Here is a 505,398-nt window from a genome sequence, read left to right on the forward strand (position 1 = left end):
CCCAAGGGCTGAATTTATGCCCGGAAGAACATGGGAATAACACCACTCATGAACAGATGACATATCATGTCTGTAGATTATAAGACACTTTATCTGAAATGTACAACATGAAAACATGTGGAGCTGACCATTATTTGGTGCTGAATAAATATAATAAACATTTGATATTTAACTACACTTTGATTCTTTCATCCATGTATAATTTATCTTCTCTTCTTGGAGTGATTTATTCATGGAGTGATTAAGTAAATTGTACATAAATGTGTACTTTTTTTTGCTACTCCACCTATGCAACCTATATTTGAACCATTTTGGCGCATTAAACTTATATTATCATCTCTTATGTCTGAATCTGTCTGGGGAAAGAAATTATTAAATATGTCAAGAATATGTTTTGCAAACCATTTGTTATTTCTTTTTATAGAAGTTGATTTTTGAACAGTAAGTAAGTAAGTAAGTAAGTAAGTAAAGTTTATTTATATAGCACCTTTCACAGATATAAAATCACAAAGTGCTTTACATTAAAAAAAAGGCACACAAATTAAAAGAGATTAAAAAGAAAAGATACCAATAGTATACATATATATAAAAACCTGGATAAAATTAACAAGGTACAGAAAACAGCACTGGGCTGGCATGTTAAAAACATAGTCGCAACGCACAATTAAAAACATAGCAGCAACGCAGAGACACAATAAACGGTTAACCAAAAGCCTTTCTGAATAAAAACGTTTTCAGCTGCTTCATAAAGCCTTCACAAGAGTCTAGAGAACGCAGTTGTGAAGGGAGAGCATAACTGTGACGTTCATGGTGTATTGGTGGCTGTTGGGTGGGTGGGCAGTCTCGGCCGCCCCGAAAGTGTCTCTTTGCTGGACGCTAAATCCCTACATTGCTCCCATATTGCCCTAAATACTCATACTAACAGGACACCAGTACAAGCTGTATCAATGGAGAGGAATGTTTCAGGGAGGTCATCCGATGCTTATAAAATAAAACAAAATAAAAAAAAACCCTATCCAGAGCCTTATGATCTGCTACAGAGACCCCTACAACAGAAAGAAGCTAAAGGGGGAAAGAAACAAGGTGTTTGGACATACTTTCTGCTTTTGTTTCCCGCTGAATAGCCGGGAGAGAATGATGGGAAATATTAGCTTTCTTCTAACTGTGATAAAATGTCTTTTACTGTATATCAAAGGAACAACAAAGTTATTCGGGATACAGGCACCAACTCCTGACTGTCTGGGTCATGAGTGCACCTGTACCTCCTATACCTGTGACTGCTGTGTATTTCTTGCCCCAGAAGTGAGGAATGACACAACTCCCCCACTCTTTCCAACTTTTAAGATCCCCTCTAATTCCCCTCCATTAGTCCAAGAGGAGGGAGATGTCACCCCAAAAGTGGAATGTATGGTTAGTAATTACAGCCCAAGGTTGAGCTGTTCCAGGCGAGAGCACTGGAGTGGTTCTATTACCCCTCCCTGTCCCCTTGTACCTCCTTCCTACCCCCTCCTGGTGCTGTCTCACCATGCACACAGCCCTATCTTGGGACCCACCCACCCTTCCCTCTTTCTCTGACCCCCCGTGTTAACCTTTTACTCCCTGCACAATCTCTCATCATGGCTTCTCTCTACACTGGACAGCGCTGGTCCTCCAGCAGCCAGACACATGGAGAGAGAATGAGAGGACAGTAAAGTTAATAAACGCATACTACACCGAATCACACACATGCGCAAGGATAAACAAAAGCCCCCTGAGGCCTGCCCATGCACACGGATCTGCTGAGCATTAGGGCTATTTTCATCACTGTCATCAAAAACACCCCCATCATGTAACTTTCATCCCCTCATCATCTGCAGACTGTAAACTCGATAGGTCTATAAACTACTTGACTACACACAATAACGCCATACTCTCTTCATTTTATTTTACCTACAGCCTTTAAGCACATACATGTATTCTATCCTCTCTCTCTAACCACTTCATTTCTATTATATTAGAGCTGTAATCATTATTGAACCCCTCTAGCCTCCAGCGTAATACTCTTTGCATGTTACACCAGTTTGGGTCTGCATAGCAAATTTCATCCAAGGTTAATAAAGTTGAATAATTTGACTAACCAACCATAACTGGTTCTCATTACGTAGCCAATAAACACATTCATCAGTGAGGACATGAAATGCCTGATGGAAAAAATAAATAAATAAATAAATGGAAAAATAAAACTCTCCTTCGATTTCTTTGGTGGCCCGGTTCACGAACTGACACAGAGGAGACGGAGCAGGACACCGGGGCGGTCGCTCCCCCAGCGGGCGCCCACACACGTGAAGTGCAAAAAGAAGAAGAAGAAAAAAAAAACACTTCTGAAGGTATACCCAGATGTACTCTGGATGTCACCTAAACCACACGAAGCCACTCGGATGCTCAGCGACACACACGCGGAGGAGCAGACACCGCATGCCATTCTCACCAGGAACATCTTTTTATCCATCTAATTCCTTCCACTATGAATAATGCATTTCCCTCCTTACTCAGGCTTGGGTTTAACGCATCGCTGCGCGGGTCTTTAAGGGGGTCCTTATTCATAAACAGTAGTGCAGGAAATACCAGAGCTTTGCAGCCAATTTAATGGCAGTTATGCTTAACAAATCTGCCTCAATCTAATGATCAGCCACAAAGCTAGGCTATGGGTTTAATCTGCCCACAGAGGCTCCCACAGCTCTGCGACTCACTGAATATGCTTAGAGATCTCCCCATCCAGAGAGAGGAGAGCACCGGCCTAACACTTAATCCACACAAAACAACACTGGGATCAACACAAATATAGAACAATGTTAGTGTTTCATGAATAAAAATAACATTTAAAGTCCAAAACACTGCAGAGACAATGCATAAAGATACAAAAAAACCACCATGATGCCCCCTTTTCCAAATCCTTGCTATCCCCCGTCTCCACCACTGAGTCTTTTCTGCCTCTTATTCCAACATTGACCATGCACCTTAACAATAATGCCATGTGGATTTCAGTGCGTGCGTTTAGACCGACAAGAGCTTTGCAACATCAGGTTTTTATCCACAAAAGAAGCTCTTTATAGATAGGGGCAAAAAAGTTTTAAAACATGTTAAAAAACCAAGAATAATGTTGTCAAAGATGAAATCTGACACAGTTAGTCAAGACACTGAATGTTATAAAAAAGCAAACAAGATTTTTTTTTTTGGTGCTTTCAATTTACTGAACTAGGAGTAAAATATCATCACATGGGAGGACTGTCGTATTTTATGTGGCTGGGACAAGGGGTCAATATGTTATTTCTGACCGCTATTAAACATATGTTATGTTGACAACGTGGCACCGGGGAGACTGATGATGCACCTGAGGTAGCGAGACACATAAATATAAACACATTTCCCAAAAGAGTTGTCACGGGGCAAAGATGACTCCTTGTGCAAGGAGATGACAATACAAATATAGCTTTTCTATGACAGAAACAATATTTTAGGAACGGCCCCTTGCTAAATCCCGTGCTTCACATATGAAGATAAGTGTGCACACATATTTTATATTTAGAAAGGAAGTATTTTGTCTCTTAAAGTGGAGGGAGGCTAGAGACATCATGAAAATGGACCTTTAAGGATAACTGCTCCATGGACCCCTGGTCAGTAAATAACCTGAGAGTTAGTTGATAGAAGGGAATTAGAGCCAGAGCAGGAGTCTGTAATGGGGATGGATAGGAGGCTCAGACCGGGGTCACAGCTGCTCAGGAATCAATGCAGAGGTACAGGTGTACTACCACAGGTCTAGAAGAATGAGAAAACCTTAAGCAAAGGCAGGGAGAGGAGGGCAAACAAACTACAATCATTCTTTTCCATTATCGCAATTAAAAATCACCACTCGGGTTGGAACTGGTTTTTCATTTGGAAAAGAAGGCAGCGAGAGGAAGACTGATGTTGCAAACTGAGCACGGTGATCACGCTGGCAAGACAAACTACACTACTGTCTCGCCTCCCAGCACTAGTGCAATGAAGCTTCAAGGCTGCTCACCAAAGCAGAGACTATGATATTTTATGCATAAATAAATTCATGCATGTGGTTTTCATGTTCATATGCATTAAGAGAGAAATTAAAGAGCTCAAATGTAAATTTTCTAATTAAATAATATCCTACCCTTACTAATAAAAATGTCACATTTCCTCTGGAAAGAAAAAATGGAAATAGCCTTGACACTTGGATTAAAACACTATCGATGCCATTAAAATGCTAAGTGAGTCCGACCAATTGGCATAACCACATTTCACTTCAGGAGTGTCAAAGGAGTACACGACAAGTAGCAATTACTATTAAAATACTGTTAATTACGGCTGCTGCATATTTAATAAGTGGCAGAGTAAAACAAAGGTTATGTTAATATGGGTTTATTAAGTATTCACACTCTATAAAAAATGTGTGCATGTGTTGGAGCTACTTGAGACAGTCTTGAGAAAAGCTGCTTTTGTCAGATGAACACATTTTATTTCCTAAACACATCACAGCAAATGTTAAATGAGGATTATCTTCTTCATTATATAGTTTTTAATGAAGGCAAAACTAAGCACATATGAGGAATTGAACAGAACATTTTAGGAGGTGAAGAGCAGGAATCATGGACCTCCTGTGCCCTCTTGTGGTGAAACTTTATCCACTCGTCTCCATTCTCCATAATCTCTCACCATTAACAGCATCATCAAATAAATCAACCCTTTTGTCACTTTTCAGAAAGCTCAATATTAAATCCTTCTTTAAATAAATACACTTTTAAACTTGCACTACCACCACTCTCCTCTGTACAAGCAGTTCAAGCTTCACACTTTTCTAAGTCATTGACGGGAATATTTTTGTAGTAATTTCAACACTTGTTCACGTTACAATTCTCCTGGTGAATCACTCCTGTTTATAGTTCAAGCTTCACAGATTTTTATTATTTTTGTAGTCCTTTTTTGATTCTAAATACTACATGATTGTCATTATTTGACTTCTTTTTAATCCTGTATGAATTCAGATAATAATGCAGCAGTGAGGAAACTGTGAAGGTTAAAGAGACGGTTGTCACCATACAAGTTTAAACAAAAGTTGTTCCCCCCCTTTCTATTTAATTAAAAATCCAACCATCATTTAATCCATACATATTCTTGACTTTGGCACATTTGAACGCAGCTTTGGGGAGATACAGATACACATGTGGACAAATTTGTATGTGACCTTCCATCACAGAAAGAAAAGCCCTCAAAACGTCACTAAAATAACTTGAAACGTACAAAAAGAAATTATAAATATTAATTTGCTGAACACTGACTAAAGAAAGTCAGATAAAGCTTTTGAATTTCAACAGGATCACACAAAAAAGACCAACAAATGAAATTGGCCTGCACTAAAATGTTTTGTTATATTTTGTTGCACAAACTTTTGAGGCAGAAACTGTGATGAAGGGATTTCTGCAACTCTCAATGACACTTCTGCACCTGTAGACAGGTATTTTTGGTCCACTCGTCATGAGCAAGCCTCTCCAGTTGTCTCAGGTTTGAAGGGTTTCTTCTCCAGATGCACGCTTCAGCTTTTTCCGCAAATGTTCATTAGGATTTAGATCAGGGCTCGCAGGACACTTCAGAATAGTCCAGTGCTCTGATAGTCTTGAGATTTCATCTCAAATAAGTAAGTACAAGTTTATTTATATAGCACCTTTCACAGGCAGACATCACAAAGTGCTTCACAAAAGAACAATAAAATACAAATATTATAAACTGCAAATACATAAAAAATAAATAGAAAACTCAGAAAATTACATTCAACGAAGAAATAAGATCAGAAATTAAAATAACGCGATGGTCATAAAACAAGGCTATTCTGCCGTAGTTCAAATTGTTGGAGGAACAAGTGGGTTTTGAGATTACTCTTAAACGCATCAACAGAGTCCAAGGAACGTAAGAAGAAGGGAAGCTCATTCCAGACTCTGGGCGCAACAAAGAAAGAGGGGCATCCTCGGGTCCTGACACGGGTACGAGGGACCATCAGTAGGTTCTGGTCCGGTGACCTCAGCCTCCGAGAGGGGGAAGTAGGCACATAACAAGTCTTTGATGTAAGAGGAAGCCTGACCATGCCAGGCTCTGAAGGTCAGCGCCAGGATTTTAAAATTCATGCTAAACGGGACTGGGAGCCAACGAAGGGCTTTGAGAATCAGAGTAATACGAGTCCTTCTACTGGTGTCAGGCAACAACCTCGCAGCAGAATTTTGAACCTGCTGCAGATGGGACAGCTCTTTTTTATTCAGAAAAGAAAACAAACTGTTACAAGAAACAAGAAGACACAAAGGCATGGATAACCAGCTCCAGATCAACTTTAGATAAAATTCTCCTAAGTTTGGAGATATTTCTCAACAGAAGAAACAATTTCTTGTAAGCTGTTTAGAATGATGCTAGAATGACATTCCCTTTTCAAAGATATCGCCAAGATTTCTGAGGCTTGATTTAGTGCTCAAGGTCAGATCCCCAGAGTACTGTTTGATCGCTGAAACGGCTTCATCAGGGGCGATCACCAGCCCTTCAGTTTTATCTGAATTTAGCTGCAGCGAGTTTGCTCCTAGCCATTTTTTTTTTTTTGCACAAGACAGTTAAATTAACAGTTCAATCTCTGAGTCTCATAGGTCTTGAAAGAAAAATACAGCTGGATATCATTCGCAAACAGGTGGTTAGAGACACCATCATACTCCTGGATTAACTTTCCTGAGGGAAGAACATATAGAAGGAACAAAACCAGATGGAACCCTGGGGTACTCCACACAGCAACTTGGCATGGTAGTACTGTATCTGGTTTACCAAGACACTAACACTCCTACCCGATAAGTAGGAAGCAAACCATGCTAAAACAGGACCTGATGTTCTGACCAGGTCACGCAGTCTTGTAAACAAGATGTGATGATCGAAAGTATCAAATGCTGAACACAGATTCCTAGAGTCTACAGATATCATAATGTCACTAGACACCTTAAGCAGAGCTGTTTCAGTATAATGATGCTTGCGCAAACCAGACTGAAAGATGTCAAAAACATCGAACTTCTCTAATGTGGAAACCAGTTGTTCCTTCGACCACCTTCTCTAAGAGTTTGGAGAGAAATTGAAGTTTTGAAATAGGCTGAAGATTTTGGGGGATTTGCTAGGTCTGGGTTTTTAGGTTTGGGTTTTTTAGGGAGAGATTCCACTAAAGCATGTTTAAATGAACTGGGAAAAACACCAGTCAAAAGCAAGAGTTTAATCAGTTTGGTAATAAACTGATTAATCTGAAAGATGAACCAGAATGAAGGTTTCATTGTGGTTACCAGAGCTGAAATATCAACCTGAGTTATTGGATTAAAATAATAATGTACCTCCACAGATTCAGGACATCCTGTACCAGACACAGCAAAGCGGTTCAAGAACATAACCGAGCCTCCTCCATATTTCACAACAAAGGTTCTTTTTTATTTTAATACTTCATTTTTTTTATCTGTGAACATGAAGCTAATGTGACAAAAAGCTCCAGTTTTGTCTCATCTGTCTAAAGAAGATTCTCGCAGAAGCTTATGGTTTGTCGATATGTATTTAGATTCAGTAAATTCCGGCAACAGTGGAGTCTTCCTCAGTCGTCCACTTTGGTCAAACAGTGATGGATGACGTGATCCGACACTGATGTACCTTGAACATGGAGTTCACCTTAAACCTCTTTGGAAGTTGTTCTGGGCTTTACATGGTTTCCGCTCAATTTTCATCAATTTTCCTCTTGTGTCCACGTCCAGGGAGGTTAGCTAAAGTCCTGTGGAGCCTAAACTTCTGAATGAAATATGCAACCGTAGTCACATCAAGCTCCTTGAGAATGCTCTTCTTTAGTTTGACATGCATGTATGTAGGTAAAAATATTTTCACTCTTTTCTTGGGGTACGATCTGATTTCTCCAGACCAATTTCATTAGTTGGTTTGTTTTTGTATCATTCTGTTGAACCACAATTCAAAAGTAAAGTTCAGTAAATTATTATTTATTATAACTTGTCAGTTTTAAGGTTCACCACTGTAGGTTTTTCTTTCTTTAAGGGGACAGGTACCTACAAATGTATTCATGTCTGCAATAACTAATTTCCTAAAATTACTTCTGAATTGAGTATATGTTGTAGTGAAACAAACAAACTGCTGAAAAAAATGTCCAACAGCACAGAAGGTGTGGGAGATTACTTTTGTTTCTGGTGAGATGTACGGTAGCCTACAGAAATGTAGATATTTTGCAATGAACGCAGTCTTCAGTCAATAGTCATTTTAATGGTCGTAATTCATTAGTCTAGCTAAATTCAGTTTTAAGAAATAATTTTTGTCAATTTTAGTAAAAGCCATGCATCCAGTTATGGGATTTCTTTTTTTTTTTTTTTTTTAAACACTTCCTTTTCAAACTAAAAATAAACATTACATTTTCATACAGGTGGACAAGTTAAGTCAAAATGGTTGGTAATACAGGAAGTGTAGAAATAATACTGAAGATTTAAGGAATTAGAATAATGAAAGGATTTTAATTCCACTTCAAGCAGTTTCAAGATAGCTTAAAAGATCATGGAAACAAACTTATTGTCAAAGTGTCACCTGTGGATGCTCTCTCCTACCTGTCTTGTGAACATATGAACATAAAGTAACCCCCCACGCCTAAAAAAAAAAAATCTCACTGAAGAAAAAGTCTGAAAAAATAATTATTTCTCAATAATTGATTATAGTTGATTATTTCTCTCTTTAGCTGGAACTAAGGAAAACAAAAACATCTATCTGCAGCAATCGTACAATATAAATATAAAATGGGAGTCAATCACAGGTGAATACCGATTATCAGCATGAACTAATTTACATTGTATATCTGCATAACAGAATTCAAACAAGATCTTGTATACTTTCTGAAAAAAAGCATTCAGGTCACTAATGTTTGCAACCAAACAGTCAGTCTTGGTCTGCTTTTACATCAGTCATGTTTATGCACCTTCTAAACACTGCGTTCCTCTCAGAAACATCCTCTGGTTCTGGCCCCCGTACAGACAAGGATCACTTTCATTCATGGTTCCACGATGGCGTAGAAAGATACCAAATCAGAGCAGGAATGTTCCTCTCCACATTCAAAAACCTAATAAAGACCCTCTTAAAGGAAAGCTTCCTCTTCTAACACACACTTACGTTGCTTTTCTTTACCTTCTACTTTGCTTCATCAGATATGTTTAAAACGCAATGCGTATGCTGGGGAGGTTTACTGAACTTAAGCTTCAGTGCTGTTCGTCGGTAAGTCATCTTAATTAGTGTCTGCTAAGTGAGTAAATGTAACAAAAACATTTTTGAATGTATTTATTTATAAATTCATCTAAGTTAATGCGAGTGGTACATTTCTAAATTGTCTAATTACATTTCTACATATTGCATAAACCAATGTAAATCGGTATCTAGGTGATTGGTCTGAAGAAGTGCAGAAGAAAACAAAGACATAAAGAATGAACAACATTACTAACACATCGACAATCTTTTTTTTTTGTAACAATTTTCAAGATGCATTCAAAAGTAAAAGACGGGAGAACATCAAGGTCAGGAAGGCTTCTCTGTTCAGTAAGAGTCCCGAGGCGGCTGTAAATTTATGTATTACAGTAATGCCTCGCAGCATCGCATTTTACACACGCAGCAATTACACTGCTGTGATTTTCCGTGGGACAAAGAATTTGAATATAAAGACAATTAACGATTTTATGTTTATTTGATTTTGCTCACGCCGTCATTATCTATCTCGAACAAAGCAGCAACTCTGAACAAATGGCCAGTACTTGTGCTAATTTACACTAAACCCAAAAGGAAATACATTTGTTTCCAGACCATTATATAGTGAGCCGTGCATTTGCAGGGTACAAATGGACACCATTCATTACAGTTAACAATGACATCCAATTCAGCCCTGCTAATGAACTTCAATACAGTCATGTACGGTATTAAGGAGTGATTTGTTGACTCTAAGTGTATCATTTTGGAGGCTAATGTTGATGAATGCCTGGTCATGGAAGGATGGGGACATGCAGGGAGTAAGACGCGCTTCTGAGGCACCCTCTCTTTTAAGGTACTTTATCACCTCCTACTGGCATCATCGAGGAAAGACAGTCATAATCAAAGAAGAAAAAAAAGGATAGATATACTATCACACTCACCGATGCCAGAGTTGCCTCCAGTAATGACGACAACCTTGTCAGACAGGTCGCGACCTTGCAGAATCTCTAAAGCGGCGGTGTTTCCATCATATCGTTTCGGCTTCACGATCACATCCTCCACTGTAAATGCCTGGCGTGGGTCAAAATACGAGCTCCGCTTGTTAATGTGGCTGAAACCAACAAGAGCACATGAATTGGAGTAGGAAAATAATTCCAAAAGTAGTATTAAAAATAGCACACAGCACTTCAGATTGTAAATCCACCATCAAGTAAGACTTTGGCCATCATTCAACTTACTCAACATAAATGATCTGTCCTTTTTCGTCAGTTTCCTGCTCCCAACCATAAGGCAGATCTGTGGTAAAATACAAACATAATTTTTTTTTCCATAACTGACACAATAGAAAAAATAAAAATGTTAATATCTACTACAAGTTTTATAGTACAACAATTGAGATTGCAAAACAAGGTTACTAAAAAAAAGTAAGAGCCCATCATCATGGTTTCAAGGTACCACTGTAAAGCAAGTACTTGAGCATAAAAAGGACTGATTAATAATAATCACAAATAAAGAAAGCTGAACTACATATTTTACAATGATAATTAAAGACTTACCTCCAGCGCAACGTTTTTTCTTTCCTGTCTTAGGGTGTTCCCACTGTGTCTTCATCTCATCATGGCTGTAGACACACAGACACAGATTTAGATTTAAGACATCAAAATAGCCTCTGTCTAATATATATATATATATATATATATATATATATATATATATATATATATATATATATATATATATATATATATATATATATATATATATATATATATATACACACATATATACACACACACAACATATACACCATATTGCCAAAAGTATTCGCTCACCCATTCAAATAATCGGAATCAGGTGTTCCACTCACTTCCATGGCCACAGGTGTATAATATCAAGCACCTAGGCATGCAGACTGTTCTTACAACTATTTGTGAAAGAATGGGTCATGAATTCCAGTGTGGAATCATGATAGGATGCCACCTGTGCAACATATCCAGTCCTGAAATCTCCTCGATCCTAAATATTCAGGTCAATACTCAGCTGTATTATAAGAACATGGAAGTGTTTGGGAACAACAGCAACTTAGCCACAAACTGCTAGGCCACGTACACTGAGGAAGCGGGGTCAGTGGATGCTGAGGCACATAGTGCGAAGAGGTCACCAACTTTCTGTCAATCGCTACAGACCTCCAAATTTGATGTGGCCTTCAGATTAGCTCAAGAACAGTGCACAGAGAGCTTCATGGAATGGGTTTCCATGGCCGAGCAGCTGCATCCAAGCCGTACATCACCAAGTGCAATGCATCAGATTGCAACAGTGTAAAGCATGCCACCACTGGACTCTAGAGCAGTGGATATGTGTTCTCTGGAGTGAAGAATCAAGCTTCTCCATCTGGCAATTTTGTTTATTTTTTTTTTTTATATTTTTATCCTGATTTTGTTCCCATTTTTATCACCCAGTGCTCCTACCTAAGTCAGTCCTGGGCATTGCCATCCTCTACCAACCCCAGGAGGCCCTGCACTGAGCTCAAGTCTCCTTCTTAACCTGAGGAGTGAGCAGGCCGCTTCTTTTCACCAGACAGGGTGGGGCTTCTCTGGCCGGACGTAGCACGTGGACGGATCACGTTATTCCGGCCAGATCTTCCCCACCCCATCTGGCGCCCCGGCTGGCCAGCGGGGGCAGTGTATAGCCCAGGACTGCTGCATGTTTTTGTGAGGGTAGCTACCCAATGGAATACAGGGAGAACATGCAAACTCCACACAGAAAGGGTGCCACCCAGGGTGTGGGTACTGACGTCATGAGGGGAAGTAAACACGCCTTCAAAACCCACAGCGTCCCTGGCAAGAATTATATTATTTATTTTTATTTTTATGATTTTGTATCCTCATAACTATTTTGTTAAATGTTATTAGGTGGGGGCTCCTCATAAGCCTACTGGCTTGCTCGCTCCTCCCTGCACAGTTTCTTTTAACTACACTTATTTGTGTAATGTTATTTTTTTATGTTATGTGCTAAACAAACTAAACTAAACTAAACTAAACCAGGACCCTCTGGCTCTGAGACGGCTGCAGTACCAGCTGCACCACCGTGACCTCACAAATGCACTTCTGAAAGAATGATCAAAAATTCCTATAAACACACTCCTAAACCTTGTGGACAGCCTTCCCAGTAGAGTTGAAGCTGCTATAGCGCAAAGGGTGGACCGATGTCATATTGAACCCTATGAATTCAGAATGGGATGTCACTTAAGTTCATATGTGAGTCAAGAAGAGCGAATACTTTTGGCAATATAGTGTATTCACTAAGATGATGTTTATGAGTCAAATTTAGCCAAAGTCTCCTATTTTATCTTCAGCTCTTTGGCTGCAAAAAGGCTATCAAAAGAGAAACCCTCCATGGAAGTATTTCAAATATTCCAATGGGGAATCAAATGGTGTACATTACATTTTTCTATAAAATTTAGTTAGAAGTTAGAAAAAAACCTCTTAAAAGCAATAATTCGTCGATGCAAAGATATTTAGAAAGTTAGAAATGTTCAAGAAAATGTCACAAATGATACATTGGCATGCATGAGTACCCGTCATCAAAATGTATGCATCTATGGAAAGGATTTCCAAATGGCAAGGAGTTCAAGAAAACAAGCACTGTATATTTTAAGGAATACTGTTTTTTGTAATTCCATCCTTTTGTAGTGTCAAACTTTGAAAGAAAATAACAAAAAAAAAGACCATGAATTGAAAGTTTTAGCAGATTTCATTGTGTGTAACACCCATCCGGTTTCAGAATTGGCATCCCATGTTTTTATTGCAACTACGAAAATGTAAATTCTTCTATGAGGTTCTTTATTTTTCCACCCATTCTTCCTCCAGGAGGCTTTTACCCCTCTCAGATTTCTGGCTGTTTTGCAAGCACTGCTCATACAAGACTTATCTCCAAATGTCATTTAAAGCATCCAGCTTCTCCTCTTGGAGGGGTCCACGGTGGATTTGGAGGTGAGTCAAGCATCATTATCCATTGTGCAGATTAAGCCATTCTGCAGACTGCATGGTGCTTGCTTCTACTGGTCTTTGAGCCTAGTTCTTCCACTAGCACTAAAACATGGCCCTCATCAGTGACTGTAGCACAAGACTAAGCCATGATCCATTCACCATACATGATGAAACATTCCCAGGGAAACAGTGATCGCTTTTCTTGTTCATTTTCAAACTTCCGAAACGGAAATATTAAATTAAGATGTACAGAAGGTTTCATATTTAGGAAGCTGTTGTTGCACAATAGAAATGCATGGCATAACTCTAGATCCTTGTATCTGCTGCCAAACAGGGGCATTTCTACCATTCCTACAAGCAGTCATCTGCTATTGCTCTTCCAATACGTGGTTAAAAAGTACAGTAGTATGAAAGTAATTTGCAGACATTTATTTAGCATTGTGCTGTCATCCTAACAGTGTACAAGTGAGGATAAATTAGAGGGCAATGGATGGTTCAGCATCTTTTCCAGGGATACCGGGACGGGGGAGTTACAAACTGATCCAGGAACTTTCTTATTGACTGACTAAGATTCCACCTCCTAAAGCCACATCTTTGTAGGGTTTCACAGGTCTCCACGGTTACAACTGACTTCCAAAGATACTATAGACACTAATAAGTGGAGAAAAGTGGAGAAGACTGCTACTGCTATGGGAGAGTAAATGACCTACAATAATGTTTAGTGCCACATTAAAATCCATGTAAAATCCGAGAATGCAGGTTTGCCCAGCAGAACATTGCATTGCAACATGAGCAGAGGAAATCACTTTACCTGGTCTAATATTGTGAGTAGAGTTATAGCCACAAACTAATTCTAAATGTTACTTATTTAGATATTTTTATATATGGAATTTGATTTAGATATAATTTCAATATTATGTAGGCCTTTTCCTTCATTTTCTTAACATTTTCTAGGAAGATAACCAAAGAAAGGTTTATTTTTTTTCTGTGTTGCGATTTATACACTGTGATTCATCCCAGAGACTGAAATAGGAGCTTCACGTTCAAACTTATACTGTTGGTATGGGACTTTCATAAAAACTATTGCAACTTTCTAATACAACTGTAGCAAGATCCCAGATCATGTAGATTCAATAATAGGCTACTATGTCTTCCTGTCCTTTTTAACAGGGTTTTATAATAAACTAGAGCTTAAAAAAATGTTTAAAAGGCTGAAGGAAATTTTCTAGACAGAAAGTTGTTTGAGCAATAGACTCACAGCAGAGTAAATTACAGAGTACAGAGTAAACTGGACAAAATTTAAACTCTGGCCGTTGACGTTATTCAAGGGATTTGACTTACTTTGCATAGTAAACCCAACCATCTTTCGTAGATCTCTCCTCCCATCCTGGGGGTAACTCATCATCACTATCAGTATCGTCCATGCCAGAAAACTTTAGAGCTGCCATAGCTAAGATTTGTCACTTAAATATTGGAGTTACAGCCACGAAATGAGAGACAGGTGTCAGATGTTTGCTGAGGAGAAATGAATGCAGTTGTGTGTCAAACCAAAACGGCTTAGTCGGGCACTTCCGCAACAACACTGTGACGAGGGCCGAAATGCATTTTGGGAAATGGAGGCAGTGACCAAACTGTGGCCAACGAATCAGTCACCCTACGATTGGCTGCATTTCTTTTATTTTTTTCATTATTATTAGTAGTAGTAGTGCTTAGTGAAAATACTGTTGAATTCTGACAGTTTTTTTTTTGACAGCTTGTTAAGAAAAACATAAATGCCCTGTTTTATTAATCATCCACTAAAACATTTCACAGTCTCACATAACTTTGCTGCTTCTGTTCAGGGAAAGAAGTGTGTGCCCTAAATCTAGCGCCTAAATGTAATTAAACTACCCAATTTCATGCCACTAGAACTGAGCATTAGAAGCAGGTATGTGGTTGTCTTCAAATAAATCAAAAATCCACCAACGAATGCAACTCACTACAGAGACTGCAGACCAAACTCTTGCTCTGTTTGTAGGGACTGAATAGCTTGTGTCAAGTGAACCAGTGCCCCATACTTTCAGAACAGCCCCCACAAAGTACTCAATGGGACATGACTGAATGCCTTCTCCAAGTCCACAAAGCACATGAGAACTGGTCAGGCAAACTCCTGTGCCTCCTCGGCATCCGAGCAAGGGTAAACAGCTGGTACAGAGTTCCACGACAGAAAGGGAACCCACATTGTTCATCCTGAATATGAGGTTTGGTGATTGATCGGACGCTCTTTTCCAGCACCCCCACATAGATCTTACCAAGGAGGTTAAGAAAGATAACTGCCCTGTAACTGGACCACACCCTTCAGTTCCTCTTCTTATAAGGGTCAACTGAGACCCAGTCTGCCAGTCCATAGGCACTAGGGTTGCCACCCGTCCCGTAAAATACGGAATTGTCCTTTATTTGAGAAAAAAATGTTGCGTCCCGTATTGAACTAATACGGGACACGATTTGTACCGTATTTTCATTAACTTTTACACCATATTCTAGTTGAATTATTGAAATAAGTTAACTTTTACACCATATTATAGTTGAATTATTGAAATACATTAACTTTTACACCATATTCTAGTTTAATTATTGAAATACATTAACTTTTACACCATATTCTAGTTGAATTATTGAAATAAGTTAACTTTTACACCATATTCTAGTTGAATTTTTGAAATAAATTAACTTTTACACCATATTCTAGTTGAATTATTGAAATAAGTTAACTTTTACACCATATTCTAGTTGAATTATTGAAATAAATTAACTTTTACACCATATTCTAGTTGAATTATTGAAATAAGTTAACTTTTACACCATATTCTAGTTGAATTATTGAAATAAATTAACTTTTACACCATATTCTAGTTGAATTATTGAAATAAATTAACTTTTACACCATATTCTTCACCTGTAGGCTATATTACTGGGCTGATATCTGGGCTGATGTGGACATACATAGCATAGGAGGATATTTCCGTTGCTAGTATGGTTGTCTGTCTGTACAGTCATGCAAGTTAAATGCTATTAAAGCACTTTAAACTTTAAATCAAAGCATTTTGTTTTTTCATATAAAATAAACACATTTTTATTCAGTTTAGAAGTTTTGGGGCTTTTTTTTGGCTCCTGCGCTGCTGAAATCAGGTGTTCCTTATTTCTATTTCTGAAAGGTGGCAACCCTAATAGGCACTGGCCCAGATCCCCACTCAACATTGTACAGGCATGGTAAAAAGACAGTTCTCAATGTACAATGTACAACATAAAACGATGTAACGCAAAACGATAAATTATAATCTATATGTTTCATATGCAACAGCTTTATCTTTTGGTTTTATTTGGTAAGTTTTTGTCTCTACACATGTAATGCAGTTAAAAATATCATGCTGCTTCAGCATACATACAGTACTTACTGAATCAATAATTGGCAAATAATACTGGATGAGTCTGAAATGTTTTCAGTGATTCATTTGTCATTCTAAAAACTAATTTGACATTTTTACACAACATTTCCTGATAGTTTTGAGATTTTATTGTAATTGTGCAGATTCAAGACACCCTGTACCTGATGCAGCACAGCAGCAGAACATAACTGAGCTTCTTCCATGTTTCACAGTAGTTTTTTATTTATTTATTTATTTATTTATTTATTTATTTATTTATTTATTTATTTATTTATTTGCACAATGACAACAGTACATTTTTATCATACAAGGACAAATAATTTGTGCAGGAGAGGAAAAGAAGCCCGAAGGGCTTATAAAAAATCCTCCCCCTCAATACAAAATCACCAAAACAAATCAATCAATAGAAAGAATAGAAAGGAAAAGAATAGGTAAAAGAAACAAAGAAAAATACAATAAACACCCAAACAAAAATATCCATGAAATGGCAATTTCATTTTAGTACGAATAGCCTGTTAATTTTGTCTATATAAATGATACCCCATTAAGTTGGTCCTAAACATTTTTAAGGATGACACTAACTTAAGAGATCTATCTAAACAGTTCCAGAGTTGAGGGCCATGGAATTTGATAAAGGACTGGTGACTGCAGGTACGACAAAGAGGTAAATGAAAGTTCTTCCCACCTCTAACTGAATAAGAATGAATATCTGATGATAACAGAAAAAAATTTATGAAAAGTGCCTGGAATGTCTTGTTTGAAATGAATGAACTTAAACATAAACAGGCATGTTTGAAACTTGTTAATAGAAAAAATTGATAATAATTTAAATTTGCTAAATAAGGGTGCAGAAGGTGCTTGATGAGAAGAAAATGAAATCATTCTCAAGAATCTTTTCTGAATTAGAAATAATTGGTTAAGGTACGAAGAATAAGAAGCGCCCCAAACAATGTTGCAATACGTCAAGTATGGATAAATTAGACTATAATATAATATCATGAGACATGACTGATTAACTAAGGAAGAAACTCTTCTAATAATACCATAGGATTTCATAATCTTTTTGCATACATACTCAATATGTTTTCCCCAGGACAATCTTTCATCCACTAGTACACCAAGAAATTTTACACATGAAACTTGTTGGATTTCAATATTATTAATTTGGAGCGTTAAATCCTGCTCAGGAATCACAGAAATTTGTTTTTGTTTCTAAAAAGAATATAATTAGATTTATTTATATTCAAGGAAATCTTGTTCGTCAGAAACCATCTTGAGGCGTATTCCAACATGGTATTGGCATTTCTTAATAAACATTCAAAATTAGAATGCGACATGACAAAGTTGGTATCGTCCACAAATAAAATGGGCAGAGAGGACTCAGACATTACAGCAAAATCATTAATAAAAATTAGAAACAGAAGGGGCCCAAGAATTGACCCTTTAGGCACACCATAACGTAATTTTTCTTTCTTAGATTCATGACCATTAATACAAACATATTGTTCTCTGTTGCAAAGATAATCTTTAAACCAAGTGATCACCACATCTTGAAGACCATATCTATGTAGTTACAGTCTTCTTTTCTTTGAAGGCTTCATTTTTGTGTCTGTGAACACATGTGACTTGTCAAAAAACTCTGTTTTGTCTCATCTTGCCAAAGGACATTCTCCCAGAAGCTTTGTGGTTTGTCAATATGCATTTCGACAAATACTAGTCTCTCATTTTTAGAATTTTCTTTCGAAAGTGGAGTCCTCCACTGTCATCCACTTTGATTCTAACAGTGATGGATAGTGTGATCTGACACTGATGGATCTTGACCTTGTAGTTGACCTTGAATCTCTTTGGAAGTTGTCCTGGGCTCTTTGGTTTCTGTTCGTATTATCCGTCTCTTCAGTTTATCATCAGTTTTCTTCTTGTGTCCACGTCCAGGGAGGTCGGCTGTGGATGTTAGATTCCTAATTAAAATGTCCAATTGGAGTCTCAGGGACACCAAGATGCTTGGAGATAGTCTTGTAGCCTTAACGTTTAACCTCCAGAATGTTCTTTCTAATCTCCGGACACCCTGGAAACCCTATGCTTTGCTTTCTCAGGTCCACATTCAGGGACTGGCAGTTGCTCATCATTCCTGTTATTGGTCAACTTTATTAAGGTAAAAAAAAAACCTTAAGCCAAACAGTGGCAAGGAAAACTCCCCTTTAGGGGCGAAGACACCTTGAGCAGGACCTGGATCATAAGGGGGGGTTCAGCTGATAACATGCAAAATGATATGATTTCCTTCATCTTTTTTTTGATCATGCACTTATTGAACATTCACAGTCAAGCCACAGCATAATTACTTCAACAAAAGATAATTGGAGTCAGTAGTTTGCACATGGAGTTCAGGTGATGATGAAACAGTCTAGAGATGTGGTTTGGAGCAACTCTCACTGATTTAAAAAATAAAAACACGCAAACAGAAACTAAACTAAACACTGAAACTAGTTGATCTGTGTGTTCTTCTTTACTCAGTCTGCCCACAAGTGACAGAGACAACTGGAGAGACAGATAAAACTGACAAGCAAGTAGAATAGGATTACATCTATTTTTATGAATAAACCATATGCAAGTCATTGAACAGCCAGGGCGTCCATGGCAACACCATAGAAGAAGATGGTGCTCTCCAGTAATAAATGAATAAATTAAAACTTTTTTTAAATAATTGTTTTAAAAATAAGACGGTATGCGTGAAGACGTTTGCCAAGGATTATTTTGGTGACCCAAATATTATGGGGTTTATGTTTTATGAACTGATGACCTAAAAATGACCCCCAATGGAAAATGTGATGGGGGAGCATCATGATTTGGCATCCTCTGGGGAAAATTCATTTCCCAGTACGGCTGCACAATATTTGAGAAACATGTGATAACATAGTTGAAAATTGTCTTTGTGTTTTTATGCTTTGCAGCTTTTAATTGTGATAATGTTTTTATTACATGGTTTAAAGAAAGAAAACTGACTAAACTGCTTCACGCAACTACAACTCTGTTCATGTAAACTGGGATTTGCACTCACCAGCCAATAGGTACACCCGTCCAACTGCTCATTAACGCAAATTTCTAATCAACCAATCACATGACAGCAACTCAATGCATTTAAGCATGTTGACATGGTCAAGACGATCTGCAGCAGTTCAGACCGAGCATCAGAATGGGGAAGAAAGGTGATTTAAGTGACTTTGAACGTGGCATGGTTGTTGGTGCCGGACGGGCTGGTCTGAGTTTTTCAGAAACTGCTGAATAAATTGGATTTTCACCCACAACCATCTCTAAGGTTTACAGAGAATGGTCCAAAAAACAGAAAATATTCAGTGAGCATCAGTTCTGTGGGTGCAAATGGCTTGTTGATGCCTGATGTCAGAGGAACAAAACAATAAAACAAAAAAATACCTGTTCTGTTGGTTCAAATTATTTCTACAGTTTTATAATCTACAATTGTAGAAACAGAACACATTTAGGGTTTCAGGATCTTGCTGAGAGACTGTGGCAGGTCCATTATGGTTCTGGACAAGTCTTCTTGTTAGAACAAAAGTTTGAAATTGGGTTTCTGAATCTGACTCTACTGTATATGATGTCATAAATGAAGACGTTTTTAATTGTTAATTGATGAAATTGATGTACAGAAGCTCTAAAAACTTGTTTAATCTTTTTTTTGTTGCAAAACCAGATGTTGCCTAGCAACAGGTGTGAGGTCACAATAGTCGTTTTAGAACCTATGACGCAACAAAGACAAAGTAACCCAGTATTCCATTCCAGAGAGCTCAGCATAACACATGTGAACAGACAACCTGGACACTTATGCTGAACATTTGAAAGAGGATCGAAAAGGATTGAAAAGTTGGAAGAATAAACAAGCAACAGACTTTCATGATAAGAAACTGCAGGAACTCCAACGTAACGCCGGACAGAAACAATCTGTCCCAGTTACAGACGGACACTGCAACAGTTTCCATTCGAGGCAAGAGAAACTCCACAGACATGCAGGAGGTGCAAAAACATCACCGATCCCAGCTGCTTGCCCACAAGTGTGGACTCTCAAATTCATTGGATGATGAATTTGACGAGGAATTGTCCTTGAAACCAGTGGACTCTGAAACATTTCAGAAAGGTCACACAGACAGCCCTGTGATTCAAGCACTGGAGACAAAAAGAAGTGAAAAATTTTTAATTTCTGCAGACTGTTGTGGACTCCCATATTCACGTTGTTACGGTGACGCCTCCGGTCTGTGGGCACTGCGGAAACGTCACAAGTATGAGCTGCTTGCCCGCTATAGAGGGATCTCTGAGTTAATAAACCAGAAGGAAGATGGCTCCAAGACTAAAGGTGACACCAGGTCTTGTCAGTTTGATGCCACAGAGGATTCGCTGGTGAATATGTTCAGCAAGATGGTCTTTAATGTTTTACAACAAAGAAAGACACGCTCCATCTCCAGCAAGGATTCCTCAGGACTGTGGGCTCTTCGTAAAACCCGCAGGTACAAGCTGCTTGCTCACTACAGAGGAATCTCTGAATCCAGCGACAGAGACAAACAGCAGAAACAGACAAAAAGCAGCACCACTGATGAGCCAAAGACGTTAAGGAAGCTCATAATTCGCCGCTGTGGCAATAACCAAAGCTCGTTGCCACAGAAGCATCCTTCTGGTTTGTGGGAACTGCGCGCATCTCGCTGGGAACAGAAATACGACAAGATGGCGCGTGGCAGCAATAGCAACGCCACAACTAAAGAAAAAGAACAGGACAACCACAGCCCTGCAGACAAAATAATGAATGTGACGAAGAAGACATTCATTGTCCGCCATCAAGGAAACAGAAGTGAGCTTTCACGATCTGGGCCTCAAGGGAAGAGGCGATGGACAAGGCCTGCCACCTCTGGGGAAACCTGGAGGGACAGGAGGGGGATAACTCACTGTCCTCACAGAAAACAGGGTTCATTCCCCCCCAGGTATTCCTCTGGTCTGTGGGAGCAGCGTGGACCTCGCTTCAGGGAAAACTGTGAGCACAAGGGACAAACCAACGATCGTGTGGCCACTTTCAGACAGAACAACCTGGTGATTGTGGCACAGAATATATCCCATGTCCCCCAGAACATAAACAGGGGGTCAAACCACCACAAAGACTTCTCCCAGACACAGACTAGGAGGATGCAGCCTAGATATCCGGTTCACACCGGATACAACAGATGGGACTATGGAGGTGCTGGTCAGCGTAGACGGACACGTAAAAACTCCTACTATCCCACTTCTGGTGCAGAGAATCCCACTCCACGATCCCGAAGCAACGTTTGGTGTCGTTTGGGGCCACGGATACCTGAACAATAGGCAAGGCAAGGCAAGTTTATAGCACAATTCAACACAAGGTAATTCAAAGGGCTTTACATCAACATTAAAAGCGGCAAGACACAATTAAACAGTAAATAACAAATAAAATTATGAGAAAAAAATGTAAAATAATAAAAAGCTCAAGTTGCTGAAAACTAAGGGCAGTAGAGTACCGCAGGTACACATCTCATTCGCAGTTTTCAGAAAGTATTTAATTTAAGAGTATGCTTAAATACCTAATAAATGAAATAAAATGATAAGAAAAGAGGTTAAATAATAAAAAGCACAAATTGTTAAAAAGTAAGGGCAGTAGAATACAGCAGGTAAGTATTTAATTTAAGAGTACGCTTCAGTAAACAGTTATGTTTTTAGGCCTGATTTAAAGGATCTACAGTTGCAGCAGACCTCAGGTCTACAGGAAGTTTGTTCCACCGGTGAGGAGCAGAATAACTGAACGCTGCCTCACCTTGCTTGGTTCTGGTTCTTGGGACACACAACAAACCAGATCCAGATGAACCTCAGGGGTCTGGGAGCTTCATAGGAACTAACAGATCAACCATGTATTTTGGTCCAAGACCATTCAGGTCTTTGTAGACCAGCAGGAAGATTTTAAACTTTATCCTTTGACTCACTGGAAGTCAGTGTAGTGATTTCATGACCGGTGTAATATGGTCCAGTTTCCTGGTGTTTGTAAGGACTCTGGCGGCAGCGTTCTGGATCAGCTGCAGCTGCCTGATTGATCTCTTGTTAAGGCCTGTAAAGATGCCATTGCAATAATCCAACCTATTAAAAATGAAAGCATGAATAAGTTTTTCCATGTCTTGTTTAGACAGAATCCCCTTAATTCTAGCAATGTTTTTCAGGTGGTAATAGGCAGATTTAGTGATAAACTTTAGATGGCTGTTGAAGTTCAGGTCTGAGTCAATAATTACACCAAGATTTCTGGCTTTATTTGTAGCTGTCAATGACATGGAGCCAAGGTGAGCGCTAATATTTTCCCTTTCACTTTTAGGGCCAAAAATGATCACCTCAATAAAAGAGTCAGGCCAAGGAAGGGAGGACGACTTCATCCCCAACATCACAGATGGAGGTGCTGGTCAGCGTAGACGGCCACATAAAAACTCCTACTATCCCACTTCTGGAGCAGAGAATCCCACTCCACAGTCCCAAAGCAACGTTTGGTTTTGTTTGGGGCCACGGATACGTGAACAATAAAAGAGTCAGGCGGAGGAAGGGAGGACGACTTCATCCCCAACATCAGAGATGTTAACCTGAAAAGAACATTTTGCTAAATAAAAAAACAAATGTTATGTGAAGTCAGATATGAGCCATGTGTCAGATGATTACTACCCTCTATGAAGAGAAGAGTGAATTCAGGGTTGAAAACAGGACTTTTATGTTGTATCTCTGTTGTATTTTGACCAAAACATTTCAATAACATTTCAGTTTGACCTCAAAAAGGTCCCATTGTGTTTCCTTTAACTTATTCAATTATAATTATTACGCTTTAAACCCAAATTCGACTTTGTTCCAAGTGACAGCTGGGATATATCCTATTATCCTATCCTAATTAATGTGCTATGAACAAAGATTTTACAATTTATCAGTATTTTAAAGGACGGTATAAAAGTCCATTTCTCCCCAAACTGATTACACTGATAAGCAGATTTATTTATTTTTGATAGGATGTGCTCATTTAACAGCATTGTTGCCTTTTTAGCTCATGAAACGTAATATTCGTGGATTAGTGGTTAATTAGTTATAAATATTGCCATTGTTGTTTGGCAAATTAGAGGCAGTAAAACAGTAAAATTCAGTTTTCAAAAATCTTTACTTGGAATACAGTTTAGAAATAAGCTTACTTACCTTGAAGAACCTGGACATTCATGTGTTAATTAATTAATTAATTATTTAATCTATCCATCCATTTTCTATACCCACTTTATCCTTTGCAGGGTCACGGGGGTCTGCTGGAGCCAATCCCAGATAATTTCAGGCGAGAGGCAGGGGTTACACCCTGGACAGGTCACCAGTCCATTACAGGGCCACATAGATATACAGACCACCAGACACACTCACACCTATGAGCAATTTATAATCATCAATTAACCTACTATGCATGCTTTTGGACTGTGGGAGGAAGCTGGAGTGGAACCCACACAAGCACGGGGAGAACATGCAAACTCAACACAGAAAAGAAAGAAAGACCTGGCCAGGGAATCGAACCAGGAACCTTCTTGCTCTGAGGCAACAGTGCTAACCACTAAGCCACCGTGCTGCCTTAATTCATCTATCCAGCTCATTTATTGTTTTTAATTTCCTTTATTGGATCCCCATTGGCCATCATCGTTTGACAGCTACTTTTCCTGGGGTTGTAGTGGCCACTCACGAGCAGGACACTGTTTAACTGTTTAACTGTTTAACTGTTTAGGTTAGAATTCACAAGAATCTAGCCGTTATTAATGATGATGATGTGTTTTCTGTTGGTGTTCTGTTACCGTTGGTAACGGTCAGTTAGTAACGAGAGACTGGATTAAACAACACAAGTTTTTTCTTCGTCCACAAAAAGCGTTTCTCTGCTCTTTTGTTCCCAAACTCCTACAGGGTCCTATTAAAAATATACAAATACAATACAATACATACATTTGCATTCAAGATATAATTTACACATCCACTGTAGACTTTACATTATTCGCAATAACAGTACCAACACCATTATAATAAAAAACATTTAAATATTCAAACTTTCATCAATGTTGAATTTTTGAGAAGAATATATTTTTTTTAATGGTAGGGTACTGTACTGGAAACTGAAAGCGTGTCCACTTTCTACCGCTAGATGGCAGTAATGACTGTGGCCTCTAGGTGGCAGCTGCCATAAAAACAGAAGCAGAGGAAGAGCGGCAGTCATGTGTGTATTTGTGTGTGTCTTAGCAGTGTCTGTGTGTGTCGCCTCAACGTAGCACGAAACGTGTCTTCCCTGCAAAGACACACACTAACGTAAAACGTGCTAGATATTCCTGCTATTGAAAGTTTGCTTTTGTTGCCTTGAGATTGTTTCGATATTTTACTATGTATATTAAAGCATTTTTGCTCGTAAAACGCAGTATTTATTAGCTAAGAGCAGCCGCCTGGGTTTCTGCTGAAGAGAGTCCGCTCCTCCTCCTCCCTCGATGAAGCGCTGCGATGCCCTCTGATTTTATATCCCTCCTTAGCTCGGATATCGACCTCAATTCCCCCAAATCTCTATACTCTAAAGGTAAGACTTGACCACAGGAAGGCTGCTGACAAGTCACCAGTCCATCTGTGCTGTTTGTGTAACATGTTGAGGAGATAATGTGGTGGATGTTTCTGTTAAGCTGCTAGTTAGCAGGGGTTAGCTGCGTCTCTGCTCCTAGCCGGCTAAACTGCTGCTCTCTAACGGGAAACAGCGTGAATTAAACCCGCTGTTCTGTTCTCCGTATCAGGCCAGGGGATGTCTGCGTGACGGGGTCAGGGTTGTGATGGACACATAGGTGTGCTAGCAGCTACGTGAGGTCGACACATTGTTCATAGGCTTAAGAGCTGAAAGGACAGGATTCTGCAGAGGGGTGTGTGTGTGTGTGTGTGTGTGTGTGTGTGTGTGTGTGTGTGTGTGTGTGTGTGTGTGTGTGTGTGTGTGTGTGTGTGTGTGTGTGTGTGTGTGTGTGTGTGTGTGTGTGTGTGTGGCAAGGAGGGAAAGTGGTTAATTGCGTTTGCATGGTGACAGTCCCAGTGTCGAGTCAGTTTTTCTCCTTTTTGTATCCTCTGGTTTCACTGAAAGTATGCAGCTATTGGCACCAAGACTTAAGTGAAAAAAGACAAGGGCCTACCAGTGCTAAATGCATTCTGTCTCTAATGGAAGTGCAAGTGTGTCAGCTGACACTTGTGTTATTATTAGGAGGGCGTTGCTGCACGATCCAGGAGCAGTACGACTGTAGGTTGTTGTAGGTGCATGCATTTAGCAGAAATCTGTGTCTAGATCCAATGTTTTTCTCTGTAAAACTAATGCATCAGAGTCACGTGCAAAAGGTTCTGTATCTGAAAGCTATCATCTCATTTGCACATTTGAGCTAGACTTGTTATGTGAATCAATCTTTTTCAGAACCTACATTTTATGAAAAGTAGGGGTTGTTGATCCTGATTTGACATGAGGAGGAAAAAAATCAAGCTTGTCCACTTCAGCAACCTTTTCTTGCTTGTTTTCTTCAAACTTTACGACCATGTCCTCATTCACATATTTGATATCACATCAATTGTTGGCATTTTTTATTCATCTCCAGAGGTTTATGTTGCACCAAAATCTAAGTCATGTTTTAGGCAGATTATTTAAGTGCACTGTCAACGAAGCACTCTGATGTGTGAATTAAATTAAGGACTTTAACACTGCTACTTTTATGATCAGTCTGTCATCTATGCAGGAACAATCCTCAGCTCGCAGTGGAATATATTTATCTTTTTTTAGAGCAGCAGTGTTTGCAACCGTCAGGTTGTCAGCGTTTGCCCTTATACTAAAACAGATACATTACAATACTGTAGCCGTTTAGTTGAAATTGCACAAAATGGTAGAAAGCTTTAGACAACCCTGATGAAATTGGAACAAAATATGATTGTAAAACTAAACCAAATGTAGTTTGGAGGTGGCTGTAGCACAGGAAGTAGACTGGTCAGCTTTCAGTCAGAAGGTTGCATGTTCAATTCCCAACTTCCCCAGTTAATGAGTCAAAATGTTCTCAGACAAGATGCCATGGAAATATGTTCTTAAATGGAAAGGGTGGGAACCTAGTTATAAATGAATGCTCATTCTTTTTCTGCAGATAGAGATTTGTGTTAGTACTCATTTTTAAATTGATATCAACCTTTTATGTGGAATTTTACTTTGCTTTGAATCTTGTAATATAATTACAAAATCAAAGCTCTTAAGCTTTGCAACAAGACACAAATGGTCCACATAAGTTTCATATTATTGAAAACTCAGCATATAACTAATTGGAATATCGATACATAACGCCTTGTACTCCTTGTACTAGCAGTAGACACTAAAATTACGCCTACGCCAGCAGTGGCTGATTTCACAAATGCATCATCTGATCAAGAACACACTAATGACTGTTTTGGTTTTAACTGTGCTTACGTATGAAAACATAGCTGAGAATTTGATTTCACTTGCACAGCTCACAGCTAAGCTGCTGTTAGCAGGGCATGGATTCAAAGGAGAGAGAGAGAGCAAGCTTGAGGCTGTATGGCATCTCAGCGATGCTCTTCAGTGGAATGATTTGTCCAGCGCATTTATGGATTTAATGCTTATTGCTTCTATTTTACACACACTCGACACACTTACAGTAGAAGTAGATGGCACGAGATTTTACTTTATCACGTGTGTTGTCTGATTTTTACATCTTGTTTGGGAAAAAATTGCAATAGAGATTATAAGAGTTGGTATTGCAGCATTCTTTTGGATAGCTAAAGTATTGATACAGTCAAAATACAAACTCTGTAAGCATGCATACATTAGGTGTTGTGGTACTGAAAGAAAAATCATTTCTGTAGCTTTTTTTCTTTTAGGGGCCTTTTAAAATTCCTCTGGTGTTATTTTTGAACACTTCATATTTATTGCAGAGTGCTGGCATTGGATGCTCCTCACTTAGTAAAAACAACGACACTAACACATGTCGAGTTGGCACAAGGGTCTTTGGTTGTCGCTATACAGTTTGTGGGAATTGAGGCCTCAGTTTTATGTTCTATTCTGATGTGAGTGACACTTGGTATGGTTTTCCTGCTGCTGTAGCTCATCTGCTTCAAGGTTTGACATATCTCCAGAGATGGTTTTCTGTGTACCTTAGTTGTAATAAGTGGTTATTTGAGTTGCGGCTGCTCCCCGTCTGTTATTTCAAACCAGTTCTGTCTCTTCTCTTCCAGCATCAACAAAGGATTTTGGTCAGTTATTTTCTTTTTAGACGATATATCTGTAAACCCTAGAAATTGTTGTTTGAAAATTTTAACTTGTTTGTTGAGCAGACATATGCCAATGGACTACAAGTATATAGAGTTCAGCCATTTATTTAAATAATTTCAATTTTATGTGCCAAAAATGGTTCTTTGTGGTTTTCAGTGAATGGCACTTTTGTCTGTACTCAGGCTTGAGCATATTTCATGTCCAAAAGTGTTACTAAAGCAGCTATTGTTTGGCACCCAGATGAATTCTTGGGCTGCATATTTTCTTAATTTGCAACTAAAATGTAGTCCTTATGAAATATCTATTCATCACCAATTGTAGCCACAGGCCAGCTGCAAAGAATAGAAATGGACTCGTGCCCTTGTCGCTTGGCAGAACCTCTTAGGCATGTGCAATGTGAGCTGTGCATAACTATCCAATGAGGTAATGTAATTGTTCTCAATGTAGGTTAAAGTCAGACCTCCGCCTGGATGACAAGTGTTGTGCAACTTACTTTCTTTCTCTTCTTTTTATTACTCTAAGTCCTTTTTTTTAATTATTTTCCTTCATTTTCACAGCTTTAGGTTTCATTTAAGTTACTTTAAAGAGTGCTTCTGCTGGGATAAGAATTGACCTTGCACAATAAGGCTTCTTCTATTAGGTTATGTGGTCACGTGCTTGTTGCCCTTGGCAGAACATTGAACCCCTCATTCCCCCCATTGCCTCAGTTGCTAAAGGGCATCAAGCAGAGTTTTCAAAGTGTCTTTGCCAATCTTGGATAAATAGAAAAGTTGACTCAGGAAGGGCATATAACAACATATAACAACCAAATCAATATTCACAACATGATGATTGGCTGTGGTGACCCCTAAAAGGGAAAAGCCAAATTAAGTTAGTTTTGTGTACTACAAAAATGTTAAAGATTAAGAGCTTTAGAGATGCATGTATTAAGGGTTTTGATATTAGTGAATAGAAATTATGTTAAAGTTCAGTATACGTAAAGTGCCAAAAACAATGGGCAACAAATTTGAAAGAAGTGGATCTGTGTGAAATCCAAGTCATTTAAAAAGTTATTTCTCTGGCTCTTTCTCAACAATCATGTTTTTGGATGAGGTAGGGACACTTGAAGGGCACTTCAAGTGTGACAGTCAGTGCCTTATCTTGCAGTTTTCAAAGAACGTTATACGTACCAAAATTAGGTAGGTTCTTACAATTGTGCTCCATCTCTCTGCAAACTTTCAATGGATTCAACGTTGTATCTATCCATTCATGTTTGGGTTTCAGGGGTGTACCCTGAACAGAGACTCCTAAACCTTGCTCTCCCCAGCAACCTCCTCTAGCTCCTCTTGGAGGAGACCAACAGCCAAGTTGTCAAATGTCGATTCTGTTCTTCCCTTCCCTGTGTGGTACCTTTGTTCGTGATGCACCATGTGCTTTCAGATACAGGCTTTTAAACAAGCACTAATAAGCCAGGTGGCTTATTTAAAAAAAAAAGAAAAAAATATCCTGCTGCAGCAGCAGCGTACACATGACTGAACAGGACGGTGTTCCCCTTTGACTCCGCACATTTTAAATAGGTTTCAACTTGGAGGGGACAGCCATGTTTCTGTATCATGTTCACATAAAGCATCCTCTTTTGTATGATGGTGCTCTAACCTGCATTTGTGGATGACATGATGCTTTCTGTTACAGAATGCAGTGCCCCTGGAGGGCCCAGAGACCACAGGGATCTGGTTTTAGTTTTAGTTGAGTAAACCAGTGATACAACTTTACAATTTAGCTATGTGTTCAGTTTATTGAGTTATGGACATCAGTTATTGTTGGGGCTTCTTTTTTCTTTTTTTTTTAAGTAATATTGGAATATGTTTAAAAAAACTCCTGTGTTGTAGTGGACTGAGACACAGGCTTGTTCAGTATGCATGAAAACAAGCTCTTGAAAAGTGGCCTGGAGGGCATCTGCATAAAGACAGGGTCATGGTAACAGGGGTCACAATATTGTGTGTTCACCATGATGACCCCTGTAATTACCCAAAATTGAACATGCTATGACAGCAACTTAAAAAACACGTGGCATTGTTTTTCCATCGCATATACATTCATTGATCATGCATTCATGATTCCATGTATAATCTATAAGTAATCAGAGTTTTTACATTTTGCATTTTTCCCATTTTTCTGTTTCTGTTGAACAAAGATTTGACTAAACCTTTCTAAAAATAAATAGCATTTGTCCTGATGAATACCCCTTTAACAATAACTGAAATTATAAGCTGACTTATAAGTCTGGGCTCATCCTCCCATCCTCGGTCACAGGAAGAACAGTCATATCTGTTATTTATTACGTGATGTCTCGCTCTTGTTTGGCAGGATTATGCCATGTTTGTGCTGTTGCACGTGTGCGAGTCTGACTGGATGAACATTTGTTCATTTGACTGCCATTGTAGCAGAAAAATTGTTCCTAGGTTATGTTCATACACCCACTAGACTTGCGTCATACAAGCAACTCTTGTGTGAAAAGGCCGGGTCTTAGTTAAGACTGAGGTCATGTCGGGTGGCCAGTCCGTCTGCAAGTCTTCATCAACAAAGACACTTTGTTAACCCCAGATAAAGATGGGGAGGTATAGTGAGCATCAAGAACACTCTGGTATTTATTGCAGGACCACATTACATAAGCTAGTAGCTAACTTCAATAGTTTCTGTTTATTTTTTTTTGGAGGGGCGGGTCATTCATTTTAGAAGAAACACATAACAAAGTCTACTGTTTGTTGTAAGATTAATTATCACTATGATTATATTTGGTGTGAAAGAAATATTAGTAAATCTGTTTAATGTTTTATGGAAGTTACTTATTTCTTTGGCTCTCTGTTGTAATGGATTTTACTAGAACCGTTACCAAGATAAGTTTTCTCTGAAAATGCAATATAACATGGCTTTAGTTCTAAAGCTTTAGTTCTGTGTGTGAGTGTGACTGTTTGAATGAAGTACCACATAGCTTTATTTGAACTTGGATGTGTTGTTGCCTTCTCAACCGCATCACTGACATCGTACGAGTTTAAAGATCATGTGTCCCGTAAGCGTCGTCGTTTTGCTGATGCCAAGTGTCGGATGACTACTACGGAGGCCTTGTGCTGCCAGAGCGCAGCTGAAATATCCATGTCAGGGTGTTGTTAAGTGCCAGTTTCTTAGCAACCACACCACCTACTTAAGTGTATATCTGCCATCAAATGTGGTTTATTCCTGTGTTGATGCAGTGTTTGTGATATCTTTGAATCATGTTACCATCAAACACTGTTATATATCTTAGGGATTTATTAGACCAAACTCTAATGGGAGGCTAATTTAGTTCATCATAAGGCAGCCTGAGTGGTATGTGTGTCAACTGCAGAATTAATTTTCTAGTATTACTTCCACTCATGTTTGAAAAAGAGAAGAAGGAAACAATGATTCTGAATGACACTATTGTGATATTGCCAACATGATTGCGTTAGTGGAAGTGACCGTCGACACAGCAACCTAGCAGGAGCTTACATTTTAGGTTGATAAACGCTGCCTTTGTCAGTATGGTAGTATGTTATTTGCTTAGGTGTTTTATTGTTGCAAAAGTTTTGATTGACTGACAGCAGAGCCAGGTGTCAGTGTATTATCTTTTGAAAATCTGAAAACGGCTATAAAATAAATGGTGGTAGCTATAACTAAACAAGCTTATAGGAGGCCTGCAGAGCACCATCACAATATTTCCATCTGAAGTCTTGGTTGATGCTTCATATTTATTTTCTTTTGTGTGGTCAGGTAATAAAAAATGTGATTTATTTCCTTTTTCAGAAACTAATGCATCTTCTCCTGATCACTCTTTATGGCAGAGTCGGTATATGACCTCCTCCCCAAAGAGCTCCAGCTCCAGCCGTCGTCCAGCCAAACAGACCCGCCCACCATGAGCCAAAAGAGTGGGGGAGAGGCGGGACCTCCCCCCTCTGCAGCCGTGGCTTCAGGTGAGCTACCTGCTGAGCATATGAAAACCATGATCTGGGATCAGTTTCCCTACAACAAACCATTCCCCAAGTCAGCCGGGGCAAAGAAACAAATATGGCCTTGTATGAGTGTCTGGGGGCAACTTCACCCTTTCATGATTTTCTTAGGCAATATTTTTAACTTGGCAGGATTTTATAAACCAGGATAGACTTTTCATTTTGATCCTGCCGGCATGATGATACATGGTTATGATATCTAAGGAAGATGCAGTACATGCCTTCTTGTTTGGCAAGGCTACATTGGTACTAAATAAGTTTATAATAGGCCCATTTTTTACATTTGTTCTTGATTATATTTTGAGAGTGTCTTTTTGGGTTCGTTTCTCCCGTCCTGATCATTGTGTAGTATTATAGAAAATATTTTAGTGCATCATGACGGCCTGTCAGTGAGTCTATTTGACTGTCACTGGTAGTTTACTTAAATGTAAACTACCATAGACCTTTTACAGGAGGTGGAAGGAAAAACCATGATGTCATCCTTTGTTTTGAAGCCACTAGATTACCATGTGGTCATGTTATTAAACAGAAGGGTGGAGCTAGGATGGCCGAATGACAAACTGAAAATGTATCATAGGTGAATTTATTTTGATAACGCTGTAATGAAAAATCATAAACTTAATATTTCTTGAGAACATTTTTTTTTTTTTTCAGTATGGACGTTTTATCGTCCCAGAGATGATTTGGAGTCTGTCCCTTGTGGCCATTAATAGTATTTTTGTTGCAGGCATGTGTTTGGCCATCATTGTTTTACAGCATGAAAGAAAGTTTTGGGGGGTTTTTTGTTCTGCTTTCAGTGGTTTCATTTGGTTTCATTTCATCAATCGATCTGGTTAAAGTCCACTTGTGACTTCAACCGATATCGTCATTTTTGCAGAGGGCCACAATTAAATAATGTATAGAGTTAGGGAAGAGGCAGTGCTCACCTTGACTCTCTGTGTTTTAGTTTTAATATTCACGTAAAGGGGAACTACGCAAAGTACCTGTAACTTCTCACAGATAAAGGCTTGAAAAACTTAATTTAAAAATCAGTGCTTTTATAAGAAACCTCAACTCAAGCCTTTAACTTAGATGTAGCTTACTACAATCGATACTCCTAAGTTACTATTAGATTTACTTATTTATTTTTTTTTGTGAATAACAGCTCCAAGAAATGCTTATCATTTGATAACACAGAAAAGTTATCATTAACCGCATGCTAAGATATCCTCCTTTTTCAGCTGCACCTTTTGATGCTTGTGCTTAATATTTTATCGCATTTGGCTTTTTAGGCAGCTACAAATCTTTTATTGGATTGATTATGCTTGAGAGATGCAGTGTGATCAGCTACTGATGCACATACTGTCCTTTGGCTTAAGCTGTCATCTCAGACATCTTTAAATATATGTTTTGTATGTGTAACTCCTTCATTTCAAAAATGAATTATGCACTTTTTGAATGGCAGCATCTTTCTGATGGTGTCAGTTTAGTTGGGAATACCTTTTTGAATATCTTAATTGCTAAAGAAATAACTAAAGCTAATTTTTTCTTTCTTTTTTTAAGTAAACTTGGTACAATAATATACACTTATAATAGGCTTTCTTTTGAGCCACGTCAATAATTGATTGCCATGTTTCTAAGCAGCTGACATTTTCAGTAACTATGATGGTTCCCTCGATGAAATCGTGAAGTTGCCCCTAGCAGTCATTTGACTATGTTTTTAAACATCATCTATCAAACCAAATTAAATCTGGTCTGATCTTAGATCATGGTTAAGGGTAGCCAACAACGGCTATAACTGTGAGAGATCCTCCTTTTTCTAGAGTTTCATCTAAAGAGCAAATTAACTAGTCGGCAGTCAAGTTGGACGGAGCGCTTGGTAACGCTACTTTTTCACTGTCCTGTCTGACCCAGCTGGCCCTAAGCAGTGCTGATCAAAAAGCATGACTGTTGTGATGTCCTTCAGATGATCTTTAAGCAAATATACATGCTTTGAAGTGTCTATAAATGATAAACTTCAAAAGTTACTCCTTACTTCAGCATATTAACTCATCCAATTTACTGATTGACAGAAGTTGAGTCTTGAATGATCAGCTCTCTTGTTGCTCATTGGCTGTCTCGTTTTTATTGCAGGAAGTTCCCTCTGAGGCAGGGAGTGTCTGCATATAAAATGGTCTGCAGTTCACTGCTCCATAGGTCAGAGGCTTGTTTATTCTGTCTCCATGGCTACGCTCAGTCCCAACCAAATCTTCCAATTGGCATGCGCAAAATACTGTTTTCTAATGAATGCACATTGCACAAACTGTAATGTAATCCTGGCAAATTTATTTTTGGCGCAATATTATCAGCTTGCAAATTTGGCTGTACAAGAAAGTTGAACCAGATTTTGTCATTTCTTTCTGGCAATGTGTATGTAACAATTTGTAGCTTGCTTTTGTTTTTGTAAACAAAGCATGCCAGTCTTGTCACATTGATTTTTAATTGAGAGGTTTTTTTTAGGAATTCAAACAATGTGGGACCTAAAGTACCCTTCTCAGCTTTAACTTCAGATTATTTGATCAATGCTTGACCAGCTCTCGCATGCACAGTGAGAGCATATAACCCACAACAGTATGTTGAAATTAGAGTTGGGAAGAGGGATAATCAATACAAATCATGCACAAATTCAGCTGCTTGAATGGGACTGCTAGCCTGCCCTGTGCTGAACATCTGTCCTAACTTTATCTGTGTATGCTACTACAGATGCCACCTCTTCCACCTCCAGCCCCCCTGCCTCTTCTGTGGCCATGGGAGTTCTGTCCAGTGGTCCCTCTACCTCATCCTCAGACCATCTCACATTTGCTCAGCATCTCCACTCCACTGGAGGGGATGGAGCTGGAACTTCAGAGATCCAAGGTATGGAGGCTGCTGGATCTGCCCCAGCTGGAGGCAACAATGGAGCAAATACCACGGCAGGCGACGTAGGGTCCGGAGTGTTATCAGGGCTAGGTGTACAGCAACATCAGAGCACCCCATCAAAACGAAGGACAGTACTGAGCATATCTCCGCCACCTGAGGACCTATTTGACGACAGCCAAATGTCTTGCCAAGAGGAGCCTACCTTGTCTGGTGCACCAGGTCCAGACTCGGAGCATAGCAGCAGTATGTGGGCTGATGACTCCGTATCCAACTTCAGCTTGATCAGCTCCATCTCCTACAACGACAACACAGAGGTGCCACGCAAATCTAGAAAACGCACCCCTCGCCAGCGGCCTGGCCCCAAGGCTGTTCCTCCAGAAGACAGCATGGATGTGTTTGATGCTGACAGCGCCAAGGCTCCTCATTTTGTCCTATCACAGCTAAGCACCGAAAAGAGCAGGTAAGGAGCCCCTTGTCCAAAGCTCATTCTGCCGCTTAAATTTGGAGTATGTCTGGCTATTTGTAGGAATACAAATGAAGCATTTACATTTTTTTTGTATTGAGCTAATTTGATTTCTAGATGTACTGATGTCATTGTCATTTTTGCTGCCTTGCAGCTCCATTGAGTCAGGTACTGCAGTGAAAGGGGGATCACTGTCTGCTCAGTTCCCCCAGAGAAGTGATGGAAAGGACCTAAAGATCCTGGTTCAGCCTGAGACCCAGCACAGAGCCCGCTATCTGACCGAGGGCAGCAGAGGTTCTGTTAAAGATCGTACACAGCAGGGATTCCCCACTGTCAAGGTTTGACCATTAGCGGCACTAGTTTTTCTAAACAGGAACCAAATATCACACACCATCAGTTCTCATTCAAACCACAATCACCAACCACATTTCATCTAAGCTACTTCAGGAACTTGGTGTAACAGTGAGTCACCTACTTGCTAGGAGCATGTATGCATGGGAGGTGTGTGTTTATCTATTTACATAACCATATATTAGGGCTGGGCGATATGGACCAAAAGTCATATCTCGATATTTTCTAGCTAAATGGCGATTCTCGATATATCTATATTGATATTTTTTCTGTGCCATAATTTCCCCCAAAGGATTATAGCATAGCATCTCTGTTAGCTTCATTTTTTTCTGAGGCAAACCCTTAAAAAAAGTTTTAATACAAAGCCTCGTGCCAAATGTCACACAGGTTCCTTTATTAACAGAGGTCTGCACAATATCAAAATGTATAAAACAAATGAAATAAAAATAAACTGCCTGCATATATAGAATAAAAATGCTTATTGAATAAAATAAAACAAATATCCCTTTCCTGCATAACAATCAAATTCAAATACACTGTGCAATTAATACAATGTAGACAGTAACAGGCAGACTTTTCCACTGAGGTTTACAGTTGTGCAAATAACAAAACATTTGTTCAAATCTCAAATAAAACATTCAAGTCAATTTGTCACAAAATAAGCTATATCAAAATCATTAAAAAAAATATATATATATATTATTTACATTGCATTGAATAATACGTAAATGCCCAGAGGGAAATTGTATTGTTGCACTATGAATTGAGAACTAATAAAGAGTTAAAAATGTGTCAGACTGTTGGAAAATTGGAAGTGTAGCAGGAGAGGGACCTCACATGCAACGTCAGCAGGTAACACAGAGGAACGTTCTCGGTAGACAACATGGATGGAAACTCACAGCTAACAGTGTAATATCTATTGTGAAGAGACATTCCTCTTTACGGTCTTCTTCTTAATTTTTGTCCATAGTTGGAAGGCGTTAGTGAACCAGTCGTGTTGCAGGTGTTTGTCGCAAATGACGCAGGCAGAGTGAAGCCTCACGGTTTCTACCAGGCGTGCAGAGTGACGGGACGCAACACCACCGCCTGCAAGGAGGTCGACATAGAGGGCACCACGGTTATAGAGATCCATCTAGAGCCCAGCAATGACATGACACTTGCGTAAGTTTAATTTTGTATTGATCATTTTAGGTCAAGTAATATTTCTGCAATTTTGATTCTAAAGAAGTAACAAAGAGCATTGTTTCCCCCTTTTGTGTTATTTCTGCAGTGTAGACTGTGTAGGCATTCTGAAGCTGCGTAATGCAGATGTTGAAGCCCGTATAGGTGTGGCAGGATCCAAGAAAAAGAGTACACGTGCCAGGTTGGCCTTCAGAGTAAACATCCCCCAACCTGATGGATCAGTGCTTATTTTACAAGTCGCCTCATCACCCATCCTCTGCAGTGAGTAATGTGCACAAGTTCACGTTAAATTAACCAAAAGACCAGGAAGATAACGGCAACCACAAGGCCTTCTGGGCCAAAAGCATAGGGAATGTTTTCTCTTAAATTATTTGTGGCATGAAGATTTTATGAAGCAAAGCATTTCGCATGATGAGCACAGAACTTAATTTTGGTCTTGTAAAACCTTTCATGTCAATAAATTTTTGATAACCATTCTGCTTCTCCAGCCCAGCCAGCTGGACTACCGGAGATCCTGAAGAAGAGTCTTCACAGCTGCTCAGTGAGGGGAGGCGAGGAGGTCTTTATAATCGGGAAGAACTTCCTCAAAGGAACTAAAGTTATATTTCAGGAGAACAGTGCAGGTGAAGCAGACAGCCACTGTTATCACTGCTGGCCTTGTATATCATTGTCATTTGTGTGTCTATATCTTTCTAATGGATGGGAGAAATTAAAAATATTCTCCATTGACTTTGTAGATGATAATTCCTGGCAAGCAGAGGCAAAGATTGACATGGACCTTTTCCATCAGGTAAATAAAAGTGAATATTTTCCCATCTGTCTTTGACCAACATGTGTAATTCCTGCTTTTCACTGGTGGTTTCATGCAATCTTTGATGTTTTGCAGAACCATTTGATAGTGACAGTCCCTCCATTCCACAGCCAGTCCATCACTTCTCCTGTGCCTGTGGGAATCTTTGTAATGACCAATGCTGGTAGATCACATGAAGCCCAGCCCTTCACTTATACTCCTGACTCAGGTACACAAAGGTCATACATATACATTGCCATGTTCATGCATTTTCTTTTCTTTCACCTCTGGGCCTAAGCCAATATATCCATGGTGCCTTTTCGACAAGGATACAGGCTTGTTCTCCTTTTGCTTTTTTTTATTTCCAACTTTTCATGGTTTCACAGCAGATTTTAGGTTTTAGTATTGCTGAATTGATAAAGTTAATCAGTGACACATAACAGAAACTATTTTTTTTCTCCATCATCTTATTTCACTTTTGTTCATTGCAGTGAAATATCCTGTGTGGGTTTTTGTTTCTATGCAAATGTACATTTAGACTCAAATTACACTGTTACCCATGAAACACGTCATCAATGTATGAGTGAGTATTCAGCTCCTAGCCTGAGAACACACAAACATTGGTAACACTGCTATGTTCCAGGCTGTTTTTTATTTGTTTTCCTTAAGGTTTAGATAGCAATTTTATTCTCAAATACTTATATTCCCCTTGTCAACAGCAGTTTGGTCACAGATAGTTGAACTGCACCAGATTGTTCAAGTACAGCAGCCAGAAATGTTGAAGTGACATCACCGCCAACTAGGAGTGAAGTCAAGAACCATGCCATAACTCCTCCGTCGGATACAAGCTGATGAACCCCAGGCTTTACTGGCAGGTCGTTTGTAGGGGGGCTATGTTCAAGAACTGTTGCTTACATGGGCAATGTTTCACTATTGTTTACAAGTTTGTTTTTTGTAATGGTGGCTTCTAGTGTTACTGATGGTGCATTTCTTAACAAGAAGGATCGCACTCAGAACATGAGTTTAAAGTTGTAAATGAAGATCACGTTGGGGAGGGTGGCTAAACTACTCTGGGCTGGATCAGTGACACAACATAACTTTAAAATGTGAATGTTCACTGCCTGGGGAATTTTAAATGTTTTGATTCTGTGAAGAACAGTTGCACTATCAAGAGATAAGTGGGTTTATCATTTTCAGTTGTCTGAAATGGGTCTTGGATTGTCCTTTTGACAGAAGTAATAGTCTGTGTTTTCTGGACAAAGACTGGAATGATGCTCAGGTTTCAGTTATTTACAACTTTAGGACTTTAGGTAAGCAAGCTGTAGGTTTACGTAAAAACATTAAACCTGAAGTGTGTAATTTAAATAGAAAATGTGTAATTTTGTAAAACTCTGGTGAGATTGATTATTAGGCAAGTTTCACCAGGCATGGAGGTGCAGCTGTGCTGCACCAGCCGCTGTCAATCTCAGTCATTCTAGTCAATGAGTGTGGTCCCACCAGAGGCAATGTGGAGGGGTTTAGACGCATCCCAAAAGGGACCGTGCACTCCGCTCAATGTCAATGTACACACAGCAGATCGAGTTGGCAGGAAGTCAGAGACGAGGCAGGCATGGCACTGAACAGCTAGCACCGCCCAACGCTCTGCTTCTAAAACACCCATGTGGAGCCTGAGGATGAAGCAAAACTTTGTTGAACTTTTATCCTTCACACCAGTTGAAATGTTGACTCTATATGAGCTAAAAGAAGGCTGTAAAATGAGTCCCACGTGGGCTTGTTTACAGGTTTCACTGTGGCCCTGTGTGTAAGTGTGTGTAAACAACAGACGGATTGTCAGCTTGTCCCTGACACCAAGTTGAATGCACACATTTCAAATGTGTCACAGTCTTGCAACCGTCTTATGTTTACACTCTTGTCCCCAGCTGATAATTCAAATGTCCAGACAATAAAAACAGAAGGGTCGCCGCTGGTCAAGACCTGTATATTTGATGGCCAGATCAAATCTTTATCGTCTGAGCAAACTGACTGCTCTGGCCAGCCTTCCAAACGGCAAGAGGACACACCCATGGAAGTGTCTAGCAATCCTCAACCTGCGGATGTCTTCAAAGTAAGATGATGATGATGATAATGATGATGATTGTTTTCAGTTGGGGTGAATTAGGGCTGGGCGATTTCGGACAAAAATAAAATCCCGATTTTTTTTTTTTTTTCTCTGAAAACCCGATTTTCGATTTCGATTTTTTTGGTAAAACTACAAAAGACAATGGAATAAATTGTTTCAAATATTTTATCTTTATTTTTAAAGAAAAATAGCAAACAAATCTCCCTATTGGGAATGAAGTGCATTGAAATATACTGTAAATCCTCTTTGAGTTAAGTAAAGTGACAACATTTACAATTTTCTTGACCAAACAAAGATGACTAGACGAGCTCTGTCTGTAATGCAGCCAGCTTCAAAAAAGGAAAATCAATTTTCCGATTTTCCTTTTTTAACATCGATTTTGATTAATAAATCCGATTTAGATTTAAAATCGATTAATCGCACAGCCCTAATTAATATAGCTGCATCAGAAAGACATTTAGTAACCGCTTTGATTTGTATTTTCTCTTAGCCCTCTCCTGACCCGCTGATCTCGGTGCAGCAGACCCTGGATCTCAACTCTAGTCCGCATTCAAGTGGAGAGTCTTTTCAGAGCCCAATGCCCCTACAGCCTGAGGATGTGGAGCTTCCCCAAGCACCCCCCGTCTTCCCTAGCCTAGAGTCTCTCAGCACCATACAAAAACAAGACATGGCCTCCACAACTTCATTCCCAGTGTCGGGAGATACCACGATCCCTCCTGTAACACCAGAAGTCCCGCAGCAGTTCCTCAGAGACCCCCAGGAAAGCTTGCCCCCTGAGAGTTCGGATAATAGTGGAAGGCTTATGGTTGTAACCATGCCTCAAATAGCAGCGCCCACTCAGCAACAGCAACAACAGTCACCAGTTGCCCTCTTTCCTCAGGAAGGAGTGGCCCAACTGGAGAGAGCAGTAAGGGAACTCCAGGCTGGAGGTAACACCACCCTCCAGCAGGTGTTGGAGGCAGCTGTAGCACAGCAACAGCTTAACTCTGTGCTTTATAGCCCCACGCCCTCCGCAGACTCCCTTCAGCAGCATGTCCAGGAGAACATGAACAGCCTTAGGTTGGGAACCACAGATTCCCTGTCACCGCAGCAACAGCTTCAAATGCAACAACAGCAGCAACAACAGATACAGCAGCAATTTCAACATCAGCAATTGCAGCATCAACAACAACAAATCCTTGAAAACCTTCAGCAGCAGCAGCAACAGCAGCAGCAACAACAGCAGCAACAGCAGCAGCAGCAGCAGCAAGTCCTTAGCAACATACAGATCCAACAACAACTTATATTACAGCCACAGGACCAACAGCAACTGCAGCAACAGCAAATAATGGAGAATATTCAACAACAGCAACAACAGCTGCAACAAAATCAGCAACAGCAAGTCCTTAACAACATCCAACTCCAGGATCAGCAGCAACAAAATCAAATTCTTACAAATTTACAACAACATCAACTACAACAGCAACAGCAGCAGAATCAAGCATTGAGCACCCTACAACAGCAGCAACTGCAAGAGCAGCAGGTGTTAGAGAATTTGCAGAAGCAGCTACAAGCTGAATTGCTCCAGCCCCAGATGCACTCCTCCACTCAAGCACAGCAGCCAGTGTCCCTCCTGCAGCAAGCTGGGGAGCTCCTCACCATCCAGACCAGTTTCCCAACGCAGCCTCCCTCCCACACGTCTCCCCCACAGCAACTCTTCCAGTCACCCAGGCCCCTGGCTGAGACACAGGGCTCCCAACAGCAGGTCCAGGCGGCCCTTCTGCAGAATACACTGACTGTTCTCACTAGTGGTAGTCTGAGTTCTGAACAGCAGTCCACAAGGTCAAACCTATATATGCCCTCAAACCCCCAGCCCCAGCAGCCACAGCAACTGGCATTCATCTCCTCCATGGAGACATCTACCAGCCAGCCTCAGTCAGTGTCAATGTTTCAGAACCAACCACAAGCTCAGCTTTCCCAGATGCAGCATCAGACCACCCCGATGGAGCAGCAGCAATCTCCACAACAGAACCAACAGCAGCCACAGCAGCTTCCGCTGGGCCAACAGGGCTCTTTATTCCAAACCATTTCAAACCCTTCACAAGCCAACTCTGTTCCCCAAAACCAAATCTCACAGCCACAACAAACCGGATTGCTTCTATGTACCACGGATCTTAACCCGCAGGCTATTCTCTTCAGCACCCAAACACAAGGTCCTCCTTCCGTGGGAAGTATTAGTGTCGGAATCTCCCAGACAGACTCGGCAGAGCCCATGTCTTTCCAAGACCAGAGCTCACCAGGGAGCAACTCGGCGTCCAGTGAGAACCAACAGCAAAGCTTATTCCAGGAACAGCAGCCAATGCAGGTCACTCCAAGCTCAAACCAAGTCCCGGGCAGTCAACCTGTGAAGCTGTTCATACCACAGACATCTCTCTCCAGCTTGCAGAGCACTATTGGCTCACAAGAGTTGAACAACCAGGCTCCAACCCCTGCTGCAACCATCTTTGTGGTCCAGGGTGGTGTAGGTGTGGTGGCCAGCCCTGGCCAGCAGCCCCCGGAGCAGCTTTTTCAGACAACAGTGGGTGGCAGTGTGGCTCCACAAGGACAGACCAACCTGTTTGTATTTGGCATCCAAAATGGTAAGTTTCTCCTTAGCTGTGCCATACTCTATTTTTCTTTCTCTTTCTATTTTTTTCTTCAAGATTTTAGTCTTCCCATTAGGGGTGGGTATTGGGAAAGACCTCACGATACGATACGCATCACGATACTTGAGCCACGATACGATACACATTGCGATATCCCGATTATGCGATATCCCGATTATTATATTCTACATAGTTCACCGAAACATTTAAAAATGCATTACACATCTTAAAATCCAAGTTGTATATATGTACATCAGATGATAGTGATGGATCTTAAAATACGAGTTGCACGTTCATCAGATTATAGTGACAATTCATGGGACAAACTGAGTCAAAACAATGTTTTATTATAACTATACAAGCTAAAGTTACAACATATTTGTATATGTTTTTCATATTATTTACATCATATGAAATTAACATAAAATTTAGTATGAGGTTGCTTTAATTATGTGGCAAATTATAATAAACACAATAAGATGGGTACTAAAACCAAGGACAGGCACAGTGATCAGTCAGTATAGATATAAATCCATAAATAGATAAACCTCTCCATTATTTTTCATTTTTTAAGGACAGGCAATTGTGTTATATAAAAAATAAATTATAAAATGAAATAAAACGTGAAATAAAACCTGAGCTCAGTGCAGGGCCCTCCCAGGGTTGGTAGAGAGTGGCAATGCCCAGGACTGTCACTTAGGTAGGAGCACTGGGTGATATAATGGGAAAAAAATCGGGGATAAAAAAATATATATATTAAAAAAAATTAAATAAAAGAATCGATATTCAAAATTTGAATATCGATATTGAATCGGCTGGAAAAGTATCGCGATATATTGCCATATCGATATTTTTGCCCACCCCTACTTCCCATAGCTTTTCAAAGGACTTCTATGCTCTACAAACTGACTTTTCTATATGTGAAAAATTCATGTTGAGTGGCTCTTATGCCACAATTGATTATAACAAATATTGCAATTTTCACTGCTTTCCAGACTCATCACAGCTGCTCAATTCTTCTGGAGCCGCCCTGCCAGCCCAGAACCAGGCGCAGAACTCCAGTCACATGCAGCCTCTGTTGGATCAGCCCATGCCTCAAGCTGCTTCCACCATGCACAGCAACTTGCAAAACACCCTTCAGGCACAAATGCAGACCAGCCTAGAGAATGTGATGCAGTCAAACACACAAACAGCCCTGCAGACCAATTTACAGGCATCTATAGAAACAAGTCTAGCGACTCCAATGCAGACCAATCTACAGACACAGATACAGAGCAGCTTACAGAATCAGTTGCAGGCAAATATATCTGCAACATCAAGCATGGATAAAATCGAGGACCTACTGGAAAGCCTGCAGAAGCAGTGAGTAATGTTAGGACCATTTGGGTGATGAAAAGAGTAAGTGATATGTAGCTGAAAGTTACACTTCCTAAAATCAACAAACATAAAGGCGGTGGCTTTGTTTTTCTGTTTGTATTTGTTTTCTTTCCTTTTTTATGTGCCAATGTCACAAGACTTAGAAAAGCTAAAATATTTAAAAACGAAATCCCCTTTTACTAAAGGAAACCCCCAATCCCAAGCCCATGTAACACTGTTTTTATAAGATATTTATCATTAATTAGAGCCTCCATCCTTGAATTGATGAACTCACCCCTGTTATTACCCCTCTTGCAGGATCAGAGAGGCCTGTAATAACTGCTTTATCCATTAGTCTTGATAATGTAATGTTTTGTTGTTTTAAAATGTGAGCCTAAGAGATGGTGGTGATTTAAAAAAAATAAAAAACCTACCAGGTTTGGTGGAGAAATCAGAAAGGGATAAAGAATGTCAGCGACAGGAGAACCTGATGCAGAGAAGTCTGTAAAAACCAGACTACTCTGAGTAGATAAAACGGACAGCTATAGGGTGACTCCCAGATTGCACAGAAGTATAACATGTAGGCGGAATCTCGTTTCGTGTATGTGTAAATGGAAAGCTTCCACTTCCTGTTTGAGGAGAGGAGGCTGTGACTTGGGTTATTGTCATTTTATGACCTGGAGCGAAAGTTGAAACGAGAGATTAACTGTCATGGAAACGGGGATGAAAATCTTGTTGTAACCACTCGATTTAAGCTTCTTTTGCCATGGAGAATACTCACATTCTTGCAATTAATCAAACCTTGTGTTTGCGCATGTCAACACATTCTGTAAAATCTACTCTAAGAGTACAGATGATTAAATGTTGAATTATTTGTAGAATAATGGGATGTTCTGTAGAATATATCCTGGTATGGCTGGAGTCTGCACATGAAGTCTCTCTCAGAGGGAGGATAGTTAAATGGTGCTATCAGCTCCATTCCGCAAAAATAAAATGCCCAATAAAACAAAATATCAAAATAACTGGCTGGTGCAAGACATTTCCCCAAGTGCAAAAAGAGAGAGGGATATTACACACTCCCAAATGAGGTTCATTCTAGCAAATAATATGACTTGGCCTGTGTTTTGGCAACTCCCAGTGTTTTCCTGTTATTAGGCCTGATCACCGGGAATGCAGAATCTTTCTTGCTAAAAAAAAGAAATTTAAATAGCGTTCAGTTATGTAGTCTGTTCATCTTTTTTTTTTTCTTTTTTTTTTTCATTTAAATAAGTTGGTAACCTTTACCAATTATTTTGTGTGGATAGAAAGTTTCCACTTGTGAAAATGGTGTGTTGTGTGGTTTTTATAAACATTTTATCTCAAGCACTTTATATCCTCTTTTATGTAACCTGCTACTCCTTATATCCGTCCACAGCTCTGTAATGAACTAGCTGAATTTGTACTCGTCCAATTAAAATACTAGGAAGAAAAAAAAGAGAAAAAACAAAGCAGTTTGTATCGGTAAATGCATCATAACCAAGCATTTTTACATTTTATCACAACAGAATACTTTTGAGGTCTAGACTATGTACAGAATGTCAGCTCACTGTTGAATCCCTCCTTGTGTGCAGTCTCAGCAGTCCAGTCGAGTCTGTCCAAAAAGCCATTCCCACAAAAGCATTGTCGTTTTTCAGTGTTTGAGTGGCAAGTAGGCCTTTGTGTTTTACACTGAGATATCTAAAATACTCGAATGAAGGATTTTCAGTTTTTGTCGTTTTTTTTTTTTTTTTCTGTTCATATCAATTCCTATTCAGTCCATCACTGGGGATGGTTTGTCTTGTTAAGTTTAGTCTCAGTGTTGGTAGTGTGTTCAGGTTGGCACCAGATGATGTTGGAGTACAGTACTTTTCCCTTTTGTTGTGAACATAGGCTCGCTGGTTAGTGAAAACCGTTACATAGAGGCCGTCGTTTCTGTTCTTTGTATGGTGCTATGTACAGGAGTGATCGGCGCGTCTGCTGTGATATTAGAACACAGCTATTTCTATTACCAGTGGGACTGGCATTACTTGTTAGTTTTGCAGTAAAATTGAGTCAGCAGAGCTGGCTGCTCTTGTGGGGTCAGACTGGGGTGCACCCAGGCGAACCAAAGCTCCTGTTGTGATTGTCACCATTGTCTCATACTCGTCCTTGCAAATGTCCTCATAATGTTTACTCATTTGTACTAAATTATGCAGCTGTCACATGGATTGCAATTCAGTGCGTTTTACAAGATTTATAAAAGGCATGTTAAGGTACTTTGTTTCATGGATCAGTTTATCTCTCCCTAACATTTCCACTAATTTGATACTTCAGTCTATTTTGATGTAGAATTACACTGTACTTTCCATATCCAACAGCATTGGCGTTATCAAAAATCATTTTTATTTTTTTTATTATTATTATTATTTCAGAATAATTCAGATGTTAGTATAGCATCACTCATAACTGCATTGGTTTACATTTTCATAGTTCTACTCTTTTTTGTCCTGGATCTGTTAGCAATCCATTTTAAAATAACTTATCTTTTTTAGAATTTTGTATCCATGTATCAAAGTGTAGAGTATTTTTGTAAAACTAAGCTTTTTGGTTTATGCTCATAGCACAGAAATTATCGTTGCCCGTGTTTTTAATTTAGATGAAACACAGGTTTGTTGTCAAGTGTATGACTGAAATTAGAAGCATAAGCAAGTGAACATAAAGCAAATATGTTAGAAGTTAATTCTATCATTCTGACATTGGGTTTACCCAAACTGTAAAACGCAGTCTATGGATCAGATTTCTTGTTGTTGTTTTTTTTGTTAAGTTTTTTTTTTATGTCATGCATCTCAAACAGCACTTTGACTTATCCATTAACTGTAGATATGGTTAGAGTGCAGTCGACACGTTTCCAAGCATTCCGTTCCTCTTGGTTAGGGGAGATTAAGAGCACATGACGTTGCAGAAGAGCAGAACAGCTATGCCTCTTAAAGCCATACCGACACAGAGAGCCAACCTGTGACTTCAGTTTCATGAATGTAAATTTTACCTCGTGGTGTGGACGCAGAGCTTGATCTACATCTGGCATCGGACCAATTCCAGTTTTCGAGATGGTATGTTTAGAGGCAAAAAAGATGGGTGGGGTGGCTTACGCTGTCACTTGTGTCTCTTTGCATTTGTTAACTTGTTTTGTCTTGGATTGTGGTTTAAATTCATGCCCTGCCCTTTTGTTTTGACTGATCCAGTGTGCTCAGTCTGACTCTTTTTAATAGCCACTTCTGCCTGAGGGGAAAGAAAAGACAAAAAAAAACATCATCTTGTTGGATATTGATTTATTTGTGGCGAAGAGAGCACAGAAATCTTTGCCTAATATCATTTTTGTCCTTTAGTCATGTAAATGAATATCCATGTATATTTAAATGTGAAATATACTGCAGGGGTATCTTGAATTTCAATTGTGATGCTTTCAACAGAACTTTGTGTGCCTTGATAACTTAACCGTTGCTCTGCTGTGTTTACTGGTGTCCCTTTTGTGTCATTGCTCCTTGTCCTTTTATCCTCTTGGACCGTGTAACATCAGGACACTTCAGCAGTTGGATTTAGAGTCCTCAACACAAGCATAAGCATAGCTCATACTTATATATTTTAGTGTTAACATTTTTCTCAATCCAGTACAAGATATTGGTGACTACTGTTGACACTTTGTGCAGCTTCACCAGTGAATTGTCACCTTGTTTTAGTGTTATACTGAAAATGTTTTTCTTGCCTCATGAGATTTGTACATGTGAGGTAAAAGGGACGAGATATTGATGATTGTTTTATGGAGAACTTTCTTGTGTTGATGTGCTTGTCAGCATTAATGTTGCTGTGAAATGCTTGATCAAAAGGGGCAACCATGATAATTAACTGTTATTTGCCAATAGTGTGAGCTATATCTTGTGTGTGATCAGTTTGCTCACTTTTCTTAGTTCGCTTTTTTCCACATCTTCCGACAGTTCTGTTGTATCAGTTTTTGTGTAGCTTGAGCTTTAGTATCTAGCCTTAAGACCCTGCAGTAGGGATAAAGGTCAACCCCAGCGTGTTATACATCTGAACTATTATTAATGTACTTTGCCTTTGTCTGGACATTTGTATATTCTTCTGTTTATATCTGTACTACCGCTGCTACATTAAATGAATTAATGAAAAAGTTAATGTCTCGATTTCTGTGTGTGTATTTTTTTTCCCCCACTGTCCTCCAAAGTTTAAGAAGTTTTAAATCAGATTTGTATTTAGACACTGGTCAAAAATACTATGTTTCACTTTAGCTATCCTGTTGTGCCACAGATGTATAACCGTAAAGAGGAATGTCATAGTTTACTGCGTCTAATATCCAGAATCTGTTGGAAAAATGATGATGGATCCTGCGAATCAAAACCAACATCAAACTCAGGTTTTGTCCTCAGAGCAAGGGCTGCAACCAGGATCGCAAACGTAGCTGTAAGTCCCCATATAAGATACTGACATCCTGTATCAGGGTCCACAAAATCAAATGAGTGCATTATTCCAATGGCACCGGTGGAGGCACAATGGTCCTTCTCCTTAGTGAAGAATACCAGCGGGACTGTGAACACGGCGCTGACCTCTGCTGGGTTTGGAGTGGGACAAAAGGTCTCTTCTATGAAGCCAACAACGGGGGTCACCAGCAGACCTTTCTGTTGAGAGATGAATATGAGCAATGATTATACGGCCAAAAAAAGAATTAAAAGAAAAATCCTAAGGCAGCTGATCCTCTGACGTGGTTTATAGCTAAGGCTCTACCTTATTGATGATTGGGAACAATGTGCAGAGCACCTGAACATCGTCAGGCTGCAGACCTATCTCTTCTTTGGCCTCTCTCAGGGCAGTGTCAACGTCATCCAGGTCCTCTGCGTCTCTCTTCCCACCTGGGAAACACACCTCCCCGGCACTGGTCCTCAGCTTCACACACACAGAGGTTAGTCTACATCAGGGGAGGCCACATTCAACCTCAAATAGTGATGCACCGAATGTTCGGTAACCGAAATTGTTCGGCCGAAAATAGCCAAAAAAACACGCTCGGTGGATTAAGTGGGGAAAAAAACGAACAATTAATAATGGCTTGTTTAGATGACGCAAAAGAAGTGGATAAAACAAAAGAAAAAGAAAAATCAATCCCTTTCCCATATTGATTTGTATTGGAAAGGGAGTGATTTTGTTTTTTTTTTCTTTTATCCACTTCTTTTTCACTTTTTTTTTACAGTGCACTTTAATGCATTAAATGCATTTTTTTTTTGTTTTAAGGCCTATGTTACAATTTTTCGGCAGTCAGTTATAGGCCTAATGTAAGCTCAAAGATGCCCAAAAAAATTATTTTGCCAATTTATTTTAAGTTATTTTGCTTTGTTGGTATGTCTGTTGGAATATTTCAAAAAGCTGGGAAATGTTCAGTTGTTCATGTTCAATAAATATTTCTACCTTGTAATTTTGTAAAAGATTGTTTTCTTTGAAAAGCATGCCTAAAACACATTTATTTTATTATATGCAATGGTGAAAAAATTGGCAAAATAAATGGAAAAACTGCCAAGAACCATGTTCAGTATGTTATTCGGCCAAGGGTTTATTATTTTCGGTTTCGGCCACAAATGTTCATTTCGGTGCATCACTATCCTCAAACCAAGCAGTGCTGTCAGGTTACCTGTGCGGAGCGCAGCGTCATGAGCGTGTGCAGCTCACCTGCCCGCACGAACAGCGGGATCAGCACCGACGCTCTGGGCAGCAGCGGCACACGCGACAACTTCTGTCCCAGGTCAAACTGCTTTAAAGTGGCTATCGTCTCCTCTTTTATATTCATCTCTGCCTGCTGGGTTTCTAAGCAGAAATAGTAGGATGCCGAATTTGAAACCAGATATCGAGGTCTAATTTGTTCCAAAATAGCGCCTTTTCCCCACTTTGAAAGGTGTTTATAAAGCCTGAATTATGGTCCTGCGTTAAATCGACGCAGGGCCTACGCCGTAAGTTACACGGCGACGCGCAGAGGCTCTGCGTTGGTGTAACGCGGAACCATAAATCAGCCTTAACCCTCGTCAGGTGAAACGTCAATGTTAGTTTAGCAGATTTAGCTGTGCAAGGCTCAGTACGCGGATAACAGCTGCTTTCACGCGGCGACAACCAAAACTAAGCTTTGGAATCAACAGTGTTACAAAAGTTGTTATAGTATGTACCTTTCAATACGTCTTTGTTAGCGTTAGGACAGAAAAATGTCCCTTGGTCCTACACGAAAACAATGTGACAACTCGGTGGACTGCGCATGCGCCACGGTGAACGACTCCTCCCCGGCTTCTTTAATCGTAATTTTTTGACAAATTCACTTTTTACGCAACTAAAGGTTCCGATTTCATTGTATGGACGTAAACAGCCCAAAGGGTGTTAACATTGTGGTACTATTCTGGCACACACATACCAGGAAGAAACACAAAACACAACTGAAGGTTTAAAAGTGATTCAAATAGAAGTCACCACAGAAAAAAGACCCAGGTGAGACATGACCAAAATCAAAAAAAAAAAACATACAAATAAAAAACACCAAATCAATACATGATACACATTTATGTGAAACAACAGTATGAAACCCAGAACTACAGAGACACAGAAAACATACGTTTACACAGATGTGAAATAGCCAAAATGTGACAAAACAACCAAATAGAGGAAGATAACCATAAAAATAAGCAGAGATCTAGGAGAGGCATTACACGACACAAAATACCTAAATTGGAAGTACATTTATGTAGGTATCCATACCCACATATCATTATGTAGGTACCCTCTTACTGCATTCATGCAACAACAGACTTATTTTTATATGCTCCTGTTAATCATCTCCCCTCAGGACACAACAGGGAAACCAAAAAAGTGCAACAAACTGGGTTTGAGGTTTCAAATGTATTTGTTTTTCTGTAAACAGGTTCTCATTGAAAACATACAAAATAAATAAAACTCAATAAATTATACATAGCTGCATGATATAATGGAGAGAGAAGTCAACATTTGAAACTGAACCAAACAATATGCAGAGTGAAGGCTACAGACAAGCCTGAGACATGTGAATAATAAGCCACAGCAAGTTAAATATATTCTTCATCTCCAATGTAAATTTAAATGTACAGCTTAAGTCTACACATAAATTAGCTAAACAACTAAAATTTTAAACAACCAAAATTGTCTTATACATCTTTAATCCCACTTGACCTTAAACAGGATTTTTTTTCCTTTTTTTTTTTTTTTTTTTAAGTTCTTTACAACTCACAACTTGTGGCTTTTCAAGTAGAAAAATAAAATTTAAAACACAGCAAAGCTAAGGAAGGTCATCACAGTGGTCCTAGTCTTCAGTCAGTCAGGCAGGCATCACCTCTGCATCGCTCCGAATGCTCACACTTTGTACTTCTCCTTGGCTTGTTCGTTCAGTATACAGATGTGCTGTGAAAAACAAGGATTTCATGTTTGAGTCATTTTCTCTTGAAATTACACATTTCTAAGACCTATTACATTCTCCCAGAACAGCTGAAGAAATGACTGATTACTGTTGATGAAGAAATTGAAAGTCTTCCACATTCAGTTACAAAATAACTTGAAATATGGTATTTCTATGCTTTAAAAAAAAGATATATATATATATATAAAAAATTATTTTTAATTCACAACAGAAATTATTTAAATTGGAGCCATTTCCCAACTCCCACATAAAAGTCCACTTCTGTTCTTTCAGATTTATCAAGATGAGATCATGGAGAGAGATAATTAATGACTATAATGATTAGGAAGTTAGCTGAATGGCTATGAAGCCAATGAGGACCCGTACCACGTGGTGCTGGTTCCCATTCAACACTTAATACTTTGTTAAAAGAAAATATGTTCAATCCTTTTTCATTAAAGGAATATTCCAGAGTTAGATCAACCCAGTGTCTATTACTTGATGGCAATGAGTCTAAATCTCTTTTAGGGAACAAAACGATGTGAATCCTGTCAGTTTTGAGCTAGAAAACATTTGCAGCTTATTGGAGATTTGATGTTAGCCCATAGCGCATCATTTCTAGCTCAAAAAAAAAAAAAAAAAAAAAAAGACTGCAGCAATGAAAAGGCTTTAGGAAGTTCAGTTCACAAACCAGCTTATTACATACTGGTGACTACATCTCCGACTTTAAGAATTGTTTTATGATGGGAATTGACAAAATGAAGTAGTTTCAAAATATTCAAACTAAACTATTTTTGCATTTTATAATTCCACAATAACGGGCATTTTACTATAAATATAAGAATAAGACATACTATGCACAAAAGTTAATGTAAAACATTTGATCCTCCATCAAAAACATTACATTTGAAGTTATAATAGGAGATCACTCTGCAAACATTTCTTTTGCAGGAACACTTACACTGAGATCTCGGAAGTACTCATTGTAGTCCAAAGCATAGCCAACCAAAAAGGCATCTGGTACCTCAAAACCAATGTCTGAAAGAAATATAAATACAACGCCAATTTAATTTATTTAAAGGCAATACACTGCTTTCAACTATAGTGGAAGTAAAATGATTAAAAATGATTGTAATAGTCTCTGTAGTGAAATAAGACTTATTGATCTACCGTTTCTGTGAGGCTGTGTTCATTACTGCATTAGCGGAAAGTCAAAACGTTTACAGTAACAGCTGTCCTTGAGGAGCAGTCTTAAGGAGATTATCCAACTCCAACGTAAAAGCATTACATAATCAGAGACTTTTTGAGCTGGATGCCATCAGGCGTGCATTAGTACATAATTGCCTGGCTTACTGCATTTACGTGTATATATTTTCCTAAAGAAAATGTTAAGCTTGCCTCACCATGTCTTCAAAAATCACCAGAGACTTGTAAGTGAAAGGCATGAAATGAGCACTACGATTCATTTTTCTGCACAAGCTGCCATGTGTGAAGCGAATAAAATGATGCTTACAGTCTGGCCTATAGCCTGAACTCCTCGGGGTCCTTTTTACCAGAAGGCTGGAAACAGAAGCCAGAAAATGCACAAAACTGAGAAATTCACAAAATCAGGTAAAAAAAAAAAAAAACAACCAACAAACACCTTTTCAGTGCAAGTTTCAATCTCGATACATGGCATTGGCTGCCGTGCTCCAGTCTGCCCAGACAAGTGCCACTTGACAGGTCAAGATCAAGCACTTTGTGTGGAGATTATTTCACACATGTGAGTCAAAATCCAGGTTAAGTGGTGGGTGCTGAAGCTCCTGTGCTTTAAAGCCCCATCCACCAACAAGATAAAAAACTAAATACTAGCATGTTAATTTCCTGAATTTATTTTGCAACTAGTACTGTACCGAACAGCAGCAAAAGGTGAAATCACAGCAGGAACAAGAGCTAAATGCATGGTTGATACCATAGTAGCTAAAAGGTTTCTTGTGTGGGACATGTGGGAAAACGATATCCGCTTAGATGGATAAGTTACATCGGTAAAGTCAAACATCAGCAAGTGCAAACCAAACTGTTATTCAAAAGGAAACCCGCTTTGGTTCAGCACGTGCATCCTTTAACCCAGCTATCAAGAATGCATCAGAGAAAAGACCTCCACCTCCGCAGTGCAGTTTATAGTGCAGCAGATTAACTCTTAAGCTGCTCCATCCCTCTGTCACATTACATCTCTAATTCAGCCCTAAAGAAGAGTGTCCATTAGCTAAGAGCATTGTGAATGCACTATGACGACAAACCAGCCAGTTATAGTTGTGGTTTACGGTATAATTCAGCTGCTGGTATTTATAAACTGCATGTGATGGTACCTACCTCACGACTTTAACCATTTTGGGATTACATTCACTCAGCAGGGAAAGCAGTGTCTGCATCGTCCTTCCCGTCTCCACGATATCCTTCAGTCAAAGCGGGAAGCGATCACATTAACAGTAGCACGAACACAGAAAGACATTTGATGTTATAGAGAATTATGTCAGATACCATTTCGTGTTTAAAAAGAGACAACGAATTGAGTGGACACTCGACTCGGGTTCAAGCATTAATTTGTTAATTATGAGAATTTGCTTTGCAAATCCAATGCAAATCAATGGAAAAGGTTTTGTGGCCAGCATGATTCATTCAACGAGTCACCAACACATGAACACACTTTCCAGACCAGAACCCTGTATAAAAGAATGAAGTCTTACCTCAACAATTAAAACATTCTGCAGGGGCAAAAAAGAAAAGAAATTAAGAAAAGAACAATTGCCTTAAAAACCAACAACAACAACAGCTGTAGTATGTTTGCCTGACATTTCAGAAGACTCACCTTGCCAGAGAGGTTAGATAGTTCATCCCCTCCTATAACTTTGACACTGTTTGTTGACTTATCATTCTAGGAGACACAAAACCAAGACACGAGATCACCTCAGCACATCTATAATTTGAATTTTATAAAATCAGCTTTGCACTGCACTCTGTCTCTTTCTAGGCACTGCCTGTGAAAAGTTGGGTCATTTAAAAAAAAAAAAAAAAATGATTCCTTAACATCATCTAAAATAATTACTACAAGACCTTGTTATCACTAGGCAACAAATGGATTCACGTTCCTCTGTACCCCTAAAGAGACTCCACATTATTTAAGGGTATTATGCAGATATACTGTATATCAACTGCAGTGCAGGTGGGTCATACATTTCTGCTTTCAAACGGTCTTTTTCATTGGTATTTTTGCCAACTTAGCTGTGTGAAACACACCTCACACCAGCACAAATGGCTCCTGGAAATTAAATGAGAAAGGCAGCTTACACAGTAGCTCTTCACTCTAATGAAATCCACTGTGAGCGGGACTGATTTATCACTGTTCTGGTTCAGTGTTTTAATGTAGTCCAGGAGGTCAGCAAAAAACTTGTATCCCCCTTTCAGCACACACAGAGCCACGATGTGGTGTCCCCCCATGTCCTGGATTATGTCGCGAGCCAGACGCTCTGTCCTGCAGCAAAGAGGGGGATACACAGAGAGAACCCTGTAAAAACCGTAGCACTATGAGGCAGTCTAGGTCTTGAGGACAGGAAGGAGAGTGCTGGTGTTGTGCCAAAAAGTGATTGCCTGCCAGAATCTGATTTCTTCTGATTTCTGGCCGCGGGAGCGCGCACAGCAGCCCATTGAACGATAGCGCTAAAACGTCAGATTTTCAGATTATGAAGCTCAAGAATGAGATCAAGTCATATTTAGGCAGAAACAACTTTTCATTAACTTTATTTGGCCTTCAATCAATTTTTGGCAGGTAAGAATGCCTATTTTGTGTTGTAATGGTCCTTTAAAAAGGATTAAAAGCAATCCTGTGAGCTCTAGTATTTATATTATGAAGCTCGAGAATGAGATCAAATCATATTTAGGTAGAAACAACCTTTCATTAATTGTATTTGGCCTTCAATCAATTTTTGGCAGGTAAAAAGACCCATTTTCAGGGGAGAAATCAGATTCTGGCAGGCAATAACTTTTTGGCACAACACCGGCATGATACTGCACTTAAACATAATTGCTTAACTTGCGTTTCACTGCACTGCAGCTTCTCTGCCGAGAACATATTATATATATATATTGAAAATATGCTGCAGTATTTGGCAAGGTTTTTTTTTTTTTATATAAATTGTGCACTACTGCAACTTCTCACCAATAAAATTCGCAGTAATTACAAAACAAAATGCTTCATTGCATCATGGTTTGCAGAGATCTGTGACAGGTAATCATAGCCAACTATTGCACGATCATATGACATTGTTTGTTGTGAAAAATCCCAGAGGGACAGTGTTAGGTGTGACTGGTGAGGCTCCTTCCACCGTGGATGCAGGTGTTTGATTGCTTCACCTGTCCATAATGAGTCCGTGGGGGATGATCACTCTGTCCAAATCGTTTTCATAATGCCGGGGAACACAGAAGAGGTCCAGATCATGTCCTTTCTCATCATCAGCGATCTAGAAGAAAAAGAAGAAGCAGTCGTGAGCTCTGCGGGGGACGTTTGGCAATGACAGGAGGGAAAGCTGCAGCTCTTTAATGCAACACCGAGCCTCTCCAACCACCTGTTTATCAACACAACCACACTGCTCATGCTGCTATATTGCATGCCTCTCTTGCCCCCTGCCTTCTATGAACCAGGCCCCAACACCAGCAGCCGGCCGGCCGGGCTCACATAACAACCACACCCCGACAAGTGAACAAGTTAAGGCTGGTTTTTGGTTCCGCGTTACACCAACGCAGTGCCCTACGGCGTAGGGTACGCGGCGACGCGCACCGTACCCATAATTCAGGCTTTGCCCGGCCGGCGCCTCACCTGCAGATATGAAGCCATTTTCGCGGCGGTCCTCCGTCCGTCCCTTCAGGCGCAGAGAGTCCTCTGAGCGGGCATTGCTCGGATCCTGAGCCGCAGCGCGGGGGTTTGGTAAGTGTTGGCTGCAGTCTTCTCAACTACTGCCTCTGCGACGCCGCTCCGTCGGGTTTTTAAGCCCTTGACGTCACAATCCCGTTTACCTTCCCAATAATCTGATTTGTCCAACACAACTGAGTTTAAAGGCGCTGCGTTGGATGCCCCTTTGGGTTTTTTTTTTAGTTGTAGTTTTTTCACGGTAAACGATGGAAGTAGATGACGCAGTTTTAAAAAATTGAAATGCGTGACAGTCCCTGCCAGTACTCGAGTTGTAAAATAAAAATCAGGGGGGATGGTGGATTTTATCATATGGGGACAGATAATTTGTGCTGATAAATAATATAATATATTACAAATAATAGCACTGACCAAAACACTGGCAGAAATACTGCAGGAATGACATAGCAGCAGTTAAATGCAGCCTTCTGTAAGCTTTAAATATCCACTGGGCTTACATCAAATACATCAAAACACAACAATAAAAAAATGTTTTCTGAACTTATCAATATGACTCTGTCCTTCACAGGATAAGTAACATGGATCACTGCAAAAACTCACAATCTTAACAAGAATATTTGTCTTATTTCTAGTTAAAATGTCTCATTTTAGTAAAAAAAATCTCATTACACTTAAAACAAGACTCATCACTGGAAGAAACAACAATTTTCACCTGTTTCAAGTAGATTTTCAGTTAAAATAAGTAGAAAAATCTGCCAGTGGAACAAGATTTTTTTTGCTTGTAATGAGAAGATAAATCTTGTCCCACTGGCAGATTTTTATACTTATTTCAAGTGAAAATTGACTTGAAACAGGTGAAAATTGTCAAATAAGTTATTTTTTTGGTGTTATTTTTCTGGTGATGACTCTAAATGTTGAAATAGCCGTAAAACCACATTCATTGATGAAATGACATAAGGGATGGAAAGGGGGGATGGCAGTTTTACAGGGGGGATGATTTTGACTGTTTTTATTTCAGGGGGGGAAGCCATCCCCCTTCATCCCCCCTCAACTCCAGTACTGGTCCCTGCACTTGGAAAAGGCTGCACCGTCAGCGCTCCTGCAGCATCTGCGCCCCGACGCACATAACGCATAGAAGCCAAATAAACCCCAAATTCAATGTGGCACGAGGAAATTATTTTATAATATTCTAATCTATATTTATTGACAAGGCAATCTCACCTTGTGGTCCATTTGGAAACTTACATCATAATTAACGACTTAAATCCAAATATGGGAACACTTTTCAACATTTAAAATAGAAAATTGAAAAGGCCACGATGGAAAGAATTTACCTGATTTCTGTAGCAGTAAAGTAGCCTGAAACCTAAACAGGATTTACAAAAAATAAATAAAATAAATGTCTGCCCACCTGCACTTGTATCACACAAATGTGATCAATCAATTCTGGAGAAAACTGTTTAATTTGACAGTGTTATATTTGGAGAAAGGAAAGCGGCACATTTTAGCTTAAAAAATAAATGAATAAATTGGGTAAAAGTTGAACAGAAAGCTGAGAGCTTGGTGGTTTGGGTCTATTTCACTACATCCAGACCGGTGGTCTTTATTTTTTAAGCCTCACAGGGCCATAATCCCACAAAGTAGAGCCACATCTGACAAATTTAAACTGGCTCACTTACCGACATTTTTTTGTTTTGTTTTACTCACCTCACATAAGGGCCTGCTGAATTTCACAGGCTTTTATTATGGCCATTACTTTACTCCAGCTGATTTGAGGATGCTGGACAGTTCCGTTTTAATTTTTAAAGCGTTCATGACACTGTGCTTATATGGGCATGACTGGTTGAATGTCTGGGTGCTCTCTTTGAACACAGCTGCACTCATTTAACCTTTCAAACATATTACCAGTGATTTGATGCTTATAACAAGTTGTGAATGAAGTCCCAACTTTGTTTTAATGGATCCTCCATTAACAAAAAAATGATCAATTATACAAATCAAATTTCCCTTGTTTTCACTGCAGCCCACACATCTTTGTTCATATTCTTCATCTTGTTCCCTTCCACTCTGTTATAATAAAAGAAACACTTAGGATACATCTGCCTACAAACATGATTACATTAAATATTACCCACAATTTTCTAAAATTTCTAATGACAAAATAGAAATAGAGAGAACTGCAAAAAACAACCAATTTGTAATACGACCCCAATTTAATAAGTGATACAGGAATAATACATTTTTACCCCATCTTACAAAAAAAAGCAACTTGGTGTGGGCATACACCGGGAGCATGGCAACTATGAAAACAGAATAAACATGTCCTCACAGTTTAGAACACTGGAGAGCAAACATCTTCTCTTTATGATAAGACCAGTCTTTGAGTGCCATTTCTCACCATGAGGCCAAATCTCAAATGACAGCTCCACTTATAGATGTCTACTTTTAGTCAAAGACCCACATACAGAGTGACTGTGGGCAGAAAGTAGAGCACCATCCAGATGTGGGTGTGATTTGAGTGAGGAACAGAGAGGAAGAGCACTCATTTCTTCTTCTTCTCATCTTTTTTGGTGCCCTCTGTCTTTTCCTTTTCCTTCTCCTTGTCTTTTTCATCTTTTTTCTCTTTCTCATCTTTCTTCTCTTTCTTGCCTTCCTCCTTTTCTTGTCCTTCCTTCTTCTCTGCGTCTCGGTTGGAGATCTTGTTGTTAATCAGGTTGTGGAGAGCCACCACAGAGCGGATCAGCGAAGCCAGGTAGACCACCAACATCTGGTCATTGGTCTTCAGGTAGAAGGCTTTTGTGAACTCCTGCAACAAAACCCAGAATACAGCGACACACAAAACATTAATAATACAACAGCAGCATTCCTCACACAAAGTTTGTTGGGTGGTACAAAGTATGCTAATAGACACCACATATTTAATGAACATTTACATGTTTGTTTTGTCAATTGTCTAATTCAAAATAGTAGTTTACATTTCTTGAATTAAACACCTGTGTGCAGTGCATTTATTTAACATCTCCTTCCCTGTCTCACACACACAAGAATAACAGCTCCTCACTATTGAGCCAAAGCTGAGTGTATTGAGGACGAGTCAGCCCAGTTGCTTTCCCGTTGTCACTGCCAATGCTTAAGAGAGCCAATCCTGGACTTGGATTCCTGGCCTCACTTTTCAGAGCAAAGCAGGGCTGAATGGAAGTGGTGTCACAGTAGAAGGAGAGTTTTAACGTTCAGCATCTCACTGGTTTATTTTATGGCCCTTGTTCTCCTTTTCCTATGTTAATGATACGCTTGTTTTGCATACAAATGTCGTTACCATCTGTCACAGATTTGGGGAATTCAGTTTTAGATTAAATCAAGTTACTATTCAGCATCTTTTCTCAGCATTTATACACTGGCTCCCTTCACATTAACTGTGCCTAATGATGACCACACTTGTGGCAAACCCATTTAAGAGAAACAATCAAGTTCCTTCAGTCTCTGCTCACTGCCCCGATCACAACTGAGCTCAGCTGAACTATGAAGTGAAAGGATAGTTTCAGTGCGTGATTCGTATTGTTTTCATGATTTGTCCCCCCCACACACTGCAAATATCTCATCTGATAAAAGAAATGGGTGCAGTTACATTTCCAATGCAAAATTATGGCTGGGTCAGAGTGCAGCATAGTGGGGCTACTGGGTCAGAAGTGGAAACACAAGAGATTTTTCTGCATGCAAAATGAAGCCTGGGGGGATTAACCCGTTTACACCTCTGCCTGCCTCGACTCGATAGTGAAAACAGCTCATGTGAGATAGTAAACATGAAGGGATTTTGATGCTTCTTATACACAATTATGTGCATTCATCCATCCATTTTCCACCGCTTATCCGTTCCCGGGGGCAGCAGTCTCAGCAGGGATGCCCAGACTTCCTTCACCCCAGAAACTTCCTCCAGCTCCTCCGGGGGGAGTCCGAGGCGTCCCCAGGCCAGCCGAGAGACATACTCTCTCCAGCGTGTCCTGGGTCTGCCCCGGGGTCTCCTCCCGGTGGGACATGCCTGGAACACCTCCCTAGGGAGGCGTCCAGGAGGATCCGGTACAGATGCCCAAGCCACCTCAGCTGACTCCTCTCAATGTGGAGGAGTAGCGGCTCGACTCCGAGCTCCTCCCGGGTGACCGAACTCCTCACCCTATCTCTAAGGGAGCGTCCAGCCACCCTGCGGAGGAAACTCATCTCTGCACAATTATGTGCAATGTAGGCTAAATAGATATAGGTGAAACGTACACTACCAGCTTTAAAATAACTCTCTGCCTACCCAAAATTATATTTATAGACATAAAACTCAGAATAGGGGATTAAACAAGAAGACTCTAGTCACTGAGAGGTGACATTTGCCCTTCATTAAATAAATTAAAAAAATATGAAGCAGTTGTATAGATTTGTAATATGACACTGTCATTTCACATTCATTACTGTAGCCTTGATTTCTAGTAAAAGTAAAGTTGCCAAAATATGATCAACATTAAAAATTAAAACCTGAAAAAAGTGTATGTGTATTACTTTAATTTGAATAAAAATAAATAAATAAAATCAACTTTGCTAAACACAAAAATACGCACAACTGTGAACACATTTTAAGTAAATACACTTGTAATATTAACCACTTACCAGTAGATTTACATCCGGCAGCAGGTTAAAGACATCCTGCAGCTGGTAGATGATCTGGTGGTTGATAGGAAGTTTGCCTGCGGAGACTCTTTCCAAGTAAGAGCGGATGTCCAACAGCTTTGAGTTGAGTCCTTTTAGACCATGAACCTGGTTTGTGATGCGCTGCGACAGAGTGCCCACTGTGGTGTCCTTTATGTCTCTATAGTCACGATACAGCAAAGAAGAAATCAATGACCTGGTGAATATTTTTTTGTATCTCCATTAAACAGACACAAAGCTGTCTAAAAGGCCTCTGGTTGTTTTGAGATTTCACAATTGAATCTATGAATTAGGATCAGATATTTATTGGTGGTACTAAACTCTTTGTGGTGTGATTAAGAACGTGGCGTGTGTAAATCAAAGGTTTACTTAGTACCTCAACAAGTGCTCCACTCCCACTTCCTCTGCTTCTTCAGCTCCGATTTCACTGGTAACATGTTCAAATGTCTTGGATGTTGGTGTGCCATCCTACAAGTAGGCATTTGCCCATGTAAACAAAAGTTAGAACTCTTGTTTTTTTGAACGAGATAGCATTTCTTGGGTCAGTGTTTTTCTTCTTCTACTTACATCATGTATTTCCTCCACAGAGATGTATGCTTCTGTAGGCAGACCAAGGTCTTTTGGCTTTACATCTATTATGACTAACACCTACAAAACATAAAAGAAAAGTAAATATGGGAGTTTTTCACTATCAGAATGAATATTATGTAGACAAGGCGATTCCCAGCTACTGTACATCCCCAATAAGAGAAGCTGCCTACCGAGTTGGTACAGTACCGCTTGATGAGCTCATTGATTGCAATGTCATTCTTGTGTAGCTTGGGTCCTGTGTGGTACCATCCAACTATTCTTTCTCTAGCTAAAAAAAAGCAGACGATATTTGTTCAAAAGACATGATTCAGGGTTACCAGAATAGGATAAAACAAGCGCATTTCATAAACACACTCACTGTCTTACCATTAACTTTCTTGAACATCCCATACATGTTCTCCAAGTAGTCATGATCCAGGAACCACACAGAATCATCTCTGTCATCCTCATCAAATGGCACTGACAATATACAATGAAAGTGTGAGTCAAAAAACTGACATAGAATAATATGCAATATGCAAATTTAAGTACCTCCTCTGTGTCAGATCAGAGCAACAGACTTGAAATAAAATGAACCAAAACTGAAGAGGAAACCTAACTTGGAACCCATAATCCTCATAAATCACTGTGTTCATTGAGTATTTTCCCTACATACAGAAATGTGAAGCGGCTGCCAAGATCTAATTTCATGCCACCTCAGCTTACCGAGAAATACATTATTATTTTTCCATGCACAAAAATCTAACATTTTCATACAAGTTGTACTGTTGCGCAGTTATACCTGCGGCAAAAACTCCGTCAAGGCCACTAGGTGAACTCTGTGTGCGGGTAGCAGGATGGGGAAATTCACGGCTCGTGCAAAAACTCTGAATAAAACGCTTTTCTATCAGTAATTGAGAATGTCAAGTTTGATGTAGTGTCGCAACCTACAAGGGCAAAAATGAAACTTTCCTCCAGAGCAATGTCTTTGATTGGATGACTGCCTCACGCTCGATGCCTTCATTTTCATAAAATTATGAAACCCTCAACTTTTTGACGCAATCCTGGACACCCCACCTTCCCAAAATCCCTTGCGCAGATAAGAAACGCACCTTGTCTAATTCTATGGTTGTGTTCCATAGAAAATGAATGGGATGAATGTGATGCCAGCTATTTGTCACATGCAATGGACACCTGTCCCCAAGGGTGCAAAAAGCCATCAGTCCCACACCACTAGTAATGGAATGCCTTTATTGGTTACAAAAACTGAATGATTTGGTCTGTCCGCAATTACTTTTTTGATTTCCAAGTTCAATAATCAATTTCTCAGTCAGTCTAGCAATTATATCTGAGCCTCTCAATCAACATCCCCTAAAACAAAATAGTAATTATGTTTTTAAAAACTCATCTCCACCTCATCTGATTTTCTGACTTTTGGGGTCACTTTAAGCCTTTAATCTGGTTTTAAAATGCCCCTTTAGAAAGCCCCATGCAACACTTATGTTTAGGTTCACTTGTGTCTCAGGTCATACTTTACTATATTTTTATTACAAGCGTAATCACATGTGTATTTGTCCCCAAATCCTATTATAACAGTTTTGTGCAGAGTTGTCACAGCATTCAGGATAAGAAACTATGATTTTAATTAGTGATGTCACAATTAGATCATGTGATTGAGAAATCAGGGTGAATCACATGACTTCCAAATAATATAAAGGAAACAATCAGATTTTTTTCATTTCATTTTCCATCCTTAATTTTCAATCTTAACAATGACAGTTTATGTGAGGCAGGGAGTATGCGTAATCTTCAACCTAGAGTGGCATTTGTAGGTGAGCTGAGGTCAGTGTTGCCAGATTAATGACTGTCACGTTATTCAAGTTGGACAGTGGATGCAGTACAATAGCAGTTTATATTGTTTGCAATATGGGAATTGGATGAATGGAAAGGACAGAGCTGCTTTTTTTTCCTGGGAAAAAATCCAATCTTTCATTGAATTGGGGCTCAGTATCAACCAGTACTCAAAATCAAATGATTCAGGTCGGAAGAGGGAGCAAAAAAAACATGATCTGGATATCCCAAAGGATGATGCAGCACGTTCACATGCAAAAGCTCCACAAGGAAAGTTTTGGCTACTGCCATCATATTGGTAAAATATATCTTTAATCTTTATCTGAATTCAAGTACAACAACACTACACTTAAGATCACATAAAACCAATTGAGGAAATCATCTTTGAAAATACCAATAAACAAAGAAAGACAAATCAAACAGCTTTAAAGCAGCTGGTTTCTTCAGACTTGGTAGCTGATTTATCAGTAACCAATACAATATGTGATGTTAATCACCTTATCTGCCACCATTAGATAACGGGTAAATAGAGATTAAAGAGCCCAGCTGCAGCCTCTGATGGATGGATTTTGGAGTTTGTGAGCTACTTGAATTCACATAATTTATGGACAGCCCTCCTAGTTCTTCATAGAACAAAGAAATAAATGTTACATCTGTGTTTTTGATAAGTCTGATATACTGACAACGCAACGAACGTACTCCCAATAGAGAGGTAAATATCATATGGTAGGCTTTATACACTCTTGGTCCGTGTACTTCGCGGCCACCCGTTTTTCGTTTTGAAATAACAAAATAAAAATAGAGAAATAATCCAAAATAATCAGTTTCCCATCTTTTGTTTTGATAATAAAAAACGGAAAACGGATCGTTATCCGTTATCCGTTATCCATTATCCGTTATCCGTTATCATGTGTTTTAAAGTTGAAATTGGGAATTAAAACAGCGAGTGGAAAACTCTTTTCTCTATTTCCTATTAGTTTCCAAGGATACTGAAAACAAGGATTGGACAAATGGGGGGATTGCACATGCGCAGTAATAAATGAAGAAAGTTGTTTCTGGTTATTTTGTTGATCAGATTGAAAATTAACAGTTTTAGATTTTTTTTAATGTTGAAACAGAACATAAATCAAATATGAAACCTGGGAGTGAAACATGAGTTTAATCTGTAATCTCTGTCTTCACTCCATCATGAAACTGCACTGATGTTGTGACAGTCCGTTCAGCTGCAGCGTCCAATCAATAACATGTACTGAACTCTAACATACAAATAGAGAAAAGAGTTTTCCATTCGCTGTTTTAATTCCCAATTTCGATTTTCAATGAAATCGGAAATCGGATGAATAACGATCCGTTTTCTGTTTTTTTATTATCAAAACAAAAGATGGGAAACGGATTATTTTGGATTATTTCTCTATTTTTATTTTGTCATTTCAAAACAAAAAACGGATGGCTGCGAAGTCCACGGACCACTCTTCACATACGTGACACTTATTTGTTATGTTTCAAGGCCATGTGAAGCTCTGCTTGTATTAGGAAGGATTCTCTCTTCTTTTTTAACACCTTTATGTACCAATTTATTCTGAATGCAAGTTTCCTTCACAACTCCGCATATTTATGCACCTAAAGCTCCAGTTTAATGTGCTTATTCTGTTTTTCTTTTCAAAGATGACACTTACCTGCAAAGCTGTTTGAGACGTCCAGGACCTTTTTCTGCCACGACCCCAGTAAAACACCGACCACTCGTTTCTGGTTGCCAACCTTCCCTATCCTGGGGAGCAGATCACACACAAGAGAGATATGCTTCATAAACGTCGCTGTAAGCCTCGCTGCCGTAAGTGAATATGTGCCAATGGATCAACAGACGTCCTGTTAATAGTGTTGGTGTAAGAAGGTTGATTAGGTGAATGTTTAACGTCATTTAATGCTGTTTTAACCCGCCTGCGCGTTGACAGAGCTAACTAGCTTAGCTCAGTCATTCTGACTCAGCAGCGCTAGCTTAGCTTAGCCTAGCCCAGCCCGTGTTCGCAATTCACCGTAAACGGAGGAATAAACACTGATCTTACTCACCTGTTGAAGTGGTCGACCACACTGAGCAACACCAGCGGGTGAACCACCACATTTTCCACCGCTAACTCTGGCATTTTTGCGATGAAGATCAGACAGCAACAAACGCCGCAACACAAATGAACACCGTGCTGCGCTGCCGACCTGCGGACGTCACTTCCGTTTCCCAGAGCAACCGAGAGACGCGCAGGTCAAAGGTCAAAGGATGGTAGGAATACACTTGGTTTATTAGGTTTATCATGTTTATACCTTTTTTTTTAAACTCAATTAGAACTATAAATGTACAAGAGAGAGCAGGGCAGGTTGCACTTTTTAAGACGGTTGCACTCTTTTAACATTTGTAAATCATTGCTGTGCTCAGAGAGTATGGAGTCCGGGGCCCTCTATTAAGGGCTGTCCGGTCTCTGTATGATCGGAGCAGGAGTTTGGTTCTCATTGCCGGCAGTAAGTCAGACTTGTTCCCAGTGCATGTTGGACTCCGGCAAGGCTGCCCTTTGTCACCGGTCCTGTTCATAATTTTTATGGACAGGATTTCTAGGCGCAGCCAGGGGCCGGAGGGGATCCCGTTTGGGAACCCCAGGATTTCATCTCTGCTTTTTGCGGATGATGTTGTCCTGTTGGCTTCATCGGACCGGGACCTTCAGCATGTGCTGGGGCGGTTTGCGGCCGAGTGCGACGCGGCAGGGATGAGAATCAGCACATCCAAAACCGAGGCCATGGTTCTCCACCGGGAAAGGGTGGCGTGCCTTCTCCGGGTGGGTGGAGAAGTCCTGCCTCAGGTGGAGGAGTTCAAGCATCTCGGGGTCTTGTTCACGAGTGAGGGAACGATGGAGCGTGAGATTGACAGACGGATCGGTGCAGCGTCCGCAGTAATGCGGTCGATGTACTGGACCGTCGTGGTAAAGAGGGAGCTGAGTCGAAAGGCAAAGCTCTCGATTTACTGGTCAATCTACGCCCCTACCCTCGCCTATGGTCAGGAACTTGGGGTAGGGACCGAAAGGACGAGATACAACGGAACGAAAGGACGCGGATACAAGCGGCCGAGATGAGTTTCCTCCGCAGGGTGGCTGGACGCTCCCTTAGAGATAGGGTGAGGAGTTCGGTCACCCGGGAGGAGCTCGGAGTCGAGCCGCTGCTCCTTCACATTGAGAGGAGTCAGCTGAGGTGGCTTGGGCATCTGTACCGGATCCTCCTGGACGCCTCCCTAGGGAGGTGTTCCAGGCATGTCCCTCCTCCCTAGGGAGGTGTTCCAGACATGTCCCTCCGGGAGGAGACCCCGGGGAAGACCCAGGACACGCTGGAGAGACTATGTCTCTCGGCTGGCATGGGAACGCCTCGGACTCCCCCCGGAAGAGCTGGAGGAAGTTTCTGGGGTGAAGGAAGTCTGGACATCTCTGGTGAGACTGCTGCCCCCGCGACCCGGGAACGGATAAGCTGAAGAAGATAGATAGATGGATGGATGGATGGATGCTGTGCTCTTTTTATAAGACTGTTGTGGCCAATGCTCTGTTTTTTGGTGTTGTGTGCTGGGGTGTGGGTGCTCGCACTTCACACAGAAACGGACTCAACAAACTGATTAAGAAAGTGAGCACCACCATGGGTATACCTTAGGACTTTGTTGAGCAGGTGGCTGAAGTGAGGATCCTCAGGAAAATGAACAATATCATGAACAATGACACTCACCCACTTCATGCCCTGGAGGTGTTTGGGCGGAGCAGCTTCAGCGGCTGCTGATCCCACCACGATGCAAAACCCAACGCCACAGAAAGTCGTTCCTTCCAGCTGCCATCAAGCTCTTTAATGTGCAATAACGGTCCTATGTGCAATACTCCAGCACTTTATTCTTAGCACTTTATTACTCAGCACTTTAGTACCCCAGCATTTTAATTTTAAATCTAATTTTAATTCTAAGTGATCTGTTTTTTTATTGGATCTGTTTTTTATCCTTGTGTTGAATGCATGCATGAAAAAATGCACTGATGCTGCTGCTGCTGATGTAACACATTAATTTCATGCAAAGGATTAATAATAATAATCTATCTATCTATCTATCTATCTATCTATCTATCTATCTATCTATCTATCTATCTATCTATCTATCTGTCTGTCTGTCTGTCTGTCTGTCTGTCTGTCTGTCTGTCTGTCTGTCTGTCTGTCTGTCTGTCTGTCTGTCTAACATACATTTAGAAAATGTGATGCTCACATTGGCAAATAAATGTATTTGGAAGAACGGTTTCTCTTTTATCTGTGCCTTGAGGCAAAGTTTTAGTGCTTTTCAGTCTGAGAGATAAAATGTTCCTCACCATGGAAACCTCAACTGCCATTTAACGCTAAATCTTATGTACACAAACTTTGATAGATTCCACTCAAACCTTTAAGTCTTTATTTATGCTATATATAACGTTTTTCTGTGAAACATATTCACAGATTTTTTTGATTTATTTATTTTATTAGGGTAACCCCATTAGAACGACTTTGGATAACTCAGTGAGCATTCACGATGCAAGACGTCTTCACCACCTAGCTAGAATGGCTGTGAGCGTGGTCGGAGATATTGACCCCAAAATGACCGTACCATGCTCTAGATTTGTTGCACCAGGTAGCACGTTGCAATATTGTTAAACGCAATGATTATACCTGAATCTGTTGTTTTCACTCTTTTTTGTGTCCTCCAAGAGAACAACTGTCTGCTGATAGTCATCCAGACACCATGTGAATAGCTGCCAGACATTCAGCTCTGTCACTTACTGTTTTAGTGCTTTATCAAAAATGTGTTTCTCCATGTGCTGCAAAATGTCCTTCTTTACATTTGCACCCAACTATGTTTGCTTTAATCTGCATGAAATGTTATATGACATGTTATATGTATTACTATACTTTTTCAAAATAAATCAAATAAAGCTCTTGGTCATTGATCAACTTTGTTTAATCAGTTAATGTACAGATAAGTGACAGATTAGAAAAATTCGTAACAGATAAGTGAAGCCCTCTATATGGATGTACTGCATTAGAAAAGGTGAATAGTACAAAAAAGATAGGCTAAATAAGCCCTAATAAAACTTGATTTCATGTCAAAAGTAAGACAACTGAGGTAATTTAAAAGTCAGATTATTATAGAGCCATAGAAACCATGATGAATAAATAAAACATGTTATATATATTACGTTATATATATGTTATAATTAAAAAAAATCTTCTACGGCCCTGGTTTTCAATTCTGGTCCTCATTTAGATGTTTCTCTGCTTCAGCACACCGTGATACAAAAGGTTGTGTCATTATCAGATTTGTGCAGACCTTGATGACATGCCAATGACGACCATTAATTAGAATCAGGTGTGTTAAAGCAGAGAAACATGTAAAACGTGCAGGACATCGGCCCATGAGGATCCCTGTTCTACAGCATCAAAAATGAATAATATTATTTTCATTATTTTTAAACCTTTCAGTTAAATAAAGAAGAGGAAGTTTCTTTTATCACCTCTCTCCATCTCCGTGTCTGCCTTGCTTTCTCTCTCTGGGCGTGTATTCACGTGTATGAAAATGGCTTCAGAGCAGGAAAATGATCCACCAACATGATGCGGCTAAGTTAGTTCATTGCTCCTAGTCTATGTTAGCAGCAAAGCAGAAAGACATCAACACCATATTAAGTATTTGTTTATATATTGCAAGTCATCCTCCTTAAATCACCACCTTACTGTGGTGGAGGGGTTCACGTGATCCCAGAACCCAGGTCACCGGAGACTAGTGCCCCTGGTAGTGTTTCCCAAAGCAAATTGGTCCTGGGGGAACAAAATTAAGATCCCTCACCCAGGGGTCAGGTACAAGTGTTCCACCAGGGAGAGAGGCCCTGGGGGGGTGCTTCCAACGTTGCACCCAACTAATATGGTCCCTTTAGCAGCGGTTAGCAGCCGGAGCCTTGGCTTCCTTGGGACATTGAATATCACCTCTGGTGGGAACCTGAATGTGTGTGTGAGCTTTGACAGGTACCAACAAGTTATAGCCAGGCTCACCTCAACGCACGGCAGGGGTTCAGGAAGCAATCTTCTTGAGACGGGCTGGAGCTTGTTCCACTCTGGAGCTGACCGTGGTGAGAGCCACCGAGCTTGAGTGGGATTACTTATTGCCCCCCCAGGTGGGTATGGCAAGATATCATCTGCATGGCAGTGAAGCAGTTAGAAGCCATGTGATGAGATGACTTGGCAAGGATATGCATGCGTGCATAAACACATAGGCCTGTTATCAAAACACTATAAAGCTGTTCTTGTAGAAAAAAAATAGCACCAAACCCACTCTGAAGAGGCAGTTCATATAACATCAACTATTGATCTGAGCCATCTTAACCCTTTATAGGGCACTCATTGAAATACTTGGAAATGTACAATTTCAACCCTAAAGTGTTATTGGGAATCCGTGTATCATTTGTTCTTTCCATGAACGAATGATACACGGATTATTGGGGGCTACTACCAGAGTATTATTCAATTTTTCTTTTTTTCATTTTTTTTTTATTCTTGATGTAAATCAAGGTCAAAGAAGTTACCATATATGGTTCCTTGCCCATCGCCAGTAACATTGTATCTAAAACTGAAGTTACCATGTATGGTTACTTGCCCATTGTGGGTGAAATTGTAGTACCCATAAATTGGATATGTATAAAAATACAAAAAACACATACAACATAATATTTATGATACTCTCTTCATAGAGATATTAGAACTTTTCTCCATAAATGGTACAACTTGACTTATAGGGCTTCTCTTTTTCTCCATCCATATATTTCGTCCAATCAGTCCAATCACCTCCTGACCCTCTCTCTCCAGCAGCAGGCAGGTTGACCATGCCATTGACCATGCCACAGAACAAGAAAGGAAGAATAGCATTAGAATTAATGCTGGTACTGATATTATGCTATACAAATCTGTGGCAACATCCAATGCAACATCCAATATTGTCTTACCTTATAATGCGCTATTTGTAAAACGAAAACACCCGAAGTATGACTTACTACATGCACCGGGCATATGTCTACAAAAGGACACTGTCACTTTAACTAGTTTGACCATAAGGGGGTGTATTTGTAAAAAAAATACACAAAGTATGGCTTACTAGAGTATCTGGCATATGTCTATAAAAGGTTCCTCAGTCACTTGCACTAGTTTTACCACACAGGGGCGTATGATCATATATGGGGTCACCATTATTCATGCTAACTATTTCATTGATTTCACTAATTCTGCACAAACAACACTTATCTCATCAGTTAGCACCATCATTCAAACACATACTGTGTGAGTGTCATCAACTTAGCATGGTTAGTTTCAGCTTTCTGAACTTTTGTGTGGAAGAAGGTAGGAGCAAAAATGTGACATTCCCACTTCTCCAGGGCACTACTGATTGGTCAGATGCCATGATGACACTGTCTTTGACAAAGCATGATCTGTGCTGATTGGCAGGATTAACTCACATGATTTCAAGACCTCACTGAGAAGTGTGGGGAAAGTAGTTTTTCATGTCCACGGAAATTACCGTATATGGTTACTCGCCCTATAAAGGGTTAACAGTAGATTATAAACTTTGGATCTAACTTTAGAGGACACGTGGATACATGACAGCAGTTTGTGAAACAACTGTTTCTAATGGTCTTACACAACCTTCGAGTTTCATAGATCTTTATCTGGTGCATTTGTCTTAGATAGGTGAAAAACTGTGAGAGAATACAAACACAGAATCTTGCTAAATATCCACTAGATGTGTAAATGAGATGCAGGAAAAAAATCAGACGTTTTACAAATATTTTAATGTAAATTTCCATCGGAATGTACAGCAATATATATGTTAATAAATAATTCATTGCAATTATACAGCCCAAATAATACATTACATAACAAGTGATTGAAGCAAATATTTCAAGAGTTCACAGAAAGTTTGTGGAAGAGACTGAGCAGGTCATGGGTGCAAGTCAGGGGATTGAGGGAAACTGCTGCTGTAGCTTGTGCTTAAAGACATTTTAATAGTCTGATTAGAAGAAAGTGAGACTTAATGTTATGTGTAATCCATCCATTGAAACATTTTCTATAACCCCTCCAATCCAATCAGGATCAGAGGAGTCTGCTGGAGCCTATCCCAGCGGTCATGTTAGGTATAACGTTACATAAATGTACCTGCCTTCAACAAAATAGATTCTTTAAAATAAACTGGGTATAGCTTATTGTCCTTTAAAGATGAAAACAATCATTTGGTTGTGTACCTCAAACATAGAAAAAAAATCAGAATTTGTTTTATTCATTTCATTTAGCTGTTTTAACATACTGTAAACCTGAAATGAAAAATATAAAGTGATCTGGCTATTCTCCCAAATCAAAGTCTCACTCCAGAGATGCCGATCATCTAAGAGCTTACGTGGAATTGCAAGAAACCCTCCCAAAAAAAGTATTTTCCCAAGCATGTAAAGAACTTAAGACATGGACCCTTAGGTAAATCATCAAAACAATGGCAATGACTGACAGTTGTCATTATTCATACCCGGTGGACATTTTTTATCTCCCAAACATTTTGACATTATATTATAACGTTTTTCAAAATATCACTGTCATGCTGTGCTGTCCTCTAATTCTCTAAACAATTTTGTTCTGACCAGCAGCAATTCCATAAAAAGCATATGGCTTCCCACAGTTAACAGTTAAAGCAGTAAAACGTACAAAACTCTTCATCTATCACAGGAAACATTACCACTGAAACATCATAACTAAAGAAAGAAAAAAACCCAAACAATTATTGAAATTTACTTTAGATGCTCCCCCATGCTTTGTAGATCTTTTACCAGCACACAGTGCTCCGTCTGTCAAATACAGAACTCAGCAGACAAAACAACTTTTTATCATACAGAGGGTTGTCAAGTATTCCTTTAATAACATTTCAAGTGCATCTTGTCAAGTTTAAGGCCTGAGGTGTGCTTTGATTCCTCGACTCAAACCTCACTGCACAGCAGGACACGTCTTTGTGCTGTCCAGAGAGGCAGAAGATGTGTGCTTAGTGATACATGTCATTAATGCATATTGATGCAGTTTAATTATTATGAAAATCAGTTAAATGGTAGACAGTCCTTAAAGCCAACTTAGGTAGTAGGACCTGTGGGTGACAGAATGTTGTCACCATCTGCCAAGGATTATAGTCGCTGTGTCCAACATGGCAGGTACTGTAACGAACCGGATCTGGGAACGATCAAGTGACATGATTGACTGGCCAGAGAGGTTACAATGAAAACAACTGGCTCCTTCAAGTGCTTCAAATGTCCTGGCTCCGGTCCAGCTTGCTCTCACTACTGCTCCTTTGCTGTCAGAGGCGTAACCCTCTGTGTCGAAGGTCACCTCGGCGTGTGTCCGTTAACTTGGCCCCTGCCCCAGTGGATGTTAGGTAGTGTCAAACACATCCTGAAGTGCTCCAGCTCTGCCTGCAGCCTGTCCCGCTCCTCCCTCACCTTCTGCCTGTGACTCACCAGCTCCTGACGAACGAAAGAGGACACACACAATTCTAATTACAGAGCCGCTGCTCCCTGCATCACTTTCGCTCAAGCATGCACACAGAAAATGCCAAGACTGCTTCTAAAAGTTGAAAACACAACCGTTCACACAGATGCAAGCATGCTGTTTAATCGTGACGTTCTTACCCCCATGGTGAGAGAAAGCTGCTCCGCAGTTCTGCTCAAATTGTAGTTCTGAGCTTCGAGTCTTTTACACTGACTTTGAAGAACCTGCCGTTCTATGCTCCATTCTGCAAAGAGATTTGGTTTGAGAACATTGTGAGTATTTTTCTGTTTTCTCTAAGTTATCTTTTACACAACAGCCTCGGCTTACAGAGTTGGAGCAGTGGGGTAACAGTAGCAGGACAAGAAACGTCACCTTTTCAGAAGAAAAATTCTAAAAAAGCTCTGTCGCCTTGCAAGATCGGGTCAGTCTCTTCACACCAAGGATGCTACTGTTAGATGTTTATTACATATGAAGCTTCAGCTAATGAGCTAATCACATTGAACAAACACAGTTAACAATTGTGATTTTAGCCGCAGATTGATATATTAGGATGATGATTGTTAATTTTGATACATTTTATTTAGTAAACACTAAATTGCCTATGGTTATCCATAGGCAATTTACACATTTCTTATTCACTATAAGTGTGTTGTTATGAGATATTTTTTTGTCTTTGAAACCTTTCTTACAAATAATCTCAAGTTGTAATCTCAAGACAGAAAGAAAAATGTACTCATAATACTGCAGCTCTTTATTTTCTAGATGAACATTAATGATTTCAGATTTTCTCATGAACTGAACCTAGTCCTCTGGAGCACACACACACTTAGAAATGTGACAGTTACTTGAATTATCTCGTTTTCTTTTACTTAGAAAGAGCCCAACCTAGGTAATTTACCAATTATGCTTATTTTTTTGCAAGTAACAGTAAACAAAAGACTTAGATTCAGACGATTCTGAATTTCATGACAGTTTGTGGAGAGGTGGACAGCAGGTACACAAAGAACTCACTACATTAAAAAAAATATGGATCAACTTCTTAAAAAGTATGAAGCTTTTGTAATTTCCTTATGTGCCTGAACACTAACATTGGGTTGGATCCAGATATATGATTTTCCAATTAAGTTTGAATACATTTTATTTAGCTCAGAATGATGCCATAAATTAGTTACATAGTTTTTTTTTTCAAGTGCTCTGAGACAAAGTGATTTGACATGGACTCACCATCCACGTACTGCTGGTAGGCCTCAAAAATAGCTTCAATGCCCTGCCACTTCCTGGGAGCTTCTTCCGTCTCTTCCTCCTCATCCTCTTGACTTGACTCTTCCTCGTCCTCATCGGACAGGTGGTCCCAAGGAGCTGAAGCATCCTGGCTGACTGCAAGGGGATGGAAGTGGTGGCCATTGACATGTGCATGCATAGGGCCATGATTTAGATTTGAAGTTTTCAGCTGAGAGATGTTGTGAGGCTGTGAGCGATCAGACTTCCCACCAGTCTCGTGGATATTATTTGAAACTCCTAGTAGAAAGAAAGAAAAAAAAAACACATGAGATTACGAATAAAATTCAGTTTTTGTGCACAATTATGTCATATCACAAGAAGTGAGAATGCTTCGTGTACACCAGCACCAGCAGACATTTAAGTGGTGCACATTGTGACCACTAGATGGCGGTGCACTTTCATTTAAATACTCCAAGGCTGACAGTGGAGGTTTTATCCACCGCTGCCAAATAAAAATTTTATTTGTAGGTACATCTTTCTAGATGTGGGTCTGATTTATCAGGCTATGCAGGTATGCGAGTGAGGGGCTAACCTTTGTTCTGCAGTGTGTTGTTTGTGGACTTCAGCACAGTCTGGTGAAATCGCTGAGCAAAGGCCTCGGATGTGAACCGCTCCCAAGGTCGATTCCGTCCATTATGCACAGAACTGGGCTCCTTTTTCTGAGGAGGAGCGATGCCGTTCTGAAGAGTTTGAAGCTTCCTGTTTGATTGAGTTTCGATGGATTCAGACTTTTCCTGACAAGGAGCTAAGGGAGGAGGGATGCGGGCCACCTGGGAGTCCATGGAGGGTTTGAGTGTGTCATTATGGAGGTGCATAGCTTTGTGTAGGTACGGAGGGGAGGGGCTGGGAGAGTCTGGGTACAGGTGTCCATTGGACTGAGATGGCAGAGGAGCTGTGGAGGAGTCACCTAAAAGTCAGCACAGTTCATTAAAAGGAGTGTTTTGCAAGTTTAAGCATGCTCGTGTGTATTGATGTACACGTGTTTGTGTGCGGCTCACCAGTTGAAGGAGCAGTAGGACTTCTGCACAGCGGAAAAGGATTATATCTGAGAGTGTCTAAGGTCACAGTCTTTCTCTGAATAGCTCTCAGCAGTTCCTCTGTCCTCTCTTTATCTACAAGGAAAAGGGCAGAACGAGAGCACCTGTTAAGAGAACCGACTGGCACCAAGAACAGATGGAAAATTGTGTAGCAGAATACAATATGGCTGCAAACATTAAATCTAAAAGAAATTCACAGAAATAAAGTTAGCATACAAGAAAATTGTATATATTTGGATTCTTGGAGTAACTACCAAGAGAAGAATATGAGACAACAGAACCTTGTTACTTAGTCATTTTAAGTCTGAAAACAATCAATTTGGCAAGCCATTCAAATTTACAGCACACTGATGCGTCACAGAGCGATTAATTTGTCAGGGTTTCCGCGGGGTTTTAAAAAGTATTAAAAAGTGATAAATGAAAATTGTCAAATTTAAGGCCATTAAAAGTGTTAAATTCACTGTCAGAGGTATTATTTTTTTTTAAATTGGTATTATTTTTTACCTTTTACATTTTAAGCAGTCTATTTAATTGTCATTCACAAAGTGAAATAAATGTGAAACATCTGGTCAACATCAATGAGTCTATAAATCTGTTCTGTATAGTGTTCTATAGTTCAAAATCTGTATTAATGTTAAAAGGTCCGTGATTAACACTTAATGTTGTGACAGTTTTTAAAAAAAATCTGAAAGTAGTGAAAAAGGTATTAAATTGGTATTAAATTTAACATAAGGATTGCTGTATAAACCCTGTTTGTGGATGAATGGATCAGTAGCTCAACACCAGAAGTGGCCATTACAAAAACAAACATATAGCCCTTATAAGGAACAGTTCTTAACACTACCCTCCACAAACAAGCAAAACTTGGAGGAATGGACCACCATCATCAGAGTACACTGAGCCAGTATGTGACACAGAAATGTCTCAACGAGGGATCTGTACAACCCGTCCACAGCCCAACTACAAACAAGGGAAACCTAAGTGTTATAAGAGAAAATAAAAATGGCCAGTGAGGTAGTGTTGTGCCAGCTCGCAGGCTCGGCGCTGCATCCTCTCTCACATGGTAATAACCTGTTCCAGAGGTTATGGGATGTAATTTGTGTTCATGTTAAGTTTGCATGTAAGCACAGAGCTGTACTAATGTTCTCAAGCACAACCCACAGAACGGCTAAGTGACGTGGAGTCCAGTAGATTACACCCGCCAAAACCAGCTCTAATGAACAGAAGTATTAAGACGTGGGTGGCGTGTGGTAATTTGATCGCAGCGTGATATATCAAAGGGCATAATATGCCTCTTTTAAGATACAGTTAGAGAGTGCAAATAAGCGGCTGATTTAAATAAACAGGGTCCTTTTACAACAATAATAATAATAATAATAATAATACTAATGGTACTAATAATAATTGTAACAAGGTAGAGTTTACACTTGTATTTTTAAATCCAATCCAATTCTTGATTTAAAAGAAACTTAATTTATTCAATATTTGGATAATAAAAACCCAACAGAGCTGCTTTTACAAATCTTTTAAAAAAATGTAATGACTCTGGTACTCATTTCAGAAAATTTAAAGGAGCTTGAGGCAGGATTTATGAAAAAAATCTGTATACGTTTTAAGTTTTCTAGTAATAATGTCAGATGAAGCATTCCAAACCAAAAAGAATGAGCCCTCTAGTGTATCTCTCCGTTGCCTTGAACAGGCTGCGTGCTGCAAAATGTGCTGCAATTCAGAGTTCGAATTTCCCGCGCTGTCCTGTGGATGTGACGTCACATGACGCTGCATGCAGGTTCTCCCCGTTCTCCCGTGCCGGCTTCACTGTTGGCTGCAGTACCCCCAACGGCCGTCGTGGTGAAGGGTGGCGCTAGAGAGTCTCATTTCTTAAAAGGAGCCTCATGCTCCTTTAAGCCAACACTTTGTGAGAATTACAGATATTTTGTTTGGGAGGTCTTTGATCCTGAATTCATTCTGCAGCCTGACAACAACCCCAGCCAGAGTCAAAAGGACCCGTCTTCAAAACCTTCAGCCCACAATGATACGGGCCCTACAGGGTGTGATTTTTTTATTTATTCTTTTTTAAGGGGAATTCTTCTGAAAGCATTTTCACTTTGCATTTGCTGCAAAAGCACTGAAATATATATGCTTTGAACCTTTTCATATCTAGATTTTCTTTAACAGGATTGTTAAGCTGAAATTCCTCCTCTTCAGAGTCCTCCTATCCTTTGTTTTTTCTCACCCCACCTACAGCCTCAATGCAAACACAAAACTGAGATGCAACGTGCATTCTTTGAATCACCCAAACGACTGCAGAGCAGCACATAGATGTGTGTAGCTCCTGAAACGGCTGTTACCTCTCCTCTGCTGTGGGCTGACATGGGTAAGGCTGAACATAAGGAGGAAGTCTTTCTTTTCCTCCAGCTTGGGGGTGCTATCCATCTGCTCGGCAGAGTACGGGGTGGTTAGGGGTGCCGTGGGGGTTGAAGGTGAAGAGACCTTTCTCTTGCCCTGCACTCCCGGTGGAGAGATGCTGCGCTCTCTCATCATCCTCCTCCTCTTCCTCCTCTTCTGAGCCACAATCTCATCGCGACGTGCCACCGTTGTCAGACCACACAAACGGAGGAAATCCACTTTCTTTGGAGAGGGGAGTTCGGACGGATGAATATCAGCTAAACAAAAAAACTTTGAATAGCTGATGAAAATCTGTCTGCCTTTACAAACCTCAGAGGACATGTCCAGTTTGAGTGCGGGCTGTTCTGCCACCCTCCTCAGGTGAGCTTTAACCTCCTCCTCGTCGCTCTCATCATATGACTCATCCACGTCATAGTAATAACCTAGTAAAAGCAATGTAGGAGAGAAGTTATCATTCATTATTCAAAAAATATCTCAGGCCCAGGAACCATTTTTAATGAAGCAGACGAGCATCCTGCTCAGAAATGGCCAGTCTGTGTTTCTCTCACCTCCCTCTCTCGCTTCCTTCCTTCTCCTTTCCTCCAGGTCAAGTTTGCTGAGCAGGCGCCGATGCTGCTGGAGGACCTCGTCGTAAACAAGCATCTTGTCGGGGGGCCGTCTCTGCTGCTCCCTCAGCAGAGACGGAGAGGCCACCTGGCACCGAGCCCCCTGGTCACCCTGGCCAGACGGGGGAGCGTAAGGTCTGTGGTGGCGGTTATTGATATGATGCCGAGGGAACAGGCCCTGCATGGCTCGAACCTCCTCGCTCTTGTTCCAGGACTCCTGCAGACTCGCCGCCCTCAGTGAAGGGTATCTCTCTGGGCTTTTTGCAGTCCTCCTACCTCGATCGTCCATCCTTTCCCCCCAGCTGATCGGAGGTCTGTCGGCCCTGGTCAGACCCGGGGGCGGTCGAGTGGGCGGTGTAGGGGCGTTGAGCTTCCTGCGGGAGTCTGCAGGTGTGTCGACAAGAGACGCCGGGTTCCAAAGTGTAGTGGGAGGAGCAGGAGGGTGATTGGGACCTTTAGGGGAGATAAGAGGAGGTGGAGCCCCGAGGCAGGGGGGGACATCCTTGCTGCCTGGGTTGGGGTAGACCAAATTGTGTCTGTTTCGGGAAAAAAAACAAAAAAATTATATATTTTTGAGTTTATTTGAGTTTATTTTATTTATAACAGAGCAGAACTAAAAGATTTGGTGATGCTGCTTTTAACCACTATGCTCCAAAAACTGTGGAAAAGCCTGCCGGAGGATCTGAGAGGAGCTGGAACTGTGGACATTTTTAAACGTAGACTAAAAACTCATCTCTTTGGTCTGGCTTTTATGTAGCATCACATTTTATAGTTTTAGTTTTATTCCGTTTAAAATTTTTTAAAGGTATCTGTTTTATTTATTTATCTATCTCTTATAATGTTTTTATTATTTTTATTGTTGTGGACTGATTTTTTTTTTTTTAGCCTTAATCCTTGAACCTTTATCTTTTTATAAATTTTATATATTTTATATTGTATGTCAGGGTGCATTGGTCTCCCAGTTTTTATCTTTTTGGTCTCCCAGTTTTTATTTGTTTATTATGCGTATTTTTCAATCAAAATGTCAAAGCACCTTGTATTTCATGTACTTGGACGAAAGGTGCTATATAAATAAAATGTGATTGATTGATTGAATACATATTAATGAACATATACATGTAAATATGCAAGATTATAGCCAACGGCTAATTTTCATCTTTAGTCCCTTCGGCAGGTTAATGTCAACAACATAAAATAATAAAATCAATAAAACAACAGTAATGACAAGTAGAACAGTTAGCTTCCATGGCCAGTAGGCAGGAGGAGCAATTACAAGAGAGAAAGCGTGTCCTTAAAAACACAATAGGACAGAAAAGGAAAAGAAAAGCAAAAACAATGAAAAGTATAGTGGATCATGAAACATACAGGCCAAGGGTCGGGGGACCATACGAATTTCAGTAATATTAAATGCTAAAATTAGGTATCAAAGGGCTGATTAAAGTGCAGAGTGCTGAAGTGTTAAAGTGTTAGGTGCGTAATTATATTGCAGATTGCCCGATTGCACAGTAAATATAAAGTGCTATTTTAAATGCACAATACTCAGTACATATTACATTAATTAAATACCAGCAATGACAGTTTTATGGTACTGGGAGTACCCATTTTAGGAATATAAAGTGCGTCTTGCCTTGCACATAGCCCTAATACTTAAAAAGTCAATGAAGATGTAAAAAATAGCAAAAATATGAATGGAGGAAGAGGGAGTTGTAGTAATGATAATAGAGCAGTGATGTTTATGTATGTACTCAGTAGTATATATATAATAGAATAGTGTGAAAATACAGAGAAAGAACACGTCATGCTCAAAACCTAGCTCATTTATCAGCCTCACCTATGGCTTTCTTTTCTGGGCTCCACTCCTTTCCCAGGTGACCTGAGGCCCCCCTCCAGCGGACCCTCCCTGTCGTGCCCTTGTGCTCGGTGCTGCATTAACCAGGCCTCGTCGCTGGCTCTTTGAGTCATCATTGCAGCTACCAGAGCTCCGTGAATCCCCCCAGAGCCGGTAGCACGATGCTTCCCCAGGTGGGAAGGCAACAGGCTCGGTACTGGGTGTGGGACAGATGGTCTGGAGATGTGAAGGCCAGGCTGCAGGGGAAGTGGCTTTAGTGACGGGAAGCCCGGGTGGTCCGACTCCTTCGTTTTATCTGGATAAAATGGGGAGATTTAGTTAATTGTTTTAAATTTGCTCAAAGAGAAACATGAAACAACATGCAAAGCAGATGTGTGTAGACACAGGGTGTGTCACTTGTGTGTGAATCAAATAATTCCATTACATTTTGGTGAACAGATTGTCTGGTTAATTGGTTTCTAAAGATTATGGCACGAAAAGAGGTAGGAGATTTATAGCAATCCATATTAATCCCACACAAAAATCTCTTCATAGGTCACTCCATCACTACTGACAGCTCATATCTTGACATAAAAAGCTCTTAAACAGAGCCAAGCCACAGAGGTTCAGGGGAGTGAATGGCAGAGATGAAATATGTCAGCAGTTATCAAAAGGAGATAAGGCGGGATACCAACGCTCGCACATAAATTTGTTGGCAGCCTTCCACTAGAGACAGTAAAACCCACATTATATGATATTTGATAATAAATCATAATTTATAAACCCTGACTGTGGAAAGCAGACATTAATTTTGAATTGTGGTTCAACAGAATCATTTAGACAAATAAAATAGTTAAACTGGCCTGAATGAAACTGCTGGGACACTCAACCTAATATTTATGTTGCACAACCATTTGAAACAATCACTGCTATTAAATGATTTCTGCAACTCTCAATGAGACTTCTGCACCTGTGGACAGGTATTTCAGTCCACTCGTCGTGATCAAGCTGCTCCAGCTGAGGTTTGAAGGGTTTCTTCTCCAGATGCACGTTTCAGCGTTTTCCACAGATGTTCAATAGGATTTATGTCAAGACTCATAGAAGGACACTTCAGAATAGTCCAGTGTTTTATTGGAGTCATTCTTGGATGTTTTTGGTTGCGTATTTTGGGTTTTTATCATGTTGGAGGACCCATCACCTGCATCTGAGACCAACATTTCTGACACTGTGCAGTATATTTGTGTCCAGAACGTCTTGAGCTGTCATTGCACTTGCACAGATTCAAGACACCGAGCCTCCTCCATGTTTCACAGTAGCTACAGTCTTCTTGTCTCTGAAAGCTTCATTTTTCCATCTGTGAACATAGAGCTAATGTGACTTACCAAAAAGCTCCAGTTTTGTCTCATCTTTCCAAAGGACAGAAGAAACAAAACTGGAGGACATTCTTCCAGAAGATTTGTGGCTTATCAATGTGCATTTAGACAAGGTCCCCTCTGGTTTTTTTTTATTATTTTCCTTCAACAGTGGAGTCCTCCTCAGCCATCCACTTTGGCTCAAATGGTGATGGATGGTAGGATCTGACACTGATATTCTTTGACCTTGAAGTTCACCTTGAATCTCTTTGGTTGCCATTTGTATTATTTGTCTCAATTTTCCTAAACTTTTGAATACATTTATAACTGCTGTCACAGGAACATCAAGATGCTTGGAGATATTCCTCTAGCCTTCCCGTTTAACATGCTTGTCTATAATTTTTGCTCCATTCTCCTCAGTTGCCTCCTTGGCTTTCTCTGGTCCATGTTCAGTGTTGTGAACAGCACCCCAAACAGCAGAATGATGACTTTTCATCCTTTAAATTTGTCAGACTTAGGCCCCGTTTACACGAAGCAAAAACAGAGGTGTTTTCATACGTTTTGGCCGTTCGTTTACACGAAAACGCAGCTCAAAGCCCCCAAAAACGATCATTTGGAGATTTTCAAAAACTCCGTTTTCACGTTTGCGTCTAAACAGAGGAAAACGGAGGAAAACGGAGGAAAACAGAGGAAAACAGAGATTTAAGCTTCAGAACGTCACATTATGCACCAGAAACTCACCAGCGTCATGTGTGCGACCTGTATTTTCTTGTATTTTACCTGTTTTATATTCTAAAGTCACACTTAAAAGTAACTCCACTTCTCTGTCACTCCAAACGAAAGACTCGTTCCGTCTTGGAAGTGGAAGTTACACGTGTCATTTGTTGATGTTTTTTCCAGGATTCTGATTGTCTGGCATGACGTTAACAGCGTTTTCATGCGGGCTCGTGTAAACGAGGATATTTTTGAAAACGTAGAGGGGAAAATATCCGTTTTTGTAAATACCCGGCTACGTGTAAACGTGGCCTTACTGAGACTGAAGACATTTGTGATGCTAATTACGAGAAACAATTTCGTTTAACATGTCAATTTGCTCTAATCCTTTCTCAGTTTTTTAGGGCTATCGGCCAATTTTCTCATAAGTTTCATTAGTTTGTCCACTTTCTCAGTCTCACAGGCCTCAAAGTTTCAGGAGTATTTCCTGTCCTCTCCAGTGATTATGTCAGAGCTGTAATCTACCTGTTAGCTGTTTTCAAAGTAATTTAACATACTGCAAATCAGCTGCAAGCAGTCTTATGAACACCGGGTGTCCTGCTGTCTCTGTCCCTGGACGTGTGTTGGTGTGTTGGTTACCCGGCCTGTTTGGGGTCAGCCTCCCTCCTGGTCTGGTCCTCTCCTCCAGTGCCCCCCTCCGAGCTTGCAGGTCAGCCAGGTAGTGGCTCTCCGCCGCTCTGACCATCTGCTGCTGTCTGTCCCTCTGCCTTTCCTTCTGTCTGTCCAGCTCCCTCTCGCGCTCTCGCTCGCGCTCCTCCTCTCGCACCCGCTCCAGCCCAGCCTCGCGCTCCCGTTCTTTCTCTCGTTCACGCTCCTGCTCTCTCTCACGCTGGCGGAGCTCATTCTCCATCTGCAGCCTGCAGGGGAGATTGGCAAGTACGTACACACAGACACACACACACACACACACACACACACACACACACACACACACACACACACACACACACACACACATGGGAGGAAGGTGAGAGATGCAACACCCAACATGAGGCAGATATTAACCACACACTGGTGAATCTCACACAAACATTTCTGATCAAGCATTACACGCAGCTTACGGAAATACACACTGATATGCACGTACACTCCCCACTTACCACGAGGAAAATAATCCATACACAGCATGACTGAGCAAGAGCAGATGAACACTTAATAGGTATCCACAGGATAATGGCACAAACACGCACAGTCACACACAACAGAACACATTCACCAGCAATCAATAGCACACAAACAAACCTACAAGATATGCAGGAGCTATTATGCAGAAGACGATAAATACCATCCATTTCAAACACAAACATCCCCTCTCGTTCATTATGCTCCGGGGAAACCATGTGCATTGTCAAACTGAGAAAGGAGGTCTAAGAACTGAGAGAAAATAGTGCAGAGACAGAAACAAATACCCTCAGTATGTGTATGTGAGTATGCACGCACTGGCTTGCATATGCATTTATATAGGGAAACAGTGTGTGTGTGTGTGTGTGTGTGTGTGTGTGTGTGTGTGTGTGTGTGCGTTAAGGGCAGTGTGTGTGCGATGAGTGTATAGGAAGCACTGTGGGGTGTGTGCTAAAAATATCATACACACTCAGCAACCTGTGCTTACACTGCAGAGAGATTGCAAAGCTCTGCAGACAGGAAAGAAAGATGGAAAGCAAGAAAGCAAGAAAGCAGAAAGAAAGAAAGAAAGAAAGAAAGAAAGAAAGAAAGAAAGAAAGAAAGAAAGAAAGAAAGAAAGAAAGAAAGAAAGAAAGAAAGAAAGAAAGAAAGAAAGAAATGTTACCTCTCAGACAAGGCGTTGTGGTTCATTTCTCCAGGGTAATGACCTCCAGGCAGGTGCAAGTGGAGGGTAGAAGGATGAAGAGGGAAAGTGCCTCCTGCAGGCACAGAGTAGAACTGCGACCGCAGCGCAGAAAGACACAGGGACTCCTCCATCCTGATGACAGACAGCAGAAAATCAAGACAATGGCTCTTAAATTCTTTCAAAAGAATTCCCAAACTTTGCCAGACTATTGCACTAGTTCAGTCTGCCTAAAATGAGGCTGCATGTACAGATGGTTTGGTTTAATTTTTTTCCATTGGATCATTTTCTCTTGCAGTTGTGGATGTTGTGTTCACTGGTAGTTGTATCATAGCTGATCAAAATCCCCTAATCATTGTATATCAATTACTTAACTTGATCATTCAGGTTCCCACACAGTTTACACAGCAGCGACAACCTTGTTACTTCTGAAAAACACAGTTTCTAATAATGTTTTTTTTTTTAAATAAGTCATACAACAACATGTTAAAAGTTTGCATTTATCTTGCAGACGTTAAAGTTGATGTTTACTTTTCAAAAAATGTTGCAGCTCAAATATGTGATTTCTCATCTTAATTCTCCTCTAAATTAATTGTAAATTAATTAATTAATTAATCTATTTATCTCATTTCTGCGCAATGTCTTTACTTTTGAGGAAGCAGAGTTGCATTAATTGTTGCGTAAACAAGCATAAAAAGCTGTGTGTGCAGAGAATTTGCAAACAGGTAATTAAAAAAAATAACATAAAGAAATCTTTCTGATGTTTCATGAATTCATGTAAATGGGACCCCCTCCCCCGACCGCCCTGCACGGCCGGCCTTGAATTGCTCTTTCTGATTTGGCCCAGATCACTCTCGCGATAACACACGTTATGTTACGTCAAACCCCGTGCCTGGCTTTAAGAAGCTAGCTGGCTCAGTATTTGTGGTCGGGTGCGTAGACTACATCACAGCTAACGGTGCTGCTGCATTAAAAGCTGGAATATTATCCCTTGCTGCTATTTTAAGCCAAAACGCTGGTTCGTCTATAGTCTCTGTTGGCTTTCTAAGTGTCACTTTCTTTGCCAAATATAATGGGCTATAACTGGTGGACAAATCCACGGGTACCGCTATATTTGCGCTTTGTTTACGACATAATGCTGAGACTGCAGGGGTGCACCGAGAGCAAAAACAAAAACAATTCTTCTGCACTGTCGCTTGAAAAAAAAAAAAAAAAACAGTCAGTGAAAGCAGGCCGGCTGGGAGAGCTTATCCAACGTTTTCATGAAAAACATGATGGTTTTGTAGATCAGCAGCGGCTGTCTGGGAAACTATGTAACACCAGTTAGTCAAGGTCCCACTTGGCAGCAGCGTGTAATGTTGTTACCTTGGTAAAGACAGATGGTGATGGAGGTAGGCGGGGTGATAGTAAGCAGCAGCGCCGGCGGCATGAGCCGCAGCAGCAGCAGGGTCGAGACTCAGGGGCAGAGAGGTCAGTCGGAGTTCGTCTGAGGTGGCGAAAGGCCGGAGAGCTCGCAGGTACTCCTCTGGAACTGCCCCCGAGGGAACCACGGGGTGCATCTGCCCGGGCAAACTGCAGAAGAGACGCACGCAGAACAATTTTAGATAACTGCTGGAGGGAGATATGCCAGCTATATGCCTGTGCTTCTTTTTTACCTTATGCTTTGTAATCGGGGGTCTTGCATGATGCTGCTAGGGGTGTGGCCAAATGAATGAGCCAGCGGGTGAGATGAAATGATGGGCGGTGTCCTCTTATCCTGCTGCGGCTGGCTGTTTTCAGCTCCTACCCGCTCCCTGCTGAGTCCCTGAACGCTTGGCTCAACCTGACGAGGAGATACGCACACAGATAAGTGTGAGGAGGGAGCTTGCTGTGTTGCGTTCATGAAGTTTGCGTGCATGTCTGGATGTGCGTGTGTGGACGAGATCTAAAGTAAGCAGGAAAAAAGGGGTGAGAAATGAGAGTGACTGGGCATAAACCTCCAAGCTGCACCCAGAGGCTCGGTGGAGTGGAAAAGTGGGTCTGATATGTCACAACGGGTCAAGATCAAAGTGGAAAGATGATCCTGTTATTTGGCCAACTGCTCTCTCCTTTATCACTCACCATCGCCGAGCTTGTCGCTCGCAGAATCTGGACGCCAGAATTTTTGCGTTTGATCTGTGATTGCTCGGAGTAGAATTACAACCGCCAAAATCACCACCACGACAAAGGGGTATGTTTTCAAAACTTGTAAATAAATACACAATAAACGGATGCTGCCATCCATATCCACATCTTGTGAAGGAGTGTCTCTCAAACAGGAAGCATAAAACAAACTGTGGAAATGGTTTTTAACCTAAAGTTACACAACGTATACTTGTGGCCTATATGTTGCTACAGCCTGCAGGACAGGTTGGTCAAGCCATAAACAAATGACCTGTCTCAGCACAGACACCTGATCTGCGACCTTAGTTTTGTACGACACAGGATTTACAGTGGAATAGCCGTGCTTTGAATAGCTTTGCATAGTTTTGAATATGTCATTCATGGAAAGCAGATTCAAACCAGTGATGAACCATCTCTCATCTCTCTCGCTCAGTATCTTTCAACAGTCTTCCCTGGTTCAAGATGAGGGGAGGGGGGGGTTAACACATGGTCAGTCTGGACCGCCACCATCATTCCTTGAGCTCTGATCCCACAAACTGCAGCGGCCGTCATAAACACCGGGAGAAACCCAAATCTGTGTCTTCTGATTGAACCGTTTGAGCATTGAGGCTACGTAAAGCTTTTAACGCCTCCCGTCTCTGGTGCTTCCTCCTCCTCCTCCTCCTCCTCCTCTCTTGCCATACCATTCTCCGTTTTCCTGCCACCCTCCCTTCTTTTCTCCCCCTGAATGTCTGAATGGGAGCCCCAGCCAGGCAGAGCCACAGAGTGCTCTTTGTGAAGGGGGAGAAAGGCAGCTCTGATCCAGGGGGAAGTGGCCACTGTGGGGACTAACCTCGGCATTGTGTGAGGGGCCGGGTTCCTTGCCCCAGCTTAAATTCAAGCAAAACACATCCATGAACACACAGATCCCACTTCACATCCTAAGTCTTTTGTGGTGGAGGGTCAAGTACACGCACAGACAGACTGGCACACACACACGCACACACGCACACGAGCATGGACACATTCACACAAACAGTGCAGGAAGCTGAACACAATAGGTGCCAGTCTCTGCAGCCTCCAGTATTTCTTTACAAACCCCTCATGTGTTGCTGAAAAAGACACGGACTGATTAGCAAGAGAGAAAAGGCGGATGGGGGGGGGGCATAAAAGCATAAAAATGAAAAAGTGAAACTACATGAAGAGACAAACAGAGGGCAAAATAGATGAAGAAAAAAATGGTGGGATGGCTAGTCGTGACAGTTGGGTGTTGACAAGCACCGGGAATGTTTTCATTACTGGAGGGAGCAGGGGGATGCAATTAAGTGCAGATAGAGAGAAAGAGCACTTGTCTATGCTGAGAGTAGGGATGGGCGATATTTTACCGTTCACGATATACCGTCAAAAACATTCCCCACGGTAAGAATTTGTCATCTCGCTGATTTATGGTTCTGCGTTAAATCCACGCACAATGTACGTGTGAGGGAAGGAAGGAAGGAAGGAAGGAAGGAAGGAAGGAAGGAAGGAAGGAAGGAAGGAAGGAAGGAAGGAAGGAAGGAAGGAAGGAAGGAAGGAAGGAAGGAAGATAGGAAGGAAGGAAGGAAGGAAGGAAGGAAGGAAGGAAGGAAGGAAGGAAGGAAGGAAGGAAGGAAGGAAGGAAGGAAGATAGGAAGGAAGGAAGGAAGGAAGGAAGGAAGGAAGGAAGGAAGGAAGATAGGAAGGAAGGAAGGAAGGAAGGAAGGAAGGAAGGAAGGAAGGAAGGAAGGAAGGAAGGAAGATAGGAAGGAAGGAAGGAAGGAAGGAAGGAAGGAAGGAAGGAAGGAAGGAAGGAAGGAAGGAAGGAAGGAAGGAAGGAAGGAAGGAAGATAGGAAGGAAGATAGGAAGGAAGGAAGGAAGGAAGGAAGGAAGGAAGGAAGGAAGGAAGGAAGGAAGGAAGGAAGGAAGGAAGGAAATGAGCCAGAAAGAAAGAAAGAAAGAAAGAAAGAAAGAAAGAAAGAAAGAAAGAAAGAAAGAAAGAAAGAAAGAAAGAAAGAAAGAAAGAAAGAAAGAAAGAAAGAAAGAAAGAAAGAAAGAAAGAAAGAAAGAAAGAAAGAAAGAACGAACGAACGAACGAACGAACGAACGAACGAACGAACGAACGAACGAACGAACGAAAGAAAGAAAGAAAGAAAGAAAGAAAGAAAGAAAGAAAGAAAGAAAGAAAGAAAGAAAGATATAGTTAAAAAGGTGGAGTTGAATTGGTATTTTTTTAATGGTCATTTTTATCGTTATCGGGATAAATGCCAGAAATTACCGTGATACATTTTTTAGTCCATACCGCCCATCCCTAGCTGAGAGGAAAAGGAAAATAGAGAGGAGCAAGCTAGGGGAACAAAAACTGCAAGTATACGGTGAGATGACGACAGACGTTTCATTTGAGACACGTCTGGAACAGAGCAGGTGTTTGATGAACCACGGCTCTTACCTGTCGTCCGTCGGCCCTCCACAGGCCGTTGCTGGTCTTGGTGGGGGCGATGGTGACCACGGGGGGCGCGCTCGGGACACCGTGGCTCCTGCTCTGGCCTAAGAAGGGCCCTAAGGAGCTCCGCTTAGGGGTGGTGACCGGCGAGCTGTGGCTGGTGGCCGGGGAAGAGACTGGAGACGACTCGCCGCTGAGAACAGAACCTGAAGCAGAAATTTACAGAGAGAGAGAGAAAAAGAGAGAGAAAGAGAGAGAGAGAGAAAGAGTGAGGCTTTAACAGGCAGAGCAAAAAGATTGCAGGATCAAGCAATCCCCCCTGGTATGCCACAAAGGACTCCAAACAAAAAGAAACTATGTCTGTGTTATGAGCCAGAAAAGCATTTCTGGCTAAATGCAGCTGAAGAAAACCAACAAAATCAGATATAGGAAGAAGGATGTTGTCTGAAAGAATGTGTTAACAAGAAGCTGGGGTGTGACACAACAAAGAGGAGGTGTTAAATGTCTAAATATTCACTGTCATCACTCTGTTACTGTAATGCGGCACACAAACATAAGCACATTCAGAAAACGGTGAAACGGTAAGAGGGAAAGAAGGTGGGAATGGACGAGTTCAGGTGTAGACCGAGAGAAAACAGACGACGCCGACGGAGTGTGGAGATGGGCAGAGGGTTTGTTATAACTGGCTGTAATTAGTTTCTTATAATTAGGAAATGAATGGAAATAAAAGAAGGATGAGACAGAATGAGGAGGTTAGAGTAGGTCAGCTCTTACTCAACACATTCATTAAGACAGCAGAGAGCAAAGTGACAACACACACACACACACACACACGCACACACACACACACACACACACACACACACACGCACACACACATACAAAATCAAAGAGGTACTAGCAGTTACATTTCACATTTATGCACAAAACACAACCTTGGTTTGCTAAATGAGCTATTTTTATACCTTGTTCTCATCTTAAAAGGGTGTTTGGGTAAATTTGCTTGCATAAGAGGATGCACACAATTCTAATATAAATCAGATAATTAGGTCATTTAGGCTTAAATCAGAAAAACAAAGATAAGAAAATCCTCCTATGAGCACCTCTTAAAGGAGACTTAGAATGGAAATTCACTTTTTCTGAGCTTGAGAGCATTCGTTTGGCCGTTTGAAGTCGCAGCGACTCAAAGACTCCCACCCAACACAACCCTATCACTTTGTTTTGGGCTGGCTTTGAAAGCACGTCAAACAGCAAGCCGTTTAGATTTTCAGGCTACTCCCAGATCAGAGTCATATTATCCAGCCTCTCATCTTTAACTTCATCCAACATCATGCTGCATTTGTTGTACCTCAGAAACGGGTAGGAGAAAGCTTCAAAGCCGACATTTAAAAGAGGAACGGGGTGCAGTGGAGTGGCTCCGCCCCCTAACACTGGCTGCCATGACCAAAGCAGTAAAGACGGGGTTGAAAAGGTCGTTTTTTGTACTTTATATGTGGTATTTTGATCGGAATACATCAGACATTTCATTAGGATGCAAAGAAATTCAACCTCTGACAAAATGGTAATTATATGTCTCCTTTAAGCGCACAAATACTTATATCTTATCTGTTAGAAGCTAGAAGTATTAAAGTTGGCTGTCTTTATGGTGGGAATAAGGGGGGGGGTTAACATAAGATCAGATCAATGCTCACCTCTGGGATCCTCTGCCTGTTTAGCCAGTTTACGCAGGGCAGCGGCAAATCCGGAGTTCGCAGACTGGCCAGCTGTGTTCCCATTGGTTAGCGGACTGAGGGGACTGACTGTGGCTGTAGTACGAGTTCCTGAGGAAATCATTCCTAACGATGGTGATTTATTGGATTCATGGTTCATACCTGAGGAGAGACGGAAGAAAAAAAAAAATCATTTGAAAGTGCTTTACCATTTGACATCAGAACCTACAGCACTGAGGACTTTGTTGCGTCTGTCACCTGAGGACTTCGATAACTAGAGCCCCAGTTATCAGAAGGATTTTTGCACCAGCCTGTAGGAAAATGCATTGGTTTTTGAAAACAGCCGGTGTTTTATTTACTTTGAATGACAGGAAGTCAACTGGCAAGTATGCATTTGCATGTCGAAGTCGAGTGTGTATTTACGTCTGTAAATGATGTGTGTGGGTCAGCGTCCCGGCAGACAGGGTGGAGGGAGTGGAGCTGTGTCAAATAGCGCGCTGACCCTAATAGCAAATCACACACATGAGCGCACAGATGTCAATTTTCATCAGGGGAGCCAGCCGGCACGTCTTAAGATATCACTAGCGTCTCAAGCCTTATTAAGTACTGCTGCATTTTTTTAATCTTTTTTTTTTTTTGTAATCTTTGCAGATGCAAGTATCTGAACACAAACAAATCCACTTAGAGGCTTCCACGTAACTCTTAACACTCACGGATCTACTGGACAGTTGGGGCATTGAGCGCAAACATGGTTATAGTAACCTTTGTTTCCGCCGTGTACCCTTGTACTGACCCATTAATGTTAATTACAGCTGGAATAAGCCGACCCCCCCCCCCCCCCCCCCCCCCCAACTGCTTACAGCAATGACCTCATTATCATCACAACACACAGTCACACAAGCACCTTTAGAGCATGCACGCACTCCAACCACAAGAAGAGTAAACAAAGAGCTAAGGCAGTAAAGCAACTCATGAAAAATTCACGCGGGCACGTTGAACATGATTATTGAGTGTTCTGCTCATCACTCCGACGATGTTGATAAGCGTAAAAGGACAGTCGGGTGTCAGAGCCCGTCAGCTGAACTCTCCTATCTGCAGATGTGAGGTTGGGACTCTACCTTGTCCTGCACGTGAGCACAAGCTCACAGAGGAAGCTGCAGAGTGAGAGGTGGAGGGAGAATTTAGGGGGACTGGGCAAAATCTTAAACTTGGTGGACATAAAAGTAGAGGTGAAAAGAAGTCATTAAAGAGTATATTTCTACAGGAGATTAATCGAGGATTACAGCAAAGTATTGCAAAGCTTTAACAAAGATATTCCAAGTGTGATGTGTACAGTTAACACTTGTGTAACTGCTGACACGACTGGTTTCTTTCAGGTTCACTGATGTTGGTTTCGTAGGATCTGCTTCTTCCGCATAATGTTTATTTCTATATGTACATGTGTAATAACATGTAATAAAGCAAGTCCGGTGAAAGAAATATGGAAAAAAGTAGAAGCTTGGATCCTGACAGGCGCTCTGTGAATGTGTGTGCGTGTGCGTGTGCGTGTGTGTGTGTGTGTGTGTGTGTGTGTGTGTGTGTGTGTGTGTGTGTGTGTGTGTGTGTGTGCTGAGCCCAGCAGTCAAGGGAGAGATGATAAGACAGTTTCTATCGACTCCTTCTCTTCCTCCTTCCTCTCTTCACTCTCGCTCACTCCTCCCTGTCTCTTCTCTCCTTCTCTTTTCACGTTTATCTCTGCGCACTAGAGCTTATTCAACAAAAGCCAACACACATAATCTCTTTCTGTCTCTTGTGTCCTTTCTTCCTTCATTTTTCTTTTCTTACAAGCTATTGCTTTGATATTTAGCCACGTCATTCACAGGCACAAACACACACACACACACACACACACACACTAAATTGTGCATATGCACATAATTCAAACATGCAAGCACTCACCCTTCCGCTCACTGTTCTCCGGCTCGTCGTCTCTGCTCCTGTGTGAGACTCTTTCACTCTCCCCCTCTCAGCCTTGCAGCTGCTACGTGGTCACGTGACCTCTTTTCTATCCACTTCCCCCCCTCCTCCTCCTCCTCCTCCTCCTCCTCTTCGTCCTCCTCCACTCTATCTACCACCAGCCCCCCCCCCCACCCTCCCTCTTCATCTATCAACCCCTCGTCCTACCTTCTACTCCTCTACTCTCTGTCACTCTTTTTTATCTTTCCAGTTTCTCTCCTCAGCTGTCACCTCTTTGTCTCTAAAATTGCCGTTTGTTTGCCATTTTCTTTTCTTTCCTCGTTCTTCAACCTCCGTCCCTTTTGGGCTGCACTCCAGGGAGAGTGGCGGCGGTGCTGGTGATGGCTGGGGGTGGGGGGTGGGGGTGCCGGAGGGGTGGGGGGGCGGAGGGCTAGAAGGAGGAGGAGGAGGTGTGGGGTGATGATGGGGAGGGAGAGCGTGTGATTTGAGTTGTGTTTGTGTGTGCGTGTATGTGTGTGCGCATGTGTGTATTAGAGGATAGTGTTAGCCCTCCATCCATCACTCTGTCTCCCCGTTTCAGTCAGCTCTGTCTGCTTTGGGACGTGTGTATTGGGGGTTTACAGTGACCTTTCACCTTTCCCCTCTGACCCCTGACCCTGACGACAAAACGGTGGAGGATGAAATTTGAAAAAAATAAATAAATACAAAAAGCAAACTGATATATATTGTGTTTGCGCAATTTGCGTTTTATCACCGGTTGCAGCTATCAGGTACATCACTGTTTTTTGTATGCTGCTGCCAATTGTCCTTCTTTGCCTGTCCGTAGACTCTCCCACTGGCTGACTTTTATTTACAAATCTATTTTGGGACGTCTCCCTACATATTTGTGCGTGCACATGTGTAGAAACGTCAGCCATTATGAACCTGCGCTCACAGAACTTTATTCAGATGCAGGTCCCGAGAGCCAGAACTGAACTGGGTAAAAAAGGCGTTCAGGTTTTCTGCCCCCTCAACTTGGAATGATGCGCAGAAGGACTTGAAATTGGTTGAGCTTGTATCCTTGGGTAAATTTAAATCCATTTTAAAAGACAGAGAAATTAGCTCTCTCGGTTCTTGCGACTGCCCCGTTGTGTACATTTTACCATTGTTTTGCTATTGTTTCCCCAGAATGTGTGACTGACTGTCTGTGTTTGTATGTATTGTTTTATTCTTTTTATGCTACCATTTTGGCCAGGTCACTCTTGAAAAAGAGGTTTTAATCTCAATGAGTTTTTTTACCTGGTTAAATAAAGGATATATATATATATATTTAAATTAAAGGGGACATATGCAGAAAAAAACTTTTATTATGAACTTGAGCGCATGTATGTGGGGGTATAAACTCAAACACTCCACAACACAAGCCTGCAACTTTAGCCCCTTCTACATTGGCGGTCACCCCACGTTTAACGTGCGGATCTAGCGTGTCGCCTGTCCTTTTTACATTGACCGACCCAGGGTGGCGGGTCGCGGGAAGGTTTTGTTGATCATGTAACCTGAGTGCAACCCACCAGCTACTCACAGCCTACTACTACAGCCTCGGAGCCGAGGACGCCATAAACCGGCGTATGGTCCATTGTTTGAACAACTGGCCACAAAAATGACAAACCTGGGGGTTTGCAAGAAGCAAAACCCGGCCATCCTCTTTTTGAAAACTACACCTGTCTGACGGCATATAAATCCTGCCGATGTAGGGACAATACGTTATTCTACAAGCCCACGCAGCTTACGTTATGTTACGCGGATAATCCCTCCCGACCCGCCTTCCCTCCCATCAACTCGCCTTCGGGCACCAAGTGCCAAATAAGTAGGGGTGTAACGATACACTAATCTCACGATACGGTACGATACACGATATTGAGGTCACGATAACGATACGATACGATATTATAGCAGTATTTTTTTAACAACCTTGATAGAGGAATATATAACTGGAAAAAAATGTCTTTTATTTGAAAGACACATAATACAAAACAATGCTGTGCGTTTGCCCTATTTTTACAGTTTGTAATGCTTTATAACTGTTTAAGTTTTAAAGAGAAAGCCAGGCCAACCATTTTCCACAAACTGAACTAAAAGTAAATGTCAGGTTTGCATTATGCATCTTCAGTTTCATACAAGTAAAAATATTTTGCCACAAACTGAATAGTTTCTCTCATGTATGATTTGACTTTTTTCTTTTCCAGAAATTTAACAACTAAAATTGAATAAATAAATACAAGTAAATAAATACATACAATTTTACATCATAAAAAGATTTATTCCTGCTCACCTTATAAGTGTAAGAGGAGATTCATTTTTGTTAAGAAGGTTATTTTGGTAATTCAGGGTTCATTATTTTGTAAATATATTCTTTATATTCTGTAAATCAGGGACTATAATTACACTAGTCAGTATATCAGTTGTTAGTATGTTTTAGATTGGGCGGAGTGATACAGCACTAGGTGTTGTGTTGATGTTCTGAAATCCTACGCTGTTGAGCGGACATTGAAGTACACGCAAACTCACGCAGAAGTTGTCTCCGTGTTTATCCTACTCACGACCCCAAAAAGGTTTAATTTAATAAGGTAAGGCTTAACTCTACACCAGACTTAAATTAGGAAAGGTTCAGAGCTCAAAACAGGACCGCAAAACGGGACTACTTTCTCCTGAGCGGAGGAAGATTTTGGTCCGCGCAGCCGCGGCCGCGGTCGGATGCGCGTTTCTAGTCAACACAATAGATTAATATTAATAACATAATATCGCGATACAGGTTGTCACCTCCACGACACGTATCGTGACGTTTTTGTATCGCGAAATTTCGTGGCACGATATATTGTTACACCCCTACAAATAAGATGCCCATAATGCGCGTTAAACATTCATCACCCAGCGATATTAGCGGGATCCGATCTACAAACGCCTAACGATCAGAACTGTACTCCATCAGTCGTTCACTGAGCCCTTCAGATGTGCAGGTTAGTGTATAGCCGGTTAAAGTGTCAGAGAAAGCCTCGGCGTGAGTGGAGTAATTTGCCATTCACACAAGATTGGACAGTAAATCACGTTAACTATATTATCAAAGTCTTGGTAGAGTCATTTTTTTTTCTCAGCATCATATATCACATAGCAATGGTGGATGGACGCCCCTGAAAATCACTCATTCCTACATTTTAAAACTTGTTTAACAGCTGAATTAATAGTCATGGTCACAGCAGTCAACCTGAGCTTTTAAAAATGTGACATCTTCCTTCACCTGAGGACATCATCTCCCCAGTCTTGGTGTTTTGTCACATGAAGAGCTGCACCAACCTCTTTGAGTTAGAGTGTTTCTTATAGTTCATACCAAGCAAAGCCGCTAAGGAAGGAGCAGCTGAAAATGCTGACGTATAACAGAAAGAGAGCAGAAGCTTCAACTGAAGATCAACCACTTTTAAACAGTTGGTTCTTCTTCATGTGGCTCAAACACTGAGGTTAAAGAAAGTGCTCGGCTTTGTCACAGGTAAAACCACGAAGTGGAAACATTTCAAAACAGTGGTTTTTATTCATGAAATCAATAAAAACTAAATGTTGAGTTCTTCTGAACAACTGCTCACATATCAGATTAGTCACCACTGCTGTTGTCTGTTTGTTGCGTGACCATGTGACATGCACGTGTTTGTTAATGGACCTGAAATACCTGACGTTTAAGTTAAATTTAATTCCATGTCCGTGTAATGTCCTTCAGACAATTTTAAGCAATATACATCAGAGGTGGGGTAACTATTACTGCAGTGAATATCGTCCTATGAGTTGATGATGGGTCTCATTCTCCAGTCTGAGCTCTTCTTAAATACAGCATGATGTGTGTTTTGTAAATCAGTGATGTGTCTAAGTGACAACTAAGCAGTGCATGCTTTATGGCATAGCCACCAAGTGATTGACAAATGGCTATTGTATGCTTAATAAAGGTGTTGTGGATGATCAGGAGAATGATGAAGACACGTTTTTAAGGTTAGGTTAAAGCCAAACTTGAGGTTAGAGGTTTTATGGAAGTTGACAAGATAATTTTTTTGTTTCTTTTTGGAGTCTTCCTGTTATTAGAGTTGGAGATAAAGCAGGCCAGTGACACCAGCAGGACATAACTTTCTACTGCCAACATCAAAGTAAGCCAGTTCACAACTTAAGTGATCACCAGGCTCTTCACAGAGAAGGTAATGCCAATAACATACATACCAACGCCATCCAATAATATTCCAGTTAAACTCAATTTGATCTAAACCATTTATGATCAAATGTATTCCAATACGGTCACAGTTCATTATAAATGGTATTAATTACAGTTGCTAGACACCAACACATCAAGATTACACATCAACTCTGTTCAGCGGACGGCACACCAGAAGTCTATTATAGTCCACGTGTCTACAGGTTGAAAACTCAAAATACCAGTTGTTGCTCCCAGAGGCTAAATCACAGGTCTACACGTGATGGATTCCCATACGTATTAAATGGTGTGGTCAGAACAGGTCATGTTCTTAAAGGCTGCAGACAGACCAAGAGTAATTCATGTAGTCACTCAGTGCGGTTACATGCACACCTAAATCAAATTATTGGCAACAATGTAGTTAAGGATTAAACTGGAGTTTCCAAGAAATCCAAGTATAAATGCGCGAGAATACAATCGATTATTGACTGAGGTGCGTTCGACTCAGCGATGCTAGGGATTAAGACAACAATTCAACTTCCTGTTAGTGCATCTAAACGTACTGAGTGTTGTCTGGTGGCAAAAAGTTGTCAACAAAAAAGTCAAACCCTGTGAAATGGTGAGTGCATACAGGGATGTTAAAAGAGCAATTGACCTAAAGAGAAACTGGTTCACACTGCCAATGTACAAGATAAACAAAACAGATCAATACCAAGGACTTGTTTACTGAATGATGCACTTCTACTCAAATGAAATCTACATTTTTGGACTGATGGATGCATTTTTATTTGAGTTTAGAGGTAAGGGTTCAGAAAACCCCAAACACCAATTTGCAGTCGTACTCTGTATGACTTATATTTGCTAAATCACAGTATTATTATGCTGAAATGTGATCCCCCCCCTAATGCGACACCTTTTTTGGACCCTTTAATGAAGCAGACCAGTTAAAGTACTTTGAAGTACATCTTTAAAAATAGTTTGTTCGTTTAATGGAGCTGTAAATAGCGGCTGTTTCAAGTTACTATATTGTTAACAAAAATTTGCTATAATCTTGGAACTTGTTAATTTTAATGAAATGTGATACACTGACATTTTTATCCTTAAGGTGATCATAAATAGTTTTATAGTATGTGCATAAAACATGACCCTGTGGGTTAATGACGACCAGTCAGAGTAAGTATTCAGAGCGTCAAAAGAACAGCTCTTCTGTTAAATTTTCAAAGAAAAACTCTGAATCTTTAACTTTTGATGCCAAAACTCATTCAAATCCTCAACTGCACCATCTACAGTGTTTACATCCAGCTGATTTGACTGATTTGATTGGCTCCCCAAGATGTCATAGTTAATGAGCTCCAACGGATGGTCGCTAGACATACCTGCAAAGGTGGTCGTACGTCTACATTTCTAGGCTCTGTCAGTCTCACGTTGTCTTACAAAATCAGCGTGATTGTTTGGCGCATTTACTTCAATACTAAGAACCATGAGCCCACAGAGACGACAAACACAAATCAATTAGGATAACATGAGTAGACTCTGAGTTTGTTCACTGAGAAAAACAAAACAAGGAAACAAAAGTGTACTTCAAGGAAATAAGACAAATTGAGAGGCTCAATCTGTACAAGCATGAAGAATGGTTGGATGAATGCAAGATCTTGCTAAATGGACGTATCTTACATACTTTCACTCCGTTTCATAAAATCTTTTACTGCGGGTTGGTTGTTATGAATCACGTCTGTCCTACAAAGATCAACACGATGTGCTGCAGCTTTTCATGACTCCAGGTGGCCTGTTTGCTCTGTTAACAGAGGCACGTCTGTGGTTAGGCCAGATGTGCAAAGACGGCTGCACATCTATCTGAGCTGTTGGTTTAATGATACGTTATCTCTGATCAGCAGAAGTGAGGCCTGGCGTATTTACAAAGCAGAGGGCACGTCTTACGACAGTTTGCTCAATCTGTCCCAAACTACTGGGAAGCGAGCGCTTGTCTAGCACTTTCTTTTTTTCTCTGTCCGTCAGACTTAAACTTCTTGATCACCTTAAATAGTTTAAAGACATAATTATATTTTTTAAATTTGAACTGAAAACGATGTTGTGGTTTTTTACTAACTTCTGATTTGACATGGCTTATGGTTCATACATGGTTTCTGTCCTTTTTTTAACCCTCTTCTTTAAGGTGGACTGTTACACAAATGTGAATCCTGCTGGCAGCGCAACATGAGCAATCATCTGAGTCCGCAGATAAAATCTGAGCAATCAATTTTTTTTTCCTCCACTCTGGACTAACTGCCCTTTGATCCACCGACCACGTATCACTAAAGCCACTGGCAACCGCTAAAAATGAGCCCAGCACCACCGAGTAGTAGTAAAACGTCCCTCGGCTTTGCCAAAATAGAAATTATATCCGGGTGTACCTCCATTCATCCATGCACAAACACACCCATACACACACAACCACAATCACATTCTGCTCAGCATGATGTAAGTGATAGAGGACATGTCGACGCTCGTGTCTAACACCTCTCTTTGTGTGTCTCTCACTCCCTTCTTTTACTTTCGCTCCCTTACACAAAAAAAACAGACAACACACTCGACTCAGGGGGGCTGTGAGGACAGCAGGGGAGGACCTGCTCTGCCCCGTCAGCTCATTAAAAGAAGCGCAGTGTGTGTGTGTGCGTCTGTGTGTAAGCGGGGATGGGTCATTAAGGTGGAAGAAGAGGTTGTAGCACACTACCTACTCATTAACCCTCATCACACAGGCATGTCTGTGTGTGTGTGCGTGTGTGTGTGTGTGCGCGTGTTGTGTTCCTGTATGGCTACTATGTCAACACTTATACATTAAATTTACTATCCTCACTCGTATTTACGACCAGCTGCCTGACACTGAGAGTGTGCAGACAAATACAGACACACTCTCAAAAAAATGCTCTATTAAAGCGTTAGAACATTATTATTTGCGTTCTTGCCGTTGATACTAATCGCAGCAATGGCTACTGTTGCTGCTATAATAGCTGGCAGACTTTTTCAAATTCCTCTGACAAGCATGCAAACATCCACACACGCACACACACACACTCGTGAGTGAGGGAGAGTCGGAGAGAGAGGAAAAGTAGCCAAATGTTTTACAGCCTTTTAAACTTGTCTGTAATAGCAGTCAGAGTGGCGTCGACGCAGCAGTCTCCAGGGTTACTCCAGGGGCTGCTAAATGGCTTTAGTAGCTGAAGTCACTCTGCAGCTCGCACAGAAACACTTAACACATCCTTACAAACCATAAACAGCGAGCACCTTCTCCCACTCTGGGATCCCACACACTTGCAAGAACAACGACTTAACAGAAAAGTCAGAAGAAAAAGAAAAAAAAAAATCACACAAAGCAAGATATGCATGTGCACATTGTCTGCATTGATACAGGCGAAGAAATAGCACATGCTCAATTAGCTGACTCAGGATTCGGGCATTGTGCGTCACAGAATGTATGCATGTGACCCCTGGGGACCAAACAGCCAGCATGCATTTATAGTGTCGGGACAAATGGAGCATAAAAACCTCATACTGTAATAACTACCACATCCACAAAAAAAACTATAAAAAAAATACACAAGAAGCACATCCAAGAACGCGCTGGAGCATAGAGCGGTAGCACGTCGCTACGACGGAGGAGGTACGGGAGGTGTAGCAGTCGGTCTGCCAGAAAACAGAGCCATGTTTACTGTGCAATCATAACAGAGTCAAGATGTTTGTGAATCATCTATAAATCCCCCCCACCACAGCCTAAAGCACAAATGTGGGTTGTCAGCAAGCAGGATATGGCTCCACTTGAAAAGCTCCTATACCTCTCTTCTGAACCCCACCCCCCTCCATGGAGATCCTGCGATCAACATCCCTCTTTAAGTGACCTCCCCTCTGAACAGTGTACTTGTCAAGGAGCATGTTTTTACTGTCTTTCAGATGTTGAGAGAGGAAATAAATAACTACGCTTCTCACAGTTTTTCTCCCTGTGTGTCATCATTTCTTTGCCTCGTCATTTCCTCCTCACTATCTCCTTTTTGGTCTCCTTCCACTCACTCGCCTGCCTCTTCCGTCACATCAGCTGCAGCTCACTTTTTCACCTTTCGTGTCAGCAGTTTCTTCTGCAGTGTGTGGCTCAGTCTCGCTTCTCTGATGTGGATATGATGACAAAAAAGATATAACAATCTTGAGGGGAGCCAACCTTACTCTGCCTCAGTGTGTGTCGGCACCTAGCCGCGTACGGCTGCTGCCCTGCAGGATGGATTCAATATCGGTCTCTACAGAGGCTTGTGTCAGACATATAACAGCCTTAGCTCTCAAGTTGCCAATAACGCCGCTGTGGCTGGACCTCGACCATCTGAACAAACATGAGGTGCTGACGCGCACACCAGCAGATGCACACAAAATTTCCTCTCAGGCAGGTGCTTGGGCAAGTAGAAAAGTACGGCGTGTAATTGGGGAGTGTGCTATGCAAATAACAGGGGAAATAACAGCAGTAAATGACTTTGAAAGAACAACGATCAAGGTGCGGAAGAGGTCAGCCAATCAGAGCGAGTCAGGTACTGTTGGACAGGTCTGATGAAGTCGGGTTTAATGGATTTCATGGTCTTTTTCTCACGCTAGCGGTTTCACCGTACAGCTTAAAACAACGCAAGTGAAGCATTTCCATCTGTTAACTTCATTGTCTTCTGCAGCAGCACGATGCCTGTTTTTGACTATTGACAAGCTAAAGAACAATAGCAGATGGCCTTTAAGTCATATACAAAAGTACTATTCCTCCCAATTAATCATAGGAAAGAAAAGAAAGAAATTGGTATGAAAGCAATATTGAACTAAATTGAAATTTAAAGGGGTATCCCACTGCCAACCCTTGCCAACCATATTCACTTCATGAAAATGATCCCTCATGGAACGGGTCTGGCCCGCTTCAAATTCACAGTCATCTCTTCCGGTACAGGACGTACCAAACCAATCATGCTGATTCATACAGGAACATCTACTAAAACAACAAAGATGACACCAGAAATCCTAACAAAATACTGAATTAACAAGTACTTACTGCAAAACAGACATTTGCAGTAGCCCCTACTCTGCTGCACACCAGTTTGGATATCCAGTGTTGATGGCAGTCTCCCTGCTGCTCCATATTACACGCTTTGTTTCTGGGATTGGTTGATCCATTGACCTCCTAATGCATCAGTTGATACAGCCACCCCTGAAAACTAAAGGCCAGAGGAACCAGACTAATCAAAGAGGGAAAGAACTGGGACGGTTTATCTCTCTCCAACAGTTTTTTGTGTGATAAGCAGATACTCTGCTGGCCTGGCTTAGCCCTCGCCTTCCTGGATGGATCACTATCTTATTTTCCCCGTAGAAGGTTGCAGTATCACCTTTTAAATAATGTTGAAAAAATATGTTTGAAAAGTTGTAAAGATATGTGAAAACATACTTCTAGGGCAAGTTTATGGTGAATATATACGTCTGACCCACAGCTTACCAAAAGCTTAGGGGGAAAAAAAAAAACTTATGAAAGAAAGGAAAACAAAGTGACGTGACTCTGAAGCCGTGAGCTGTGTGTGAGCAGTGAAGCCTGAGTTTACGGCTTCTAACGGAGAAGGAGGTAATTAAAGAGATTGGAGGTTTACTCAGTAACCCCTGCTGAGCAGCTGGTCTATGGCAGGTCAGGGGCAGCACATGGTGCATGGAGCTGTGTGTGTGTGTGTGTGTGTGTGTGTGTGTGTGTGTGTGTGTGTGTGTGTGTGTGTGTGTGTGTGTGTGTGTGTGTGTGTGTGTGTGTGTGTGTATGCACGCTGAACTCCACCTGCGGCCTGTGTACACACACACAAAAGCGACGGGATCCGCTTGACTGCTGCTAATGCGGCCGGCGGCATCTATCTCAGCCAAACAATACAGTCGCTGTTAAAGGTCCCGGGTTAAGCCTGAATTATGGTCCCGCGTTAAATCGACGCAGAGCCTACGCCGTTGGCTACGCGGCTCTGCGTCGATTTGACGCGGAACCATAAATCAGCCTTTAGAGAGCGCCTCTCCCGTCTCCCTTGGGTGCTGTGAGGGGCCATCACGAGGAAGCGCTGCCTGGCGCTCCTGTGCACGAAACTTTACCAAGACCAAACATGAGCGGTATTTGATTAACAACAAGTCTGACGAGAAGACACGCAATAAGAAACCACAAACAGTTTTCACAAGCCGCATCTTCTGGGGCCCTATCAACACACGCGATTGTCTTCACTTAACCGGAACTGGGCCCTTCCAAATTCAAAATAAAATAAATTAAACTACTAACCTTGTATCAAAGTGATGTACAATCAGTGGTGGACAGTAACGGAGTAAATTTACTTGAGTATTAGATTTCTTTGGTACTTATTACTCTTACTTGAATACATTTCAGAGACAAATATTTTTACTTTTACTCGAGTAAATTTCTAGGAAGGCTGAAAAGTACTCGTTACTTTCAGGTCTGCTCTTTTTTCTTCTTCCCTAAAATCCTATTTGACACAAGCTGTTTTTGTCAAAGGAGGAGACCTATCACAGTGCACGCTCTCCACTGGGATGTACGTAAAGCTGAAATACGTCAAGCCTCCTCAAAACGATACCGCCAAAGTAGCCTGCGTTTGTCAAGACAGAGCCGCAACAAGTCAAGACAGAGCTGCAACAACGGCTACGCCTGCGTCAGGAGAAGAAAGACAATCCGCTGAGTCGTCTGAGTCTGATAATGAGCCGGACTCGGAGCAGGGACTTTCACAAAATCCTTGGCCGTATCTTAACTCAATGTTTGAGAAAAGTAATTTACTAATGTGGAAAATAAGAAATTTACTCTTACTCTTACTTTTACTTAAAGGAGCATGAGGCTCCTTTTAAGAAATGAGACTCTCTAGCGCCACCCTTCACCACGACGGCCGTTGGGGGTACTGCAGCCAACAGTGAAGCCGGCACGGGAGAACGGGGAGAACGCACATGCAGCGTCATGTGACGTCACATCCTCAGCCCAGCGCGGGAAATTCGGGACCGAATTGCATCACATTTTGCAGCACACAGCCTGTTCAAGGCAAAGGAGAGATACACTAGAGGGCTCATTCTTTTGGGTTTGGAACGCTTCATTCGACATTATTACTAGAAAACTTAAAATGTATACGGATTTTTTTCATAAATCCTGCCACAATCCGGCCTCAAGCTCCTTTAAAGTAAATTTAAAAGCATTTACTTTTGGATACTTAAGTACCTTTAAAAGCAAGTACTTTTCTACTCTTACTCGAGTAATATTTTGACTGAGCTACTTTTACTTGTAACGGAGTAAATTTTGACCAGTAGTATTTGTACTCTTACTCAAGTACTGGGGTCGAGTACTCTGTCCACCTCTGTGTACAATATGAACTTACATCTTGAGTTTCTGTTTGAACTCTACTGTTTTATTCTGCAATAAAGGTATGTGTTTTATTTTGAAAGAGGAAACCAGCAGGGTTTATTTCTGCTGCGTTCACACCGCAGGTTAACAGGAACCAGTTTGATTACATTTTACCGACTCATTTAATCACTCGCTTTCCATCTCGGGCACAAAAGTCTACCGCATTTAGTTTTTAAAATAGCCCAAGCATCACCTAAAACAATCCACCTGAAGGTTGACAAACAGACTCACCGAAAGTACAAACCGAGGATGAAATTAAACATGCATCAAAGCGAAACTATAAACAGCTGCAATCGAGGAAAATTAAATATCATAACCGGTGTAAAGTCGAAAGAGTCACTGATGATTACAACACAACAAATGAGACTGCTTTCAAAATGTCAAGACTCGGAGCCTCAACTTAAAAATACATATTTGGGAATAAAAGGAAGCGTTTATCAGTCAGTCCACCAGCAACAAAGTGTTCGTTTACGTCCAAATAACAGCAAGAGCAACTTACCGCCTCACCAGAGAGGAAATACACGCTCCTGCGCATCTTTACGTCAAATATATAAATAAATGCGGACTCATGTGTGCAGCGATGCCGGTGACACACACTCTCTCACACACACACACACACACACACACACTAGACTCTCACACACTCTCACACACTCACTCACGGCGAGGAGATGTGGGAAGGAGAAAGACAACTCATTAACTGTCCTCAGAGAGAGAGAGAGAGATGGGTGGTGGTGGGTGGGTGGAGGGGTGTGGCAGGGAGGGGAATGGGAGGAAGGAGGAGGAGGAGGAGGAGGAGGAGGAGGAGGAGGAGGAGGAGGAGGAGGAGGGTGAGCACCTGCTCCACTGACGCTCCCTGGAGAGATGGAGAGATGGAGAGATGGAGGGATGGAGGGATGGAGGGATGGAGGGATGGAGGAAGGGATGATGTGGCCCCAGACTGCAGATACCTCACCGCCTGGACATGTTTACTGTCCACTGGAGATGCTCAGCTCTGCTCAGTCACCTCTTCCTGCTGTTACACTGCTGCAAAGCACGTTTAACTAATTAGCAATAATACTAGTATTATGCTGCTGACGCTGCTTATTAACTAATTCCACCATTAATAATACTAACACTTAAATTAGAATTAGTTACACTGCATTAGGCATACCAGCGAGTCCAAGCCCCCTTTTTATTTGATGACAAAGTATATTCAACAACATCGAGATGAAAGTGGAAAACATACAACCAGCTTTTGATTCACTGAAATCAGTCAATGTGCTTTTAGGGAGTATTTCCAACGAGAAAAGTCTATGAAAGTTGGTTTGGATTAAGGGGGAAAAAGAAAGAAACAAACAAACAACACTGAGGACGTTTTAAGAGTTTATATCTGCAGCTCTCTGCGGTGCAGGGTTCAGATTGCAACATATGATGCACAATCAACCAAGCAGCACTCAAAACAGAGCAGCACTTCTGAAAAAGAGACACAAAATGTATCTATGTCAGATGTAATCTTTGCAATAAGGTTTATGTAAGCCACAGTTTTGGGGGATAATGTTCTATGATCTTATGAACCCGAGCTTAGCCCCAAAGCTGTGGCTTTGGCAGTGGAGCAGGTTATTAATTCACCCCAGGGTTGGGAGTTTGTACACAGACTCCTCTGCATGTCCAAGCGCCCTCAAGTAAGATACTCAGGTAAACCACCTGGCAAAGTGTTTCTTAGACTGTAGTGTGGGTTAAAAGGGCAATAGAAGGACCACTGCCAACCATGAATCGCTGCGGATGAATCCAAGGTAGAGTTGACCGGAAATACAGACTACAATGCAGACCAAAGAGCACGGGGCGGTAAAACATGTGCAGGTTCTGCCGCAACGGGGGGCTGCTTTCTTGTTTCTGGCAACAGAGGCTGTGAATACAAACAGGGATGTTGAACGCCTTGAAGGCCAACATGAAGTCCAACGGCACGATAAGACAGATTGATGTCTGCTAAAAAGACTCACAAAATCCTTAAAACATTTAAATACCTATCAACAGAGACAGACAGGGACTAGAAGCTTCTGGATGGGCACAAGAAACATCTATGCTGCATCATGTGTCGTTTTTATTTTTACGTAACAATATGAGGGCTTTTTGTTTTATTCATAAACTTCAGAAATGTTATTATATTTCAGAATATATCAAATGGGTACTTGCATGTATTTCTGTAAGAGTTGAAAGGTCTGTGCATGAAAGCGAGGATTGGCAAAAGTCATATATAAGTTCATATGCAGCAATTAAAAAACGAGGTGAAGCAAAAAAATGGTTGAAGCCTGACATTTGGACTCATTTGGATTCATTCATATCGTATTTTTAAATCAAGTTTGGATTTTAAAAAGCAGCTCCACGGTGTTCACCTGCCTTTTCTTTTTTGCAGGTAGGTTTTGAAGTGAACACATCAGAGATTTTTCTCTGAAACTGGCTGCTTGAGGGGTTGCCTGGGTAACCTATTGATTAAATGCCTCATAACTGGAACATTCATGGTCTTTCATGTGTCTCTTATCTGCATATCAACATTAATTGTCAAATTAGGGGCAAAAGCATTATTATTTTTTCGCAGCTGGAGGTAATATGGTGATGGTAAAAAGGTTGATAAGAGCAAAGCTGCAGGCCGCAAATCCAAAACAATTGTCTGAATGCCGACTTAAATGCTCCGCACCCGGAGCTTGGAGCAACTGCTGATAATCCCATCGTGGGATATTTACAATCAGCTCCTTTTAACATTAATCAGTCACATTTTGATCCACTGCCAATACAAAATGATTCATCGAGGCACATTTAAAAGCAGAACCAGACTTGAGTGGCAGCTCCAAAAAAGTTTTACAAGTTGTTTTGAATCAGACGTGTTCAAATCATCGTACATTTTTGTGTGTTGTTAAATTCTCATCCCACAGTGATTTAACTGAGTTTTATTAAATACGACTTTCCCCGGCTTCACTAACACTCCTACTATATGAAGAATCAACTATAAGCGAGCTCAATACGATTCATCTGTCATCATCTGCTATAAGCCCCCCTTCAGCCTGCTTCATTTAGTCAAATATTTCAGCATCTCCCATGGGCCTCTCTCTGTCTGTGTCTTCCTTGATCGTTCATCCCTTCATCCCTTCATCCCTCTCTCCTTGTCTCCCAAGCAGCTGCTCTACTTTGCAGCTACTTAACAGCTGTTTTGCATCAATTTGCGCCTCAGAGTGCAGATTTCTACCTTGTCCATCTTTCCCCTTGCTTTCACTTCTCATCCCCCCCCTTTTCTAAGATGCTAGATAAACAGTATCACCAAACAGCCTTGATGATTTCCTCAATGAACAGAACGGGTCCTTCGAGTCTTTCCCTGAGATTCATTCAGCGATGAAAGATGCACACACAATAGCCTGCCACTGATGACTGACGAACGCGCACTAGTTGGTGTATAGGCAAAAAATAGACACACATGCGTGCACACTTATGCCTTGTGTGCACGCAGATTAGCAGGCTGCTACTCTCCTACTTCTCTTTCTATGAAAACAACAAGTACTGAAGGAAACAACGGCAAAGAAAAGAAAGAAGTGAGGCTCCATATAATCCCCAAATCCCTCTCTCTTGTATTCAGACCCACACAAGACAAAGGGGGGGAGTAAGTGTGTGTGTGTGTGTGTGTGTGTGTGTGTGTGTGTGTGTGTGTGTGTGTGTGTGTGTGTGTGTGTGTGTGTGTGTGTGTGTGTGTGTGTGTGTGTGTGTGTGTGTGTGTGTGTGTGTGTGTGTGTGCACATTTATGCAGTAGATGTGTGTGTCTGCAGAGACTAACATAGCTTGACATGATTTATGGTTTGGCTGTGCTCTGCAGGCAGACACTCTCCGTTTTCTCTGAGGTGGGTGTCTCACCTCCATCCTTTGTGACCTATACAGGTTGTATAGCTGTGTGTGTATGTGCATGTGTGTGTACATGCATGTGGTAGGGAAAAAAAAGAAGATAAAGTGTAAAATGTGCCTGTGCCCGTGTGTGAACTGCAGGTGCATGAAGGGAACCTGAAGCTCCTGACTGAAAATGTGCTGCCTACTTGTTTTTGTGTGTGTGTGTGTGTGTGTGTGTGTGTGTGTGTGTGTGTGTGTGTGTGTGTGTGTGTGTGTGTGTGTGTGTGTGTGTGTGTGTGTGTGTGTGTGTGTGTGTGTGTGTGTGTTCCCTTGCAGTGTTGGGGTCAGAGCTTGCAGTGGTGTGTATTCTCTGTGTGGGTAGTACTTGGCGAGGGGACTGTAGGATCCCCCATTAAGCATCGTGTAAAAGAGGGCAAGCTCAGAGGCCATTATGAACTCCAGCCATAATAGCTTCGGGAATCTTACTGCCTCTGGAGACCTGGCCATTAGCCTATTCCTCTCTCATAAAGCCCTCTATCCATCACATGCGCAAGAACACACACATTTGTATGCAGACGAAGCGACACACAAACACACAAGTACACTGTTTATTCATCTGTGGTTAAAAAAAAAAAAAAAACAGAGAGAGAATAGAGCCTGGTGTACTTCTACTAGAACAATCCACCAAGACTTCCACAGATGTCTTAAAAACAGATGTATTCATTTGCACATAAACACTTGCATAAACACACACACATACACGCGCCTACAGATGCTCATTTACAAAAGCAACGAAGCATAATATCAGCTATGAACCAAAACTGCTGATTATCTAAATATATTCCTCCTTCCTCATCCTTCAGAAGTGAGCCGCTGGAGCAGCCTGTTAGGTCTGGTCAGGTAGGATATTACGAACAAAAACACTGTCACAAACAATGGTGCTACATGGCTGGACAAGCAACATCACAGCAGCTAAATCCATCCTCTGAGCATTTGGTTTCACACACACACACACACACACACACACACACAGAAATTGGGGGAACATGTACACATGCTTTGCAGTGAGATTTATTGGCAATTTAGGCGGTGGAGACAAACTGCAAAGGCAACAAGATGACAATCCTCGTCCTCAGGCAGGTGCACGGACAAATAAACACGCGCAGGGGGGCGTACCGTGGCTGGCGTGCTCACTATCAACATGTAAAAAGTGTTCAAACACACAAGGGGGATTCACCGGTTTATCTCTCGTATCATGCACAAAAACTTACATCCCCAAGGTGTGCACACAGAGAACTGTGGCTTTAATGAAACACACACACATACACTGCACAATGTGTACAAGCACACACAAAGCAGAGGGAGTCCTGAGAGGAGAGATACCTGGGGATGGAGACACACTGGCAAAGGTAAAGCTGGAGTCAGTCACTCTGTCCTCAAGCAAAACACACACACATACACACACACATGCATGCATGCATGCATGCGCACACGCACACACCCAGTGCTGTAAAGATAAGCACTAATCCTGTTTATTACCTCCTCCCTCTCTGCACTCTCCCTCTCTTTTTCATTTTATCTCTCCCTCTTTTTGTCCCTCTCTTCCCTCTTCTCTCATTTTGTCTTTCTCTCCTCCTCAAGCTTGTTTCAGCAGTGTGCACACTCACACACACACTATGTCAGTTTACCCCTGTGATGTTTGCTGGCCTGGGGCTGGGAAGAGGAAATGGGAAGGGTAGTGTTGATGTGCTGCTCTTTTCCAGCTCCAGCTCTGTTCACATCCTGCAGAGAGAATTACCTTCTCTTTGTCTGTGCGACGGAGCTGCTGCTTTTACCATCTGTGCAGCGGCTACAGTGGCAGGCATGTGCGCGCCCGTGTGGGCATTCGTGTCTCACTACATTTCAATGATATTTGAAAATGAAGACATTTTGCAGGATTTGATGTATTAAAAGGGACGGATTACTGTCAGATGAATTTCCTCAGAGTCAAAGTGCTAATAATGATCATGAAACAACTTAATGTCCATTTAGTGGCTGTTTGGAGCTTTTGTTCTTGTCATCACGTTGCTTGAAATTCAGTTTTCTGTTTTGTGTCATCATCTTTTTAACTGTCACTCCCTTCTCTCCTCTCATTTCCTGCTTCCCTCCCCTGTCAATCTCTTCCTCCACTTTTTCACACCGCCCTCTGTGTGTTTCGCTCTCCAGATGGGTGGCAGGGAGCAGCAGCTTGCTGTGGTCAGGCCAATTATTTACATAATTATGATCTCCCACTTAACCACATGATCCCTTACCTGGGCGTGGGCAATTAAAGCCGCCGTCATTATGCAGATTATGCAAATACCGCCAGAGGCAGAAGACGATCACATATAGGCAAACACATGCCCTGCAAGTGTTCTGCTGATGTGTGTGTGTGTGTGTTTGCGCAACAGCATGTAGGAGCATATGCAGCAGTTTCCTGATTGCTTTTTTTTTTTGTTTCTTTGGAGTCAACAGAAAGTTGAAGTGTCTATAACACATTTTTATGACAGTTCAGGACAGGAAAAAATTGTGATATAGTGATTTGAATCAGGTTTTTTTAATGTACATGGACATAATAATAGGTACAAGAGTACGGATGAGAGATGAAAGCCAAATTTATGTAGCAATATCACGTCTGACCACATGGGGGGCCCATAGGGCTGCTGTGTTGACAAAAGAGCTGCCCTCCACCATGTCTTGTGTCTGACAGCAGGGGCGGACACAGGAACTGTGTTGCAATATGCTGCCCCCGTGTGGTTAGAAGTGTTATTGCTACATACAGGGACTTTAAAAAGTCAAAATTAGGAGGAGGGAGGGGTTGATGGAGGTCCAAAAGACCCATGTTTCAATCCTGACTAGTTTTTCATAAGATCTGTTGTGTTTTGCACTCCATAAGGGTAGATTTACACATGAAATACATCAGTTGGGTCACAACTAGAATTGATGTGGGGTGGATGCATCCATCATAGTCACGTTAAAGTCAAAGTTTTCTATCTTGCCAACTCCAACCCATCTGCAAATGACTTAAAATGTGGTGTTGGCAGAAGAAAAACCTCTGCAGTTTACTACTTTGAACACGCATAGTTTGTGCCCATCTGCAAAAAATACAGCTCTTGAATTTCTGTTTCTAAGAGTTATGTTATACCTTCCCTCTGCAAACTGGAAAAAAAGGAAAAAAAAAATGTTGGCACGTAATCAGGAACTAATTACTTAAAACTGTGAAATCATGGCATATAACCATAATATGTTCTCCATCATGATTAGATGATGAAAGGAATTGGCGTCAGTATTGACATTCATAATCATGGCACTGATGAAATAGTGTGGCCTGGTCCCTTTTCAAAATGAAAACTGAGTACTATCTCTCTCCCTTAATTATCTGGTTTTTTTTTTTTTCTTGAACTGCCCCTTTAATGTCAGGATCAAACAGTAACTGGTGCTTGTTTGCAGAAGAAACTAAATGCTGTTGAAACACAACAGAATTCATGCAGACGAGGACGGCAGATGGGAGGAGAGGGCTGTAAGTCACCCATGTTTGCTAACATGGTGCAGCCAGGTGGCAGACAGAGCCATGCCCATGGGCAATCAACAGGCTCTTCAGCGAAGCGACAACATGGATCTCTGTGTGTGTGTGTGTGTGTGTGTGTGTGTGTGTGTGTGTGTGTGTGTGTGTGTGTGTGTGTGTGTGTGTGTGTGTGTGTGTGTGTGTGTGTGTGTGTGTGTGTGTGTTTGGGGAAGACTTTCCTGCTACATGGAGCATTGCGGAGCTCACAAAAGGAGGCATGTGTAAACTCACACCTCCATTATGAAGGATTCATAATGTCCCATCTAAAGGCAAGTGCCATCTAACTGCTGTTAACCAGCTCTCCTCCTCACACAGCATCACATACAAAAAGAAGAGACACACATACTGACTGCTAACACACACAAACACACACGTGTTCAGGAACTGACACATTCAATCAGTGATGTTTTGACATGGTTCATGAACGTGCAGATGGTGCATGACCAGCAGGGGCAGAGGACTGCACATCTCTCCGCGTTTCACTTGTATTTTGTGCGCTAAGGACTCGCTGTCCTGTGAAAGATACTAATGCCAGCAAAATTTAGCTTCCGTGTTTTCATTTGTCTAATCCTCACACCATCTGCTTGTTTCCGCACATAGAGCTGCACATTACAAGTTTATTCCAGCGTCAGTGTATGTGTGCATACTGCGAGCATAAGCCTGTCACGTCTCTGTGTGTGTGTGGTGGAAAAGGGAGCTATCAGGAGTTGCTGTTATCACCTCGGGTCAAAAACTGCTGGCATTTATCCCCATCTCCCCAGCTCAGTGAGCAAACAGGCTGCACATTTGTGTGTGTGTGTGTGTGTGTGTGTGCGCGTGTGTGTGCGTGCAGGATCTAACACTTTCTGCCTGCTCTAAATGAATGTAAACATCACCACGCAGGCATGTGTGTTGCTGCCTGTGCACATGCTTTGAGTGAATCCTCTTTTAATTAAGAGCTCATTAGTGACACCAGCTCTTTTACCAATTAGAGTGGTTTGCTTTCCTGCTCATTTGTTTGTTTTCCAGTTAAGACATTACCAAACTCACTGTTTTATTCATTTCTTTTATTTTGGACGCCTCCTCTAGGTTGATTTTCATCCTCTCTGGAGGTTAGGAAACATAAAAAATAGATTGTGCATGTTTTTTCCCCCTCACTTTCATTCTTTGTACTTGTGTCTTGGCAAGAGAAAGTCACCCGGCTCCCACGTGATGATGTGTGTGTGTGTGGTTGTTATCTTCTCCACGTTATCAAGCTGTTGTCATGGTCTTTTATTCATCTCATTAATAACACTGCCCTTGAGGTGGAGCACTGCGACCCTGTTTTCATTGGTACACACGCTAGTGAGCACAAACATGCACGCAAACTGTACACAGAGATGCACACGCGCAATTAGCAACACAAGAGAACCTGACAGTAGCTTTCTTTGACGCACCACCCATCTCACCCTCAAGCGCGAGTACACAAAGATACCCCACACATGCACGCAGAGGAGAATTACGGCCAAACACACACACACGTGAACGCGTGCCAGCAGCTTCTCCAACCACTGGAGCACATGCAGTACACACGCAACAAGCTGTGTCTCATTTGAAGCGCAGCTCAAAAGGAGAGATGGGATCCTGGCCCCAACCACCACCTGGCATCTTTATCAAGGTAAAAGGACAAAACTGGGAGGCATGACATGAGATGGCGGCAGACGAAAAAAAGAGAAAAACTGGGAAGCAGGGAGAGAGAGTCAAATTATGGGATACGGATCCACAACCAAGAAATCTTCAATCTATCATTACAGACTCCCAGGACTTAGCCTTAGTCTGCCTCCACCACAAAACACCAAGCCATGATGGATATCAGCATACCGTTTGAAGTGAGTTTACACTAAACTTAAACTGGGTTTTTTTCACGTTCATGTCTGGAAAAATAGTTTTTCTTCTTCCCTTTCTCAGATTCCGAGTCGGGCGTGCTGCTCATTGCCACCAGTAACTTCAAGCTGAGCGTCCTAGACGAAGAGCGAAGATCTTTTGTGCTATTGTGGCACTCGTGCACATCTTGTGAGTCTGAGTCATTTTTTTCCTGCAGCCTGAGAGATCTGGACTTCTGTGTTGCTGGCTTGCAAAGGAACAAAATATATTTTGCAAGTGTGTGTTCATGTGACATCTGCAGTAAATCACTAGTGTCCTTGCGGTTGTACCGCAGATCATGAAAATCAATACCGAGGTCAAGTCGAACAGAAGTGCTGTGCCCCCGATAATACCACAGCAGTCAATAAATATGGCGGGCTAATGCACGCCTCGACAATCTGGATTTCTCAACCTGTCAACTCCCAGTGATAACCTCAGTGTGTGTGTGTGTGTGTGTGTGTGTGTGTGTGTGTGTACATGAGTGAAGGCATGCCCCAGAAGCATCACAAATAGAGCCAGTTCCCCTGATGACATTGTGAGCTCCTGCTGGGTCACTGCAAACAGTTTCAAAGGATAAGTCATGAAATTTCATATAATCTGTTCACTGTGAACAAAACCAATGAAAAAGTAGAAACTCTTTACTTTGTGTGAAAAAAACTGGGAAAATAAATGAGGTGTTTAAGTGTGAAAATGTGTTTAGACCGGGGCGTAGTTTGCTTTCTAATCTATCTCCCAAATTCAAAAGTGTTTTATTTGTGTACCGCTGAGTTTCAGAAAAATGATGTTGTGTTGCAGCTGGTGGCAAGAAAAGGAGCAGAGAAGAGAAAAGAGGTAGAGATGTAAAAATGTCAGGCAATGTTTTATAAGAAAAATCCAACAATAGTGACGTCAGCATTTTAAAAGAAAAAAAAAAACAAGTGTGTCTTTGGCCTAAGAAGTTTATTGATTAAAACAGCTTGTTGGCTTGATTATCTATGAAATTATCATAGTTTAGTTTTGTCTTCGTTTATTGTTGTGATCATGTGACCAGTCGCTGAGGTAAGGCTGTAAATTGCGGTCATATGCGCCCTATTCGGGGGTCGAAGAGCGGACGACTGCAAAATCCCACTCTACTTTCCTTGTGATCCCCACAAATACTCGTTTTCAAGATTGTCATGCAGATAATATGTACTGTGCTATTAGCTTGATTTTTTATTGTTCCTTTCCATCTCCATCCCTCACTCATCCTCACTCTGCTCCACTTCTTCCACCTTGACTAATCACACCGTAATCGCTTCCCATCATCCACACACACACACACACACACACACACACACACAAACACACACACACACACACACACACACACACACACACACACACACACACGCACACACACACCCTTTACCCAACCCCTACCCCCCCGTGCACTGTCAAATGATCATTGAGGAGCGAGTGTGTGGCTGACACAGTCTCCACAGCAACGGCAGTTAGGACCAGGAGGGGGGCTGGGGCATCTTCAGATGTGTGAGTGACGACAACACACACACACACACACACACACACACGCACAAGCTCGCGCCAGCACAAACAGGTGCACACAGCCACACACAACGGTGCTCGCCATGACAAAAACCTATTTACACGCGTGCACAAGTTCACACTCAGAGACGTTCAAAAGTACGCACAGACACACCAAATGCAACCTGGGAAACTGAAAGAAGAGGATGAAAGCAAGAGTGGGGTGGGGAGGGGGGGCAGGGGGGGTGTCTGCTTCCTGGAGAGATTTTCTTCTTTTTTCCTCTTGTTCAAATGAGCACACGCACTCGCAAACACACAGAAATACACAAATAAAGACAGCAGCACATTATCACTCGGATTCAGTCATGCATGAAAGCAGCTGTATAAATCCAATTCACCTCCCCTCTTTTTATCCGTCTTGTACGCCCCCCAGGGTTTTTAATCATTGACCGCGGTCTGGTCCAGACAACTAAGAGGTCAGAGATCAGTGTTCAGGGTTCAGGGGGAAAGACTCGCCTGACTTCCTGCAGACACTACTGTGTTTCACCCGTTATCGTTCACATCATTCCTTTTAAATTACCCCCAAATCCCAGTTTACGCACCCTCCCCATTCCCCACGCAGCTTGTCATTTTAATCCCCTTTCTTTCTTGCTGCCTTCTCGCTGACCTCCCCCTCCACCCGTCACTTGCCGGTGTCATTCCATCATCCAGCGCTGCGTCGTGTTGGAGCACCTTTCTGAGGTCGCCTCACACCTGCCTCCACGCTGACGGCGGCATGCGTGTCACTCACAGAGTAGTTTGAAAGACCACAGATAATAAACGCTGAGGCTCTGCAACTGTAGGAAGCGATGCCACTTCAAAACATAAGCTGTAAAACTAATTCTTTTATATGCTAAGCACAAATGACAGCCTGGAGTGTTGTGTTATTTTATTCCAGGATTACGCCACTGAATTGATCCAAGAATATTTAAGCAGCCGCTCTGTTCTGTACTAAGTTTGATGTCAAGTATGAGCCACACAAACCTTGTTTTGACTTTATTTAGCTTTTTGTTCTTTTACAAATCATATAAATTAACATGATCAGTCACCAGAATTGCTGACCATTCATTTCATACACTGATGAATAATTTGAGCTTCATCTCCTTTTGTTATAAGTTTATTTTTCGTTACCTTCATTCAACATTTTCCAATATAAAAAGTCAGCAAAAAAAAGGAAAAATGTCTTCATGTGAGAACAGCAATTCACTATTATTCAAACTGTGACTTTTAATTAAAATAAAGGAAAATACAAATACTTGCTGTGTATATAGTAGCCAGTACAGACGTACAAGGATAACTTCATGATGTGACATCTCTGAAGCCATTAATTATGTGTCTGTGTGTGACAAGTCTGTCAGTGTGTAGAAGAAAGTGATTGCACTTCATGAGCCGGCTGCAGACAAGAGAAGAAGAAGAAGAAAAAGGTCTTACCTGGGAGGTAGAAGTGTGGAGTCTTTAATCCAAACATGTTTCCGGAGCCCTCCTTCACTGACTCGGGGGAGCCGGAGTCTGGTTACAAGAGGAAGGAGAAAGGGCAGGCAGACCGATTGGCATTTAGTCAACCGAGTTAAGGAGATTGTTGGAGGCGCAAGTCATCAGGCGCCTTCCTCCTCTCCTCTCTAGACCCTGCTGTGGGAGGGGGTGCTGTTGAGGGAGCGGGAGGGGAGGTCAGCCTCTGCTTCCCCGCCTCTTCACCTCCTGAACTGAAGCCGTGCTGAGAGCACAAAGGTGTAGGAAAACAGAGAAGAAAATAAAGAAGACACGCAGAGAGAACAGAGGGGAGGACATGCAAAAACTCTCCACACGCTGGGGACGGCAATGTGTGCTCATGCCATCCTTCACTGAGGAGATTGTCTGGGAGGGAGAGCCTTGCGAGAGAGGTGGGAGGGTGACAGGAAGGCTAGAGAGGGGAGAGGGAGAGGGAGAAAGAGAGTAGGAATAAAGAGTCTTCAGTCAGCACCCTCTCCTTTTTCTTACTCCTGCGCTTTGTAATCCCTTCCTTGTTATTCATTCAGCGGCCTCTTGCTCGTTTTCTATATAATGATCTGTTTCTCCGCGCCTCTGTTATCTTTTTCTGCCTCTATTCCTGCTTTATCCTCACTCCTTTGCCTCAGTCCCACCACTGACTGCTCAGCTCAGTGAGCACAGAGGAGGAGGAGGAGGAGGAGGAGGAGGAGGAGGAGGAGGAGGAGGAGGGAGAGAAAAGAGGGAGGAAGAAAAAAGGGGGGAGGAGAATCATAAGACAGATGACTGAATAAAAAGATGAATGACTCTATGTGAGTTCAGTGTGCACACATGACTGTGCATGTGTGTTTGCGTATGTGTGCGTTTGCAGTTTGAAGAGAGAAGGAAGGATGATGCAGCCCGTGTGAGAATAAAGAGACTGATAGAGGAAAGGAAAGAGCGAGGACAAGAGGAGAGAGGGTGTTGATGCAGTTCTCATTATCAGTAGATTGGACTGGTGCCTGAGTGACAGCTGATTCATCATGGGAGAGAGAGAAGGAGGGAGAGAGAGAAGGGGAGGAAAGTATGTGTAAGTGTGTGGAGGGGGAGTTAAAACCTGCCCCTAAGCATCTGCTTCATCTCTTCTTTTCTTCTCTCTATACCGGTCTCCTCTTTCTCAGTCTCCAGTTCTTAAAAATCAACAGCCTGCTGCTTGGGATCAGAGACCTGCCGGCACACACCGCGACAACGTGGCCGGCATAACGGTATCATTCGCATGCAACTCAACAACACCTATAGCCCCCACACGGGTCACACGCTGCCACTGGTTAGACCGGCCTCGTATGCCTGACACATCTTTCCATCAATTGCTGTCCACTCTAGGTGAGCTAACGGCCCTCAACTGTCGTCCAGACCCCGATTCTATCACAGCCGTGGCATCAGACCAAGCCTCCTAACAGCGTAATGATCAGCAACAGTTAGATGTGATGGCTCTGCGGTGGTACAATGTCAGCTTTGGAGAGTCGTTTTTGCTGCTTGTGGTTTCCGTCTGTGTCCATGGCAGCCTGGAGGAACCTGGCTTCTCTATCACCGTCCCCATCTCCGCAGAGAAATATTCATTTCTCTCTGTCACTTCCTCTCTCACACGTCGTGTGGTGCGAGCAGGCATGATGTCGCCTCTCACTCTCTGCTTTTTTTGCACATATGCACACTTTTGAGATGCCCCTCTTTGCCCAATTCCTATCTCTTTTTTTCCCTCTATGTCTTGCCTCTTCCCTTTGAGTGAGGAGGAGGAAGTGTGCTTGTGATAAGATTGATCGTGAGGGGCTCGAAGCACGATCTATAACCCCTCCTGTCACAGCTGAATCAATGAAGGGAACCTGTTGTTGAACACACTGCATAGAGCGCACGCATGTAAACATTCCCAGACGCATGCATGTAAACATGCAGGATGTTGCACAGGACGGACGGACACACACACACACACACACACACACACACACACACACACACACACACACACACACACACACACACACACACACACACACACACACTGATATGAGCTGTGAGAGCAGTTGTGAAACATCAGCCAACCACAAACTGACAGAGGGGCCAGACTGGAGAGAAGAGATAAAGAATACTTAAGAAACAGCGAAGAGGATGTAGAGGTGTGGATGGGAGAAGTGGAGTAAAAGAGTGTGTGTGTTTGTGTGTTGTGCAGGGAAGATGGTTTTCAGAACAAAGGTGGGTTTTTTTGTCGGTTTCTTTTTTTTGATATTTTTATTAGGGGGTAAGGCACAGTTGAACAGGAATAAACAAAAAAAGATATACAGTCTACCTCCTTTTTTTTTTTTTTTTTTGGATTAAGAACAGAACAAAAAATCCACACAAAATAATGACAAATACATGAAAATTATTATATTCTTATATATAAGTAATATTTAAGTATTAAAGCTAAACAGTATGAATTAAAAAATAGATGAATAAAAAGGGGGAGAAAAAAAGAAAACAAAAAAAACCCAAAGCAAAAAAAAAAAAAAAAAAAAAAGAAAAGTAAATAAAAAGATAAATAAAAAGGAGGAAGAAAGAGAGGAATGAGAGAAGAGAGGGAGGGGGGGATCCGTCAATCAGGAGGCAGGGACTGGAGAGAGTGGAAGAATGTAAGAAAGGGAAGCCACTTATTATAACATTTGTTGCAACTACCCTTCAGTGAATATTTAATCTTTTCCAGCTTCAGAAAAAACATGGTGTCGTTGAGCCACTGGGTACTAGAAGGAGCCTTAGTCGACTTCCAGTGGAGAAGAAGGTGGCGTCTTGCCAGTAAGGAAGTAAAAGCCAGAATGTCTATTTGGTTTGAAGTAAACCGGCCATGGTCCTCTGGGAGCCCGGATGCGAGTGGCTCTTAATCAGATAGTATTTATGTTTTTTCTTGGGTATCATCCCCCTTCTATTTCTACACGTGCTTGCACACATACACACGCAAAAACCACCACTGACACTGGCGTAAACACTCGTGACTTCTGGGTCGAGACAGTGGAGACCTTTTGGCCCCCGGGGGTCACGCTTGGCTGCGTGGAGCAGGGTTGGCGAGGTCAAGAGAAGAGGAGGGAAGGGAGCCAAAAAAACACACACAGCGCAGTCTGTGATGATTACACACACCCTCACAGACACACACACACACACACAAAATCCCAATAATGAGTGTCCACCTCTGACCTGAATGCCGTGGAAACATGAGGGAATGCCTGTCACCGGGGGAGCAGTATAACTCAATAAATCACCGGAGAGGGAAGGAGGAAGAAGGAGAACAGTGAGAGATGAAATGATGGGAAGAGATGTGGTCCAGCCTTACCCATCTCCCAGCCCCGCTCGTTTCTTGTTTGAGCTCTTATGGTCCCTTCAAAAAGAGACACACAAACACAGACACAAGCAGCAAACCCCCACCTCTCCTCCTCCCGGTCTCTCTCTATCATTTGGCTGTCAGTTGCATGCTGTGGCACAATAAGAGCTGACACCTCGGTCCCAGCAGCTACCAGGGCCTGCCATCAGCACTTAAACATTTTCTCTTTCATTTACTTCCCCCTTCGCTCCCCTGTGTCCGTGCAGCACTCTAGGACCTGACAAGGAGCGCAAAAATGACAAATAAAAGGAGAGAAAATGTGGAGAAAAAAAATTCCCTTTTCCTTCTCGCTTTTATTTCCTCTTTCCCTTCCCCTCTTGTTTTCTCCCCCTCCCTCTCCCCTTTTCTTCTAAGCTCTGGAGGGGTCAGCGACCCCGAGTGAGTGAGCTTCATTACCCAGTCACTCTGTATCTACTCGTGTAGCTCGGGAGGAAGGAGTGTCTCCGTGTGTACATGGGCGAGTGTTGAATATATTTGTCATTCCTGAAGTCGCTTGGGCGGTTTCATCTAAAGCGTAAAAAGACACGCTCTCACAGTGGAGAGAAAAAAGATTAAAAGACAGTGAATCGAGGATGGGTGGAGTGGAGGATAAAGTGGCGGCGCTAGTTGGGGTGGGGGGGGGTTTGTCTCACGCTGGATCAAAGATAATTGTCAGTGGAAGTCATTATGCACATATTGTACTGAAAATCTTGCTCCTTTCAAACAATACGCCTCATCATTCCTCCTCTACTCTTAATCAGCTTCTCTGTGTCTTCCTTTGCGTCGGGGCTTTAATTGGACACTGATGGGCTCATCGTGACCTCAGGAGAATGAAAAAACAAGACGGATTGTGGGCACAAGAGCTGCTGAGAGAGGAAACTGAATCCGTGGGACCATTAGTCCACGTTTACAATGATCTTGGAGCCAGCGCCGTCACTATAGACTGTACCCTCTCCTTTTCCTCGTCCTCAAATGTTCTGCAGTCAGTGGGCCCTCAAAAAACTGCTTTCTCATTTAGGTTTGGCAATTTAGTTTAGGTTTGGTCTGTGTGGTATAAGCTGGCATATGTGTGACGGCGTCATTCTGCAGAGGTATGCATGCAGGATGGAGCTGAGGGGAAGGATATTAGCGTTTCTTCTTGCCCCTCGTTTCAGCCTCTCAAAAGTTAGGCTGTCTGGTGCCTGTCTGGCCACAAAACTATCCAACAACACGACATCCACACGAGCTCGCGTAGACGCCAGAGCGCGGCCGGCCCAAGCCTCGAATTATCACACACACTGGCTCGGCTGCCGGAGTCCCACCACAACGTGCAGAGCAGCATAAATCAGGGCTGTTAATGGGCCTGAGCCACAGGGCGTCACTGTACTTTGCCTCCACACCACCACCCCCCACCCCCCAACCCCCACACCCCCACACCCCCACACCCCCACACCCCACGTCCATCTGCCCGTTTGCAAGTATGAAATGATCACAGAGACACATACACTCGGTGGAAAATGAGTCTGCTGCTGTGACACTGAGCCCTCCGATTCTGCACACGCATGCGTTTCTGTTTGGATAAGATACTAAAATAAAAAAATGTTGCATGGACACAAATATTGATAGTTTGATTAATTTAAATTCGTACTTAAAAAAAAGGCAGGAAAACATTAGTAAAATCTTTTGTAAACTTAGAATCTAAGGCATATTTGAAAGTTGATGATGAGCTCAGAGGAGGATATTACCTAAAGCAACAACTTTATGCTTTATGTGGCTGCAGCATCTTTGTTTGACCTTTTTTAAATTGTGTTTTTACATCGCACCAATGCCACCTTTACATCTGTAATTAAATAAATCGCAGTAATAAACTTTATTTAACTTAAGCGGTATTAAATCGAGCCCAGGCTCCAAAATGATGACATTTTCTGTTTGTGTCCATGTGAACGTGACATATTTGTTTTGGCTCCATTCATGTCCATCCAGATATTGACATCTCGTGATTATCTCTGCATGTGTACCGCAGCTCCTCCGGGTCAGCAGGCCCCCACCCTCAAGGTGCCACCCTCCCCTGTGTCACATCATTTATGCTTCCCTCCAAATAACAAACAAAAAAAGACACAGATACACAGCTCCCAGGGAGCGCATGAGCCTCTCTCAGCACATTTCCTACACGCTGAGAGGCGACTTCTGACCTCTGACATGGCTCTCTGAACTCTGAGTTTGTGTCTGCTCTTTGTTATGCTTTCTGACCTCAAAGGATCATAAATCATTTCCGCAGACACCAACTGACTTTGAAGCCTCCCTCGCTGATCTCTTGTGTCCTGAGACTTCTCCTTTGTGAAATGACGTTACATTTGCGGAGGTGAGGTGAGGCCTGAGGCAGCAGAAGATACTTGTGATACAGACGACAAGAGGGAGCAACAGCCTCTCATTGTAAAACATGCATTATACAGTATATCTTGAATGCATTTTAAATGTTTTACTTTGTAGTCATATGAATGAGAAGTCACAAATCATAACTCAAAGGAAAATGTACAATAAATAATGAAGGTAGCTGGGAAAAAAAAGATGGATATGTGTTGAATTTCTTATGTTTGAGGTGTAAATTGAAGTTTTGTGTTTCAACCACATTATTTAGTTTTCTCTTAAGGTTCTTCTTCAACTTTCTCAATGCACTGTGTCGTGATTGGTGAGTGGCAGAGGGGACTCGGAGGCAGGCTCAAAAGTTGAGGCGGTTTAGTAAAGAAAATAATAAACTCCATAAAACAAAGATAAAAGCACTGCTGGAGCCAGGTCTCGTAAAGTCAAAGTGTAAGTCTTCAATCTAAATCTGAAGAAAAAACAAGTATGCTACTGGAGTTTGAAGAACGTTATCTTCACCTCCTAAGATCTGGCACATATGTGGACCTTAAATGTTTTGTTGTCCATTTTATTACATGGGGTCTTTGAAGGTTAAAGAAAGATACATAGTGTCAGCAAGTCATGTGAATAGAAAGTTTTATATCCTGATAAGTAAAAGAATTGCGATTTCTTTAAATAGTGTCAGTTAAGTTAATAGACACACAAGTGACACATAAAAAGAAAAGAAACTTCCAATTTCAGTCAGATGAAGCAAAATTTTGGATAAGATACTAAAATAAAAAAAATGCATGGACACAAATATTGATAGTTTGATTAATTCAAATTCGTACTTAAAAAAAAGGCAGGAAAACATTAGTAAAATCTTTTGTAAACTTAGAATCTAAGGCATATTTGAAAGTTTATGATGAGCTCAGAGGAGGATATTACCTAAAGCAACAACTTTATGCTTTATGCGGCTGCAGCGTCTTTGTTTGACCTTTTTTAAATTGTGTTTTTAAATCGCACCAATGCCACCTTTACATCTGTAATTAAATAAATGGCAGTAATAAACTTGATTTAACTTAAGCGGTATTAAATCGATCCCAGGCTCCAAAATGATGACATCCGAACATTTTTAAGGCCTTTTGCAAATAATTGTATGACTTGGTGTCAGAAAATAGACTTCCGATGAAGGTTTTGGGTTTTGGTGGTTTCGGTTCTCTCAGAGACCCAGAGCATGACTCCTGAGCAAAAACGCAGGGAGGTTGTTAGCACTTTAAGCTCACAGGAAGAGGTTTGAATCTCCGCTTGGGACTGGAGTTTGTGTTTTGCTGTGCCTGCATGGGTTTTTCTGGGGGAAATCTGGCTTCTTCTCAAAGTCCAGACACGTGCATGTTTGGTTGAGTAGTGAATCTGTAGAAGTGAGCATGAGTGTGCACGGTTGTTCCTCCTGTTCTGTGACCTGTGGTCATGGGCTGTCGACCTGTCCGGGGTGTATCTAGCCTCTTATCCAATGAAAACTGGCCTCCAAGTCCCAAATTCCACTCAATTGAGGTAGCCAGGCATTTAAAGGATGTCTATAGTCTATAGTCTATAACAGAGGTCGGCAACCCAAAATGTTGAAAGAGCCATATTGGACCAAAAACACAAAAAACAAATATGTCTGGAGCCGCAAAAAATGAAAAGTCTTGTATAAGCCTTAGAATGAAGGCAACACATGCTGCATGTTTCTATATTAGTGGGGGAAGATTTTTTTTTTTTATTATGCACTTCGAGAAAAAAGTCGAAAAGTCGAGAAAAAAGTACAAATGTTGAGAAAAAAGTCGAAATGTCGAGAAAAAAGTCAAAAAATTCGAGAAAAAAGTCGAAATATTGAGAAAAAAGTCGAAATGTCAAGGAAATAGTCAAAATTTCACGAAAAATTCTAAATGTTGCGAAAAACATCGAAATGTTGAGAAAAAAGTCGAAATGTCAAGATTAAAAAGGAAAGGAAAAAGGAAGAAAAAAAGAGGAAAAAAGGAAAAAAAGAAGAAAAAGAAGAAAAAAGAAGAAAAGTCGAGAAAAAAGTACAAATGTTGAGAAAAAAGTCAAAATTTCGAGAAAAAAGTCTAAATGTTGAGAAAAAAATCAAAATGTTGAGAAAAAAGTGGAAATGTCAAGATTAATGTTGAAGTACAATCTTGAGAAAAAAGTCGAAATGTCGAGAAAAAAGTCAAAAATTTCGAGAAAAAAGTCGAAATATTGAGAAAAAAGTCGAAATGTCAAGGAAATAGTCAAAATTTCATGAAAAATTCTAAATGTTGAGAAAAACATCGAAATGTTGAGAATAAAGTCGAAATGTCAAGATTAAAAAGGAAAGGAAAAAGGAAGAAAAAAAGAGGAAAAAAGGAAAAAAAGAAGAAAAAAAAAGAAAAAAGAAGAAAGGAAAAAAAAAAAGGCCAAACATTTTTGAAAAAGCTCCAGGAGCCACTAGGGCGGCTCTAGAGCCGCGGGTTGCCGACCCCTGGTCTATAATAATAACTATATACAAGGGTTCAACTCACTTAATTATATCACAAAATGAGAGTGTTGCTGTAATTACAAATTGACAAACAACAATGAATAAGTACTTAAACTTTAAACTTTATTTATTTATATAGCTCCAACTCATGCAGTGTAAGTGCAACTCATGGTGCTTTACATACAGAGATAAAATAACAATCAAAAGTACAATTTAAAACATCCCATACGACCCCACCCCCCACGCATACACACACCCTCACTCACACTCATACACATGTGCATACACTCACACGCCCACACACACACACACAATAAGTGGACTGGTGACATGGCTTAGCACTAACGATCCAGGTGAGGAAAACACTACCTATGGGTGGCCGTCCACACCGAGAGGCTCCACCGGCCACGACCACAAGGAGCATCGCCACAGAGACCCCCCCAACCTGGACAGACCAGGACAGACCCCACACAGAAGGTGGAGTCCCTCCCCCAGCTACCCAGGCCTGAGGGACCCCCATGACGACACCCCCATAGGCGGAGCAGGCACACCTCCCAGTGTGGACGACCCCCCTGAGGAAACACTGGAGCTAAAAACTAAAAGATTAAAAGAAAGTAAAAAATGCCTAAAAAGTGTAAAATTTTAGAAAAATCTATACAAAACTTAAGATGAATAATAAATAACATAAAATACAAAGTCACTCAAATGGATTAAAGGTGATCAGATAAAAGCCGAGCTAAAAAGGTGTGTCTTGAGCCTCCTTTTAAAAGTATCAACGTTCTCTGCGGTCCTGAGGTTCTCTGGCAGGCTGTTCCATAAAGAGGGGCCATAATGGCTGAATGCAGCCTCACCGTGGGTTTTGGTCGCGGTTCGGGGAATGGTTAAAAGGCCGGTGCCAGAGGACCTCAGGGTCCGTGAGGGTTGATACGGTAAAAGCAGATCAGATAAATAAGATGGCCCAAGACCGTTAAGACATTTAAAAACCAGTAAAAGAACCTTAAAATCAATCCTGAAGCGGACGGGGAGCCAATGCAGCGATTTTAAAACAGGTGTAATGTGCTCCCGCCCTCTGGTCCTCGTCAGCACGCGAGCGGCTGAATTCTGTAATAGTTGTAGGTTCTTAATACTCTTTTTAGGAAGACCAGAGAGCAGGGCATTACAATAATCTAAACGACATGAGATAAAAGCATGCATCAGCACCTCCGTGCTGGCCTGAGAGAGAAACGGGCGGACTCTGGCTATATTCTTAAGATGGTAAAAACCTATCTTCGTAATATTCTTTATGTGTGTAATAAAAGTGAGCTCAGAGTCAAAAATAACACCCAGGTTCTTTACACATTTCGAAGGTTTAAAATCTTGTAGTTTTGGTAAAAGTTTCTCTCTCTGGCCTTCAGGACCAATAACTAAAACTTCTGTTTTGTCCTGGTTGAGCTGTAGGAAATTATCTGCCATCCATGACTTAATATCTAAAATACAGTTAAAAAGGGCATCAAGTGGCCCTGTGTCATCAGGAGACACAGCGATGTACAGCTGTGTGTCGTCAGCGTAGCTGTGGAAGCTGATGCCGTGTCTCCTGATGACGTCCCCCAAGGGAAGCATGTAAAGGTTAAAAAGAAGCGGACCTAAAATTGACCCTTGGGGGACCCCACACTTAATTTCATGCATTCTGGAGGAACATGTATCCAAACTTACAAAGAAAGATCGATCTGTGAGATAGGAGCGGAACCAGTTAAAAACAGTACCAGAGAGGCCCACCAGGTGCTTCAGTCTGTTTAATAAAATGTGATGGTCTACTGTATCGAAGGCGGCACTAAGATCCAGTAGAACCAAGACTGTCAGTTTGCGGTTATCTAAATTGCACCTGATGTCATTTAAAATCTTTAAAAGGGCTGTCTCGGTGCTGTGGTTCATCCTAAAGCCAGACTGAAATTTCTCTGAAATATTGTTTCTTATTAAAAAATAATTTACTTGGTTAAAAACCAGCTTTTCTAAAATCTTACTTAAAAAGGGTAAGTTGGATACAGGTCTGTAGTTATTAAAAATGCTGTGATCTAAATTGCTCTTCTTCAGAAGGGGCTTCACCACCGCCATTTTAAAGGCGGCAGGGAAGACACCCGTCTGAAGAGAGTAATTTACTATATTTAAAATATGTTCCTCAAAGAATTCATAAAATGTCTTTAAAAGTGATGTGGGAATAGGATCTAAAAGGCAGGTTGTTGGGTTTACCTGGGAGAAAACTCGACCAAGGGTCCTCGCATCAACCAGGGCAAAACTCTCCAGTGTTTCCTCGGATAAAAGCAACTGTCCAGATGTGTTAAAAATGACATTTTGATGTGGTAAAAGACTGGACCTAATGTTGTCAATTTTACTTCCAAAGTGGTCTGCAAAATCCTCACAAAGATTGTCTGTTGGTGGTTGTGAGGAATTCTTAAAATGTACATTTGTTAAAAGATCGAAGGTGGAGAAAAGAAATCGAGGATTGTTTTTATTGTCTGTAATGAGTTTTGAGAAATGAGCTATCCTTGCCTGTTTGACGGTTTTATTGTAGGATTTGAGTTGTTCACGAAATATTTGATAATGTATTGTAAGTTTACTTTTTCTCCACCTTCTCTCAGCACTCCTGCATTTTCTTTTTGATTTTTTTTTTTTTTTTTTTTTTTTTTTTTTTTTTTTTTTTTTTTTTTTTTACTAGCACCAACTGACGTTGGTCCCGTATATAGGCTGCCCACATCGTTGCTACATAGCAGCATAAATAAAGGGACCATACAACTTGGAAATGTGCTGCAGGAATTATCACCATTTTTCCAAAAGAGAACCTTCTTTATTTGATGTTTTGATGAGAACACACAGGTCCAAACTCTGACTCAGGTTCAGGTCTACCGGCCATAGTGTGTTCACTATTGTGTTGATTGCAACGTTTCAGTCACCCCTCGTGCTTTACAGATTAAAAGAAACTACTTTACAGAAATATTGCATCATGAGATAGTCCACGGGTGGCTTGGTGGTTAGCATCGATGCCTCACAGCAAGAAGGTTCCTGGTTCAAATCCTGAATCTCTTTCTGTTTGTAGGTTTTTCTTGGGCTAGCAGGTTTAAAAAGATGGATGGACTGAATAGTTTGGTGATCACCCAGAACACTTTTGTACTGGTTTTCAGTGAGCTTTCTCTCTCAGGTGAATAACTACATCCAAGTCATTCCACCAAAATGTCCCCAACAGCATGAAAGGGCCTCCAGAGCGAGTCTCTTTATCGAACAAGAGTGGGTCTCTTTCACGGTGAATGTAAGACAGATGCGTTCAGCTGAAACATCGTGGCACTTACGCCGTATGCTGATTTTCTGCAAATCACAGCGCTGCCTTCTGGGATTTCTGGCATGCCGGTGTTGTGCGGTGGGTGTTGTCAGTTGTCAGTCAGCTGTCACTTAACATCTTTTGCTGTTGAATTCAAACACAGAAGAGAAAAAAACTGAGATTTCTGTCTGATGAGGGAAAGCAGCTCTTTTTAACATTTTTTTTCTTTATCAAGATAATAGCGATTCAAACGTTTCATGTTCCATGTTTCCTTGAGGGAAATCCAGCCAGCGTGCACTAACTAACCACATCGAGGATAATTGTAGCTTCACTTCCAACACACACACCCGCACACACATACATAGACACCTTCATAGTCATATCCACACACACACACACACACACACACACACACACACACACACACACACACACACACACACACACACACACACACACACACACACACACACACACACACACACACACACACACACACATTACCTAGGGGGGTCTGAGCTTTCCCTCTATGGGCCTTCACCCCACATGCTCATCTCAATTAATCACCCAGCAAAACAGATGTCAAGAACAAAGGAACTATCTCCAGGCCTATGGGGTAAAAAAAATATATAAAAAAAGGGGATGGTGTAGGGGAGGATGGGCAGAGGGAGGAGGGACGCAAAGAAACGAGAAGCAAGAGTCAGTCCATCTTGAGTGGAGTGGTTTGACTGAGGCAGGTGATCAGGACTCGCAGGGCCAGCCAAACTGGGGAGTGTCAAGCCCGGCAAAGCCGTTACTGTACAAGATGATGCTGGAAAAAAAAGAAGAAGAGAAAAATTACAAGTCACGACGTAAGAGGGAGAGACGGAGCGAGAGAGCGAGAAAACAACAAAGCCCTGGAGATGAAAGACGGTCTGAAAAACAATGGATACAAAATAATGCTCTGCAGTGTGCAGAAATAGAGCAAAGATTGAAAACCTGCCAAGATAAAGACAAACCCCCGCTTTTGAACTGTCACTTCACTGCGATACTGTCAGAAAACAAATGGCACTCTTGACAGGTTTCGGCTGCTTTGGAAAAGAGACAGAATCATATTTTATTCACAAACGCATATTTTATGGCTTTCATAGCAAAGATCTTAACCTGTTGTTAAGTGCTGAATTCTTAAGTCTTTGTGCTGAATTATTGACATCTACATAATGTACAGTCAGGGTGGAGCGGGATGGAGAGGGCTCCATGCAAAAGAGAAGGAGTCTGGGTGTAGTGGGGGGGGGGGGGTGTTGAGAGAAATGATTTTTCCACAGTTTTTATAAAACAAATCTATGAAAAACACCCCACAGTCAAAGTCTCAACATTGCAGGGAAAAGCCATCAGTCTGCTGGCAATATCTGCCTCTCTTTCATCCATCCATCCATGGAGGGCGAGACACCCAGCACGCATCAATAACACACAGATAACTGCCCAGTTTTCAGTCTTCAAGCACACCCTTAAATCACATCCGCCCAGAGGGGGGAAGCAAATAAAGAGAGAGGAGGAGAGGAAAAGCTTAGCACTTAAGAGGCCCACTGCACTGCACCGTTAGTGAGACACACGCACACTTACAAGAAAGCATCAATTTATGCAGCATAAAACCGCGACTTGTTGTCTTAAGTGAGATTTCCCACACTGAGCAATGTGCCGAGAGAGAAGAAGACATGTTGACGGAGAGTGTGTGTTTGCACATGTGTCACTACTTGTCTTTAGGCCTTTTTGTTTGTTTGTACGACAGCAGCGCATTGCTGAGCTGCAGAGCACAACACCAAGAAGCTCTTAATGATAAGCTCGAGCTCGCTGCCATGATATATACACGCTGGGAAATTCAGGGATCTAACCTACTCAACAATTGCACAAGGTGCTTTTGTACCTGATGAATGACTGTACTTCATTTAGGGCCCGATTTACTAAGATCCTAAATAAAGAGTACTAAATTGTGTGCACTGAAAAAGTTTGCACGTGCTGTTGTTGTGTGTTTTGCGGGTGATCAACTAAGATTGCGTGCGCAATTGATAACAGGTGCAAACTGCAGTATTTAAATGAGGTGTTGCGCGTCTTACGGTTTGCGAGCGCAAACTTTGCGCCATGGAGAGTCTGGATGGAAAGCAGGATAGTCGCAAGCGCAAAATGAAATTTGACGCGGTGGAGTTACAAATATTAGTGGAAGAGGCAAATAAACACATTCATGAACTACAGCAAAGACATTTAAACATTACCAAAAGAAACGCAATATCGGAGAAAATCTGCGATAGAATAAATGCAGTTGGTAAGACAAAAAGAACGGCAGATGAGGTTAAAAGAAGGTGGCAAGATATAAGGCGAAGAACTAAAGAAAAAGTGGCCTTTAATAAAACTTGTGCAACCATTTTTAAAATAGCATGCAGCAGAATAAAGACTCTCTCTATGCGTATTCTTTGATTTTGGATGTCGCCTCCTTGCCACAATAACGGCAGCAGCAGATTAGCACCTTCCTTTCGAACGTATTAAATACAGACGCAATCACAATACACGCAATTACTTTCAGGCTTGGTAAATCTCATTGCGCGTGGTAAATGGAGCAATTTGCATTTTCCCCTCCCAGTATTTAGGATTTCTGGCGGGTACGCCCCATATTGATTATTCATCAGGGCAAAAGTACTAAATGAACAGCGTGTGCTATTTTGCGCATTTGAGAGGCGCAGTCCTCTTTGCACGCTGTTAGTAGATCAGCTGGCACTTTGGTTTGCGGGTGCTGTCAAGTTTGCACACGTTTTTACACACGCAAACCTTTAGTAAATCAGGCCCTTAGTGTGCTACAAATGTTACTAACAAGGGTCAAATAACGTTTTAGCAGAAGTACTTTATGGTTTATTTGTGGTTCCCAGAGTTTTCAAAAGTGGGATGTGAGGCAGCGTCTTTAGTTACCAGGCAACTTTGGTGGAACCAGTTCCAGTTTGTGTTTAGGACACAGCAATCCCTCTCTACCTCTGATAAGGTTTACAGTTCTGGCTGGCTACCCCAAACCATCCTGCTGGGAGACATCACATCAGTACACCGGGCCCTTTCCTTTGCTCTTTTGCTCCATTTATTGTTATTAATATGCATTTATAAAAACACAGTTTCTATTAGTAGAAATATAAGTGTCTTTTTTGCTTACATCTTGCTTTGAGACTGTGTTGGATTTGCACCTCTCTTCATCCCCGTCATGGCAAACCCCTGTTTAACCTGTGGTTGTGTATTTACACCTGGCAGGGCGCTGAGCACCAGCATCACCAGAGGGGTGACATACCGAGGTGGCGAACACGCCACCCCCGATGGACAGGTCTTCTCGGCAGGACAGAAACCGCCGAGAGTGAGGTCCAGTGAAAAAAACAACTATTTTCTCACTCCACTTTGGTGTCAGCGTGAGGCTTCACTGTTTGGTTCTCCTAGGTGTTAGATTTTTTTTTTTTTTTCCATTTCCTACTCTCCTCTCCTTCTTCTTTGTACATAGCACACCATTTATGTGAAATGTTGACACCAAAGGAAACGTTTGACTTCCCCTGCTCTAAAAAAGATATGGTATCTTGTATTATTTTATGTCTCTGTGTTGCAAGAATAACGCAGTGGCCACTTTGTTAGGTATACCAGGTGTACCTAATGAAGTGGCTGGGGAGTTTATGTCCCTGCGTTCATCTCTGTCAAGTTCATTTTGAATATATATTTTGTGTTTTTTCCCACATACATGCCCTCAGATAATCATAAAAAGGGTTTTGTTCAGATTTCTATTGTTTTCCCTTCATTATGTGATTTTTTTTTTTGTCCCTACGAATGTAGGACGTAGTCTTGTAGCTTTAACTCACCTGCAGACATGCCAGAAATAACTGATGTTTTTTTAGTTTATTAGTAGAAAAATGTTTTGCAAACAATTTATATGTAAAATACAGCTGAGAAAATATTGATTATTGGTACGACCAGCATATTTTGGGAAAGACTTTCATCTAAGTCCAGTATTCATTCTCCCATTTATCTTTTTTATGTATATTTGAAAGGGTTCTGAGTATTGATTTATCATCTTTATAACAAAGTCATCATATTTTTAGAAGTTTTGCAGGAATATTTAAGACTTGTTGTATTGGATTGCATAATACTTATAGGTTGTCCTTGATGAAGAAGCCAAACACTGTAAGGAGACAGAAAACCTTGAATATAATAGTGAAATAATGCCTGTGAGAGTACCATAATATTACAAAACATTTCAATAATGCGTGAGACATCTTCATTTATTTGATAGACTTGAAATGAGTAAAGGTGCAGGAGTTTAAGAGCTGGATGTGGCAGAGATTAAACTGAGCACAACAGAGAAGCATTAGGATGGGAATCTTTGGAGATGGCAATCTGGCCTGAGATCGTTTGGACAAGCAAGAGGTGAAGGGGAGGGATGATGAACGTGCTGGTAGAAGGATGCTGGAGATGGAGCTGCCAGGCAGGAGACAGAGAAGAAGACCAAAAAACGAGGTCTCTGGATGTCATGAAAGTATCTACTATGTCAGCTGGTGTCACACAGGAAGAAGACAGGATGAGATTGAAACAGATGATCCACTGTGACAGCCAGTGACGAAATGCCATTTTTCATGAAAAAACAGCTAAATAATATGAAATGAAGATCAAAATCAAGCATATCAAGAATATCTTTATTAGTCCCAGGTGGCCAATTGTTTTTTTTGGCTGGGGGGAGGGGGGCGCATTGATCACACAACAGTAGACAGGACGAGACGATCAAAAAAGAAAAAAAAAACCCTCTTAAGGAATTAAAGAGGCTGAAAGCAACAAGGACAGATGAGTTCTGAAGTGTGTTGTCACCTTGTATGTGTAGCCTGAAGGATGCAGCGCAGACTCATTAAAGACGGGTCGGTCAGGATAAGCTGGGCTTTCTCCAGAGTTCTGGTTTTGGTCATTCGGGTTATTTGCAACATACAACTAGACCTTAACTTAACTACACCTTAAGCCGCTTCTTGTTTTTTAAAGTGATAAATCTATACCAGCATACAAATAATACATATATAAATAAAAAAATAAAAAAATAAGGTCTGAGTCAACTGAATCATATATATATATATATATATATATATATATATATATATATATATATATATATATATATATATATATATATATATATATATATATATACACACCAGGGTTTAGCTGGATCCTGGTAACGCCTCTCAGTTCACCCCTCTCTCTTTCCTAATTTTCCTTTTTTTTTTTTTGCACTCATGGACAAGCATCCACACCTCGACACCAGAACCCCCATCTCGTTTGGCGTTCCTCATTTGTTGCAGGATTCCTGCTAGCCGCCTCCTCCCTCGCTCTTTCTCTTTCTCTCAACATAATGATTCAGTGACACTTGTCTTTTCACTCCGACGCCAAGAAGACAGACCGACATGCACAGAAGAGAACCCGAGAGATTTATGGAGTATTTTGAGATCTTCTTTAATCCACTCCATACAATGAGCATTGCGTGTGAGCTGAGGTCAGAGGTCGGGTGGTGTTAGGAAGCCTTTGTGGTCCCGGGGTCAAACATCCCTGACAGACAGCTGCTGTCCATCCTGCCTCCATGCTCTGAAGTTAAGGATCACAGCAGCTGAAGAGATTTAAAGGGATTACCTCACTCTCTCTCACAGGCATGCAAACAATTTTTACGTGTATAGTGTGAACTTACAGAAAAGACGGCAAACCCTTTGGATTTCCGTTTTTAGAGCCTTATAAGAGCCTTTATTTTGTTGTGTTCAATATTGTCATCATTATCAGTGGACAAGCTGAACTCCTGACCTTTGCCCCGCGCTCAGCACCTGCCGACCCTGTTTACAGGAGAGGTCAGAGGTCAGTGCCGGGTCACACTCCCAGATGGAGCGCCACACCTGTTAAACATGCACGCACACGCACTGTGACCTTGCAGCAGCGCCGGCCTGCAGGAGCACGTACTCTCTTCATGCAGACTCACTAAACAGCAGATGTGTCATGTGACAATTATACTCACACACACACGGCGCACTGTTTCACACGTCATCTGAGTTCAGTCTCTCAGAGCCTGCACACACAGTATGAATGATGAGCAGTCGCACCTCGCTAGGCCCGAACGACAGCGGCAGGAGGTCACACAGCAGCACCCGTCTCTGGTGCCTCGGCCAGCGTGTGTGTGAACGTCGTTTTTATTGCATCGGAAAGTGTGTGTGAAACAACGCACATGTTAAACCGCAAAAAATCTGACTGTGACTCATCAGTTTCCATTGTTTGGTGAACTGTTTTGACAAGAACCCGAATGCAAAACGTTTCACTCGTAAAGTAAAATCTGAGGACACAATTCTGTTTTAATGCTACATCTCGTTACGATGAGACTACGTCAATCAGGTTTGAGTATGTGGAATTGGTTAGGCTAGGATTAAGTTTACGTAATTGGTTATGATGAGCGTCTCCTCTGGAAATGAATGAAATACCCTCTGAAGTGATGTATGTGCGTGTGTGTGTGAGTGCGTGTTGGTGTGTGTGTGTGGTGAGCTGTCAGAGAGGATCTGGTGAGAGTGGGCTAATTGGAGTTAATTCACCATCTGTTTCCGTGAGCCAGCAGACAGGGTCATTAGCAGAGACAAGTCCAGCCACAGGGGAGGCCGAGAGGGGAATCATCATCCCTCGCTATCTTTCCTTCTGTCTTCAGTCCTCATTTTGTTTTCATCTCCCAAACCCTCTCTTGTTTCTCTGTGTTTGTAATGGTTTGATCTCGCTTCATTACACCCTGCCTGTTTAAATCTCTCCCATCTGCACAGCACAGAATGTGAATGAAGAAATCGGTCTAAGTCTTTCTTGCACTTTTACTGATGTCCCTATAAGCTAGAAGTCTATTTTGAAAAGGATGATAATGGATCAGTGCTGAAGCATCTCTTTTTTATTTTTTTATTTATTTCTTTTCCTAGGGGCAGCAGTGCCCTCTGCTGGACTCCAGCAGACCAAGGTCCCTGTACCGAGGAGACTTTCTACCCGAGGTCCAGGACCCGCTGATCCGTCCCCTTCTCCTGAATATGAATATTAATACACAACATTTTGCTAATTTTAGAAGCAAGAAATAAATATTCAAACTCTACACTCTATAACTCAAACCATTTTCCTGAAGAATGACAACAATGATACATGATGGATGGATGGATGGATGGATGGATGGATGGATGGATGGATGGATGGATTATTACTTTGACTCTCCAGGGAGACCAGGGGAGAAATGTAAGGGTTAAAATTCTAACAAGATTAGATCATAATTCATCTAATAAAGGGTGTAAAAATAAAGGGTGTAAAAAAAAAAAATCATCTAGCACCTTCCTTGATAACCATGTCTGCCTCACTCTGCTGCACCCCTCACTTTGTATTTCTTTGTATAATTTGTATAATCTTTTTGTATTTTTTTTGTATAATTGTAAATAGGTTATTTTTATTTTATTTTTTATTTTTATACAGAACTGTCCCTTTTCTTTTCTTTCTTTCTCTACCTCAAACTGCTGCACCTTAAATGTTTATTCTGTTTATTCTGTATCATAGAAATTCCACATTTGTTTTATTGTTTATTTTTACTACCAAAGAGCGAAATTACCGGAGTCAAATTCCTTGTTGGACAAAACCTGACCAATAAAGCTGATTCTGATTCTGATTCTGATTCTGATTTAATCCTCACTGGGAAATGTAATGTTTGTCTGAAGTATCAAAAGGTTCCACTTAAGCAGTACATGTATGGGCAGTACATTCACTTGTCTTTTTTTTCTGTGTGGAGTTTGGATCCTGAGTGCTATTTAGATGCTCCATGAATTGGCTACAACTGTGAGTGAGGCAGAATGGTTGGATGTCTTTGTCCTGTGATCAGCTGGTGACCCATACACAGTGAAACTTTTAGGTTGTGCCAGCTCAGTCAGGAAATGTGACTGATGGTGGTGGGAACTAGACTGATTGATACAATGGGACTGGAGAGGAGCAAGAGAGCGAGAGATGAGAGATGAGAGATGAGAGGTAAGAGTAATACCTGCTACAGCATGAAACATGGGATAGAGTGGATAATGCTTAAAGATGCATGAAGTTTCACACTCGGATTATAGATTAAAGGGCATTTTTCCTCTGTTTTCCTATCTGTATGACTGGTTTAGTGAAAAAAAGGTCATGTCGTTTTCCCCTCTGGAATACCCAGCTTCAACTTTCTCTAAAAATAAACACTGAGGGAGTGATCAGCGTGTCTCAGATTACTGGGAAGGAAGAGTAATGGAGTCTTAGTGATCAAGTGAGAGCGATAGTTTAACATTAGTCAAACAGGTTCTTGTTATCTCGGCCTGTTGAAGCGCCGCATGTCCACTGAGGCAAGAATGATGACTGAGGCCCACTTCCATCCAAGACCACCCACACTGGTTTTCTCTGCCTCTTTGGATAGAAACTTCATAAAAGCCTGCATGAGCTGTTCCAATAGTAATGAAGGAGCTGGGGGCTGCAAACTTCAGACATTTATTAGCTTTTTTTTCAAACTGACAGTTTAATTTCATGTTTTTATACAGGAGAAACTTTGACTTTGAATCGCACAGATTGAGCACTGATCAACACAGCCTGGACTCCATAATTTCCTGTAAAATGTCACATGTTGTCATTAATTGCAGTCTTCAACTACCACACTGATGAAGGGCAGAGCAAGATCCAGTGGAGGCAGAAATGATCTGAGCTGAGAAAGGGCCTTTTTAAGTCATATTTTCTGTTTTTGCCTGGCTGACTGGGATTTATATGACATGGATGTTTCAGAGATAAACATTTGGCTTTCAGGTCACACCATGTTTTCATATCAATACACCTTTTTTCCAAGAGATTTTTCATCTGTCCTACTTAAAGGCTGAATGGGAGAAAAAAATCAGTACGAGTCAGGAGAATTTTGGTCCAAAATTTGTTTCCAGCATTTCAGTAAACAAACCCCCTTTGATTTGATTATGTTATGTAATGAGTGCCACCTTTAACAATTAAGCTATCTACGTAAAAAAAAAGGAAAAGAAGTGGAAGAAACAATTGCCTTCACACTCTTCTACCAAGCAGACTTATTTTGCTGAATTGGAAATCCTCTTCTCCACCTCGACCCATACCTGCGGGATAAGAGATGTATTATAGATTTTTGAAGCTTGATGAAATATAAATGTAGTTCAGTGCTTCCTCTGACAGATTTATGGAGGTCTGGGGTTTCTTCTGAGTTTGCTGGAGATGTCCCGCTTGAGGATTTGACTGGACTAAGTTTCTGAGAAGGTAGTTCTGTTTATTTTCTATTCAGTGTTTAACGTCTCATGTGTCTAGTCTCTGTCTTTGTGTATCTTCTTTTTTGTCTCTTTTTCTTCTTCTGGATGGGCACGTGCAAAGTTTTCTTTTTTCTGTACAATTTTATTGTATTATCATTTCACATCTTAACTTTGCTATGTTGAAATTGATGAATAAAAAGAGTCAATGTGATTTTGAAAACAGAAGTACAACCGCCCCCCTCCTCCATCCTGCCTCCAAAACTAACTTCAAAGCACGCCAACACCTGATGCCTGCTCACTGAACTGAAAGAGTGACTTTGCTTTGGTCACCCTGGGTGAATGTAGAGCCCTGTCACATCCATGAGTGATTCCTTTTCTTTCCTTCTTTTATGTTAAAGTATTTCAATGTTTGTTACTGATGTGCAAAGACAATTCAGGTAGAAACGAATGCTTTAGAAAACAATCTCATACCCAACCTTTAAAAGACTCACCTCAGAGCAAAGTCTAAAAACAAACATGTCTATTGCACACATATATACCACCAGAAAGAAAGTAAATTATACCTGACTCAACATCAAATTCCTTACAACTCTGTGTTAGGTGTTAAAACTGGCACTCAAATTGTTGTTTTGTGTTATAATACTTTATAAGCTTTGGCCAACAGCTAAGTGCTTTCCCTTGTATTTTTGCAGCTCCAACAGAGGCTGTAAAGTAAAAGGCTGCATAGACACATATGCTGCGTGACATGGCAGGAAGGTTAGGGGCGTGGAGACCACGGGCCAGTCAAAGGCCCAGAGCCAAGCAGGAGCCAGGAAAATATGCCAGGAATTGTAGATATTTATTGTTTCAGGGCTATGGGTGAGCTGTTGTGAGGGGGCCCAGCATTTCTGACCAGGAGGGTTAAAGGAAAGCCTCTGACTGTATCAACGTCTCACTGCTGGACTTACTCGTGACATGAAATAAACTTTTAACAGATGTTGAGTTCTTTTTCTTAAAATGACAAAACAACAACAACAAAACTATCTAATCTTTCTTTTTTTAAACATGTTTCTTTATTGGGTAATCCATGTAAATTATATGACACAATAAACATTTCTTCTAAAGGGTTCGACAGAATACCCCGTTTTATATTTTACCATACACACAAAAAAATAAAAATAAATAAAATATATATAAAAAAAAAAAATAATAATAAAATAAATAAGGACACAAAACATAACAAACACCCCAAAACACACACACTTCAAAATACGTAATTATAAACAGGTCCCAAAGTAAGTACCGATTACCAATCAAACTCTGACTGAAGACAATGATAATAGGAAAAATAAAGTAATAAACTAAAATACAGGACACGCAAAACAGCTGCAACAAAAAAATTTAAAAATTAAAATAAATTAAGAAAACAAAATAAGATAAATAAATTAAAATTAAAATAAACTGACATAAGAGGAACCCTAAAAAAAATTAGACATGGTTAGCAATATCATACTTCCCTGTAATTAAGTTAAATCAGTTACATCTGATTTAACTATCTAATCTTTCTAGTCCCAAGTTGACAAAAAAAGTCAAGATTAATTTGATGTTTTAAATTAAACAGGACGGAACAGCAAAAGTACATAAGTATATATATTAGATACAATCAACATGTATCTTTGTTGAGAGAGGGTTGTGTCAGAGCAGTTACAACAGAAAAAATGACTCCTCAAGATAAACACTCACTTAAGTTTTATATCATCTACGTTAACAAAAAAATTGCTGCAACATCTGACAAATGAGAGTACAGCAGTCTGACAGTGAGTAACCGTGAACAACAGCAGGACATTGGATCAAAGACAATTTAAACATAAAGAAACAAATTGCTTTTGTATTATATCGCTGTCATTGTACAAACCAGGCAAATGTCGTGTGAACATCCAGGAGAGGAGGGAGAGGAGGGAGAGACTAATGAGTCATCTACATAATAATTAGCAAAATGAATCACAATTCTTGAAATAAATTGCCTAAATGTGTCATTTATTATCAGTTGTATTAACAAGTCTCAGTCTATATTTTTGCTTGTGTTTTTGGTGGTACGCTTTTACTTGGCTAAAAAAATGAAATAAAGATCAGTATAATAGAAAAGTCTTTGTTTAATTTAAATTAATTAGTTTCATCATTACACAAAAAATTGTATAAAATGAATAGTCAGAGTTACACTACTACAATGAGAATGTTTGTTAAAGGCTCCCTAAAATAAGCAAAACATCCCGAAGCACGACTTAATTGATCATTAATGAGAACCAGCACTCCTTTCCAGCAGTTTTATTTCCCCATCTTTGTAGAAACATTAAGAACAGTTGGCACTGGCAGTGTGAACTGTTCTTAATGATGGAAAAAGTGAAGTCTTGAATTTAAAGACTCATAAAACCTCCTTCAGCAGCCACAAAGTCCATCAATAGCTGTTTGTGAGTCCTGCACAGCAACTGGGGGAGTTTTGAACAAATGCTCTCACCACCTAAATCATTAGTTTCACAATATTTCTGTGTGTGATAGAACAAATATATTACACCATGCCAAGTAGAACTAAATTAGATAAAACACTTTCTTTTTCTTTTTTACTTGTGTGCTCTCGTTCATCTTCTTGTTCCATCACTTACACTCTCCCAAGTTTCAAGAAAAGTACAACCATGAGTCTCCTGGTAAATTATATAATACAGTTTAATACCTTTTTGCACCAATTATTTTGAGGCTTGCAGACCAGGGTGTAGAAAGGTGCCTTGTATCGATGGTTCAGGCTGGTGGTGGTCGTGTAATGGTGTGGTGCATATTCATCCCAGTTCATTTCTTCATGACCACGTTGCAACTTCTAATGGCTATTTCCAGCAGGATAATGCACCATGCCACAGAGCACAAATCGTCTCAAACCGGTTTTTTGAACATAACAATGACTTCACTGTGCTGCAATGTCCTCCACAGTCAATTCAATTCAATTCAATTCAATTTTATTTATATAGCGTCTAATACAACAGATGTTATCTCTAGACGCTTTCCAGAGATCCAGAACATGAACATAAACATAAACATAAACCCCCGAGCAATTATTATATAAACAATGGCAGGTAAAAACTCCCATAGTGGGAGAAAAACCTTAAGCCAAACAGTGGCAAGGAAAAACTCCCCTTTAGGAGGGAAGAAACCTTGAGCAGGACCTGGATCATAAGGGGGGACCCTCCTGCCGAAGGCCAGACTGGGGGAGTCAGGGACGTCAGCAGCAAACAGCAGGCAGGTGGAAGCAGCAGCGGGATGACCAGAGGGGGGGGGGGGGGGGGGGTGGGGGGGGGTGGGGGGGGGGAGTGTGTAGGCAGGCGGAAGCAGCAACAGCAGGGAGGGGCGGGAACACAGGCCAGAACGCAGCTCCCGAGGCTCCAGCCTGCAAACATGCACAAAAGAGAAAAAAGGGGGGCCGGCACAAGAAACTACAGGAACGATAGACAAAAATGATAGCTATGAGATATTTATAATAAATAAAAATGGTAATGGAGAAGAGAGGCAGGGAAAAGGAGAGGAGAAGAAGGGTGAGAGGCACCGCCCAGCGGATCATGTCGGTGCCCCCCTGCAGCATAAGCCTATAGCAGCATATCTACCGCGAAGCTATATTTGAGACTAACTATTATAGTCTTGTTCTATAGCTGCAACTATGACTACTGACTCTAACACACTAGAGTTTACACTACCTAGAGATTTACCAACACCAGCTAGAGGTTTACTAAACACTAACTATAGGCTTTACTAAACAGAAAGGTTTTAAGTTTAGTTTTAAAGGTGGAGGTGGTGTCAGCCTCCTTAACCCAGATTGGAGGTTGGTTCCATAGTAATGGTGCCTGATAGCAGAACGCCCGCCCTCCAAATCTACATTTAGATACTCTAGGAACTCCGAGTAAACCTGCACCCTGGGAGCGGAGAGCTCTGCCAGGAACATAAGGCACTATCAAATCTTGTAAATACTGCGGAGCTAAGCCGTTTTGGGCTTTATATGCAAGTAATAAAATTTTAAATTGAATTCTGAATTTTACAGGAAGCCAATGGAGCGACGCTAACACTGGAGAGACGTGGTCTCCAGATCTTAGTCTGACAGAGCACCGTTGGGATGTGGTGGAATGGGAGATTTGCATCGTCAATGTGCCGCTGACCAATTAGCAGCAACTGCGAGGTGCAATCATGTCAATATAGACCAAAATCTGTGATGAATGTTTCCAAAACCTTGGTGAATTGATGGCCATAAACATTGAGGCAGATTTCCCCCCCTCCCTTTTTTTCTCTTTTGTGTATGTTTGCAGGCCGGAGCTTCGGGAGCTGCGTGCTGACCTGCAGTCCCACACTCTGATCATCCCACTGCTACTTCCACCTGTCTGTGGATGTCTGCTATGCTTGCTGACATCCTGGCCTGCCCCCATGGCCTCCGGCAGGAAGGTCATGATGGATGGTCCAGGTCCTGGTCCAGGTTTCTTCCCTCCTAAAGGGGAGTTTTTCCTTGCCACTGTTTGGCTTAAGATTTTTCTCCCACTAGGGGAGTTTTAACCTGCCATTGTTTATGTTATGTTTATGTAATAATTGCCCGGGGGTCATGATCTGGGTCTCTGGAAAAATCCTAGAGACAACTTCTGTTGTAATAGACGCTATATAAATAAAATTGAATTGAATTTAATTGAATCTAAAGACAAAGGCAATGAACTAATTGTCCTATATTGTTCTGTTTTAGTGCCTCTAGATTCACATCACTGTAACAACCTAAAAATGCACTTTGACAGGGGAGAAAGAAATCTCAGAGTCCACATAAATACTAGGCTCCAACACCAGTGATTTTAACCCTTTATGATATAAAATAAGAAATTAAGTTCTGACATATGCATCTTTCTTTAACCCTTTATGACCTACCATACAACAAGTCCACCTAAGCCTATTTTAACATGTTTGCACGCTATACTGCCATTTTATGGAGTATTTTTGATTGATTTGATTGATTGATTGATTGATTGATTGCTTGAAATCTTTATTTCGAGCATACAGAAAAAAAAACTATTACACAAAATCAAAGGGAAATAAACCTTCACGCCCGAAAAGGAGTAGGAGGAAGTAAAAAACTTATGAGGTCCTACCCCTTTTTTCTATTTCAATTTTGCTTGAAAATAAAAATAAGAAAAAATATAACAGCAAGCTTTACTTTATCAAAAACTTATACCTGTTATTACATTATAAAAATATTACAGCACTTCATTGCAATAATATACCTGAGCATTATAAATATAAATATACTTGAGCATTATAAATAATATACATATACATATACATATATATATATATATATATATATATATATATATATATATATATATATACACACATATATATATACACACATATATATATACAAATCTTATCATAAACAATATAATCATTATTATATATACCATTTTATATACGTACATTATGCTGAATCCTCGCACAATCACTACCTCATGTCTCCTCTTCCCTGTATTTGGCAAAAATAATTTCTTTGTATTTGCTTTTGAACCTGTAGATGGTTGGACATTGTTTCAGCTCTTTACTCAGACTGTTCCATAGCCTCACTCCACTGTTTGAAATACAAAACTTTTTTTTGCTTGTAGTTTTACATGCCTGTAATTTAAAATGAAATGGTTCCCTTAATTCATATCTCCCCTGTCTTTTCTGAAACATTTGCTCTATTTGTCCGGGTAAAGAGTTATTTCTGGCTTTGTATATTATTTGTGCAGTCCTTAACTCTGCAATATCGAACAATTTTATTATTTTGGATTTAATGAATAATGGATTGGTGTGTTCTAGATATTTGTATTTTTATTTGCTATGCATCAAAACAACCCATATAAGACAATCTTTAATAATCTTTAATAATCTGTATGTTTTGTAATGCAGAGGTGTCAAGTAACGAAGTAAAAATACTTCGTTACCTTACTTAAGTAGAAATTTTGGATATCTATACTTCACTGGAGTAATTCTTTTTCAGACGACTTTTTACTTTTACTACATTTTCACACAATTATCTGTACTTTTTACTCCTTACATTTTAAAAACAGCCTCGTTACTCTATTTCATTTCGGCCTTTAAATAAAAACTATCCAGTTAAATTGCTCCATCCGGATAGAGTGAATTTGGTTGTGGTTGTTTCAGATGTTCTTGTCCAGTTTTGTTCTTACATCCGTTCCCTCAGATTCCTGCAACTAAACTTGGATGTACATTCCAATAAAGGTTAGGATAAATGATAACATGCCTCTGAAGTTTGACTTTTTGCACCATTACAATACTTATAGGCAACTAGTCATCATATCTCCTGCTCTCTGAAACACATGTTAATGCTCAATAGTACACATATATGGTTCTTTAATATATTTGCATTATACTAAGATACATTCATTTTCAATGGCTTTTGTCCTTAATGGCTTTTTTACCCCTTACATTACTTTTACTTTTATACTTTAAGTAGTTTTGAAACCAGTACTTTTATACTTTTATTTGAGTATACAACTTGAGATGATACTTCAACCTCTACAGGAGTATTTTTAAACTCTAGTATCTATACTTTTACCTGAGTAATGATTGTGAATACTTTTGACACCTCTGTTGTAATGTAGTATGTAATTTGTATGTAGAGTATGTATTTGTATGTACAGTATGTAATTTGTATGTACAGTATGTATTTGTATGTACAGTGTGTATTTGTATGTAGGCTACAGTATGTATTTGTATGTACAGTATGTAATGTTACACGTGTGTGGGAGTCAGGCAGCTGCAGTCCCGGCCGCCGCCGCCGGGGGGCGCTGCGCGGCTCAGCCTCACACTAGAGCCGGGATGCTGCGACGAGACTGGAAACACTCCCGGAGATAAGCAACTTTCTTCAGGCGGAACAAACTATCCCGCCGGTGTACGTTTCCACAAGCCAACAACGCAGCTCTAGACATCCCGGAGGGAATACTAAGTTGGGGGTTTTTATCCCGCGGCTTTGAAGCTGTTAACTTTCCCCCGCTAGCCGCGTTAGCCTAGCGTGCTATGTAAATACCACGGCTCGAGTTTCCTCAACTCGTCGTCAAAACGTGATCACCGCGATCTCCGCTGTCGGTTTTCCTCCCGTCGTTTATTTGAGATGCTATCCTACGAGATGGGAGCGGGTTTTGTTGGGTTTTGTCGGGTTTCCCTGCGCGCTGAGCGGCTAGCTCGCCGTTAGCAACTTCGCCGCCAGACTTTCTCCGCCGGAGCTCCGCAAGATCCCGTAGGATCCCGCGGGATCTCCCCGCAGGATCCCCCGCAGGCAGCATGTTTGAAATGGAGACGCATATATCGTGCCTTTTCCCGGAAATCCTGGCCATTATTTTCAGCTATCTGGAGGTGAAAGACAAAGGCAGAGTGGCGCAAGTGTGCCTGGCCTGGAGGGACGCGTCCTACCACAAGTCCGTGTGGCGGGGGGAGGAAGCCAAGCTGCACCTGCGGAGGGCGAACCCGTCCCTGTTCCCCAGCCTGCAGACCCGGGGCATCAAGAAGGTGCAGATCCTCAGCCTCAGGCGCAGCCTCAGCTACGTGATCCAAGGGATGCCCAACATAGAGAGCCTTAACCTGTGCGGCTGCTTCAACCTGACGGACAACGGGCTGGGACATGCCTTTGTGCAGGACATCCCGTCCCTGCAGGTGCTGAACCTCAGCCTGTGCAAGCAGATCACCGACTCCAGCCTGGGCAGGATCGCCCAGTACCTCAAAAACCTGGAGGTGCTTGAACTCGGGGGGTGCAGCAACATCACAAACACGGGCCTGTTGCTCATCGCCTGGGGCTTGCACAGACTCAAGAGCCTTAACCTCCGCAGCTGCAGGCATGTGTCCGACGTGGGCATCGGTCACCTGTCTGGGATGACCCGCAGCGCCGCAGAGGGCTGTCTGTGTCTGGAGAAGTTAACCCTGCAGGACTGCCAGAAGCTCACGGACCTATCTCTCAAACACGTCTCCAAGGGTCTGAACAGACTCAAAGTGCTCAATCTCAGCTTCTGTGGGGGGATATCGGATGCAGGGATGATCCACCTGTCACACATGACCCACCTGTGCAGCCTGAACCTGCGCTCCTGTGATAACATCAGTGACACTGGAATCATGCATCTCGCCATGGGGTCCCTTCAGCTGTCTGGACTTGATGTCTCCTTCTGTGATAAGATTGGAGACCAGAGCCTGGCGTACATCGCCCAGGGGCTGTATCAGCTCAAGTCCCTCTCGCTGTGCTCCTGTCACATCAGCGACGACGGCATCAACAGGATGGTGCGTCAGATGAACGAGCTCAAGACGCTGAACATTGGGCAGTGTGTGCGGATCACAGACAAAGGTCTGGAGCTGATTGCGGACCACCTGTCCCAGCTGACGGGGATTGATCTGTATGGTTGTACTAAGATCACCAAGAGGGGTTTGGAGAGGATAACGCAGCTCCCGTGCCTTAAAGTATTAAATCTGGGACTGTGGCAAATGACTGAGAGTGAGAGAATGAGGTGATGTTTCACATGTTTAGTTCTCAGCTCTGTGCTAAGAGAGACAGACAGTATCCATTCTTAATTATTTTACCTCCTATACTGTGACTTCAAATAAGGAGAGAGGCTCACTGGAATATTTTCCCCCTCTGTGCATTTTTACTCTTGACATTGTTTCACCTTATGATCCATTTTGTTGAAATAGCAGCCCGTGTACAGTTTTAACTGTTTAGCTACCTCACCGATCAAACACAGGGGTGCCTGCAGTCACTGAATACTAGATTATATTGTATATTTTTGAGATTTACATACCAATAGAGAATTTGTCATTTAAGAAGATTCTAATTGCTGAATAATAAGTATTGTAATTCACAACAGACAAGAGTGTCTTGGATTTAAGTTTTGATAGGCTTTTTTTTTTGCAAATATTTTTCTACTCCTGTATTTTTCTTTTGTATTGAATGACATGGTGACAGAAATGTACTTCAAATTGAAGTGGGTGGATCACTCCTTTCTGTCTTGGTTTACCTATGTGTGGTCGACTGTTTTTATATTGGTCAGAAAGGCGGTTGTGTATCATTTTGTACTTTGTTAAAGCTTCCTTAACACAGCTACAAACGCTATATGCAATACTTAAAACTGAGTATCATTGGGTTTTAGTTTTTTTTACCTGAAGAGCTTCCAGCAATAATCCCAGAGTATTTGTCTAAAAAAAAAACAGTAATTTAAGATGTTTTATATCCATATAGTAGTGATATTTATGAATAAAGATTCTAAATGTTTCTTTTGTCACTTTTGTTTATCACAACATAAAATGTGTCCTTTTACTGGGTCTTTAAAAAATGAAGTAAACACAACCTCAGTTAAACAGTCTGTGAAATAAAGTATACAAATTCAAAATAAGACTTGTAGGAGTGTCTGAGTAGATGAGCTCAGTTTCAAAATCAAACTAGTTTTCATCTTGTTCAAGTATTCTGGAGTTAAAAGCGAAAGCATCCATCTATCTTAAGTTTATGACTCGAGGCTCTAGCTGTAGTTTGTTGTGCAGCCTCTGGCGCAGACGTACACCATTTTAACACTTCACTGAGGTAAGTAATCCTGCAGTCCATGGACTTGCTAAGCAGCTCCTAAAAATTAAAGCACAGCTTGTACATGATGCTGCAAATGTGAATCCCACTTTATTCCAAGGGATCATTTCTAACTTGTTTGGGGAGAAAATAAAGCTTGACAAAAAAAATAAGGCTTATAATTTATTTACATACATATAAAATCCAAATAACTCACTAACATGTCTGTTTTGCTTTCTTTTTACATATTTTGATTTGTAACATGAACAGACAGAAGGCAGTACACTTCTTATGCAAATGCAAAAGGACAAAAACACACCAAGAACTTGACTGACGGCCCTTTTAGTCAGCTCTGTGTTTCACAATAAAGAGTTGAGAAAAAGAGATGACCAGACATTAAGGCAAGGGCAGGGTCGCGTACAGGCCAAAGAAAGGGGAATTAAACACTTCTCACAAATCAATGGTGAGGAGTTAAAACTGAAAGAGACGAGTGTCCACTTTGACAATGAAAAATAAAACTAAGCTGATAACCAGCATCCTCTGACAGCCGCCATTGTTTGGTTCTCAATCTGACATTCTCCCAAATGTATGTGGTACAAATAAGAGGTAAGAAAACCTCGTGTTTTTTTTTTTTCCTACAAGACCTGAATCTATCAATCAAAAAACCACCAGCCAAAGAAAAGCGAGGATGACACGGGAATCTCTTAACAGATAAACATTAAATGGAAAAATATATTTAAGACAATAATTTGAAATAAAAGGAAAAGTAGTCTCCCATCACACAGTCACGGTTTGAAAACAGTTTGTAATTTACACATTATTTTGACTATTTTCTTTGACACTTTCCTCATTTTCTGCTGAGAACATTTTGTCCAGAGCAACTTGCTCTTTAAGATTCTGTGCAAACATTCGATGCATATTGAAACAGTAAACATTTTTTATTTATATAATTTTTTATATATATAAATACAGTACAGACCAAAAGTTTGGACACACCTTCTCATTCAAACAAATGGGGAAGTGTGTCCAAACTTTTGGTCTGTACTGATTATATATATATATATATATATGACATGACTTTCTGCAAGTTATGGCAGCACTGCACTGTCACACACATTTTGTCCTCAAGACAAAATAAAACACTAAAGACAACTGCACTGCTTTTATATATCAGATTTTTTTTCTTAAAACACACAACACTTTCCACTTAATTACTTTTACTTTATTCAGTCACTGTGTTAAATATCACATTATTTACAAACTGATCTAAAAAGTCAAAAAATTCTCAAAAGTGACTTTCATTTCCTGTAAATGCAGATGCCCTCAGTAATTAAAAACCTCAGCCCTGAAGAATTGAAAAGAAAAAACCATGAAATAACAGAGGCATCTCGTATCTTTTCTGAAAATATAAGAAAAAAAAAAAAAAAAAAAAAGGTATCCCTTGTATTCTTCAGTCAATAAAGTAGAGAGAATGTGGGCTTTAAATAACATTTATATAAACTTTGGATGAAACTGGATGAAGATCAGTTGAAAATTCTTACATCATGCCTTAGCACCAGTTTTGCGGAGAAATAAATATCCCTGCGTTAGGTCCAGTACTGATCTCTGTGCATGCTCCAAGGCCACAAGAACGTTCTCAAAGGAAACATTGCATACCTTATAAACAAGAGGACGCTGTGTGCAAACCATCAAGAAATTAATACATCGCCAACAATAGAAGTCCCCTCCCAAAAAAAAAAAACCAACTCTCTCTCACTGTAAGTGAACTCTGAACAAAGGTTGAACTTTGATCTCCCTCTGATGTCAATGGCCCAGCCACTGATGCCGCAGTAACGTACCAACAACCTAATTCGAGCTACACTGACACAGTTCAGGAGCACGCTGTACTCATTTGGTTAGAATGACATTTAATAAGTGTCACTACATTAGGCAACACTGACTACAATACTAAAGAGGCAGCGTCATGGCTCCAAGATTTACCCTCCGTACCCAGCCTCTCCCTGGCACTGATGTAGCAGCTCTGCAGATCTCTGAGACAAAAAAGTACTTTCCTGTCCCATGTGAGGAATATATGTAGCTCTTTTAACGTGAAAGGTTTGTGAAGGGAATCTAATGGATAAAGGACAAAGACCAAATTGCCTCATCTTGTGAATCCAGCTATGAGCGAAGGTCTGCAGAGGCATCAGGGGGTTGGCAGTAAATTTCAGGACTTTGTGTGAACGTTTTCTTCTTTCTTCTGACAGGTTCTCTCCCAGTGCACCCGACCCATGTAGCATGTTTGTTAGTATATCAATCGGAAACATTATATTTGATGTGCTCATAAACTTTTCAATAACCCATTATCTGCGTGACGTGATTAGTTGTGTAATTCATTCTTTCTACTGAAATGTATGTCCCTTCAAAATGCCATAAATAATTTCTGAACATCCCTAATCTGATTTCACCCACACGCCTGTTCCCAAAGCAACACGAGACAGGAAAGCACTCAGAGTCAGGCTTCAGTCATCAGACCTGAAAGCTTGCAGCGAGTTAGACGAAGGGAACAAAGAGGAAGAGTCCAGAGGGGGGTGAGGGATAATGCCCCAGCTTTCCTTCTCTCTCTCTCTCTCTCTTTTGGGTGGAGGTAGGGCCTCTTGGGCTCAGCTTGGTTGTGTGTGAGGTCAGAGTTGTCAGCATGACTCCTCCAGGGCATTGACAACCTGTTCCAGGATATCGGGGCAGTAGTCTGCAATTTGCTGGAGAACTGAGTTGGCGTATTCCTGCAGCTCGGCGCTCTCCCTCTCACACACCTCCAGCTCCCGCTCCAACTGGACACAAAAACACAGAGTTAGGGTGCACTCACACTAGCCCTGCTTCACCGTGCTGTGGCTCCATCACTGCCCCCACTGGGCTGCACCGACATTACTCCAGTCTCAATGACACTTGAGCTTGTACACAAGTTATTACGTTAGTAAATGACACGCCTGCATGGCACGGCTTTGTGCCTTTTTTGTTGTTGTTGTTGCAGCAACTCACATTTCCCTTCAGGATAAAACTGAAGGTTGAGCACTCCTTCCCTACCTGTTCGACGTTCATCTTCTGGAGCTCGTCCTCCCAGTCTTCAGGGTCGCTTTGGTGGTAGTGAGAGGGTGGTGTGAGCTGACTGAGAATGCTGGGGTCTCGGTCATGGCAGAGGTCTGTCAGGTGGGCGATGTAGAGTTTGAGTTTACTGCGGTTCTGGGACAAGGCTAAAAGAGGGGATATCATCTGGAAGGTCAGGGGGGAGGGGCGGGAGATGACGGACACAGGAAAAGAGAAAAAAAAAAGAAAAAAGTAAGAAAAAACATTTTCTCCAGATTACACAGCCGAGATGAAACAAAGGAAGAATTAAAGCCTGATTTGAATGTAGAAATATTATGAAAGTACAAGATTTGGTACAACACTTACATTACAAAAGAGGGAAAAAAAGCATCATCATCTGCATGCTTGCTTATTGATCCATCATCCTCCAACATTGGAGCCAGTTTTAACAGGAAATTAATTATGTGTATGTTGTTTATGCATCTTAACAAAAAGCCTTTTAAAACACCTGTTTGGGCTTCTGATTACACAGAGGTATCAACTGTTATGAACACCTTTTTGGATGCGTCAGAGCATTGGCATGCAAAGCTAAAATGCTTCAGTTTTGAGTCCGTTGGTTTGCACATGCAAAACAAACACACCACTGAAATACTGACCTTCACACCTGCAAATAAAATCACAACATACAACCTCAACTCCCAAAACTTGAGACGCTGTATATAATGTAAATCCAGACAGAATGCAATTATTTGAAAATTAAAAAAAAAACAATTATAGTTCATTGACAATACAAAATAAAAATCATGTTGTGAGGCAATTTACCATTTTATGACAAATATTTGCTCATTTTGAATATGATGGCTGAAGCACATCTCAAATAAATTGGAAAACGGGCAACAAAAGGCTGAAAATAATATTGGCACTAAAAACAAATACCTGGCGGAATATAATAAAACTACTCATGTATTTTTTTTTCACGCTTACACAACATGACAGGGAATTTAAATTTTTAAAAAAGCATATTAAAAAAGGGGCAAATTTTCTTTGAAGTAAATAAGCCAAGGTTCACCAACCTGCCAAAAACTATCTACAAATTGCGAAAACAATTTCTGAATAATATTTCTTAAATTGCTAAGACTACGTATATCTCATTCTTTACACTGCATAAGATAATCAAAACATTCCAAGAATATGGAGAAATCTTCACAGATGCAACAAGGCCAAAAGTCAATATCAGATGCCCACAGTTTTTGAGCCCTTCACCGCACACAAAAAAAAAAAAAAAAAAAAAAAAAAAAATCAGTCATGGTTCGGGAAGTCACTGCACCGGCTCAGGGACGCTTCTGGAAATTAAACCTACAGCAAAACAATAGATGATGATCCACAGTGGTTATCCCTAGAAAGGGAAAAACCAAAAGAAGCTTATCTTATCTAAAAACAATTCCCTGTGCCATCCGCAGGTTAAAGGTTTATCATGGAAAGATGAAGCCGTGTGCCAACATGATCCAGAAACACAGCCAACCTCATTGGTCCAAGTCTCATTTAAAATGGACTGAGTGAAAGTGGAAAATGTCTCGGCTTTCCCCCCCGGAGGAAGTAAAGGAGGTGGCTGGGGAGAGGGAGGTTTAAGCCTCTTTGCTTAGGCGGCTGCTCCGTCACTTGAACTTGCAAGCGGAAGTTAATGGATAATTAGTACCATTGCCTCGGCGGATCGTTTCAGGAAACTTCCGAGCAGAAGCTTGCTGGCACCTGCAGTCAGTCAGTCAGTCAGTCAGTCAGTCAGTCAGTCAGTCAGTCAGTCAGTCAGTCAGTCAGTCAGTCAGTCAGTCAGTCAGTCAGTCAGTCAGTCAGTAGCTCGCTGGCTAACGCTGCTAGCTTTGCCCAGCAGCAACTGGTCTTAACCCGGCAGTGACGGGGCAAGCGGAGGTTCCAGCAAAGCTCTGCTAGTCCTCGTTTCAGCTCTGGAAGCACACTTTTAACATCACCTCATTTAAGTGAGGATGTTTGGGAAGATTGGATCAGAATGAATAAAAAGTAATATTAATTAGCATTAAGCCAGTCGTCCTAAAACAGCCAAACTGTGCTGCTTTCTGGGTTTGCTTGTTTCACCCATTTGCAACATGGAGCCGCTCAATACAGGACAAGGCTTCAAAAGCTCTTTAGAAAACCTCTGGTTGATGTCACAGGGGCTTTACTAAGCTCTTCTTATACAGTCTACGATCTCGATAGGAAATATCAATGCTGGAAAAATATACATTCAGTATATATCCACAGGTTTAAGGCTGGCATATGCTCCTATCTAGATGTCTTCTTCTGAGAAAGAACTGCATCTTTTAGTAAAACAAATGCTAAATGCATAGTGTATTTCTAGTAGAGGAGTCTTGGGTTTTAAAAAAGGGCCTGCCTGCAGTCCAGACATGTCACCAGCTGAAAACATCTGGCAGATTGTGAAAAGATAAATGGAACCAAGGACCCAGGACTGCCGAGCAGCTTGAAACCTTCAGTTCCCAGATGTGTATGGAGTCTTGTTAAAAGACGACAGAATGCTGCATGGTGGGAAACTACTAACCCCACTTTCTTCCAATGTGCAGCTGCCATCAAATTCAAAATTAACTTATGTTTTGTCTTAAAATGTTACTTTTTCCTCACTTTTTAAATGTTTTATGCATTATGTGAATAAAATACAGGTTTATGACATTTGCAAAATATTATAATATTAAATTATGTTTTTATTTACCATTTACACAATGTCCCACCTTTTTTGGAATTGGGGTTGCAATACCACAACGGGAATTGTTAAGAACAAGCGAGAATGACAATGATTATTCATACCAAGAAAAGAAGAATGAAATGACAAAGAGAACGACACAGGGACGAGTTCAACATGCGAGTAGCGGGTGTGATGAGTCTGGCTTTTCATACAAGCTCACCATTCTGAACAAAATGACTGAGAGAGAGAGAGAGGAGAAGGGCAAAAGGTCGGCTATGCCCAAATACCCTCCTCATCATCCTGTTAGCCACAAGGTAACCCAGTCGCAGCATTAGAAAGGAACATTTGGTTAGTGAAAAGAAAAATACAGATGAAAACTTTCATATCAACATTTTTGTTCCCTTGTTACCATCAGAACAGTCTTCTTTACTGACATATCAGATAAAGTTTCTTTAATCACATTTGGGAAGGTCTTTTTTTTAGAGTTGTTATGAAAGACATCTGGTAGGTGATGTCAAGGTACCTGATCTGGAGAGGGCCTGTGATTTGTCTGGTCAGGAGCAGTCTTCAGATGATCATCTTCGTAGTTATCTGCCATGAGCTTCATCCTGTTCTGAGTCTGGATGAAGGGAATTAAAAGTAGAGAGAAAAGAGTAGAGTGTGAGTAAAGTGAAAAGAAAGTCCTACAATCAACGTGACCATTGGTTCTCTGTTCTCAAGCCGCTACTGAGTCACTGAGACATGACAAGGTCAAGAAAAGGTTAGGAGTGCACACAAAACTAGCACATCTGTAAAATGAGTTCCAAGTTGTGGACAACGTCCAATAACACCTAAAAAAAACGTATTACTGAAGACTTTTGGAGACTATCGATAAAGCTTGTATCGCTCTCACTCTTATCATTGAGCAGCCAATGCTGCTTGGAACCCCCCCCCCCCCCCCTTCCTTGTTTATTTTATTTATTTTTACAACTTTATCTAATTTTTATTGAAAGAGAATTTCTTTCGCAAGAAACTTTAAAAGATGTCAAAAGACAGATAACCTAAGTGTGTCACTCTGTATGGGATTCTATTTTTTGTAATAAATGTTACATATTGATGAAGAATGGCTTTTATTTACATCATGTTTTCAAGAGTATAACTACATTATCTAGTATACACACACTTTCTTAAACCATCCACCTTAAATTAACCAAAAATCTTTGAACCCCAAGAATCAAAATGGAATCGTGAGAAAGATTCACAGCCCCGCTAGACACAAAACCACTGACCCCCCTCTGTGGATCCCACATGCCCCTTCCCCCACCTGCTGCTTAAGCTGTTGCACCAGTCTGTCCTTCTCCCGCTTCAGCAGAGCCACTTCATCCTGGGTCTTCTTCTTCTTAGAGGAGGACAACTCCAGCAGTGCGATGTTCGCGTCCTTCTCGCTGATAGCAGCTAACAACGCCTCCTGTCTGATAGGTGGTGATAAAACAAACAGGTTTATACACATTTAAGTAAACAGCTCAGCCATCATTTATTATTTATTGGACAACAACAGCACGCCAGGTGTGGAAAGCCAGAATTAGATGACATTTTACAAGATTAAGGTAGGGATCAATAATACCGAGCCTACTGCACTCAGCTCTGTGTGTGTGTGTGTGTGTGTCCCTCTCTCTTACTTCATTTCCAGCACCTCCTCCAGGTGTTTCCTGCGCTCAGCTCGCAGGGTTGTGAGATGTGCTTCTTTTTCACCCAGAGACTGTTGGGTGGAGGACAGCTTTGCCCTCATGGACTCAAGCTCCTGCTTCACCTTCTCCATGGCCCCCAACAGCTCCTCCATCTGGGAACACATACAATTAATGGAGTGATGAATGAATCAAATTGAGAATCCGTCGGTGAAAGTATAAAAGTTACTTTCAATGACCTGTCAATGTGAACAGCTCTAATGAAAAGGAGGGGGGCAAAATTCAAGTGAGCCGTGGGGAAGGATTATGGATCATCTTCAAATATAATTAAACTCCAAAACTAGATTTATTTTTTTTAGCCTGCTGTTTACTTTTAAAAAAACCCAACAAACTATTAGCCGTGCAGTGTCTGAAACCTCTCGGTTCATTTTCAGTTTCCAAATAGCATCAGCTTCTCGACAGAAATAGATGCTTCTTGACTCAATAAGAGAACGCAAACTTTAACATAGCGTTGAGCAACAGCAGATTTAAAAAGATCCGCATCAGCACCAGTCATCTTAGTTGTTTACAAAAAGGGCCTCAGCTGACTGAAGTCTTGTATCAAACACAGCTCTTACTGGACCAACAGTGGTGATTAGCCCGGCGGCCAGCAGTCTGAACGAGAGGTGCCAAACACATTTTGCCTGAGCAAATGAAACGTGAGCTTTCGTGTACCGTATGAGCCCGGAAACCAGACAAATCTTTCCGTCATATCAGTACATGTTTTAATCACAACTGACTGAACACTGGAATGAATGAATAATTCATCCTCATTCATTGGCTAATTGAAACCCTTTTATGTGCATTATTTTAAAAACAAGCAGCAGGTAAAGAACTCTAATAAAATTGACATGGGCTGGAATTGACACAAGGACTTCACAAAAACGCACAAACTTAAGAAAAAAAACAATATCTAAGCCCCCGTAAACAAACAAACGTTACACACATATATATTGCAGGGTTATTGCATGAGACTGTATGATTGTAGACGTGTTGCTTCTATTGTGTCCACCCTCTCTAAGTGTTTGTTGCTCAGTGATAGAGGTCACACATAATGGACTCATACCTTAGACCACTTAATGTGGGCGAGGTTGGACTCATGCATTGGTTTGAATGAGTGCTTCTGAAAGGTGATTGTGTAGCAGAAAGATAAAAAAAAAGAGAAAACAACAAGCAAAGAAAAAAGAACTGAGAATGAAGAGGAGGCAGAACAAAAACGATGAGCAACTCTACAACAGCAGTAAAAATGTCATAGAAAAAGAACTGCAGTTTCCTTTACCTGCATACAGATAGCTTAAGATGTCGTGTGCATGCAACTGTAGTTGGTGGTCATGCTGATTAATATTGCCTTGTCATCTATTTGTGTACCTGCTTCTCCTGCAGCGACCTGGCAGCTTCCTCCTGTGCGAGCACCATTTCTCGCTCAGCTGTGATTTGAACGCTCTCTCTCAGAGCCTCCTCCAGCTCCTCTATGCGCTCTGACTTCTGACGCAATGTGTCCTTCATAACAGAGGAAATGTGCTTTGTTAGACGCTGACGCATCATAGCAGGACACATTTTCTGCAAATTATGTGCCGTTATAGCAATTCACATGCCGCTCACCTTCACCTGCTGTGAGGATTCAGAGAGGTTGTCCTCCCTCTTCCTGGCCTCGTCCATTAGTCGAGCGTTCCGGCTCTTCTCCACTTGCTCTTTGTGCTTCAGTGACGCCACCTTTTTGGACTGGTCCTTCATCTGTCTGCAGGAGGACCATTTGAAACATTATATATTCTACTTGGGACGTGTACGGATATTATTACAGTAAATGTAGTATTTATATCTCAATCTACATATAGACAGCTAATAACTGATATTCATTAGAATTAAAAATAAGTGTAAAACATAAAAATAATTATGACTCCACAATACAAACATTTTATATCAGATGACGTATTTATGTATGCAATTATTTGGTTATTTACAGCGAGTAAAGACGGACTCAGGAAGCAAATAAAAAGGTATCATCAAAGGAAATGTAGACTTACAGAAATATGATCTCATTAAAGTTGCCATTTAAAATGACTTATATAAACTTGCTCTGGAATATTATTATTCAATCTCTGATTTGATTCAGGGTGAAATGAACGGGCAAGAAGGGTCAGGGAAGAACCAGTAACATACTTTGGAGTAGTAAGAAGTACAGAGAAAGTTGAGAGGGAAGTATGAGAGGAGGACATGGGGGCAAAGGTGTCAGGAGAGAGAAAAGAGCAAATACTAACCTGGAGGTCAGACTGGTGGGGTGAGAAATTTCCAGAGCAAAGACAAGAAAGCAGTGAAGGGGGGAAAAAAGAAGCACACTCAGGCTAAGAAAATGAAAAAATGTAAAGAACAAGAGAGAAGGCTGGGGGCTCATACACCCTTTTCTGACAAAAACTGAAACAATAATTGCTTCATCAATCTGCTTAAGTGATAACGTAAGGCCATGGAGACATGAGTCACTTTCATGTTAATGTGCCAGTAGTTCAAAACTGTTTGATAGATTAAAGTCTAAAGTCTAGTTTTCTTGTAACATATCCTACATATCCTAATGATTCACATTAGTTTGAACTGTTTACGTACGTAGTTGTAAAAAAAAAAAAAAAAAAAAGGTGACACAAACTACCTTATTCTGTAAAGTGCCCCAGGTTTAACGCTATTAAAAAAGGTTACGGTTGCAGGTTCGAATCCTGGCCTGCGCACCTTTGCTGCATGTCATCCACGTTCTCTCTCTCTACCCCCTTCCTGTCTGTATACTTTGATTAAAGGGCCACTAGAGCCCAAAAAAATATTACAAAAAAATTATAATTTTGCTGAATATGATGCATCATATCATTTCCCCTTTAATTTCATATCTCAAGAAAAAAAGAAAAGAAAAGAAATCTCAATTCATTAAATGCGACTAAACACTAAAAAGAAAAGTTACCAGACAATGTCAAATTACTGTTGCCATCATCGCCCTTACCACACGCGAGAAGCTCATTCGGTTGTACCGTTTTCAGCTCAGTGTTTTTACAATTATATTTACTCTTAACAACTTTGAAAAGCATCTAGCAAATGTTCTCAATATCCAGATTTTGAGAACATTTCTTTTTGTGCTTCCCTACTCCTTTGCAGGCAAAGAGAGAAAAAGAAAAATAATTTAAATGGGCGTTCTCTAAATTTAAGGGCAGCTGATTGGATCAAGTAAGTGTGATAGTGGAGACCTTCACCAGTTTGGCGAGTAAGAAAAACGATGTGAATGTCAGTTTGAAACGAAATTTAGATACAATTTGAAGCTGTGATGTAACTTTAACTAGAAAACAGACCTGTATGCACTTCATATTTATACTTTTTTTTTTTTTTTTACTGTGCCTATTTCCAGTATCTCAGCTTGAACCTACCTTTCAAGCTCATTGATCTTTTTGTCCTTGTCATTTTTCTCATTCTCCATTTCCCTAAGTATCTCAAGAAGGCGGTCCACCTCAGCCTGTGCCTTCCCAGAATCCTCTCTGTACCGAGCCACCTCCTGCTCCAGGTTCTTAATGCGCTCAGCTAGCTCAGTGTTGGCTTGAGCCTCCAGGGCTGCATTCTGTGCCTGACAGAGGGACATGTTTGTGGTCAAATATCACTTCAGGGTCTGCAGCAAAAAAAGAGAGGCAAACTGTACTGAATTTAAATTTGTGTCGTCTTACCCTCTTTAGTTGGTTCTCCAGTTTGAGGCATTCCTCCTTTTTCTGCTCCAAGGTAATTTCCAGACTCTTAAGTTTGGAGTCTTTCTTCAGTCCTGAGGAGGCCAGGGACGACGCGTGCTCCTTCAGGTCCAAAAGCGAGGTCTGCATGCACACAGCCACAAACACAAACCCAAACGGGTTTAAACTTATCAAAACAACAGAAAATGACAGTAAGTACATTAAAAAATACAATAGATATATATATTAAAAAATAAATTGACAACCCATGAACAACTTAAAGTTCCCCTTCAATAAAAATAATTAATTTAGCATGTTAATATGTCCAAAGTCAGCTATGTTTAATGATTTCTGCTTTGAACCTGTAGGGCTTTAGCTACGGTCTAAAAAGGATCACAAGGCCTGCATATGCACCATGTAAACTATTGGACAAAGCAATTCTCACAGTATGTGGGGCGCAGCATCTAATCTGCATGTGCTGTGAGGAAACAAGGAAACAACAAGCTGCTCCAAGAAATTACCACATGGTGGAGAACTGACTAGGTGTGCTTTACTCAAAATCCTATTCTGTCAGCGTTTGTGTCTTACTTAAAGATGTTGAATTAAAAACGGAACTGGATTCAGCTTGTTTGCTATTTTTTGCTTTGCAATACATTTCCTTTCCGTTTCTCTCCCTTCGTGCACTCAAGCATTGAGTTTCTTGCTAGATGGGGCTGTGAGCCGTGTCTGGGCAGCAGCACAAAGAATAGCGGGTACCTGCTAAGGTTTAGCAAAGAAGAAGGATGACATTACCAGCAGCCTTAGAGTATCCATTACTGTCATGTCTCTAGTATTTTTGAAACCAGCAGTAATACAATACATACCTACTCTGATACTACCACTTGCATGTGACCTCATATGTTTTTTGTTCCTCCCTGTGAAATTTATTCTAGCAATGGCCAATAAGTAGCACTTCTGAATTGGAGGAGCAGGGCCAGACCAGCGTCACGTACAGGTGAGCAGGGCCAGATTAGCATATTATACTTTCCCATTTGCTAACTGAGAAAGTCTAGTCATACCCAAGCCATTTTTAGCATAGTTTCATCGTACAGCATATTAGGCAAGAGCATTCTTTTCTCACCTCTCTGTCTGACAGGTCTCCCTGCAGCAAACTCAGTCGTTCTTTAAACTCTTTCAGTTCCTTCTTTGTGCAATCAAGCTCCTCGGTCTTCTCCCGGTCGTCTCTATCCCGCTGTTCCTTCAGACGCTCAATAATGCGCTCCTAAGATGGTGCAAGAAACAGTCACACATGATGCTTTGGCAGCTTATGACCCGACCCCCAAAGAGAAAAAACTAAACGACAATGTTGCCAGTACAATCTCCTGTTTGTAACAGCAACAGTCCGTTGTCTGTGAATGTACCTTCTCTGAGAGTGACTCCTCCAGTGTGGTGAGAGCAGTATCAGTATTGGAGGTGTCTGCCTGCAAGGACTTCACTCTCTCCTTTAGGCTGCTCATTTGCTTCTCTTTGTCCCTCAGTTGCTCCTGCAGGTTCTCAATCTACCATCCCAACACACACCAATCAAAATGGACAATAGTCTTCTAAAAAACTTTGTGACGAAATAGATGCAATTTTGTAGCCATGGTACAAAAAAACTAAACTGCAAAGATTGCCGTGGGTCTCCGCCAACATTACCTTTTTCTGCAGCACATTAATTTTGCGCTCCTTAACCTCCAGCATGTCCTTGAGGTCGTGGATTTCTCCGTTGAGGGTTCCCTTCTCCTCTGACATTTCTTGTATCTGTTTGCTCTTCTTATTCAAGGTCGCCTCCTTCTCCTCTAATCTCAGACGTAAGGCATCAACCTGGAAAGGAATAGGTAGACAGGTTACATACACAAGCCATAAATGGATGAGGTCTATGCTTTTCTATGCCCTACCTCTGTTTGTAAAATGGCAGCGCGCTGCTCCTTAGCAGTGAGAGATTCCTTCAGGACTTCAATGTGCTGCTTGCTGTCTGAGAACTGATTGTTTAGAGTCTCCAGTTTGGTCTGCAAGCCAAGCATTTCCGTGTCCTTCCTGGAGAGATCCTGTTTGAGTTGTTCCACCTGAAAAATAAAAGAAAGAAAAAACTTTTGAGTCCTCCTGGAATATACACGATCAAAAAGCACAGAAAAGATGAGAAATAAAGCAGCTGAATCAAAATAAACTCATCTCCCGTTGCCCCTGACCTTGTTCTTCATGAACTTGGTGTGACTTCGGTACACCTCCATTTGCTTCATCTCCTCTTGACGCTCCTCACAGCTCAGAAGTCCATTGGATTTAAGCATTAGCACCTCCTCCTCCATGTCCCTCAGGCTGCGGTCCATCGAGTTGATTTTTGCATCCTGGAGTTCATGGAGAAAGGTCAACAGTTATAAAACTGTGCAACTACACAGACTACACACATATCATTTCAAATCCCCACCTTCATGTCGATAACAGTCTGTAGTGCTTTTGTTTTGGTGGACTCAGGGGTACCTTCGTATCGACGGTGAAGCTCCTGTTGAGTCAGATGTCAAATATGTTGATAAAATATCTGATTTCTATATAAAAAATAAAAATAAAAAAAAAGAAGGATGGAAATATTTGAAAATAACTCAAAGATGACATGAACTGATCATAACCTCTCTCAGAGCAGTAATCTCTCTGTCTCTCTGGTCCAGCAGACTCTCCAGGTGATGTCTGTGCATCTCTGCATCTGCCAGCCGTCTGGTCCTCTCCTGGTCCTCCTCCGAGGCCTTGGCAGATGGCCCTGAAGTAGCAACCATACAGACTTTTTTTAAAACACAATAAAATGGGTAGAAGGACATGTATGTGGTCAAGAGGTTTAAAAACAACGGACCTGTGCATTGTAAAAATTTGGTTTACTGGCAGCTGCCAACACAGACCCGGGCAGTGTTTTTATGCCTCAGATAAAAGCTGAACTGTTTATTTTCTATTGAGATTAAACGTCTCTTTTTCACAGCCCTGGTGTGGCAGAGAAGAATATCTAAACATTGGGTGTGCAACTTCACACACAACATGAAGAAAAATTTGAGCTTTTTTCATGTCACATACAAACTGCCCTTTGGAAACCCAAAACTAAAACATGCAATTATTTTAATAGACACCTGAACAAAGACCTCAGACACTACTAATTTAAGAATGCGTTAAGGCGGGAGCAAATAATTATGTGTTTGACCAGCAGAGAGAAACTTTAAATGGATCCTTAGAAACAGAGTCTTGCTTAAGTGATTACATGAGATTGATACAAGATTTACGTGATTCATTATTCTGTTGAAACTACAATGTTCAGTCAGACACCTATTGTTTGGTTTATATATCATATAGTCCTTACCTGGTCTTAAAAATCAGATAAATACAAGTTCAGATGAAAAACAACAGGGCAAATTACATCATGCCATTATTTAAAAAAACAAAAAGCAGTATATAAGAAAACTAAATATACCTCATAATTAAACAACACGTAAAACCACCTTCAGTAGGAATTGCTTGAGGTAATCATTTTCTGTATCACATTATAAATCTCCGGAATTGTTTTAGGGGAATTTTTCTTCCTGTTCTGTTCATTGAGGTTTGCGACCACCGTTTTATGGACGGCTCTCTTAACATCCCGCCACAGAACTCCAGTCGACACAAGGTCTGGCCTTGCACTGGCCCCCTGCAATACCCTGACTCTTTTATTTTTTAGTTATGCTGTTATAGATTTAGTTGTAGACAAAATTGGCTGTCAGCCAAATGGCCTCATATGTGAGTATACAGAAATGTTCATGGTCGACTTAATGACTACAAGGTGCCATCCTATGACTCCAAGATGAGCTCCAATCAATATCACTCCTCCATCATGCTTGACAGTTGGTGGTTCATGGTGATAAACTGCTTGATTTTTGACATAAAAATAAGAGCAAAGGTAAAGATGCACTCCAGTGACAGCATCACGGGAGTGCATCTTTAACGTTAGCTTATACAGATCAACCTACCTTTGCTCTGCAGCATTTCCAGAAGTTTTTTGATGGACTCATCTCTGGCTACCAAGGTTTGCTTTTGTGTGTCGATCCTCAGCTCCATCTCCTCCAGTGTTTTCCTAAGAAGAAACAGCTCTTTTGCCTGTCTCTCATATTCGCCTTGTAGCCGCCGGTAATTCTCCTCTGTAGGCTCAGACGTCAGGGCCAGGTCCCTTCCTTGATTGGCGGGATCTTGCTGCAGCAGCTGGTTCAGGTCCCTCTGAATCCTCAGCTCATCCTGAAGGGCCTGAACCGTCATCTGGAGATGCTAGAGACAGAGAAGACACGTTCATCTGTTTTACTCTCTGTTTACTGGCTTTTATGGGAAAGTGATTTATCCAGGGGTACATGGGGTAAGATGTATTGATTATTTGAATGATACATGGTGTGCAACCATCCCACTTTACAGTAATGGTTCCTGGGAGAATATCATTTTACAGGCTGTTTACAGGCCTCTGATCTATCCATTTTTCTATTTCCACTCTTCATCTTGTTCATGGTCGTGGGGGAGCTGGACCCTATCCAAGCTGTCATTTGACGGGAGAAGGGTTACACTCTGAACAGGGTGCAACTCGACAGTCCAATAAAGAGACAAGCGTTTAAACCATGCAAGCTCACACTCCCTCGAGAGTCAGTTTAAAAATCAGCAGGGGCCAAGTTTGATTTATGTTTCTACTCTTGTTTACTTCCTACATGCAGTTTGGCATAGCAACAGAAGAAATAAAACATACATGACACAAATTGGAGCTTATAAATATTGAGCATAAGTCATTTTTACTGACAATGCACAAGCCAACTTTCTACCGGGCTTGATAATAAAGTAGCAGTAGCAGGAGATGCGAGGAGGAGAAATGCTACGAAGCAGACCAATCACACATGGTTCTGTCTGCATCTACGCACAATCACATTTGGAGAGAAGTGCGCATGAAGGTGCAGCGTTCCCCACTTTGGCATAAGCATGTTACCAGTTTAATGTACCATAAACCAAGCGTAAGTCTGAGTACAGGTACATGCAAACTCAAAAGAGTGACGCAAGCAGAGACTGGAACCAGGAACCTTTTTCCACCATTAGTTTCCACCACACCACTCAGTACGTTTGCATCCACTAAGAGAAAGTCGAATTATGAGGGGATAATAGGGTGAGGGTTTGATGTAAAAAAAAAAAACAAAAAAAATGGTTACTGATTGTTTTATTGTTACTGTACATTGTTGCCTGGATTCAATAAAATATGTAAAAAAAACAAAAAAGAGAAAGTCGAATTATTGCCTTCATCCGACTGATAAAGTTTTAAAACCCATGTAAGCCGGGCTGAAATCGAGATATTAGAGCCAGTTGATGCGGCTCTAAATCAAGCTATTCCGGCACGTATACGCAAACCACAGAGCTATTGACTGGGCTGGGACTCCCCCTTATGAAAGTGACGAGACGGCAGAAATAGGAATAACAACAGAGATGAAAACTTTGTGTGTGACACCATCAGGCTTCGTATGTACGAAATGTACATCATTGGCGTCCATATCTCTGTGAAGTGTTGTCTTCCTTCTACGTCTGCTTCAAATCTGCCGCATTTGTTTACTAATTGTTCTAACTAACCGGAAGAAAACCAATGCGAAGGGGCATGTAGCGCCACCTAGCGTCGCAGAGTTGAACGCACCTCACTCAATAATTTGATTCTCTTCCCGCCCATGCATACTTGGATTTCTCGGAAACTTAGACAGTTAAATCCTTAGATCGATTGTTGCCACTTGCTCGATTTAGATGTGCATGTAACCATACTGACTGTTCTACCCCTCTGCCTCTCATTATAAGAGGAACATTGAGCAATGTCTTGACTGACAGGTCCACCATGCTTTGAGTACAGCATTACATGTCATGTCCAGAGAAATGCAAGTGGTGAAGAAACACAATCGCCCAGTATAGTGTTGCATTGTTTGTGGCATCTGACGCCACGGACACTTGCTAGAGCTGCTGTGAGACAGTAACACAAGGCTGTGTTACGCTCTGGTCTGAACCAGCTGTGAGCATTTTCAGAAAAAACAGAACAAAGGGAGAAGTCAGTGTCTGCCTTCATTTCTCTCCATCCTCCAAAGCCCTCCCTTCCCTTTCTTTGTTGTTCTCTCACTCTCCTTACACTAGCACATGCCACTCTTCTCTTGACTCACTGTTCATCTAATTCTTCCCTGCTTCCAACCCATCATCTTCTCCTCATAACACTCACCTTTCCATCACCTTCCCCACCCCATGACAAGGGGCTGAGTCACTGCTGTGAATTCACAGACCCCACCACCCCCTTTTTCAATACACCCAGAGGCAGAAACATGCACAGACTAGCATAAACACACACACACACACACACACACACACACACACACACACATTCACCTTCAACCTTCCTCAGCCCCTAGATTTTCACCCTCACTGCCTGAAGAGAGCATGAAACATATGGGCTATACTGCACCTGCCTAGACTCAAGTACTCAGTCACACTGAGGACAATGAATCAAACGACTGCTAGATATCTGCCTTGATAATGATTCGCTGTATAAAAAAGGTAAGATGTTTAGTTGCTAACTATGTGTGACAAAATGTTCCTTATTATTACCTGTTATACACTTGATATTCCATCTAAATGACAAAGGATGAAAAGCTCAAACTAACTGATGCTTATTTTTTACTATGTGACTTTTTTTAATGGGAGAAAGACAAAGTTACTTAAAAAATAAAAGTATAATTACACAGAGTAACAGCAGCTGCAGTCACAGACAAAGACAAAATTGCCCTGTGGTAGGAATTTGGAAAGGCTATGGCCAAATCAAAATTATGCACATGTAAGCAAACAATTACAAACATGCACATTAAGTTGGGCCTCCATCCAAAGAGAGCATGTAGTTTAACTGAAGCCATAATCAGCCAAATGCCTGAGAGAGAGAGCGTGTTTGTGTCCATGATTTCTGTTGCATGTGTGCCAGCCAGGGAGGTGGAGGCCGGCCTATGAAAGCAGACATCTTTAAATTAAAGCACCCGCTGATTAGCCCTGCGCGAGTCAGCCATTACTAGGAATTAGTCCAGAGTAGGATTCTGAGTCAGCGGGGGTTAAGGCAGAAAATTATACAGGAGGTCTGCTCTCCCATTAACAAATCACAGTTTAAAACAATCCCTCCTCATTAATGGAACCGAATTTAAACAAACAAAACAACAAACTGTAGTTTTTAGATTTTTAAAAAAGCATTTTATCCAGTCATTACTGTTATATACATATTTTTTACTCGTGTCTGAAACAGAGGCACACCCTCTGTGGATCCAAGAACTAGTCTTAAAATATGCTTGGCTGGTGTCTGTGGATTACAATATAAAAAAGCAGGCAAGACCAAAAAGCAGCAAACTTGCACAGAATAAAGGAGCACCCAACTGCAGTCCTGTCTCATACACAGTGGTGAGAGGACTCAATAATACAATTTTCACAAAGAAGTACTTTAAAGTCGTACAACTTTTTTTTTTAAGAAAAAAAAAAAAAGAAAACCCTTTGAAATGAATGTACTGCATATTATTTTATGGAGAAAAATCTCCAAGTCCTTGAGTTTATTTACATACAGTTTTTATCGGCTTTCAACTCTACTCCTGGTTCAAAACAGGAATCTTATGAAGTCCAATGTGAGAAAAAAAAGCTGAAATAAACTTTAACAAGTAAGACATCATCCATATTTGACACAGTTTATATCTATAGATTGCAAGTGCTCCTAAATAAAATCATTTTGATTAAGCTAATTGTTGCCTTTTATTCCTCATATGGTCAGCTCATGTAAAGCCATAACAATAATGAGATGAGCAGATTGAAAACATAAAAATCTCATTTAATTTTAAAATCAGGACATTGTTGAAGTCCATTTAAATATAAGTGTAACCACATTCATCTTTTTAAAGAACTCATAAATACTCAGTGTTGCTAATAATGCAGCCAACAGAAAGAAATATCTAAAATATTTGATTTGAATCAGCTCTGGATCCTCAGATAGAGACAGCAGATTTTGATGTGAATCATTCCCCACCCTCACACAGTTTTGCAACACTATGTTTAAACGGACACTGTCATTTAGTTGGTTCTTTATCTGCCAATAATCCTTTCAGCTCTGTAAATGCCTTACCAACTGTGTCCAAAACATAAGCTAGTCAAAACTAAAAACTAACTCCTGTGACTGCACCTCAGTTACTGCTACAGTATATGCACTGCTAGAAACAGACACACTTATAATTTATGTCGATAGTTTTACCCTGCTCACCACTTACATTTTTTAAATATATAGAAATATCAATGAATCTACAGCTGTCACACTGGGGATTTTAACACAGGCAGTTTGAGGATTCTGTTCAAATAAGTTGTTGAGGAAAGAAACATTTCAAGTAAATATAAATATTTACCTGTGCTTCATCTTGAATAACACGGTATTGTTCCTTCCAAACAGAAATCTTAGAGGCTTCGTCTTTCCTGAGAGCTCTCTCCTTTTTTAACTCTGGGCTCCAGAAGGTCTTTATAGAATTCATGGAGGAACTGAGTTTGCTCTCCTTGACTTCCACTTCCCTCCGCAGCATTTCATTTTCACGCAGCACCTGAGAGAACAAGATAAGTCCGTAGCACATGATTAGAATAAATGTGATGAAGTCAGTCTGTTCTTTATAATGAACCAGATTCTGGATATAAATACATTTGCAAACCTAGGTGAAATACTAGGAAAATACCTCTTTAAGTTGTGCTTGTAGATCTAGTATGGTGTTGTCTCTGGCCTGCCTTAGAGAATGGGGGACCGTGGAGGCCATGTGGTGGTCCCCAAAAGCTAGAGCATCACCTGCCATCAAACCTGCTGGCAACACAGCGTTGGCGGGGATTGAGGTTGAGATATTGGGTGTGCTAGCAGCTACAACTCCACCACCACTACCTCTTGACCCATATGCAACTCTCTGTCTGCTCATGGTGGTCACCGTCCCTCCACTTTTTGGAATGTGATCACCTGCCATGGCAACCTCGTTATCACTCAGATACATGGGTCCTGAAGTGGCATACGCAGCGTTGAGAGACTGGATGTTCTCCATGGAAAGCGTTTTGCCTCCTGGTCCTCCAGGACCCCCTCCACTACCGCCGGTGCTGTTGGTGCGCCGGTGTCCCATTCGAGGAGAGCGAGGAAGGCGAGGGGAACGACCAGATCCCTGATTACTAGCACCACCCCCATCTCTTCCTCCACTGTGGTTGGCATCCCCTCTGCCAACAGAGCGGGCACTACCATACATTTTCTGCTAAATAGAAGAGAGGAGCAAACAGCTAAACTGAATCACGGCCCCAATGATCTGTGGGTCTGTCCTTGCAGACTTTGTACTTGTGCTTTCAAACAGAGGAGTGAAATTGTGTTGTGAGGCTTCTTCAAGTGAACAGGGTGGACACAATATTCATGATCTGACAGAGATCTCTTGCTCTCCACTTCAGGAACAGATGGCGTTAATGCAATTCCCAAATGAGATCAATCTGCAAATAAAAAGACAATTATTTTAACAAAACTATACATATATAGCAAATAAAATTGAATGTAATAAATGAGCAAAACAAATAGATACATGCTGAAATGAAAAGTGGTATTAAAACACAACATGAGACTACAGTAGAGGCAGGTATGTAACTGGAAACTGGAAACTCATTACCTGGCGCAGTTGAGGATATATAATTTATACAACTCTCTGCTTCCACTCCAGATGGTGAAATAAAATCTTTATATCTAGGCTATTTCCGAAAGCTTTATTTATAATATTTATTTTTTTATATTATATTTATTCTTAATATTTTTTCCCCAAAAAAATATTTTGCAGTCCACCACACTGTTAAATATTACAGTTATTGGTTTACATAATTTTTAAGTATTCACAGTCTCAGAAAAAGTAGTGTTACAGCAAGATTGTAACCATTTGTAATATTCCCCTCATAACATGGCTTAACTTTTATACAGTAAATCCTTAAATAATTCCATATCACCTAAAAAATACATACATATATATATAACAATACTAAATTTAAATTCCATTTAGTCCCTGTTTATAAACGTGTATGCAGAGTCTTAAATGGGGATCCCACTTTAGCAGCTGTCTTGATGTTCCTGGTGATGTCAAATATTACAACCCCAAGAACAAAAACCACAATTTACCTTTTCTAGATCAACTCGTAATGAATACATATTTTCCCAAGTAAGATTTTTTTTCATGGTGTTTTACTTGCAATTAGATATTTCCAATCTAATATTGATAATTGTACTCAAGCAAAAAGTCTGAAAACGTCATCAATGACTGTAAAATAAACTATTGATTTTTAGTATTATGTCTTTAAAAGAGAATTAACGTTGAACGTCCTTTTTCACATGTCTAAATGATGCATGGACATCTGATCCAGCCGTGTGTATCACCCGCTGCTCTTTCCAGGAACATTTTGTCTCAGGTTTATTTTGTTATTTAACTTCAGTCTTCGTGGCCTTTGCTACAGCTAATGTCACGTCTGCTAACAGCAAAGTCTGAGATTTATGTCCTCAACTTCGCTCTGATTCTAGTTTGCTGTAGTTTGCATGAGCCGTGCAGAAACCAGCCATATGTTGTTCCAGTAAAAACCAATAATGGTTTTTTTTTCTAGCGTTAAAGATTAAAACCGGCGAGGGAGAGGAAAGGGGAGCGCTGTAGGAAAACCCTCCCGCCTGGAAATCTTTACACAAACTGGGATAATAGGCAGGGAAATGCGGATTAGTGGATCTTTTTTTGTTATTTTTTTAAAAAGGTAAAAGGTGTGAAAATGTGTCCCCGGTGTTAAAGCGTTTAGCACAACCCCTAAAGCCTGAATTATGGTTCTGCGTTAAATCGACGCAGAACCTACGCCGTAGGATACGGCGTAAGGTACGCGTAGCCGCGTACCCTACGCCGTAGGCTCTGCGTTGGTGTAACGCGGAACCATAAATCAGCAGCGCTGCTTTGGAGACACCCATACAACATGTCCATTTTCTACCTCCTCTGCTCAATGCTTTTCATTTCCAGCTACGCTTTTCTTACACAGCTGCCAGTCTTGTACATATCTATCAAAAAGGGGGTAAAGTACCTGACGTCTATAATCCCAATGTTAGCTCTCCGTGACACACGAAGCCAGTCCGTCCCAGTTTCTGAGCTCAAACACTACATCTTTTTTTTTCGCTAACACAATAGCCAGTGGTAAAAAAAATAATAAAAACCCGCTTCAAACAAACTACCTTTCTCGTTTTCTGTTGGAGTTGTAATCGATGCCAGGACTCAGTCTTCTGTCACGTGGATATTGTCAGCAAAAAACGCTCATTTTTATGGTAATTTTAGGAGAAATGTCTATCAGATTTTCCCATCTTTTTCGCCAGCGGTAAAGGCGGCTCGGAGAGCGAGGGCGCATCAGTGACGTCAGCCTCCTGTGCGCGTTCACGACAGCCATCCTCGCCACGCTTGAAGTTTTAACGCGCGGGCACGAAGAAGGCTGTGACTGAGAAATTTGGACAGTAACTTACAACATCCACAGAAAAAAATAAAAGTCAATACAACTCAATAAAAGCATACAAGATATTATTCAAAGCAAAGGTAATGGACACATATATAGAAGCACAATAAGCAAACAAAGAAGAATGTACACATGCATGAGATAAAATGACAACCTAAATTGGTTTTGTCGGTTTCTTTAGCATATTTTCACTTTCTGTTTTCAGAGCTATCATTGTTGTTATTGTCATTATTATTACTATTACTATTATTACAGTTATCACAGCTATTGTTGTCATTGTTATTATTATTATTGTTATTATTACTATTATTATTATTTTGTATAACCTCAGGATACTTCATTTGTTCTTTTTGTATATTCTATTATGTTAAAAGGTGGGCAAGATAAGCTTCATGCTTCAAGCCCATAACTTTTCGGTCAAAATAATCACAATGTTGACCAGGGAAAAACCTGTGGATGTTATGTTGTTTGTTGATTTATTTTTTTTTTGCTTTTGCTTGTGATTGACCGAAATAAATATTAACTAACTAACTAACTAACTAATACGAACTTAGATTTAGACTTTTTTGTATAATTAGATAAATAAAAGACAGGCGGCACCCTACCTAGAAGTACGGCACTTGAGCTGAGAAAAATAAAAAGCCATCAGTGACATATGTATCCTGTGTTTATGCAAATATTCTGTTCATTTTGTGACTCATTACAGTGACCTACCATCTGTTTGCATGTATTTCCTTGTAATCTTTTTCTGTTTGCTTTTTGTTCAATCAGCATATATTTATTTTGTTTTACTTCATTTTCTGCTCATTTTCAATGTATTTGTCTAGCTGCTTGTTGTCATTCTGATTTCTGGTTCCATTTTGTCATGATACCACTTTTAATCCCTTTGTAACACTTTCATGGTTGAATCGTTTTGAAGTTCTGCCATTGTTTTGTGCTTCTTTTTAGTCAGTATGAAACAAGGCTATGAATGAAGGGCCTCCAGACTCCATTAGAAGGCTCATTGAGTTATTGTTATTTGCCAAAATGAAAGGTAAAATGTCTAGTAAAACTATGGGGGATTTCAGTTCAGTTCAACAATACTTCATTAATCCCCAAAGGGAAATGTTGGAGCAACTGCTTTTATTCAAGTTTCTTCAAAGAGTTATTATAAATAGTTATGGCTGTGTGCAGGAAGGATCTGCTCCAGTGATTTTTTATTTTTTTTTCCAAATGTCCTTACATTACAATTAGGAGACGCTTTTAACAAAAGCGACTTACAAGAGAACAATACAATCAAGCTACAATGATATATAGTAGATCACAAAGAAGGTGTAGGTAAAAAAGTATTTAAATTAGTGCTGCTAAGTGCCACTAATATGACATTCAAACAGTTATGTATTATTGTTTAGTAGAAACATCAGTATAAGTGCATACATGTAAATATAATTACATACAACTACATACCTTCCTGCACATGTATGCACACACATGCATATAGAAATACATACAAATGTATACATGTATATTTGTATATATAAGCACATATGTGCATACCTAATGTACCCATTTAAAGCAAGAATAATAGTGACAATAATAATAACAACAATAAAATTAATAATAATATTTGTAATAATAACACCAATAATAAAGATGTTAACAATAAGAATGGTAGACATTATGACCACTACCACCGCACCCAACTCCATCATCTCGAGGTGCTTTGGACACGCATGCCATCACAAGGGGCAGAATAGCTGGGAGGCACCTGCGGCCTGCTGCAGTGATTTGTGTTTAAAGTGACTTGTGTCTTAAGAAGCCTCCGACTGAAGACACAGGAGAGTCAGGTTTATCCATTATGTTTTTCATTTTATGAAGCATCCATCTTTGCACAACCAGCTGTAGAGGCTCCAGAGCAGTACCCAGAGCACAGTCAGCCTTCTTTATCATTTATTTTAGGTTTTGACTTGGTTTTTAATAAGTCACTGGCGCTGATGCCGCTATCCCAACAGATGACTACAGATGAGATTGCACTCTCCATAACAGACTTATGAAAGATACACAACATTTTGCTGCACAAACTGAAAGACCTAAGCCTCTTCAGGAAATACATTCTGCTCTGTCCTGTCTGGTTGAATCATCACTGTTGCATCTCTTTGTATGCTGGTGAACCCTGAGGTATTTATACTCCTCCATTACCTCCTCCTAAAATTGATGATCATCTCCTTTTCACTTATTCACGTTCAAGATGATATTATTATTGTCACACCTATATATATATATATATATATATATATATATATATATATATATATATATATATATATATATATATATATATATATATATATATATATATATATATATATTGGTGCGTCTGTCTGAGGCAGTGTTAGATATATAGTATGTCAATGTTTGATACAATAAGCATGCGCCAATGAGTGGTTTACTGTCATTTGGTTTCAAGGTTCAAGGTTCAAGGTTTTTTTTATTTGCCATTTATAAACCAACAGTCCAAACACATTGGAATTCTTGTGCTGAGCTCTCTCATAGCAAACATTTTAGAAGATACATATACACTATATAAGAAATACAAAAATATATATTTTTTAAAACACTATAAAAAGGTGGCAGTACGTACACAGAAATTAAATACAAGTACTAACAAAAGTTGAGGGCAAATATTAAATAACATGTACAAAAACAGGTTAATCCTGAGTTCTGTTCCTGTATTGTAAAAATAAAGGTAGAGCTGTATTGCACTTTTTGGGAGGGGGGAACTTACGTGGTGATATTGCACAGTTGTAACATTGCCCATTGAATTAAAAATTGCACATTGATTTAGAATCCCTCTTTCATTTTACTATTTAAATATACATTTGAAGTTGTTATATAGTTATAAACTATTTTCATATTTAGAATGACAGTGTAACTTTTTTTTTCAAGGCAGATACATTTGGCATGTTTAGCTAGCCCATACCACCAGGGGGCAGTGCTTACCCAAAGTGAAAATTCTATTTTCAATATTGTTGGTACAGACGTTAACATCGTCCAGGGGCAGTATCAATATCTCTAGACAGACCATCACACAGTGGAAATATTTCTTCTAGTTAGCTGAAGCATTATTCACGATATTTTTTGGAAGATATGGATGCCTCGTGCTCAATGCCAAAGAAAAAAAGGACCATCCAGACAAGTCCAAATGCCAGGGTTTCGATGGTAAAATGTTGTGTCATGCCCATATTAAAGGTTACATACACTTCTGTAATCGCAGCAGTAATACAGCAACTCTTACTGAGATTTTGCAGCAACATAATCTACCTTCAAGACTGTAAACTTTTTAATGATGCCCATGCATTTTTCAACAAGACAATTTAATAAGAAATAAGAGCATGTGGGTACTTAACTGGCACAGCACAGTGTCTTGGTGGTTAGCACTGTTACCCCATAACAAGAAGGTTCCTGGTTCAAATCCTAGCAGGGGTCTTTCGGTTTCTATGTGGAATTTGCATCCTTGTGTGAGGTTTCTAGGGGTGCTCCAGCTTCCTCCCACACTCCAAAACAATGAGATTGTTTTCTACATTAAATATTTTCAATAAAGAAACTTCTGTATCAATTGTTATTGTGTTGCCAATGTGTTTTTTTGCCAATACTAAGACCGCAGTTAATTAAGGCCATATTAAACTTTTATCAGGACCTTGTACAAAAGTTTACTATATTTTCAGCCCTAACACACACTGCAGACTCCATATTCTGTGAAGTATCATTATGCCATCAGAGACAAGACTACCTAAGCTTGAGCAATACTTTTTAAGTCTTTATTTGCCATAATTTGTTTACCTTCGATATTAGTTAAGTATTTACGTGCGTAGAATATGAGATTAAAAAAGACCAGTATGCAACAATTGTATCTGATTTAACCATGGACATGTACAACAGTTCCAAAACTTTCAATAATAATCCTTTCAGAAAATGTTCAAGCAAATGCTACAAAATGTATTCATATTAAAAGAAAAGACATTTCTAGATTTAAATTTAAATCTAGAATCTAGATTAAAATCTAGATTTAAATCTTTTCTATTGCATCAGTCAATGCAAGGCTCCAAGATATCAACAGTAGGAGATTAAACATGAAAAATTGTCTTTCTTTTAAATCTGAAGCTTTAAGAATCCTCTTAGGCAGTTGATCAGTAACCCACTTTGCCTAAAGCCTTAAAAAAAAGAACTGTCATTGAATACATTTCAAAAGATATAAATGATCTTTCTTTAAATTTAGAATAAATGTATTAATCCATAGATCAGAATCAGAATCAGAAAGAAGTTTATTGCCAAGTAGTACACACAACGAATTTATTGTGGTGAATGGTGCAATACAAAAGAACAAATAATATTAAAAGCAAAAATGTACAACATGTTGGTTTTAAGGTGCCGGAGTAATGAGATACATAATATAGATATATTATAATGTCAAATTGGTTTAATTCACCGTACGAATTGTTACAGATTACTTTTGTAATAAAGTATTTGACCCGGTCTTTGTACGTTTTGACCATATAGAAACGTAATTCTTGGCATTTTAAGAATGTGATGTGTACCTGCTGTACTCTACTGCCCTTACTTTTTAGCAACTTGTGCTTTCTATTATTTTACCTCTTTTCTTATCATTTTATTTCATTTTATTTGTTATTTATTTTTTAATTGTGTCTTGCCGCTTTTAATGTTGATGTAAAGCACTTTGAATTACCTTGTGTTGAATTGTGCTCTACAAATAAACTTGCCTTGCCTTGCCTTGCCTATAATATATGACACTTAATATATATCTTGTGGTTTTCTACTTATCCTCAAAAATATAATTTCTTAATGCAACCCTGTCCTTATTAAAAAAAACTATCCGTCCTCCCTTTAGAGGGCAGTGTCCCTACTGGGACAAGTAGGGGACAGGAGCAGATTTGATCTGTTGTATCTGTTGTAACTTAGCTGCTGACTGATCCAGTAGTAGTCAGTTCTTGTTTTTATATCTTTACTACCATGCTGCTAATGAGGAAATAGCTTGTTTTTATTCTTTGTTCTTGCTTTTTTTCATACTGTACCAATAATGAAATGAGGTTCCGGGATAGATGCAATTTTTGCCTAGGGGTATGTGCAATGTCGTTCACTGCTGCTTGGTTTCTCACTAATTTTATTGTGGTATTGAGTCTGATATCTGTTGCTGTCTGTATGTGTTGATTGTATGTGTTTTTATACGCTATGCATGTATTTGCAGGTATGCCCAAGCTAATATGCTGCTGCGCAAATTCAGCATGTGCTTGGTGGATGTTAAAATGTCTTTGTTTAAAACATATTGTACATCCCTATACACTGGCCACTTGTGGTGTAGGTACAAGAAAAGCAGCATGCAGAGGCTCACTGTGGCTTATAATGACTGCATGAGGCTGCTTCAATTAGAGTCCCAAGGAGCTGTAGTGCCAGTCATCTGTTTGTTAGTGTTGGAGTACCAACCTGTGCTGCTGTGCTACGGAATTTGATGTATAAATTTATATGTAGAGTATCTAACTCTTTAAATAGCATTATTACCTGCTTAATGAATCCTGCACTTAGCTCAGTCAGGTTCACATCTATGTTGTGGAACCACTGGCGTTCATGTCTCTACACTTGCGCCTGACACTGTTTTCTTTTTGTGTCACTGTTGTTTTTAAGTCTTCTGTATTGTTGTTTTTTGTTATCTTTTATATCGTAAGTTGTTGTTCTTTATATCGTGTATGTTATATGTATAATTTTTTATGGTACTATGGACCTCTTCTCGAGATGTGTCTCTAATAAAGTGTGAATTGAATTGAATTGAATTGAATTGAATTGAATTGAATTGAATTGAATTGAATTGAATTGAATTGAATTGAATATTTGATGCCTAAAACAAATTTCCCTAGTGGACATTAAAGTATAACTCAACTCAACTCAAGCAACAAGATGCACATGTTTAAGGAATTAGATTTGAATCATAATAAAGTGTATGTGTGTCTTTTTTTTTTACATTTGCAAAAAGTTCAATGATTACAAATCTTCACATTATGCAATTTCAAGTTGAATTATAACATATAAAGAGTATAACTCAAATAAAAAATAAAAAAAAAGTACAACACATTATAACCAGCCAGGGGGGATGAAATTATAACAGAAAGCCAAAACATTTACATACATTTAGGGTTTTGATTGCTTAGTAGAAAACTGAGTCCAGATACTGATTGAATTCACAATGAAAAGTAAAAAAAGAGGGTTTTTTGTGTAAGAATTTGGATTTGTGGATGTGGAATTTTGCAAGGATAATCAACAAATTAATAATAAATGTTTCTTTTGGCTTTGTTCTAATCGTTACATGGTCAAAAACACCAAACAACACATCCTTCCAAATAATTTGAAATCAGTTTCAATGCTTTCAGACACAAAATTACACATATCACTCCAAAAAGTTTGAACAATGGGGCACAGCCAGAATAAGTGAGTCATTGTTTCCGAATTTGCAGAACAAAAAGTACATTTTGAATCGATATTTCTTTTGCAATGTGATCATTTGTAGGATAGAATTTATGAATGAATTTAAATGAATTTTTTTTAACTTTGTTTGTCAACAGGTATTGGTTGGGTGAGAGCCAGACCTTCTTCCAGTTAATATTTTCTACATATTTATTCCAATAATGGATCACGTATGGAACTGTGTGTGTCAGTCTGCGGCGTGTATTCATTATTTACGTGGTACCGTTCTCGGCGCATGCGCATTTCAGTACAGTCGTTCTTCCTCAGTCTCAATCTTTAGCAACTGCGCGGCTTGTAATGACAACAGGGCCTTAACGGCGGTTTTGGTTGTTCTAGTAATTCGAATATAAATCTCACCTTCACACATATACGTTTCACGTGAAGGAAAAAACACGAGGATGTATTTATATATGCTGTGGAAACCGATTTGAAGGACGCTCGCTCCTGATTGAGTACGAGGTAAGGTTGAATGTGAAGCCGGCTGCCCGACCCTCGGCTGGGTCAGGGCTGGCTGTGATGGAGCCGGCCAGGGGGCTCTGGGCCCCGGCCTCCCGGCCTGGGGACCGGGCCGGTCTCCAGGCCGGGAGGCCGGGGCCAGAGCCCCCTGGCCGGGTACCAGCCCAGTCCCAGCCCGCGGGGAGTCGTTTCCTCGTCGGGGATTAGCTGCTCGGCTAGCGCGGCTAACAAAGAGCCGCCTCGCTCTCTCACATCCAGCTCGACCAGGCCATTTTAAACAGCTATTAGTCATTTATGTATTATACCACGTTAAACGGGGGTGTTTATTTTTTAGAAATGTTCAATAATTGTCATACTAGTTGACTACGTTGTGTTATTTATGGTTTTATTTGAGTGTGTTGTAGCAGACATGCGTGTTTGGCTGTGCGACCCTGTCAGAAACACAACATCCATTATACTTTAGGGGTGCCAACTCCCCTGGAAAATAAATAAAGGACAACCTCATCGGCAGGGTGTGTAACATTGATAATATGGGATTGTTGAGTATTTGATCCTTCAAAACACACTACGCCATGACACTTTGTGAACATTATACGATAAAGAGAAAACAAAAACCAATTCTATCGCTTTATTTGATATTCATTCAGTCATTCTCCTTTATTTAACCAGGCAGGTCATTAATAACACATTCTCATTTACAATGACGGCCTGGCAAGAGACAAGGACCACTTGGGGGGGGAAAGGAAGTGGCTTAGGGAGTAAAACACAGTAAAATTGTAGCTCTACAAAGGTAGAAAACCATTAGGTAGCATTTTTTTGGCAAAGCAGCAGAAATTGGCAGAACACCGGCCAACCCGATTGCCTTCACCCTTCCTGGCGTGGTGAATTTTTTTAGCCCCTTTTTGTTGTGAGTGAAACGATTTTTTTTAACTATTTGACTCAAACCTGAATTGAATTAGATGCATATTTTTGAATGAAGGGTTCCTACAGGTGCTTGAAATCCTTGAAAGTGCTTGAATTTTAGTTTAAGTGCTTGAAAAATTATAACCCTGCGTCTTTCACAAAATTGGGATCAGACTGTATAGTTTAGTTATTACAAGGAGAAATAAAATCAGTAAGATGAAACATAACTAGATGTTTACAGCACGATACAATGTACATACTTGTGATAAAAAGCGGAAAAAATAATTATGAGTATATATATTCCTGTAGATATTTTACCCCAGCGATAAGGTGCTTGAAGATTTTGAAAATGACCCTTGAAAGTGCTTGAAAAGTGCTTGAATTTGACCTTGAAAAATGTGTAGGAACCGTGTGAATGCCATGAACACATGGAAAACAAATTAATATCCAGCAATTCGCTTTAATACAAAATGAACTTAATAAAATAAGTATCTTTCTTAAACAGAAACCTGTCCTGCTTAACTTAAAATTGTATAAATTAATATAAAAACAATAGAAAGCAAGCAGAACATCCATTCTGTAATAGTGCACATTTTTAGTGAAATAAAAGTACAAACAGAAAGTCTGTAGAAAACTTGTAAACATATTTGTGCCTCAAAGGCCATGACTGTAGCTACAGTTGTAGTAAAACAGAAAAAAATAACTTGTGAACTCAACAGCTCAATACCATTTTCCATTGGCATTTTATTACTATTTTTTGACTCTCAGTAATACGGGACAAAGTGCGTCCCTTTTCAGCTCAATACGGGACGTGTACTTTAGTTTATAAATATGGGACAATTCCGTTTGTCAAGGGATGGTTGGCAACCCTAATTCTAATTAACAATATCCTTTTTGTTTGCCTCTTATTTTTTCTATTACTACGGAATCACTGAATAAAACAGATGATTCACAGGCACGCCTGGCGTTATTGCATACAAAACGATTTAAGCAATTGTCTTAATATAAATCTATTTACCTTGTTTTCTGAGTTTTGTTGATAACAGTAATAATCAGCTGTCACTTTTGTTCAGTCATTTCTGTCCATCAAAACTGACCCACTGAATCGTTGATGTGTAAATCTTGAAGGATGTGAGATGTTTTGTGACAATCCGAGAACCCTATAACTGTATATTTAAGGAGTTAGTATGTTATTGGATGTAAGTGGAAATACAATGTTAAATCTAAATGCATAATGTGTTCAGTTGAAATAAAAAACTTTTTATTGAAAGTGAGCATAAACATAGACACAATCAAGTCCGTAATCTAAAAAAACTGTAGTAATTTAGACCATTTTCTGGAAAGGGGCAGTTGATTTGTGCCACAATTTCTGAATTTCTTCCTTTTTTTTTTTTTTTTTTTCCTTTCAGGTATGTGCTTCTGTCTGAGACAGTGTTATCCAAACTTTCAGATACTGTAGATTCTCTTTGTGACAACTAAAGCGGGTTATAAGACTAGCTGACATTTTATGTCAGCTAGTGACATAAAATGTCACTAGCGTGTGGTTGGGTTACTTTCGTTGTATGTCTGGTAGCTTTTTAATATATATATATATATATATATATATGCGCGCGTGTGTGTGTGTGTGTATATCTAATTTTTATTTGTTGTTTTTTCTTTTTTTTTTCAGATCAAAGAGGAGAGGGCTGCAGTACAAGCTGTCTGCATATACAGTTTTTTCCACCGTGACCTGATTGGTGCCTCTGCCTGTTATAGGTTGTGCATATTTGTTCCTCACCATTGATTCCCTATGGTTGAAAAAAGCTCCACACTGTGTCTTACAGGATGGATGGTGGAGACTTAGAGAGACTTGAGTGTCACCATCAGCATTTCGTGTTCATTTGCGGTGTTCAGTCTTTTTCCATTTACAAGAGGATACCTCCTATCTTATATTCCAAGTCTCTGCACTGCATATGTGAAAATAGACTTTAAGCAGTGAGGACTGCCGGGGATAGAGGTTCTGAGTATTTTCATTTTGAAGTACTGCTAATACAAGCCTTTTTGGCAGACATGGAAGTATTTTTATTTTAATATTTCAGCTATAGTACCCCCTTACTCATAGTGTGGGTGGTGGAATGTCGGAAAAGCTAGACGACAAGATGGTGAAGTTCCTGGCTCCCCCTCCGAAAAGTGGAAATGGCTCCTGTTCTGGTTCAGATTCGATGGTGAGTGAGTGCCGGCCAGCAGAAGTGAGACGGCGGCATCACACTATGGAGCGTGACCGATGTAACCCTGAACACCGTTTTCTGCGTCGGAGTGTCATCAGCGATTCTAACGCTACAGCGTTAGCACTTCCTTTGCCCAGCAAGATCCCCATCCCTGCACCTCAGCGGGGTCAGATACATGAAAATATCCATCAGCTGCAAAAGCCTGTTGCCACTCATTTACCAAAGGCTGAAACGAGGGTAGCTCAAAATGAGGAATCTGTTGATAGTGGAGGAGAGCCGGGAAAAGATATCGCAATAGCCAGGGTAGATGTTGTGCCTTTATCGCAAGAACCTACCATTGTACAAGATACCTGTGATGCAGGGGTGATGGTAGCAGCCCACTCGCTACCATGCCTAGGAACAGAATTGCAAAGTCAAACAGAATCTAAAAGCACCACTGAGGAGAAGGTGCCTCAAGAGGATGAGGGGGGAGAGGACTTTGCCAGGGCACGAGCAGAGGCAGAGCAAAGAGAAGCTGAGAAAAAAGTGCAAGATGACATTGAAGAGGCAGAAACCAAAGCAGTTGGAACATCACCTGATGGACGATTCCTAAAGTTCGATATCGAAATTGGACGTGGCTCCTTCAAGACTGTCTACAAAGGCTTGGACACTGAGACCACAGTGGAGGTGGCGTGGTGTGAGCTGCAGGTATGACATTTTTTGAACATTCTTACTACCTGTCTTTGCTGTCGATGTCATTTTTAATTTCCGTATCTGTTTTTCATCAAATGTTTGCTTAAAGGGTGTTTTTTTTTATGACTTTGCTCTATATAATATTGACTCAGCCATTTGCTGCACATCACATTTTAAAGTTCTTCAAATGATTCACCATTAGTATTGCATACTATTTGGAAGTGTCATCTCCTTTGGGTTGATGAGAGCCAAAACAACTTCCTTCCACACTGCATACTTTTAGCTGAGCCACAGCCTCTGTCATTTCCCCTCTCAAACATTCCCTCATCATTTCTCTTTTGATTGTTTTACAGTGCATGCGTTGGTCATAATAGCAAAAAAAAACCTTCCCATTTCCTCAAGTGATTTATTTATTTATTTTTCCCCTCGTCACCGTCACTCTCGTAATTGGGTAAATATATTTAAGAAAAATTTAAAGGACAAAAAAAATATTATTTCATTTTGGGACAAAAAAATATTGTTTCATTTTGAAAAACTATACAGACTTGTTTTAAAAGAAGGTTTTACTTTTGCACAGAGGACATTAGCATTGTCCTGACGACTGATGTTTGACTTTAATGATTCATGGTGTTTAGATCCGCTGCTACCATCATTGTATCATCTATCTATCATTCTATCTATCTATAATATGGATCAAATCCTAATGTATCAATTTTCTTGGAATAGAAGTGCTTTCCGTCAGCATTAAAGGTGTGCTATTTCAGGGTGTAACGTCATGCACTCTGACCAAGGACAGGCTACACGACTGTCCTAAAGATGGTCCCCACAACAACAAATTCATGTGACTGATACCCATGAATAGGGAGTGATGGTGTTTACCCAATCTTTGCTATTAGTGTGACAATAGCAGATTAAAAAGGGGCGATGGAAAAAAAAAAAATAGTGCTGAGAGGGCCGCAGTATTAATATAATGAATGGTGTTCCAAGTGTGCTTTTTTGTGTAAATGAGAAGCCACATCACCATACCAAATTCTGTAAGTCCATTTAGAGCAGGTTTTCTCATTAGTTGTTATGCCATTAAAACATTTGAATTTGAACGATTTTGAATGATGGTTTCACCAAGAGTGTTCCAAGATCCAAGAACCCTTTTATTTACGAACATCTTCGAGGATTCATAAACTATTTTTGATTTTGAATTTGAACTGGTTCAGAATTTCATGACTAATCAGAACCATACACTTCTGTCAATTCCCTTGTAAATATTATTAATGAGACATTTGATGTAAGATGAGACATTTTGTTTTGACACGCAACAATTTCTATTCAGCTATATTTTTATAGAATCAAATGTCACCCCAAAGTACTTCAAGAATACCATTCAAGTCATTCCAAACTAGTCCAATGGAATTACTTCTGGGTTGTTTTTTTAATCGTACACATTAATAAGTGTCAAATAAAACTTTAGTCCAGTCCAGTTAATACAAATCTAATTAAAATACACTAATAACAACTACCTGGTTAAGGAAACCAGTAGATTGCAGCAAAAACATTTCTTACACACAATCCCCCATCGTGAGCAAGCACCAGGAAACTGTGGAAAGGAAAAAAAAAACTGCGTTAACGGCAAGAAACCTCAGGTAGACCAAGGCTCAGTAATGGTGGCCATCCACCTTGACCAGTTGAGGGTTGAGAGGACAGGAAAGAGAATAGAACAACAACAACGGAAGTACCTGCTGGGAACACGTGTTAATGACTAGAATAATATCATAAAGATAAAGTTAGAGAACAGAATGAGGACGGGTGTGTCATCGGAGTCTAGGCCAGCAGTCTAGGCCTACAACAGCATAACTAAAGGTTGTTTCAGGGTTACCCGAGCCATACCTAAATATAAGCTTTATGAAGAAGGATAAGCTTATAACAATGCAGCAATAAAATCATAGTTATTTGTAGCTGACCTTTTCGCAGTGTTCTTTGGACAGCAGATCATAATACGTAATAAGTTAATTCACTGCTGCCTTCTGTAATGTGTAATGTGACCTAAGCAGTTCAATTTCGGGCTGTGTTGAGAGATATATAGGATATTACTTTAACCCCATTCAGACAGAAACAAGACAGACAGACGGATGGACAAAAACAAGCCACTAATTTTGCACTTTTAAAACATTTTTGAGACTGCTCATTGTGTTGACCAGGTGAGGCTGTAATGTAAAAGGCGATAAAGTAATTGTATGACATATCAGGGACATGAGAAAGCACCGCAGTACATCAGACCACTCATTCTAGAAAGTGGCTGATTTAAAAAAAAAAAAAAAAAAAAAAAAAAAGAGAGCGAGACAGAGCGAGATGGGAGGAGACTGAAATAACAACTTAAAGGAACTATCGGTTGCGTGTGACAAGGAAGAAATGTTTTAGCAGATTAGTTATGCTGTACAGGATGTTGTAATCTACGATAAAATTGAAACACTGTGAAAGAGGTTTTCAACATTACCAAATACCATGTGATTCATTTTTTTAAAACAACTTTGAAATAAATTGATAAAATCAGTGGTCATCATTGTGAAAGTAGCAGTGAGCAACAGAGTTCCTTATGGGACAGCAATTTGAAAGGATCACAACTCCTGTGACCTGCAGTGGAAAAAACTAGTCCGGCTCGTGGGACAGATACTGCAGGAGTGGGTCAGTAAGACAATGCTGCTGACTCTTTCAGGCGATTCCACTAGTTATCTGAAGAAATGACTGGGTGAATCCTGTCTCAGCCTATCTTGAGTCAATCACAGAGCTGGCCATATTTTGCTTTTTACCGTTCCATATGGGGTGAACAGATGGTGGGAATGCCATGCAGCTTTTGTGAGAATGAAGAGACAGGTGATAGGAGCAACCAGCTGGCTGAGAATGAACAAGTAGATGGAGGTTCTGAAGTATCACGTTTGGTGCAAATCAGTGTGAATGTTGACTAGCCTCATTTAAATGGTATTTAAAGATCTGTCTAAATAAATGGTCAGATTATTTCTTTCCCATGTGCAGTTTGTTAAAAAAAAAAGGCTTTTGTGCCTGAAAGCACGTAATTCAGACATTACACTGACGTGTTCGGATAAGTTTGTATGTTCAAGTGCTGCGTATATGAACAAGACTGAAGACTAGATTTCCCACATCTTAATGTGGTACTTCAGAACTAACTACATAAATAATTTTAGGTCTTAACAAAAAAGAAAGAATCTTATTCATGAATCAGAACTTGGACCTAGATTAATTGTCTTTTAGGATTAATATTTCTTAACATAAATTAATAATTTGTATTTGCTATGTGTTCAGTAGCAGTCGCTACAGAGCTCAAACTTTGACCTCATTCACTTAATTAATGTTTGCTATCATTGTCACAATTTCGACTTGTCATGAGAGCAACTGGTCTCCCTGAAATAAATGGAACCACAGCCACACATGCAAACTGGTTTCAGAGCAATGTGAAGATTAGTCATATGCTCCTCCTCCCCACGCACCGAATTACACGCATGCTCAGTGTGCCCCTGCTGTGAATGCTTGTGTGAATGTGAAATGGGTCACATTCCTCACAGAGGAATCTCCCGTGTGAAGCACAGCAGGCTGACCTGCCAAGGCCTACTTTTAATCTCAGTCCACCCCCACCCTTTGAGTTTCTCTCATTTCTTTTATTTTTTCAGATTTTTTTTTTTAATCTTAGCCTTATACATCAAGCAAAAATCCCCTAACTTTTCATATGATGCCACTATGACTGTTTAGAATAATTTATTATGGATTGGTGTTTGATGAAACACTTTTCTGATGGTGGAAAGGGCTTTTTCTGTTGACCATTTAGAATACAACTTGTGACTAGATGAGAAATATAAGTAAAAAAATTGAGTCATACAGTGAAAGTATCTATGTGGTCTGGAATTTCCAGAGAACCAGTTGTCAGGGAAATGTGACTGTGAAGAAAACGACTGGGTTGCATATCTGTGGTGTCAAATTTAGTTATTTTTAGTAGTTGTTTTTAATAGATTCAGATGAATTGGATACATTTATGGCATTGAATAAATGTGTGTGTGTGTGTGTGTGTGTGTGTGTGTGTGTGTGTGTGTGTGTGTGTGTGTGTGTGTGTGTGTGTGTGTGTGTGTGTGTGTGTGTGTGTGTGTGTGTGTGTGTGTGTGTGTGTGTGTGTGTGTGTGTGTGTGTGTGTGTGTGTGTGTGTGTTCAGCAGCGGGGGGCAGACTCTGGGAAGTCGTTGCAGCGTAAAGAAATTACATTGATTGGCCAATTGAAAACGGCATTTTCAAGTCTGAATGGGGAAAAACTAGATAAATAAAACAATAGAATTACATACAAATAAAAACAATACATATAATTCCTCTTATGGAGAATCAGAGGCACAGTTTGCACCCAGACTCAGATCATTGGATTATTCTAGTTTTTTTGTAAATCAGCTCTAAGGCTCTGTTGCATAGAAACTCTTCAATAGGTTGATGCTCGGCAGCATACAGCTGCAAGTGATCCCCCTGTAGCCTGTTTCTCCAGTCCGTCTTCACCTACAAATAGAAACAATAATGAGTGTTTTCTCTCAATGTCCTACAGCCTACCGGTACTCATTTTTAAATTGTTTCCAGTTTGTGTCTGATATATTATTAAATGTCTTACCCTATTCATTGTTGAAAAGTCCCTCTCACAGTTCACACTAAGTTGACATCTTAATGCTATCAATTGGTTTACTCAAGTTAGCGACACTGACTCAGCACCAGGCTCAATTGACTTAAGCTACTGTTACGTAAGGTTAGCTGGCCATCAATATTTGAAGTGTCTATTTAAATTGTAAAATCGGTTACGAGTTATCTTAAGCTAATAAGTCTACCTTTTCTCTGGTACGTCGTTGCCCCATTTTGCTAGAGAACACCTGATGCCTGACGTGATGTCACTTTCAAGGCCGCCTTCTCACAAGTAATTAACATCGTATTAGTGCAGGATTCTGCTGTGAAGGTGGAGACATGCAACAGCGGTGTATTTGCAACAATTAAAAAAAAGGAGCGGCAGCTAGGATTTAGGAATGGTGGCCCGCCACTCCTAAATGAATGTAGAGGAAACACTGAGTGATAGGATCAGAAAGGACTGGGTGGTGCTACTCACTCCCCTAAAGAATTCAGAACCACGGTTCCAATTTGCCTTCCACTTTCATTGAAAAATGTTTGAAAAATAAGACCAACCAAAGACTTGTCTTGTCATGTGTTCCACACATTCACAGGAGTTGAGAAGTGCATTTCATGTATGTTAGAATAGAAATTTCAGTGTGAATTTTCAGGTAAAAGTGAGGAGTAGGGGTTGAGAGCCTTTAATTCATGTTTTCTTGAAGCAAACATAATTCCTGCTCATGTTTGTTCATGAAAGATCTGGTCTTTATAGGATCCTTTTTTCATTTTTCTGAAAGAGCCAAACTAACCCAGTACCCGTGGGAGGTGTAACATTAATGCTTTATTAATTTGCATTCAGTTATTCAGGCAGGGATCATGTTTGCCAAAGAGTCTGCTGTGGATGTCTTGCATGCCTGTTTTGACATGCCGAGCAGAAAGACAGAGGGAACTCACATCCCTACTAGGATGATAATTTTGTCCAGTGGTCTTTCACTCTCGTGACTTTAATAATTTTGTGTCTCTTGATAGTATTTACATTTGTAAGTTAATCTGCTTAGTGTTAACCTTTTTAGCTGTTTTAACTAAACGATATCCCCAGCATAGATTGTTGTCTGAGTAATATTCGCCTTTATTCAATTCTATTCACTTTATTTGTCCCTGAGGGGCAATTATATGGTTTTATTGTACTTTCCAAATAAGTTTGCAACACATTTTGGTCATGCTAGGAATAGTTCAGTAAAACTGAAATGGGTTGGGCACACATGTTCATATTTCCTTAATGCTTAGACCAAATATTCGTCTCTGATTCCTTGTTGTCTCATATGCATGTTCAGTCTTATCATCTACAGAATCTTAAGAATTAAGCAAAGTTTAGTCTTAACTTTGTTTTACATTGTTGTTTTAAGTTTGTTTTAAGTTGAAGTAATTCTCAAATTAGATTTCACTTTTGTGTGTAGCTTTCTAGCTAATACTTTGTTTTTCCACACCTATGGACTTAATATAAAACAAACATATTTATATTGCTCTACACGTTATAATGATTAGAATTCATTTTTTCTTTCCCACTGATAAATCCCAGTGATATGTGACATACGCTGCTGCTGTTATAAAGTAAAAATAGCTTTTAACCCTTTTAAGCCTCATTTATTTCTTTGGCATCATAAAATCCACCTTGTTGGTCTTGCTTCTTTTTTATTTTTTTATTGAAAATGTAGAAAAAACTTTTTCTTTGATATTTATAATCTTTATCATGCCTTGACATTATCATAAATCCTCTCACACCGATACAGTCATAAATTGTGCTAGCCTTTTGAATTTTGTTTATTACAAATAACATACTGTGTGTTATATATTATTTTGTCCCCTAGGATCGTAAGCTGTCAAAGGCAGAGCGACAACGCTTTAAAGAAGAGGCGGGGATGTTAAAGGGACTACAGCATCCCAACATTGTTCGTTTTTATGACTCCTGGGAGGGACCTTCCAAAGGAAGGAAGTGCATTGTATTGGTCACAGAACTCATGACCTCTGGTACACTGAAAACGTGAGTTTCAAGTAAAGCAAATATTAGTCAAACATCTTTTTGTGAAGAATCATTATCTTGTATTATTATGATCACTGTATGTAATGTTTTTTTTTTTTTTGAATATCTCTTCCACTATGTTTTAGTTGTTAATGTACTGCACACATTTCTAAAATGCCTCACACAATTCAAAATAGTATGAAAAAGCTATTTTTTCCATCTGCATTTTATGAAAGACACAGGAAAAGACTACCGTAAATTTACTATCTTTTTTCCCCCCCGTTATTCAGAAAAAGTGCGTGAAAATTGTGATCTGTTCTCTTGTAGCTATCTGAAGCGGTTCAAGGTGATGAAGATCAAAGTGCTGCGTAGCTGGTGTAGACAAATCCTAAAAGGACTCCACTTCCTTCACACTCGGGCTCCTCCGATCATCCATAGAGACCTCAAATGTGACAACATTTTCATCACAGGCCCGACAGGATCTGTCAAGATCGGAGACCTGGGACTGGCCACACTCAAGCGTGCATCTTTTGCCAAGAGTGTTATAGGTATGAATCCAGAGTGTTTCCTGATTGCTGATCCCTTTGGGACAGCAACAGTACTGTTTCTAAGGTTTTGAGTAATTTTGTCTTACAGAGAAAAATGTTTTTTCGTGGTTTCATTTTCTAACAATGCAATTCAAAAACAGACCACCATGTTTCAGCTGTCTCTCAAACCACAGGTCAAATAGAGGCCAAATAGAGGCACACTAACTTTTTTTTCTTTTTTTTTTTTAATCAATTTTGGTCCATGCTGCAAGAATTTTTGTTAAATGTTTGTCCAAAAAAGTGAATTTTTTTCTAGGCATCTACTGGCTGTAAGTTGCACACAATTCTTCTACTTATAATAAATTTTATTCTTATTTTCATTAATATGGTTATTATTTTAGCTGTCATGCCGTCTTTCAGGCTAATGAGCTGGCTGTAAGTATGGCCTTAGTTTCTCTGTTAGATTGGTCTTTGTTCTGTGGTTTGAAAATATGTGGTCTGTTTGCCAATTACATAAACGTTTAACATCTCTTTCTATGGGTTTGCCTCAACAGGTTTTTTTTCCTAGTGTTGTCTCTTGCTGTCTTTTAAGAAATTACAGGACTTCAGAATCTTTTTCCTTCGTATTTGTGTCCAGGGAGCTCTCTCCACTTTCTCTCTCTCAGCGTTTTTCTTTTTTTCCCCTCTCCTTTTCACAATCATGGGTATGTTTTTAAAATGTAGGCTCTAGCCACAGCTGTGCCCCATTCTGCTGTTTGGAATGAATAGGGTAATGCTGGTCATTGAGTAAGTATCTTTTATGGGCCTGGTAAGTCTGACAGTGTGCTGTAATACATATCAATATCAAACATGATTACAATCAAATGACCAAATGGGTTTTTCTGTGTAAGACCTGAGGTTGAATCTAAAATAATCAGCAGAAAAAGGACAATGTGCAGGAACATACTATTGAACACTAACTAGCTATGGGATCTGCTTCTTTCACACTTGACCATAACATTCGTGTCCTGCAGGTCAAGAGGAGATGGTAAGTCAGACTCAGAAAGGTGAGTGTACTTTATAAGGCAATGTGATTGCAGTTATAAGGTGAGGTCTTGACAAAAGTTACTTCCATAGCTAGTTGTATTTTCCCTCTGGAGCTAATTGGTATCGTTATACCCAAATTTTACCACATTAAAAGTTGGGGGTTACTTATAGGTGCCCCTTATATTTAAGATAAACATTCAAATGGGTTTGAATTCCTCCCAAAACGTGTGTTCTGCACATTGTTGAACATGGTCACACTCTTTTACCCAATATGTCAAGGTCTTGCACAGATAAACGGGTGCCTTCCTCTTTACAGACTAACTGAGCTCAGCTTCCCCCTCCTTTTTTTTTGTTTTCTGTCTCTTTTTTTTTCTTTCCTCCCTCCCCTTTTTTTCTTCTTCCAACTTTCACATCACAGGTTCTACTCCAGGAGATGTCATCAGCCTGGTCAGTCTTCTCATCCTACTCTTCCTCAACCCCCCATGGGTTAGAGGAGCAGAAGGACAATGGGTTGTGAGAGCCCACTCAATCAGTAAGGGAGTGAGAGAGTTCTGAATAGTTGTTTTGATTTAAGGTACCCCTGAGTTCATGGCGCCTGAGATGTATGAGGAGAAGTACGACGAGTCAGTGGATGTATATGCCTTTGGAATGTGCATGTTGGAGATGGCCACCTCAGAGTACCCTTACTCAGAGTGCCAGAATGCTGCACAGATCTACCGCAGAGTAACCAGCGTAAGTCATCTTGTCCACCTTTTAATGTCACGACTCTTCCATGCCTCCACTTCCTATGTCCCAAGAAGGCTAGTGTTGCTGGAGCCACATTTCTTTAAATTATTTTTTATTTCTTCTGAAAAGTACATCTTCAAATTGACATGCTATTTCAAACTAGTACCCCTTCTCTTTATGCCATACTGTTATTCTTTCTCTCATCTTTCATGTCATTGTCCGTGTTTGTAACCTTTGACACACAAGTTTTGGATGATGAGATGCTCAGTAAGCACCAACCTGCTATTTTCTCAAAGGAAAATTCTTGGAATATTATTAGTTGGTAAGAAGTGGAAATGACGTGAATCAAAGCACCTTTGAGTAGGACTGGAATATCAGTTTCAGGTAAAATAGCCATAAATGTTAGCCTGAAGGTCAATTTGCTTAGCCATAAACAGTTATTTAAATCTTCTAACAAGACTCAAAAACATGATCATACATAAGTGAAAGACAAACCAAGGTAGAGATAGACAAACCAAGGTCATTTAAATTTGTATTGGTTTACAAAATAAGAAAATAGAAAAAGGGAAATACAGAAATAAACAAATGCTGGTAGAGCTGCTCAAAAAAATACCTTGAATGCTTTTGGTCAAAAACACCAGTGTCACTTCAGTATCACCTTGTTGTTGAATCATGCTATATAAATAAACCTGCCTTTCCTTCAGTAGTACTTGAATAAATAACTTTATGTTGCACACAAAAAGAAGGAAGAAATCAACTCTCCTCAATGAAGTCCATGCCTGAAGCATGTATGCCATTCAGAACACTAGATAGAATAAGTGACAAGGTCATTTTTATTGTGATTGTTTGCACAGTTCAAACTTCAATTACATCAGAGGACTCTGCCGCTGTGGAGTATATCAGCGGTGGATAAGAGACTATGTGCAGAATACTGCTGGACCACTTTGTGACATAGTGTGGAAACAATCATCTTAACTTGAAGGTGAACTAGACAAAGGAAATGATTTTAGGAGGACCAGCAATAAGTCAAATACTATTTCCATCATGGGAGTAGAGGTGGTGATAGAGTATAAATACTTCAGTGGTTACCTGGACAACAGACTATCAGAAGGGGCAGAGCAGACTGTATTTCTTGAGTAATCTTACTCAAGTGCATGCAGCAAGTCATATCTTCTATAAATTTGTTGTGGAGAGTGTTGTTTCATCTGCAATCCTCTGTTAGAGTACCAGCATCAGAGCTTGTTGGTTAAAAAAAAAAAAAAACTAATAAAGAAGCCAGGCTCTGTTCTCCAGTCTAGACCAGGGGGCCGCAACATTTATTATCAAAAGAGCCATTTTCCCCCACTTCTACAAAAAAAAATTGTCAGGAGCCGCAAGAAATAACAGAGATTTTCAAAGTTTTCATCTTTTATTTATTTTAGCTGTTACAAACCCTAAATATAACAGAAGTGCAGTTTGCTTTAGTAGGCGTATTTTGAAATAAATTAAACTGTGAACTGTAGGCCTATTTCAATCTATATTTGTGTAAAAGTAAAATAAAAACTACCCCACTTTAAAATAAATAAATTTAGCTGCAGCTTTAAGAATAAATATAGAAATTAAAAATAGTTATTTTAAAATTAGATGGCATCAACTCAAACTCCAAGATAACTGCCCAGTGCCCAACAAAATAAACGAATAATATGACTAAAAATGAACTCAGAAATATCAATTATCTATGTTTTTTTCAAGGCCAAAGGGAGCTGCTACAATGAGGATGAAGAGCCGCAGGTTGTAGACCCCTGGTCTAGACTGTTCTCAACGCTGTAGAGCTGATTGTGCAAAGACATAAACATAATGGACAACTCTGAGCAACTTCAGAATTGCATGTCATTGTGTTTTACATAAAAGTTTACATTCCATAACATTTAATAATGGAGTTACCGGTAATGTTGTTTTAGTTCCTGAATTTTCCAGCCAGAGTTGAATCATCTAATCCTGAATGAATTACTTTAGTCTCAACAGAAGTAACTCAATAAGAGAAATACATAGTTTTAGTCTTATTCATGCAGTTTATGTTGCCATACTTTTAAAATCTCTTGAAACTTATCAGTGATTCATTGTCTTGAAAGCACATGACTCAGAGGTTGAACTGGTTTCTTCAAAACATCCTTTTTGAATCTATCATCATAGGTTCAACGTTAACTGTAAGGGTTGTCGCATCATTGAACACTATCAAAGTAGAATTACAAGCTGGTTCTTCAATCATGAAAAGAGTCAGTGATGTGGAGCAGAAGACTGCACTTACGAAACGCCACAAAGATGACGTTCTGCTGGAAAATACAGTGTACAATCCGTCTTTGTGAATGAGGACTCGACTTTGTTAACGTTTACAAAACATCAGGTCATTATTAATTCAGTTTTAAAGGTCCAACATATTTCCAATTAGTTTTGTATATTGATTTATATATATTATAGTTTAGTTGAGGTTTCATTAACATACAGAGCACATCAGTAAGCTGAATGATGATGGATCTTTCCCTCACGCGCCTAAAGCCCATTTAACCTGTTAAATCACATGGAAAGAGACGCCGAGGGAGTCCAATAGCGCTGATGACATCCACCAGCTTTCTCCACAGCTGATTGTCAGTTTGGTATTGAAATCCTAAAGAAATTGGTCTCTTCTTTTTTTAACATGTGGTTAAACTCTACTTATCTGCCATTTTTAATTTTTGCTTAGCACTAGGTGCTTTCATTTTACTATTAACACCATTCATCATTTCTAATCAGCTGTCACTAGCTCTACAATCTTCATCAGATATGCATTTTGGCTTATGCTACGGCTTCCAGAAGACCATTTACTAAATTAAGTAATTTACACTAAATTATAAAACGAGGTGTATGTATTTACACATGGGGGCTTTTGTCTCATAAACTGAGTTTTCTGAGTTCACTTAAATTAATTTAGGATTTTAGAGATTGGTTCTTTGGCTTAAGTCGGGCAGCCAGACACTTTTTTTTTCTTGTTTTTTTTTTTTCTCCAATAGGACTGTAAAGGATCACATACCTAAAAGTTCAGATTGTACCACAGTTTTTGAGCCACGGCTGGGATCAGATTTTGGATCTGTGAACCTAAACCTTTCTTCAATAAATCTTGGTTTATAGACTTTTTTTTTTTTTGTCAGCGATACAGTGGAATGAGGATGTTTCATGCACGTCATCCTTTAGTCCCATGATCTTAGGGCTTGCTTGTGTGACAATTGCAGCATTTTGTAGCCATTTTGTCCGCTACTTTTGTATAAAGTATCAATCAAATTAAAAGCATCTAAACTCCTGCTTAAAATAGACATTGAGTGGATTTTGGCGCTTGCTCGCAGCTAAGCAGTGTCTGTTAACACAGCGGATTGAGTTGGCAGGAAGTCAGACACAGGTGGCATAGCCAATGTGGGCCAGTTTTCAAAATAAACATCTCAAGCGCACGCCGACTTATGCATTGACATTACATTACCTTTGGAGGGTGTGGATAACAACAGAGATGGTTCTAGAGGTGATATGAACCATGTTTGAGGAGAGGCTCAGTTTAGAAGTTGAAAAGCTCATTTTATTTGACACCTTTTGAATGAGCAGACTACAGTGGCTGTGGCTAGACTACAGTAGTCTTCAGGTAAACCCGTACGGACGGAGCACAATCATTGCAAAACCGGACAATGGTAGTCACGTGCTCTGTGGGACTCGTGTCACAATCCACCCAGCATCAAATTATTTCCCCCTTTTCTTGGACAAAATAACAATAAGAGCTCACACGGCATGCTGCGGATCAGGGAGCGATCTGGGCCGACCTCGGATCAGTTATGATCCTTTACAGCCCTATTTTTTCAGTGAGTTTTTACTTTACATCATTATTGTTTCAGATAAAATGAATAAAATCACGATATGCAATAAGACACACGTTTTTATAATCATCTAGAAAAAGACCATAGGGTACAAGGTAATACCCATTACCCATTTTTGCAGAGTCCACCTTATTTAAAGTTCTGTGTTTCCTTTTAGGGGGTGAAGCCTGGCAGCTTTGATAAAGTTGCCATTCCTGAAGTGAAGGAGATCATCGAGGGATGTATTCGTCAGAACAAGAATGAAAGGTGTCCATTTAAGAAAAAAAAAAGTCTATTTAACAAATTGAGGGGAGTATTTTCTTGAAGAAAATGTATCTTCATTTGATAATATAATCTTTCATTCTGTTTAGGTACTCAATCAAAGACCTTCTGAACCACGCCTTCTTCCAGGAGGATACAGGTGTTCGTGTGGAGTTGGCAGAAGAAGATGATGGAGAGATGGAGACTATTAAGCTGTGGCTCCGAATTGAAGATATAAAAAAGCTGAAGGGAAAGTACAAAGACAACGAAGCTATTGAGTTTTCTTTTGACCTAAGCAAAGATGTTTCAGAGGATGTGGCTCAAGAAATGGTGAATTGAATTGATTAATACCGTCACTGAGGGTTTCTGTTGCCCTAGTCATTCAACTGTTCATGGCTGACTTGCATGTCATGTTCTTGTGGTGTAGGTGGAGTCCGGGTATGTGTGCGACGGTGACCACAAAACCATTGCAAAGGCCATAAAGGACAGGGTGTCCCTTATCAGTCGCAAGAGAGCACAGCGGCAGCAGGTGTGTCATTATTCACAATTTAGTTGATATGCACTCAGTTTTCACCTGGATCTTTACAAATGTATTTATATGTTCACATTTGTATTCAGTGTTTTCTTAAAGGTTTTAGCATTCCTCTGGCTTGTTATCTTGCAGGTCAGAGAAGATCTGGAGAAGAAAAGGCTGGAAGAGGATGTACAGGGTCAGTCATTACCAGCACAGCCACCGGGCCAACAGTCTAGTGTGGAGATGTCACAAGCAGTAACTCAGCCTGCCTCGTTTGTGGCTCCACAACCAAACCAACACAGCACTCTCGCGGGTGCCCAGCCAGCATCTCAGCAGAGCCTTCAGATCGTCACCTACAACACTCCGCAGCCTGCCCAGCTGACAAGCGTGTCACAGGGAGCCCCTTATTTGCGCCAGTCACCTGTGCAAGTACAGGGTCAGACTGGAGTCCAACCTGAGTCAGAGGAAATGGACAACGATCAACAGTTGCAGCACACCGGTGGAGGTTTGCATCAAAGATTATTTAGAGTTAAATACACTAGTAACCCATGGCATGGAATCACATATGTGAAACTATTTTTGTCTTCCTGTTACAGCTTTGGATACAGGAGACAAAATACCAGGGTCATCTGTCCTTACTGAGGTCTTACCTCCCCAGTCTGGAGTATCCTTCACTTCTCCCAGTCAGCCCCTTCAGCCCCCGGTGCCACAGATGCAAAATGATCCAACACAGCAGTTATTAGGGGTGAGAAAACATGCGGAAGCTTGCATCTCAGGATGATTTTCTCTTCTAATTACTATATATATATATATATATATATATATATATATATATATATATATATATATATATATATATATATATGCGTGCGTGTGTGTGTACACATACATGCAAGAAGAGATTACCAATCTTTTGCCTATGCTACAGATAAAGCAGACTGACTACATTTCTTTTTTTCCTTTCAACTTTAGGCCCAAGCCCTGATGCAAAGCGTCCAGCCTGAAGTTGTTCCTGGTGCACCCACCCATCAGTCTGGTTCAGTGGCATCTCCACAGGTATATCTTTTACTAGATGTCACAGGAAAACCTTTTACTTTGGTCATATCCGTTTCGCCTGTCAAAAGTGAATCTTTGGTGGTATATATCTGTTTTAATCTGTGAATCCTACATTCAGTTGTCCGTGGTGCTCTATGGCTTAGGTATCCTGTCTTGTAGGCTCCTACTCTTAACTCTTACCTGTTCTGTGCTTTGTTTTTTATAGTACGGCGTTTACTACCAACCATCGCCTTCCCCTCAGGTAGATAAAAATGACTCAATATACTGCTACAAACTGAAAATGCAACCACAGGTTAAAGGTTGGCATGTTTTTAGAAATGAAATAAATTGATGATCTATATTGATCTCTATGAAGGTTCTTGTATCTTTCAATGTGATGGCTGTAGCCTTAAGAGGTTCATGGTATCCTAAGGGAGGGGGGGGGAACTGCAAGCGGATGTACATAAAAAAGTTTGTACGAGGGGTTCTATTTAATAGATAAACTTCTCTTGAGGTAGTAATGTTATCCAACAGGTACATGTGAAGTGGAATAGCACTCAAGTAAATCTGATGTTTGTAGGTTTGACAGAAACAAAGCTATGAAGTGGATAAATATAAATGATTGAAATATTAACTTTTTTCCAGATTATATTTCATTTAAACATTTGGTATATTCCCCTCCCCCCCTCATCAGGTGCTGGGACCTCCATCTGCCCAGTCGTCTCTCCCCCAGCAGCAGCCGGAGAGCAGCGCTGCACTGTCCCAGGCACAGACTGGAGCTCAGCAGACACAGGTGAAACATCAACCTCCTGACGACGCTTACAGAAGCTTTTTTTTTCCCCATCTTGGTTTAACACTTGTTAAATGTTGGTGTTTCATTTGTCAACGTCACTGATTAACTTTACCATACTACTGTATAAAAGTTGTCCTGTTTTTATGTGGAAACATTAATCTTTTTCTTTTTCATTTCACTGGACACTCAGCAACTTTCATTACTATGTCTGTCCCCTTTTTTTCATCCACTCTTTCTGTCTACACGCTGCTTATTCTTGCATGACTTGTAGTCTTGGGCCAATGATCCAAGTCCTCCTATCATGTCTCCACCAATCAACGCAGAGCACCTTTACTTCCTCTATCAGGCCTCGTGCCTTTCTGTTTTGCAGGTACTCTAAAGCAGCAAATAAAGGTTGTAGGGTTGTGTAGCATGTGGGTCATCTGAAGCTTTTGGTTCACTCCTTCTTATGTCATTCCTGTTATGAATATCACATAGCAGCAACTGTATACAAGGCTAATTTCCTCCTTATTCTGAAGGAAATTAAAACTCCATTTTTGAGCAGTATTTGCATTCCAGGTTGAATCAGAATTGTGGCGTCTCTCACAGCACCCACTTTTACTGTCACCATATTAAATGGGTCCATCTGGTGGACATTGGTTTAAATCAAGTTGGATTCCCATAAGTTAAAAAAGATTGACATGAACAATTATTTCTATTGTAAATATTCATATTTTTACAAAATGTTAACATGCAAGTCGTAGTATTTCTGATTGTCAGGTCTGGTATTCTAATAGTTCTGATTGCTTAATGTTTTCTGTATTTCAGAGTTCTGTGACAATGCCTCAAATAATGCCACTGGAGCAACCAGCAGGGTCCTCTGTCCTAGCGCCTCCCTTGGCAGATGGGTAACACATTTTGTTATTTTTAAATTAAAAACTAAAGCCTAATCACGACTGGACAATTTGCCCAACCTCCCGTATGAATTGTTGTCTTTTTTAGCTGCCTATCAGATACAGCTTCAGGTCTTAGTGATGGCAATGATGGAAGTTCTGCATCAGGCCGGCATGAGGGCCGCACAGTGAAACGCCACCCGCGGCGATCTGTACGCAGCCGCTCTCGACATGAGAAGACTGCAAAGGCCAAGCTGAATGTTCTCAGTGTACGTACTTAATCTGTTCTGTCTACAAACATTTCTCCTTAACTCATGCAGCACGGAGCAGGTTTAACATGAGTGACCCTTTTGCAGATCTCTAATGTCGGAGACAGAGTCGCAGAATGTCAGCTGGAAACGCACAACAGGAAGATGGTGACGTTTAGGTTTGATCTGGATGGTGATAACCCAGAGGAGATTGCTCATATTATGGTAGTAGTTCTTCTTTTTATCCAATATTAACTTTGCACTATTTGCAAAAGACTAACTGTCTTTATCGGTGTATAGCATGTTCATTTTGTTCATTTTTGTGCATGAATTTCAAACAAAAAGCCACTGATTAGTAATGTTACTGTTTAATATTTGCTGCCTCATCAGGACTTGTTGCCCTCAGAAATGAAAATCCATGCATCATTTTCACAATGCACGTTTCATTAGTCCCTGTAGATGAACTTCTTTTGCTTTCTGTTTCAGGTTGAAAGTGAGTTCATTTTGGAGAGCGAGCGCGAGTCCTTCATTGAGCAGGTCCGCGAGGTCATAGAAATGGCTGATGAAAAGGGAGAAGGCATGAAGGCAAGTCTTTATTACTCATTATGTTATCAGACACCCATAATTGCATTTTTTTTGTCTTACCTGCTGAATCTAAATGTTTGTTTGCTACATTTTATGCCTTTCCAGATGACTGATCAACAACAGCCTGAGTTGACTATTCCTATGGTACCAGGTGAATAAACTTTTTATATTTACAGTGTTATTTATCATCGGATTTTCAAATTAATGATTTCTGAGTCACTTATTTTTTTCCCCCAGGCATTTCCCCCAACACTACTGCCCAGGTGGTTCATTCAGCAGGTCGAAGGTTTATAGTCAGCCCAGTGCCAGAGTGTCGTCTTAAAGAACAGTTCTTTGGAGCCTCTTCTGCAAATACGTCGTTAGGAGATGAACCTGCCCCCAGTGAGAATTTGTTTTGCAACACTTTATATCAAGATTATACATTACTAATGGTTAGCTTCATCTATCTATTTTATACTTTACAGCTCCCTTGGGCCTTTCTCTCTCTGCTCCATCTGGGATTCTTCAGCAGGCTTTCAGTGAAGTAAAAAAAGCTCGCATTGACCGAAGCAACACTGTCGACCCTCCTCCGACTGAGCAAGAAGCAGCAACTTTCCCATCCACTGAAGCTGGCTCAATATCCAACAAAATCCCGTCTCCTCCGGAAACAGGGGCTTCTACCACTAGCAATTGTTTTAATACAATGTCTCACACATCTACTACTGCCCCCTTACAACCACATCCAGCTGGCAGACTTTCACCTCCACCTTCATCAGTTCAATCCCAGGCTGTGATTGGCGACCCCAGTCCCCCACCCCAGTCTTCCCATGAAACGGCACATTCACAGTTTCCAGCAGCTTCTAGCATCCCTTCTGCATCTTTCAGCATTTCCCCTCCATCAACACAGACCTCCATCCTTGAAGTATCTGGGCCTCAACCGAACAGTACCAACATTTCTTCTGTTGCTAGTGGTCCATCCGGTAGTGTTGGAACTGTACCGACTTCAGAGTCCCTTAATACTGCTGCTATTTCTTCTCAGCCTATAAATTCATCCGGCAATGCTCAGCCCACACCTCCCACCTCACTATCTAGTCAAACCACGGCACAATCACAGCCACTGGAGTCTGAAGGGACTGAGCTCCAATCTAAGACAGCTGGGAGAGATGACATCCAAACCTTAGATATGAAGCTACGGTTTCTTTTCAAAGACCAGAGCTCTGCTTCCTCTGCACCAGTGGATCCCAGTCAGAACCCAGGGACGTCTTCTCCTCCAAATGGAACATCCTCCCCTCCACCTGGAACCGCACTAGCGCCCCCATCTAACCTTCCCCTCACATCTGGAGTACAAGCTGTTCTGGGCTCCACAACCACACCAGCAGGACATGCCCAGACTCCTCCGTCTAAGCCCGGAGCACAGGTCTGTGACTAATGCAGCGCACAATGCAAATCCGGTATGCACTTGTCAGAATATATTTTGACAGTTCTCTCTCTTTCTCCCTTTTTTTTTTTTTTTTTTTTTTTTTTTTTTTTTAATTTTTTTTTTATTGAAAGACCTCATCTGCTGGTTTTGATAAACCTGCTACATCTCCGTCAGAAGTTGTACCCCCATTTCCTGGACCAAATCAGGTGAGATCTATGTTGTCCCTGCAGTACAATGCCACAAATCCCCTTTTTCTGAGATTAAGTAGTGTAAAATAAGGTAATCTAAGATTAGGAGGGATCAGCCTCTGTTCTGAATTGGCCGTGACAAATTAGTCAATATCCTTAGAAAAGACTGAAAATAATTTGACCACAGTGTAATTAGCACCATAAGTGTTTTAAATCTTCTAGTCATTCTAACTATTTCAAGGGTGAAAAGTAGTCGCTCAGCTGTTTAGTACCGAGGCGTTCACCAAACTGAAGTCCATTCAGAAGTTTTGGTTCAACGGGATTGTAGCCAACCTCCCTGGGCGTGGCCGCAAAAGGAAAATTGATGACAAATAGAAGAGATGGGTAATAAAAGCCCAGAACAACCTTATTTCTTTCCAAAATAATGTATGCATATGCACTGAATTTAAAGCCTACCTTGAATTAAATCCAGTTACCCCGTGCAGTTATTGGAACTAACATTAAGGTCTCATGAGGATCACATTTCTTGGATTTACTCTTTTTTTTTTTTTTATTATTAATTATTTCATGCATGTCCTGATATGTAAAACCCTACAAAAAAGAGTTGTTTGTTTTTCGCATGACTGTATCTTGGGAAATGTTTTTCCCCAAGTTTACATGAATTGAGAAGGTAAATAAGACTACATTGCTGTCTTTGGAATAGTTCATGAATCCTTAATGTGCCCACAACCAGGATGCTCAATCATAAGACACAATCATTTGTTGCTTTTTGAGGTAAAAACTTGAAGGTTTTGAATTAAAGTATTTTTCCAATTTATTCTGGTGTCAATTCCCTGATAAAGCCTTGAGTAAAATGTGTTTTCTTTTTGAAGTAAATAAAATCTGAAGCAAAAGAGCAAAAACCCACCTGCATCTGAACTAGTTGTTTTTAGTTCAATGTTTAAAAGAAAATCTTGCTGTTTCTCACACACTTTGAAATCTATTCTGAACTTCATTCTCATTTTATGTGTAATTGTAATAGGAACTAACTTTAATAGATACCAGTGCTAAATGGTTTAATGGTTCATGTGTCGAACTCTGTTGTAACCGTCTTTCTTCATCTTCACAGTCCCAGCGAGCTGCAAGTCCAGAGACCACTGAGGGAGCTCAGCCTCCAGCTGCAGGTTTTACTTTAGGGCGTTTCCAGGTGAGTTTCATTTACATGTTAAAATGAATGTTGCTAAAGTCTAAAACAATTAATGTTTTTGCAACATTATTTATTTAATGAGCTCTTTCTTCTTTTGACAGGTTTCCGTTGCAACTGATGGTGCATCCGGTGGAATTCTAGATCCGTCCAGCGTAGTTTCTTCTTCTTCCCTAACGCCGTCTTCTACTTCGTCCTCCTCTTCATCCACTTCTTCCTCCTCACCCTCAAGTCCAGAAAACACTCTCCACCGGTCATCCTGTCTGCCTAAAGAAGTCTGTGAAACGGATGGAGCCTCAGGTCCCTCCGCTGGTCCTGCCAGTCAGCCCACCACTATTGGACGCTTCAAGGTGTCCAAGAGCAGCAGCGCCTCTTCTGAGCCAACCGTTGCCTCTAATGTGGGACGGTTTTCAGTCACTGGTGAGCAAAAGATTCAAATCAAAACAAGTTCCTCCTCCTGATAAATCGATATATCTTAGACGTATACTGTTGCAGCACTGTGGAAGGAATTATTCATAGAGCAGTCCTATTGTATTTTAATTATATCGCAAGTTTTGATATTATCAGTAAATATGGAAAATGTTAAAGGTGTATTAATAAATCTTTAGGTAATCCTGGACAAAGTATTTCATATTTATTTTTCTGCTCCAGTGACTCCTGCTCCAGCAGCAAGTTCCAGTCTGTCTCAAGGCTGCAGTATGAGGAATGGACCTTCATCTTCAACCTCTGATCCTCATAGCGCTCATACCCATTACAGTAGTGACAATGACAATGACTCCGAGACTGACGACGACGCCTTACAGAAAGAAATAAGTCGTCTGAGAGAGAAGTATGTGGCACATTTGAAATCTTAACTGACATCGCACATTTAATCACAGCAGAAAAGAAACCAAAGGGCTCAATTTTTTGCTGTTCCTCTTGCAGACATATGCTGGAGATTCAGACCTTGCAGAGTCGTCAAAATGAGGAGATCAAGTCCCTGTTCACACAAATGGGGAAACCTCTCCCTCCATCTCTCCAATCCCCAGCTGTGGTGACCATGGCTGGAGGTCGACGCAGGCTCAAAAGCAAGAGCCAAAAATCTCGCAGTAGTGGACAGCCCAGTCCAGTACACACAAGTAAGAACAGTGGACTTTGATTACTTTAACCAGATCACAAACATTGTGGTAGAAGCAACTACGGCTATCCTCACACTTTTTTTAATTCATTAAATCTGACTTTTTTCACATCACACCGGGGTCACTTTTGTCTCTGGTCCTAAATCATGCACATCTGCTGCTTTCCAGTGCGGCTTCAGTCTGACTTTACCGGTCACATTTCATCTGTCTTTGACGTCCTGCTATGCAATTGTCACAGTCCTGCGGTGGCAAGACTGGAGCCGGTTATGTCACAGTCCACTCCTCCTGGCTCCGATCCTGCTTCCTCACATATCGCTGTACAAATATTGAAGCTACCACTCACCATGGCCGTTGTTAAAAATGTCGCACTCTCTTTTCTCAGGCTTCTTCTCGTTAAAATTAGTTTATGAATTTGTCAGTTCCACTGCACAAAATTTCAAAAAGAAATGATACAGGCTCCCTGCTGCTGCACCTCACATGCTGTTTGAGGCAACTTCACCTTTACTGCGCATGCGGGTCACTTCAAAGCTGAAGCCTGCTCACAATGGTGTCTGATATGAGACGCATTTAAAATATTAATGTGAACCTCAGATTCAAGAGGAAAAATGTGGTTTTTGTCCGGTCGTGGACCACTGGACCAGCTCTATACCCTCCACCGGGTGCTTGGGGCTTTGTGAGAATTTGCACAACCAGTCCACATGTGCTTTGTGGATCTGGAAAAGTTATTTAACTGCATCCCTCGTGGTATTCTGTGGGGTCAGTGAGTATGAGGTCCGGGGCCCTATGGGCTGTTTGGTCCCTGTACGACTGGAGCAGGAGTTTGTTGGCATTACCGGGAGTAATTCAGACTTGTTCCCAAGTGCATGTTGGACTTCGGCAGGGCTGCCATGGTTCTGTTCATAGTTTTTATGGACAGGATTTCTAGGCGTAGCCAGGGACTGGAGAGGATCTGGTTTGGGAACCACAGGATTTCATCTCTGCTTTTTGCAGATGATGTTTTCCTGTTGGCTTCATCGGGCCAGGACCTTCATCATGTGCTGGGGTGGTTTGTAGCCGAGTGGGAAGCAGCTGGCATGAGAATCAGCACCTCCAAATCCGGGACCATGGTTCTTAACCAGAAAAGGGTGGAGATGCCCTGCCTCAAGTGGAGGAGTTTAAGTATCTCAGGGTCTTGTTCATGAGTGAGGGAAAGATTGACAGGATTGGTGCAGCGTCCGCAGTTAGTGGTGGTGAAGAAGGAGCTGAGTCGAAAGGGCGAAGCTCACAGTTTACTGGTCAATCTACTCTCCCTTCTTCACCTATGGTCATGAACTTTGTGTAACAGGGTTTCCGCGGGTCATTAAAAAGAATTAAATGAATTTTGTTAAAATGTAGGCCTTAAATGGCATTAAAAAGCATTACATTCGATTACCAGAGGCATTAAAAAAACAAAAATACTTTTGATGAAAAAATAATACAGTAATCCCTCGCTATAACGCAGTTCACTTTTCTGCTGCTTCGCTGATTTGCATTGTGCATCGTGTTCTGCATTCTGATTGGCTAAACAGTCTCCCCGCTTCTTCACTTCCTGTGTCAATAACGTTGGTTGATTAGCAACAAGCTGAGAACGGCCAATGAGTTTCAGCGAGCAGCTCAAGAACGGGACCCTTTGATGAATCGTTCATTACAGTCTCAGATATAATCGATGGTGGCATTTCGGTCCTTTTTCATTTTCTCCCGTTCAAATCCAATTAATCGGGTCGCGGTGGGGCGGTGCTGATCTCTGCAATTTGAAGCCTTATATAATAATTGTAAAAAAAAGAAAAAGGTTGCTACTTCGCGGATTTCACCTATCACGGGTTCTTTTTGGAACGTAACCCCCGCGAAAAACGAGGGATTACTGTAAAGGGCTTGGTCGCCAAGGTGCATTCTGGGACACGGCGGCCATGTTGGCAGCCTCGTGAGTGTAAACAAACAGCAGTGTAGTAGCAGTGTGGTAGCACCAAGTGAACAGATGGAACGCAAAAAAAACATTTTAAATGCCAGAAAGGAACTGGAATTTACCGGGATACCTTAAAGAAGGAAGCCAGGGACCGAAGAACGACGAAGAGGGAGCACGTCTGTACACAGTGCATAGTGGTCCGAAGAGAAGCTAAGGTAGCTTCCAACATGGCGGTTTCGTCAAGTGATGACGTCAAGACGACCAAGCCCTATTACCGATTTATTCTTAGTATATAAACATTAATTTTGCACGGAAAGTATATTGGTGTGATTAAGCATAAGGAACCACTGTTTACGTCCGGTGCACAAAGTCTATTGTCTGATTCAGCTGAGAAGGTCGAAAAACAAATCAGGCACACTCATGGCTCAGATGATCACAAAATCTAATACTCTGAGGAGAAACAAGGACAAATTCATTATAGGGTGACATTATGTAAATTATTCAGATTCTCAAATATCTCATTATCATTGTCAAATGCTTGCAATTTAATTCAGAGTTGGATATGGATATTTTGTATGTGTATATAGGTAAGTATACGCACACGTATTGACAATTAGTCATGGGCATTAAAAATGTTTGAAATGGCATTAAAAAGCATTAAATTAGATTTGCTGGTACCTGCAGAATCCCTGTGTAATAACAAAAAGGACAAGATTGCAATTACAAGCAGCCAAGATGAGTTTCCATCTCCCTTTAGAGATAGGGTGAGAAGCTGAGGTGGCTTGGGCATCTGTATCAGATCCTCCTGGACGCCTCCCTAGGGAGGTGTTCCAGGCATGTCCCTCCGGGGAAGACCCAGGACACGCTGGAGAGACTTTGTCTCTGGGCTGGCCTGGGAACTTCTTGCACCTTGGAGTACCCCCAGTGCCTGGGTTGAGGGAAGTCTGGTCATCTCTGTTCAGATTTCTGCCCCTGCGATCCGTTTCAAGATAAGTGGAGATGGAATGTGAACAACCACAAAGAAAAAATCAAATCCTGGCAAAAAAAAAATCAGAATCAGAAAAGAATCAGCAGTGTGAACATAGCCTGACAGTCAAGAAAGTAATGATGGAGGAGAGAGTGGCCAGGAGAGCAAAGAAAACTAAATGTGTTGTAAAAGTGACTCAATGTCCCCGCTTATAGGAGGAGCCTCTGATCTAAAAATTACAAATGTTCCTCTGCTGCTTCAACTTCAGTAACTAATTGTTTTTGTGCATGTTTTTCCATATGTGTAATTATTCTGCTGTTGAATTGTTTACTTAGTGGTGTATTCTGATCATGCCTTTGACCCTCAGCTCTTGGATCAGAGTCTCCTGCAAAGAAAAGCTCCCCCACAGCAAAAGAAACGTTGGAACCTGCAGACAGCAGGACATCCACACAGCAACTGACATCCTCTCCATCCATGCCGAGTCTGAGTAGTTTGTCCACAGGTATGTGCAAGCTCAACTTTTTACTGCTGGTTTCCTTGATTTAATGTTCTAGTTCATGGCTTATCCACCTTGCTTCTGTTTCCAGGATTAAGTGGGACAAACTCCACGAGTGGTTCTGGCTGCCAGAACATACCTACGTCTCTTTCCCAGGCCACTGGAGCTGCTCCCCCTGTCTCTCAAATGCAGAAGGGCAAGGGAACGTTCACTGACGATTTGCACAAGCTGGTGGATAACTGGGCCAGAGATGCCATCAACCTCTCCCAGTGCAAAAGAGGACCAAAACCTGGAGCACAGGCAGCCCTTGGACATGATGTAGGCATTCACTTTCCTTCACACTCAATATACCGTATTTTCTGGACTATAAGCCGCATCCGCTCTATTTTAAAAAAAAAAAATAATAAAAAAAGATATACAAGCCCCACCTGCATACAAGCCGCATCCGCTCTATTTAAAAGAAAAAAGAAGATATGCAAGCCACAGATATTTATGTTGTTAGATTAGATATTTACTACATGAACAGAAGGATTTTGAACTGTAAATGATGTACATGTTTGTACCTAAATAGATCCTTTCCTAACAGTGTCTTTTAACGCGGCAGCAACTTTTGCTGATTAAAAAGGGACAGAACCAAGAGAAAATAACCGGTATTTATTTCTATTTATCTGTTTGAAATCTGTTCTACTTCTATCTGCTGAAAAAGAAATAGTGTATTCTTCTTTGCATTTATTTTGTCTTAGTTTTGATTCTAATTCTGGTTAGAGCGCCCCGAGCGGTGGAAGAAAAATCCACAGAATAGCCGCACCTTTGTATAAGCCGCACGGTTCAAAACCTATGAAAAAAGTAGCGGCTTATAGTCCAGAAAATACAGTACTTAAATATACAATCAAATGGTTCAGAGGTTCTCTGACTGATAATTGTTCATATTTAATGGTAATCTTTTTCTCTAATACAGATTATCCCTCCAGCCAACATGGGCCGTAAGTTTTCGGCCCCAGGCTACCTTTGCTCAGCACCGTCCATGCCCTCCAGCAATACATCCACCACCGCCACTCATCTCCCCAACTCGGCTAATCCCTCTGCTCCTTTGGGGGCTCGTAAAGGGTCTCTTGGTCCCGTTGTCCCGGGGTTTGGATACGCCTCCACCCCCTACAGTGCTCCCCAGTGGGCAGGACCCACAGGCACATGCCCAGCCAGCATGCATAACCCTGCACAGCCACTAAAACAGTACCAGCCACCTGCGACAGCGCCCGTTCCCTTGCACCAAAGCTACCACATGGGAACGACACCAGCCAACCAGATCTCGGTAACCCCTGGAGGGCCCACCCCCAGGCCTACGTAGCCCCGGCTGAGCCCTGCTTCGGACTGAGCAGAAGAGCCATGCAGAGCAGAGATGTTTAGACCATTGTGGATGAAGAACCACGGCTCCCTTTGCAGTTTGCGGGTTCGCTAGCTATGAATTGTGCTTTTTATTTCAACTTTTAACATTTGTGTATTATTTCTCTAATGTTTTGATTCCTCTCAGGCAGAATAAAGTCTGCCTGGCCACTGGCGGGAGTGTGCAATACACATCCACAGCACAAAAATCTCACACATAGCCTCCCATTTGCAGTGGAAATGAGCTGTGATGAGTCAGGTGGTTGTGTCTGGTGATGTATTGATCGAAAGACATTACCATCAGCAGTCAAATGTGTCTTTTGAGAGTAGATGTTGCAATATCATCATTCCTTTGAAGGGGGAGGATAAGGAGGGACTGCCATTTATATCCTTTCTAGTGTGGATTTAAACTAAACTGGGACTGGATACTTGCACGCCACAGACATATGTGTACACATCTAACTAAACATTAATCTGGTTGAGAGATTTAGGATGGAAATTAAGTGTCTCTGTCAGTGAGGGGAAATGTGACTGGTACTGAAAGTTGAAATAAGAGCGGGACCGTTTGTCCTAAGCTGGAAAAGCAATGACTGGTGGAGTTATGGGAAGAAAGATTTGGTAAGTCAGGAGAAGAAAGACAGGGCTGCAGTATAAATTCATCCCCTATCAAGTAAAATGCAATATCAAGTCAGTAAACTGTCCCTTGTAACTGTGGCCTTAATCCTCAAACACAAAAACATTGGTGTTGTACATAAAGATTTCTTCATTGACTCTGATTCTGTGTTTAACATATTACTGTGTGTGTGAGTCTGGTGTCATTGTGATTTGAGTTATACAGATTTATTAGACCGATTTTATTCTTTATATCTGACAGAAGCCGGTGGATTGGCTGTGTGTAAAAGCATAGTTCTGCTGTTGACCACTATTCAGACTTTTGAACTGACAATTTGACACTGCTGAAGATAAATGAGTGTGGATGTGGGCTGAGTGTTTTGTCTGGGATTCCCCTCCACCTTCCCATCAAACCACATCACTGTCTTCAGCTGTGAGGTGTGAACTGAAGTTTTTTTTTTTTTTTTTTTTTTCTAACATGGTATTTCATAAGTTTCCGGTCTGATTGAAGTTCCACACTCCTGCGAGTCATTTAGGAAGATGGACGGTGCAGAGATGAGCAGGTTGTTTGCAAAGTCATGTCACAAAATATTTCTACCCATTACATTTAACTGTGACCTCACGTCACGTGTCTGAAGTTCTGTCTGTGGTCTGTTTTTGTATGTGTATATTTAATACAACAGACAATGTTCTTTATGGACCTGTATTCAGCCATCAGATTTTGATGTTTCACTGTAATTATTATTAAAAGTTGTTAAACAACATGTAGTTCAAGAAATATAAAAAGTGCAATTGCAGGGTTGATGTTATTGGTATCTTACTCGCGTGCAGGAATAATCCTGCAGTTTATTAAGCTCTTCTATCTATGACTACCCTGCCACCTTTTCTAATTTATCGTTATATGTGCTAATGTGAGGTAAATGCTTTCACAGATTTCTCAGCAGAGTATGCTTGTGGTTGCCCACTTTGAATGCACATGTGCTCAATCCTGTCAACACGAGGAACACTTCAGTGCCTTGTATCCTCACTGACAAATTCCTCAAGTCTTACAGTTGTGGTTGTGCTGCAGAGACCCAGTAACTAAACCAGTGCATGACAGAAACACCTCTTTTCAGAGCATGTAATGTTGAAACGGATGTCATACGCAGGACTACAAAACGAGGAGCACACTGACTAAAGTGGAAAGTCTCTTTTCTCTCTACAGTTACATTTGTGTTGGTGGTGTAATCAGCTGTGTATTTATATTGGTCTCACGTGAACATGGATTTTGCTGACATTTATTGGGTTTTTTTTTTGTAGATTTATAATTAAACAATTTCATAGAAGCACTTGTTCCAGGTGGCAAGTAAGCTGTGCAAAGGTTTAAAAAGTGGTCTTGCTGACGCAGCTGTCGTCTCACCACCTCACAGGAGTGCCATGCTGTTGTTTTGACTCTTTAGCCTGCTTGTAGATTGTTTAACTTCTCTAGAGAAAAAAAAAAGTGACTGCAATGCAGGATATGCAATGTTTAAAGTTTTATAGGGATTGATGGGTATTGGAAACATTTGCATGCTTGTGAGGGTTGTTAACAACTTAAGTGTTTTTGATATTAGAATATATAGATTTTTTTTTTTCCCTCTTCCTTTTCCCCAGCAAAGGTTTTGTTCAATTATTTATCACTGGCACTAATTTAGCATCAGATTGTCAGCATACAAGTCCTGCATGCCAGCTTTACTGATGATTAATCTTACACACGTCAACCAACTCACAACTGGCTACTGTACAGCACAAACTCAAAGGTTAACATCCACGTGCTAATCTGCTATTTATCAGACCGCTCCATATCGTACTGTTGGAGGCCAATAACACAGTTGTACTCATTTCTTATCCCTCCTAACTGACTTCCTGTGTCTGCTTGTGTATGTTTTTCACATTGTACAAAATGTAAAAACAAATAAATATCAATTAGAAATCATGCTTTTCTGTTTCTTCACTGAGAACAAATGAGAATACTTTTATTAGTATTACCCCACTCAAGGCATTGTTTTTAATGTAACAAAATGTAAACATCTCAGACTTTAAAATACAAATATAGATATTCTTAAAAACGAAATAAGCGACAAAAAAATATTTTCAAAATATACACATACACAATATAATTACACAATTAAATAAAATACACGTGTTAGTGATGTTAAGTATCCAGTTTGCGTTTCTTCATGTGCTGTCCTTGTCTGTACGGACTGAAGGCTTCACCTAAATGTTGGGATGGTGGAAATGAGTTGAAGACGACAGAACTCGACAGATATTGAAAGCTTCCGAGAGCTCACCTGGTCTCCCCTGATACTGCTGTGGCCTGTACGGAGCCGGTCCTCGACCGCTGGACGGGTCGTCTGGCGGTAAACTTGGCGCTCTCTGAGGAGTCTTGCTTCGCGTCTGCATGCAGTGATTACCAGGCGTGCCGGGTCTTAGCTCCCCGGGGCCGGGACCTCCTGCTGGAACATCCAGCTCCTCGATACCGTCCAGAGTGAAATCCCACAGCCCAGGATCATCTTAAGAGGGAAGACAGACCAGAATAAACGGACAAATCACACTGAGCATGTGGTGCCTTGTGTTGGTGATGATTTATAGCACCTGTTAAATGTGCATCCCTGCCGACGCATTTCTTGTTCTCATCAGTGTTATCACTCAGCGCAGGTACACAATTATGACCTGAGGAGCAGAAACATGTAAGGAAATAAACTAGAAAACAATCATAATGCGAGATAAACAGTGTAACCTGAAAGGCAACATATTTGAGTTTGTAGCAATCCTACAATGTTGCCCTCGTATCTAAGTAAACGGCGACTGAATTTAAAGTTACATTTGAAGCTAGGGCTGTTCGATTAATCGATTTTAAATCATAATCGCGATTATGTAATTAGAACGATGTTAAAACGTGAAAATCGTAAAATCGATTTTTAATTTTTTTTTTTTTTTACCTTGTCTGCACACATATTAATGATTGATACCATATCAATGATTGATGGAAATACCTCTCAATACCTGCGACAAGTGCCCCATGGGAGAGGCTCTTTAGTGTAGGAGGGGGCGTTGTAACATGCCACCGGGTAGACCGGCTCGTGTTCCTTGCAAAAAACTTGCAAATGGGAATAGCAAATGTAATGACTGACATTACACACCTCTACCTCCTTCATGGGTTGCATTATTATTTAGCATGCAAAGACCCAGTTTAGTTTAATTAGAAAATGTCTTGTTTTATTTAATTGGAAATATTACTTACTGTATGTTTGCAAGTGCTGATTTGCTGATTTTTTTTTTCCAGAGATAAAACTTTATATTTTATTATATTTTTTAAAACTTTTTTTCAACTTATTTTACAGAGTTTTGCACTTTATTCATTCATTTTTGGTTTAATAAGAGCAAAGTTTGCACTTAAAGCCCAATGGGGCAAATGTTCAATAAAAAAACAGCATATTTGAAATCATTTCTTTGCCTTTTGTGAATTCACAAAATAATCGTAATCGTAATCGAAAATCGGATTTTGAGAGAAAAAAATCGAGATTTTATTTTTGGGCAAAATCGAACAGCCCTATTTGAAGCCTTTACCTCCAGTGGATTTTCGCCCGATAGCAACCTCGGCCTGCTCAGGCTTGACTGGATCCAGGTTCTGCTGCAGCTTCTTGGCCTCCATCTCCATCCTGAACTTCTGCTGAAGCTGCTGCTGTCGGAGCTTTCTCAGCTGCTTTGGGTCCGTGTGCCCTTCAGACCCGCCCATGTCCACAGAGTCCATGGCGAAGCTTTGGGGCAAAGCAACTGAAGGTGAGTGTCATTTACATGAGAGACCAACATTGAGACCAGAAGGTTCTTACCTGGAGCTGCCGTTCTCACTCTTGCTGTTGGGGGCAGTGCCTGCAGAAGTAGGAGTGTGAATTTCTGAATGGTTCGAGTTCAAGTGGAGTACTCTGGGTTCCAGGGGCATTCTGGCAGAACCTGCTGCAAATGCAGGATGTCCCTCTCGGATCAGACCACAGAACCGGGCCTTCTCTACTGATGGTTCCCCCTCAGATCGCTTTGTCTGTGCTGGGTCCAGAGGAGGTGGAGGCTTTGTACAGAAGAGGCAAGGGTCTTAATTATTAGTAGGGCTGTTCGATTTTGCCCAAAAATAAAATCTCGATTTTTTTCTCTCAAAATCCGATTTTCGATTACGATTATTTTGTGAATTGACAAAAGGAAAAGAAATGATTTCAAATATGCTGTTTTTTTATTGAAAATTTGCCCCATTGGGCTTTAAGTGCAAACTTTGATCTTATTAAACCAAAAATGAATGAATAAAGTGCAAAACTCTGTAAAATAAGTTGAAAAAAAGTTTTAAAAAATATAATAAAATATAAAGTTTTATCTCTGAAAAAAAAAAAAAATCAGCAAATCAGCACTTGCAAACATACAGTAAGTTATATTTCCAATGAAATAAAACAAGACATTTTCTAATTAAACTAAACTGGGTCTTTGCATGCTAAATAATAATGCAACCCATGAAGGAGGTAGAGGTGTGTAATGTCAGTCATTACATTTGCTATTCACATTTGCAAGTTTTTTGCAAGGAACACGAGCCGGTCTACCGCATCTGGCTTGAGGGATGCCCGGTGGCATGTTACAACGCCCCCTCCTACACTAAAGAGCCTCTCCGATGGGGCACTTGTCGCAGGTATTGAGAGGTATTTCCATCAATCATTAATATGGTATCAATGATTAATATGTGTGCAGACAAGGTAAAAAAAAATAAAATTAAAAAAAAGTGAAAAATCGATTTTACGATTTTCACGTTTTAACATCGTTCTAATTACATAATTGCAATTACGATTTAAAATCGATTAATCGAACAGCCCTAATTATTAGTAAATCAAAAAGCATTTAAAATGTACTGAAAAGTTAGATTTTATTTGTGGCCTCTCACCTGTTTGGGGAGCTTGTTAATGGCAAGGAGGTATTGTTTATCCAGGATGCAGTTTCCAAGGGCATTACCGAAACATCTCAACACAACAAAAAAATAAAAATGCTTTGAAAAATCTCAATTTTCCTGCACCATTCAAGGTCAAGTTAATGCAAGTATGTTCATTGTTTTACTTCAGCGCTCTCTTCATGCCATCTGTTACAGCTTCCTTTCTCGCCTTTTCCAGAGACAAAGCTTTGGACTTCAGCCCCTCGCTGACTCCATATCCTACATCCTCATGAAACGACCCATCCTGGAAGAGAAACACTTGTTACACAAATTCATGGGCAAAAAAAAAAAGAAAAAATGCAATTCATTATTCAAACCGAAACAAAAATGAATGTGTTTATTCAACCTTCAGCTGAACTTTGATAAACGCGCTGACTCCGACGTAAAACTTCCCGTTGACTAGATCTACAAAGTCTGAAAATCAAAGAACTCAACTCAGCTTCTGATTTTGTGAAGTTAAAAATTGGACTCTTGCGGGTCGGTAAAGTCCTACCAACATTCTGCTGTGAAATGGAGTGAGACCATCCGTTGTATCCAAACATCTCGTTGGCCAGGCCGATGACACGATGCCCTTCGATGTAGCAAACCTGATGAAAGCAGACAGAGTGGCACAAGCTGAGAGCAATGTTAGCCGGTTCAAGTCCAATTTATAATCTTGCAATAAAGGTTTTTATACCAGTAGTTCAGAATGACATGAAGACACTTTGGTTATATTTAAGCCTGGTGTGTTTTCAGTGCATGTATGAGGAGAATTAACAACAATCATAACAGGGGAGCGTTAAACTGCTTGACACAGCTGAAGAGAACAATAAAGACCTGCCTTCTGCCCTCCTCCAGCCACTCTGGAGCTGATGTACTCTGGTCCCAGCCTCTGTCGCAGGGCCTTCTGCACAGCCTGGTACTCTTCAGCTGTGTAGACACACTGTTAACAAAGAGTGAGGCACAGGAGAACAAGGGAGGGGAGCTATAAGGTATCGTACCGAAAAAAGGACACTTGTATTCAGACTTTCTGTATATATTGTTGTTGTAATGAGACATCTACTAATACTGAGCTAGGGCACATGGTCAGTGATGCTCATGACTTTATCAGCTGTTAGTTACGGGTCTTTCAAACATCTGACACTCTAACCCCAGCGAACGGCTGAAGGATCGTATCACAGCTTGTGATATATCTCCACTTTCTCATGGATCTGCTGTCTTGGTCCAGAGCCATCCCCAGCTCTGGACCCCCTGTAAGAGCCGTCTTGGTCATTTTGAGTCGTCTGTACAAGCCTAATGTGTACCACCAGTCCTTTGCTGTGTTGAGAAGCCCTGATGCCGGCTTGAGTCTTATACTCAGCTTCTCTCCGCCACTAGCTGATGGGTTACAGCTTTCTACTATATGGACTATCACCCATCGAACTGCGGGCTACAATTTAAAATGCTGCAGTGGTCCAGGATCCCTATAACCCTTTGACACATCCGGCAGAGCCCAGGACGACTGGTGAGGACACCTTAAAGGGGACCTATTATGAAAAACATGTTTTTTCTTGCTTTAACATATATAAAGTGGTCTCCCCTCAGTCTGCCAACTCAGAGAAGGAGGAAACAACCAAATTCTGCAGTGTCTGTACAGCCGCCCGGATGAGCCGTCCAGTGTGATGTGACTTCTACAAGCCGTTCAGATTCGGCGCATTTTCGTTACGTAACCAAAATTCAAACCACGCCCACAACTAAACACCGTGTAACTGCATGAGAGCGTCCGACTATCGCGTAGCACTGCGTGACATCGGACGCTGTCTGTCCATCTCCCTCCAGCAGCTGCCACTTTATTGAGGTTTTTGTAGTGAAATGAGGAGGAATCATAGAGATAACTTCTCATTTCAACTAACTGGATCAGCCGTTCCTCATCCATGACCGTTTCCTACAGCGCTTTCAACCGGCTTTCTAAGCAGGCGACGGGAATAAAAATAGAAGCAGGGCGTCCGACAAATGTTCAGCTCAAAACGGCGCGCAGCGACGCCAGTTAGGACAGTCCAATAGAAAATAAAGCAATGGAATTGATTTTGTCGCTGACGCTCGCATTGCATGCATGACACGGTGTAAAGGCTGATTTATGGTTCCGCGTTACACCAACGCAGAGCCTACGCCGTACCATATTGCGTAGGCTCTGCGTCGATTTAACAGAGAATCATAATCCAGGCTTAACTCCGCCGGCCGGAGCTTCCTCCATTTTTTCATAGCGGTGTATCGTGTCAGTCAGGCAGCCAATCAGCACAGTCCTCATTATCATAGCCCCGCCCACTCAGAATCCTGCATAGATAATGAGGTTAGAGAATGGGATGATAAAGACATGGCTCAGAGGCTGAATTTCTAATTTATTTAGCAAAAACAATCAAAAGCTTGTTTTTAAGACATCCAAGGCCTGTTTAAAATAGAAATTAGCTGCCATAATAGGTCCCCTTTAAAGAGCCCAGGCACTGACTTTCAGATATCGGACTGGGAAATCTTCTCCATAACTTACTTCCCAAGTATTAATGCATAAATACACCAATCAAGACTGACCTCCTCTTTCTGAATACTGCAAATACAATTTGACTCATGACTTGAAGACTAAAGTCCCATGGTTTCGTTAGCAGGTGATTCTACTCACATGTGAATGAATGACCTGCAGGTGTTATAGGATTATCTACCTGTCCGAAGCGCCTGGATGCGGGGACACTGCTCTCCTCGCTGGACATGACGCCGGAAATATTCTGCAGCTGTCACAAAATATACATGTAATAACTGTAACCTTTGTATTTTCAGCTAAAAGTATTGACAAGCAGCTGGCAGGGACGTCTTTGCGTTCACCGGCTAACGCTGTTCACCAAAGTTACATTATTACGGTATTAATTATCCCAAACATGCGAATACACGCTCACGAGCTTACATTCGTTCAGACTGACTTACTGTGTTGAATAAGATTCAGAAAATGTATGTTATTCACTATCAACATAAAGATTTGAACTTCCCGCTTGGACCACCGGAAGAGGAACTTATGCTGCGTTCAAGGATATCGGAAAACAGGCAATCCCCTCAGGCAGCAGGCTACAGTCACGGTGTTTACACTTTATTATTATTAAAATTATTGTGTAGTCATTTATTATTTTAAATGTTGATATAAATGTGATTTAGTATAAAAGATTAAATAAAATGGGGAAAATTGAATTGTAAATGAGATTTTCTTTTAATTCATATTTCTATTATTATCTCAGGGAGGCTAAGTGAAAATGTACAAGGTGCACCTAAAGGGATTGACTGTTGCTAGGTGCGTATTTTGTGTCTCCTATTTTTAATTTACACTTATTAATTTTAATTTTGTGGACCGGTTCCTGTTGGTCTAATATCGCTGCCCCGTGTGTTACAGCATTTGTATGAATTAGCAGGTCTTTGTTGTTGTCTTGTGCCATTATTTGCCTATTATCCATCTTTCTCTCTCTGGTGGTCTTCATATGGTCATGGTCATTTGTTTGTGTTATTGTGTATCTTTTATTTCTTTGGAACAAATTCTACATTTTTTCTTTGGAACAAATTCTACATTACTTACCACTTTATTATATTGTTTGTCTACATTTTCCATTTGGTAATTTTGTGACCATTTTCAGTTGTGTTTCTTGGTATAGTGTCTAATAAAGCTTCTTGTTTTGTGGAAACTGTTATGTATCATAATTTAGTCATTTTTTGTCTTCATGTGGTCTGTTTTACATATATCTGTTTCCCCTTTGTCATCATCTTTGTCATGGGTCCTGTCTCACAATAACAATAATCATGGGTCCAGTGATAACCTTGTCAATAAGGCCTTTTTAAATGTTTTACATATCTGCAAAAAGGGATCAGTGGCAAAATCTGAGATTATTTTCCTTGTATTAATTCTTCATATTACTCATATTTGAATCCCCCCTCAAGCCTCTTTTATTTTTTCCACATATATTCACTTTAAACTTTTTGTGCAGCCTTTCCTATCTAAATTTAAAAAAAGCTCACAGGCTGTGTTAAAGTAGGCTTTTTTTTAGCCAATAAGAGTATTTTACTGCATCAACAGATTAAATGTCACATCATGCAAAACACGAATGTAATGATTTAGTGTGTCTGCATTTGCATACCAGGAAAAAAATATATATTTTCATATTTGCAAAAGTCATCTTATGGCTTATAGTTGATTCAAATCAAGATGTATTTTTGTTTTTCGAAGGAAACCTTTCAAATGTATCACAAGACTAATATTGGGTAAAAGAGGGGATTAAAAAAAAAGAGCCTGTGCTAGCAATGGCAGATGGTTAAGACATCCAACATGTTTAACTGCATAGATTGAGGTCAACTGCATAGATTGGATACTGTATGTGTAGGCTATTATCTCTTTTTCGGTTTATCACACACGCATCTGACTCCATCACACGGAAATCTTTTGCACATTAAAACACTACAATTACCTACCTTAACAACCTCCTATCTTCCTCATGCGTCAAGCATGTCGAACCATGTGCAATAACTGTATTATAAAAATTTGTGTAGAATTGTCTCTTTTAGTACCTCTTGTATATTTTTTATTCTTACATATTTATACTTATATTTTACTTACTTTACCTTTATTTGTTTGCACTTTATCTGTATAATGATCAGCTTATTCGTCAAAAAAAACCCTGTAATTTCGTTGTGCTTACAGCTTGTCACTGTGTACAATGACAATAAAGAATATTATTATTCTTATAGGTCAAAGGCAACATGGCACATGCAGAGCTTTCTTGTGGACCAGTGAACTGAAAATTCAATGCAATCAGGTGGTTTCCTTTACTTGTAAGCATTATATGAATTTTTTAAAGTGTCATTATTTTGTTTTTTTTATTTTTTGATAAGCATATTTATTTGGATCAAAATGGTTTTGATTATAAGTAGCTTGAGTTGAAATTACTTTATATAATTTAGTTGTATTACCATTGGATTGTATCCGCTGTACTTAATTTGACTTAAATTGTATCCGTCTATTATTCATTTATTTTTGTTCCTAGATATCACATTTCTTGTGTATTTGTTTGGACAATATAAATTAACTGACTTGAACTGAACTGAATTAAACTGAATCAAACTAAACACAAAATAAATTGTTTAAATTGAAGTTAGTCAGGTGACCTGAACTGGACTGAAGTCACCTGAACTGAACTCAATTAACTTAAGTGAAATTGACTAAATTGAAAGTACATTAATAGAAATCACTTAAATTGAACTGAAATGAATTGAATGGTGCCAATCTAAATTCAAAGTTAAATTTACTGAATTGAAGTGAAATAAATTGAAATTCTTTGGCCTGAGCTAAACTTTATTAAAATGAACTTAGGTGAATTGAACTGAATCGAATGGTATCCAAGTGAATCGTATCCAATCAGACTGAACTGAAGAGACTGAAGCTGTTGCTCTGATGAATTCCCAACACTCATAGAGTCCCAGAGTAATCAATCACTGTGCAATAATAATAATAATAATAACCACAATCATATGCTGTACCTCATACTACTGCACCCTTCATTTTTTTTATTGTATATGTTAATAAGAGCGGTCATTTGTCTATTTACTGTACAGTGAGCTAAAATAACCGAGTCAAATTCCCTGTTTTGTTTGACCTGACTTGGCCAAATAAACTTGATTTTGATTCTGATTCTGAACTGAATTGAACTGCATTTATTTTTAATTTAATTTAATTTAATTTAATTTAATTTAATTTAATTTAATTTAATTTAATTTAATTTAATTTAATTTATTGAACTGAACTGAACTGAACTGAATTGAACTAGACTGGACTCAATTGAATTAAATTTTTTGTAATTTCATTTCATTTCATTTATTGAACTGAACTGAACTGAACTGAACTGAATTGAATTGAATTGAATTGAATTGAATTGAATTGAATTGAACTGGACTGAATTTACATAATTGACCCGTGTTGTCTAGGATACCACATCTCTGGTGTGTTGACGGTCAGCTTCCCTGACAGTCACTCCTCTCAGATAGGACAGGTAGAAGGATCCGTCCAAACATAACTAAACCCTGTTGTTGCTGCTGTACTTCTTCTTTTGAGAACCCACTGACCCCCCCTTTCTTTTTTTTTTTACATACAGCAACGCTGCTCCTTGTGCGTGCGCGCGGCCGCGTCCAGGTTGGTTTTTGCATCTCGTCAAAACAAAGCGGGGGCGCGCCCAGCTCCGGCTCCAGAGCGAGGGAGGAGCGAGCAGCAGCAGCGCGGCGGTGCTGACACTGTCATGAATGGGCCCCTCTCTCTCTGTCGCACCGCAGGTAGGACCCCCTCATCCCCGCAGCCCCGCAGCCCTCCGCTCCCCCATGCCCGTGAGGACGCGCAGCCCGGCGGGGACCAGCACGGGAGCGAGCCGCTGATGAGCCCGGACTCGGAGCGCAACCCTTCCCCGTGAGCGTTTCATCCCAGCGGGGCGACGCAGCAGCGGCAGCGCGGTGAGCAGGCTGCAGGGGCGGGCTGAGGCGCATGACACACGCCAACTTTATGGCCATTTTCAGACACTTTTTCCTCCGTCCGTGCTGCATCCGTGCCGGCTGGTGTGCGCTCGTCCAGCAGTGTCTTTGTTTACACTGGCAGTTTGCATCAATCCATAGTCCATGCGGGAACAGATCAATAGAGGAGCTCCACGTACGCACGACTGCGTACATTCCTCCCTGTAGGATAAAGCCTGATTTATGGTTCCGCGTCAAATCGACGCAGAGCCTACACCGTACGGTGCGCGTCGCCGCGTACCTTACGCCGTAGGCTCTGCGTTGGTGTAACGCGGAACCATAAATCAGCCCTTAAACGTGGACTGCTGATTGCGTTACTGCTGCCACCGACTACTCGTCTAATATCGAATAAATGGCATGATTGTAATTCGGTAAGCCAGAAAATAAACAGAGGAGGAAAATCAAGATTAAAATTGCAATCGATCAGATCTGACTGTGTAGTCGTCCCTCAGACAAGGAGGAGGGGAGAACAAAAGCAGAAATGCCCAGACTGGCGTGGCAGGGCATTTGTGCCAGACACTGAACCCAGTCCGAGGATAAGGCCTGCTGGAGGTGTGGACCAGTCCTGGTGATTACACCCCACTTAACTTCTCATTAAACCATTACAAAGATGCGTGTTGGCGGTAACAGAGGCTTGTCTTAAGTCTTTGTCTGACAAGCCAGACTGTAGTTCACCCCTCTGACCAGAGGATGGCGCTCCACCATGTACAGCATGATCCCTCTGTGGGGAGACACCCAAAACACACTCACTGCAAGGCCACACTCCACGCATTTACAGGAAACAAGTCATTCACACGGGGATACGTGTACTCACACGCAGTGGCGTCAATTCAGTGGAAGCTAAGGTATGGCAAGGTTACGAGTCACATAATTCTACTAGAGTATCAATCAACACATCCAGCAAATACTCATCACAGAAGTCTGATATGGAGCTTATCTGTGTGGTCAAGAAAATTGGAACTTTTTCAAATGCAGTCTCGCTCACTGCAAAAACTCAAAATCTTATTATATTTGTCTTATTTCTAGTTAAAATGTCTCATTTTTAGTCAAAAAATCTTATTACACTTAAAACAAGAGTCATTACCAGAAAAATAACTTGTTATTTGACCATTTTCACCGGTTTCAAGTAAATTTTCACTTGAAATAAGTAGAAAAATCTGCCAGTGTGACAAGATGTATCTATTACGAAATCTTGTTCCACTGGCAGATTTTTCCACTTATTTTAAAGGAGCTGTATGTAAGAGCAATAATAAAACGAATCATAAAATGACCCCGATATGTCAACAGACATTTAAAAATCATGTTCATTTCAAATACTTATGTCACTGACAACAGCACTCAAGCCAGGATATTCCAGTTTAAAAAGAGGAGTTGCAGCCCTCAACTGATGTTGATGTTGTCATTTTTTGTTTTGGCCTGAAGCTCCACCCTCCACCTATCTTCCAATCATGAAGTCAGTATTGTTTCGGCATCCGGGTTGCCAGCTCGGCTCTAATTATCGCAGCAGCCGCTACGAACGTGTTGGATGAAAAACCTGGCAACCTCTGGTCGGGGGGAGGAGGGGGAGGGTACACGCCGCTCAACAATATTTTGAAAGTGACTGCAGTACCAGTTTTGGACATTTCTTACAGACGGCTCCTTTAAGTGAAAATCTACTTGAAACAGGTGAAAATGGTTGTTTTGGAGTCTTGTCTGAAATGTAGTGATTTTTTTTTTACTAAAAATTTGACATTTTAACTAGAAATAAGACAAATATTCTTGTTAAGATTTTCAGTTTTTGCAGTGTATAATAACTAGTGAAATCGATCATGTTGTTCTGATTTGCATTTGTAGTTATTCTATATGTATTAAGTAATAGAATAATCAATACAAATAGACACAGAGTAATTCCATCGGCTGCCATACCTTCATACCCAATTGACGCCCCTGCTCACACGCAGTTCCCCTTTGTTTCCCTCTGATGTAATGTGTGTGATTGCAACAATGCTACAGTTTGAAGTTTAATTTCAAAACACCTATTTTTTTTTTTTACTGTTGTGTTGAAATAACATTCACTGGCAGAATGAAAGGGAAAGCGTCGCTTCTGTTAGCAGGACTCAAATCTGTGATGTCGTTTTTCTGTTGTACGCCTCTGACTGTAAGTTTCACTTGACGGTGACTTGTTGTGTGTGTCTGTTTTTTGACACTTTGATGTTCCTCTTTCAGTCCTTCTCACTGAGACTGATCATCATTTCCTCACACCGGCTGCTTCATTCTCTTTTGATCATCGTGCCTTTTTCTTTTCTTATGATGTCTTCACCTTGAACCTTTCCTCTGCTGTGCTCAGATGCTGGATGGACTCCGGCGGAGGCACGCCTCCCGGGCCTCCCCCAGACCCCTCTCCCTCAACTTCAGCACCTTCTCCGCCCCCCCACCCAGCCCGGACATGGACAGCGGCAGCGAGCACCCAATCAGGAGGTAAGCTTCACTTCCTGGGATCAACATTTCTCAACATGGAGCATCCTGAAGAGCCCCATGAAATATTCATGAGCACTCAGGGGGAAAAAAAATCACACCATCTCTGGTCCCAGATGATTTCATCAACCAGCCGAGCTTTTCCTCCTAACACATGCTGCTCTCGTGATAATTATCTCCTGCTGGGATGTTTGAGCGAGCTGTTTATTTATATATGTGTTCATCTCACCGGTTTGGACTCCTGCTTTTTGTGTTTGTGGTGCGCGTGGGTGTGAGGGAGGGGGGTCCGCTGCCACTGTCAGCAGAGTTTCAGCACCGTGTGGGTTTGAAGTCATCGTGCCACCTTTTCTGCAGAGTGCTCGTTCTCACCAGTTCCTCCTGAAACTGTGCAAACAATGTTTTTCGCTCTCTTTGTTTTAAACTCTCAGCTCCGTTCAGGGCATTTTTTTTATTTTTTTTATGACTGCACCAAAGTATGTACTAAAAATTACAATTAGGCTACATCTGTGCTACTGAAATAAATTAAGATTTGGAGAATGGTGTCTCCTGAAGGGGATGTCCCATATAGAAAGAGCAATAAATACTCCAGGCAGTTAGGATTCCAGCTTACAACCTTCATTTGGGCCAAGAAAAGTTTACTGCGATTCTCGTTGCGGTGTAGTCAAAGCACCGTTTGGTGCTGTTCAGATTTCTTTCTGGATTCTTTGAATAGCTGAGGTTAATGATATTATACACCTCAGATGATGAAGCGCACCAATTCTTCGAAACTTTACTTTTAGAAAATTGCCCTCACTGTGATTCTCAGAAAAGGCAAACCTCTTCAGCCTTCAAGGATTCGAGCTCAGTGGATTAAACAAACACTGAACATTGAATGACATTTTGACTTTATTACTTTTTCTGGGAAACAGGGTTGCACTTGTTGGCAGTGCAAAAATGACACAGATGTGCACCCTGTTCACACTTGCGTGACCTCTTAACCCTCACTGAAAATGGCATGTAATCATGAGTAATATTGCATAATAAGGAAAGACCAATCACTAGCGTGCAGTGTCAAAAGTCCACTATTACATCCGCTCATTGTACTACTTTGATTATGCGGCGTTTCTCATGTCCAGCTGTAGAAGAGCAGGAAAATCTTCTCGATTGTCCCGTATTGTGTCACTGCTTCCTGTCCCTGTTTTCTGCTGTCAATAAGCCAGATGACTTCCTCCTTATCTCCTCGGTACAGTCACAAGCACAACAACCGTGGCGACCCTGCTTACCCTGCAGTTCCTCTGGCATCTGTGCTCTGCATAAATATTTGTTTGCATCAATGGCTGTATTGTGCTGACAGAGAAGCAGAGAGGGAGGAAGAGTATGCCCCCAGCAGTGCATGTGCTATTGTTTTCTGCTCTTCTGAGACCGCAGGCGGTGCAGTGACACTTTGGTCCACCTCCCCGGCTGGGCTCCACCCATCCTGCTCTCAATGTTCTGCCTCTGTCTAACCACGCACCACTCTGCCCCATTTCTCTCCTCTTGTGTCGCCGGCTGCTCTCCGTCTTTGTCATTTTCTGCTCTTTATGCTCTCCTCTCCCCTACGGCGGTCTCCTCGTGTTTCCCATCTGTTTCTGGATATACAGCAGCTCACCGTCTGACCTTCCTTTTCTTTTCTTTTTTTTTTTTTGCTTCTGTCCGCTGTCCTGCCTCTTATATTTCCCTCATGAGGACTCTGCACCGGCTGAAGCTGATGAGCTCTCCGAGCCTCAGCGATCTTGGGAAGAGCGACAAGAGTTCACCGGAGGACAGAGGGGAGAAGCAGAAGAAGGCAGGAGCCAACGCTACCTGGAACAGGTAAAGCTGATAACAGTCGAGGTGCAAAAATGTGTCATGTTTGGGACAGTGATGAAGAGCAGTTTTTTTTTTTTCTTTTTTTTTTATGTTCCAGCATCCACAATGCTGTCATTGCAGTCTTCCAGAAGAAGGGCCTGGCTGATAATGAACTTTACATCCTCAATGAAGGCGTCCGGTAGGTTCAGGCAGCTACAGGAAAAAATAAAAGCCTCCCACATCCTGTGAAGATCCAGTTTCCTTATTACAGACTGTTGATTGTTGACATTTTGCGCTGCCAGTTGTGTGTTTGCTGCTGACTTGATGTTTTCTTGTGAATGACATGGCTTGTGTTTTGAAGTCTCTGTGAGCTCGAGGAGTCTTGTGGTCAGGCCAGATATCTCATTATATTTCTAAACCAGACCCATTACAGCTATCTGACACTATTTTAGCCAGGTTAACATATTATGATGCACAGAAAACCCACAAAGATGACGAGACACATTTATGTAACCACACAGAAAGAAAAAACAACGTAATGCAAGTCAGAGAAGAAAGTGCTCAGTGGAGTTATTTACGTGCTGATTTTACTATGAAGCTGCAGTCGCATATAATTATATGCAATTTAGCATTTAAATAGACTGTAAACTTTTTTTTTTTAAATTAGAAAACCTTTTATTTTGTTTTATTGTGTAACATTTATTAACCACATGTATTCATGCTTTTTTAGGAACATTTATAAAGAGAGAAATTAAATACTTTTTTTTATTTTTCTCAGACATCTCTTGAAAACTGAGCTGGGATCATTCTTCTCTGAATATCTTCAGGTAACCCCCCCCTCCCCGGAAAGCTTTCTTTCTTACTTTGTAGTTCATTTGAAACTCACTGAATGGAAAACAACATGCGGGTTGGATCCCATGTGACAATACCTCATCGCATCAAAATTATCACCGACTTTTCACAGAATCAGCTGCTGACAAAAGGCATGGTCATCCTTCGGGACAAAATAAGGTTCTACGAAGGCAAGACTGGACTCGTAAAGTCTAAAATCATTTTCCAGTTGATGGTTTTGGTGTTTTAATAACCCTTCCCTTTTGGTTTGTTTCTCTGTGATTCATACAGGTCAGAAGTTACTGGACTCTCTGGCAGAGACCTGGGACTTCTTCTTCTGTGATGTTCTCTCCATGCTGCAGGCCATCTTTCACCCTGTCCAGGTGCACAATCACCACACATCTTTTTTTTTTTTCTTTACTTATATTTATCCAACCTTAATTTGGAAAATGGTAATTCCATGTGCCTCTGGCCTGTGTCCTGCAGGGTAAGGAGCCCTCTGTCAGACAACTGGCCCTGCTTCACTTCAGGAACACCATAGTCCTGAGTGTAAAGATAGAAGACGCCCTGTCTCGGCCGCGGGCCCGCGTGCCCCCCTCCATCACACAGATGCTGCTTATTCTACAGGTAGGTTTGCAAGCATCAGGCCACACTTTACCACTTTCTCCTCAAATATACATTTGGCTATCTTTTCTTTTTTTTTTTGTAGCACCAAATCCTTTAAAGTATTGAATATTGTAGTTTGTGTCAAAACATAAAGGTTAAAAAGGGTTCGGGGGTGCAGTTTTTAAACTCAGTATGTCTGTCATAGTTACACGTAGTGAATTTGCTTCGTGTCGTGTCCGTAGAGTACAGATATGACTCCATCCCACAAAAAAGAAAATACACACTGATATACATTTTGTAGAGCAGAAAAACGAACACCCGGAGTTATCTTTCAGTATCTGATCTGGTGGCTATTTGATATGTTTTTATTTATTTATTTTTATGCTCTAGAAGTTGGTGAATTAGATTGAATACAACATTCATCTGAAACAAAAAAGTGCTATTTTCAAAGAGTTATTCTTTTACATAGGCAGACATATCATCTTTTTGGATTTGAACACAAAAAAAAGCTTGCATCCAAACCATCATGTGTTGGTGAGATCGTAGCATTAAATTCCTGCTTTTTTTGAATGAATGAATGAATGGTTTATTTCGGACAGAATACATTGAAACATTTACATGTTCATTTCACAAATAAAAATAAAAGGTAAATAGAAATGTCCGAAAAAGGAGTAGGCTGAAGCCAAGGGCTTATTTTAGCCTATCCTGTGCAGTGTATATCATTCACACAATATGGCATCCGGTGGATGATAATACACAAATAAGAAAAGAAATATATAAAAAGAAAACAAAGAGAAACTGTCATTGCATTATATTATATAAAAATAGTAATACCAATAATGCAAAAAGGGGTATATAGTGGTGCTATTTTCATGTTAATCTATAATAGGCTATACCAACATAATTAACAGATTTCTTTATATTTCTTAATATATATCTATATTATAACTGTTTATCGTTTTATATTTAAACATTTTTTTGAAAACATAAATTGAGGTACACATTCTTAAATCCTTATCACAGCTATTCCACAATTTGACACCTTTCACAGAAACACAGTTTTCTTTACTTTTGGTTCTTCCCCATGCCTTCTTAAACATACCTGTGTTCCTTAGTTCATATTTACTCTTGTGGATTTGGAACGGCCTCTGAGAACATCTTGGGAGGAGATTATGATGTGCTTTATATATAATCAATAAGGTTTGAAGGTTAACTAGATCCCAGAATTTTAATGTATTTAAATTAATAAATAAAGCATTGGTTGGCGCCAGGTACTCTGCTCCCATAATTATACGTACTATTCTTTTTTGTAGTAAAAATATGGGCATGAGATTGGTTTTATAGGTGTTTCCCCACACTTCCACACAATATGTCATGTATGGGACTATAAGGGAACAATGCTTTCATAACCCCCCCTGTCTCCGTGTTTAGGGGGTCCATGAGTCGCATGGTGTGAATGAGGACTACTTAAGGCTGGAGGCTCTGGTTCAGAAGGTGGTCTCGCCGTACCTAGGTACCCATGGGCTTTGCTCTGGAGACGATGCTGAGGATCACTGCTGCATTATGGGTGAGCGAGAGGAAGAGTCATAATAACGAGTCTTCGTATCAAAGGAGGGACGCATCCCAACAAAACCCTCCTTTTTGTATTCATCTTGTTTTCCAGACAAGTGTTTACCGTGGGGCTGGCCCAAGTCTACGGATCAGCCGTCTAAAAACCCTGTGGTACGATCAAAAAGTTACAACATTCCTCTGCTGCTGACCCCAGTGGCTGAGTATGACCCAGATGCCGGCTCAGTTGGCAGCGGAGGAATTCGGCGTCACTCAGCCTGCGAGATCATATCATGCCTGGAGGAGCAAGGACTGGCCTACACTGACCTAGCTCCGGGATCTGAACTGTCCGCCTCCTCCTCCAATAGGCTGTGTGTGAGCTCTCAGTTCAATGGTACGATGCATTTAAAGATGCCCCGCATCCATCAATATGTTGGTTATTACGAGATCATGAAGTAAGACTCTGCATTTAAACCGGTGCTGTTTCATTCAAAGGTATCGTTCAAGCGGGAGCTGGCGCCCTGGACTTGACTCTTTCATCTCCCTCCATCCTTCATTCCTCTGGAGCTCTCCATGGCACAGAGGCCACGACAACAATGACTGATCTCAGCAAGGGAGCATCCTCCACGCCGCCCAGTGAATCATCCAGCCCAGAAACCATAATTGGACAAGTGCTAGAGTCTGCCGAATCGGACTCAGATGGGATATTTATTGAATTCCCACTTCACTCTTCAGAGGCAGTGGGCCTCAGCCGGGAGAGCAGGCAGAGCACTGTGTAACTGTGGTGGCCTTCAGGGTAATACCCCAGTAGGTACGGGAATATTTTGGGAGAAAATAGGAAGAAATCCTCTAACTACATTTTAATAAGTGGGTACTATCTTCCTTTTTTTTGTTTTCACATTAGCATGATGAGTTTCCATGAGAAATTGCTTCCAAGTGCTTTCACTGGTGGATGAAAACCTTTTAATTCTTAATGTAACATTTCTAGCAGCTCAAAAATAAAAAAAGTTTGCATGTCAAGACATGAGTGGTACTGACATTACAGGACTGAAAATGTTGGGTTTTTTTTTAAAGATAGTCTGACATTTCTGTTATTGAACAAAACAAAATCCACAATAAGTGGATACTTGTAACAAGCATTGCCTCTGCAGCCAAAGTCTGAATAATCTTACTGCTTTAGTTGCACAGTGGTGACTCTTATTTCTCGAACACTGTCTTTGCTTATTTCATAATGGAGAACCAACTGTAGATAAAAAAACAACAAAAAGAAAACCTGAAAAACGATGAGCCCCGGTGCATAAAGTATGCAACCTAACAGTGTTGTTTGCACCTTAGGCATTATGTAACTGGTTATCTTATTCATAAATTGAGGTTTGTATTGGTAAACCACTTCTGTAGAAATGTATTCAGTATGAATTAATGATATTAAACTGGGGGATCCAATAATTGAGAAAGTGCTTCATGAGGAGCACATCATCCAACCACTGAGGATGAAAATTTTGATTAAAAGGTTTTCACTCAGCAAAAGATTTTCTTACTTTTGCTGAGGAGGTGGTTGTTAAAATGCCACAAACTTTACACATGCACCGAGTTTTAAAACTTCATGGGTTTGTTTTGTATTTGTGTAATCTGAAACTCTTACAGTTTCATCTCTTCAGTCGTGTGCTGCTTGTGGGCGGGGAGGTCTTGTCTTGGGTGTCTGCAGCGCTCCGAATGTGTAATGCAAATTTCTCGTCCTTGTGACAGCATTTCCTTTTCACTGCATTGGCTTTGATGTTTAAGGGGTATCGCAATGTTTATTGTTTACATTTGACGAAAAAAAATTAACATTTCAATTGAATGTTGTCTCAGACACTGTACTTTGCGGCACCACTACCATGTAAATAGAAGTGCGTTTTTTGTTTTTTTTTGTTTTTTTTTTAGGACAGCTTGATATTGTTAAGTGAGCATTTATCTTTAAAGGAAATTCAATTTTAATAAGGGCTTTTTAAAGGAATCTTTTTCAATGACGTTTTACCTCAAGCGTTTTGTACTTTCCTTTTTTTGACAATCTACGATGTCTACGGAGTTGTACTTTGTATTAATTTCTTATACTGGCCCCGGAAGAAAAAATAAATGCATTTGAATAATATTGAATGACATTGGCTATCTGTTATTTCGTCATTAGATTTTTCCAAGGTCAAAAAATGTATTATTTTTATGAGTGGATGGGGGGATTTGAGCTTTCCTGGGTATGACCTCTAACAGGATGAACTTAAACCAAGGCCAACTCCTCACTGGCAGCTAAAAGAAAATCTCTAGAAATGGTATGAAGGATGTGAATATGTTCGGTTACTGCAGCCTTAAGGTATTTTAAAGTCTGTCAACCCTTTACATTTTTTTTTAAAACAAATACATAAATATGAATTAAAACATCACTGAATTTTCACACAAGTAAACAAAGAAACCCCCAGCAAATTGATGAGATTAAAAAACCCTCAACACAGCTGGTCAATTTGTTGATCGGCCCTAAATGCAGCAGCCCTAAACCATGACACTACCACTACCGTGTTTCACAGGTGGTTTATAATCATAATGATGGGATACAGTGATTTCTTTTCTCCAGACTCGGTGCTTCTACTTTAAACTTCTGGCTTGACCAGAAGGTCTTTAGTGAATTGTGGATGGGGAGCAGCAGGTTTCTACTTGCAGCCCTGCTAAGCAGAACATTGTTTGTTCAGTATGATTATAACAATGGCACTATATGGGTATTAATATTAGTTGTCTTCATTTTTTTTTTTATTTGTGCTATGTCAGTGATTTGGAGAGAAAACTATTTGGAGAACTATTGGCGACCTCTTCCATCCTTACAAGCTTCAACAACTGTTTTTCTGAAGCTCTCAGACATCTCCTTTTCCCCTGTCAATATACACATTCACACAACTCTTAGAATCAGAATCAGCTTTATTGGCCAAGTTTGAACATGCCAGACAGGGAATTTGACTACGGTTATTTTGCTCATTGTACCCTACCCAGATTGAAATAGTTGCAAACAGAAAATAGACAAATGGCTCTTATTAACATATATAAAATTAAAAAAGTGAAAGGTGCAGCAGTATGAGGTAGACATGGTTATTGAAAAGTGCATTGTTACAGCATATGATATGATATGATTTGGGTTGTGGTTATTATTATTATTGCACAGTGATTGATGTTGAGAGTTCATCAGAGCAACAGCTTAGGGGGAAGAAACTCAGATTTTATCATTTTTTGTCATTTAAATAAAACAGGGAGACCGGTTTAACCTAATAGTCATTCAAAAATATACCGGATGTAGCTAATGAAATGCCCAGTGAATTTACTTTCGGCCATTTGACTAATGACAAAGACAGATGATTTATATTTAATAAACAATAGTCTTAAAGTATCTTTTTTAATTTTTTGTGATTCTCTCTGTTGGTTGACAAAATTGAGTCCTTCATTAAAAGTTGATAAAATCTTGCTCTTTTTATGAAAAGACTAACCGGAAGCCATCAGTTGATTAAACGTGTGCTTTAACTTTGAAAAGCCTGCCCGGAAGTCTCATCGTTATTACCAGCAAACACCTATGGCAATAATGAGCTAAGAGCTAACATCAACTACGAGGCTGCATGGCTGTTCACTCGTTTAGTTTAAAATGTGCCAAAGTCCGTTTTATTGTTGAATAGTCAGTCTTTTTTACTGCAATTTGAAGGGAAACTAACTCAGCCCAAGGGTAAACTCGGTAAGCCTCCTAGGAACAATGTTGTCATTACTTAGCTGTAGCTTCAGTTTTTGTGCTAAGTTGAAGTAACAGTAAATTGTAAGTTTTTTTCACCTAAGAAAGTCTAAACTGTAGGAAGTTTTGTCTACGTTTCTTTTTCTTTTTCCCTTCGGTTGTGTGTATATTGATAAATCACAGCCACCAGAGAATCAGCTCTGCTGTATGTGGGTGTAGTTTCACATGTTTCTGCTCTTCCATCTCTCCAATCTCTCCGTGTGAATGACCCCGGCTCCTTTCCCAGATGAACATGTCCCTGGCTCAGCGTGTGCTCCTGTCCTGGATCTTTGCCTTGGTCTTCCTCATCATGCTGGTCCTCAAACTGGACTCCAAAATCCACTGGAACTGGTTCCTGATTTTCCTCCCTGTCTGGACCTTTGACACCATCCTCTTCCTCATGCTGGTGGTGGAGATGGCAGGTCGCTGCAAACCAGACTTCCACCCCAGAGACGGGGAGCTGGGTTTAACCAAGAGGCTGTGGGACCTGACAGCTCTGCTGCTGAAGCTGGGCTTCTGTTTGACACTGTGCTCTCACCTGGAGAAGCTCACCGACACCTTTGTGAGTGTGGTGTGTGCTCCTCTGTGGCTGCTGCTGGGCGGAGCGCTGCTGGAGCTGGCACACAGTGTGTTTTTCTACCAGAGTGACTAAACTGGAGGATTTCTATGCTAAAATATCATACATGGGATTAGAACTGTGAATATAAAGTCACCTCTGACTGACTGAGGATTCCCCACTGAAAGCTATGAACCTTTGAAAGTTTGTTTTTAAATAGAAACTGCTGAGTTACTGCCCACAAAGTCACTACAGGTTGCAGACCCATTGGGTTAGGATCCCAGTGAATTTTACTGTATCACAAGATGGGCATCCTTGAAAATAAAACAAGGTATCACTTTGCGTTGCTGATCCACAATGCTGGTTTTTGACTCAATTGTAAAGAAATAAATTAATCAAAATAATACCAAGTGGGACTTTGGTCTACTGTGGCCTGCCATCCCGGTTCCTCTGGATTTAATCCTGATTTCCAGGCCAACTTTGGTGCATGTTGTTCTTGAAACTGGAGAACTGGTGCATGTATACAACTTTCACAAAATGTTTGACAATTCACTTTTCCCCCCCCCCCATCAGCTGCATTACATGTCTCTGAGCCATATATTTGTGAACTGCATTTTGTAAAAAAAATGTGGTTATAATTGACGGATGGATAATGCAGTCTTGGACAGCAAATGTTACACTTGAAACCAAAAAGCCCCTAAAAATAGGGTTCATGCATATTAGAGTTGTAATTATTAAACATGGTTTAGATATGAATATCCTAAAATTCCAGCAATGGGTCATAACATATATTCAATAAACATCAACAGTTTTTGTGTTGAAAATAGACAATTTTACAATATAAAACCTTACCTGCAGTTACTAATGTTGTTAAACTCAACTTTTAAAATGGCTATTCCAGTTTTAACCTGCATTTATATTTCGTTAGTATGGCAGATACATTCATCTAAAATATTGTTTGCAGCATCCTCAGCTTCAGAGCATACACTGTAACATCAGTCGAGAGATTTCAGCTTGAGGTGTAGTAATAAAAAATGTATAAAAAATATTTAACTCTAGCGCCTGAGACCTGACTGTTGATGTTGTGTGCCCTTATAGAGAAATGAAAATATATCTTTGTGGCTATTGTAGTCATTGAAGCTGCTAAAAGACATCAAAACATTAATAAAAAAAGAGACATTCATTTTTGACTTAAGTCAACATTTTGAACCATTTATTGAGAGGTTCTGATCAGAGTATAAATCACACTACCAAGTCTTAATCTTAGGAAATAAAATGTATTTACAACAAAATTTTCACATACATTGGTTCTCAAATAAAAACAGACAGTAAATGATATAAATAAGTTCTATGGAAAATAAAACTTGTCTTACAAAAAATATATGCAATTTCTGTATACATTTTCTCACATTGGTGCTAATAACATCTATACTGTACAGTTTTGGTACATACAGTATCATTTACAGCCCTGTGTGAGTCAAACAGTCCAGTCTGAAAACAACTACTTGCTTTTGGAGTGTTATAAAGAACAGAGTCCATTGACTAAAGCAACAATAAAAATAGGATTTCCGCTCTGACGAGCTCTGTCATGTTCCAAACTGGGAACGTAGTTAATTCCTATAGCAGAGAGTAAGGGTGGTTGTTTCAGATTGACTAGTCCAGTACCTAAAATAGGTGCTTTAAGAGCAGAGTTAAGTAGTGCACAGGCACTGACACACGGGCCACAGAACATTGTATATAAAGCCTACATACATCTGCTAACAAAACGTGAAGTGAGCTACTTAGCTTACATTCTTAGGCAATGTTAAAATACTTGCAGAGCACATCCTTGTTTCACTGCGCCACAAAAACAATGTGGCAGAATGTTTTTGCCATTTTATTACAAAGAATAGTGACGTCTAAAGAAAGGATGAACTTTCAAGTATTTTAACAAGGCCTCGGCGTAAGTTGTACAGTAAAAAAAGAAAAGAAAAAAGAAGACCAGACATCGAGACATTCATATCAAGAAATCTTTCTGTGTTTGGGGCGTGTGTGTCTTCAGCGGCTGTTTTAGTGAGTGCTGCTGTGAGCCAGTGTCCTGTAGTGCTGTGGGAGGCTTTCCCTGCACCGAGTCCTTTACTTTTGGTCCTTTAGAGGGAACAACTGTCCGACTGTCTGATCCATGCTTGGAGGAAGAGCCCCGAGAGTCACTGTGATAGTGGGGTTTAGGTCTACTGTCTGTGAAGGAAAGGGCCAAAGTTTGGTGAGCCTCCATCGGTTTAAAGAGGTCAAAGGTGACAAGAGTCCGTGACGGTTTGTGTTCTGGCTGACCAAAAGCAGGCTTCTTCTTTTCCTCTTTGCTGCTGACATCTTTCTCCTTCTTACCTTCTTTTTTAACCTGAGGGTTTGCAGGTCTATGCGTCTTCCCGTCTTCCTTCCCTGACTTGGCCTGCATCCCCTGCATACTTGATGTGTCCTTGCCCTCCCTATGCCCGCTCTTCTCCTTCTTTCCGTGTGAAGACTTGTGTTTATGCGTACAGGAGTCCCGAGCGTCCTCTTTGTCTGGCCGTGAGTGAGGTACCGGCTGTGAGCCTCCCCTGTCTTTATCATGCTCCTTTTCTCTCTTCACTTGCAGTGGAGGTTTTGATTCCCACTCCTTGGCCCACTTGTCATCTTTCTGAGCAGGCAGGATCGTTTGGGAAGTTTTACCGCCCTCTCTCGCCCGCTCCTCATCCTCCTTTTTCTTTATCTGCAGCAGCATGGATGTGCTACTCTCTTTCCCTCCTTCAGCTTTTACTTTCTCCTGATCTCTAACCCTATCCCTCTCTCTATCTTTTATCCTGTCTTTTTTATCCCTATCCTTCTCCTTACATTTATCCTTTTTCTCTCTAGCTCTCATCTTTTCCTCTTTCTCTCTTTTTCCTTTATCCTTTTTGATGTGTGTTGTGTTGCAAGTGCTTGTTGTACCATCTTTACTCTTCTCTTTCAGGCCCTGAGCTGGCAGAGCTGTCTTTTGCTGCCTCTCTTCCTCCACATCACTCTCTTTCCTAATCTGCTGTAAAGATTTAAAGGACTCACTGTCCACTCCACCCTCCTCAGGGCCTTTCTGAAGTGTTTGACATGTGTCTGCACCTCCCCAACTCTCCTCTTTCATGTCTTCCTGGGCTTTGGGCTCAATGAGTAAGGGATTGTGGACAATCTCATCTCTTTCACTGTTAACTGAAAGTAACGACTGTGTTGCTGGAAACTCCTTCACCTCTGCTTTGTCCTCTTGCTCTTCCTCCTTGAAAATATGTGTCGGCGTTTGCGAGGGAAGCCCCTCCCTTCCCTCCATGTCCTCATCCTCTGGCTTCATCGCCGTCTCTACAGCAAGGTCACACTCACTATCCTCTTCTTCCTCATCCTCCTCCACTTTGATGTCAAGTGTTGTATCTCTCGGTGAATGTTTATCGTCTTCACTCAGCTTGTCATCTTCGACCTCCTGCTCGTGTTGGTGATACTGTTTCAGTCGAATGTGCCAGGCCAGACTGCAGACGGCAGACACCGTCTTGAACTGGTGGACAACTCCTCTGGGGATGAAGTAGATGTCATCGTGGTACAGCTGAATACGGGCATATCGTATCCCCTCCCTCCTCAGCTGGTTAAGCTTGGCATCGTCGATCCACTGAACGCACTGTGGAGGCAAAAAGAAGACTTTTCAAAAAAGAGCAACGATTTTGATTTCCTTTTTACCAGTGTGATAACCCACCAGCTGGCAGAATTATAAGTCCTGTTTCCATCACCCCTGGATTTTCAAAAAACTTACACATTAGGGGTGGGAATCTTTTACCATCTCACAATTCAATTTTTTGGGGGCTACGATTCGATTCAAAATCGATTTTTTTTTTACTCAAAAACTATTTTCTATTGAAAACAGTTCGATTCATAATAGGGGTGTAACGATACACTAATCTGACGATACGGCACGATACTGAGGTCACGATAACGATACGATATTATAGCAGTATTTTTTAACAACCTTGATAGAGGAACATATGACTGGAAAAAATTGTATTTTATTTGAAAGACACATAATACAAAACAATGCTGTGTGTTTGCCCTATTGTTACAGTTTGTAATGATTTATAACTGTTTAAGTTTTAAATAGAAAGCCAGGCCAACCATTTTCCACAAACTGAACTAAAAGTAAATGTCAGGTTTGCATTATGCATCTTCAGTTTCATACAAGTACAAATATTTTGCCACAAACTGAATAGTTTCTCTCATGTATGATTTGACTTTTTTTTCCTCAGAAATTTAACAACTAAAATTAAATAAATAAAAGTAAAATACATACAATTTTACATCATAAAAAGATTGATTCATGCTCACCTTATAAGTGTAAGAGGAGATTTATTTTTGTTAAGAAGGTTATTTTGGTAATTCAGGGTTCATTATTTTATAAATATATTCTTTATATTCTGTAAATTAGGGACTATAATGACACTAGTCAGTATATCAGTTGTTAGTATGTTTTAGATTGGGCGGAGTGATACAGCACTAGGTGTTGTGTTGATGTTCTGAAATCCTACGCTGTTGAGCGGACATTGAAGTACACGCAAACTCACGCAGAAGTTGTCCCGTGTTTATCCTACTCACGACCCCAAAAAGGTTTAATTTAATAAGGTAAGGCTTAACTCTACACCAGACTTAAATAAGTAAAGGTTCAGAGCTCAAAACAGGACCGCAAAACGGGACTACTTTCTTCTGAGCGGAGTAAGATTTTGGTCCGCGCGGTCGCGGCTGCGGCCGCGGTCGGATGCGCGTTACTAGTCAACACAATAGATTAATATTAATAACCCAATATCGCGATACAGGTTGTCACCTCCACGACACGTATCGTGACGTTTTTGGATCGCGATATTTCGTGGCACGATATATTGTTACACCCCTAATTCATAATGACTTCTGCAAAGGATCCTCATGATCTACTTCAGTCCGGATTGCAAGAGAGAATGATAAATGGACACATGTAAGTGTCTTTTTCACATTTATTAAATTTTTAACATTTATCCATGCTAAGATAGAACTGTTGCATCTGTTACATTTTGATCAAGTAACAACGACAACAATGGTTCTTTATGAAAAACTTCAATTGCTCTTCAGCTCCAATGATGGCAGATTTATTCATCCATTGTTGCAGTTTCTTTTGTTTAGGAGCTTCCCGCTCACCATGAGTTCCAGAGCTGGCAGCATGGTGACGTCCGAAAACGGATTTGTTTTATTTTTTATTATTATTTAAAAATCGATTTTGGGACATTTTATATCGTTTCTGAATTGTAGTAAATGAGAATGGCAATGGTCATGTGAATCGATTTTTCGGTACACCCCTACTGAACATTGCAAAGAAAAACCTGTAATGTAAACACCTCTTATTTGAAAAAACGGCCAAATATCGCAATAACATTGTGATACTTTCACAATGTGTCGATGATCCAGTTTATCGGAAGAGTATAATGGAAACACTTTTTGCGCATTCGTATGTCTCTGGCAGTGTTGGATGTGAGGTAATTGGTCAATCTAAAGTCATCAAAATCTAGTTTCCAGCTTTTTTGGCCTCATTTATACCTTGTGGTTGTGCTATAACACTACTTAATCACTATGCATTACAAAAAGGGTGACTGGTGACTATTTTCTCAACAGCGGTCGCAATAATTTGTTAAAGACCAAAGATGTTTTTATCCATCTTCAAAGTCGAGTTCTTCTGTTTCATTGTTTGAGTAGTCTCGCAGGATGAGATACGGTGAGAGAACGAGGAGAGTTGCTCTCATAAAAAGAAAAACATGGTTCAATGGAAACGCCCACCCTCCTCAGCGCTACCTGTACCTGTAGTACAGTCTCGCTTTTCTTCTGGAAAAAAGCTTAATGGCAACGCACCTGTAGAGCAGACTTTTACTCTTCAGTGATTACTAAGTGAAGGTGTGAAACTTTGTAACAGCATTACATTTGTTTTACTTCACAGTAAAAGGCAGAATATTTTCTATTTTGATTTAAACAGCTCTGACAGCTTGTTTCATTTACTTGGTCTGGTGGAGAAAAAATGAACACCCAGCCTTGTGTGTCCACTGCTTTGGACATAACAAGCGCAAATAGTTTTTTTTTTTTTTAACCAATAAGTGTATCTCTTGTTCTTTTGACATAATCAAAGAAATAAAAATAATAATTGTTTGAATAGTTCATCATTGTTTACAGCATTTAACTGAAAAAACTGCACAGTGTTAACGCAAGTCAGAGGAGCTTTCTGGAGTTGAATCAACTCTGGGTTTATTATTAGACGGCCTGAAGCATAAACTTTCACTCGGGGGTCAAAGAAACGTGAAACTTGGACTTTCTTCTCTGAAGTAAACACAAGACCACTAGTCACTGACTTCAAGATAATGAAAGACTCTTACCTATCCTCAGGCTTCTAAGTAACCATCCTTTCCTTTGTGTTCATTAACATATATTTAGTGAAAATTTAACTAATTCTTAATTTGTTATGTCTGCAGTGTAGCGCAGAACAGGTGCTGTATTTATCAGAGCTTCTTTAAATTTCCTCTCAAAATTAGGTTGATGAGATCAGAGAGGAAACCAAACCAAAACCTCCAAGCTAAAAAAGAGCGGAGGGTATTACGCAATCATTTAATTATAAATGTTTAGCCCATGTCACCTGAAGTTTAATGCAGTCTCTCCCACATACTCGTTTAGTATTTTCTGTGCAAGAAATAATTGGCTCAGCTTTAAGGAATCAAAGGAGGGAAGGAAAAAAACAAAAAACAGGCATATCCTGTTAGATATCATTAAGATTAGGATAATGGAGTTACCTGAGACAGAGGGGGTTCATGGAGGTCCAGCTGCAGCCTCATGACCACATCTGGGAAATCTCCAGCATGGAAGCACACAACGTCTTTGGTGATCCGGGCCGGAGTGTCACTGCTGTAAGACAACACAGCATCTCTTTTACTCATCTGTACATGTTTGCACACAGACATCCTGCAATGTTTATGTAACGATGTGCTACCAATTTGACATTATTTGCGTTTACATAGGAAACAGCAAAGAGCGTGACTCAATGTTCTCGGCGTCAAATGTGATGCAGCTCCTGACGTAGAGTGAACACCAGTAAAGCAAAAACAACAATGGCCTGTGACTAATGTCATCTTCTGGGTGAAGACTCACACGATCCCTCATATCTGCATTTCTTGACATTAAAGGGGACCTATTATGAAAAACACGTTCTCTCTTGCTTTAACATATATAAAGTGGTCTCCCCTCAGCCTGCCAACTCAGAGAAGGAGGAAAGTAACCAAATTCTGCAGTGTCTGTACAGCCGCCCGGATGAGCCGTCCAGTGTGATGTGGATCTACGAGCCGTTCAGATTCAGCTCCCTTTCGTTACGTAACCAAAATGCGATTTACATCGGTTGGCCTCCGATGCGTGAAACCACGGCCACAACTAACTCTGCCGGCCGGAGCTTCCGTCATTTTTTCGTAGCGGTGTATCGCGTCATTCAGGCAGCCAATCAGCACAGAGCCTCATTATCATAGCCCTGCCCACTCAGAATCCTGCATAGATAATGAGGTTAGAGAATGGGAAGATAAAGACATGGCTCAGAGGCTGAATTTCTAATTTATTTAGCAAAAAAAATAATCAAAAGCTTGTTTTTAAGACATTCAAGGCCTGTTTAAAATAGGTATTAGATGCCATAATAGGTCCCCTTTAAGTTCAACACAAGTGAGGAGAAATGTTTGTAAACCACGCACATTAAATTGTTTTGGTCTGTTCTCTGTTGCTAGAAAGGAGGGAAAATAAGGGGTGATATGAATTTTCTGGAGAGTGTCTATCTCACACACATACACACACACAAAGAAAAGGTGGTAATATTCCATTGAAGCCTACGTGTGATGAAACACTGAGAAGTACAGTATTAACATTATGTAATAACAATTATGATGGTGATTACACACATCATGTAATGTTTTTACATTCATAATCTCTATTATAGCATGGCACTGTGTTGCTTCTTCAACAGTCTCTCGTGGTGGGCTCACCAGAGCTCATGCATAATGCTATTATAGGCCACACAGTCATTAATGTGGATTACACTGAAATCTATAGATGATTAATCAAAAAGAAAGGACATTTCACTTACTCCTCTCCGCAGCGCACAGCCTTCAGCACACCTACGGCAGCAGTTGTTTGTCTTTCAAAGCCTTGACCAATGTGGTCAGCGTGGGCTCTCGTACGGTCCTCAAACAGCATCTCTCTGGGCTCACTGGCTCTGGGTAGATACTGCAGGTTCTTTATCTCGTTGGTGGACCTGAAAGGAAAAGGCAGGTGTTACTGGGTGCATAACATATGCATTGAAATTGTGCAGTAGTACGCATCTTGACTATGTGTCGGAATGCCGGGAATCTCTGAACCCACGTCAGCATCTGCCCACCTTTTCCTTTTGAAGGGGGATTTTGGCATGTCTGCCATCGGGATCATCTGCTCTCCAGGTCTGACCCACATGATGGGGCCGTCGTCACTGTCCGTGGGGCTCTGTAGCCGCAGACTGGAGAACGTCCCCCAGGGCAGAGTCCGCTGTACAAACACGGTGAGAAATTTCAGGTTACATTTTGCAACACAGCAAAATATAGAGACAAAAAATAGATACAGATATGTCATCATCTATAGTTGTATGCATATGCAAAAGACGTAAAAGCACTTACCACAAGAAAAGGAGAGTCCTCTAACATGGTGATGAATTCTGGGAAGTAGTCCCCAACCTCTTCATCCACCGCTCCAACCAGACTGACTTGCCGCATGGCCCCGGCGCGGTACGTTCCCTTGGAATATGTCCGCTTCACCTGCAGGAGGTGCCACAGATCAGACCCTGCACGTAACATATCTGATTCTGACAGATCTGACATGCAATTAAATGCCATGAAACATTTTTTTTTTCCTACTTTAAATGCATCTTTTATGGAAAACAGGCTAGCCCTATCAAGTGTGTTCTTCACATTAAGTGGTGTGACATTTCCAGTGCACCACCTATTAATAAAGAGCTCAGAAAAGCTCCTCGACACTCAGCGCTCATCAAGAGAAGGAAGTAGAAATGTCAACGCGCAACAAATAGAAAGGTATGCTACTGGCTCTTTGATGGATGAAAGAACACAACTGAATAATTTCAGACATTTTGTAGAAAACAGAAACTTCTGAGACTATAAGGTTCTTATTCAGTCTCTCTCAAACCCTCCGTCTTGTTCTGAGATATGGCGCAGAAAGTGAACGACTATATATAGTATTTCTTCAGGATCCTGTCTTTCTTTACCAGTTTTATATAACCATTGCTTAATCTACATTAGTAATTATACATAATGTGATTATCATGGCTGTTTATAAGAGAATACTGTAACCAAACGTGACTATATTTGGTAACTTCAGTAGAACCAATCTATGGTTACAATGTAAAAGGTCCTTTAATATCCACGAACAACCCTCTAGAAATTACAAAGCTGGAGAGGAACAGACATCACAGCAACTTGGAAAAAAATTCAACCTTGAAATATATTTGAATAATAAAATAAACCCCTCACAAAATTAGAACTGGTTCATATTTGTAATTAATTGAGGATGACAGGAAGAATGCCCATTGTCTTTTCAGCACTAAGCTGACCAAGAGTCAGCAGTGATGACTTTATCAGCTTCCTCAGAAACAAAAGTGTTTCTATTAGAGAGCAGATTCACAGCATCCTTCTTACTACTGCCTCTGGTGTGTCAGTGAGTTAAGTGGCTTTGGAAACAAGTCTGGAAACTGATTTTTGCCTGGACTGTTTCTATCGTGTTGAGCTCTCTGAGCTGAAATAACCATCAACTTTTCTCTCAGGGTCCCATCCCAACCAGACTGTTCAAAGAGGTTTAATCAGCATTTCCATATTGCATCTGATCAATCTACCTCTCAAGGACTATCTGCCTGAAATAATCTACCTAATAAATTTGACCCAAATATTGACCCAAATATAAAAACAGGGATTTTACTGACTTTGAATACGTTTGTAAAAAGTGAGGTTGTCCGACATTCGGGGTCTAAACTTTTCAACACGGAGACTGTTACATCCGTAACAACTGATGCTGCAGTGCAAGTGGAGTTTTAAACATGATGTCAAAACTGTCAGTGGGCTTGAGAGATTCAGAAAGACAGAGCTCCCCATCAAAACAATTTAAAAGGACGGGAAGTGAGGAAACCGATGAGAAGAGGTTTTGAGGCTAAATGTGATAAATGCTGCAGAGTCAAACAACAAGCAATGAAAAAAAGAAAAAAAGAAAGAAAGGCTGCTTGGGTGACACTGGGAAGAGGGTGTGTGAGTATGTAACTGAGAAAAGAAGTGAAGTACTACCCATCACTGAGATGAAAGGCTTGGAAATTGTCAGAGAGTTGAAGACACCTGCTACCAACTTAGTGAATCAGCCAGAGCAGATGAAGGCTGCAGCGTAAGTACGGTATGTGTTTGCATTGGAAACAAGTGTCACCACTGTCACATCTACCAGTTTTCTAAGTAATGGGCCATCAAGGGGCTACCTTTCTCACAGAGGGGGCAAGTACTTGTCTTAAATCCTTGGACACAATCCCCTTTATGGTGAGGAATATAAACATTTCACCAATCACAACTTAAGCACATTTTGTAATCAGCATAGTTGAAAAGGCTAAATTCCTTAGCAATACTAAATACATTTTTATTGTGCATAATACCTTTTAATTCAGAGAGCTTTTCTAACTGAGCGCTTGCCCTCAGACTTTGGAGATAAGCTGCTATCTATTACTACTAGAATTGGGTAAAACCTACCGGTAAATATCGCAAAGAAAAACCTGTAGTCGGTCATATGACGAAACCATATGAATGATCATCCACTAACTTCGTCTTCTGTTGACTATTTTCGCAATTTTCTCTTGAAGGACAAGATTCTAGGAGAGATATACTCATAAAAAGTCTTGAGGGATGACATTCTTTACGATAATTAAGCTCATTCGCAGAATACCGTTCAATGGAAACCCCCACAGCAGTAACGCCTCGTAATTTCAGAACTTGTTTTGCAAAAGTGTAATGAAAATTCACCTACTATGTATGTAACTTGTAGAAAAGGACTCATACTAAAAAAATGAAACAGCCCCGAGGAACTCGGGTAGAATCTCATCCACCCCTTAAACCCTGCTTTCAGGGAGTTTTTTTTTTTTCTTTTTTTCTTTTTTTTTTTTTAACTACGCTGGAAACCTCAGTTCTTGTCATGGGCTCTAATACAAAATTAGGATTCCACCTACTACAGAAGCTGCCGTTAATGTACATGATCTTTGTGTTGTAACGTTTATGCTTTTCACTCTGTAAGTGATCCTCGCACGTATCCTCCCGTGTCCAGTCAACTGTGTGCTGGGAGAACTTGCAGATCATTGAATCGCCAGCCACGTTATACACGGACACTCATACACACGCCCACCAGTGCACAACCGGTGTTCAGTGCTTTGGATATTTCAACTTAAATTTCAATATTAGTTCAATGAAGTTCATATTATTTATATTTACTGTTTGGTTTCTTCTATTATCGGACACACGGTTTGTCATGACATACCCTAAAAATGCCTGATGCTTCATGGCAAGCCGTGTGTCTGGTGACAGAATAAATTAAACAAGCTAAAATGATTTGTTTACTGCATGAGCTGTTGCAATTTCTTTCTTTTTTTGCACTTTAAATGGATATTGAAAGGCCTACTTGAGTTATTTATTTCTTACTTATTTATTTCGTACAAATAACTTTTGGTATTTTTTTGTTTATGCCCAAAAAAGGAATATTTTGTTCGACACAAGAATAACTATTGCCAGGTTTTTGCCTTTAAATATGTTTAAAAGTATGACAACATTACAGTTTTCAGTTATAATTGCATAAATTGTCTATATTTCATTACCTTATATACTGTCTTGCTCGTCCTGCTTGCTGACTGGTACTTCTCAACCTCACACACAAGTTTAAGCTCCTTCTCCACCATAAACGAGTGACATGCTATGCCCCCAGAGCCAGTTTTGGAAGCAAAGAAACAGCATGGCAAGGCCCACACCTTTGACTGCCGTCCATGCAGACAATGGATGACGTCTTCATTTGCTTTCTATTAAAACTATGATAGAATTTAAAATGATTGTCATCACATATAAGGGCCAGGTTTGATCTTTAAAACTTCAGTTTCATGCGCAAACCAGTGTTAGCCGAGCTATTGACTGGCCTGGGACTCCCCCTTATGGATTTGACAAGACCACGGAAGCAGGAATAACAACAGTCACATGAAAACAACAGAGTAGCAGATTGTCTTTCTGCGCATGTATACTCAGATTTCCTGGAAACTCCAGTTAAATCCCTAGCGAATTTGTTGCCAATAGCTCGATTAAGATGTGCATGTAACCAGTAATGTAATATGTAAAAATGTAATGTAAAAATTTGACCATAGTGACGTGTAAAACTTAAGTGTATCCTGTAATTACCAGTCACGTCAGTCGGGACATTCAAAAGGCAAAAATTCAGCACTCTGCTGTTTCGTGCCATGGTGTTCACCACACTGCATTTGTGGACGGTTGTTGTAAAGAAATGTGTTGGCATATTTTGCAAATCATATTCTCGTCACGGAGTATGAGACAGCTGAATGTCTTCAACCACTGGTGGTTAAAGCCACTCATTCTGTATTTTTTGTAATATCTGGATAGACGAATAAAATGTTAAATCCTGCAGGCTGAACTTTGGCTTTAATCCACAAATGTTCCTTAGCATCCTCTCTGCATTTAACTCTTCTCTCTCACTCTGATCTTCACTGGTGCTGCAATTGTCTCCTGCACAGACATCTTGTGACTGTACTGCACTCTCACGCCCGATAAATTAACCATATTCTTTTTTTAAGTAACACAATTTAGTATTCTTCTATATTAGAGTAATTATGTCTGCTCTCTGCACCATTTCACATGTCATCGGGATTCCCCTTCTCTGTACTTTCAGATATTTTTGTGAAAAGAACACTGATGAGACGTTACGTTAATTCAGGGGACATCGAGGAGCCGTGTATGCGTTTTTGTAAACTTGATTAAGTCATGTGTTCAAGGGGGTTCATAGTCAAGACACTAAGTGCCTTTAGACACATTCATCAGGTGGATGAAACCTGCCTTCGTCGATTTCGGGTGGTTTCGCCTGATGTGTGGATCGTGGTACAGCCCTGCTCCCTTTGTGCAGCGGCGGAGAGCTGGATTGCAGTTCCAAACATCAAATACACCATCTTCATACTTTTGGGGAAATATTGCTTTATGTTAATGAAGGAATACTATTTTGTTCTCAGAAAGCTGATGCAGCAGAAAATTTGACCGAGGGCACCGTCTGACATTGTTCTACACAGGACAAGCCCAGGTCTCGTAGTGTGTAGCCAGGCTTATAAGAACAGAGGTTGAAGCGATGCAGTACAGCATTATAATCTGGGTTCACTTCAGCTGGTCATTTTTAGGTTCAGCAACAATACATGCATAAAAGAAAAAAAGGGCGCTGCCTGGCATTGTTCTACGCAGGAAAAGCCCAGGTCTCGTAGTGTGTAGCCAGACTTATAAAAACAGAGGTTGAAGCGATGCAGTAATATAATCTGTGTTCGCTTCAGCTGGTCATTTTTAGGTTCAGCAACATTATGTGCATAATAAAAAAAAAGAAGAAAAAAAAGGTCAGCTGACTTTTTGAATGTACTGAATAACCAGGTTTTTCCAATCAATTGATTCTTTTCTTATTTGATAATGTGGGCATAATGTAAGGCGACACTAGCAGGAATCGCTGGGATAGAATTGTGAAAGAAAAGTTCAGGGAGCATGAGACATCATTTTCACACATCGATTGGCCACCAATTCATGTGTGAAAGGAGTCCAGACCCTAAACATGCTGAGAATCTTTGGGATGTGCTCAGAGAGGACTTTATGCAGCGGCCCGACTCTCCCATCATTAAAAAGAGATCCTGGCAGTAATGAAAGCAAGTCAGGAAGTAAATGAATGTGAGACGGTGCATAAGATTACCGAAAACTATACCCCAATGAATACATACCATGATCAAGTCTGTTTTGTTTTTTTATTTGGGGGGGGGCTGCTGCGTAAAAGAAGGCTCATTTCATCTCCTGACATGAAACAAAATGAAAGATTTATTTTTTCCATCCATCACCTGCATGACTGTACAAAACAGTAGTAGATGGTACCCGAAAAGGAAACACTGAGCTTAAAATTAAACACACCTCAAAACCCTTATGATTACTGCCAGAGGGAAAATCTACAGATTCAACCTCAACAGCTCCAAAAAACACTACATGCAAACAGTCCTTCAGAATTAATTCAAGTACTTCAGAATTAGATTACTTTTCACAAACATCCTCCAAACAATAAAAAGATACTTTGTGAAAAGCTCTTATAAAAAGGAAGTATCACTAAATATTGACTATCTAAGGACCTAAAACTGTATTTTCCAGCTATTTATTTTTACATTTGACATTGGGGCTGGAACTAATGACTATTTTTACAAGTGATTTATCTATCGAGCATTAAAACGATTAAATGCCTAATCAGATTATGAATTGCGCAATAACTTAAACCTTCTTATTTTGCTATTAGGTTTTAAAAATAACCTAAGATTGTTAAAGGCATGGCCGAACTAACAAGAAGAACATTGAAAATGATTTCTTCAATAAACACTACTGCGATAACTGAGAAAAAAAGAAAACAGATGACAGAAAATAGTAAGAAAGTAGAAAAAGAAAAAAAAATCTTTAAATTTTAAGTAGTTTGTAATCTTCCACAGAAAAATTAAGTAAGAAGCTGACAGACTTCCAGTGAAAATGCAAAACTATAAATTGGGACCTACTTTCCTGTCCTTTAATAAAACCAATTTTCTAGTCAATTTTACCTTTCAGATATCCCCATTTTTCCCCCTCAAACTGCTCTGGACTTTGTTTACCATGTAAACATCTATAGAAGTTGCTGGAGTAACAAGGAAGGCCAAACATATTCCTGTGTTACAAAAGACTAAGATGCTCTTAAACAGCGAGTCTCAACCTGGGCTTGCGATACAAAACAATATTAACATGCTTGCTTACCACCAGAAGAAACTGGCACAATATTTAATCAAACCAAGCAAGTTTCCCTCCCTTAGATATCATATCATCAGTGTTCTTTCCTTGATAAAATTGGCATTTTTTCAGGTCATAAACAGATTTCATCTCATGTGTCTCTGTTTGGACCTGTCCATGGTGCTCATCAAAGTGAAGATTTACAGATTAATTTAATTTAAATGTAATTAATAAATTTTTTTCTTTACAAAAATATTACATTTACCATTTAGATAATACAGCCATTTTTAAGCGAAGTATCTTGAGTTGCAAGTGTAAATATAACCACAATTTTTAATCCTTTGATGAAAATCCTTTGCAGCTCATGACTGAGGTCTGGAGCACATGGACATCACCAGATTCTCTCCCCATCATCCTGATAAACATTTATATTGATCTCATCCATCCAAAGAATCTGATTGCAGGATATGGGAGGCTTTATTCTTTTGTAAATGTTTTCTGATTTCCTGTTACTGAAGGTTAACATTGGTTTCCAGTGGCCTTCACCTTACTGTGAACCCTCTGTATTTATTTACATTGACAATGATACGCCTTCCTTCTCCACAGTGTTCCTGACTTCTCTCAAGGTTCTGAGGGAGTTTTCGTCACCCAGGAACAATTTTGCAGTCATTCACTTTAGTTGTCTTACGTACCAAAGCTGTTGATTTGGCCACATCGAAAGTTTTTACCATCTTTCTTGTAGATGTATGTTTTTTCCTGCCCAATGATAGCCCACTTTTACTTGCATTGAAATTTCTTTGGCCGTCATATTGGTAGCTCCAGTCAAACAGCGGCCAACTGGCAACTCAGAACTTGATACCTCAGAACCCGAGTACTTGATACCTACACGATTCTGGGAGGAAGCCACTCCACGAATCCCCTTCATTTTCAAGGTTGCATGGATCCGGCACCTGCTCCATCGCTCCGTTGCATGGATAACACATCAATTTACACACCCACGTGTTACGTTTCGCCTCAAGACTCCTCTTCCCTCCCTTGAAGTCAGCTTCCGGCACTGGGGAGGCAATAACCCTCCCATGCATTTACGCTGCTTAGCATGTGCTAAACACGAGTTAATCGTCCAGGGAAGGTATCAGGGTCTGATCTAAAGACACATAGTACCCACAGACCTTTTAACTGCTTCATTCATCCTGAAGTAAAGAGGGAAAGGACCTCATTTGACCAGCAAACATCTATTAGTTGTCTTGAAATTCCTAAATGGTAAATTTCATGCATTTGTAAAACCCCTTAAATTAAACCTGCACTTTAATCAAATCTTGATCCTTTTATTTTAAATCCACTGGCCATGCTGTTTCAAGACAAAATCCTAACAACTAGTAGAAGACTGCAGAAGATGATGAATATATCAATTTTAACATTCACTCAAGATAAATTATATTTCAAAATATTTGCAATTTAGATTGCTTGCTAGTAAAAATCAACAATTCGTAAAAGAGTTGACCTCATCCAAAGGCACATGGCCTGAAATACGCAACTGAACCAGATATATGTGATATCTTGTTAATCGTAGAAAGAATGACGTTTTGGATATCTGAGATGATTATAATGAATAGGAAGTTCAATTCTGAATATCAGACATGTTCATTTTGTGTATAACAAACGGCTGATAACTGCTTTTAATATCCTGTTAAACAAATACATGTTACAATGACTTGCCTTACACACCAGTGTGAAAGCAAACGCAGCCATGAATCAATTCAACAACTTCACTCGTGCTGCCTCTGAAGCCGCTGCTTTGATGTTCGCTAATAAGGAACAATAATTGAGTCTACCGATCACATCGCTGAGCAACACCGACACAAATATCTAGAAAACAACCTCAAAGATGTAACATGGTGTAACAAAGATGTCAAGAAAAGAAAAAATAAGTAACATGCTCGTGTTCTAATACTTTCCCTCACAATATAGAAATAATTTAATTTTTTTCATTTTTCTAAATAAATTCTTCCAAACTCCATGTTCTGATGTGAACAGAAAACAAGCTGCAACTGAGCTTTGAGTCAATTATTGTTGTTAGATTTTTTCTTAACCGTTTCTTTAACTGTTGCCATTTTCAATTCCACAACTGCATGAAAATCTTATCTTTATTTCTTACCAAAATAACCATAAGATTTTAAGTTAGGAAAAAGGTGAATGGAAATATTTCAGCACTATTCTGATAGAAAACAAACTGAAACATATTAGGAAGCATTGAACATCTAATCGTGTAGTTCCTACTGAAACAAGCCAATTGTCCAATAAATGCAGCTGATTTGAATGTCCAGGTTAAAAAGCCCAAATAGTCACGCAAATATTAGCTGCTACCGTCAGTTTATTATTCGAGTCACACTTCCTCCGACATAAAAGCACAACTTCAACCGAAGGTGTCATATCAGGAGTTTTTCAAGCAATGCCCCATCAAAGCGAACATTCCCACAAGACAACCTGAACATTGATGTGCTTTGAACCGTGAGAGGAGAATAAAGACGACTCAGTACAGCTTGAAAGGCTCTACCCAGTAACAGCCTGGTCAAAAACCGGGGATGTGTGATTTCAGTCTGTGACAGCGGAGCCTGTGCTGCTCGCAGACTATGAAGTGACAAATTGCAGCATCAAAGCAGAAAGTTCTGAACTTGCTTCTACTAAAACTGTCCACAGGAAATTTAAAAGCACATTCTCACCTGAGAGTGGAAATTGGTCATGTTCGTCGTCTCTATGTCCTTCTTCCCCAGCACCTCCATCTTCACTGTTGCGGTAGGGAACTTGTAGGAGAAGTAATCCAGGAAGTCAGGAAGGTAGGACGCCGCTCCGTGGATGATTCCCATCACAAAGCACGCAGCCTGCGCCGCATCCTCGCTGAACGACAGAGTCACAAACTCCTCTGCAAAGCGCTCCATCTCATCAGGGGACAGGCAGGAGATCTGCTCGGTGTACGCGTGCGCCACAGAAGCTCCTCCGTTGGCTTGCTGCTCGATGTGAATCAGATGACCGAACTCCAGCCCCGACAGGCCGGGCGCCGGGGTGCACTGGGGCGGGGAGCTGTAGCTGAGCCTGTCCCTGACCATGGAGGAGATGGAGGGGGAGGTAGCGGCAGTAACAGCAGGATCCTGGTGGTGATATTGTGATGTAGTGGTGCTATGGATTAGGCTGCTGTTGTTATTCCCGTTGATGCGGCTGAGGAACTCCGGCAGACCCAGGGACACCCCTGAACACACTGTCTGGCACGAGCGGTGATACATTTTGGGTCGGTTGTGCCTCTCCTTTACCCGCTCACTATCTTTGTGCTTCTTTTTCTTCTTCTTCTTGAGTTTCTTCAGCAGGAGGTCTTCATCCGAACCAACTTTGAGTTTCTCCTTCGACTCTGTGAGAGAGAACCAAATCAGTTTTCAGCACTAGTACACTGTTGTGCATCATTTCATGTCTTTGTAAATAGGATGCTGGAATCTCCAGGTCTGATCTGACAGGTTATGCTTTTAGCAATCTTTTTCATTATCTATAAAAGTGTTCACTTTATGGAAAACTCTCCCACTGAAATATTGACATGTTTTAATTTCTAACATTATACTTCATATAAAGTCATACTGGCCTTATCTGTTTTGAACAGAGATTATCACTACTAAAAGTATATATTTTTTTTAAATATACATATTAATAACACCAAAATAGCAAAGAATACAATTTCAAATTCTTACCTTTAATTGGAGAAATCACCCCTCCGTTTTCTCTCGCAATATCATGCACATGTGGCAATTTGTGACTTCTCCACTCTTTATTCTTATCCTTTTTCTTCTGCCTGTCTTTCTCCTTGACATGGTGATCTGAGGGGGAAACAGCAGAGACGACACTGTCAGAAGAGACGAAGCCCCTAACTAACGCACAAACATTTCCACGTGTATACATACACCACCATATGGGCCCAGTAAATACTGAGGCCTGTGGGACGGCCAAATGTGAAATAACTAAATAAATAATCCCCATGCCAGCGCTAAGGGTGCAGGGTTTCCGTGTGTGTGTGCAGCTGCAGCGGGGGGCCGGGCGGCCCCGCGGCTCCGATCATACCTCTCTGCGGCGTTTTCCCGTCGCCGTTCTCGGTCTTTGTACGGCCGCTAGCGGGGCTGGCCGCCCCGGCCCCGGCGGCCCCGACGGCCCCGGCGGCCCCGGCGGCGGGGCTCCGCGGCGGCGGCTCGCCGCCCTTCTCCTTCTCCTTGTGCCGCCTCTCCTTCGCCTTTTTAACTTTGGGAGGCGAGGCGAGAAAGTTGCTGATTTTGAAGATCTTCCGCACGGGGGTCGGCGGCATGGCGGCGGCCACGGCGGCGGAGTGGCTCGCCTTGGCCGGGCCGAAACTCCATTTCGCTGGGCTCCCACAACTCTGCTTCCCGTTGTGTTTTTCCCCTGCGCACGCCTCTCCGTTCACTTTCCTGTGCTTCACGCCCTTCTCCTCCACCCGGACCTTCTTGGGAGGCGGCGGGAAAAGGTCGCCGGAAGACTGCGGACGACTTTCGGGCGGCCGTTTGGCTGTCAGGGGTTTAGGGGAATTTGTTTTGCTGTTCGCTGCGAAATGCATGGAGTCCACGGACTCGGCCATCTTGGAAGTTTCTATTTTTTACGGTCGGACGTGAGAGGCAGCCGGGGGCGGGGCTTAGCCCGTGACGCGGCACGCACGGAGGGAGGGGGGCGGGGCACGGAGACTGTTTACAATCTGCAGGGTCAAGTCGAGGCGCGGAACAGTCGCTGAGCAGCCACTGCTGCAGTGTTATTATCAGCACCAACTAATGCAGCGCTATGCGCGTCTGTACTACATTCCCAAGAACTAGAAAAACACGTTTACATTGGAAATACAAATAAAAGATATCACATATGTTTATATTACTTATTTAAAAAAGTGTATATGTATATAAACACACACACACACACACACACACACATATATATATATATATATAATATACACACATATATACAGGACTGTCTCAGAAAATTTGAATATTGTGATAAAGTTATTTATTTTCTGTAATGCAATTCAAAAAACAAAAATGTCATACATTCTGGATTCATTACAAATCAACTGAAATATTGCAAGCCTTTTATTATTTTAATATTGCTGATTATGGCATACAGTTTAAGATTAAGATTCCCAGAATATTCTAATTTTTTGAGATAGGATATTTGAGTTTTCTTAAGCTGTACGCCATGATCAGCAATATTAAAATAATAAAAGGCTTGCAATATTTCAGTTGATTTGTAATGAATCCAGAATGTATGACATTTTTGCATTACAGAAAATAAAGGACTTTAATAAAATCAAATCAATCTTTATTTGTAAAGCACCTTCCATACAAAAAAATGCAACACAAAGAGCTTTTCATAAAACAAATAAACATAAAACGTATTAATGCCCCCCCAAACACACACACACAGACAGACACAAGCACACCACAATTCACCCAGGTTCCACACACACAGACACACATGCAATCATTAAATGAATGAATGAATGAATGAATGAATGAATGAATGAATGAATGAATGAATGAATGAATGAATGAATGAATGAATGAATGAATGAATGAATGAATGAAAGCTTTATTCCAAACATGGGAAAACATAAAATAACACATAAGTCAAAATAGTCAAAACAACAAAAAAAATAGATAAATAAAACAAAACAAAACAATTGATTATATATTAAAATGCATATATATGCTTTAGGTTTTTACCAACTTGGTATTAACCATTAATGTGTATGCTGACAAAAAAAAGGAAATACAAATAATTCATTTATGGCATCAACACTTATTTTTTAAATGTTATTATGGCTGCACAGACAGCCATAATAATAATAACAATGATAATAGTAATAATAAATAAATAAGTAATGATAATAAATTATTATTATTACTAATATTATTATTAATAATAATAATAATAAATTTACATTTATTTTTACTGTGTTCGTATTTTGCAGTTGTTACTTAGTTATTTCCTGCTGCTGTGAAAAATTAATTTCAACCTCTCTCCAATGACAGCTGGGATAAGCTGCAGCAGCCTTCCCCCCAGCCCCCCAGCCTTCCGGTACCATAAACCGAATGACAAAAAAATGGAAGGAGGCATGAGTAGATCCGTAACAACTGCATCGTGAGGTATTTCTTACTTTCGCCACTAGATGGCAGTGAAGTAATGGAAATACATCGATATTCATTTTGTCTGAAAATCATCAGGTTCTGTAGTTGGGGCTCAGCGGCTGGGAGATGTAACTTAAAATGATACTCTAACTATTCTACAACATAACTTGGGTTCGCTTGTTCATAATATCCAAAATCTAAGTACATTATTAATTTGGTGGGATATCAGTACAACCTAATTGTGTAATTTGTAAGATAGTCATGTTATATTGAAGTTAAAAGATTTTGCTCTAAAATGACACGCTCTTCATCACCATTTCTTCATGTGCTATTCATCAGTATACTAAACAACACATGCAGAGATCTTAACATGCCATAACAATTGGAAAGGCAGAGTACACAGTATTCATCTGTGTCAACATTTAGTCACTCAAAAATTAGATTGGTTTACTTCTTTTGACTCAAATTGCTTATTTGGCAAATGCTGCAAGAGCACTTAAACAGTTGCCACAGAGACAAAGAGAGTCTGCAGAACAATAAAAGCTAATCTCTAGTTCCCATAACAAATGTCTGTGCATAGACAATAATTTGTTATAACACTTATAGCAGCAGCGGAAAGCACTATACTGAAGTACAGACCTGAAGTACTAATACTCAAGTATTTCCAGCGTATTCCAGTATGAAATTATACCCATTCCACTGTTTTACAGCTTAAAGAAAAATTTTCACTACAAAAATTTGCATTTGCAGATTAACATACATCTGACGACCCTTCAGATTTAATAATGCACGAACTTATCAAGAACATCTCTAGCTTCAGCTGTTAAATGAGACTCAGATAAATAACTGTCCAGTTGTATAAGTGATACAAACCAGGCTTTTGTGACATTTAAAGTGCTTCTGGCACAATACACACCATTCTTCAAGTGTGAGATTTTCAAATGCTTTTCATGAGCAAAGTATTTTTGCAAGGTGATATTTATACTTTTCAGACAGAGAGACAGGCAATATCGTCTCTGGTGCCATATCTTTAGAAGATTTACAAGTGACTTTATACAGACAGGAAGAGAAGTCAATATGTATGGGGTTTGTGATGTGGTTAGGGGCACGTTACTGTGCATTTGCATGTTTTCTATTAACCACAGCTGAGAATTATACAGGATGAAGCACAAATTTGTTTGATATGATCCTCAGGATATGATATGCTTGAAAATCAAACAGCTACAACTCTTGCTGGACATTTAAAACAACATGTACTTTGAACACAATACGTAACCCAGTCTCACCTCAGCATCTACTCCTGCTGGACAAGCATGGATCGAGACGATAATCTGTCCCTGTGTTATACCCCCTTTCTATATCCTTCATCACTGGAAGGATTCTTAAATATAAATTTCAGATAATCACTTAATGAAGTGCAGGTTTTTGGACTAGAAACAAATTGACCTGACGTTATCTTGTGTTGCAAGCTGAAGGAAATGTAGCCCAGATGTGAGGCACACTTAATTTTTTCACTTTTGAGAGTCTGTATCATTCAATTGACAGATGAAAAACACTTGTCACACATGTGAAAAGGAATGTGTCAGTTACTGCAGAATTAAAGACACGACAACAGACAGTCATGAGAATATCAACGTGCATAGATCCGCGTGACAGAGAAGAGAGTTAGTCAGAAAAAGTTGGATTCTTCAATTTTGATCTGACACTCTGATAAATACAATTAAGGCAGGAGCTGTATCATGGAACAGTTCTGCTAAATGAATGTTTTTATCTTTATTTTTGCTTTCTATGCAAATTGTAAGTTTCTAAAATAATATTGTCCAGGCAGATTCATGTTGTCAGGCAGACAATTTGAGTGTGGTATTATAAGAGGCTGGCTCTGCCCTGCATAGTTGTTGGGTTCACTCCAGTTCAGCTGGAAATGGGACACTTATGCACATAACAGACAAGTGCAGCAACACCGGCTCCTCTGCCCAAATGGATAGAGATGAGGTGTTCTGCTAAGGAGCCCAGGAAACAAAGCTGTACTGATTGTCAGATGTTTGTTCTAGCCTGTGTGGAAAAAAAGCTGCACTGTTTACACGAACCAGGACGGAGAATAAGCCAAGTCAGTTCACTGAGGGAATTCAAAACACTGTTTTGAAGAGGGCACCCTGAGGAGAAAAAAAACACTGCTGCCCATAAATGGATAAAGCCAAGAGTGAGGATATTACTGGAAATCGGGGAGTCTCGGGTCGAGTTCTGCAGCTGAAAACAAAATTAGAGTGTTTGCTACAGTTAAATTACAGCCCTATTAGTGTAGATCAGTCAGGGTTTAACTTATGGCTATGATTCTGTCATAATAAATTAATTAATTTGTGTACAAAGAGTGAATTCCCTAACGAGTATAAAAATTACCTTCACGCTATTTCCTACAGTGGACTTGGAGTGCCAAAGTGATGGTGGAAGGTGAAAGGACACTTATTTCTGGCGTTTATCCTACCAGCAGTTGTGACATATCAAATGAGCTCATAGATGCATTAGCTGAGGAGGAGGAGGAGGAGGAGGAGGAGGAGGAAGGGTTCAGTTTGAAATTTAAAGTCAGTGGGGTTCCCAAACATCATCAAGTGTTTGGGCACCCCACGCTAAAACTTCCGTTGGAGTGGAAAAAGCTCTGCTGGCAAAAGATGAGTAGATTTTATAAAGATTTTAAAGTAAGAACGACACGCTTCTTTTATATTTTCAGCAAAATTATATAAAAAAAATGGAATATAATGTAAATGTTTGGACATTTTTGGAAAGTACCTTCATAGATTATTTTATTTATTTATTTTATTTTTTGCTTTCTTCCATGGACTGTATTATCGACATGCTCACTGATGTAGAGCTGGAGCCATGTCAAAGCATAAACTCTGGGTTTGCTCATTTTCTGTTAGTCCGTGTGGATTTTGAGCTGTATTTTGAACAATTACTCTGCTGTCATATTTACAGTGTGTTGCCCTCACACTTTCATACATGCTTTTATTTCTTAATCTGTCCTTTTTACTACCTGTGAAATGTTCCTTGTACAACTGAAAAAGTTAAAAACATGATCAATCCAACCGCCGTGCTTAGAACTTGAAATATGTTCTCTTCAACTAATTCTGTGCTCATTACTGTCCAAAAATTCTGTTTTAACTCCATCACTCAACAGGACTTGTTTTCAAATAGCATCAGGAGCTTTCTTGACCTCTAGACCTTAGCTTGACCTCCACTGCTCCTGTTAACTTCCACTTCCTAATCACATTATGAACTGAGAAAACAGCTGCATAAAAAAACCCTGCTCTTTTTACAGCCTTCTCCTGCTTTGTATGGATTAGATATTTTCATTTTCAAGCAGCTACTCTGTTAAATCTATTGGAGTCCAGCCTTTTGGATGATAATTCAGATGTTTTAAATCTTAAGAATAATCTTTAATCTCATGCTTTATTTACTTAATTGGTCATTTTTGCATACCCTATATTCATAATTACCGGTACATATTAATTAAATGTACGTCTCTACAGAGACTGTTAATGATATGGTCTCAGTGTACGAGCCCTATACGGCCTATTTCTGTGAGTGAGTCCAATGTCGAACATTTAACATTTCAATAAAACTTGCTATATCCCCTCAATGTCTGATCTCTGATGTCTAATGTCGTGTTTGTCATACATTTCCATCTCGGACCTATTTGCCCTCCCTAGAATCAAAACAATAGAAAAACATAGATTTATATGAAAAATAGACACAAGAAATAAAATAAATAGAATTACCTAATGTATTCACAGAGAAACAAAAACATTATTTAGAAAACTGCTAAGGACAAAATTGGGAGTGTTTTTTAATTTCAATAAATAATTAACACTTTTTAAAAATATAATAGTCTGTGTATCATTTCATTTTCAAGAGGATATCCTTACAAGGTGCATGTATCATTGATGTTCTATACCAGGGATATTCAATTGGCGGCCCGCGGGCCACATGCGGCCCGCCAGGAGCTTTTATGTGGCCCCTGGTCATATTTCAAAAAAGGGGGTGTTTGTTGAATTTTTTTTTTTTTTTTTTTTTTTTTTTTTTTTTTAAATAATATTTTTACAACTGGCTACTATGGACTAAAATGGTTGTGCTCAATGCGTAATATAATATTCAAATAAGGAAATCTTGGTGGAAAGTGGTGCTTTGTCATTATGGCGTGTTTTATTAAAAGTAGGTCAATTTCAATTTCATTAAGTTTGCACAATGCATGGTTTCAAAATGAACTTGCATTTAAAATAATATTTCTTTATCTGAATATTATATTTAACATTCACAATGACTAAATCTGGAGACAATTAATACATAATTCATATGTAAACTAGATATATTCAAATGTATAATACAAATGTATTATATTTACATAAGTCTTCATCTTTGAGTGCAAAATACATTTTGAAAACCCCCACATTTTCAAATTGTGCGGCCCTCTCCATACAGTCCTTCTGCAGATGTGGCCCCCGGCCGAATCTAGTTGAATACCCCTGATCTATACTGAGCTTCTTTTGTTGTTTTGACAGTCTGATTAACTTTTCATCTCTAATCCGTTGCTTCCTCTGCATCGTCTTCGTAACAGTTGGTTTGCTTTGTCGCTCTTAAACGAACAGCTGAGAAATCTCTCAGCCTTTGAAACAGACAGAACAAAAGTGAACCGAGTTTTAGTTTAAAAACAACCCAATGTGAGCGGTTTAATAAGCAGTACCGATGGACAAATTTCGGAGACATCAAATGTTGATAGTGCGTGCTATCACTCTTATATCCCGTGGAGGGACTGACATCTACAACCGGGGTCTGACAAACTAAAGCCTCATTATCTTAACTCCCTGCCATGCAGATGCCTCATTTAGTTCATGTGACTCAGTTTTCTGTTTTTCTTTTCTTTTCGGTTCTTTTTTTTTCTTCAAATCTTAGATCTATCTAAGTATGCATTATGTAAAGGGTCAAATTATCTTCTCCACCCAGAGATTGCCTCAGCAACCCCAGACACTTGTTTGGAATAAAGATAATAATAAATGAGATATTTCTCTGTTACATGTGACTCCATCGGCTGTCTTGGATAAATCTGACATTCCTGACTTTTATCACTTTTATCACGCAGAAGCTCAACTACCCGATGCCACTTACAGGGAAATATGGTTCTACAAATGTGATTAACAGCCTTTGGCTCTGGCCCAGCAGACAATATTTTTTGCTTCAAATGCATATTTTGACCTGTTACATCTGTAAGTCATATGTTTGTGGACACACAAGCAGGAAGTTTGGGAAGCAGCTGCCAAAGCAACTGTAACACACATGTAGATTTAGTCCTGTGGTGCATTCATCATTACAACATGGAGTGGGAATGCGTAACAAATGGTCCTCATTAAGCGATGTGACAAGAATGAAGATAAAAAAAAGGATGTAACAATAGGATTAAAATGGAACATCTGCTTTCTAAAATGTGTGGTTAATTCAGTAAATATTAGGAATTACATTCTGCTTATCATTCATATCCACTTCTGTTGAGAGGTACATCAAAAACCAGCCTCTTCTCATTGGTCTGCTCCCCCAACTATTTACAAGAAGCAAAAGCATCTTGCTCTATTTCCACAGCAGAGCTCAATCAGGTCCCCCTCCCTCCTCTTCTTCCTCCCACCTTACCTCCTCCTCTCACTGTCACTGGGTTCTACAAACGGAGTTGGGTGTATTTACACTCCCTCCCTCCTCTTGCTTCACTCATTCCTCTCTAGACGCAATGAGGTTAACAGCGCCGTGGGTATTCGGGACCCTGCTGGCCTTCTCAAGCCTCTCTTGGATCACAGTTAAAGGAGTCCTCCTGAAGGAGCAAGGATTCGGGCCCTGCGTTGCTACCCTGAGACCCGACGAAGCCTGCAGACCCGGGCAGGATGAGAGCACGTGCCCTTACTTATTCAGTCTGCCACCTCTGACTGTCCATTTGCCACAACCACTCAGAGAGCTGGAGAAGATCATGCAGGACCTGCAGAAACTGAAGGATAGTGTGGAAGAACTGAGGGAAATGTGTGCAGACTGTAAAGTAAGCCCAAGCGAGTGCGCGACACAAAGACAAAGAGAGCCTGAGAACCTGAGTAAAGGTAAGGGCGCAGATGAGGATGAGAGGAACTGGATGAACGTGAGAATTGAAGAGAATGACAGAAATGTAAGACAAGATTTTGGGAAAGACATTGTTAAAGTGGAGAAGATGGACGGAGATAATGATGCAGATGAAAGGTTGTTTCTGGAAGAGAAAGACAGAAAGAAATGGGAGACGGACAGAAGGGGTGATGGAGGAATCGTAAAGGAGAAAGAAAGAGAGGAAACTCTAACAGAAGGGGCAGAAAAAGAGAGAAAAACGAAGGCTGAGGGTAGACAAGGAAGGGAACAAGAACATGGGAAGGTATCAACAGCTGGTGCAAATGAGAGGATAACTGATGTGATAAGAGAAAAGGTTGTTGAAAAAATTCACAGGGAGACAGCAGCAGACAGAAATAAAAATGATGCAGGAAAAAGGAATTCAAAGGGATATCAGGACCATATCGAGGAGAATGCAGGAGAAGAACCGACAAACACTAATGTGAAAAATAGGAAGGAAAGTTACCATCACATATGGTCAATTGAGACAAAGAAAACTAAGGAAAAGACGGAAACTGAAGCCAGACATAGAATAAAGATGCCTGACGACCATGAAGAGAATACAAATAGGGAGCAAACGCAGCACAAAGAGGAAAAGAGGAAGGAAATGGAAGAGGGAATAGAAATGGGCAAAAATAATGAGAGGCCAAAGGACACTGAGAGTATTGGGAACATAGAAAAAGAGAGGACCATTAAAGGGAGGGAGTTGGATGAAGAAGGCAGGAAGATGGGCAAGGAGATCAAAACAGAGAGTGTGCAGAAAGAGAGTGATGGAGAATTATCATCCAGCAAAATAATTGAAACGACAGACTTAGTTTCCATCAGCCCAACTCTTCAATCTACAATGAGATTGGCTTCAAGCGAGTCCAGGGATTCAAACAAAGCTACGATCTTTACATCATCTCTTCCATCACCTCTTTTGCCCAGCTCCACTTTAAGCTTAATCACAGATGTCGGTCATGACACAGGAGCTGTTTATGGACCAACCCAAAGCACAGACCCTGGAGCAGCTGGTATTATTAAGCCCGAAAGCTTTGATGCAGAATTGGCCACAACAAAAGCCACAACAACCACAGTGGGTGGCCCAGGAGGGCAAATCGCCGGTGAAGCGATAAGATCTAATTCTGCATTCACGGTGAAAACTGCGGCAGGGCTCCAGGGTCACGTTACCACAACTCCAACCTCTTCAACCACACACGAGAAATTTTACATAAGTGCAGCTCCCAGAGTTACTGATCGCAGCCGGTGGACGCCAACAAAGAACGCCAGCTCTCGCACTACAACTGTCGTAAAACCTCTGTCAGGCCAGGGGCCGAAGCCGGGTAAAAAGCACAAACCTGGAATTAAGCCTGAAGCAAAGCAAAAACCAAACAGTCCCAAGAGTGACCGTAAACCTGACGATCCTCTTTCTCCCGATAAAACTAAATACAACCAAAGGCAGAAGCCTTCCCCTTTCAAACCCAAAACCAACATATACAAACCTGGCAGAGGCTCGGAACAAATCCAAAATTCAAAACCGCACCAAAGAACTCCACCTGACATTTTAGTGTCTGATAAAAATCTGAGAAGTAACTTAACAATGAAACATTACCAAGACCACAAACCTGACCAAGACAAAACGATGATTAAAAAAACAGAATCTAAAAAGTCTCCAAACCCTGTCCAGAGTCCTACAGCTCAAAAACCTCAGACTGTAAACACAACTTTGTCCGACGAGTATCCTTCTATCAACGGAGAGAGTGAATCTGATGACGTGCGTATTACGGATCAAAACTCAAAAAAGGACAAAAAACTGGCTCAGACTCGTAAAACTGACCACCCTAAGCACAAGCAAACACCTGAGAAAAAAATTCTAAGTGAGGAAAAAACTAAATTGCATTTGTTTGAAGTGAACAAAAATTCTGAACCTGTGCAAGAACCAGAATCTACGAAAGGTGGAGCAGCAAGTTTCACACCAAAACCTAACCAAAAGCATTTCACACAATCTGTGGAAAAACCTAAAGAAAATACTTCACTTGAAACTAAATCCAATCCTGACTCAACACCTGGGCATAAAACTACATCTGATGGAGCCGATGCAACCCCTGATCAGGAACTTAAATCAAGCCAAGAAATACTAACAACCGAACAAACCCCTAACCCTAGCCAAAAGAACTTGACGGTATCAGTAAATACTTTACATGAGTCTAAATCCAATACAGACTCAACAACTAGACCAAAAATTGCATCTGATGGAGATAATGCAACTCCTGATCAGAAAACTGAATCAAACCAAGAAATATTAGCAACTGATCCAACTCCTAAATCTAACCAAAAGACAGAATTTAACAGAAGTGAAACAGCAAAACCAAACCAAAAGCATTTAACGGAGTCATTGGACAAATCTAATGAAAATCCTTCTCATCAGCCCAAATCCAATGAAGACTCAGTGTCTAGACAAATACCAGCACCTGATCGTGTTAGTACACCACCTGCTCAAAAGCCTGAACCCACTCTGAGTGTCCCTAAAATTAACCAAACACCTAAACTTGGTCAAGTGCCTAAACCTAGCCAAAGACATCCAAAGCCTTCTACGTCCAAAGACTTGAAGTCTAAACTACATACAAACCTTAAACCTGGGCAAAAGCCACAAACCAACCCAAGCCTTAAGATCTCCAAGCCTGGCCAAAGGCCTGCTCTAAAACCAATATCTGTGACTGAAAGATTCCCCAAAGCAAAGCCCAACAAAACATCCAAAGCAATGCCTCACTCTGGATACGTGCAACCAACCAGACCCACAGTGAAGCCACAAGGAAAACCCATTCAAAGGCCAAAACCAGCAGAACAACCAAAGATAAAGCTGAAGACCCAAACTCATCCAGACCCACCTCATATCAGCAGGACTACTTCACACAATATTCAAAACTCTCACACCGACAATCCGTCTGCATCTGGTCTTGTAAAACAGAGTGCTGAAGTGACTCATTCCCCAACAAAAGATTTCAGGGTCAGCATGAGGGAAACCATCACTCTGGGTCCAAAGACCTTCAACAGCCTGGAAACTGGACTCTTGCCTCGTCTTCACACACTCCCTGAAGACTTCATGTTGAGCCCAAACAGCAGGATTATCTCTGATCTGAGGCCACATACAGACGGTCAACCACCATCAATCCCAACGACAGCGAGCCCAAACAAAATCAACCATGGGATCCTCCATAGTGTTATCACAAGCACGAGTCCAGGATCCACACAGCCAAGACTAGTTCCCAAATCTGACCCCGGCTTGCAGAATAACGTGGAGGACACCAGACCTGCAACCCAGGTTCCTCGGCCCCGTTCTAAAACCACCTCCACCCTCAGCCCTGAGCTCAGGTCAGAGACCCCTACCCCCTCTAGCCCTGAACCCCCAGCTGCAGAGCCGTCCACTTCAAGTGCACGAGAGCTGCGTGTCAAAATCAACCAAGTAGCTGCTTTCCTCAACAATACCCTGATTCCAAATGGGAGACCAGTGGACATGCATCTAAGGGAGCACCCCAGGGACACCGACAGAGGCAGCAGACCTGAGAGGACAGACAGCAATTTACCAACATCTGTCGCAGCTCAAGGCAAGACATTATGTTTATACTATCACTATGATCAAGTTTGCACATACTTTCCATGATTTTTGCATGCAACAAGTCCTGTGGATTTGCATAATCTTTTATAAATATATAATTACAACTTCTTCTCTGTCAGTCTGCTGTAAAAAACGTTGTGTTTCCCCTTGCAAACTAAACAGCCCAAATGAACTGGTCTTGAACAGAAAAGATATGCCCTCATGCAACATCACAATGCAAAGTGAAAATCAATTTAATTTATTATTATTACATCACAGTTATTAGGCTGAGGCCATGGTGTTCTGTTGTTTTTGAGTGTTTGTGACCAACTCCTATAAAGGTGATAGTGGAGAAATGATTTTAATTATGAGGACCATATGATAACCTTAAATGGTCTTCCCATAAATAATTAGAATATAATCATGTGGTCTGAGATAATCTTCATATCATAGATCATGTAATTGTCAAACGAGGAATCTGCATGTGCGTGCAAAATGTCTTGGTCTCTATGACTTTCATTAGTGATTTCAAACCACAACAATGCAAGGACCAGGAGCTTTGAAATATCCGTTTGTTGAACTCATCAACATATCAATTTTGGGGGTATTCATTTATAGGAAAAGGAAATGAACTGAGCTTATTTACTGAATATCAATGAAGCCAACTGTCATCTTTCTCAATTCGGGATAATTTTGCATGTTTTGCCTTATTTAGTTAAACTAAGACAAAGAATACACTTAAAAGTCAAAGAATTCTCTTATTTTGAATTAATCATTTATTTGTAATTATATGTTTGACTTTAACAACTATATGTCCACTGTGGAGATCCATCTCTAGAGCAGAGGTGTCAAGTAATGAAGTACAAATACTTTGTTACCTTACTTAAGTAGAAATTTTGGTTATCTATACTTCACTGGAGTAATTATTTTTCACACAATTATCTGTACTTTTTACTCCTTACATTTTAAAAACAGCCGCGTTACTCTATTTCATTTCGGCCTTAAAAAAAAACTATCCAGTTAAATTGCTCCATCCGGATAGAGTGAATTTGGTTGTGGTTGTTTCAGATGTTCTTGTCCAGTTTTGTTCTTACATCCGTTACCCTCAGATTCCTGCAACTAAACTTGGATGTACATTCCAATAAAAGTTAGGATACATTATAACATGCCTCTGAAGTTTGACTTTTTGCACCATTATAATACTTATAGGCAACTAGTCATCATATCTCCTGCTCTCTGAAACACATGTTAATGCTCAATAGTACACATATATGGTTCTTTAATATATTTGCATTATACTAAGATGCATTCATTTTCAATGGCTTTTGTCCTTAATGGCTTTTTCCTCCCTTACATTACTTTACTTTTATACTTTTTTTTTTACGTTTTGAAACCAGTACTTTTACTCGAGTAAAAAACTTGAGTTGATACTTCAACTTCTACAGGAGTATTTTTAAGCTCTAGTATCTATACTTCTACCTGAGTAATGATGAATGTGAATGCTTTTGACACCTCTGCTCTAGAGTCCCAAAAAACACTTGTGGTGGGAGATTATAACGCAGACCTTTTGCATTTGTGACCTCATCCAAAACATTTTGCAGCCGCAGTCCAGCTTTAAGATGATAGTTTCACCTGCAATATGTAGCAGAGGGAGGGCCAGGGGTGCAGATCCAATGTCAGGATTGGGGGGGACACCGACCAACGTGATTTTAATTTTTAGCCAATGTGCAACTCATACCATGCCATAAATTGGTAAAGGCAAAGGGAATCATTTATTGTACTTACCTTTCTTGTTTATTTGTCCTAAACAGCCAACAGTGTGTGTCACTGCTTGCCCGTCAAAAAATTTAAAAAATATTAATTCAGACTAAAAAAAAAAAAATGTATGGAGTAGCAATACTTTCATTCTGTACACCCCAAAACGCACCGTGGATGCATTATTTTTTTTAGAAATATATTTTAAATAATTATTCTACATATTCAACCTTTAAGTCTGAAAATACATTTGTTCAATTTTGAATAATTTAGGGTATTTTTATTGGGGGGGACAATTCATGTTTTTCAGAAATTGGGGGGGACATGTCCCACCTGGGATCTGCACCCATGGGGAGGGCTTTAGTTAACCCCAACGGAGGTCGAGGTAGTTTTTTTAATTTCTCCCTTTCCCACCCCACAGTGAGGAGGGACTGCTCAGACCACCTGCTTCGAGGGGAAACAAAAAGCGGAGTTTACCTGGTGACCCCCGACCCCCGCAGCAGGAGCTTCCAGGTGTTTTGTGACATGGAGCTGCAGGGCGGGGGCTGGACGCTCCTGCAGCGCCGCATGGACGGCAGCGTCAGCTTCAACCGCACCTGGGCGGAGTACCAGTCCGGCTTCGGCCGGCTGCACGGAGGAGAGTTCTGGTTGGGCAACGACAGGATCCACCTGCTGACCCGCGACAGGGACATGGTGCTGCGGGTGGAGCTGGAGGACTTCTCCGGGACGGCGGAACACGCGCAGTACCAGCCGTTCAGGGTGGCCGGGGAGCGGCTGCGCTACAGACTCACGGTCGGCGCCTACTCTGGCACCGCGGGTGACGCTCTGCGCTTCAGCAGGAGCTACGACCACAACCACAGAGCCTTCACCACCCCGGACAGGGACAACGACCGGTACCCGTCGGGGAACTGCGGGGCCTACTACAGCTCGGGCTGGTGGTTCGATGCCTGCATGGCCGCCAACCTCAACGGGAGGTATTATAAGGGAACTTACAAAGGAGTCCGGGATGGGATTTTCTGGGGTACGTGGCATAACATATCGACGGAGTATTACCCCACCAACGACAGACAGTCTTTTAAAACTGTGAGGATGATGATCAGACCGAAGGGCTTCGCCCCGTGATCTGTGACTGGCTGCAAGGAAAACAAGCTGCAAAAGATTAAAATTTAACCATAAGCTTATATGATGCTCCAGATGAGGTTTATAATATACTCCACACAATTATTCTGCTCTATCAACCCCACACTGCCGCCTCGTGGTGTTAAATACTTTTTTTTTTACAAGATGGAAATAACGAAGGATGTACATAGTTCAAATGATCAATATCCTGACTGCATTGTGTATTTTGTAACCTTTTATAATGTTTGTTGAGGGTTAAATGTGTGCCTTCTTTTTTGTACTTGTGAGTGAGGGTTTGAGGGGTATGTTACAATAGTTTATTTTTTGTGATGAGGCCAATTGATTTGGAATCAAGCTGTCTGGAATGTTTTATAATAAATATTACATTGTTAAATAAAATATATTTTCGTGAAAATTGCCTATTTTTTAAAACAAAAGAATTAGATTTAATTACAAAAATAAATCCAACCAGTCAACCAACAACACTTGAAACGATAATAAAAAAAAAAAAAAATTACTCTGGTTTCCATAAACCCATCTACCGCAGTGCTGCGCTTCATATGAGAAAAGGTTTTGGACTCTAGTTCCCAGAAGCCTCTGCGGTGTCACCAACCTTTTACGTCATGCACGGAAACGTCTCCTGATTGGATGAAATCCGACAAGAGGCGGGTCCCAGTTACATAAATATGGACATCCGGTCTGTTAAGCCAACAAAGTACTTTACATTTATCATAAAAGTATTAAATAAGCAAACGTGGAGGCAGTTAACTATCGTGCTCATGAAAAATAGTTATTTATTGAGTACGCTTAATATGTCATGGACATTTGACGTCAGATATCATCTTTGCATAAAAACGAAAGGAAATGAAAAATAGATAACAAGGAGAGCAAATATATTTTGATGATTTATACGAACCCAAGATAAGCAATGGCTGCATAGGTTAATTGTATTTCTTTCATTTATACTTGTATGCAGTACTCGAGTTGTAAAAAAAAAATCAGGGGGGATGGTGGATTTTATCATATCGGGACAGATAATTTGTGCTGATTACAAATAATATAATATATTACAAATAATAGCACTGACCAAAACACCTGCAGAAATACTGCAGGAATGACATAGCAGCAGTTAAATGCAGCCTTCTGTAAGCTTTAAATATCCACTGGGCTTACATCAAATACATCAAAACACAACAATAAAAAACAGTTTTCTGAACTTATCAATATGACTCTGTCCTCCACAGGATAAGTAAAATGGATCACTGCAAAAAAACAAAATCTTAACAAGAATATTTGTCTTATTTCTAGTTAAAATGTCTCATTTTAGTAAAAAAAATCTCATTACACTTAAAACAAGACTCATCACTGGAAAAAACAACAATTTTCTCCTGTTTCAAGTAGATTTTCACTTAAAATAAGTAGAAAAATCTGCATGTGGAACAAGATTGTATTGCTTGTAATGAGAAGATAAATCTTGTCCCATTGGCAGATTTTCCTACTTATTTCAAGTGAAAATTGACTTGAAACAGGTGAAAATTGTCAAATAAGTTATTTTTCTGGTGATGACTCTAAATGTTGAAATAGCAGTAAAACCACATTCATTAATGAAATGACATAAGGGATGGAAAGGGGGGATGATTTTGACCGTTTTTATTTCAGGGGGGGTGCCATCCCCCCTCATCCCCCCTCAACTCGAGTACTGCTTGTATGGGTTACATATTTCATGAATATAATATTATCGCTTCCAGTTGTTGATCGAGCTAAGCTTTTAGTTTGAAAACCTACCGGAAGTTGTGTTTGTTACATGCTCGGCAGCAATGGCTGCGTCTATGGCGGCGCATGCTGACTGAATGACAGCGCGCACTCAGCTCAGGAGCGTGTTGTAACCAACAGCTGAAGTGAACATAAGTAGGTTCTGCAGAAAGACACGGAGATGTTGTCAATATCAGCCGGTATAAGCCGGTGCTGGTCCCTGACAGCCAGCTCCAGGGCTCTTTCGGGTGCCCGGTGCGCCCTGCTCACTTCCCGGTCTCTCTCCAGCTCCGTCCCCGCCCAGAGCGAGGTCACGCCGGCTCCTCTGCGGCAGTGGGCTCTGGTCGTGAGCCCTTTCACCACAGTTCGGGCCCAGGTAGACTGCAGCATCTCCATCCGGCCGCTGGACCCGCACGCCTTCCCCGAGGCGGACCGAGCCTTCATCACAGTCCGCGGGGCGGACGCAGAGCACCGGGGGTGTCTGGACCACTTCCAGGTCCACTACGACGAGCAGAGCAGAGAGCTGCGGATCTCCGCACACAAGGTGCACAGCGACCTGTCCATTGAGATGGAGACACCTATCAAAAGTAGTGAGTATTTAAAAAAAATTATAAACATGACCTTTGTTTACAAGTAGGGATGCCCCGATACCATTTATTTCACACCGAATATGAGTAGGCTACTAGTATTTTAACTTGCCGATACCGAGTACCGATACGATACTTCTACCACAAAAATGACTAAGCTAAAAATGCAATGAATTGGAAGACAGATACATTCAATAAAAATAAATAAAATGAGTAGAATAACTATTTTAAAGGAGCTTGAGGCAGGATTTATCAAAAAAATTCGTATACGTTTTAAGTTTTCTAGTAATAATGTCAGATGAAGCGTTCCAAACCAAAAAGAATGAGCCCTCTAGTGTATCTCTCCGTTGCCTTGAACAGACTGTGTGCTGCAAAATAAACTGCAATTCCGGGCCCGAATTTCCCGCGCTGTCCTGCTGATGTGACGTCAAATGACGCTGCATGCAGGTTCTCGGTGGCGCACGAGTAAACATTGGATACGCGTTTCAGTCATGGAGGCAGCTTCAATTTGAATTGGGACTGAAAACAGATGCTGACATGGCTCATTTCCTACTGACCAGGTAAGATAACATTGTAAGTCATATTTAGAGCTTGATTTGAAAATCACATGAGATTACACACGCGCTCCCGTGCCGGCTTCGCTGTTGGCTGCAGGAACCCCGACGGTCGTCGTGGCGCTAATGAGTCTCGTTTCTTATTCTTGCCTCATGCTCCTTTAAGAAAATATCAAACGTATAATATATCGATGAAACATCATATCGCGGCTCGAGTGCGTCAAGAAGACGGCGAAATCCGTCTTCTACAACTGACAGTGGCTGGTCATCCAGCGCTATTAGAGCTGGGTATCATCACTGACCTCCCGATACGATACGATTCCGATACACTAGGTCCCAAGACGATACGATTTCCGATCCGATACGATACGATTCGATATCGATATTCTGGTTACAATAAGGGAGTAACATGATCCTTCCACGCGCCACGTCCAGCCAGAGAAACCCCACCCTGCCTGGTGAAAAGAAGCAGCCTGCTCACTCCTCAAGTAAGGAGGAGACTTGAGCTCAGTGCAGGGCTTCCCGGGGTTGGTAGATGGAGCAATGCCCAGGACTGACTTAGGTAGGAGCACTGGGTGATAAAATGGGGGAAAAAAATCGGGATTAAAAAAAAAAAAAAAAAAAAAAAAAAAATTTAAAATTATTTATTTATTTATTTATTTATTTTTTAAATCGATACTTGGATTTATGTATCGATAATCGTTCCTACACATGCATATCGATACAATATCGATATATCGATATTTTTAACCCACCCCTAAGCGCTATATCCATTATTTTAACAGCCCGTGGGGTTGTCTCTCGCCATTGTCTGTCGCTTTTGCAGAACCTAGGGCTGGGCGATTTTGGACAAAAATAAAATCCCGATTTTTTTTTTTCTCTGAAAACTCGATTTCGATTTCGATTTTTTTTTGGTAAAACTACAAAAGACAATGGAATAAATTGTTTCAAATATTTTATCTTTATTTTTAAAGAAAAATAGCAAACACATTTCCCTATTGGGAATGAAGTGCAATTGAAAGATACTGTAAATCCTCCTTGAGTTTAGTAAAGTGACAACATTTACAATTTTCTTGACCAAACAAAGATGACTAGACGAGCTCTGTCTGTAATGCAGCCAGCTGCAAAAAAGGAAAATCAATTTTCCGATTTTCCTTTTTTTAACATCGATTGTGATTAATAAATCCGATTTAGATTTAAAATCGATTAATCGCATAGCCCTAGCAGAACCTGAGCTAATGTTGGCTGTTGTGGTCTTGCAGTAGCATTAGAAAACTCCGTATACTCAGCTTTATAATGCGTCTTGAGATGTTTTATCAAGTTGCTGGTATTAAACGACGTATTCTCCTTTCCTCCTCTTGACACCTATAGCTTGCAGTCTGCCTTGCTTCTGTCGTCGTCCCTTATTTTGAAATATGTCCAAACTGCTGACATCCCGCTTGCATTAATTGTCGCTATCGTATCGTACCGTAACTACAACAACAATGAAGTGGTATCGGTGCGTGGTATCTGAGAATTTTTGCGAGTACGAGTATACGAGAGCAGTATCGGCCCCGATATCGGTATCGGGGCATCCCTATTTACAAGTAGTCACACCATCTTCATATAACATGTCATCATCCTTGAATAGTAAATGAGCGTGGTTTTGTCAGATCTCTTCATCACAACTCGAGGAAAAGGCGGCGTGCAAGTGAAGCAAATGGAGTGTGATGTCTGCAAAGTACTGACAGAAAAAGGCAATTGTTTACTGCACTCCGTGAAGGTGGGTGGTTGCAAAATACACTCATGCTTACAACACTGGATGCACTAGAATGACATTCAAATATCTCCTTGGTTGAAGTCAGTATTTTCTTCTATTTAGTCTCTCAAAGTACCCCACAGACATAATTTATATGGAGTATTCATTGTTTTTATTCCTATGAGGAGAAGATAAATACACTCAAAAAATGTTTGCGTATCCTATTGTATAGTAATTATCCTCGAAGCTCTTAAGCCAATTCAAGTAAAATAAATAAATAAACAAATAAAACACTCAAAGGCAGCTGGACTTCCATTTCCTAGTTCTTGAAAATGTTTTTTTCATATCCAAAATCAATGACCCTCCTATCACTCTTGTGTGTTGTTGGTTTTTTGTCCGTTATAAGTTGTATACCTGCTTTTGGTGACACGAATCAAGGTGTAAATTGTTGTAAAAGTAGGAGATTTAAAGCTGCAGCCTTGGATAGGTGAAGCCTCAGGCCTCCTCCTCTGGATAATGTTGTTTTTCTTGTTTGGGATGAATGAATTCTGCTCTCTTCCACCACACATCTTCTCTGTCCAACATGTGTTCACTATTATTCTTTAAAAGGGTGTGTTTTATCCTTCAGGTAGACTGCTGAATCTTGACCTGATCAGTTTATGCATTTATGAAGTTGTTGCTTCTCCGATGTAAAGCTCTGTGCACTCTTCATCCAATGGACACGCAACACCGTTTAGTTTCTGTTTTGGTCTTTCGTCCTTGAGAAAAATCAGTTTGTTTTTGAGGATGTTGTTAGGTTTTAAGTACAACAGGATGTCACATCTGGAAAAGATCCTTCTCTGTTTCCCAGACGTTCCTGCAACAAATGGAGTGATAACACCTTTGCACCTTCTCTTTTTCTTTTAATCTCAGTTTAGTGCTCTGGTATTTTTTTCGCCAGTCTTTTTTTTTTTTTTTTTTTTTTTTTTATCACTTGACAGAAACCCAGTTTGAAGTTTGTAGAATTTTTTTTGGTTGGGGGGGTGGGTCTGAAATCAGTGTTATTTCTAAGTATCAACATATTTAGGAGCGAGGCACTTCACTGTTGAACTGATCTGTAGCTCATAGAGGAGTCATAATAGTAAATTATTTTATTTTTCATTGGCTCTGTATTGTTTCTCACATTCCAGGGTCATCAGGTTGAGGTGCAGTCTCACGGTGGAGATGTCACTGGTGCGGGCACGATCCATGGCAACGTGAACATCAGCACAACAGGAGACAGCGTGAGATAGACTGTTATTAAAGCTTGTTTGCCATATTCTCAGCCACCTTTAGGGGGCAGCAGCAGCCCAACACTAGTGTTAACAGCTTTTAGTTTCTCATTTGCAGATTTACATTTCGTCAGTTAACATTTAACAGATAATAACAATGTTTTTGCAGGGTGTGAATGTGAAAAAGCTCCAAGGCACCAAGATGAACGTTTCGACAGAGCACGGCTCTCTGAGGGTCAAAGCCATATATGCCGAGTCAAGCTGTGTCTCCTCCGTCTCTGGGAGAGTTGAACTGGGGCATTTACATGGTGAGCAAACAGCAGCATCCAGCTGGCATCTCTGTGATTAAGCCAAACTCTTACAGAAGAATATTTTAATACAATGTCCAACGTTACTGAACATAAAACATGTGGTGGATAGAAGTATTTGGACCTTTTTGAAATTGGTTCCTCAAATGTATTAAAAACAACAAATATTTTTCAGTATTCAACTGATCTAATTAATCAATACATTATTTTATTGCATTAAAAAGGATCAGATTTTTTTCCCAGTTGTCTTGAACCTGCAAGCAGCTGCTGGGGCGACTCGTGGAGGTCGCCTTGGGCAAAGCACCGGACTCATAACCAGCTCTGAAGCAGTTTAATGTTCAGATTCAATTATCAGTAAAAGGTGTCAACGCTTCAACAAGTCCTTTCTTAAAGATATCTTGTAAAGCAATAAGAGGCTGAGGCAACATTTCAATGTTTTCAGGCAGATTAATTAAATCTGTTTTGATCTCTGACATCATAATCAAATTGTGAGCGTTTGACGGGCAGAAGGAATATTGAATACCGGAATAACTCAAGACAAACTCAATAATAACTAACTTTACCTGTGTTCTTTAAACTCAATCAGTGTAGCCTACCATATGTACACTTGAATCAGATATTGATGTTCTAATTGCCAAATGTAAACACTATGATATTGATTCTGTTGCATCTTATAAGTATTGAATCTGTTAGTCCACCATGGGTTTCAATCTTTGATCTCACATGCTACCTCCACTGAGACACCCGATGTCTTGTTTACTGTGTGAATGTTGAAACAGCTGAGCAGTTCAGAAGTTACAAATCTCTAGAGCTGAATGTGTAATGTACAAATGAATGGGTGCAGGACTTATAAGCCTTCAAGCTGGCTAAATGTTCTGAGACAGTCGCTTGAAAAAACGTCCACTGCTGGGCGGCATAAACTAGAGTGCACATGCAGAAAGAGGTCATAGCAAAAAAATAATCACAAATCAGAAGAATAAATTACTATATTTCACTTCTTTGAATCATGACATTGGGATTTTTAAGGGCTTATGTAAACAAATTAAATCATAAACAAAGAGCTTTACTGAACAGCAGTGCGGTAACATAACTGCGCTAACCTACAAATGTCATTTATCGTGAATGAAAACCTCAAGTAAACAAGATAAACAGGCACAGTGGGAGAACAGTGTATTGGTTCTTAAATAAACACGTTTACATGTGCTAGACAGGAAAGTGGGGAAGTTATCCCATCTTTTCTTTTTGTTAAATTATAGCAATGTGAAACACTTCTACACTTAGCCTCACAGCAGTATCTAGCCACAATTATCTATTTGATTTATATAACAAAATATTAATAGTACAAAAATGATAAACAGACAGAGAGCAACAAGGACACCACCTCCACCGCTGGTGTAGAGAACCCAACAAGTACCAACAAACACGGTAGATTCTTTAGAGAGCAACACAGCAGGGTAAAATAAACCCAAAACCTGTCAATCAAGCATCAGAGATCAGTGCATGTTGCGCAGAAAAAAGGGCAGTTGATGGATTTTTCAGTCATTTCATTATTGTAAGAAAGGAACCAAAACATAAGAAGCAGATATGACTATAAAGTCAGTTTCTTTGAAATCATGCTCCTAAGGTCAGAGGAAACCGAAGTACAGCTCTGGGAATACAGGACAACTGTTAAGTGGGAAACTTTCATTGAAAAACCTTTTTGGAGAGAGTTTATATTCTTTCACATTACTTAAATGCATTGCAGTGGAAAACTGGCAGGAACAACCGGCAGACAGCATGAAGCTGCTAGATGTCAAGAGGAAATAATTAATGGCCGTCATAACTACCAAAGGTTCTGCAGCCAGATATTAATGGATCTCAGGAATTGTGTCCAAAATACTTTCTTTTTTTTTTCCACATCACTGCAATTTTTTTCTGTAGTTCATTAAAATTCTGCATTTTACTGAACTATTCAGATTATACAAAACTTATTTGTTTATGTCTCTAATAATAATTTTAATTTGGATTTGAAATTTAGGGTTCCAGTACTTCTGAGAATCCTGAGTGCACTATTATCTTTAAATAGAGTAACTATTCTAAGGTCATTATATTGTTTTTAATTCACGTTTTTAATTGGTTCACTCTGGCCTGACCTGGTGACCCGTGTCTGTATTTCAGACTGCTCGAACCAACTTAAACAAAAGTATCCTTACAGTTGTGCACCAGTTATTGATAACCTCTCAGGAATTTTTTTAATTAGAAAAAGCATATCCTTGGGGGTTGATATAACGCTAAAACAAACTATTCCTCACAAAGAGAACTTTATTTTGCTTTTAATACCGAAAGTGCATTTGGTTCACAGCTGCTTTAGGTTAGCTGGCCTGCTCGGTATAGCAGGACTGTGATACTACTGGAGGAATCCTGGGCTCAGATCCAAACAGAGTTGATTTAAATGCAATGTGGTCTCAATTTATCACAAAATTCCCAACTATTTTGTTTTGTAAGAGCTGAAAAAAAAACAACACATAATTACATGTTTAATCACTTAATGACACAACTCTTTGAAGTAAAGCAAAGAAAATGTGTCATTGAGAAAGAATTTGTCATCACTGAGTCAGAGAAACATGTGTAAACTTAAGTTGTGCAGGTTTATCATGTCTAATGTCTATGACAGCAGAATACTAGTTTACTTACAAGTTGCTGACAATAACCATATGGTAATATGATCATTTAACCCTGACTCTCTGTTTTTGTTTATTAAAAGGCATCACTACAGTGACAAATGTATCTGGGGATACAGTTATCGGTAAGCTGGCTGACTGCACTGTGACCCATGTGTGGTATCTGTCAGAGGATGGGGGGAAAAAAACTAAGCTTTGCTTTGCCTTTGCAGATGGTTCAAATAGTTTGCTGAAAGTCTCCTCTGACAGCGGAGGGATTGACGTCTACGTCGGGGATGGTGGAGCTGCCGACCTCCACAGTCAGAAAGGTAAGAACTGGACACAAGAATGACGTTCACTTTATTCGTGATTCAGCAACAGCACTCATTCTGGTGCACAGTTCGGTATTTTAGGTCATATTATTTTTCTTCTTTACTCAAACCCAAAACTATTAACAGCCTGAAACTTGCCCTAAACCTCCCACGTGTATTCAAGTATAAATTGATAACAGACCACAGAGCAGTAGCGGGCCAGTCAGTGAATATCAAAGATCCGCCTGTTAACACAAACATTACTCCCCGCACACTGAAACGTGCTCTTCTTAATGTTAGATCCCTGCCAAACAAGACTTTGATGGTCATTAATGTCTTTATTACAAGTGATACATTGGACTTTATGCTACTAACTGAGACAGACTGGTAGAGCCGTTGCCCCTTAGCCAGTTTTTCACCAGCACCCTTGATCAGACAAAAGAGAGAGCAATGCAGCTGCTATACAGATTTTTAGTTGCAAATCTGTGTTGTTTTGTAATTATATGAAATTGAATTTTGAAGGTCTAGTTGTAATCCAATATCATCTGCTGGACTTCTTCGTATTATCTACCACCCTCCTACAATGAGACATGGCTTTATGGAAGAAATCAGACCAATTGACTTCCTCCCTCCCAACCAAATGTAACAAATGTATCACTTTCTTTCAAACGAACATTTGCAAAGTTTGAGCCGTCTTAAATTTAAGCATTTCCTGTCTTGTTCCTCTGTACCTTCTTGCAACAGTTAACTCCCCAGATCTAGAAAACATTGTTGATCACTGAAAGGCCTGCACCTCTCCATTTGATCCCATCCCTACTAGAGTTTTCAAATCGGTTTTTCATTGCTTTGTAAAGCAGTTAGTAAATATAACTAATTGCTCTCTGCAGGCTGTATTCTCTGTTTCTCTCAAGTGTGCGGTAATTGCACTTTTACTGGAGAAACGAACCGTGATCCATCCAATATCCATTATAGTAAAATAATGTTCTGGGGGTACAGTTGTGGATTTCCTGTGAAAAGGCTGGGATGGGTTGTATGCGTTAAACTTTTCCAGCCGGTTACTGGATTTTTGGGATGTTCCTGACTACAGCTTTAAGATCAACAGTAACTCAGAGCACTTTTAGTTCTGTTAGATACCACTTCTGCTTTTGATACTGTTAATTATGATCTTTTAATTCAAAGTCTTCATGATTCTGTTGGTGTAACCGGTCAGGTTTATTAACTAGTTTTCATCATAATTAAAGGACATGAAGTCATCATGTTTTAGTTGTTTTAAATCAACAAAGAGGGAAATTTTCTTTGGGGTTCCACAAGGCTCAGTTTTGGGTCCTGTGGTCTTTCATTTTTACATAATTCCTGTTGGCACTATATTATCTGTCTCAGTCAGAAACAATAAATATGTTATTTGTCATTGCTCTCGTTGACACACCGAGTAAGTCAGAAACCTTGGAATTATTTGGACACCAGCCTTAGCTTTGAAAATTGAATAGCTAATGTCACCAGGACTGCACTTACAGAATACATCCAAGGTTTGAAAACTCACATCTTAAGCCGATTGTGCTATTATGTATCTGATTTATTACTTATCTGACTTTGCTCACCGTGTCCAAGTCGGTCCAGGTGTCTCAGATCAGCAGGTGCAAGATTCTTAGCAGTTCAGTGTTAGCTACCTGCTGACTGGAGATCTATTACAACTGTAATGTCATTTTGAATACAAAGCTTAAATGTATTTTGTGTGTGTGCGTTTGTTGCATGTTGTTTTTACTGCCATCAGTAATAATATTTTGCATTTTTATTAATTTTCTTAAGTTTCTTAATTCTTATGTATTTTTAAGCTGTTCTGTGAAGCACATCAAATTAGCCGTATCTATGAAATGTGCTGTATAAATAGCACTTAACTTTATACCTTTCTCAATCTGTCTTCTGTAGGAGCGGTAAGTGTGCGTGTGCCATCCTCTTTAAAAGCTGGTGTGGAGCTCTGTGGAGCATCGGTGGACATCAGTCCAGAGGTTGTTCTGCATGGAGTTAAAAACACCGTCACTGATGGATGTACTACTCTTACCGGTAAGTTTTTATTTTTCATTGCATCATTTTATAATGGCAACGTTAATGAGCTGTGTTCCTTTTCTCTGCTCTGAAATGTTCCCAGGCTACATGAATGTGGAGTCTCCAGTTGATCAGTGTGTGAAGGCTCGGGCAGACAGCAGCTCTGTTAATCTGAGGACACAAAGCTGGTTCGAGTCCCTGAAGCTTGGAAGCTGAGTGGCGGGAGGTCTGGGGTCACAGTGCTGTGTCCCTGGACTGAAACTTCATATTTAAATCAAGAGCTGTATTTTATGCTGCCCTCCCCAAAGACTGAATGTTCTTTGCTGAATTATTTAACTCTGAGCTCAGGATATACCATGTATCATTTAGAAATATACATTAAATCTTAATTTTTGAAAAATATTCTGCAGTATCAGAAATATTTAATTGTATGTACAGCGTCCCATACACTTTGTGCCCCATTAAGAATGTGGGAGAATGTGTTATTGTTACTGTATGGAGTTACATGTTAAACTGACAATACAATACACTGTTTACTGGTATTAATGAGCATACTTAGAGAAAGTCAGTCATTTTGAGATTCTCTTCTTAACACTGAAAATCAAAAACCTCCAATATGTCTCAGGAACAGTGTTTTCTGTTGGCGTTAGTTTCAACTTCATTTTTACTTTCCTACAGAGAAAGACACATACAGTGTAGACAAACCTTCATAACATTTAAAGGAGCTGTATGTTAGAGCAATAATAAAACGAATCATAAAATGACCCCGATATGTCAACAGACATTTAAAAATCATGTTCATTTCAAATACTTATGTCACTGACAACAGCACTCAAGCCAGGATATTCCAGTTTAAAAAGAGGAGTTGCAGCCCTCAACTGATGTTTATGTTGTCATTTTTTGTTTTGGCCTGAAGCTCCACCCTCCACCTATCTCCCAATCACCAAGTCAGTATTGTTTCTGAAGCTCCACCCTCCACCTATCTCCCAATCACCAAGTCAGTATTGTTTCGGCATCCGGGTTGCCAGCTCGGCTCTAATTATGGCAGCCATGGCAGCCTACGTTCCTGCTGCATTCTGCAGCCTACCTGGCAACCTCTGGTCGGGGGGAGGAGGGGGAGGGTACACGCCGCTCAACAATATTTTGAAAGTGACTGCAGTACCAGTTTTGGACATTTCTTACAGACGGCTCCTTTAAAATCATAATTAGATATGACAAGCTCCAAAATCTGGTAGAACTGGTGAAGCAACACTTCAAAGTACAAATTGTGTGTTTGTTGTTTTTAATTAATTTTTTTTTTTATTCAAAATACATGGAGAATAAAATTACACCAGTGATGGACAGTCAACTGCATTCACTCAGCTGAAGATCAAGAGCTGTATTTTATGCTGCCCTGTGTGTATTATAACTTATTTTTGTGATAAATAATGCTGGAACATCATATCTTGTAACAGTTGTCTATCAGTGAGAGTCCTGGAGAGTCCAAGTGGTTCATATTTGTGTAAATTATTTCAAAAGTATCCTGTTTCATATAAAGTGTACTGTCTCAAAAACATTTGTGCTTGTTGATAAAATATCTACACATTATTAGGAGCTCTACTTCAACAAGTATTTTGATCTGTTTAGATGTACTTGCTGAATATGTCATCAGAGAATGCTCCTCCATCACCTCCAAAGTATCGTCAGCGTTGATGGATCTTGTGATTTGGAACCCAATTTTGTTTAATTGTAAATAAACCAGCATAAGGGGTTCATTGCTGTGTTCTCCGTATGACCACGTTTCTGCAACTTCAAGTCAGCCTCCCTTAAGAAAGACACAATTTGCACAGTTATTAGTATTATTGTAGAGTGTTTTGTTTCTGCAGCTGTTATCTAGTATTTTAGGTTTGTGCAACCCTCCCTGAGACAATACAGCAATTGATGTAGTGAAAAACCATGAACAGTTGGAGCTGGCATATGCACAGACCTGCTGCAAAATGAGGCGTCCAGGTGTTGCAGATATTTAAGGGTGGCAGCACATCTGAGGCTTTCATATATCAATCTTGGGAGCCTGAGGAGTCCTTGTGAGCTGCTGCATGGTGCCTCCCAGCTGACAAATGAACAGAGAGAAAAACTGGACCAGTTTTCCATCTTTTATGGAAAATAAAGTCACTATCAGAAACTGGCAGGTTTTAGTTTGGCAGGCTCAGAAATGGCTGTAAGAGCAGCAATGCAGAGACAAAATGTGCACATGCGTTGTTTTTTTTTTGTAAATAAATGTAAATTATTTTATTATGTAGAATGACTTGTTTTTTCTGGTACCAGATAAGTGTAACAATCTCCAAATCCTTTGTCTTTCATTAAACTTCATTTGTGACATTTCCAAAACCCACCATCCTAGCAAACCTATTTATAGCACCCAAAATTATTAAATAATTCATTTTTGTATTACTTTATACCATTCAGCCCTCCAGGTGAGGATTGGAGCCTACGGAGCCTGACCAGGTTGGGGGCAGGTGTAAACTTTATAGTCAGTGTCGCTCCACCAGTTAATCAGCATACATGTTTTTGGACTGTGGAAAGAATACGTGATATAGGAGTGAAACAGTTTTGTTTTGTGTTGAATTCTGTTGCATTTCTTTCCATTTCTACTTGTATTATTCAACAACACACGGTGTGAAGAATTCTTAACCGGTGTACAGTCTCAAAACACATTCTTCCTGTATAAATACTAGCTTGTGAGCAGAAGAAGATGTGTTTGCATGCATCATTTAAGCATGTGGCAAGAAGAGCATCCAGCAGAAATGACTCAGAATCCTTTCACCGCCATCTGGAATTAGAGAGAAAAATCTGTGTTTGTGTAGAAATCTAAGGAATGAGGAAAGCTTCATGCAAGAAGATTTTTCAAGGCTTCATGCAAGAAGATTTTTCAAGATTTTCAAGGCACCATAAAGTCAAAAATGTACATCTGGAACCAAACCGATGCATACTTCAAGTGGAAAAGAGTGTTTTACATTGCAGTGGGTGTAGAACGTTACGGCATGAACACATGTTGAGTGGGTTGGCCAGAGGCGACTGTATAAACCCAACCCTCCACTTGGCCACAGCTGCATTTTATCCTCTCAGATCTCAGGATGTTGCTCCATTCACTCTGAGGTGTAACTGAGTGCAAACCCTCATCAGAGCATAGAGAGGCCACGTGCAAACAAAAGACGGACTACGTTTTTCCAAGGCAGACTTGGGAGGTAAAAAGCTGTGTTTCGTCAACAAGAGGAGTTGTGTAAAGTGACCGGACATCAGTGTGGAAAGAACATAACAACCGACCCGAGTGGACTGGAGACCTTGAGCTGGATAACAACCTTTCCTGTTGGTCAGGTAAAGAAGGCGTTTATCTGTCAATCTGCAGCAGCACAAGATACTCTATAGATACTGGAAGATGACACTTTTCCTAGAAAGAAAAAAAAATCTAGCATATAACATAATATAATATACCAAATTATTTTTTTTCTACAGCTTTATGTAGATTATAGTTTGTTGTTTTGATTTGTTTGTTGCATGCTACTTTTGAATACATACTATACGTTTACAGAAAATGTGAAGTTGCGTCTTTAATGCAATGTGTTAAAATGTGAATAAAGGCCAAGACATCATTAAGGAAGATTTCTCACAGCTATCAACATGGCAGTCATGCAGTCCAGCAGTAATGAAGGCAGCATCTGTCCCTTAAATCATAAAGTTGGCATTGACCACAATGATTTCACATAGTGCAAGTTTGCAGGAGACTGCAAATAGACAAAAGGGAATGAAGATAACTGTGGAACTTCAGCAGAAAGCCAGAGAAAATAACTTTTTGAACTGCAACGTAGAACTTCTTACATCATCTGTTATAGTTTAATACCAAAACTGAAGTGTTTTGTTTGTTAGAAGTGTGCAAGAAATGCACGATAAGAGCAGGCAGTGACGGCATCCAGAGCAGACATTTCTGTATTATGTTTTTTTAAAAGCTCCAGTCTCGCTGCCTATAGCTTTTTAGACTCGGGGCAAACAGCAGCTGGCTTCTGTCAACAATTACAATTTTGCCCTTTGACCTATAGTGTTTCCAAGACCGAGGACTATCATCACAAAATCCTGCTTTGGCTCAAGCTCCTGCAGCTGAGAAGAAAACTGTGCAGGGGCCAGGATGCGTATGATCCGCTTTCTCTGCGTAGCCTCTCTGCTGCTCTCGGTGCTCCCATTCATCGAGACGAAACGGTCCGGGAGGGGCAGAGGCCTTAAAGGATTGAAAAATAAACATAGACGTGACAGGTATGGAGTTATTCTTGTGTATGTTTGTACAGCCCATCTTTCAGAGACTCTTGTTGCCAACATACAAACTATGGCAAATTGGAATTGTTTTGTGTGTGTTTGAAAAGAGCCAGGGTCCGAGGTGTTGGCCGTCACAGCAGATCGGGACCCTTCAAGTTTGCGACAAACTGTTCAGAGTCAACAGACTCCGGAGAGGTTTTTGTGGATTGCGAGCGTCGAAATCTCGTGTCCATCCCCACCTCAGACATCTGGTCCAGGGCGCCCAAGCACCTCCTTTTAGCCCAGAACCAAATCAAAGCCGTCCGTGATGGGGCATTTCTTGGATATCACCGTTTAGTCAGTCTGGACCTTCAGCAGAACCAGATTTTTCTTGTGGAAGAAGGAGCTTTCATGGATTTGAAACATCTTACAACCCTTCTTCTGCAACACAACCAGCTGAGAACACTCAGCGAGGAGGCTCTCATACCCATGCCAGACCTTAGCTACTTGCGTTTATATGACAATCCCTGGAATTGTCTGTGTCCAATGGAAAGCCTCGTCCGTACTCTTCAAGTTCCAAGCAACCGTAATCTAGGAAATCATGCCAGGTCAGTGACTCTACTGATTCAGCAGGTGCACAAGTCATTGTTGAGCCTCTGAATAACCTACAAACATCTTCTCTTTTAGGTGTGCAGAGCCCATCAGGCTCAAAAATAGGAAGCTGAAGAGGGTCGACCCTGAGTTACTCTGTAAGGAATTAGACACCAGTGTCAACGTAAATAGCAATTTAACCAACTTTTTGGAGCCCAGTCCAATTCGTAGCAAATCCGATGCTACCACACTTTGCCATACCTACATTTTCCCTCGAATAAGGATGGAGTGCAGCAAACGGGGCAAGTGAATCAGCTTTCTTACTTTTATTTTTTCTGAAATGTAAGGTTGACTATGTGCTAATTACTTTCAGCCCACCATGATCTGAGTTATTTGTTCAATGGTTCTTATGTAATGGAAGATAAATGACTGACGGTTTAGAGGACATGCCATTTATTATTAGTGTTGGATGTGCAGAGGGACTAAATTTCCATTTCTGAAAGTATCTTCATACTGAAACATACAGCAGAGCTAACCAAAGCACATCTGCTTTGACATCTGTTATTAATTCAGTAAAATGTCACTCGCTAACGTAACCTCGGATTTGTACCCACTTTATGTTTATTTTTCACCCAATAAAATTAGTGGTGAAAAACAAAACGTTTTGGTGATGTATCAGGGTGATAAATAGATACATGCATAACAAAATCCCATGACGTGCCATTAAAATACGCCTTCCACTGGGGAGACGCCTGGATTTTAGAGTGTTGATCCATCTTTCTATCAGTTTTACTTCTACTCACATAAAAGCATTAAATGTGATATCCCACCTGATTGGCTGGAGCAATCTCCAGTTGAGTCATTCTTAAAGGAGCTGTATGTAAGAGCAATAATAAAACGAATCATAAAATGACCCCGATATGTCAACAGACATTTAAAAATCATGTTCATTTCAAATACTTATGTCACTGACAACAGCACTCAAGCCAGGATATTCCAGTTTAAAAAGAGGAGTTGCAGCCCTCAACTGATGTTTATGTTGTCATTTTTTGTTTTGGCCTGAAGCTCCACCCTCCACCTATCTCCCAATCACCAAGTCAGTATTGTTTCTGAAGCTCCACCCTCCACCTATCTCCCAATCACCAAGTCAGTATTGTTTCTGAAGCTCCACCCTCCACCTATCTCCCAATCACCAAGTCAGTATTGTTTCTGAAGCTCCACCCTCCACCTATCTCCCAATCACCAAGTCAGTATTGTTTCTGAAGCTCCACCCTCCACCTATCTCCCAATCACCAAGTCAGTATTGTTTCTGAAGCTCCACCCTCCACCTATCTCCCAATCACCAAGTCAGTATTGTTTCTGAAGCTCCACCCTCCACCTATCTCCCAATCACCAAGTCAGTATTGTTTCTGAAGCTCCACCCTCCACCTATCTCCCAATCACCAAGTCAGTATTGTTTCGGCATCCGGGTTTCCAGCTTGGCTCTAATTATCGCAGCCATGGCAGCCTACGTTCCTGCTGCATTCTGCAGCCTACCTGGCAACCTCTGGTCGGGGGGAGGAGGGGGAGGGTACACGCCGCTCAACAATATTTTGAAAGTGACTGCAGTACCAGTTTTGGACATTTCTTACAGACGGCTCCTTTAAATTGTAAACACAAACCAAATGTGTGAATTAAATTATATATATTTTTAGCACATATATGCACACATTCAAAAAGTAACTGACACTGTGTGTGTGTGTGTGTTAGTATTTTAGTAACTTGTTCCTCAAAATCACTAGGTCTGACTGAAGTGCCCTCAGGTATCCCAGAGGACGTTGTTCAGGTTGATTTGTCTCATAATTCCATCCGTCACCTCAGACCCAACAATTTCCGAGAAGCAAGAAGTCTCAGAATCCTTAACCTCAGTAACAACAACATGGAGCACATCGACAAAGGTGGGTGAAATTATTCCTGTGCCTTGGTATCATAATTGTTTTTACAGTACTTAGCAGTTATGGGGATGAAAACCTACACATCTGCAGCTGTGTTTATATGAGACGGACAGCTTATGGATACTCAGAATGTTAAGAACACCGCTGTTGCAGCTTTTGCCCCCACTTTTTCCTTCTATGAGATGGTAAACGAGCTACCTTCTCTGTGTATATACGTAGTTGCAGCAATATTTACAATGAGGGATGCAATATTTACGATGAGGGATGCTGAGAGGGCTGCAGGTGTAAATTCATCACTATACACTACAGATTTATACACTTCATATATCCATCCATCTTCTTCCACTTATCCGAGGTTGGGTTACGGGGCAGCAGCCTAAGCAGGGAAGCCCAGACTTCGTCCAGCTCATCTGGGGGGATCCCAAGGTGATCCCAAGCCAGCCGAGAGACGTAGTCCCTCCAGCATGTCCTGGGTCTTCCCAGGGATCTAATCTCAGTGAAATACACCCAGACAACCTCACCAGGGAGACATCCAGGAGGCATCCTCACCAGATGCCCAAGCCACCTCATCTGGCTCCTCTCGATGTTGATGAGCAGTGGCTCTACTCTGAGTCGGTCCCGGATGACCGAGCTTCTCACCCTATCTTTTAGGGAGAGCCCGGACACCCTGGGGAGGAAGCTCATTTTTGCCACTTGTACCCATGATCTTTCTCTTTCGGTCAATACCCACAGCTCATGACCATATGTGAGGATAGAAACACAGACCAACTGCTAAATTGAGTGCTTCGCCTTTTGGCTCAGCTCCATCTTCACCATGAAAGTCCACATTACTGCGGTCGCCACACCGATCCGCCTATTGATCTCCTGCTCCATTATTCCCTCACTCGTGAAGACCCACAGATACTTGAACTTCTCCACTTGGAGAAGTATCTGATTCCAGACCCGGAAAGGGCAGTCCACCCATTTCCGACTGAGGACAATGGTCTGGGATGTGAAGGTGCTGATTCTCATCCCAGCCGCTTCATATTCGGCTGTGAACTGTTCCAGCAAGAGTTGAAGGTCTTGGCCTGATGAAGCCAACAGAACTGGGTTCAATTCCTGCCGGGGACGCTGTGGGCGCTGAGTGCGTGTTAGTTCCTCCATGACTTCAGCACCCACACCCTGGGTGGGGATGGAGAAAGGGCCTTTCTGTGTGGAGTTTGCATGTTCTCCTAATGTGAGCTACCCTCACAAAAACCTGCAGCAGTCCTGGGCTATACATGGCCCCTCTCGTCAACTTGGGTGCCAGATGGGGTGGGGAGGATCTGGCCGGAATAACGCCGATAACCAACCCTTCATTTGAGATTCAATTTAGCCTGTGATACCTTGTTCAAGGTGATGTCCCACACAGGGTTCCACATTTTTTGATTTTTTTAATAATAAACTGCAACACATGTGTTGACACAGAGTGAAAGTGAAACTCAAGGGTACTATGGTCATATTTCTTCACTTTCTCCCTCCCAGGTTCTCTGTCTGGCCTCTTGCATCTTCGTGAGCTTGACCTGTCAGACAATAACCTGCACTTCATTCAGTACGGGGTTCTTGAAGACCTCTACTTCCTGTCACAGATAAAACTGGGAGGAAATCCCTGGGTGTGCAACTACAGGTCTGTTCTTCCCCTCAGGACTTTAAAAAGGCTTTCTGTAGATTAAAATAATCAATGATACAAAAGTGATTTTTCTTTTTTCTTTTCCTAGCATCCACTACATGGTGTACTGGCTGCGCCTGCATCCGGGAGTGAGGGACTCCGGCCTTTTGTGTCACTCTCCTCTTGAGCATACTGGAGAAGATGTGGAGGAATATGTTCATTCCTACAACAGAGAGTGTCCAAAGGACAGACAGCTCAGCAGAAAAGATCACGACCAAACAGACCCCGAGCTTTGGGGCACAGCGATGGAAGTACAAGCAGAGCTGGAAGAGGACCTGGAGCCGAGCCACTTGAGAGTGCCAGAGAAATACCAACTCATCAGACTGTCTTGACTCCAATACAAATATGATCTATATATTGACACTAATAAGGCTAAGTCATAACTCCCTTTCAATGTTCTAAAATAGTCTGTATCGGGTTGAAAAATTACTTTTTATCGCTTTGGTGTGTTGCCCTTACTTTTGCTGAATTCAAAATATAAGAAATAACACTATACGTGTTTTGGACCATGCAAACCAATAGACAGTGTAAAGACCAAAATGCTTAAGGTAATCATAACAAGCAATATGATGAGCAAAAACTCATTGATGCATTTTCAGGATGAGGCATTTCAAAGCACCCATGTATGTTCAGTTGATGGCTCTGCAGATGTATCGTTTTTGTCTTTCTTTGCCTTGATGTTGGTCCAACAAGGGTAAAAATGTTTTAGCAATGACTTTTTAAAAACAAAGCTGCTCTTTGTCGGTCCGGACCTGACTCCAAAACATGCCTGGCTGGATGATAGATGATAGATTTCCATGTGCAACCTATTTCAGCAAAGTGTAGCCGGTTTCTTCATTCTAAGTACAAAAAAAATCCGATCTGACAGGAAAGAATAAATCACACAAATACTTTTGATTATCAGGAAAGTTGTCAGGTAGAATGTTGTAAAACAGAAATACACCCTGAAACAAAGAAACTTTTTTTTATAAAGACTGTTTGACTGCCATGGTCATCTGGGTTTTATTTATGCAGAACAAGCTGCTGGCACCCAGACACGTTTCGCTGTCACATCTGCCCTTTTTCACGGCACTGTAGTGTAGACAAGCAGTCCCAGTCTGGCTCCAAACATAGTCATGCAGAGGGCCTCTTTGTCAAGAGAGATGTTTTACTGAAACACTTGGGCAAAGAAAGCAAAAGCTATTCACGCAGACATGTTTTAATCAACCACCCTCAGAGACTGGTTGTATGTTTACAGTGGACTCTGCTGAAAGTATTGTGCAACAGATGTGATCTCATCACAGACTTCTTTGAGAATAAGGCTGTTGCAACTTTAAAACCATGGCCATCTGCTTGCTGAGTGTAAACTAACCAAGTCCCCTGAGTACAAAGAAAAGTAATGTATGAGTGATGAGGGCTGCAGAGAAATTACCTTCAGCAAGTAGTTGCTATGGACCGCCAGGAGTCCATCACATCCTGGCTTGTTTTCCAAGATCTATTTAACAAAAACATAGAATAAAGTAGGTAAAGATAAAGAGCAAGGCAGAAATCATTACATTATGATTATGTAAATTAAGTCCCAAATAATTCAGCACATTTAATTTCAATTTTTTTTAAATTTTGAATCCATTTGAACAAAAAGACAAACAGCTATGACGCGCTTGAAAAGGCCAGTGTTTATGATGGTCTTGAGGGGCCGTTCATCTTTGGGATGAATCCAAATTTCTCATCAATCCTTGGCAACATATATTTTCCACAATGAAAAACTAAAAAAGGATTAAAAAAATAAATAAATAAAAAAAAAAAAAAAAAAACAGCATAATTCAAAGTGAAGTTAGTTTGGGCTGAGCCCAAGATCACTTCTTGTATGTGGAAGGAAAGTTAAGAGGGGGGAGAAGTTCAAAGGGGACAAAATGAGTCACTGGACTGGGACTATTCAAGCAAAGAAAAAAGAAGAAGAAGAAGTATTTTTAACTGTGATGCATGTTTTCTTAGGCTTTGAGAAGTCAGTTTTCAAAAGCACTTTATTCATATTTTTCACTTAGAAATGTCACCCACCAGTCTTTGTCTTATTGTGTAACCACTTATTGAGTGGAAGCTGCTTGCGTTGCCTCTTAAAGTCTATCCTCACCATGTCCATCTTCTGAGCCAGCTTATTCATCTCTCCTGCACTCCATGAAGTATCTTTCCATTTCCTGTGACCTAACAGCAAACACAGCTCATTGTTAATTCACATCCACAAGTGGGAGTGTAAGGGATATCAGTAACATCTATACATATTAATAAAATCTAATATTGTTACAAAATTGGTTTATTATGACAATTATTTCAGCTAAAGGAGGAAAGGGGAGTCCAATAGTGCAGAGATAACTGATGACAAGTGAAAAATAAAGTTTTAAACAAAATATTCCCACAAACCTGCTCAAGTTGCTAACAGTAATGTGGATAAAGTATGTAAATTTGTGAAGAATTCACATTCACATTGGTTAGAAAAATATATATCTTAGACACAAACATTTGCAAAAACACAGAAGAAGCTTCAAATCCGGCCAACTGAGCAACTTCTGCACCTGCGATTGATTAGATAGATTGTCACCCAAGCAGATGTGGTTTCAATCAACAGACTGCTACTTGTACTGTTGCAGGTGGATTCTCTGGGTGAACTTGTTGTCATGGCTCTTCCATTTGGGTATATAACTTTGTCTCATTTTATTTTTACTCTAATTTGGCTTGTCACTTTCCTTCAAACTTTCTTGTTTTTCAGGGTCTCTTGGATTTGCGTGCTGTTATGGGCCTGTATTTATTTTCCTCCTCAAAATGGTAAGGGTTTCAGAATTGTTTTTGTGCATTTAAAAGCCCCATGAGATTAATGGCATTTTATTTTAATTATCTGATAGGTTATAAGATTGCAGATGGATACTATCTATATGAGGGCCAACAAACTCCTAACCAGGTTAATCCTTGGGAGTCTTCAGAGGCAAACTGTGTGGATGAGACAATGGCTGTGGGACAACAAAGCTCTTTTTCACAGCAGCCTGAACCAGTATCCTATAGAAACAGGCATCAAGTTACCCCTTTTAAGAGCTTCAGTGAAGAGAAAGTCCAACGTCATCCAGACCCTGCAGATATGGAAGACAGGTTTATCATGGCACATCCTGACAAGAGTAGACATTTCTGGAGAAGACAGAATGCCAATCACCAGGTCCCAGGATCTGCTGCAAACTTTATGTCCCCCAGTGTCTATGGCAACCAAATTTTTACTCCTCGTCCTGCTCTCTACCTGGACAACAGTGCAGCAGCAATAGGACCTGTTTCAAATAATGTTGTCCATGCCACTCCTCCTGTGCAGAGTGTCTCTAAAAATCAATATGTCCACTATAGCTCCAAGGAACCCCAACAAACTTGGTCTCCATTGAACCCTCCAAACAACCCATCTCAGGATTTCAGCTACTTTTCACGGAAGCCATCACCTTCAGCCGATGGACAAAACGGCTTCAAGCCAAAATATGTCTCTCACAAGAAACATCCATCAAGAGGTTATCAAAAACCGTCAGGTGGCTTTGAACATGGCAAAGGCCTCAGCAGTGTGACTCGGCCTGATGTCCTTTACCCACAGAAGCCACAATCATCGCATTCCTATGTACCAAGAAGTGACATCTACACTCCAAATCCTGCTTCCAAGTACAAGGAAAAAACCTATGATGCCAATGGTGGAAAGAAATCCAAGGCTGTATACTACACTCCCTCGACCCACCAACCTGCCTCTAGTGATTCAGTTTCAACCCTAAATATCGCTTCACCCCAGAGCAAAGGCCATAATGGTTTTATAACCAGTACTCCACATGGACCTCAGCGTAGAGATTACAGCTACACTGGCTATCGGACCATTGATCCTTCCACCTTCCACCAGACATCTTCTGTCTGGGCGACAGAAGATGGAAATAAACCAGACTTCAAAAATCAAAATCTAACTCCTGCACCCCGAGAGCCAAAGGAAAAGGCCATTACCAAATATAGAGGCCGAGATGTGACACGAAGAAAGCCAGTCTCTCATAGACGAAGAAACCAGCCGAACTCTCTTTCTGCTCAAGACAGATTCCTTTACCTAAATGGTGGCTATAACGAAGCAATGAAAGCGGGCCTTATTAAGACTTCCAACCAGCTACCTGACCCCCACATGTTATTAGCTAGTATGAATAAAGGTCCCGTAAACTTGGATTCCTGGCCCTCTAAAAAGCTGCTTGATTCCAGAGGAACTGATGCAAATTGTGTGGTGTGGCTGGACACAAACCATCATCCCCAGAAGTTCCACAAGTCATCGCGGTCACCTGTAAATACATACGTCAAGTCAAAAAATCGCTCTGCTAGGGGCACAGTTCATATGTCAAAGACTTGTTTCAAACCACAAAATCGCTTTGCTCGAGGCAAAGCTGCTAAACGACAATGGAAACTTGCTCTAAGGCGTAAACGGCAAAACTGAGACGAGAATGTGTGAAGCACAAACTGTTAAGTTAAAGTGAGTGTGGGATTCAGTTTGGTGACATTTGTGCTACTCTAATTATTGTCTTGGCACATTTTGTCTAAACCTGTGTGATAGATTGCTGCAATAAAATCCTGCTTAAAAAATTGAGAATTGATATGTTGGTGGTTTTGAGACTGATGGGTAAACTTTTTTTTTTTTTTTTCATATTTTTGAATCTCTGGAAAGAGAGGGCACTTGAGATTCAAGTATAAATAAACAGAACACGTTTAAAACAAAAACATGTTTGCATAGCATCACAATGTGAGACTGACTCTGGCATTTGACTTTACAAGTTTTTATTTTATTCCCTCAACTCATCCGGATTTGGTCGTGTGCGGAGAAACTGGGGTAGTGAGCCCCCAAGCGTTTATCTAAGGTCACAAGAAAGGTGGTCATATACGACCGCAGTTGTTCAGACATGTCAAAATTATCTGAGCGTGTTAAACTACAACTACCGTTGACATCATTTCTATAAAATATAACGCAGATTTTCCTCCCAGAAATTGATCGTTGCTAGGTAACGCAGTGATTTTTAATATTGATCGTTAAATGTTGGACAACTAATATGTGTGGGCTAAGACTTAATATTTTTTCTTTCGGGCACATTTTTTCGATAAGACTCTGCCAAATGCTTTCAAATATATATATTAATAAATATCGATATGCTTAGTGAAACTAACATACGTATCCCAATTGGTTTACGAGAATTATACATTTGTGCAAGTCACTCAGTGAAAGGTTTTGTTTGGCCACGTGGAGCCGCTCAGAACAGCAGAGATCACAGGTGACAACTGTAGCTGCTCAGCGAAGTTCTTGAGTGTTTTAACATAAAAAATAATGAGGTCGGTTTAAGTGGGATTTGTGGCAACTTGGTCATCGGCGGTGGCAATACAGCCGGGCGAGTCTGATCAAGTGATCTCGTCTGGAAACGCGTTAGCCCCTGTGTGGCTGAAGGCTAAGCGGTTAGCAGGATTAGCGTCACACGGGGCAGCATGGGCGACAGCAGTGTTGTCCCGAGGCTCGGCAACATGAAGGCTCTGCTCGGGCTGCTGGCTGGAGCCGGAGCTTCCTATGGGCTGTACAAACTTCTCAGCGGGGAAACTTTCCGGAAAAGCAAGAAAAGGGCCAGCAGTGACAGTGTGAGGAGCAGCCAGCAGGGCGAGGGCAGGCTGCAGCCCGGCAGCCTGCTGGCCAAGGTGTCCGGGCTGGACGTCGCCTGTCCCGGGCAGGGGGACGACGCTGCAGCAGGTGAATATCAGCAGCTGTAAAGCAGGGTGCACATGTCAGGGTTGGGGGGGGACACCAACGTGATTTTAATATTTTGCCAATATGCAACTCATACCATGCCATAACTTGGTAAAGGCTCGCCAAAAAATACTGCAGGAATCATTCATTGTGCTTACCTTTCTTGTTAATTTGTCATAAACAGCCAACAGTGTGTGTCACTGCTTACTTAACTGTTATATTCGTAAATCATAATTTTAAGGGTTTTGGGCATGTATTGTTAGGGTTGCCACCTTTCAGAAATAGAAATAAGGGACGCCCCGATTTCAGCAGCGCAGACTCCAAAAAAAGGGACATCCCCAAAACCTCTAAAATGCATAGAAATGTATTTATTTTATGCGAAAAAAACAAAATGCTTTGATTTCAAGTTTAAAGTGCTTTAATAGCATTGAACTTGCATGACTGTACAGCCAGCCAACCATACTAGCAACTGAAATAGACTCCTATGCTATGTTTGTGTAATATATGGTGTATATAGTGTAAAAGTTAATTTATTTCAATACTTCAACTGAAAAAGTGAAACTAATATATTACATAGTCTCATTACATGCAAAGCAATATATGTTACAATATATGTTAAACCTTTATTTGTTATAATTTTGATGATTGAATTGTTTATTAATTTAATAAAATATTCACATTTTTTGAGATTTTTTATTTGGGGTTTTCATAAACTGTGAACCATAATCACCAAAATTTTAACAAATAAAGGCTTTGAATGTAGTGGGAAATAATATATTTGTTTCACCTTAAGTTGAATTTACTACGAATTACGTTTTGCAATATATTCAAATTTTCCGAACTTCACCTGTATATTATGACATTAATAAATAAGAGCATAATATGTGTCCGTATTGGTTCAATACGGAACGCAACTTTTAATTCCTAATTACGGAACAATTCCGTATTTCAAGGGACGGGTGGCAACCCTATGTAGTGTCTACTCATCTCAATCTCATCTCAAATTCTTCCCACCATCTTTCTTTTATCCTATGGGACTACTTTATGCACGATCAATTGATATATGGATGAAATATGGAGCCCTAAACAAGTTGTTTAAACTAACTATCATGTTTTAACAGTTATGGTGGTAAACAGTTCTAAAAAAAAAAAAAGGACCCATTGCTTTCATTCTGTACACCTCAAAACGCACCGTGGATGTATTATTTTTTTAGAAATATATTTTTAATAAATATTCTACGTATTCAACCTTTAATAGTCTTAAACCTTTTTTAGTCTGAAAATACATTTGTTCAATTTTGAATAATTTAGGGTATTTTTATTGGGGGGGACAATTCATGTTTTTCAGAAATTGGGGGGGACATGTCCCCCCCGTCCCCCCCGGGATCTGCACCAATGCTTTAAAGCAGGAGTATTCAACTAGATTCGGCCGGGGGCCACATCTGCAAAAGGACTGTATGGAGAGGGCCGCACACTTTGAAAATTTGGGGGTTTTCAAAATGTATTTTGCACTCAAAGACGAAGACTTATGTATATATAATACATTTGTATTATACATTTGAATATATCTAGTTTACATATGAATTATGTATTAATTGTCTCCAGATTTAGTAATTGTGAATGTTAAATATAATATTCAGATAAAGAAATATTATTTTAAATGCAAGTTCAATTTTTAAAACCATGCATTGTGCGAACTTAATGAAATTGATATTGACCTACTTTTAATAAAACACGCCATAATGACAAAGCACCACTTTCCACCAAGATTTCCTTATTTGAATATTATATTAAGCATTGAGCACAAGCATTTCAGTCCATAGTAGCCAGTTTGATGTTATAAATAAGCAACCAAAATATTAACCATAAGCTCCTTTATGACACAAAAAAAAATTAAAAAAAATAACGAGGGGCCACATAAAAGCTCCTGGCGGGCCGCATGTGGCCCGCGGGCCGCCAATTGAATATCCCTGCTTTAAAGCATACCTCAAGGTTTGGATTTACAAATACAGGGAATTTTCCTCCGTCAGCCCAACCCAGGTCCAGTATCTTACATTTTAAGACAGATTTAGGAGAAATCCAAAATAACTACATGTCAACCACTTAGTACAACTATGTGCTCAGAATCTGATACGCCTATCTTTGTTGAATGAAATGATGGGGACATTACCTTGTATGTAATCCATAAAATAGAGCCTAAATGAAAACACAAAAGTGGATTAAAGCACATTTATTTATTTTAAATATTTTCAGTTAATATTCACATTCATTGTCTTCAAGTGAAACAATTAGTTGTCATTTTCACTCATGTGGCTCTCTGGCATTCACTGACTGATGACACAGACACATGTTTCTGTATCTCCTCTTTAGGAAAGTAAATTTGGTTTCCCATTTTTAGAGATATTTACACCAAGTCTTCTTTTTTGTCAGAAATATCTTCTCTTTCGTTACATCCACCCATCTCTGATAACCTTGCGAGAACTGCTACCCAGGCTACAGCAGGTGGCAGTTCTCGCCAGGCTAGTGACAATTCAGTTAGCTGTTTAAAAATGATTATATTATAAAACTGGAAATTTACGGGAAAATACTAATACGGGATGACAGCATGAAAGAGAGGTAAAATACGGTAGTTTCCCGACCAAAACTGGAGACTTGACAGGTATGTTTAAACACTGACTGCATTTACATCAGAGAAGCTTTTTAGTAGTAATTATTATTATTTAATAAATAATTCCCTTACCCGCAGTATACTATTACATCTATAATAAGATATTGGTTTGATTTTGTCTATTGTTGGGCTTCAAGGCGACATCATCCACCAGTCTCCACACAATCTGGAGCCACGACACTTGAGGATGCTGCTGTCATGTCTGCAGACTGGTGAAGATCCATCTGACAGGTGTCGGATTCTCCTGACTTTAGGAAATGCTGCTGCCTTCACCATGAATCAGGTACACTTCAAATACACAATGAGGAAGTTCTCTTCATAAAACTCAGGTTGATCTTCTTGGTTTCAACTGAATTCTGTCAATTTAAGATTATTTTCTACCATCAAGGTATTGACTCATACAAGACTGTCTCAGAAAATTAGAATATTGTGATAAAGTTCTTTATTTTCTGTAATGCAATTTCTGTAATGCAATTTAAAGAAAAAAAAATACATTCATATTATACATACATTCTGGAGTCATTACAACTCAACGGAAATATTGCAAGCCTGTTATTATTTTAATATTGCTGATTATGGTTTACAGTTTAAGATTAAGATTCCCAGAATATTCTAATTTTTTGAGATAGGATATTTTAGTTTTCTTAAGCTGTAAGCCATGATCAGCAATATTAACATAATAAAAGGCTTGCAATATTTCAGTTGATTTGTAATGAATCCAGAATGTATGACATTTTGTAATTGCATTACAGAAAATCACAATATTCAAATTTTCTGAGACAGTCCTGTATTTATTTTCCTGATCCAGCTAACTTCGAAGGCATCGAAATATTTGATGGCATTTTTAAGTGCAGATTAAGATGTATTTTTAAAGGAACTGGTCAATATGTTTTCCATATTATTAGATTTAAACTAATCTTAGAACAAAATTGTCATCTTTGCAACATTAATTCTGACAAGTGTACAGAAATGCAACTGTCATCTTGTCTGTAATAATAATTAAAATATGTCCTGCCTATGTTGTGTATCCCTGTAAAACACAGTCTCCTAAGCACAACATCCTAATGTGCTGTAGAAGTGAGCCTTGTATTTGCACACAGTTCACTTAGATAACGTGACATCGTTGTATTAAGTGTTGGTTGCGTACCTGTTTTTCAAGGACTGTTTGTGCTCTCCCGTGGGAAAGTTTTCTTAATAAGGAAAGTCTGGGATCAAGAGGGGAGGGAGTGATTTAAGTATGAAGATTAACTTTCTTCTCTCACATCCTGCAGGCGTCTTGACTATTTGACCTTTAAAAACAGCTGATTTTGTCTTCTATTAGTTCTCATAGTTTAGTACATTATTTCCATGAAATGGCTTGGAAAAACATTGTAAGCCCTGTTTCAAACATTAGCTCATCCTTATAATGACTTGTAAAGTTGTAATTGGTAATAATGACGTATCCCAAATTAGGAAAATTTAAAAACCTGTTGAAATATAATCTTGAAAGCGTTTCATGCATATTTACACCTGCTGAAATGCAGGCACTAAACACGCCTGAGCAGTTTGTGTGTTGTAAATAGCACAGACATTTGGCACCTTTCCAAATACAAATTAGCAAAATTAGTTTATCTCATTTTCATGGATTTTTACAAAAGCCATGGTCAATTTAAAGAGGTACAAGAGACTTTTACGATTAAAGAAAAAAAAAATCAGAAGGATCAGAAGGAATATTTGCTTATTTTCAGAAAACATGATCCAGCAATCAGTCTCCACTCCCTGCTGTCTGCAAATAGACATTATGGCAGGGATGACAGGTTTAAGAAAAAAATTAAGAGAATGACAGTCTGAGGGATACACGAATAAACTTTGATCTGTTCTAAAGTCCAACTCTGACTTTCCTTTCTCTGTAGTAAAAGAAACTGTCCCTAACGGTTTTGGTGCATGGCCTGTTAGCGTTTGTTAGCAACAGTTGCCCATTATTTAAGCCATTTATCAATCACTGTAGCTCAATGATGTATTTGTTACTCAAACATTTAAGTAGTGTTTGATACGCCTACACCTTTTCATGAGTATATCTGAGTCAGTGGGTGCCCTGAACTTCATTTCCCAGTAGTGATACATCAGAGTCCATAACACACTGCAGCGAGCAGGTGACACTATCCAGACAAAGATGGTCCAGACACCTCCCCCAGAATCCCAGATGTTTGGGATATGTTAAATATGCCCCTTTTCACTCCCTGCTCAGCAGTTCCAGTGAGTGTAAAAACATTGATTGCTATCATGGGATACCATGCTGTGTTCAGTTTGTTGTTTTATATTTTTGTTTCAAGGTATTTTATTTATTTTGGGAAAAGTACCCCATGTAGGATTACATCTGATTTTCTGTTTTCCCTCAAATGCACTTTTGTCTTTTTTCCTCTTTCCTCATAGTTCAATCTGTCTTTTTATATTTCTATAGGTCACTTTTACATTTTTGTGGTGTTATATATATATATATATATATATATATATATATAGGAAGTAGGTTTTGGGGTCAGACTACCACCTGTTACTGGCTTAACTTGCATTGATTTACTGTTCGTTTCTTTTGTTTTTTTTTCAGAATCTAATTCGGGAGTTGGATGGCATTCATATCATAGCTGGTTTCCTTTCTGATCCAGCACCAGAGGTTAGAGTGCAGAGCCTGAATGCTTTAAATAATCTGTGTATGAACATCGAAAACCAGGAACAAATAAAGGTGCGTTTCTGTATATGCTCTTCTTTAAAGCTATTTATATGCAGTCTATTGGTGAACTACTTTTTTATTGACTTATTTTTGCCATGTTTCTAAAAAAAATTTTTTAATTGTTTTTTGTTTTTATGCTATAGGTTTATGTGTCACAAGTGCTGGAGCTCATTGAAATGTCACCAGTGAATTCAAACCTTCAGATCGGAGCTCTGCGGCTGCTGACGAACCTTTCAGTCACAGACAAACACCAACATTTGCTGAAGGATTCAGTTAGACTTTTATTATCTCTTCTGGTTGTGAGCAATGAAGCATTGCAGGTTTGTATGTTGTTGTTTGGTTTTTTTTAATGTGTTTTTCATTAATGTTTAAAGAAGACACTATGAAATAATATTACTGAAATTGTCACTTTAGTTGGAAACTAATCATGGGCCAGTGGAAATAAATGAACTGCTGCAATGTTTTTATTTCAGGTTCAGACACTAAAAGTCCTCGTCAACTTGTCATCTAATCCTGATATGATTGATGAAATAGTTCAAGCTCAGGTAGGATTTAGAACAGTAAAATTTGTTCTTTATATTATAATCATTATGCAAATCCCTCAGGATAGTTTGCATGTTTTTGTGAGACAAGTCCGGTAAGATGGCTCTACAGTTGTCATAAATAATTAAAGCACATTTCCTAATTTACGCCCGTACAATCTTGTGTTTTCTTCCCAGGCGCCAGCTTCGGTGGTGCTTTTGTTCGACGTACGAACAGCCCCTGCAGTGCTTCTGCGACTGCTAACGTTCACAGGGAATCTGAAGGCGTGGAGGCCGTCTGCGCAGGTGGCTGATGAACTAAGAGGAAAACAGGACTGCCTCTTCCGGGTTATGCTGGACCAGTCCTCCCAGCTCCACAGCAGACTTGTTCAGCTGCTTTCACACCCTGATGGGGAGATTCAGGCACACGTGGGGCGTATTTTGACATAGAGCCCCCTCTCTGCACCAGTGATGTACAAATGTATTTTTGTTTTCACCCAGTTTAAAATACGTCCCAACTTCTGTCACCCTGGGACGGTTTTGTAAAATTGTAAATCAATAATTTTATAGAAGAGCAGGCATTGTGGTCTTCTGTGGATACTCAGGTGCATCTTCTTTAACCACAGTGTCTCCTTAATCCCTGTTAATACCACGGAAAACCAAATGATCTATTCCCTTCACCCTCCTGGTTTCTATCCCCTTGTGCTGCTGTGAACTGATAATAAATGTTCGAGCAGGAAGCAGCAGGACTCGGTTTGTTAAAATATCCCCAACTTTTCTGCTGAAGTATTCTCATCACTCGACTACCTTCGGAGATCCACAGTGCCCTCTTTTCTGACATCAAAAAACTGATATTTTCAAGGTAAAATTAATGAATATAACCCCACTGCCAAAGGTTTTTCTACAGAATGTCTCAGACAGCATAAGCCTGTTTACGTCCAACTCTGTTGTTCAAACACTGAGCTGGAGACTGTACACCTCGGCATGCCTTGGAAACACCGGTGAATGATAGTTTTTTGTTTTTTTTTTCTTCTTCTGTTCTCCAGCTCCAGTCCTTGTTGATATATCTTGGATATGAAAGAAACTGTTTAACCCACAGACTGGATGGATTCTCATACTAGGAATCTGCAAGTGAGGGGCAGAGCTAATACTTGAAAACTATAAAGTTTAATCACTGCTTTAACAAAATTAAGAGGATTGAGCCAAGTGAAGTACATGAAAAACCCCCTACTTGGGTGAACTGTGAGTTGTTGGACTCTGAAGCTACAGCAGCCATAGCCTGAGAGGCTCGATCCAGGATGTATTTGATCATGTATTTGAAAAAGCCTCAGCTGGTCCGCATACTCTTACAAAAAACCCCTAGGGAGGAGCCAGAGGAAGTTACAAGGGAAAAGGATGTCTGGACTGCTATTATTGTTTTACAACTACAGCAAGTATCAAGAAGATGAATGTTGGACCTAAGTAGCTTGGTAAAAGAGCCATGAGTATTGTGTTAGGTGATATCTAGCTGTGTTGCCATATTAAGCTATGCACTAATAAGACATAAGTCACTGAGCCACCTGTTATGCAGTTGTTGGACTGGAGTTGTTGATCCATGTGTTCATCATACTTGCAGAGGGAAGGGTTTGTGGAGGTTATTTTAAAGTATGACTGTTCTCAGACTGAGATAAGTGTTCAGTTTTATAGCAGATGTAGGAACAAATACAAAAAAATGCTGCATTTTATTTCGTTTCTTTTTCTAAAATGTTGAGACACCTGTTTTATCAAATCCAAATATATCTCAGGCGATTATGGTTTACCAGAATATATATATATATATATAGGACAAAAGCTGATTTGTGACCTAGTTTATCATATTTATTAAAGTATTTAAGCTTTTTTGTGAATTATTTGTTTTAATTGTTCAATAAATACCCGATAAGACAGATCAAAGTCTTTTGTTGTCTTTGAATGTTCAGACATCCGTGGAAACATTGAGCCAAATGCAGTAACTCTTATCTGGAGCACTTGAACTACAAAATAACATTGTTTTGATGCAATTTTTCTTATAGCCAAGTGTCTCCCTCTCTACTTAAATATTCCTCATTTTGTTTTTACCACAGCAGTTCCTTGTTCTGAAAGTTATATATTAACTTCAAGAAAAAAAGCCCCTAACATTTCAGGTTCATATAATTTCCATAAACATCAGTATATTAAAAAAAAAAAAAGAAAAGATTTTAAGTCTAAATTGTGCTCAGTGTTGTAATTTTTCAACATTGTGTAACATTTCAATTTTGAAAACATGCACATGTTTCATTTATAGTGTTGAGCCATCTTTACAGGCCAATTTCTGTCACATTAAACCATCTGTGGTCTTAATAATATGCAGATGCACACAAAATGTGCAAGAAATGACTACAACCTTGTAGAGACAAAAAAAACCTTAAGAGTTTTTTCTTCAAAATTGGGAAATTAAATGGATGAAATTAAGATTCAAAGTGGTAAAATTTCAAAAATTGGATGACATAATATTGAAGCCGGAATCTAATGATTAATGCCCAAGGATGACTTGAAAGGTTTGTAGGTGTTGCAATAATGGTCTCACTGAGAATGACGTCAAACTGCCAGCCATGCTAACTTGGAATTCTTAGATCATTGTCTTATGATAATGCTTACATTTATGTTGTCCTACTCCCCAATCACAGTTGAATATGGTACAGATATTATTGATTTATCTTTTTCCGTATGCATCACCACAATGCTCTTTGTTTTATTCCCAGAAATGAACCTAGAGAGGAGGTGCTTTAAAGTGCTGTACCACTGACGACCATGAGAGGGTGGTTCCTAGCAAAGTTTCTCACAATTCTATCCAATTAAATTAAATTACATCACTTTATTTTTTTTAAACCCCACCAATTATCGCACAGTTTCCTACAAGTGATCACTGTGGAATTATCGGTATTGATTCCTACAGGAGCAGTGAACTGGTACTCATTTATATTCCCAATATTAAACAGATTTTTGATCTATTTTAGATCATCGAAACAGTTGTCTATCTATTGCATAAATGAAATATTGTAATCATTAGATTAGACAACGTAGGTGTATTTTTCACCTTTTCAGATATTTTATTCCTTCAATTAAGAAAACAATCAGTCTATTGATAAATATGTTGATCACGAAGGGGAGGGGTGGGGGGGCATGTAGGCAGACTTTTTACATCTTAGTGTGCAAAATGAATGGAGGTTGGGAATTGGTTTAAACATGAAATGTGGCATTAAAGGAGACATTTCCACAAAATTGTAGAGGAAGGAGATGCAAAGTGGACATAATGTGTATTTGAGCACTGATCCATCACCTTGCATTAAGATTTATTTTAAGCTTTTTCCCCTTCTTTAATTTTTTTTTTTTTTTGCGTGTTATTGAACTTAATTTGAATAGTTTACTAATTCAGTTTGCACAGAAATACGAATAAGTTAAGCTAAATCTGGTTTGTTGTGTGAACAAACTTCCTGTAGACCTGAGGTCTGCTCCAACTGTCAGCTCCTTTAAATCAGGCCTAAAAACTACTGTTTACTGAAGCATACTCCTAAATTAAATACTTACCTGCTATACTCTACTGCCCTTATTTTTAACAGCTTGTGCTTTTTATTATTTAACCTCTTTTCTTATCATTTTATTTAATTTATTTGTTATTTAAGCGTATTCTTAAATCAGCAACTTGTGCTTTTTATTACCTTCTTTTCTCATAATTGTATTTCATTGTATTTGTTATTTACTGTCTAATTATGTCTTGCCGCTTTTAACGTCGATGTAAAGCACTTTGAATTGTTGAATTGTGCTATATAAATAAACTTGCCTTGCCTTGCCTAAATAAAACTCATACATTATGAGGTTAGATATCTACGGAAGAGTATTAGGGCCACTTAAAAAAAATAAAAAGAATTCTGAGATTAAAGTCAGAATTCTGACTTTTTTCTCAGAATTCTGACTTTTTTCTCAGAATTATTTTTATTTTTTTTAATTGGCCCTAATACTCTTCCGTAGATATCCTCTCCTGGAGATTGATAGGCTTTAAAAATAATAATAATAATAACCTGACTAAATCTAGATTATTTCTTGTTTTCTGCAAATGGATTTTGATAACAGCCATTTAGAGGCGGCTGGTTCTGCAGCGATGGTGGTGTCGGGTCTTTGTCTCCCTCCTTCCTCTCCTCCTCCCCCTCCTCCTCCTCCTCCTCCTCCTCCTCCTCCCTCCCTAGAACAGCGTGATGAGCGCTGGCGGACCCGGACTCCATCCCAGTATCACAGTCGCACCGCGGATCGGCCAGTTCGGGCTCCCGCCCCACCGACCAGGAGGGTGACGTCCCGGATTATGAGCCTGGTGCGGCACAGGAGCACCCACAGCAGCACCCACAGCAGCACCCACAGCAGCACCCACAGCACCCACACAAGCACCCACAGCAGCAGTCAGCAGTGAGCGGCGCTCCCGCAGCAGCAGCGCGTCCAGGATGAGCGGCACTGCGGCGTCCTCGGGCGGGTCGGCTTCCTGCCGCTTCGCCCACTACTTCGTTGTGTGCGGGGTGGACGCGGACACGGGCCTGGAGCCGGACGATGGAGCAGGTACACGCCCGGTTATTGCATGCTTTAACGCCGCTAGAAGAGATCACATTCACCGTGGTAAACATGTAGAGCCGCAATTACGGTTCCGCGTGAAATCGACGCAGAGCCCTTCGCCGTAGGCTCTGCGTCGGTGTAACGCGGAACCATAAATCAGCCTTAACAGGTTCATATAGGTCCGTTTGTGTTGGCGTGACAGTCACTAAAAAAACATGTTTTTTTTCTCCTCCTCTCTCCTCTCCTCTCTCTTTCTCTGAGAACATTATCTGCGTGTCTCCTGCTCGATGGATGCCCTCAATTTGGCGTGGAAGACATGTCAATATTCCTCTGTTTGCATCTATTATCCTAGATTATTTCTGAATGTCTATCCATACGGGGATGGTATGAGATGGATTACAAAAAAACTGATTTCAAGAAAGCTCTGATTTGTTTTTTTTTATCAGAGCTTATTACCTCAAATTTAAAATGACATTAACCTCTATTATTGTCCTTTAGTCTGACCTCTGCTTGGGGACTTCTCATTGTTCTTATATGAAATGATTTTAAAGGTATCATGGGTTGAAAAGGTGTCTCTGAAGGTTTCTGCAAGTCATCCTCTGCTGCACCTGAATCAGAAACACAACAGAGAAGACCCGAGCAGAAAGAGAGAGAAAGGAAGCATCCTGTCCTGCATGTTGACGCTGGAACGCAGCTGGGAATAGGATCAGGGTTGGGGCTCGTGTGTTTATGTGTGAACTGGGATCACGTTGTTCTGAGTCACAGAGCTCTGATTAATCCGTGTGATGGCTTTCAGTCTCAAGCTGGCATTAATCTATAATTTTGTGATCTAAAAGCCAAAACGCCAAATGTGGCGAACGCCGAAAGGAAATGATGAATACAGATTGTGTGTGGAAGTGATGGCTGCCAGGGTACAATTCTTAGAAAAATGGATATCAGTTGGCGTCGTTGCTGTCTTCTAGTGGTTGATATGAAATGAGGACACATTTGCTCCGGGTGTGTGGGTGTGTGTGTGTTTGTGTGTGTAGCAGAGATTGTGAGGAAACAGAACCATTCAAGTGTACTGAATTCCTTGAACGTCACTTCCAGGTTGGGGTTGTGGAGCAGCAGACAGTACTGTAGTCACACCCTGTATTCTCCATGTCTGTGGCTGGAGCTCATGTAGAGCAGCTCCTAAGGGGAGAAGCACCTATAACCAGCTTGCTTTCCTAAGAACCACGGTTTTAAATCTGCATTTGGGTCAAGCTGTGTTTGTTGTTGGGGTATGCAGGTTTTTTGCAGCTGATTTTTTTTTTTCTTCGAGTAACTTGTGGGTTGATAGTTGCCCCTGCAGCGAGTGGCCATGCCACTGGCTTATACATCTGAGATCCACCAATCTGCTTATGTAACAGCAGGTCAGCTTAGGCCCACTGAAGTTGGGGGCTTTGCTTTGCCTTTCAATGTATTTCTGTCTCAGTGAATGTACCGTATTTTCTGGACTATAAGCCGCACCTGTATATAAGCCGCATCCACTCTATTTAAAAAAAAAGATCTTTCAGCCGCAGATATTTATGTTGTTAGATTAGATATTTACTACATGTACAGAAGGATTTTGAACTGTAAATGATGTACATGTTTGTACCTAAATAGATCCTTTCCTAACAGTGTCTTTTAACACGGCAGCAACTTTGCTGATTAAAACGGGACAGAACCAAGAGAAAATAACCAGTATTTATTTATTTATCTATTTATCTTTTTGAAATCTGCTTCTACTTCTAGTAGCGTATTCTTCTTTGCATTTATTTTGTCTTAGTTTTGATTCTAATTCCGGTTAGAGCGCCCCGAGTGGTGGAAGAAAAATCCACAGAATAGCTGCACCTTTGTATAAGCCGCACGGTTGAAAACCTATGAAAAAAGTAGCGGCTTATAGTCCAGAAAATACGGTATTTGTCTCTTTACACATATCCACACAAGACATACAAAATGTAATCATCATGTGCCTTGGCGTTATACAAGCTTATGTGAGGTAATGTGGTGTCTCCTTTTGTCTGAGAGGGTGTAATTAGTGAATGCCCACCAAGAGACAATCTGCTCTTGTTGGCTTCTCAATAGATGCCGCTGTGTTTTCTGCAGCCTAATCAAATTTCACATGACGCTGCCTGTTGGAATGCTGAATGGCCGAGGCTTGGAGCCCGGTGGCAGTCACAGGGGGATGACATCAGTGCAGGGTGAGAGCTCCCTGACCGAACAGAGCTGCTTTATTGTGCAGAGAGGACTGCAGAGGGATGTATACACTTGTCTAATTATAGATGTGCTACTTGTGTGCAGAAAATCCAACTTGAGTTGTATATTTTTAGGAACCCAGTGCTTTATTTTATCCTGAGCTCGATACAACATCTCTTTTCCAGACTGAGATGATAAAAAAAAAAACAACAAAAAAACCCTTTTTATTCATCTTATCATCAGTCATGGTCCCCACTGACATTTTGTGTCACTTGTAATATCCATCTTCCTTGGATATTTAGAGTGCTCAGGGCTAAAATAGGAATAAATACAAAATCCCAAATTTGAAACTGAAATGAACAGTTAGAGAACTGCTGTGTCTTAAGGATGAAAGCTAATAGGCCGTTTAATAATAGAGACTTAAACAGCTGTTGCGTGTTGAAGTTTTTTTTAGACTGTATGCCAAATATTCCCGAGTGTCTGTCATGATATTTCTTCTGTTTTTTTTATATTTTACTGTCAAAACTTCAACTATAAGAATAACTACTAGCACACCAGTTCAACATAAACCACTGAAATGGTATCTTAGTTTGTGTGTTAATTACAGCCTCACTGAAACACCTATTTTAGCGTTCATTCAGACACCACAACAAACCTCCCTCCACCTCCCTCTCTGCTCAGTTGCGCAGTAAACGACATTTAGATGTTTTTCTCTGCCAGCGCTTTGGTGGGAATTCATGCCAGCAGCAGAGTGGGTTTTAATTGTGTCAGCTGATGAAACCCTGGCTGACGTAACAAGATGACAAGCACGCACGCTTTGTCTTTACGGCTACCTTCAAGGCCACAGCGGAAATGATTGCCATGGCAACTCTTTCTGCGGGGCTTGATTCTGCCCTACCACTCGGCACCAGCCACAGTTTGTATCATTAGCAGAGAGCGTTGACTCCCACCACCCAGTCTGATGCAGTTTAATTGAAGAGCTTCTCTTCTGCAGTTTCCTGACTCCTTGTCTTGTGCGTCATCTTGTTGGCAGGTGAGGTAGAGGGTCCTGAATGAGTGCGTCACAGACACTTGTTAGTTTGTGTGCCATTCTGCAGTTGATTTTGTTGCAGTGATGTCACTGGTTGTGCCTAACTATTGATAGTGGATTAGTTTAAATAAAAAGGCAAGAACTGTTAAAGTTCTTCCCCTGGGAAAATGGACACATGATAAAAACTGACTGATTCACTGCTGTCAGCTGAGTATGCTCACTAACCTCTCAAAACTGTCCCTTCTTTTCAGTCTCTCACGTGGCCAGCATTTTGCTTGTAACTGGAGCTGGAAGCTGGCACAAGACGCGTGGTGCAGGGCAATGCCTGCCTGCGATGTACTGTGAATGCAGGAATAGAAGAGTCCCTTTGCATTCACTGCAAATTCGGTTCTCTCAAAATCAGCATATTTTCATCGTGAGCACTACAAGTTTTCTGCAGCATGATGTCAGGGATGGGGTGCAGTGTCATATTGCTTCCACAGTCTGCCTTTATGGTAATGAGTGGAGATGCGTAACCTTCACAAGGGTCTTCCCTCTTCTACACAGCAGAAAGGACCTCAATGTTAACACGACATGAACATTTAGTTTCTGCTCTGTGCCTGACAGAGACCTGTCCTGTCCGTGCACCGACATAAATCAAAGCGGCTGTCATACTGTGATGTCCTGGGTTCTGTCATTTCTTTTGAGTTCTGGTATATCTCTTATCATCCCTAAACCTCTCTTTGTGTGTGTCTTTCAGGTGAAAACTTTGAGCAGAGCCCCATTCGACGGTCCTTTAAGTCAAAGGTTTTGACGCACTACCCCGAGAGCACAGACAGGAACCCCTTCAACAAAGATGCTGTCAACATGGTGAGTTCTTTGCAGAACTGCAAGCCCTTTACTGTCGCTGCGGTTGGCGGACAACTTGTACTTGTTTAAAGCCTAATGCTTTCTTGCTCTGGTGAAACTAGTGGAATGAATATTACATGATTGCCAAAAGTTTCCACAGGAAATGAGAAGCCGTGTAAAATGTAAATAAAAACAAAAGCCATCAAACTGAAAATCATTCAAACATTTACATGTTATTAACTAAATACAGTATAAAGACCTTTTTCTTAGTAAATAATCATTTGATAATATCAGTGGTGGACAGTAACAGAGTAAATTTACTTGAGTACTGTACTTAAGTACATATCCAGAGGATTTGTACTTTACTTGAGTATTAGATTTCTTTGGTACTTATTACTCTTACTTGAATACATTTCCAAGACAAATATTTTTACTTTTACTCGAGTAAATTTCTAGGAAGGCTGAAAAGTACTCGTTACTTTCAGGTCTGCTCTTTTTTCTTCTTCCCTAAAATCCTATTGGACACAAGCTGTTTTTGTCAAAGGAGGAGACCTATCACAGTGCACGCTCTCCACTGGGATGTACGTAAAGCGGAAATACGTCAAGCCTCCCCCTGAGGGGGATCCAGACTTAGTTGGATGGTGCAGGTTCATTTGGTTTCAGTTCATGATTGTTAATAAACTCTGCATCATCTGCTGTCCTATTATGATCCCATTCATTTGATTTGTTTTTGGTGTTTCTGCAGGTTTTATATAACATTGTGGTTCTAAAAGCAGCACATCAGCACAGCTGGTTTCAAAGAGTTAATTCTCAGAAAGAAGAGTTAAAAGATCCTTAAATTAATTTAGAAAAAATATAGTAATTTACTGATGTGGAAAATAAGAAATTTACTCTTACTCTTACTTTTACTTAAAGTAAATTTAAAAGCATTTACTTTTGGATACTTAAGTACCTTTAAAAGCAAGTACTTTTCTACTCTTACTCGAGTAATATTTTGACTGAGCTACTTTTACTTGTAACGGAGTAAATTTTGACCAGTAGTATTTGTACTCTTACTCAAGTACTGGGGTCGAGTACTCTGTCCACCTCTGGTTAATATCATGTTCCAACAATGCTTGGATCCCCAAATTATTAGCATGTGTTATTTGTGCATTTGCTTTACTTTCAGTTAAATGTAGGTTTTCAGAAATCTGCAACAAATGAAAATAAAAAGCTAAATTAAGAGAAAATAGGTCCTAAATGCAGAGCATGTTATCTGTTATCTGTACTTGGATAATATATAAGACAGGCTGAGAGAAATGTCAGATTGCACTGAATCTTGTTGACGTTTTCTGTTTCCTATTTAAAGGAAATGGCACTCCAGAAGACACAACAGCATTGATAGTTATTTGATAAAATTAAGATAACATTTTTTTTTCTTTGCCTTTTGTTTGTATTTTTGGTATTATTTAAAATCAATAACAGTTTTTGTTTGGCATCTCTTTTATGTGAAGTTCCTCTCTTGTACAGTGGGGAGAACAAGTATTTGATACACTGCCGATTTTGCAGGTTTTCCCACTTGAAAAGCATGTAGAAGTCTGTAATTTTTATTATAGGTACTCTTCAACTGTGAGTGATGGAATCTAAAAAAAAATCCAGAAAATCACATTGTATGATTTTTTTTTTTTGATTGAGTGTGTGGACAGGTGTCTTTTATACAGGTAACGAGTTCAAACAGGTGCAGTTAATACAGGTAATGAGTGGAGAACAGGAGGGCTTCTTAAAGAAGAACTAACAGGTCTGTGAGAGCCGGAAGTGTTATTGGTTGACAGGTGATCAAATACTTATGTCATGCAATAATATGCAAATTAATTACTTAAAAATCATTTTTTAGATTCCACTCACAGTTGAAGAGTACCTATGATAAAAATTACAGACTTCTACATGCTTTTCAACTGGGAAAACCTGCAAAATCGGCAGTGTATCAAATACTTGTTCTCCCCGCTGTATGTGTAATTGCAGCCTGGGTAACTAAGGTTGTCTATTTTTTATTGTGTTATTGAGATCATCAGCATGAAGGCTTAACTTCAGACTGCTTCCTGTTTCCTGCTCTCCTTGCTTTCAGCTCTGTATGCCCAGAGGTCTGTCCTTCTGCTCTCAAGCTGACAGACACGACCTTCAGTTTCACTCATTTACCATCGCCTTTGACGATGGAACCCGCTCCTACGGCTTTGTTCATACCTTCTACGAGGAGGTGACCAGTCCTCAGATTATCACTGCCATGCAGACGCTGTATCAGATGCACCACGTGGAGCACCACTCCTCCTCGTCGGCTTCCTCTCCCTCTTCATCATCTTCTTCTGCCTCCTCGCCCTCCACCTCCAGCATGGACTCACTTGCGAGCAGCTTGGAGGAGTCGGATGCCGAGTCTTTGGCCGGGGTTTCTGGCTGCCTCGGCTGCGTCGGCTCCTTTGATCCAACACGTGACACCCTGTATGTCTCCAAAGCCCTCTGCCTCATCACACCTCTCCCTTTTCTGCAAGCTTCACAACAGTTTCTGGCTCAACTGCACCAAGCTGTGACATCCCAGACAGCCCCTCCCCTTCCTCTGGAAAGCTACATCCATAACATCCTGTATGAGGTGCCCTTGCCCCCACCGGGACGGTCACTGAGGTTCCACGGGGTGCAAGGGCCCATCGTGTGCCAGCGTCCGGGGCCAGGGGAGCTTCCTCTGGCAGACTATCCTCTCGGAGAAGTCTTCTCCCTGCTGGGTGTGGAAAATGTGGTGAAGCTACTTACCTGTGCGCTTCTGGAGACACAAGTCCTGCTATATTCTCAGGGTAAGTGCACGACTCAAGTGTATTACAGAATTTTATTTTTCATGATGTTTTGACATTGTAGGGGGGAAAAAAATTAAATATAAATGAGTGCCGTTTTTTTTAGATGCTTCTGTGAATGTTTGCTATCACTATTTTAACTTACTGGGACATATATAGAACAGAGTCATTGTTAAATGGGGCATATTACCCAGATAACCTTTCTGCACTTGTACAAAGGCTGCATTGTTACACAGGAAGTCCATTTGGATCAGAGGAAATCCATTTCATGGCTACTTGGGTGATGGTTACTTGGGCATCCCCTAAACAAAAAAGCCCTCTAACAACATAATCTGTATAAGTCTGACACTTGAGAAGAGAGAGTGGCCACTATGGGAAGAGACACTTAAAGAGACAGGCGGTAAGACTGAAAGTGAGAAAAAGGAGCCACAATGATGTGCAGGCTAAAATGAAAATAAAAGCATAAATATTGTTCTAGTAAAACCCAGAATAAACTTCTCACTGTGTAAATAAATAAATCTGAACTCTGCTTTTCCATTTAGATGTCCAAGTACCGTGGGAAAAGAATGCTAAACAGGACCAAGCTGTTTATTGATGGGATGATATTAGGTTATTTACAGAGCAAAGCATTTTTTTTTGTATATACCAAGTTAACAGAATATGAACATGCATTTTGAGGTAAACTAATGACACAGCGATGGGTTGAGGGAAAGTCTGAAGGTATAATTTAATCAGCTGTACTGAGCTCTCTGGCTTGTAAATGAAGCGTTCCCTAGATACTTCAAGAGGGTTAATTTATTCTGGCATCTCATCCTTTTTGTCCCATTTCTCCTCAGACTACCAGCGTTTGATGATGGTGGCAGAGGGCATCAGCACTTTGTTGTTCCCATTCCAGTGGCAACACATCTACCTGCCCATCATTTCCACGCCACTTCATCACCTTCTGGATGCTCCCGTGCCTTTCCTGATGGGTATCCAGCGCAGAGACGGAGCTCAGCGATCCTCCCTCCACCTCCCGCATGAGGTATAGGACTCCACAAGAAGAAGAGCTTATGAGTGAATGTATTAGTATTTTCCTTGCGTCGATGTGCCACTGAAAATTGCAGAATGCAGACATTTGAAAAATGGTAAAGGGAGGCTTTCACGCAGCCTTCTGCAGATCAACTCTGCCATCCATGAAACTTTCCCTCGATCTCCGGGCCGTTCAACTGGCACAATAAATTACCTCAGAGCGGCCTGCCGTTAGAATACGATCCTGCATTTGAGATCACTTTAAGCTGCATGAGTATCTCGCAGAAGCCTCTTTGAAGTTGCTCTGCCCCAGAAAAGAGGCAGTGGCAAGACCGCTCCAGGCGGATGAAAGCAAAATGCAGAGCTTGACGAAACCAGAATAATGGGCCGCAATGAATAATAAATGGTGGATTGCACTCATTTTTTTTCAGTTGTGCAATTATTAGAGAAATGTTTTAATCATGCGTAGGACTGTATGGATTCCATGTTCCTCTTAAAGGTGAAATGAATACCTTTGGGCAATCTACGAATCGGAAACATGACCTTCTGAATTATTATTATTTTACTGTATCTTCTATCGTCCTCTCCTCATTAGACCAGAATAATGATGAACAGTGCAGACTGGGAGGATGATGCAGCTGCCCGTTCGACTGCACATCTCCCAGCTTCCCCTGAGGCTCTAAGCTGTCTGCCTGAGGTCACTGCTGAAGGTTGCATGGCTGCTGACGATGCTTACAGAAGCATTGTTTTCAAACCAGCGCAGATTGTTTTTAACGGAGTTCATTCTGTGCTTCATTGCTTAGCAGACTGGCACCGTTTTAGCACAGGTTTTAATTGTTAGGACCTGATGCTGCAGGCTCTCACCATGTATTGTGTTGCAGCAATAACTGTAATCATTAGATAATCCTTCACATGCTAAAATCTCCAGTTCTTATGATTGTGAAAGCATGAATGTGTTAATGAAATGTCTCCATCTCGTAGCTTAATTTGACTCTAATCTATGTGGGATAAATCTGACTGGTAAAACCTATTTAAGCTCTATCTGACCATGGAGCAAAGTGAAAAGTTCTCTCCTGTTTGTCTTCTGTGCAGGCTAATCTATGTTTCGTGGACATTGACAGCCACTGTGTCGATGCTCCTGAGGACCTTCCCTCATTTCCAGATCATATCGAGCTAATCCAGGAACTGAGTGAGATACTGTTGCGTTTCGGACTCCCACCGCAGGGAGGAGTGAGCACGAAGGCCACCACAGGCAGCAGCTCATCCTCTCCTCGCCTGAGCAGCCTGGTGCTGGAGGATCTGATGGAGGACAGGAGGAACGGCAACCTCGGAGGCGAGGAGCTGGCAGTGCTGGAGAGACTGCAGGCTCTGGCGAGGAGGTGTGAAGGAGGAAAAATGTCAGAGGGAGAAAAGACACTGGTCTTTGCAGAGGAGGAGGAAGAGCTGAAGGCTGCAAAGCTGAATATTCAGCTGAGGGAGGTGTTTGCTGTTCGTTTTGCTGCCATGTTTGGCAGGTATGAGGAGTTTGTCATCCACAGCGCTCTGGATTTGGACTCCTGGTTGAGCAACCGAGAAGGGACTCTCAGCTTTGACAAGGTATTTCACTAGATCAGGGGTCAGCAACCCGTGGCTCTAGAGCCACATGCGGCTCTTTAGCGCCGCCCTAGTGGCTCCTGGAGCTTTTAAAAAAATGTTTGACCTTTTTTTTTACTCTTTTTTTTTCCTTTTTTTTCTTTTTTTAATCTTCTTTTTTTCTTTTTTCTCTTTTTTTCTTCCCTTTTCCTTTCCTTTTTAATCTCGACATTTCGACTTTTTTCTCGAAATTTACCTTTTTCTCGACATTTAAACTTTTTTCTCAACATTTCGATTTTTTTCTCAAAATTTCGACTTTTGTCGCAAGATTGTACTTCCACATTAATCTCGTAATTTCGACTTTTTTCTCGACATTTTTCTTGACATTTAAACTTTTTTCTCGAAGTGGATAATGAAAAAAAAACTCTTCCTCCAGTTATAACTAATATAGAAACATGCAGCATGTGTTTCCTTCATTCTAAGGCTTATACAAGACTTTTAATTTTTTGCGGCTCCAGACATATTTGTTTTTTTTTTGTTTTTGGTCCAATACGGCTCTTTCAACATTTTGGGTTGCCGACCCCTGCACTAGATGAATTGAATAAAACTCATGCAATCTCTTACTTTTGCATAAGTCATTACAGTACTGTACACTGATCTTTCTTACCTTCTTGTTTCAGGGTTCCTTCCTCTCAGTTCAGCCAGCAACCCACTTGCAGTTCTTGTCACGGTTCCTTGAGACATCCATGTTTTCGTCGTTTGTGGATGGGAAAGTTATATCACGCTGGGCAGACAGGGATCCGCTACAGCAGCTGTTCGACAGCCGTTTGGACCGAGGACGAGTCTATGACACGGGGGATGAAGATTCCTGCTGCCGTCCCTACAGGAAATGCACGTCGCTCTTTGAGTCAGGTACTGTGACGGGCTCATGGCGAGAATTTATTCCACAGGAAGCACGCAAGAAAATTTTAGCTCAAATGTTTCTGCCTGGGACAACATTTCTAACAAAGATTTTCCTGTAAAATCAATATCAAAATGTATATGCACAAACAAGACTCTAGCATCCCACTGATTTTATTTAAAGAAGCTAAAACTGTCATACAGTGTTATGTTGATTTTGTTGCTTGATCTTTCTGTTATCATTTTGTTTCAATCATTTCTAGAGAAAAAAAAAGTTCAAGATTCTGCTTTAACCTGCCTAAAGACTCTTAGACTTGAAAATGCATCCACGTAAAAAGACTTGCACTCGACAATGTAACTATGTAAGCTGTAAGGGATGTCGTTAAAATATAATTGAGAATGTACTAACTTGATCAACAGCTGCAACACAAAGGGGATAGAGTGGGATTTTAGGAAAGATGGGTAGAATTACGGATTTAGAGAAAGATAAAATAGATTTGTGGGGATGACACTGTTATATAAGCAGAGCATGTTGCTTTCTGTCCAGCGGACACTGATTTAAACCTTCTGGTTTGAAATTGTGCCAACTTCACGTCTAAAAATGCACTGCTTGCAAATCATTCCAGCACAGCTTTATTTATATTCTGTCATACCACCAGTTTATATCACACTACTGTATATCTTTGTGTCATTATCATAAGACTCCCCTTGCAGATAAACTTACATTCAGTTTAAAACTTGATGTAAATTTTTACATTTTGCACAAGTCATCCCTGTAAATGTCTGTATCATCCCTTTCATTGCTGCTTTTATCTACAATAGGAACTCTTATCACTGCAGGTCAGACCATTGAGCAAAGGATGCTGAAAGTGGACCACACGGCCATACACCCCCACCTGCTGGACATGCGGATCGGTCAGGGTCGTCACCATCCGGGCTACTTCCCTAAGCTGCAGGCGGATGTGCTCGCACAGAACACCAACAAGTAAGCAGAGCTCGGGGTTACCTCCAACGCACGTATCACATTCATACCTGAATCCACAGGTCAAGGAACTACACCTGTCTTTAACTTAAATGAAAGTTGACATTTTTGAAGCACTTTGTTGCACATATACTTTACGTACTGCATTGTATGTGAGTATATAACGGACCTTTTTAATCAAATACTTGTATTAAAAATACTCCCAACTAGAAAAGTCCCTTGTAACTGCTACAATATTATATGTGAAAATACCAGATTACTATTATTAATGCATGACCAGAAAAGTGGAAAATTACTTTGTATTTGCTGCAATTAGATCTTGTCTGATTATGATAACCATCTTTAGTCAATCTGCTACTTAGTTTATCCATGATTTGATTTGATTAGTTTTCAGCGATTCTGAATATAATGAGAAATTGTATCTCTGATTTTCGTCTGCATAATTGCCAGAATAATTCCTATCAGTTGGTTAAATCACTCTTATACAGTTCAATAAACTGATTAGTGGTTTCATTTATAATTAAATATCATATTGATAATTCATGTGCTTTCTGTGCAAAAATCCTCATTTTAATAGCAACAAACAAAAGCTGTTGGGTAAATTAGAAGTACCTTTAAAGATGTAAGAATATGTTCCTAAAATGTCCAGCTCTTCCCACAAAATGTATTCAATTTAATCAATCTGCACAGTGCTTTCATAAATGATGCAGTTACATCCAGTTTCAATCATCATATTTGGGGGGAAATGATGTTTGTGACAGGATGCTCATCTGCTGTCAAGCCTTAATATATTGAAGTGTATTACAGTGTTGTTCTGTTGTTTGGTAACCAGGGCAACTTCACAAGAACGCTTACATTAGAAATATCAAGTCAGATTAAACTACTATAAACTAAGTAATTTGTTACCAAACAGATTACATTTTCAATATGGCAAGTCCTCTAGCGTGTAAACAGTTGCTTGTTTCTCTTGAAGTAAAAGCTTCATCCACTTAAAATCAAATCAAATCCAATCAAATGTGCTTTATTGGCCTCATGCGGAAATCTTTCTTGGGCCACAAAGTTACATAGTCGAAAGACAGTAACTCTCACAACCCTTGATATAATACATAAACAAGTGTGTCTGTGTCCTACGACGCTCTTGGCAGCTGGAAGCTTTTGATATTCACCCAAAACCAACTTCATTGTGGTTCTTGTGATTTTCATTCCTGATTACTTACTTTACTTTTTCTAAATTCTCATGTTATTAAATTTTATGATTTGTTTTATTTTAAAATCATGCAAATTATGTTTAAAGCAAAATCAGAAATGCTCCGTGACCCAATACAGAGGTTCTTTTCAATTCAGGAGACTCGTTACAATCTTAGAGGTGTCTGCAATTTCACAGTACAAATAGCTAAAAAAAGGTATAAAAAGGAGATGTGTCTCCATCACTGGAGTTAAATTCTGGAATGATGCCAACATAAATTTAAAAACATGTCATTCTTTTGTTGTATTTAAGAAAATGGTTTGTAAAACTATTTTTGAAGCTTATAAGTGCAATTGACCATCTGTAAATGTTTCTTTGCTTTTCTATTGTTTCTTTGCCTTTTGTTGTTTCTTTGCTTTTCTATTCTCTTTTTGGTTTTCTGGAGGTCGGTAGCCAAAAATAGAAAGTTGGTACTATAGGATAGGCTTTTATAAGCTTTTTGCTTCAGCCTATGCCTTTTCAGTTATTGTTCAACACATTTTTTTGGTTTTGTATGAAATGTTAATGCTGTGTACAATGTTTTTTTGGTGTTGTTTTGTGTTGCAATGACTGAATAAACTTCATTCATTACAAAATAAAGCAAATTCTTTTACAATTCTGTTGCAAATTGAGCTACATGTGTAGGAATGGCTACTTTGGAGCTGCCTGCTAAGGCAACACTTCAGCTAGTTAATATTTGATGTTGCTGTGTTGTATAGGTGGTCCGGTCGCGTCACCGTCTCGCGCAGGTTAGAACCCAAGAGACTGACCGTAGCCGAGCACACGGGCGTGGACAATGAGCCGAGACAGGTACTGCCATGAGCTCAGAGACGCACACGTACGAACACACAGGCTTTAGGAAACGCATCTCTGATGTATAATCATTATTATTCAACAGAAACACACAATTACGAGAAGAACCTTACACCAGTCGAAACTACTCGACCCGTCCCCTGAAGCCGTCTTCCAGACTCACCGGGACTTTGTCGATGGGTTGCTGAGCGAGTGTCGTCTGAAGGTGAGCGCTGTCATTCAGCAGTGACGGAGGAATCAGTGTCTGTGACGATTTTATGTCCCAGTTCAGGGTTAGTGTGCCAACTTCTTCCTCGGCTCTTTAGACCAAGCGGATGCTGATGGAAAGGATGGGGAAGGAGTGTGTGGAAGTGGGTCAGGGAGAGGCCAGCATCACGGGCCTCCAGGAAAACACACTCATCCATGGCCTGTGTGATTTGCTGGAGAGAACCTGGGGCCACGGTCTGCAGATGAAACAGGTCAGCCATGTCATTTCACATAATCAAACCTTGCATGTCTCTAAGTGAGGATGGATACATATTAGGGCTGTTTGATTAATCGATTTTAAATCGTAATCGCGATTATGTAATTAGAACGATGTTAAAACTTGAAAATCGTAAAATCGATTTTTCACTTTTTATTTATTTTTATTTTTTTTTAACCTTGTCTGCACACATATTAATGATTGATACCATATTAATGATTGATGGAAATACCTCTCAATACCTGCGACAAGTGCCCCATCGGAGAGGCTCTTTAGTGTAGGAGGGGGCGTGGTAACATGCCACCGGGCATCCCTCAAGCCAGATGCGGTAGACCGGCTCGTGTTCCTTGCAAAAAACGTGCAAATGTGAATAGCAAATGTAATGACTGACATTACACACCTCTACCGCCTTCATGGGTTGCATTATTATTTAGCATGCAAAGACCCAGTTTAGTTTAATTAGAAAATGTCTTGTTTTATTTAATTGGAAATATAACTTACTGTATGTTTGCAAGTGCTGATTTGCTGATTTTTTTTTTTCAGAGATAAAACTGTATATTTTATTATATTTTTAAAACTTTTTTTCAACTTATTTTACAGAGTTTTGCACTTTATTCATTCATTTTTGGTTTAATAAGAGCAAAATTTGCACTTAAAGCCCAATGGGGCAAATGTTCAATAAAAAAAACAGCATATTTGAAATAATTTCTTTGCCTTTTGTCAGTTCACAAAATAATCGTAATCGAAAATCGGATTTTGAGAGAAAAAAATCTAGATTTTATTTTTGGTCCATATCGCCCAGCCCTAATACATATATAAACCTGTCTGGGAATGTGTCTTCAGCCATACACAGACGTTGGATGTTGACAAATGTGTTTATATGGAACAGGGAAAATCTGCTCTCTGGTCCCATCTGCTTCACTACCAGGCGGCTCAGGGGAAGACGGAGGCACCAGCTGGCTCTCCAGGTCAGACCACCACCTGACTACTTTGTTTTTCCTTGGGTAATTAATTGAGTTAAAAGTCCACTGATTATCCGTGTTAACCTCACAGCTTATTCAGGATGCAACGGCTCAGACCAGAAGACGCTCGATGATGACAGTTTGCTTCTGAGATGGTCATTAATACAGGACATGAGGTAATGACAGCAGGAACTCGTCATTTTCATAGGATGAAAAAAAGCTCTGTGTTTATAAAATGAGTGCTGCGTATGTTGGTCACAAACTTTGGCTTTTCCAGCATTAGTCAAGGGGCAACTTTAGAAAAAGAGCTTTGACAGCCTATTTTTTTTGTTAGAACAAATCTATAGAAGGAATTTTAGGGGTGTTGTCATCTTGAATTTTTTAGCTGGTGACCACTAGAGGCGCTTGAATATTCAAGTTCTCAATTCAGGCATATGGTCAGTTTTGGTCAACCTGTACAATTTATATGCATAATTGTCAAGATTAAAACATTATATATCTAGGGAAATGGATAAAACAATACTAAAAAAGCCTTTACGAATCATATTGTAATATTTTAGCCAATATTGGATACAAAATATCACTTTTTTATAGACGTTTTTGACACAGGATTTCATAGAAAATGAGTTTCACTGTAAAAAAAAAAAAAGAAAAAAAGATGCTTACTATGTGTGTGTTAAAAACGCCTATAAAAAAGTCATATTTTTTAACCAATATGGACAAAATATAGCAATAGAATTAAAAAGAAATGTTTTTCAATTGATGTTTTATCCATTTCCCTAAATATAAAATCTTGAACATTGAAGATTTTGCATATAAACTGTACATTTTGACCATTATTGTGACCATATGCATGAATTGAGTATTTGAATGTTACAGCGCCTCCAGTGGTCACCAGCAAAAAAATCCAAGATGACAACACCCCTATTATTCCTCCTAGGGGTTCCTTCTAACAAAAAAATAAGGTTGTCAAACTTTACCCAGAAGCGTGAGCATAGTTATCAATCTTAGGGTTTGCCCCCTGACTACATACCCGGAGAACATAATTGCATGAGAAAAATGTAAATACCGGAGCTTGTTTCAGTCTGCTCGTACCAGCCTGTTTGTGGTTCCTCCAGGTTTATCCAAACCATGAGTGACAGTCTGTCCGAGGTGGCTCAGGCCAGAGCTTGGATCCATTTGGCTTTGGAGAAGAAAATGCTGTCCCAACATCTCAAAGAGCTGCTGACGAACCCGCAGCTGCTCAGGTCTGATTCCATTCGTGAACACAAATGCTGCAGTTGTAATTTATCAGTAGCTTTTATTTATCAGTGCTTTTGTTCTGCTCTGTTCCCCCAACAGACAAATGTATAAACCTCACGCATTCCTACTCTGTGAGGAAGAGAGGGAACAGTTTCTGTTCCACCTGCTCTCCCTCAACACTGTGGACTACCTCTGTTTTACGCGCGTCTTCACCTCCATCTGTAAGTCCTGTAAATTCTTTTAACGGCAGAACTTACTGGCAGTCTTGTAGTTTTCAAGGACGCTGAGAAAAAAAAAAAGAAAAAAAGGAACTTTACTTTGTCTGGTGTTTTATAAGTGTCCTTTGTAACTAGTGTCCATTGTAATCCAAGGGCCTCAAGACCTCAAATAACACACATTAAACTTGCTCCAAAGCTGTGAAACTGTACTATTGTGAGAAGAGATGGATAGTTTTAAGAACGAAGAAAATGCATGGCTGCATATAAATAACTTCACTGTTTTGTTTGTCTCTCCAGGTATTCCCTACCGTGTTGTCATAGTACCCATGAAGAAACTGAGCATAGCCATGGCAACAGTTAACCCGTGGGTGTGTGTGTCGGGAGAAATGGGTGATTCAGGAGTTAGACAGATCCCAAAGAATACACAAGAAATCTTTTTCCAGGTCTGTTTTCATCATCCATACAATCAAAGTCAAAATATGGTTACTGTGAACAGCTAAGTCAGGGGGTAGAGGGTTTCATTCAAAACTGTCAAGATTACATTATGTGTGTGTGTGTGTGTGTGTGTGTGTGTGTGTGTGTGTGTGTGTGTGTGTGTGTGTGTGTGTGTGTGTGTGTGTGTGTGTATATATATATATATATACATACACATACACACCTTGCATGCAATCTGCAAGTTACCAACCCCAGTGACTTTCAATCACATTATGCTTCCAGCAAAAAATAAGATTCGAGAAAAAGGTTTATATAAGTTGCACCAATTGCACCAAAACAGTGAAATTGTTTTGGTGCAATAGCAGAAATTACTGCTAGAGTAAAATTAATATTTATTGGTGTTAAAGTTTTCCTCCCCCTTCTCAAAATTTCTATTTTATGCAATGTCTTGCCTTTCAGAAGAACAGTAAAGATCCACTCTGCAGACTGTGTAATTTTAAGGTGCAGGAGTGTTTAACTCGGGTTTCTTGCAGCCAAATAGATGCTTTCATTTTCTTTTCTAGCTCTCCAAGGAGCCATTGAGTTTAACTTCAAACATTCCCACCATTTTAACGTAGATTAAACTAAATGGGTTTAAGTTAAGCCCTATCTTAAATGAATTGACCGGCCCCTAAAACCCTCTGTAAAATAACAGAAAAATATCAAAAAGAATATCTCACCCTTCACTTCAGGCCCTTTTGGAAATCATTTCTGTTTCTCCTCACTTAACCTTTCTCACTAATGTTTGCATCCTGTTGTATGAGCCTGTAGCATGGCCAACCGAGACGCAGGCAGAACTCCATTTAACTGTGTTTTGTATTCTTCGCATCAGTGTAAGAACCTGGGCAGGCTGAGCACGCTGCAGCTGGGGGTGCAGGAGAACTCAGGGCTGCTGGCCAAGTGTCTGGTTGACTGTGTGATGGTCTACAATGAAATCACAGGACACACCTACAAGTAAGACTCGTCCTCTGACTTTGTCACATCAACCACAGCTAACTGTGCCCCGGCTGCGTTGCAGACACCTGTGCAGGAATGTGCTTATAGCCAGAAGCTTCCAGTTTTGATAAAGTTGTTCAAGATATTAGATGAGTCAACTCCTTAAAACCTCAGAGGGGAGAGCTTCTTCATCCCATGATCATAAGACAAACACAGAAAAATGGCGTATCTGAAGCATGTTTAAGGTTTTTATGAGTTTATAACTGATGGTATTCTAAAGTAAAATAACGTTTTTTGACTCCTGATGTTGCACAGAAAGATACAAGATGCACATTTTTTTATTTTTATTTTTTTTTTTATTTATTTGCACAATGACAACAGTAAAAAAAATTTTTTATCATACAAGGACAAATAATTTGTGCAGGAGAGGAAAAGAAGCCCGAAGGGCTTATAAAAAATCCTCCCCCTCAATACAAAATCACCAAAACAAATCAATCAATAGAAAAAGAATAGAAAAGAAAAGGTAAAAGAAACAAAGAAAAATACAATAAACACCCAAACAAAAATATCTATGAAATGGCAATTTCATTTTAGTACGAATAGCCTGTTATACTATACTATATACCATTAAGACTATATAAAAGATACCATTAAGTTGGTCCTAAACATTTTTAAGGATGACGCTAACTTAAGAGATCTATCTAAACAGTTCCAGAGTTGAGGGCCATGGAATTTGATAAAGGATCAGTGACTGCAGGTACGACAAAGAGGTAAATGAAAGTTCTTCCCACCTCTAACTGAATAAGAATGAATATCTGATGATAACAGAAAAAAATTATGAAAAGTGCCTGGAATGTCTTGTTTGAAATGAATGAACTTAAACATAAACAGGCATGTTTGAAACTTATTAATAGAAAAAATTGATAATAATTTAAATTTGCTAAATAAGGGTGCAGAAGGTGCTTGATGAGAAGAAAATGAAATCATTCTCAAGAATCTTTTCTGAATTAGAAATAATTGGTTGAGGTACGAGGAATAAGAAGCGCCCCAAACAATGTTGCAATACGTCAAGTATGGATAAATTAGACTATAATATAATATCATGAGACAGGACTGATTAACTAAGAAAGAAACTCTTCTAATAATACCATAGGATTTCATAATTTTTTCATTTTCATTTATCAAATTACAATTGCTGATTGAAACAGAAAATTTACCACACTTTATGTCCTTGTAAAACAAATGTATATTTTAACCTTTAGCACAATTAAATATTGTGTTTTTCCTCTCAGGTTCCCATGTGGCCGATGGCTTGGGAAGGGTGTGGGTGACGGCAGCTTGGAGAGGGTCCTGATCGGCCAGCTGGTATCACCTGGTGCAGAGGAGGATGCTGGAAGGTGGACAGGAACTCCTCCAGAGCTGGCCTCTCCGTCTCAGAGTGTGCGGACAATGCTGGGATCACTTGGCACCCGAAGCAGTATGTACTGACAAAGAGAGCATTCTTCTGTACAATAGCTGACCTACATGTTTGTGAGCGCAGCGCAATAACAGAATCTGCTCTCGCATTACCTCTCTGTTTAGCCCGTTTTTCTTGGACTCATGTTTATCGTTACACATGCTCATGTTTGTGTTTGTAACTCCTACTCTGTCGTCTTTTCAGGAATGCACTCCGCTGAAGTACAAGAGGACGTGAGGGAGGCGGCAAATAACCTTGTTAAACATTTCCACAAACCTGAACAAGAGGTGCGTTGGTGTCCATGACTGCTATATTCACTTAACCTATTGGCTCTGTTGAGCTAATCAGGCATAAAAATTGTTAATGCGCAGCGACGTTTCTTAGCAGCAACATCCTGCATGTTGTATTTTTATCTCTACCAGAGTTCATTACCTCGGCTCCTCCTCATTAGTATCTTTTCTGTATCAGATGAGCCTGTCATCTCAACAGTTCAAAAGCACTGCAGAGACACAACTGAAGCTTCACATTTATTTGAACAACAGATATTTAGTAGACAGGCATACATGGAAATGTATATTTTCTGTTATGTTCTCTTGGATAAGAATTCATTCCACAGAGGTTAAACTGCACTTCCTCCTGCTTCAAATGACAGGATTTTAAGAGGAGCCGCTAACTCATGGTGACTCCCGTGAACTCTTTTCCTGTTTTCTGTCATCCCAGAGAGGAAACCTGACCGTCTTGTTATGTGGAGAAGGGGGGCTGGTGCTTGCTTTGGAGAAATTCCTCCTCCACGGATTCAAAACCAACCGGCTATTCCAGAGGAATGTGTTTGTTTGGGATTTTGTAGGTAAGTGCTGTGAACGAAAGTCAGTAAAGGGATGTTTATTTCCTGCCTACACATAGTGGTTGTTGGTTTCAAGTAGAGTGCTTTCTCCAAAATGAATCCGTAATCAACTCTCTCACAGAGAAAGCAGTGGTTTCCATGGAGACAGCGGATCAGATGGGTGACCTGCATGGATCGACGCTCCCAAAGGGTCCACCCTGCGACTCTCTGTGCCACTACGTCAATGCCATCAATGGCTCGCCCCGAAACATCGGAAAAGAGGGAAAATTCCAGCTGTTCGTGTGCCTGGGGATCAGGTAATGTTAATATCGTTTTTAAAAAGATAGTAAAAAAAAATTAAGTAAGAGACAAAAATATTTACCCACAAAAAGATAAGTAAAATAAATAAATATGAAATACCTGGGAAACATGTTTTCTAATAATCCCGGCATACTGGAAGAAAATCCACTGCTGAAAATGCAGAAAATCTGATGTTTGTTAACCACTGACGTCCGTGCAAGGATTTGCAAATCATTTAAGCCTTTCACTCTGTAAACATTTTGGGATTTGAGGAAATCTGCTGCTGTAATTTTGAAAGTAAAGTGTTTTCCTATTCTTCCTCTTCAGCTGAAAAGCTCGGCCTCTCCTTTGTTGCATTTTTCATTTCATCACGCTTTCAGAGGTGACAGGAATTAAACACACAGCGGACAGGACAGAGCTCTTTCACTAATGTGGGATGCAAAAGTGTTCAAGTTTACTGGACCTTGATCAGAAGCTCTTTTTTCCCTTTTTATTTTTCAAATAGATTTTTTTAAACAGTGATGTCACTGTCTTGTTGCCAGTCAACCTAATTTGTTGTCAGAAATTGCTTTAGGTGTTTTTGTTGTTATTTTGTTGGTCTCCCTTAAAACTGAGATTAAACTGTTGAAACAAACTCTCAGTACTTTAATGGGGTCCCTGTGTTATTTTTTTTAAATTAAATGTGAGGTTTAGATGATTTGCAAATTATTGCATTCTGAATTTAATTACATTTTACACAGCCTCCCAAATTAGTTTGAGTATTTTGTCTGTTGTGCAAACCAAATAAAGGGAGTAAAATGACAAAGCCCTTTAGAGGGTTTTAAAAAGATCACAGATGTATCTGGTGGCTTCGTAAATACAGTCAATATCATTACCGACATGTCTAAAAAAGCATTGAAGGAGTGATGTTGGCTGAAACTTTACTTTTCCTGTATCTCTTCATGTAACAGAGTGAGCGGTACTGAAATGGAACAATTAAGATCTGTATTAAATCTCTGAAGGCTGACATTAGCCTAAATGAACCTCAACATCAGGGGCGAAAATCCCGGGGGGGACAGGGGGGACAAGTCCCCCCCATTAGTAAAGCTGTCCCCCCCTAGAATCATTTGAGACAGAATTAATAATTTTGGAACAATGCAGTAGTATTTAGTAGTGACGCACCAAAATGAAAATTTGTGGCCGAAACCGAAATCGAAAATAATAATAAACAGTAAAATCTCATTACACTTAAAGGAGCTGTATGTAAGAGCAATAATAAAACGAATCATAAAATGACCCCGATATGTCAACAGACATTTAAAAATCATGTTTATTTCAAATACTTATGTCACTGACAACAGCACTCAAGCCAGAATATTCCAGTTTAAATAGGAGTTGCAGCCCTCAACTGATGTTTATGTTGTCATTTTTTGTTTTGGCCTGAAGCTCCACCCTCCACCTATCTCCCAATCACAAAGTCAGTATTGTTTCTGCATCCGGGTTGCCAGCTCGGCTCTAATTATCGCAGCCATGTCAGCCTACGTTCCTGCTGCATTCTGCAGCCTACCTGGCAACCTCTGGTCGGGTGGAGGAGGGGGAGGGTACACGCCGCTCAACAATATTTGGAAAGTGACTGCAGTACCAGTTTTGGACATTTCTTACAGAGGGCTCCTTTAAAACAAGACTCATCACTGGAAAAAAAAAACAATTTTCACCTGTTTCAAGTAGATTTTCACTTGAAATAAGTAGAAAAATCTGCCAGTGGGACAAGATTTATCTTCTTATTACAAGCAAAAAAATCTTGTTCCACTGGCAGATTTTTCTACTTATTTCAAGTGAAAATCTACTTGAAACAGGTGAAAATTGTTGTTTTTTCCAGTGATGAGTCTTGTTTTAAGTGTAATGAGATTTTTTTAACTAAAAATGAGACATTTTAACTAGAAATAAGACAAATATTCTTGTTAAGATTTTGGGTTTTTGCAGTGTATTATGTCAGATGTGCTGTATTATTGCCACCTTCCACCTAATACAATTGTTTTGTATTGCTCTAAGAAAGGTCTTCTGCCTGTTTGCGAGATAGAGATGAAAATGTCAAAATGCTGTATTAAAGGAAGGCTAAAACTTTTATTCCTTGTCCCCCACTGGATTTATTCTCTAAAATTTTACTGTTTATTGTCCCCCCCCCCAACTATGAAACGGGATTTTCGCCCCTGCTCAACATACAGTAAATGCTAATGTCCTCCAGTTCAGTACTAGGCTCATAAGGTGTCGATGACACTGTTCCTGACCATGACTTGTCTCTGCAGGGACCGGCTTCTGTCCCAGTGGCTCCCCCTGCTGGCAGAGTGTCCCCTGACCGCTCGGACATACGAAGAAGGAGCTCTAATACGGGAACGTGCGGCTCTGCAGTCCCTCTGTCGTATCCTACAAACCCTAAACGAGTTCAGCGTCACCCTGGAGGCAGCCTTGGTCAAAGGAGTTGACCTCTGACACTAACACGCTCCTGCCGCTCTGAAACAAAATACTGGCACTCTAATGGGTTCAAGTGTTTGTTCTTCTATCTGTGGAAGAAGGGGGTACGCTCAGACACTTGCAAAATGTGACTTCATCATCAAAATGGCCCGTGAACCAGATGAAAACACCGGCTACTCGAGCACCAAACATATTGCCTTGTTTACTGATGTAAATGTCTTACCTACTGTATTTGCTTCAGGAAATAGTCCTATGCTTGTTTACACTGTGAAATCCTGTCTCCAAGAGAAATAGTCAATGATAAAGCCACACCTACAATAGATATTTTCCCTGATGATATGATTTACTTTATCTGACCATAGAACAACTATAACTGTCCGTTTACTGCTGTATTGCTTGCACTGGAATTTTAAACATGCATGGCCAGAATATTTGTTTCATGTCTTTGGGTATCGTGATCTGTAATGTCATAATTTAAGCCTTATTAATCTTCTTTGATTTGATATATTGGTAGATCTACTTGAGGAAAAAAAAATGTTGTCATTGTATGATTTAAAAATAAAAATTGCTACATTATGCGATCTGTATCAGGTATAATATCTGGCCTGTTTCTCCACCCCAACCCTTTCCTCACATTGTAAATACTTTTGCTTCATCAGGGCTTTCATAGAATTGCTCCATCCATCACATTTGAATTATTCCCCTTTGTTGGTGAATTTTCCGTCATATCTTTCTGTATGAAAGCATCTTCGTTGTGTCTGTAGACGACAATAGATTCAATTATGGCCACACTCACTCCTGAGGATGATGGACGTGCTGTCTCTTTCTGAGCTGTTCATTTGTCTTTTCAAAACTTTGAATAGAGCACAGGTTTGTTAACAATGTTATAGGTATTATGTTGATGTTGCATTTGATTTAACAGTTGAACAGCTATGAAAATGCTGTCTTCTGCACTATCCTGCAAGCACTACGTAACCCATTATGACCAATTATCTGTTGTTTAAATACAGATTATAGAGAGCAATAATTATTATTTATGAAGTGTGCTGTTGAAAATTAAAGTTATTGACAAAATTGATGTTTGTTTGGTTTTATGAGCTACTTCCACAAAACACTGAATTAGACAAGATTCTTGCAAAGTGAAATGATTAAATTGCTAAACAGTTCTACACTCATTTCTTAAAGTGTAAGTAGACTAATGTTTACAGTGAATTTTTAAATGCAAAGTCGAACACTGAAGAGTGCGATATGAGTAATTTTCACCTTGATCCTGTTCAATGCGACTTTGAGACTCCAGCCATTTCTTTTATTGGAGCCATAGCAAACAGGAGGTGATCTACAATAATAAAAACAAGCCAAATCCAGAAGCTTCCAGATTAAGTTAGTAAAATGGTAGAAACCAGGTGCTGCGAATAAAATAATTTGATTGATTTATAATAAGCATGTGTTACCGCCTCTTCCTAATGTGCATCATTCAGGTGTCATTTAACATGAATTCAAAGAGAAAGCACATTAGATCATCCAGATCATTAAATCCAGACCAATGCAAACCTTACTGAATATGTAAAGAGCAGAAATCCTTCACAACTAATTGAGGGACTAATATATATATATATATATACAGTATATATATATATATATATATATATATATATATATATATATATATATATATATATATACACACACACACACCGAATATATACTACCATACTTATGCCGATGACACACAACTCTATATTTCAGTGTCTTCACATGACTACAGTCCCCTACTCCCCATTGAGTAACTGTATTCATCAAATCAATGAGTGGATGTGCCGGAATTTTCTCCAGCTAAATGCAGAAAAGACAGAGGTGATCATTTTTGGCCCTACAAATGAAAGGGAAAAGATCAGCGCTCACCTTGGCTCCATGTCATTGACAGCTACAAATCAAGCCAGAAATCTTGGTGTAATTATGGACTCAGTCCTGGACTTTAACAGCCATCTAAAGATTATCACTATCTGCCTACTACCACCTAAAAACATTGCCAGAATTAAGAGGTTTCTGTCTAAAGACATGGAAAAACGTATTATTGCCTTCATTTTCAGTAGGTTGATCTGTTAGTTCCTATGAAGCTCCCAGACCCCTGAGGTTCATCTGGATCTGGTTTGTTGTGGTTCCAGAACCAGAACCAAGCAAGGTGAGGCAGCGTTCAGTTATTCTGCTCCTCACCGGTGGAACAAACTTCCTGTAGACCTGAGGTCTGCTCCAACTGTAGATCCTTTAAATCAGGCCTAAAACATTACTGTTTACTGAAGCGTACTCTTAAATTAAATACTGACCTGCTGTACTCTACTGCCCTTACTTTTTAACAACTTGTGCTTTTTATTATTTTACCTCTTTTCTTATCATTTTATTTGTTATTTACTGTTTAATTGTGTCTTGCTGTTTTTAATGTTGATGTAAAGCACTTTGAAATACCTTGTGTTGAATTGTGCTATACAAATAAACTTGCCTTGCCTACACGCATAGGCCTACATATTTTTTAATTCTAAAGACATTGCTGCTTTTTTCTGGCTTAGTTTTTGTTAAATAAATAAGGAGATGTTATAACAGGAGGCTACATTAACCTCATTTTTTACAACTGTTAAATACATTTTTTAAAATAATCTGCTTTTAAAAGTTTAAAATTATCACTATAGGTGCACAAACTAGCGTTTTTTTGTTTTGTTTTGACATTATTTTAATTACAAAATTGAATTCAGAATATGACAATTGCTTTGCTCTGATGCCAGTGCTTCTTTGCTCTTAAATGATCACTGGATGAAAACAAAAGTTTCACCCACCTCTTATTTTGCACAAAAATACTAGTCCATTGTCACGCAGATGAAATCAGACCGACAAAGCCCGTAGCCGCTGCTGCAGACGCGGATCCTCCTGAAGGCTGATTTATGGTTCCGCGTTACACCAACGCAGAACATACGGCGTAGCATACGCGGCGACGCCACCTTACGCCGCGTACCCTACGGCGTAAGATCTGCGTCGATTTAACGCGGAACCATAAATCAGGCTTGAAGCACCAGCAGGCCCCCAGACGAGCCATCTGGCCCTGTAGTAAAAGGAAGGTCCGCCCCTTTGCTTACATTCTCCAATGTGCCATGGCAACCGGGGCCGAGCCCCCTGTTCCCGCGCAATGTTCCCATCCTTATAAGGCCAGCAGAACGCAGACGCACGGACACGTCATACGTCGTTTATGTAAATAGTTTGATTGAAGAAAAAAAGCTTTCGGCTCCAACTCTGAAATGGAGGTGTGGATCCGGCGCATGCGCGCTGCGTCCACAACTCTCCAGTCCCGTCCTCGAGCTCAGACATCAACAAGAGAGCGCGGTACTGATGCGGCTCGCTTTGCTTAATACTCGCATCTTTACCACGCACTGCGAGGACTATTATTTTATATCAGCTTTCACGCCACTTCTGACAAGGTAACGACAAGTTTGCGTTTGTTTTTTTGTGTGGTTGCGCTTTGATGCGGTTTTAAAGTGTCGGCTGTGCTTTCAGATGTGTAATTAATAACAAGCTTCGAGTTGTCTCGGAACAATTGCTGTTTTTTTTTTTTTTTTTAAGGCCTGCTGCAGGATCACATGAGGTGGTCGGTTTGTGTGAGGGTCGTCATTGTGAATAGTTTATAAGTAAGGTGAAAACCAGGCAGGATAGAGGTGTATAATGTGTGTAAATGGTGCCAGGAGCTTCACACTTAGACGCGAGGAGCGAGCATGGATGGAGGTTGTTATTGCTCTGCTAAGGGGGGGAAATCACTCATCTGGTCAGGTCAAATTTAGGAAAGTCGGTGATTGTTGTTCATTTCAGACGGAAACACAGTCCTCTGAGGAAGAATGGACACGGATGTGAAAGTGTATTCCTGCAGGCTGTTACACATTAATGCTGCTATCTTGGCGGAGTTGTCGCTCTCACGCCCACCCGCACCGGAGATGCGTCTCAGTCTCAGCACGCGGCTCCGCTGTCAACAACACACCCCTCAAAAACACTAAACTAATGTCCACCACCCCGTGAAACTCGGATGTGATTAAAAAAACACACTTTAGCACAAGAAACGAGGGTCAAAAGCGACTTTCAAAAAGGCAGACGCTGGAAAACTTCGCGCACATGTGAGTGATGATGGTCGCATTTCACAGACTCGGCTTAACAAAGGGTAAAGATCATATTTCACAATGAAAGCGGAACAGTTTTTGTGTCGATGTTCAGGCTAAGGTGGTTCACTTTTTTTTTCTTCCGAAATGCGTTAGTTTCAGTTTGTGTCTGTGCACGAAGTTGTCGTGCAGAGAGGAGGTCGGGCATCGTCGAGCAGAGGACGGTCGTCATAAAATGGGTGCGCATGAAGCAGGTCGTGTGGCATGCCATGCTTCCTCGCCGGAGTGGGCGGTGAAACCAGCCGCTCGCACATTTACGACGATAGAAATTAGTTTTTTCTTTATGTACAACTCAATATAAGTGTTATGCGCGCTATTCTGTGAAGAAACCGGAGTATTTTTAACAGTTTATTAAAATAATTGCAGCTTTTGCGGAAAATCGCATCACACCCCCTTCTCCTCGTTGCCTCCGCCTATGAAGCGCGTTGCCATGTTGAGTTGCGTCACGTACTGTATTCTGCTGCACAGATCGTCTGTGAAATGCAGATGAGCCACGCGAAGGTGAAAAACTGGTCGATTTGTACTAAAATATATATATTTTTAAAATGCAGTAAAAAAAAACCAAAACATTAAAGCCGTTTAACTTGATAAATTGCTTCTCATTATAATTGTATTTACCTGTTACTTATATTACGACTCATATGACAGTTCAAGTACTTGCGTTTTAGTTTTGCAGCAGTCATCTTAAGTAATATGTAGATAGATAGATAGATAGATAGATAGATAGATAGATAGATAGATAGATAGATAGATAGATAGATTGTCCTTTATTTCTCCCTCAATGGGGAAATTCACTTTGTGCAGCAGCAGTACACTCAACACACACACGCAGGGAAAGGGTAAAAAAAAGTTTTAAAAAAAATATAATTACAAAATATAAACAGTATATACATTGGAATGAAAAATAAAAAGTAGTGCAGTACAGGAAAGAAAGAAAGACAGTGCAAAAAAGCAGGTTGTTTATGAGGAAGACAGGTTCAAGCCCCGGAATGGCAACCAAGACGAACCACCTCGGGCCCCTGAGCAAGGCCCTTAACCCTAATTCAGATTCAGATTCAGAAAAACTCCACTAATTAACTAATTGCTCCACACATGGTGTGTGTGTGTCTCAGATGTATGTCACTTTGGATAAAAGCGTCTGCTAAATGACAGTAGTAGTAGACAGATATTGCACATGTTGTTATTGTATGTGTCATCTCTTAGTCTTACATGTTGATTAGGCTTTTTCCTGGAGGGTAAAATCTTTCCTCTATAGTCATCTTATATCCCGTAAAAAATAAACATTAAGAAAGACCTAACAATATTTTTAAACATTGGAATCCGATTGTTCTCACGCTGAGATACACTACTCTTTTAAAAAATATGTAGGTTATTACAGTTGTAGGTAATATGTATTTTGTGTGTAAAAGTTTGACATAAGTCATAATTTTTCTCAAAATATCATTGTCGGATTATTCCACTCTCCACAAACGCCAGTAAGAAAACTGCTTGTATTTCTTTTTATTCTACTAGAAGTATTTATACAAGAGGAGCTTGTTGGCGATTTAAAGCAATATGTGCTATAACCGGCAGAGTGAGAGGTCTCGCAGTTTCTCCTGCTCTCTGCCTGCTCTTAGTGGCACCGCACTGTCAGAAGACCCTGAGGACTGATGGCAAGGGGAAAAAAAAGAAAGGAAAAAAAAAACAGTCTGGGGGGCGCGGCTCGCAGTTTTGCCGCAGTTCGGGTCCACATGTGTAGTCGAGATTACGTTTTGCCCAGCAACATAAATCACAGTTCTTGTGCTTAATGCAAGCGTATTGTATTTCGAGTCTTCTCCCGAAGGCACGCTTGGGTTTTGCATTTCTCTGGTAGTGCAGTTTCATATTTTGGTGTGTTTATATCTAATCAAAATGGTGTATGCTGTTCACCCTGGAGGATCGGACTATGTGCGTGCTACGAGTTTCCAAAACAAAGCGCGAACCCCGTGTGCACAGCATGGTGACATTATCTGTCTGACACGCTGTCTGACTGTTGACCTACTTCCACCATGTGGGTCACAGCAAAGAGATGCTCCAATAAAAATCACTATCCGCATATGATATTAATGACTAAACACATTTTAAATACATTTACTGTAGATCAGAGTTATATATTACAAAATCGACCTCTTTTCTGAAGCTTGTGCTCGTGTTAATTCGGGATTGGTAATAAAGACACAAAAATGGACAGTAGCTAAATTTCGCGTGGCCTCAACAACCCATAGTGCATTTTGCATGAATGGCAAAGCCCACTCATCCAAAAGATGATCAGATTCATGAGTTTTCAAAGATTGCATGGCCTTATAGAAATTGTAAATCTTTCTTTTATTTTTGGGATCCATTTTTCTGAAGTTGTAACTTATTTTTGTATGTAAAAAAAAAAAAAAAAATAGACTTTTCTTTGCTTAATGATGATAATAATAATACACAACACAACAGCAAAACACAAAATCGGTCTATAGTCATTCAGCAATATCAATGTCAGTGATTTTCATCATTTCCGGTCAGTTTATATTGAAAGTCTTTATACAAGCTGAAATTCTATGCCATTGCCTCTAATATACCACAAATGCATTGTGATGTATAGCCTGATATTACTTTATTTATCAAATGAAAGCCAAAGCAGTTGGAGTTGAAATATGCAGCAAAGAAGCACTGCAGTTAACACATGATGCAGACTGATGATAGTCTGCCGTGTTAATATTTAAATATTTATTTCTGCATGCAGATGTTTGGCTTTCACAAGCCCAAAATGTACAGGAGTTTGGACGGCTGCTGCATCTGCCGTGCCAAGTCATCCAGCTCTCGTTTCACGGACAGCAAGCGGTACGAGAAAGACTTCAGGAGCTGTTTTGGGTAAGGAGCACACTTGGATGCAGAAGTTTTGGAGAGCAGAGGACCAGCTGTAGTGTACAGTCTATACACACTTGAATGAGTAAAAAAAAAATGTCTTTCTGCGTCATTGTCTCACAAATTGCTATGCAGGTTGAGTGAAACGCGGTCTGGAGAAATCTGCAACGCTTGCGTGCTCCTCGTGAAACGGTGGAAAAAGCTTCCTGTGGGAACCAAGAAAAACTGGAATCATGTGAGTCCGGGTCACAGTGTTTGACCTCTTACTAGGTCATCATAAATACTTGTATTTTAAAAGCTCATTCTCATCCTTCACGCAGGTTGTTGATGCCAGAGGAGGCCCCAGCCTAAAGATAACTTCTCGACCCAAGAAAATAAAGTCTGTCACAAAGAAAGCACGGCCTAGCCAGATCATCAGGCTGCAGAAGGAGCTTAAACGAAACAGTGAGTTCTGTCTTTTGCTTTTATACAACACTGTTTACCTAGTCTTCATTAAAATGTAGATTCTTGTCAAAGAAGTCACTTTTCATTCTTTGCTCTGCCCACCAGATTCAGATGCCCACAGCACAACGTCCAGTGCCTCTCCTGCTCAGTCTCCAAGCTACAGCAACCTGTCAGACGACGGTTCTGACAGCGAACTGAGCCCAGGATCCAGCCGCTCCCCGGTTTTCTCATTTCTGGACCTGACATATTGGAAACGGTATGTTAGATAGTAGAGCACTAACATAAAATTGCATTTTAAATAATCTTTGAAATATTGAAAGCCAACAGGCCTCCAACAACTTTAACAGTAACATGTTGCTTATATGCTGATTATTATGATTAAAAAAAAAAATCATAATAAATGTTTTCTTTTTTGGTACTTAAACTAAACTAAAGTATCCAATTACAGCAGGAATTGTAATACAAGTAAGGCTTTTGATGATTTTTTTCAAGTTACTTGAAAGAGGAAATTATTCACAGAAAAGTTAATTATAGATAACTACATGAGTCAAGAAAATGCATTAAAGTCTTGAAACGTTGCCTCTTCTATGAATTTGGTGCCATTAGTGGTGTATAGCCATGCGTGTGTAAAACACAGGCATCCTTAATTATTTTAGTTTTATACGACTGTCCTAATTAGACACGATGTGTCATGTTTTATTCAGGCAAAAGGTGTGCTGTGGAATAATCTATAAGGGCCGCTTCGGGGAGGTGCTCATCGACCCACATTTGTTCAAACCCTGCTGCCGCAAGAAGCAGCGGCAGCAGGAGCAGCAACAGGAGGATGAGGAAGAGGATGAGGAAGAGGAGGAGGAAGAGGTGGAGGTAGAGGAGGGCCAAGTGGGGGTGGAAAAAGCCCAGACGGAAGAGGAAGTGAAGGAGACGCCTCAGTGTGAGGAAAATGCTGAGCCTGCTAAGCTGTGCATCCCCGTGACATCACCTCCAGCCAAGAGCGAGGCCGTGGCCGTGATGGAGGAAGGCTGGTAAAGTTTCAACGCCCCGTTCTGGACATCTCTGAAGACATCTGGGCTGCTGTTCTGTTTTGTTTATTTTTGTTTCGTCTTTTTTGAGGACTTACAGAAAGAAGTCGCCTCAGATTGCCTTCATTCATAAAGCAGCTAAAAATCATTCAGTCTTCTCCACCATAACGTTGGAAGATTGTGTATAATGTTTAAATGGTAACTTATGGACTTTGTGTTTCATTTTGTTTCTCTTTTTGTTCCTGTATTTAATATTTTTTAACCATCCTGACGATGGACCATCATCTGTGGTGTTATTGATCTACTTAGGATGAAATGCTGGAGCTCTGGTTTGCTGGTACATTTAACTTACTTTATTCCAAAACGCAATATGTCCACTTTTTTTTACCAAGAAAGGTGCTACTTGAAACTCATGACTCAACATTTCCACCACACAGCTAAACCTGTTGTCCCTTTGCAAGCATAAATGTTGACTAATGTTGCGATAGTAGTGTTGCTTTCTTTTAGAGTAGATTCTCTTTATTTGAAATGGTGGATAACCCATTTTGGAATGAATGAAATTTTACACCGACGGAGCACAGACCTGTACAGTATCCCCTTGTGTGTTCCTTTCAAAACAACGTCCACTCCTGTGAAGGTATTAGTGTTGGTAGACTGGATTTTAGAGTACCTGTGTGAAAAAAACGTTTGTGGGTCCCATTTCAGAAAGGCCTATTCACAGCTTCAACAGCAAATACACCAGCCTTAATCATGTGTTACAGACAGTGCTCGTGTTAATTCGGGATTGGTAATAAAGACACAAAAATGGACAGTAGCTAAATTTCGCGTGGCCTCAACAACCCATAGTGCATTTTGCATGAATGGCAAAGCCCACTCATCCAAAAGATGATCAGATGCATGAGTTTTCAAAGATTGCATGGCCTTATAGAAATTGTAAATCTTTCTTTTATTTTTGGGATCCATTTTTCTGAAGTTGTAACTTATTTTTGTATGTAAAAAAAAAAAAACGAAAAAAAAAAAGAAAAATAGACTTTTCTTTGCTTAATGATGATGATAATAATAATACACAACACAACAGCAAAACACAAAATCGGTCTATAGTCATTCAGCAATATCAACGTCAGTGATTTTCATCATTTCCGGTCAGTTTATATTGAAAGTCTTTATACAAGCTGAAATTCTATGCCATTGCCTCTAATATACCACAAATGCATTGTGATGTATAGCCTGATATTACTTTATTTATCAAATGAAAGCCAAAGCACATTAAAATTCACCCAATGTTGAATCAATGCAGGTTTTCTATGGATACTTGTGCTTGTCCGGGGTCATTTGTATGTATGTTTATGATATAAGAAGAACACTAATATGAAATTTCATAAATGTGACGTTGTAGTTTGGAGCTGTGGGTGTATTATGTACATAAAGGGTTGGGTGAGACTGTTGGTTGGTCATACGGCTCTTATACAGGTTTCATTATCTATTTATTTCATATTTATTTGTACTCCGGCTTAGAAGTGTTATACTATGAATTCACTTTGTCTTTAGCTTACTGGTAGGATAGTTTGATTAATTAGAAAACAAATTTAATTCTCACGCAGACTTCCTTCACTGCTGCGTTGAACTGAATTACTGTTTGTCAATATTTGTGAAATGTTAAGTATTTATTTACTCATCGGATGAGTTGCATACAACTTAACTTATTCGGTATCATCCTTTTGCATCTGTGTCATGTATACTGTAATGGCTGATAGATTGCAACCAAACTGTACTTCTCCCTTTTTACCTTTTAGCTTACAAATGTTACAGAGTAGTAGGAATCTTAACTTTAGATTTGCATGTACTGTTGCTATGCATTTCCTTAGCTTACAATTTAGATAAAGCGGTTTTGTATTTTTTATACATCATGTACTTTTTTTACATGTCCCTTAATAAAAGTAATTTTGTGAGTTTTCTGGAAGATTAAGCGGTGTTTATTATTGAGTCACATTTGTGTAAAAACTAGCGGTGACTTCTTTTTTAATACCAAAGTTTTATCTATAAGGACATTGAATAAATAAATAAATTAATTAATTCAGCTCAAGCTCTGACTGTGCAATGCTGAGAAAAAAAGCTCAGCCAGCGTGTGAAATATTGAAACTCCCAAAAGTACGGTACACTTAGTTGCATCTGGACTAACCACAAGGCCAAAGCGGAAATGTGTGGTCATGTGTGGCAAAAACAAAACAGCATATCAGCGCAAACACCACATAGTAACTGTAAAGCACGGTGGCAGAGTAATAATGGTTTGGGCTTGTTTTGTAGGCACATAACTGAGCACTCAGCCTGCAGTGATCCTGAACTCCTCTGTTTACAAGTAAGTGTGAGTCACATGTGAGGGCATCTGTCCAGTGCCTAATGATCCCAAGATACCAATATGTACACAAAACTGAGAGGAGGGGGAAAAAAACTGAAAATAAACTAACCTTGATGAACTAAAGTAATGTTGCAAAGAAGAGTTGGCCTAAATTCTAACACAACAACATTAGAGACTGATAACATCTACAGATATTGATTATTACTTCCAACTATCAATGTTAAAGATAGTTGGAGAGCCTTTTGCTTTTCACACCATTTCTGCATTTTAGCTTTTTCTTTTTTTCTTAATTTATTTTCTTTTAAAACTGACAGTCTAAAATCTTATATGTTGTTGCCCAACTTAAGTTCTGAAGTATTTGCTTAATTTTAAGACCGGATGTGGATGAGATGTTTTCATCTTATTTTTTTTTTCAATGTCCTGATACACAAAAGCCTATCATTCATATCATTAAATCAAAAAAGAAGAAAGGTAAGGGAGCATGTACAATAACGCTCTTTACTCTGCATATGTCTATAAAACAAGACATTTTATAAAGTGATAAGTGATATTTGTGATCAATCAATCAATCAATCAATCAATCAATCAATCAATCAATCAATCAATCAATCAATCAATCAATCAATCAATCAATCAATCAATCAATCAATCAATCAATCAGACAAACTTTATTTATAAAGCACTTTTCATACATTATATATAGCACAAAGCTTTACATGTTTGGAAATTGTACAAATTAAAAAGTTTGGCCAAAACCCCCCCACACCCCACACAAACCCCACTCCCCCACATACACACAATATCATGATAATTCAAATGTAGAGTTAAAAAAAAATAGCAAAGAGGGACCAGCATTATTTGGTATTAATTTATAATTACATTAATTTTTAGTGTTTTAATTTATTATTCTTTTTTTTATTCGGTATTAATGTCTATAATATTTCATACTCCTACTGTTTTACTTGTTTGACTCGGATAAATAAAATATTAATAATATAATAATAAATAAATAATAATAAATAAATAAAAACCGATTAGTATATGATTTGCAACATTATATTTTGAAAAAGAAAAAGAGACGATTTGAATTTCCAACATGTAGAATTCCTTACCGACAGCCATGAAAGAGAGCAAATCCCTAATCTCCTTCAAGTCTGCCCTAAAAAGCCAGCTACAGGAGGCTGCTACTCGTAACTGGGAATAATCAAAGCCTCTACTGCACATCCCGCTGTTCCTTCTGATTATTGCTTCTTGTTTTTGTTTTTTTGTTTTGTTTTCCTGTTTTTGTTTTGTATGACCTAGCTTATTCTATTTGTCTCATCACCTTTTAGTCTCTCTCGGTGCAAAATAACAGTAATTCCCCCCTTTTCTTTCTTCCCTACAAAGTACTGCTTCTTACCTGTATGTCATTTAATGTTATATGAGTTAAAAAAAAAAGGACTCCAATGTAAACAAGTGTAATGCTTTCTTGGAATAATGCCTTTTAGTTGACTTTGTATCAGCGAATCTGTACTGTCATGAAACTGTACCTGATCCTATGCAATTCTTCTAATAAATTCTTCAATCAATCAACCATGTGACGTTAATATAGACGAATCCGGCGACCGGTTTGTGTGCGCTGCCATCTTGCGGCGGCGCCATTGCTGCGGTGGCAGGTGTCAATCTGCCACCGCAGCGCTGTTATTGTAACCTGACGCTCTACAGCATCATTATAGCTGGATTGATGATGTTAGACAGTGGCCTTCCATAAATAATGAAGGTATCTTAAATTAATGCTGATGTTAATTTATAAATAATGATTTGTTTGAGCGATAAGCAGGAAAGAATAGAGGAATAGGGAGATAAGGGAGTGTATGATTAAACACTGTAATATAGCTCTCTCCACCTCCTCTCCTTACGAGGCACGTCTGCACAATTAAATATTACCTGTTTATGTTTTGTTTTATTTTAGGTATCCAAGAATATTTTATTGATCGCCTGGCGTCCGATGACGAAAAAAAACGCAATTACAGGTCTCTAATTGAAGGGCAGAACTATCTCAGCTCCGGATGATACAGAATACATACATACATAACCCCAATCTGCAGATAAAACTAGTTTGTTGAGGAAAAAATATCAACTCTATTTGTAGCTGCAGAAGAAAAAAATAATCTCACGAGGAAAAGAAAAATATTGCTCACGCCATCGGAGCCTCTTCAGCATAAAAAAAAAAGAAAAGAGAAGTAAGAGTAATAAAAAAGATGTAGGCTACTGTATGTTGTTATATTATACTAATTTATTGAAACACATGGCGAGTCAAACATTTACCAAAGCAGCTGCCAACACTAAACAAGGTAGTAAGACGTGGGTTGTGCAGAACTGCGGCAGTAAATCCTCATCGGAGCTCCATTCTTTAGGGATTTCATATGGATCCAAACCGTTAATAATCATTATTTTCTCCATATACCGCTCCCTGGCTTCCTTGTTTAAGGTATCCAGGTAAATTCCAGTTCCTTTCCAGCAGTTTAACATCTTTTTTTGCGTTCCGTCTGTTCACTTGGTGAAACAGAAAAGTAGTTTTGAAAGTCCCTCCCGTCTTCATTCACTATCAAAACAAATGCACGTGACGGGACAGGAGTGTTCCGATGATACAAATACATTAAGAGAGCCTGGCAGGGAGCAGAGTAATAGATCCATACGTATATATGTCTATGGGCTGGAGCGGAGGAGCGGAGCCATAGACATATATAAAGGCTAGATGACTCGTCCGCGCTGCTGCCAATGGAGAGCGACGTCGTCACACGGCGGCCATCTTGCCACAGGAGAGCTCGCTCACTTTAACATTGTGTTCAATGGAGCATGTACTGCTTAAACAACCTTAACTTGCTCAATTCTCAACAGATTTTCAAACAGTTTGGTTTGTCATGAACGTCAGAGATGTAGTTATGACACTGCATACTTGTGAATAATTATAAACATTGTAAAACGTACTTTTATATGAAAATAACCAGAAACAGATAGCCATGACATGGTATTTATATTAAATCAATATTTCTGTAGTATTCTTAGTAATATTTATAGTTACATTATAACATATATATATATTATTACCATATAACATATATATATATATATATATATATATATATATATATATATATATATATATATATATATATACATATATATACATATTATTACCATATAACATGTATTCATATGACATAACATATTAATATATTATTACATTATGATGTATTTGATGTAAGCCCAGTGGATATTTAAAGCTTACAGAAGGCTGCATTTAACTGCTGCTATGTCATTCCTGCAGTATTTCTGCAGGTGTTTTGGTCAGTGCTATTATTTGTAATATATTATATTATTTGTAATCAGCACAAATTATCTGTCCCCATATGATAAAATCCACCATCCCCCCTGATTTATTTTTTATTTTTTTACAACTTGAGTACTGGTGGTCACCCTTGATAACTTGGGCAGGTAACGTTAACGTTAGTTAGTGGTGATACACAACTATTGTATATGCTGCATGATTAGGTTTTTCGCAACGAAGAGATACAATTTCAACATGTCCATGAATCCCGAATCATACCCACGTTAATGACGTTTATGATGAACCAATCCGTTTGTAAATCCGTCAAGATTTCAGCAAGTTATGAGTATTTTTGTCTGTACAGACCACTCACCCTCCAACAGCAACTATAGCGCACGCATGCGCACCAGAGAGTCTCCTGTGGCAAGATGGCCGCGGGTGAACGACGCTGGAGACTCCGCCGTGAGTCATCTAGCCTTTATATATGTCTATGAGCGGAGCCGCCACCGCAGTAATGGCGGCCCGCTCGACTTCCGGGTTTCGCCGGATTCGTCTATAGGCAACGAAGAAGAAAGTACCGGATGCAGTGGTCACGTGACAGGAAGCAAAGACAAACACGGAAGCGCAGTTCTTCTGCGGGTAACTGTAGTTTTCTTTTTTTCTGTTACATTTCTCTTTAAATTGTCAAATACTGAAGGACAGCCAACGTGGAGTATTAGGTAGGTGATTTGAAGTATGCTGCTGTGTTCGTGAGCGTAAAAGCTAACTTTGTAATGGCTCATTCTGCTCACATTGAGAAGACTTAAAACAATAAGATGTAAATAAAACCTGTGATGAAACGAAAACTGATGACAGTTGACTGCTACTGCCTAATGTCCTGTATTTAACTACTTTAATTGATACATCCAAGCATCAGCGCTGACTTTAAGTAATGTTTAACCTTTGCCTACAGGTTCGTGGATGTTGTCACGTGACACGTGGATAAAGATTATTGTTTTTAGTCACCATGGTGGAGCCCACGCCTTCTGACGTTTTCTGTAACAAGATGCTCAGCATGGTTAACTCTGAGGATGTGAACGCCATCATCCAGGCTCAGAGACACATGTGAGTATCCTGATGGGACTTTGCTGCCACTAAATATACAGTTTTCAGTGTTTTGTGCATGTTAATTGATTTATTATATGTCTGTCTTGTTCTGTATTGAGGTTATGGATGTTTTTCTTCTTCTAATTATTTTGTAAACAGGCTTGATCGTTTTGAGAAGACCAATGAAATGCTGATCAACTTTAATGGACTATCAAATGTGCGACTGCAGCAGATGAACGAGCGCTTCCTGCTACACACCCGCACCCTGGTGGAGATGAAGAAAGATCTGGATAGTATCTTCAGAAGGATCAGGTAAGTCATCGCTCTCCCTGTGGAAACACACCTTTACGCACAGTCTCTGATTGTTGGTCACTTCTGCTTCTCCAGAACTTTAAAAGGGAAGGTTGCCAAGCAATACCCAGATGCTTTCAGCAGTGAGTTGGTGTTTTTGCCTCATTAATTATTTTATAATCACTTTTAATTTCACCCCAAAACATACTTCTAAAACATTTTTTGTTCCCAATAGGTATCCATGAGTCACCCATCTTGGAGGACGACGCTGATGATTTTAACCCAATTCCTCCAAATGTTGCTACAGCAACTACAATGGCCACCTCTGAGCAGAGCACAGAGTCTTGTGACACAAGTCCGGATGTAATCTCACCAACTGCAAGCAGATGCTCTGAAGATCTCTCTCAGGAGCCACCGGATACACCCACCTCTGATGTCCCAGATATAGCGGTTCTGCAGGACGAGGGGCCTGACTCTGTACCTGTAGAGTGAACGGCCTGCAAATGGATTTATAGCTAAAGAAAGTTCTACCAAAAGGAATGATTAAAAAAACAAAACACTTTCAACAGGAGGTCATATTGTATATTTGAGTAAGTCTAGACCTCTGTTCTACATCCGTTTGTTAAACAGTGTTGGTGGCTCATCATTTTTTTTTTTTTTTTGGCAAGCTTTCTTTTTCGATGTCTACAAATGACCTAAATAATGCCAAAAATACTTGAAACTGTAAATACTCAATGTAGATTGCTCTACAGCTATAACAGTGAATCTGAGCAAAACCCATAATTAATTATGCAATTATCAGTATATTTATTTGTTGCTTTTGTTTTGAAACATACACATCTGGCTAAAGAAATAAGTGTTTCATAGCTTTGCCATATGTGAAATGCACAGTTTGATGTTCTTAACTTTAATAATAGCTGAGGTCTGTGAATATTTACAGTATTTGTTGTCTTATTTTATATGTTGCTGAGCACCATTGTATTTAAAAGGCTTCTGCTAACCCTACTGAACATATTTCCTATCTAGATTAGGAAATATGTTAAGTAATATGTTCATGTCAATGTTTCAATCATTAAAAAAACATGCACACAAAACAAATTTTTTTCTTGATATGTGGTTATAAAATAATGTTCTTGTTTTTTCATTCTTAATATATCCGAATAATGATAAACTATTTTAAAGACATATTTAGAACTTCCTTCAAAGTAAAAAGTACTTTTTATTTAGGGGAGTATTTTTCTTGTCTTTTTTAAAATCAGTTTAACTTGGCTCCTACGTTTTGAGTCTGCCCCCCAAGTTTCTCATAATGTCTTCCTGGAAATTTTGCCCATTCCCCCTGACTGAGTTGCTGGAGCTGAGTCAGGATTGTGGGTCTTTTTGCTTGTACAAACGTTTTATGGGTTTCCCAAAATTGTTTCAGTTCAGAGGGTGGTGATGACCTCCTAATACCCTATTCATTGTTTTCCTGCACCACTTCCTGCATCTAATTTGGAGGTATGATTGGGGTTACCATCCATGTGGAAGACCCATCCATGCCCAAGTATTAACTTGATGGCTGATGTGTTTAGGTATTGCTTCAACATGTCTTTCCTCCTGATGCCACCTAGTGAAGTGGACTTCTCCATCATGCAGCAAATCAGTCCCACATCATAATGCTGCTTCATAGAAATACTACAGCGCATCATCTTCTTTGATACAGGCAAGCCGTATACTTTCTGAGCAGTTTGCTCCCATTGTCTTTATGCTTGCATATACTATTTTTTTAATAAATACAATGGGGACCTTTTACGGAACTGGAAACTGTAACCAAGCTAGATTTGTGAAGGTCAATTATTCATTTCCCAATGTTTGGTTGATTTCTTCTTATACAATGAGGCCCTTTTGCTTGAAGGCATGCATTCACATGCATATCAGGCTGCGGCTCCAGTTAACTCAAATGATGTCAGTTAAGACTCTAAGCTTTTATCGTCAAAAAAATCATGTGGTTGTTTGGTGGTTCGTGCTGATTCCTCACAGCAAGAAGATTTCTGGTTGAGCTCTTTGCAGGAGTCTTTTTTTTGTGGAGTTTGCATGCTTGTATTTGTCTTCTCTGGATACTCTGGCATGCTCCGCTGCTCTGAAATCGGGTAATTCTAACCTGCCCATAGGTATGAGTGTGAGTGTGTGTGGTTGTTAATCTCTATGTGGCCCAGCAGATCCCTGTGGTAAAAAAAAATATATATATATATATATATATATTGTAGCACTGGCATCACAGCACCTGTGTTCAACTGGACTCACAGCAGTCTGACCAGCACTTATCCAGCTGGACCTTACTATGTGATTTTGTGCTTGTGTTGTTTTCTCAGATGTAAGTCGCTTTGGATAAAAGCGTCTGCTAAATGACAGTAGTAATAGTAGTAGTGGTCATAAAGTGGAATAAGTAGAGATGAATGAAATCTCCCTCTTTCTAACTATTATGACATTTAAAAAAAAAACAAAACATGAAAATGCGTCTTAGCTTTAAGAGGTGGAGAGAAACTTACAGGACTGTCTCAGAAAATTAGAATATTGTGATAAAGTCCTTTATTTTCTGTAATGCAATTAAAACAAAAACAAAAATGTCATACATTCCGGATTCATTACAAATCAACTGAAATATTGCAAGCCTTTTATTATTTTAATATTGCTGATAATGGTTTACAGTTTAAGATTAAGATTTCCAGAATATTCAATTTTTTTGAGATAGGATATTTGAGTTTTCTTAAGCTGTAAGCCACGATCAGCAATATTAAAATAATAAAAGGCTTGCAATATTTCAGTTGATTTTTAATGAATCCAGAATGGGTGACATTTTTGCATTACAGAAAATAAAGGGCTTCATCACAATATTCGAATTTTCTGAGACAGTCCTGTCAGTGTTTCCCAACCCTGGTCCTCGAGGCACCCCTATCCTGCATGTTTTAGATGTTTCCCTGCACCAACACATCTGATTCTAATTAATGGTCCTAATTAGCTTGTCACCAAGGTCTGCACAACTCTGTTGATGACACACGTACTTTTATCACGGTGTGCTGAAGCAGGGAAACATCTAAAACATGCAGGATTGGGGTGCCTCGAGGACCAGGGTTGGGAAACACTGCTGTATGTTCCTGTTTTGAACCTGGCCCGCCATCACTGCTGTCCGCCGCTAGAGGGCGCTGACATGAAATTACAGCAGTTTCTGTCCGGACAAACGACAGCAGCGCCTCCGACACTCACCGGCAACTTCCTTCTCAGCCTAGATTTCCTGGCTCGTAGTTGACCGTAAACACTGATCTGTGTCGGGTGTTTTTATATTACTTATTTCTGCTCTGAAAGGTCAGTCTTTAGAAGTGATTGGTAAACCAGTTTGAACCCGTGTCCGTGCATGCCTGCTGGGCTGTGCAGCCCCGGTGTCCGGCAGCAGCTGTTGAACATCCCCAGGTGAATGTCCCCGCGGCCAGGGAGCCCCCGCTGTGAGAGGCCGCTCCGCTGGCTGCAGGATGAGGAGGCTGACCAGGAAGAAGGCTCTCACCCTGGTGAAGGAGCTGGACGCTTTCCCCAAAGTTCCCGACAGCTACGTGGAGTCCACAGCCAGCGGCGGGACAGGTGTGGGACTACACACACACACACACACACACACACACACACACACATACACATACACATACACACACACACACATACATATATACACACATACATACATATATACACATACACACACATACACATACACATATATACACACATACACATATATACACACACACACATACACATATATACACACATACACATATATACACACATACATACAGTACTGGAGTTGAGGGAGTATGAGGGGGGATGGCATCCCCCCCTGAAATAAAAACGGTCATCAATGAATGTGGTTTTACTGCTATTTCAACATTTAGAGTCATCACCAGAAAAATAACTTATTTGAAAATTTTCACCTTTTTCAAGTACATTTTCACTTGAAATAAGTAGGAAAATCTACCAGTGGGACAAGATTTATCTTCTCATTACAAGCAAAAAAATCTTGTTCCACTGGCAGATTTTTCTACTTATTTCAAGTGAAAATCTACTTGAAACAGGTGAAAACTGTTTTTCCAGTGATGAGTCTTGTTTTAAGTGTAATAAGATTTTTTTACTAAAATGAGACATTTTAACTAGAAATAAGACAAATATTCTTGTTAAGATTTTGAGTTTTGCAGTGATCCATTTTACTTATCCTGTGAAGGACAGAGTCATATTGATAAGTTCAGAAAAGTGTTTTTTATTGTTGTGTTTTGATGTATTTGATGTAAGCCCAGTGGAAATTTAAAGCTTACAGAAGGCTGCATTTAACTGCTGCTATGTCATTACTGTATTTCTGCAGGTGTTTTGGTCAGTGCTATTATTTGTAATATATTATATTATTTGTAATCAGCACAAATTATCTGTCCCCATATGATAAAATCCACCATCCCCCCTGATTTTTTTTTTTTTTTTTTTTTTTTTACAACTCGAGTACCACACACACACACACACGGATAATCCAGGTTCCATATAAAGTAAAAATCCAGTCCTGCAGTTGTTCCAACCGGTCACTAAACCAGCTCCTCTGCAGGTAAATGGCAGGTCGTTAGTGAAAACACCTGTTTTAAATGTACTGGCTGATCCACAGGTATATGTTTTAATGAGCAAATATCAGCTTAATGTAAAGAAAAGTATTTGACTAATGGTGCTTTGAGACTGACCCCATTTCAAAATTGGTCTTAATTTAAAATTGATTCAAAATTATTTTTGATTTTGTAAAAAAAAAAACAAAACAAAAAAAACATTGCACATTCAAGAGGTGTTTAATCCAGGTGCCATAAAGTAAAAACGCTGCAATTTTTCTGGATCAGCCAGTACATTTAGAACAGGGGTTTTCACTAATGACCTGCCATCTACCTGCAGAGGAGCTGGTTTAGTGATTGGTTGGAACAACTGCTGGACTGGATTTTTACTTTATGGCACCTGGATTATACACCTCTGCGTACACACACACACATACGTATGGTTCTGCAGGACGAGGGGCCTGACTCTGTATATATCAGAATATATCACTCTGCATCTCTCTCCAGTGTCTCTGATCGCCTTCACTCTCATGGCTATCTTGGCCTTCCTGGAGTTCTTTGTGTACAGAAACACCTGGATGAAGTATGAATACGAGGTGGACAAAGACTTCACCAGGTAGAAACGTCAAAAGTTCATTTAATTAACTGCACTTTTAATTCCCGAGGCTGTTGCGTCCTGACTGAAGCTTTTCTTCACTTACAGCAAACTCAAAATAAATGTGGACATCACAGTGGCCATGAGATGCCAGTGTAAGTACTCTGGTAATGATCACGCTGGTTCTTTGGAGTTTGTTTAACTTTCATGATTTTTTTCCCCCCAAAACTTTGCCAAGCCAATATCTTTTATCTTGTTCCTGATTTTTGAGGATGGATGAATAATTTGAGGGAACTCTTAAATTCTGCAGCCCTGGGGGCATTAAATAATTTACAGCGACTTTGCTGTAGCTGTTTTCTTCAAAGTTGGATTGATTTTTCTTTTCTTTTCTAAAGCTACCCAGAAATCTTGAATCTGTATTATTTTGCCTGTCATGACAGATATATCACTGGTCTGCTAATTGAGCACACATCTCAGTTTTACAGATTCTTAAAAACAAGTCCAGAAATATCTGAAGGTTTCTGTACAGTTAGGTAAATGACAGGTTGTTTAATCTGGCTGTAAACATCCACAATGAAAAATAAAAATGTAAGTCTTTGCATATTTTCAAAAGTTAAAACAGAAATTGTATTTTGAAAATTAAAAAAGGGACAATTTTGTGATGTTTAAAAAAGTTAGGAAAGAAAAATCATGTATCATTAGCAAAATAATTTGTACACAAGATTTCTTGGTAAGTTTTTTTTCAATCCCCTAAAACTGCTCCTAAATCCATGTGAAAACCATCCATGTTAAATCCGACCGTAGTAAAAGTGGCCGTAACTTGATAATAAAGTATTTGAATCTCTCAAAACCAATAGAGAAAATGGTAGATTTCAGGTGGGGCTTCCTGGTTGAAGTGGAGCCTCGTGTTCCTTATGTGAGTTTAATCTTTATGAAAAGGCTTTTAACTGTCACGCTTGTTTGAATGCAGACATTGGTGCTGATGTCCTCGATCTGGCAGAGACCATGGTTGCTTCTGATGGTTTAAAATATGAACCAGTGAGTGGGAGTTTCAATACTGACGTATAATATTTCGTCTTCTGCGGTCTTGTCTTGTCTGACCTTTTTTATATTATTTTCTATTTTCAGGCCAACTTTGAACTGCCACCAGAGCACAGATTGTGGCACATGTAAGATTCAATAAACCTATCATACCAACAAGATTAAACTACAGAAGAAGTGTTTTATATGCAAAGAGTATTTCAGAGTGACACTTAAAACGGACAATAACGAGGCTGTTGGTTTACTCCTACAAGCTGCAAAGTGTTTTAGGATGAAACTTGCTGTAAAGAGTATCAGTGCTGCATACTATGCTGAGAGAAATGTAATATACTGTCAATGACACTGTTGTTTTACCTGGCTTTTTAATAGATACAATTTTGAAGATATAACTATTGAATCCATTGATACTAGTTAATCTTATCTTGATTTAGCCTTTGTCATCACATGTATTCCCTCCGTGTCTGGCAGGACTCTTCTGCACATCCAGGAGCGTCTGAGAGTTGAACACTCTCTGCAGGATTTGCTCTTCAAAACTGCAATAAAAGAAGCTCCTCCTGCTCAGACTCGAAGGTACTGAACCCCTTTAAAATAATCTTTGGAAAGTGTGATCCCACTGGTAAACCAGAACAACTTCAGCCTTGTCATTTCCTTTCCCTCTTTAGTGAAGAAAGCCCCAGCTCCCTTCGTGCCTGCAGGATACATGGACATATGTATGTCAACAAAGTGGCAGGAAATTTCCACATTACTGTTGGCAAGTATGTACCCACCACATCTATAAACATCTATATTGACACTTCAGACTCGCTGGAGCAGCTGTATATAAATATACGTATCAGCGCTACATCGGGCCGTACGAAAGAGAAGCCTTGGTATAACGTTAATTACTATTACTACGCTTTAAACCCTCTCCATTTCTGCCACAGGAACCAAAAACAAAACGGGGTTCTGAGGGAAAGAATCCCCCCACCCCCCAAACTTGGAGTTGATTTGGAGTGTAACTGCTGTGCTTGCTGCAGCGTCACATTTGCTAAATCTCCCGTGCTCCTTTGACGCCAGTAGAATTGTAAAAGACCCCGGTCTGAAATAATCCTTTAGTTCCACAGAGGAAAAAAAAGCCCAGGACGTTTAAGTTCTGGGTCCCATTGGTTGAAATGTTCTCATAATATGAAGCTTTTGTGTAATCCAAATGTGAGCGTTCATTCAAAAAACTCTAACAATCTGCAAACCGTTTATTCTAGGCTTTTTCTTTTTTTTTTTTTTAAGTAGCGGCCAAATATCTCCTTAATTATATTTCAACTGCACTTTATAACATCTGCATCCCATCGGTCACCACTACAAGACTCTTTCTGTGAGCTGTCATCTCTAGTCTGTCTGCATTTTTTAATGCAGCACTAACTTTTCAGAGACTGACTTGAGACATGTTAATTGTTGTACAGGTCCATTCCTCATCCCAGAGGCCACGCACATCTGGCTGCCCTCGTTAGCCACGACTGTGAGTTTATTATTTCTGATTCGCCTACATGTACTTACGAAACATAGGAGTCATAGTCACTCTGCAGTCATCTGATGTTAGATATTTACGGGTTTGCTTTTCATTGTAATGCAGCGTACAACTTCTCTCACCGGATTGACCACCTGTCGTTTGGAGAAGCCATCCCCGGACTGATCAGCCCTCTGGATGGCACAGAGAAAGTGTCTCCTGACTGTACGTCTTTGTTGGCTGAAATCAGGGGTTTTCCACAGCGGGAACTGCCAGGCACAACGGTTGATTAGTTAAACTCAGAGTAAGCACCGTTTTTGAAAAACCCGATAACTTTTTGAAGAAAGCAGCTGCTTTAGACTGATCATTTTTGATTTGTTGTCATGTTTGAAGGCCAAGAGGGTTAATGCTGGGTCCTGTAAACGTTCATACAATCTTATCTGTGCCCAGAGTTTCCGCTGTGGAAAACCATAATATTCCATTATTTTATGAATACTCCTACTTTTTGGCATTAACAGATGGTTGTTGCTTTTATCTAGCTAACCACATGTTTCAGTACTTTATCACCATTGTGCCAACCAAGCTGAACACCTACGGGATCTCTGCGGAAACACATCAGTATTCCGTTACAGAGCGGGTAGGTTTGAATGTTGCATCTGAAAATGTATCTGGTTGTCTTTGTCTCTGTGGTGAATTGTTTTGTTTTCCTTTTTTTTCCTGCAGGAACGAGCGATAAACCATGCTGCCGGCAGCCACGGAGTCTCAGGGATCTTTATGAAGTACGATATCAGCTCACTGATGGTCAAAGTCACTGAGCAGCACATGCCTCTTTGGCAGTTTCTCGTCCGACTCTGCGGCATCATCGGAGGCATTTTCTCCACCACCGGTAGATAAATCAACCATCATTTGGAACCTTTGACAGATTAATCTTTATGTTCCAGTGTGCAGCACTGCGGGAAATTTGAGAAAATATTAATTACTCATGACTTTATTAGTGTAGAGTCACATGAACAGAAGAATCTTTGCGTGACCTAAAATATATAAATGTTTTTTTTTTTATTCTCTTCTTGATTTGCACAGCCATGTTTTGAAGGTAGTAAACCAAGTAAAGTAGTAAAACCAAATACAGGATGTAGAACTAGAGCTTTGCAGTTTTTGTAAGCACTTTCCCAACCTCCTAACTAAAGGGAGTGGTTTAAATCAGAGGTATTTAGCTTGGTTGTACAGTAATCTGCTACTTTGCTGCCAGATGTCAGTAAATCCCAGACATCTGATACCTACATTGCAGAGTTGTTATTATTGTTGTGACGGTAGAAAGGATGCTTAAATCAGATGTGTTAAGCTCTTCGAAAACAGACAAAAATCACACTTTATGCATTATTTATAGTCAGTGGCATTGGCTGCCACTTTGACTCAATGTTTTCCACCACGTAAAAAGAGCAGCTAGCATGTGTGACAGCCGAGCTGCTTCCCCTTCTACTAATCTCCCATCATGAACACCAGTGTTTTGAAGTTTCATCTTTTGTCATTTGCAGGAATGGTCCACAGTTTGGTGGGATTTCTGGTAGACGTAATCTGCTGTCGTTTTCAAATGGGAATCTACAAACGTCTGGATGTGAGAAAGAACACTTATTTTTAACTCACAACGTTAATGCGACGCTCTCTTGATGTTGCTGGGGTTTTTCTTGATTTGGTTCTTTCCTCCTTTTCTTTGTAGGCTCCTCCGAATGTACCTGCAGACGATCAGAATACACTTCCTACAGAAAATTTCAGCCAAGAATGAGACGGCTCAGCTGCTCACGATCCTGACCCGACCCAAAGACGGCACAAGTTTTGGGAAGATGTTTACAAGTTGCTTTATTTTAAATATGCCCTGGTTTTTTTTTGTTTTTTTTTTTTTTTTTTTTGTGTGGGTTAAATATTGGGATGTGACTATTCATCCACGTGTGAAGGGTTGTAATCAATACCTCCACTAATTATCTGTTTCTGTCACTGGAAAGCTGCAATGATTAAATAAATATCATTAGTCTTGAACGTGGTTCGTTGGAACTACAGCAGTCGACTGTTTACCTGCTTGAGGTTGCCTTTTATAATTCATCTTCACGTTTTTATATTTCTTTCTTTCATATTTTGAAGACCTCCAGAAACTTTCATTGTAAAAAATGTTTAAGTTTCAGTAAATGATAAACCTCTGTGGGTATGAATGGTCTTTTAAAGGAAAACGGTGTGGGGTATCAAGATTTGCTTCCTTGTGTATATGATATGTGAATTATAATCCGCCTTCAACTTGACATTGGTGCTCTGTGTCCAGCGCAAACTAGCATAGTCTGAGCTACGGCTGCATTGATTTATTTATATATTTTTGGTTAAACACTTGACTGTAACATTCGTGCAGAACTGCGGAGCCCAAAATGTTGGTTTTACTTTTTTTTCTCTTCAAACTATTCAAATCCCCCCCCATAATACAATTTATAAATCATACATGTAAAAGCACATTTAAGAAGATAAAACCTGAAAATATTTGCCTTCTGTCTTGTAAACATTGAAAAATGAATCTGTTATCAGAACATTTGCACATTGATCAATAAATTTACATCGTTTGAACTCTGGTCCTCAGTTTAACTAAAAATCTCTAGAGTTTTTACACCATGTCAAGAGTTTATTTGACAGTATTTCAGAATATCTTTCAGTAAACAAGTTTTTTGTTTTTTAGCAAAATGTAATATATCAGTACTGTTGCATTTCATAAAAATAGTTGTTCACGTCTTTGAAACTACAGTATCAATGATACAGTAAACCATATTTGTAGGAATACAGCTGTACAGGGTGATAGTACACAATTAACACTACACAGTTATACTTGATCTTAATGGGGATTTATGAACGTGCCATCCTTCACAGGTTCCAATGAGCAGTTTCTTCGTTTTTTTTGTTTTCTGTGTACAAAACCAGTCACGGCAAGCAGGGGGACGGCCTTGACGGAGGGTTGGATGACGTCTTCTCTCTGCTTTTCCATACTCTGTGACATCTGCTGTCAACAGTAGACACATTTCTACAGCCTAATGGCATGTCGTCATGGTCCTTGCCAACATTTTAACAGGCTTTTCACATAAGCCGCACCTCTTTCAGCGTAGAAACATCCAGAAAAATACATTTCTGCTGCAGATCAAGATCAGTTCTGGTGTGACGGATGGTGCACAAGGTCTTCCTAGTGTCCCAGTTCAGAGGTGCATTGGCTTGCATTACCAGCAATTTACGAGTGCAGTGTAGATGTGTCGTCATACTGCATTCAAATTGTCTCAATGCATCGCCGGTCCTCCACAACTACAGAGCTCTTGTGATCCATTTGGAATACAGAGCAAAAACTACTTGCTGAGAGAGGTGGATGACATCCAAATGGAGAGTGGTTTCATCTTGAGTACTGCTGTTAAATAGCAGCATGTCTCAAATCTCTGCCACACACAAGGTCTAGTGATTAAACAAAAGTTTAAATGCTTTTGTGATGCATGGGTCATCTAAACTCTTGGATTCTAGTGCAGTGAGCACTGGTTCTGCCTGCAAACAATGCAAACTCGTCATCTTGCGAACAAGACGAAGCTTAAAAGGCAAAAACAGTGCTCCGCTGCGATAAAACCTTGTCTTATAAACACCTCTACAGAGGATGTGATGCTACAGGCTACTGTTTTCCCCCTTCAAAACCACTTGGAGACAAGATCAATCACTGACACCGATGAGCTTTACGGAAGAGTCCATCAAGGTATATATCACGCTTGGCGTAAGATCTGAGGAAAAAAACAGGCTCTACAACTCAGCAGTTTTTCTGACGTGGGCGAACACCAAGTTCCCACAACAATTCAGAAGAGCAACGGCTCTGCTTTAGTTTGAGTAAGGCACTCCGCCCCACCTCGTAGCCATCGGCCTCCTCTTCTCCGCTCCCACAGTGATGTGGTACACTTAGCACAGTAAAAGGCATAGAAACGGGAGACTGGACAGAAGTTTTCCTTTTGAGTGTTAAATGAATACAACACAGATTATAACTCTGCACAATGACTGCATGGTTGTGATCAAGGTTGTGTACATAAGTCAGAGGAGTAAAATGAGTTCTTACTAAGTCAGCTGTTTTCAGTCATTCATTCAAAAGTGATGAAAAGAAAAATCACTTTTGTCTTACGTGAATACCAGCCTGTTTGCTCCACAGATATCTATGTTCTTCCTTTTAAAAGATTGGTGAGTCACTGTCTAATGACATGGTGTGTCATAGCCATGCACACAAACACCGTCTCCCTCCGCGCTCTGGGTTCGGTGACTGGCGCAGTCTTTGATATGTAGTTATAGACGAGGCCATTGAAAGTGATTCTAAAATACTGGCCTTGATTATTTCTCTCTCTCTCTCTCACTCTCTCTTTTAATTTTATACAATGTTTTCTAACTACAACACTGCTTCAAAAACACCAACAGGTCTGTTTCTGAGTTTACCAAATGAAGATATTTTTCACATCTTTACATTTACAGTATATCATATTGGTAGGCATGTAACATATATCGTGTTGTCCGGGTTGTCACTCGAGTCCGTTTTCAGCGTCACTTCCTCCATTTAACAGATCAACAGACTTAATCTTCCAACTCCACTGAGAAATGGATGCAAAAGTAAACCTCTTGTATATATACGTCTTCCATTTTTGTTGCATGTCAGGCCACGCTGCAGTATCCGGGCAAAAGCCCTGCTCCGCTGAACAGGTAAAGGTGCGCATCTCCACTCTGAACCAAATGTTGTTGCTCCATCTGTGATAAGAACATCGCTGTTCACGTGTGACGATCTCCATCGGGTTTTATACTTTTGAAAGTTTCTCTGTTCTTTAAGGTGGTGGGTGTAATCATAATCTTGTAAGAGCAAATAAAACATGAGATAAGAGTTCATAAGGAGATGAAGAAAACAGGACAGAGAGGGCCATACAAAATACTTTTCTGATGATGAGCTGAAAATGGAGCCATGCATTTGTGATCCGACCTACACCAGAAGGATCCCGTTCTATCTGCTCACTGTGGAGGTCCAGGACCTCAGGGTGCCGGGCAGTTTGTCGGAGCCGGGCATGCTCCAGAGCCCTGGGGAGGCGGCCGTGCTCCTTGCTGGAGGAACTTCAGTTGTTTTAGAGGGACAGCAGAGCCCACTGTGGCCATCGGCCCTCCCGTCTTCTCTGGAGAACAGACCTCTGGACACCAGCTTCTCCTGGAGGCTGACATGTCCATCTCCACTGCTCAGGGAGGCTCCGTTCAAATTCACACTGACATATGGAACCCAGGGCCAAACGGAGCCTACTGTCTGTGTTTGTAGACTCTTCCTTTCAAAGTAGGGGGAGCAAGTCTCCCTCTGCCTCTCTCTTCTCTCCATGGGTCTTCCAACACCAGCTTTGGGATTTAAAGCCCGGGGCTGCCCTTCGCCAGGTCCACAGTCTACCTCTGCCGATGCCTGAAGGGTTCCCTGACCTCTGATGATACATTTGTGCTCGGTGGACCTGCCACCTGTAGCCCCTCTAATGGAGCTGTGGTCTGTCACCAGTGGAGCTGTGTCTGTCATGCACATTGTGGCCTCTAGAGGGTGCTGATGAGGGGAGTCTGGGGCTGACACTGGATGGGATGAGAGCGATGGATTCAGGTGAGACTCCAGGGTTACTTCCTGCAGGGCAGAGTGGGCTGTAGAAAGGGAATCCCAGGGGCCTGCACAGTCTGTCAAAGAGGAAGAAAACAGTTTTTAAAAAGAGAAAGGCAAGAAGTGGACAACCAACATGCACATGCAGAGAGCAAAAGGGGAAAGAACACAATCGCAGTGCAACAGAGAAACATCATATTTTCATAAAATAGGCAAAGTTGCATGCAAATATGAATAAGCAGTCAGGATGTTTTCAGTGCTTGAAGATAATTCACATGTTCATAGTTGCAGCTTGGGCACGGCAGTTTCATACTGACTATTTTGCATCCATCAAAAGCACGATCCAGTTCCTTTTCTCGAGAGTCTCTTCAAACCATACGCCTTCTGATTACATCCCCAAAATGCAAAGGTTCACTCTCAGCTGCTCTTTCCCCATGCATAAATGATCCATCTCTCTCTCTCTTTCTCTCTCTTTCTCTCTCTCTCACACACGCATACACGCACGCACACACACGCACACACACACACACACACACAAATAAAGGCATGCAGAGAGCACACTTACAGACCACACAGATTAATCAAAATGGAGAGAAGAGAGACATGCAATTTTTCACAAACCGTGTCTTTAGAGTGGCCCATTAGGAAGAAATAGGGGGAGCTTAGTGTGTCACCTTTCATGCACATGGAGAGGTTGGAAGGTACCATTCCTGAGGGAAGGCAAGTAAAAGCCTATACCAATCATTAGACTTAAAGCAGAAGGGTTATAATACACGAAAGCTATAGAGCAGAATGTTACTGCATTAAAAGCTACTGTTAAATCAAAATAATTGATCACATAAAGACAAGCTTGATATTAAGCCACATATTAGAAAGGTAAAGAGGTAACTGCAGAAGGATACTGATGTATGTTAATATGTTTCCTGAGTAAAATAATGATAATTTGTGGGGGGGTGCGAGTCAGCCCGGTTACAATACGGTAATGCTGAATGACAAACAGTAAATCTGTGGCGAGAAAGAGGTTAGCTCACAGACTAAAAAGGGGGATAGAGCAGGGAAATAAAGACACATGTATGCACTTCCATTCATGCCGGGGGGAAACCCACCATATTCTGGCACCTGTCCTGAGCCTCTCTTCAGCAGCAGCCTGACTCTCCTGCCTCCCGCCTTGATGAGTTCAATGGCGCGGGCGTGAGTCATGTCTCGAGTGCTGTCTCCATTAATCTCTATGATCTGATCCCCTACCTGGAGTACACACACAAGACAGTTTCAATTTCAGTCAACCTCTCTTAATCCAGGGGAGGTTAACCTCCCTCCACAGCCAGTCTAGATCCAGTGAACATCTCTACTCAGCAACACGGGAATAAGTACCATTTAAGTGTCTTGTTCAACTACACCTAGACAAGCGTTAGGGATGAGGATTACTCTGAGTCATTAAGTTCACAAGCATACATGCAGTACTCGAGTTGAGGGGGGATGAGGGGGGATGGCATCCCCCCTGAAATAAAAACGGTCAAAATCATCCCCCCTTTCCATCCCTTATGTCATTTCATCAATGAATGTTGTATTACTGCTATTTCAACATTTAGAGTCATCACCAGAAAAATAAATCCAGAAAAATAACTTATTTGACAATTTTCACCTTTTTCAAGTACATTTTCACTTGAAATACCAATGGGACAAGATGTATCTTCTCATTATAAGCAATAAAATCTTGTTCCACGTGCAGATTTTTCTACTTATTTTAAGTGAAAATCTACTTGAAACCGGAGAAAATTGTTGTTTTTTCCAGTGATGAGTCTTGTTTTAAGTGTAATGAGATTTTTTTACTAAAATGAGACATTTTAACTAGAAATAAGACACATTTTCTTGTTAAGATTTTGAGTTTTTGCAGTGATCCATTTTACTTATCCTGTGAAGGACAGAGTCATATTGATAAGTTCAGAAAACTGTTTTTTATTGTTGTGTTTTGATGTATTTGATGTAAGCCCAGTGGATATTTAAAGCTTACAGAAGGCTGCATTTAACTGCTGCTATGTCATTCCTGCAGTATTTCTGCAGCTGTTTTGGTCACTGCTAATATTTGTAATATATTATATTATTTGTAATCAGCACAAATTATCTGTCCCCATATAAGAAAAATCCACCATCCCCCCTGATTTTTTTTTACAACTCGAGTACTGCATACATGCGTACCTAAGCAGATGGATAAATACACGTTTGCCGTCAAATGTACCAAAGCGTGTGCATTCACGCCTACACCACATGGTGTAAACTATGTTTAAACTCAGAGCGCATGCTGTAACAGCCAGGAAGACATGAAAAGAGGAACACTTCCAACTGTGAGACAGGGTTAATCATACTTTTCTGAATTTTCTTCAACAAAAATCAGCAAGTCTTTTAAAACCCAAAGTGATGATAAGGTCTGAGCACGTTTTCCATTTTGTCACGGTTTTGTTTAGGTCCCTGTCTCACCCTCATCCTTCCATTTCGTATGGCGGGACCGTCCTCCGCAAGACGCAGCACAAAAAGGTCCATGCTATACTCTCTACCCCCACGGATACTGAATCCAAACCCCTTTGTACTCTTCTCCAGTTCCACAGTGAAGTAATCATAGTCCTGCAGATTGAAAAAGAAGTCTCACATTAACTAAAATTGATGATTTATTTTACCCGCAATGTGTTACAAGTTTGCATGAAAAAACAAAGGATGCTGAAAAACAGCAGATATTTCCAGCGCTACCTGTGGTCGGAAGTCAGCAGGGATGCCCAGAGGAAACTGTGCGGCGGCGGGGTGCTGTCTGAAGTCCAGCAAGCCAGGAGGGTGTCGGTAGTCCAGCGTCGGGGGTTGGCGGTAATCAGTCACTGGTGGGTGGCGATAATCCACAGGAGGTTGCCTATAGTCGGTGAAAGGAGGATGGCGGAAGTCAGGTTTGACATCCTGTCTTGCTTTAACCTCTGACCTGAAAGGAGGGAAAAAGCCAACAAAATGAGACTCGAAGCTTACGCCATGATGGAGCAGGCACGGTTTTTAAGAATAATAAAGGATGGGGGAGACTGTCTGAAAACAATCACATATATATATTTGTTATTTTACAGGAAGTGGAGATTAACATATTTGAGTTTAGCAGATGGTGTGGGGCACACTATTGAATGAATGTAGGCATGCATTTGAAAAAAATCACCACAGAGAAGATGGAAATATCAGCTTGAGGTCTGATATTTTTATCCAGTACCCACTTGGCAAACAGGTATAAATCAACAGCTGTGGGGTAGTATTTCTAAGTGTCTTGAAATGAGACTTACAGTACATACCTATCAAAGCATGAACTCACACTTTCATAGTTTGACACGGAACAGGGTCTGATAACCGGGCTCCTGAATTATAAAAGAGATACCGTTCGGTAAATTATTCACTGACACTGTAGGCACTAAGTGGTGTTATGTAATAAGTCCAGCCTGGCACTGAGATCTGACTGGGAATAAAACTGTCTGCACTCACAGGTTTTCTTGTGAACTAACAGCCAAAACCATGAGAAGAAGCCACACCCACCCAGTAAACCATCTGCCACCTGTGGAAATCCCTGCGCTTTTTTCCGCCTAGACCAGGGATCGGCAACCCAAAATGTTGAAAGAGCCATATTGGACCAAAAATGCCTGGAGCCGCAAAAAATGAAAAGTCTTGTATAAGTCTTATAATGCAGGCAAATGGCGAAAGGCAAAATGTCGAGAAAAAAGTCGAAATGTCGAGGAAAAAGTCGAAATGTCGAGGAAAAAGTCGAAATGTCGGGGAAAAAGTCGAAATGTCGAGAAAAAAGTTGAAATGACGAGGAAAAAGACAAAATTTGAGAAAAAAGTCAAAATTTCGAGAAAAAAGTCAAAATTTCGAGAAAAAAAGTCAAAATGTCGAGATGACATTTTGACTTGTTGAAGTACAATCTCGAGAAAAAAGTCGAAATGTCGAGAAAAAAGTCAAAATTTCGAGAAAAAAGTCAAAATGTCGAGAAAAAAGTCAAAATTTCGAGAAAAAAGTCAAAATGTCGAGATGAATGTTGAAGTACAATCTCGAGAAAAAAGTCGAGAAAAAAGTCAAAATTTCGAGAAAAAAGTCAAAATTTCGAGAAAAAAGTTGAAATGTTGAGAAAAAAGTCAAAATTTCGAGAAAAAAGTCCAAATTTCGAGAAAAAAGTCGAAATGTCGAGAAAAAAGTCCAAATTTCGAGATAAATGTTGAAATGTCGAGAAAAAAGTTGAAATGTCGAGATTAAAAAGGAAAAGAAAAAGGAAGAAAAAAAGGAAAAAAAGAATAAAAAAGAATAAACAAAGAAAAAAAAAATTAAAAAAAGGAAAAAAAAGGTTAAACATTTTTGAAAAAGCTCCAGGAGCCACTAGGCCGACGCTAAAGAACCGCATGCGGCTCTAGAGCGGCGGGTTGCCGACCCCTGCCCTAGACTTTCCACCCCTTTATGTATATAGTCACCAAAACACACTAAAAAATATCAGCAAACAACAACATGCCCTCTTAGCAACGACTCACCTGCCGTCGTGGAGGTAGAGCTGTGGTGGGAGTCCAGACGGCTGCGCGACCGGGCTCTGCTGGGTGCCGGCCGGTGCAGGCTGGGCGGCTGCTGCTGCAGCAGGAGCAGTCACTGTTTGGTTTGTCTGAACTGGTGTCTGGCCAGGTTGGGCAGGTGCTTGACCTGGCTGAGTGGCCGTTTGGCCTGGCTGAGGAGCCATTTGGCCTGACTGGGTGACTCCTTGGTTTGGCTGGGCTACAGAGCTGGGCTGGGTCTGAGGGCTGTGTTTCTGGGTCATGGGGCTCTGCTTCTCTGAGCTGGGTCCAGAATGGGAACCTGCGATCAACGGGAGGTGAGATATGACTACGCCTGAGTAGCTCTAGAGGAAAGTAAATGAAAGATACTGAAAAATTAAACATGTTATTGATGTTCAAGACTGCCGTGCTGATCTCCGAAGCTCCTGAATCATGTGCTGCTTTTGTTGAAGAAACTTTGTAACCTCTGTTAGACCGTCTTCATGACCAAAATCTATTTGAGAACATCATATCTCTCCTGTAAAACCTTCCTCTTGTTTAGATAACTATTTACATGGTTCTAGTTCTGCCTTTTAAGATCAGTAATCTTAATAGTTTTTGCATGTAAGGCTCTCTTTGGCGAAATTGAGGATAATATAGTCAAATAAGGCAAATAAGGCTGATTAAGTTGGAGGACAAAAAAATAAATGACTAATGATGCAACTTTTGCTTTAATCTCTCACACATACCCTTACCCTCCTCTGGTATGATGTGCAGTGTGACTGTTAGTCCGGCGTCTTTAATAAGCTTGACAATATCTGCGTGTGGCATGCTGATGATGGACTGTCCGTTTACAGCCAGGATCCGGTCGCCCACCTTCAGCTTCCCACATCTGTCCGCGGGGCTTCCTTCAATGATGCGTCCAATTTTATGGGGCACAGCTGGAGACAGACGACAACAGGACTGTCATCAGGGATTTTGAGATGACGATGTCAAAACCACACAGTCACATTTAACATTTGATTTTATCAGGAGCCTCAAAGGTCATGACTGTTTAACCAAGCTGACACTATTTTAAGTATCGTGATAGCGAACAGTTGGGTGGCTTTAGTGGTCATATCATTTAAAGCTGCAAATATATGTTTGTTTTTCAGTCTTTATCACAGATCTATAACAATAACATGTAAACAATCACATTTTAGTTTCCGTTTAAGCTTTATTTAAGACATTAAAAAAATCCAGCTTCAATAGAGAGATGGTTAAACATACAGCATCTAGGGGTGGGCAAAAATATCGATATGGCAATATATCGCAATACTTTTCCAGCCGATTCAATATCGATATTAAAAATTTGAATATCGATTTTTTTTTATTTATTTATTTTTTATATTTTTTATCCCCGATCTTTTTCCCATTATATCACCCAGTGCTCCTACCTAAGTGACAGTCCTGGGCATTGCCACTCTCTACCAACCCTGGGAGGGCCCTGCACTGAGCTCAGGTTTTATTTCACGTTTTATTTCATTTTATAATTTATTTTTTATATAACACAATTGCCTGTCCTTAAAAAATGAAAAATAATGGACAGAGGTTCATTTATTTATGGATTTATATCTATACTGACTGATCACTGTGCCTGTCCTAGGTTTTAGTACCCATCTTTCTTGTGTTTATTATCATTTGCCACATAATTAAAGCAACCTCATACTAAATTTAATGTTAATTTCATATGATGTAAATAATATGAAAAACATATACAAATAAGTTGTAACTTTAGCTTGTATAGTTATAATAAAACATTGTTTTGACTCAGTTTGTCCCATGAATTGTCACTATAATCTGATGAACGTGCAACTCGGATTTTAAGATCCATCACTATCATCTGATGTACATACAACTTGGATTTTAACATGTGTAATGCATTTTTAAATTTTTCGGTGAACTATGTAGAATATAATAATTGGGATATCGCATAATCGGGATATCGCAATGTGTATCGTATCGTGGCTCAAGTATCGTGATGCGTATCGTATCGTGAGGTCCTTCCCAATACCCACCCCTAACAGCATCACATCCTAAACCAATAATATTGGGATGTATACTGTTTACTAGATCTACTTTTCCCAAAACAATGCAGGAGCCTTTAAATGAGTCAAGGCTCCTGCATTCCTTTGGGAAAAGTAGATCTAGTAAACAGTATACATCCCAATATTATTGCCTTGACTCATTTACATGACTTTAGGCACACAACGTTTTTAAACAGAATAGTATTTAATAGAATAGAAATATGAATAAAATCAGAATACAGTAATTGTTCTGATGAATCAAATTTCACATTTTGCAAACAGTGCTCTTAGGAAGAGTGGTCACAGGGCTTAAAATCATAAATTGTGTTTAGGAGCAGCCTTTGGAGCTCTATATGGATAAAAATGAAGGTTCAACTCACTGATGACTGTGGTGTTCTCTGGCCGATTCAGAGAGCTGATGATCACAAAACCGAAGCCCTCGTTCTCCTTGCGGTGAATGACCACATCGCTGGTTTGCAGAGCAGATCCCTCTGCGGGCGATGTGACGACGGGGACAGCGGCGGCTGCAGGGCCTGAACCCGAGGCAGCATCACTCCGCGGAGAGCTGTGCTGCGTCGACACTGATCCCGGGCTGCGTCCGTTCACTGGGCAAGGCTCGCCTAAAGGAGAAATAAAATGGTGTGTAAAACATGACTGACCTAATCACAGTGTTTGTTGTGATTTAAGCTGAAACCGCCTAAAGAGAAAAAGAAAAAAAGACACACAAAAATGTAGAGCTACATTGCTAAAGATGAAAACAACTAAAAACCGACATGGAACATGTCCTCACCAGGCATCAGCACTCTCCTTCTTACAGTCAGGCTGACTTGACCGTTGCGAGCAGCGGCGTGCATCAAGTCTATTACGTATTTGTGCGGTTTTCCAGCAACCACATTTTTATCCACAGAAATGAGCTCATCCCCAGGTCGAAGCCTTCCGTCACGCTCAGCGGGAGTGTTCTCTATTATAGCGCCAATAACAATCTGTTAAAAGACAATCGATATTAGCAGCGTACATGGAGATGAACGTGACGAATCAAAGACAGCGCAATTCCACAACAACCTTTTTTTTGAGACACGGTAACCTTCGTGACACTGATCTGTCTCACAGTTTGCATGCTGTTTTACAATGAGGACGTGTTAGCAAGGCGTTACTTCAGTATGGGAGGTACAGAGCGGGTAGAGGGTCATGGTGCTTGTGTGTAAGTCGGCATGTGTCTGAATGGTACGTTGGCCGAACCGTGTGAGACGTGGGTAAGTGCAGGTCAGATGAGGCTGGTGAGTATGAGGTTAAATATGTGTGGTCCAGCCCGTCCCATACGAGCCTTGTCACGGGCGTCCGGACTCACAGCCTGCACGGCCTCGTCTCCCCCCAGGATGCGAAAGCCGAACCCTGTCTTCTCCCTCAGTAGGTGCACCTCAACCTCTTCATACTCTGGACCTGGAACACACACACACCACATAAACAGGAACTGTTTGGTTTTTTTCTTGCTATTAGGAATGGGAGATATTTTACCGTTCACGATAAACCGTCAAAAAAATTCCCCACGGTAAGAATTTGTCATATCGCGGTAAAAATGATAAATTCCTGTTGATGACGTTTTTGTGTAAAGCCGGATTTATCGTTCTGCGTTAAATCCACGCACAACATACGTGAAGGAAGGAAGGAAGGAAGGAAGGAAGGAAGGAAGGAAGGAAGGAAGGAAGGAAGGAAGGAAGGAAGGAAGGAAGGAAGGAAGGAAGGAAGGAAGGAAGGAAGGAAGGAAGGAAGGAAGGAAGGAAGGAAGGAAAGAGATATATAAAGATAATTTGTTGAAATTTCATGAAATTTGTTGAAATTTCATGAACTAGTAGACCATAGTATTCTGCAAATTATGTTTAAAGCTCATAAAAAAACTTTACCAATCATCATTCAGAAAAGAAAGTATAACTTAAAAGGAACAGATATTTTTATAAAACCAAGATGCAGGACAAAATTGATGGAGCGTTGTGTTTCTGTGAAAGGAATCAATTTATGGAACAATCTGAACAAAGAAAACAAAGAATCCAAATCAAACATTACATTCAAAAGAACAATTAAAACCTGTATGTTAAGGAAATATAACGAAAAATGTTGGGTTTGATTGACATACCCGTAGGCGGTGGTCATTTTATTTAATGTTATTTTAATTTAATTTAAGTTGTTTTTATTCACTTAGTTGTTTTTTTTTTATTATTATTAATTTATGTTATTTGTGAAAGGGGCAGATCAGATAAGATTCTTCTTCTTTCTGCTCCCTTTTCATTCATAAGTTAGGAACATTTGTATTTGTGTTTGTATTAAATTGTTTTGTTTTTTGAATGAAATAAAGAATAAAATGAAATGAAATATGAGCCAGAAAGAAAGAAAGAAAGAAATGAGCAAGATAGATTTGATAGATTAGATAGATAGATAGATAGATAGATAGATAGATAGATAGATAGATAGATAGATAGATAGATAGATAGATAGATAGATAGATAGATAGATAGATAGATAGATAGATAGATAGATAGATAGATAGATAGATAGATAGATAGATAGATAGATAGATAGATGAGGTTTTTGTGTAACAAACATGGCGGATCTGAGTCATTCCAGTTTTGCAGTACAGGTGCAACTCATTTAATTGTTTTTTATTAATTCAATTTAATTGGTGTAGTTTAGTAGCATTCAGTATTCTTTTAGAGCAGTGTTTCTGGGGCTTTCTGGGGCTCCAAAGACTGGTGATAGATTTATAGTTACAAAGGTGGAGTTGAATTGGTATTTTTTTTATCGTCATTTTTATCGTTATCGGGATAAATGCCAGAAATGATCGTGATACATTTTTTAGTCCATACCGCCCATCCCTACTTGCTATACAAATAATACAACTGAAAATCAATTTGACTCACGTCTGCTCTCGTAAATAGCTCTGGACTTCTCATAAAGGTCGTAAGGGTCCGGTCTGTTGAGGTCAAAGCCTTCAGTGGAGTCGGGCACAGACGTGCGGTGTTGGGGCTGGTTTGGGAAGGGCGTGCCAGCCAAGACGGGGCCGGACAGGTTTGCCTGGGGGCTGCCATGCGGGTCCCACTGCTCCGTTAGCTGGAAGAAAAGCACCAACAGCAGATGAGCAGTTTGTTTTCTGTCATGTAGGTTTACAGCCCACATTCTGCCTTAACTATTTCACATGGACCTATCACTCTGCATAACTTTTACTCGTAAGGAGGCAGCAGTTGCTGAACTTCTCCGTCTTAGACACAATCATGTAACTGCAGAAACTAAAAGATCTATTGCACTCCCAGCAAATGTTTTAATCTTACATATAAAACACATATAAAAACAAACACGGATACAATATTCAAACTTCAAAAAAGAGCAATAAGAATTGTAAATAATGCGGCCTTTAGAGAATCAACAAACCCACTCTTCATCAAACTGAGAACACTCAAATTTAAGGATCTGGTCGACTTCAAAACTTTACAAATCATGCATAAAGCAAATCATCATCAGTTGCCACAAGACATCCAGAAGTTGTTTCAAATAAAAGAAAATAAACACAATCTCACGGGAATATGTAATTTTAAAAAACAACATGTACGAACAAACATCAAAACCCATTGTGTATCAGTGAAGGGAGTCAAATTGTGGAATAACTGTAAAGATGAAATGAAATCATGCAAATCACTAAGTAAGTTTAAACAAATCTTTAAAAACACTACTCTTAATGGATACAAAATGGAAATGGACACATGAACTGACAGCCAATGACCAAAGTTGCTTGCTCAGCTGAACCACTTTTTCTTTTCTTTTATGCTTTTCTTTTGAAGTTGTGTGAAATAAAGAAACGGTAAAAATAGAACATTAGAAGGGGTAGGACTAGAAAAGTTTTTTGAAACTTCATCCTACACCCTTTCAAACAGGAAATATTTATTTACATATAGATTTGTCTCTTTAATTTGCTTTGTTTTGCTTATGGTTTTCTTTGTTGTTCTTTGTTTTTTATTTTTCGGTTTATACATTTTATTCATTCTGATTATTTTGTTTTTGTTTTAACCTGTTTGAATAAATAAATAAATGAAAATGAAATGAAAAATCTTGTACTTATTAAGTATACTGTATATATTACACACTAAAAAACAGCTCTGGCCAACAGCAGATGTGAACATGTTTTCAAATCAATATTCAGTCTCTAAACTTAAATGATGTGACATCCATTGCTTCTGTCTTTGACAAGAAAGAGACTTGACTGTACAAAAAGCCACAGGTGCAGGTTCAATCCGAAGAGCTTTCCTACAGCAGTGGGAATATGAAATCTGATGTCATGCAACATTTCTTTCAGGGTAACACACCATGAATGACCAATGAGGCTCTAATGCCCAGTGATGACACACTTGTTTTGGTTATTGTACCTGTTTTGAAGCTTTCCATGGAGAAATATGGCCTAAAGAGGAAAAAGGAAAAACATAGTTATCACAGAGTTATCACACACAGTTAGCTGGGGTCATGTTTCTATTCCATTACCGAGATCAAATGCAATGAAAAGAACTTGTATGTACAGGGCCATCTCACAGTGGAACAGGTTGCCATTTACCATAACTAAAGCAACAAGCAGAGACAGTTTCAAAAAGCAACTAAAAAGGTTATTTTTGGGTACAGACATAAACAATGGTTAATATATATGTTTGATATACATTTTGTGATTTATTGTGTGGAAAATACAGCTCAATGTAGTTGCAGGTTGTGATGGTTACCACGGTCACCACTACAGTGATGTTGCTGGTGTAATGATGTGGGTGGGGTTGTGGGGGGGTTAATGGAGTGATGTAATTGTAATTATTTATGTATTAAGTTTTGTATTCATACATTTAAAATGTAAAGTACTATAGGAAGTGTATATATGTATAATTGTGCTTTTATATGAATGTATTTTAATTTTCATGGACCCCAGGAAGACTAGTTGGCCTTTTGCGTCCGCTAATGGGGATCCAAAATAAAAAACAAAACAAAACACACACACACACACACACACACACACACACACACACACACACACACACACACACACACACACACACACACACACACACACACACACACACACGCACGCACACACACGCACACACGCACACGCACGTATCTACAAAGTTTACTATTGAGATAAAAAACCCAAATCATCTTTACTCAACAAGTGTTCAAAGTTCTCAGGTTCCTGATAATATTTTCTTCTGCTTTGACTTTATGTAACTCTTCCCAAAAGGTTTTGGTTGTTGCATCTGTTTACAACATAATTACATCATTAGCAGTAGGCAAGTGCAGCTAAGAAAGACACAAACACACACTCTTCGCTGTAGGTTTTTGCATGAAGAAACCAGGGAGCGTTAAATCTGAACAGCGGCCTCAACCAAACAACTCCCCTGTGACTCTTCATTCCAGTACATCTGGGCTGCTAAGACCCCAAAAAACATCCATTTATTTATTACATTCATTTAAAGATTAAGTTTGAGCCTCTACACACGTAGAGAGAAGCACATAAACACACACAAGGTCCCACAAGGTCTTCAATGAATTCTTCAACAGACGTGGGTGCTTGTAAAAAAATCTTTCGGGAATTCTAGCATATTTAATATTTATTCAGTTTACGAGGTTTCCTGTGAAATTTCAAAAAGTACTGGGAGGAATATTGTTATGGAATTACTCTCCCAACTACATGCATTTGCTGTTCAGATGGGTGCAATGAAGGCCAGAGTGCTTAGCAACTGAGCAGAGTGGCAGAGAATCAGTAGGTGAAAAGAGAGTTGATGTCCATGTTAAGTTTTATTTTAGTACATTTCATACCCAGACCTCTTCCAAAACATCTTTCCTACCCAATAACACTTTTCCAATTGGAAAACAAATGTCATCTGTACCTGCCAGATCTGGAAAAAGGAAGAAGATGAAGAAAATAGAGACAAAAGCATTGCTGCATAAGAACGCCATAGGTATCAATAAGGGCTTAAAGAGCACTATCCATGGTGCTGAAATGATTCATCACGGTGGCAGCAGCAGAGGGAGGGCTCTGTGGGAGTCTGGGAGTAATAACCACATTCTGCTGGGAATACAGGCCTTTAGGGAAGCCTTAAGGATTTCTAATAAATCACTCTCAGAAAACTTCCCTTAATGGCTCACTGAAAGAAAAGAGAATAAGCTAAAGGTAATTGTCTATATTAAAGAGAACCGTCATACCCAGAGATGCATGTCAGCTTAATTTAAATGCTAATGTAATTCACCAGCATATGTTTCAGATGTGTGATGAATTGCAAATGAATGACTTCTAGAGAGTCTTCATGTGGCCTCTCTCAACTCAGTGGTCAGGCCGTCTGGCGGGCCGGCCTCACAGACTAGCCCGCTGAGATCTGGACGGCTCTCAGATTCGGCTGATTGGTTTGTGTGGCTCAACACCCACTACTTCACAGTCTTGATCTGCATCCTCATTGGCGCTGTAAAATGTCTCTCGTCTATGGCTGGCTCTGCCTCAAACTGGGACGTCAAGGGACGGACCTGTGAACACGACCAGAGCTCAGCAGAACCCTGGCAGAGTGCCCACACTACGGTGAGAGAGTCAGACTGAAACATGCAGACACACAGTCACACATGCAGCAGGACTCTAGCACCATGTGTCTGTTACAGGCTGCAATAACGCCGTCAGTCACACATCTGAAGTCATGAAGTCAACTTACATTTATTTGAATCAGTGATACTCTCAACTAGGTATGGGCGGTATGGACTAAAAAATTGATCACAATAATTTCTGGCATTTATCCCGATAACGATAAAAAATAACGATTAAAAAAATACCAATTCAACTCCATCTTTGTAACTATAAATCTATCTAGCTCTCAGATCCACCATGTTTGTTACACAAAAACCTCATCAACGGGAATTTATCTTTCTTTCTTTCTTTCTTTCTTTCTTTCTTTCTTTCTTTCTTTCTTTCTTTCTTTCTTTCTTTCTTTCTTTCTTTCTTTCTTTCTTTCTTTCTTCCCTTCCTTCCTTCTTTCCTCCTGCTCTCTCCTTCTTTCTTCCCATCCTCTTTTCTCCCTTCCTTCCTTCTTTCCTTGTTTTCTCCCTTCCTTCTCCCCTTTCCTTCCTTCCTTCCTTTCTTCTTCTTTCCTTCCTTCCTTCCTTCCTTCCTTCCTTCCTTCCTTCCTTCCTTCCTTCCTTCCTTCCTTCCTTCCTTCCTTCCTTCCTTCCTTCCTTCCTTCCTTCCTCCCTCCCTTCCTTCCTTCCTCCTTCCTTCCTTCCTTCCTTCCTACCTTCTTTTTTCCTTTCCTTCCTTCTTTCCTCCTGCTCTCTCCTTCCTTCCTTCCTTCCTTCCTTCCTTCCTTCCTTCCTTCCTTCCTTCCTTCCTTCCTTCCTTCCTTCCTTCTTTCCTCCCTTCCTTCCTTCCTTCCTCCTTCCTTCCTTCCTTCCTTCCTACCTTCTTTTTTCCTTTCCTTCCTTCTTTCCTCCTGCTCTCTCCTTCCTTCCTTCCTTCCTTCCTTCCTTCCTTCCTTCCTTCCTTCCTTCCTTCCTTCCTTCCTTCCTTCCTTCCTTCCTTCCTCCCTCCCTCCCTTCCTTCCTTCCTCCTTCCTTCCTTCCTTCCTTCCTACCTTCTTTTTTCCTTTCCTTCCTTCTTTCCTCCTGCTCTCTCCTTCCTTCCTTCCTTCCTTCCTTCCTTCCTTCCTTCCTTCCTTCCTTCCTTCCTTCCTTCCTTCTTTCCTCCCTTCCTTCCTTCCTTCCTCCTTCCTTCCTTCCTTCCTTCCTACCTTCTTTTTTCCTTTCCTTCCTTCTTTCCTCCTGCTCTCTCCTTCCTTCCTTCCTTCCTTCCTTCCTTCCTTCCTTCCTTCCTTCCTTCCTTCCTTCCTTCCTTCCTTCCTTCCTTCCTTCCTTCCTTCCTTCCAAAAATCAGTTTTACACAAAAACGTCATCAACGGGAATTTATCGTTTTTACCGCGAGATGACGAATTCTTATCGTGAGGAATTTTTTTGACGGTTTATCGTGAACGGTAAAATATCGCCCATTCCTACTCTCAACATAACTCCTAGTTCTCAAACATGTGTAAACATTCTTGACATTTTAAGCATGTGAATCAATCTGAAGGGACCTTGTTCTTTTTCTCATCTTGCAGAGAGGAGAAAGAAACGGATCCAGTGAAACTCCTGGTGTGTCAGGATGATAGCCCCTGTGGGACTGGTGTCTTGTGTTGTTTGACAGAAACTGTTGTGGCTGAAGGAAGAGATGGCATCATTGTGGGAAAGGAGCAATCTGTCATTCAGCTCAGCATTTGAAAGAAAATCAGTTTCAAGCTCCATGTGCCTTTATTCAAACATATATCTGTACATGTACAAGGGACTATGAGTGATTACCAAGTGCAGGGCAATCTAATTTGTTTATTACATTTCAGTATCCATTTTAAATGCAGTGTCTGTGTGAGTGTGTCTTTGGCTAACCACCAGGGGGCAGACGGTGGCTCTGGATGGTTAAAACATGCTCAAATGGCATAACATAAGGCCTAAGCCTCTAATATATACATCTGCACACACAGCTGCACACACTGCTATATTCTCTGCTCCAGCTGAATTAAATAAGTGCCCTGGACCAGTGTGCAGAACATCAATTAGCTCTAATGCAAACAAGTTACTGGGCGTAACTGAACACAAGGTACAAATTCAGTTCGCTTGGCAGTGAAGAGGTTTGTCATACATCTGCATACTATCAGCTAGAGATATGAAAACTGCTGTAAAAATCAGCAAACCACACAGCACTAATCAGGTAGTTTCAACAATCAGAATCGCTAAGAGCTAATGGACTATATGACTTCTCCGGTTTCTATAATGATTCCGTAATTAGATACAATCCACTAAAGGGTGATGCAAACAAGAGCAGGTCTATAACTCATCTTTAAATTAAATCTCAGAAACGATCTAAATGATCTCCTGGAAGTTGACTCCTGAGAAACCCAAATCTGAACGACAACAGTGAACATGCAGGGTGGCTACAAGGCACACTAAAAGCAACACATTAGTTTGTAAATTTGGCCTCTTTTAATGACTTGAGAGCAATTAACTTTCATCCATAAGGTTGGGCAGCGGTGTGCATTTAATCATTGTGTTGTTAAGTGTATGTGTGTTTGTCAGGTGGCCAAGGGCTCAGTGGTATAAGCAGCCAGGGGAAATTATCAAGTCAAATTTTCACCTCTGACCAGAACACCTTTTAGAGAATTGGTCCAAGTGAATAAGTCAAACAAATAAAGCTAACACTGTGCAATTTAATTTCTTCACAGGTGTCCAATTTAGCAAGAGACAGAAAAAGTCAAACCTCCCCACTATAAAATGATGTCAGTCAACCTTCCCATAACTCAAATCATCCCAATTGTCATTTTGAGCATGTGCAGAATATACTAAAGATGGCAAGGAGCATCTGATGACAGTACAGAGCTTGTTACAATCAGCATGTGACAGGTGTTGTGGGATAGGAGAAGTCCTAAATAATATAATAACATCATATTTAAAGTCGAGGATTAGGTTATTGTTAGCAAGCCACACAGACCCCGACAGAAACACACATCAGATTTGATCAGTAGCCATCCCTCATCCCAACTCAACAATTCATTTTACATCTGATGCCCAGTATGGTTAAACACAGCCTCTCTTTCAGGAGTAGATTTATGAATGCTGCCGATAAAACTGCATTTGGAAAACACCAAGACTTTTTGACTGTTTGTTACCTGTAATAATAACATTTTTCCAAGAAGTCATTCAAGTTTCTTGATCAACACATCGAAGTATTTGTACTACGAAATGCATCTGAATTGTTAAAAGGCATCACAGTATAATAATTTCCCCAGCTTTGCACAACGAACAATGAAAATAAAATGTTATCTAGAGACATTGAATTTAAATGCTGTTTTGAATATGTTCAAACGCAGTTCTCAAAATGAGCCCTCATCAAAAGCCATTTTGCTCCAAGCTCTCACCATCAACTCTGCTTGACTCCACTTTTGCAAAGTTGCAGCTGGGATTGAAGATGTGCTAAAATTATGTTCGTGTATCTCACTCAGAGGGAAAATTATTATTATTTAGTAGCAAGTTTCACTCACACTGGAACCTTTTTGTAATTTGGTAAAAATACAATATTATATTCTTCTTCTTGTTAAATATATAATTATTAATGATATCATCAATATTTCTAACAGTCTAGAAAAGCAGAAGTTACTTGATATTATTGCACAGAAAAAGCGTATTAACTTTCCACTTTGATTCATTATAAATGTGTGTAACAAGTCAATAAAACTCTCTTGCAGCCCTCATGGATGAACAGCAGCAAGAGTGTAAACATTGTATAAGAAAGTATGAGCCAACAAACATGCAGACAAACAGTTAGAAAACCCAGCACCAAGTCTTTCTCTTACCTGTTCCTCCTCTCTGTATTAGGAGTGTCGCCTCTGCTCCCACGGGACACTCTTTGAGCAACTCCACCACCCGTCCATGTCCAGCTGCAGCAACAGGCTGCTGGTTCACCTCCAGGATCAGGTCTCCCTCTATCAGCCCTGACGCCCCCTGAGAGCCGGGCTCTAGCACCTAAACCACAACACATTCACCCGTTCACCCAGTCAGTTGGCTCCTGAAAAATCTTGATTTTCAAAAAATCAACCTTTTCCATTACCTGAAATCATCCTGAAAACAATAAATTAATTTTTTGAAATACATTTAAAGTTAAAATACATTTAAAGGTGAAATATATTTGTTCACTGGGTGTCACACAGCATCAGCAGCATCTTAGTGCAAGCCCAAATCTAACATATAAAGGTCATACAGCTCTCCATTTGCAGAAAGCCTGAGTGACGTGAAATCTGGTCTTCTACCGCTCTTTGTGTTAGTTTTTTATGGCCAAAGGCTGTGATTTATCCAGTAAGGGAAAGTCCCTGAGTCCCCTCTAGTCCTCTGTGAAAGGGACAGAAGGGACCCATATGCAGCCGTTCCATCATGTGAAGCACTTACGAGTAGTTAGTTTTGTACCTGTGACGGTTCTCCGTTTGGAGAATCAAGGAGCGAGGCTAACTGCTGCTCAGAAAGATGGCCACAGAGGAGCAAATTTTCATCTAAAATAACTCAACTTTCATAAATTTTATAGCAGTTTGAGGAATCACTATAAAAGACATGACTGAGACACTTTCACAAAAGATATTATGTCAAGTTATTATGTCAGACACAGAACATCCGAACTGGAAAACTGTCAGTGTTGTGCTGACTGTTAAAGTCCTCAACCAAAATGGCCAAAATTTATGAGGTTTTAGTTTTTTAGATGGTAAAAATCTTTCTGAGAAGCCGTTAGCCTAGCTCGCTGTCAGAATTCCTCCCCGATTCTCCAAATTGAGAACGCTGTGAAGGTTTTCTGCTGCAAGTGAGACACCAGCTACTCTTAAATATTTCAGCAACCTCACATAAAAAAATAAAACTAAACTAAATAATAAAAACAAACAAACAAAAAACAAAACAAAACAACTAGAAAACATCCCTTTAATTACTTGTATTTGAATCAGATTGCTTCAAGTTTTTCAGTTCTTGATAATGTGTGACAACATGTAATAATTGCACACCAAAGGCATTTTTTTTTGCTATTTTTCCAACAGGTCCAATATGTAGGATGTTGTGGAGATCTATGTGGGGATCTATTTGAAAAAAATACTGATATCAAATTACTGAAGCTCCTTCATCCCTTATCCTTCAAACCATGGTGGAAAACACGTCGCCTGTGAAGGCTTTTACTGCAGTAACCTGGTTCTACATCATCCTAAAGGGTGAGGAAGGGAAGCCAAGAATAGTTACAGATCAATTTCTCTTTTTAGGGGTGTTACAACCAAAAACGTAATAACGGCCAAAAACGTAATAACTGCCAATAATGTAATAATTTTGGCCATTTCAAATGTAATAAAGCCAATAGTGTAATAATGTGCCAATAATGTAATTAAACTTTTGAGTCAAAATCTAATAACTTTTTGCCGATAATGTAATAATTTTGTAATAATTTTTTAATACCAGGCCAATAACGTAATAACCAGCCAATAATGTAATGCCTTATTACATTATCGGCAAAAAGTTATTACGTTATTGGCTCAAAAGTTTTATTACATTATTGACACATTATTACACTATTGGCCTGACATTTGAAATGGCCAAAATTATTACGTTATTGGCAGTTATTACGTTTTTGGTTGTAACAAGGGTAAAGAAAATGCCATATAATATAACCTATTTCTGCTAATATACTGTTGTAAATGGAACATTAGGATAGTCAAGTTTTAATAATGAACATGAAGAACTGAGCTACACTGATGCCTTTTAGTTGTGCAGATGTTTTACTGTAGAAATAAAACATGGATTAGAATTAATATCTGTCATATAAAAATCACCTTGACCAAGTTGTCTGTTCCTTTTTGAAATAAAACAAAGTATGTAGACTGGAACTTACTAGTTTGTTCATGGATAAATCCATCCTAGGCAGAGCTCATGTTGTACGTATGACTATTGCTCCGTTTAGTTGCGTTGACCAAATACATTTTTTCTTGACTTGCTTTTTGAACACTGCCTAAGATTTCATTTATAACTCAGCTCAGGTGTTGAGTCTCAGGGACTCCTGAGCTTTCACTTGTGAAAGAACACATTAATTCCTGACACACAGCCAGTGGGACAAAAGTAAAGCATCTAGGTTTGGACTCATTTCTGGATTATTGGTCATCTTAAACGAGTGAATGGGGAGATGATACAAAACCTGTTTAACGCGCTGGCCGGTGGGACTGTCGGCAATAGTGAATCCAAATCCCTCTGCGCCTTTCACCATAGTAACTGTTAGCAGCTCTGCCATTTGTGCTGTTGCCCCGGCAACACCTGCAGTCCCTGAAGAACCTATCGACACGTTATCGTTGTGAGGCGTGAGTGCCGAGGCCGAGCCAGGTGTGGTGGGCGGCAAGGATGAGCCATCCAGATGTGTGTCGCCAGGATGAGAAGCTCCGGCCTGAGCTAGAGCCTGGGGGGGAAGCTGGGAGCTCAACGACAGGTACTCCAGGTACGGGTCGTAGCTGCCGCGCCCATTCACCACCAATGGACGGTGCTCCAGACCTATGGGAGTCAGAGATGCACTTGCTGCGCCACTCGGATCTTCCGGGTCAAAAGGCAGAGGATATCCTCGACAGAGCACAAGGGTCACACTCTGACCGATTGGTACGGACTGGAAAAGCTTGACGACATCGGCATGTGTGGTGCCGAGCACACAGATGTCGTTAATGTAGACGATGACATCCCCTGGAGAGGAAGATAGGAGCAGCTTTAGTTTTATTGTCTCAAAGACCACACGATCTCATGTCAGCGGTTTAGTACAACACACTGAGCTGCAAACATAAAAGTTGTCACAGTCTGCTATTAAATCTCAGTAGTCTAAGAACAAGCTGCAGCAGCACAGAAAAAAACACATTGTCACCCTCAAGTACCACAAAGGATTAGAATATAAGGCCCCTGCCACTGACTGCCATCTGCAAGTGCATGTGAGAGGGATGCAGTCAAGGTCTTGCTGAACATGACAACAATCTAATCTTAATCGCTGACCATTTTACCCATGTTTGTAATTGTTTTTAATTTTAATTTTTATTGTATTATTCTTTTTATATGGTTGTTGTACATTCAGCATCATTGTAAATGAGGGCTTGCTCTCAATGATTTCTCCGAATTCAAATAAAGTTTGATGAATCTGCGGGAAACTGCCACACCAAACGTGGAAACATAAAATATTAAAATGCATCCACATAGTCTTAAAGGGGAGATTTTATGAAAAGAATAAATGCATGTATTTAATTGTTTGAATCAAATTGCCTATATTTGATTGTCTAAAGTGACTGCCAAATCAAAAATTCTAAATAAAATACAATCCTGTCTAGGGGTGGGTTAAAAATATCGATATATTGATATTTTATCGATATACATGTGTAGGAATGATTATCGATACATAAATCCAAGTATCGATTTAAAAAAAAAAATGTATTTATTTATTTATTTTTTTTAATCCAGATTTTTTTCCCCCTGTTTTATCACCCAGTGCTCCTTGCTAAGTCAGTCCTGGGAATTGCTCCCTCTACCAACCCCGGGAGGCCCTACACTGAGCTCAAGTCTCCTCCTTAACCTGAGGAGTGAGCAGGCTGCTTCTTTCCACCAGTCAGGGTGGGGCTTCTCTGGCCGGACATAGCGATGGAAGGATCACGTTATTCTATTATTGTAATTAGAATATCGATATCGTATCGGAAATCGTATCGTCTTGGGACCTAGTGTATCGGAATCGTGTCGTATCGGGAGGTCAGTGATGATACCCAGCTCTAATCCTGTCACTTTGTTGGGACCATCCAAGTCTGAAAAGATGTTTTTCAGTGATCACACAGACCGCGACCAGAGTATGCATTATCCAGCTTCCCCACGTCTATCTTCAGTGCTTTAATGATAGACCAAAAACACTGCCAGGGCAGGACAACAAACAAAGCAAAAACAAAACTAACAAGTAACTTACAGATACAAATATCCAGGACTGAAGAAGACTTGAAAGCACCAGCGGTGAAATAGGACAATGTAGAGACGCTTACAGAAGAGACGATGAGACACAGCAGACAATGGAAGTGTCAAACCAGAGAAAACATTCACGAAATAAACCAGGAAATAGTCAAAAGACGGAAACAAAGACGGGTTTCCTGTGATAACTCAAAAACGAAACATAATCACTGAAAAATCAGCAGAAAAGGGAACACGGGAAAACCAAAACCCAGTAAACAGAAAAACCCAAACCACAACACAGAGCTGCATCCAGTGTATCTCTTAAGTGGGTACTGCTGGCGAGGTGGAGGTCTGGACTGAGATGTCTGACTGCACCGCATAAAACCTGCTGCTTTAGACAGAACTGTAGAGGCATGGTCCACGAAACATCTCACAAATATTAAATTTAGACCTCAAGAAAAACAGTGTTAACCTTTGACAAAAAGTGAAGAAAATGTTTCCTTTGACATATTTGAGTCTTAGCTCATACATGATTCTTTTTGATATTGAAAAATGCAACATTTTTCAACGTCATAGCTCATCTTTGCTGTCTTCATTACGCCTACAAGTACCATAGCATAAAACTTCAGAAAATTACCATAATCATAGTTCAAAGTGCATCTCATCCCGTGGCAGCCCAGGGCTACGAAGCCCCTTCGATACTTAAAAAATTCAAAGATATACAGTATGTGACACGAGATTCCCTGTTGTAGTTTGAACACGAAAACATTTATGGGTTTCAGGTTTAAAAATCATACCTCCATGAGAAATGCAGCTCATCTATTTTATTATACACTTCTCGAGCTGCTCTGTCACACACACACACAACCCCATGAGTGCGAACCCACATGTAAATGTACACTGTAACTGTCAATTGCACAATTGCACAATTGCACACAGTACCTCAGAGAAATGCTGCACAGCTCAAATAGGCCAGCTAATCTCAGCCAGGGACTGTCTGCGAGTGTGAATGTGTGCGTCTCTGCATGTGTGCGAGCAGCTCCGGCAATGTCATCGAGTGGAGATGAACAAAGTGAAGAGAGAGGGAGGGAAATCAGAACAGAGGGAGAAAACGACAGACGAACAAGGACAGAGGGATGAAGAAAGAAAAAGTAGAGAGGGCAAAAGATAAATCAGATGAAAACATAGTGAGGCTGAAAACAGAGGAGAAGTGTCAGATGACATAATAAGATAAGGAAGAATAATAAAGGGGAGAGACAGAGCGAAATTGAGATAAAACCAAGAGAGATAGAATGCCGATAAAAGAGAAAGTGATAGACAGAGGGAGGGACATAAAAGCATAGAGCAGGAGCAGCAAGGAGGAAGGATTCCTTGGAGTCCTTCCTTGTGTTCAGAGGAGAGAAAGTGTGTGTAGTCTTCTACGACGTCTGTGCATACTTGACTCATATAAACCAATCAAAAGATTCTCCACCAGGACCAACGTATGGAGCTCTGGAGCTAACTTCCTCCGACACAGCAAACATTTAACAAACAGATGAGTATATTCAAAGCTTACTCGAGCACATCATTTATGAAAATACACTGGCTAGAGCAAGGATCCAATCCTAACGCTCCACATCAATAATGCACCATCGCTCTTACCACTTAGCAAGTATGAGAAGATGCAGCTGCTTGTGCTGCAAGCTCCCGTGATGCTATGAAGGTACGAACACAAGTGGCTGATTTCATGAGGCAGGCCATGAAATCACCCACTATCATACCCGTAGTGCAGCCTTTAAATGCAGATATGAACCTACAAATGAAGTTGGTGCTGTGTGAAACGCAAGGCGCAAATATAGGGCAGCCCACATATGTCACAGTGAATATTTATGTGAATACAGAAAACTCTACGTTGCTGAAACTATGATCCTTGGAGAATATGCAAAATCCAAGAAGTGAAGCCATGTAATTAAGGAATTAGACTAATTCCATTAACATTTGAGATATTTAGCAAAGAAACAGGAGGAAATGTGACACATTCATCTCCTGAAAGTAGGTTCTTTTTGTATCCCTTCAAATCTGCATAAATACAGTAAATGTGAAAAGCATCTCAGTCAGAGAGTAAGCTCACGTATCAATCCAGCATACCTCAAAACAAACAATGTCTTCATTGAACAGACAGACAAACTAAGGTCTTTCAAAATTCCCTTTCATTCCTAATAATTGAAAACCTTCTAAAAGATTAAAATAAAATTTGCAGATGGTCAAGTGGCAGTTTGAGCTCTTTGTTACCTCCACCAGCTAAGATTAAAGCATTATTTCAGATAAAAAGAAATGCTTTGACATCATGAGATCAAATATCATTTGATTCTGACACAACATGCAGTTAAAAAACTGTTTTATGAAACTGAAAACCATCTTTTTCTTTTCGTTTTAAAAATGTGTTTAGTAATGATTAAGGTCCATAACACTGAGGTGTCAAAATGATGATGGTCTGCTTAAACATTTCTATAAACAGACAATTATGTTATCAGCAGTAGCAGTGGTGACAGCCAGCAGTTTGTTTAAACCTCAATTTATTTCTAAATTTGCTGTCAAAATTGGATGGTACACATAATTACCTGTGTCCATTTTCCCGTCCTGAGCAGCAGGTCCGTCTGGTATTACACTCTTCACTTGCAGGAACTCATCGGGCTCATCGCCTCCTATAATTGTAAAGCCAAATCCCATGTTGCTCTTTTGCAGGGCTGTCGACAGGAAGGTGCCCTTCAGCTGAGTCGGGTCCCTCGTAAACAGCGGCTTCTCTGCATTGAAGAAAAGGTTGTTTCCTTTTAATATAATTACACTTTGCCTCGGCTTCATTTTTATTTATCTCGCACGTTAAGTTTGCTTGAAATTAACATTTGACATGATTGAAGCTGAATGCACCGATTGTACATTTTTTTTTCTTTTGAAAGGAGAAGCACCGATGACAATACAGTTTCCTGATAGGCTGACTCATGGGATGTGTCACTCAAAGAAAGCGGTACATAACGTGCTGAGCTTGTATGTCATCACACGCGTGTCTGGATTAGCACGCTGGAGGCCTCAGGGTTGGCATGCTCTCTGCTGCCTGAACTGCCAGCGATCTCCAGTCGACCCTGTGCAGTACTTTCTGACATGTGCCCCATCCAATACCCATGAAGATGACCACTTTATGAGGTTACTCAGAAAAACACTGAGGAATATTAACTTTTAAAACAACAAATATTAAAAATGAACAGTTAATTCAACCATGTGTCGGCACTAGGGATGGGCGGTATGGACTAAAAAATGTATCACGAGAATTTCTGGCATTTATCCTGATAACGATAAAAAAAAATACCAATACAAAAACTTTCTTTCTTTCTTTCTTTCTTTCTTTCTTTCTTTCTTTCTTTCTTTCTTTCTTTCTTTCTTTCTGGCTCATTTCTTTCTTTCTTTCTTTTTCTTTCTTTCTTTCTTTCTTTCTTTCAGGCTCATATCTTTCTTTCTTTCTTTCTTTCTTTCTTTCAGGCTCATATCTTTCTTTCTTTCTTTCTTTCTTTCTTTCTTTCTTTCTTTCTTTCTTTCTTTCTTTCTTTCAGGCTCATATCTTTCTTTCTTTCTTTCAGGCTCATATCTTTCTTTCTTTGTTTCTTTCTTTGTTTCTTTCTTTGTTTCTTTGTTTCTTTCTTTCTTTCTTTCTTTCTTTCTTTCTTTCTTTCTTTCTTTCTTTCTTTCTTTCTTTCTTTCTTTCAGGCTCATATCTTTCTTTCTTCAAAAACGTCATCAACGGGAATTTTATCGCAAGATGACAAATTCTTACCATGGGGAATTTTTTTGACGGTTTATCGTGAACGATAAAATATCGCCCATCCCTAGTCGGCACAAAACAGAACCAATTATGTGCCATTTGCATATGGGTTTAACTTTATGTGAATGCAAGCCTGTCTTCATTTAAGTACTGGAAAGAGCATTCTCACCTCTGTATATTGTGGGTAAAGGTAGAGCAGAGAGTCCCTGGCTCTGCATCTGTCTCTGTTGCTCCAGGCGTCGCTTTGCTTCCAGGACAGGATTCTCGAACTGAGTCCTTCGATTGATGTGACTAAAAGAATAGCACATCATTACAAATAATAAAAAAGGGCTTAGAGCACCTACTGTACATGAGCCAAAAAAATCAGCAACTTCAAAATGTAATTCCATACTAAATATTTAAATTAAAGTGAAAAAAATGATAACTACTTTTTATTAGGGGGCGGGGGTGGTTCTGTGATGCAACTATGTCTCATTACTGAGGCCCATTTACATTTCTTTATGTCAAACCACTTTAATGTTCACTGTATCTATGTTTGTACCATGAATATAGGCAAACGCACAAACCAGTGCAGTCAAGCTTTATAAAGCTGTAGAGATGTTTATTTGGCTCAGATCTGTAAAGCCTCAGTGCAGCTTTAACATAATAGAAATATTGTAAAACCTCAGAGGATTCTCACTGTGGTAGATCGAAATGCAACCAAAGTTGGACAAAAGGGAAATAAGATATTTTTTAAGCTTATATTTCTGCCAGTTGGGCTTTCATCTTCTAGGCCGATGATGCTCTGATTCACACAACTAAAACGGTTAAAAACTGGCAGAAGACAATAACGTAAATCACTTGGATAAACTGTTATAGCACCGATTCCCAAAAAAAGAGAAAAAGGGAAATTTAAAGTCAAGAACATTGCAGTTCAGTTCAGTTTCAGTGCACAAACTCATTTCGAAGTAAGAAGAATTAACTTGTTTTTACAAAATTGGAGACGATTTTAGACTATTTTGCTAGTTTTAAGAATTAAGAAAAGATTTCTTTCCCCATGGACAAAGATTTTTTGCTTAAAATGATACAAATTTGAAGAGATTTCAGGAATATAATGCTGATTTCTGGAGAAGCTGTTTTTGCAGCGTTAATATAATCATATTCATAAAATACCAATGAAGCCATGAAGCACATCAACCTTTGAACAGCCATCATATCTGAAGGAGCTGAGAATGATTCAGCTGGAGAAATGGAGTGAAATCTCTTGTCTGACTATTTTTCAACATAATGAAACAGAATTTGCTGCCAAAGCTGGTCAACTCAATATTAAGTAATAAACTTAGTCATTTTTATCATCTTCTCTTCATTATTTTGCCCCTCCCCTGCATCATTTTTTTGGCTTGCCTTTATTTTTGTTTTATGTCTTCTCCCACATCTTGCAGGTAATTTAACTGTAAGCAAGCGCAGTAAATTTCATACCTCACTAAACTAGCCATAATGTACGGTGAAAAATAAATAACTTTAACTGAAATGTCTTCAGCTAATACGTTTTTCCATGTGTAGTATAACTCACATTGCAAATACCAGAATTTATTGCAAGAGATTAATCGAAGAAAAAGAAATTAGCTTTTTTTTACTTGGCAAAACACTTGTTAATGGAAAATAATAGTTTGAATAACTGTATTAGAGCTGTAAGATCTTCTAATGTCTTTTGAATTCGTGTTAGTTCAACACTAAGTGAATAAAATGGCCTTTTTGAAAACTTTTTCACAATTGTGCCGCGAAAAATGATTCACTACAGAGCAGCAGGGAGATCCGAGTGAATGGTGAAACTTACTCTACGTAGTAGCTGCCGTAGATGGGGTCATCGATCTTTTCCCAGCCGTAGGGCAGCTCTGAAAGAGAGAAGAACCAAACAAACAAAAAAAAGAAGTCAGTTCATGCTGAGAGCAGAAGATGGGATGAAGAGACTAAACTGATCCACCGAGGGGAGACAACATGAATGTCAAGGCTCACAGCGAGATGCTTCCACAGCTGCAGTTTAATGGACAGATAACACTTCAATTTGCAGTAGTGGCTCTTTAATGGAGACAGGAAAAAACAAAGATGTCAATTGTATTCTGTAAACAAACCCTTCAAGACCAAATACCTTCATCGCCATACTTCATGTCTGTGTCTTTCTTTTATACACCCACTGCTTTTCACCTTGGATGGCTTCCATGGCTGCTCTGTTAATTGTCTTCACCTCTCCCACCTCTGCTCTGCTTCCTCACAACTTCATCCATCCTTTTGGTGATTTATCTCCCCTCTCTTCATTGTAAAGGAAGTGGGTCAAGGCACTGCCAAAAATTCCTGAACTCTCTGTCCTACATTTTAAATTTACTTCCAAATTTCCAGTCACGCACACTCACATGCCATAAACAACAATACTGAAATGTTCTTCCTCGGCCAGTGTTTTTAAAATTCAGGATGTTTTGGGATTGAGATTTTAGCGCTCAGCCTACAGCAGGGGTCGGCAACCCAAAATCTTGAAAGAGCCATATTGGACCAAAAACGCAAAAAACAAATATGTCTGGAGCTGCAAAAAATGAAAAAGTCTTGTATCAGCCTTAGAATGAAGGCAACACATGCTGCATGTTTCTATATTAGTTATTATAACTGGGGGAAGATTTTTTTTTCATTATGCACTTCGAGAAAAAAGTCGAAATGTCGAGAAAAAAGTCGAAATGTTGAGAAAAAAGTCAAAATTTCGAGAAAAAAGTCAAAATTTCGAGAAAAAAATCGAAATGTTGAGAAAAAAGTCGAAATGTTGAGGAAAAAGTCAAAATTTCGAGAAAAAAGTCAAAATTTCGTGAAAAAAGTCAAAATTTCGTGAAAAAAGTCGAAATGTTGAGAAAAAAGTCAAAATTTCGAGAAAAAAGTCGAAATGTTGAGATTAAAAAAGGGAAAAGGAAGAAAAAATAAATAAAAAAGAAGAAGAAAAAAAGAAGAAAAAAGGAAAAAAAAAGAAGAAAAAAAGGAAAAAAAAGGTCAAACATTTTTGAAAAAGCTCCAGGGAGCCACTAGGGCGGCGCTAAAGAGCCGCAGGTTGCCAACCCCTGGCCTACAGAGTTGCTTCCACCTTAATGCAGCCATCGCTGTGAAGCTGCAGCAGCACATACAAACGTACACGCGCTCACACTTCAGTTCATGCGCTCAAGCTGTTTCCCGCCCACTTAGAAATATATCAGATATGTAGTGTTTCTGATTAGCATTCAACAGGAAGTGTCCTTGATCTTCTTTCTCCTACTGCTACATTAAGTCATCCTCATATTTTCTATTAAACTAATTCATTAAATGTGACTAAAACTGTAGAAGGACACACAGAAAAAAAAGAAAGAACGGGAACCCTGACGTGTTTCAGGGACTGAAAAACAGGACAAACACAATAACAGTGACTCATCAAGGACTTGGTTTGGCCCTCAGCTCATCATTGAAACAGAATTACACAAAGTCATACGAGAGCTGACAACCTTGCTGGTGAGAGGAGAAGCGCCGGGGAGCTGAGTGAGACGGAGTGGGAATCGGGTGCGTGTGAGCATGAGTTGGCTGCACGTGCTTGGAAAGGTGTGTGGCGATGGAACCTACGGCACGGAGTCCGGTTAGGACATTTATACAGAAAAATTAGAAAAACCAAGCACGAAATACAAGATTTTGAAAACCGTTAGCTTTGATTGGAATTGTAGGCCTTATTCTTGTCTTAATAAATTGTCGTAATAAATAAAATGTGTGTTTTGAAAATAATGACGCTCGAGTGAAATCATAAAACATGGTTTTTCTGATCTGAACAGATTCAGTCCAGAACATGGCCTTTAAGCAAAGTAAAAGTGGAAACAGCTTATTCTTCGATTGTTTTTCTTTTTGATTTCTTATTGGAGATCTTTACAGTTTTTTTTATTCTGACAAAACAGTTCTTTAGACAGTCACAATCATTGTGTTTGTAGTTGTACGCAATGAGATACCAATCATAGGAGTAAACAAGAACTTCCTGATTTTTACACTGCTGCAAACCTTCGTGTATAATAATCATGTGTTTGGATTTGTTTCAGATTTAGGCTTTTTTTTTTTTTAAACCAAAGGGTAGAATGTACCAAATGAGCATAACTTGACTTATGCAAAATAAACACTAAATAAATCTACCTAGGACAATCAATATCAAATATCAGATACTTCCAGGCCCCTTTACAGAAATGTTTAGGACATGGCTAAAAAAAAGTTACTATTGTGATGTAATGGAGAATGCATCAAACGCAGCTATCAGACGCAAATCCTTTGTTGTGGCATCTTTACAGTCATTTGCTCTGTGTGACGCTGATACATTGACATCATTCTTATGGAAGTATGTGTGAGCTTGTGATCAATAATCCACGTGCCAATGTGTGTGTGAGTGTTTCCTAGTTGCTCAGTATGCTGACTGTGCAGCCCAAGGTGAAAGGCGTGCATGGCTCAATTATCTCCAGTTTCATCATTTGCTAAAACCACTTACCCTGCACAGCTCTTACCTGACATGACCCCTCTTATTCTCACTGTGGAAGCGCCAGATGGCTTCCTACGTCACACCACCTTAAATTCCCTCCCACCCTGTCCATGAACCACCTTAAATATCGGCTAAACTCATTCACTAGTCGCTCGCCTTCCCCCTAAAGTGAAAGGGCGACAGTTGCCATGGAAACCACCAGTGGAAGTCTTTTTTTTTTTTTCCTTCTTCTTTTTACTTGCCTGAGCTGAGGGCTCTGTCTTGTCTCTATTTCCTGCCACTGACTTACAGAGGGGGAGAACATTTGTGTGTGTGTGCTTTTATGCATTCATGTGAGCATATTTGCAGTGTGCATGTGCTGTGGATCAAACAGCTGCGCGCTGGAATGCGTGACGTACAGCTGGAACGAGCAGCAACGTCAACGTCTTCGACACCAAATCCAATTGCTCATCATGTACCAGAAAATAGATTGAGCATAAAAAAGGTCTCACTTGTGTGTTCAGGTGCATGTAAGTGTGTTTAGAGTCTCTCTTGACATTAAGTTTAATTGTGGTGGCTCTTCATTAGATGACTCATTCCATCTCTGCATCTCCCTGACCGATGGGCAACCGTGAGCAAATATAATAAACTCCTGTGACTCACAAAAATAAACAGGAATAAATAAATATATAAAACTGTAAACTGGAGAAGCTCAAACAAAAACGTAACCTTTAAAAACACTTTCTTGTGGAACTTCAACAGAAGATGAGTGTTTCATTTAAAATCATTCAATCACCTTTTAAATTGTCATTGTGCTGCCTTGATTGTTTCTTAGCCTTTTTCTCTGAAAATTGCAAAAATTACAACATGTGGATGTTTCATTATAACTTAAAGAGTAATAAAAACACAGTGATAGAAACTTTGTAGTTGAGGGAAAAGCAAACATGTTCTTAGTAACAATAAATAATTACAATACAACAATCCAGTCACTATTCACTCTGCAGAAGGAAGTCATGAGAGTCTTAAGGCAGGATATAGGGATCATACTCACACTTTATTTTTACAGTCTACTGTAAACTATCAAAACTGAAAGATCGTGTAGACTTGCAAACATTACAAATTATTTTTAGGGGCTTAACACCATTTGCTGCCTGTTAATGTCCCAAAAATGTTCACTTTAAGAAAAAGTGGATAATTTCAAAGGGACATTTCAGTGCAATGTCACTGACGTGCACACTAAAAGAACAAGTTTCTGGTTCAGTTCAAGGGCTGAAACTTTACAACAGTTTAAATGTGGAGTTCAAGAAATGTACAAACATAAAACAATTGAAATAAACTAAAAAAAAATCTGAGGATAGGATTTTTTTTACAATGCATAATAATGAACTGAACTATTGTTTTTTTTATTATATTATCATTGTAGAGCTGATGATAAGGAATCATTTAGATATTTCAGTGCTCACAATTTCTGAGAGGGTGAGATTTAACAAGTCTTTTTTCTATTTATATGTATGTTATTTTAATCATATTTTCACAATTAACTAAAATAAAAAAGACAGAAAATTCTTCACTGTATTTGTTGAGCACTATAGCGCGTAAACATGCAGGAATATTTTAATCTGCAGATGTTTTTAATATATATGGTCTTATAATTTTTCAATTTTGACATAAGCAAGGTCAAAATTAAAAATGACAAAAGAAGGAATGTAATTGTTCATGTCTGTACATATAAATGTTTGTGTTTTGTGTTTCTGCATCTGTAGAGATTCACACCTGAGGACTCTAGTCTACCCCATGGAAGACAAAGCTCCTAAACTGCCTGAAACTCCTTGTTTATGTGCTCTACTAGCTTTTTTTTCGTAACTTCTCTACATCACGATGGCACACATTTACATAATGTTTGCCTCGAGACTATTATAGCACGTCCTCAATCCCAAAACGAGCAGCTGCCTGCCTATTTTTTGACCACTCTCCTGACCAATAAGGGATTGCAACACTATAAGAAGCTGGGGTTGCTGTAGTGTGTGTATAACCAATGTTTCCTTGTCTTCCCAGGGTTGCTTTACAATGGGTGGAGGGACTACTGTAAGTGTATATAAAACAGAACTGAAACTAACTCTCAGAATGTTTTAAAAGTTGTCACGCTCTATTTTTGACTCCTCTGTGGGAGATATGGGCTTGCGTTACACAACATGAGACTGTAATAAAAAGAAACCAGATCTGTGGTGACAAGCCTTTAAAGTCTGAGCTCGTCTCAGCATATGGATACAGTACATCACATGCATTCAAAGGCTTTAACAACACAATAAAACAAACAAGGATTTTCTCAAATTTACACAAAAATGCAGCATGGGAGCAAAAGAAGTCTGCCAGACTGAGCAACGGGAATGACGACAGGAAAATGATGCAAAAAGACCAGACGTGCATGCGATGGCAGCAATGGAAATGTAATAACAAGAAGGAAGAAGCAAACAAGGAACTGATGAAAGCCTGCATGGATATTTGTTTACTGTCTGCCTGAAGCTGTGAAATTCTGAAAAATCCTTTAAGAAGAGGGCAAGTTAAAATCAACACTACCCCTCCCTGATGTTGCATGCCCACTTTTATTATTTTATAAGTTCTTACATAATCTGACATTCTTCCTTCAATGCATATTTGATTATTTTAAGATGCTACATGTCCATTAATGTGAGGGAAACGTTTTAAATAGGCTGCTAAACATAGGAGAACTGGCAGGAGAGTATTTGGTGCTACTAAAAACTAGAGGACCTCAGAGAGATCATAAAACATGAAAATAACGGGACGAGTAATGATGAAAGAATTTGCATCCTGAATTTAAAAACTAAATATTCTCGTGTAATCTTCATAGATGCTGAGCTGTTAAGACTGAGGGACGTTTTCTGGTATTTAAAACAGTTTTCTTGAGGACCTGAATTCAAAGGTGTGGTGAGAGGATGTGAGTTGTCATCCAGGGATTTCACAAACATTCTCCTAACAGCCTTTGATTCAAAATCCTCTGCCTTCAGCTGCTGCTCAAAGCCTTAGGTTCCTTCAAACGATTGTGTCCCTGAAGACAGAAAAAGACACAGCAACAGAGAGAAAAGACAAATCTACTTCAAAAAAGAAAGAAAGCAACTGGCAGCGACTGTGTGTTTCTCTTCAGCCTGAAACAGTGTTTTAAAATGGAAAAAGAATAAAGTGAAACACTTCAAAAGAGATAATCTGTCCCTCTGTCCTCATCCCAGCTCTCAACAGGTGAGAGACAGTGTTTGCAGTCTTGAATCCATCACAGGGCCACACAGAGACTCGTCAGCTAAACAATCATCACGCACCCTCACAGTCCCTCCTACACTCAATATGGTGACACAAAGGTTTTCATCTGCATTATCTTTACCATCTTATCTTAGTATACACAGTACTCGAGTTGTAAAAAAAAATCAGGGGGGATGGTGGATTTTATCATATGGGGACAGATAATTTGTGCTGATTACAAATAATATAATATATTACAAATAATAGCACTGACCAAAACACCTGCAGAAATACTGCAGGAATGACATAGCAGCAGTTAAATGCAGCCTTCTGTAAGCTTGAAATATCCACTGGGTTTACATCAAATACAATCAAAACACAACAATAAAAAACAGTTTTCTGAACTTATCAATATGATTCTGTCCTTCACAGGATAAGTAACATGGATCACTGCAAAAACTCAAAATCTTAACAAGAATATTTGTCTCATTTCGAGTTAAAATGTCTCATTTTAGTAAAAATATCTCATTACACTTAAAACAAGGCTCATCACTGGAAAAAAAACAACCAATTTCACCTGTTTCAAGTAGATTTTCACTTAAAATAAGTAGAAAAATCTGCCAGTGGAACAAGAGTTTTTTGCTTGTAATGAGAAGATAAATCTTGTCCCACTGGCAGATTTTCCTACTTATTTCAAGTAAAAATGTACTTGAAACAGGTTGAAATTTGTCAAATAAGTTATTTTTCTGGTGACGACTCTAAATGTTGAAATAGCAGTAAAACCACATTCATTGATGAAATGACATAAGGGATAGAAAGGGGGGATGGCAGTTTTACAGGGGGGATGATTTTGACCGTTTCTATTTCAGGGGGGGATGCCATCCCCCCTCATCCCCCCTCAACTCCAGTACTGAGTATACATCCCTCCATCAGCTGGTGCCGACTCTGCGTGTGACGTCATCGGCACAGTTGTTGCATAGCTACAGACAACCCCACCCCCAAAAACCCCCCAATGTATGTGTGGTTCAATCTGGGGATTTTAACCACACCTCTCTCTTTCTCTTTAACACTTCCAACCTTTTTAACACTTTCTCAACTGCCCCACCAGAGGAAATACATTGTTGGGTTTCTTCTGTGTAAACATCAGAGATGCAAACTTCTCCTCTGCACAACCTGCTCTTGGCAAGGCGGATCATAATAATCTCTCTCTAGCAGTCAGGTGAAGATGATGCAGCTGCAAAGTGAACTGGGAAAAAAAGGCTTGGATAACGCAAATTCCTGCAACATCTAATTTCCCTTCAGGGATTCATAACGTTTTGTTTGAACTGAACTGAATTTTGGACCGTTGTAAGTAGGGCTGTTCGATTAATCGATTTTAAATCGTAATCGCGATTATGTAATTAGAACGATGTTAAAACGTGAAAATCATAAAATCGATTTTTCACTTTTTTTTATTTATTTACTTTTTTTACCTTGTCTGCACACATATTAATGATTGATACCATATTAATGATTGATGGAAATACCTCTCAATACCTGCGACAAGTGTCCCATGGGAGAGGCTCTTTAGTGCAAGAGGGGGCGTTGTAACATGCCACCGGGCATCCCTCAAGCCAGATGCCGTAGACCGGCTCGTGTTCCTTGCAAAAAACTTGCAAATGTGAATAGCAAATGTAATGACTGACATTACACACCTCTACCTCCTTCATGGGTTGCATTATTATTTAGCATGCAAAGACCCAGTTTAGTTTAATTAGAAAATGTCTTGTTTTATTTAATTGGAAATATAACTTACTGTATGTTTGCAAGTGCTGATTTGCTGATTTTTTTTCAGAGATAAAACTTTATATTTTATTATATTTTTTAAAACTTTTTTTCAACTTATTTTACAGAGTTTTGCACTTTATTCATTCATTTTTGGTTTACAGTAATAAGAGCAAAGTTTGCACTTAAAGCCCAATGGGGCAAATGTTCAATAAAAAAACAGCATATTTGAAATCATTTCTTTGCCTTTTGTCAATTCACAAAATAATCGTAATCGTAATCGAAAATCGGATTTTGAGAGAAAAAAAAAAAAATCGAGATTTTATTTTTGGGCAAAATCGAACAGCCCTAGTTGTAAGCAGTCAGAGTACCCAGAGAGAACCTTCACAAGTATGAGCAGAGCATACTGGAGAAGAAAGAAACAAGGTCCCCACTCGGCACTCAGTGATGTCTTGAGGACCAGCTTTTCTTACCCACTGGTGAGACTCCTCACTTGACATCGGCCACTTCTTCAATCTGCCAGCGGTACTCGTCTTCCTCATTGCATTCCTGCCGCTTGAGACATTCATTCAGCAGTTTACCTTGGTGGTCATTCCTCTGGATGCATTTCTGGATCTTTGCTGATTCATCCCTAATGGTGCCTTTGACGCCCACGAGTCTCCAGCCGCCCTCCTTCCACTTAGTGTACAGAGTACTGGACTTCATCGTTGGGAGGAGCTTCCAGGAGCTTCCATCGCCTCTTATGGCCACGTTATTCTACTAGGGCGGTATCTCGTTACCGACGGGGCATGCATGGCGTCAGCACTGTTGTTCCCATTCAGCAGGCTCTTCAGGATATGTCGCACTCTGTGTAGGTACAGTACGTGGCCGTGGCAGACTTCCTTGCAGCTTCCTCATAGTTGCCATTTGCTTGTGCGATCCTAAAATATTTGTAGCACTTCTGAACAGCTGCTGCCTTCTGGTAGTTCATCCACTTCAGCTGCAATCATTTCCCCTGTCTTTGATATCACTGAAGTGCATTTTTCTGGTTTAACGCTAAGATACTGCAATACACCCTTACTGTATGATCCCAGTACTCTCGCAGAAGACCCGAGTACTCTTTCAACTGTAAATTGCATGTGCTTTTGTGTGTGTGTGTGTGTGTGTGTGTGCGTGTGTGTGTGTGTGTGTGTGAGAGGAGAGTGAGAGCCAGGTTGCACTGAACTGAGCTGTGTGTTTGCTTGTTTGGTTTCTTTTTTTACAATTTTGTCACAGTATGACCCTTTGCAGGTCAAAGGAAGGGAGAGGGATGAAAACTCAAGATGAAGAGAAAGAGAAAGAGAAAAATAGATGAGAAATGTGAAGAGAGGAAGATTGGAAGTTGAAAGGGAGAGAGATGTGAGGTAAGTGAGTACAGAGAGGAGAAGATTGAATAGATGGAGAGCACAGGAGTGGCAGACAAGGTATTGATTCAAATCTCACTCGGGTGAATCACATCACAAACTAATTTGATGACTGAAGGCTGTGACAGCAGCAGAGATGTTCACCCCCCCGGCTTGTATCTGACCAGGCTGAAGCACCACTTTACTGACACCGGGACAGGACTGAGCTAAAAAACAGAATACCAGACCTCATGTTTAGGTTTATCTTCATGTTTTGCTTCTCTTGAATCCGAATGTCATGAAACAGAATCCGCGAGACGAGGATGTTTTGACACAAGAAGAAGTCTGTGTTTTTTGATGGACAATACATCACACACCTTTCTTGTTACCATTAAAAACCACTGAAACCAATATACTGTACACTATAACACTGCACTAAAAACATCCTTCAGCCCCGAATTACAGAGGAACAATAAATAAAAGTAAGGGGTCATAAAATCAGTAATATTCTAGATGAGCACTGATTGGACGTAAGAAAGTTAAGCCTTCAATCGTCTCCACATTAATTGCGTATTTATTAGGGGTGGGCAAAAATATCGATATGGCAATATATTGCGATACTTTTCCAGCCGATTCAATATCGATATTCAAAATTTGAATATCGATTTTTTTAATTTTAAAATTTTTTTTTATTTTTTTTTTATTTTTATTTTTTATATTTTTTATCCCCGATTTTTTCCCCATTATATCACCCAGTGCTCCTACCTAAGTGACAGTCCTGGGCATTGCCACTCTCTACCAACCCTGGGAGGGCCCTGCACTGAGCTCAGGTTTTATTTCACGTTTTATTTCATTTTATAATTTATTTTTTATATAACACAATTGCCTGTCCTTAAAAAATGAAAAATAATGGACAGAGGTTTATTTATTTATGGATTTATATCTATACTCACTGATCACTGTGCCTGTCCTTGGTTTTAGTACCATCTTTCTTGTGTTTATTATCATTTGCCACATAATTAAAGCAACCTCATACTAAATTTAATGTTAATTTCATATGATGTAAATAATATGAAAAACATATACAAATAAGTTGTAACTTTAGCTTGTAAAGTTATAATAAAACATTGTTTTGACTCAAATTGTCCCATGAATTGTCACTATAATCTGATGAACGTGCAACTCGGATTTTAAGATCCATCACTATCATCTGATGTACATATATACAACTTGGATTTTAAGATGTGTAATGCATTTTTAAATTTTTCGGTGAACTATGTAGAATATAATAATCGGGATATCGCATAATCGGGATATCGCAATGTGTATCGTATCGTGGCTCAAGTATCGTGATGCGTATCGTATCGTGAGGTCCTTCCCAATACCCACCCCTAATAACAATGCACTAAAAACATCTTTCAGCCCCGAATTATAGAGGAACAATAAATAAAAGTAAGGGGTCATAAAATCAGTAATATTCTAGATGAGCACTGATTGGACGTAAGAAAGTTAAGCCTTCAACCGTCTCCACATTAATTGCATATTTATTAATGACGTTTTACTTCTGCCTGGTAGATATTTAACACAAACGCCTAAACCTTATGCTCCTTACATGTTCAGCATAGGTTTTTAACCTTAGCTTTAAGTGTTTAGTTTTTAAGTGTTTGATGGAAATTTGTGATTTCCTTCCTTACTCTGCATGATTGCCCACCTTTCCTACATAAAGACAGATTACCGTTTAAAAAAGCAGCAGGTTTCAAAAATGACAATCCAGTGGTACATCCATCAGTCCATGAGAGACCGAGCAACTCACAAAGATGAAAAATAACTAAACAGAAAACCAGAGTCATGGATGAAAGTCAACCTACACTTTCACATCAGCATGTGATTTATTCTCTGTGGGCTGATTCAAATCAAATGTTGAACTATTCTAAGTGAATATGTGATGCCTGTGTTTGTTATTATTATTAATTGAAAAAAGTTTTATATTGTGAAAATTACATTATGACTTGAAGATGATGTAGCTTTGCATTGAAGTAGCTGGTGAATTGATCTTAATAGGGTTACTTTTTGCATACTTTTAACCGTGCATATAATGAATTTCTGAGAATATTCTCCTCATTGTATGATAAGCATTGTCCAATCAAAAAATACAACCGAAAATGCAGCACCAATTGTCCTTGGATTACAAAAGGTCTACATAATGCCTGTAAAAAGAAAAATACACTTTACAGAGATTTCATAAAAAAGAGAACTAAAGAGGCAGAATATAGATATAAAAAATATAAAAATAAGTTAACCACTATTATAAGAGCAAGTAAGAAAGATTATTATAAGAGGTTATTAGATGATAATAAAAATAACATTAAAGGAATATGGAAAATATTAAATAATATAATAAATAGGGGCTCTAAACATAATAGTTTGCCTAATTATTTTATGGATAAGGATATTAAAAACTATAACATGAAAGAGGTGGCACACAGCCTCAATGAGTTTTTTGTAAGAGTGGTACCTGACCTTGCAAAAGAAATCCCTGACTCAGGTACATATGATGAATCCGTGGTAGAGAGGAATCATAACTCATTATTCCTACAAGCAGTGAATGAAAATGACATTTTGAGTGTTGTTAAGAAGTGTAAGAATAAAGAGTCCACTGGCTTAAATGATATTAATATGTCACTAGTTAAAAGGGTCATTGGGGGAATTTCAAATCCATTAACATACATCTGTAACTTATCATTTCAAACTGGTTCATTCCCTCAAAAAATGAAAATAGCTAAAGTCATACCTCTGTACAAGGCTGGAAACAACCATCAATTCACAAACTACAGACCTGTCTCCAGGTTACCACAATTCTCAAAAATTCTGGAAAAACTCTTTAACAACAGACTGGATTCATTTTTAGAGAAGAACAGAATACTTGTAGTGAATCAGTATGGGTTTCGATCAAACAGATCTACATCATTGGCACTAATAGAGGCAATAGAAGAAATAACAAATGCAATAGATCGCAAACAGTATGCCGTTGGGATATTCATTGATTTAAAAAAGGCTTTCGATACGATCAATCATGAAATACTAATCAAGAAACTGGAAAAATATGGCATCAGGGGAATAGTGTTGGATTGGGTGAAAAGTTATTTAAGCGGGAGACAGCAGTTTGTGAAATTGGGTGACTGTGTTTCTCCATCCTTGGACATTGCATGTGGGGTACCCCAGGGGTCAGTTTTGGGCCCTAAATCTTTCATTTTGTACATCAATGATATATGTCAGATCTCTAAGTTATTGCATTTTGTGTTATTTGCAGACGACACTAATATTTTTTGTTCCGGGGATAATTTACAAAAGCTACAAGAGGATATTACCATAGAAATGAACAAACTGAAAGAATGGTTCGACAGAAACAGATTATCATTAAATTTGAGTAAGACTAAATAATAATAATAATAACCTTTATTTAACCAGGTAAGACTCATTGAGATTAAAAATCTCTTTTCCAAGAGGGACCTGGCCAAGAGGGCAGCATAAGTTACAACAGAAAACACAACAACAAAAAACAACAAACAGCAATCGCACACTGTAGTCAGGAACACAAATTACATACAACATAAACGGGTCCATATAATTTGAAAACTTTTTGGCACCATTTGAATTAAAAACAAGCACATTGCCAGAGAGAACTAGTTTCTCGATCCTTTAAAATTGATCGAAATTCCCCCAGAGTGATCAGTTGAGGTAATCTCAGATCGTTCTGTATGTCATTCCATGACCGGGGAGCAGCGTAACTGAAGGCTTTTTTCCCAAGTTCAGTGTTGGCTCTAGGAACCAACATGCGCAGAACGTCCTGTGAGCGTAAACTGTAAGGATTAGAGACTCTACACATGTAAGAACATAAATAAGAGGGAACCAGCCCAAGAAGAGATTTATAAATGAACGCTAACCATCGAGAAAGTCTGCGGGCAGATAGAGACGGACAATTTGCAGTTGCATACAAAGTGCAGTGGTGAACAAGATTTCCACATCCTGTAATAAAACGTAGGGCACAGTGATATAGAGTGTCCAGCTTTCTCAAATAAGTGACAGGTGCGTTCATAAACAGCAAGTCTCCATAATCCAGTAAAGGAACAAACGTGGTTGAAATTAAATATTTCCTAACGTGTAGGGAAAAACAAGATTTGTTTCTAAAGAAGAAACCCAATTTCATCTTAAGCTTACAGACCAGCTTTTCTATGTGTGGTTTAAAAGACAAGTTCTCGTCAATGATAATTCCCAAATACTTATATGTTTTGACTGTTTCAAGTTCAACTCCATGAGCAGTTAATATTTTTGGAACACTTAATGGTAGCCGTTTGCCATTTGAAAATAACATCAGCTTCGATTTACTTGCATTCAGGACTAGTTTAAGCTGGGTCAGATGGGACTGAACAACATCAAAAGCAGACTGCAAAAGTTCAAGAGTTTGCACTACAGAAGGGGATGAACAGTATAATACCGTATCATCTGCATAAAAATGGAAAGCAGCATCTGATACATTGTCACATATATTGTTTACATAAATGGTAAACAGCAGCGGTCCTAATATGGAACCCTGAGGCACCCCCTTTAATACAGGGAGGAACGAAGAAGAGGAGCCAGCAAACTGGACGCATTGGGATCTGTCAGACAGATAGTTAGAGAACCAATGAATGACATGCCGAGATAAACCAATCCTGTGTAGTCTATCTGCCAAAATGATATGGTCGACTGTATCAAACGCCTTTGACAGGTCAATAAATAGAGCTAAGATAATGTTGTTTGGCAATTATACATTAATAGGTAATAATAATAGGTAATAATAAAATAATAAAAAATAATAAAGGTAATAATAAAAATAGATGGAGTTGAAATAGAAAGAGTTAATGAAATACATTTTTTGGGAGTAATCATAGATGATAAAATCAACTGGAAATCACACATCAAACATGTACAAAGTAAAGTATCAAGAACCATTGCCATTATAAATAAAGTTAAAAAGGTCTTGGATCAGAAATCACTCCACACTCTTTATTGTTCCCTGGTCTCACCATATTTTCAATACTGTGCAGAAATCTGGGGCAACAATTACAAAACATCTCCACAGCCATTAACCATTATGCAAAAAAGAGCAATGAGAATAATCCACAATGCTGACTACACGGAACACACAAACCCATTATTCCTGAAGTCCAAAATACTAAACTTTATGGATATTGTGGGCTATCAAACAGCGCGAATAATGTTCAAAGCAAAAAATGATCTGCTACCAACAAATATACAGAAATTATTTAGTATTCATGAGGGAAGATATGGTTTGAGGGGCAAAAGTAATTTTAATGTCACATTAATACGCACAAACAGGAAAGGTTTTTGTGTTTCAGTCAGCGGGGTGAGGCTATGGAACAAGTTTTCAATGGAATTAAAGCAATGTCCAAATATTAAACCGTTTAAAATTAAATACAAAGATATTATTTTTCAGAGGTACAGGGATGAGCAAAATGCTTGGGTGCAATGATACAGTGTTTATTTTATTTTATTTATTTATTTTATTTATTCATTTTTATCCTTATTTTCTTACACTAGTCAGTAGCTTATGTTGCTACAATGTTTTTATTGTCTTGTTTTTTTTTTTGTTTTTTTTTGTTTTTTTCTCCTTTTGTCCTATATGCAGTATGTGTCCCTATGTATACATGTATGTAGGTACTCTGTGTACAGTAGGTACGTGGCCGTGGCAGACTTCCTTGCAGCTTCCTCATAGTTGCCATTTGCTTGTGCGATCCTAAAATATTTGTAGCACTTCTGAACAGCTGCTGCCTTCTGGTAGTTCATCCACTTCAGCTGCAATCATTTTCCCTGTCTTTGATATCACTGAAGTGCATTTTTCTGGTTTAACGCTAAGATACTGCAATACACCCTTACTGTATGATCCCAGTACTCTCGCAGAAGACCCGAGTACTCTTTCAACTGTAAATTGCATGTGCTTTTGTGTGTGTATGTGTGTGTGTGTGTGTGTGTGTGTGTGTGTGTGTGTGTGTGTGTGTGTGTGTGTGTGTAATTATTGTGTATAGGCAATATTATGTTTGCATAATGTTATGTTTGCATGTGTTAGCTAGTCATATTTAAGGAGAGGGGGTGAGAGTTTATAAGTTTTACTTCTTCTCACTCCCTTTCGAATATGACAATTGTCTTATTTCTTTCTTTTTTTATATGATTCATATTCGAAATAAACACTACTACTACTACTACTACTACCACTACTACTACTACTACTTTTTACTTTTATACTTCAGGTGCATTTCTTAGCCTTAGCCAGATCAGTAATTATACTTCTTACGCCCTTTTTTTTCTTTTTACTTTCCTAAATATGTGCTATAATAAAGACTGTTTGGTTTTACATCCTTTGTGGACAGAAATGGAAGCGCAGGTTTTAAAGCTATGCCTCCTATAATCTTTGTTAGTATTTCCTGAACGGATGTGGCATTTTAGCATCCTCGACTACTCAAATAAAAACAGTTTCACTGAAGGCAACATGTGATGATGTAGTGTAAGCGTGGACATAGACATGATCAAACTAATATTGCTTGTTGGTTTGTGGGCTTGTTTGGGTTGTTGGGGCCAGGGTTGATTTGCAGGTATCTGAGGGCAAAATGCACATCCACTGAGGGGCAGACACACACTCTCCTGCCAATCAAAACTGCCCTTTATGAGACACCACTTTAAGCCTTGATAAAAGTAAAACAGTTACAAGCAATGTTCCACAGCTTAAGCTGTCATGAGTGGTGAAGTAAGCACCAAGGTGTAAACAGGTTTATTTCTGTTGTAAAGTCAGGCATTTTAACAGGGGGTGTGTGGGACTGCTTCTGGATACAGCGTCATGTTTCCGTGTTGGATTCATTCTTAACTTCTCAGGGATAGCAGGGGTCACGTGGGAAAAACTTGGAGCATCGCTGTTTTTTTTTTTAGAGATTTGTGTCTTCACAAGAACAAAGAAGCTTGCAGTTTAAGCCTACGACTGAACAGGAACGTTGGACATAGGTGAGAGAAAGTCCAAGACGAGGATTTGTTTTGGTTGTTTTGTTTGTTTTTTTATGATATGTGATCAGACAAATAGCTGATAGACGGATCATTGAACAACCAAGTTCAGTTTTATTCTGGAACAATCTTTTTAAATGTTTATTTTTGAGAGCATTCAAAACCTTTTGACATGAAGCCCAACCCATCCAGATTAAGAGAAGAAAAGGCATCCAGGCAGCAAACAGCTCTCTCTCATGAGGTTGTCAAGTTTAGAGAACTGCTCCTGTCTGATCAAAGCTTTGTTTGGTTTTTATTGGTCTAAAAATGATATCAAAGATGGACTATTCTCTCCTCAGCACTTTGAACCATTCCTCAGAGATGAACTTAGTGTACACTTCGCCCTGTTTTGTTCATGGAGCCGGTTTTAGCCCACAGACACTACGAGTTAAGTTTTTCTAGGCTGTAACTTGTAACTTCGTATAAATAAAATGATGGGCACAAACATCTTTGCACTCTGATCCATAATAATAATAATACATATAAAAATACATGTCAAAATATAAACGTAAGTGTGCCTGTGTCTTAGTTAGGTGCATTCGCCTTTGTTTGTTCCTTTGTTCCAGCTGCAGTAACACTGGTGAACAAGCTGTAGTTTGCACAAAAGTTGTACAAGTAGCTTTTCGGAGCACCATGTATTTTACAATGTTTTTATCTTATTGCTCTTATCCATTCCTAACTTGGAGGAAATTTTGCTCTTGGTGTTTTAATTCTTTTTTAGCCTCATGTCTTTTATTTCTTATATTTATTTCATGAACTGCAGCACTTTCTGTCGAGCCGAAGCTGTCTCTTGTTTTATATGTATGTGTTCTTCTTAAATGTCTTGTTCCTGAACTGATTGTCTGTTTTCTGCTGCTTGTTTAACTCTCGACTGCAAAACCAGTTTACCCTTGGGTATCAATAAAGTAACCTGTACCTATTCGCCTTCTGTGATACATTTAAGTTTTTTAGCAGGCGCCAGAAATTACATTCATGCTCAACTGCAAACTGTAAAGGACACCAGGGCCAAGGTGATATAATCTTGTAATTTTCTTTTAACCAGTAGTTTAAAACCTGAGCCTGAACCTGAACATCCTCTAAACGTTCATATGTTCTGGAAATGCGGGGCCCTGGAAAGCTCAGTGAGGTGAGCGGGTGCCATTTACAGAGGCTGTTGCCCTTGTGTCGGCAGCGCAGGTTTGAGTCTCGGCCTATCGCTCTTTGCTGCGTGTCTTCCCCCTCTCTCTCCCTAGCCATTTCCTGCCTGCCCAGATGTTTTCTTTTTCTTTAAGAAGTTTCATAAAACAGAATCATCCTCTTCTGTCTAGAGGTTTTTTGCCTTCCGAGTGTGCAAGTGTATGTGTAATAGGGATGGGCGGTATTGACTAAAAAATGTATCACGATAATTTCTGGAATTTATCCCGATAACGATAAAAATCACGATAAAAAAAATACCAATTCAACTCCACCTTTGTAACTATAAATCTATCACCACATTCAGTCGTTGGAGCCCCAAATCACTGCTCTAAAAGATACTGAATACTACTAAACTACACCAATTAAATTGAATTAAAAAAAACAATTAAATGAGTTACACCTGTACTGCAAAACTGTAATGACTCAGATCCGCCATGTTTTCCTTCCTTCCTTCCTTCCTTCCTTCCTTCCTTCCTTCCTTCCTTCCTTCCTTCCTTCCTTCCTTCCTTCCTTCCTTCCTTCCTTCCTTCCTTCCTTCCTTCCTTCCTTCCTTCCTTCCTTCCTTCCTTCCTTCCTTCCTTCCTTCCTTCCTTCCTTCCTTCCTTCCTTCCTTCCTTCCTTCCTGTACGTTGTGCATGGATTTAACGCAGAACCATAAATCAGCTTTACACAAAAACGTAATCAACGGGAATTTATCGTTTTTACCGCGAGATGACAAATTCTTACCGTGGGGAATTTTTTTGACGTTTTATCGTGAACGGTAAAATATCGCCCATTCCTAATGTGTAATGTGTAATTTCAGTTTATGCATTGAATTTTAAAGTATATTATCATTAAGTGTTGAACAAAGGATTATATTCCTCTTTCTGCATATGAAAGAAAAACATAATTTTCCAATGACATGCCTGAAAACAGTATGACCAGTCATGCGCATCAAATCACCCTGGTTTTTTTGTGTGTGATCTTTTCCATAGTGTGAAACATGCTTGAGGGTCAGTCTGGAGCAGGCAACAGGTGCAGAAACGGCAGTGAGAGCAGAGACAACACACTTCTACAGGAAACAGGCCATTCAGACTCACCGTCTTCTCTGCATTCCTCCGGCGGCTTTGCTTTCTTTGCTAGCCGAGGATCGAGCCATGACGTAGTTTTGGTGTTGTGACTAGAGAAGAAGAACATGTAGATGAAGAAGGTGGGAGGAGGAAAAGTGCAAACAAAGGTCAGAGAGAGAGAGACTGGCAGAGAGGATAAAAGAAAGAGACAGTTCAAAATAACACTAATGACCTGTATGTGTGGCGTGATGAAGAAAAACAAGAGGATTTCTGAGGTAAACGAAATAACCAATAATCTTGTAATTAACCCTCAGCCAGTAAAAAGCAAGGGTCAGAGAAGAAGCCAAAAGGTTGCATGTATGTGTATATAGCTATGCGTTTTTGTGTGATTAGCACAACTCAGTCATATCAATTATTCAACATGAGGGCCAGACTATGAAATTTACAAGCTGGCATACATATACCACGATTTTAAAGTGGATGTGTTACATCACATTTATTATTAAACATCTATGTATTATTGAAAGTAGATATACAACCCATGCGCAAGCTAAATATGTAAAGCTACATATTATTTTTGAGTAAAATGAACCCTCAGGCAAATAAACAAAAGAACAATAATTCCTGTTTAGAAAGAGGTTATCACGTACTCTATAAAATAAACTTCTCCCTTCTCCGTGTAGGCCATCTCCCAGTTGTCGGGCAGAGGACCCAGCTCTTCCTCGTCCGCGTCGGGGACTTTGGTGGGGGATTTGGAGGGAGATTTTGGGGCCTCCTCCCCGTCAGTTGGAGGCTCGGCAGAGGCTGGAGTCTGGCTGGACCCTTCCACTGCAACCTCCCCAGAGGCATCTGTGCTCTTGTCCTCGTGTTCACTGGACTCTGTGGAACACACACACACACACACAAACACACACACACACACACAAGAGTTATTCTCACATGCCCTCCGTACACACATGTAGATCTGAATGCACACTGCATACGCCATGCATGATGAGTCAGAGTCAAGCCACTGCAGCACTGTGGACCCCCAGGAGACAGAGAGCAGGGGGCGGGGGGGACGCGGGAGAGATGGAGTATGAGGACAATCAGCATGAGCCGAAAAACAACGTAGAAATGTCAAAAACTGAGAAACAGGGAAAGACAGAGTCTATGGGGGTCAGAGAATGAGTCACACACACAAGGAGAGGTTTTTCAGCAGTGGGAGCAAAGCTGGTGTCATCCGAGCCAGTGGGGGACAGAAACACCATCCTAAATAATTCGACAGTACTCCTGTGTTGACTTTGAAACGGGGAGCAACACAGTCAGAAACCAAATCAAATGGCAAGCGAATCATTAACACGTTACTCTAACAAGGCTTGAAGAAAAAGTCTGCAGAAAGGTTTTTCCACAGTTTCTCAGGGTCCGTTTCCTCATCCAGACCAAGTAAAAGTCACCCGTTTCAGATAGGGCTGGGGATCGATTCAAATGTCAAGAATCGATTTGATTCCGATTCTTAAGATTCAGAATCGATTATCAAGATTTGATTCGATCCGATTCAATTCAATTCCGATATTGATTTGGGTTAGTGTTATTAAAACTGTTTTTTGAGCTGTTGCATGAATTATATGACTGTAGTTATGCAAAATATTAATACTAGTATGATATTGAGATTCAACAGCAAGTATTGTCAGCTAATGATGCTGTAAGGACCAATCACCTCCCAGAATGCTGATAGAACTGCTTTCAGAAACATCATGTGGGTCAGAATTACCAAACAGATCCAGGTCAGCAAACAGAGACGGATGAAATCAGTTTTATTTTTTCCCACATTCCATTTTTATTTGTTCCATTTTCGGTCTATTTTGGTTTTTAATTTTTGAGCATTTGGTTTTTAGCATTTTTTGCAAATGTAACCCCAAGACAGTATATAAAGTGATGAAATATAGACAATTTATACAATTATAACCTAACACTTTAATGTTTTCATACCTTTAAACATATTTAAAGGCAAAAACATGGCACCAGTTATTCTCGTGTCCAACAAAACATTCCTTTTTTGGGGATAAACAAAAAAATAACTAAAAGTTGTAATGTAATGATGAACCCCCGCCCCCAAAATTAAAAAAAAAAAAAATCAATCTTTAGACATATGAATCGATTTTTAGGAATTAATATGAGAATCGATTTAGAATTGCGAAATTTCAACACAGGCCTAGTTTCAGAGGAAATAAGATTTGTCTGAACATCTTGTAACATCAGAAGGGAAAGCACATCCAAAGTTTTAACAAAATAAAATAAAAAGCTGGAGGATTATTGACATTTTTGTAATACTTTAGGAAGGTAAAAGAAATGTGTGACAGTGAGAAAATAAATAAAGCCAAAAAAATATGTCTTCCTTCAACAACAGACTATAAAGACAGATGGAAGGAAGAGGATGAGGAGAGGGCAGCTGAGACAGGACCAGAGGGACGGGGAAAAATCAAGAGGTCAGAAGGAAGACGATGGCAGACGAGAGGAAGAGAGAAAGAGAGGAGGACTGGGGTATTAATAGCACCAAGGACAAAGGCCAGTGGCAGAAAGACAGCAGGAGAGACAGAGAAATGAGAGGACAGAGAGACAGGAGCTTGAACCTTCATGAGACTAAAGTCGGTGTCAAACAGTGGACAGATTAAGTGTCCTTGTGCATTCTGTTATGTAAGGTGATTGTCAACATGTGCAGTTCACATTCTTCTCGAGACTGGACTGCAGAGGAAAAGAGACTTTCTTTTTGCCTTCAGGGGACAATAAGAAGCACAGGTAACAATTGCACTAACAAAGAGACGGCAATAAATTCAAACCAGACTTTCCCACTTGCTTGGATATGATGCTATAAAATGTCCCCATGACTGAGCTCTTGTGATACACTTTTATTAAAAATGAGACATAAAACTGTTATGGTTTATAGATGCTGTTGCCACATTTTGTTAAGATCAACTGGTTTTGGTCCTGGTCACGCTGTGTTGCTTTGCTAAGCTCATATTTTGTGCCTATTCGCTGTATGTTTTGTTTTATTGTGAAATGTTAGGGTTTCTCTCTCTTGTCCAAGAGTACCTGGTGTAATAGCCACCCCATTGCCATTGACGACCGGGATCTCTTCCTCTTCCTCCTCAGGCGGCTCCAGGCTGGCTCGCTGCTCCATATTGCTAACTGACTGGTTTCTCTTTCTCTTGCCCTGGGCGCTGGGCCGGGCTCCGGGAAGCAGGGCCTCACTCACATTCAGAGGGGGGGCTGCCGGGGAGGGCTCAGCTGGAGGTTTGGGCGTACCGTAGAAGTTGTCTGAGGGAAGAGGGGTACAAAAAAAAACCTTTGCATTAGAGGCCACATATGAACGGAGAGACTCTCAGGTGATGCCACACACCATTACTGTCCTCTGTGGCTTTGACATGAAGACTAAGCTGTCTGAAGAGACAGGAGCAGAGACGACTACACCAAGCCCTTCCAGGCAACTACCGTATTTTCTGGACTATAAGCCGCTACTTTTTTCATAGGTTTTGAACCGTGCAGCTTATACAAATCTATTCTGTGGATTTTTCTTCCACCGCTCGGGGTGCTCTAACCGGAATTAGAATAAAAACTAAGACAAAATAAATGCAAAGAAGAATACGTGACTTCTTCTTTAGCAGATAGAAGTAGAAGCAGATTTCAAACAGATAAATAGATAAATAAATACTGGTTATTTTCTCTTGGTTCTGTCCCGTTTTAATCAGTAAAGTTGCTGCCGTGTTAAAAGACACTGTTAGGAAAGGATCTATTTAGGTACAAACATGTACATCATTTACAGTTCAAAATCCTTCTGTACATGTAGTAAATATCTAATCTAACAACATAAATATCTGCGGCTTGCATCTTTTTTTTTTTTTTAAATAGAGCGGATGCGGCTTGTATGCAGGTGCGGCTTATAGTCCAAAAAATATGGTAACTATATCTTACATAAAAGTATAATCAATGTTTTCCACTTGAGGGCTGGTGATTTAGAATGAAACTGGCATTCAAATAATTTGACACTGGTTACTGTCAAAAAACAAAAACAGCTGGTGTTCCTCATTATTCTGACTTTTATTTAGAAATTAAACTAAAGCAATAATACAATACTACACTATAACACTCAGACGGGGTACGAAGACCAACCAATCCAAGCATACAAACACAAGTCAGAGCCATACTTTAATCTGTGAATTATATTTGTGGCCTAACATAAGACAGCAAGCATGAGAAGGGAGAGATCCATGCATCCACCAGGTGATCTTCCAGAATAAACACATCTCAGTCAATCTCCCATTTAGTCATCTTCAGCAGATCACACCATCATTTACTTTTTCCAGGTTGCAGTCTTTCTATTCTGCATCACCTTCAGGTTTGATACTCTTAAGCATGACTCACTAGTTTATTAATCTAAAAGCCTAAATTAGCTGACTGCTCCTCTTTTTCTTTTTGCAACATTTTCGAGTCTGCGTGGACAGGAAATGGAGGCAGAAAGAGAAAGAGGACACAGGTAAAGGGTCACGTGCAGGCTGGCCGTAGCCAGAGGTGGACAGAGTACTCGACCCCAGTACTTGAGTAAGAGTACAAATACTACTGGTCAAAATTTACTCTGTTACAAGTAAAAGTAGCTCAGTCAAAATATTACTCGAGTAAGAGTAGAAAAGTAAATGCTTTTAAATTTACTTTAAGTAAAAGTAAGAGTAAGAGTAAGAGTACATTTCTTATTTTCCACATCAGTAAATTACTATATTTTTTCTAAATTAATTGAAGGATCTTTTAACTCTTGTTTCTGAGAATTCGATGTTGGGTTGTTGAAAGCAGAGAGGTAGTTCTGCTTCGGTAGACACAATAAACATTTGAAAATAAATGTCTGTGGTTTGTCTGTGCCCTCGTTTTTTACTCGGTCGAACTCAAACATTAAGTTAAGATACGGCCAAGGATTTTGTGAAAGTCCCTGCTCCGAGTCCGGCTCATTATCAGACTCAGACGACTCAGCGGATTGTCTTTCTTCCCCTGACGCAGGCGTAGCCATTGTTGCAGCTCTGTCTTGACTTGTTGCGGCTCTGTCTTGACAAACGCAGGCTACTTTGGCGGTATTGTTTTGAGGAGGCTTGACGTATTTCCGCTTTACGTACATCCCAGTGGAGAGCGTGCACTGTGATAGGTCTCCTCCTTTGACAAAAACAGCTTGTGTCCAATAGGATTTTAGGGAAGAAGAAAAAAGAGCAGACCTGAAAGTAACGAGTACTTTTCAGCCTTCCTAGAAATTTACTCGAGTAAAAGTAAAAATATTTGTCTTGGAAATGTATTCAAGTAAGAGTAATAAGTACCAAATAAATCTAATACTCAAGTAAAGTACAAATCCTCTGGATATGTACTTAAGTACAGTACTCAAGTAAATTTACTCCGTTACTGTCCACCACTGGCCGTAGCCTCTACATACAGGTGTGTCTGTTCAACAGACCCAGATTTCTCCTGTTCAGTATTATTCAGTCTCAGAACTTGTTAGGACAGACATGGCGGGGTATATTTGGAAAGTGCCTATTACACATACAGAGTTAGAGAGATGAATAGTATGTTGGTGAGTTTTATTAAAACCTATTAGCATCATAAACAGCAGACAATGTCCTTAATGACTTGAGGGGACATTTCAGTTTCTCCAGAAATTCAGATTGTCAAATAGAGATTTGTTTCCACGACAAACGATGTCCCCTCAAACAATTTTCCTCTACTGTGATTTCACGACATAATGCTGCCAATAATGTGTATAACTGTGCTTAGTTACTTCCGTTTGTGTTGGTCACAGTTTTTATAAGACTCAGGCGAGGCTCAGAGTGTTTATAACCAAGCAAAGTTACCACATGATCCCAGATCCCAGCTGGGTCTCTGCTGGAGCTCTCCATTATCAGTGACGGGAGCACACAGCATGTTCGCATATCCATACGTCTCATTATCTCAGGAAGATAGAACAGTCTTTTACAGTATTATTCAGAACTCAGCTCACTTCTCGGGTTTACGGGAACAGTGCTACAGTATAAACCGGTACTTTAGTGCAAGGAGACATGGGGAAATGATGTGGATCAGAGCTGGAACAATCGGGGACGTTCAACAGAAGTTGACCTTTCAAATCCAGGTTAAATACAATTGTATACTGCACCATCCTCAATTTAACATAAATGACCCATCATGACTCATCTTCACATCATATTATGTATTCATATCTTTCTACTTTTGTCTTTAATGGATTTTTGACTTTCCTTCGTCTTTTAAATGCACAAGAAAACTAATTTTACCAATGAATGTCCACATTTGAAAAGAATAGAGGAAATCGTGGTATTTATTTATTTATTTTTTACCTATTGAACACAGTCCTGTGGAGGAATTTCCTGCGTGATCAGCTTAGCAGGTGGAAACAGGTGCAGCTTCTTGATAAAACAATAAGCAAAACTCCAGCGAGTCCCCTGCACCACTGAAACACCTAACCTGTGATGTCTCTCTGTTCGGAGGGACAAGATTAAAACCCAAATGCAGAAATAACTGGTATCTGCCAGTACTCACTCTAATGGTGCTGCTGATGGGAATAAAAACGGAGAATGGTAGAAAATAAGCACAGGACTGAAAAGGGAACCATATAAAAAGAATGTGGTCCCTATAAAATAGATGCATGAACATATTTAATATATCAAAAGCACACAGCTCCCTTTTTGACTGACACTACTAGGGGTGGGCAAAAATATTGATACGGCAATATATCGCGATACATAGTCTCCTGATACGATATCGATATTCAATGTATGTATCGCGATATATTGCCGTATCAATATTTTTGCCCACCCCTAGCTGCACTTTATTTTGTGATTTCAGTGTGGGTGAGACACTGCATTTTATTTTTGTCATTTTAAGTCAGGGGAAAGTAGCTGTACTGTATTTTTGTGATTTCAATTTCAGTGTGGGTGAGACACTGCATTTTATTTTGAGTATTTTGTATCTAAGAATAATGCACACACTGCACTTTTCATTGTGTTTCAGTTTGTTTTTTCATGCAAATATGTTGCATAATTAAAATGGAAAGTTTGAATTACATTGTTTTGACTCAGTCTGTCCAATGCATTATCACTATCATCTGATGTACATATATACAACTTGGATTTTAAGATGTGTAATGGATTTTTAAATTTTTCGGTGAACTATGAAGAATATCGCGATATATCGCATAATCGGGATATCGCAATTTGTATCGTATCGTGGCTCAAGTATCGTGATGCGTATCGTATCGTGAGGTCCTTCCCAATACTCCTAGACACTACAGCTTTCAAGTGAGAGAGAAATATGTCTTATTTCATAAGCCTTTATTTTATAATCGCTCAAGGAAGAGAGCAGGGGAAGGTAGGTCACAAAGAAGAAACATAAGCCGTTGTCTCTGGAGCTTCAGACAGGACAATCAGGTGTGGACATCGTCTGCAGTGACTGGTAGCACAGATCACAAGGGGTGTCTGGGTAAAACATGCAGAAGGGAGGACACCTTGACCACTTAGATGCTTTTTAATTCTCAGAGCAGTGGCCAGCCTCATTCTCGCACAGGCTCAAACGAACCTTACAGGCTCCTGTGCTGCGTACTGGGGATTTAAACATTTGCACTCTCACTCTGCAGGGTAATGCCTAGAAAGCTGGGAAAAAAAATCAGGGCTGCAGTGTAGGTAAGAAAAACAGTGACAGTGAGAAATGAGGAGAGAGGTCAGGGACAAGAGGAGGAGGACAAGCTCAGAGCAGACATATATATAGAGTCAAGGAAAAGACAGTAAAAGCAATAAAAGACAAAAGCAGGATCAGCATTAAAGAGTCCACCAGCACAGCACAAGGTGCGGAGATTTTGTCCACATCACCACTTCCTTAATTACCGTGATCTCATCATGTCAAAAGGCACAGGTAAACAATGACTCAAAATACAAAACTGCACAAACAACAACCACCTACCAGTGAAGGTGTCTGGCTAACATGATTAGGAGAACATAACACACCCTTGAGACACATTTACACCCAAGTTCGTCTTCACGCAGCACACACGTCTACAGCCAAATGTTCCCCTGATGGTGACTGCTTGATACGCCCGAAGGCTTCTTGGCATTAACGTGGGTTTACCCACCTTCAGCTGTGACACATCTCTTACTGAAACATATTATTATCATCTTACGTGCACAAAGACTTGTACGCACAGATGCATGCAGTACCGTTACCCTGAAGAGTTTCAAAACTCCACATCTACTTTTTTACTCCTTTACCGTCTCCAGGAACAAAACTCTAATCTTGATTTGTTTTTAGGCTTTTGAACAATTCAAATGTCCTTCTTTCTTATCTCTGCATCAACACAAGACTAGTACTAGAGTATTATTCCAAAATGGTTTCTTTTATCAAAATCATGTGACGTCAACCCCCTGACTTTACCATTAAACAAAAGACATAGGGCCTGATTTACTAAAGATTTGCGTGTGTAAAAACGTGTGCAAACTTGACAGCACCCGCAAACCAAAGTGCAAGCTGATCTAATAACAGCGTGCAAAGAGGACTGCGTCTCTCAAATGCGCAAAATAGCACACGCTATTCAATTAGTACTTTTGCCCTGATGAATAATCAATATGGGGCGTACCCGCCAGAAATCGCTAAATACTGGGAGGGGAAAATGCAAATTGGTCCATTTACCACGCGCAATGAGATTTACCAAGCCTGAAAGTTATTGCGGGGATTGTGATTGCGTCTGTATTTAATACGTTCGAAAGGAAGGTGCTAATCTCCACATGCAAAAGGAGAAATATTTTATTTGAATGTTAAATCGAGTATTATTCAGCAAAAGGTTGCCACAGGAGGCACATTCATTTTTTTATTTGTGATAATAAATAAATCACGTGTTTTCATGGAGAAAAAAGTGTTTCTCATTGTGCGCCTATACTTGTTCTGCAGTTGTCATACCCCGGTGTTGTGCCGTATTCAGCACCCCTGCCGTGAAAAGCACCCCCTCGTCTGACAAAAATGATATTCTCATTCTGTTTCACGTTCTGTTTAGCGTCCAGTTTTGTGTTAATGATTCATGTTTAAATGTGCTCATGGATTCCACAATAGTCATACTTTCCCACAATCACAGTCACAGATAACAAAAATCGGGTAAATGGTTATTGATGTCATTAATTAATAGCCTGCTTACTGTGTTGTCTTCCATAATATTTGTCAATATATATAATATAAACTCCTAAGTATGTGTTTGTGTGAGTGTGTATATATAAATATATTGAAGTGTCAGTGTGTTGTTTTTTTTCTTGGTCTACTTATCATTGAATATAGAGGGGGTGCTTTTCACGGCAGGCGTGCTGAATACGGCACAACAATTTGCCTCTTCCACTAATATCTCTATAACTCCAACTCGTCAAATTTCATTTTGCGCTTGCGACTATATCCTGCTTTCCATCCAGACTCTCCATGGCGCAAAGTTTGCGCCGCAAACCGTAAGACGCGCAACACCTCATTTAAATACTGCTGTTTGCACCTGGTATCAATTGCGCACGCAATCTTAGTTGATCACCCGCAAAACACACAACAACAGCACGCGCAAACTTTTTCAGTGCACACGCAATTTAGTACTCTTTATTTAGGATCTTAGTAAATCGGGCCCATAAAGTATAAAATGACATCCACAGATTCCCTGTCTTGGACTGTGGGGACAAACTGTTAACTGAGACAAACTGAGATTTTGAAAGTGGGATGAAGCAATCTGTATCTGAAGACACACATGCTGTCATTGCAGGGGACAGGAACAGTTTGTCATTCAGCCACTTCTACTTCGGGTACTTTGTAAAGCTACTCAGCTTGGTGATCTTATTCTGCCAAACACTGACAAGGCTCATGGATCGGGACATCTCTGAGGGAACGGGAGACAACTTCAGTTTCAGCCTTGATTTAGGAGAACTATTTCTCACTGTTTGTACTGGTTCTGTTTGAGAAAAAGACGATGCAGCAAATGCAGACGTCGACCAATATGTTGATACCACTCCACACAAGAAACAAAACCCAGACAACTATCTAGAGGTGACCATGTTTTTTAACCAACAATCAATTCCAACACGTGGACTTTGGGTATCGGCCAGTAATGAGTACTTATCCAATACCGCTATCTTTCATCGCTGCTTCTTTTTATTAACTATTTAAAGCATTATTTTTTGTTATTAACATTGAATAAATAATTTATATATTTTTTTTTTTTTTTTTTTTATTTATTTCGTTTCGTGCATGGTGGTCAATCTACACACCCATGACCGAAAAGGAGCAGGATGAAGACAAGTCTTATGTTACCTGCCCCTTATTAAATACCAAAACAAAAAGAACAGTCAATGTAACCAATATTTACAAAAATATACACTTAAATAGAACCAACCACATATATTAATAATACTGCTTAATTCCCAGTCTATTCATGATCATATAACTAAAATATTTTTTCTTTATACATTTTTTTGAACCTAAGTAAATTTGTACATTCCTTTAAATCATTTTGTAGAGAGTTCCACAGTTTTACTCCCACAACCGATGTACACATCTGCTTAAGAGTGGTCCTTGCATGCTGATGTTTGAAATTATATTTCCTTCTATGTTCTATATCTTCTGGATTTGAAAAAACAAACAACTGCTGTAGATTACTTGGTAATAATTTTCTTTTTGCCCTATGCATAACTAATAACGTCTGTAACTCAACTATTTCTTTAAATTTAATAAGTCCTGAATGAATAAATAATATGTTGGTGTGTTCTCTGTAATCTGCTTTATGAATGATCCTCACCTCACATATTATAAAAAGAAAGCCAGAAATTCAATTGAAAGTGGAGCCACAAATATATCAAATAAAAGGCATTCATGTTTTTACATTTGAACACGTTGGGGTCCACGTGTCTGCTGTAAACTGCCTGCGCTTCCTTCAGCCGACGTGAAATATGATCGGCTGTCTCATACTGTTTGGAGAAAGCAGTTTCTGAGATTTATTTCTGACCTGGGAAACTATACCGTGGCTTCAAACGTTCAGTTATGAAGTGAAATCCAACATTTCCAGTGACTGACAGGATGATCAACGAGGACTTTGATTCTACAGTTTTATCCACCGGTGCTCTGGGTGTCTGCCTTTGTTTAATCAATTTCTCTGTTTTCTAAAAGCAAAATCCACAGTTTGCAGGAGTGCTTCATCTATCGTTCCCCTTGACTTGTTAAAATCCTGCTTTTTCATGTGATGTCTCCTGAACTGCTCAATAACGTTTGCTCGTTTTGTACTGAGTTCTTTTATAAAAATCGCAAGGTATCGGATGGGGATTAAAAGTAAATACTCACCAGTAGCATTATGTTCAGCAGTATCAGGGATTTTTTCCAATACTGGTACTGATATCAGAACACTCAACTATTTCTATGATGATTCAAAACTGAGTAGAGTTCATCTAACACAAATCTGGTTTTGTGTTTCGTTTCAGATTCAAGAGAATATTTTGCATAATAAGACAAACGGCGGTACACTTGACATAACATTTTTTTTAATACCTTATTTTAATCTCTAACAGCAATCCCTACCAAGGCATTTTCTTTAGCTCTCATTTCACAAACAGTGTTTTTATTTTCTTTACGCTCATTGAAATGTCACTGCAGAAATTCAAGGCGCTCTTTGCCAGATACAACAGTGAGGGCCCCAGTGAGAGTTTCTCCATGTTTAACAATATGCATTATATATTTGTTGTTTTGTTTAAGGCTTTATTTTTAAGTTTGTAAGCACTGAGCAATTACAAATTACATTGTAATTTGCTCTGAAGAAGGCTCCGGCCGAAACGCGTCAGCGTTCACAATAAAAGATGCATACTTTTAACTGAGCCCGTCTGGCATCCACATTTTTCGGTGTGCTGCTTTCACCACTTTGTGGGATCTTCAAGGTTAGTTTCTTTTAAGTCCAGCACCCACTGCCTACTTTATTGGCAGCAATCAGAGGAAGCGCAGCTGTCTTCTTCTACCATGTTTAGGAATAATCTTAGTGAGTTCGACAAACAACGTTTATCTTTTGTTAACTCTGATCCATGTTCCCTCTAGAGAGAACAGTGATACTAAAATACACAGCAGCACATTTGCTGTCTTAAACAGGCTAAGTGAATGAAAATAACACTTAATACACACGTGATACTAATTAAGGTTCAACAATAACTCAAACGTGACTATTACGCACTGATTTATTTTCTTTTTAAGGGCTACAAACAAAGCTTTCCAGGGTCTTTTAAAATATGATTTTGCAAAATAACCAGTATATCCTTTCTTTCAATACTTTATTTGGCTCACACACATGAGACAACCGCTTTTATTATACTTTTTAGGAGGAATGAAGCAGTTTTTAACCAGTCACAGCTCCTGTTTTTACTCTATTGTTTCACGATTTTCATTGAATGTTTTAATTGTGTATATTTCTGATTTCATTTCTTCTTAGAGCCCTAAATGGAAATCACTCAGAGTTAACTCCTGTTGTTTTAAATGTGTACTAAATAAATAAAGGTGCGTTGACTTGATTATATAATTTAGCATAGTGATATATCACCCAGAGTCAAAGCCTTGTAAATACTTTATCACCTTTTTACATCCTTCTCTCCGATCCGTCTTTCGCTGCTTCCTTAATCAATGTGAATTATAAAATAGGTTACAGCCATTCCACTGCATACACCCGGGAACAGACAGCTACACCCAGGGGGTTTAACTTAGTTATACGTTAAGAAAAACACACTCGGTGAACAAGCGTTGAAGGGAGCACACACATAAACATGTGCTATAGCCGCTTCACATGGACATTCACACTGTGTGTGTGTGGGTGTGCTCCGCCGCACATGGTCTTCAGATATCTGCTGGGCAAATCCCCCATCTGTAGATGTTTCCCAGACGGTGTAACAAAGCAGACATTCTGAGACTCGACATAATGTGGGAGCGGCATTAGTTCAGCTAACACAGACACTAAAATCATTTATGCTCAGGAGCCATAAGAGGAAGCTATAGCACCGAGGAAGAATCTTTTTGTTTATTTGAGCTAGGGCTGTGCGATTAATCGATTTTAAATCTAAATCGGATTTATTAATCAAAATCGATGTTAAAAAAGGAAAATCTGGAAATGGATTTTCCTTTTTTGCAGCTGGCTGCATTACAGACAGAGCTCGTCTAGTCATCTTTGTTTGGTCAAGAAAATTGTAAATGTTGTCACTTTATTAAACTCAAGGAGGATTTACAGTATCTTTCAATTGCACTTCATTCCCAATAGGGAAATTTGTTTGCTATTTTTCTTTAAAAATAAAGATAAAATATTTTAAACAATTTATTCCATAGTCTTTTGTAGTTTTACCAAAAAAATCGAAATCGAAAATCGGGTTTTCAGAGAAAAAAATCGGGATTTTATTTTTGTCCAAAATCGCCCAGCCCTAATTTGAGCATCACCTGACACATTTAAGTAATCAAGATAAGATAGCACTAGAAGGAAGATTGAGTTTATAAATAGTAAAATAACTGTACTGACACATACATCATCGGTGTTGCTCGCCGAGCATCTGTGCTTGTCTCGCTGACGTTCCCGGAGCTCACCTTCATAAGTTCCGCTTTCTAGCAGGGCTCCACTTTGCTCCAGTTCCATAAAACGCTCCACGCTCACAAAGTTGTAGTCCACCCCTGGTACCTCCCCCTCCTTAGGCTGCCTGGTGGTACCTGCAGTGAGAGAGGGACCCAGAGGGAGAGAGAGCCAGAGAGGTCATTAGAGCCAAATAGGACACTCGAGATGAAAAGGCAGGAAGGCAGTGAAAGAATTGAGAGAAAGGCTTGGACAGGAAAAGACGGCAGATTTGAGGTTACAAAGTGTACCAGAGGAAGTGGGAGGGGAAGGGAAATAGTACAGAAGAGGCTGACTGAGGAGTCATCACTTGTGATAGCCAAATCCATTCACACAATTTTCTGAGTGACAGTGAGAGACATGGAGAGCAGCAGGGAGAGCAAAATCAAGCATGGAGACGCCATCAGTCAGTCCCTACGAGGCAATATGATCCTGCTTTAAGAATGACAGAATCAATATGGCAGTTTTACCAAGCACAAGTCGATCCCCCCCACACAGCACACAAACAGTGCCGATTGGCTTATTGTTGAAACAGCAGGAATGCAGAGGCTCCACATTACCATGCAGCAATTAGAGCCTTCCCGCATCAATGCTCTGGAGGTCTTCATCAGTGCATCGTGGCTCGGCTGTGTAATGGCAGCGGTGGGAGTTTTGAGTTTAATGAGGTGCTGTGTTTGTGTCTCTGCCAAGTGGACTTTCAGCTCAGACTCAGTGAATTCTGTTGGTGCCGATCCCTGCTCTTCATCGATCATGCCAGAAAAAAGGTCCCTGGTCTGGCAAAGAAATTGAGGCAGTTACTACATGCTAACAGCTTAGGTGGATTTATCTAACTACTGCCACAGTCCAAGATCTAGTTTCCAATTGTCTTAGTGGAAAAGTCAGAACAGCTGATTGGTAATACTGTCAAGATTAGGGGTGGGTATTGGGAAGGACCTCACGATACGATACGCATCACGATACTTGAGCCACGATACGATACACATTGCGATATCCCGATTATGCGATATCCCGATTATTATATTCTACATAGTTCACCGAAAAATGTAAAAATGCATTACACATCTTAAAATCCAAGTTGTATATATGTACATCAGATGATAGTGATGGATCTTAAAATCCGAGTTGCACGTTCATCAGATTACAGTGACAATTCATGGGACAAACTGAGTAAAAACAATGTTTTATTATAACTATACAAGCTAAAGTTACAACATATTTGTATATGTTTTTCATATTATTTACATCATATGAAATTAACATTACATTTAGTATGAGGTTGCTTTAATTATGTGGCAAATGATAATAAACACAAGAAAGATGGGTACTAAAACCAAAGACAGGCACAGTGATCAGTCAGTATAGATATAAATCCATAAATAAATAAACCTCTGTCCATTATTTTTCATTTTTTAAGGACAGGCAATTGTGTTAAATAAAAAATAAATTATAAAATTAAATAAAACGTGAAATAAAACCTGAGCTCAGTGCAGGGCCCTCCCAGGGTTGGTAGAGAGTGGCAATGCCCAGGACTGTCACTTAGGTAGGAGCACTGGGTGATATAATGGGAAAAAAATCGGGGATAAAAAAAAAAAAAAAAAAAAACGATAATCAAATTTTGAATATCGATATTGAATCAGCGATATATTGCCATATCGATATTTTTGCCCACCCCTAGTGAAGATTGAAGAAAAACAAAAAAACCCTTGACAGTTTGATAACAACAGTGTGAGCTGAGGCTGAATAAAGCAGCCGGCTTGTGAGGAAGACACATGTGGCCCACTCACACCTGTGAACACCATCTCACTCCAGAGTGATGTCTTAATCACTGAATCTCTATTGATCATCCGTCACCACTTTGCTCCCGTAGCGCATCTTCTGAGAATTCTCAACAGTATCTACTTCACTACTGGGAGAAAGGATGGCAGCTTATCAGCAGCGAACGAGAAGAGACGGGAAGTTCAGATCATCAGTCATAAAGAGGCATTCACGGTATACAACTACACAACCATGCCATACTGTGGAGACTGGATGTGATGGTTTGTTCTTAGATCTGTCTGCGTGAGTCTACATGTGCATACATAACCGTGACTGTAAATGGTTGTAAGGTGCCCAGTGTGTCAGCAACAATCATCAGACATCGTAAATCTACAAACCCCCAGGTATGAGGGAGAGTTTGTGTGTTTATCTGTGCGTCTACCACATTTGCACTCAAACACCCAATCCTCTGATTGATTATGCACTAACATAACATCATTTACTGATTAAAGGAGCATAGCTGACGGGGAGCACATTGCCAAAAGAAATATATGAGATGTTGTGCTACTTTACAATCTCTCATGACCTAAAAAAATAAATATTTTTATTGCTGCTGAAGTTGTTTCTGTTGAACAGATGTTTGAACTCCAGACATAAGTTTCTTTGTTATTCTATGTTTGGATGAAGATTTTTCTGACAGTCTGATCAAGTCTGCTCACAAATATCAATGAGGCGCGTCATGTACTTAGTAGGTATAACAAAAAAAAAAAGGTTTCATGAATGACATTAATCATCCTGCTGTGATGTTCATGACTAGAACACCCGACAAATACTGTACACCCCGTGAATCAAGGAAGGAGGAATTATTTTTTGGCAGCATTATACAATAACAGGTATTTTCAAGAGGTAATGTGTAATGTGAAGCCAGAAATTAAATTCCTACTCCACTCGAATCAAAATCGGAGCAGTGTAGCCGTGCAAAGGGAGGTGGTCTACCCTCGTGAAAGAAACTAGAAAACACGCGGCTCCTCCCTGTCAGGGCTATGGCGGCAATTCAACGGCAAATGTATTGTGAATCAAACCCCAAAAAAATTATTTCTGAGAATCAAAATCACTCTCTAACCGAAGGTGCAATTGTTTTCTCCAATGTACTTTTCTTTCCTCGCCATCATTTCTAAAACTATCTTCATTTCCAGACCGTCTTCCTCAGTTGCGCTTTTTCTTTTTGCGGTTGCTTTTCTGAAACGAGTCAAATCAGCTCTGCGTTGATCTATATCTAGCGTGTGGGACATAGCCAAGATCAGTACATTTGGCATTGAATTAAGGCCACCGTAACCTGACTTACTATACCACCAAAAATGTTTAGCGAAACAAAAATCTGCAGTGTTTTTCTCACCAATCTAAAGCGAAACATGTTGCTCAGCAAGCTGATGGGAACACACCCACCGTACGTCAGTCAAAGTTAGCTTTGCTCCCAGCTTCTTCAGCTGAACCCTCCAAAATATCTGCAGAGGTGCTGGGAGACGTTTCCAGCAGGATTTACTGTTTTACATATCCACTCAACAACAATATCAAAACTGACCATCGCGTTAGCCGAAGGTGAGTTAGTACAAACAGATGGTTGCTTCGGGAAGGGTGCTAGCACGACGATTACAAATACAGAAGTAGTAATTGCTGGCGATTGGCTGAGCCGACTGCCAATCAATCATATTAGAAATAAATGTATTGCTTGATATAAATGCCCCTGGCGTAGTGGAAAAAAATTCACCTCCCTCATAGTTGTCATGGATGTGAAATCAAACGATTGAAACCAACATTTTTTATGAACAAGGCTGTAAATATGTTTATTTCTCCTCTGAAGTCAGACATTTTAACATGGGAGTCAACGGAGATTGACTCAGTTTTGGAGCCAGCCTCTAGTGGTCCGTCGATGAACTGCAACGAAACGTAGTCCTGCATGAGCCTCAATCCGGAAGTGAGATGGTTGAAGCTTGGGCAGAACCTACGGTACATGACTGACATGTTCAAGCCCGGCCACAAAACAAAGGCCTTTGTCATGTCATCATGTTTTACTGAGGCTCACTCCCGCCACACAGACCAAAGCTATTTTATAGTTATTTACCACTAGGGATGGGCGGTATGGACTAAAACATTTATCACGATAATTTCTGGCATTTATCCCGATAACGATAAAAATGACGATAAAAAAATACCAATTCAACTCCACCTTTTTAACTATAAATCTATCACCACATTCAGTCTTTGGAGCCAAATCACTGCTCTAAAAAGATTTCTTTCTTTCTTTCTTTTTAGGCTCATTTCTTTCTTTCTTTCTTTCTTTCTTTCTTTCTTTCTTTCTTTCTTTCTTTCTTTCTTTCTTTCTTTCTTTCTTTCTTTCTTTCTTTCTTTCTTTCTTTCTTTCTTTCTTTCTTTCTTTCTTTCTTTCTTTCTTTCAGGCTCATATCTATCTTTCTTTCTTTCTTTCAGGCTCATATCTATCTTTCTTTCTTTCTTTCAGGCTCATATCTATCTTTCTTTCTTTCTTTCTTTCTTTCAGGCTCATTTCTTTCTTTCTTTCTTTCTTTCTTTCTTTCTTTCTTTCTTTCTTTCTTTCTTTCTTTCTTTCTTTCTTTCTTTCTTTCTTTCTTTCTTTCTTTCTTTCTTTCTTTCCTTCTTTCCTTCCTTCCTTCCTTCACGTACGTTGTGCGTAGATTTAACGCAGAACCATAAATCAGCTTTACACAAAAACGTCATCAATGGGAATTTATAGTTTTTTATAATAATTTATCGTTCAAATTCTTATCGTGAGGATTTTTTTTGACGGTATATCGTGAACGGTAAAATATCGCCCATTCCTATTTACCACGCCAAGTATCTGCAGGTAAACCTGTTTTCAGGCTCAGGTGTGGTCAACAGGTGAGATATCCCAAAGTAGTAAATCAAATGATTAATTCATTAAAGCCTTTTATTAACCTCATATAAGCTCTAAAACATGCTTCACAATGTTTTCATTTCCCCATTTTGCACACACTCATGCAGGACGGCCCCGTGGAATAGTGTGAAGGTCAACGTTGTTGTCTCAAAGCTAGAAGGTTCCCAGTTCAAATCCCAGCTGGGCCTTTTCTGGTTTCCCTGTGTCTGTGTGGGTTTTTTCTCCAGCTTCCTCCTGTCCGTAGGAAGTCGTGGCAGCGTCGTGTGTGGTTGTTTCTTTCTATGTGGCCCTGTGATGCACCCTGCTTCTTGCCAGATGACAGCTGAGAAACGCTTTAACCTTCTCACTACCCAGAACAGGAAGGATGAACTGGATATAGAAGATGGATGAATGGATTGCATTATATCACAGGGTGTAATAAAAGTCTTCCCCGCCCCCGTGAGTTGACTCATCTCTGACTCAGTCAACACAAACATTTAACATTTTGTGTTCCACAAAGATTATCCATATCAAAAGCCAATTTATAAAATCAAATTGCTTTGTATCGTCAAATGTATTAGCTGAACAGTTTTATTAAAATGCATCCCCTCGGTGGATTTTATGTGTGTGAATTTAGGTGAGGTGAACTGTAGAAATTTCTTTATTATAATTTGATATAGGTCTTTTTTTCATTTTTTTGGTTCAAATGTTGAGACAGGAGGAAGCCTTAAAAAAAAATCTGTCAAGTTGTTAATGAGAAACAGGGGTGGGATTAAATAAATTTTCTTCTTCCCACTCCCTTTCGAGTGTTGACGAATTAATTTGTATTTTGAACCTGCACCTGATAAACCTGATAAAAGGTATTTGTTTTATGTTGCACGCAGGTCATTTATGTTATGTTCATTGCTCGAAATAAAAATATGAATTGAATTGAATTGAATCCCCTCGGTATTGCTGTGACATCGGCTGACAGAAGTGGCCGTGCAAAGGCGAGAGCCAATGAGATTCACTCTGTGACCTAGACTGCAGGATAAACTAGAAAAAAAAGATCTTCAAGACCTTTTGCAACACTAAGTCTGAATACTGCAGCAGCTCAGCCAGCCAGGCAGAGCCGGTCGCCTTCCCCTGCTTCCACTGGATACAGTTATTGATCTGTAAGATCAGAATGAAATTATTCTGCTGCCCACACCAGAGTAGGCAGAGCCTGCTGGAATACTGATGACCCGCTGATGGCCTTCTCCCACAGCTTCCTTTACTGGACACGCCAACTGAGCAGAGGGAGGGAGGCGGGGAGCATCTTGTTGGATCTGAGCTGGGAATATTGATCGACTCCCGAGCTTGAGATAGGAAGATAGGCAAACTGTTCCTCATTTCCCCCTTCCTTTTTTTTTTTTTTTTGTGACACGCCTGCTCTCAGTGGGAGACCATGTTACCGTTTGCTGCCTCACTGCCTGCTCTTCCACATCCCTACTCCTCACACCAAATGTCTGTGAAATAACACTTCTTATTATGAAACATCTATCCCAGAGAGAACTCTCTTCCTTCCCCCCCTGCTGCCCATTTTCTCTGCTTTAATCTGTCTTTAAGCATACCGACTTCCTTGTTTTATCCTTGAAAATACCCAAGGAGAGGCTGAAAATGTTAAAATACAGTCTATAATAGATGAATCCCTGTTCAGTGAGGGCTGAAAAAGTCTACAGGTCAGCAAGGGCATATATTTTTATATAATATTGTTTTTGTACAAAGTCACACAATACAGTGCAGTGGCTGAGATAAAACAGTGCAGGACAATATGAGGAAGAGAGACAAGCTACAGGAAACGGTACAGACGGGATACCGAGATGATCTTCAGGAGGCAAAATGCCTTCTGCTGTTAACTATCGATTGCATGTGAGGCTCCTGCTAATAAAGTCGGCTCTGAGCCAAAACGCTCTTTGTACTGCAATCAGCCAGCGTAGCCGAACCTCTTAGATGTAACACTGCGACTAGGAGTGTGACTGCTGCAGAGACTTATGGCTTAAATGTCTTAAATCTGTAATAGCAATGAAATACTTCAGAGCTGCCACTTTAGGGGTGACGAAGTCCTCTGACTCAAACTGTATTTTCACATCCGAGCGGTTTGGTGCATGTGAGAAAAAAGAGGGACTGAAACTCAACAAGGAAAGTCCATTTGGAGCTAAAACTAAAATAGCCCATACGCTGAAATAACTAAGCCGGGTGTCAGATGATAAGAGGACAAAGACCTTTGCTGAATAATACACTGGCAGAAGAGTGGCAAGCTGAGACAAAACTAAACGAGGAGAGACGGAGACAGTGAAAGGGGTTAAAAAAACATTTGAAAACCTTGTGGTGCATTCGCATCAGGTGGCAAGTGTTTTGGACAATGCAAGTATTCATATGCATGTTTGCTTAATTAGAGGGAAAGTCACCAAGAGCAAGACGGCAGAGCAGCAAAAATCCATAACTAAAAATAGATTTGATAGAGTTATTATCATAATAAAGGGTGGAGGAAAGCGGCCCAATAACAGTTTCAGTGGATGTGTGGGAGCAGGAAGGTGAGTGGGAGCACGGGTCACTGTTTCCTTCACCTTTAGAGCAAATACTTTAATATTCATGTACTGATACACACACATATTTATAGTCCTTAAAGTTTTGATAAGTTTTTGTAATGCATAAAATCGTGTAGAAAAACCACATGGTGCAGCTGTGCAGTAATTAGGCTGTTCAACAATCTCAGGTGAATAAAACTGGATACACATGGTTCCCCTTGAGCTTTCAGCCTGGTGTCTCACAGCATGTCATCCATCACAGCCGGGTGTCTCGGAGTTGAAACACCAAATCTAACAGCAACTAAAAGTATTCCTTAAAAGGTGACCATGACATTTTTTCACCATAATCCCTTGAAAAAAGGATTCAAACATGAAAGCACGGGCACGCTTTCATGTGAGCATGATGAATATCGAAGCAAACATTACAATGCTGCACAAACTGTGCAAAGTAGAAAAAAAAAAAGGAAAAATGTTCTTGCTTGGATCCCTTTCAGCTGAATCAGCACATGCTGGTTCATGTTTCACCTCTTTAACCTTGCTGGATGCTTTGGTAGGTCTATCATCGAGCAAATATGTTGTGCAGCCGAGCAAATTCCATTCTTACATCCCAGTTAATAAGACCCTGCTATTACTGGTCCGGAACGCATCTGTGAGAATGTACTTGCCACTAAAATGAGACAGAGGATATTAAAATTTCCTAATGCTATCTAAGTGAGCAGCCCTAAAACTTATCTCGTTCTGAACTTAGTAAAAGGGGAATTTTAATAGAATATTAACTCGACAAACACAATTTTGCACCAAACAAATGTAAAAATAAATAAACCAATTCAAAAAACAAAAAACACTGTCCTCAAAATCTTTAACTTGTTTACCCAGAATCCTCTCCATTACGGAGCAAACGGGAACAGAAAGGAATGGTTAGACTATCTGTGTCCTCTGGTCCTTTACCGTGATGGCTCTGCCTTAATAAATCCAGTCATCTATCCATCTGTCTATCCCTTTGTCTTGCTCTTTTAAATTGGCCTCCTCCATTACCCTCTCTCTTACTCCTCATGTTACCAATTTATCTCATCTCTCTTCCATCCATTTGTTACTCTGTTGGTGTCCCCTGTCCCAAAAGCTCCCTTTCGCTGTCTTCTTAAATCCACTCTCTCTTCCTCTCATTATCCTCCTATTTTCCTTTCTCTCTCCTTCAGTCTCTACTTTGCACTTTGGTCTAACATCTCAGTCACTCTCGCTGTGTATCCCTGTTCCTTGGTCCTTCTTCTCCCCAGTTGGTGACTGTGAAGTGTGACAGCAGGTCTATAGGAGGGGTATGACGGCGCACACACACACACTCACGTCCTTATTTACACTACAAAGCCCGAGCTGCAGATGCGGTGACACAACATGGCAACCTTCTGACAGCAGCGTCTTCACCACCACGCCACATCAGTGCATGGCAACACACACTTTCCATGGTAACAAGGAGCAACATCCATGTAAGCGGTAGGGATGGGCGGTATGGACTAAAAGATTTATCACGATCATTTCTGGCATTTATCCTGATAACGATAAAAATGACGATAAAAAAATACCAATTCAACTCCACCTTTTTAACTATGAATCTATCTCACTCTCAGAACCGCCATGTTTGTCATCAACGGGAATTTATCTTTCTTTCTTTCTTTCTTTCTTTCTTTCTTTCTTTCTTTCTTTCTTTCTTTCTTTCTTTCTTTCTTTCTTTCTTTCTTTCTTTCTTTCTTTCTTTCTTTCTTTCTTTCTTTCTTTCCTTCCTTCTTTTTTCCCTTCCTTCCTCCTTTCCTCCTGCTCTTTCCTTCCTTCTTCCCTTCCTCTTTTCCTTGTTTTCTCCCTTCCTTCTCCCCTTTCCTTCCTTCCTTCCTTCCTTCCTTCCTTCCTTCCTTCCTTCCTTCCTTCCTTCCTTCCTTCCTTCCTTCCTTCTTCCCTTCCTCTTTTCTCCCTTCCTTCCTCCTTTCCTTGTTTTCTCCCTTCCTTCTCCCCGTTCCTTCCTTCCTTCCTTCCTTCCTTCCTTCCTTCCTTCCTTCCTTCCTTCCTTCCTTCCTTCCTTCCTTCCTTCCTTCCTTCCTTCCTTCCTTCTTTTTTCCCCTTCCTTCCTTCTTTCCTCCTGCTCTCTCCTTCCTTCTTCCCTTCCTCTTTTCTCCCTTCCTTCCTCTTTTCCTTGTTTTCTCCCTTCCTTCTCCCCTTTCCTTCCTTCCTTCCTTCCTTCCTTCCTTCCTTCCTTCCTTCCTTCCTTCCTTCCTTCCTTCCTTCCTTCCTTCCTTCCTTCCTTCCTTCCTTCCTTCCTTACTTCCTTCTTCCCTTCCTCTTTTGTCCCTTCCTTCCTCCTTTCCTTGTTTTCTCCCTTCCTTCTCCCCTTTCCTTCCTTCCTTCCTTCCTTCCTTCCTTCCTTCCTTCCTTCCTTCCTTCCTTCCTTCCTTCCTTCCTTCCTTCCTTCCTTCCTTCCTTCCTTCCTTCCTTCCTTCCTTCCTTCCAAAAATCAGCTTTACACAAAAACATCATCAACGGGAATTTATCGTTTTTACCGCGAGATGACAAATTCTTACCGTGGGGAATTTTTTTGACGGTTTATCGTGAACGGTAAAATATCGCCCATTCCTAGTAAGCGGTACTAAATATGAATATTTATGCCAGATAAGGCACACTGTTTTGAATGCTTCTTACAGGTCACAGCTCTGCAGAAGTTCTGCAGGCCAGGGTTACTCTCTGCTTTGCACAACAATCAATTACTGTCACAGTCTGGCCGGGAAGAGCAGACACCTGGTTACCACAGAGTAATTCAGCTGCTGTTCGAGCAGACAGCTTTGACTGCAGGGTGAGAAGAATCAGAAACTTGGATGTTAACTCTTCATTGTAGATCCCTCTTGGGACTTGAGGATGCTTAAAGATTCAGGATAGTTGCAAGCAAACAGAGACAGGTGGGATGAGAGACAGAACGGCTGGAGCATTTTGATTAATTAAGGACACACATTAAAAGTTAATGGCAGACTGTTGTAAACCCCCACTAACTTAATCACAATCAGAGAGCTTCAAACCTTTAAACACAGACTGAGTTGACACGAGGGTGTGCTAAAGATAACAGCTAATCATCTGCATTATAAAGTTCCTGTATCTAGCTCCTAAATGCCAATCTTTTTTATTAATCACTGATATTTATACAAATGAAACTATGAATATTATAATGAATAGGTTGACATTTTGGAATTTTTTTTCTGTTCTCCATCCATCCATCTTCTCCCACTCATCCTGGCCCAGGTCGTAGGAGCAGCAGTCTGAGACTGAGTAAGGATGTCTAGACCTCCCAAGTGAACTGAGCTAATCTGCACTGAGGCCTCCTTCCTATTGGACATGTGTGTAACACCTCCCCTGGAAGGTTTCCAGAAGGCATCCTGACCCAGGATGCCCACACCACCACAGCTACTTCCTTTTAGTGCAGGGAAGCAGTGGTTTTACTCTGAACCTGTCCCAAGTGACTGAACTCCTCGCCTTATTGCTAGTGATTAGCCCAGCAACTCTTTGAAGTAAGTTCATTTCAGCAGCTTGTGTTAGCAACCACACCTTTTTGGTCACTATGTACAACTCATGACTAGGGCTGGGCGATATATATCGAGATTTTAATATATATCAATATATTTTCAAACGCGATATGGTACGAGACAATATCGTTTATATCGATATAGCTTTTTTTTATTTTTTTTTAATGATTTTGATATACAGTAGCTTATTTTGTGATAAATTGACTTGAATGTTTTATTTGAGATTTGCACAAATGTTTTTTTATTTGCACAACTGTCAACCTCAGTGGAAAAGTCTGCCTGTTACTGTCTACATTGGATTAATTGCACAGTGTATTTTAATTTAATTGTTATGCAGGAAAGGGATATTTGTTTTATTTTATTCAAGAAGCATTTTTATTCTATATATGCAGGCAGTTTATTTGTATTTCATTTGTTTTATACATTTTGATATTGTGCAGACCTCTGTTAATAAAGGAACCTGTGTGACATTTGGCACGAGGCTTTGTATTAAAACTGACTGTTTTTTTAAGGGTTTGCCTCAGAAAAAAATGAAGCTAACAGAGATGCTATGCTATAATGCTTTGGGGGAAACCCCAATTATGGCACAGAAAAAATATCGATATATATCGAGTATCGCCATTCAGCTAGAAAATATTGAGATATGACTTTTGGTCCATATCGCCCAGCCCTACTCATGACCATAGGTCAGGGTTGGAACGACTCGGCTCCCTCTTCACCGCAGCTGAATTACCGCCTTTGTGCGGAGAAGAGGTCTGAGTCCGCCGACTACTCCAGGAGCTTTGCTGTTGGGGGAGTTATCCCCTGGGAGGATCACTCAAAGTAAATTGGTGAAGTTGATGGTCTGGCCTTTGCCCATGGGATCCAGAAAAGGACAGCCCACACAACCTACATAAAACTCTCCTCCTGTGGTTCCATGTAGCTCCCGTCTCTGTCACGGCGTGGTCGCCCTGGTCCCTTCCAGCCTCTGTGAAACTCACTCCATAATGCCTGTTCTGCTCCTTCTAATCCTTGCAATGAACAAAGTGAGAAAAAAGCTGGTTGTAGTGTTAAGGGGGAAATTGTAGCAGCCTCTTTCTTGAACAAGAGCAGTTGCCTGGCAACTTCTAAAGACTGATCCCAAACAAGAAACAGTTTAGCAAATCTCCAGCCACTGCATCCTCCAAACGCCATAATACTATTTTCACACTTTTTGAGTTTTTTATTAGGTTACTCCAGCTAACTCATTTATTTTTTAGTTCTGGCAGTGCTGGTAGATTGACTGTTTGTTTTGAACAGAGTTAGGTAAGAGTTAACTTGCCCCCTGCTGAGACCACATCTAACTCTGGGAAAACATTAAGTTGTGTTGATGAAAATAGGGTTGTATAAATTCTTTACGTGCAATTCTTTCTTAAAAACGAGTGTAGGATGTCTGTGGCTTCATGATTAGTTCAACCGTAATAAATTCAGTTTTTTAGAAATTCAGAACGAAGTCACGTTTTTGTTCATTTCCACTTCTCTAAGGGAAGTTATTGTGAACCTTCTCGGTTTTAGAAACCTGATCTGAGGACTTTCTTGTAAGTCATATAATACATCAAAAAGCTTTAGACGGTCAGTCAGTAAACTGACAGAATGATGAACACCAATGTGTCATTACTGTTATTATAAACAAATACACATGACTACAAATGTCTTCTTCTGTCCTGATTCTTAAACTGGGAGCCTACAGGGTGGGGTGGCGGTGGGGTTTGTAGTGCGCTACAAAGTTATTTTGGTATCGTATGTGAGTGTGATATGCTGCTGAAGTTGACTACCCGAGCTAGCTCACAGGCGTCTCCGCATTTTCATCATGATGGACTTGTCGTTGCCTCCAACAAAGGCATTGCCGTTACAAAAATAGCATATGAATACAACAGGTTTGATTTCACACAGAATTTCACAATTACTTATTACAAGAGAAGAGACACATTATGCCCTTTTTTCACAATTAGAGAAAAACTTTGGAGTGATGGAGTGATTTGTTCAAATTCACCATATCTCTTTCAACAGGTCTGCCTCTTTTGAGTCTGTTTTCCAAGTATGAGATGCCAGGCGACCTTGAAATGTGGACACACATTATAATCCTGAATTTTAAGTATGATGCACTCTATTAGAGGGTATTCGTAGTCTGGGAGCTCACACTGGCACATACAACAAAGGGGAGCACTTTTCACATAGCAATTGTGCCATATTGGCGAAAAAAGCTGTCCTTACTAAGTGTGTGATTAAACAGTGTGTCTGCATCACAAAATCGTGTGATCAGGAGCACTGAGAATAAGGGTGGGGTCTTCCAGCTTTCTGGCTTACCTTCACATTCACAGCTCATCTCACCTTTGTGTAGCATCCTTTACTGACAGTTTCATTCATAAGTACTTACATTTATTTCATCCACAGTTCACACCACAGAAGTTTTATTTAAGTTTATTCACAACTACAGTTAAGAAATATTGCTTGTATGGCGACATTTCACCAAATTTAAAAAAAATTTCTGTAATGTCGGGTCTTGGCTCTCAGTACTGTTATTATTGATGGTACTTTCAATAGTTGAAGAAAAGGATCAATTCCAAAAGAAGGCCAATAAACTGCATTTACTAAATGTGATATGAAACATTAAACAAAGCATTTTACATTTTTTTAGAATCTATGTAATTGCTGATGATAGGTTTCTGTGCAAAAAGTAAATGTAAAAGAATTTCCACTTTTCCACAAACTACAGAGTTGAATGGAGATAAAACCTGGGAGGTAGGGATGGGCGGTATGGACTAAAAAATGTATCACGATAATTTCTGGCATTTATCCCGATAACGATAAAAATGACGATAAAAAAAATACCAATTCAACTCCATCTTTGTAACTATAAATTTATCTCGCTCTCAGATCCGCCATGTTTGTTACACAAAAACGTCATCAACGGGAATTTATCCTTTCTTTCTTTCTTTCTTTCTTTCTTTCTTTCTTTCTTTCTTTCTTTCTTTCTTTCTTTCTGGCTCATTTCTTTCTTTCTTTCTTTCTTTCTTTCTTTCTTTCTTTCTTTCTTTCTTTCTTTTTGCCTAATTTCTTTCTTTCTTTCTTTCTTTTTCTTTTTGCCTCATTTCTTTCTTTCTTTCTTTCTTTTTGCCTCATTTCTTTCTTTCTTTCTTTTTGCCTCATTTCTTTCTTTCTTTCTTTCTGGCTCATTTCCTTCCTTCCTTCCTTCCTTCCTTCCTTCCTTCCTTCCTTCCTTCCTTCCTTCCTTCCTTCCTTCCTTCCTTCCTTCCTTCCTTCCTTCCTTCCTTCCTTCCTTCCTTCCTTCCTTCCTTCCTTCCTTCCTTCCTTCCTTCCACGTGGATTTAACGCAGAACCATAAATCAGATTTACACAAAAACGTCAACGGGAATTTATCGTTTTTACAGCGACATGACAAATTCTTACCGTGGGGAATTTTTTTGACGGTTTATCGTGAACGGTAAAATATCACCCATTCCTACTGGGAGGCTGGATAATTTTACTGGTTTTAATTGGTTGTTTTTTATTTAAGTTGGGAGTCATGTTTTGGGTCTCTGCAAGGCGCCTAGAAACAACTTTTGTTGTAATAGACGCTATATAGGGGGGTGGTAGCAAGGCCTTAACCCTAATTTCTCCATGGTGTGTGTATCTCAGATAAAAGCGTCTGCTAAATGACAGTAGTAGTAATATAACATTGAATTGAATTTCAGGCATCTACATAAATGTTCTTGTGCTCAATAATAGTCATGATATCTTTCACTTAATTGATTGGCCAACTCAAAATCCTTTGACTCCAGATGAAACCTGAAAGCCGTTTTCTTCCCTAAAGTGTCTTTTAAGCTGCCATCTAAAAAGCAAAAACAACTGTGTAGCCTGACGCCCCTGTCTGTAGCTGGGCAGGTCCCAGGGTGGCACTCTGAAATTATCGCTGTATGTGTTTCCTGATGGGAATCGACAGGTTAAAGAAGCAGCTTTTCTTAATATTCTGCAGAGCAGACTGGTGCAGACTGGTACGACAGCAGGGTTGTGATGGTGTATACACACTGAGAGCGAGTACAGTTTGGTATTCTGCATATGTCCTCGTGTGGAGAAGTAAACAGCAACCAGAAGGAAAGAGTCAAACTCTCTGAGGTGTTTCTGTTCACTGACCATCACCATCAAGTGCCTGGCTCACAGCACCCATTACTTTGATCTTAGTGGCACCACAAACAGAGACATGGGGTGGAGGGGTAAAAACAACTGACAGAGACATAAAAACCACTGCAGAGGAACCTCTGTTTGAGATCAGCAGTGGAATGAGAGGATCACAGTGACGAGAGGAAAAACTGATAAGATCACCTGTCCGGAGCTTCAAATGGAAAGCAATTTGCAAACATAACCAATGCATTAATCATGTTCAATATTTGCTATTTTCATTTTATAAAAGCCATATCATTCCCTCGTCGCCGCTTTCATCTGTGGAACAACATTAATCCAGTATGCCAATCAAACTACAGGGAGCGAAGAACCACATCAAAGCATGTCAGCCAGCCCTTTAACAAGAGCAAGCCAGCAGGCAAATCACCCCTTTAAGGAGACTCCCTGGGGGATGTATTTCTCTATCTCACACACACATACCGAGGCAAACACACAGCATCTTAACAGAGGATGGTAGGTAATACTCCCATGATTCATTTATCAGCACAGCCAATTTAATCTCACCACACAAACAGAATAATCAATGCAATGTAGTAAAAAAAAGACATAAATTCATACATGTGTACAATCTCTCTTTGCGCATATACAATCATTCTCCCATACACACTCTCCTGCAAGCACACACAATGAATCTTATCTTTATCCACTCACTGAATATAACTATTATCATTATCTAATCATTATCATTATCTGTCTGTATTATCTGAGTTCAAATTCACACTCATAATTCTACACACAAAGCAACCAGCAGTTTAAAATGGCTTCTGAAGGTTTGTGTTTTTTAATATTTTTCAACGCAAATGACCTGGAGGTCAATTTAACAAACGAAACAAACTATTATACTTGGTAATTAATCTTTTCATGAAAAAGATCCAATCTCTCATACCTGAGGGTGGCAAAGGTATGCAAATCGAAATAAGAAGCGGGAAATTTGAAGGGTTTTCATTAAGTGGGAATACAAGGAGGTGTTATATCCTACCTGCTTTTCTAACCATTCCCTGAATGAAAAAATAAACATTCTAAAATCACGTTTAATGCAGAAGTGAAAAAAAAGACTCGTTCCTTTGCAGAGGAAATGATAACAGATTAATTAACTGAATGTGGAGCACAAACTGTCCCTGTCCATTTATGTAGTATTCATCTAATCATCTGATCTCATATCAGAGCAAAAAAAGCCAAACTCTGATTAGTGGCGTCATTGGAGACTATTTTTTCTCGGTGAAAATGTTGTAAAAATGTGAGAGTACGAGTGTCTGCCAGGAAAGCAGAGAAAACTACAGAAAGAGGCTTCAGCTGGCAGATGTCCATTAAAAAAAAAAATCATCTTTCTTTTAAATAGCTGCTTTTGCAATTTACAATAACTAATGACATAATGTATAAAGGAAATAAATTGTATTATGTCAAATATTTTACTTACAATTGAACATTTCAAAAACTTTTTTCAGTGCTTGCAATACATAAAATAGTACTCTACGGACATGACAACACCATAAATTATTATTTCAGTACATACACTAACTGTTATGCACATTTTATGCCCGTTCCTCTGAACTTACATAACCAACATGTGGTTTATCTGTACACTTTTCCTACTGAAAGTGCAAACGCCCAACAATGATTCTCTTACACTTCATCCCTCATTAACGTTAAATTACAGTGAGCAACAACGTAGGAAGCTACAAATCCACATTTACACAGAGAAAGGAATTAACTAGAAATATATATAGTTGTCACAGAGACAAAGCGTTGATTGCACACTAACCAGTTAAATATTTCCAAGAGAAAAATCCACAATATTTACTTAATTTTCTACATGCTAATTGTACCTGCATAGCATGTATAAATTATGTAAATGTAATTTGAATTCACAGGACTCTCTTGCACACATTAGGTGTCTTTCACCTTCCACACATCATTTCCTCTCATCATAAGGATAGTCATCTTCATTACTGTTATCATTATCTGAGCTGGCGTCTTCCCCATCACCATCCTAAACATCTCGGCCGTGTTCTTAATCAACATCTTTATGTGCTCCTCCTCTGTAGACTCCAGAGGAGGATTCCTTGTCAGAGGCTCAGAAGCGGCGGTGTAGCGTGCGTCCGGAACAGTGGATGTGAACTGACAGAAGCTACATGTATTTATAGGCTATCTGAGTAGAGAAATGTGTTGCTCACTGTTGAAGCTATTTTTAGAGCCTTTTACCGATGGCTCTGAGTAGAGTGGAGGAAAGGAGAAGGTTCTCCTGGGATTTACTTACGAGAGTCCCTTATATATCCCTCTATCTCCATTCACTGCACATCCACCCTTCTGCTCCCGGTTCTACCCTCCATCCTCTCGCGTCCAGTCACGGTCCCCACTGTTCAACCTAAATCTGCTCTTTTCTTTCCTCAACACCTCTCCCCCGCTGACTGCCTCCTATATACATCCTGTCCTCTCTTTTTACTGTCTTGCAGAGCCTCATTGCTCATGCCCACATTTATCATCTTTTTACTGGACAGTTTTTAGTTTTAGTTTTAGTTGATTGTTTTGCACAGTTTTTAAAAGTATACAGGAAATATCAAATATAAATACTATAGGTGCAGGAAGAGGCAAAAAACCCAATGGGCTTATTTGAAGCCTCCACCGAAGATATTAAAATTTCATGTGTTATAAAGAACACAAGATTAACATACAAAAACAAAAAGTATAACTACACAAAAGTGATGACAAACTAATAATGCAATATATAAATAATAAAGAATAAAGACAAAAAAATAAGTAACAATAATTCACTATGAGTGAAACACAAAAAAAAACAACAAAAAGAACATGGATACATGTATAACATTACATTGGGAAAACAGTTACAAAACAGAAGTCAATTGGTCCTTCAAACGTCTTTTGTAACATTTCAAAGAGGAAGAGCTCTTTGCCAAGTGGGAAAAATCATTCCACAATTTAGTGCCCCTAAATCTCACCAAAAATTGACCTCTGCAAGTGAGAAATTTAGGAGGATGAAGATCTGAGGATTGTCGAGTTGAATAAGAATGAACCTGTGAATTTAATTTAAAGTAAGTCTTGATCTGTCCAGGAATATTCCCTTCACTTGAATTTAGCTTATAAATAAAAACGCATAACTGAAAAATATTGATATCATAAATAGTAAGAATCTGGAGTTTGTGAAATAAAGGACTAGATGAAGCGTGTGACTCTGATCGAGTTGCAATCCTAACAAAACGTTTCTGTAGGACCAGAATTTTGTGAAGATTTGTAAGAAAATTATTTGCCCAAACTATATTACAATATGAGAGATAAGGATAAATTAAACTATAATAAAGTGTAAGGAGACAACTTGTCGTGACAAGATGACTAACACGCCTTATAATGCCAATGGATTTATTGATTTTTTTGGTAACGCAATCAATTTGTTCTCTCCAACTCAAACTCTCATCAACAATAATACCCAGGAATCTTGTAGTTGACACCTGAGGCATACTAACAGACTCAATTTTAATTTTGCATGAATCCTTAGGGTATGACTTTTTGCCACTAAAAATTATGAAATTTGATTTCTTTATATTCAAGGATAGTTTATTTAATCTGAACCACATAGCATAGGCAGTTAAACCAGCATTGGCATCCGTCTGTTTACTACTTTATATCTCCATCCCTCTGCTACTTCCATTATAGCATAACTCTTTTTTTCCACATTTTCTTCACTACTAACTTCTTCTGCCACCGTTACTATCATGTGCAAAATTTAGGAACCCCTCTTTTAATCCCATATCCCCTGGATAGCTCCATGGGTTGAGTAGGTGTCATTTGCAGAGGCTATTGCCCTCTTGCAGGCAGTGCTTGTTTGAATCCCGGCTTGTTGCTCTTTCCTGCAAGTCTCCCCCCTGTCTCCATACCCACTTCCTTCCCCCCTACTTTTAATAAAGGCCACTAGTGCCAAACATCTTTAAAAGAAAAATCGCATACAGGTAGTAGCAGTCTCAGTATTAGGTAAATACAATCCCAGAAGAACAACAAAATACCTTTTTTCCATTGTTTGTATAAGAAACATGAAGCCCAAATAGATGTAAGCAATACTGAGCACTCTCGTGAATTCAACAGCTTGTAGAGCCACCTTGAGCATGAATAACTAAAAAAACAATTTCCTTTCTGACTTTATCAGCCTTTCAAATCATGATGCAGGAGTTTGGGCAAATGTCTTGAATGCTTTCCAGTTGTAAATAAGCTTTGTCGCTGTAAATACACGAGACTATGAACTACTTAACTGAAATGGTTCAGAAATTATGTTATAATTATCAACTTTTTTTTCTAAACCTATTACTTTTGTCATGCCCTTTTGGCATTCTGTTAATTTATAGCTGAATGCTCCAGAGCAGCATTTGCATGTGCCATTTCCACATGACTTGTTTTTCTTTTTAGGGTTATTGAATAATTGTTTCCCCAGGTTGTATTTGCCTGAGACCAACTATGATCTGATGATTTTTTTAAATGTTTTCAGATTCAAAAAACAAATGGGATAGGAATAAGATTAAAAGATTGGGTACCAACCTCTCCACGTGACTGTATATTCTTATAAATGTATTCAATTATTTATTTTTTACATTGTTCACATGCAGGAAACCCCAGATAAATCTTTTCCCTAAACTCCTCGGCGCTCCGAAAAAGAGTTAAGATTTGTTAAATGGTCAATTTGCAAAAAATTAAATAAAATGGTGTCGCAAGTTTATTCAGCTCACGGGTTTGAAAAGTTAGAAATTAAACATTGTCAACTATATTGACGGTTTCAGACTGTAATATAGTGAAAGTTTTAGTCCCCTCACACTAGCAACTATCCTGTATCTTCCTGACTTGATGACACGTTCTCCAATAAATGACTCACTCTTGCACAACAGAAGTTTTCACTTTTCTCTTCTCTTTCAGACTTCCTTAACTGTTATCATATAAATATATTCATGTGCATGTGTATGCCTGTGATGTAATCATTTTGCTACACTGTCATGTACCAATGCTGATAAGCAAACGTTTTAATACAAACAAAGCAGAGAGAACAACGACGCACAAAAGGCAGCCTGTGGGTCACAATACAAACTCTGAATTACCAATAAAGTTATTAAATCAGACAGCAAATTATGGCACTCAGTCTCTTTTGGGATGAGGGCGACCAATCCTTGAGCTGAATGATGTAACAGCATGCAGAAGTTGATGTCAGCATCCTCAGCCTTCTAGCTGTATGAAGGCACGCACACACAAACACACTGACAGACAGGCACGCCTCTTCCCACGTCCTTGACAGCATGTTGTGATGCAGAGTGGCGTCTGTTCATCAAGCTGACAGACCCGCGCTGACAGCATGGTCAGAGTGCTGCAGACGAGGGAGAAAAAACACTGATTCCTCTAATGCTCCAAACCACAACAACAAACAGCCCACCGGGGATGAGCAGCGCAGCGTCAGGACAGTTGTCCCGGGTTTTTTGTCGCCATCTGATGCCGTGTCACTCTGATGGTTGAGCAACCCCAACTAATGTGAGCGTTAGAACGCAAAGAAGTCATGCAGTGAATGTGAACATCCTCAAATGCAGAAGAGATGAACCGATGAACTAAAGCAAAAGCCAGAAGAGAACAGAGAAAAATTTCATAGACCAATGAAATATTGTTGCTACAGTAGATTTAAATTCAACCATCGTGATTAATAAGATTCAAAGCTGCTGTGCTGGATGTCCATAAAATTTCTCAAATCTTCATTACACTGTGTCAGCTTGGAAAAGTAATAGGTCATTGATCATAGAGATGTCATTACTGCTAAATCATCCCCTGGAAAAAAAAAGTGCCTTTCTTTCATCGTAAAAGGTTGGATGATGACTGTAACTGAAACACGGTGACAAAAGTACGGTGACCGAAATGGTTGCACGCTGTCCTTCAGCGTTAATAGTGCAGAGGTGTTGAAGTTTAGCCAATCTCCATCACCTCAGCAATCACCCTGTCAGCCTGCCTTAATTGCACTTAGACACAGTCACCAGAAGAAAGGAGCAGCAGGGGCACATGAGTGGGCATCTGGAATTAAAACTGAAAGCAGGAGAGGACGTGAAGAAGAGAGGCGGTGACCAAATGAAAATCAAAGAAGCAGGAAGAACATGAAAGGGAGCGAAAGCAAAGAGATGACACGACAGGAGGCAGGAGAGGAAAAAGAGGGAGAGAAAAAAAGGCTCAGGAAGTGTGCAGCTGTGGGACCGTAAAAAACAATCACTTCTGTGTCAGCGGCTCGGCACACCGGCAGACGGCAGCTAGCGTAGTGAAATCGCTCAGCTGATGAAATAACAACTATCACAAGCTAGCCATGTTTTCTCTTGAATCTGGAGCACGCTCAGCAATCTGAATCAGCATACAAACACTGGAGCCCATAACATGTCAAACAAGTTCAAAAACATAGATAAAAAAAACCCCAACATCCACGCCGAGTCTACCGATGCACATACTGCAATGAAAGCAGTAACATGTAGTCTGCGGGGTAGCGCGTCAGAGCTGATTCATGTACTGCTCAACGTGTGGAAAGACGGCAGACCTGCTGGGGATGGCCCTCAACGTCAATCACTGAAATGACATCGTTCCCGCAACGAGCAAAAAGCATACACAATAATAACGCAGCCTGCACTCACATGTAACCGACAGGCATGAAATGTCTGTATGAAGATGTGTTTGTCCAGCATTTGAAATTTCTCGCAAAGACATGAACTAAACGTATCTCTGAGACGGGAACATGCTTCAGTCTCTGTACATCTGTGTGTGATGTGCATCTCTAGTGTGCGCTGAAGGGGGTAGGGCATCACGACAATGCAAGCCTCCAGACAAGAGGGTGGTTGCCGTGGAAACCTTGGACGGCGGATGGAAAAGAAGGAGCGATAGACGGCGAGAGACACAGAGAGAGAGAGAGAGAGAGAGAGCATGTGAGTGATTAAAAAAAAAAGACAACATCCTGAAAGGGATGAGGGCAAACTAAAAGAGAGAAAGAGCTCAGGAGGAGGTGAGAAAAAGGATATTTAAAAATAGAGAGAATGAAAATGACAGCTGTACATGCAGATGATGAGGCAGGAGAGAGGATGAGCTCACAGAGAAGTGGAGGACAGGAATGAAACACTAATGGAGGTTAGAAGGTGGTGGGGAGGAGAGATGTAAGGTGGTGTGGGCTCACAGGGAACGGTGCGAAGGTAGAGGTTGTCTCTGATGATCTGCTGGTGGTCGTGGTCCACCGAGCCCTTGGAGAAGCGCAGGTTCAGGTAGTGCCGCAAATCTTTGTCAACCACTCCCCCTATACGAAAAAAACAGCAAGAAAAAACATTAGTGCTTGCTCTCAGTTTTGATGACACGCATAAGACTGGCAAAAGATCCAAAGGTCTTACTGGGTATCAATTAACTCATCATTACAACATAAGCAAAACTGTGCTCAGAGTGGAAAAAAGACGTAAGTCTGTCTTTCAATGCTGCTCAAATGTAGGGAGTTTTAAGTTTTGATGGACCAGAGCAAAGAGCAAAACAAACAACACAAATATGAAGCTAATCTTTTTTTAACATCAGATCAAAAAAAATTGGAGACTGTTGGTACAGTATGAACAACTCTTCACAACTTTCAGTGAAGAGTAATTACGCCTTTATGCTTCCTTCATAATAACCAATGAAAAAAAGGAATATTGGATGATGAGGGGAATCTCAAAATGTGACCCTGTCTTACTCCGTTAAAGACTTGCAATAAAACAACCAAGGCAAAGCAGCAAATACAAAAACAATTAAAGCTGACATAAACAGATCTTTCTTGGTAATTGTGTGAGCCAGTGATCCCCTGAGGACCAAATGTGCAGTGTCAGCAGGTTGGGTGACAAAGGCTACAGAGAGGACTCTCCCTCTTTGTCCCTGGACATTATTTGCTGCTATAAGCTGTCTTCCTTGTCATTAAGTCACTGAAGTGAAACCCAGTAGAATAAATGAACACAAAAGTGAGGGCAGAGGAGTAAGAGCAGGGCAGCAGATGTGTTCAGTGTTCAGCACACCATAATGTCCATGACTAGTTTCTCCTCCCATCATCTCCAACCAGAGAAGCCCAGGAGGATGAGAGGAGGAGAACTTACTCTCCACGCAACATTTGGTATGCAATGCTATCACATCCGACAGCGGGAGGGATGAGGTTACACGCCATGCATTTACAAATGACAAACACGTCTTCTCGCTCATGCATAGTCTATATAGACACTGCTGGCAAACTGAGTCGACAGCGCTCGGCCTGCTGGTCCAGAATAATGCAACGCCTACCTGTCAAAGAGAACCTACAGGATTGGAGGGGAAACTCATTAGGCCTCGCTGTATAGCATCTCATGTAAACTGACACCATTTTAGCAAGCATTTTCAGCAAAGAGGAGAGCAGAGGAGAGGAGAGGAGAGGAGAAGAGCATAAAAAAGAAGAGAAAAAAAGGCAAAACAAGGGAAGATGGGGTGAAATCTGGATCAGCATCTGGACTGGGCCAATTTTTCTAATGGGCAAATGTCAAATCACATGCTTTGCATTGATGCATAGGCCATGTATTTGGTATGCAGACACCAACACGCGCACATATTCATACATGCACACTAGTACATGCTTAGAGAGGGATGGAGATACAGACAGCAGTGCAATAATCCATGCACCTCATCAGCAGCTGGCTCAGACGTTGATAAAAAAAAAAAAAAAAAAAGAATAGTCCTCCTCCACAGGTATATATATCCACCGACAGCCTGTCCTCCCAGGTGTCCTCTAGCCTCGCAAGCAACCACCGCACATCCTCTGTTACCTCGGTGAAACCTCAGTCTTCCTCCTGAAACCTCTGCTCCCTCACCGCCGCTCCGCCGCGCCGCGGCTGCACACCATTTTAATCCAGAAAAGATGAAGACAGAGCGGGGGATGTTAGATGTAGAGAAACGCGGCTAGATGGAGAGAGACGACGAGTCGGGAGAGGAAAAAAAGAAGAAAGAAAAAAAAACAGGAGAAGGAGACGTGCCAGTGGGAAGCCGGGCTCCGAAAAAACCTGCCAGCCAATTGGCCAGACAGCTTCCACAATCCTGCAGCAGCCCCTACCTACTGCTGATGTTACTGCAGTGGAGACACTGGGCTTTGGTGAAATGCAGGTTTGTGTGTGTTGCTGCGTTCCATTTACCTCGGAAGTCGGGACTCGGAACTGGGAATGACGTCACAGCCGAGTTATCAGCGTTCCAGTTACAAAGTAGGTAAACAAGTTTGTAGTTCGCATATACCACATGAAACATGTAAATTACACTATAGCAGCATATATATGCCGAACAATACTTGTATACGACTGATTTAGTGTGACCAAAACTAGAATGAAGTGCTACGAATTTTTACAGAGCTCTCTTCTACTGTTTACAACCGGGGCAGCCATCTCGGAATGTGAACTCGGGGGTGGTGAAGACTCTCCCACTGTCCCAGTGGGAAATCCCACTTCGAGGGGCGTTCCAGTTGAAAATTCCGACTGGGAACTGGGAAATCCCCACTTCCGAGGACAAATGGAACGCGGCATGTGTGTGTGTGTGTGTGTGTATGTGGGGAAAAAAAACACACACACACACACACACACACACACACACAAGAGAAATGGGCATAGGGGAAAAAAAACTGACTGACGGGAGAAAATAAATGTTTATGCAAGTGAAAGCATTTGTAGTGGTATGTGTCTCTACTTTTGTATGTATGTGAGTCCAAGCAGATGCTCTCTGACATTCCTCAAATACTTTGCATCTCACCCACCAGATGCTCTCCAAACCTGACCTTGTGTTAGCATCTCCGACTAGACAGAAATCTGAGAAACGCAGCAGTGGCATATGTCACACTGAGGTTACACGCACTCAGACGCACATGGAAGGCAGATGAGCACACAGCTGCAGATGCCAGTTAAAAAAATGCCTTGAGCACCGACTTGAGCAAGGTTTGGCCGAAATACAAGACATAAACAAACACCAGCGTGGAAACACATGCTCGTCGTGATATGAGCCACTCAGCTGCGGGCACAGCTGAGCGTGAGACGGCGGCATGTTTAAAGAAGCTTCATAGGTGTCTCTGCTCACATCAAACAAGAGTCAGGCAACACTGAGGGATTACTTGCTATTCCCTTCACACATTTATAAGAACTAAAAACAGTACCACATGAAGTTATAAAAGATGACAACCGTCCTTATCAATCACAAGCCCATCAAGACAAAGAAAAGCACTCAGTGCTGCTCCTGTGATGGCAGCCGTTACAGAGGTGTAGTCAGCGTCAGCTTGCACTGCTAATCAACTAGCAGAGGGGACAACTGATCAAACAACAAAAGTAATGAAGAATTTAAAAAAACTAGTAAATAAATGCTGCTAGGTAGAGAAATTTCAACAATTTAAACAGTCAATGACAGATAGTTCCCTTGTGCTCACAGAGAGCTGGTATGGTGGAGCAGCTGGCCCTCCCTCCACCACAGCAGCATCACAACATTATGTGATTGAATGCCAGAAATGTGGCCAAAACCGACCGTTATTTTCTAATGCTCTATAATGTATAGCCTATATACTGTTTTTCTTTTGTAATCGTTAGATGTTATGCTTGGAAACTCCACAGGGGAATAAAAGCAGTACTGTGTCTGGCTTTTACACAACTTTGTAATTACGGCCCCGGTGCAGCACCCTGATGCTTGTAGATGCAAAAGCAAAAAAAACAAACAGGTGAGCACTGACAGACAGTCAGCTACGATACTAAATACCAGCAACAAAAGAAAAAAAAGGGAAAAATGATGAATTTATTGCTCACTATTGGCCGTCATAGGCAAGGCAAGGCAAGGCAAGTTTATTTGTATAGCACAATTCAACACAAGGTAATTCAAAGTGCTTTACGTCAACATTAAAAGCAGCAAGACACAATTAAACAGTAACAAGTCAATTACAAAGGGAAATAATACAAAATGAAATAAAATAATTAACAAATAAAATGATAAGAAAAGAGGTAAAATAATAAAAAAGCACAAGTTGTTAAAAATAAGGGCAGTAGAGTACAGCAGGTAAGTATTTAATTTAAGAGTAAGCTACAGTAAACAGTAATGTTTTTATCCTGATTTAAAGGATCTACAGTTGGAGCAGACCTCAGGTCTACAGGAAGTTTGTTCCACCGGTGAGGAGCAGAATAACTGAACGCTGCCTCACCTTGCTTGGTTCTGGTTCTTGGGAAACACAACAAACCAGATCCAGATGAACCTCAGGGGTCTGGGAGCTTCATAGGAACTAACAGATCAACCATGGATTTTGGTCCAAGACCATTCAGGTCTTTGTAGACCAGCAGTAAGATTTTAAACTCTATCCTTTGACTCACTGGAAGCCAGTGTAGTGATTTCATGACCGGTGTGATATGGTCCAGTTTCCTGGTGTTTGTAAGGACATAGGAGTGCATTTCTTCATGATCTAGAGATTAGAGAGGGATGAGTTACGTCATGATGTTTTCATGCCACATGGCACTTTGGGGAAAGCCATATTAAAAGGGCACGCTATCCGTTGCCATGGTCATTTTGACATTGCGAGAGAGTGACAGTACTCGCTATTTGTTTGATTTTTACAACATGGAGGAGTTTCCTGAGAAAACAAAAAGAAAGGGACTTTACTGGGAGACGCTAAGTACCAACACCAATCAGCGGTTTATTGAGGAACTGCTTGGGATCAATAACATTGATTCATTTGACCTGCCAGCTGCAGAATGGAGGAAAGACCTGGAGGAAAGACCTGGAGGCACTACCGCCTCTCATATTTAACATACTTTGTTGCCCATAAAGTTGAAATAAAACTTTTTTTTTTTACCTCTTCTCATGAAAATATTGCAACTAAAAAGAGGAACATTTCTGAAAAACAAAATCACTCCAACTGTATTCTATGCCCCCATTCTGTCTCTCATAGTTGAAGTACCTATGATAAAAATTACAGGCCTCTCTCATCTTTTAAGTGGGAGAACTTGCACAATTGGTGGCTGACTAAATACTTTTCTGCCCCACTGTATATATACATACACACATCCCAAATAGCAAAAGGTGTTGAATCAATGTTGAATGGTCAAAAAGGTGGATTTTTGGTTAAGGTCGACAATTGATGGTGGATCAACCAATAATCAATCATCCAATGCTAATGCCAATGTGTAATCAATGTTGAATCAACGTATTCTGTTTGTCATGGACCAGGCTTCAACATGGATTGCATGTTTCTGCCTAACCATATTTCAATGTTGATTCACTCATACTTGGCTATCAGGGACACACAGCCCATATATATACATACACACAAAAGACGGAAAGTAGTTTGACCACAGTGACATACTAAACTAAGGTGTGTTCTGTAATTAGCATAACAAGTGTTTTCAGTCTTTTAATCAGTCAGTCTGACTATTTAAATGGTGAAAAGTGGTCACTCTGTTGCTGTTTGGTATGATTGTGTTCACCACACTAAAGCAAAGACCAGATAAAGCAAAGGAGGGAGTTGTCTGAGGAGACCAGAAAAGAAATTCACAGACATGTTAAAGGTAAAGGCCATCTCCAAGAAGCTGGATGAGAGGAAAATTGACAAATTGAAGATGGAAACCAAAGAGCCCTGAAAAACCTCCAAAGAAATCTAAGGTGAAGGCCAAGGTCAAGGTACATCAGTGTCAGACTGCATCATCTGTCAGTGTTTGATCAAAGTGCATGACATGGGAAGACTCCGCTGTTGAAAGCAAATCACAAAAAAGCCAGATTGGAATTTGTTAAAGTGCATACTGATGAATCGCAAAGCTTCTGGGAGAATGTCCTTTAGACAGATGAGACAAAACTGGAGCTTTTTACAAGTCACATGAGCTCTGTGTTCACAGATGCAATGATGAAGCCTTCAGAGAAAAGAAGATTGTAGCTACTGCGAAACATGGAGGAGGCTAAATCCGTGCAGGTACAATGACATCTCAAGACTATCAGAGCATAGGGCAAAACATCTTGCCCAGTGTCAAAAGGCTTGGTCTCAGCTGCAGTTAATGGATCTTCCAACAGAATAATGACTGAAATCAAACAACTAAAAACACCCAACAATGACTGAGAACAAGACACTGGACTACTCTGTCTGTGGTTCCTCATCTAAATGCTATTGAACATCTGTGGAAAAAGCTGAAACATTCAGTCTGGAAAAGAAACCCTTCAAACCTGACACAGCTGGAGCAGCTTGATCACGAGTACACCCAAATATTTATCTTCAGTTACAGAAATCATTTCATTGAAGTGACAGCACCAAATGGTTGTTCAACAAAATATCAAGTCAAGGGTCCCATCATTTTTGTCCAGGCCAGTTTCAATATTATCATTACTTTTTTTTTTTTTTACCATTCTGTTGAACCACTATACAAAAGCTATGTCTGATTTTCATTAGTAATTTTTTATTAAATTATTATTTATTACTACTTTTGTTAGTTTTTGAATTAATTCAGTGATCATTGTGGGTTTTTCTTCCTATAATGGACAGATTGTGCATGTACTGTAGCCTATACTGCCAGCAACTAATGAAATGAATGCAGTCACCCCACAGCTGTTTACATTCAGCGCTCTGCTCTAAATTCACTGAAAATTAAATAGAAGCAGTGCTTCAGTTGTGTCCTGATACTGAATGAGGAAATAGCCTGTACTTGATTTATTTTAGGATTTTTCACAGCAATAAGTACATCTGACATGAATCCTATCAGTGCTCACTGATGCGACGCAAGGCCAGGCCTGCTTCCATCTTCAAAGAGGATTTGTATTCTTTTTCTCTTTTAAAATGTCCGTATTAGGTTTTTCCATGTCTCCTGAATTATCTATCGTGTTGGTTTATATGTGACTGAAGGCTCGACAAATGCAAGATATTTTGTACAATTCCTAAGTACAGAATACTCTTGTTTTTTTATTGTTTTTTGAGAATATTTCCCTTCACTTCAGTGGTTATTTTACATGCAGAGGTTTAAACCTATCCGGCAAGGATCAAAGGTGTTGTCCATCCTGTTGGATCTGGTATTATTTCTCACTAAGCATCATTCTGTTTCCAAGATGCTTTCAAATAAATGTTTGTTTGTTTGGCTTTGTTGAGATCTTTTACAGGAAATGTTGCAAAAGTAGCATTAACAACATGTTGATATATTGAAAACTTGTGACTATGATCAGCAGCAGGTACACATTATCGAACCATTAGTTCTTCCCATCAGCAAGCATCCAATATCTCAATCAATTGCAAAATTTACAAAAAATAACAGCTATTTTCAAAATAAAGACGGCTTAAAATGAGCATAACATGGCCACTTTAACATTTAACACAACAACCGGGGCAGCTGAATGTCAGTTTAAACTCCAGCAACAAGGAAGAGAAGCAATCAAAACCAAATACAAATTCTAACGTGGAGCCTTTTAGACGCTTGTGTGGCCACCATTAGGGAAAACTAGACTAATACTGACTTTGATCTTGTCTCAGAGACCTTAGTAAACAAACACTGTGGCCTCTTCATAAAAGGGAAATTTAGAAGATGGCTTCAAGCTGTATACTCTGGACATGGCTGTCAGCACATACAACAGAGAGGATTCAATGTCACCGCTGCATGTTTGCTGCTTCATTAACCTTTAAAATCTTGCAAACTCAAAACTTTATAATTTGGTTGCCAACTCACCTCTCACAGAGAAAGTTTGATCACTTTAGCCTTACTTCTTGTTCTTTACATCTGAATTTAAACAACAATGTACCTTGCTGTGTGTAGTTAATTTTTCAGTCATTGTGGAGATATTTTCATGGATGAAACTACCAAGCTCGTACTTTATTACACTTGGAACAAAGCAGGGCTGATAATAATGCAGCTTGTCTCCAGGAGACGGATAACTTGAATTGTAGATTCTGCCCTCGGTGCCCTGCGTCGGTCAAGATCACACTTCAGCACCTGTCATTTATTTTGATAAGCTGCTTCCCTGCAACATCATCCAGCCCGACCTCAGGGTAAGCGGTGTATGACATGCTCGGAGCGAAATGAGAAAGATGCTCCTAATCAAAACAACAACGCAGAGATCCCCTGACTTTTTGTCCTAACAACTATCTCAACCCCATCATTATTTTTTTTGTGCCAGCTACTACCTCTGTTTTTAAACAAAACCCAGAAGAAATCATATTTAATTGTTTTAAAACTTAAGACAGATTAACATACACAGCTTTTATTTCATTACTTCGCTCTCATAAACTATCACACCTTTACTGTGTTCTTTTCTTTTGTGTAATCTTATCTGATTTGTTTTTCAAGTTGTTTTAACTATCCTTGATACTACATGTGATTTATTGTTTATATACAATATATACTAAACTTGGATATTTTTACCTTGGATTTTGTTTGTTTAGTGTAACGATGTAATTTCTGTAACCTATTACAGTTTTTCACAATTGTTTAAACACATTTATTGGAACATCAGACACAATGTGCACAACCTGAAACTCATGTTTCAAGTGGCTGAACCAATCCTGCTGAACTCCAAGCACATTTACTGCTCTAGACTCAAATTCCCATTCCATACAACACATTTCTCACAACACTAAACACAATTCCCAATACCCTGCACACTCTTCCTGAATCCCCTCTCTTGCTGTTCACTCAGAACACACAGTCAATCACATTTCTAAACTCCAAAGGCTGTTGTGCAATATGCAATCAGCAATTTGCCATTGAATTCATATTCATTGATGAAGTGGGGTTCAACCTTGTAAAAAGAAGGCGCCGAGGGAGGAATATCATCGGCCAGCGTGCCATCACAAAGGTCCCTGGCCAACGTGGAGGGAACCTAACAATGTGTGCTGCCATCAATTTGATTGATCTGATTTGATATGTTTATTTGGTCACGTTATAGAAGTCAGTAGTCAATACAAAGTTGTTTTTTTGCATGTATTGTATATCAAACAAGGACCAAAAGGTGTAGACTGAAGCCGAAGCTTATTTTGTCTACCCTTTTACAGTAACACAATGTAACCACTATAGTGCAAGATTTTGAAAAAACAAAACAAAATAACTACATGAGAAGAAAAAAAAAATATATACATACACATATACATATATATATATATATGTATATATATATATATATATATATATATATATATATATATATGAGAGAAAGAAAGAAAGTAAATAAATAAGAAAAATAAATAAATATTGCTCAATCTGGACTCAATCATCACGGCGTCCTCCATCACCATGCCACCCTTGGCCCCTACAACACTGCACTTCTTCTAGCATTCCTACTCATACTGTAAAATATTACGTATTTGTTGTTACAGTAAAGAATTGTGTGTTGTTTTCTATTTGAGTAGCCTATACATAAGAATACTATATGGTGATATATTCCAGCTGAAGGTGTAACACTGAACATACAAATGCAGGATTCTACTGAGCCATTCATATAGTGTTTTCCATTCATACTATAGTGTCTTCCATTCTGCACATCAGTGTTCAGTGGGAGCTTAGAAACGTCTACTCAAATGATGTATGTGTTTGGCATTTGAGAAGGAAATACCATTTACTGTAGAAGAGTTAACACTGTTTTGAGGATAGAGTGTGGTTTTGCAAGAGAAGTGTAGGATTTTGCATTTTGTGTGTGAGTTTTGTAATTTGTGTTTAGAGTTTTGAGAAAGTGAGGTAGTCTATCAGGAAATGTGTTTAAACAATTGTGAAAAACTGTAATAGACGTAAGTTCTCGTGAGCATTATTTCCATTGTCTACCTCCATTCTCTACCTTCACCAGTAGCGATGCGCTCTCATCGTTCCTTTAATAACGGCAGTTTTTAATTCCTGAAATCTTCATGCACATATTTCTTTATTTACCAATTGTTTTGAGAGAAAAGTAGCTTCCCAGGGAGAAACACGGCTGCATCAACATTGAAAAACTGCAAATTCTACAAAACAGAGACAAGTTTCAGCTGCTAATCAGTCCATTATTTTTGGACTTGGTCTGTTGGTTTTGCTTGGATCTAATGAATGAAATCAGAGGCCCTCTACGCTAGAAATGAAATCTCCTCTGGCTATAAAACAGTTCTCATCCCTTCATGTTTTTCTGTGTCATATTTCAGGTCCCTTTTGACCTCAAAACACTCGGTTCTTTTGCCTATTAAATCTTATAACCACTCCTTTACAAAGTATTTCACAGAAAGCTTTGAGACTATTACTCCACACAGCTATTTTCATCTCCACGTGACCCCTCTGAAAATGAAAGAGAAACTTGTGTCTCAGTACATGAATAAGTGGATTTAAGTTCATCAGCATTTCACAAACTTGAATGAGACTGTGTTGTGTTAAAACACAGATATCGCGGCGGTGGCGGGAGACACGTTACAGTCGACTCCTGGCAATGTCTTCGTGTGTTAGAGGAGATCCTTGAGTCCGCAATCCTTCTACAAATCTTGGACAAATACAATCTATTAAGCTTCGACAACTTCTGCAAATTCTCATACAATTGTCTAATGTATAAAACCCTACATGGCCTGGCACCACCTTGCCTCCAGGATTTTTTTAAATACCGACAGTCGCGGGTCACTCGAGCAGTGTCCAACAGAGTTGTGGAGGTTCCGTTCAGAAAAATTGCTTTTAGCCATAACGCACTATCCATAAAGGGTAGTGCGTTATGGAACTCTATACCTGTACACATAAGGGAATGCCCCTCTTTAACACATTTTAAAAACCAGATAAAAATGTGGCTCAGAGGTCAACAAATGTGTACACACACCTAATGTGTGTTTGGGCCTCCTCCTACCTACTAACTTTTTTTTATCATTCTCATTTTACTAATTGTGTTTGTCTTTACTAATTGTACTTATCTTTGTTTCTTTTTTCTTTTTCTTATTGCATTTTTACCTTTTCTGCTTTTAACACCTTACCTGCCTATATTGGACTACAGATGGAAACTAGCATTGTGCTACAATCTGGCACATTTACATATGTATATACTGTATGTTCATCAATGTGCATTGTCCTGAGAAATAAATAAAGTAAAGTAAAGTACAAATGAAGCAGGGGATTTTTCTTAATCAAAAACGAGAAAACAAACAAGGCAGAGATTTATAAAATCTTGTATTATTTGCATGCAAAACAACATCTACGACTTTGCTCTTTGAGCATTGTAAAAGGTCTGCCAGAAATTGTAGGTAGGTACGCGCTGGTTAACGAATAATGGACGTAATGATGCATACAAATAAACGAGAGTTACCTGTCAGGTACTGTAGGTAGTCAGTTTTGTAAAAATGTGTTGTTTAAAGCTATGAACAACTATGCATGCACCCTGACAACGCGCTGCTGGCAGCCCACAAATTCATTTAAATTTGGACTAAAAGATGGATGTAGTGAAACAGAGAGTGGTTTAGATAACAACAGCACCAGTATTGGTGGCGACTCAAAAAGAGTACAAAGCCAGTAAATCTTTCCCAAAAGTCAATAAGGTGACATTAGCTTAACTCTTTCTGTCTGATAGGCTTCTTAGCAGAAAATACTAAAACAGATCTAATGGGAATGTATTCAGTGACCAATTCAATGACATATAAGAAGAAAAGTAATTTACTGATACAAAAACAAGAGAATACATTTAAAATCAGCTCTTTGTCTTACTGGGTGCCTGTAAAAAGAGGTTAATATTGTAATGCATACCCACCTCTTGGTTTGGGTTTATTTACTGGAAATGTCCTAAACAGGAATTTATTTAGTATCGACATTGTTTACTATGGATAGAATCATGCGATTCTGCACCACTGCTGTCTTATGTGAACTACCAGACCTTTTGACATCACTGAGCAGCAGCTTGCTCTTTTTTTTCTTCACAGATTGCACCATTTGGCAACTGTTAATGTTCCTCCTAAGTCTCTAGTGGATTTGTTTTGTTTTTGCAGCCTGTTTCAGATCCACTGAGCACTATTTTGACCACATGTTGTGTGCTCACACAGCAGCTTTCAAAAGCAAATGCCAAACTTGAACATTTTACTTGCATAAGTGATGGAGGAATAACGGAGGAGCAGCCCACAGATGTCGCCTGAAACAAAATTTGAGTGAGCCAATTCTCCAACTGCATGCAAGTCCATAAAAGAGAAGTCATTTCTAAAATATTCCTTCATCTTTCATATGAATACCCTCCAAATCTCAGATTGATTATATTACAGAGACAAATAGGGTTTTTGTGAACATCTAGAACAATAAAAGGTTTGTTAGTGCCCTGGTATTTGTGCGTCTAACTGTGTGTGTGTAATTAAGCTGTTTCTTATTCTAATATGTCTTTGATTTGATATCTTTAAACTTGGACTTCTAGGCATTTCTTCAGATTAAAAGAACATATTTCTGTCACTTTATTTCCTCCTTGTCTCCTTCCAATCTCTTATGCTATTCTTTGCTTGATATCCTTTTTAATTTATTCCGTACGTGTCCTCTCCGTTCCTCCTTCGTTTCATATTTTTTTTCCAGATTTATTTCTCTCTGTCTCTTCATCCACATAATCAGAAAAACACTCTCATCTCACCCGATCTTCATTTTCTTGTTGAACAGTCTCAATTAGACACAGATAAGCTGTATATGCTGATGTTTTCTCTATGTGGGTGATTGTTTAGGTTGTTTAGCTGTTGATGAAGTATCTGTTTTCTAGCAACTCCTAATGGCGTTGTTACAGGGGGTGGCAGAAGCCATTATTAATAGTAAATGGCTTGTTCCTAAAGGTCTTAACATTGATTCCCCCTCACCCGCCCATCCTCAAACAAGTCTTAATGATGATGTTCCTCCATGTCCTGTAATCAAGCCGAGACACACATTTGCAATCTGTGAATCACCGGAAAGATAAACAGGCCTGCACTTCAGATGAGGGTGCATGATTAAAGGTGGAAGGTTATTGGAACGGCCCACCATGATATTCCCTCTACCATTCTCCTTTCCAAGCTGCCAGATGAATTCCTCGTCTCACTTCAAAACACACATCTATACTGATGACATAAATAGTGATGGACAAGAGGGGATGTGCGTGTTAGCGTATGTAGCAGCTTCTGTAATTGTGGCTGTTGAAAAGGGTGTTTGTCACCCCTGACTGCACTCCTCCTCTCTGTGAAGTGCTTCTAAAAGAAAAATGAAACACTGATTCGAGAGGGTGAAGAAAGTGCGGCGCTATGTGTGGGCTCATGCACAGTTTTAAAGAAGCAGTGGTAACAATAATGGGGAAACAGACAGCGACAGAGCCAGGGATAAGAATAAGACCTAAGGGCAACACTGAGTAATATGAAACTCCATCTGTCGATACTCTGGGGGCCTAAAACCAGCGTGTGTTTTCACATTCAATACAAAAAATTAATAATTAGTGCTGTGGCTGAGAGAGGCCCTGCCTCTAAGCATCGTAATGATCATTCTTACCATGGTATCACTAGGTGGTTATGGTTTGATCGTCTAATGAAGACCATATGGAAAGATGAAAGCGCCCTTCGTGCTGCTATACCCAAACTGATATAACATGAATCCAGCACATCTAAACAGTCTTGATCGCCCTTTTCTTTTCTACGCAACCACATTTGAGGATGACCTCGAATATAACATGCACCCTGCAACTCTCACCCTCTTGAGAAAGATACAAAATATTAATAAACCTTTAACAAAGCAGATGCTGTTCTGACTCCATAATGCAGTGTCTCCATCAACAGGTATGCAGGGTTGTGAAGCAAAAAGCTGTGGAAGTTTGACAACGTTTCAGTAATATTTCACCTAGTGAAGGTGTGATGATGACAAATATAAACAGCACATGATTAATAAAGAATGCATACAGGGAAATAAACTACAAAACAAGATAATAATGTACATGTAAAAACATTTATTCACTTTGTTATGATCATCACCATTCCTCTGAGAAGAGCTCTAAACCAAACACATGATGTCAACAGTCAGTCAAAATACACTACGACCTGGATTTGACCAAATTGTAAATGTTAACGCTTAAATCAAAGGACCGTATTTTCTGGACTATAAGCCGCATCCGCTCTATTTTTTAAAAAATAATAAAAAAAGATATACAAGCCGCACCTGCATACAAGCCGCATCCGCTCTATTTAAAAAAAAAGATATGCAAGCTGCAGATATTTATGTTGTTAGATTAGATATTTACTACATGTACAGAAGGATTTTGAACTGTAAATGATGTACATGTTTGTACCTAAATACATCCTTTCCTAACAGTGTCTTTTAACACGGCAGCAACTTTGCTGATTAAAAAGGGACAGAACCAAGAGAAAATAACCGGTATTTATTAATCTATTTATCTGTTTGAAATCTGCTTCTACCTACTTCTATCTTGTAAAGAAGAAATAGCGTATTCTTCTTTGCATTTATTTTGTCTTAGTTTTGATTCTAATTCCAGTTAGAGCGCCCCGAGCGGTGGAAGAAAAATCCACACAATATAAGCCGCATGGTTGAAAACCTATGAAAAAAGTAGCGGCTTATAGTCCAGAAAATACGGTAATTACTTTGATTAGCTTGCAGTCATTACGAGGATCAAATGGTGACAGCTCTGTTTACAGTGAGCCTCCACTGAAAAAAACAAGACGCAGAACATAAAAAGGTAAGGTCACCCCAGTTTGGTAATAAGAAGAAGACCGTGGCTCCTCCAAAGGATTATTTCTGCCAGCGAAGATACCTTATAGTTCCTCAGGATCAATAAAGCATCTATGTGGTTGGAATTTTACATCCCATTTGCTCTTCAAAGACCATTTATTTTATTCCAGTGTTATGTTTAGTCATCATGATGTATGCTCAGACGCTGGAAGATTGTTTTCACGTTGCTAAAAGCCGAGCCGTTTCATGGTATATGCAGACTACACAATTGTATAGGGCCCCACAAGCCACTGGGGGGGCCCAAAGCTAAATGTTCAGCTTCATCTACAACATTTTTTTATGTTGTTTCGAACATAGAGTAAAAAAAAACAGTGGTCAAAGCATTAGGTCACATGAACATTGGTTTCTGATGAGCAGTTTTGAAGCCCGTTTTTATAGTATGGGGCACAGCCATGTTGCTCGGGAAGCTGGCGGGAACACACCCACCAATCCAAGTTATCAATCAAAGTTAGCTTTGGCTACTAGCTCCTTTAGTGGATCCCTGCTGAAATATCTCCAGGGATGTCGGCAGTATTAACAACAGAATATACTGTTTGACATGATAGTATAGACAGAGTGCTGGTTGCTTGGCTAAGCGTGGTAGCATGGCAGTTTCGCATGAGGGAGTGATAGATGGCTACCGAATGGCTTTATTTTATTTAATTAGCTAACTGTCAATCAGTCATATTATAAAATACATTCATTGCATGATGTGGTCCAAAAAAAAATTCCCCTCCCTCAGAGTTGTCATGGAGGTGAAAGGGCCAAAGGGCCAAAAAGGGTTCTTTGAACAAGGTTGTAAATATGTTTACTTGTGCTCTAAAGTTGAACCCTTTGACATGGAGGTGAATGGAGATTGACTTGCTTTTGCAGCCAGCCTCTAGCGGTCAGTCGAGGACGATAGAGTGCAACGAATCTTAATAAATATCATGTTTTCGCTCTGGTGAGACTGACAGCTCCTCTGTCGTCTTTGTAATTCCATTCTGTATATTATTTGAGAGAAAAGCCATGTAATAAAAATCCAGATCACGTTTTGTCTGATAGAACGTCAAGAAAGAACTGTCTCGTCTTCAGCAAGTCCAACATTCTGCAGCAAGGCTGCTGACCTGCTCTTATAGAAGGGCTCACATCACCCCAATGTTAAAAACTCTTCACTGGCTCCCCGTCCCTTTTCGATTTAATTTTTAAATCTTGGTGCTGACTTTTAGAGCTCTGCATGGTCAGGCCCCCTCCTACATCAAGACCTACTATGCCCCTACACTCCAACTCAGAGGTTGAGATCATCGGACCAGAGCCTACTCATGGTCCCTCGTACCTGCTTTAAGACGCGAGGAGATCGCTCCTGCCAGGCCGTCGCACTGAGGCTCTGGAACGATCTCCCGCCGTCTCTACGTTTGCTGGACTCCATCGATAGTAGTGAGAGACCATCATGTTCATTTTATGTACTTCTATTTTAGGAGTTTGTATTTTTACTTTTATTTTAGTGTTTTATTCACGTTATTATTGATGTTGTTTTATTTTTTGTGAAGCACCTTGTGACATTACGTTTTCTGTGAAAGGTGCTATATAAATAAACTTAACTTTACTTAAACTTTACATTTAGTCACATAAAAACAATATCCATAAAAGAGCGGGAATGGAGGAAATACCAGCTTTAGTTTTTGAAGAAAAACTCTGCTCATTCTTTAATGTGTTATCTTTTAATAAATGGAAATGATTGATACACTTAATAAGTCCAACTTGTTGACTTCTAGACAGACGGAGTCAAGGGCAGAAGGAGAGGGGCTTCTGCTGCTGAGGTGGGTCAGGGTTTTACTGTTATATAGGATGCAATCTTATCATCATTTTATGGACCTTAATACGTAGAATAAAAGGGAAACGTGGGCCGTCAAAGTGTACAATTCAAAGATTCATTGATAACCCTAATTGATAAAGAAAAGGTGAGATTAGAAAGGGGAGGGAGTATATAGATTTAGACACGTATGGACAAATTTGTTGGTACCCTTCTATTAAAGAGAGAAATACACACAACTGTCCTATAAATAACTTGAAATTACTCATTCAAATTCAAAATTAATCCCCTAAAGGGAAATTAACTGTTGCAGTAATTTCATGATTTAAGTCTCTTCAAGGATTGTAGATGTGATTGTAGAGGTTTATTGCTGTGGGCAGGAAGGATCTCCTGTAGCAGTCTGTGCTGATCTGAAGAACCTCATTTTATGAAGCATCCTCCTTAAAATGAAGAAGATAATTTAGTGAAGAATGACCGATAAAAATTGTACCATCTCCAGACTGCATGTTTCAGCGTCCAGCCAGTGTTTTGTTCTTCGTCATTCTTTGCTGTTTTCAGTTTTGGGTCATTATCCTGTTGGAGGACCCGTGACCTGCGCCTGACCAGGCTTTCTGACACTGGGCTGCACATTTGTCCCCTGAATGTTTTGATAGTCTTGAGATGTCATTGCACTTGCACAGATTCAAGACATCCTGCACCAGATGCAGCAAATCTGCTCCAGAACATAACCAAGCCTCTTCCATGTTTCACAGTAGTTACTAGAGCTGGGTATCATCACTGACCTCCTGATACGATACGATTCCGATACACTAGGTCCCAAGACGATACGATTTCTGATACGATACGATTCGATATCGATATTCTGGTTACAATAAGGGAATAACATGATCCTTCCACGCGCCACGTCCGGCCAGAGAAACCCCACCCTGCCTGGTGAAAAGAAGCAGCCTGCTCACTCCTCAAGTAAGGAGGAGACTTGAGCTCAGTGCAGGGCCCTCCCGGGGTTGGTAGATGGAGCAATGCCCAGGACTGACTTAGGTAGGAGCACTGGGTGATAAAATGGGGGGAAAAAAATCGGGATTAAAAAAAAAATAATAATTAAAATCAATACTTGGATTTATGTATCGATAATCGTTCCTACACATGCATATCGATAAAATATCGATATATCGATATTTTTAACCAACTCCTAGTAGTTACAGTCTTCTTTTCTTTGAAGGCTTCATTTTTGTACCTGTGAACCTCAATGTGACTCGTCAAAAAGCTCCAGTTTTGTTTCATCTGTCGAAAGGACATTCTCCCAGAAGTTTTGTGATTCATCAATATGCATTTAAACAAATTCCAGTCCCTGATTTTTATGATTTTCCGTCAACAGCGGAGTCCTCCACTGTCATCCACTTTGATTCTAACATTGACGGCTGGTGGGATCTGACACTGATGGACCTTGACCTTGGGGTTCACCTTAAATTTCTTTGGACTTGTTCTTGGCTCTTTGGTTTCCATTCATATTTTCCATCTCTTCAGTTTGTCATTGATTTTCTGCTTGTGTCCAGGTCCAGGGAGGTTGGCTACAGTCCTGTGGAGCCTAAACATCTGAAATACATTTGAAACTGTAGTCACATGAACATCAAGCTGCTTGCAGATGGTCTTCCAACCTTCACCTTTAACATGCTTCCCTGGACATGCTCAATTTACTAATTTATTTATTTGATCATTGTTTGGGGTGTTAGAATTTGTGTTGCTGTAAAATCTTATGTAATTTAATGTACATTTCTTTAACAGCATTGTTATATTTGTTGACATAAAATGGATTGTTTTTCCTTGTATCATTTTTTTTATCAGTTATCTTGCTTTAGTGGCTCAAGTTAATATTAAAATTTTAACATGAAAGGTTTAGTTCAAGCATTGTAATATACTGTGGTATGTTCGTGGATTGTCTAATCAGTTGGGAATCTCGCCATCTAAGTTTGGCAAACTAGGGGCCCCAAACCAGCATCTTGCATTGGACCCCCACAAAACTAGAAACGGCCCTGGCTAAACATTTCTCCGTAAAACAAATGAAAGCCTTAGTTAAAGCAAATAGTTGAATATCTGGCATGACTGTTTCTTTTACTATTTGGACTGGTTGTCACAGAAACATTTTTAGAGAAGTCAAACCTACTTAGAAGTGGATTTATTCAGCGTCAACAAGATTTGATGACATACTTACAGCACGAGTTCATGAAATCCAAACAGGGATTGGTGTATTTTACATGAGCAGAATTTCAGTTCATAGATCAGTGGAAGCTGTTACATGCTGTAAAACGCTGTTTTAGGCTATTAATAACATGCTGTTATTAATATTTTGAAGGTTAGCCAGCTTATGATCTGATGTCCTCCTCCCCAAGCCTCTTTTCTTCTTATTTCCTGCTCTTTACTTTAAAATGATGCAAAACTTTAATTTCTCTATGGCATGTCAAAAAGTATGTTTTATATATATTTTTATGTATATTTTGATGTTCATTGCTTTTTTTTTTAACTTTCTTGCTACTTTTAAACAAAGTTGCTGTATTATGATTTTATTTTTTCTGCCACAAACAGCATCATATGTAACAGAACAGCACAATGCTGCAACTTATTATCCATGTATTCAATTTATTGACATAGTTGTTATGTGTTTACCCTGCTCAGTAACGGAGGAGGCCCATAATCGCCTCGTATGACTGAAACCAGCGATAACCATAACATTTTCATGTAAATTCAAATGGATTGGATTAGTATAACCAGAATCAGCAGATTCTGGATAAGCCAGTTGAGTTTGAGCTTTGTGAGACAATTCCCTTGGATTTCACCTCAAAACTTCAGGATTTATGACATCACTGCTGTTCTGGAAAACCAGTCCTGACCTGACAGATGACATCACTGTAACATAGAAACACAGTTGTGTGTCTGTTTACCTCTCCAGTCCAGATCATTCCAGGTATCAAACCGTGGAGACCTGCTTGACTAATTAGACAGCTACTGTCCTCTACTGGAACAAAGCATCAACTGCAGCAAACCTGACTGAAAATAAAGCACTTGAACACATCAGCTGAGATTTCCTCAGTACAACTGGAGGCTGGTTCCTGCTGCAGAGAACATAAATAACTCAACAGTGGATTATAAATTCATGTTTAAAGCAGAGCAGCTACTAAATCCCAGTCCTATAGGAATGGATCCATGACAATTAAATTGCTATAGGAGGATATAGAAGGTACAGTACAGGGTACAATGGACAAACAGTTTTGGTTCTGTTTAAAACAAAAGTCGACAAGTGTACAAACCAATAGGAACAAAGGGGGGATTTTGAAACAGTTGAGATGTGGCTGTGTGAAACACGCTTCATCTCAGTACTGTATGATGTTTTATGCATTCACTGTTTATAATAATATATGTAGGAGTTGGTTGCAGTGGAATATATTCAGCTCAGGAACGGCAGAGACCTTCTTTAGATAGTCAGAAAAATTCCACAGCATCACTGGTAGCCACCCACCAGTTCCAGCGCTGCAGTGGGATCAGCTCCTGATGCCAGCTTTTATAATCTTTTCATTCAGACCTTAAACTCACAGTGGATCTAACAGATTAATGCTACTGGCTAATCTACTCCATGTCAGTGAATGAAAACCATCCACTGCCTTCTGTGATGCAAAGCCAGGCTGAATAAGATGTGACTCGCTGAAAGAGGTATAGCAGGCTCTCTGCCACACTTGCAAAGTTTTTCTAAAAATGGAAGGTGTCACTTCGAAGCAGACCTTGTGTCTTATATTGGGCACACGGATGGTGAGACACAAAAGCGGTGCACATCCAAAGTGAATAACTACGACAGGTGAATGCTGCAGTTGTGATGATGAGCTAAATGTCCTGACTTCCTGACTTCTTTGAGGTGATGGGTGTACCTCTCAGCAGCATCAATGCGGTGTCTGACCTGCATACTCCGAGGCCAGGAGGAGATAAAGGCGGGGTGACTGAAGCTCAAATGCAGAGGCTCAGCATAAGGAGTATTGTGACAGCTTGCCAGCAGAGGAATTCAGCTAAGTACTTTCACCCAAGTTCTTGAGTGCTTCCATTTCATACAACTTTGCACTTCTGACTAAATGTGTCACATCACAAAATTCATTTGAGAGCTACTGTAGATTTATTTAAAGTGATCCTTCACACTCTGCAAACTGCATTTTCCACATCCTGCTTCTGCATTTTGGCTCAGGTGTTTGATGAATAAATAATGATACGTACTGTATTATGTCCTGATGTGTATAAACCTTAGAAATGAAGGCGAGTGTAGTTTCTTTTTCACATGACACTAAATCCAATGAAATAAAGTAAGACAGCAAATGCTAGGCTCAAGTGGTAAAAGATTTTAATATCTCCAGCTGCTCTGAGCTCTGCTAGAAAACAGTTCCGCTGCTGGGAACATAAAAAGTAAAAGCAGTCCTGCTGGAGGTTCTGGTCCCACACATTAGAATAACCAGCAGAGGATCGGAGGGGTAATAACAGTTTATAGACTGTGAGCAGGGTAGACATATCATCTGCTGAGGGACCATGGAGTGCTTTAGTAAAAAAGAAAAAAAAAAAGTTAATCGACGTAAAATCACCATGAAAATGGTCGACTTTGTTCATTCATATGAGACCCTGGAACATAGTGTTTCCAAGCAAATACATCTGATGTTAACATTTATGTGCATATCAGAGAGCACAGCAGTGTGGACAACAGTATAATGATGCATAAAAGCAAGCATCATTCTCAGGCAGGGAGAGACGGCTCACAAGAAATTAGGTTCCTTAGGGATTTCTTTATTACTCCGTGAAATTAAATTTAATGGTGAAATTGTGTAATACGATATGCCCTGCACTATACATCCACTATACACCAGTGTCAGGCCCTGCAACGACAGAACCTTTGCTCTGTAGGCATTCTTTATGCTAGTTTTAAAACTGAAATTTCCTGGGAAATGATTTAAAAACATCTGTGACTCCTTCTGCAGTTTCGGGTGGAAACTCATTTTGCGTCAGATAGTAAGCATGTTTTGAACAGTGGGAGGAGCCTCATCGGGTCATTGATGAGTAACAGTTCTAGATACGAAACATGAAATACGAGGATGATAACAACACATTCAGGCTCTTTGCACCCATTGTTCCCATCACGTTTTAGGTAAAAATCAGCTGAATTTGAACGGTGCTCAGGACAACTTCAAGTGTTTGGTAATGTAAATGTAAATCTTACTACATTGCTGCTTTGTAGCTGTTTTGTGTCTAAATTATAAGACCAGGTACAGTAAACAAGCAGGTGACCAATTATATAATGTCACTTTTGAGCCACAATTGCATTTATTACATAGAAAAACAATTAAAATCAAATTAAGTTGTTGGAGAAATGTCCACCTCGTGTCCTTCAGTGGAAGAATGATGCCACCGACTGGATTAATGTGACGTATCTTAATATCGATTATGTATTACAGACACTGTCCTCTAAATGAAGCATCAACTACTACTACTAAATTTGACTAATATGAATTTTGACATTAGAGCTAATCTTTTTTTGTTAGTCAACCGTGATAAAGTGATTATCTCAAACGTATACAGTGCATAACAGCTGGCTGGGTTCCAGTTTCTCATTTTCATCCTCTCTGCGTACTGCCTGAGGCCACTAAACTCTCCTTTTACAGTCATGACAGCCCATATTTGAGCAAGGAAATAAAAACACTAACAGAATCAACTGGTAAACAAAACGCTACAAAACAGCTTGTAGGCAGAATATTACTTGTGTTCACCCGAAATGGGACGTCGTGATCCCAAGGAGAGGGACGTGACGTAGTTATCCCAACATAGGAATGCTCCGTTACATGACGGTGTAAATAAATGCAAAAACCTGAGTACAAATATTTTTTTCACACTTTTGCTTGTTCAAGTCAGGTTTAAGTTGAGCTCAGAGGGGACCGAGCCTTTTCTGTTGCTGCCCCCAAGTTGTGGAACATTTTACCTCTCCACATCAGACAGGCTTCCTCACTGTCTGCTTTTAAAACTGACCTCAAAACCCATTTTTACGCATTGGCTTTTAACCCAGTATGAGACCTCGCTCTGTTTTTAGTGGTTTTATGTAATTTTATTTGTTTATTTAATTGTTTTTATTGCCTTTTATCGTTGATTGTGTGTCCTCTCATGTACAGCACTTTGTTTCAGCTGTGGTTGTTTTAAAGCGCTTTATAAATAAAGTTGAGTTGAGTTTCCAGTATTTTAAGTAATTCAAGAAGACTCAGTTCTGAAATGTTGCACATAGTCAATGTCCACACACACACACACACACACACACACACACACACACACACAATTATTATCTCAGCATAATCCACACTGGTGCGCACTCTCGTTTAAAAACTCACCAACATAGTGAATAATCATAAAATATGGTTTTTATCTCAGATGGATGCAAAATACGGCGTCTTTTTCAAGTTATGAGGACACTCAGTGCATCACCTTGACACTTAAGGGTATTCACTGTAATTGATTTACACTCCGAAAATTAGAAAACTAACTGTACTTGGCAGGAGTTAAGGTTTGCTAAGGTCAAAAATGTAGTTCAATCATCTCCCGAACAGAGGGAGCCAGTCATGCGTCACCATCCTTTGAGTGAGCGAATGCTTTTGTGAAACGGCTAGTGAACTCTGATCTCGTTATTGCTGGAAGACAGCGACGTTTAAGCAAAACTGCTTTAACAAAACCTCTTTTAAGACATGTCGTACACACAGAAACACTCCTTCTATCTACAGTACGTGTCACGACCGCGTGCTGCAGCACAGTCCCAGATCGTCCCATGCAGCTTGTCCATGCTGAGGAGAATAACATTGACCTAATTCACTTAACTGGACCGGTTAGATCTTTGGTCATTGGCTGGCTGAGCTTGAGTTTGATCCTCTGAGCCGAGTTCCAGCAGCTTCGAGCCTCAATAAAATCCTCCTCCGCCTCTGACAGAACTCATCTCTTGGTGAGTTATTAATACCAACAGAGCAGACAGGATGTTATGCACTGATTCTTCAAGCCTCTCATCCACAAAGCGACAAGAGAGGAGGAGAAGAAGGTCGCCTTCTCTCCCTCTGCTCCATCTGTGCCTCCAAACTGCAGCCACATTAAGTGGACTGGCAAGCCTTGGTCAGCAGTTAAAACTTATAAACTTCAAACATTTCCTCCTGAAGGTCCTGAAGGATTTTGGAGACAGGCAGCGTTAATTGCACAGCAATTAATGCCGTAACATGGTTGAAGCCTAATTTTAGTTTACATAAGCTATTTTGAATGGGCAGTATAGCGCTGACATATGCGCTTGGAAGTGTTTTTACTAAATGCCTCCAAACAGTGATTATCAGTGTAAGTTTAACATCTTTAGCTTCACAATGAGTCTATCAAAATTCTGATTTCTGTAGTTGGTGTGTACAGAGTCTGAAAGGCTGTCTTTTAAGTCAATCACTATATCATTCAAGAGAGAAAATAAATGACATTAGCACACCCAACTAACCAGCCTACCACCTATCTGCATTCATTGTTCCTCAGCCTCCTCTTTTTGTAAAGTAAAGCCCATTAAATGTAAAAGTTAAGAAGAGATAAAGCCCTTATAGCCCATTACAAGATGTTTGAAAACATAGTTATGTTAGGATAATGTGGAAATGTGGGAAAAAAAGGACTCACTTTAATTGCAACATGGAGGTATTCATGGGAACTTTTAACAAATTGTTAAAGTTCCTTTTGTTGGTTCTTGAAGCCATTTCAGCAAAGTCCAGGCAGCATCTTCAGTTTGAATTGTTGTTAAAACAAATTAATTAAAGTCTTATAAGCTTCTGATACTTAAAACTGGATACAAACCAATGCTACTTTTCCCAGTCCCTCTGATACTGATACCCAGGCTTTGCATATTGGCAAAACCGATACCGGTACAGGGTCGATGCCACTGATATCTAGACTGAAAGCACCAGGCTCAAACCCTAATTATCACACAGAGATGGATGTACTAATTGTTATTTATCTATAATTAAGAAGTGCAAAGAAGAAGATATGTGAACCTTGTGGAATTAACTGGTTTTCTGCAATAATTTGACATCAAATGTGATTTGATCTTCATCTAAGCCCCAATAAAAATAAAAAAACACAATGTACAATAGAATGATAAAAAATAAAGACACACACTTAGTTGAAGCTCAGATAAAAGATAAGATTTTAAGATCACTTCATTCGAAAGGGTTCACATACTTTGTCTGTCCAGTGCAGCTGCACACATAACTGATGCATGACAGCGTGGATCATATACACAGAATTAAGATTCAATTCAATTCAATTCAATTTTATTTGTATAGCGCCTAATACAACAAAAATTGTCTCTAGGCGCTTTGAGATGAATAGCTCATAGTCAGCTCATCAGCAAGGTCTGTACAAGTCTTTAATGAACCCATTCATTTGAATCCGGTGTGCCACAGCAGCTAAACATCTAAAACATGCAGGGGGGACCAGGCCTGGGCAACCGTGGTCTCAACTGATGACCTTAAATATTAGGTGGTTCGTGTATCCATCCAAGAAAGCTTTTGTGTTCAGTCTATGAAGATAACGTGTCCCAGACTACGAGGGGATCAAATCTGAATCCATCATGGAATGTGTTGAGCCCATCCATTATCTTGTTGTTGGTAAAAAGCTGCAAAAGCTCAGTTGTGGGTTTTTTTTTAAAGGTGGCACATGAAAATCAACAAAGTAACTATAGCAGTTAGTAGATTGCTGTACCCTCAGAAATGCATATTATTATTATTTAAAAAAATGCTCAATCTCCACAGACAGCTGTACAAAGACATGATGGGAAAAGGGAGCTGTGATACTGTCATCTGTTACTTTCCATAACTTTCACATAAATGGCAGCTTCATGTTCCCACAAAGAAAACATGCTATAAAAACAGGCCTCAGAAATACAGTAGCACAAATATGCATGGTTTCCTACATCAAAACAGTGTGGTGTTTTATGACTTCCCATTTCATCAACCTTGCCAACATCATGCAAACATTGTATATATAGTATGGTAGAGCTTCCAAAACATGGCAAGCTGTTTGTTTTATTAAGTCTTAAAAGGCTTTTGTGAGTCTTGATGAAGAAAAAACAACAGGACTGATTTTGGGATTAAATATGTTACAAGTTAGTTAAACTCACAGGGTTTAATGCACTTCTATAAAGAAGAAACTCGTTAGACTTTTATGCAGCAGTACATTTATTTTAACCGGTTTATGCCAATAAATATTTCATAATATAACAATTAATGTATTTAGGGCACTATCATTAACATTTATGAATGATAATTTAAAGAAAATCCTGTTTAAAGTACCTAAAATGACTTATAAGGGCTATATCAGCCTTAAATGAAAGCTTATGACAACTTAAATGACGTTTGTTAATATGTCTGACGCAGATGATGAAATGTGATGCTGTTGGACGTCGTGTCAACCGGCATCAACGGTTGCTGGTGAAAAGAAAGGAGGCCAGCTTTGGTTCACTCCTTTAAACTTGAGATCTGTCACATCGAGAATTACTGAGAATTGAGCGTCATCTCATCCATCGTGGCATGCAAGCCATGTGTTAATAAATGTAACAAAGGCCCAGATTTGCAAGAGATGGAGATCCAGTAAACGGTTTCACTGGTTAGAAGCGAGCTTCACGGGCTGGCCCACATAAGCTGTGGGCGAGGGCTCCCAAACAGCGTGACAGATGATGACTCTGCTCCACTTAAGATGTTAAAGGGCACGTGAAGATGTTGAATTCATGTTGTTTTGCTTGACAAAACATTGCATGCTGTTCTTGTTAACCCGCTTGGATGAAACGTCCTGGGGTCTTCCATCGCTATATATTCTATTCTGAGGAACAAGTGAACATTTAAAGAGACGAAAATGAGAATATAGCAAGGCAATGACAGCAAGGAGTGGAATAACTGCTCTTTAAAGTACAAGTTTTAATAAAGATGATTACCCCGAGATAGCTTCTCTAAGTGTTGTCATTGTAATCATAGCAACATTTAATGTAATTGGAGGCACTAAAAAGATGAGAATGCTAAGATAAAAGTCCTAAAATAACTGATATTAACACTGCCTGAATCTCGTAAACTAAAATCTGTTTTAATTTTAATTTTTAGGATTAAAAGAAATGTCAGGTCTGTGTGATTTTTATTCTTTTGTGCTCGTACAGATATGTGATTACTTTAGAAACTAACACTTCATTTTGAAGGCCTAAGAAGCTACCAGAGACAACCTGGAATAAAAAAAAAGAAATCACAATATGGAACTTTGTCAGTTTCACCAAGTGTCTTTTTCTCACACCTCCAGCATAATCTTCACTTGAAACTCCAACACTTTCTCACTTTGTCACACACACACGCACACACAACTTTCTTCACACGTCTCTCCTCTCCTGAATGTTTTGACACCTCTCCGTGGTTATGATCTTCATGGCACTTCTAAGAATCTGCTTCACTGAACCGTTTTCACTCACGCTCACTGCTGATGAAGAGATGAACGCTGCTCTGAGATCTGCAGATCATCATCTCAAACAGATAAACAACAACTCAAACCAGCACTTAAAAAAAAGTGTAATTCTGTATCTGTCACTATCTGTCAGATATTTATATTTAATTTATATATTTCAATATAAAACAGCAATGCTTTTTACGCCAACTGTTTTTTTTTCAGTCTATATCAACAAGACCCTGTAAGAGACAGCATAAGTGGCAATAAATATTTCCAATATTTCATAATATAACCATTTCAAATTTTTTTCCATAAACTTAATTAATTTCAAATTGTCTTCAGTGAAAAAAGGGCATTTAGCAGCTCCTGAAAAACATGTAAGCTGGGAGTAAAAGCTGTGAGTATTGACGTGAAGACGTGTTTCTGTTTTGATTATCTGTTGATGTTACTGCCATTGGCCACGATCTGTTTGGAGCACATCGGTTTACAAGTCAGAAAACTGAAACCTTTGAAGCAGCCAGATCCACACACTCACACACAGCAGGGGGATAAATAACAGCTCTCTTGTGATTTGCACTTGAATTCAGTCTCTTTCCCTGGCAATCCTGCATTAAAATATTCACATGCAAAAGCGTGCATGGCTGACTGATGGACCAACTTGTTTAATAGCCAGTTATAGTGTGCATTATACCTATTATATACCTACCAGTTTTAGCGGCTGGCTTAACGCACACTCACAATACCACACCTGCAGGTTGTGATGAAGAGAGCATGCCAACACGGGACTTGTGAAAACAATACTCTCTGTGTTCACAGCTCTGCTAAGGATTTACCGACGCAACAGATAAACAGATTTGTTTAGGTGCATCAGCTTTTACCATATTTCCGCAGCAACATTTAACTCTACCTGTTTAGATAACTGCACATCCAAAAAAATAAAAAAATGCTATAGCATCATTGTGTTTATTGTGTTTCTTAAACTCTGATGACGGCAGATGAGAGAAGGTCCTGACTAGGGATGGGCGGTATGGACTAAAAAATGTATCACGATAATTTCTGGCATTTATCCTGATAACGATAACGGGATGACGATAAAAAAAATACCAATTCAACTCCACCTTTTCAACTATAAATCTATCTCGCTCTCAGATCTGCCATGTTTGTTACACAAAAAACGTCATCAACGGGAATTTATCCTTTTTTCTTTCTTTCTTTCTTTTCTTCTTCTTTCTTTCTTTCTTTCTTTCTTTCTTTCTTTCTTTCTTTCTTTCTTTCTTTCTTTCTTTCTTTCTTTCTTTCTTTCTCTTCAGGCTCATTTCCTTCCTTCTTCCCTTCCTTCCTCCTTTCCTTGTTTTCTTCCTTCCTTCCTTCCTTCCTTCCTTCCTTCCTTCCTTCCTTCCTTCCTACCTTCTTTTTTCCTTTCCTTCCTTCTTTCCTCCTGCTCTCTCCTTCCTTCTTTCCTTCCTTCCTCCCTTCCTTCTTTCCTCCTGCTCTCTCCTTCCTTCCTTTCTTCCTTCCTTCCTTCCTTTCTTTCTTTCTTTCTTTCTTTCTTTCTTTCTTTCTTTCTTTCTTTCTTTCTTTCTTTCTTTCTTCTTTCTTTCTTTCTTTCTTTCTTTCTTTCTTTCTTTCTTTCTTTCTTTCTTCCTTCCTTCCTTCTTCCTTCCTTCCTTCCTTCCTTCCTTCCTTCCTTCCTTCCTTCCTTCCTTCCTTCCTTCCTTCCTTCCTTCCTTCCTTCCTTCCTTCCTCTTCCTTTCTTTCTTTCTTTCTTTCTTTCTTTCTTTCTTCTTTCTTTCTTTCTTTCTTTCTTTCTTTCTTTCTTTCTTTCTTCTTTCTTTCTTTCTTTCTTTCTTCCTTCCTTCCTTCCTTCCTTCCTTCCTTCCTTCCTTCCTTCCTTCCTTCCTTCCTTCCTTCCTTCCTTCCTTCCTTCCTTCCTTCCTTCCTTCCTCCTTCCTTCACGTACGTTGTGTGTCGATTTAACGCAGAACGTCATCAACGGGAATTTATCATTTTTACCGCGAGATGACAAATTCTTACCGTGGGGAATATTTTTGACGGTATATCGTGAACGGTAAAATATCTCCCATTCCTAGTCCTGACTGTGACCTGGCTCTTGGAGCCCAGAGCTCTTTAGAGCCTTTCTGAGACGGAGTGTGAGCGTGTCTGAATGGGCATTGAGACCGAGCTCTGCACCAGGACATTCATTCTGCTTTTTTCCTCCAGAGGGTGTGGACTTTGGGCCATAAGCCTGATCTGCTTCTGGAGGGTTCCTCTGCAGGTTGTGAGTGTGTCAGCAGCTGTCCACCATGAAATATTCTACCCATTGGATGGAAGTCAAATAGTAATGTCGTACAGAGAGAGAGAGCGGGGGAAAAAGAACAGAAATATATGGTGAATGTGATTTTTTTTTTTTTTTACTGTGCACAAACAACTGAGCTCTCAAGGACGTTCTTAGCAAAGACCTTGTTCATGTGGAGAGCATTGATGTGGGCGGTTCAGTACACAGAGACTCATGTTTAAATGGATACCAGAGGAATGGAGGGATAGAATAGACCTGCCGTTACATACATATTAGCATCTAACCATTCGCACATCACAAGAACATACTGTTACTCTGTCAGAAGCTCCAACTGAGCAATCAATCACTTTGAAGCAATCCATGGAAACACGCAGATTGAAAGCAAGCTGTCAGGCAGGGATGTGTGAAGGCAAATCCTCTGTGAGTAAACTCTGCAATGTCCAAAAATAAAACCTGGTTTGATGGCTAGCTTTTCTCCTGTCCCAGAAACAAGCCAGAGCAATGCTTATTCTCAGAGCGCAGCCCTTTTCAGCCAGTCATCAGGACTTTTAAACTCAGACTCAGAGGTTTTGATGAATGATAAATATCTCCTCCGCTGTTAGTTTTCTGTTCTAGTTGCATAGAAACGTTGTCTGGTTGTACACTGACAGAAGCAGGTCACTCAGTCATCTCTGTTGCCCTGTGCTCAGCCTCAGAAACATTATATCAAGTCAGAAACCACCACCATTAAGACAAAAACAATGACAGCAAAAGATCCTTAGCATTTCATGGAAAAGATGTGTGTGCAGTTGCCTCTACACTGGGGGGGGAGAGCTGGCCACAGAGGTGACCAGGAGCCAGTGAAAGGTTTAGTTTCTCATCTGTGCAGGTGTGCTGCAACAACAGCAATGAGGTGTAGTTTCTCATCTGTGTGCAGGTGTGCTGCAACAACAACAATGAAAGGTTTAGTTTCTCATCTGTGCAGGTGTGCTGCAACGACAGCAATGAAAGGTTTAGTTTCTCATCTGTGTGCAGGTGTGCTGCAACGACAGCAATGAGAGGTTTAGTTTCTCATCTGTGTGCAGGTGTGCTGCAACGACAGCAATGAGAGGTTTAGTTTCTCATCTGTGCAGGTGTGCTGCAACAACAGCAGTGAAAGGTTTAGTTTCTCATCTGTGTGCAGGTGTGCTGCAACAACAGCAATGAAAGGTTTAGTTCCTCATGTGTGCAGGTGTGCTGCAACAACAGCAATGGGGTTTAGTTTCTCATCTGTGTGCAGGTGTGCTGCAACAACAGCAGTGAAAGGTGTAGTTTCTCATCTGTGCAGGTGTGCTGCAACAACAGCAATGAGAGGTTTAGGTTCTCATCTGTGCAGGTGTGCTGCAACAACAGCAATGAAAGGTTTAGTTTCTCATCTGTGTGCAGGTGTGCTGCAACAACAGCAATGAAAGGTTTAGTTTCTCATCTGTGCAGGTGTGCTGCAACAACAGCAATGAAAGGTGTAGTTTCTCATCTGTGCAGGTGTGCTGCAACAACAGCAATGAAAGGTTTAGTTTCTCATCTGTGTGCAGGTGTGCTGCAACAACAGCAATGAGGTTTAGTTTCTCATCTGTGTGCAGGTGTGCTGCAACAACAGCAATGAAAGGTGTAGTTTCTCATCTGTGTGCAGGTGTGCTGCAACAACAGCAGTGAAAGGTGTAGTTTCTCATCTGTGCAGGTGTGCTGCAACAACAGCAATGAAAGGTGTAGTTTCTCATCTGTGTGCAGGTGTGCTGCAACAACAGCAGTGAAAGGTTTAGTTTCTCATCTGTGTGCAGGTGTGCTGCAACAACAGCAATGAAAGGTGTAGTTTCTCATCTGTGTGCAGGTGTGCTGCAACAACAGCAATGACAGGTTTAGTTTCTCATCTGTGTGCAGGTGTGCTGCAACAACAGCAATGAAAGGTGTAGTTTCTCATCTGTGTGCAGGTGTGCTGCAACAACAGCAGTGAAAGGTTTAGTTTATCATCTGTGCAGGTGTGCTGCAACGACAGCAGTGAAAGGTTTAGTTTCTCATCTGTGTGCAGGTGTGCTGCAAAAACAGCAGTGAAAGGTTTAGTTTCTCATCTGTGTGCAGGTGTGCTGCAACAACAGCAGTGAAAGGTTTAGTTTCTCATCTGTGTGCAGGTGTGCTGCAACAACAGCAATGAGGTTTAGTTTCTCATCTGTGTGCAGGTGTGCTGCAACAACAGCAGTGAAAGGTTTAGTTTCTCATCTGTGTGCAGGTGTGCTGCAACGACAGCAATGGCTCTCAGTGTAGAAATGAGCAGAAATGAGGAAACATCTGAAGCACAACCAGGCCTGTTGGTTTGTTTGTTTTAGATGAGCCTTGTGCTCAAGGATATGAAGGAGGGGAAAAAAAGGCGCAGACTGTGGCATCACGCCCAAGCGGGCACACCCCCCTCCAGGCTGTGGCATCGAACCAGCGACCCTGTGGTAAACAGACTACACGACCAAATCGCAGCTGATTTATGGTCCCGCGTTACCCCGACGCAGAGCCTACGCCGTAACCCTACGGCGTAGGCTGTGCGTCGATTCACACACACAGCGCGTTCATCATCACACCTCACCTTGCTTGACACATTTGAAGCGGACCGGGTCTTTGCAGTGCTTGATCACGGCCAGCACGTCCCGGGTGGTGAGCCCGGCCACCGGCATGTCGTTGACCTCCAGCAGCAGTTCATCCTGGGCCAGTTTTCCGCTCTGGATCAGCCCCTTGCCCTGCTTCACCTCGCCGAAGTGGGGGAACTGTCCGTGCTCCGCGCCGCCCCGCAGCTCGCAGCCCAGCTCCCCGTCCCTCCCGCGACTGATCACCGCTTCGTGGACTTTGTTGGTCCAGTGGTTCTTCTTCTTGAGGCTCTTCGACATCGTTATAGGGCGAGTTAGTTTGACCACCGCGGGGCTAGCCCATGCAAGGAGCCTCCTCCTCCTCCTCCTCCTTCACCGTCTCATCCCCAGCCCTGGCTTTTGTGCGTCGCGGCGGCTGCGGCGGCTTCAGCGCGCCCGCGGCTCCATCACCACCGGCGGGGGAAACGGCTCCAGCGGGGTCCGCTCCGAGAGCCGCGCACAGGCGGGCAGCGGCCGGGGATATCAATAAATATTACCCCCTGTCAGACACAGACGCCAGAGACAGATTCTGCTGCATGACCCGGATGTGAAGCCTGAAGGAGGGGAGAGATGAATGGTTCTGGTTCGGCGTAAAGCGACGGAGAGGAGGGGAAATAAACACGGGAGGCGCTTCTCTTTTACTACACTAGTGCCAGGGGCGCTTCCCCGGGATCAAATGCACAAACATGGCATGTAGGAGGAAGAAGAGCAACAGTTTTCAATATGTCTTTTTACTTGTTTACTCCGCATAATACAAAACCCAATCCCCATGGTAACCATTCCATAGATATTGAAGATTATATTTAAAATCATTCACATGCTAATAAACAGTTAATGCGGGGTATCCACATCTGGATTACCAGCTGCTCTGGGGCTCCAAATCCCCAGCTCCATGAAAACTGCAGGATGTGATAACCACTGGGATCTGAATACAGTTTGTTAACACTGCAGCACAATTTTGAGTTATCAAGCTGTAGAAGCATCCAATCTAAATGCCTCTAGTTGTTTCCCTGTGCAGGACTTTTTCAGAAAATTAGAATATTGTGATAAAGTTCTTTATTTTCTGTAGGCTAATGCAATTAAAAAAACAAAAGTGTCATACATTCTGGATTCATTACAAATCAACTGAAATATTGCAAGCCTTTTATTATTTGAATATAGCTGATTATGGCTTACAGTTTAAGATTAAGATTCCCAGAATATTCAATTTTTTTTAGATAGGATATTTGAGTTTTCTTAAGATGTAAGCCATGATCAGCATTATTAAAATAATAAAAGGCTTGCAATATTTCAGTTGATTTTTAATGAATCCAGAATGTATGACATTTTTGCATTACAGAAAATAAAGGACTTTATCACAATATTCTAATTTTCTGAGACAGTCCTGTATATGTGCTCTCCATTTTTAAAAGAAATCTAAAAGTAAATTTACTGTCTACCTATTTATAAAATATCCTGGCTACATGACGGAGATATTGGGATGACTGTATGAATGAGTGTATGGATTTGTATGTTTGATTGTCTGTATTGTAATGTCTACTGTTTTCATATTCCCAACGGTACCACATTGCCAGGGCCGGTTCTAGAAAATGATGAGTAGGGCTGCATCTCAGATCAGAGGGGGTGCACATGCCTGGCACGTTATTCAACACTAAATTATGCATTTTCCCGTAATTTCAAACGGAATGATACTAGCAAAGCAAGAATATTTAAAGTGTATTTCAAATGCTTTATTGCAGCAATATTGCTGCAGAACAAAGAAAATGCTATATTTAGTCTGGGCTACCTCACCCATCAGACAATCTAGCAACAGATGTTTCTTACCCTGAAAATAAAACATAGAAATTCAAACTCATTTTATCTATACAGCTCAAAACCATCACTAAACATGACTGTCATTTCAAGTGGAATGATACCAGTCAAACAATAATATTTAAAGTGTCTTTCAAGTGCATTTTTGCAGTAATACCGCTGCAGAACAAAGAAAATGCTACATTTAACGTGTTAACGGTGCAGCAGAGAGCAGCGTCTTGCTGGTGCAGGTAACGCAGATGAGTGATGTACACTAAAGCCTGAATTTTTTTCGTCTTTTCAACTGAGCATGCAAACACATAAACTGAGGGTGCAATGCATGTGCACCCTCGTAGAACCGGGCCTGCACATTGCACTGTAAATTTCTTCTTTTTTTTTTTTTATGAACTTTGGACCCCCTCCCAAAAGCTTTCAATAGCTTACTTTGGGGGACCCATTCATACATGCCAAAGGACCATTATAGATGTCTGATTGGTCTCAATTGTATACGTTTATTTTAATGGCTATGTATGAATAAACTAAACTTGAAACTTGAAACATGAATATGTTGAACATTAAAATAGGCCTCTATATTTGGGCTTAATACCTGCAGAAGAAAAAAATACTCCACAAAACACACATGTTTCCACACAACTCTAACATTTAGACAAACAAACTCTGTTTCCATACAAAAGTTAAGATTGGAGTAAATTATAAATGAAAGCAGAATTATTTGGAAGCCATGAAACCACATGTAATAACTGAGTAAAACAAACTGAAATTGATTCAACGTGTTTCAAAATGATGCACATGGGATGTTTTCATCATTGTTTCATCATCTCTTCTTATGCTTTTGGGAAAAGGGAGAATGAAGATGAATTGCAAAGATGTTTTCCCCGTCTTGCTTGATGTAAGAACTGTTGCAGATAAACGAGCCAGGGCATAATAACATACATCCATGTCTGTAGGAAAAATGATAAATACTTTTGTTGTCATTACTTTTTAATGGCTATGTAGCTTTCTGAAGCTGGTGAAGTCACGTCCTTCAATATTTAATCCAAAAAAAAAAAATCAAACCCAGCTCATCCAAGTCCACTGAGGATGGCTCCCTCGTATTACCGCTATCAGTCTCAGAGTTAGTTTGTTTGCATGTGTGTGTTTAAGGTTTAAGAAGATTCAAGCTTTTGTTATGCAGGTATCCTCTCTACAAAACAACATTGCAGTACACTGAGTATCCTCATACAGGGAGTAATCCATGAGGAGCAGTGGATTTTATTTACTCAATTCTCGTGACACATAGGTCACAGAGTGCTCAGGCTGCAGCAAATGTGTTTGACACTTATTCTAAGCAGATGATGAAGTAAACTCGTTTCATATTAAAGGCTAACCACCACAGTGGAGAAAGAGAACTGTATAATCCAGAAAACTGGCTGGATTAGGAGATTATACACCCAGAGGAGAGATAAAACCCTGCTTTATTTGTTGCTCTGCTGGCGGATGTCAGAAGTGCAGTGTTGTGTTGCCCGTGGCCTGAAGTGGAGCATGCTGTTCCTCAGGGTTGAGGCAGAGTAGCAGTCTCACAATTTGCAGGTTTTCACTCCAACACAGGACATTTTCAAAATACTGGTTTGGTGAATTATTAAAACAGCCCACGCAGCCTTCAAAAAGAATAAAAAATCAGACACACTGTACTTCTTTTTGTTGCATAAGGTGCCCTTTTTTGTATGAGTACCCAGTACTCATGTATCTATATCTGGATCAGCGTATTCCACTATTTTGAACTTTCTTTGGAATTGTGTTGAAAAAAAAAACCAAAAAGAAAAGCCAACGGCTGTCGAAGCTTTGAGCGGGAGAGTCTAAATTTAGAATCACTTTAAGCAGCTCGTCGCCACTTCAAGGTTTTCTCCTGACAGATAAAGTAGAACATTTGTTCCTGCCTCCATGTATGGATGGCTGTACACAAACATGGACACTGCTTCGATTTGATGTGATTTCAGTTATCTTGGCTTAACGCCATCATTATAATGAAGAAATAATATCAGTGATAACATATACGTTGGTCAGTTACAACAATAAATCTTTCTGCCAGAACATTAGGAACCAATATAGAATATGTTGTTATTTTACACACCAGAACTACAGTATCCACAGGGGCTTCCACAAACACTCTGTAAATGCATCCGTAGCCGTGTTTGCACACCTGCTGGATGCAGAAGAAGAACGATAAGGGTATTACTTTATATCATCATTATAGTCAGAAAGTAATGAGCATCCTAAAGCACACTGCCAAACAACAGAAGGCTAAAACACAATAACACGCGGCAGTCTGTTCACTCAGAGGGAGAATTTCAATAAAGCTTATATGGATTTAGTCCTCTGCCTCCATCATTGAGCCTCTGCTTTGTGGTTTGTTGTCAGAGAAGAAATGCATACAAAGTCGTTGTTTTTTGTAAACACAGCAATAAGAAAGGGGGAGCGGGGTCACCTTCACTTAGACACTTACACACAGTCTGAATAGACTCATCTTTATTTGGCCCCTGGATGTGTGAGAAGTGTGGAAGGGAAAACAAACCGAGGTACCACTTAAGGTTTAGTGAGACAAACACAATGGGTAGAAGATAATTTTTCCAAATTGGGAATTATATAGATAACACTGCGGCATCTGTGAGAATCGGAGAGTTGTTCAAGGCTGAAGCTGCAGTTAAAAACCAGTTTCAGTCACACACAGAATACGAGTTAATTAGATTTAATGGCCTTGGGGAATTGAAATGTAAATCATGTTGGCTTTTTCTCCAATCTCACAAGGAGGTTTAATTATAAGATGCAACTTGTGATGGTTTGTAAGCTACACCTGCGCAAAATTCCACCTGATTACACACACACCTCTGTCCTAAAAGCAGCCGTCTGGTGACGTCACTAACTTCACATCATGGTATTTTTTTTCATAGGCTGAAGACTTACTTCGGTTTCGAGGCACTGACAGTTTTCAGTGAGATCCTGTGTTGGTTTTATTGTGTATGATGCCCCAGCTGACACATGAAATATTGCACCTGCTACTGCTGAAGCGGTGCAGTGATGCTCCGATAAATATGAATCACAACAGGACACATAACACTATGAAGTAACTATCTAAAGGACGACTTATGTCAGAGACAGCACAATTACTCCACAAGGTAGCATGGAAATGTCCACTCCAGCAAACTGACGTCAGCCACAGCTATCAGTAATATGGTGATGTGCATTCAATTAAAAATTAATTGACCAGATGCCACAATATCAAAATAGTTTGTGGGGCAACCTGCTTAGTTACATGTTAATCATAACTGGGTCCAGTAGGAGCAGATATTTAATGTAAGTTGGTTATATGTTAAAACTATCAGATGATGTTGGAGAATATCAGATAAAGTTCGACCTTTTCCTTCAGAAGTTGATGGAGACTGAAAAAGAGCTAAAAGAAACAAAGTGAATTGGACTTAGATGATGCTCACAAAGGTGTTGAAAACAGGTTCCTGCTCCATAAAAGCTACAGAAATAAGCATTTCCTTTTTAATTTTTTAGTTCATTATCACATCAAAAAGTTGCATATCAAGTTAACCTATTATGGGACCCTAAAATGACTAAGAAGTAATCATAAGCTTCTTTAGTTTTTAGAGGAAGGAAACGATGAGACTGAAACAAAACTTGAAGCGTAGCAACTACCTTAACTTTGGACTGTTTTTACATTCATTACTCATGTTTGTAATTATTATTATTTCCTGTGACACTGTTAAGATGTTACGCATATACCTGCTAATTTTGATGAGCTAAAAAAGTGTATGGATGTTTAGCTATACAGTACACACACACACACACACACACACACACACACATATATATATATATATATATATATATATATATATATATATATATATATATATATATATATATATATATATATATATATATATATATATATATATATATATATATAAATATAAATCTGCATGAAGGCAGAAAGGATAACAGCTGGAAAAAAAATTGTCAAAACTGTGATAACCGAAACACTTTTTAGTAAGCTAAATATTACTCTGCAGTCATGGTATACACTATTATCAGCTCAGTGCTATTTATGACTTTAATAATATTCAAGTGCTAAGTATTTTCTAGATGAGGGAAGACATGGTCACAGTAAAAAGAAAAGAAGACTAAAATACAACAATTGATCAATAAGATTCACAAGATCGGGAGTTGAGATTTGGGTCAGGGAGTGTTTTTTTCAAAGGTTTATTAGATAATAAATGAGAGTGGTCTGGTACTCTGATGCCAGTGACGTTGGGTTGGGGTTTTATAATGGACTACTTTAAGTTAGTTTGAGAATTTGTTTTAGGTTGATGATGGTCTGTGATCAATAAAACATACAACTGTTTACTAAAGCGGTAGTCTGAGGCTTTCAGTTCAGCCGTAATCAAATAGAAACTTATTACACTTCATCAGAGGAATGCAAGCACTGGGCTGCAAACAAAGGCCTCAGATGACCGAATGATGACCTGAAGCCCTGGCATAGCAAAGGTGCCAACACTAATACGCTGAGGCTGCTTCTCCAGTCAAAGTTGATCAACGGGTCAAAAAACTACACAGTCATGGCTACTGAAAAGAAGACTGGCTGTATTGTTCACTGAATACTTTCAAAAGGTCAAATTCTTTACAATTAAACGAATTAAACTTACGCAACGCTCAGTTTATATATACATACACATTTTAATCTTATTTCAGTACACACCTCTATCAATGTGTTCCCATTTCTTAGTTAACATTTTAATTGTATTTTATACATAAGCCAAAGGACTCTCATTGTAAATGTGGTCTTAACACAATATTTTCCCTCACTCCGATGAAAATAAAATGTATAAATTTGATCTTTTTACATATTATGAACCAAATAAGGTATACTGTCGTATGAATACAGCTATACTCACAGCCAAGACTCTCTTTAAATAAGGCTGATTAAGTTCCCTCTGGGTCTGAGTCTTAGCTCCAGTGTGCAGTGATGTGCTGAGACTTTATCATCTTCCTTATTCTTACTCTATCCTCATATCCACACCTTCAATTAGAAAAACCTTCACATTCATGCCGTTTGATGCAGCTAGAAGGGTTTTAGGGATTAGCTAAATGACTTTGCAATTAGCTTTCACAACCACACAATGCTTCCCGAAAATAGTGTCCTCTCAGCTCAAGCCAAATCATCCTGCTTGAGCAGTAATGAAGTCAGTCTTGGCAAAGCAGTGACCCATTTGATGGAAGCGAGTTGCAATCATTTCAGTCAAAAAATCTAAGGGAAATTGGAAAAAACAAACAAAAAATTTAAACAAAACATTACGACAGTTGTTTAGATAATCCTTTCGCAATCTCTAAACTAATTCCTTTGAAAAGCGTTTGAATCCTGGGAAAGATTTTTATGTTAAATCACCAGAGCTTGGCAGAGAATCACTTTCTAATTCAAGATTAATTAGTCCAAATCTCAATGCTTTTCTAATGGATTTCACAGGAAAAGCCGATATATCGCTGTAAGAAGCAATCTATGTTAATTATATTAATACTAGAGATTAGATTTTCCTCAGCTGTATCTTCTGACTATGAAGTCGCCAGTCTTGATAGGTACATGCTGTTACCCGCCGAGTCCACCAGAGGGAGACATTTACAGGAAAACACAGCTGACATTTCCATTAATACAAATACAAGAGCTTTATTTCAGACTGAAGAATATTCTCTAAAAATGCATATCATACATGTTTGGTGGACTTGATTTTTGCTTCAATTCATGAGTTAATCAGCTGTTAAAAACAATTTATATGGGGCACACACTGGTCAAGTTATAAAGCCCTGTGGTTAATACTCCCACATCTTCTTAAAACAATACTTGCGCTTCTTGTCATTTCAAGATGTTTTTTTTTATTTTAAACTTGATTATGTACAGTCCTCATTGAAAACGCATGTTTAAGTCAATGACCTTAACTGAAGCACTTCAACCTCCGTATTTGGCCTAAAACAGCAAATTCATAATAAAACTTCAGAGTTCAAGGAGAAATCTTTAAATTGCTGCTTTCTTCAAAACTAAACATTTACCGTTTTATAAACTAGCGAGCCAAGAACTAGCACTGAAAAAGTGGAGTGTTTTAGAAGAGAAGACAACACAACAAGAACATGAGCAACTTTGTTACACAAGTTGCCATGGTTTAACCATAACTCTTTTATTAGCAAAATCATGGAGATTAGTCCACTAATGTCCCCATCCAATGGAAACAGAAGGATGGGGGGGGGTCCTATGGGGTGATATGCAACTTGAAATAATCACAGATCCTAATCAATAACCAGTGCACTTGTATTCAACCATCTGTCTATGCACTGATCAGAGATCCAGGTGTGGTCCTACTGTCTGCTACAAGGCCACCGTTGGCATCCTCTTTTCAAAGCTTTTCTTTCCTTAATGTTTCGCTCAGGAATGTTTGCAGCAGCACACCAACAATGTGCACTCATTGACGTCAAAAGTTGCTTCTTTTTTGGTCGCTTAGAAAAATAAAACTTTAAAAGAGGATGACAAGAAGAGGAATAAAAGTCCCTTTGTTTGATATTGTGCACACATTCACTCACACTCTCACACATTTGGCTCTAAATTGAAACAAAGCTCTCAATCATGGCACGCACACAAGCCACACATCAGACACGTTTCCGCATAGCTCTCACAGTATGTCAGGGTCAGAGTGAACTGGTCTGCAGAGCGACTTGGTCTTGGTTGTTTTCTTTCCATCCAAGGAGGCAAAAATGATGCAACAATAAGGTAGCCAAAAATAAAAAATAAAAAAAAATCTATGAGTTGAAGGGACTCAGATGGCAACTATATAAAAATAAGTCAAAAGAAAACAAAAAAGAAGAAAACACTGTAACTAAAGCATGCAAAGCACAACTATAAAGTGTTAATTTATGGAGAGGAAAAAAAGAGAAGAAAAACCCCATCCTTTTTATATAAAAAATAAAAATAAGGTAAAATAAGCACATTTTAAAAACTTTGAAAAGATTCCTGGCCATAAACTGTTGTACAAATATTTTACACAAAAATGTTTTCTCTACACACCGTCTTCAACTTTTAGAGATGAACATAAGTTAATAAGAAGTTAGAAGTGACATTTTCAGCAGGGCCACTAAAGATTCATCCAACCAGACTCCACTTGAATAACGTCACTTGGTGAGCCGACCACCTGGCTGCCTGAACAGAAGAAAAGATGAAGAAGATCAGAGAAAAAAACATGAGCAAGCACACCTCATTAGCAAGTTCATTTTTTTTTCTTTTCTAACAAGCAGATGGTACCTTTAGAAAAGGCCACAGTCCTTCAGGTTGTTCTTGATGATGACGTCAGTGACGGCATCAAACACAAACTGCACGTTCTTGGTGTCGGTGGCGCATGTGAAATGGGTATAGATCTCCTTGGTGTCCTTTCTCTTGTTCAAGTCCTCGAACTGGCACTGGACGTAAGCGGCAGCCTCTTCATAGGTATTAGAACCTTTGAAAAACGATACAGCAATAAATGTGTTTAGTTTCAGTTTTGTTTCTGGCAAGACAGTTGTATATTTGTGAACTCAAAATAATTTTGAATAAAAATTATTTAAAAATTAAATAATTAAAAATCAATTTGTAAAAGTAGAAAAACATTAGCTGAGGACAGAGGCCTGGGATTACATTTCAGTAGATCTTCGTGCACCTGAAATTCTTCGTTTTCAGAGAATGCCATCTTCAAAAGAATAAAGTTTTACAACTGCAGATCGAACCGTTCAGCTGTTTTATGTCCAGAGGAGCACTGATCACAATGGTTTAACATATAATGATTGATGATCCTTTTCTCAAATAACTTAAATTGCAAACATGTTATGTTTCCCCTGGATAGCATCGCCTGCGTACACTGAACTAAATCTATGAACCACACCTGTTTGTGAAGCACAGTGTGCCCTGAAGTAAACCTGAAACCTGAGAGAGAGGAGCTAAATATTTATTTCAATGTGGTATTTTGTTCTAGTTCTAGAAATCGGTTGTTTGAAAAATCAATTCAACATTAATCCTTCTTTAATATTTCAAAATTGTAGAGTCTTGACTCTTTTTCTGTTCACATCTTAGTGAGGAGGGCTGAAAGAAGGTCGGCAGAGTTCAGCTACGGGGCATTTATTAAACTGACATCCTTCCGTCAAAACTGACATCTGTTAAATACGAGTTGTGTAACAGCAACAGACGTCATACAATCACAGTTTTGTTGAAGCTGCATTTATCTTATTGACTACGGTACATTTTGTTATTATGGTTTGTCACTGATACCAAAAAGACTTATTCAAAGAATACAGCTAAGCATCCTAAGTTATAGCTCCTCCATTAAGTCTCGAAAAATGTTTCTTTGTATAGTTTTAAAACGAGATATGCATATATAATTTTGCACTGAAGGTAGAGAAGAGAGAGAAAAAAAAAAAGAAAAAAAAAAAAAAATCACAGAGGGACCGATGGCCGCAGTAGTGCACAAACAGCCAAACACTGAAACTACTGACAACATAAAACTACAGAAAGTTGGATGTGACAAAGATGTATTGTTTAAGACGAGGCAGCCCACATGGTTCAAGAGCAGAGGAGGCGCTGAAAGATTTCCGTCATTTCTAGGCTCTGCCACACCTTTAAGTGACCACAAAAGGAAGTCAGGCTGAGTGTTTAAAATTTTGAGGAGTAACTGTATCAGTATGCTCTTGACTAAAGTAATGATCACCAAAAACTTAAAAACAATGTTTTGAAGTACTTATCCTTAAACAAAATGAGGACAAGGTCTACACAATGAGTACAATTCAGACTGAAGATAAAATTAACTGTGATTAAAATGCGTGTGTGTGTGTTTTCATTTTAATACCACACATATGCTTGCTCAGTGGTTTATCTGCACCATCTGTGTACAAAATACAGCGTTTGCATGTACAGAACACCTGCTGTAGCAAGTGCTTGTGCCTGACCTGCATATTCAGGGTAGCAGATTGTAAGAGGACTCCTTTTGATCTTCTCCTCAAACAGGTCTTTCTTGTTGAGGAAGAGGATGATGGAGGTGTCTGTGAACCACTTGTTGTTACAGATGGAGTCAAACAGCTTCATGCTTTCATGCATTCGATTCTGAAAGGGAGGAGATATGCACGATGGTAAACATTGAGCGCAGATGCATCAGCTGGTTCAGAGCAGCAAAGTCAGACGGGCCTCACCATCTCCTCGTCCTCAGCGAGCACCAGGTCGTAGTCGCTCAGAGCCACACAGAAGATGATAGCAGTGACTCCCTCAAAACAATGGATCCACTTCTTCCTCTCTGACCTCTGTCCACCTACATCAAACATTCTTAAGATCACAAAAACAAGTTGTTGAAACAATGCACCACACAAACACGCACATTTTGACACGTGACCCACTGCTGGAACAAGTTGTATTTTAGGTTATCTTTCACTATGAAATGACTTCACATGTTGGCTAAACTGGGACTCTTATACAAGAAGAGGAATCTCAATGAAAGATACTGGTTGTCTTCATCTACAATAAACTATGCAAGATAAAACAATCTATTGGAAAGCCAAAGCTAATCTTCTGTCCTTACATGATCTATTATTCCAGCCAAACTAATTATATTTGAAGCAAGGTGTGAATCCAGATCAGATTTAGTATTTTTGTAGTTGTGCTTACTTGAAGTGGAGGTCCTTGAAAGTGAAGTGTGTTTCCACAATACCAGTAGTTTTGACTCTGGTTCTCAACACATCCTGCTGGGTGGGAACGTAAGAAGCGTGGGATATCCTGTCCAGGTCATTAAGGTAACTTTGAGAAGAGAACAAGTAAGAAGATTGGCGACAGATTACAAAAGATTCAGTTTAAGAACGAGTCATGAGACAAGTACTTCACTAAATCCCGTCTGTGTCAACGCGTCCTACTCACTATGCAGCCGAGTCGTTCAGCTGGTACTCCCGGGAGCGACTAAAGCAGGCCTGAACACCTCCGTCCTTCCACAGCCGCTGAATCACTCCCGCCAGTTCTCCGGTCATAAAGCCCTCTTCTGCAGAACCCGCCAGGACGAACAGCTGCCGAGCATCGTCCTAGACAGAAATCCAATTAAAACACTGTTTCTTAGAAGAAAAGTGATAGTACCTACTAGGGCTGTGCAATTAATCGATTTTAAATCTAAATCGGATTTATTAATCAAGACGATGTTAAAAAAAGGAAAATCGGAAAATCGATGTTCCTTTTTTGCAGCTGGCTGCATTACAGACAGAGCTCGTCTAGTCATCTTTGTTTGGTCAAGAAAATTGTAAATGTTGTCACTTTACTAAACTCAAGGAGGATTTACAGTATCTTTCAATTGGACTTCATTCCCAATAGGGAAATTTGTTTGCTATTTTTCTTTAAAAATAAAGATAAAATGAAACAATTTATTCAATTGTCTTTTGTAGTTTTACCAAAAAAATCAAAATCGAAATCAAAAATCGGGTTTTCAGAGAAAAAAAAAAAAAATCAGGATTTTATTTTTGTCAAAAATCGCCCAGCCCTAGTACCTACCATTGGTTTGATATTAACAATATGAAGAATATGAAGACTGCTTATTTTAAAGCTGAGACTTTGTATTAATCCTAACAAATTGTTCTTAAAAATCTAACCAAGGCGTCTGACACCTACAAACCACCTGATTTTGGAATTAATATTGGGACAAATCAATTCTGACAAATTGGTGAGTCCATTTTGGTACTTTTAGCAATAACACTGCATAATATTATCATTTAAAACTCTGATGGTAGACAGCGAAAAAAAAAAAAAAAAGCTTCTGGTTTTAGAGTTGGTTACAATCAAGAAATGAGTAAGTATTTTTCTAATGCTGCTTAAAAAAAAAATAACAATTGTCCTTCGAGATCATTAGCACTAAAAATACAACAAAAGATGAGTCCAAACAATTCTTGCAGATAATGAATGTTGCAGCTTTAGTTAGAAATTGTATATCCAGGAGGAAAACTATACGATCTAATGTTACCAAAGCAATGGAAAAAAAAAAAAAAAAAACCCAATCGACCAAAACACCAACTCTGTATTCACAACACAAACTACACCTTCCAGTTATGAATTGACAGTTTACATTTGTGACTACACAAGTCTTGTATCAGACTGTCGTGAGAATGAGAGAGCCTTTTGAAACAGCACACAGATACACGTGATAACTGTCAGCGAGTGTAATTTCTATCAGCAGCAGAAAACATCATATACTATTTGTGAGACCATATTGAAAGCAGAAGAGTTGATTGTGGTAAAATACAAACAGCACAGAGTGGGAACAATCGCAGGTGTTGGTAGTTTCATTTAGCCCCCGATGACAGGTACGATTTAACCAGATATGTGAAAAGATGAAGGAGGAGAAGATTGGTTTTAACCAAGTTGTGCATGCCTGGTAATAAATGCAACTGAATGAATGTACACAAGAAAAATGAAAAGTAATCGACAGTGAACATCACTTCAGAAATATAAAATACACTGATAAAGAAGATAAGCCTTAGTTCTCATTAATAACAGATATGATAGAGTTTAAGTCAAGTCTGAAGGAGTTGGAATGTCTGATAGTTTTGATTTTAGTTGTCCACTTTCCGGCAACAAGGATGCATTTCTTAGCAGACATGCAGAACTGGGCTGAACACCCGTGTAGGTCAATGACAGCGCTCGGCCCCTCTCTGCAGGCAAACATCATTTGTGCTGCTTAGCCATGTATCAAATATGTATGTGATCTAGGACCACACACACAAAGTGCCAATTCAGAACTGAAATATGGACTTACAGCACTATTGAAAAAATAAGCAAGTAAGTAAATTGTGAATAATTAATGCTAAGCTGTACACTTGAAACATATAAATCCTTTTCAAAAGCAATGTAAAGTCAAGTGTGTTTTCCCCGTGCACTCACTGCTCTTGCTGCATCAGAGAAATCGATCTTGAGGCGCCCCATAGCTCTGATGATGGCGATGATGGACTGGATGGTGTTGCTGTAGACCACGGCCTTGTACTGCTTACACTCCTCCTCTGAGTAGCCCGCCTCATGGATGATTCTGACAAGGACAGCACGTCAGTCTCACAGCAGTTCTAGCACAGGTTTGTTCCTGAAATAAACTTACTGTATTGAGGTATATGGTATCTCACTACAACAAAGAGAGATGTATTTCTAAGAGCACTTAAGTGAATAAAGATTGTGGGTTTTACTCTTCAAATCATTTAGAAAAACTAGAACTTTCTTGGCCACCTGAGGGCACCAAAAGCAAATTGTGGCAATATTTTCACATCATCTCACTTCAATTCAAACTTAACAAAAAACTATTTAGAGATTGCCCAAATAGAGTTAAACTGCCAAATTCTCAGTAATTCAGTATTTTTTCTATCCTGAAAACAGTAACTGAAATTTCTGAGCAGAAAGCATCATATTTGCCATAATTTGATTGACTGACGTCACTGCGAGTGTGGTGAACAGTGATGCTCAAATTATTCTCATCTGATACACATTAAATTGAAATCTTATTACTCGACATGGCTGATGGAGCCAAATTATTTATGTGCCAAACCCAAAATACACCCCCATTCAAGAGGTGAAGGGTGTGAGCTCTAAATGTAAACACTCATCAGGACCTCTTTTTTAAAGAAAAAAAAAGGGAAATAAAGTTTGGAAATTGAGTATTTGTATGAATGCAGCATGAGGAACACAAAACGGGAGACCACTATTACAAAAACATAACTACTGAAAAAAGGCAACTACATTAATCAATTTATAATAAATGAATAAATAAAAATCAAGTGTTTGAATAGTACTTCATTTGGTTAAATGTGTTATTTCTCAGACTTACTTCATCTGTTTAACAATTGTACTCTTCCCTGACTCGCCAGCTCCTGAAAAGGAAAATGGACAGAAAAGGTTGAAGTAGTTGCACCAGTGATCATACCAGTAAAAACAACAAAAAACAAATAAAACAGACCGTGCACACAGCTATAAAGACTCCCCCACCCCCCCAAAAAGTCTCACACACAACAAAAGCAAACCATGGCATTAATTGCAAAACAGCTGCATTAATTCTTTAAGCTGTCCCAAACACAAACTTTTACCTCGTGATATTTGCTGTCAATCAACAGTGAACTCATAAACTTCGTCATCTGAAAATCTAGGTAACAAACAGCAGTACGCATGCACAAAATGCTAATTCATTGCTGCAGCAGTTCCCTTTTCTCTGTTGCAAATGGAACAGAAGCAGAGAGAAAAATCTGAAAGAAATATCTGCACAGTACAATGTTTGTGTGCAGCAGACTTATTTTTATTGGTTTATATGTTATGACAAGAAGATTCGTCTATGCGGTAAAGTGCAAAGGGGAGGGTTGAACATGGTATTTAGACTTTTAAACTTAAGAATATTTAGACTTAAGAATAAAAGATACCAGTAATAAATGTCTCACTAATGTACCAGTGAGTGACAGATGGCACAATCCTCTCTAAACCATTAAGAAAGAGGCAACTTTTTAACAACACATTTTGGATAGAAATCAGTAAAAATGAAATACTAGTTATTCCATATTTTGACTCAGTATGCAGGCCCTCAGTCAAAACATAGATTTAAGTAAACACCTGGGAAATGGTTATTAACTCTGACAAAAACAAATAAATATCCATATACATTTTCAATTAACCTAACTTCAAAATGTGACATACCAATAGTCACATAATTACAGAGCACTGATAGGGAGGCGGCTCATGCGCGGTGACAGTGAGGTCTCAGAGCAATTGGATTAATCAACTGGATCCTCACGTCAATGAGATTACACACAGATTACATTTCCCAGGGTTAGAAATACAAGCTTTAATCAGGCTGGCTGGGCTTAAAGGGGTCAGAACGATCTCTTTTTGATTTAAATGAGTTCAAAATACAATAACAGTTTGCAATCATATATTGAAGAAAAAAATAAATACAAGTGTGCAACTTTGACATCCACTTGAATTTGCCACATACAGCTCTGCAGGTCCCTCTGAGATTAGTTAGTGTTTTGAGCTGAGCACACAACATTTTAATTATATTGCCTCCGCAAGGAATCGTAGCTCCCAGATGAGTAGCAATGTTCATAAATTCATTCTCCTATTTGATAAACAACCACCTGCGTCAAGAGATATTACTGAAAACACTGCTCAAATTGAATTTGTGAATCACACATTTTCAGCTCACTGGGCCAATAAATTTGGATGGCACAACAGAGGCAGTTACTGCAAGAATCAAAAAAGTAAAATGTTTCCTGTTTGTCAGTAAGCTTAGACGTTAGACAAGGCTACACTGGCAATACTTAATAATAAATGCAGCTTTCCCTACAACAAAGCACAACACTGTCCCTATTTCTCCCCAGGGCGGTTTAATCTTTCACAACGATGCTGGCACATAATTACAAAAATAACATATTCCTGCTGCACACAAACGGACCACATATCAGGCAATCCTCCCACTCAAAACAGTCGTGACAATAGCATGTAATTTGCTGATTACTGCAAACCTCCCATGTGGGGAGTCTTACAGAGCAGCAAACTGCAGTGAGCACATATTTGTGTCTCTAAGCAGAACACAAAGTATAACAGACATCAAACATCCCAAATGTGGACATGAATTACATCCATATGCGTAAACATGATAAGGAAATAAAACCACACACCAATCTTACATCTGATGCGGGTAATTACAGGAAGTGGGAAAGAATAAAACACATCATGAAATTTTAAATAATCTCAAACGCAATATATGTACACAAACTGACCACCGTTTAATAGTACGTAGTGTTGGAGGGTGCATGTCTGAAAGATCATCTTAGATTTACACAAATCAAGGTCATTAACTGTAAGATACAAAACACTGCTGATTTTGGGACAAGTAGAACCCTTCAAGATTACCAAATTGTCGATTGATTATCTTTATTGTGTGAGTAAAGTTGCCAAAGAGGCATTCTGTCATCAGCCAAGGCAGTTTGGGTTGCCATGCAACCTCTACACCATCTAGTGATACTACCAACAGTGGACATGGGCCTATGTAAAGGGTGTGGCAGCTTACCTTGAAACAATCCCACAAGTGTGATATATTTTGGTTTAGCAATACAATTTAAAAAATATATATATTTGCAGCTTGGCCAGCACATCCACAATTGCCAACATTTATCTTTTGACTTTTTCCTACTCAAAAGCCATAATTTATCACAATTGGAATGAAACTGCTTGTGAAGCCAAAATTAATCTTAAAAAAAAGATAAAAGGTTTCAATGTTTTAGATGATCACAGAAGCAGCAGTTTTAACGGTTCAGACAGGGTTCCTACACATTTTTAAAGGTCAAATTCAAGCACTTTTCAAGCACTTTCAAGGGTCATTTTCAAAATCTTCAAGCACTTTATCGCTGGGGTAAAATATCTACAGGAATATATGTACTCATAATTAATTTTTCCGATTTTTATCACAATTATGTACATTGTATCGTGCTGTAAACATCTAGTAATGTTTCATCTTACTGATTTTATTATCAGTATTATTAATAACTAAACTATACAGTCTGATCCCAATTTTGTGAAAGACACAGTTATAATTTCAAGCACTTTCAAGCACTTAAACTAAAATTCAAGCACTTTTCAGGCCTTGAAAACAACATTGAAATTCAAGCACCCACAGGAACCCTGTTCAGAAGATGCAGGCAGGAAACACACCTGTGGAGGACAGGTATGATGACAGGCATCATCCACTTTAACTCATATTCCCTCGGGCGTCCACTATATGTCACATAAAATATGCATTAAGTTTGTGCTGCCTCTATTATTATTATATTATTATTATATTCGTGTCCAGTCAACAGGCCTCTCTCTACTCGAGTGGGCACCAAGCCAGGTATTATAATCACAGCTACACCTCTGAATACAGTCTGAGACTGTAATACTCCCAAGTTTAAACAGCCATGCAGTGAAAACAAACCTGGGAGAGAGACTAGTTTGGACACATTAGGAGTTTGTTTCCCCAGCTAAAGCCTGAATTATGGATCCGCGTTACACCGACGCAGAGCCTACGGCGTAGGGTACGCGTCGCCGCGTAACCTACGCCGTAGGCTCTGCGTCGGTGTAACGCGGGACCATAAATCAGCCTGTACTAATCCGCGGTGCTATGGCCGCGGCTCGAGCTGAGCAGCTAATTGTTAAATGATCTCAGCGACTTATGGAGGATAAAACACGCCTGAGCGCCGGAGATCACGGACAGGGATCCGTGCACTCCTGTAGTTTAAACCCTGTGGAGTATTCCAGCCCGTGCTGGGCTCCTGGAGCCCCAGCCCGGTGCAGCAGCAGCCCTCACCCAGCAGCAGCAGCTTCACCTCCCGGGCCGCCTTCTCCCCGTCGTCCCGCAGGTTCCGGTCGATCATCTTGCTGCGCTCCTGCGCGGCCTTGTCGTCGGTGCTCAGAGTACACCCCATCCTCGCTCGTTCTCCCGGGAAACACTCAGTAATAACCGCTGACTGCTGCACAACTACGAGCCACACGACATGCAATAAGGGGAGGAGGAGGAGGGGGGTTTAGTCTGACTCTCCAACACTTGAGACTCAAACACGCCCAAACCTCGCGCTCAAGCTCCTACTTTCTGGGAGCTGTGAAGTCTCTCAGTGGGTACAGCTTGTCTAATAGTCGAGCGAGAGGTGTGTTTTAAAGGAATAAAGCAAAAAGCTATGCGAGAACCGAGGCCCCTCCGCGACGGAGCGTTGAAATGTTAAAATGATTAAAAAAAAACCTAAAATGCACGCTTCCTGTTCTTCTCACATACCTGCCATCTGCGCATGCGCGGCAGAGCAACAAGCTTTTCAAAAAAAACTAGGGGTCCGCACAATTTGTGCGCCGGCGCAAAACCTGAGCAGGCGGAGTGACCAGATTGCTCTGGGAGTGACCGATTAATAACACGTTAAAACTTGATTGCTCTGACAGATTATGTTTCTTTTAAGATGATGCCTGACACCAGTGATTTTTCTTTGTTTTGTTTGCCTCTTAACTTCTCGCTCATCATCACCTTCAGCCTGCTAAAGCACCAGCCACAGAAAAATTAGTGAGGCCAAGCTGCACACTTGTAAAATGAGCTTTAAGATACTACTACTATTGCTGCTACTACTAGTACTACTACTACTACTACTACCATCACACCTAATACTACTAATACTACTAATACTACCATTACTACTACCACTACTAATACTAATACTACTATAACTACTACTACTACTACTACTACTACTACTACTACCACCACACCTAATACTACTACTACTAATACTACCATTACTGCTACTACTACCACTACTAATACTAATACTACTATAACTACTACTACTAATACTACTACTGCTACTACTACTACTACAGCACCTAATACTACTATTACTACTAATACTACCACTACTACTAATACTACTATAAATACTACTACTAATACTATTGCTACTACTACTACCACACCTAATACTACTACTAATACTAATACTACTATAACTACTACTACTACTGCTACTACTACTAATACTAATACTACTATACTACTATAAATACTACTACTAATACTATTGCTACTACTACTACCACACCTAATACTACTACTAATACTAATACTACTATAACTACTACTACTGCTACTAATACTAATACTAATACTACTACTCACGCCCGCCGATAGGGGGGGGGACAAACGGGTCTGTTTTTATTTTTTTTATTCTAATTAAATTATGTAATCATCTTTCAAAATGTTTCAAAATATGCTTATTTGTGGAAAAAATATGTAGTATTTGAGTTACATAAAGGCTTGTTATTTGAACCCCCAACACAAACATGGTTTGGCCGCTGATCAAAATTTGATGTTATCATTTAATTTGAAGTTCAGTGCACTCAAAATATCCGGTCAGCACAAGTCCGGTGCTCAGAAAAGAAGAGAAGAGAGAAGAAGAGAAGAGGAAAATAGAGGCCTCACAGATTCTCTACACAAATATTTTAAAAAGGGTGGTGACGGTGAAGCTGGAATTAATAAAGTCAGCGTAGAGCAAGGTAAGAAACAGCGCAGCCAACGTTTACCAACCTTGTAACTTAACCTAACTGGCTAGCTCTAATGTTAACGTCCATTAGCTTGTATAAAAACCTGAAGAGCAGAGGGAGAGGAGAGGAAGAGGGAGAAGGAGAGATCCAGGCGCAGGGGGGCCCACCTTAGATTATTTTGTCTGGGGCCCCGGCAAGACTGTCAGCTGGCCTGCTACTACTACTACTGCTACTGCTACGACTACTACTACTAATATTACTAATAATAATAATAATAATAATAATAATAATAATAATAATAATAATAATAATAATAGATTCAATAATCATTGTAATGTTTTCAGAGTACGAATTAAGAGAGTTTATGACAGTTTGAAAAAGGTCCAGTCTACTAGTTAAATTTTTTTCTTGGATGACTGTTTCACACATGCACCTGATTTTTCTACTATTGACAGAGCAGTCTAGCATTTGAATCATTTACTTTTAAACCATCCTGATTTAATCTGTAGGATCTGGTTTTAGCAGTGTCTTGCTGGAATAAACCAGGATTTTCTTAAAAAAAATAATCTGCATGTTTCCCCCATAGCTTTATATCTCCTTTAACATTACACACTTTGGAAAATAACCAGCATACATGCAATAATGCATCTGTATGCCATTACAGAAATGGTCTGTCGAGCTGTGCGCTAGTTGCCATTCATAATAAACTGTCAGGATTGTTTTCCATCGTAGTTTTCAAACGTGTGGGGTCTGGTCTGGAGAAGGAAGCAACTTTGCTTGGTTTATTTTTTCAAGAGTTTCAACTTCCATTCCTACTGAACCAGCTGCGGCTATCCTTGCACCAATGTGTGTCAGTGAACCGTGTCCAACAAAAATGATTTTCATGAATATTAATAGACTCAAGCATTGATTTCCAAAAGAGAAATGTGTCTGTTTTTGATACTGTGCTGCTCGAGGTCCTGAAGAGCAATTCATTGGCATCAGTCTTTGGCCTTGTCTTTCCTCAGTCTTGCTCAGTCTTTTTAACAACGTTCCCTATAATAGTTTGACCCTTTGGTATTTTACTTTGAGAAATGTAATTAAGTTGTTATGATTATTTTCCATTTAATCTTTCAAGGATGGTTGGAGCCTTTAAAAAAAAAAACAATCTGGAGTGTAGAACTATTCAGAATATACAGCATCTATACACATAAAAGTTAATTGTTCTAGTTTTTCTCCAATTTGAACATTGGTTAATAAAATTCTTTGTTAACTTTAAGAATACAGTGATTTTTTTCAGGAATGTAAAACTTGACAACAATAATCTAAACACAGTTGTTGAATCCAGGTGAATGAGGGCCTCCTAAAACAACTAATGTTGCACAGGAATGACACAGAGACCACTACAAACAGCAATATCAGTGCAAGAGCTCTGCCTTCAGGCTTGTAATTCATAATTAATTACTTCGATTAGATATGAACAACATTCAGCCCAAACAGTGGTAGCTCAGATGGCAAAGGCATGCTGTGCTGCTGGCAGGTGGTGGAAGGAAAAGCCCAGGCTCCCAAATGAGGGTTGCACCCTGTGGTTGAGATTTGTTGATGACCACATCCATAAATTCAAATCAGTTCTGCGCCAAAAGCACCTGAAACCTACATAACTAAAATAAACAGGGTATAACCATCTTGTTTGCTAATGATGTGAGTGAATATGTACAAGTTTATTTTATGGATCAGTTATTTGAATGGCTCCATGATTCTCCTTGTGCATGATTCAAGTATAGAGAAACATTTTTAAGTTCTTCATGTTCCCCACTTGTCATCAGAGCTTAGTTTGACCTCAAGTAAACCATAATATTTTCAATTACTTTATCTGAACATAGGATGGGAAAGGGCTGAAATGTGGTTAGAATTCATCTCCTCAATTTACATATGATTTCCTTTGCAGATGGCCTCTACATCATGCAAACTACTATCATCATTTTTCCACTCTAAGTGAACATGGAAAGATTTTTCTTTGCATATACAGCACAGATGTAAACAGCACAAAACCCTTTTTGATAACCATGAAAAACAACAACACAAGTCATTTGGTCAAAAGGGTGTGCATTACCTTTTTGTGACTGGATAAAGGAGAGGGATGTGTATCATCGTTGCCATGACACCACCATGTTAGTGGAATCCGAGGCAACAGGAAATGTTTCGAGTCTTTTAAGTGATGGAGCCTCACGGCTGTGAGATGAAGAGTAAGGATTGGGGGAAGCTTGTCAGCACTCTGATGAGCGCTTTGCTTCAGAGATCCTATTATAGTGTGTGTGTTTGTGTGTGTGTGAGTATATATAAGTGAGTATATATAATATATATATATATATATATATATATATATATATATATATATATATATATATATATATATATATATATATATATATATATATATATATATATAAAACATAATTTTTTTTTGTTGCAAGATTTATAATAGTTATGATATGGCATGATCATGGGTGTGTGTACAGTTTCTTTAAACACTGCAATGGGACACTTTAGGGACGGTATGGGGTAGATTAGTTAAGAATCCTTACTCAAATAATGTATTAAACACACTATTTCCTAAAACGTTGGAATATTTTGGCACCAATTCTTGCTTTTCAGAGACAGCTTGGAAATGTCTCAGCATAATCAAAAATACCAAATTTGTGTATAACGTTTGAGCAGAGCAGCCTCTTAAAATGGCACCTGTTGGTGCCAATGATAAACATTTTAATAACTCTAAAACCCTCTTGGGATGATTTGCTTGTTTATGTTACAAACAGCTTTGTTGTCATATTCAAAACAGCGTGCACATTGTCTCTATAAGTGTTGCTAGTTTTCCTGAACTTATCCAAACCAAAAATAGAATACAATTTGGACAATAAACAAAACTGATTATGAAAATAAAAGCATTTGTATCTTAAGGTCATTAAATATTATTCCCTCCACTCATCTCCACTGTGCTCAACACCATTATTAAGGCACATCACTCATGTCACAATACCAACAACTGCAAGGATTTTAACGCAGCGCCTGCTTTAAACATCCTCAGTTAGAATTTTAGTAATATTCACAAGATGAAACATTGATTGTGATTATGAATGAGTGCATGTTTTTATAGTGAATTCTCTTTACACAAAACATAGGATTTCCTTATGAATATATGAAAAAAAGGAAAAAAAGGGGGTCTCCCGCACACTGTAAGGTCAAGTGCAAAAAACTTTAATAGGGTAAACAAAACTTTAAGCAGGGAACCTGCTTGAGAAAGGTCCTGTGGACCGAAACGTTGCTTTTTTGTTTACCCTATTAAAGTTTTTTGCACTTGACCTTACAGTGTGCGGGAGACCCCCCTTTTTTTCCTTGATTCACTCCTACCTACTCCTACGCACCTGTTTCACCAAGTCTTTTTTAGGTGTGCATCAGCCTCCAGACCTTTACTTATGAATATATGAAAAATGGTTGAAAAATGGCTGTTGTTAGGTTGAATTCATTCCACATCAGTGCTTCAGTTGGAAACTTCTTTTTAATCCCAAAAACTCATCCAGATGACAATAACACAGTGTACATTTTCTACCTGGTGCATGACATTCGTTTATATATCTGAGGCTGAGATTGTTCCTCCGGGTGGCAGCAGAGTCATGACAAAAATGAAAAACAAAAAATAGCAAGTAGGACGTGAGGGCAAGTTACTATACTACTAGTTCTTTTTGGGAGCCTTTTAAGAGTCCAAAAAATGTATCCCATAGTGCTCTCAGCCACTCTACGGTATTCAGTCCTTATACAAATTGGGAGAGAATTTGGTCCTCATTGCCACCAGTAAGTCAGAAACACTGAAGGTTTGACTTCCTCACGGCTGCGCATTGCTACCATTTCCTTTTGGATTGGGGCCCTCAGGATTCCATGTCTGGATTTTGTTTTCCAGCAGGTGTTCCTGCTGGTATCATCAAGCCTCTGAAACAGTTTAAAACGGAGCGACAGATCAATAGGCAGACTGGTGCAGTGTCTGCAGTAATGTTCACTGTACAGGTCTGTTGTGGTGAAGAGAGACCTGAGTCCAAACGGAAAACTGTGTTTACTGGGTGATCTATATTCACCTGTGATCAAGAATTATTGGTAGTTACCAAAAGAGCAAGATCAAAGGTACAAGTGGTTGAAATGAGTTGGTGCTGGAGGAGATGATAGGGAGAGGGAACTCTGGACAACTGTGCTCCAGCTGAAGACCCAATGGATGAATGAATGAATGAATGAATGAGCCCTGGTGTCTGTCAGCGGGTTAAAAACTTAATAGACTCTATATTTCTGGTTTAATAATCTAAAATGTTAAATATTAAAATCGAACAATTAAGACAAAAATATGTTTGTTTTTTCCAAAATCTAATGTGACCTTTTTGTGTAACTATAAGTGTAACTTAACATCCTCCCATATTTGTTGACAAGCCCTGCAGAATTGCCTGGAAGATTCAGTCACATACTGTGTAACATTTGTTTAGGGATTTATAAAATGTTAAATTGAATTAAATTTAATTCAAATTCAAGTTTTAATTCAATGCTGAATAGCTTATTTTCCCCCTGAAGACAGAAGAGTTGTCCTGGTGGGGACGCTGCAATGAAATAAAATAAAATGAATCCTGATGTTGCATAACAGTCGTTCTACTGCTCCGTACTGGTCACCAGTACCCTGTCTGTTATCAACAACCCTGAATAATATTGAAGAGGGTGTAGAAAATGGATACTGTAGATGGATGAAAATGTTTTTTTTTTACAAAGATGTAGCGTTTAATTTAACCCTTTATAGGGAAATCAATAAAATATTTGAAATTTCAATTCTAGAGGGTTATTTGTAGAATCCTAGAGGACGTTTATTAACTTTGTAATGTTCTTTTTGTAATAACCATAGGATGTAGTTGTACTGAAGTTACCAAATAAGGTCACTTGCTCCATAAAGGATTAAACCTCTTCTTTTTTCATTTGGATTATGTGAGAATGATGATTTTAGACACGGAAACGTTGAAATGTTTTGTATGACAAAACTTGTGAATGTTAGATTTTTTAATACTCCCCTTATTATTTCTTCATATGTGAAAAACTCCAATGCGGAGCTATGCTGGCGAAAATGTGGAAAGATTGGAGACACCACACATATTTTCTGGGACTGTCCAGTATTACAAGGATTCTGGGATAATATTAAAAAGGAAATCAATACTATTCTGGAGATAGATGTTACACTAGAACCAATGTTGTTCTTGTTGGGAGTCATACCCAAAGACATGAATAATGTAGACAAACAATATATATTGAGGATTCTTTTATTGGTGGCGAAGAAAATTATTACAGTGAACTGGAGAGAAGTAAAACCACCAACTATAAGTCAATGGACCCAGAGATTGAAAGATGTATACACGATGGAGCGAATGACAGCTACTCTACAGCTCACAATGGACACTTTCCTGCGGAGATGGACTTGCATTTCAAGATACCTGGGGGTTTAATGGATGGGATGATGTGAGGGAGTACTTTTGGGAGTTCCTCTTTATAAAATCCTGCTCAGCCACTATCCATAGATAATTGCTCTTCTACTTATCGTTGTTACCGTTATTATTTTTAATATTACAATTATGTGGTTATTTAATTTACCTTGCTTTTGGCAGATTCATTTCTGGTCTGCTCTGTAGTCACTTACTCTGTTTGATGTGAAGTCACATGTCAGGATATCTTCTGTAAAATGTTTAAATAAAAAGTAAAAAAAAACAACTTGTGAATGTGAGTGTGTTATTGTTGCTTTTTTTTAACTAAAAAATCAAATGCATCATTTAATTCATATAAAAGACATACCATTTGGATTAGTGTCTTTCTTATTGTTTAACCAATTTCAGATGCTCTGTCTTTAATGAATCAACCGAATAGATTCTACTTTTACAATTGGATTCAGGCTCGGTGTACAATTACAGTAAATCTCTATGGACTGTCATCAATATTATATCAGTATATGAATTATACACAAATCAGGAGAATAAAAACAAGGATAATAGAAGTTTTATATCTGTATTATTATTGTTATTTTAACAAAATCTGCATGTTTTGACCTGAATGCTTCATTAAATTAGGAAAAAAAAATGTTTGTTTGTCTTTTCTAAAGTGTTTGTATTGTATGGGTTCCCTCTCTATTCAAACGGCTTCAAGGAGTTGTAACTACAGCAGCTGACCCATTTTCTTCTACAGCCTTTTCCTTAAAAAGAGCAGAAAGCTTCATTGTTTGTTTTTGTTTTTTTCATTGCTTGTGCGAGTGAGAGTGAGGGATGACAACCTTTGAATAAAGTTATCTCTTACAGTGAAGACATTAGATTTAAATATTTTTAAATTATGAACTGAAAAACTTTTGAAATCAGCATGAAGACATTCACAAACAAGAAGAAAATGAGTGATGCGGGACAGGAGTCTGTATGTGTGCCAGGAGCGATTGCTTTTATCACTCATGGTGTTGTGCAATATGCCCTAAAGCAGTGCATCCGCTGTGATTTCTTTCGGTCCTCCTTTCAACTCTGAACCCTTTCATGAATGCATGGCATTCTTGTGGGCTTTTGAATGACAACCAGCTGGCATGTAAGATTTTAAGGAAAAGCATATTCCATTGGACTCGTTACATCCAGAGATGAAGGCTTGGATGAAACCAGTTCACATGCAGATACAGCATCATTGATTCTTTGTATCACGTTACCATGCAAAGAAGTCAGCAGGGGCAAGCTCAGACTAGACACAACCCAAATAAATTATGCATTCAGTGTCGAGCTTTAAAACCACACAAGGCATCGACCAGAGGAACCATCGTGCCAATAGCTTTGCTTTCTTGTTTGTGATGATCGTGATGACACTTCTAAAGCTGCTACCATCAAATGCTATCTTAGAACAGTGTAAACACAGAGACAAACTAGCTGAGCACTGGTTCAATGTAATAATAGTTCTGGAATTAGGTTGTCTTATCAAGGATACTGAACAAAAACTCCTGTGCATGGCAAAGGACCACAGGCCAGGACTCAAACCCAGGCTGCCTAAATGAGGATTGTAAGTCACTGCGCGTGCCATTTATGCTATCCAGCACCTGGATTTACAATGCTTTCTTGCAAATGATCAGTTTAATAAATGCAACAGTTACAACAGAAAAACTATGAAAAAGTTATTTCCTGACTAAAGGACCTCAGCCACCTTACCTTAATGGTACATTACTGCAATATTTGAATGATAATGATTCCCAGTGACACAAATGAGCTATTTTGTGTCTGTGAACATAGAGCTGATCATCTGTCGAAAGGACATTCTACCAGAAGCTTTGTGGTTTATAAATATGCATTTAAACAAATTCCAGTCTGTTGTTTTGTTGCTGTTTTTGAAATGATTTTCTTTCAACAGCAGAGTCTTCCTCAGTTCCCCACTGTGGTTCAAACTGTGATGGATGGTGTGATCTGACACTGATGCGCCTTGACCTTGGAGTTCATCTTGAATCTCTTTGGAAGTTGTTCTGGGCTTTTCTGCTTCTGTTTTATCTGTCTCTTCAGTTTGTCATCAGTTTTCTTCTGGTGTTCACATCCAGGTAGGTTGGCTACTATCCTGTTGAACCTAAACATCTGAATGGAATTTCCAGCTGTAGTGATAGGGACATCAAGATGCTTGAAGATGGACTAGGCTGCGTCCCAATACTCCCCCTCGCCCTCGTTTTCTTCACTAACCCTAACTTTTGCGCGTTCCCGTGAAGGTAGGGGTGTCCCAATTCCTCTTTTCACCAAGGGGGAGGGGGCATAACGAGGGCTAGGGGCTGAGAATAGCCCCTTCAAATCGAGGGTTTGCAGATGCTCGCTTGGCGAGCGAGGGGGTATGAAAATTTCCCAGAATGCTTTTCGTCGTCCTTTGCGGACTGAATCAAAAAAAAAAAACATGGCGGACATTTCTTATTTTTTTGGGAATAAAATCAATATTTTGAGTTAGTTTCTGCATAAAAATGCATTTTGATTACATTTCTCTGCGCAAACCAATATTTTACTTTCATAATATTCACTCAGTGAATGTACATAATCCATTTTTTGTCCGTTGTTCGCTAAGATCGCGCCGGAATATGGTTACGTAACCTACGTAAACGACGCCGTAGGTTACGTAAGCGACGCCGTAGGTTACGTAAGCTACGCCGTAGGCTCTGCGTCTATTTAACGCGGACCTAAACTCCGGAGCCGGCAGACAGAAATCTCTAAATTTCGGAGCAAATTTCTTAACAGGCGTAGCTACAACTGTTAGATTTCATCTATTAAACCAACATCTTCCTAAATGATTTATTTCAGCCAGCGTAATTCTCAACAGAGCTGCGTCCCAGGAGAGAGTTTCTCTCCCGGGGCGACGGAGCAGCTTGACCCGGCGGACACGTCTCTTCTCGGGCTGTGAGCTGAGGCTGCTCCCCGGGGGCGGCGGCTCTTCTCATCTCCGAAAACATCGGGTCAAATTTCTTAACAGGCGTTATTTGGATAAACTGAGCCCCGGTTGCGGATCTTAAGGTTACCTTTATACCTGAAAAAATATTAAAACTTAATACAGTGCCATATTAACAGAGCTACAGCTGAAATTAAAACAGCTTTTGGCTCTCAGCTTCCTGATCAGGTTAGGGATGAAAACGAGGGGGAGTAGGAGAAATGGGACAGGCACCTGGGCCAAGTGCCCTAGATCTCAAGTGCCCTAAAATATCCCCCTTCTTTTTTAGGGGTTAGGGAAGAAAAGAAGGGCGAGTGGAGAAAAGAAGGGCGAGTGGAGAAAAGAAGGGCGAGTGAAGAAAAATAGGGGGAGTATTGAGATTGGGCCTTAGCCTTCACCTTTAACGTGCTTGTCTAGAATGTTTGTGTCTAATCTCTTCAGAAAACCCTCTCCTTTGCTTTCTCTGCCAATGTTCAATGATTGACAGATGTCCATTCCTGTTATGGGTCGGCTTTATTCATCATTTTATTATTGTTTTGGGGTGTGAGAATTTAATTACATTTTAGTTAATTCCTTAGAAAACAGAGTAAAAGCAATTTATATTTACCTCAAGTTGAAAACAGTGGTATCAGTTCTCGTAAATGATGACTATGGAAATGTTAGAAGAGGAAGCTCCACTCTGAAGCTGATATGGCTGTAAAGTTGTGTGAACTATATATTAAACTTTATAATCTCGTTTCAAACTTCTCTTGGGGCCAACCTCAGTTTTATTGTTATCTGCACAATACAATTTTCCATTTTCTTACTGAGGTGCCTTCAGCATTTCATTCATTAGTTTCACTTATTTCTAATGTCCATGGGTTGGACTGAAGAAAGTGTGGAGAATGATATGAGCAATGCTGAGATCTTTTTTTTTTCCTCACACAAAGACACATAAGTGGACCCTCAAATACGGTATATACAGATCAATAATATATTGATTTGTTTTCTAGACAAATTGTGAACCACCAGACATGAAGCTCCTTACTATGAACACACCAGTGGAGTTTTCTTTATAAGCTTTTTGTAATGTTCAGTCACTGTATTATGCAAAATACAAAATATAGCAAAGTCTAAAGCTATTTAACCCACCAGTGGTGGTTACTTTATACTTCTGCATTAAGTTTATACCGAGAAAGGATTTAAAATCATTGAATCATTTGTCATTGCTATGTTCCCGGCTCTGCCCTGTCTGATGGCAAACTCTCAATATCATTTGTGATATTGTTTTGTGGAGAGGGACCATTATACTCAATGGTTACTCCATCAAAGTAAGGTCATCCACCGACTGGGCCAGACTGCGTCACAGGTTTGGTTAAAAGGTCAAACAACAGAATCTTAAAGGTTAATGTCCTGCAGCAACAGACAAACAGAGCGACTCTTTCTTGTTGTCCTCTTTTAATAAAGCTCTACCATTTTTTTCACACTACAGCCATCCATACATCGTTCTACTTGACTACCTGCAGCTTTTGTAATGCAGGAGCATACATCATATTTGTGCTCCAGAGGCCAGTGCTCTCCGAGGTCCTGAAACAAACATCCTTGCTCTTTTTCTCTTTTCTGTTTCCATCCATTTCTGTCTTTTTATTCAAACTTGCATCCCTTGCTAATAGCCCCAACAACCCCTCCCTACTCTGTCTGCCAGTCTGTCTCAGACACACAAACACATACTGGCTCATGTCAGAGGAGGAGCGGCATCGTCTGGTTACTTTCTGTCTCTCTCCACACCAGTGTGTCGACAAAAGTGAGTAACATGGAAAAAACTAAAACAGCTCATCTGAGATCTTCTCTGTGGACGAGGTAAAATAGCTTTTCTCATTGGATTTCCACCAAACTGGTACAGGTAAGACATTGGCAGATTTTGACTTAATCTTGCAGGGGCACCAATATAGTTAATTAAACATCCCCACAAAAGAAAATGTGGAGCTTTTTTTCTTATATATTTTGATTGTCAAGAGAACACTTTTGGATATTCAGCTTGATTAAAACAATGCAATTGTAAATTAAGGAAATCGTTGTGTCAAACTGTCAAACTGATATAACTTGAAAAGAAATATCGAAACATCAAAAGCTTTTTTTAAACACTTCTCAACTAAGTGGCAGACACACATGAAGGAAAAGCTTAAGGAACATAATGCTACACAACAGACTGATGACTGATGTTTTATTCCCTGCATGCTCTTTGAACTCCTCAGTAAGTTCTGACAAACTGTGAAGTAAAGCTGTGTTGTATCGCTTGCCTGCGACTGCTCTAGAAATGTCTATCTTTATTTCTATTTTGAGCTAAATTGCTTCAGCGAACCACCAGCATTAGATCCTGACTCTGGATTCCCCAGTTTCATAGCTGCCGAGGAATCCCCCTCATTAGGCTGATTAAACTTTCTGTTTATCTTCTCAATTGATGTTTACATAAGTGAAAAATTCTTAATCTTGCCTTGTGATTCAATTCTGTTTAGTTTTCTTCTCTGGACTTCTTCATATTTTTTACCCGGCTCTATTGCATCTGTGATTTTTTTTTTCTTCTCCTTCTGCTTTTTACACTGGTGTGTGAAGCTAAAGCTCAGGTCGATGTGAAATTTCGCACTCTTCACATGTAGGACACACTGCCTCTGCTCCAAAATACTGACAGGAAAAACAATTTGACATCAGTTGCTGCTGTTTCAAATCATTACGTGCGTATGCCCCCTTTGAAGTTCACTTCATGTTGTGTGTTTGCAGCTGATTTACCTGTCCTGCAGCTAAAGCTCATCTGTTTAAACATGTGAAATGATGTCACGGATCTACAGCATGTTTGTCCTGAAAAAAAAAAAAAAAAATAGAAGCGATAAAGGTGTTTAAATTAAAACCTGCAATACTTTGATCATCATTGATGTTAAATCGTCCTTTTGATGCAACTGTGTGTTTCATCTTGTCTACGGACAGTGATGTGTCTTCACAAACAAGCTCAATATATCTTCCTCCTGCCATTACTGACTCCGTGTCATTAACATTATCAGTCTTTTTTTTCTTAGATTTTTTTTTTTAAAGCTGACCTCACCCTCACTCGGCCCGGAGAGCACTCCTATATTTCAGAGGCACATTACAGATACAGCTGTTGCAGCCAGAATCTGCTGGATCTAATTACTATGTTTCTGTGCCTGTCAAAGAAATACAGTTTCCCTGTGTGACTCTCTCCAGTAACCCAGCATACCTATTAGGGAGGTCCCGGAATATAGGTCTTATTAGTGTGAGTAGAGAGGAGGAAAGCGGGCAAGCATGTGAGCAGGTATCACTGCTTCATCACTGCTTTATTCCCCCAGTCTGCATCACAAAGAACCATCACCCAGGCCTGTTAAGCAGCTGGTTAACAGTGTGCATATGGTGCAAACTGGAGCAGAGTTTACTACCACTATCCAGCTGCTTGCTTTTAAAAACTAGTGTCTACTAAATCAATCTTCTCACAAATTATACAAGTAAACCAGGTTTATCAGTCAAAGTTTTGTACACAGCAACTGAAAATGAATAGATAAATGTATGTTGCCTTTTTTTCTACTTTGCTGTTAAAACGTGACAGCTAAAATTCCCACAACTTGGAAGTAAACTCGAAGTCAGTCCACATGTCCATATGTTGTCAGCACAATTAAGAAATATAACGAAAAAAGAGTGTATGTGTGTGTATGTATGTATGTGTACTTGTATGTTTGTGTGTATATGTATATTATGTACGTATAGTATGTATGTGTGTGTGCGTGTGTGTGTGTGTATGTATATATTTATATATAATTAAGAAAAGAGTAATGTAAAAATAAGAAGGACATAAATAAATATTGTTAATATTTTATGGAGAAGGGGCGGGATTAAATAAGTTATACTTCTTCCCACCCCTTTTCGGACATGCAAGTGAAATTACTGTGCTGTTTTTTTGTTTTATTTTGTTTTGTTTTGTAAAATTGTCTTGATCGGCCATTTTGTATTATTATTTCTGTTTTACTTGTTCATATTTACGTTATATATCATTTGCATGTTCGGAATAAATCACTAACTAACTAACATGTGAACCCATTATGTGACACAACACATTTATCCTGCTACACACACCCACTTTAAATCATTATGTTTTAAGAACGAGCATGTTTGACTTATTTTAGGGTTAGAGGTGGCTGTGGGTTATATGTATAGGGATGCACTAACGGGGTGTGCCGTACACTAATTGAGATATTCTTTTTAACTCACAGATGGTTACTCAATAGGCAAAATGGATTATATTTCCTACACATATCACTGATGGAAAACACTGTAAGGTAAAATAAAAACAGATTTCCTGAAGACTCGGGAAAAGGTTGCGATGGTGCCGGAGAAGCCAAATGTTCTTACAGTACAGTAGATAATGAAGTGATTGAAGAGCTTGACAATGTGGTCTGGGAATGGTGGAACTGCAATATAATGTAAGTAGACTACATAAAGTGCACGGTAAATACTGCACTATACTTGTGTAATGAAGTTGAGCAACTCACCCATCTGTCTACTCCTGTTTAAAGCCATTTTAATTAACTGATATTTAATTTTACATGCATGACATGTGTGGCATGCATATTTACAGTCACATATACCATGTTTTTGTCTTAACTACAAGCCTGCCTTGCATTGAATTGGAATGATTTTGGGGTTCCTTTTGTGAAAGACAGTCAAGTGAATCCTCTGCTAAAGGCAGAAAAGAAAAGAAAAACATGTTCCTGCCATTAGTAGAATTAGAACAGCTCTTAACATGGCTACCACTTAGAAACAGCGTATCTGGGTCATTTCAGTCATTCAGGAACCCTGCAAAGTCGGGGAAAAGAAGAAGAAACAAATTTCCACAATGACTATAGTCATGCGCGCTTAACCGACTTCACTTGAAGTTAGTAGTTGTGAGTATGTATTTTATCAGCTCAATTACCTTTCAATTTATAGAAACTGACTCTGTAATATATCAAATTTACTTAACTGTGAAGCTTAACTCTAATCCTGCATAATTATTTATACTTCTAAAAAGAAAAGCATAAACACTTCAAATACTGTAGAGGAAACCTGTAGGATGAGAAGAAAAATGTATTTCGCTTATTTGGCAAAGATTTATTATGAGTTATTTCTAGTTTGCCTACTTTTAAAGGAGCTTGAGGCTCCTTTTAAGAAATGAGACTCTCTAGCGCCACCATTCACCACGATGGCCGTCGGGGGTACTGCAGCCAACAGCGAAGCCGGCATGGGAGAACGGGGAGAACGTGCATGCAGCGTCATGTGACGTCACATCCGCAGCCCAGCGCGGGAAATTTGGGCCCGAATTGCAGCACATTTTGCAGCACACAGCCTGTTCAAGGCAAAGGAGAGATACACTAGAGGGCTCATTCTTTTGGGTTTGGAACGCTTCATCTGACATTATTACTAGAAAACTTAAAACGTATACGAATTTTTTTCATAAATCCTGCCTCAATCCTGCCTCATGCTCCTTTAAATACACGGTCTCCTTTTCCCCCCTCCACCTCTTTGTGGGAGATCATTGCAGAGACTTAAATAAATCCACCACAGCCCAACCTATTGTTCACTGACACTGAACCAAAGTCTTAACCCTCACCTTTAAAATTAATTAAAAGAAATGTTCAAAAATGAGGAGAGAGTCTATTTAGTGTTTTTTGTTAATGGTTGGCCTGAGATCTTTGCAACTGCAAGTGTACTCTAAAACACACACCAGTTTTAACCTCAGCCTAAATTACCACATCTGTACTAGTCTCACCTGCCTTTTCAGGGAGTCGCAAAATGGACAGCTAAATGTAGGCACTGCACACACAGACACCCACACAACTCTTTATTTAGCAGTGACAGAAAAGATCCAGAATTGGTCTTTGACGAGTAAGTGATAGAGTTAGAGATGTTGTAATGAAGTTTCATGTAGCTGTAAGAGCAGGAAGGAGACATCTCTCAGGTACAGTATGATCTTATCATGTGGTTTAATGGAGTCACTTACAGGATTTTAGCAGTAAGCAACAACCCGCTTGGTTTCAACCAATATTGATTATGTGATCATAATACATTAGTTAATCAGATTGTCATGCTGCAACTGTATTTCCTGATGTTTTTGATAGAATAGTGGATGTGATGATACTTAGCAGTTGACTCAAGAGGAGAGCCGATTCCTGTTGCTTTGGTAGCCTGGGTCATTTTGTAAACACAACCCAATTAAAAATTAAAACGAGCATGTAGACAACACATGTTGCTAGGCAGATGCTTTTATCCATAGCACCTAACAGCACCGCGAGTGTTTACATTTTGAGAGTGGGTGGCCCCACTGGCGTGTACTCTCTGTGGAGAGTCCGTCATAACTTACAGAACGAGCAGCTCTAGATCCACAGAAAAAAGGAAAAGAGACATTTCTTTTTGGCCTCAGACACCATGTCCTGACTTAATATTAAAACCACAATCATTAATCCAAGTTTATTTGGACATATTTTTCCATGAGCTGACACAAAAGCACACGTAACTTTCATAGATGAAAATCTTGTCTGAAAGGTAAATACTCTTGAGGATAGTTTATTGACTACGACGGAGTATTAGGGCCAAAGTAAGACAAAAAAAAAATTGGAAATTACGAGAATAAAGTCATAAAATTACGAGAATAAAGTCAAAACCTAATGTTGCGAGAATAAAGTTGTAATATTACGAGAATAAATTCATAATATTACGAGAATAAAGTCAAACCTAATGTTGCGAGAACAAAGTCGTAATATTACGAGAATAAAGTCGTAATATTACGAGAATAAAGTCAAAACCTAATGTTACGAGAATAAAGTCAAAACCTAATGTTACGAGAATAAAGTCGTAATATTACGAGAACAAAGTCGTAATATTACGAGAATAAAGTCATAAAATTACGAGAATAAAGTCAAAACCTAATGTTACGAGAATAAAGTCGTAATATTACGAGAATAAAGTCATATTGTTGCGAGAATAAAGTCGTAATATTACGACTTTATTCTCGTAATTTTATGACTTTATTCTCGTAATTAAAATTTTTTTTTTGTCTTGGTTTGGCCCTAATACTCCGTCGTAATTGACTCACAAGTCTTAATTAAAATAAAATATCAAGGACTCCTGGGTGTAAATGGCAAAGAGCTCATTTAGTTTAAGCAAAAGAATAAAAAAAACAAAACAAAAAAAACAGTATCTGATACTCTAGGTTTAATCACAGCTAAAAGGCACTTATACTAAAACTGTTATTTTTTCTGCATACAGATAAACCAATTTAATGTGTTATTCTCTATATGAGTGTGGGAAAAGCTGTGGTAAACACACCTGCTGCAGCCTTTATATGCCTCATACCTGACCCTTCTGCTCACCTGGGGCTTGACAGCAGCTCAAACCAAACACCTGCCAGTTGTTTACAAGCTGAAAGCTAAATGTGATCCTGCAGCTGTGACCACAAACATTTATTGCACCGTTAAAAACACTGATGCTTTTACATTTTTTGTCATTATCAGGGATTGCACAGATATGACTCTAACCTGAAGCTTCTGAGAGAGGACTATCAGACAGGATGGATGCTTTGAATTCATCTCACGCCAACAACATCAGCAGCAGTGGAAACACAAGTGTCCTCTCTGAGAGCCCGTACACTACTGTGGAGATAGTGCTCATCATCCTGGTCGCTGGATCTCTCAGTCTGATCACTGTCATCGGAAACATCCTCGTCATGCTCTCCATAAAGGTTTGGGTTGAAGTTTTTTTAATCATTTATGATTAATGAGTATGATTTGAGCATCCATTTCTAGACACCATGAAAAGCACAACTAGACTTAGAGATGGCATGTGCACCCCTAGGCAGAGAGGTAATCTAATAGCAATGAGAGAACACCCATCACATTGCACAAAAAAGATTAAGATCTGACAACCTGCTCTATGTTGTTCCTTTAAAGGTAAACAGGAACCTGCAGACCGTCAACAACTACTTTCTGTTCAGCCTGGCCTGTGCAGACCTCATTATTGGCATCTGCTCCATGAACCTCTACACGGTCTATATCGTGATTGGCTACTGGCCCTTGGGAGCAGTGGTGTGTGACCTGTGGTTGGCCGTCGATTATGTTGTCAGCAATGCCTCAGTCATGAACCTGCTCATCATCAGCTTCGACCGTTACTTCTGTGTCACCAAACCACTCAGCTACCCAGCACGGCGCAGCACCAAGATGGCCGGCCTGATGATCGCAGCAGCCTGGATCTTATCCTTCATCCTGTGGGCTCCAGCCATTTTATTCTGGCAGTTTATTGTTGGCGGAAGGACGGTGCCATCAGACCAGTGCTACATCCAGTTCTTCTCCAATGCAGCGGTGACTTTTGGGACAGCCATAGCAGCTTTTTATCTACCAGTTGCCATTATGATCCACCTTTACTGGCGCATCTCCAAAGCCAGTCGCAGCCGCATGACGAGGGAGAGTAGGAAGGCCTCGGGAACCAGTCTGGCAGAAGGTCCCTCCAACAGCCAGGAGGAAGGGTATGAGAACAACTGTGTAAGAAAAAAACACACCCAGGTGAGTGATGGAAATGGGAAGGAGAAAGAAATGCTGCAGCAGCAAAATGGGAGTGGCCCCTGCAAGGAAGAACAGGCCGACCAAGTGGACTCCACATCAGAGATTGTCCATGCTTCTACATCTAAAGACATCGCAGCCCCTGCTTTGTCGCAGGAGAGCTTAAATGCCGTGAAAAATCAAACACAGAAATCTTCTCCTCGGAACTCAACTATTGACAGACAAAGCATGGCTGCAAGGACACTGTTGATGGTAAGACTGATTGTTATTGTATAAAAAGTCAGTCTTTTTTAACATAACAGAAAGAGAAAGAATCCATTAAAAATATAGGGATTTTTTTTGCCAGGTAAGGCCAGAGTTTCATCTTCAAGCACTTCATCCCCTGTAAGGCACCCTGACCACCCAATGACTTAATATGTATATACATGTGAAACATATACTTAAAACGATTACCATTCTACTCCACAACATTACAAATTTCAGTGGTTTTGCAAAGGTAGATTGGAATTGTGGGCACAGCAATGCGCGTCAGGGCGGGACTTGAACATGTGTTGGCTGCATGAGGCCGGTGGCCTCTGTAAATGGCACCCACTCAACCCACTGAGCTGTCCAGGGCCCCCAGTTCGGGTAAGGATGATGTATCAGGGACAGGCGCTCCATAGGCTTGAAGTCACATGGTACAGGTGTTGTTCCGAAAAACACATCCCTGCCGTGAAAAGCTCTCAAGTGGGCAGTGACAGGATCCACTGAACCACAACAGTGTCTGACAATGGGTCCAAACTATCTCATCTCAATACCTAATGGCTACCATTGTTCTGTTGTGTCGCCCAATGTTTTAGATCCTTCTCTGCTTCAGTGCAGCGTCATACAACAACCTGTGTCTGTAACAGAGTTGTGCAGACCTTGATGAGAAACTGATAACAACCATTAATTAGAATCAGGTGTGTTGATGCAAGGATGCATGATAAAATGATTGAGAAGACCTAACATAACAGTTAAACAATTAACAACTTGCATCTTAGTAGGACAGTTTAAAAGCCCTGGATAGATGGCAAATAGTTTTAATTCACTTTTACAACTAAATAATGACACACAAAAATGTCCCTGTTGGCAAAAAAGACAGGAAAGCACGCAACGGGCACACAAACATTGGGAATCTAAAAGAGAGAGAAAAACAAGTAAAACACAGAAACAGGCAGAGACAAAAACAGCAACCATCCCAGGTCTCTAAAACTAAATCAAGACCATTATTTGTCCCCAAAACTGTGTGGTGAACATGTAAGTGAGTGAGCAGGTGTGTATGTCTGTGTGTCCCCTGGGCTACACCCCCCGCCCGGCGAAGGGCTCGCCCGCCCGGAGAGACAGGGCCATCCCCGACATCCGACGCTGGCGGGCCGGCACCCCCCCCCCGAACCCCAAGGTGGAAACCCCAGACCCAAAGGCGTGTCCAGTTGCAAGAGCGGCGGGCAGGAGCAGAGACGGGCCTGGAGCCCCCCAACAAGGAGCAGGCAAGCCCAACAGCAAAGAGCCCCAAACCCGGGCTAGACAATGGACACCCATTCACATCGACACTAAAGCCGAGGACACACCAAACCGACGTTGCCTGCTGTCGGCCGACTGCTGTGTCGCCTCGCGTCGCCTGTGTCGGGCTGGGTCGGCCTCAAAAAAGAAGCACTAGACACACCGCAAACACGACACCCAACGGCCAACTAACCGGTACGTTCTGCGCAGTCTGCGTTTCAATTTGCTGCAATGTTTTCGGAGAAGAGCCGCCGGTCCGGGGGCGCAGCAGCAGCTCAGATCGCCAGGTCAACCTGCTGTCGTCCCGGGGAGAAACCTGCAGCTCTGTGGAGAATTACCCCTGGCTGAAATAAATCATTTAGGAAGATAAATGTTGGTTTTATAGATGAAATCTAACAGTTGTAGCTACGCCTGTTAAGAAATTTGTTCCGAAAATCTCAGGATTTCTGCCTGCCGGCTCCGGAGCTGATTTATGGTTCCGCGTTAAATCGACGCAGAGCCTACGGCGTACGGTACGGCGTAGGGTACGGCGTAGGGTACGGCGTAGGGTACGGCGTAGGGTACGGCGTAGGGTACGGCGTAGGGTATGGCGTACGGCGCGCATCGCCTCGTAACCTACGCCGTAGGCTCTGCATTGGTGTAACGCAGAAACCATAAATCAGCCGTTATTCTGGCGAGGTTTGAAAAAGACTTTGCAACAACGGGAAAGCGAGTGATTATATACATTCACTGAGTGAATATTATGAAAGTAAAATATATATTTCTCGCTAGAAATGTAATCAAAACGCATTTTTATGCAGAAACTAACTCAAAATATTGATTTTATTCACTAAAAAATAAGAAATGTCCGCCATGTTTTTTTTTTTGATTCAGTCTGCAAATGACGACGAAAAGCATTCTGGGAAATTCTGGGAACAGCCAATCACAGAGTGAGCTGTTTGACCGACCGCCGACGCCGATTCGACATGTCCAATCGGCTGAAAAGCTCCCGACGGGCGCCTGACCTGTGGCGACGTGCGGGACACACTGAGAAAATTAGGCCGGCAGACGCGCACCGACGCTCATCGACGCTCATCGACGCTCATCGACGCTCATCGACGCTCATCGACGGCCCGACGGCCAAAAGTCGGCTTGGTGTGTCAGGGCCTTAACATACACTCACTGACAAAGACATGGACAATCATTCTCTCACCACTCCCGTCTCCCCCTAGAGGCCCCGCACAGCCCAGCACCCCCCCCCCCAGTTAGCACAGCGAGCCCAAACCCGGTCGTGCAATGAGTACCGCCCCAGGTCGAACATTGGTCACATGGGTGTGGGAAGACTTAACCCCTCACCCTCCTCACTCCTGCCCCCCGGTGATGGATGTGTGAGGGTGGGACTTATGCAGTTAAAACAAAATGGGGAGGGTGAATCAGGTCACCATGTGGCTATGCCAGTAGCCACATTTGACAGAGCCCCACCTTCTTTACTGATCTGCCGCTGTCTCCTCTACTTAAATTAGATTAAGTCCAGACTTATTATTTTGGGTTTCATTTCATTTTCATTGATCCCAGAGTGTGTGTAGTTTTACAAGTGTAGGACTATCTTAAAATATGTTCAGGCCAGTAATTAAATGATTCTTCTTGTTTGTGTACATGGCTATTTTAACTTCTCTCATTATGAAATCATGTCTCATCTCTATTAAATTTTTTGTTATCTCTGTGCGCTCATGGTTGGAACTAAGCAGCATGCATGTGGTATTTTCCTAAAAATGGTGACTGTCTGGAATGCAACAGTTTAAGAAACGCTAGTGTGTCTACACTGTAACATGTACTCTATTCTTTAATAGTTTATCTTATTGTTTTATCTCACAGATTTTGGATTGGCTATGGTCATGCACGGCTTCTAGCTCACCTCTAGAGAGAAAACCACCTTGACTATCTTCTTAGTATTAGTACTTTGACTTGACTATTAGTACTTCTTAGTTCGGAATAAATCAATAACTAACTAACTAACTAACTAGTATTGTGCAGGCTAACTAGTTGAACATCCCTTTATTACTAACTCAGTCTTACAACTGTAACTTTGACTTATTTTTAATATTATTGTTCATAGAAATATGCAGACTTTGGTAGTAAAAAGATGCTTACTGCTTACTGCAAAGTGGAGGGTATATTGGACTTACACCGTCAGATGGTGGTTAATGTTGCTCCATGCTGGATGTTCTTAATATGTCTGTTTGTCAGTTTTAGATGTTGAATAAATGCCCTTCTGGTTAATTAGAAATAAAACTTGATGAAAGCAAATGCCAACTAAGCCAGTATATTTGGTTATATAACAGAAAAGAATTTCTTTTAGTTGGATACGTTGTGATTATTTGTTCATGTTGTTATAGGTGTTTTCATCAATTACAAAATTGACATTTCGATTTTTTATTTAAACCCTAAAAAAAAATCCTACATTTTTTGTCATTAAATTTTGTCATTAAACTTCAAATCCTGCATCAGAAAACAAGGACCGATATGAACTTGAGTATTGCAACTCCCCCCACCTGCCCCAACATTAAACTAAGGGAAAAAAAGCAAACAGCTGGCATTATATCTAGTATTTGGTTTGTTCTACCTGGCTTGAAAATCCAACAAGCTGGTGCAACATGGCCGGAGGCCGAAGACCCTGACCTACATAGCTTTTGTATATAAACTAGTTCATTTTTGTCTGTGGTCTGTGGATAAAAAACATCTCATGCACTTGAATGCCTCAGTTATGGATATCATTACTTCATGTCTGCAAATAGAGTGACCATAAAGGTAACCATGGTAACAAACAAACTGTTAATTCCTCGTACAGATGAAAGTTGCACAGAAACTTTCTAGCTTCTCTACTCTTATTTTCTCAGGTAACAAAGCGTACTGTAACTGAGAGTGTTGTGGCGAAGTGGAAGAGAAAGGGCAATTCTTCCAGGGAAAGAAAAGTGACACGCACCATCATGGCCATCCTGGTTGCTTTTGTTGCCACATGGACTCCGTACAACGTGATGGTGTTGATCAACACCTTCTGCTCCAGCTGCATTCCCAGCCCCTTGTGGACCATCGGCTACTGGCTCTGCTACATCAACAGCACAATCAACCCTGCCTGCTACGCCCTCTGCAACGCCACCTTCAAGAACACCTTCAAACATCTCCTTCTGTGCCAGTACAAGAACATTCGTGCACGATGAGGGAAAAACGTGATTGACTTGTATTATGGGGCCAAAACAGTATGATGCATCTCATAAAAAGAGTTAAAAATCATTGAAAACGTGTGAAAAATAGACTCGGTGTGTTCTTGTTTTGCACTAGTTTTATTTCTTATTTTCACTTCCACTGAAAGATTAACTTTGTTTTGCTCTTATTCAACAATGTTCAGTTGTAAAGAGTTAAATGAAGGTGTGGCTCTGTGTAATAAGATGTTTATTGATCTTCACTGAATGGTTATTGTGAAATATAAAATTTAACTGTATATATGCAATTTTGATTTGATGCGATGTTTTTCTCTTTGCTCCTGCTATATGAACTTATGATGTTCATTGTTTAAAACTGGTGTTAATGTGATGTAAAAATATTACTTCTACA

General features: G+C 40.0%; 25 protein-coding genes across 47 annotated transcripts in view; 15 read left to right on the forward strand and 10 right to left on the reverse strand.

Annotated features, from left to right (window-relative positions):
- Positions 1 to 14,830, reverse strand: part of wwox (WW domain containing oxidoreductase) — a 161,303-nt gene extending 146,473 nt beyond the window's left edge. Inside the window, exons 1-4 of the mRNA XM_061722046.1 lie at positions 14,601 to 14,830; positions 10,827 to 10,891; positions 10,509 to 10,566; positions 10,212 to 10,381 (exon numbers count right to left, since the gene is read on the reverse strand). Of these exons, the coding sequence (XP_061578030.1) occupies positions 10,212 to 10,381; positions 10,509 to 10,566; positions 10,827 to 10,891; positions 14,601 to 14,707 (400 nt within the window). The 5' untranslated portion in view covers positions 14,708 to 14,830. The remainder of the gene's footprint in view (positions 1 to 10,211; positions 10,382 to 10,508; positions 10,567 to 10,826; positions 10,892 to 14,600) is intronic.
- Positions 14,831 to 24,995: 10,165 nt separating this feature from the next.
- On the forward strand, positions 24,996 to 47,964 carry nfat5a (nuclear factor of activated T cells 5a). Of its 3 annotated transcripts, none has more exons than XM_061722050.1 (12): positions 24,996 to 25,301; positions 31,818 to 31,984; positions 34,742 to 35,357; positions 35,515 to 35,698; positions 36,682 to 36,872; positions 36,982 to 37,154; positions 37,382 to 37,516; positions 37,631 to 37,683; positions 37,780 to 37,912; positions 39,603 to 39,787; positions 40,293 to 42,420; positions 43,422 to 47,964. In XM_061722050.1, exons 2-12 carry the CDS (start codon positions 31,849 to 31,851, stop codon positions 43,790 to 43,792), a joined length of 4,305 nt encoding a protein of 1,434 aa, XP_061578034.1. In that variant the 5' UTR covers positions 24,996 to 25,301; positions 31,818 to 31,848; the 3' UTR covers positions 43,793 to 47,964. The 3 variants fall into 3 exon arrangements, with proteins under 3 accessions (XP_061578034.1, XP_061578033.1, XP_061578035.1); XM_061722049.1 differs by having other exon boundaries at positions 31,856 to 31,984; XM_061722051.1 differs by lacking the exon at positions 24,996 to 25,301 and adding an exon at positions 34,133 to 34,195 and having other exon boundaries at positions 31,866 to 31,984.
- On the reverse strand, positions 47,101 to 50,045 carry nudt7 (nudix (nucleoside diphosphate linked moiety X)-type motif 7). Its single transcript, XM_061722053.1, has 4 exons — positions 49,998 to 50,045; positions 49,472 to 49,644; positions 48,577 to 48,735; positions 47,101 to 48,470 (listed from the first exon to the last, which is right to left on the reverse strand). The coding sequence occupies exons 2-4, from the start codon at positions 49,625 to 49,627 to the stop codon at positions 48,126 to 48,128; spliced, it is 660 nt and encodes a 219-aa protein (XP_061578037.1). The 5' UTR covers positions 49,628 to 49,644; positions 49,998 to 50,045; the 3' UTR covers positions 47,101 to 48,125.
- A 161-nt stretch (positions 50,046 to 50,206) lies between these two features.
- hprt1l (hypoxanthine phosphoribosyltransferase 1, like) lies at positions 50,207 to 56,274 on the reverse strand. Its single transcript, XM_061722670.1, has 9 exons — positions 56,100 to 56,274; positions 55,637 to 55,743; positions 54,575 to 54,758; positions 54,096 to 54,161; positions 53,974 to 53,991; positions 53,600 to 53,682; positions 52,761 to 52,807; positions 52,209 to 52,285; positions 50,207 to 51,252 (listed from the first exon to the last, which is right to left on the reverse strand). The coding sequence occupies exons 1-9, from the start codon at positions 56,115 to 56,117 to the stop codon at positions 51,205 to 51,207; spliced, it is 648 nt and encodes a 215-aa protein (XP_061578654.1). The 5' UTR covers positions 56,118 to 56,274; the 3' UTR covers positions 50,207 to 51,204.
- A 2,070-nt stretch (positions 56,275 to 58,344) lies between these two features.
- psmd7 (proteasome 26S subunit, non-ATPase 7) lies at positions 58,345 to 65,483 on the reverse strand. The gene is made up of 8 exons (XM_061722054.1): positions 65,325 to 65,483; positions 64,934 to 65,025; positions 61,794 to 61,886; positions 61,598 to 61,695; positions 61,404 to 61,484; positions 61,213 to 61,304; positions 60,798 to 60,996; positions 58,345 to 58,956 (listed from the first exon to the last, which is right to left on the reverse strand). Exons 1-8 carry the CDS (start codon positions 65,396 to 65,398, stop codon positions 58,693 to 58,695), a joined length of 993 nt encoding a protein of 330 aa, XP_061578038.1. The 5' UTR covers positions 65,399 to 65,483; the 3' UTR covers positions 58,345 to 58,692.
- A 5,638-nt stretch (positions 65,484 to 71,121) lies between these two features.
- On the reverse strand, positions 71,122 to 116,258 carry LOC133444341 (genetic suppressor element 1-like). 4 transcript variants are annotated; one of them, XM_061722056.1, is made up of 16 exons: positions 116,094 to 116,258; positions 90,207 to 90,386; positions 88,522 to 88,721; positions 85,591 to 85,757; positions 85,301 to 85,507; positions 83,918 to 84,070; positions 82,711 to 82,988; positions 80,009 to 80,321; positions 78,121 to 78,713; positions 77,882 to 77,994; positions 77,515 to 77,794; positions 75,128 to 75,241; positions 74,662 to 75,021; positions 74,073 to 74,366; positions 72,989 to 73,092; positions 71,122 to 72,823 (listed from the first exon to the last, which is right to left on the reverse strand). In XM_061722056.1, the coding sequence occupies exons 1-16, from the start codon at positions 116,128 to 116,130 to the stop codon at positions 72,686 to 72,688; spliced, it is 3,531 nt and encodes a 1,176-aa protein (XP_061578040.1). In that variant the 5' UTR covers positions 116,131 to 116,258; the 3' UTR covers positions 71,122 to 72,685. The 4 variants fall into 4 exon arrangements, with proteins under 4 accessions (XP_061578040.1, XP_061578039.1, XP_061578041.1 ...); XM_061722055.1 differs by having other exon boundaries at positions 71,123 to 72,823; positions 74,662 to 75,036; XM_061722057.1 differs by lacking the exon at positions 116,094 to 116,258 and adding an exon at positions 104,310 to 104,449 and having other exon boundaries at positions 71,123 to 72,823; positions 74,662 to 75,036.
- Positions 116,259 to 143,704: 27,446 nt separating this feature from the next.
- LOC133444344 (F-box/LRR-repeat protein 14-like) lies at positions 143,705 to 146,186 on the forward strand. The gene has a single exon (XM_061722060.1). The coding sequence runs from the start codon at positions 144,218 to 144,220 to the stop codon at positions 145,427 to 145,429; it is 1,212 nt and encodes a 403-aa protein (XP_061578044.1). The 5' UTR covers positions 143,705 to 144,217; the 3' UTR covers positions 145,430 to 146,186.
- Positions 146,187 to 146,641: 455 nt separating this feature from the next.
- LOC133444342 (ELKS/Rab6-interacting/CAST family member 1-like) lies at positions 146,642 to 169,072 on the reverse strand. Of its 2 annotated transcripts, none has more exons than XM_061722059.1 (20): positions 168,915 to 169,072; positions 166,387 to 167,164; positions 166,069 to 166,257; positions 161,629 to 161,920; positions 160,273 to 160,400; positions 160,074 to 160,148; positions 159,838 to 159,993; positions 159,547 to 159,714; positions 159,305 to 159,472; positions 159,031 to 159,168; positions 158,751 to 158,891; positions 157,634 to 157,774; positions 157,343 to 157,536; positions 155,547 to 155,682; positions 155,313 to 155,444; positions 153,900 to 154,060; positions 153,545 to 153,692; positions 152,765 to 152,860; positions 149,532 to 149,717; positions 146,642 to 149,278 (listed from the first exon to the last, which is right to left on the reverse strand). In XM_061722059.1, exons 2-20 carry the CDS (start codon positions 166,930 to 166,932, stop codon positions 149,141 to 149,143), a joined length of 3,333 nt encoding a protein of 1,110 aa, XP_061578043.1. In that variant the 5' UTR covers positions 166,933 to 167,164; positions 168,915 to 169,072; the 3' UTR covers positions 146,642 to 149,140. The 2 variants fall into 2 exon arrangements, 1 of the variants encoding a protein (XP_061578043.1); XR_009782715.1 differs by lacking the exon at positions 146,642 to 149,278 and adding an exon at positions 152,462 to 152,541 and having other exon boundaries at positions 149,599 to 149,717.
- A 6,883-nt stretch (positions 169,073 to 175,955) lies between these two features.
- LOC133444345 (serine/threonine-protein kinase WNK1-like) lies at positions 175,956 to 208,238 on the forward strand. 3 transcript variants are annotated; one of them, XM_061722061.1, is made up of 29 exons: positions 175,956 to 176,155; positions 178,725 to 179,949; positions 186,434 to 186,606; positions 186,913 to 187,133; positions 188,713 to 188,870; positions 192,894 to 192,982; positions 193,087 to 193,306; positions 193,404 to 193,505; positions 193,641 to 193,995; positions 194,087 to 194,235; positions 194,463 to 194,546; positions 194,752 to 194,787; positions 195,220 to 195,318; positions 195,590 to 195,688; positions 196,126 to 196,205; positions 196,300 to 196,459; positions 196,547 to 196,663; positions 196,925 to 197,023; positions 197,129 to 197,174; positions 197,261 to 197,404; positions 197,488 to 198,419; positions 198,554 to 198,628; positions 199,719 to 199,796; positions 199,898 to 200,213; positions 200,445 to 200,622; positions 200,718 to 200,911; positions 204,167 to 204,301; positions 204,387 to 204,613; positions 205,254 to 208,238. In XM_061722061.1, the coding sequence occupies exons 2-29, from the start codon at positions 179,170 to 179,172 to the stop codon at positions 205,638 to 205,640; spliced, it is 5,733 nt and encodes a 1,910-aa protein (XP_061578045.1). In that variant the 5' UTR covers positions 175,956 to 176,155; positions 178,725 to 179,169; the 3' UTR covers positions 205,641 to 208,238. The 3 variants fall into 3 exon arrangements, with proteins under 3 accessions (XP_061578045.1, XP_061578046.1, XP_061578047.1); XM_061722062.1 differs by lacking the exon at positions 195,590 to 195,688; XM_061722063.1 differs by lacking the exons at positions 175,956 to 176,155; positions 178,725 to 179,949; positions 186,434 to 186,606; positions 186,913 to 187,133 and adding an exon at positions 187,143 to 188,585.
- Positions 207,897 to 214,269, reverse strand: rad52 (RAD52 homolog, DNA repair protein). Its single transcript, XM_061722083.1, has 12 exons — positions 214,200 to 214,269; positions 213,941 to 214,009; positions 212,089 to 212,190; positions 211,762 to 211,855; positions 211,615 to 211,682; positions 211,394 to 211,512; positions 211,224 to 211,299; positions 210,139 to 210,371; positions 209,876 to 210,066; positions 208,901 to 208,978; positions 208,597 to 208,818; positions 207,897 to 208,522 (listed from the first exon to the last, which is right to left on the reverse strand). The coding sequence occupies exons 2-12, from the start codon at positions 213,986 to 213,988 to the stop codon at positions 208,461 to 208,463; spliced, it is 1,293 nt and encodes a 430-aa protein (XP_061578067.1). The 5' UTR covers positions 213,989 to 214,009; positions 214,200 to 214,269; the 3' UTR covers positions 207,897 to 208,460.
- Positions 214,270 to 217,482: 3,213 nt separating this feature from the next.
- Positions 217,483 to 227,164, forward strand: prr5a (proline rich 5a (renal)). The gene is made up of 11 exons (XM_061722082.1): positions 217,483 to 217,748; positions 220,132 to 220,262; positions 221,964 to 222,089; positions 222,184 to 222,264; positions 222,844 to 222,892; positions 223,030 to 223,087; positions 223,188 to 223,279; positions 223,383 to 223,523; positions 224,934 to 225,069; positions 225,166 to 225,444; positions 225,546 to 227,164. The coding sequence occupies exons 2-11, from the start codon at positions 220,132 to 220,134 to the stop codon at positions 225,827 to 225,829; spliced, it is 1,377 nt and encodes a 458-aa protein (XP_061578066.1). The 5' UTR covers positions 217,483 to 217,748; the 3' UTR covers positions 225,830 to 227,164.
- A 1,451-nt stretch (positions 227,165 to 228,615) lies between these two features.
- On the forward strand, positions 228,616 to 230,706 carry LOC133444360 (transmembrane protein 60-like). The gene is made up of 2 exons (XM_061722093.1): positions 228,616 to 228,792; positions 229,073 to 230,706. Exon 2 carries the CDS (start codon positions 229,073 to 229,075, stop codon positions 229,475 to 229,477), a length of 405 nt encoding a protein of 134 aa, XP_061578077.1. The 5' UTR covers positions 228,616 to 228,792; the 3' UTR covers positions 229,478 to 230,706.
- Positions 230,610 to 249,103, reverse strand: LOC133444349 (lysine-specific demethylase RSBN1L-like). Its single transcript, XM_061722077.1, has 8 exons — positions 248,578 to 249,103; positions 248,211 to 248,336; positions 247,200 to 247,879; positions 238,093 to 238,230; positions 237,822 to 237,964; positions 237,531 to 237,698; positions 236,203 to 236,314; positions 230,610 to 233,033 (listed from the first exon to the last, which is right to left on the reverse strand). The coding sequence occupies exons 1-8, from the start codon at positions 249,101 to 249,103 to the stop codon at positions 231,378 to 231,380; spliced, it is 3,549 nt and encodes a 1,182-aa protein (XP_061578061.1). The 3' UTR covers positions 230,610 to 231,377.
- A 9,138-nt stretch (positions 249,104 to 258,241) lies between these two features.
- Positions 258,242 to 263,641, forward strand: LOC133444350 (mucin-2-like). Its single transcript, XM_061722079.1, has 2 exons — positions 258,242 to 260,386; positions 262,553 to 263,641. The coding sequence occupies exons 1-2, from the start codon at positions 258,382 to 258,384 to the stop codon at positions 263,251 to 263,253; spliced, it is 2,706 nt and encodes a 901-aa protein (XP_061578063.1). The 5' UTR covers positions 258,242 to 258,381; the 3' UTR covers positions 263,254 to 263,641.
- Positions 263,642 to 264,975: 1,334 nt separating this feature from the next.
- Positions 264,976 to 274,834, forward strand: fam185a (family with sequence similarity 185 member A). Its single transcript, XM_061722084.1, has 8 exons — positions 264,976 to 265,592; positions 267,796 to 267,905; positions 269,051 to 269,143; positions 269,301 to 269,439; positions 272,183 to 272,224; positions 272,312 to 272,407; positions 274,316 to 274,450; positions 274,536 to 274,834. The coding sequence occupies exons 1-8, from the start codon at positions 265,184 to 265,186 to the stop codon at positions 274,646 to 274,648; spliced, it is 1,137 nt and encodes a 378-aa protein (XP_061578068.1). The 5' UTR covers positions 264,976 to 265,183; the 3' UTR covers positions 274,649 to 274,834.
- A 2,682-nt stretch (positions 274,835 to 277,516) lies between these two features.
- On the forward strand, positions 277,517 to 283,895 carry LOC133444352 (leucine-rich repeat-containing protein 17-like). Its single transcript, XM_061722081.1, has 7 exons — positions 277,517 to 277,786; positions 278,506 to 278,716; positions 278,824 to 279,303; positions 279,383 to 279,588; positions 281,068 to 281,223; positions 282,724 to 282,865; positions 282,957 to 283,895. The coding sequence occupies exons 2-7, from the start codon at positions 278,592 to 278,594 to the stop codon at positions 283,237 to 283,239; spliced, it is 1,392 nt and encodes a 463-aa protein (XP_061578065.1). The 5' UTR covers positions 277,517 to 277,786; positions 278,506 to 278,591; the 3' UTR covers positions 283,240 to 283,895.
- A 144-nt stretch (positions 283,896 to 284,039) lies between these two features.
- On the forward strand, positions 284,040 to 287,544 carry LOC133444351 (uncharacterized). The gene is made up of 3 exons (XM_061722080.1): positions 284,040 to 285,575; positions 285,651 to 285,706; positions 285,784 to 287,544. Exons 1-3 carry the CDS (start codon positions 285,559 to 285,561, stop codon positions 287,364 to 287,366), a joined length of 1,656 nt encoding a protein of 551 aa, XP_061578064.1. The 5' UTR covers positions 284,040 to 285,558; the 3' UTR covers positions 287,367 to 287,544.
- A 602-nt stretch (positions 287,545 to 288,146) lies between these two features.
- Positions 288,147 to 296,662, forward strand: armc10 (armadillo repeat containing 10). The gene is made up of 6 exons (XM_061722087.1): positions 288,147 to 288,656; positions 291,459 to 291,604; positions 293,906 to 294,040; positions 294,172 to 294,348; positions 294,502 to 294,573; positions 294,748 to 296,662. The coding sequence occupies exons 1-6, from the start codon at positions 288,401 to 288,403 to the stop codon at positions 294,997 to 294,999; spliced, it is 1,038 nt and encodes a 345-aa protein (XP_061578071.1). The 5' UTR covers positions 288,147 to 288,400; the 3' UTR covers positions 295,000 to 296,662.
- A 2,137-nt stretch (positions 296,663 to 298,799) lies between these two features.
- Positions 298,800 to 322,427, forward strand: LOC133444348 (DENN domain-containing protein 5B-like). Its single transcript, XM_061722076.1, has 21 exons — positions 298,800 to 299,151; positions 303,117 to 303,226; positions 305,310 to 306,024; positions 306,858 to 307,045; positions 308,125 to 308,628; positions 309,285 to 309,516; positions 310,345 to 310,489; positions 312,431 to 312,521; positions 312,610 to 312,729; positions 312,830 to 312,982; positions 313,877 to 313,955; positions 314,041 to 314,125; positions 315,068 to 315,196; positions 315,291 to 315,412; positions 315,707 to 315,852; positions 316,716 to 316,837; positions 318,112 to 318,296; positions 318,480 to 318,562; positions 318,996 to 319,122; positions 319,241 to 319,415; positions 321,684 to 322,427. The coding sequence occupies exons 1-21, from the start codon at positions 299,040 to 299,042 to the stop codon at positions 321,865 to 321,867; spliced, it is 3,807 nt and encodes a 1,268-aa protein (XP_061578060.1). The 5' UTR covers positions 298,800 to 299,039; the 3' UTR covers positions 321,868 to 322,427.
- A 2,732-nt stretch (positions 322,428 to 325,159) lies between these two features.
- sinhcaf (SIN3-HDAC complex associated factor) lies at positions 325,160 to 330,857 on the forward strand. 3 transcript variants are annotated; one of them, XM_061722088.1, is made up of 6 exons: positions 325,160 to 325,313; positions 328,786 to 328,913; positions 329,043 to 329,142; positions 329,228 to 329,351; positions 329,457 to 329,607; positions 330,056 to 330,857. In XM_061722088.1, the coding sequence occupies exons 2-6, from the start codon at positions 328,786 to 328,788 to the stop codon at positions 330,375 to 330,377; spliced, it is 825 nt and encodes a 274-aa protein (XP_061578072.1). In that variant the 5' UTR covers positions 325,160 to 325,313; the 3' UTR covers positions 330,378 to 330,857. The 3 variants fall into 3 exon arrangements, with proteins under 3 accessions (XP_061578072.1, XP_061578073.1, XP_061578074.1); XM_061722089.1 differs by lacking the exon at positions 325,160 to 325,313 and adding an exon at positions 325,830 to 325,997; XM_061722090.1 differs by lacking the exon at positions 325,160 to 325,313 and adding an exon at positions 326,001 to 326,041.
- A 5,766-nt stretch (positions 330,858 to 336,623) lies between these two features.
- On the forward strand, positions 336,624 to 337,970 carry kxd1 (KxDL motif containing 1). 2 transcript variants are annotated; one of them, XM_061722091.1, is made up of 5 exons: positions 336,624 to 336,755; positions 336,989 to 337,140; positions 337,282 to 337,434; positions 337,510 to 337,556; positions 337,649 to 337,970. In XM_061722091.1, exons 2-5 carry the CDS (start codon positions 337,043 to 337,045, stop codon positions 337,903 to 337,905), a joined length of 555 nt encoding a protein of 184 aa, XP_061578075.1. In that variant the 5' UTR covers positions 336,624 to 336,755; positions 336,989 to 337,042; the 3' UTR covers positions 337,906 to 337,970. The 2 variants fall into 2 exon arrangements, with proteins under 2 accessions (XP_061578075.1, XP_061578076.1); XM_061722092.1 differs by having other exon boundaries at positions 336,630 to 336,675.
- Positions 337,971 to 340,630: 2,660 nt separating this feature from the next.
- On the forward strand, positions 340,631 to 347,742 carry ergic2 (ERGIC and golgi 2). The gene is made up of 13 exons (XM_061722085.1): positions 340,631 to 341,022; positions 342,525 to 342,633; positions 342,721 to 342,767; positions 343,583 to 343,650; positions 343,741 to 343,781; positions 344,122 to 344,223; positions 344,316 to 344,408; positions 345,090 to 345,145; positions 345,260 to 345,358; positions 345,673 to 345,770; positions 345,857 to 346,019; positions 346,669 to 346,748; positions 346,851 to 347,742. The coding sequence occupies exons 1-13, from the start codon at positions 340,917 to 340,919 to the stop codon at positions 346,914 to 346,916; spliced, it is 1,128 nt and encodes a 375-aa protein (XP_061578069.1). The 5' UTR covers positions 340,631 to 340,916; the 3' UTR covers positions 346,917 to 347,742.
- On the reverse strand, positions 347,019 to 463,881 carry LOC133444346 (membrane-associated guanylate kinase, WW and PDZ domain-containing protein 2-like). Of its 11 annotated transcripts, none has more exons than XM_061722074.1 (24): positions 463,314 to 463,881; positions 431,681 to 431,797; positions 409,510 to 409,629; positions 398,956 to 399,180; positions 396,534 to 396,762; positions 395,914 to 395,993; positions 377,535 to 377,592; positions 375,888 to 376,009; positions 374,526 to 374,708; positions 370,166 to 370,695; positions 367,806 to 367,974; positions 361,785 to 361,816; positions 360,288 to 360,477; positions 358,724 to 358,815; positions 358,166 to 358,358; positions 357,756 to 357,995; positions 356,059 to 356,250; positions 355,316 to 355,631; positions 354,095 to 354,157; positions 353,523 to 353,742; positions 353,256 to 353,399; positions 351,887 to 352,025; positions 351,402 to 351,490; positions 350,674 to 350,857 (listed from the first exon to the last, which is right to left on the reverse strand). In XM_061722074.1, exons 1-24 carry the CDS (start codon positions 463,609 to 463,611, stop codon positions 350,801 to 350,803), a joined length of 4,098 nt encoding a protein of 1,365 aa, XP_061578058.1. In that variant the 5' UTR covers positions 463,612 to 463,881; the 3' UTR covers positions 350,674 to 350,800. The 11 variants fall into 11 exon arrangements, with proteins under 11 accessions (XP_061578049.1, XP_061578051.1, XP_061578054.1 ...); XM_061722071.1 differs by having other exon boundaries at positions 358,700 to 358,815; XM_061722073.1 differs by having other exon boundaries at positions 350,730 to 350,857; positions 351,402 to 351,512; positions 358,700 to 358,815.
- Positions 463,882 to 470,846: 6,965 nt separating this feature from the next.
- Positions 470,847 to 482,008, reverse strand: LOC133444361 (guanine nucleotide-binding protein G(i) subunit alpha-1). Its single transcript, XM_061722094.1, has 9 exons — positions 481,545 to 482,008; positions 478,041 to 478,083; positions 477,113 to 477,254; positions 475,112 to 475,269; positions 474,866 to 474,994; positions 474,397 to 474,526; positions 474,157 to 474,310; positions 472,487 to 472,679; positions 470,847 to 472,384 (listed from the first exon to the last, which is right to left on the reverse strand). The coding sequence occupies exons 1-8, from the start codon at positions 481,660 to 481,662 to the stop codon at positions 472,489 to 472,491; spliced, it is 1,065 nt and encodes a 354-aa protein (XP_061578078.1). The 5' UTR covers positions 481,663 to 482,008; the 3' UTR covers positions 470,847 to 472,384; positions 472,487 to 472,488.
- An 11,425-nt stretch (positions 482,009 to 493,433) lies between these two features.
- Positions 493,434 to 505,398, forward strand: part of LOC133444364 (muscarinic acetylcholine receptor M2-like) — a 12,257-nt gene continuing 292 nt past the window's right edge. Inside the window, exons 1-4 of one of the 2 annotated variants that reach the window (XM_061722101.1) lie at positions 493,434 to 493,499; positions 499,246 to 499,472; positions 499,681 to 500,538; positions 504,684 to 505,398. The exon at positions 504,684 to 505,398 is cut by the window's right edge and continues 292 nt beyond it. In XM_061722101.1, coding sequence (XP_061578085.1) covers positions 499,302 to 499,472; positions 499,681 to 500,538; positions 504,684 to 505,004 — 1,350 coding nt within the window. In that variant the 5' untranslated portion in view covers positions 493,434 to 493,499; positions 499,246 to 499,301 and the 3' untranslated portion in view covers positions 505,005 to 505,398. Of the gene's footprint in view, positions 493,599 to 499,245; positions 499,473 to 499,680; positions 500,539 to 504,683 lie in introns of both variants that reach the window. The other variant, XM_061722100.1, reaches the window with a different exon arrangement.

This window comes from Cololabis saira, chromosome 5 (genome assembly GCF_033807715.1).
Source record: "Cololabis saira isolate AMF1-May2022 chromosome 5, fColSai1.1, whole genome shotgun sequence".
NCBI classification, from domain to species: Eukaryota; Metazoa; Chordata; class Actinopteri; order Beloniformes; family Belonidae; genus Cololabis; species Cololabis saira.

Excerpts from the sequence above, each read along its gene's own strand:
- nfat5a (XM_061722049.1), top strand. The coding sequence starts at position 25,229 with ATGCCCTCTGATTTTATATCCCTCCTTAGCTCGGATATCGACCTCAAT. Across the intron at positions 25,302-31,855 it reads CAAATCTCTATACTCTAAAG|AGTCGGTATATGACCTCCTC; the intron begins GTAAGACTTGAC and ends TCTTTATGGCAG. Across the intron at positions 31,985-34,741 it reads CTCTGCAGCCGTGGCTTCAG|ATGCCACCTCTTCCACCTCC; the intron begins GTGAGCTACCTG and ends ATGCTACTACAG.
- nudt7 (XM_061722053.1), bottom strand. The coding sequence starts at position 49,627 with ATGAATATAAAAGAGGAGACGATAGCCACTTTAAAGCAGTTTGACCTG. Across the intron at positions 48,736-49,471 it reads TGACGCTGCGCTCCGCACAG|CTGAGGACCAGTGCCGGGGA; the intron begins GTAACCTGACAG and ends GTGTGTGTGAAG. Across the intron at positions 48,471-48,576 it reads TGTTCCCAATCATCAATAAG|AAAGGTCTGCTGGTGACCCC; the intron begins GTAGAGCCTTAG and ends ATCTCTCAACAG.
- hprt1l (XM_061722670.1), bottom strand. Across the intron at positions 54,759-55,636 it reads CACGGACTCATTATGGACAG|GACAGAGCGTCTGGCTCGCG; the intron begins GTGAAGCAATCA and ends TCTTTGCTGCAG. Across the intron at positions 51,253-52,208 it reads AGTACTTCCGAGATCTCAGT|CACATCTGTATACTGAACGA; the intron begins GTAAGTGTTCCT and ends TGTTTTTCACAG.
- psmd7 (XM_061722054.1), bottom strand. The coding sequence starts at position 65,398 with ATGCCAGAGTTAGCGGTGGAAAATGTGGTGGTTCACCCGCTGGTGTTG. Across the intron at positions 61,305-61,403 it reads CTGTGGAGGAAATACATGAT|GATGGCACACCAACATCCAA; the intron begins GTAAGTAGAAGA and ends GCCTACTTGTAG. Across the intron at positions 58,957-60,797 it reads TGCCGGATGTAAATCTACTG|GAGTTCACAAAAGCCTTCTA; the intron begins GTAAGTGGTTAA and ends GTTTTGTTGCAG.
- LOC133444341 (XM_061722055.1), bottom strand. The coding sequence starts at position 116,130 with ATGTTTGGATTAAAGACTCCACACTTCTACCTCCCAG. Across the intron at positions 85,758-88,521 it reads GGAGGGCCGACGGACGACAG|GTTGAGCCAAGCGTTCAGGG; the intron begins GTAAGAGCCGTG and ends TCTCCTCGTCAG. Across the intron at positions 80,322-82,710 it reads GCTGACCCCAAACAGGCCGG|ATAAAACGAAGGAGTCGGAC; the intron begins GTAACCAACACA and ends CATTTTATCCAG.
- LOC133444344 (XM_061722060.1), top strand. The coding sequence starts at position 144,218 with ATGTTTGAAATGGAGACGCATATATCGTGCCTTTTCCCGGAAATCCTG.
- LOC133444342 (XM_061722059.1), bottom strand. The coding sequence starts at position 166,932 with ATGTATGGTAGTGCCCGCTCTGTTGGCAGAGGGGATGCCAACCACAGT. Across the intron at positions 166,258-166,386 it reads TACAAGCACAACTTAAAGAG|GTGCTGCGTGAAAATGAAAT; the intron begins GTATTTTCCTAG and ends TTGTTCTCTCAG. Across the intron at positions 149,279-149,531 it reads AGAAGATGAACGTCGAACAG|TTGGAGCGGGAGCTGGAGGT; the intron begins GTAGGGAAGGAG and ends TTTTGTGTCCAG.
- LOC133444345 (XM_061722061.1), top strand. The coding sequence starts at position 179,170 with ATGTCGGAAAAGCTAGACGACAAGATGGTGAAGTTCCTGGCTCCCCCT. Across the intron at positions 196,664-196,924 it reads AGGAGATTGCTCATATTATG|GTTGAAAGTGAGTTCATTTT; the intron begins GTAGTAGTTCTT and ends TTTCTGTTTCAG. Across the intron at positions 199,797-199,897 it reads TTACTTTAGGGCGTTTCCAG|GTTTCCGTTGCAACTGATGG; the intron begins GTGAGTTTCATT and ends TTCTTTTGACAG.
- rad52 (XM_061722083.1), bottom strand. The coding sequence starts at position 213,988 with ATGTCCAGCGAGGAGAGCAGTGTCCCCGCATCCAGGCGCTTCGGACAG. Across the intron at positions 211,513-211,614 it reads TTATCAAAGTTCAGCTGAAG|GATGGGTCGTTTCATGAGGA; the intron begins GTTGAATAAACA and ends TTTCTCTTCCAG. Across the intron at positions 210,372-211,223 it reads TTAACAAGCTCCCCAAACAG|CCTCCACCTCCTCTGGACCC; the intron begins GTGAGAGGCCAC and ends TTCTGTACAAAG.
- prr5a (XM_061722082.1), top strand. The coding sequence starts at position 220,132 with ATGCTGGATGGACTCCGGCGGAGGCACGCCTCCCGGGCCTCCCCCAGA. Across the intron at positions 220,263-221,963 it reads AGCGAGCACCCAATCAGGAG|GACTCTGCACCGGCTGAAGC; the intron begins GTAAGCTTCACT and ends TTCCCTCATGAG. Across the intron at positions 225,070-225,165 it reads GGATCACTGCTGCATTATGG|ACAAGTGTTTACCGTGGGGC; the intron begins GTGAGCGAGAGG and ends CTTGTTTTCCAG.
- LOC133444360 (XM_061722093.1), top strand. The coding sequence starts at position 229,073 with ATGAACATGTCCCTGGCTCAGCGTGTGCTCCTGTCCTGGATCTTTGCC.
- LOC133444349 (XM_061722077.1), bottom strand. The coding sequence starts at position 249,103 with ATGGCCGAGTCCGTGGACTCCATGCATTTCGCAGCGAACAGCAAAACA. Across the intron at positions 248,337-248,577 it reads CGGGAAAACGCCGCAGAGAG|ATCACCATGTCAAGGAGAAA; the intron begins GTATGATCGGAG and ends TTTCCCCCTCAG. Across the intron at positions 238,231-247,199 it reads TGACCAATTTCCACTCTCAG|GTGAAGCGGACATATTCCAA; the intron begins GTGAGAATGTGC and ends CACCTCCTGCAG.
- LOC133444350 (XM_061722079.1), top strand. The coding sequence starts at position 258,382 with ATGAAACATTACCAAGACCACAAACCTGACCAAGACAAAACGATGATT. Across the intron at positions 260,387-262,552 it reads AACATCTGTCGCAGCTCAAG|TGAGGAGGGACTGCTCAGAC; the intron begins GCAAGACATTAT and ends CCCACCCCACAG.
- fam185a (XM_061722084.1), top strand. The coding sequence starts at position 265,184 with ATGTTGTCAATATCAGCCGGTATAAGCCGGTGCTGGTCCCTGACAGCC. Across the intron at positions 265,593-267,795 it reads GGAGACACCTATCAAAAGTA|ATCTCTTCATCACAACTCGA; the intron begins GTGAGTATTTAA and ends TGGTTTTGTCAG. Across the intron at positions 272,408-274,315 it reads CGACCTCCACAGTCAGAAAG|GAGCGGTAAGTGTGCGTGTG; the intron begins GTAAGAACTGGA and ends TGTCTTCTGTAG.
- LOC133444352 (XM_061722081.1), top strand. The coding sequence starts at position 278,592 with ATGCGTATGATCCGCTTTCTCTGCGTAGCCTCTCTGCTGCTCTCGGTG. Across the intron at positions 281,224-282,723 it reads CATGGAGCACATCGACAAAG|GTTCTCTGTCTGGCCTCTTG; the intron begins GTGGGTGAAATT and ends TCTCCCTCCCAG. Across the intron at positions 282,866-282,956 it reads CCCTGGGTGTGCAACTACAG|CATCCACTACATGGTGTACT; the intron begins GTCTGTTCTTCC and ends TTCTTTTCCTAG.
- LOC133444351 (XM_061722080.1), top strand. Across the intron at positions 285,707-285,783 it reads TTATTTTCCTCCTCAAAATG|GTTATAAGATTGCAGATGGA; the intron begins GTAAGGGTTTCA and ends ATTATCTGATAG.
- armc10 (XM_061722087.1), top strand. The coding sequence starts at position 288,401 with ATGGGCGACAGCAGTGTTGTCCCGAGGCTCGGCAACATGAAGGCTCTG. Across the intron at positions 294,041-294,171 it reads AAAACCAGGAACAAATAAAG|GTTTATGTGTCACAAGTGCT; the intron begins GTGCGTTTCTGT and ends TTTATGCTATAG. Across the intron at positions 294,574-294,747 it reads ATGAAATAGTTCAAGCTCAG|GCGCCAGCTTCGGTGGTGCT; the intron begins GTAGGATTTAGA and ends TTTTCTTCCCAG.
- LOC133444348 (XM_061722076.1), top strand. The coding sequence starts at position 299,040 with ATGAGCGGCACTGCGGCGTCCTCGGGCGGGTCGGCTTCCTGCCGCTTC. Across the intron at positions 315,197-315,290 it reads ACGAACCCGCAGCTGCTCAG|ACAAATGTATAAACCTCACG; the intron begins GTCTGATTCCAT and ends TTCCCCCAACAG. Across the intron at positions 319,123-319,240 it reads GTTTGTTTGGGATTTTGTAG|AGAAAGCAGTGGTTTCCATG; the intron begins GTAAGTGCTGTG and ends ACTCTCTCACAG.
- sinhcaf (XM_061722088.1), top strand. The coding sequence starts at position 328,786 with ATGTTTGGCTTTCACAAGCCCAAAATGTACAGGAGTTTGGACGGCTGC. Across the intron at positions 329,352-329,456 it reads GAAGGAGCTTAAACGAAACA|ATTCAGATGCCCACAGCACA; the intron begins GTGAGTTCTGTC and ends TCTGCCCACCAG. Across the intron at positions 329,608-330,055 it reads GACCTGACATATTGGAAACG|GCAAAAGGTGTGCTGTGGAA; the intron begins GTATGTTAGATA and ends TGTTTTATTCAG.
- kxd1 (XM_061722091.1), top strand. The coding sequence starts at position 337,043 with ATGGTGGAGCCCACGCCTTCTGACGTTTTCTGTAACAAGATGCTCAGC. Across the intron at positions 337,141-337,281 it reads ATCCAGGCTCAGAGACACAT|GCTTGATCGTTTTGAGAAGA; the intron begins GTGAGTATCCTG and ends TTTTGTAAACAG. Across the intron at positions 337,557-337,648 it reads ATACCCAGATGCTTTCAGCA|GTATCCATGAGTCACCCATC; the intron begins GTGAGTTGGTGT and ends TGTTCCCAATAG.
- ergic2 (XM_061722085.1), top strand. The coding sequence starts at position 340,917 with ATGAGGAGGCTGACCAGGAAGAAGGCTCTCACCCTGGTGAAGGAGCTG. Across the intron at positions 346,020-346,668 it reads AGGCATTTTCTCCACCACCG|GAATGGTCCACAGTTTGGTG; the intron begins GTAGATAAATCA and ends TGTCATTTGCAG. Across the intron at positions 346,749-346,850 it reads GAATCTACAAACGTCTGGAT|GCTCCTCCGAATGTACCTGC; the intron begins GTGAGAAAGAAC and ends TTTTCTTTGTAG.
- LOC133444346 (XM_061722065.1), bottom strand. The coding sequence starts at position 463,611 with ATGTCGAAGAGCCTCAAGAAGAAGAACCACTGGACCAACAAAGTCCAC. Across the intron at positions 370,696-374,525 it reads GGACGGGAAAATGGACACAG|GGGATGTCATCGTCTACATT; the intron begins GTAATTATGTGT and ends CTTCCTCTCCAG. Across the intron at positions 358,359-358,699 it reads GTCCGGACGCCCGTGACAAG|ATTGTTATTGGCGCTATAAT; the intron begins GCTCGTATGGGA and ends GTCTTTTAACAG.
- LOC133444361 (XM_061722094.1), bottom strand. The coding sequence starts at position 481,662 with ATGGGGTGTACTCTGAGCACCGACGACAAGGCCGCGCAGGAGCGCAGC. Across the intron at positions 474,527-474,865 it reads TTCAAGGACCTCCACTTCAA|AATGTTTGATGTAGGTGGAC; the intron begins GTAAGCACAACT and ends TGTGATCTTAAG. Across the intron at positions 472,680-474,156 it reads CTGCTACCCTGAATATGCAG|GTTCTAATACCTATGAAGAG; the intron begins GTCAGGCACAAG and ends CGTTTTTCAAAG.